Below are 532,940 nucleotides of genomic sequence, written 5' to 3'. Positions count from 1 at the left end.
GTGATGGATCGCCGTCGCCATGGTATCATCCTCCACCTGCATCTCGCAGCACCAACACGACGGCAACACGATGGCAACAACGGGGGCGACGGAGACTTAGCATTTTGATTTAAAGCTTTCGTGACCGCAGGGATTCATATTCTTGGTTCTTGCTGTGGATTTCACACCTTGCAGTCGAAACGTCGTGAGAATTTTTATTTTTTATATTTATATTATTTTATAATTTCCCTTCTACGCGAATTTACCGAAAGAACCAAGAACATAGGAGACTTAGCAACCGGGTGTTATCCGCGTGCGTCGGGCAGCCGTCACCGACAGGCGCGCTCGCACTGCCCCGCGCGGCTGCCAACGCCTTCGCGGCGACGGCGGACTTTCTTGGCCCGCAGCACGGGTGCAGAACCCTTGCTTTGCCGAGGGCCAAAAAGGACTTTCAAATGAAATTGGTGGCCATGCGTTAGTTGACACGCCAGGATTGCATGGGTGGAGCTACAGGACGGGGGGTGGAGCTACAGGACGGGGGGGTGGGGCTACAAACCAGGGGGGTGGGGCTACACGACGGAGGGTGGAGCTACAGGACGGGGGGGTGGGGCTACAAACCAGGGGGGTGGGGCTACATGCCGGGGGGTGGGGCTATACGATAGGGGGTGGGGCTACAAACCAGGGGGGTGGGGCTACACGCCAGGGGGGTGGGGCTACACGCCGGGGGGTGGGGCTACACGATAGGGGGTGGGGCTACAAACCAGGGGGGTGGGGCTACAAACCAGGGGGGTGGGGCTACATGCCAGGGGGGTCGGGCTACAAACCAGGGGGGTGGGGCTACAAACCAGGGGGGTGGGGCTACAAACCAGGGGGGTGGGGCTACACGCCAGGGGGGTGGGGCTACAAACCAGGGGAGTGGGGCTACAAACCAGGGGGATGGGGCTACAAACCAGGGGGGTGGGGCTACAAACCAGGGGGGTGGGGCTACACGCCAGGGGGGTGGGGCTACACGCCAGGGGGGTGGGGCTACACGCCAGGGGGGTGGGGCTACACACCGGGGGGGTGGGGCTACACGCCGGGGGGGTGGGGCTACACACCAGGGGGGTGGGGCTACACGCCAGGGGGGTGGGGCTACACGCCAGGGGGGTGGGGCTACACGCCAGGGGGGTGGGGCTACACGCCAGGGGGGTGGGGCTACACGCCAGGGGGGTGGGGCTACACGCCAGGGGGGTGGGGCTACACGCCGGGGGGGTGGGGCTACACGCCGGGGGGGTGGGGCTACACGCCGGGGGGGTGGGGCTACACGCCGGGGGGGTGGGGCTACACGCCGGGGGGGTGGGGCTACACACCAGGGGGGTGGGGCTACACGCCAGGGGGGTGGGGCTACACGCCAGGGGGGTGGGGCTACACGCCAGGGGGGTGGGGCTACACACCAGGGGGGTGGGGCTACACGCCGGGGGGGTGGGGCTACACGCCGGGGGGGTGGGGCTATACACCAGGGGGTGGGGCTACAAACCAGGGGGGTGGGGCTACACGCCGGGGGGTGGGGCTACAAACCAGGGGGGTGGGGCTACAAACCAGGGGGGTGGGGCTACACGCCGGGGGGGTGGGGCTACACGCCGGGGGGTGGGGCTACAAACCAGGGGGGTGGGGCTACACGCCGGGGGGTGGGGCTACAAACCAGGGGGGTGGGACTACTGCATTTCCTTTTTATTATTGGACCAATGTTTCGAGCTGTTGGTTAAGAAAAGTGTAATGGGGCGGGAGGACACGTCGTCGCCAGAAGAGAAGACGGCCGATGGGGAAAGAGCGCGGCCCCAGAGTACGCCAACCGCAAGGGATCGAGCGAGGCAATCGCTTCACGTGCAGGAGTGAAGTTGAGAGTGGCATCACAGGACCACGTGGGGGCAGATGACGTAGTGAGGAGACACCTTGATCCGGCGCTGGATAGACCACGGATGAGGATGATGATGATGTTGGTGGTGATAACACACAAATATAAATCGATTACATACCCTCATCCAAATCTGTCCTGGTCCCAGATCCGAGGAATTGCCCAAGGTGATGAAGAAGCAGTCATCACTGTGACCGAAGTACTTGATACAAAACAGACTGATGATCACCCTGGCGGCATCTGCAACACACAGCCACACGCCTCGCTGCATTCGACAACTTACTTTGAGATTTATTTACGAGTCACTTGGTTATCTTATTTCTCTATTTTGCACTCCGATCGTGTGTTTGTGTATTGCTTGTTGTTGTAACTTGCTGACCCACCTCAACTGGACATCTGTGGAAAAAAAGCTTCATAGCTTATCGGATTTCCTCCTCAAGTCTAAATGTAGATTCAGATTCATTCACAGATCCATGCTTCGTCTACAGCAGCCAGGGTCACGGTCCGAAGGGCAGTCAGGATTCATGGGTCATCATTTAAGATTTACCTATGTTTTAGGTTTTTTAACTCCATAAAACAAAAAAACTATTTTTATTTTAACAACTAAGGCCCACTGAGCTATGTAGCTCTTTTTCAGAAGCGACCCATCACAATTCATAGCTCAACAAAGTGGTTCATGTGAAAACTTATAGTAGCCAAATATTCCAAAATGAGCTAAATGTGGAGGGGAAAAACCGGAGGACGTGGAGAAAATCCACGTGACCACAGGGAGAGAGAGACACGCAAACTCCAAATATACAGCAGGCGTCAGGGTCGGCACCGAACCCACGACCTCCTCCTGTATACCAGACGAGTTAACATCTGACTATAGTGGATACTACCGACTCCATAGTCGATAATACTGACTATAGTAGGATACTGGCCCTATAGTGTGGAGGGTTGTGTAGGTGTATATCGTCAGTAGATACTGTGGACTCTATTGTATGTAGGGTGAGTAGGTGTATATGACTATAGTAGCTACTGCTGATTATTGTATATAGGCTGTGTAGGTGTATATGCCTACAAAAAAAATATTTTTTGGAGGGGGGGGGGCATCGACAATTGTTGTAAACCTGTACGATCAACTTTTTATCCCCACATCTGGAGGAGGCGGGGGGGGGGTCCACTTTCTATAACTCTTTGACGCATTCCTTCTGAAAGCCTCTGATAATAATTTAGTTGACGGACAAACAACGCCGGCCCGTTAAAATAGATAATTCGCAGTTCACGTTAACAAACATCGCATTACACACTTGTGCCAAGAATGAAATTGGGCAGGGGGGGGGCTTCCTGCCCCCCTCTCCTCCATCTCCTGCCCACGTCTTCGTGGCCTGGACCTCGCCGAGCCCAAGGGCAGTTGCACCGCCTGCGCACCCCGATGGCTTCGCGAACTCGGGCCAACGTGGGTCATGCTGGGTTAGACCATTCGCGTGGATGTGCAAAGACAAAGATCCACAACCCCCCCACACCCTCCCCCCGGTTGTCAGCCTTCACCCATCACTCCATCTCTTCTCGAGCCCGTGTCACTCACCCACCCACTCACCCATCACTCCATCTTCTCTAGCCCGCGTCACTCACCTACCCACTCACCCACCACTCCATCTCTTCTCTAGCCCGTGTCACTCACCCACTCACCCATCACTCAATCTCTTCTCTAGCCTGTGCCTCATCCACCCACTCACCCATCACTCCATCTCTTCTCTAGCCCGTGTCACTCACCCACCCACTCACCCATCACTCAATTTCTCTAGCCCGTGTCACTCACCCACCCACTCACCCATCACTCCATCTCTTCTCTAGCCCGCGTCACTCACCCACCCACTCACCCATCACTTCATCTCTTCTCTAGCCCGTGTCACTCACCCATCACTCCATCTCTTCTCTAGCCCGTGTCACTCACACACCCACTCACCCATCACTCCATCTCTTCTCTAGCCCGTGTCACTCACCCACTCACCCATCACTCCATCTCTTCTCTAACCCTTGTCACTCACCCACTCACTCACCCATCACTCCATCTCTTCTCTAGCCTATGCCTCATCCACCCACTCACCCATCACTCCATCTCTTCTCGAGCCCGTGCCTCGCCCGTTTAGCCCACCTCAATACGGCCGAACAAATACAATGATCCACCGTGTAGCCTTCACAGACTGTTGGGGCAAGTTCTATTAGCAAGTAGCACCTATGAAGGGGGGGGGGGTGGCCAGCACCACGCCCGGCCGCTTTTGTCTCCCCAGTGGCGATGTTTACTACACACAGCACCAGGTTCTCATTTGAGGCCAGGTCCGGTTCAGACCGAATCGTCGCCGGCGTTGGCCGTGAACGTGAACCGAACTCGGGTGGCCCCGGGTTCACAGCGCAGCGGTGTGCTAACCGCAGCACCACCGCTCCCCACACCCCTACCTGTCCGCTGCCCTCTGGCCGGGCTCACGTAGTGCAGGTGCTCCGCGTAGAAGAAGACCCTGCAGGGCCCCGCGGGCAACGTGGCCAACCCCAAATCTTGGGACAGCAATTCGCCCTGCCACGCGTCCAGCAGCAACAGCTGCTGCCGCTGCTGCTGCGACCCGGGGCCGCCGCTGCCTCCTGGCGCGACCGGCAGGGTCCCCCCTCCCCACGGGCCTCCCAGCTTCGTGCCGTCGACGGCCACCAGGGCCCGCAGGGCCGAGAGCCAGGCGCGTTGCTCGGTCTCGTCGGGGGCCCCCAGGGCGAGGTACGCCGAGTCTGTGAGCAGCGCGAGGCCGTGCGGGCAGCGCTCGTCTGACCGCTCGACCACGTGCATGAGTCCGCAGAGGGGCACCACGCGTCGCGGTCGCTGGCGGAGGCCGTGCAGGTGCACGAGGGGCCAGCGAGCGAGACGGGCCAGCGGACCGCGGGCGTCCTTGGCAGGAGGGTCCTTGCCCAGCCAGCTCTCCCGGCTGTCGTGACACTCGAGGCGGGCAGAGTCGTCCGCCCCGCGCAGCACGAAATAGCGGCGGTGACCGCTGCGTCGCTTCGTCAGGTAGCCGCTCTTCTCCACGTCCGAGTAGAGGGCCACGTGCCAGGAGAAGCGAGACGGTGGAGATGTTGTTGTTGTTAGTGGTGGTGATGATGGTGGTGTTGTTGATGGTAACGACATTGTTGAGAGGTACCACGTTGGGTCCCACGAAGAGGTGGGCAATTATTGAGGCTGCCGCCACCCCCCCACGCATACAATTATTGGGGTTGCTGGGAAGGTGGCGAGAAATTTCCTTCCTCGGCTCGGGAAGGCGGACGACTCCCTCGTCTTGCCCTCTCCGTAACGACGGGCAAGAGATCTCTTCCCCCCAGCCTCTCTATATATCCTCTCTCTCTCTCCTCTCTCTCAGGGCACCTGCAGGGCACCACGTGTGTTCAGCTTCGTTTCATATTCCGCCATTTGCCTCCAATGCCCCCCCACGTGGGTTTGCGGGGCAGAGCCCCCACGTGGTCTCGGAAACGGAATATTTATTTATTTAGAATTGCAGGTGGAATCCGATGAACTGGAAAGCTCTTTTCTAATCGTCCAATAGGGGGCACGGGGTATGAACGTCACAACAACAAGCAGGAACAAAAAACACGGAAGTTGTGCGAAGTACAAGAAAGGTAAACATCACCCCAAAAGATAAAACAAATAAAACTAAACCATCCCCATCCTACCAGGCAATGCCCACTGAGGTATAATAAACTTACTTTTCAGAAACGACCTGACCATCACAAATGATAGCTTCAACAAAGTGGCCCAGCATTTGGACATTTATAACAGGCAAAATAATCTAAACAATCTTAATGCATGCGGGCCGGAGGCCTCACTTCCCATCAATGTCGCTTGCGTTTGGGAATCAGTTGTATTGGATGTAAAAAATATACATAAAATAAAAAGTTCACCACATATTTCCGCCCTCCCCCCCCAAAGAAAAATTACAAAAAGTGAAGAAAAAAAATGTGTTTCAAACACTTGTTTGGTCAACTCCTGAGCTGGGATAAAACTAAAACACGCACACACACGATTCAAAACGTTGAATTGCTTTAAAATAAATGTTGTTTTCCAACACAGATTTAGCGTGAACACGGAAAATCGTCATTAGATTATTTCTATTTTCTTAGAATAGTGATCTGTTTATAATCTGTTTACTTGCGCGTGTGCTTGCTGGTCCGCCAGCGATTCACCTGACCCTTGATGAGTGAGGAGGAGAAGGAACGAGCCGCAGGTGATAATTATCTCACGGAGCGTGCGAGAACAAAAACAATGTGAGAATGAGCCATGGCCAATCAGCCCGCGGAATAATCGAGTCGTTACTGCAGTGCCGTATTGCCAAAAAAAGTGATGTAATTTGCAATTAATTAAAACGTTAATAAACTCGCGTACATAATTAGTAATCGGGCTTTTTCTCAATGAATTCGCATGTTTGATATGGGCCCCGGGTGCAAGCAATAAATTGTCGGCCCCTGTACATTTCCACCCTCTTTGCAGCCCGGGGCCCCTTCAGCCATGCTCCCCCCAGAAACATGCTTTTAGATTCTTCAAGATGATTTGTCTGCTATACATCTCCACATGATAAGCCACTTTGTTGAGCTATCGTTTGTGATGGCCAGGTCGCTTCTGAAAAAGAGCTACATAGCTCAGTGGGTCTTGCCTGGCAAAATAAAAATAATTGAGTTTTATTTGTTTATATTGTTTTCGTTATGTATTTACCTTTTCTATACTTTGTACTCCTATCGCGTTTCTGTATTGCTTGCTGTAACGTTCTGACCCTATGCCCCTCCTGGAACATCTGTGAAAAAAGAGCTTTATAGATAATCGGATTCCTTCAATATATATTCATATTCTGGTAGCACCCGCCTGCCCACGCCGCTGCTTCTCAATCGGGAACCAAGCTGTGGTTCAGATAACAGTGATAAGCAGGTTGTCCGAATATGAGTCACTCCGGCGATGGATGAGCCAGTGCCCAGATGTTGGTCGCCCTTGAGTGTGTGTCGAGCGTGAGTTCGCACGTGCACAGACCATCCCGTGTGTCAGTCCATGCGGGTCACGTTGGTTATTTGACCTTTTGTTTCGCCACATCCACCCGCCCTCCCGACTCGCCACACTGCAGGTCACAAACACTTTCCTCTCTGAATCGTCTTTGGAATTCACTCCCAACGTCGCTCTCTCCCAAGCTCCTACAATGGGGTGCCACGGTGGCTAGGAGATGTTAACCACGTCGCCTGGTATTCAGGAGGTCGTGGGTTCGATCCCGATCCCGATCCCGACCCTGGCGCCTGCTGCTGTATATTTGGAGTTTGCGTGCCTCTCTCCCCGTAGTCGCGTGGATTTCCTCCGGGTCCTCCGGTTTTTCCCTCCTCGTTTAGAAACATGCGTTTAGAGTATTTGGATGGCTACACATTTCCACGTGATAAGCCACTTCGTTGAGCTATCATCTGTGGCCCAGGTTGCTTCTGATAAAGAGCTATATCGCTCAGTGGGCCTTACCTGGCAAAATAAAAAATAGTTTAATTTAATAACCTTGCTCATTTCAAGAAACTCGTAGCCTCTTATCTATTACAGCTTTATCACAAAATAATCGTGGCTGTAGATAATATGAGTAACACAATTAATAAGCATATTACGCCTCCTTCACACGTAAACGAATATATTCATATTTTTTTACAAACTCCATCGGCTACGCCACCCTGAGAGTGTGTACATCTCAGCAGCATTCGTTCAACACAGGACAACTCTGGATTGGTTTCGACATTTAATGTCTCATCAGGCTTGCGTTTAAGGCAGAGTCCAAAGAAACGGTACAAATCCGCAATAGAGATTTTCGGGTTAGATCGCGTAAATATAAATGTCGTTGAACCCGCCACGACCCGACATAGCCAATTAGTAAGGTTTGCCACGTAAAAAAACATGCCAATTCATTACTTGTATAAATATATATATATATACAATTATTAACAACATGAAGGAAGTTACTTTACAAAAGTGATGAATGTGAAGATTTGGAGAGGGGGGGAGGGGAGGCACATCCAACCATCTTCTGCAGAGCCAGAGAGCAGCAGGGGGGAGATTGTCCGGCTTCCAGGTGGGAGATTGCGCCTCGCTTAGCAGTGCCATGAAATACAGTCTATCCTCAATCTTGTTTTGGCTTGAGAAATAATAGATTTTACCCATTCTGACAATACAAACAGCAGTTTTGTTATATAGAGGCGTAGATGTGAGGACCACACTGCGCTCTTGTGCAAAGTTGGGGGGGGGGGACGAAACACGAGGACTTCTCCACAAATCTGGCTGTCGCCTGATGAAGCTGGTTGTAATTACTGGCGAAACGTCGTACTCAGATTGTAAATGTTGTGGCTTGGCTCTCCAACACACAACCGGTGTGCTGTACTAGTGACGAATTGGCCACGTTCTGTTTACGTGACAACCCTTACTAGTTGGCTGTGTCGGGTGGTGGCGGGTTTAACGACACATTTATATATTTACGCGATCTCATCCAAAACAAACTATTATTACGGATGATATTGGTCGGGAAAGCCTCCTACTCGGTGTTAAACTTGACCAGGCCGATCGGTGCGGGCTGGCAACGGCGGGGGTGCATCGGCGTGGGGACGTCGTACAGCAAAAACGATGGATTTGGCTGCATTGCGTCAATGTGTAAAGGGTTGAACGGAGCTCCTGTGGGTAGCTTCGATCCCGACTGCGAGCCTGGGGTGAGCATTACGCATTTGCTGGGTCTGCGCCTCCGTTGTGGAATTCCCTGCCGTTGGAAATTCGTTGAACCGACAATTTGGTTACTTTTAAGTCGCGTCTAAAAACGCATTTTTCTCAAGTCCGTTTATTCTATTTAGCTGCTTCTTCTCTCTTGGCCTTTTTCTTAATCTTACAATGCGCCTTGAGACATTATTGGAAGGCGCCTTACAATTACATGTTAATTATTATTACTGTATATATAGCCAAAGAGGTTATGCTCAACACAAACAATGGGTCGCAAAACGGATTGCCAAAGGCTAACAATAAAGTGCGGTCAGAATTTCCGACCACTAAAGCGGCATTGGCAAAGACAACTGCCAACATAGTATACATATTTGTTTCGGAACAAGTTGTATCAGAAACTGTATTTATACTGCAGGAGGAATCCGATGAGCCATAAAGCTCTTTTTTTACAGATGTCCAGTCGGGGCACGGGGTAAGAACGTTACAACAACAGACTGTACAACAACAGGATACGAGTGCAAAGTACAAGAAAGATTTTAAAAATCACCCAAACACAAACAAATACAACACGAAACCATCGCCATCCTACCAGGCAAAGCCCAATGAGGTATCCACCTAATTTGTTCAGAAGCGACCTCTGGCCACAAATGATGGCACAACAAAGTGACCCCATCATTTGGACACATCGATCGGAGATGACTTGAAGGTGGCGAGTGTCGTGAGTGGCTAGCATGACGCACGCCTGCTCTAGAGGCTGCTACGGCTTCGTCTCCACCAAAGCTCGTTCGTTGGGAGATCGCGAAATACTGAAATCGCCACAAGTGTGGCATGATACGTGCATTGCTTTTGTACGATTCGCCTTTTGGCGTTCTCTGGTCTGACACCGGTGAGACTAGGCCATTAATCGAAGGCTGTCTCTGGTGTAGGCCAATCAGTTTCAAAGCTAATGCGTATATTAATTATCAGAGCATGTTTGTATGTTTTGCCACAAGTACGTGTGGTTAATGCAGAAATTGATGTCTTGCAAAAGGTATCTCTTTGGTGTTTGAACCTCGTAAGGCCTGTTTTCATTGACAGAAAGGGTAAACACCTATTCTTATTTTTCATCATGTTGAACTTCTTTCACACCGTACTTAGCCAACCGTGCTAATGGGAGGTGCGAGGGAAGGACAACAATCTAAACACAATAAGCAGTTCTAAAGAAACGAGTTTGTCAATCCAGATGATGATTTTAAATGTGCCATAGCTCCAGTGGCTTTTTTCCTAACATCGGAAGGAAGAGCGCATTCCAGACGGCCGCAGGAGCGCGTCTGAAAGCGCCGCGCGATGCGGTGACCACCACCGTCGTTCGATGGCCGAGCCTGGTGTTGTTGTTGTACGGGACAATCACAGCAAAGTAAACAAAAAACGATACCACGGACGACGTTAGTTTGAGAGTGTAATCACGTGTTTATTTTCACATTCGTGCTTGTAAGCAAGTGACGCTTACACGCAGCAACGCACTGCCCACACAATAGCGGCGATACGTTGAACAAATAGCCCCTCGTGGCAAGTCAACACTGCCGTGGAGAGCCTGGACCCCGCCATAGGAATGTGGAAAGTCCCACCACCGGCTCCGGTCCACGGAGAGATGTTGACGACCACTCCATCGACAACCGCGCTCGTTTGAGCAGGAAGTCATGTCTGACGTTTGTCCCATACTCTGGCAGATGCAATTTTATTTATTTTCTTGTGGTCATGATCGCGCAATGATTCCAGTAAAGTGCAGCTCTGTCGCATATCCGACTCGCAGGCGGGATGTGTAAAAAATCAACAACTATCAGATGCGTGAGCAATCTATAGTAGACGTTCACAGTGTGGAAGAGTAGGCCAAATACTAAAGAACTCCGTCTCTCTCTCTCGAGGGTATTTGGATGGCGTTCTCCCAGAAGCGTCGTTGAGCATCTGGAGGGGCTGCGTATTTGTTTTACCCCCCTGATGTGCAATGAGTGACACCACCACCACCATCGTTGCACATGCTCTGCACTGGATGCGGATGGGTTAGTAATGGGCGAGCGCGCGCGCGTGCGGTGGTCCGATATGCGACGCTGTACGGGGCCTCCTAAATGTCAACGGAGGCGATGGGTGTACCTACCGTCTTGTGCCAGCCACCTCGGTGCGCATCCCATTCCCTGCCGCTGAGCGCGTGGGGGAGCATGGCACCCGGCAACTGCGAACCTGGCCACCCGGGTTCGATCCCCGCTCGCGACCGCACGACACCTGCGGCGATGAATCTGAACCGGTCCCGGGTTCCTCCGCCCCCCTAGGTCGAACTGGTGCAGTGGCGGTATCGTAAACGTGGCCACAAAGGGAGACAAAGGCGGCCCGGCGTGGTGCTGGCCACCCAACCCACCCCCCTCGCTAACAGCACTTGCCCCAACAGTCTGTCAAGGCTATACGGGGGGGGGGTAATCTTTTGTCTTTGTGTGTCCCCCGCGTGTCCTCTCCGGCGTGCAGAGGGGGGGGGCAGGCGGCAGGGGCTTGCGGTCGGTCGCGGCGATCCTCCGGGTTGACGCGAAGCAGTGGGAAGCAGCAAGAGAACCCTTACCATTATTGGTTACAATAATGGTAACGGTTTTATTGCCACTCCCCCAGGGTCGTTCATCTTCTTGAGCTTCTTCCCTCCATTCAAGGGCCCCCCCCTCGCCCTCAGCCCAATACCGTCATGCCATGTTACACGTGTAATGCGTATTATAGGCCGTCGTGGGTTCGCTGTGCTCTGATAGACACATTCACCACTCTTGCAGAGATAACAAAAACCAAAAATCAATTAGAGAGCGATAAACATGCTGGTGGACAGGTGCCATCGAGATTGTGGAGAGTCATCGAGTGTTCGTCTCTGCGTCTCCACTGACACGGTGTTTCCCCACCTGAGTAATGTGCAGAGATATATCAATCAGCGAATATATCAATTACTTTACAGCGAAATCGATTCCAAAAAAAACGAATTACAACATATCCATGTTGGGCAACGGTTAGTTTTTTTTTTAGTTTAAAATATCTTCTACAGAATGAATACGTTTGCTTCTATATACAATTGAGCACACACCATTATTTTTGACAATTCTCTAAAGTGCAATTCTCATTCTCAGTTGTCAATCGACTGCCGGTCATCCTACGTCTAGATTTGGCCCTCAACTCTGGAGAAGACTACGGGAATATCCACGACTGGCTCCGAGTGAACGCCCGCTCATCGGGAGGAAACCCTTTGACTCTTGACTCGGGGAGGCGACGCCGTTCGTGGGCCTCGCCGACGCAGACAAGGACATAGCCCTCCGCAGCACATCATATATACTGTAATGGTTCAGCAGTGATTTACAGTATAGTATGATATCCTGCACAGACGTGCTAGTCGGGAAGTCCCGCTTGTGGCCCATGTCGAGGCCAGCGGCGTGGAGTGTGCCACCCGCCGTGCCACCCGCCGTGCCACCCGCCGTGCCACCCGCCGTGCCACCCTCTGCGCGTTACCTAAACGAGACAAAACGAGACGACGCGGTCTGAACGCGCGAAACATCGAGCCGCGCTGAAGTTTTCGATCGACGGACACTCGGCTGTTCGCCACGTCGAATCCACATGGGACCGCCATAGGGCCTCGTTTCTCACTCGATATATTTTCGTATCCTACCCGGGAACGCTGCTGACTGGCTGGCTTGGGAGTAGCGATTACCGGTGTAAGGCACTACCACTAAGAGCACAAGGTACGCCTATTAACAACAATCCCATATTATTATGGTACACCTCTAATCCTACAAGTAGGTTAAGGGATATATGAGGCAGAAGGGGTGTGGATGGCGCTCCTGACTTAATGAAGCGCTGCTAGGAGGCAAATAATCCCCAACTGGAGTGGCTTGAAAAGGACTGAAAATGAGTGGCGGGAAATTTGAGTTGTCGAGGAAGACGCTGATAATAATCAGTTGCACGGGGGAAGAAATTGGGGGGTGACATGGCGGTTAGAGGGGGGGGCGCAGCAAAAGGAATGTGATGAGCAAGATACGAATGAATGAATGAATGATGCTGTAGCATCCTCTATTTGGTGAGAACGTATCGGCCATTTCCCGCATTACCGGCAGCATGACAAAGAAACCCCAAGACCGTGTTCGCTTAATGCAGCGGCCATGAATCGCGACCAAAAGTTCGGCAAAGTCCAGCCGTAGGCAACAAAAAATTAACCCGTAAAAACAAAGTTTTTCACTCTAAATCCTTTATATGCGTGGTGGCTAGAGTCCTCTCGTCCTCTGGCTTGAGATGGCTGCCACCTATGGGTCAGATGATTGCCTGCCACCATTAAGCAATTGGTAATTAAATATTAAAAAATCCAAAAAAGTGTAACATTTTCACGAAAATAAATTTTCACGCACAACGAGTCTGTGTGCAAAATGTCAGCTCGATTGGATCACGGGAAGTGGGTTAAAAAACGACCGAAAGATTTGCAAGGTCGTAAGCGTGCAAGCAAGCAAGTAAGTGAACTTAATATAAAGGATTTAAAAAATGGGGAAACGCGAGGTTGTGTTGTTTTTTTTTTAAAACCCCGCAGGTACAAAAGGCGCGCGTCGGTTTGACTCGTGATTGGAACGTGTTGTAACTGTCGGGAAGGACACGTTACAAACTTGCGGTCATTTCCCTTCCAAGTCTGATCTTGCATCACGGCATTTAGCCCCTCTCTCTCTCTCCACCGGCATGCTCGTGAAATTAATGTCGCCGGTGTTTTAGACTCACAGGTTTAATTTTTTTTTTAAACCTTAGTAACCCATCTCGAGTTCATTATTGAACTCGGGATGGGTAAAAAAAAACTAATACAATTACACCCCAATCAACATTCGGAAAAGAATCCGTGCTGGAGAATGATGAACCGCACTTTCCAGCACATTCGCCGACTGTGCCTGAGCTTTATTTATTGCTTTATCCATTCAAGCTTGAGGCCACTTGACCGTTTCTCGAAGGCTTTGAACGCCTGAAATTCTCTGCGGATTGTACCCGGCCCTTGCCCGATCGGTGACGTTCGCCTTCTTCACCTGTCAATGGCCGCGCGTTTCTGTGATCCGCGCACGCGTGAGCTGGGGGGGGGGGGGGGTGCGTTTTTGTCAATTGGTCATTCTGCTCCAAAAAGGGGGTCATGGTAAGCCGGGGTCAATTGCCATTCCAAGTTAAGTAATTCTCTCCTGCAGAACATCTGAACGTAGAGTACTTTCCATTCAGGCTGAAGCCACGAGATATATCTACACCGGATGGAATGGCAAAGCGTGATTGTCGTATGTGCCGTCGTAATGATAGTGATGGCCAGCATTTGGCAATCCACTGCTGGATGAAATGCCTCCCCCAACACGCCTTACTGGCCATGGGGGTTGTTGAACATACTTCACCATGCCGGTCAATGTGGGCTGGTGAAGTGGGCCGATCGGGGGGGGGGGGGGGGGGGTCGCGGTTTTGGGTGGGGTGGTAAGGCCCGGGACTAGTTTGAATAACACTCGCCACTGATGTTAGCCCTGGTCAGGAATCAAACGCTGAGATGCCTTAAATTAATTACTTTTGTTCCAAACAAAGTCGGGGGTGGGGGGCATCACTTTCCCATTCCACCCCATCTCTGAGGGTAAAGTTCTCGTAATTACGTGGCATACAAACCGCTATTTAAAAAAAATAATGTGTGAAACCAAATTTACCAGCGATGGGGGATCATTATCGGGCCGCCGGATTCGTAGTACGGTGCGCTAACCACTGCGCCACCACTCCCCACTGTACTATAGAAAAAAATCAAAGATCCCCCATATAGCTTTAACAGACTGTTGGGGCAAGTGCTGTTAGCGAGCACCTATGAAGGGTGATAAGGCGCACTAGAGAGTGGGTGGCCAGCACCACGCTCGGCCACCTTTGTTTCCTCAGTGGCGATGTTTGCACACCACATCGGTTACTCATTTGAGGCCAAGTCGACCTCGGGGAGGCCCAGAACCGGTTCAGATAATCGTCACCGGTGTTTCGAACTCGGGTCGCCGGGTTTGTAGCACGGCGTGCTAACCACTGCGCCACCACGCCCCACTGTACTATTTAGACACACACTATTAAAAGCAAAGTGCGCGGACTGCATCTCGCTTGGTTCGTGCGTTTTGAGGCGCGAAAAGCCACACCAGGAAGAAGGGCGGCTAACCGCTGAAATGTCACTTGTGCAGCCGTAAACACAATTTGATTTTTTAAAACACGTAAAGCGGAGGAATTGCAGGACGGCGATAGTTTTGTGTCCGACGGACGGGAAATGTTTCTGTGAGCCCCGGTGAGAGCCCCGGTGAGAGCCCCGGTGAGAGCCCCGGTGAGAGCCCCGGTGAGAGCCCCGGCGAAACGTGGGCCAAGACCTGGAGCAAGGGCTGCAGGAGAAACACGTGCACACAATCGCAAAGCACGGAAATCCCGAAATAAGGCGTAATATCAGTTTAAGAGAATTTACAGTGGAGCAGTGGCGTGCCGTGGGTTTTTGGGAGCATGCCCCCCCCCCCCCCCCTCGTGGTGGAAGGAATGAAAATTAAATTTGGAACCTGCTGTCCGATTTTCCCCCTCCCTTTCCTCCTTCTTCGTAGCCTGGGCCCCTCCGGCGTGTAGGCCCCACCGGTGCAATTACACCGCCCTCGATAGCTTACGTGCCCCATGCAGTGGAAAGTATCTACACAGATCAGCAAGAAGTTTTTGAAAAATTACAACAAAGATGAAGATTAAGTGAGGTCGAAGGTGGCACGAGAGAGGAAGCCGGTGTGCACGGGGCGAGACACGTGTCTACGCTGGCCCAAGGGTGGCCTCAGGAACCACGCATCCTCATGTGCACATAAGCATGGGACAATGCACGCGGTGGCTGCGTCGTTTAGAGACCATATTTCCATGACAAATCGTCTTTTTTGATACTCGGAGAAAATGTTACTTTCATGGATCTCAGTACATAACGGAAATTTGCCATTTAGTTCCTCAACATATTTGCCATACGCAAGGAATGGAATGAAAGTTGATTACACTTTGTACGACAATATTTTGTTTAAAAAAAAGCAGTGGAATTTAACTATTTTGGTTCCCAAAAGTTTGGGGATTTTTTTTTATGAGCAAGCGGAGTCACTTTCTAGGCATCGAATTCGGTGGAAATATTTTCGTTTGCCATCTGCGTTTACGAGCAAAGTTTTATTTATTTCGCCGTTGTAAATTTTTACAAAAAAATTACGGTCCATTCCCAGCAACGTTCGTCAGAAAATGTTAACTGCCGACTTCTGACGATTTAATTCGAGAATTTGAATGTTTTGTCTGTTCTCACGACCACCGTGACGACGACGATGATTCACGTTGTGAGCGGTGCTCACTCGCCACACCGCGTGGCATCTGGAGCCATTTTTTGTGGCGGCGGTGAACATTTCTAGCACGTGGTGGCTCCAGTGTTTGGTTACAAAAAAATATTTCCACCACATTTTTAACTTAATAAATGTTATAAACGAGAATAAGAGAAATGCGTGTTTATGTTTCACGTCATATGGAGGTCACGGGGTAAAAAAACAACCAACCCAATAATTATTTTTATTTTACATAACAAAAATGTTTTATCAGCTCCACCACATTTCCCCTTTTTCACTGCAGTACGTCCATGCAGACCGTAGCTACCGTGCATAAGTACACTTCAAGGGGTCGGACTACATCGCGTTGTAAAAATGACCGAATAAGACGAAACTCCGACAAGTTCAAAAAGACGATCGTTTACCTGTGTTCGATGAATTCTGGCGACGACCGGCGAGGGGCCTCGACTTGATGTCCCCTTCTCAAAAGTGTGCCCGGTGAGAGACGGCCACAGTGGGCACGTGCTTAAGTAACCAGCGCCGGAGACGGGGACGTCGCTGGTTGGCTGGGTGAGAGGGGCAGGCAGGGCAGGGCAGAGGAGGGGCAGGGGGGGAGGAGGGCAGGGGCGGGTGGAAAGAGGCCCCCCCCCCCCCCCCCCATCTGGGCCTGTGCGTGGAGGGCGTGAGCATGGGCACGAGCTGGGGCCGCCTGCACGACCGCTGATAAGCGCTGTGCTTGCAGTCAGTCTCCCTGACCCCCCCCCACCACCACCCCCCTTTCTCCCCTCCCCCCTGACCCAGCGAGATAACGGATGACCACAATGCTGGAGAAATTCATGCTCCGTTTTTAACTCTTTGACGACCAGTGTTTTTGTGTGTGTTGTGTTGTGTTGCCCACCGGCTTGTTTACTAGACATCTTCCCCGGTTCTGTCATGTCACAGGGATGAAGTTAATCTCTGGTGGTGTGGGCACACGGGTTAACTCCCCATCGGGGGTCAAGAGGTGGGTCATGGTACTATGAAGTTTGTGCAATTAATGAAATATATCTGAGAAAAAAAGTGTCTTGCTGGTCAAGCAAGCAATGGGGCAGCGCTCGTCCCTACAGGTGGCCCTGAGTCGGTGTTGGGAATTCCACATTCCTATGATGAGAGGTGGGGGGGGGGCAGTCTAGATTAAGGAATTTGAATACGTGTGAGATTCATAAATTGGACCCCAATTGAAAGTTATTGGAAAATGATCTAACGTATAAATGGTCAAGATTACATATTTATTCAGTGGCATTTTTATTACGTGGTCACAAAAAAAAATTAACCCGTAAAAACAAAGTTTTTCACTATAAATCCTTTATATGCGTGGCGGCTAGAGTCCTCTCGTCCTCTGGCTTGAGATAGCTGCCACCTATAGGTCAGATGATTGCCTGCCACCATTAAGCAATTGGTAATTAAATATAAAAAAAATCCTAAAAAGTGTAAAGTTATGGAATTTTTTTTCACGAAAATAAATTGTCACGCACAACGAGTCTGTGTGCAAAATGTCAGCTCGATTGGATCACGGGAAGTGGGTTGAAAAACGACGGAAAGATTTGCACAGTCGTAAGCAAGCAAGCAAGTGAACTTAATATAAAGGATTTAAAAACCACACGCACACCACAGTGAAAGCCACACGGCATGAAAATTTCACTTATTTTGTAACTGGGGCTGTGTGTTGTTTTGAGCGGTAAAAGAGAGGAATCAAGGAGGCAAATTACGATTTTTTTTTGTCGACTGCGACGAAAAGAAACGCAGCTACCAAGTTGGGCAATACGACACGGGATTCTTGGAAATTGGCCGGCGTACGTCCGAGCTCCGACACGGTCGGTTATTATTCCGCGTCTCAAAAACCCCTTCGCCACCCTAAACCACTTTAATTGCCAGAGGCCGCAATCCACAACAACACCCACAGCGTTGATAATCTAGGCAAAAAAACATTTCCACGAACGCGTCACTGCCAAAACAAAACCTGTCTTGTTTATAGATTTCATTTGCTTCACTTGGATGTGCGCGGCAATTGCATTTCTCGAAAGTTTTATATATTTACGTGTTTTTTATATTTATATTCGCCAAAGAAACTTTAGCGATGAGCAGTGAGCGTTCTAAAGTGGGGCGGTATCGGCTGGCTCAGGGGGTTCGTCGGGCAGCGATGTGCGTGGCCGTTGGGATGGAAGGGAAGGCCCTGACCAAATATTAATTCTGGCAACCCCCCCCCCCCCCCCAACTTTCAATCTATAAAACCCGAGCGTGATGACATGAAGAGAGATGTAGCAGAAGAGATTGTTGAGAGAAGAGGAATGTCGACACGCCGTAGAGATGGAGTAAAAATGAGAGAATGCTGATTCAGACGAGAGATTAGGGCGATCCGCCGGCTCGGGTCAACGAGCGTGTTGTTGAAACCTCTCCCGAGCCAATCGGAGATGCTTGCTTTTGTTTGTTTGAATTTGGGCTGATAGATTTTACGCAAACCTATTTTTTTTCTCACGAATCCCAACCCCCCCCCTCCCTGCTCCCTTGGGACGCTTGGGTAGGGGACACATCGCTAACGTTTGACGCCGCCACGGGTCGCGAGAAGCGTCCCCTATTAGCCCCCCACCCCCCCGCTCTCAACCAACAACGCCACCGCGAGCGGGCCACTGTGGTCTAACGAACGCCCCCCACTATCGGGCGGCAGCCACACGTGGAGACCGGGGGTGGGGTGAGGGAAGAGCGTTGGCCTCTCCCCCGTGACACCACACCCACCACCGTCCCCATCTGCGCTCTAACCACCACCGCCAGCACCATCACCACCGCCACCACCACCATCACCACCGCCACCACCATCACCACCGCCACCACCAACACCGCCACCACCACCGCCGCTACCATCAACACCGCCGCTACCATCAACACCGCCACCACCACCGCCACCACCACCGCCACCATCACCACCGCCACCACCACCGCCACCACCACCGCCACCACCATCACCACTGCCACCACCACTGCCACCACCACCACTGCCACCACCATCACCACCACCACCACCACTGCCACAACCACCACCGTCACCGCCACCTTCCACACCTAAGTCCGCCAGTAACCAAGGATTTGGGGGTGTGGCGGGGAGGAAAATGTCTCTCAAGAACTTCTGAGAAATGTTCTTTTGTCGTTGGGGCCGTTGCAATTTTGCCGTTCGAATGCTCACATAAAGTCTCGCCCGGCATCCCACCCACCCACCCACTCGCCGCCCCCCTCCACCCCCAAGCCGTACGGACAGAGATGATAGAGCGGCAGGCCATGCTTTCGGCTGCATCATCAACAATATTAGTATTAATATTCACATATTTTATATATCGCCCGCACAACGTGATGTCATGGATCTCTAGCAGCAGTTGTTTTCGTCCAGTGGACCTCCAAATGACAGCAATGAGAGCTGACACCTGCTGATAATTTATGCACTTCAAAATCATCTCCAATGAAAACGCATTTCTGTAGAACTGCTCTTTTGTGTTTGGTGTGTTGCCCTTCCCCGTACCTCTCGATTGGTACGGTTGGCTACGTACGGTGCAAAATAAGTTTCGACGGCCATACATAAATGCACCCAATAAAATGTATACAAATTAAAGATGTTCAGCCTCTAATCAATCCACTGCTGCATGAAGGCTTTTGGCCTCCCACCAGTCCTGGTTTTCTCAGGATCGCCCCCCTGCCTGTTGGGGCAGACATCTATAGGTCTTCCTCCGACCTTAAGGGTCCCGGTTTGTGCCAAGTTGCGTAACAATTCACCACTCGAGGCACAGGCAATGATTCACAGACACACGCACCTCCGATTGGCACGGTTGGCTACGTATGGTGCGAAAGAAGTTGAACGCACGTGCATGTATCCCTTCCTCTGAGTGGAATTTAAGATCATGTTGCTCGCAGTTAAAGCTCCACTCTATATTCAGGAGCGAATTCAATCCTCTAAAAACCTATCTTTAAATTAAAAAAATCCGATTAAAAGTTCATTCCTCTATTTTGCCACGTGGATCATTCTTTTAGTATCGCTCCCTCTTCATTCATTGCGCCTCGATATTTGTTTGGTGTTAAGGCGCTTTATGAGTGTAAATTATTATTATTAATGAATGAATGAGTGTATGTCTCCCCACACCTTTCGGACATGAGGGCTGTTTGGCTGTGTCACCATACTTCTACACACCGGTGGTCAGCGTGGGTTGGCGAGAGGGGTGGCCAGAGATGGTCAAGATATCGCTTTTGCCGCAACATGGTGGCTATGACCGAGACTCAAACTCATGTGATTTTTGGTCCGTAGCGCAGCGCACCAACCCACCGTGCCGTCGCTCCGCCCAGCCGCAGCAAAGAGATGCTGAAAAAAAGAAATCACTCCCAGCTCGGGATAAACATGAAGCAGTCGAGGATCCATGCACCCACACTCGCTGACGAGTCAACATATCACCCAGTCTGGACTGCGGTCGTTCGTCAAAAATCGTCGTCTCGTACAGGACCCGACCGTCAACCTTCCACGCCACCAACGTGTCGACCATCAACCCAATCGGGACGGGGTCACGTGGCCGCAGCGGCCACCAGATGATGCCACAAACGGCGCGTCAAAGATTCGGCGGCCTGCAAGTGGTGCGGCCACGAATCGCAAACCATCGAGCGCATCGCAAACAAGCCGCGCCGCCGCCGCCGCCGCTGCTGCTGTGTTCACTCCCTTCAAGGAGGAACGGCTCGGCTCTCCAACACACCGGCGTAGTGACGAATTGGCCACGTGTTGTTTACGTGACAAACTTTACTAATTGGCTGTGTCGGGTGGTGGCGGGTTGAACGACGAATTTATCTATTTACGCGATCTAACGCAAAAAAAACACCTTTATTATGGATTATATTGTTCGCGTGTTAAACAAATCCACTCTGCTTCTCAAAATACAATTAAGTGAATAGCAACATCTAAAAATTGCATGTTTCATTTTCTGCTATTAATTCGTACGAAAGAAGAGTTTATACTCACAAGCGTCCGTTGTAGAGTGCCATTCATCCAGAATGCGTCGTCGAATGTCATCATGATGAGAGAGAGACGCAAACTCCAAATATACAACAAGCATTGTCAGGCTCGGGATCGAACCCACGACCTCCTGCATACCAGGTGAGGTAGTTAACTTATCACCACCGTGATGACTATGAGAGAGAGAGAGACACACAAACTACAAATATGCAACAGGCATTGTCAGTCTTAATTTTGAAGCTTTCGTGACTGCAGGAATTTATTATTTGGTTCTTTCGGTAAAGTCACGTATAAAGATAAAATAATAAATTAAATAATAGCATACGACGTTTCGATTGCAGCACAAGCAATCATCATCAGGTATAAATGAAATAGCAACAAAAAATCTAACCAGAAAACTATAGACAGACATATAAGCAGACAGATATCACCAAGATACATAGAGAGAGTAACACAGGTACAGAGAGGGGGATCGTCTCTGTGGGGTGGCCTTAAATAGACAGAGGGGGCATTGTCAGGGTCGGGATCGAACTCACGAAGCTCCTGCATACGAAAGACGGAACACGTTCTCACGCTGCTGCTATTCCTCCAAGGTGGAAAGAAAACGACGGCGAGTGAACATTTCTGCTCAAATGCGTCACGTCCAGGAACAGTCTCCCGTCTGGTCGGCGAGGAATATGATTCACCACCACCCCCCTCCTCCTCCTCCTGTCTGACTCATGATTTCGTCGCAATTTTTGGGACTCAAATTGATCCGAATAATCGACTCAAAGAATCGACTCCCCTTTGCCCGCCCCCCCCTTCCACCACGTGTTTGTGGAATTAGATGGCAGGGGCAGCATTTCCCTACGCGGCAATCACATGCAGCGTATGAAAAATAAGAGTAGGGTTTTTTAAACATTTGCTGGCAATAAAATATGCGTTGAAAGTTGTTCCAACACAAAATAGAAATCTTTTGGAAGGAATCAAGTCTGCATTTAACCACGCGTACTTGCGGTGAACATGCAAACACGCGTGCTCTGATGATAATATATGGGCATTTTCTTCGACACTGATTGGCTTACACCAGAGACAGCCTTCGATGAATGGCCTCGTCTCACCGGTGTCAGACCAGAGAACGCCAAAAGGCGAACCGTACAAAGGCAATGCCACACGTATCAACACATTCCTGCGGAGGGAGCTGGTAGGAACGTTGGGTTGCTCGGTCAATGGCCAGGGTCAATGGCGGCGTGGTGTATTCCGCAAATATGGCCGACTGTGAGGGCGGGCACAAGCCGGCGTGAGTAGGTTAAACGTTGAGTTTTATAAGGGCACCACGGGGTGACCAGCCCCTCCCCACCCAGACCCTCCCCACCCTCCCCTCTCCACCCAGCCCCACCCCTCCCATTTTTGGATGCACGACGGACGGACGGACACAATAATCCCCTGTGGGCTGGTGGAACTAGGAGGTTCCTACCAGTATGACACTTGTATCTCAACGTACAAACAATCTCCCCGGCACGTGCATGCGTGTAGAGATTTAAGTCTTTCGCGATCTCACAACGAGCTTTGGTGGAGACGAAGCCGTAGCAGCCTCTAGAGCAGGCGTGCGTCACAGACCTGGTCTTCACCTGAGGACGGCTGCTTGCGCTGTGGCCGAAACGTCGTGAGAATTATTTTATTATGTTTTATTTTTATTCTTTCATTACTTCCATTCTACGTGACTTTACCGAAAGAACCAAGAAGATGAATTCCTGCAGTCACGAAAGCTTTAAATCGAAAAAAAATATTGGGGAAGAGAGTTTAGACATAAAAAACATGATACCAGCATGGTGAACATTTTTATTCACGATTTTTTAACCTAGGTCAAAGGTCACGGGTCATCCATAGCTCATCATTACTACCGCAGAACCCTTGTGTAAGAGATATTGTTCGGTCGACTTAAGAGTGAATTCCTTCTTGATCATGTTCAATAAATGAAATGTCCACCAATACCTATGGGACCTTTTTCCAGTATCAACATGATGGAAAAACAAGGTTAGGATTTACCCCTTTTTGGCAATAAAACAGGAGGTATGAAGATGTTCAAATACCAAATAGATAACTATTGCAAGGCATCAGCTCCGCATTAACCACACATACTTGTGGAAAAACATGCAAAAAAACATACCCTGATAATATATGCATTGTCTTTGAAACTGATGCTGGCAAAAGGTCCCGTAGATTGCCTTTGTTACTGTTCGTCCTTTGTCGCCTAAAAGAGAGAGCGGGTTAACCTTTGACACGCACGGCCGATGCGGCCCACGATGTCACGTGACACGTCCCATAGCCACCACATTGGGCCTAGCACCACATCGAAATATATCATTCGAACCCAAAGTTGTCCGTCACTGAAACCACATTGGTTGTGCTAATCAGGCACCAGAGGGCAATATGTTTGACCCGGCAACAGCGGTGCCTTCATCTCATTGCGTCTTTCTCTCTCCTGCCACTGCTTGGCCCGAAGTGCATCCCCTTGTTCGCGCTTTCTGCGCGCCCAGAGTGAGGCCCAGCTGCCCGAGGTATTTGAGAGTGTTTCGTGCGCGGCCCTCGGCCAGGAAGGCCGTTCCCTCCCACCCCCTCGGCCCGAGACACCGCAAAGCCACATTGATAGTTTTGCGCCGTTGTCTATTATTATTTAGCTCTTCGCCACATCCGCTGAGACGCCAACAGATGTGGGTGCATCCACGTTTAGCTTGGTGTAAAGCAGAAGCCCACAGTTTGCGACGCGTGTTTTAGTTCCCTTTGTTGGGGCGGCTCATGGCAACGTTGGCGATGTCAACAATATTAACGTTTTTAACGCGACCCACATCAGCGTTACAAACGCAGCGTTGCATTTCATGATGATCAAATATTGAATTAAAATTTTCTTTAAAAAAATATAATTTTGATATTGCGATCATGATTTGCTAGCTATATGTTTGATTTCGCTTATCTGTTATTGTTCGTTATTGATTAATTTTACTGTGACTTGTTGCGCATGTCGGAGTAAGCGGTGGTGTTGTTGTTTTTGGTTTATGAAACCCGATTTAAGAGCTTCTTGGCTCACGGGGTAATTCAAAATAAACTGAGCTGAACCACCAGATCTGCCATCTCAGGGTATTTAAGGAGCTCACACTTTTCGCGTACAGGAATTTCCCAAGGCTACGGCGTGCTGAGATGCCGATATGTTAATTTTCCTCTCAGCCGTGGGACGTTTCGACGCTTTCCAACTAATTTTGAAAAGCATTTCTGCATTAGCCCCGTCCGTCCGTGCGTAATGATAAACTGTTAAATAACCAAATTTAAAAAAAAAAACATTTTACCAAGAAGGGCCTTCTGAGCTCGATAGATTTTTTTTTCAGAAGCGACCTGGCCACAAATTATTTCTCAACTAAGTGGCGTATGATGTGGAAATGTATCGCAGCCAAATGGCGTGTAATTGGTTCTCCGCGGGACACGTGACCAATTAGCTGCAGGGTGGCACTCTCCCAAACCCATAAATGTTTAAATCAGGTAAGGCCCACCTGAGCTGTACTCGAAAGCTTTTTTACAGAAGCGACCTGGCCACAGCGAAGTCACGTATCATCATGTGGGAATTCATAGCAGCCAAATAATCTAAACGCATATTTCTAAACGTGGAGGAAAAAACCAGAGGACCCAGAGAAAAAAATATACGTAACCACGGGGAGAGAGACACGCAAACTCCAAATATACAGCAGCAGGCGTCAGGGCCGGGATCGGGATCGAACTCGCGACCTCCTGCACACCAGGCGAGGGAGATAACATCTCCTAGCCCACCGTGGCGCCTATTCAATGGGTAATTGATAACAGTGACGACGTTTCATTGACGAGAAAATGATGGAAAGAACTTGGGCACAGAGGTGATAGGAGGGAATTCCAAAGTCGAACGTTTTCTTATGAGGTGCCGTGTGGTGATTGAATGAGTGGGTGAGTGAGTAGGTGAGTGAGTAGGTGAGTGAGTAGGTGAGTGAGTAGGTGAGTGAGTGGGTGAGTGTGTAGGTGGGTGAGTGTGTAGGCGGGTGAGTAGGTGAGTGAGTAGGTGAGTGAGTAAGTGAGTGAGTAGGTGAGTGAGTAGGTGAGTGTGTTTTTGTGTTGAACGCAGTGCGGATGAGACGAAGCAGTCGGGGTTCCATAACATTTACAATCTGAGTACATCTGATGAATACTCAGATTGTGCATCTGAGTACTCAGATTGTAAATGTTGTGGATTTGCTGTCCAACGTACCGGTGTAGTGCTGTCCTAGAAACGAATTGGCCACGTTCTGTTTACGTGACAAACCTTACCAATTGGCTGTGTCGGGTGGTGGTGGGTTTAACGACGCTTTTATTTCGTCCCGCAAAGCCCTTTGCGTTACATTCCACGCACGCGTTGTGCTATGGAGGGTAAACGACGTTTTGATGAGAGTCCTCTCACCTGAAGACGGTCGCTTGTGTTGCGATCGAAACGTCGTGATCTATTCATTTTCTATCTCATGTGACTTTACCGAAATAACCAAAGAGTATGGGTTGCCCGCAGTCACGAAAGCTTCAAATCAAGATATGGAGGGTAAATATTATTAGGTTTTTTCGGTAAAGTCACGTAGGTAAAAAAATGAAATTAATAAAAGTAAAATAAAAATACATATTTTATTTGTATTTAACTTTTATTAATTTTAATTTTTTACCTACGTGACTTTACCGAAAAAACCTAAAAATATGAATCATTGCAGTCATGAAAGCTTCAAATCTAGAATATGGAGGGTAAAGTTTGATGATTTGGATTTGGACTTTCGCGCCCATCCGCGCAAGCCTCGTGCGCGCTCTCAGAGCCAGCGAGGTCTCTGGGGTCGGCACGTGGCATTCCCACCGCCACCACCACCACCGCCACCACCACCCCCGTGAGGCTGCAGGCGCTATCTGTGCAGGTCGGCGATAGGCGATCGGCGACAAAAAGGTGCGGGGCGCAGATGCAGCGGCGCGAGATCGCGATGTGGCCCGCAGATAAAAGGTGGGGGGAGGGGGGGGGGAGCCGATGGCAGATAAAGACGGGGAGCCATGGTGCGCGCGCGCACACACACGTGGTGTACATACCGTGTACCCATACACACGTGGTGTACACACGGTGGTGTACACCGTGTGTGTGTGTGGTGTACACCGTGCGTGTGTGGTGTACACCACGTGTGTGTGTGTACACCACGTGTGTGTGTGTACACCACGTGTGTGTGTGTACACCACGTGTGTGTGTGTGTACACCACGTGTGTGTGTGGTGTACACCGTGCGTGTGTGGTGTACACCGTGCGTGAGTGTTTGTGTGTGTACACCACGTGTGTGTGTGTGTACACCACGTGTGTGTGTGGTGTGTGCACCACAGCACACCGCGTTGTCCGGGCAGCAGGCTGCTGGGAGAGCGAGCCAGGGCAGTGGTCTCGGTCGACCTTTCGCAGTGACGCCGGCTACCGAAGTCGACCGCTCAAAGTTGCTCCACCTCGTAGGTGCCCCGGTGGCTCAGAGGTCAGAGGTCCCGGAGGTGCGGATGGGGACAACAAACTAAACGAAGAAAATCAGTTCTCAAATAAAGAAGTTTTCAATGTAGAGTTGAAAGTGCCATAGCTCCCAGTAGCTTCCTAATATCGGAAGGAAGAGCGCGTTCCAGACGGCCGCAGAAACGCGGTGGTCACCGCCCTTGTTCGATATCGCTGCTGCTGATGCTGCGATAATGAGTTGAGCGCACTCCCCTATTGTATTCATCAAATGTCAATTGAAGGGATCTCAGAGGTAGCTCTGTTATGTTCACTTCCGTGGGCTGTTGCCTCGCGTGGGAGGGGGTCGCAATGGATCCTTCGTCTCATGGCGCGACACAAAATGCACGATTTTTGATTTTTTTAAGAGCTACAGCAACAGAAGCTTCGAAAAGTTGTTCATGTTTGGTTGAGGTCAAGCCTCAAGCCACTCTCATGTTAACCCACAGGTAGTGGAGGTCGACCCGTCCAACCATCAACAAGAGTGACCAATCCTGGGGAAATCCGATTTCCCCGCCGTGTGAAATGCGTATTTTCTCCCGGTGGCTTCAGACCACCTAATGACACGAGTTGCCACCTCGCTGCTCGGGATGGCCGCAAAATGTTTGTTTTCGTTCTCTGTATTTTCTGGTCAAACTGTAGCAAGGGAGGAGCGACGTTGTTTCTGCTCTTTTGTCGAGATGTCAATCTCGCCATTTCACTCTTGAGACGAGTCGCCACAACCGCCTTCATCCCGAGACGCGAGTCGAGAGCGGATGCATCATGTTCCAAGTCGACAACGACGCACGGACAAATGAGAATCCCAAGCGAACGTCTGAATTTCAATCAATCGTCTGCAGGATTTTATTATTATGATTAGTTTAGAACTGCTGTCGCTGTTATTGTCGTTGTTGTTGTTGTTCGGGTGGCCACGGTATGTGGGTTGAAATCACTGGCCCGATGCGTAATTGGTGGCTCGTGTTTACCCGCTTGGCTTGATTACTGATCACACGTGGGTGTCCGACCACTGGCAACGTTTGTTTCAGGAGTACAATCTCGTAGGGGTATATATATATATATATAATTATATATATATATATATAATTATATAGTTGTAATAAAAAACGACACCTTACATAAATGCTCATTGCAAATGAGTTCACAATTATCACGGCGTAAATAACCCATTTAGCGGATTCTGTTTAATGCGGATAGAAAGGTCGTGGTGGTAGGCGTGGGTGAAGTGGGTGGGTTGGGGTGGGAGGTGGGTGGGGTGGGTGGGTTGGGGTGGGTGGATGGGTTGGTGGATGGGTTGGGGTGGGTGAGTTGTGGTGGGTGGGTGGGAGGGTGGGTGGGTGAGGTAGGTTGCGGTGGGTAGGTGGGTTTGGGGGGTGGGATGCAACAACACGAAAGCCCCCCACGCCCCCTCCTTCCCACCACCTCACCACCGTGTGGTTGGTGGCTTATCTGAGCACATCGTGTTTCCTGGGGGGACCGCTGGGCCACCTGAAGCCAGGATGTGTAACCCACACCCCGGTGCAGGGGGTGGGGGGGGGGTCCTAGCCTCATCCCCTCCGAGGAGCGTTGCCCCCCCCCCCCGTTCTCGCCACAACCCGCCAGGATTTTTCCAAGCGACGGGACAGGGGCCACTTTCCATCCCACACGGGGCCACCGCATTCCTGAAGACACGTGATTCGCGTGTTTGTGTCAATTAAGATGGTTTTTGTTTGCACATATGCCAGGAAAGAAGATGGAATGTAAATAGAAAAAACTTAAACCTTAAAGTGTATTTCATAATCTTGGTTCTTTCGGTAAAGTCACGTAGAAGGGAAATAATAAAATGATAAAAATCAAAGATAATAAAATGCAATTCTCACGACGTTTCGGCCACAACGCAAGCAGCCGTCCTCAGGTGAAGAACAGGTCTGTCGGAAAGACAGCGTCTGAAGAATCAAACTCGGGTGGCCGGGTTCGTAGCGCAGCGTAGCGCTAACAGCTGCACTATTAAAACACAATTTGCGTGCAATGCGTCCTTAATAGATGTCTGCTCATAGCACTCACGCTTTGTCAGACTAAAGGGATCATCTTTGTATCGACTTAAGGCTATTACTAATTGCAGAGAAGATTGATCGTCAAACATTTTCGGCGTTCTACACATCGCAAGAGCCGTACAATTCCGCGCGACGAAAACTACCGCGCAGATGCCCGCGCATTAATCTGCCCTTTCGTGCTTTCGGCCACATTTAATTTCTGTCCCAGCTGCCAACTTTCGGTCGAACATCTGTACGATCACCACGCCAGTGTGTGTGTGTTTTTTTTAAATCCTGGTTACCCACGTGGGCATCTCTGTGTTGCCGCTGGCGAGTCGAACGGTTTCACCAATCGGCTACAACGGGCGCGGTCACGACGCATCCATCCGTCCATTCATCATCAATTGATATCGATTAACCGTGTTCGCGACGCACGACGCATCGAGTGGCGAGTTTTTGGAATTGACGCTTTTTCTTCTTCAACTTCGTGTGTGTTGCACGACGTCTCCAACTTGTGTTTGGACTCTGGTACCACGTGCTCTGATTCTTGTTTCTCGGGGTCATTTCAAAAGCGCGCTGCTCTCCACGCTTTGAGCACTTTTCTGATTATTTTGTTTTGGTCTTGAACGTTCATCGCGGCGAGAATTTAAAACGTCGACCAGAAACCCACGCGGGCCTGGGCAGGACGCGTCACTACAAGGGTTTGATGGCCGGTGGTCGAGGCGAGCGAAGGAGTGGCAGCTCTATACGGACAGCATCACAAACACACAGACACACAGACGAGAGTTCAGTGTGTCGATGTTATTGTTGATGTTCTCAAGCAGTAAGTGTCAATAATGTTAGTATTCATGTGATTCATCATTATTTGTGTCATTAATTGGTAGTATGCAGTTTGCTAGAGCGTTTAAAAAAATGTTACGTCACAGGAATAAAACCGTTGCTCAGATGAAGGGGAGGAAACTCTGCCCGTCCACAGTTTGATAAAAGTGGGAAAACCCCTGGACAAGATGCGATACGGCGTGGACATAATCAAAGAACGAAATTAACAGATAGTTTCTGTTAAACGTTTCATCGATTAATGGACAATTGTGGAATGATACCTCGATCGTCCTCGTCTTCAAAAAGTGTGACGACACTGCCTTGGAAGAATCCCAGGCTAGTTAGCCTCATCGCACGCGCGTAAATCATTTCACACAGAGACCACCGAGGAACACATTCATGGAAAACTTGGATGCCACGTAAACCACATGACCGAGCAGGGTTAGGAAAAGGTTTCTCGAACGTTGACCACATGCACACCAACCATCAGATTCTGGAAAATATGAAAGGATATCCAATATCCGATACCATTTTTGCTACGGGAGTTTAATTAACCATACTTCACCGCGCCGGTCAGCTGCGCGTTTAGTTAATGGAGGAATGGGACCAGTGTTAGCTGGGATAGTAGCACTATTAAAATTGCATTTTAAAGAAAACATCAAAACCTTTTAAACAAAACGTTTGAGATGAAGTTATTCGACCCGAGTGAGACTGAGTGAGATTGAGTGCAAACGGATCAACCGATTGCATGCTCTCTTCGTGAGCGTAAAACAGGGGAACGCATGTTAAACCTCTTTCGCACCGTACGTAACAACCCGTGCTATTCGTAGGTGCTGTATGTATGTTGAACTTCTTTCGTACCGTACGTAACCAACCGCGCCCATGGGAGGTGCGGAATGTGATTGGTGCTAGTTGGGGGGCCTGGATTAAGAGTCACGTAGAGGCGGAAGTGTTAAAAATTGAATAGGGGGGCTAATTGTACAGTCGTACCCCGGTTTTATGTCGCATGCACCGCCTGGACGTGACACGTGACGCATGCACCGCCTGCACGTGACACGTGACGCATGCACTGCCTGCACGTGACACGTGACACACGCACCGCCTGCACGTGACACGTGACGCATGCACCACCTGCATGTGACACGTGACGCATGCACCGCCTGCACGTGACACGTGACGCATGCACCGCCTGCACGTGACACGTGACACACGCACCGCCTGCACGTGACACGTGACGCATGCACCACCTGCACGTGACACGTGACACACGCACCGCCTGCCCGTGACACGTGACGCACGCACCGCCTGCACGTGACACGTGACGCACGCACCGCCTGCACGTGACACGTGACGCACGCACCGCCTGCACGTGACACGTGACGCATGCACCGCCTGCACGTGACACGTGACGCACGCACCACCTGCACGTGACGCATGCACCGCCTGTACGTGACGCGTGACGCATGCACCACCTGCACGTGACGCATGCACCGCCTGTACGTGACGCGTGACGCATGCACCGCCTGCGCGTGACACGTGACGCACGCACCGCCTGCACGTGACGCGTGACGCATGCACCGCCTGCACGTGACACGTGACGCATGCACCAACTGCACGTGGAACATGTAACGAGGCATCTATGGATATTGTTTGTTACAGCTCACTACATACATCAGGTCATACGTGTAAAATTTCGATGTATTTTTTTCAATCTATGCAAAAATAAATGAAAACAAAATTGAGCGAATAAAATAATCGACAAATAAATACAAAGGAGACGGTAAAAACTATACAAAGAAGATGATTTTGATTGTTGAATTGAATTATGACCCAGATTTGTGACGATTCATCGACTCGAGACGATGGTGGCGGTTTTGACGATGAATCATTAATTACGAGCCTGATCGTCGCCTTCTGAAAGTTTGCTGAGCCAGTGGTGGAAAGTCCACATTCCTATGGAAAAGTCGGGTCTATCCATTGGGGACAACCGGCTGTGTAATAATCGGCACTTCTGCGTCAAGGTTGGGTGCGAGATGTTGGTTGATATTTTTTTTGACGGCTTCAATTCCCCAGCGATAAAGACGAGCCCGTTCAGCAAAAAAACTAAACTTTGGAGAAGTGGGATTCGCAGTTTAACCCCCATGGGCGTGGGGGGGGGGGAGATATACACTTTGCAAATGTTGAAAGTCCTCCTGGTCTTCCCTGCCTGTGGTTGCAGACTTTTATATATCAAACTGGCCTGGCTCCCAACCTCAGTTTATTTAAGTTCCTCAATGCCAAAAGTCGAATGGAATGGTTTTTTAGTGTGTGTGTGTGCGCGCCATCAAGCTGGGGAGATCTTTTCGATGCGAAACATCAACACGATCGGTAGAATTAACGCTCAAGCCACGTACTACAGTGTTTATATATACGCACTGCATATAATTTGTCAGACAAAAGCTCATCGGTATAAAGGGGCGGCCCAGAAACAACATCGCCCCTCAGAATAACAGCCCTTTCTGACAGCCCCTTTGTCAATCCACTGCTGGATGAGGGCCTCTTTACGCCATGCGGTGCCTGGGGTCAACGGGGGGAGGGGGGGGGGGTCTACTTACTAATACTTGGTGACGGGGGCTGACCAGGACGAGTTCAGTTCATCTTCTTGGTTCTTTCGGTAAAGTCACGTAGAAGGGAATAATAATAATATTTTATTATTTCCATTCTACGTAATAATATTTTATTATTTCCCTTCTACGTGACTTTACCGAAAGAACCAAGAAGATGAATCCCTGCAGTCACGAAAGCTTTAAATCGAAAGAGTTCAGTTCAACTTCAAGCCAACTCAGCCAATCATCCGAGTCCGGTACAAAACAAAACAAAATTGCGACTTAAAGCTTTCGTGACTGCAGGAATTCATATTCTTGGGTCTTTCGGCAAAGTCACGTAGATGGGTTCAAAGAAAATAACAAAAAATAACAAAAAGCTACGACGTTTCGACTGATAGTGTTGCGATCGAAACGTCGTAGTTTTTTTTTATTTTTTGTTATTTTTTTTGAACCCATCTACGTGATAATCTTGATTTGAAACTTTCGTGACTGCAGGAATCCATACTCTTTGGTTCTTTCGGTAAAGTCACGTAGGTAGAAACAATATTAGATCACGACGTTTCGATCGCAACAACAAGCGACCTGCCTTCAGGTGATCTATTATTTTTCTACCTACGCAACTTTACCGACACAACCAAAGAGTAACCATCTACGTGACTTTACCGAAAGACCCAAGAATAAAAAAAAACATAGCGTGCACGTTCTGGGAAATCATCGGCGTTTTGTGGCGTTCGGACTGAGCAATGCAGGGCACGGGAACGTTGGGCATCGCCGTCGCTGGCTCAGCTGCCGCGCTGGGGAGGTGCAAGCCGCGTGGGGTTCCTTCGGATAGGGAGCGAGGCCACCTGGGGTCTTATGCCACCGTTAGGGCGACGACGAGAGGACGAGGATTTGTCGAAGGCTGAAAAGTGTGCGAGGAAGCAACGGAGAGACGCCTGCACGGAACGACGTTGAAAGCACGGGCAAAAGGGGAACGCGTGGATCGGAGGGCACTCGCAGGTTAATGGCATCGTGGAAAATGTGGAGAGAATGTCGTTGACTTTCACGCCCTACAAGGGACAGTGGCCGACCGGCAAGGATGAGAACGGAGTGGCGGCCAATACATGGAACGCGTCCGAGAGGTCTTCACATCGCGGGGAGATGGAGCGATGAAATCGCTTGATGCGCAGGTGCCCGGTCGGATCGTTACATCGCAGGATCGTGAGATGCGGCGGCGGCCGCGGCGGCTCGGAGATGCCTTCGTTCATCCAGCAGCGGATAGAGCACGATGAATAGGACGGCATTGAGCCCCGCTATGTTTGCCGAGGTCCCGGCGTGCCCGTAAGGGTTGAGATCAGATTGGCGGGGGGCTTGAGCTGATGAGATCGACGTTTTTCCAAGGGATTGTGTAAAACCGAACGTCCCTGGCGCAAGTTGAGGAGGGGGGCGAGTTTGCAAAACGGAGCGGCAGTTGATTTTATTTCTTTATTTGTTCTGCAACAGCTGCTTTTGAAACCTCGTGCCGTGAAATGACAAATAATAAACATTGCTTCGATTGCGAGGTGGTCGCGCTGTACGTATCTGATTCACAGTTCATCGTAGCGAGTGGTGTTGTCAAAGTAGCAAACAAAAAACCAAGCAAAGAAAATAAATCATCAGAGAATGTTTTTTGTTTGCATTCTGACCCAAAGCATTGTGGCTAATGCAGACATGATTCTTTGTAAAAGGTTTCAGTTTGGTGTTTTAACATCTTAGCACCTGTTTTATTGCCAGAAAAATGGGAAAACCTAATATCAAAGCAAATAAAGTTTAACATTTTTAAAGTCATGTTTTTCTCTCTCTGTGTCTCTCCAATGGTCTCAACTTGGTGCTGTTAATTTTCCCTGGTAAAGCTTTCATAGAGGTTGGATTGCCCTGTAACCAGGTTTAAGGAACGATGTCGTCGTCAGCTGGACATTTAAGTCGTTTGCCGATGTCCTTCTTAGACGTAAATCAAACAATTTGAGAACAAAATTTGGAGAGAAAATTAAAATTTGCACTGCAAAGTGCCGAGTATAATTGGAATATGCTCAACTCGTAACGAGTTGTCGTGGTGCCTTGCGGGGAATAACATCATCATAACATCATCATAACATCATCATAACATCATCATACACAGGAGTGGTGGGTTTTTTTTTTACCACGGGAAAATTAAATGAAGGCGTCAAGAGGATGAAGAGGGATGGAGCGGCGATACCGAGTTGTATGTTGAACTTCTTTCGCGCCGTACGTAGCCAACCATGCTCATCGGAAGTGCGGGGGAAGGGCAACAAAAACACAAAAATCTGTTCAAAATAAATGAGTTCTCAATCTAGGTGATTTTAAAGTGCATAGCCTCCAGTAGCTTCTTCCTAACATCGGAAGGAAGAGCGTTCCAGACGGCCGCAGAAGCGCATTTGAAAGCGCCGCGCAATGCGGTGACCACCGCCTTTGTTCGATGGCTGCTGCTACTACTGCTGCTGCTACTGCTGCTGCTACTGCTGCTGCTGCTACTGCTGCTGCTGCTACTGCTGCTGCTGCTACTGCTGCTGCTGCTACTGCTGCTGCTGCTGCTACTGCTGCTGCTGCTGCTGCTGCTGCGAGGATGCATATACAAAGCCGCTCCAGGTGAAAACTAATAGTTGAGATAAATCTCTGCACGCACGGATCTTCTTGTCGCGGTGTTTCGGAGGCACTCATCCCACGCGTTCCTCTTTCCATCCCTCAATGTCATTCCAAGCGTACACCTGCCCCGTGCTTCCTGGCACGCGTTCCCATTGTTTGTCCCACATTATTTGTTAAACCTCCACGCGTGACGCTCCACGTGTCATAAGCAGGCGCCGTTGCCACTAAATCGTCGGCCGTTTCGTCAAGACGCGGCAAATTGTCCCGATGAGTAAAACGATCGTGGCTTTGAAACCAAGACACGAATTTCCATCATTTGTCCATCACTCTTCTTAAACCCAAAAAATTCCCGCCTCCCCCCCCCCCGATACGCACAAAACAATAACTGTGGCAGCCCCAATCTTTTGGCGCCATCTCACAAGCCCCCCCATCCCCCCATCCCCCCAGCCACCACCGCCTCTGGGAACTGGGAATAGGAGGTCGCGAAGGCCCGTTTATCTGATGCACGTTGGGAAACATGGCTTACACCATAAGCAGCGATATCATTCCCGTGATAAACACACTTTGTTGTGCAGTCGTCGCTGGCTGATGGGCCAGCGTTTGGGGGCCTCGAAAACAGACGCGCGCGCGCGAGAGAGAGAACCAGAGAAAGAGTGAGAGATAGAGAGATCGAAAGAGATAACAGGGGAGCGAGAGTGAGAGATCCAGAGTGAGAGAGCGAAAGAGAGAGACACTTGACTTTTGACTTTTAAGCCACGTTTATTGCTGCCAGCAGCAGTAGCTGTGGAGCCGCTCACGACACGGGGTCACCAACATCGAGAAGAGCGACGTCACAATTGCGGCCCGGCGGCACGTGCACCACACCGCCACGTGCAATGCAAGCGCCGCATCGTCACGCGTAAAGTCAACCGGTCAAAACGTTAAAGTCAGTGCACCGTTTGTGTTGGCGCAGAGGGATTGACCGCCCCCCCACCTAAAAATGGAATGTAATACAACAGAGAGTCGGATAACATAACAGTCAACACCCTACCTGGTTGATTACGTTCTTCCTGAGAATGCTAAATATTTAGTATTACATTCCATTTCTAAGTATACTAGATTTGTGTTTCTATTTCATTTATACCTGATGACGATTGCTTGTGTTGCAATCGAAACGTCGTATGCTAGTATTTAATTTATTATTTTATCTTTATACGTGACTTTACCGAAAGAACCAAAGAGTAATTCCTGCAGTCACGAAAGCTCCAAATTAAGATCGGCCCCCCACCGTTCAAGGAATACACACGCGACCCCGGCAGAGAGAGAGAGTGAGAGATCGAGAGAGAGAGAGAGTGAGACTTTTTGGTTTTTAAACAACTTTTATTGCCGCCAGCAGCAAAAGCACTGGAGGCGATTTCGATATGAAATACACAAAGTCACCAGCAATCAAATGAAAATAAACGCTACAAATCCACGCGCTGTGGCGCTAATAGCGCCGCGCACAACACGAAAGAAAAGTAACGTGGTGGTGGTGGTGGTCATGGCGCACGTCACGGTGACGAGCGAGCGCTTCAGAAGGTGAACACGAGGGTGCCGTCCACGCTGGTGCAGAGAGGGGCTTGTCCGGCTCCCCAGCGTTCGAAGAAGACGCGCACATCACCGGCATTTGTGTGGTACACGTGCTCCAGCCGGAGCCGCGTCTTAAGCAGGCCTCTGAACACTGGAAGCACAGAGCAGCCGTCAGTGTCACCCTCCAGCAGAGAGAGAGAGCGAGATAGAGAGATCAAGAGAGACTTTTGACTTTTAAACAACTTTTATTGCCGCCAGCAGCAACAGCACTGGAGGCGATTCCGATATGAAATACACAAAGTCACCAGCAAAACAAATGAAAACAAACGCTACAAATCCACGCGCTGTGGCAAGATCAAGAGAGAGAGAGACCGGGAGAGAGCGAGCGATCACACGCGGAGTCGCTCCCGTGATCGATGTTGGAACGCCGCGCGCTCGCTCGCGACGGTCGGCGATTGGTCGGCGAACGATTTTGGTTTCCCTCGACGTCGTGCGGCCACGCGGCGCGCCGTGAAGCTCCCCGTGCAAGGCGACGATTTTAGACGCGAACGTCGGTTCTTCTTACGCTCACCGACGTGTGCGTGCGTGTCGACCCCATGGCACCTGCTGGGTCTGTCCCCGGCACAGCCAGTGAGGTTTTTTTGTCGGGTGGTGGAGGGCTGTACAACACATTTATGCTGACGCGATCTAACCCAAAAACCTTTACTATGAATAATATTGGTGGCGACAGCCTATACGTGTGAAACTGGGTCTGCCCCGTGACCTCCTGCCAGCGGGCGTTCGACACTTCACGTGGTCTCAAGGTGCACATAGCCTGGCACAAGCGCCGTGGTGAAGTCACCGCCACTTAGTGGCGAATGGCGGTGGTTGTTGTTATGTGTGGTCTCTGTGTGTGCACACAACTCGTGGCGTGCGGCAGTGTCGCGGTTTAGCGCTAAGCTGCGCTACGAACTCGGCGACCCGAGTTCGATTCGCGGGCTCACGGCCACCAACACCACCCAGTGACCTGAACCGGTCCTGGGCCTCCCCTAGGTCGACCCAGCCGTCAACGAGTAACCTGGCGCGGTGTGTAGTAAACATCGCCACTGGGGGAGACAAAGGCGGCCGGGCGTGGTTGCTGGCCACCCACGCCCTCGTGTGCCGTTGGCGGCCTTCATAGGTGCTCGCTAACAGCACCTGCCCCTAACAGGCTGTTAAGGTTACACGGGGGAACTTTGTCTTTGCTGCAAGCGCCTTCGGGCTGGTAAGGAAAACGAATGAGATGGAAGGAACGAATGAGGCCATAACGAATGAGACTGAAGGAACGAGGAGCGACGAAACGAATGAAACGGAAGGAACGAGGTGCGACAGAACGAATGAGACGGAAGGAACGAGGTGTGACGAAACGAATGAAACGGAACGAACGAGGAGCGACAAAACGAATGAGACTGAAGGAACGAGGAGCGACGAAACGAATGAAACAGAAGGAACGAGGTGCGACGAAACGAATGAAACGGAAGGAACGAGGTGCGACGAAACGAATGAGACGGAACGAACGATGTTTACACACCGCACCAGGTACTCATTTGAGGCTGAGTAAACCTAGGGGAGGCCCAGGACCGGCTCACATAATCGTCACCGGTGTTGGCCACTAACGCAAATTTTAACTCTGGTCGCGGGTCCGTAGCGCAGTGGCGCTAACCACTGCCCCACCGCTCCCCACGTGTGCCTCACACCGCACGACACACACGCATATACTCGGACAGTGGTTTACAAACTGTGGTCTGTGGACCTGCAATGGTGCACAAGGCCATGGAAAGTCATCCACGGAACTGTTTCAGATTTAGTTTTTGTTCCCCCAAACCCCCCCCCCCCCCAGATTTTGTTCTCTGGTCAACACACTTTTTCTGGCATAAGGTATTCCAACGGTTTTAAGGTAATTTTGGGGTGCTGATTCCAAATCTGGCATCAGTTTTTGTCTATCACATCAGGTTTTTGAGATATCAAATATTGCATTTTCAATAAAAATTGCAGAAGAAAAATATTAAATAAATGTGGATATCTACATAAAATGATATTATAAACACACTATCCTAAAAAAACAGCACCATATTTTAACACTAAAGTAGTCTTTGACTCGCAACAACTTGCAATCATAAGTGACAGAGTTAATTTCGGGTAAAATCAATTAAAATGGGGTATGCCGATAGCATAAAAATGTGATGTGGTAGAGCAAATCTGAGATCAGATTTGGAATCGGCACCCTGAAATTAGTCTAAAACAGATGCAAAAGTCCAGGCCAGAAAAAAATGTTTTTTTGTTGACCAGTGTTAGCGGAGGCGTCTCTTGCACATTGAGGCCAGATTGCTGTTGAAGTTCCGAGGGGGGTGGGTGGTGGGGGGGGGGTCTCATCCGCTGCTCGCTTGCGGCAGGGCGAGCCGGCTGTCACGGTGCCGTCAGCGGTGGCCGCGGCCCCGCGAGGAATCGAACCCCACAAAGTCGATGGATTCGCACACGGAGCAAGGGGGGGGGGGGGTGGTTTTTAATTCTTGTTCTTCTTCCTCCGCCGATTGACGATCCCGCAGCTGGGCAACGCGTCCGCCAAGGTCTTCCCCTCGGTGAATCCGCGAGCGTGGCGGTGGAACGTTGCGCTCGTGACGAGCGGGGCCAATGCGCAGTCGTCGTAGGAGGGCATGCAAATCCCCCGGCGATGTGTAGATCGCTTCTCAGGGTCATGCGGTGACAGCGAGCTTCGTGTGACCTTAAGAAACACATGTGGGCATTGAAACACGTGGCGGTGGTGATGATGATGATGTCGCTTGGTGCAGTAGCAGCGTCAGAGCGGTGGTTGGCAGGGCCCTGGATTAAGGGATTTGAATGCCCACCCGCCCTGACTGCCCTCCGCACCCTCTCCGTTGCCCCGTGGGGCCTGGTGCAGTTACACCGCCTGCACCACTCCGATGGCTGCGGTGCTGCTGCGATGGAGCTATGGATACATGGGACGGGGGTGGGGTGGGGGGCTGGGTTCTGACGTCAAGCAGTTGAGGGCAGGAGCAAGATGAGAGGGGTTGTTATCCTGCCAGTGTGTGTAGGGGGCACAGGTGGTGCATCGGCCGGTCATCTCAGCCAGTCAACCCATGGCACCACCTGGGTCTCTCCCGAGACCTCCTCCTATCAGCAGCGAGCCTTCGACACTTCACGTGGCCTCAATGTGCACCTGGCCTGGCACAGGCCCCGTGGTGACATCACGGCCGCTTAGTAGCAAATGGCGGTTGTTGTTGTTGTTGTTCCTGGGCGCGGTGTCCGACGTTTCGCTTTGAGCGCTTGGAGCGTCTTTCGAGAGCACATGGGAATGAAACGTCGACAAAGAGCATCAGCACAGAGCCGGAACACACCCTGTGAGAGCTCTTACCCCGATCAAACGGCCTGATGATTAAACGGTCTGATGAGGGTCGTTTAATCACAGGTACATAATCATTGCGCAAGCTACCGGACACGTTTTGTTTTAAGTGTGAGATGGCTTTTGATTCTAGATTTGAAGCTTTCGTGACTGCAAGGATTCATACTCTAAGGTTCGGGTAAAGTCACGTAGGAAAAATAATAATAATAATAAATACATGAATTTTGTTATTTCCATTTATTTTATTTTATTCTTATGTTTTACCTACGTGACTTTATCGAAACAACCTAAGAAGATGGCTTTTGATTTCTCCTCCACCCTTGTGGGAATATCAGCACAAGTTTTAGTTAGTTTTTTTGTTTGAATCGACGGTGAAATCTGTTCTTGCGTACATGCCAAGACGGCATGTCCAGCAGATGAATGCCAATGTCGCCGTCTCCGAGCCTTGAGGAGGGGAGTTGAGTGTCGTTTTGCAAACTCCTCCTGAGACGCGCGAATTTTTGACGTTCGTCGAAGCGGCAAAGGCCGCACGCGGTGGGCCGCGCCTGTGACGCGTTTGCGTGTCGCCTCGAACGCAGCAAAGGCAAAGATCCCCCTGCGTAGCCTGCAACAGACTGTTGGGGCAAGTGCTGTTAGCGAGCACCTATGAAGGCCCGGCAACGGTGGGCACACGAGGGGGTGGGTGGCCAGCAACCACGCCCGACCGCCTTTGTCTCGCCCCCGTGGCGATGTTTACTACACACCGCGCGCCAGGTACTCATTTGAGGCTGAGTCGACCTAGGGGAGGCCCAGGACTTGTTCAGATAGTCGTCACTGGTGTTGCCCGTGAGCGGGAATAGAACTCGGGTGGCCGGGCTCGTAGCACAGCGCGCTAACCGCTACACCACCGCTCCCCACGACACACAGACACAGACACACACCACACACACACGCGCGCGTATGGAAGCGAAATGGCCATGGTTGATTTGAATATCGGTTGAAAAATTGTCGTGCTTTCTTTTCGACAGAGGTTTAATTAAGCCAACCCCCCATTTGAACAGTTTCAGTTCTCTTCGCGGAATAATGTCGAAGTGTCATTTCTCGGCAAAGCAAAGCAGGTGATGAGCACATTTGGGTTGAATAAACGCATCACTTCCCCCTCGGCAACTATGGGGGGTTTTTCTGTCGTGGTTTTTATACGTTTTTTTAATTTTGTTTTAAATGCCCCCAATGCAAATGCAATCACTGACCACATGGGGTTCCATGCCGTCGTGGTGCGATGGATGACGCGCAGGGAATTGCAATGCAGAGTTCGCCGGTTCAATGTATCGGCTCGGCTGTGTCAACAACGGTGCATCATCAGCACACGTGTGCACACAACAACAACAACAAAACACGAAGATCGTTTTTTGTTAACACTGAGTTGAACATTTTTCGATTTAAAGCTTTCGTGACTGCAGGGATTCATCTTCCTGATTCTTTCGGTAAAGTCACGTAGAATTTCTACGTGACTTTACCGAAAGAACCAAGAAGATGAGTTGAACATAGTTTAATTAGTAAGTAGTCTGCTTTGATTAATTGATTGAACAACCTATTTTGTACTCTTTGGTTCTTTCGGTAAAGTCACGTCGGTAGAAATAAAATAAAATAAAACAAATCAGACGTTTCGATCGCAACACAAGCGATCCTCATCAGGTGGGACAACCACAGCAAGAAAATGCTCAAGTCGGCGGGAGAGCTGCCGTGTTTTGTAGAGACGTTGTTGTTGTTGTTGTTGTTTTGCTGTGGTTTTCTTATCAGCCCTCTTGGGTGTCTAACCTCAGCTGCGCGCCTTTTCACCTTGTTTCGTTTCATTCGCACTGGGTTTGTCTCACACGCGTCTCCCTTTTTGGTTCGAATAATACAATCTAAATCGTAAAAAAAAACACAATCTATATAATATATAAGAACGGGAGACAGAGCAGAGCCTCACCATTCTGGCGAATTGCCCGATGATGCTGGATACAATTACCAGCGAAACGCCGTGCTACTCAACAACTTGTAAATGTTGTGGTTTCTCGCTTCAACACACCGGTGGGCTAAAGCAGTGAACTATTTGTCTTTTGTCAACGTGACACTTTTTTACTGATTGGCCGTGTCGGGCTGGTGGAGGGTTACGACACATTTATAAATAACGCGATCTAAACCCATAAACGCTGATTATGAATAATATTGGTCGCGAAAGCCTACGTGTTAAACTGACTCACAATCTGTTTTCGTAAAAAAATGTTTTTATTAAATCGCCCCGACCGCCGTTGCCGACCCCGCGGTTATAAACGGGCCCACGGCCACGGGTTGTGTGCATCGGCAGGCCACGCGCGGCGCAGTGAAGGGGACCGGGGACTTTGAAACTCTTCCGTGACCGTCTGGCTCATTGGTTATTCTCAGCCTTGTTTTGGCTACTGCACCCCCCCCCGCCCCCCCCCCCCCTTGTTGAATTGGGTTTCAACCGAGTACCCTATGATGAGCGTCAATGTTTGAAACAATTGCGTTCATTTGTGTGAAGTATCCTAACTTCGCGAGTAACTGCTGGTTGCTCTCGGAAACCGCATTGTATATTTCTAGATTTGATGAAGGAAGCTTGTGTTGCCTCCGAAACGTCGTGATTTTATTAAGGTTGTTTTAATTAATTTTATTTTATTGATTGTTTTACCTACGTGACTTTACCGAAAAAACAAAGAGTATGCACATTGTTTACGATCGTCGAGTTTAGAAAAAGGCATTTTATATCACGTTCCAGGTTCCCATATGCATTTAAATATTATCGTAGTCATTGCATATCGACAGATTCACGCAACGTGATTGTCCTGCAATGCCTCTCACGTGTGATGATAGAATTCCACGCGTTTGTAAATCTCCTCGAGTAACCACGTGGGGACGTTGCCACGTGGAGACCTCCAGGGGTGCGCGTGCCCCTGGTTGAGAACCACTGGTCTGACCGGTGTGGAAGAGTAGGCCAAATACCCTCGAGAGCTTGTGAAAAAAAATGCTTTAAAGCTCAGTGGATCTTACTTGGCAATTTTTTTTTAAATAGCTTAATATTTTTAGTTTTTTTCGCGCTGCAGTGTGAACCTGGCCAAGGCAAACATCAATAGGTGACATCCGAACCAGTCCTCAGTTTCCTATCAAACCTTCACCAATCCGCCCTGAGCAACCTGGTGAAGTATTATCAACTAACACCGCCCTCGCCATGGGGAGGAGGCCTTGGTCCAGCAGTGGAATGACTAAGAGCTTAAATGTTGTTTTGTGAAATGAATAAATTCGCAGGGGGTTCGTGACGGAATGAGGTGTTGGTATTTCACAATGTTCACTATCGCAAACAGACATTGAGCAAAGCTGCTGCTGCTGCTGTTGATGTTAATCTTAAAGGAATATTCAGTTGCCCGTGATGAGCATTTCATTTGCAGCCGTTCGGATGAAGACCCTTGCCACGCCGTGTCAGCAAGGCAGTCGTGCAGGAGGGGGGCTGTCGTGGGGGGGAGTGTGGGTGAGGGGGGTGGGGGTGTCTGATCCTTTGACCATACTTCACCACACTGATCAGTGGTGTGTGGTTGGGGCAGGGGCGAGCGGGCTCACTCTTGTTACCCACGGGCCCGGAATATAAACTCGGGTGGCCGGGTTCGTAGCGCAAGCGCACGACTCACCACCCCCTGCCTACTCGACTAGCGTCGTTTGTTTTCCTTTAGAAAATATTATTGGGGGCTAAATTTCGATTTAAAGCTTTCGTGACTCATGCAGGGATTCATCTTCTCGGTTCTTTCGGTACAGTCACGTAGAATGGAAATAATAAAATAAAAATAATAAAACATAATAAAACAGTATAATAATATAACTATAAAAAAAAGTATCAATAATAATTTATTTAGTATTTTATTATGCTTTATTTATTTTATTTTATTATTTCCATTCTACGTGACTTTACCGAAAGAACCAAGAAAAAGAAGATTACTGTGGGCCTCACAGTACCTGTATCTCTGGGGCCTACAAAGTCTTAATCCGGCTTTGGTGGGAGGTAGGGGGTTTGGAGGGGATCCCACTGGAGTTGTTGTTGTTGCTGCTGCTGTTGTTGTTGTTCGCTGCCAGTTGAGCAATGGTGAATGGAACGGCTGGCGCGTGTTGCTTGCGCAATGCGCGAGGCGCCTCTCGAGGGCTCTGCGTGCGCAAGACGGTGGAGGCGCTGCTGGAAACGAAGCCAACTCAGCAATTCGCGTAGAGGGGGCCCCGTGTGGTTCTAGGGTTGCCCCAGATTCATACAAAAAACTAATTTTTGTCTATCACATCAGGTTTTTGAGATACCAAATATTGCATTTTCAATTAAAACTGCAGAAGAAAAATATTAAATAAATGCGGATATCTACATAAAATGATATTATAAACACACTATCCTAAAAATACAGCACCATATTTTAACACTAAAGCAGTCACTGACTCGCAACAACTTGCAATCATAAGTGACAGAGTTAATTTCGGGTAAAATCAATGAAAATGGGGTATGCCGATAGCATAAAAATGAGATGTGATAGAGCAAATCTGAGATCAGATTTGGAATCAGCACCCTGAAATTAGTCTAAAACAGCTGCAAAAGTCCAGGCCAGAAAAAAATGTTTTTTTTTTGTTGACCAGTGTTATAAGCTCATCATTGTAACAACATTGTTACCATTGTTTTGATTAATCGATCGCCTTCATTATTTCAAACAAATGTGATGCGAATTAAGATGTATAATTTAGTTGTGGGTCGATCGCGTGAGCACAATGCCAATGTGTGTGTGTCGTACACCCTCCACCACCCCAACACAAGCCAAATAGAATATCGTTGTCACTTGAACTATACTCATAGAGCTATATAGCTCAGTGGGCCTTAGCTGGTAAATTAAAAATAAAGTTAAAATCATGTTTACATTAACCACACTACTTGCAGTCAAATGCAAACAAAAAACAATACTCTGATAATTTATGCATTGCACCATTTGAGACTAGGCTCTAAGAAAAGCTGTCTCTGGTGTGGACCAATCAGTTTCACGGACAATGCATAAATTATCAGAGTATTGTTTTTTGTTTGCATTTGACTGCAAGTATTGTGGTTAATGTAAACATGATTCCTTGCAAAATGTGTCAGTTTTATTGCCAGAAAAAAGGGGGAAAACCATATTAGTCTATATTGGTACTGGCAAAGGAGGCCTCGTGATGAAAATGTACTGATGTTTGTTTTTAAACCTCATTAGAGCCACACACTGACACGTGCAATGCTTACACACAGACACACTACACCGCTCTCAGGAGTACCAGACAGCACGGGCACCATGCAGCAGCAGCATCACTCACTCACAGGGACAGCAGAAACAGCAGCAGTAGCTGTTGCTGCTGTTTTCAAATCCTGCATGTGGCCGTGAACCCGATCTGTCATTGAGGTCCGCACAGATCGGGGGGGTGGCGGGGGGGGTGTCTCGGCACAGCAACGTTGCCTCCTCTTCCTCCGGCAAGCGGAACATCGCACGACTCATCTCAAGTTCAAGTTCATTTATTTGGTGTAGCCCTGTGAGACCTTCGGCTCTTAAATCGGGTGCAACCGCAACAAACAAAAAACAAAAACATGAACAAGAAAACATCTTAAAGTGACTATGTGCAGAAAAATCACCGTACACCAACGCTGTGCAAAAATCCCAGTGGGATGCAAGTCAAACAACAACAACAACCACAAGACAACTTAGATTAAGGCCATCAGTCTAACTCTGTACTACAAGAAACAAACATGGCCAAACCAAAAAACGTTTCGAAAATCACCAAAATAAAGCCATGAAAGCAATGGAACAGTGATCATAGGAACTGTGACCGAATTTTCACAATAAACGACATGAACAACATGTACCACCAAACTCTGCAGCTATAGCTGGCTGCATGAGTCACTCCACAACAGCAGGAGCATCAGTCGGAGTATCAACATTTTTCAATGCACCTTTAAGATCAGCACACTAAATCAAAACACAAATCATACTTTGCAGCGATCATCCGGAGCCAAACATTGTATTTTAGGCCACTGAATTGCAGTGGCAGCTAGGGGTGTACAACTCCCCTCGAGCATCTAAAAGAAGTCAGTAGGTGTCGCTACGATGCTGCTGAGTAGGCCCTCCGAAATCAAAGATGTTCTTAGGTTTTTTTCGGTAAAGTCACGTAGGTAAAAAAATAATAATTCATGAAAGTAAAATAAAAATAAAATAAATTTATTTTATTTTTAAAATAAAATATTTATTTTATTTAAAAATATTTATTTTATTTTTACTTTTATTAATTTAAATGTTTTACCTACGTGACTTTACCGGAAAAAAAACCTAACAATATGAATCCTTGCAGTCACGAAAGCTTCAAATCCAGAGTCAAAGATGTGGCTCGACAAATGTGCGCGCGCAGCATCCCGAATCCCGTAACGGTGATCGGTGATGGCAACTGCCGCGTTGCAAGTGGCGCACACGCACACGTAAGAAACAAACCAACTAATACGACTTCTTGGTTCTTTCGGTAAAGTCACGTAGAAGGGAAGTAATAAAATAATAAAAATAAAACATAATAAAATAATATAATAATATATTATTATGTTTTATTTTGATTATTTTATTACTTCCCTTCTACGTGACTTTACCGAAAGAACCAAGAAGATGAATCCCTGCAGTCACGAAAGCTTTAAATCGAAATTTAAACTAATACAAGTAACAGGTTCCTCCATAACGCTGTTGTTGCCTTAATTGGGATATATATATAATACGCCACGTGTTCAAGCAGTCACCATTCTTCATAGACGCGGGTGGTCCATAAATGACGTCACGCGATTTTGGACGATTTTTGATCCCCCCCCCCCTCCCTCGTCACATGGCGTCACAAAAAGTCAGACCCCCCCCCCCTCAAATATGACGTCACAAAGCTCTGCCCCCCCCCCCAAAACCATATTTCCATTTTGAAAATAAAACGTGCTTCAAATCGCTTTAAACTATTGTCATTGTAGTGCGTATTTAACGTGGCGCTGTAATCTGATGTTGTAGGAGAAAACATTTATTAAAAAGTCTATTTAATTAAGTAGAACGTGTTGTCTATATTTATTTAAAGTTGCGCATTTTGATGTAACGTCACATTTTTCAAACCCCCCCCCCCTCGTCACACATCGTCACAAATGTCTGACCCCCCTCCCCTAGGTGCGTGACGTCATTTATGGACGGCCCCTTAACACCATGGCGCCTGATGAGAATTAAAATTATTCTTTCTTGTTTAACCACCGTTTGGGTCCCAGGGTCCCAGGTTCGATCCTCTAATTGCACGCCTCAAATCACGACACTCGATAAATCACCGATCACTAAACACGGTGAACTGATACCGGATCATTAACGCACCCATCTGGAATCGCCGATACACGTGAATCGTGTCTCCCTCGCCCTCCTCCATCACGCCCCCAGAAAATATTTCTCGCGTGTCGCCTTCATGGGACGCTGCTGCGAGAGAAGATGCGACCGAGAGAGAGACATCCCTCTGCATCTCGCAATAACATCGATTAAAATATCTGCAAAAAAGTGTGCTTTATAGCTGATCGGATTCCTCCAGTATATATTGATATATATAGACATTGGAACCAACTAAATGTCGCCCACACTTCAGGTGGCATCGACTAGTGATGTATCTACATCACGAAGTGAATCGTGAAAAAAATGTTGATCAGGATTTTTTTGTATAATTTAATTCTTATCAGGCCCCATGGGAAATAAAGTGTTGTCTGCGAGACCTATCAACTCGACCACTCTGCCCTGTCTATGTGCTATGAATAAGGGCCCTTACCCGAAACGTCGCCTATTATATATTTGTTTTCTTTTTTAAGGCAGTGTCATTGACGAATATGTTAATTTCAGTGACGTATAAATGTGTCGTTAATCCCAGTACCACCCGACACAGCCAATTAGTAAGGGTTGTCACGTAAACGGAACGTGCCAATTCGAAGGAACGAAACAGGAGGATTTCTCCACAAATCTGGCGGTCGCCTGATGAAGCTGGTTGTAATTACTGGCGAAACGTCGAACTCAGATTGTAAATGTTGTGGCTTGGCTCTCCAACACACCGGTTAGTGCTGTACTAGTGACGAATTGGCCACGTTTTGTTGACGTGACAACCCTTAATAGTTAACTGTGTCGGGTGGTGGCGGGTTTTAACGACACATTTATATATTTACGCGATCTCACCCAAAAAAAAAATCCGTATTATGGGTGATATCGGTCGCGAAAGCCCACTAACGTCTTACACTTAAGTGAAACATCTGACCCGCTCCAGTTGAATACTCCGGCGGGGACACTTTTGCCCTCCTGTGGCCGACACACGCTGCCTCTGCCTTTGCTGAAAAAAAAAAACCTTTTGAGACCAGCCAAGGACCCCCCCCCCTCCCTTCGCTGCGTTCCCATTGCAGGCAGACAGCAGTTTCTTCGCGTTGAATGTATCCGGATAGAACAGCCTACGGCCAAATCACACCCAGAGGCTAGGCAGGTATTGAACCTGGATAGTGCTTAGGGGCCGTCCATAAATGACGTCACGCACCTGGGGGGGGGGGGGGGTCAGACATTTGTGACGATGTGTGACGAGGGGGCGGGGGTTTGAGAAATGTGACGTCACATCAAAATGCGCAACTTTAAATAAATATAGACAACACGTTCTACTTAATTAAATAGACTCTTTAATAAATGTTTTCTCCTACAACATCAGAGTGCAGCGCTACATTAAATACGCACTACAATGACGATAGTTTAAAGCGATAGTTGAAGCATGTTTTATTTTTGGGGGGGGGGAGGGGCAGAGCTTTATGACGTCATATTTGAGGGGGGGGGTCTGACTTTTTGTGACGAGGGGGGGGGGCAAAATTCGTCCAAAATCGCGTGACATCATTTATGGACGGCCCCTTAATGATGAAGCAGGTTGCTTATATCGGCCGACTTACGCCCGTTGTAGGCAGCAGAGGGCAGTCTCGCCAACTCAATTGTAACGCTCTGCAGTGCTGTACTGCACTTCTATGCGCCCGCGTGACATTGTATGTACCGCCACGCATGTATCGACCCGTACTGACGAGGGTTCTTGTAGGCCCTGGGCGCTTGTGTCTCGTTTGGCCTTCAGTGATAAGTCTCTACAGCTGGCACTGCTGCTGCTACTGCTTCCCCGTGTCACTACTATTGCAGCTGTCGCTCCGCTTGTTTCAGGTGTAGGGCAACAAGGCCGGCTTTGTCTTCCCTTGCACTGCTACTCTCTATTGAGAATGAGGTTGGTGCGCGGGGGGGGGGGGGAATACAATTCGAAGATGTTATTTGCTAATTTTGCAATTAAGAAATCTCGAAAAGTTCATCGCCGGTGTTAATTTCTCTCGCTTTGTGAAAAAAAACGACTGACATGACTCTGCCTCTTGGTATATACACTGTGCCTATCCTTGCTGTATACATACATTTATTCAAGAATATATCTTATTTACATTTTTATCATACATACAAACAAACAAAATGTGTTTTCGTAGGCCCTAGGCACAGTGGCTACTGTGGCTTATTGAATAACACGGCCCTGGTGAATGAGTGAGTGGGTGAATGAGTGAGTGGGTGAATGAGTGAGTGGGTGAAGGAGTAAGTGAATGGGTAAAGGAGTGAGTGGGCGAAGGAGTGAGTGAGTGGGCGAAGGAGTGAGTGGGTAGGTGTAGGAGTGAGTGAGTGGGTGATTGAGTGGGTAGGTGAAGGAGTGAGTGAGTGGGTGAATGAGTGAGTGGATAAATAAGTGAGTGGGTGGCTGAGTGAGTGAGTGAGTAGGCCCAGCGCCCACTGTGGCCTATTGAATAACACGGTCCTGGCCAAGGCAGCGTCAAATGTCACCCCCTCGCCTCCCCGATGTCAAGCGCGTCTCAGGCCGGAGCGCAGTGCGCTAACCATCGCACCGCCGCTCCGCGGGCACCAACGCTCATTCAGTCGGACGTTGGTAATTGATTCAACAACAACAACAACGAAACCGGCAAAGAAGTTGGGAGATGGAGATGATTGTCGCGGATGTGCTGGCGATGTCTCTTTGATGATGCAGGCCGCTGCTGCTCTCCACATTCAGGGGGCGGGGCCGTGTATGGCCAGATGGGCTTTGATCGTGTGGCCCTCTTGGCCCCAATGAGCTGACGGGGCAAACGGCACTTCATAGGAACCTCGAGCAGCACCCAGCACCCCCCACACACATCCCCTGCATGTGCCCCCTCCACCACCACCCCTTCCACATGCCACTATCACCACCACTACCACCACTTCCACATGACACTATCACCACCACCACCACTTCCACATGCCACGATCACCACCACCACTACCACCTCCACCACCACCTACAGCCCCATCTCTCTACCACCACCACTTCCACATGCCACGATCACCACCACTACCACCTCCACCACCTCCACCACCACCTACAGTCCCATCTTTCTACCACCACCACCACCACTTCCACATGCCACGATCACCACCACCACCACCTACAGCCCCATCTCTCTACCACCACCACTTCCACATGCCACTATCACCACCACTACCACCACCACCACCTACAGCCCCATCTCTCTCTACCACCACCACTTCCACATGCCACTATCACCACCACTACCACCACCACCACCTACAGCCCCATCTCTCTACCACCACCACTTCCACATGCCACTATCACCACCACTACCACCACCACCACCTACAGCCCCATCTCTCTCTACCACCACCACTTCCACATGCCACTATCACCACCACCACCTACAGCGCCATCTCTCTCTACCACCACCACTACCACTTCCACATGCCACGATCACCACCACTACCCCCATCCACCATCATCGCCCCCCTTCATCACCACAACGCCTTCCACCATCACAAACCACCATCACCGCCACCATCAAAGACAAAGACCCCCCGTATAGCCTTAACAGACTGTTGGGGCAAGTGCTGTTAGTGAGCACCTGCGAGTGACGGAACGGCTAACATCACGCCGGGCCGCCTTTGTCTCCCTAGTGTTTTACACACCGCACCAGGTACTAATTTCAGGCTGAGTCAACCTAGGGGAGATCCAAGACCAATTCAGATAATTGTCACCGGTGTTGGCCGTGAGCGGGATTCGATTTGGAGTCGCCGGGTTCGTAGCGCAGCGCACTAACCGCTGCGCCACCGCTTGCTACCACCACAACTCTCTCCACCATGACCACCACCTTCACTACCACAACCCTCTCCACCACCACTACTACCACCCCGGCCATCACATTCCACCACCATCCCATCCCACTTCCCTCCATCACTACGTCGACCAGCACAATGACACTATCATCATCACCACCACCAACACAATGACACCACCACCATCATCACCAACACAATTCCATCACCACCATCATCACCAACACAAGGCCACCATCACCACCACCATCATCATCATCATCACCCCCACCACCAGCACAGACCACATTTCACCACCACCCCTTTTCACCAGTACCAGCTCTACCACTACCACCTCAACCACAACCACCACGGCGCTTGTGCCATGCTAGGTGCACATTAAGGCCACGTGAAGTGTCGAAGGCCCTCCGGCAGGAGGTCACTGGTCGACTGACTGTGGTGACTGGCAAATGCACCAACTGTGCTGCTAAGGCAAATATCCCCCGTGTAGCCTGAACGGACTGTTGGGGCAAGTGCTGTGAGCGAGCAGCACCTATGAAGGCCGGCACAGTGGAAACACGAGGAGGGGTGGGTGGGGTGGCCAGCACCACGACCTCCACCACCAACCTTCATGACCACCACCCCCTCCGCGTCTGCTCTCTGTGTGTGTGTGTCTCTCTGTCTCTTAGAGGCTGGGCGTGTCACGCCGCTCTTAATGAAAGGGTAGCAGTGGCAGCAGCAGTTGTTAGCGAGTCTCTGTGACTCGCGATGCGCCTGTGATGTTGTCGCTGACTGCACGGGTCATGATGCCGCTGCTGCTGCCGCTGCTGATGATGATGCTGATTACTCGTAGGTGGGCAAATGCTCTCTCTCTCTCTGCCTTTGTAGTGAGGGTAGCAACATGGCAGGGCAGACAGAGACCACGGGGCCCACCCGCTGGCATGGAGCGTGTGCGTTTGCGTTGTTTTGTTTGTTTATATCCGTGTGTGGTGCGTGCGTGTGTCTAGTGGGGAGCGGTGGTGTAGCGGTTAACGCGCTGCCCGTATAAACCCGGCGACCCGAGTTCGATTCCAGCTCACGGCCAACGCCAGTGACGATTATTTGAGTCGGTCCTGCGCCTCCCCTAGGTCGACTCAGCCTCTCAAATGAGTACCTGGTGTGGTGTGCAAACATCGCCGCTGGGGAGACAAAGGCGGCCGGGCGTGGTGCTGCTACTCCTCAAGATGTGGCAATGCCAACACCAGATGCGTTGGCCCGTGCAGAATATTGGGGAAATCATCCTTGTCAAACCCCTTGTTAGTGCCCTGCCTTATTACAAACCAACTCAGACCCCGTGCCACTTATAAATCTCAACGTGCATCCTATACAAAGTGCCATCACAAGGGAGAAACACAAACAAATAGACAAAGAAAATGTTGCCCGTATTGAAACGGCTGTACGCCGTATGGACCTGAAAACTGAATTTCCCCGTACAAGAATACGGAGGAAAGCGTGTGGGTTGACAGGCGTGGAAAAGACTCCGTGTAGAGGTTGGACAGGAGACGCGATACAGAGTACACCACCTTGCTGCTACTACTGCACTAGGGTTGCCACATCTGAGGTTACAAAAAAGAAAACGCGAAACATGTCACGGGAATAATAAGAATAAGACGATCACACGTTAGGGGCCGTCCATAAATGACGTCACGCACCTATGTGTGACGAGTGGGGGGGGGGGGGATTTGAGAAACGTCACGTCACATCGAATTGTTATAACAACACTAATTGTTATAATAACACTCCTACAACATCAGAGTGCAGCGCCACATTAAATACGCACTACAATGACAATAGTTTAAAACGAAAAATATGTTTTATTTTCAAAATGGAAATATGGTTTGGGGGGGGGGGCAGAGATTTGTGACGTCATATTTGAAGGGGAGTCTGACTGTTTGTGACGCCGTGTGACGAGGGGGGGGGGGTCAAAAATCGTCCAAAATCACGTGACGTCATTTATGGACGGCCCCTTAACGGCAAAGGGAGGGAACGACACGAGAGTCCCGTTGTCTTGAGTGGCGTATTTGTGATTATTATTACGCAACTTATTCAACAACGAAAACAACGAAAACTCCGCGATGTTTAATGTCCTAGGGCAGGGCTTGGCAACCGAAGTAACCAAAAAACAACAACCTCAGTGTTTCAAGAGCCGCAGTGCACCGTGCGGTGAGCACGAGACACGCGGGCATTCACAAACGACGCCACGAAGCGGTCCTTGGAGAGCCGCAGGTAGCCGACTCCTCGGCTGGGATAGTGCCCCACGAAGAGGAACACCTGGGATAACCGGAACAGGTGTTTTTGTGTGTGTCTCTCTGTGTGTCTGTGTGTGTCTGTGTGTCTCTGTGTGTCTGTGTGTGTCTGTGTGTCTCTGTGTGTCTGTGTGTGTGTGTCTCTGTGTGTGTCTGTGTGTCTCTGTGTGTGTCTGTGTGTCTCTCTGTGTGTCTGTGTGTGTCTGTGTGTCTCTGTGTGTCTGTGTGTGTCTCTGTGTGTCTGTGTGTGTCTGTGTGTGTCTGTGTGTGTGTCTCTGTGTGTCTGTGTGTGTCTCTGTGTGTCTGTGTGTCTCTCTGTGTGTCTGTGTGTCTCTCTGTGTGTCTGTGTGTGTCTGTGTGTCTCTGTGTGTGTCTGTGTGTCTCTGTGTGTCTGTGTGTCTCTCTGTGTGTCTCTGTGTGTGTCTGTGTGTCTCTGTGTGTGTCTCTGTGTGTCTGTGTGTGTCTGTGTGTGTCTGTGTGTGTCTCTGTGTGTCTGTGTGTGTCTCTGTGTGTCTGTGTGTGTCTCTGTGTGTCTGTGTGTGTCTCTGTGTGTCTGTGTGTGTGTGTGTCTGTGTGTGTCTGTGTGTCTGTGTATGTGTCTGTGTGTCTGTGTGTGTGTGTCTCTGTGTGTCTCTGTGTGTGTCTCTGTGTGGCGGTTACTGCGCTGCACTACGAACCTGGCGACCCGGGTTCGATTCCCGCTCACGGCTAACACCAGTGACGATTATCTGAACCGGTCCTGGGCCTCCCCTAGGTCGACTCAGCCTTAAATGAGTACCTGGTGCGGTGTGTAAACATCGCCACTGGGGAGACAAAGGCGGTCAGGCGTGGTGCTGGCCCACCCACCCCCTCGTTCGTGTACCGTTCCGGCCTTCATAGATTCTCGCTAACAGCACTTGCCCCAATAGTCTGTTACAGGCTATACGGGGGATCTTTGTCTTTGTGGAAACATCCACTGAACAACACAGCGGTTCCGCAAATTAAGACCACTCCTGCCCCCCCCCCCATCACACAACTAAGGCCGCTAAGGCCACGATACAGAGACGTCGCGTGCCCCGCGCCTCTCGTCAACGCGGCGTTCCTAAAGCGTCGCTGCTCCAAGTGCGTCTTGTGTTGTTGCTGGGTCGTTCGCTTCGCTTTGCCCATCGGTGGTGGAGCTTTGTCGCGGCGACGCGGCGCCGACGTTTCGCACTCGCATGCATAGCTTATCCTGCACGGTATCCACGCCGCAGGCTGCGTTCCTCCCTCTGAAACAAACAAACAAAAAATATTTTTGGATATTATATTATATAATTTTATTATATTTTATTATTATATTATAATATTCTTTTATTATGTTCTATTTTTTTATTTTTTATTTCCCTTCTACGTGACTTTACCGAAAGAACCACGAAGAAAAAACACAAATATCCCACCCCCAAAAAGTCGGAGTACTAAAGGAAGCTGGCGCGCCTATGAGCGTGTTTTAATTACCGTGAGCGGCCGGGCGGGCGAGTGGGTTATGAGTGATGTGTGCGGCTGTTGGTCATTAAGTGGCAGCTCGCGCGGAGCAGGAGGAGGAGGAAGTGGCATGGAAGTGGCATGGGGGCTGTAGATCCTGGGAGGCCATAAAGAAGCCGATGTCCTCCCGCTAAAGTCCACTTGGCACCTCGCTAATGCTGGCGTCTGCCGCTGCCCATAGATTTCTGTCACAGGGTCTATAAACATCGCCTCCCCTCCAACATCGTCACCTCCCTGCACTTTCTCTTCATCAACCCCTGCATTAATTGAACCGCCCTGCCTTAGTGTATAGAAATAACCAACACGCGATAAAGAATAACGCGTGAATTACATTGGCCTGCTCTGTGGATTTTAGGCCAAGTCTCCTATTCATATCCGTAGCAGCGACGTCGTTGATTTATCACGGGCGTTATACCTTTAAGAGTCATCTCTGCATTCGGTTATTGCAGCCAACAATCCCTTGATTAAAGTCGTCGCCTCTCCAGCAAAGCGGTACTGAGCCTCAAAACTCGTTTTTGTTGTTGCAAATTCACGTTTGACCAATTCATGTTTCAATATTATTAATGTCATCTACTTTTGCAGGAAAAATGTTCGAAGAGTTTCAAGATGGTGTTTTGTTATCAGGAGTGAGCGGTCATTGAGATGTTTAGCCAGTTTCGTTTAGAAGGAGTGTGGGGGCAGACCAGGAGATAATCAAAGATCCACACAGATGGATTTGCGAACCCACTCTCTGTGCCACCTTTATCACGATCATACTGCCAGCCCAAAAGCTCGAGAATATCGTTGTGATCTCTGCGTAAGCCATCAACTCTGCCACCAACATGCATGCCTGCTTGATCTTTTAAAATGTAATATTCACTTACAAGACCTAAAGAGATTGACAGCTTCATCGGATTACTCCAGTATAAATAAATCTCCTGATTCTGATTCTGCAGCTACCCAGAGCTTCCCAGCAGTAATGCACACTACTTTTAACGTGGACGTCCATGATCATTGCAATGAAATGAAAGGGAATAGATGTCGGCCGATGGGCTTCCCAGAACCGATACTAATCAGCTGCAATCGTTGAACAAAGCAAACTCAGCAGAGTTACAATTGTTAAACTTTACCGCTGGGTTGATGGGCAAATATTATTGGATACGACACTCTACACGACGGGGCCGTGTATCTATTCCAAAAAAGATAAATATCATTAAAACTTAATTACGTTGATTTTCGTCTCTCCACGTGAAAGAAAAAGAAACTTGTCTCTCGGCCCCATGGGGTTTTCAAATCCTTTATATTAAGTTCACTTGCTTGCTTGCTTGCGCGCTTACGACCGTGCAAATCTTTCGGTCGTTTTTTTAACCCACTTACCGTGATCCAATCGAGCTGACATTTTGCACACAGACTCGTTGTGCGTGACAATTTATTTTCGTGAAATTTGTTTTCAAAAATTTTCCACTTTTTAGGAAAAATGTTTTTTCATATTTAATTTAAAATACCAATGTGATAAAAATGAAACTCTTACTCAAGAAAAACAGAAATGAATAATAAAATAAAACCGATGCCACGCATATAAAGGATTTATAGTGAAAAACTTTGTTTTTACGGGTTAATTTTTTTCCGATAAATATTCGATCATTATTTTGCATCCTCTTCCAGGACGGTTCTGTAACGCAAGGTGGGTTCCGAATGGCAGTCTCTTCATCTCGTGACTTGATGCTAACACACAAAAAACACGATTTGAATATAAATAGGAGAATACGACTACATCACAAACGACCGAGAGCAACCTGCCCTTCAACACGTAGCATCTGCAAGCAGAAATCAACAAATAGTCGGTATCCCGTCGACGTCTTTGATTCAACATCGCTCCTCGCCGTTCGCCCCCTTTGCCCTGCCTTTCAGATCCTACAACTGTTGCGCAGCTGACACGCCCAGCTTCAAAGGTCTTGCTTGTCCAGTGTCCCACCATCTGGCTCGAGGCCTCCCCCCCCCTCCTCTTTGACACATCCCTGAAGCCCTCCCGGTGGTACCGCCCGTCCCACCACATGGCTCCAGAACTTGTCCGCTTGGGCACCGCGTTTCCGCCTGCCACACTCTCCAATGACTCTGTCGGACAAATTGGCCCTCCTGCCACTGTCCACCACACGTGTCTCCACTCCCCTCGATGGCATCCGATGTCAGGGATCTATCTGTGCATTATTCCGTCTGGCTCTCACCCCCCCCACACACACACATCGGAGCCTTCAGATGTGCTGACGTTTCTGCCACGGACTGACTGCCAAAGCGCCGTTGTTGGGAAAGCAGGCCAAGTTAAAGGGGAGGCCACGCTGAAGCTGACTCTGCCGCCGTTGTTGTTGCGTTGATTCGGAAGAAACTGGGAGCTATTGCACTGTCACAGAGATGTTGAAAACTCATTTCTTCAGAACTGATTAGCATGGTGTTTGGCTACGTACGGTGCAAAAGAAACCCCCCGTCCACCTCCTACGCATTTCACAAGTGGTACTAATAACATATCTGCATTTCCCATAAATATGCTAAATTATTCTTGATATGCAAATTATTTTGTCAAGGCGCTCTCCCCCCTTCCAACCCAGCTTAAATATACGCCCCAAGCGTGGTGGTGTTTCATTCAGACGCTGTCTCCCCGACAGACCTGGTCTTCACCTGAGGACGGCTGCTTGCGTTGTGGCTGAAACGTCGTGAGAATTTTTTATTTTTTATTATTTTATTGTTTCCCTTCTACGTGACTTTACCGAAAGAACCAAGAAGATGAATCCCTGCAGTCACGAAACCTTTAAATCGAAATTTAAGTTCAACATAGTACACGTATTCGACTCTCTCTTTAACCCCTCTCACGCTTCCCTCCCAGGGGGGTCACCCTTTGAAAAAAAAATCGCTCTCCCGCTCCATTGGTTCCGACACCGGGTGAGCAGACAGACACGAAACTAACACCACGATGCCACGTCCATCTGCAGTGCTCGCTTCCACTTCATCAGCGGTGGTCATCACGCACCTTTGGTTTGCACGGTCGGCTACGTGCGGTGCGAAAGAAGTTCAACACACGCGCACGTGACGGTGCATCAATTGACATCGTTCCTTACGGCTCACGTCATGACATCGAGTCAAAACCCGTGCCGGATTATCCTCGTAGCAAAAATAGCTACATATGTAGCTACTTTTACATATGAAGCTAATACATATGTAGCAAAAGTAGCTACACATGTAGTAGATACGAGCCCCGCACTTTCAAGGGCCCCGGGCTAAACGCTTCCAAGCTATCAATCCCGATTCAGTGGTTCTGCACTTGCTCTATTATCATAGTACTATACCGCCTTCAACTTTTAAGAACGACTGGGTGTTTAAGGTTAGCGATTTGTCGTACTATCTGGCTGTATAGCAAATGAAAAAAATACAATTACTTTACTATGCAAGTAAAACAATTGTGTTTTAATATTTACGTGTTTTTTTAATTTAAGGCCCCTTTGTAACATATGCTACAGGCCCCGCACTATAGCTTCATCCGGCACTGGTCATAACCTGTTTAAAATGTCTCTTCACGTCAGCGTTCGTGCGGCTCTCTGCCCCGTGCAGTAAACACACAAACGCCGCGGGCTCTCAGCCTCCAAGGCCGACGTGGCCGCAAGTTGCCTCCGCCGATCCTGCCTCGACATCTCGAGCGACCGCAATTCACCGACAGTCAAAGGGCCCACGGGTAGACGGGGGGTGTGTGGGGGCCTTCTCTTCTCGCGTTTTTGTTAAGTAACAGCGAGCGTTTCGCGATAAACACCCCAAAAGTGATATCACCCTAGGGTGCGGATGGGGGGGGGGGGGCTTTCGCGTCCTGAAGCAGCAGACATTAAGAGGCGAGAGAGAGAGAGAATTCATTTGCGCGATAATGACCTCACCTCTGCTGACCCTCTGCCCATCTCCCACCGCTCGATTCCCTCCTGCTCCTGCATGCAGCTCTGGGCGGCCCAGACACTTGCTGTGTCCGCTTTATTCACTCATTTGTAACGGGGCAGCTTTACGAGCCCTGCCTCGGTCTGGGAGAGAGTTTAGTGTCTCAAGTGCTCCGGTTAGCCACCGCCAACCCAACCACCCTCTCCATCATCATCTCGCTCACCCCCCCCCCCCCTAAGGACCGGCTTTAAAAAAAAAAGGTCATTTCACGCCACTCACTCTGTACGAGTGGGTGGGAGCGAGAGCAGCAAATTGGTCGCTAATGCGTCCTGGGGACACCTCCAATCCGCCCCCCTTCGTAAGCGTCGCCCTCCCAGCAAGCGAGGTGGTGGCAAACTCCGCGCCTGATGGCTGAGTTATGGAAATGCGCGCGGCTGCATCGTCGTGAAAGCGTCGCAAATCGAAACCTCTCCACACCATCCCCCCCCCCTGGCACGCGCGCACGCAAAACAAAGACAAAGATCCCCCGTATAGTCTGAAGAGACCGTTGGGGCAAGTGCTGTTGGCGAGTAGCACCTATTGAAGGCACGCACGGCACACGAGGGGGTGGCGTGGCCAGCAACCACGCCCGTCCGCCTTTGTCTCCCCTGTGGCGATGTTTACGCAGCGCGTACTCATTTGAGGCTGAGTCGACCTAGGGGAGGCCCAAGACCGGTTCAGATAGCCGTCATCTTGTGTTGGCCGTGAGGGGGAATCGAACTCGGGTCGCCGGATTCGTAGCGCAGCGCGCTAACCGCGACGCCACCACTCCCCACATAACACACACACACACGCACAAACACACACACACGCACAAACACACACACACGCACAAACACACACACACAAACACACGCACACACACACACACACGCACACACAAACACACGCACACACACAAACACACGCACACGCACACACAAACACACGCACACACAAACACACGCACACACACAAACACACGCACACACACACGCACACACAAACACACGCACACACACACGCACACACAAACACACGCACACACACAAACACACGCACACACACACGCACACACAAACACACACACACACGCACACACAAACACACGCACACACACAAACACACGCACACACACACACAACACGCACACACAAACACACGCACACACACACCACACGACAACACACGCACACACACACGCACACACACACGCACACACAAACACACGCACACACACACGCACACACAAACACACGCACACACAAACACACGCACACACAAACACACGCACACACACAAACACACGCACACACACACACGCACACACAAACACACGCACACACACACGCACACACACACGCACACACAAACACACGCACACACAAACACACGCACACACAAACACACGCACACACAAACACACACAAACACACGCACACACACAAACACACGCACACACAAACACACGCACACACACATACACGCACACACAAACACACGCACACACAAACACACACATACACAAACACACGCACACACACATACACGCACACACAAACACACGCACACACAAACACACACATACACAAACACACGCAAACACACACACACGACCACACAACGATCTCAATAACAGCGCGCGAGTGAATCTCTTGCGCGTCGCTGAGACGCAGCAGAGTTGGTGGACTGGAGTCATGACAGGTGGACACGGATTGGTGGGATTATTATGGAAGACTCGGGTAGCTCAGGTTTTCGTGCATTGTTGATGTCATTACCATTATTTTAAAATCGATATCGTCGTTGTGGATGTAATCGCCGTCAGCAAGTGACACGCGCGAGAGTGGCCCGCTAAGGTAGAAAAAATAAAATAAAAAATTAATATTTTCTTGGTTCTTTCGGTAAAGTCACGTAGAAGGAGATAAAATAATAAAAATAAAACATAATAAAATAATACAATTCTCACGACGTTTCGGCCACAACGCAAGCAGCCGTCCTCAGGTGAAGAACAGGTCTGTCGGAAAGACAGCGTCTGAATGAACACCACCAGGCTTGGCAGCGTATATTTTGCGTTGTGGCCGAAACGTCGTGAGAATTGTATTATGTTATTATGTTTTATTTTTATTATTTTATTATTTCCCTTCTACGTGACTTTACCGAAAGAACCAAGAAGATGAATCCCTGCAGTCACGAAAGCTTTAAATCGAAAAAATAATACATCACGACGTTTCGATCGCAACACAAGCGGTCGTCCTCGGGCGGAAAAAAAATAATCGAGCAGTGGAACTGCTGAACCCAATTCATCACGAACAACAATTTGATCCGGGGGGTATCTTCGATGAGTCCCAAGACTCGTCGCAGGAAGGGTCCTGCCGCCTTGAGACGCCCGGCGACTAACATGGGCTCGTGGGTGTTTTGCTTGTGGAGGGTGAACGGGGAGGAAGAACATCGTTTCGTGAGTTTACCGCGCCGTAGGCTTTCGCCAAAAAAATATGATTATCCTTAATAAGAGGTTTTGTTTGGGTTAGATCGCATGAATGTAAATGCGTCGTTAAACCTGCCACCACCCGACACAGCCGATTAGTAAAGGGCTGTCACGCAAATAAATCGTGCCAATTCGTTACTAGTGCAGCAAACAGGTGTGTTTTAAATGTTGTGAGTTTACTCTCCAACGCACCGGTGTGCTGTACTAGCGACGAATTGGCCACGTTCTGTTCACGTTAAAACCCTTACTAATTGGCTGTGTCGGGTGGTGGCGGGTTTAACGGCACATTTACAAGTACGCGATCTCACCCCAAAAAAATAAAACCTCTATTATGGACGATTTCGTGAATCCGTTTCTTGTACTGCCCTGGCCACCTCGCCAACACAGCGAGGCCGGGGGGGAGTCCGACACACACCGTGAGTTCCAGAGTTTAGCAGCGTGGGGTCGGCAACCAAAACATCAAGAAGAGACATTTTAGTAGTAGGGTTTTACCCTTTCAACTGGCACAAAAACTGACATCTTTATACATGGGATCATGTTTGCAATAACCACAACACAAGCAGTTAAAATGCAAACAAAAATAAACAACTCTGATAATGATAATGATATGCACAGAGTTGTTTATTTTTGTTTGCATTTTGACTGCTTGTGTTGTGGTTATTGCAAACATGATCCCTTGTATAAAGGTGTCAGTTTTTGTGCCAGTTGAAAGGGTAAAAACCTATTACTATATTTTGCCACTGGTAAAGGAGATGTCTCATAGTGAGAAGAGACATTTTGTTTTCGAATTGAGTAAGAAACTCAATATTTCAAGGGCCGTAATGCCACGTGGTGAACACGTGACACACGGTGGCCCCTTGATAAATCACGGTGACCAAGCAGCTCCTTAAAGAGCCCCAGGCTAAATGCTTTTAAGCTATCAATTCCGGTTCAGTCGGGTGTTTAAGGTTAAAACAGTCTGCCTCAGCAGCAGACCACGATTTCCCACCTGACGATGGACGCTTGTGTTGCGCCCAAAACGTCGTGATTTATTTTATTTTACACCTACGTGACTTTACCGAAAGAACCAAAGAGGTGGGGCAAAGTTGAGAAGCTTCGAGAAACTACCAAACACGACACGCCAGTCGATGGAATTATGATGGTTATGACGATGGCCATTTGCAATCATTCTTGCTTTGGCGTTTAGAGCAATAGTCGTTTCAATATTTCAAATTAATAACAAACCAAAAAAAAGCCCCGTGAGTCATTTGCAGCAATAGTCGTTTCAATATTTCAAATGAATAAAAAAAAGTAGAATAAAAACCTGTGAGTCACCGAAACAATGCCACGTGTCAGGTTATGGGACAATTTAAGTTTATTTTAAATAAGCGGAAACTTTACACAATATACACCCACACACACACACGTATAACTTACAATCATAATAATAATACTCTCTCGGCAACATGCGCACGCAAGCCAGAAAATTAAATTACAAGTCACACGACGAAATGTACACTTAGACTTCTACGCGAGCGACACTTTCGCAAATGATCGCTTCGCAACATCGGTGCAACACTTAAGAGGACGGCGGCACGATCATCTATCGGATAATGTTTCGTTATCGTACACCTTTTGCTATTGGCGTTACGTCGTCATAGGCAACAGCGTCCGCCCAGTAGCGCTAATCAGCGCGTAGCGTACCACCACTCCCTCCCCGGGTATGCAGGAGGTCGTGGGTTCGATCCCGACCCTGACACCTATATATTTCAAATGTGCGTGTCTCTCTCCCTCTCTCTCTCCCCGTGGTCGTGTGGATTTTTCTCCTTTCACATTGAAAAACATGCCTTTAGAGTTTCGATTTGAAGCTTTCGTGACTGCAGGGATTCATATTCTTGGTTCTTTCGGTAAAGTCACATAAAACATGCCTTTATAGTGTTACTGCTATAAATATCCACGTTGATAAGCCACTTCGTTGGGCTATCATTTCTGAAAAAGAGCTATACAGCTCAGTAGGCCTAACCTGGTAAAATAAAAAAAGTTTATTTTTTATAGGAAATGAACCCCCCCCCCACCCCCGGAAGATTTACATCATCTCAAAAGTGTGACTTTGAGCTGCCCCCCGATTCTGTCTACACGATCCACCGCTGACAACCTCTGCCCAAGTGTGTTCACTGCACTGCATTATTTTCCCACGTGGGAACGGTGAAACAACCCCTCAACCGTTCACTTCGACGGCTACTGTTGTGGTGACATCGTAGGCGACGAGCGGAATGCCCGTTCAACAACGGGCGGCTCAAACCAGGATTCAACCCCGAGAGGTCAGCAGCAATTGAGCAGCTCTGCGCTGTTGACGTGTTCGATACAAACTCATCACCCCCCCCCCCCTAACACCCACCCACCTCCGAAGCCACCCAATCACCGCTGCGTCACTGGGATGATGTTGAGTTATAAATAATCACGAACGCAAAACGATGTCTCGGTCTGAGCTCGGAGTGACTCGTGCCATTTGCGGTTTGGCACCACCTGGAGAGCTAAACTCAGACCGCGGTGGCGATGGGTGAGGCTGTGAGGTCACGTGGCTGACTGCCGGCAATGTCAGCGTTTGGCAGACGGAACTGCGCATTGGCGATGTGCGGTGGCTTCAATGTCACTGTCCATGATGATGATGATAATAATAATAAAAATGTCCTTTATTTATCCAGAAAAAAAAACTCATTCAGGAGGGTTCTTCATTGACCAAGTCCACTCACAATGACCTCTTGACCTCGATCTTCAGGGTGTGCTGGGCACAGATGCTGCTGCTGCTACTGCTTGTCGTGCTGCGAGCTCAGTGGATGAAGGCCGGCCCCGAGCACTGGCTGTACCAGGCAGCACGCGGCAGCTCGCAGCTCGAGTAGGGCATCTGTGCGGCGGCGGCGCTGCTGGCGGCGGCAGCGGCGGGCTGGTACATGCTGTAGAGGTCGTAGAGCGGAGCCGTCCCCGCCCCGTGCGTCGCGAAGCCTCCCAGCAGCAGGCCCTGGCTCACGGAGGACTGCCCGCCCAGCGCCGGCGCCGCTGACACCGCCGCCGCCGCGTTACAGCCCTGCCCGCCGTACGCTTGGTTGGCGCTCGGAAACGCCCGGCCGGCGTAGGCCTGGCTCAGCGGCGGCGCCTGGTAGCCGAACGCTTGGCTCCCGTACGCTTGGCTCCCAAATGACTGGCTGCCGAAACTCTGGCTCCCAAATCCCTGGCTCCCGAAGCTTGGCTCCCAAATCCCTGGCTCCCGAAGCTCTGGCTCCCGAAGCTCTGGCTCGGGAAGTTCTGGCTCGCGAAGTTCTGGCTCGCGAAGGTCTGGCCGAAAGCGGCGGCCGCCGCGGCCGCGGCCGATGCGGCCGCCGCGTTCGCGTTGCTCTGCGTCACCTGGCCGCACGCGAGCGGGGCACCGGGCTGGAACCCCGGGGCTTGGCCGCCAAGGGCTACGGGCGATGTCTGACTCTGGGTGCTCTGGCTGTGCGCGGCGCCGTGGCTGTCGCTGTCGGCGCGACAGCCGCCGTCGCCGGCGGGAGAGACGCTCGTCTGGCTGGAGTACGAGTGGCCGCTGGAGGAGCTGTGGCTGCTGAAGGGATGGATCGTCGGGCGAGCTGCAGGCGTGGCTCGCGGGGCTCGGCCCGTGGTCTCCCGCAAGGCTCTCCATGGTCGCCGCCGCTCCGGCGGCGGGGCACTCGAGCCAAGAGCCACCGGTCACGGCGCCGGCGAAGGCGGTGGACGAGGCAGGGAGGGAAGCCGGGCAGGCGGGCAGCGCGGGAGGGAACGGCAGGCCGGGCAGCGAGGATGGAGAGGTGAAGTCCCCGCCCAGCTGCTCGGGAAACGCGCTGGAGCACGGGGCGACCTGGTCCTCCAGGGGACTCATGTGGTGGGCGCTGCGGAAGCAAAACGAATCGGCGCGTTAACACGGACGCCGCACAGACAGCGGAAGGGGGTCGCTTGCTTCCAGCGTGCGGTGTCTCGCGAGCGGAAACACAGCCGCACAAAATGTGGTTTCTAAAGAGCAGACGGTGCGGTTGTGGCCATAGGATCGGTGTCCCCCCCCACCCCCCCCAATCATGCCTTGCATGTCACGTGACACCACCGTGCTCTGTATGATTTCCAATTGAGTGACCGGGGCGTCATGAAGACAAAATGAACCGTGCACATTGCGTCGCTTTCTGAGATTCCTGACAACTCCTGGGCTAACCAAGCCGGTCGTCGAACCAATCTCTGGCACTGCCTCGCGTCTGTGCCCAAGGCAATGCCCCTTGTCCCATCCTCAACTTGCAGCGGGCCCAACCGCTTCCCATGCACCGCCCCGGTGACGGCTGGAGCGGCTCTCACCTGGACAGCAGCCGGTGGTGCGGCTCGCCGGCCGTGCCGCTGCCGAACCCGTGGATGGGGTTGGTCTGGGAGCCCCCCCGGTACAGCTGCGCCTCCTCGCCGGTGTCGGCGTCACCGCCACCGTAGCCGTCGGAGCGAAGCTGCTTGGCCTCTGAGGGCAGAGAAACGGGGCAAGGGGGGTTAGCGCGCTGCGCTATGAACACCAACCGGTGGTCGCCACCTTGTGCTGGCTTCTTTGAAGTGGCTGTTCGCCCTCTGTGTTTAGCTCGCTGCTGTACAGGGACATGTATAAGTCCCTAGGGGGCGATTTTAAAGGTCCCGGTTTTTTCCACTTGCGTAAAAACGCATCACTCAAGACGACGCATTTCAACGTAGATCTCCACCAGTACTGCTGTGAGTTATTCTTCCCAATGCACCTTAGAGGTGGCAAAAACCGACAGGGGCAACTATCTGGACCCGGTCCCGCGGTGCCCCTCGGTCGACTGGGCGTTAAACAAGAAGAAGAAGAATAAGCGTCACCTATTAAGTAACGCGTCTTATAAGTTGTCTCCGTTAACCGCGCGCGCGCCCCCCACTGCGGGAACGGCGTGGTCACCGCCCGAGCGTGTCGCCCCAACGACAGCGCGGGAGTTCGATGCCTCCAGGGTGTCATCCTACCTGATGCCTCGTCTGTGCCCTCGTCCTTGCCCAGGGGCCGCTTGGTCGCATTTCTTGATCTCAGCTTCCGAATTCTGGCAAAGGGAGAGGGAGAGAGAGAGGGAGATCACGGTCATCGTCTGTACACGGCACCCATGGCGCTGTGGACGCACCGCGTGTATGCCTGGCAACAAGTATTACGGACTGTGGGTTTAACCTCTCATACGTGTCAACTTTTGCACCGTACAGGTGGCGAGTGATATCTCAAACTGGTCCCGCGGTTCCCCACGCATGTAAAATTTGCGTGTATGGCCCCCTTTGTCAATCCGACGGTACAGATGGAGAACGGTTCACATGTTGCCATGCCGACTTCTCCGGAAACGCCCGCTCGGCAGGGTGTTTCACAGCACCCGTGCGATCTGCCAACCCTCGCTGCGCGTGCCCCACGTGTGCCATCACGATCACGACGATGGCAATGACGACGATGTGAACACGGCCGAGCAAGATCTCCGAGCGCGTGATAAAAAAAAAAATGTCTTTGCGTGCAAACTCAAACTCACCTCTCGTGGTTGAGTCCGTCCTCCCTGAAGCCCTTGGCGAAGGGGTTGGTGGCGATTTTTAGCTTCGTGATCTGTCAAGAGAACAACAACACGGCCGTGATTATAGCGCAATGGGGGCATCGCAGCTAGAGCGCTGTGCGTGTACGCGCTGTGCGTGCTTGGAGCGGTGAAGTATTTACAGGCTGCGGGTTCAACGTCGTACTCAGATTGTGAATGTTGTGGCTTGGCTCTCCAACACACCGGTGTGCTGTACTCGTGACGAATTGGCACGTTTTCTTTACGTGACAACCCTTACTAATTGGCTGTGTCGGGTGGTGGCGGGTTTCACGACGCATTTATATCTTGATTTGAAGCTTTCGTGACTGCAGGAATCCATACTCTTTGGTTCTTTTAGTAAAATCACGTAGCGGTGAGCGCTACGCTGCGCTACGGACCCGGCGGCCCGAGGTCGATTCCCGCTCACGGCCAACACCGGTGACGATTATCAGAACCGGTCCTGGGCCTCTCCTAGGTCGACTCAGCCTCAAATTAGTACCCGGTGCGATGCACAAACATCGCCACCGGGGAGACAAAGGCGGCCGGGCGTGGTGTTGGCCACCCACCCCCTCGTGTGCCGTTCAGGCCTTCATAGGTGCTCGCTAAGACAGCACTTGCCCCTACGGTCTGTTACAAACTACACGGGGGGGGGGGGGGGGATCTTTGTCCACGTGTCTGTGCAGCTACATGCGTGCGTACTGGTCCCCACGGTCTGTTAAAGGCCACGCGGGAGGTATGGTGAGTGGGTGGGTGGTGGGGGACCTTTGTGGGGTTTTTATTCTATTTTTCCCCGTAGCCGCGTTCGTCCGAAGGGTGTTAGACTCACCAAGCTGTTCTGGTAGGCGGTGACGGCGATGAACGTGGTGTCGGGGAAGCTGAAGGTGAGCGGGCTGTGCGCCGCCGCCACGCCGCGCCAGTCCGTGTCGCGGACCACGTAGAAGCAGGGCTGGTACTTGTGCATGGAGTGCAGGATCAGCTGTGAGATGGAGTTGGGGGAGGGAGGGGTGGCACGCGTTAATATTGACCAGGGTGCTTTGTGATGGTGACTGCAGCAGCAGCGACGGTGGTGGCGGTGGCGGTGGCACGAAAAATTTAAATTGGTGTATTACCCTTTTATGGAAATAAAACTGGAGGTGTTCAGACGTTCAAACGCCAAGTTGAGAGCTTTTGCAAGGCGTCGAGTACTGGGCTAAGCAGACGCAGTACTTGGCCGTGGTTCTCTGGTCTAACATCCGTTCGCGCGCAGCGTGAGTGAGCGAGTAGTGGGGAGCGGTGGTGCAGCGGTTAGCGCGCTGCGGCAACGAACCCCGGCAACCCCAGTTCCATTCCCGCTCACGGCCCACTAACACCAGTGACGGTCACGGGCCTCCCCTAGGTCGACTCGGCCTCAAATTAATACCTGGTGCTGTGTGTAGTAAACATCGCCACTGGCGGAGACAAAGACGGCCGGGGCGTGGTGCTGGCCCACCCACCCCCTCGTGTGTCACAGTGCCGGCCTTCATACGCGCTGCTCGCTAACAGCACTTGCCCCCACAGTCTGTCGCAAGCTACCCGGGAAGGGAATTCTCCACGTGTGCGCGCGTGTACCTAGCGTGGCACGGCGCCGTGGCGATGTCACTACCACTTCGTTGGGTGTTGTTGTGTGCGCGCGCCGCGTGCGTGTGCGTCATGCTCACGTGTCCGCTCTTGCTGAGCGCGTTGTTGGTGAGCTTCGCCTTGTGGAAGGACACGGGCTGGCGCATCCACTGCGCGCCGCTGCTGGGCGAACTGGGGTGCACGTAGAGGCGGCTGGGCATGCTGAGCTCCGCGGGACCGCTCGCCTCCCAGCGCCCCTCCGCCTCGCGCCACTTGTACTTCACCTCGTCGGCCGGCACGAGCTCCATCAGCATGAAGTAGTTGGCATTGGGGTCCAGGCCGGAGAAACGCAGCTTGCACGGGGGGAACGAGCGCCTGGGTGGTGGTGGTGACGGCAGGGGTGGGGGGGGAGAGATTTGCTTAACAGGGGACCCTCAACATCGCAAAGCTGCCCCTCCCGCTATCACCATTACTATCACCACCCCTTCCGTTGAATCTCAGCTCAATCATTCCGATCCTCTGCCGTCATCGCAATCATTTTAACGCAGCCTCGGAGGCTGATGGTGATATTGGCGGGGGTAGGTGAGCGTTATGGTCGTGGAGATGGTGGTGGTGTTGGCATAGAGATGAATGGCAGGAAGGTGATGATGATGATGGCCATCCCGTTTACTATGGGAGTCCAGTTTACCATGAGAGTCCAGTTTACCATGGGAGTCCCGTTTACCATGGGAGTCCAGTTTACTATGGAAGTCCAGTTAACCATGGGAGTCCAGTTTACCATGGGAGTCCCGTTTATTATGGGAGTCCAGTTTACCATGGGAGTCGAGTTTACCATGGGAGTCTAGTTTACTATGGAAGTCCAGTTTACCATGGGAGTCCAGTTTACCATGGGAGTCGAGTTTACTATGGGAGTCCAGTTTACCATGGGAGTCCAGTTTACCATGGGAGTCCAGTTTACCATGGGAGTCCAGTTTACCATGGGCAGGGCGGCTCATTAAGGACTGCTTCGTGGCCGTTATTTATTAAGGACCACACCGTCTCGTATTCACCACCGCAGTGCATTGTGGCCTCTTAAAAATATTGATTTTTTTTTACCGATTTCTTAAAAACGAATGTCTCTATTTCTTGTTGTTCTTTTGGTTTGCCGACCCCTGGGGCTCAGGGCAATCGCCCACTTGCTGTACTGCCATCACTGCAACGGGCCCACCTCGGGCGTGCGAGGCCGCGCTCCCCGGCCTCACCTGCCGCTCTTGGTGATGATCATCTCGGTGCCGATGGCGTTGAACTTCCTCCACAGCTCCGCGTTGTCGAGCGTGGCGGCCACGCCGCTCTGTGCCGAGCCCGGGAAGGGAGTCGAACCGGCCGTGGCCTGCAGGCAGCTGAGCGGCAGGGAGGGTGGAGCGTGGCGGGGGGCAGCCCAGTCTGGTGGTGGGGGGCCGATGGCAAGGAGGAGGGGGGGGGGGCAGAGAGAGGAGGAGGAGGAGGGGGGGGTGATGGAGAGACAGAGCGAGAGCAACGTGAATAAGCGCAGCTTCCAATTAGCACGGTTGGCTACGTACGGTGCGAAAGAAGTTCAACACACATATATACACACACAAATCGACCCAATGCGATGCACGTAGTAGTTCAATTCCCGCTCACGGCAAAATTTCTAAACCGCCTTTGGGCCTCCCCTAGGTCGGCTCAGCATTGAATGAGTTACGGTACCTGGTGCGGTAAAAAAAATCAATACAGGGGAAACAAAGGCGGTCGGGCGTAGTGCTGGCCACCCCTCCCCACCTCGTGTGCTGTGCCGGCCTTCATAGGCGTTGCTGTTTAGGCTGCAATGCGGGGGGTGGGTGCGACCTCTGTCTTTGCGTATTTGAGTGTGAATGTGGTGGTGGTGGTGGTGGTGGCGGTGGCGGTGTTGGTGCAGGCAGGCAGGTCGGCAGTGTAGGTATTCGCGCCTGGGGGGGGGGTGTCGTTAGTTAGTAGTTGTTGTTGTTGATGGTGGTGGTGGTGTGGTGGTGGGGTGGGTAAGAGAGTCCGCGCCGTGATTCACTCCCCCGCGCGCCTGTGAAGCTCCTTTCGCGTGAGCGTGCGAATGAGTCTACACCCGCCCGCCTGGAGGTTAACAGACAGCAGCGACTGCCCCCTCCCCCCCCCCCCGGGGTAGACTTGGCCTCGCCGCGGGCACGTGGAATGTTCGCCACAACCCAGAAGTTTGTTGGAGCCGGGGGGAGATGTCAACGGGGGCTTTTTTGTTTTGTTTTTGCCAGTCTCAAAGTGTGGAAATTAAGAGTTGGGTTTTAATCCCGTTCGATTCCCGCTCACGGCCAACACCAGTGACGATTACCAGAACCGGGCTTGGGCTTCCCCTAGGTCGACTCAGCCTCAAATGAGTACCTGGTGCGATGTGTGAACATCACCACTGGGGAGACAAAGGCGGCCGGGCATGGTGTTGGCCACCCACCCCCTCGTGTGCCGTGTTGACCTTCATAGGTGCTCGCTAATAGCACTTGCCCCAACAGTCTGTAAAGGCTACACTATGGGATCTTTCAGTGTGCACGTGTGTGTGTGTGTGCGTGGTCTATCATGGAAAATAAAAGTTGCGTAACAGGTAACGCTTCGAGCGATGTTGGGTCTTCACAGCACAAATATAGCGAGGCGAGAGAGAGAACACGTGGCGATCATCCGAGCTGGGGACTCAACTTCACACCATGGATCCTGATGACAATTACATTTTTTTTAATGTTTACGGATGGACAGGTTTTTGTTTGTGTGTGGATGTTTTAAATTGTCATATTAATAGAGTTATCTTAGGTAGTAGCTATTGCCAGATACATGCTTCAATGTTCAAAAGATATATTACGAAATTGACAAATTTGAATATTTTAAAGAAACTCAATAAGTTCGTCGATGACAGTATGCACTATGCGACGTTTCGAGTAATGCCCCTTCGTCACAGCACATAGCCTACGTGCGTGTGAATGGGGGGCCACGTCAGTGCTCTTAACCAACGTGTTGAGTCCTGTTTGGTTTTTAATTTGTCTGTTTAGTTATTTAGCTGTGAGCGTAGCCTCGACGATATTTGTCTCAACATTTCAAATGTCTCGTCCACCGAGAACACGGCCGTGAGTGTGCTCACTGCACCGTCGCTGTCCGTGTTCGCGTGTGTCTGCACGCGTGTGAGTTTACGGGTGTGGGGCGATTCATGTACCGTAGGCCTATGTACGTGCGCACGCTTGTACACATTTAGGCATGGATGTCATCTGGTATACATAGATGCGTTTAGTCCTACACACATGCGGTCCGCGAATGGGGAGATAATCATGAAATAATATCGCGTGGACTGCACGAACGGCAACAGGAGTAATGAATGGCAAGATTCGATACGATCTGGAGACCATACTGAACATGTTAAGAACATGCGTGTTAAGTACAACTGTGTATGCCTGCGAGACTTGGACATTGAAACAGACTGACAGAGGTGAGATATTGGCACTCGAAATGTATTGCCACGGAAGGATACTGCCTCTAAACTGGACCCAAAGAATGACCCAAACATGCTCAAATCATAGACACACGCTCATATCACACACACGCTCATATCACATATATACACGAAGACGGTCGTGACTGAGTGAGTGATGCAAATTCTAACGATGCCCTCTAAGGGATGGACATCTATCTGCAATGTGTCACAAATGTAAAGCTGCGTCTATGCTTACAACCTCGCGAAATCACAAAAACATTTTGGCAGTGTTTTGCCAACCAAACGTTCTGGACAATCGTTTTTTTAAATATTATTTTAGATATGTTCAACCTGGGCTCACGAAAGTTTGAATGTGGAAGCTTGAACATCACTTTTCGGACACTTTTTCAAATGTGTGCGCGCGCGTGTACACACACACACACACGTTTGTGTAAGTGTCTGCATGTGCATGAGCGGGGATAGTCAGTCGCACGTATGCGCTGCTCACCTCTGGAGAAGGCTGCTCCGTCTCCCACGTGCTGATGATGATGATGTTGCTGCTGCGGATGATGCTGCTGCTGATGATGATGATGTTGATGCTGTTGCCTGCACATCCCCGCGCAAGGACCAGTGGTCATTGGCGCCAGGGGCAGCGGCCGGTGGAACGGCATGAGCTCTCCCGTCTCAAACATTGTCTCACGACTCGCTCTTTCTCACGAATCTCTCACGACTACTCTGTCTCACGGCTCTGTCTCACGGCTCCTCTGTCCCAAGACTCTGCCTCTCCAGGGATGCGCGACTGCTCGCTCTGTGCGAGTCTACGAGGCTGACGGCGCAATTTGTAAAAGGTGGAACTCCTTTGATCCTCACTTCAACTCCTCCCACCCAACTTCGCTCCTCCTCTTCATCCACAATCCCAACATCCCCCCACCACGACCGCGCCTTGTGGTCGCTAGATCATAGCGGATCTTCCGATCGTTTCATAGGTCCATCCGCCCTCCATCCACCCACCCCCCCACCCAAAGCTAATGACAACTCTCCCAGCAATAACCGCGCCATGTGGTCTCTTCAATGTCCAGCAGCAATGTGTGGAGGTGTGAAAGGCGGCTGGTGGTGGTGGTGGTTGTGTCCATGGGCCCTGCAAGGCACCGGGCCGCGTTGCGCCTTTGAAGTCGCGTGCGACATCGAGAGACAACAACATCATCATCATCACTGACCGACCGGGCTGCCACCGTCATAGGAATGTGGATTTGTCAACAGCTGATTCAGTACGCGGGTGATAGGGGCTGAGCACCGCTCGCTTGAGCAGAGACACTGAGTTATAGACTTTATTTCAATGTTCTCTCCACCTGGGTCAATTCGCCAGTTAACGCATCTGATTCTTTGTCATCCACTACTCAAACCCAGCGTTTTAATTCCTTAAACAACATCGTGGACTCGTTCTTTACTTATCCAGGAAATTCTCGGCGAATTTTAAGACTCTTTTCAAGAGGGTTACTGCGTTGGGGTATTTTGTCCAATTTATCTTCAAGCGCGTGTGGAGTATATATGTTCTTGTTTAGATATATATTTACACGGCTGATTTAATTTGCTGTTATCCTTAATATAAATTATTCGAAACCTTTTACTAAATCGTAATAATTATAACAATTACGCAACCGTGATTATTCGTTCAAAATTATAAAAACCGTTAACTGGACATGAATTAGTCTGCACGTAATGGAAGTTAGTCTATCCGTACAAAATAATATCTTAATTTGCCTAAACTCTAAATCCAGGTCTATAGAGTAAATTGCATTACACGCAACATGTGCAATACCCCGTGTGGATTCATCTCGCACATGGACTCTTGTTCTTGAGGAGTGGTGGCACAGCGGATCACACGCCGCGCTACAAACCGGATTCCCTGCTCACGGCCAACACCAGTGACGATTATCTGGAACGGTCCTGGGCCTCCCCTAGGTCGACTCAGCCTCGAATGAGTTATTGGTGCGGTGTGTAAACATCGCCATTGGAGAGACAAAGGCTGCCTGGCGTGGTTGCTGGCCACCCACCCCCTCGTGTGCCGTGCCGGCCTTCATAGGTGCTCGCTAACAGCACTTGCCCCCACAGTCTGTTAAGGCTATACTGGGGGGGGGTCTCTCTATCTGTGCATCCTCGCAGCAGCAACAGCAGCTTCTGGTTGTCCATCGAACCAAGACGGTGGTCACCGCATCGAGCGCCGTCACACGCCACTTCTGTGGCCGTCTGGAACGCGCTTTTCCTTCCGATATTAGGACACCGCTGAAGCTATGGCACTTTAGAAATCGTCGAGATTGAAACCCTCATTTCTTTGGGACTGCTTCTTGTGTTTAGTTTGTTGTCCTTCCCCCGCACCTCCCATTTGCACGGTTGGCTACGTGCGGTGCGAAAGAAGTTCAACGTACGTACATATGCAGTATAAATATAAATTAGTATTGTCCTTAAGGAGACAATGCACTTATAAGGAATGTTACGATGCGACTCGTCACCGGACAAATATTGACACGCGCTTTCGTAATTGGTGGATAAATTCAACTATGTATTCACTAAATACTTGCGGGACAGTGATTCATTCATTCGGTTAATAATTATAAAATATAATCTTTGCGTGCGACAAACGGCGAACGAACGCGCACCACTGCTGAGCCGGGTCGCTGCCCCGAAACGTTTGAGACGGGGATGTGAAACTCTGAAATACCCGAAACGTCGCCTATTACATATATATTGTTTTCATTTTAAGGCCACGCAGTGTCGTTATTGACAAATGTGTTGTTAATTGCGTTTGTACACCACTGCCAAAGCAGCAGCAACATCAGCAGCGGCACCATCGCTACCACCAAATAATATGTTCAATATTACGGCGTAGGATGGATGAACACATACACATATATATACAACCCGATAAAAGCGTCGGAGTTGAACAGCGAACTCGCCTCGAGCGTTACTCGCCCCATCGGGCTTTCTTTCGAGTACCCTGCCGCGTGCAACAGCTAATGAACGAGTGATTGCCCGAGCGTGCCAACGCGATGCCCCTGCCGAAAATGTATTCGTGTGTACGTTGAGCTTCTTTAGCGCCGTACGTAGTCAACCCGTGCTGATCGGAGATGCGGGTAAGGACAACAAACTAAAACAGTACACATATATACAGTATACGTACAGTGTATGTACACAGTATACGTGTGTAGTGTTAGATCCTTCCAAACAATTATTCTCTGCACACAAGCGGCATGAAAATGCATATGCGCAGCTTGAGTAATTTTTCTTTGGAATGAACGCAACGCGTGACGCAGGGACACGTGGCATCGTGCGCGGCGCAAGATGCACTGCTCACGTCCCTGGCGAGTGACAATTGTGAACCGCTCCTCATTGGGGGGGGGGGGGGCACTTGGAGGGGGGGGGGCTCCTGGAGGGGGGAGCTGAGTTGACCTAGGGGAGGCCCAGGACCGGTTCCGATAATCGTCACTGGTGTTTGGCCGTAAGCGGGTTCGTAGCGCAGCGCAGCGCTAATCGCTGCACCACCGCTCCCCAATACAATACACAGGCACTTGGAGCTGCGGTAGGTCACCTGTCGATGTCAAAGTTCGTAACTGGCTGAACAAAAACAGCGAAATGCCGCGTGGAGCAACATCGCCGATGACCGCCCAACACAGTACGCGTATCCTGGTGAAACAACCGGAGCCCGACTCAGCTACCAACCTCGTATGCTATCGTGCAATGGCTTTAGAACATTCGCATTCTATTGTAGGCACGCAGAACATGGGTTGGATTCGAGCGGGGCTGCGTGCCGGATGCGGCATGGAGCCGCTCGTGAGAGGCTGGAACAGAAGAGAGAGAGAGAAGGGGGTGGGTGGTGGGGGGGTTGGGTTTGGGGGTGTTGGCCCACGTGGTCCATGCGGGGCTCTGCAGGGAGCCGCGTCGCACGCACGCGGCACACGCAGGCGACAACCGCCGGCTGTACCGGGGCAGCTGGGGTGGTGGGGTGGTAAGGGAGGAGGAACGGGGGGGGGGGGGGTTGCCCTGGAGGTAGCCCCCTTGAAAGCAACTTGAGCCGTGGAATTCTAGATTTGAAGCTTTCGTGACTGCAAGGATTCATACTCTTAGTTCTTTCGGTAAAGTCACGTAGGTAAAAAAAATGATGACGGAGACTTGTGTTGTCTCCGAAACGTCGTGAGTTTATTATTTTATTTTTATTAATTTAAATTTCATTTTTTTTTATACCTACATGACTTTACCGAAAGAACTAAAAGTTTGAGCTGTGGAAGTCCACGAGTGCGATGGGTTGGAAAACCCCGCGGCTCAGGAGGAGGCACATGCCGCTCTTCAAGGATCGTCTCGGGGCCTCCACCGACACTACGGGGTGGACCATGAGTCTGGGATCATAGAGGGGGAAATAACTCATTCATATTGTTGGGATATTTCGGTACAGTCACGTAGATAGGTTGTTATTTTCTTTCAAGCTATCTAAGTGACTTTACCGAAAGACCCCACAAAATATGAATTCCTGCAGTCACGAAAGCTTCAAGTCAAGATTGAACTCGTTCATGTTTTTTTTTTGTTTATGCAAGTTCATGATGTATCTGAGTAAGGAAGAACGAGTCTAGATCGTTCCCCTCGTAGGAAATCGGAGGCAGAGGGAGGTCGCTGTTGAATTGAACAGACTTTGCACCCAGACCGCGAGCCAATGACACAGAGCTGTGTTAGCGAACTTGTTGCAAAGTTCAGGGAAACGGGATCCACACAGGATAAAGCGCGAAGTGAAGCTTGGAGGAGTTGTGTAGCAGGAACAACGGTGGACACACCGAGCACGTTCCGTGAATACAAGCGTTGTCATTGCCTTGTTTGTATTATGTGTCCCATGTTTCCAGACGTATGCGACTCCCTGTATAATTGCAGAGTAAAGCATAAAACGAACCCCCTTCTAATAATTTTCCAACGTCGAAATAAACCGGTGATTTGTAACGCGGCATTATTACAAATCACCGTACGTGTGCTGTTCTTAAACAAACATAAAGTCTCGATTTAAAGCTTTCGTGACTGCAGGGATTCATCTTCTTGGTTCTTTCGGTAAAGTCACGTAAAATGGAAATAATAAAATAATATAAATAAAACATAAAAAAAAATATTTTATTATGTTTTATTATTTGATTATGTTTTATTTTTATTATTTTATTATTTCCATTCTACGTGACTTTACCGAAAGAACCAAGTAGAAAAATATAAAGTCTTCACGACAAAATAAATGGTTCGAAGTTATTCGTAAAAAATAATAAAATAAAACAAATCTAACATAATAAAATATGATTTTATTATGTTTTTATTTTATTATGTTGTATTTTTATTATTTTATTATTTCCATTCTACGTGACTTTACCGAAAGATACAAGTAGAAAAATATAAAGTCTTCACGACAAAATAAATGGTTCGAAGTTATTCGTAAAGTACCCGTCTCGGATTCACGCGCATGGCGATTCTCATGAGTTCTGTGGGTTTTTTTTGCTCCTCTTCTTAATTTGTGTTGCCGATCCCACGCGCTCGGAATGAAGACTCCGTCAAAGAATCGTCGACTCGTGTCAGCGGCTGCCGAAATGATGCACTCCCAGAAGAGCGTCTGGCTGACGTGACATGCATATCAACGTCCCTGTCGATTCAGTGCCCTGCCTTATCACAGACCAATTCAGACGTTATTGGTCACCCCGTGCCCCTTAAAAATCTCAACGTTCATCCTCCAAAGTGCACATCACAAGGGAGAAACGCAAAAAATAGATAAAGAAAATGTTTGCCTCTTGAAACGGCTGTACGCCGTTTGGACCTGAAAACTGAATTTCCCCGTACAAGAATACGGAGTAAAGCGTGTGGGTTGACAAGTATGTGTATACATTTTGATTTACAGCTTTCGTGACGGCAGGGCTTCATATTCTTGGTTCTTGCTGTGGATTTCACACCTGATGGTGATTGATTGTGTTGCAGTCGAAACGTCGTGAGAATTTTATTGCTTTATATATTTTTTTATTTTTTTTACGTGACTTTACCGAAAGAACCAAGAATATAACTACGTGTATATAATATATATATATATGTGTATGTGGAAGGATAGTTACGTGAACGTAAGGCGTACGTCAAGTTTAACACGTAGGCTTTCGCGACCAATATTATACAACGACACATTAATATATTTACGCGATCTAATCTAAAAAAAAAACCTGCGTTATGTAAGGCGTACGGTCTAATTATAATTATTGTGTAACTGACACTTCGGTTGAGGGCGTCACGTCACCACGCACGAACCGGGCTCAACGCTGTGGGATGCGGGTGACGTAATCACGTAGACGTGCGCGGTTACGTCACCACAGCGCACTTGTCCACCCGTGCAGCCAGCCAGCCAGCAAAACTGTTTTTTTCTTTTTAAACGCACAAAACACCGCGTGGTAAAAGGGGTAAAGGTGCAGCCCTGCAATTGCTCGCTCACTCCACTGCTGGCGGAAGGTCCTCCGACTTAGAGAGGGAGCTCTAGAGCTGGCAAATCAAATCTGGAGTGGTAATTGGCCTACTCTTCCACGTTGACCAGACATCTCGGAAAGAGGGTGGGAGTTTCGTTTTAAACCTTTCGTGACTGTAGGGATTCATATTCTTGGTTCTTTCGGTAAAGTCACGTAGGTATAAAATAAAATAGATTAAATCACGACGTTTCGATCGCAACACAAGCAATCATCATCAGGTGGGAAAACCACAGCAAGAAAAATGTATCTCTCCCACTTCAGCAAAACATTTCTTGCTGTCGTTTACCCACCTGATGATGATTGCTTGTGTTGCGATCGAAACGTCGTGATTTAATCTATTTTATTTTTAACCTACGTGACTTTACCGAAAGAACCAAAGAGTAAGAAGAGCCGTTCACCCTTGCTGGCAGTGCAACAGCAAGTGCTAAGATGTTCAAACACCAAATAGATACCGATTCTTAGGTTTTTTTCGGTAAAGTCACGTAGGTGTTGCCTCCGAAACGTCGTAATTTTTATTTTTATTTTATTTTACTTTTATTAATTTTTTTTTTTTTTTACGTGACTTTACCGAAAAAAACCCTAACAATATGAATCCCTACAGTCACGAAAGCTTCAAATCTAAAATAGATACCTGTTTGTTTTCGAGGAATCAAGTAATGGCATTAACCACAAATGGTACTTGTGATGAACACGCATACACAACATGCTCTGACATAAATAATTAAAAACACCAGAGTTGGCAGACCTTCTCTGTGGCTTTGTCTTAGATAACAACGCCACAAGGCGAACGGTACAAAGCCAAAGCACGTATCAGAGCATGAGTAGCTCGGGGTGAGCAGCTGTATCACGGGGTACATTTTGATACTGGCAACAAAAATTCCCATGGCGTTGCGTTGTTGTTGTTGTTAACTGGAATCAAACCAGGCGACCTCTGCAATGCAAACAGATCCAGTGTGAGTTGACCATGAACATCGCCACTGGGGCAGCTTCTTCTGTTCCTTAGCTGATTTAAAAAATATATATTTATTGGTGCAACATTGTGCGGCTAACCGTTTAACGGGTTTTACCGGTTTTAATGCGGTTACTGGTTTTGCAAAACAAAACAGGCCTTCACAACCCTTGTCAATATTGCGGGAGACGGGACTTACCTTTCACCCGCAATGAATTGCAAATCTCTATTGTTTTTAATCCAAGAATACATTTTTATTTTGTGCTATGCTGGCATTAAGTTGAATTAAAAAACATCGTCCATCCTGCCTCGTCTGCACAGTTAACCTCGCGCGGAATAGGTTAGGCACGCGAAATCAAATCGTCGCGTGGAGAGAGATATCATGTGAAAAAAAATTAAAAATCGGTTTTAGTCTTTCTGGCAATACAACAGAACTAGAGTGGTTCGCGCGGCGCTGCAAGATGCACACGGTGACCCGAACTCGATTCCCAAGCAGCTCAGCGCGGGGCCTGTAGCATGTGTTATAAAGAGACCCTAAATTAAAATAAACACGTAAATATAAACACACACATTTTTTACTTGCATAGTAAAGTACTTGTATTTTTTAAATTGCTATACAGCCAGATAATACGACACATCGCTAACCTTAAACGCCCAGTCGTTCGTAAAAGTTTAAGGCGGTATAGTACTATAGTAATAGAGCAAGTGCCGAATCACTGAACCGAAATTGATAGCTTGAAAGCGTTTAGCGCGGGGCCCTTGAAAGTGCGGGGCCCGTAGCATGTGTAGCTACTTGTGCTACTGGGATCGTCCGGCACTGTTCCCAAGCACGGCTCACGTCAGTGGCGAGCGAGATGGGAACCGCTCCTTGAGAGGCCATTCATCCAGCAATGGATTGACCGAGGGCTGTGAACAGGGACGGCGAAACTGTGGGGTGAGCGTGGCAGCGTGGATGCGACGCATAGGGGGTCGAGTCCTTCACGAGGGGGGCCCAGAATCAACAGACAAAAAAGAGTTTTTCAAAAAGAAAACGTTAAGAAAATTAAACTAACAATTTATTGTTTTCAAATGTATCAGCAACCCCGCGGCATCAGCAGCCGCATGCTGATGGGCTCTTTAAGGAACTGCTGCTGCTGCTGCTTCTAGAGACGTTATTTGTTAAGGAACCGCCCACCATCTCGTGTTCACCACTTGCTTTCGAAATGCAGAGTTGTTATGTTTTTACTTAAAGATTTCGTGACTGCAGGAATTCATATTCTTGGGTCTTTCGGTAAAGCCACGTAGATAGCTTCAATTTTCTTTGGTTCAATTTTCTTTGAACCTATCTACGTGACTTTACCGAAAGACCCAAGATTATTGATGTGAAGCTTTCGTGACTAAAGGAATCCATACTCTTTTGTTCTTTCGGTAAAAGTCACGTAGGTAGAAAACATTATAGATCACGACCTTTCGATCGCCACACAAGACGAGTGCTTGTGTGGCGATCGAACCGTAGTGATCTATTATTTTTTCGACCTACGTGCCTTTCACCGAAAGAACCAAAGAGTACCCAAGATTATTGCGATTTTTTTTGCCCGAATTCGAACCCAAAGAGAACAACTGCCTCTTCTCGCGATGTTGCCGACGCAACGCTTTTCTTGTCGCGACGTTGCTAGCTCGACTCCCCGCACCGCCCTGCCTCCTCTGACCGCGATTTGAACTCCGTAACCTTGAGTAGCGGATCCCACGGATTCGGCACCCCCACCCCCTCCCTCCTCCACCTCTTCTCTCCAGGACTTTTGACGACGGCAGATTTCGCGTCGTCTCGAGTGGGCTCTCCCCTGGGCGTCTCGGTCCGCGTTGTCTGCGCCACGCGTGCGCGCCTCTCTAATGGGATTAGCACGAAGTTGTCAACACGAGTACCACCCGCCTGGGAGTTGAACTCGTCACCCTTGCGACTGCGTTGACGCGCGGCACCTCTGATCACTGCGTCTGACCCCCCCCCCCCCCCCCCACGAGATTACAACGCGATTACAACGATTTACAGCCAGGAGCAACGACGACCTATTTTCAACGTTGACTGATGTTTTTTTTCTTGTGTTTAACTCCTCCGTGTTTACAATAATATGCGAGGCTAGAACTCTGAGCATTATTTTAGTTGCACCCGTGCATTGGGTGTTAGGATTCTCTCTGAAAGGGGTGTGGATCGCGCAACTTGATGCTGCTCTAGATTTGAAGCTTTCGTGACTGCAAGGATTCAGATTCTTAGGTTTTTTCGGTAAAGTCACGTAGGTACTTTTATTAATTTAATTTAATATTAATTTAAATTTTTTACCGACGTGACTTTACCGAAAAAAACCTAAGAATTTGATGCTGCTCTGTTGATACGACGATTTCCGGACGCGTTAATCGCTCGGCTCGTTGCACGATAGACCGCGGGTGAATGTTTTTTTAATGAGCACATTTTTTTTGTTGAATAATTTTTCTAAAATCGTTTTACTTGTTTTATCTGTTTCATTCAGGGTCCACTTGTGGTCGCCTGGACCCCGATGCGTCGCATCAGGCTGCCGTGAACCCCCAACCATAATTGCCCCCCCCCCTCCCCTGTTTACAGCCCTCCCCAGGAGAAGTTCCCATTTCACTCGCCACTGATGTTAGCCGTGGCTGGAAATCGAGCTCGGATCACCCACCGTGTCCATCTCGCAGCGCTGCGCCCATCACTGAAGCTCTCTGCACGCGGCTACCTGATATTTAGGAACGAAACGGGAAGATTTCTCCACAAATCTGGCTGTCGCCTGATGATGCTGGTTGTAATTGCAGGCGAAACGTCGTACTCGAATTGTAAATGTTGCGGGTTTACTCTCCAACACACAACCGGTGCGCTGCACTAGTAACGAATTGGTCACGTTCTGTTTACGTGAAAAAACATTACCAATTGGCTGTGTCGGCTGGTGGCGGGTTTAGCGACACGTTTATATTTACGCGATCTGACCCCAAAATAACCGTCTATGATGAACGCAAGTCCTGCATTAAGAGACGAATATTGTGAACTCAACACGTTCCCTGTCAATAACAGTTGCCACCGTAATAGGGGGACGTATAGAAAGCGACGTTTCGGGTAACGACTCTTCTACATAGCACACTGTCTACTATTCAAACTTGATGATGTTGATGCCCCTATAGAGTTGTGTTTCCGTGTGCGTGCGTGTGTGCCTGCGTGGGGAGCGGTGGTGCAGCGGTTAGCGCGCTGCGCTACGAACCCGGCGACCCGAGTTCCATTCCCGATCACGGCCACCACCATCTGAACCGGTCCTGGGCCTCCCCTAGCTTGACTCAGCCTGAAACGAGTCCCTGGTGCGGTGTGTAGAAAAACATCGCCACTCGGGGATACAAAGGCGGCCGGGCGTGGTTCTAGCCACCACTAATAATCTCCAACAGCGCTTCCTCCAACAGTCATTTACAGGCTAACACGATAGGGGGGGGGGAGCTTTTGTTTGTCTTTGGAACCCGGCGTCGAGTTTAATAAACACGCAGCGCTGCATCTGTCGGCTACCGCGTGAACACCGCAGGGGGCGTGGGGAGGGGTGGCAGAGGGAAAGGAGCGGTGGTCGCTCTCCCAGCCGAGCTCCGCACACCCCCCCAGGTCTAGGAGGAGACACTTTTGGCAGCTCCGCGTGTGAAGGCGACACCGCGCAAAGAGCAGAACAACAAACTCGGCCGGTGCGAGGAAGAGCTGCTGAGAGAGAGAGCGAGAAGAGAGGAAGACCACGAGGCGAGCGAGCCAGCAGCTGCTGCTGCTGTGGTTTTGTGGTGGTGGTGGTGGCGGGCAGCCCCGAGACAGAATCTATATTTTTCCTGGAGAAATCCGATGAGCTGTGAAGCTCTTAACGCAACAAGAAAAAACGACTGGAGCGAAACATCACTAAAAATGAATACGTACAATAGATGACATATCTAAGTACAAATTGCAAAAGTATATTCTGAACCGCGGGGTGATCCTCCCCACTGCCGCCTACGTAGCTTGCTTGCAGTGAATTCATGCTGCTGAAATTACGCACTCCCAGAAGGCCGTGCGGCTGATGGGCTGTGTAAAAAAAAAACACTTAGAATTATAATGTCTGCGTGGAGAGACGGATTTGTGAAGAAGACATCCGCCTCCTCCTCCTCTACCGACGGCGTGGGAGGTTTGCCGTCGCTCTCCGGTGTGCTTGCGGCTTGTACCGCGCGTTAGTCAGCACCGTGTCCGACGTTTCGCTCCGTGGTGCTGGGAGCTCCTTCAGGATGCCTATTGTGGAGCAGCTCCATTTCAAATGAATAATAGCGTACAACTGCCGTTCATAGCCCCCCCGCGCGCACATCCAGACGTCGGGATTCCAAGTCTGGCCACACGTAACACGGCCACCGTTTGACTTGCTCCCAAAGAGGTACTGATTTTATCCACTCCCTGGAAGAACGATGGGCTGAGTCAAACCCCAGTCACCGCACAACCAGGAATTGAACTCGCAACCTACCCCGATTGCGAAGACGCTCGCTCTACCTTCTGAAGCAAGCACCTGGCCGGTTCTATCCAAACCCACGGGGCCACACTGGCAACGAAAATGTATGCAAAAGTTGAAAGGTGCACAAAGGGGGCCTGGGGGAGGTGACCTCTTGAAATGTCGCCGAGAGACGGAAAGACGAACCACGTGGACGAGGCAGCGAGCGCCAATGAGAGACATCACCTTGACCGAGTCACGGATGGGTGTTTTTCCATTGGGGGGTGGTTTGATGATCAGGGCTAGAATCTGCGTCGTCAAGACGCAGCTGACTGACGATGTAAATGTATGGACGACGGTGCTTCAGGGCCTTTATGGATACTGTTCTTCCATTTTACCTCCCTCTCTCTCCCTCTCTCCCCCTCTCTCTTTCTCTCTCAAAGTTTCATTGAAACCATCGAGGCAGCTTCGACCCATCACCCATCACCCATCGCCATCCTCCCCATCGTCGTCTAAGATCGCCAGGTACTAACTAATTTAATGTTTTTACCACCGGCCCCTTCCCCCGGTTTTTTCCCAGGATCATCTCTATTCATTTTTTTTATGGGTTAGCTTTCCACGGGAATTTCTGCAAGTCTTCTCGGGACGTTACGAGTCAGTTTTTGTCACTTCTGCGTTACCACGTCACTCAAAGGCAACGCATCCACCACGCGATTCGCCCCCCCCCACGCCCCCCGCCAGCACCGTGAGATATTCTTCCTCCCATGACTCGTCCCGGTGGTTGTTTTTGTTGGTTTGTTTGTCCGTCAGAGGTGGCAACGCCGGCTTGCTGCTCGGTGTAAACCAGGGGTGGGGAACCTTTTTTCTGCCAAGGGCCAATTGGATATGTATAACATCATTCGCGGGCCATACTAAATTATCAACTTAAAAATTAGCCCGTTATATTTGGTCAAACATTTAATTAACTCACCCCTAATGTGATGGCTGGAACTGCTTCTCTTTGGCGAGGCGTGTGATGTTAGCTGGTATTGATGATGTTGCTACTCGCAACTGCTTTTCCAGGTTAGCTCCTTGAGATGTATTGAATTTCGAGTCCCACCTGCGGTTGCCTTGGCAGGGCCACACCAAATGATTTCGCGGGGCCTCATACGGCCCGCGGGCCGGACGTTCCCCATCCCTGGTGAAGACCTGGGAAAGGGAGAAAAAAACTAAATGACCCGCCATCGAACCTGTTTATTTTCTTCCAAGTTCACATGACGTTTGTTTATCGATGTCTCGAGCCAGGCGCGCGGTGAGCATCGGGGGCAGCGGGCGCGTTTGGGGGCGGCGGGAGGGCTGGGAACCCGAGGGTCAGGGAAGACCCCGTCTCCGAAGATGGGACGGTCGCTCCCGTGGCTGGGAGAATCCACGGGCTCGAGGTGTCACCCACGGGCTCGAGGTGTCACCCACGGGCTCGAGGTGTCACCCACGGGCAGATGGGCCCCCCATGTGAGAGCGAGAGAGGGAATGAGCGCCACGGTTGGCGGAGTGTGGGAACGCGAGGCCCTCCTCCTCGCCGTTGTTCGTCAGCCTTCACACCTCCGCAGATTCCACTCGAGGCATAAACCAGCCGCGCAGGTTTTACTTCGAGACCGACTGCGTCCCAGGGTTTTCGCGGTTTCGCGGAGTTCAGCACTCCCGGCGTGGTTTCGTGTCGAGCGAGCGGCACAGCCACGAAACAAGGAGTCTGGAGTCGAAACGGCGAAATCTTCCCCCGCGTTAAACGCCCCTCGGGCTCCCCTCCGAGTAGTAACCTGCCCGAACATGCCAATGCAATGTCCCTGCCGAAAATGTATGTGTACGTACGTTAAACTTCTCGCGTACCGTAAGTAGTCAACCCGTGCTAATCGGGGGTGCGGGGGGGGGCAACAAACTAAACACAAAACGCAGTTGTGAAGAAATGAGTTTTCAATCTGGATTTAAAAGTGCATAGCTCCAGTGGCTTCCTAAGATTGGAAGAGCGCTCCAGACGGCCGCAGATTTAAACTGAACACCGTTCATGAATGCAATTGAGTGCTAGAGAAATCTTATTATTAATCTTCATATCAAGCACGCGTACCTCGCATTTTATTTCTCAGATTTATCCACCTCAGGAATGTAAGGAAGTTAAACCCCTGACATTGAAATGGTGATTGGGCCGAGGAATGTTCTGCCGGGTGCATTGTACCTTGTTCTTACAAGAACAAATCTTCCCGTCATGCAACGTGCCAGCAAAATTTTACGCTACTTTTAACATGCGTTTATTTAGTAGTCGCTCCTTTAATTTTAATTGAGGGGTTGTGCCTGTTACTCGATAGCTATTAATAGCGAACATATTCATGTCAACATGAAACGTAGTCAAAAGAAAGCATTTTTTTATTGTTTTAATTCTCATCAGGCCACAGTGTGTAAACAAGTGCAATCTCCAAACTCGAATAATCCACTCTCTCTCTCAAATAATCCACTCTCTCTCTCAAATAATCCACTCTCTCTCTCAAATTCTGGCCTCTTTATATTTCTGTGCTATGAAGAAGTGTCATTGCCCCCAAAACGTCACCTATTATATTATTTTCATTTTAAGACCGTAGTCTTATTGACAGAATGTGTAGCGTCGAGTTCATCTGCTGAACAGATGCCATTTTTTTATTTAAAGCTTTCGTGGCTGCAGGGATTCATATTCCTGGTTCTTTCGGTAAAGTCACGTAGAAGGGAAGATTTTTTCTTGTATATGTTTATTATTTTATTATTTCCCTTCTACGTGACTTTACCGAAAGAACCAAGAATAAGATGCCATTTTCTTAATTCATGGCTTGACCCCCCCCCCCGATCACCCCGATTGTAAACAAAAAAACACTTTTCAGGAGCCGTCTCACATTGGCACGATGACTAAAAATTCCTCCGTTTTATTTCATTCGTCAAAAAGCTGTGGGGGGGGAGGGGGGTGGCAACCCGAACCGTCTCGGCGACGCTTTTCCTGGATAAACCCGAGTGGCTAATTCATAAACCGAGGAGCGACTATTTCACAGGCCGCCTCCCTCGCCCCCCACCCTCCCCATGTTTCCAGCCACATCCCAGGTGTCGCCGACGCCTCTAGTTTACACCGGGCGAGAACCCCGACTGCTGTAAGAGGGACACGTCATTAGGTGATGACGATGATGATGATGCGGTGGTGCACAGAGCACAAACAAGCTTAACACCATCGTAAATCACACTGCGGCTTAACAACAAAATCACTGGCGACTTAACGCGCAGTAGACTTTCGTGACCATTATCATCCATCCAAATACAGTTTTTTGGGGTTAGATCACGTAAATTTAGATCGAGTAAATTTTAGATCACGTAAATTTACGTGATCTTAAATGAACGCGTAAATTTACTACTAAACGCACTCTTTGACACAAACCTAAACAACCTGTATTATTTATCACTGGCGATGCTTCAGGCAACACGCCTTCTTCACAGTGCACAGAGAGCTCAGAAGGGTAGAGTGGCCTCTCTTTGCGATGTGAAGAAGGGCCAATGCCTGAAACGTCACCTAGAAACCTTCTCTGTCCAAGGCCACAGTGTTATTGAAGAAATGAGTGGAGTTAAATTTTTTCTCTATACAAAATATAAAAGGGAAATGCACTGCGGGGCCTTCCTATCAAAGAGTGCGTTTAGTGTTCCTCGACAAAGGACAATAATTACCAACGGCGGCCTCCTGCCATGGGAATGTGGAGTTGTCAATCACAGGGCTCGGTGGTCAGTGATGGAGAGGACGATTTAACTTTCGCTCGACTCGCCGCGGCCGAAGAGGCAAGCTTCGGTCGCACCTCTGCCCGTCGCGTCTCCCACACCTCTGCCCCTCCGAACTCCCCGTGTGTTTAATGAACTTCCAGCGGGACCGTTAAACACGTGTGTGCAGGGAGCGTGGGAGTTTCCCTCGACGATCTTGCCAACAACGACCGCGGCGAGACCCACTTAATGCGCGTCAACCGAGCGGCGCTCCTGCGCTGCGGCGTTCGCACCTCGGCGCCTGGGCCATCGCGAGACGTGTCGGCCTCCCACCGGGAACCTCTGGTGGAGCTACACGGGAAGGTGGGAGGGTGCGATGGGGGGAGGAGGGGGGGGGGATGGTAGGAGGAGGAGGGGGGGTGGTGGCAGGGGGCTTGGTAAGGGGAGACAGGGGCGCGAGCAACGTTTGACTAAATTTTCTAAAAATGAAGAGTACATTGGCAGCGGTGCACACGTACAAAAAACAAAAGACGTTTCAGACAATGGCCTCTGATCGTGGCTCTTCACTTTGCAATGGAGGAGGGCCCCAGTGCCCAACACGTCACTGATTCTGTGTATTTTTGTACTCTTGAGGTGCAGTGTTATTGACAAATGTGTTGCGTTTTTGTTGTTTTACAGACAAGTCGCGCTCGGATACCAGAGGTCCAATGTGTCTCCCTGGGGAAAGTTAACATGGGGAAACATGTTTTTCTATTGGCATGCTGGTGGTGGAAACTCCACATTCTTACGCAAGAAAGCGATGTCTGCAGGACAACGGTTTCCATCCCACACAGTGGTTCTAGTTTTATAAACCCTGCAGAGTGGATGACGATCATTGACCAAGCCAGACTATGATAGACATTTGAGCTTTCATTTTATTTATTTTTCTATCTACGTGACTTTACCGAAAGAACCAAAGAGTATGGATTCCTGCGGTAACGAAAGCTTCAAATCAAGATTTAGCTTTCAACTTTGCAATTGCGATTTGAGTGCCTGTTTGCCCGTGGCGGTAGCTGCACTTGGGCTGTTTGTGGTTGTTCGGTGACAAAACTGGAAAATGCAGAAAGACTCCCCGAATATGAATCACGACTGCCTGCAAACTTCGTGCACATCGTCCTGGAAAATTCCGGCCGTAACCATTCGGAATGCTCGAAAATGTCTGCTACTGCGCGAAATGAACCTGTCGACATTACATCCTCGTGCACCGTTTGCCCCCAGCTCATCAGCGCCTCGCTGCGCGTTCCCTTAACGTGCTCACACGAGGGCTTTGTGCCGCTGTTTTTTATTTAACATTTTAATTTTGTTGACAGCCTCGACCGAGAAGCGTCGCTGCCGTCGTGCCGGACGATAACCGACCGCGTTCACGCAGCGTTAGCCGCGCGGCACCGAGGTTTAAGGAACTCCCTCCTCCTCCGCGTGCCGCCCGACACCCGGCGGGGAAGCTTCTCACAGCCAGGGCGGTAACATCGCCACGCGCGGTGCGAACGGTGCGACTTTGCGATAAGCACACGCGGCAGCTCGTCATCGCTCGTGGCATGCACGCCCCCTCCACCCCCCCCCGCCCCAACCACGCTCCTCCCCTGGACCCCAACGACAGCCGAGTTGAAGCGGCGGCGAGTGTCACGCTACCGAGCTGACACCTCTCGAGACGCCGGGTCAAAAGTCCCGGTCACGTCCGCCGGCGATCAAACGGGGTGCTCAAGTGCGGTGGAGTTGGCGGCCGGAGCGCGGTCACCGCCCATGACTGTACAAAGAAATCGCATTTAATCCAATTTGGTTTTCCACGTGAGCTGCCTTACTTGCGGGCCATGACAACTCGATAGTGCAATCGCGATGTAGAGAGCAACTGGTAATGACAACCGCATCCTAAGATGCTGCACAAAGCAAGTGAGGGAACAGCGTCACGGGGAAGAATCAACAGCTGCAAATATTCTGGACTCTGTATGGCCAAAGGTAAAGGTGCGGCCCTGCAATTGCTCGCTCACGGCGCCACTGGTAGAGCGGCCTCCACCCAATGGAGATCTCAAGGCTATTGTATATACTGCATTGGAACGCTCTTCCTTCCGATATTAGGAAGCCACTGGAGCTCTGCACTTTTAAATCATCATCGAGATTGAAAACTAATTTCTTTAAAACTGCTTTTTGTGTTTAGTTTGTTGTCCTTCCCACGCACCTCCGATTAGCACTACTCGCGACATACGGTGCAAAAGAAGTTCAACATGCATATATATACCATTGATATGAAGAGGTGTGATTGCCACGTGATGAACGCTGCAGGGCACATACAAGGCGCTGCTCCTTCGCGTTGATAAGAGTCTTTGGTACGGCTTAGGCAGAGCAAGCGTTACACCCACCCAGCGCGCCACCAATCCACGTGAATATTTGGTGTGTGACGATATGTGCCCCGCGGTTCGGAGTTGCTAGCCGCAGTTGCACACCGTCTACTGCAGGGACTTCAGAAGTAGTTCTTCGACGTCACCTTACGGTTGGGGGTGGGGAGGAGAGAGGAGGGGCGATTCTCTGACACGGCCGCTCGCCGCCAAGCTGCGGACGGAGAAATCCTGGTCTCGTGGGCGCGTTGCCGACAGCGCGTTCGGAACGTAGCTTGGTTGGGAATAAACGGAAAACCGGCCGCGGCCCACTACGACGCGGAGGAGCGGGAGAGGAAGGCGAGCAGGCAGCGGCGCATGTCACGCAGCTCCTGCACCGGGGGGTGGTCCTCGCCAAAGTGGAGGCTGAGCAGGGCGGCCGCTCTCTCTTCCACCTCCAACGCCTCCCGCACCTGGCGCCTGGACGACAGCAGCACACGAGCACCGTCGTGGGTGAGGCGGGTAACGAACGGTTCGGAGGGGGGGGGGAGGGGGGGCGCGGGGGGACCCATAACACCTGGGTCTGTCCCGTGACCTCTCGTCAGCGAAACGTCGACACTTCACGTGGCCTCAACATGCACCGTGTCTGGCACAAGCGCCGTGGTGACGTCAGCGCCACTTAGTGGCGAATAGCGGCTGTTGTTGTTTGTGTGCGTGTGTGTACACGTGCGTACACGTTGTGTGCTGCGAGTTACCCGTTGAAGAGGAGCTGCGTGAGCTTGAAGAGCTCGTAAGCCGTCTCGGGGCTGCCGGGCCCAAACCGCGCCTCCACGGACACCAAGCTGCTGCGGAGGTGACGAGCCGCATCCTCCCACCGCCCTGCAGCCACCAGCGCAGACGCGCGCATTAGCACGGGGTAGCCGGCCACATCACGGTGTGGCCGGCTACCCCGTGCGGGCTCGGCGGCATGGAGGTTCCTGGCACACCATGAGTTCGTCACACCGCGGGCTCTATCACAAAACAAGGCCGGCCACACCATGGGTTGACACACCGGCGGACCAGCTGCACCATGGGGTTGGGCCCACTCCATGTGGCCGGCCACAACACGAGGTTTGGACACTCCGTGAGAAACTGGGGGGTATAAGAAACCGGTCACATAAGAAGGTTCGGCCACCTGGCGAGGGTGGGAACACCACGGCGTAGGGCGTGGTGGCAAAGGGGATCCATCGCTTTGGAGGCGAGCGTTGGTGGATCACGTGCAGATTTGCAAACGTGGGCTCCATGGTTGACCAAGAAATGGCGTACAGCAAGTGGGTTGGTGATTGCATTTGTCGTGACCTTTTGAGTCTTGTTCACCTTGCTACGAATATTCAGTTTCCTCTGCGGTCTACAAAGCTCTGCGGTCTAAAAAGCTAAACGCTCATCATTAAAGTGCGATTGGTCAAACATCCCCAAGCAGGGCCCCCATAGCATTGCTGGGTGCTGCTGGTGTCTGATGCCTGGCCAGCCGATGCTGCTTGTTTCCTTCATCTGGGAGGAAAAAGCGGTACCCAGAATTCAACAAAGCGGTACAACCCGCACCTCGGATTAGCCCGGTTGGCTACATAGAGTGAGGAAGAAATTCAACATACTCACGATTTAACTTTTTTTATTTTATCAGGCAAGGCCCACTGAGCTATATAGGTCTTTTTTAGAAGTGGCCTGGCAACAAATTATAACTCAACTAAGTGGCTTATCACGTGGACATTTTATAGACAGCCAAAAACTCTAAACGCACGTTTCTAAATGTGGAGGGGAAAAACCAGAGGATCCGGAGAAAAGTCCACGTCACTACAAATATACGCAGGTGTCAGGGTCAGGATGGAACCCACGACCTCCTGTATACCACGCGAGGTAGTCAACATCTCGCCACCGTGGCGCCCGCACTCATACATCACGGGACGGTGCACGACACCGCCGCACAAACGCACGCGGCGGAGACGCAGCCCGGTTGCTACGGTTACCTTGTGCGGCGAGCACCTGCGCGAGGCAGTCCGAGGCCTCGCCCAGAGTGGCGTGGAGAGGGTTCAGCAGGCCACGGCCGCGGCGCAGACACTCGCCCAGCACCTCGGACGCGACCTCTGACCGCACGGGAGGAAAGGTGCGCACGGTGGTGGGGGGTGGGAGGAGGGCGGCACCGATAACCGAGTCACCTGACCGTCTTCCGCCGCTCCGTAAGCGTCGCCGACGGGAAACGAAGCTACGTCGGCAGCCTCTGGTCTGGGCCGAGTTTGCCGGTGCTATGCGCACCGCTTTTCAGTATCTAATAACAGGTCAGCTCGCACACTGTTGAATTTTTTAACTTCTGGGGTGTGATTTGAACTCCCATCCCCCCATCCCCCCAGTATTTTCAACATTTTTTGGGTCCCCAGAAAACCCATTGTGTGTACAGGTTTGTGTGTGCGTGCAGAGGTGTCTGTGTGTGCTAACAGGTGTGTACAGGTGTGTGTGTGGGCTTACAGTTGTGTACAGGTAAGAATATACGTACAGATGTGCATACAGGTGTGCATGGCATACAGATGTCTACATAGGTGTATCTAAGTGTGTGTGTACAGGTGTGAGTACAGGTGTGTGTATGCTGGTGAGCATGTTTTTACAAGTGTTTGTACTGGTGAGGGTGTTTGTAGAGGTGCGAATGTTTGCACAGGTGTGTAGAGGTGTGAGTATACAGGTGAGCGTGTACACGTGTATGTGTACAGGTATGTGCGTGTACAGGTGAGTGCGTGGGGAGTGGTGGCAAAATGTCTAGGGCACTGCGTTTCAAACCCGGCGACGCGATATTGATTCCCGCTCACAGCTCGCATTTGCGACGAATATTAGAACTGAATCAGAATATTTGTTTATACTGGAGGAATCCGATGAGCTATCAAGCTCTTTTTGCACAGATGTCCAGCAATGTGTTAATAGGCTGTAACTGATCCCGTGACTCCCCTAGGTCGACTCATCCTTAAATTAGTACCCGGAAAGTTACCGGGGAGGTAATGGAGGTCTTTGTCGTGTTGGCCACGCACACCAGATTGTGCCGTGCGCGGACTCTTAATAGGCGTTCCCCAACAGCACTTGCCGCCCGACAGTCTGGCAAGGGCTATCTGGGGGATATTTTCCTTCAGTGCGTTGCACGGTGAGCGCGCGGCGGGGGGGAGGGGGGAGGGGGGGACCTCACCGGGTTTCCCGTGCTCCTCGAACGCGCTCCGAGCGCGAGCGACCAGTGCACGCAGCTCCGCGTGCGACGCCAGGAGTGGCGCGCGCGGGAAGCGAAGCCTGCAGCGCACGGACGAGCACTCCATCTCCTCCACGAGCGTGCTCTCACCCCCGCGCTGTTGGCAGCAGATGTGTGTCATGAGCCGTGTTAGTGAGCTGTGTTAGTGAGATGTGTTGTAAGCTGATCTTGGGCCTCCCCTTGGCCGACTCAGCCTCAAATTAGCACCTGGTGCGGTGTGTAAACATCGCCTACTAGGGAGACAAAGGCGGCCAGGCGTGGTGCTGGCCACCCACCCACTTCGTGTGCCGTGCCGACCTTCATAGTTGCTGCTCGCTAAGAGCACTTGCCCCAACAGTCTATAAAGGCCACACGGGGGCAGCTTTGTCTTTTGTTTGTCTTTGTAACCCGCCATCGAGTTTAATAAACACGCCACGTTGCATCTGTCGGCTGCTGTGCTGCAGACACGGCGGGGGGCGGAGGGAAAGGAGCGATGGCCGCTCTCCCAGTCGAGCACCGCTCACCCCAGAGGCGACACTTTTGACAGCTCCACGTGTGAACGGGCGCGGTGCTGGCCACCCACCCCCCGGCCTTCATCGGGCGCTGCTCGCGAACGGCACTTGCCCCAACAGTCCGTTCAAGCAATACGGGGGTGGGGGGTGGGATCTTTGTCTTTGCGTGCGCGCGCGCGTGTGTACCCTGAGCGCGATATCTGTGAGCCGACCTTCAGGAAGGAGCCGCAGCTCTCGCAGAGGAACGCGTCGTGGGGGGGCGGCCCCCCCCTCTCCTCCTCCTCCGCGCACGCCGCACACGCGCACTCGAAGCGGTACTGCGAGCGCAGCAGCCGCCGCCGCTCCGGCCCCTCCATCCGCTCCGCCTGCGGCCCTGGTACACGAACACGCATACTCCCTTAACCTAAGTTCCTCTTCCCCTACTTTTCCCTTCCCACATGAAAGTACACGCACACACGTCGCGCTCGGTCCCCACTCGGTGGGGCAGTGAGTCCAATCTCCTCCCTCCTCGACGGTATTTAGGTCTCTGGGATTTCTTTACCCCCCCCCTCCCCCGCCCTACGTCGCGGTTCGTGCTCTGTATCGGGTTCCTAATAAAAGAAGAAAAAAAATCGGTTCGGATGGAACGCTTCCTGCTGCTGCGAATGTGCAGCGCCGGGACGGTGATGCTGGCCGCTGATTGTCGCGAGCATGGCTAAATCCCCGACCCGGAATAATCCGCCCCGCAGGCGACAACTCCATAGCTGTCAATCCGTACGGTTCACCCCGTATTCTTGTACAGGGAAATTGAGTTTTCAGGTTCACACAGCGTACAGCCGTTTCAATATGGACAACATTTTTTCAATATTTGTTTGTGTTTCTCCCTTGTGATGCGACTTTGTAGGATGAACGTTGAGATGTATAAGGGGCACGGGATGACCAATAAAGTCTGAATTGGTCGGTAGTAAGGTAGGGCACTGATAAGGAGTTGACAGGTACGCAACTCCCTGGGTCGAGCGTACGAGCACATGGCTCGCGCGACCACCACCGTGCCCACCCCTCGCCCAGCCCGCCCCCCCGCCCGCCCAGCCCGCCCCCGTGTGCGCCCACCATAGCAGTGGAGCAGCTGCTCGCCGACGAGGATCGGCGCGGCGGCCCGCACGGTGAGGACGGCACCACGGAACGCGAGGCTCACGTTGGGGCGGCACGCGTGGTTGAGCAGGCTCGCCACGGGGAACAGCGCCACCGCCACACGCCGATGCTCGCTGCTCTCCACCGCCGCCGCCGCCGAGGGGGAGCGGGGCGCGAGGCAAGCTGCACGGGAAAGGTGGCGCGGGGTGGTTATGTAGCAGTGGCGAGCGCCCAACAGGCATACGCCGCACATCACATACGCTTCACATGCAACACACGAAACACGTATCGGTTTAACGCGTAAGCTTTCGCGACCAATATTATTCATGATCAACGTTTTTGGGTTTAGATCGCGTTATTTACAAATGTGTCGTAACCCTCCATCACCCGACACGTATGTGGAACTTATTTCGCGCCGTACATAGCCAACCGTGCTAATCGCAGGTGCGGAAGATATAATGATACAATGCTCACCGGTCCGAGTCACATCTCACTCCAGTTCAGTATTGGCCAGGAGATTGTGGAGGACGGTGTGGGGGTGATGAGACCACATCGTGAGCCGCGCCCGCGTTTCACTCGCTCTTACATTCATTTCTACTCTCCGCTACGTCACCGTTGTGAAATTTGAACAAATCGGCCCCATGGGCCACGAGGGTGCGTGGCATTCCACTCATCCCGTTCTATCTCCATGCACTGTTAAAGCGCGAATTTTGATTGAAATCAAAGCGTCACGCAAAATTTTTGTTTCTTGTCAGCATGGATACACGTGCAGTGGTCAAACAGCAAAGACGATCAACAGGGACACACAACACGTGTCATTGCGCGGTGACAAGGCGCACGAACGACATCACCTGCGCCGCTGCTCAGCGTGGTCACGGCGTACGCGTTGCACCACAGCTGCAGCAGGTGGCGCAGCAGCAGCGTCCCCACCAGCAGCAGCTCGCCCTGGAGCTCGGCGGGCGCGACCCCGTGACCCCCGGCTCCTGTCGCCCCCTCATCCTCTCGCCCGGCGCCACTCCGCCCCGACTCCGATGATGGTGCCGTACCGCCCGGCGCTCCGCTCAGAAAGGAGAAGCCCAGCTCGTGGAGGTGCCTGCTCACGACGATCGCACGGACTTTAAACCGGAGCGGGAGGAGTGGGCGGGAATTTACAGAGCCGCCCATTCTGGTTGTACGCACTCACCCCTACGTACGTATGTCCGTCACACCACTGTGTGCCGTCGTTCACACTACCACCGCCCCCCCTCCCCTCCAAAGAGGTGGTGGTGTTGCCCCCCTGACCCCCCGCCCCCCACCCCGTACCTGCACACGGCAGCCGCGGCCCAGGCAAGGGGCAGGATGTGCGCGGTGTCGCGCGCATCCGCGTGAGTCACCAGGTGGTAGATGGCTCGGTAGTCGCTGCGATAAACCGCGTCCTCCCCACACCCGGCGATCTTCACCGCGGACGCAGCCGCCGATACCGTCGGAGTTTTATCCACACGCGGTGTTTCGGCGGCAGCCGATCCCGGCGCCGGCGTTCCAGCTGCGTCCGTGGGCAGCGTTACGGGGAGGTCACGGACGGACAAGTAGATTCAAATCCGTATTACATGAGACAATAGCGAGGACAGACAACGGCAAATGAATCTAAAACACGGGATTATGCAAAGTGTGTGCCCATTAGCTCCCCGTTGTGTTTTCGTGTTCGTGCCGCGGGTTGTTCGGTGTCATGTCCAACGTTTTTGCCCCCCGTGCTGGGAGCTTCTTCAGGATTTGAATTCCTACAGCAGCTCCCGGCAGGTGGACCGAAACGTCGGACATTACACCGAACAACACACGGATACCACCCGATAACATGTCAGAGTTACGCGGCACGACAGAGAAAACTGACGCAGTGGTATTTGCAAACGGAGTTGCAGCTGGGCTCATTTGCAGTCGCACCTCTAGAGCATTGTTCTTCACTAATTTTCAGAAGGGGGCCGCACTAAAGGCCACCAGGGCCGTCAGTGGCTCGCGGGGTCTTGCAACGAAGACCGCTGCTCGAGAGGGAGCCGGCTTCCGCACGGTCCGTACCTATCTCCGCTTCACTGCCGGCGCCACTGGGCGCGTCGCGCAGGAAGTCGGCGCACGTCCGCGCGATCTCCTCGTCGCCCCCGCTGGCGTCTCCGCTCACGGCGGCCGCGACGTCACGCGGCCCGGCGATGAGCAGAGTCCTGAGGCTCGCCTGTACGAAGGGGCCCAGGCCCTGCAGGAGGCCACGGCGCGCCAGGGCGCACTCCACGCTGCCGTGATGGCGGCTCCGCACCGCCGCGTCCCGGCACGGCTCCCCGCAGAACCTGAAAGAGACCAAGAGTGGCGCTCAATGGGCATTGAGATTCCAGTGGAGGTCAACAGGTTCTGCTTTAATCATGACGATAATTACTTGAATCGTCATCAGCAGCAGCCACGATCAAACTACTTTGGGACGGAGGCCTCCCCGTGCCTTGGGGGTCATGGGCATTACCTGAATATGCTTCACCACACTGGTCAGCTGGAGTTGGTGGTGGGAAGCAGGCGCTGTGAGCATAGAAGTACACTCCAATATTTTATTTTTCTGCACTGCCTCCTGCTGATAACGTCGCCCTATAACATAGCCTTCATCACGGTCTAAACGAACGCCCGTCTACTCATGCCCAGGTCATTCTCGAGTGGCAGGAACATTGATGATTGGCTGATAGCACCGGTGACACGGACGCCGGTAAGAGTCAGGGGGGTGTTTTTGTATCCGGGCATCATTAAGAGGCGATGGTCTTGGCTCACCGTGCGTAGCTGCAGCGCTGGCACGGCACCGGCAGCACCGGCTCGGCCTCGCGCAGGCAGCGGTGGCAGCAGCGCTCCTCGGGGGGCAGGGCCCCCTCACGCTCCGCGTTGGCGTCGGGGGCGACGGCGCTGGCGAACGCCGGCTCCACGAGGAGCGACTCCCCCGGGTGGAGGTCGCGCGCCGCCACCAAATGCCTCCCCGAGCGCTCGCTCCAACGCAACTGGAAGCAAAGGGCAGCGTCGCGAAAGGTCACAGGTTTCCTTCACAACTCACCCTTCCATTCAATTAATTTCTTAGGCGTCAATGCTATAACGATTTGGTTATGCACCAAATGATTGCTTTTAAACACGGGGAAAACTGCATCATAACTCAGAGAACACGGTAATCACATGGCAATCAAACTGAGCATTTTTAATCTCCGCTCTTGGACACGACGAATTAGACTTCTCCGCGTGTCCCCCCTTGTGTCTCAGCTGCATGCCGCTTTCATCCTCGTACCTCCACAGACACTCGCTCCCCCGCGCCTCCTCCGTTCTCCGCGAGCGTCTCGTCACGCCCGCTACCCCCGGCGCCCGAGACGTCCGGATTGCCCACGGCGGCGGCGGCGGCAGCAGTGGGATTGTCGCCTGGGTTTTGCCGCGCGCGCTCCAGCGCGGCTAGAGCGTCCCCGCGACGAGACAGCAGCTTGTGGGAGAGGCGCGCGGGGTAGCCGTTCGCCAGCGCGCGGCCGATGTCGTCCAGACAGGCCTGGCCATTCCCCCATAACGGGGTGGGAGGAATTTCGTGAGTGAGGCCGCGGCGTGCGACCCACGTTACAACTGCCAAAGTAAAATGTGATACGGTGAAGCCGCCCCAATGCCCCCTTTCTGCGGCGTCCGTAGGGTCTAATGAGGGCGGGTGAGAGTGACGGCCGCCACGGGGGCAGTGGCGTCGGAAGTGAAGAAAATTTCGGGCCACTGGGGCACGATCGTTTCCTTCACCGATATCTCCTGGCAGTGTCTCTCCACTGCCCTCAGCCCGTCGCTGCATACTTCGACTGAGACAGCTTCCATCCTGTCCAATGTCTAATGCATGAAATCAAGCACTAGCCCTGCCTTTACCAAACTATCCAATCAGGCACTATTGCTGCTATAAGGAAACCAGTCAAATCAGACACCACTTTTGCCGGACTCACAAATACACTATCCATACACCTGGCCTTAGACCCATTCGCCTTAATGGCACTGGACCACTACACCTTAGCCCTGCTCCTCTCTACTAAGAGGAGCCAGATGCTCACCAGCATCCATCATCGAGCCCTAACACCCCAGTCCTCAGACCCTTCTACTGGCTCCCAATACAAGCCCGGATCGACTACAAGACCGCATTCACTGTCCTCAAAATCCTCCATTGCCTCGGCCATTTTCATCGTGCTTGACTCCCCTCCACGTGCGCTCCACTCCAGCAACTCGTGCCGCGTGTCAAAAACCTCCGAACCTTTAAACGGGAGGTCACTCTCCTGGGCGTCTCCGCGTGTGTCTGCACTTCTCAAACCCTTCCTCTGTTCAAGTTGGTGCTCGCTGCACCGCTGGGTGAATTGTGCGGTTACGGTGAACTGTGCGGTTATGGTGAACTGTGTGATTATGGTGAACTGTGTGGTTATGGTGAACTGTGTGGTTAATCGTGGGCATGAGTGTGTGAGAGCAGTGCACCTGGTGATGCTGCATGTGAAAGAGGGCGGCCGATCGGTTGGCGAACGCCAGGGCCTGCTCCTCGCTGCCCGGGGTCGCCAGGCAGATGCTCTGCGGTGGCGCAAGATTGGTACGAGGAGGCACGAAACAGAAACGGCGATCAAATCAGAATCAGATTTTATTTATACTGGAGGAATCCGATGAGCTATACAGCTCTTTTTCTCAGATGTCCAGTAGGGGCAGGTCAGAACGTTACAACAACATATAATACAAAAAAAACTCAATAGAAGTGCAAAGTATTGGAAACGTAAGCAAATCACTCAAAGAATATACAAGATTAAACTTATTTTTCAGAAGTGACCTGGCCACAAATGACAGCTCAACGAAGTGGCCCATGATGTGAAAACGCAAAGCATTCACGAGAGGTCCAGCAGCCAAATTCCTGAAAAAGCTTCCAGCACGTGGAGCGAATCGTCGGACATCATGCCAACAAACTATGCGCGGTACAGCCCAGAAAAACATCATAAAGCAATACAGCACAAACCCAAAAACACACGCAGTGGCTTTTAACATTGGTTGGAAATCGTGAATAAACGGCGCAGTCGCCAACGGTCTCTGTGCCCAGAGAGACGTGGAGCATGGGACCCCTCTGGGTGCCCGAGTGGTTACCCTGGAGTAGCAGGCCGCAGCTCGGCCGTTCTGCTCCTGCTGGAAGAAGCGGTTTCCTTCCTGGCGGTGGCGCAGGGCGCCCGCGGGGTCCTTGGCGGCGGCGAGCGGCGCGCACGTGCGACGCAGCAGCGCCTCGTCCTGCTCGCTGTTGGCGTCACGCGGCACGGAGAATGACGGGGGTCACAGCGACGCACGCAACACGCGCAGCACCCGCGCCGTGTCCTGTCTGTACGTGCAGGCAACTCTCGATTGGAGCCTGGACGATTGACTGAAAATGACAATCCATTACTTTTTTCCTGATCAATTACTGGGTGGCCCAGGCAATTTATCAGGAAAAAAGTAATGGAAAACCGTTCATCAATTACTGGGTGGCCCAAGTAATTTATCAACGGTTTTCCTGTTACCTGATTAGTCAAGTAATCAAAATGCTAGTTGGTCGATAATACTCGGTGTTTATTCCCTGGTATGCATGGATATTCTCTGCCTATTCAGGTGTCCTCCCACATGTCAAACTCTCATGAATGGAAATGGCCTAACAACCCTCCTGAAAGTGTTGAGATTCAGTTAATGGACAAATAACATCACTGTTATTTATTGGGAGTGCATTGTTGTTCCACTCTCATTTTAAATGGATTTAATATTTTATTAAAATTTTCATGACTCAAACATGTTTTCCTTGCATTAACCTCGAACGGTAGTTTACGTTCGGTTTTGCACGGGGTATATTTTCCGTTTACGCTTGGCAGCAGCTTAAAGTTTGGGTGCCACGCAAGTCAACCGTTATTGCAAGGGCCTCTCGCACCGACAGAAGTGACGGAGGAGTGTGGCCAGCAAAAGGTATTTGATGGTCCTGTTTGGCCCTCAGTAAGGGCAAAGGTCCCCACCCCTGCGGTACAGGACACGCACTACCCACTTCACGTCGACTGCCACGGCCGGCTACGTACGGTGCGAAAGAAGTCAAACGTACACACAGCACGCGCAACGCCCCTGTCAAGTCACGCACGAGCTTTGCACACTCGGCAAACCTCCAACACACCTACGTACTCATGCACACAGTTGACATCTTCCACACGAGGCGACAGCACACACGTCGTGCCACGCTCCTCCCATCACATCCTCACTTGCACGCTCTGTCTCACATCTTGGAGGTGGCCGGGTGGCTCAAGAGGTCAGAGGGCGCCGAGTCTGGTACCGCTGAGATTCACGGTTCGAATCCAGTTTAATGGCAGCAGGTGAATCCGTGTTTTAAACTGGCTTCCCAAGCGCAGTAAAGTTGATGGTCTCAGCCCGGCTCACCAATGTTTGCACACGATAACAAGTAAACCCGTAAAAACAAAGTTTTTCACTATAAATCCTTTATATGCGTGGCGGATAGAGTCCTCTCGTCCTCTGGCTTGAGATGGCTGCCACCTATGGGTCAGATAATTGCATTGCACCATTAAGCAATTGGTAATTAAATATAATATTCTTGTCCTAAAAAGTGTAAAATTTTGTAAAAAAATGTTCACGAAAATTAATTGTCACGCACAACGAGTCTGTGTGGAAAATGTCAGCTCGATTGGATCACGGGAAGTGGGTTAAAAAACGACCAAAATATTTGCACGGTCGTAAGCGCGCAAGCAAGCACGCAAGCACGCAAGCAAGCAAGCGAACTTAATAAAAAGGATTAAAAAACCCATGACTTAACAGTTGGTTTTACACTTAATTTGGCTAAACCATCCTGTGCATTAGCGAGTTCTGGCAGGGTTGTGAGAAAGGTCACTTAAAAGTAATCTCAGTAGAAGCTCCGTGCCATCAGCTGGGTCGCTAACGAGGCTTGTCACTGCTCCCAGAGGTCTTGTTTGTGCCTCCTGACGTGCAGGCAGCACTTGGAGAAACACGCGCCCCTTCACACGATCACTGGAGTGGAGTGGAGACTCCATGTGATCAGGTGCGAACTGACAGACAGAAAAACCACACCGGGATGAGTCTCATTTGCAAGTGAGCGAGTGACCTGGGCCATTCGTGTGCCGGTAAGGAAGGCGATGATTTTAATGTAGCCCCAAAACTCAGGGACGCTGATGCCAGCTCTGGCCCACTTGAGCTATGTAGCTCTTTTTCAGAAGCGACCTGGCGACAAATGATAGCCCAACGAAGTGGCTTATCGTGTGGAAATGCATAGCAGCCAAATACTTAATAAACGCGTGATGTTTAATTCTAAATGTGGAGGGAAAAGTGGAGAAAACGCCACGCGACCAAGGACACGCAGGCTCCAAATATACAGCGGCAGGCGTCATGGTCGTGGTCGAACCCACACAACCCTCCCGTGTGTGCCAGGCGATGTAGTTAACGTGACACCCGTAAGACTGACGGCGCGGGCTGACAGAGCGACAGCCAGCCACGGCACCGCTTGCCTTCACATCGTACAACTACCGCCATTCGCCACTAGGTGGCGTAGACGTCACCACGACGCTTGTGCCAAGCCATGTGCACCTTGAGTTCCACGTGAAATGTCACATCGTACACACACCCCGACACAATCACTCCAGTGGCGGAAATTCCACATTCTCACGGCGGAATGCGGGCTTGTTGAAAGGGATGAGGAGGGGGGGGGGAGAATCAGACACAAGCAATGGAGAGAATAAAGAGTGACCATTATTTTACAAATACACCACACTGGCCCCCCAGTCGTGGGAATATGGAATTGCCACGAGGGTAGGTGGGGGGGGAGTCACTTGAACAAGGGGTTTCATCATCTCAAAGGGTCCGGGCCCCACCTCCACTGCGACCAGCACCGGCGGACGAGCTTCGAGAGCGACGGATCACCACGCTCCGTCTCATCCCTATCCCGCTCCCCCCTCTCATCCCCTCGGCTCCCACGACCGCCCGGCTCCCTCTCCTCGCGCCCCGCGTCTATCCGCTCCCTGCTCCCCTTCTCGTCAACTCGCTCCGAGCCCCGAGCCTCGAGCGCGGCGCTCAGAGCCCTCGGCAGCAGCGGAGAAGACATGCGGCCGGGGATGGTTGGGGGTACACGCCGTGAACGCACTGTACGTACAATGCGCGCACGTGCTTATAGGGCCCCGCGCGCGCGCGCTAGCCCCGCCCACCCGCTAGCCCCGCCCACCCGCTAGCCCCGCTAGCCCCGCCCACCCGTTAGCCCCGCACACCCGCTAGCCCCACCCACCCTCTAGCCCCGCCCACCCGCTAACCCCGCCCACCCGCTAGCCCCGCACACCCGCTAGCCCCGCCCACCCGCTAGCCCCGCCCACCCGCTAGCCCCGCCCACTCGCTAACCCCGCCCACCCGCTAGCCTCGCCCACCCGCTAGCCCCGCCCACTCGCTAGCCCCGCCCACTCGCTAACCCGCCCACCCGCTAGCCCCGCCCACTCGCTAACCCCGCTCACCCGCTAGCCCCGCCCACCCGCTAGCCCCGCCCGCTTTAAACTATGACGTCACATCAAAATGCGCAACTTTAAATAAATATAGACAACACTTTCTATCTTCTTGGTTCTTTCGGTAAAGTCACGTAGAAGGGAAGTAATAAAATAATAAAAATAAAACATAATAAAATAATTCTCACGACGTTTCGGCCACAACGCAAGCAGCCGTCCTCAGGTGAAAACCAGGTCCGTCGAGGCGACAGAGTCTGAATGAAACAGCACACGAGCTTGGAGCATATATATAAGCTGGGCGCATTGACAAAGGAATTTGCATATCAAGAGGAATTTAGCATATTCATGGAAAATGCAGGAATGTGATTAGTACTGCATATGCATGTGCATTATGCAGGATTAACAGCATCAAAGGGAGCTACAGTTGCTGCTGCTGCTGCAGTTGCTGCTGCTGCTGCAGTTGCTGCTGCTGCTGCACTTGCTGCTGCTGCTGCAGTTGCTGCTGCTGCTGCAGTTGCTACTGCTGCTGCAGTTGCTGCTGCTGCTGCAGTTGCTGCCTTATCCATTTTTTAATATAACACTATGTATTATTCTACCCACCTTAATGTGTATCACACTGCTATATATTTACTATACAATTACGACACCATACATTACTCTGCACACTGCACCATGCCAGTGAGTGGAACGCGGTCTGAAAGTCACCGTAAACGTGAACACAATCAGTTAAGATCCGAAATGGTTTATTACGTCCTTCCAATGATTGCTAAGCCAGAATCCATCTTCTCGGTTAAAATTGTCTCGTTCTACTTAATTGAATAGACTTCTTAATACATGTTTTCTCCTACAACATCAGAGTGCAGCGGCACATTAAATACGCACTACAATGACAATAGTTGAAAGCGATTTGAAGCATGTTTTATTTATTTTGGGGGGGGGGGCAGAGCTTTGTGACGTCATATTTGAGGGGGTCTGACTTTTTGTGACGACGGGGGGGGGGGGGGGGGGGGGCAAAAATCGTCCAAAATCGCGTGACGTCATTTATGGACGCCCCCTTAGGTTTCAGAGGTGTATGTTCGCAAGTCCAAACTTTACTCCTGTCGATTCCAAAACATGTTGTACGGCGTATACACTACACACGAAATGGCTTTAAAAGTTGTATGATCTCCTGTCGATGCCACTGGCTCTTCACGTTCTGCAGATGTAGATGCCACTGGTTCTTCACGTTCTGCAGATGTAGATGCCACTGTGCAGATGTAGATGCCACTGGTTCTTCACGTTCTGCAGATGTAGATGCCACTGGCTCTTCACGTTCTGCAGATGTAGATGCCACTGGTTCTTCACGTTCTGCAGATGTAGATGCCACTGGTTCTTCACGTTCTGCAGATGTAGATGCCACTGGTTCTTCACGTTCTGCAGATGTAGATGCCACTGGCTCTTCACGTTCTGCAGATGTAGATGCCACTGGTTCTTCACGTTCTGCAGATGTAGATGCCACTGGTTCTTCACGTTCTGCAGATGTAGATGCCACTGGTTCTTCACGTTCTGCAGATGTAGATGCCACTGGTTCTTCACGTTCTGCAGATGTAGATGCCACTGGCTCTTCACCTTCTGCAGATGTAGATGCCACTGGTTCTTCACGTTCTGCAGATGTAGATGCCACTGGCTCTTCACGTTCTGCAGATGTAGATGCCACTGGCTCTTCACGTTCTGCAGATGTAGATGCCACTGGTTCTTCACGTTCTGCAGATGTAGATGCCACTGGCTCTTCACGTTCTGCAGATGTAGATGCCACTGGCTGTTCACGTTCTGCAGATGTAGATGCCACTGGTTCTTCACGTTCTGCAGATGTAGATGCCACTGGTTCTTCACGTTCTGCAGATGTAGATGCCACTGGCTCTTCACGTTCTGCAGATGTAGATGCCACTGGTTCTTCACGTTCTGCAGATGTAGATGCTACTGGCTCTTCACGTTCTGCAGATGTAGATGCCACTGGTTCTTCACGTTCTGCAGATGTAGATGCCACTGGCTCTTCACGTTCTGCAGATGTAGATGCCACTGGCTCTTCACGTTCTGCAGATGTAGATGCCACTGGCTCTTCACGTTCTGCAGATGTAGATGCCACTGGTTCTTCACGTTCTGCAGATGTAGATGCTACTGGCTCTTCACGTTCTGCAGATGTAGATGCCACTGGTTCTTCACGTTCTGCAGATGTAGATGCCACTGGCTCTTCACGTTCTGCAGATGTAGATGCCACTGGTTCTTCACGTTCTGCAGATGTAGATGCCACTGGCTCTTCACGTTCTGCAGATGCCACTGGTTCTTCACGTTCTGCAGATGTAGATGCCACTGGTTCTTCATGTTCTGTAGATGCCACTGGTTCTTCACGTTCTGCAGATGTAGATGCCACTGGTTCTTCATGTTCTGCAGATGTAGATGCCACTGGTTCTTCACGTTCTGCAGATGTAGATGCCACTGGTTCTTCACGTTCTGCAGATGCCACTGGTTCTTCATGTTCTGCAGATGTAGATGCCACTGGTTCTTCATGTTCTGTAGATGCCACTGGTTCTTCACGTTCTGCAGATATAGATGCCACTGGTTCTTCACGTTCTGCAGATGCAGATGCCACTGGTTCTTCACGTTCTACAGATGTAGATGCTACCACTGCCATCTATTGCGCGGCGGCTGAACTTACGATTTTCGGTCCGAACAGGCAACTGGACATCCAGACCGGTTTGTTCGTATCTCCAAAAGTTCTCAAGTCGAATGTTTGTAAGCAGAGGAGTCTCTGTAAATCACAAGTATTTATACTGGAGGATTCCTATTAGCTATGAAGCACTTGTTTTCCCACAGATGCCCAGGGAACATATAAGACAGCCATAAATGATGAGGTGAGCTTGGGCAGGTCGTGTTGCTTAGATATGATGGCCGGTGGTCAATACTTAACGTTGGAGTGGCAATGAAAAGAGAGAAAGTGCCATAAAAAGTGTTCCCACTACGGAAATGTGCTCGGTGGGTCGCTACATTGGAGGATTGTGAGATGACAACAGGATTGGGGCGTGGTCCCAATGCAGGAGTGGAACGATCGTGGTTGATGAGGACGATGCTGGTTTTAAGTCCAGGCTGTTGGCAATTTGGACGACTCCAATCGCTTGCAGACATTTGTCGAAAGAATATTATACATCGTACGGACAACAGATTTTTGCAATGTCTTTTATTAAAACCAAATAAAACTCTCACATCCTTACACTCACTTTCATAAATATCAACTTCAAACGTTAAAATTACTGGACGCATTCCGCAGGTCCTTTTGTGCGTGCATTAAGCTTAAGTGCTATGCCACAAATGCCAATTCTGGCATCTCAAACAGCAGTGTATGAAATGGACCAAAACAATACTGTTGCCACACGTTAGTTTAAATGCTCACCTCAACTTGATCTTCATATCCCTGTGTGATGCAGATCTAAACGGTGTCCAACCACCTCTGTATGCAAGAGTGTTTTCTGCAGACGTTACAGACTAGTGCCTTGCACAGTTTGAGGTGCAGTGCTCGCTATCCGCAGCAAATGGGAAAGGTCACATCTGTCTATTGTTGTGCGAGACAGAAGCAAATAAGGTTGATCTGAAACGTGAATAAAAATTTTTGATAAGAGCTTTTAAAATTTAACAATACTTACATGTGATAAGGGGGGGGGGGCGGTGGCCCCCCGGTTAGCACAGTGCGATAAACTCGGCAAACTTAGCTCCATTCCTGGCCACAGCTAAACATCAGGTGGCAAGCGTTTTCTGAAACCGGTCCTGGGCCACCACTCCCTTAATCCATACCGACTTGCATGGTGCAGTATGGTAAAACAATTCGCATGACCAAAACAGCATGAGAAACCTAGCACCAAGCAGTATTTACAATGGGTTGTAGATTATCTATGTCATCATCAAGTGCTTACCTACAAATACTATTCTCAATGAAATCAATTGCGCATCACGAGTTTCCCGCGAGTAGTTCGTGGAGCAAGCGGCATGATCGTCCGCTCAAGAGTACTGCAGCCTCTTCTCCTTCACCTTCTCATCGATGTTGGTGAAGTAATTCATCTTGGTGAGGAGCAAACGCGCCAACGGGAAGTTGCCTGTGCCGACCACACGCAATGGAGGGGACGGATTTAGGATGGAACACACGCGTCAATTGTTCACCATCATCGTAGAATTTTTCTCGACACGCTTTCCACACCAGATCTATAAAACAACCAATCGTTTTGTAATGAAGCTTACTAAATGAAATGCAATGTATCAAAATGAGCGATTGGTGACCATCCGTTTCCTCGTATAAATGTACACGAGTCATTGTTTCAAAGCTAAATGGGAAGAAAAAAATCTAAAGTCTGGAGTGGAATTCATAGAAGCTTGACAATGCAGTACTACTGTAAGTCAGACCCTTCCATAACATCCACGCAATTATAGTACAAGGCACGCTCTGCAGTTATGTTGCGAGGTATCTTTAGAACGGTTGATAAATCTTCTTTCTGTCCTGTTTTTGGTGAAAATATTCCAGTGTCAGACAGATAAAATGTCTATGATCATACATTTTGGACATTTTATCAACGTATTAATCTAGCCCACTGTCTCCATACTTAGGTGGGCATGTAATCGCTCGTTAAATTAGTCTTACATTTACAAAAAAATGCATCAGACTTTTTAAGAATAATTTCAGATGTATTTAGAACTTTTATGCAACTATATTTGTATCACTATTCTACACGCACAAAGGTAAAATATGAATTTGTGAATCGACTCATGACCCCAAATCATGACAATCAAATCGTGCAAGGGGCGATTCATTATTTATTTATATAACCATGTTTCATCATGCTCATATCCATGAGTAGCCATAGACATTCCATTTACTTAATGTGAAGGCAGTTTTTCTAAAGATATCCAATTGTATTTTCCACTTGGCTTTTCTCTCAAATGTTGAAAATGTCAATACAACAAAATATCAAGACAACAGGAGACATTTGTTGTGAATTGTTAGAATACCACTAGTCGCAGCTCTTTGCTGCCAGCTTCACCATGAGCCAATGTTACAGCGCCCTCCAGTGGCCAATCCCCTGCTCTGATCATAGGTTGGCAGAACAAAGTAATTTTAGTGGGAGAATGCGGCCCACCCGAGATGGCTAGGACAAGCGTGGAAATTGGAAAAATGAGAGGTGGGGGCAGGACAAGACGGTCACCAACAGCGGCAGTGAAAGAGTCAAAGAAAGAGACGCAAGACAGACAGAAAATACACAAGGAGACGGAGAGGCACAAAACACAAGAGGGATATAAGCCTTGCCCAAGATTAAGTATTGAGGAATAAAATGGGGCACCCTATACAATTTTCTCCATCTCCGCAACCTGGCACCTGAGCCCCAGTAATTGCACCGCTGGACACTGCCATGGGCCGAACTGGGTGACATAGTAACTGTGACTGCTCCTGATACTCCTGTTGTTAAGGAGTGACTCATGCAGCCAGCTATGGCTGCAAAGTTTGGTCGTACATGTTATGTATATCGTTTATTGTTAAATTTGAATCACAGTTCCATATGATCACTGTTACATTGTTTTTGTAGATTTATTTTGGTGATTTTTAAAACATTTTGGTTTAGCCATGTTTGTTTGTTGTAGTACAGAGTTAGCCTTATAACTTTAATCTACATTGCCTTATGGTTGTTATTGTTTGACTTGCATTCCACTGGGATTTTTGCACACAGCGTTGAAATACGGTGCTTTTTCTGGAAGACTTTGCTGTTTTTTCCAGGATGTTTCTGTTGTGTGTAGTCTTTTTAAGATGTTTCTTGTTCATGTTTTTGTTTTGTTGCGGTTGCACCCGAGTCAAGCGCCGCATGGCTCACAGGGTTATACCTAATAAATGAAACCGAACACTAAAACTGAACTGGGGTGCTGGAGTGGTGCGTGTGTGTGTGCGTGCATGAGTCAGATCAACAGTTCGAAAGATTGTGCACTTTGCTCACCTGCGTCGAATGCCTGCATGACCTCCTGCGTCAGCTCCTGCAGCTTCTCTGTAAAACAACGCAGATCCTGACTGTGACTCACATCGACGTGAATGCAAGGGCACTGCGGTGCCAAACACTTCTGCCATCAAAACAATAATGCAGTCAATCTGTTAGCACTAGCCAGGTCACGATTTACGGTGAAGGTGTGCTCATTAACGCACTTAGAACTATTCACCCCCGGAGCCCAACATCAATTGACCCAGGAATGGCCGTGAGCCCAACTCAACAGGGCATGATTTATAATCTAATATGTTGGTTGGGTGGAGCAATTAAAAGAAGGGAGCAAACATCTCTTTTTCACGGTGGTGTTGTAAAGCATAATTGTTATTTTGCTAAAATGTCATATTGTGATTATCATTGTTATTTTATTAAATTTTTCCTGAAAATATTTCTGAAAAACTCATTAAACTTGAAAATAATTTGCACATTGTCATTAATTTAGTGGTTTCAAAATAGTTGTGCGGAGTAATTAACTGCATGCCGATTACATAACGTAATTTCCATAAAGGACATCGGGGCATCCCTCGTGGCCAGTATAAACGCCGTCTCTGAAACAAAGTCACGTCGCTTCTCGGGGGCGAGCAGACTCACCCAGGTTGCTCCTGGAGAGGTCTTCGATCTCCTGTAAGGAGTCGGCATCCTCAAGGTCCTCGTTGATCTCCATGATCTCCATCAGGAACTCGGGGTCCATGTCCTCCGTTGTGTCCTCCAACGACAGCCCATGCCGCTCCAGCTGAAACCCGCAAATACAAAGGGTCCCTCCCCATTCAGTTACGTGGAATTCAGCAGCAGGTGATGTCAGTAGGCACCTATTTAAGTCAGCGCAGCACATAGGAGAGGGCGCAGTGGCAATAATCACGGCTACATGTTGTGCAGCGCCGATGTTGTCCCACATCACGAGTGCCCCAATGATTAGTGATGTTAGGCTGCGTCAATCAATGTAGAGGAAGCCCAGGCTGGTTTAATTACCACTCACCACGAGTTCAATGAAAAACAAATAAAAGCACTTTGTTGGCAAGAAAAATTACATTCGTTTCTCATTCAAAATACAGCACAAGAGAAGCGCCGTTAGCAACCTAGCTTGGGTCAACCAAGTTAGCAGTCCAACAAGCTAACAAGCCTGCATTTGCCACAGGGATAAAAGAAACGTAAACAGAGGAAACAACGGAGTAGGTTACCCCGGTTGGGCTGATGTTTTCTCCACACGGAGTGGGTAACATCGGACATCATGCAGAATATCACGTGGCACAACCCAACAATGCATTGGACAGCGAATAGAAAGTGATTGTTGTGAATTGGCAATAAGCCACAGATGCACGTGATAACTGGGCTATGCAAACATGCACTGCTGCAGTTCTTGCCGACAGCAAGCAGTGTGTGTGTGTGTCTGTGTTGAGGGGTCGAAGCACCCTCAAATGAGTGCCTGGTGCTATTTGTTTTTGTTGCGGAGTGAATTTAAATCGATTAACTTGCCAAGTAGACACCCCTGGGCAGCGGCTTCAGCAGCGTGTTATAGGCCTTGTTCACAAGCGCAGACTGCTGCTGCGACAGGTCAAGCTCCCTCTGCACACACAGAGGAGACATGGGTAAAATGCCAATTACTTTAATGCAACGCAGATGAACAATTAACCATGCCCTGTATAATACGAATTGCCCATTACTTTAGGTGCGTAATTTAAACACCAATTATAAAATTTACATTTAAATTACATGTCATTCAGATACCGTCCATCTCCAGGTCCATGGTTAGCAATGAGCGCAGTGCATTCACCACTGTGCCAGCACTCTTGGCAAAACATTACCTGCGATTTTTGGCTGAAGTTGTCTGGGTGCAACTGCCTCTGCAGGGCAAGGTAGGCCTGTTGTAGTTTCTGTAGGTTCACCGAAAAGGACTCGTTGCTGAAATGACAAAGGCCGCATGCCGAGTATTAAATAGCACAGAGGGCTTATGTTTAATCTCCGAGTGGCACTGGATAGGTTAACCCAGTTTTTAAGAGCGTTTTAACAAGTTTCACGCGTGGATTTAATGACAATATGTTGAAGTTGTTTGTCATTTAATAAAGCGAGTGCATGTAGGCGTTACAAAAGTTATTTCATTTCAATTAACGTGTCGGTGTTTAATTAAACCCTTGCTGCACATTGACACTTGCTGATCCTGTGCGTCATATTTTGTTTAAATAATCTTTGTGTAGTGGTGTCAGCTTGCTAGAAATTTATATTTGTATGATGGGTTTGGGATTTTCTTCGTGCACGTTTCAGCTTCCATAGAATTTCCTTCATCGGTGTCCACGTTTCTGATCTAAATGTAATAAATTGGCAATACGCACTCACTGGAAACCTTCCTCTGTAGGCACATTGGTATAATGCTTTTCATGATCAAGTTCTGTTTTCCCAAAAGCACTCAAGACTTTTTCGCTTTTCCAATTCCTCTTTCACAATTTGTATCCCGGGCTGCCTTTTCACAGTGTGTGCGATTTGTTTTCTATGCAACGTCGTCTTCTATACAAATTGCATCTCACAATCATTGCGGAACCGCTCACAAAGCATACCAGCTGGTGCCAGCTATTTGCCAAAGCTCTGCGGTCCTATACAGTATATATAACTGTTTTCATTCAATTAATGAGTGTTCACACACTCAATAACTGTCTGAGGTATATACACACTGGCCGATTTCGCAAACGTGTTCACAACTTTTACTCATTTATCTCCACTCTACAGCCTTCTTTTATCAAGTTATTATATATAATTTCCTCACTCCACTTATGATACACATTACTACATTCGTCATGTAACCCCAGCTGAGCCACTCCGTTCTCGTGACGGATATTAACCCCTGCAATTTCAAAACACTCCTGATGATTTTAGAGCCACGGTTTTGTGGGACCTCGAACGAAAAATCAACAACGCTCCCCATAATTCCAGTCGACATTCCTCCCCTCCCACACACACACACACATGTCCGTGCGGTGATTTCATTCTCCACCACCGCCTAGGCTCCCCACCCGACCCCTTCGTCCCTCACCAGCCCAGCAGCTGGAAGAGCGAGGCCCCGGCTCGAGGGGGTTGCACCGAATGGCAGCGGGAGCAGAAGAAGACGGAGTCGGCACCGACATCGCTCCGGCAGCCCCAGCACCGCGGCGATGCCTCCACGCCGGGCTCCCCGACCTGGCTGGCGCCGCACAGACGCCTCACGGGGCTCGGACACGGCCTCGGCCTCGCCGACGAAGAGACGGGGGAGGTGGTGATGGAGGAGGCGAAGACGACGACGGAGGGAGGATGATGAGGAGGAGGACACGCCGCCATCCTCGCACGCAGTGTCCCTCTGGACAACGCCGGCCACAGCCGCGCCACGCAGGGCAGCATTGTTAGTTAGTAAGGGGCAGCCGAGGGCTTGAGCAGGAGATGGTGGAGAGAGATGAGATGGAGGGAGGTGTTATAAGCGACGGTTCTCTTGGGTCTTTAGCTTCTAAAGTGATGTCTCCGCCGACCAGGCCCACCCGTCTCTCCTCGTACGGTAGCGATCTCCTGCGTGCGGCCTAGTCTCTCACGCGGCAAGGGCGCGCCTTTCCCCGGCAGGAATCTAGGCGAGGTCGGTGGTCGTCGAGGAGTCGCGCTGTCGACACTTTTGTTTCCAGTAAGTTGAATGTAAACGAGCCCGTTGTTGTTGTTTGTTGCTTGTGTCGTTGTTGCTTTCTCCTACGGGGTAGATGCGTGGATTCGGCGAGGCTCAGAACGATGGTGGTGATGTTGTTGTTGCCTCCGGCTTGTATCGATTCGTCAATTCAGTTGCGTTGGACTGAACCTCCCTCTTATAGCGCATGAATCGAATCGGACGAGTGTGAGGGGCTTTGGCGATTACGTACAGGCAGTCCCCGTGTTACGGAAGGGTTAGGGTCGCCGAGAACGATCCGTAACCCGAATTTTCCGTATGTCGGGAACTGAACAATTTCCCACCAAAATCAACGATAAAATTCCATGGCCGGTAATAGTTGTTAGGATCGTCGAGAACGATCCGTAACCCGAATTTTCCGTATGTCTGGAACTGAACAATTTCCCACCAAAATCAACGATAAAATTCCATGGCCGGTAATAGTTGTTCGGTTCGTCGAGAACGATCTGTAACCCGAATTTTCCGTATGTCGGGAACTGAACAATTTCCCACCAAAATCAACGATAAAATCCCATGGCGGGTAATAGTTGTGCCTCCCCTATCCGATTGCTGGGTTGGTTTTATCTCAGTGCTGCATCGCACTGCCGTCCGTTTTCTATCGCTGCCCGTATCGTAATCGCAGTACATATGCTCTGCACTTCCTACGATTCTTTCATTTAATTGAATATCTACCCTAACACTACACATAATTAAACTAATGGAACATACACTGTACTGTATCGAATTTGTTTTTGAATACCACGAAGCAGAGAAAACTATTTTTTTTCACGCGATCATTGGATAACACGAAGGAGAGTGTGGTAACGTGTAGGCCTGCCAACGTTCTATTTGGCTCTCGTTACAGAGTGATTGAAGGAGATCGAGACAGGACACACGAGGTTCACAGTGCAGACGAGACAAGACTGAAGACGAGCTGCAGGGTACACTCGAGAACAAGAGAAATACCGAGAGTACAAAAGAACCAGTACAAATGTAAATATACATGAGTCCGAGCAAATTTGAAAGCTCCGAGGCAGACAGAACAATGCAAATATGAGACGTAAAGACTTAAAAGTAGGATTCTGGACAGGTCATACCAGACATGACAAAACAGTACAAATAGTATGGGAGATTTGCGCTGTGCATGCCAAAACCCTCACTTCTGACCATGTGATCTAATATATAAAGGTGGTATGGTCCTCAACATGAGGTTGACTCTACATAGATAAGGCATGGTAATCATAGACGTGGTCATGCCCTCACAATTCTTAATAAGGCCTCATATTTCCAAGTGTTTTTTCTTTTCTGGAAGTGCATGATCCTAGACACAGCCATGCCCTTGCATCTAAGAGGCGTGAAATAAATATATGTATTAAGTGTTGACACTTAAATAAAAACATTATTACTAACTTGGTCACAATAAATCACAAAACCGGCAAAGACACATTTGCTCTCCATAATTTATTCATCAGAATTTAGTAACCATCATACTAAAAACACATGCAGACATCTTTCACAAAAATCAGATTTTCACAGTAAATGGTAATTGCTGGCCAACTTAACATGACCATAATGCATGGTGAGGTCATACAAAAAGCTGTACTCTTAACAATGCAAAATAACGGATTTCATTCTCCACGCAGGTATTACACCTGCCCCGGGCAGTGAGCAAACCCTGCAGACACCGTACTTCACGCGTCACAAAGGGATTCCCGTAACCTTGAAGTTAAACTAAGCGGGGGGCTGGGTGACCTCCGTTGTTGTGAGAGATGTTACGTGAAGGTCACCTTGCAAATGCAAGTTGGTGTTGTTGATGTTGTGTCAAGCACTGTCACGTTCCCACGAGCCACGGGACTTATGGGCTTGCCCTAAAGTCCGTGTGAGAATTTAGTACGAGCGCAAATACACCACCAAATATGGTTGGAAGTGGAAAAGTTTAATTTGCTAATAAACGATTAGTTTTTGTCGAAAATAATCTTGAACTTTTACACATAAGTATTTCTGGGAAACACCTGCCCTACCCACGTGAAAACTCAAGTTATTCTGAAAGTGGAAATTCCAAATTACCACGATGTCTCTGAATGATCACTGTTGACGTCCTCAAAGTGGTACTCCCCTCATTCCTGCTACAGGGATGTTTATGAACAAATAACCCATAATACACCCAATGTCTTAATAACAATTTCATTTTATATACCATCATTAATTTCTATATATGATCTCAGAAGCTAAGCAGGCTTGCACGTGATTATTGCTTGAATTGGCGAGCAGCATACCATGACGAGTGTTGGCAGCGCACAAAATCCAATGCTTCTATATCTTCACTGCCTGCCTTCAACAATCTGCATTTACCAGTATGGTAAAGTATGGTCATATACCCCCATGGCTCGCAAGGCATGGGGAGGCCCTCAACCAGCACTGGATTGGCATAAGGCTGCACACATTCAGATTAGGATGATAGGTTAACGCCCAAGTATGATGTGAACCCACAACCTTCTTATGATCGTGAGTCAAGCACTATCACAGTGCCACGAAGATAACGTGCTCATAGTCAGTGGCGTCCTCCACTGTGCCAAATTCAAACACAGAGGTGGGTATGGTGCAGTTGTTGTTTGCCTCTTGACGGCATCGCGCCAAGACGGAGAGTCACGGCCATCACGTTCCTTCCTGCTCCGTGTGGCCCTCCTGCACCTTCATGATGAGGGACAGAAGCTGCAGCTGCAGCGTGATCTCCTGCCACAGGAAGCACGTGGGGACAGCACGAGTAACGGCACAGGTGAGAGCAAGTACTTAACGAAGAACAATGTCCACATTTACAGCTGGAGCCAAAGTGATGTAAGAATTTCCAAGTTGATTTGTTTTACCCGGTGACTACTGAAGAGGCCAGGATTGTCTCAGTTGCAAGAGGGACCTGGTCATTGGTGATGAAGCAGACCTTTATCCACCACGGCAGTGCATATGACATCGTATAAAAAGTGGTTTACCAACTATAATTAATTCGCCTTTTGTCATAAAATGGATATCATAAGGACAAAAACAGCTGTTATGTGGTCACCCCAGACAAAAAACTGTAGCACGCTACTCAAGGGTGCCTAAACGTCTCTTTAAAATGTTGTTACATGACGAAGTTTAAAAGTCATGCCCGACAGCCTGGAATGCACGACCTTGGTAAACACAGCCGTTATTTTTCTTGTATTGCATCTTCCATTAAGATAAAGCAGCAAGATGCGAATAGTTTAAATATACAAAACACGCAAATCTCACTGCCAAGCTAAGCCAAACATCCAATTAATGTATAGGCATCGCAGGATGAATGAGAAACTAGCATCATTGAATAATTTTACCTTTTATATAAATGACTTTATTTAGTAGTTATACTTTTTCATTTTTGAAGGGCTTGTCTGGTACTCAATAGCTCCTATTAGCTAACTATGTAGAAGCTTATTTAAAAACTGAGCATCAGAAAATATGTTTAAAATGTAATAATTATCAGGCCCCATGGTGTTAATTGCAGTCTCCAACCCTTTACTAATTTTAATTTTCTGGCCTCTCTATTTATGTGAGAATGCCGTATCTTCAAACATAGCCAATGATACATTTTTTATTTTAATGTGTTGTCACTAATGAAAGTATTGAGTTGGGTTTGTTACTTGTGCTTGTGCACCCACTGCCAAAGCATAATCACCAAACAATTTGTTTAAGTTTGTTCAGGTCAGTAACAAAGCACAAGCTCCGAATGCTGCCCTCATTATTGCGCGAGTCTGGAGGGAGTGTATTTCTGGTACTTGTGGATTCTGTGTGACGTAGAACCCAGGGACTCCGGACTTCTCGAGGGTACTCTGCTGATCCTCCACCTTTTGGTCCAGCTCCAACACAACATGCTCGTCCATGCTCTTCTGCTCTGCTTTTATCCTCTTCTCAAGAGCCTGACGTGCGTGCGCACACACACACCGACACACACGTATACACAACATTCACCACTAAGTGGCGGTGACGTCACTACAGCTGTTGTTCCAGGCTACGTGCACTTGGAGGCCACATGAAGTGTCGAAAACTTGCTGGCAGAAAGTCACGGGACAGACCCAGATTCTATGGTTTGACTGAGATGACAGGGAGGTGCACCAATTGTGCTCCCCACTGCGGCACCTATACACACACACATACTGATACATAAACATACATACTTTTGCACCTACACACAGACATACAAAATAAAGATCCCTTAGAGCCTGTCATGGACTATTGCGGCAAGCTGTTAACGAGCACCTATACAGGCTGATATGGCACACATGGGGGTCCTGGCCAGCACCACGCCCTACCACATTTTTCTCCCCAGCACCCATGTCTACACACCATGCTAGGTATGATTCTCTTAGACGTAGTAAACCCGAGAGAAAGTCCAGGACCGGTTTATACATTTGACACTACTACTCACCATAAATATATATACACACACATACCCATATGCACTCACAAAAAACACACATGCATATACACATCATTTTGTAAATGACAGATTGATGTATATATGCAAGTGCATGATCCTAGACACACGAATACAGACGCATTACCTCCATCTCCCGCTGCTGGGCTGACTGCAGCAGAGCCGTGTTGTGAGGCTTGCAGCTCTGCAGCGCATCCTGCTGCCTCCGCAGCAGATCTTGCTTTAAGACTGCACACAGACATCACCGTACAGATTGATCGTGAAGGGAACTAAACCACAAAGCACACAACAACACTTTTATGTAAACATATTGGTAACTGAAAGGCATTATTGTCCCAAATACTCATTTTCCTTTCCACCCTTCACGGAACGCGCAAGTAGGAATAAGCGGTTGTGCGGCAGCCTCAGCGTAGCATCACATAAGGCGGGACGATGCTTATAAATGCGCTGTTTGCCGAGCCGTGCAATAATCAAACCGTGATACGCTTGGCCTCAGCGACATGTATGAAGCCTGACTCGGAGCTAAGCTGGACCAGGGGTGCGGATAACGAAGCGTTCATTGCGTGTGACAGGCGTGCATTGGAAAAACAGCCTGGCGCTTTCTGAGCCGTGCCAAGTGCGACTCGGCACGGCCCCAGCAGCGGCCCAGTTGTACAGTGGGAAACAGGTACAGTCTGTTCTCCTATAAAGCGTTTTTTCATAACGCCGAATTGGATATAACGCGACGAATGTATCAGGGAACACATTTTTTATAACGCGGATGCGAACTGGATAGTAACACGATTAAGTGAACGGCTGCATCACACAAAGCGGAATGCTGCTGGATGCTTCCCACACGCGCCTCAGCTCTTTGTTCAGCCTGCGTACGCATCTCACGTGTTATCGCGGACTGTGCTCTACCACATATTATATATGATTTCTTATAACGCCATTTTTCCATAACGCTGTGTTGTTTAGGAACGCAACTACCGCATTATAGGAAAACACACTATAAATTTCAATTTAAAGCTTTCGTGACTGCAGGGATTCATCTTCTTGGTTCTTTCGGTAAAGTCACATAGAAGATGCTGTCTTTCCGACAGACCTGTTCTTCACCTGAGGACGGCTGCTTGCGCTGTGGCCGAAACGTCGTGAGAATTGTATTTTACGATGTTTTATTTTTATTATTTTATTATTTCCCTTCTACGTGACTTTACCGAAAGAACCAAGCAGAAAAAACAGACTATATTATGTAAACAAAAAAGTGAACTGAACACTCATCAACAGACACGAGGAAGCGCACACTCCCCCTTAACCCAGTACTGGCAGTGGCAGCAGCTACCCCGGTGCTGGTTGTGCAGCTTGAGGCGCTGGCTGTAGAGGTTCTTCTCCGTCAGCTGTTGGATGTCTTTGAGGCCCTGTACGATTTCGTAGACGGTACCGTCAATGAGCGCCAGCGCCAAGTCGCTCAGCATGTCGTACGTCAGCCGCTGCTGGTAGACACTGCGAACGCAGGGACACGCCGGCAGGACTTTCACGAAGGATGCTGCAGCCGAGTTACATTTTGACTAAAAGTTACACAACTCAAGGCAACCCAGAAATAAAAACATTGAGATATAAATACTGGTGAATTATGATGCATTTATAAGATGCATTTTCATACCTGTCAACCCCTTATCAGTGCCTACCTTATTACAGACCAATTGAGACCGTATTGGTTACCCCGTGCCCTTATAAATCTCAACGTGTATCCTACAAAGCCCGTATTGAAACAGCTGTATGCTGTATGGACCTGAAAAAACTCACTTTCCCTGTACAAGAATACGGTTAAACCGTATGAGTTGACAGGCGTGCATTTTGTATATGTTCAGCCCTTTTGTAAATCCACTGATGGATGATCAACACCGCACGCCATTCGCGACGAGGCTATGTGACCACCCTGCTGATCAGTGCGAGTTGGTGAAGGGGACAGCACAGACGCAGGATTGTATAGAGCCCAGAGCAAACCTGGATTTTGCTGTGGCGCCCTCTGCTACATTACTTAGAAAGAATTAGCCAAACACCCCCATTCAGATCTCTCCTGAAAACGTGTCGAGATTTTCGGGGATAAATGCTTTTTAGAACAGACATTTGTTTTTGCAACTCTCGGGGGGGTCTCAATATTATTCCTTCTTGCGAGTGCATTTGGCCAATTTGTTTTATTCCTCAAAGCAACATTTGACAACACTCTAGAAATGGGGTGGCGCTCATCTCCCTTGGGAGACCTGAATCGGTGGTGGACATTCCACATTCCCTTGGCAGGGGTCAGTGGATCCATAGGATGACCACTCTTGACTAAACTTATTTTATTGTACTAGGCAAGGTCCACTAAGCTGTATAGCTCTTTCAGAAGCGACCTGGCCACAGATGATAGCCCGACAAAGTGGCTTATCATGTGGAAATGTATAGCTGTCAAATACTCGAGGTGCATGTTTCTAAATGTTGAGAGGAAAACCCGGAGAACCCGGAGAAAAATCCACGCAACCACGGGGAGAGAGAGACACGCAAACTCCAAATAAACAGCAGCAGGCGTCAAGGTCAGGATCGAACCCACGATCTCCTGTAGACCAGGCGAGAAAGTTGACATCTCCTAGCCACCGTGATGATGATGAGAGAGAGACGCAAACTCCAAATATACAGCAGCAGGCGTCAGGGTCGGGATCCAACCCACGACCTCCTGTACACCAGGCGAGGTAGTTAACATCTCATCAACACGACTCCCCTTATTTTTAAATCCTTTATATTAAGTTCGCTTGCTTGCTTAGGACCGTGCAAATCTTTCGGTCGTTTTTTAACCCACTTCCCGTGATCCAATCGAGCTGACATTTTCCACACAGACTCGTTGTGCGTGACAAAAATATTATATTTAATTACCAATTGCTTAATGGTGCAATGCAATCATCTGACCCATAGGTGGCAGCCATCTCAAGCCAGAGGACGAGAGGACTCTAGCCGCCACGCATATAAAGGATTTATAGTGAAAAACTTTGTTTTTACTGGTTATACTTATTAATCGGCTATGAAGGTGCCAACAACGCTTGCTTCTAGCTGGCGGTACACGGCACCAGCAAAAACCCCGTGAGGGTGTCACACACACATCGTCACTGTTACTAGAGCCATCGTCGACATCCTCTCAACACACTGCTGAGTGAGAAACCCATTAGACGCGAGCATTGAATCGAACTTTGTGGCAAATGTATACGTTTTATGGGTTTTTTTCTTCTCGTATTTCTGTTATTCGCGCCATTCTCGCATTGAAAAATGCTACGGGACTTACGAAAACTATTGCAATTCACGCAAACCCTCCGTGTATGCACCTATTGGATTGACATCGCAAAACAAACGAGACACAAGACTGCGCCACCAGGCCAAGCAAAACACAGAGATAACACTGGTCACACACTTTTTCTGGCATAAGGTATTCCAACGATTTTAAGGTAATTTTGGGGTGCCGATTCCAAATCTGGCATCAGTTTTTGTCTATCACATCAGGTTATTGAGATATCAAATATTGCATTTTCAATAAAAACTGCAGAAGAAAAATATTAAATAAATGTGGATATCTACATAAAATGATATTATAAACACACTATCCTAGAAAAATACAGCACCATATTTTAACACTAAAGCAGTCACTGACTCGCAACAACTTGCAATCATAAGTGACAGAGTTAATTTCGGGTAAAATCAATGAAAATGGGGTATGCCGATAGCATAACATGAGATGTGATAGAGCAAATCTGAGATCAGATTTGGAATCAGCACCCTGAAATTAGTCTAGAACAGCTGCAAAAGTCCAGGCCAGAAAAAAATGATTTTGTTAACCAGTGTTATCGATTCCTGAGGCGATCAAACTATGACAACAACTCGCGAAAATCGAATCGCCTTCCACGCCCGCCACTTGCCCCACAACGTCACCAAGCCCGCCGGCTGCCCTGCTCACCTGGGCAGCTCTCTGAGGCGCAGCTGCAGCTGCCCCAGCAGCTGGTAGTGGCGCGCCTGCTGCTCCTCCGCCTCCATGCCAGACAACTTTCCCGCCTTACACTGTCGCCACTGCCGCAGCCTCACCACATTCCCTAACGCGCATAAGCGCCTTGGTCGCACGCTATTGGCCCGCCGAACGTCAGGGGGGCGGGGGAAGATAGTGGTGGGGGGGCGGTACCTCGCACGCGATTGGCTGAATCTGCCCCCACCGACCAACCCGCCCGCCCCCCGAGCCTCTCGACCAATGGGGAATCGCGGTCCGGGCCCTGCGCCGCCGGTGCGCAGTGGGAATTCGAGTCGCTATGCGCGGGGTCTCCCCCCCGCCACCCCAGCCGCCCCCACCCCTCACCCCCCGACTCAGCGAGCGCGCGCCCGCCTAGAGCCGCCGTCACGTGATCCGGCGCGAGGCCGGCTCGGGCGCCATATTGCGTGAGGAGGAGGTGGTGGTGGTGTGGGGGCTCCCGTTTGATTTGCATTGCGAGAGCTGCTGCGGTGACGTCACCAGAAGGGGAGCGGTGGGACCGCCCCGCCCTCTTACCCCCCCCTCGCCCCGCCACCCCCCCCACTGCCCCTCCCCGTCGCCCAATAAATGAAAGCGGAGACAACACAAGATGGCCGAGGCGCGGCTTCAGCCTGTGACGCGCGCCCCGCGCACGCTGGCGCCGCCTCTCGGCTGCGCCGCGCGCTCGACTGCATCTGTCGCTCCGAGTCCGGGGGGGACGACTGCGAGAGGAGGAGGAGGAGGGGGGGTGGAGTAGTGCTGCTCGGGGCCTCGCGAGGACTTGGCGGCCAAGAGCCACCGACTTGAACCCCCCCAGCCTTCCACGAAGCCTTGGGATTCGAGGCAGCGTCGTCGGACTCACGAACCCCCCCCCCCCCCCATCCGCCAAATCAGCATTGAAACCCCGCAAGCAGTCGGACCCTAAAGGCAGGAAGCGGCTGGGTTTCAGAGCTCTGAGCCACGGGCCTTGAGCCCGGAGCCAGGATATACCCCCCCAGCCAAGTAAAGACCCGCTCTCGGGAAAATATAAGGGGAGAAGGGAGGCAGAGGGGTGGACCGCCGAGGTCGTGATCTCCATGGCGGAGCAGGAACGAGACGAGCTGCCCGGGAAGGAACAGAAGCAGAAGGAGGACGAACAGGAGATGGAGGAGATGGAGGCGGAGAGTGGCTCCGAGGCCGGCTCCGCGGGGCCCGCACCGGGGCCCGGCACCGACTCCGACTCGGAGTCCGAGACGGACGAAAGTGAGAAGGAGGCGGAGGTGCAGCGGCTCGAGGAGCAGGTGGGGACCACGAGGGCCGGGTCGTGGAAGGATGGGGGCGGTGGGGGGGTGATCGAAACCTGGGTCAGGTTGGGTCAACTGTGCCGTGGTTCGGGTCGGTGGTGCTAAGTTCAGATGCGGGGTAACTTGCTGGTGGAGTGGAGGGCGAGGCTTTTGGTCAACTCATGGGGGTTGTGTGTCGTCCCCCCCCCCCAGTCAAGCGATGTGCTGCAAGTCGGGCCACGACCAGGGGTAGTCGAGACCCCGAGTTGTTGCCACTCTGTAGCTCGGGCATAATAAACTGCGTTAGGGTCGCGTTAAGAGTGGCGTCGGGGTCAGGTCGGCTTGATTATACTGTGAATCAGGGTCACCGTAACTGTGCCTTGTATATGTTTGTGTAAACACTTTGTATTGTAACGTACACCCCTTTGTCAAGTCGACTGCGAGGTGAAGGCCGTGGTGGTTGTTTGACCACACCACACTTCACGGGCTGGTCAGTGCGGGTCGGTGAACGGATCGGATGTAACTCGCCACTGATGTTAGCCGTGATCGGGAATGGAACTCGGGTCAACCGGGGTCACAGGGCAATGCCCTAACCCTCGACTGTGCCACCGTTCCCCCAGGGAGATTGTGATTAATGGTGAATTTTTTTTTCTTTATATACTGGTGTGTGCATGGCGATGTTGCAAGTTATCGATGGGTGGTGATGTGTGCTAACCGCTGCACCACCGCTCCCCCCCCTCCGTGGCTTCCTGGGTTTTCGAAATGTTTTGATTGTTCGTCCTGGGACGATGGCTCTTGTCGCATGGGAATGATTGGACGCCTTCCCGCTTAAGTGTACGAATCCCACTTTAGTTTGTCATTCATAGCGGTGCTCAAGTTAAGGGAAGAGAGAGAGAGAGAGTGAAAAAAATCCGCTTAATGTGCTAGAGGGGGGGGCTGAATTGTAGGTGAGAGTGGGGGGGGGGTCGCGACGGACGCGTGGCGGCCCTTGCAGAGCGTCCCTCGCGAGCCCCCCCACCGCTTCTGGGGTACCCCCCGCATTGTCTCGGCCACTGCTTTGTCCGCTCAGCTGCTGCTGCTGCTGCCACCCGCTAATGCTGCACCGTTCCTATTGTGCAGGGCGCACCGGGGCGCCCAGTATTTAGGGGGAGATGGTAAGGGGACAGGGGGGGCGGTGACACTTCATTAAACGGACTCATAACACCCAGCAGCAGCAGCATTCCCATGCAAAATTCCCAAGGGGGAATTCCCATGCATGATTATTACATTCCTATGCACCGGCGGCACCCTGCACCACGATCAGGCTCCAACATCGTTCACCTCTACCGCGCATCAGCTCCATGCAGAATTCCCGTGCATCGGCATCCTTACAGAATTTCCACGCATCAACACCATGCAGAATTTCATTCATTCACACCCTGCATAATTCCCATGAATCAGCACCCTGCAGAATCCGTTCTATCAGCTCCCTGCACAATTGCCATTCATCATTACATTATCATGCATCAGCACACTGCACGTGTGACCGTGATCTGTAGAAATATGTATCGCCATCTTTATACCACCAGCCCACAGGGGATTATTGTGTCCGTCCGTCGTGCATCCAAAAATGTCAGGGGTGGGGCTGGGTGAAGAGGGGAGGGTGGGGAGGGGCTGGTCACCCCGTGGTGCCCTTATAAAACTCAACGTTTAACCTACTCACGCCGGCTTGTGCCCGCACTCACAGTCGGCCATATTTGCGGAATATACACCACACAGCCTTTGACCCTGGCCATTGACCGAGCAACCCAACGTTTCTACCAGCTCCCTCCGCAGGAATGTGTTTGTAACAATGCATTAGCACCCTGCACAATTATCTTGCATCGTTATTTTCTCAGAGGCAGTGAACCTGGTTAACCTAAGTTCGATTCACATGTCAGCACACTTCCACTCCTGTTATCTACCCATGCTTGGGTAAATCATCGACGTTGTTTGGTCATACTTCACCACGCTGGTCAGTGCTGGTTGGTGAAGGCGGGGGAGCATACTACAGAACAACAATTATAGGTTTGCCTCACTGCTCCCACTCTGCTGTCTATCGCACAGTCCCGCAGTTGTATAGTACAGCCTGCCGCGTGCATGGCGGTCACCCATCCAAGCACTATCCAGGCTCAAACGTGCTTAGCTTTCAAGATTTAACGAGATCAAGTGCATTTACAGGTGTTTTTAAATTATAAACTAAATTGTTATTGATAATAGTTGAGTTGAGAAATATCTGTAACGCTGCCGGAGAAAGGTCAAAGCTGGCAGTGGCGTTCCTGTGTGGTCCCCGGTTTCAGATTGGTGACCACAGTCCCGCTGTTGGTTAATCTTCATGGCCCATCAGTGTGGCAGCAGGTAGGGGCACCTGCTCTGTGCTGAGTCGTTCCTACAACTCGTTCAAGTTTCAGTGCAATTAGTAATTCATAATCAACGTTTTTGGGTTTAGATCGCGTTATTTATAAATGTGTCGTAACCCTCCACCACCCGACACGGCCAATCAGTAAAAAAGTATCACGTTGACAAAAGACAAATAGTTCACTGCTTTAGCCTACCGGTGTGTTGTCCGATGATGCTGGATGCAATTACCAACACACCGGTGGGCTAAAGCAGTGAACTATTTGTCTTTTGTCAACGTGACACTTTTTTACTGATTGGCCGTGTCGGGTGGTGGAGGGTTACGACACATTTATAAATAACGCGATCTAAACCCAAAAACGTTGATTATGAATAATATTGGTCGCGAAAGCCTACGTGTTAAGCAATTAGGAATGTTAAACTTTTTAAAAATCGAATAGAAACTGAATACGCTCACATTTAGATTGTCTTAAATCATTACACGTTTCGTACTCCTTTTTTAGATTAAAAGCAAATAGTTATCCATATTTGAGCAGATCAATAACAAACCACGTAAGCAGGCAATGTCTCCTTTAGACGCCCGTCTCTCGGAATGAGGAGAAATTGAAAGTGTTTCTTACACAAACCATCAGTCGGGCGCACTCCGTCTCCGCCGGTTATCACGCGTTCGGAATAAACGCAGGCAAGATGCGCCGCCGTGTCCTCACGTGTAATGGAATTTTCTTTCGTGGGTAGACCGTGAAAAAACAATGGGGAACACATTGAAAATCACGCTGAAGAGAAGCCGGTAGATTGAGCCGCTGGCGTACACCACGAGCTGGATATGGTCTAGATGTTCTTCCTTCGTGGAAATAACGGGGATTTGTCCAGGAAATTATTATTACAATATTTCGCCCGGACGGTGATCCCTTCATTGAGATGGAACGGTTTGCAAGGGTGCGCAAGATGTCACATGACGCGTGCAAAGCAAAGACGTAATGTGCAATGAAATGGCTACTATCAATAAAATTAGTGATTTGTCAAACTTTTTTTTTACCCAGAGTAATCGACGGGTTATGTCGATAATGTGACAACATCAGTTTTTGACAGCATGTGCCGGAAAAAGTGAAGTGTCAGTTTTATTGGATCACACCCTCCTCCCAAATGGTTACCTTGGATGTAAAAGTCACCCGTTGAGAATCTCATTTTCCTCTGTTCATAGTTATTTACATGATGTGCTGGATCCCCACCTCTTCTTCTCTGCATCTATGCCTCTGCCATGCCTCTCGAGTGCATCGACCGTCATGCATATTTCAACTCTTTCGAGCACTGAGTAAACCTTGGACGACCGTGTGTGCTTTTGGTGAACTTCTTTTGCGCCGTACGCAGCCATCCTAAAGTTTAACAGCAAACCAATAAAAACCAGGAAGTGCGGCCTTGCAAACAACAAACATGGATTTTGAGTTGCACCCGATAAGGAATCAGCATTCGTGCTTGATGTACATCAAAGGACAAAAAACAACATGTGAAAATGAGAAAAACACTTCTCTATTTTCGATTTAAAGCTTTCGTGACTGCAGGGATTCATATTCTCGGTTCTTTCGGTAAAGTCACGTAGAAGGGAATAAAATAAAATTCTCAACGTTTCGGGCCACAACACAAGCAGCCGTCGTGAGAATTTTATTTTACTCCCTTCTACGTGACTTTACCGAAAGAACCAAGAATATGAACACTTCTCAAATTAAGAGCAACCGGTGTCACGACAATGGTCAAAGCGTGACATTTTACATCGCACGGTATCCTGCAAAAAATTGTATCGTGGCAAACTTAGTACGGAGCTTCGGTGCTGGTGCTGCTTGCTCTGGCATGGGATGGCATCGCCGTGCTTTTGCCAAGTTAACCACGAGCACGTGCCGTGGCACACCTTGCTTTTTGGCATATTGGATGTTATGCCAGACGACCAATTCGGATTGGGAGACATTTATTTTCATTGTTGAAACGTCGAAGCAGTTTGATGCACCGCGCATCGCAGCCACCAAGTTTGTGGCTCATCGTGACACAGTTTAAATGTCTTAACATTTAGCAACTCTGTATTGGCAGGGAATGGTTTTGATTCGTTAATAGAAAGAGGCGGTAACAAGGGGAAGAGCAAAGCAGCGGAGGCTCTGCTGAGGACGGTGAAAGTCAACTCTCAATTACCCACGTGCGGATTATATCCGAGTGTCAAGATAAAGCTTGCTTGCAAGAAAAATAATTAAAGATCTTTCGGCGAGCACCGGTTTTAATGAATACTTGCTTGTCGGTGGCCAGTTTAATGGCGAGTAAAGCGAGATTAGCCGCCCACACCCAGTGCGCGGTGCCTGTGTGCGGTGCAGCTGTAATTTTTTCTAGATGTTCACGCACGACAGTGTGTTCTTAATCTCGCATACATACATGCATACATTTGCTCCCTTCTCAAGCACAGAAAAGCACGTATGTAACGCAGTTTGTGCTGTATTTATTTTCGTCCAGTAACCTATTTGTGCACACACGGTCGTGCACTTTCTGTCGATGTTCGCACATCCGATGTTGCCGCGTATCCGACCTCTGCCTCCGTGCCCGGCGAGTCTCCTGGCCACCTCGCATCCACAGCGAGTTTCACAAAATCCGCGCACGATCCGCTGACCCTCGCCTCGGAGCGTGTTGGATTGCAGCGGCGCGCCACCGCGCCCAGCTGCAGCAAAGTTGGTCGGCACATCGGCAACGCCGATCCGTGTTCGGCCGTTTTCATCGTCAACCTGTGAAGTCGATCCGGTTACCTCCCAATTCTCGAGAGCGATATTTCGCCTTCTGTTCTCCGTTCCCATGCCAACGCACACGCTGAAGTCAACAACAATAATAATACCATTTATTTTTCGCTTTTCATCAAGGATCTGAAAGCGCTGTATGGGACACAGCAGCAGCAGACAATCGGCATAAAAATATCCATAATAAAGGGTTTTTTTGGGGTTAGGTCGCGTAAATATATTAATGTGTCGTTAAACCCGCCACCACCCGACACAGCCAATTAGTAGGGTTTGTCACGTAGACAGAACGTGGCCAATTCGTTACTAGTACAGCACGGCAGTGTGTTGGAGAGCAAAGCCACAACATTTACAATCTTGAATGGTGGCAGGTTTAACGACACATTTATATATTTACGCGATCTAACCTACAAAAAACCTGTTATGGATGATATTGGTCGCGAAAGCCTACGTGTTAAACTAAGGATACAATATTATAATCCATTTACTAAATGACCAAAAAATGTAATAAGCGTAATAAATAGGTTTTAAGACGCTTTTAAAAAATGTCTATAGACTCGGAGATCACTGATATCTTGTGTGAAGGGCGTTCCGTAGCCTGGGGGCTACACGAGAAACATTTTGGTCACACATGGGCCGAAGAAGTCTCCAGCTGGGAATGCAGAGAAGATCTGCATCCCCAGATCTTAGGGACCTTGAGGGGACACGTGGGTGCAGCATGTCAATGATGTAGGCAGGGGCAAGATGGTTCACCGCTTTGTAAGTGAACACAAATGCATGTGGATGGCCTCAATACGGCAGTGAATTGGATGAAAGGGCTAAACATTATAATTATTATTTCGTACAAACCTCCATGGCCTTTGACCAGATTGCCTGGAATGGGATCGATCTCATTAGAAGCTCAGAAGCTAAGGAGGATTCAGCCTGGGTACGTGATCTTGACGGACGACCGCCACTGCACATACTACGGGTGTCGTACACATAAGCTGTTGTGGGGCCCCGCTGTGTACGGTGCGAAAGAAGTTCAACATACATAGATGCACGCGTGTGTGTAAAACGCTCCGAGGTCTCTGCTTCCCCACCTTTGACCAACCTCCACTGAACCCACCACAGCGGTTCGCGGATTGCGCTATAAACTTGGCGACCCGAGTTCCACTCGAGTGATCGCGGCTAAGACATCAGTGGCGAGTGATGTGCGAACCGGCCCTCAAGCCTCCCAGGCCCAGCGTCGTCAAGTTTATGGTCAATTAATCCCGACGTGGCATATGGAAGAACCCTCATTCAAGGGTTGTGAATTATTGTCATCGTTGTCAATCGTCGGTAGGTGTTTGGTGCGACGCTTGTATCTGTTTATCCCTGTTTCGCCTGGCACCTCCTCCTTGCCGTTTGCAACAGTTGCATCGCCAATGTGCATGAATTGTAGCTGTTGTGGGTTTACTCTCCACACCTGTGGTGCTGTACTAGTAACGAATTGGCACGTTTTGTTTACATGAAATCTTGCTAATTGTCCGTGTCTTGTGGCGGCGGGTTTAACGACAAATTTATATTATTTACGCGATCTAACGCAACAAAAACCTCTTGTGCATGGTGTCGCGCGCGTCCTGGGACGGCCCGCGGTGGCTGTTTGTGAAAGGCCCAAGGCCTTGGCTTCCCGCCCGCGGGTGCGATCTCCTTAAAACGATTAATTCGTCCGCGGCACAGATCATCGCGAGCGTTGATGACACTTGATGGTTTCATTCGGAGCGCCGTACCCCAGAGGCTCGCCCTGAGTAACGGCACCGGCTCGAGCGGAATTGATGGCCCTTTGCCGAGCGGGGGGGTGGGGTGCCCTGTCACACCAGGAATTGCTTTTTCCGTTATCATTGACAAGGTGGTTTGAAACAATGGTGGCAAGTGTCTTAAATCCCCACCCCCCTACCGTCTCTGTCCACCCGGCGCTATAGATGGATTAAGTCCAAGAGGCCGGTCGTGTTTATCCGGGGGGGCGGGCGGGGGGGGGTAAATTGTGAGTGCTCCCATCTATTCCCAGACGTCTGAGCCCCCTCGAGGAAAGGGGGGCTCTCTCGAGCTCTTTCTAGCGGAGGTTCTTCCACCAGCAGTTGTGCAAGCGGCCAGTTGCAGGGCTACCCCAATGCGTTTTATCAATCGCCAGCCAGTTTCTACCGGATATATGTGTGTGTGTGTGTGCGCCTCCGGTAAGGAGCACGGGTTTTCAATCAGAAATGTGCGAGTTCAAAAATTGCGGTCTGCGATGGAATCGGACACTTCAATCTTTCCGGGCATTCGTAAAACACAAGCAAAGCGCCTTTTTTTTGGGTCCTACGGACCAATTCGCCTCCGCCATAGAAATCCGGAATGAACGCCCACGGTGGTTTCTGGGTTATAAAATAGGAAGAGAGATGAGTGCCCCTCGTGCTCTTTTGAGTGGGGGGCGGGGGGAAATGTTTGGACTATTTTTATTTTTTTCAATCCAGAATATAGTCCACAGGACCTGTTGGCCAAATTCTCCCGGACGCTCTGCCGGTTCTAACCGGTTTTTCGCTACGATGGTGCGACCACCATCCATTATAAAGGCCCCGGCGTTCCGTTTGTCCGTCAACTAAATTATCAGAGGCTTTTCAGAAGGCCTGCGTCAAAAAGTTTTAGAAAATGGGACCCCCACCCAAGATGTGGGGGTAAAAAGTTGATCCAACAGGTTTACAACAATTGTCGATCCCCCCCTCCACCCCCCCAAAAAAGTAATTTATTTTGTAGGCATGTACACCTACAGGTGGATTGGGTTCAGTGATGACATCGTCCTGCTGCGCTATTTAAGACCAGAAGCAGGTGGATGGCTTCACTATTCTGGCAAATCGCCTGATGATGCTGGATGTAATTACCAGCAAAACGTCGTCCTCAGATTGTAAATGTTGTGGATTCACTCTTCAACACACCGGTGGGCTGAAGTAGTAACTATTTGGCCTTTTGTTTACGTGACAAATCCATTTATAATTGGCCGTGTCGGGTGGTGGAGGGTTTCGACACATTTATACTTACTATAGAGTCATATACACCGACACACGCTACATACAATAGTAGTATCTACTATAGAATTATTACACCTACACATGCTAAATACGCCTACACACCCTACATACTATAGAGTCGGTAGTATCTACTGTAGAGTCGGTAGTATCTACTATAGAGTCAGTAGTATCTACTATAGAGTCGGTAGTATCTACTATAGAGTCGGTATTATCTACTATAGAGTCAGCAGTATCTACTATAGAGTCAGTGGTATCTACTATAGAGTCAGCAGTATCTACTATAGAGTCAGTAGTATCTACTATAGAGTCAGTAGTATCTACTATAGGGTCAGTAGTATCTACTATAGCGTCAGTAGTAGCTGCTCACATTGGTTGGGGGGGGGGAAGAAGAGGACGTCAGTGGGGGCACCGGGTGAGGTGGTCACAGGAGTTGTCTGCTGCTGCAGGTTTTCACGTTGTCAGTGAGGGATTGCTGCAGAAAAATACAATGTTGTACTGTACTATGCTGCTACTTAGTTGTTCCCCCACCCACCTTCACCAACCTGCCACTGACCAGTGTGGTCAAACAACCCACCCCCCCCATGGTAGGTGCTCATCCAGCAGTGGATTGACAAAAGGGCTGTACGTATACATTCGTAATAAAACAAAAATTGTACAGCGCCTTGAGATGCTGTCGTATTTTACATGCTGTGCGAATCCTCGTTGTTTATTGTTTTTGTTTGCGTTGTTGTTTGTTGTTGTTGTTTGCATTGTGTGGCGCAGCTCTCCATCAACGCCCACGACTACAACTGCCACACGGACCTCATCAAGCTGCTGCAGCAGCTCGGGGAGCTCGAGAGGCTGGCCAAGGCACGGCAGAAGATGAGCGAGCTCTTCCCGCTCACCGAGGGTGAGTGCGCGCTCCCAAGGTCCATTCTTTCGTCCCGTTTAAGCCAGGCGAGGGGTCGAGAGCAATCCCGGGGGGTCACCGAAATGACGGAAAGCAGAACGTGTAAATACACACAAAATAAAGTACGGAGGTGACGGAGATAGAAATCGAAGGAAAGGTAACTGGTGTCGCATGGCCACGTCGGTTTCCGTACGCTCATGTCTATTTCTGTGCATCCTCGTGTGTGTCCTCATGTTCTTGCGTGTTCCTCCTCGTCTCTGTGTCCCCCGTGTGTCTCCTGTGTCCCGCCCTTGTTCCCCGCGTGTTCCCCGCGTGTTCCCCGCATGTCCTCCGCGCCCCCCCCCCCCTCCGCGCGTACCCCCGCGTGGCTGCTCCCGGCAGAGCTGTGGCTGGACTGGCTCAAGGACGAGATCCGCATGGGCACAGACGAGGCGGAGCGAGACCGGGTGTCAAGCCTGTTCGAGAGGGCCGTGAAGGACTACCTGTGTGAGTGTCCCTCCCTCTCCACACTCTCCCCGTGTGAGCAGTGGCTCCGTGCGTTGCCTGCGACCGGGTCGCGCTTTAGGTCAGACGTCCTCCGAGAGGCTGTTGACTCTCTAAACGGTGTTCCTCTTGGCGATGGCCTCGGCACGACAGGTTGTTGGCGAAGCGAGACTCCGTTGACTCGGTTCGAACGCCGGGCCGGGAAAGGGGAGGAGGGGGAGAAGGAATGACCGGGCCAAGATGTCAGGGAGGAGCGGGTGATGATGGGAGTGGAGGGGAGGGAGAAGCGAGAAGGAAAGAGGGGGCAGACGCGAGCTAACAATCGGAGCGGCGTCTTATTTTCACAGGGGGGGCGGCAGGGAGAGGGGAGGGTTTGAGAGTTGGGGGTGGCCACACAGAAGTCAGGTGATTTGCGGGAGGCTTTGGATGATATATAAACACATCCATCCCTATGTATATTACGCTCGTGTGCATGTGGGCGCGTGTGTGTGGCCACGTGGTGCTGGCCACCCACCCCCTCGTGCGCCGTGCCATACGTATGTTGAACTTCTATTGCACAGTACGTAGCCGTCCGTGCTAATTGGATGTGGTGGGGAAGGACAACAAACTCGACGCAAGAAGCAGTTCTAAAGAAATGAGTTTTCAATATCCGTCATTTGAAAGTGCACGGCTCCAGCGGCTTCCTCGTATCGGAAGGGAGAAGCATTCCAGACGTCCGCAGAAAGCGCATCTGCCGTTAAAAGGCTAACTGGCGGGTGGCTCTTCGTCTTCGTGTGGCCGCAGGTCCGGAGATCTGGCTGGAGTACGCGCAGTACTCGATCGGCGGCATGGGCCAGGCGGGCGGGGTGGAGCGAGTGCGCGCCGTGTTCGAGCGAGCACTCACCGCCGTCGGCCTCCACGTCACCAAGGGCAGCGCCGTGTGGGACGCCTACCGCGAGTTCGAGAACGCCGTGCTCGGCATGATGCAGGTGCGCGCTCCGTAGACGCCCGTCCGGTGGTGGGCGGGGGTGGGGTTGTGGGGGGGTGGGGGGGTGGTAGTGGAGGGGGGTTGTGGGGGGGGGTGAGTAATTGGGGGGTGGTAGTGGGGGGGGGTTGTGGGGGTTGGGGGTTGGTGGTGGGTGGGGGGTTGGTGGTGGTGGGTGGGGGTTGGTGGTGGTGGGTGGGGGTTGGTGGTGGTGGGTGGGGGGGGGGGGGTGGGTAGTGGTGGTGGTGGTAGGTGGTGGTGGGGGGTGGTGGGGATGGTGGTGGGCAGGGGGGGTGGTGGGAGGTGGTTGGGGTGGGTGGTGGGGTGGCGCTAGCAGCGGCCACGCACATAAATGACTGCTACTCTATAATAATCAATACCGTACTACTTTTATTACAATGCCGCTAAGGCCAGCGCAGTCCAGTCCAGCGTAGCTGGGAGTAGAAGGAATGGGGTGGATCGAGGGGAGTCTTCCTATGTGTCTCCTCCACCGTTAGCGAGCGTGCCCACCGGCCCAGGGATGGCCCCATTGACCGCCGCTTAGTGGTGAATGGTGGTGGTTGTTATTGTCGCTGTGCATCACCGTTGGTCTGTTGCTGTGTGTCATCTCGTGTGTGTTTGGGTGTCACTGAGTACGTCATGTGCGTCACATTTGGTGTGTCCGCTGTTTCTCAGTGGTTCACGCACTGCGCTACGAACTCGGCAACCCGAGTTCAGGGACGACTATTGGAACTGGTCCTGGGCCTCCTTTAGGTAGACTCAGCCTCAAATGAGCACCTTGTGCGATGTGAAAACCTCGCCACTGGCGAAATAAAGGCAGCCGGGCATGGTGTTGGCCACCCCACCCCCTCGTGTGCGGTGCCGGCATTTCGTAGGTGCTCGCAAACAGCGCACTTGGCAAAACGGTGTGTTACAGGTTATACCGGGGGGGGGGGTATCTTTGTCTTTTGCCTAGGTGTGTCACCGTGTACGTATGTATGTTGAACTTCTTTCGCGTCGATTCTCGCTCACGGCCAACACCAGCGACGACCACCACCGCTCTTGTGTGTGCCTCTGCGCGTCGCTGCCCGTGCCGTCGTGTTGCGCTAGCGCAGCCGGTGCTGGGCGTTGTGCTGAGCGCCGTGCAGCAGGAGCAGCTGAAGGCGCAGACGGAGCGCCTGAACACCCTGTTCCGACGCCAGCTGTCTCTGCCTCTCATGGGTGAGTCCGAGCGGTAACAACGGAGCCCTTGTTCACAACCTCTCCGTCCCACCCGTCTGTCCTCCGCTGTCACCGTCCGTCTCTCTGGTCGAGTGCCTCTTAACTGTGGGTCACAATAACTCCCCCTAAGATGATCTACGTATGCATCGAAAAATAATCATTAATGTTTAAACAAAAAACATTTTCAACCTTAATTGCGTGACCTTAAAGATCACAAGTCACTCTAATTGGCTGGCTATGTGCTGTGAAGAAGGGCCGTTACCCATAACGTCGCCTGTTGTTAACCAATTTTTTTAAAGGTCACGCAGTGCTTATTGACGTATGTGTTGAGTAGCTTCGTTGTTTGTGCTTTTTTGCACTACCACCAACGCAGCGTCAGCAGCAGCATCACCAAGTAACCGTGACCCTGATCCACCGCTGGAGGCTTGCTATGAGTGCGTATTTTGTGAGACGCCGATTCGTGCTGAGTGGGTGTTGTATGGTCGAGAACCATTGGTTCATGCTACTCACTTTCTGTACATGCATCAGACGGTAGATGTATGCTATGAGTGTGTGTATGAGTGTAGTGTAGCGGTTAGCGCGCTGCAGTACAAACCTGGCGACCCGAGTTCGATTCCCGCTCACGGCCAACACCAGTGACGATTATCTGAACCAGTCCCCTAGGTCGACTCAGCCTCAAAGGAGTACTTCTGTCGGGTGTGTAAACATCGCCACTAGGGAGACAAAGGCGGCAGGGCATGGTGCTGGCCACCCACCCCCTCCTGTGCCAGCCTTCATTGGTTCTACTCTCTAAAAGCACTTGCCCCAACAGTCTGTCAAGGCTATACGGGTGAATCTTTGTCTTTGAGTCACAGAGAAGCATGTCGTGCAATACGCGTGTTGTCGTTGTCGTACACGAGTCACGTGAGTTCACACTGCGAGTGGGGGTTGTTTGCACGCGTCTGTCCAGACATGGAGGCGTGCTTCACGGAGTACGAGGAGTGGCTGGAGAGCCCCGTGGAGGCCTCTGTGAGGCAGGCGTATGGCAAGGCACTGAAGCAGCTGGAGAAGTACAAGTCCTTCGAGAACGCCCTGGTAACCGCCCCCCCCCCCCCCCCACCACGTGCCGCCCAAACACGCGCGGCACGACGACTCCAGTAAACGCATTGCTGGTGTGTTTCGTCGCTTCGCCATGGATCTCCAACACCCAGTGACTTTGTTCAAGCGCATTTTAGTGGAAATTCGTTTCGTTGCACGTGCAAACAGTCGGGGTCATCCAAAGTTCGTCGTAGGCCGAGGTCGTTCCTTGGCTTGCCTAGGTCCTTTGCTGGGCTACCTGGGGCCCAGGTCGTGATTGTGTTGGCTCGATAATAAAAGCATGGTTTGATAAACGATGACCGGTAAATCAATTACTGGTTTTCATAATCTATTTACCACTTTGAAAATCGGGAGCAGTGGAATTTTAGTAACGAATGCATCGATTGGCACGCGCCAAAACGTGTAAACCGCACACCGGCAGGCCTAAGTCTCTCCTCTTCCGCACCGAGCGGACGTTGTTGGGAGAGGTGGGCGTACCCACACTTTGTACACGTGCGTCAAAACCGGTAACCGTGCGAAAACAATGATTTTGACAACCCTAGTAATAAGTAAGCGATTTGGTGATGATGCCGCTGCTGCTGCGTTGGCAGTGGTTGCTGAAGGCCGAATAACAAAACAACTCTACACATTCTTCAATAGCACCGTGCGGCCTTAAAAGCCAAAACCCTTCTCCATCGCATTGCAAATGTGCTATGAAGAAGTGTCATTGCCGGGAAACATCGCCTGTTGCATTCCTCTCCTTGTGACAAATGTGTTGAGTCTCTGGTAATAATTTCTGTGGAACTTTTTTTTGTGTTTAATGTGTTCTCCTTACCCCGCGCATCCGCTTGGCACAGTTGGCTTGTACGGTGCAAAATAAGCTCCACATACTTACATATGCAGTATAAATATAAATGAGTTTTCCTTATGGAGACAATACACTTATCAGGAATGTGATGATGCCACTCGCCACTGGACAAATATCGACACGCGCTTAATACAGTACGTACAGTCGGTGACCTCGTTACCAAGCAGAAGCAACCGATCCGCTTGTCTTTGCCTCCCAGCTGGTGGCAGAGCCCCCGAAGATGGCGGAGTACCAGGCCTACATCGAGTGCGAGCTGAAGGAGGGCGACCCGGCGCGCGTGCAGCTCGTGTTTGAGCGAGCGCTCGCCGACAACTGCCTGGTGCCCGACCTCTGGGCGCAGTACACCAAGTACCTCGTGAGTGTGCGCCACAGGAGAAGTCGTGCACCGACGCTTCTCCTGCCGCCCTCCCCTCCCATCTCACATCCGGTGCGGCAACCCGCACCGGATGTGAGATTGCCTAGCGGTGGCGCGAGATCGGGTGGGGACGCGGGGAGAGAAGGGGGGGTTTGGTATCGCTGCTGGCTGCGCGACTCGTCAGTCCACGGTGTCGAGGCGCGCAGCGCAGTTGACATGTTGGGCCGCGTGCGGACGATTCAAGATGTGAAGCCCTCCGAGTAGGCCCAGGGAGTGCGCAGCATGCAGCCGACGGGGCTGTTGAAGTTGCGCAGCCCCGGACTGCAGCCTGGTTGCTGATCATTGGAATATTAGGCTGTGGATAATTGAGGGTTAAATGCCTGATGAGTAGGGTTTGCTCGGTGCTCGAGGCTTATTACCGGGGATCCAAACGATTGTTTCGATTGATTGCCATTTCGATTCTGGCATTGTTATGGCCCAGCTCACCGTGGCTCATGTGACTCACCCTTGGCCTCTTGAAGGCTCACCCGGTTAAACAAAATGAAGCAAGAAACTTGACGCATTCTCTTTTGGGGCCCCATTTGTAAAGCGGCATCTGTTTCAGGGCTCACGGAGTCGAACTAAATGTCTGCGCGATAAGCCACTTCGTTGAGCTATCATTTGTGGCCAGGTCGCTTCTGAAAAAGAGCTACATAGCTCAGTGGGCCTGACCTGGTAAAATAAAAAAATGTTTAATAGTTCTTTACAAAAAAAAACAAATCACAGCATCGTTAATCAAATGAAGAGAGAGAGATCAGAGCACAGCCTGATTGTTGAGGACACAATGGTGGGGGGGGGCCCCCATCCCATCCCCCCCCCCGGTCACCCTCCGTGCGAGCCCGAGCGGTTGCCGTGTGTCACCGGCTGCGTCGCGCGCAGGACATGCAGCTCAAGATGAAGGAGGTGGTGCTGCCTGCTCACCGCCGCGCCACCAGGAACTGCCCCTGGGCCACGAGCCTGTGGAAGTCCTACCTGCTGGCTCTGGAGCGGCATCACGCGGAGCACGACACAGTGCGCGGTCCGTCTCCCCGCGCGACGTCTCCTCCCCTGCCGACATTTCCTCTCCCCTAGTGATGCGGCATCTCTTCCTAGTGGTTTCTCCTCCCCCCTAGCGACGTCTCCTCCCCCCTAGCGACGTCTCCTCCCCTGCCGACATCTCCTCTCCCCTAGTGATGCAGCATCTCCTAGTGGTATCTTTTCTCTCCTAGCGACGTCTCCTCCCCACTAGCGACGTCTCCCTTCAGGACCAGTCCCCAAAATATCCGCATGCTGCATATTTGTCTATCGTAGTGCGGTGTTAGTGACGAATGTTCCTCGCGAGCCTCTGCCCGTGCGGCTCAGTTAACGACGGCTTCTCTTGGCAGAGGTGTTCGACAAGGCGCTCGAGTCGGGCTTCATGCAGGCCACCGACTACACGGAGCTCTGGCAGACCTACATTGACTACCTGCGACGGCGCGTCGACTTCACGCAAGGTGGGGGCGATACGCCTGTAAGGTGGTAGGCCGCTTGTGGCTGTCGGCGTGTACTCCGGGATACGGGTTACAGGCGTTCACCGCCGTGCTGAATGGTTGCAAGTGTCGATTATTTTGACCCGACACGTCAATCGGTTATCACCATCGCTCGCACAGAACCCACAGCCGAGCTGGTTTGTCTGTGCTCGTGGTCGCTGTGTGCAGGTTCGAGCCAGGAGCTGGAGGAGCTGCGGATGACCTTCCATCGCGCAGTGGAGAGCATCCGGCAGGAGGTGGCGCAGCGTGAGTAACCTCTCACCGTTAAAGATCATGATGATGATATTGATTTGCTTACGATAAGGCTTCCTCCTCCTCTACTCCGGCACATCTCAGAGCACGTGACATCGCATCTCAGCACATTTGAAAGGACGCCCCCAGCGGCAGCCGTCCCCCGTGCGCTCAAGGTGACTCGGCGCCGAGCCTGCAAACAGGCGTTCGTCCGGCAGTGGGGAGGCCATGGGAGCTGCTATGTATGTTACCCAATTGAGTACATTTCGCGGGTGATTATTGAATTTGACAAAAGTGCACGGTGACGGCCGGCACACAGTGCTCTACTCTTGAGAGCGACGTCAAGGGGCATGTCTAACGTCGACGACGACGACGACGATGGTTGGTACCGATGGTGTGTGTGTGAGTGGGACGTCGAATCGGTGGCGGCGGTGTTGGGGACACTTTGGCCAACGCGCCCCCCCCCCCCCCCTTGTGCTGCGTGTTCCAGGCTGTGCGGAGGGAGGGGATTCCTCGAGCGCCATCCTGCAGCACTGGGCCAGGATAGAGGTGAGAGTTTGTTTTTGCTCTGCTCGTATAACGCTCCCTCTAACGTGCCGCACGGAGATGTCTTGAATCGAGTGACGGAAGCTGTCGGTGCCAAAATCCGTTTGCATATTCACAACTGTTTGGTTTTGGTTTGTTTGTCTTTCAAGTGTTTGTTTATTGAGTAAACCTCAGATCGATGTGGCCCAATTGCAATTGGGTAGGTAGGAAACCAAGTGGAGTAGACCCCCAGTTGGGTAAATCACCAGTAGAGTACATCCCCAGTAGGGTAGGTCCCCAGTAGGGTAGGTCCCTAGTGGTGTAGGTCCCTAGTACGGTAGGTTCCCAGTTGCGCTACACCACTCGGGACGACGACGATGACACACGTACGCACACACGCACACACGCACACACGCACACACACGCACGCACACACGCACGCACACACGCGCTCACGTGCTCTTCTCCCGCTCTGCCGGCAACGGCCGAGACGTTCAGCCCTCCCCGTGGTGGCGGCGGCGGCGGCGGCGACCCCGGAGGTAAAAGCGCGCGGCGTGGCGGCGCGACGCCGTCTGTGCGTGTCCGCGGCGAGCAGGCGAACCACTGCCACAACGTGCAGAAGGCGCGCGAGCTCTGGGACCAGGTGATGTCGCAGGGGAACGCCAAGTACGGCAACATGTGGCTCGAGTATTACCACCTGGAGAGGTGAGGCCGCCCCACGAGCACCGCACCACGGGTACAGCGCGAGACTTTTTTTTTTGTGTGTGGTGGGGAGCGGTGGTGTAGCGGTTTGCGCGCTGCACTACGAACCAGGTGACCCGGGTTCGATTCCCGCTCACGGCAACCACCAGTGACGATTATCTGAACCGGTCCCGGGCCTCCCCTGGGTCGACTCAGCCTCAAATGAGTACCTGGTGTGGTGTGTAAACATTGCCACAAGGGAGACAAAGGCGGTCGGGCGAGGTGCTGGCCACCCACCCCCTCGTGTACCATTCCGGCCTTCATAGATGCTCGCTAACAGCACTTGCCCCTACAGTCTGTTAAGGCTATACGGGGGATCTTTGTACTTGTGTGTATGCGTGTGTGTGGAGAGCGGTGGTGCGGCGGCTAGCGCACCGCGCTACGAACCCGGAAACCCGAGTTCGATTCCCGCTCATGGCCAACACTGGGCCTCTCCTAGGTTGACTCAGCCTCAAATGAGTACCTGGTGCGGTGTGTAATCATCGCCACTGGGGAGATAAAGGCGGCCGTGTGTGGTGCTTGCCACACCCACCCCCTCGTGTGCCATGTCGGCCTTCATAGGTGCTCGCTTGCAGCACTTGCCCCGACAGTCTGTTCAGGCTATACGGGGGATCTTTGTCTTTTGAACGTCTTTCACACCGTGCATAGCCAACTGTGCTGGTCAGAAGTTGTAAAATAGGAGGCGTAGAGCGCGAGTAGTTTATTTAACGGTATTTTTTTTTGTGCTCGCGACCCCGGGGGCGGCTCTGCGCAGGGCATTTGGCGACGTGCAGCACGCACGCAGGGCGCTGCACCGTGCCGTGCAGTGCACCAGCGACTACCCGGAGCACATCTGTGAGGCGCTGCTCACCTTCGAGAGGGAGGAGGGTGCGTTGCGCTCACTCGCCACACACACACCGCCTGAAAAATTTAAATACCGTAATGTTATCCTCTTAATGATCCCAGGTAAGCCCCCGACTGGGCCACAAGACTCTTTTCCAGGACCACTCCCGCATTCCAATGTTTGGCCTTGTTTGGCACGGCAGTGTGACCCTTCGTGTTGGACAATGGCCCACAAAAGTGGATATCAAAGAACTCCTTCCGAGATCTCTTCTCAAGTGACCTCTGTGACTCTGAACGGGGATCAGCAGCGCCCTGCCGCTGAGAGTAACGTTTTGTTACGTCATCGTTCAATTGATGTGTTAATTCTCAGGAGCTGAAATTAAAAAGTGCAAAACCAAATTTAACGTGATGGCTTTTTCACGTGTGTACATACGTACGTGTGTTGAACTTCTTCTGCACCGTACGTAGCCAACCGTGCCGGTCGGATGTGCGTCTTTGGGTACCTCGATGAGACCATCGGCTCGCTGCATCCCCGAGAGCCCGGTTCTAGTCACAGGCGGCTGGAAGCCAGAATGGAGCCCCCACGATGCCCGGCGGTGCCGTTACGGTCTTGGTAACGCTGCGGTTGCCTTCGTGGCACGCGTCGGCGTGTGCGCAGGCACGCTGGAGGACTGGGACGCCGCCTGCCAGAAGATCGAGACCAAGCTGAAGCGCGTGAGCGAGCAGAGGGCCAAGGTGAGGGCTTTGCGAGATCCGCCCCCAATCCCCGTGGCGCCGCTGTAGATTCTGCATTCGGAGAAAAGCGTCCGGGTCGTACGTCTGCGTGGGTTTTCGCGGTTGTGCTGTGCGCGTTCCCGACGACTTGCCAGTGACTATTGTACGATTCACCCGCCCCGAGATTCTGGAGATGATCACACTCAGAGTCATGGACCTTCAGGAGATGATGGTGTCCGCAGTGTTTGTGTGTGTGCGCCTGTGTATGGTTATGGGGAGTAATAGTGTAGCAGTTTGCATGCTGCGCTATGAACCGGTGACCCGAGTTCGATTCCTGCTCACGGCCAACACCGGTGATGATGATCTGAATCGGTCCTGGGCCTCTCCCCTCGGTCGAGTCAGCCACCCCCTCGTGTGCCGTTCCGGCCTTCACAGGTGCTACTCGCGAACAACACTTGCCCAACCAGTCTGTTACAGCCTATACGGGATGGGGTCTTTGTCTCGTGTACATGTATGCCCGTGTGTGTGTGTGCGCGCACGTGGCTTTACGCGTGGCTGCGTGCGCAGGTGAGTGTTTGACTGTGCATGTTCTCCGCGTAGGGGAGCGGTAGTGTAGCGGTTAGCGCGCTGCGGTATGAACCTGGCGACCCAGGTTCGATTCCCGCTCACGGCCAACACCAGTGACGATTATCTGAACCGGCTTCGAGCCTCCCCTAGATCGACTCAGCCTCAAATGAGTACCTGGTGCGATGTGGAAACATCGTCACTAGGGTGACAAAGGCGGCCGGGCGTGGTGTTGGCCACCCACCCCCTCGTGTGCTGTGCCGGCCTTCATAGGTGCTCGCTAACAGCACTTGCCCCTCCTGTCTGTTAAGGCTAAATGGGGGATTTTTGTCTTTGTTCTCCGCGCAGGCTGCGGAGAAGGAGGCGCAGAGGCAGAGGCAGGAGGAGGAGCGCACGAAAGCCAAGCTGGAGAGCAAGGGAGGCAAGAAGTCCCAGAAGAAGGAGCAGCACGTCTTCTCGGGCAAGCGCAAGGCTGAGCCCGAGTGGGGCCACGAAGCCGGTGAGTGCCTCTTCCTCCTCCTTTTCATCACTCCTCTTTCTCCTCCTCCTCTTCATCACTCCTCCTCTTCATCACTCCTCTTCTTCTTCCTCCTCCTCCTCTTCATCACTCCTCCTCCTCCTCTTCTTCTTCTTCCTCTTCCTCCTCCTCTTCATCACTCCTCTTCCTCCTCTTCCTCTTCTTCTTCTTCCTCCTCTTCCTCGTCTTCTTCCTCCTCAAGTTGATTTTGATTTTAAGCGGCTGAGAACTCAAGGGACCATGGTTAGTCTCATTTGCAATAATGACCTGGGGTTGTACAGTCGAACTCCTCTGAACGACCACCCCTGGTAACGACTAATCGCTTCACGAAGGTCCTCCATAGAGACCAATGTGTACTGTATAGTGGTGTAGTGTGTAGTAGTGTCGTGTTTAGTAGTGTACTGCCTCCAATAGAGCCCAATGTGTTGGTTTACCGACCATTCCCCTGTTGTCGCTACAGTAAATATTAATTAATGCATCGATTAACCATGTCTATTTTAACGTGTTTATAATGTTGGAAGTATCTTTATGCATGAATATCCATATTTTTTATATTAGTACTTTTTTGGGTGATAAAGGGGTGACATTCGATGCTATCGGAACGCATAAAGCACAACGTGCATTTCCTAAACTCGCTTAATGACCAAATCACTTGACGACCGGTTTCGTGGAACCGGTCATCATCGTTAAGAGGGTGGGTGGGGGGGTTACTGTATTCTGCCAGTAGGCGGCGACGATTGCTGTAAAAAAAACTCATCACGTTACATTTGGTTTCGAACGAATTTGGCAAAATTCCAGCTCGTAATCATTTTGCCCGCGACGAACATTGCTCTCCAGTGGCGGAGCGGTTGGGAAAGTTCTTGAAAAGGTCGCTGGAAGGGCATCCTGGCGGGATAACCGCGTCGGCGCTAACGGCTTGCAACGGGGGCCGCTCGCGCGACCTCCGCGGGAGCGCCGAGCGGCCTCTTCGTCCCGCGAGAGGCCCGCCGATCGGCGCCGCAGGCCCCGGATTAAAAACGTGCGCGGGAGGAAGAGGCGACGGACGAGCGTCGACCGAACGGCCGCTTTAATCTCGCCGACTCGCAGCCCAGGCGAGCAAGCGCATCCGCGAGGAGGCGGGCGGCGGCGTCCCGTGGGAGGAGGACGACGACGAGGACGAAGAGTCGAAGGGCCGCGACGCGGGCGCCATGGTGCACGCCAGCCTGGGCCTCTTCGGGTGCGCCCCCCCGTCGGCCGCCGGCAGGGCGTCCGGCCCGGGGTCCTCGGCGAGGCCCGGCCCGTCGCGCGCCGCTCCCGGCTTCCCCAAGGGCAAGGCGGAGAAGAAGGGCAAGGCGGCCGAGCAAGCTCCCACCACCACCAAGTTCACCCCGGGTACGATGGCCTTGCCCCCCCCCCCCCCCCCTCGTTCATTCGTCACGCGTCGTCGGCGACGGGCCCTCACGCCAAAACGTGCGACCCCCTTGCCGCGGCGTTCGCCGTGAGCTGCTCTTGGCCTGCCGTGCACCGGCGTCTCGAGGGATTTGTTTGATCCACGGATCACGGGGGGGGGTGACAACGGTGGGGTGGCGCTCTCACTTGGAACGTCGACAGCCGACTCAAGTGGCCCCTCGCCTCCCTCCTGTTATCTGTGACAGCGGTGGCGGCGTCCGCTTGTGGACAATCGCCCGCTTGGTCGTGAGTGGTCCCTTATAATAATATCTAATCAATCATCTCCGCAGTATTCCTGCACCCATTGCCAGCCCACAGCAGTCCTTCAGCAGGACACGCCGCTTCCCCGCCCGCCATACTAATGTGGAATTTCCCACCGCTGCGCAGGCGCGGAGTCGTGCACGGTGTTCGTGAGCAACATGGCTTACTCCCTGGCGGACCCCAACGCTCGCTTGCGTGAGGCACTGGCGCCGTGCGGAACCATCGCGGAAGTGCGCCCAGTCTACTCGCACTCCCACCACTTCCGCGGCTACTGCTACTGTGCAGTTCGACACTGGAGGAGGGGGCGCGCGGGGCGCTCGCCATGGACCGCACGTCGATCGACGGACGGCCCATGTTCATCAGCCCCTGCGTGGACAAGACCAAGCAGCAGGAGCAGCAGCCCAACAAGGCGAGGGAGTCGAACGCGGTGGTCGATGTTGCGTGTTGCGGCTCGTAAGCGAGCGAGTCGTTGGTCGGAATCGCTACCTTGGTTTGTTTTTTACATGAACATCTTAGCACTTGCAGTTTTATTGCCGGAAAGTTTAAACCCTGTTCTTATATTTCATACTTTGATGCTTCAGTTGCACTTTGCACTCATATTGTTCAGTGTCGTTCTTTAGTCCATCTCATTCTTTGTCTTCCTTCGCTTCTTTGTTCCTCTTGTTGGAGTATTCCATTGCTAAGAAGGTTGTTATGGTGTCTTTCTCGTATTAATTCGCAAAACATGTCTCGATGGATAGCTCTCCAAAGGCGTTTTCGAGTTGTACCGTGTTTTGTACGGCGCGACGTCTTGACGTTTCCCTCCACGTGCCGGGCGCTCCTTCGGAAAAACCGAACTCCCAGGGGGGGGGCACGCCGGGGGGGAGGGTCGGACGTCGTGCCGACCAAAACGCGGCGCGACCCCGAAAACCCTTGGGTAGAGTCACGCGGCCCGACCGCGAAGAAATCACCGGGAGGCGGCGGCCGTACGTCCGTGCCTCGTCAAGGTCCTCACAAAATTATCGCCTGCAGGCGTTCAAGTACAGCACAGACCTGGAGAAGCACAAGCTGTTCGTGTCGGGCCTCCCGTTCTCCTGCACCAAGGGCGAGCTCGAGGAGATGTTCGGGAAGCACGGCAGCATCCGCGAGACGAGGATGGTCACGACGCGCGCCGGGAAGTTCAAGGTGACGCCCGGGGGGTGGCGTTGGTGGCGCGGGTCCCCTCCCCCACTCCTCTTCCTGAGAGAGGCAGCGGTCCGGTTCGATCGCGATTCGAGTGAAGCGGCGTTGGAACCGCTGGGCGCGGGTGCTCGCCCCTTACCGCTTGGTCGGGCACTGCGGTGACCTTAGTGCTCGTGGCAAGATGTTAACGACCTCGCCAGATATGCAGGAGGTCGTGGGTTCGATCCCGACCCTGTGACACCTGTGTTTGGAGTTTGCATGTTCTCTCCGTGGTCGTGTGCATTTATCTCTGGGTCCTCAAGAAACATGCATTTACAGTATTTGGCTGCTGGAGGTTGCCGGGCTTTGCATCGTCCGCGTCCGTTGCGCAGGGCCTGGCGTACATCGAGTACGAGACCGTGAGCCAAGCGGCGCAGGCCGTGCTCAACCTCAACGGCACCACGGTGAGGGACAGCGTCGTCAGCGTGGCCATCAGCAACCCACCGGCGCGGCGCCGCGCCGACCAGCAGCAGCAGCAGCAGCCAGCGATGCCACCGCGCAGCGTGTACGGAGCGTACGTCACCACCCCACCCCACACACCCCACCACTGCCCAATCCCTCCACCCCCCCCGCCCCCCCCGGGCGAATGACCGGCCCGATGATGACTTTAGCCAACGATCGACGCGGCTGAGCGGCGGGGCGCGTTTGCCGCTCTTGCCGCTCGTTGCAGAGGTCGGCGGTTCGAGCCCACTAGCCACCCCGGTTAATCCTGCGGGCGTATATATTAACCACGCGCAGCGAAACTCTCACGAATGGAATTGACCACAAACATGCCCTCACGCACGACCCTCCTGAGAGCAAGCGAGGTTTTCCCTGGGCATTGTTACTCTTCCCGCACATCCACTGGGAGTCTTCCCGGGGAGCACTCCTCACTTTCTTCTTCCCCTGCTCCGGCCCCGAGCCCGCCCGGCCCCCGGCACGGCCGCGCTGCGCGCCGCCCCGAGCTCCCGGGCATCCCCGGCGCTCCGCTAACGAGCGCACGCGTCTCTCTCCCCGCAGGAGGGGCAAGGGCCGCACGCAGCTGGCGCTCGTTCCCCGCGCTCTGCAACGGCGGAACGCGGGCGGCAGCAAGTCCCAGAACGGCACGGCGGCGGCGGGGGCGCCGGCAGCGGGACGCGCTGGACGGGGCCGGCGACGCGGCGGCCGGCGGCGACGCCACGCCCGCCGCCGCCGGGCCCATGATGAGCAACGCCGACTTTGCACGGATGCTGCTGAGGAAGTGAGAGGAGGAGGAGCCACCCCTCGGCGTTTGCCGCCGGCGCTTCCCCCCCCCCCCCCCCCCCCCCACCACCGGCGTGGCAGCCGTTCGCAGATTTTTGTTTCAGTCGCCCTGCCCGATCCAAAAACGGCGAATCCGTTTCGTCGGCGGATAATGTTTATCGTTCAAATCATTCCCTTTCGACCGTCCTCGAGAGTTCGTGTTGCGTGCGTACACACGAGGGGCGGCGGAAGAGTCCACGGCTCGCGTTTACCTGGGAGTTGCCACGCACTCCTCCGTCGCCCCTTGTCACACGGAAGCGATGTGGCAGAAAGGTGGGAGGGATTTCAAGGTGAAGGTGGCGTTAGCGCGGCGTTGGCCCCGGTGACCCGATGACCTATTTGTATTTGCTTATAATCGGGCCAAGTGGTGTTATCGTCAACGTGCCGTTGGCAATACGAGCTGTACTTGCAAGTGGTCGGCCTACGGAACATCTGGCCACCACCATCATGGGGTTGTGAAGTCTCCGCTGGCTCGCCACTGCTGCCAATGGAGAGGAGCCACCCACCCGAGAACACATTTTATTCCAACTCCGAGAATCAACTTATCAGTTGTACTGCCGTGCGATCAACGTTACCATATTCTGAGCGCGTGAGGGTGCTGCTGCCCTCCTCGACTGAGCCGCACCAGAAATCGCTTGGAACAGATCTCAGATCGCGGGAACTCTGCGATATCCCGCTTGCGTGCGCCGTTCTCCAACGCGAAGGGTCACCGACCGCTTTTGCGAAATTAGGAGCGAGCAGATACGTTTTCTCGCGGGTAAGTGCAGTTGAGATTTTATATTCTTGAGAAAAGAAAAAAAAAAATTCTTGGGTGCTTGACAACACTCCCTCACCTTGCAAACTCACCTTCCACCGCCCCACACGCTTACCCCCCCCCCCCCCCCCCCCTCTGCGCGCCATTCGCTTTTCTACAGCAACAGAGACCTCCCCCGCCCCTTTTTGTATGCGTTGTGTGTACCTTGAGCCGGGGTGAATTTTTTGTTCCGTTGTTTCAATTGTGATTCCAACCCCGAGCCGTTGCCGTTGGGAGGTGTTCTTTGTGATGTTCACGTTCATCTTTATTTTTAAGTTTTATCCATTGTGGGGAAGGGGGGGGGGGGGGAAGAGTTTGATTTTTTTTTTCTTTCACACATAGTTTCCTGTGTGGTTTCGCCTTCCGCAAGTTGGGGCGCCCCTTGTAGCACTCGCTGATAGTGCTTCAAACCCCCCCCCCCTACCCAACCACACCCCCATTTCTCATTTGGTTTCTCGAGAAACGGAGAAAACCATAATCGATGTGAATCCTTCGAGACATGTAAGGTTTCTAAATATCTGCGGATGTAATTGTCGAGTCTTCATGTACGAGTCATTTAGTGTTGAGCAATAGTCATTTTGAATACTGGTTTGTGACGTTTTTATTTAATATTTGATATGCCGTTCAATAGCTAGTGTGCCCACAGCCATTGCGTGGGGAGCTTGTGGTTTCTGATGTGGTTTGTTAGGGACATTACGTCTGCATATCCAGGCACGTAACGACGATGCACCTGTTAAATCGATCCTCGCGCTCACGGTACGAGCATCATTTCGCACCTCCGATTAGCACGGGTGGCTACGTGCGGTGCAAAAGAAGTTGCACCTGTATGCATCATTGGGTCGTTTGCATAGCCATCAACTATTTACAATGCATGGAAATTACATGCAGATGATGTTAATTTGAAGAGCTTGCATTTTCGTGAAATACTTCTCTGGGGCTCAGGCTCAGATAGCTCCGGCCGAAATTAAATCCTGCTTTTTTGACCAAGTTTCCAAAACGTGTGCCGACCCAGTCAGAGAGAAGCTAAACAAGGCTTCGAAGCCTCGATACCGCTCAGATGGGAGACCATCACGCACACACGACGGACGCAGTCTGTGTTGTGGTCAGCAGAGAGCAGTGCAGCGAATCCACTATTCTGTACTCGCCACGCAGTGCGTCGTGATGCCCTCGTCCGGCAGTGCATTGTCAAACATGGCATTTATATTACCTCCTCGATAGGTTACCGTTGCATTTCGGCTCCAACTTACAAACGACAGGGGGAAGAAAACAATAACCCACGGTGTACTGTATAAACGATACAGTAAAAATACTAAATTGTTGAAGATAATCGCAGTCTCAAATTGTGGCAAACCCCTGACCTCGTGGTGCGCCAGGTGTGTCCGTTACATGCCTGATATTTACACCTCTCTGTATCCAGTAAAACTCCATAAAACTGGTCTTATATTGAACAAAAAGAGTGAATAAAACGTACCATTTGTATTATGGTTTCATTCACATTTGGAAGGAAAAAAAAGAGGGGCAACGTTCCATCCTGTTGGTTGTAACTCCGTTGCAAACCCTGGCGAGTGGCAAGGGGGGTGGCCCATTTGTAGCCACTAACCTCGTGACGACAGGCAAGCGGTCACGGGTCACGGTCACGGGTCACGGTCACGGGGCAGTCTGTGTTGTCGCTGAACAGTTGCCGTCCCTGCAGCTCTCGTTACCCAGTGTTCTTGAATACAAGTGCATCAACCCAGCGCGCTCTGCCAGTGTCCCTTATTAAACCCACGGGCATCATTGTATTACTTTGCAGGTGGCTGTGCGCGGTCAGCGACTGACTCGCAAGTGAGAGGCAAAGTTCAGTCTCCATGGGGGGGCGCCACCCATTGTCATCGTCATCATCAATTGTCCATCCCATCAAACTAATCTTCGTCATCGTGAGCATCGGTCATCCATGGCTCCGTTCAATTTGCTGATCCCCGAATTCAGGACACCTATTGACCGTTAACTATCGTGCCTGACCCGCTTGGCATGTTGTAGCTTTGAGGGCTTTGCAAATGTGATTTTTTAAAAATGCACACTACAGAACTGCATAACCGTTAGGCTTTTATTATATAATAATCTGTCTGGATGAGAAGTCTCCTCATGACGCACATTTGTTTGTGGGCTTCAGGCCAACTTCTGCACGCGATGAACCCCATCGCTGCACTTGCCATAAAAGCAAGCGGCAATATGGCTTTCTTAACCCGCAACATCAACAATACCACAATTGCACAAAACTACATATATTCCTTCTTTTACAGAAATTGTAATTACAGCATTGGTGCAGTTTTTTTTTCAATTACGTACCTCGAAGATTTGTGGTGAGTGTTTTGCTTTTTGGTGGCAAGTACCACTGCATTAGAAGTTGTTTCATTATTTTGTACGGTATATTTGGTTTGACCTGCCTATGATCAAATCGCCCGGAATACGGCAGATCTCCAAAACTTATCAGGGTTGACCATGGATACGACTGCCAAGTATATGTATAGAAGGTGTTATAGGCGGCAGGACTACATTATGGGCGACAGAGGGAAGTGCAGCAGAACACATTGCTGTACTGTACTTCTATGCTCCCCGTTGGTCTGCTCACCACGATCCCCGTACGACAGGAGGGCCAGAGCCCAGAAGTGGATTTATGAAAGGGATGTAGCTGTACTGTACATGAGATCACGTGACACAATCGGCCTTCTTGCAGCTGTGATGTTTTTCCCCACTGATTCCACTGACGGAGAGGAGTCGAAACTGAGAAATTCTGTTTTTCAGTGATGTCATTTATCGTGCTGCCGGAGCTACGCAGAGAAAGGAGGGGGGGTTTAGGAGCGGGTGGTGAGCGGCGGCGGTTTGAGGAAGACGTTCTCATGTGGTGGCCGATTGTTGCAACTCGGTAGGGGCAGCAGCGTTAAAACCCTGCAGCCGCATGGCTGCGATCGCCGCGGGTGTCACACGAACCCGCGTAACACCAAGACGTCTCGGCATCAACCGCTGGAGACGCGCGAAGACAGAACACAGGGAGGAGGACGGGGGGGTCCCATTTAATTCCTTGCACCAGAGCCCATGCCGACCACTCGTCACCCCAGATTGCACGTGGGTCTCCCCTGTCGCGCTTCTGCTCGGCGTTTGGTGACGGCCCCGAGGAGGGACGGTGCGGAGGCGTGGATCCGCGGCCGTGAGGAGGTAGCGCTACGTTGGCGGCTGTCCGCAAGGTATGGGAAGCGATGTCACCGAGTTGAGCGCCGTCTGCACGGATGTGAGGCAGTAGCCCTCCTCCCCCATCAGGTATCTGTCCAGGGTCACAGCCACGTGCACGCACCGGTCATGCACATACAACAACCGCCATTCGCCTCCTAAGTGGCGGTGGCGTCACCACGCCTAGGTGGACTTTGGAGGCCTTCGCGTGCGGTGTGGTAGGCTCTGCTGGCGGGAGGTCACGGGACAACAGACCCAGATGTTATGGTTTGACCGACCAAGTTGGTTGGCAGATGCCCCACCTGTGCGCCCCACTATGCCAAAAATACAAAGACAAAAATCCTCCGTGTAGCCTGAAAAGACTGTTGGGCCAAGTGCTGTTAGCGAGCACCTATGAAGGCCGGAACAGTACACGAGGGGGTGGGTGGCCAGCACCACGCCCGGCCGTCTTTGTCTCCCCAGTGGCGATGTTTACACAACCGCACCAGGACCGGTTCAGATAATCGTCACCGGTGTCGGCCGTGAGCGGGAATCGAACTGGCCGCCACATTCGTAGCACAGCGCGTTAACCGCTACATATACGTGCACATAAACATGCACAAACCAGGCATGCGCCACACATATTAGAAAGCCTTGTAGTGGCAAGACGTAACTTGATGCACTACAATTGGAAGCAAAGTTTTTTTTTTCCATTTTAAAAATATTCCACAATTGTAGCCGATTAGTGGAGGCGTGATTTCTGCGGTAATAACATATCGTTGGGCGGGCCCGCTTCAAAGTGCCTGGACGGCCTGGTACGTGCACCCGGGCAGTGTGAAATGAAGTCGTGGGACGGTTTCTGGCCTGTGAGCCGCAGTAGGCTCTCCCCGCCCTTGCCGTATCGCAGTGAGACGTTTACCCTTCGTGGATGAACTCTTCGAGAGCGGCGCACTCGGAGATGAGCTGGGGCAGCTGACTCCGCAGCACCACGAACGCGAGGATGGGCAGCAGATCGTCCGCCCCACTACGCGTGCACACACACACACACGCACACACGCACGCACGGGAACACACCACACCAGAGTTGTCCTTCCGCCGCACCTCCAATTATCACGGTTGGCTACGTAGGATGCAAAAGACGCTGTCTTTCCGACAGACCTGTTCTTCACCTGAGGACGGCTGCTTGGGTTGTGGCCGAAACGTCGTGAGAATTGTATTTTATTATGTTTTATTTTATTTTTTCCCTTCTACGTGACTTTACCGAAAGAACCAAGAAGATGCAAAAGAAGTTTAACATCATACATATGTGCCTATAAATGGTAACAATACACATTCTAATGCTCTGGCTTTAAATATAAAATTACCAACAATGTTTATCGTCGTGCGACGGTCTTGAATTTCAAACAAATCATATCACACACGTTGCATATATATATAAAATCACTAAAGAAAAAAAAAAAACCTACCTCCATACTTTACATACACCGCAGTAAATACCAGAGGTGTGGACTCGAGTCATGTGACTTGGACTCGAGTCAGACTCGAGTCATGAATTTGATGACTTCAGACTCGACTTGGACTTGCATAACAATGACTTTGTCCCACCTCTGAGGTGTGGACTCGAGTCATGTGACTTGGACTCGAGTCAGACTCGAGTCATGAATTTGATGACTTCAGACTCGACTTGGACTTGCATAACAATGACTTTGTCCCACCTCTGAGGTGTGGACTCGAGTCATGTGACTTGGACTCGAGTCAGACTCGAGTCATGAATTTGATGACTTCAGACTCGACTTGGACTTGCATAACAATGACTTTGTCCCACCTCTGAGGTGTGGACTCGAGTCATGTGACTTGGACTCGAGTCAGACTCGAGTCATGAATTTGATGACTTCAGACTCGACTTGGACTTGCATAACAATGACTTTGTCCCACCTCTGGTAAATACACACCCACAGGGCGGTACTGGAGATGATAATGGCACCGTGTGTGTGTGGTGGGTGAGCGCTACGCTCCTCTTACATGGCGGGTGGACTCAAGGCAGCTTCTTGGTGCTCGTAGAAGCTCTCCACGCACTCGCACACTTGTCTCGTGGTCCGCACTGCAGCACAACATGCCACAGACACGCCACAAACACGCCACAAACACGCCACAAACACGCATGTGCGTTCAACTTGTTTACCGCCCGTACGTGGCCAGCCGAGCTACTTGGATGTGCGGGGGGGAAGGACAACAAACCAAACACAAAAAGGAGTTTTCAAGAAATGGGTTTTCAATCTAGATTCTAAAGACCGTCCACAAAGATCTCCCAAAAGAGCCTTGATAGGCAGCGGTACTCAGCCCAAGGATTGTGCCCCCACAAAAGCCTTTTGGAGGAGGAAGGGGGGGGGGGGTGCAGGATGCAGCATGCACACTGTGCAGGAGAACATCTGGGGGTACGTTCGTCCCACATCGCGGCGACAAAACACACCGATACACGACACGAAACATGCCGAACTCCATTTAATAGAGACGTGGGCATGCGACCTGCGTACCGTAGTAACCTGGGGGGGGGGGGGGTGGGGGGTACGCAGGCGTTGAGAAGGAGGGTGTGGGGGGCCAAGTAATCTTCATTAGGGGGGCCGCCGCACCAAGCAAGTGTGAAAGCCACTGCTTTGCCAAACACGCGCGCACGCACACGTCTTACCGATGCAGTCGAGTTTGCGCTGCGGGCAGCAGTGCTGGGCGAGGTTCCTCAGCTCCTCCACCGCGGCGCCGTACGGGAAATCAACTCGCCCGTCGCCCTCCGAGGAGGAGACGTCGGCTGCAGCGTCGCCGGGGGGGCCGGCCGGGCGGCTGCAGCCCGGCACGAGCCGCAGCTCGGGGGGCACCCCGAGGTCGCCGGGCGTCGCGAGGGCGTACGCCGCCATCCACGTCGCCAGCGCCCGCTCCTCCGCGCCGTGAACCATCCTGAGCGGAGGGGGGAGAAATGTGGAGGGGGGTCACCCAACCCCGCCAGCGGCTCGTGCTTTTATTTTAGTGCGGCTCGACACGACAAAGCGGCAGTCACGTCTCATCAGTCGGGCTCTAGTCTGGGGTGGGTTACCGTCGTCATCATCAACGTTCCACCATTACTGGTCCACTCGCAGCCCTCATCGACTTAAAATCGTCGCAAATTTCACGACGATAATTGACACTTGCTTGGCGTTTCATTGCCCGCAGCTGCGGGAAGCGTGCACCCCGGGGTAAGGAGAACCACCGGTGTACAGAAACCGTGAGACGATGCCCATCACGCATACGGCTCCACACATTGCTATTCCGGAGGAGCGGCAGGTCAGTCGGTCGTAGCCAGAACAACGCGTTGGGGTCTTGAGCCTGGACTTGGGCAGGAAGCGGACAGAGACCTGAACAGGGCGAGGAGGGGAGGCCACAGGGGCTTGAAGAAGGCCTCCTCCAGACTCGCCAGGCACTGATCTCGCCCCGCAGGAGACTCCAGCTGCTCGAACGCCAGGACGCACAGCTCCAGCAGAGAGTCTGCAGCACACACAGTACACACACAGTACACACACAGCTCCAGCAGAGAGTCTGCAGCACACACAGTACACACACAGTACACACACAGCTCCAGCAGAGAGTCTGCAGCACACACAGTACACACACAGTACACACACAGCTCCAGCAGAGAGTCTGCAGCACACACAGTACACACACAGTACACACACAGCTCCAGCAGAGAGTCTGCAGCACACACAGTACACATACAGTACACACACAGCTCCAGCAGAGAGTCTGCAGCACACACAGTACACACAGCACAGTACACGCAGCGCACAGACAGCTCCAGCAGAGAGTCTGCAGCACACACAGTACACACGCAGCACACACACAGTACACAGCTCCAGCAGAGTCTGCAGCACACAGTACACACAGCACAGTACACACGCAGTACACACACAGTACACACTGCACACACGCAGCACACACACAGCACACACGCAGTACACGCAGTACACACAGTACACACGCAGTACACACACAGAACACAGCTCCAGCAGAGAGTTTGCAGCACACAGTACACACACAGTACACACGCAGTACACGCAGCACACACACAGCTCCAACAGAGAGTCTGCAGTACACACACAGTACACAGCTCCAGCAGAGAGTCTGCAGCACACACAGTACACACGCAGTACACAGCTCCAGCAGAGAGTCTGGAGCACACACAGCGCACAGTGCACGCAGTACACACGCAGTACACACAGTACACAGCTCCAGCAGAGAGTCTGCAGTACACACAGCAGACACAGCACACACAGCACACAGTGCACGCAGTACACACGCAGTACACACAGTACACAGCTCCAGCAGAGAATCTGCAGCACACGCAGCACATAGACAAAAGGCAGTACACAAAGAGCAGACACTCATGCAGGTGCTTAATTACCATCTAGACAAAGGCCCTCTTGCGCGTGTTAGGACGACCATGAATTCTACTCCACGCAGATGTAGATGATTATAACCATTCACCCACGCAGGTGGTACGTGATAAATGATGATGACGATGTTTATGAAGGATTCTCATCCGTGCAGGTGTAAACGATGATTACGAAGGCTATCAAATGCACGCTGAGCTACGTAACGGATGGTGACGATGATGACGCGGGCTATAGTCACCCATGCAGGTGTGCACATCGTTGACGATGATCTTCAGGTGCTCTCGCAGTGCTTGCTCCTCCATGAAGCGCAGGGCGGCATTCCCCCTCCCCTCCTCGTCCTCGTCGTCATCGCTGCCCCGAAGCAGCTCACCCTCACGCCCGGTCAGCTCCACGCCCAGCTCCTCGAAGGAGCCGTCTCTGGGCACTCCTCGGGCGTCTGGCGGCAGACGGGACGCGCCGGCCACTCAATGTACACACCAGCCCTTGAGAGCCTCATCTAAAGCACGTTCCACTGCCCGAGGGGGGGATTTCTAAACGTTAAGAATACAAGTGGACTGGTGGCTGGAAAGACGAGAGAAACACGTTTTTTTGTTTTTACAAAAATACCAAACCACATTTCTAATCACATCGCCCCCACGTCAATCCACTGCCGGATGAAGGCACCCCCCACATCGTGTTTTGCCATACTTCACCAAACTGATCAGTGTGGGTTGGGCGAAAGGGGGTGATGTATCTGACCCTTGTCTATTTCTGCAATCACAGTCGCAAAGAGCCGTAGAAACGTGGAATGTTCAAGCCACGAACGGAAAAGAGGCCGCGCAATGCTAAATTGAGCAGAGAGACTTTGATTGTAAAAGCTGGTGGGGTTCAGCATGGGCACTCTGGGCAGACAACGCCTCTCCTCGCGATTATCCGCTGCGAGCTAGTGACGCGCACGCACATATGCACGTACGTACTCACGCACCCACGCACGTACGTACGCACGCACGCACGTACATACGCACCTTCCACGCGGGTGTCTGGGGACGCTCCCCAGTCTGCCTTGACGCTCGGTCTCTCTTCCCCAGACTCTGGTGCCAACTTCTGCACCACGACGGCCCGCTTGGTTCTCTCCGTTATCCCACAATCCGCGCCGTGCGAAGCCACGTCTGGGCCGAGGGGAGAGCGAACACTGGGCGCAGGTGCTGCTGGTGCTGCTGCTGCTTCTGCTGCTGCTGTTGCTGGTGGTGCTGCTGCTGGTGCTGCTGTTGCTGGTGCTGGTGCTGGCTCCGGGGTGCCGCTGCCACCACTGTCACTGCCACCGTCGCCGTCGTCCCCGAGTTGCCCCTGGGTGGCTTTGCTCACAAGGGGGTGCAGCTTCTTGTAGACTCTCAGCTGCTGCTCCTGCAGCAGCTGAGTCAGGGGGTGCTCCCCGCAGCTGCGGGCGATGAAACGCCAAGCAAGTGTCAATTATCGTCGTGAAATTTGTGACGATTTTAAGTCGATGAGGGCTGCGAGTGGACCGGGTAAAATGGTGGAACGCTGATGATGACGACGGTAACCCACCCCAGACTAGAGCCCGACTGACGAGACGAAATTGACGGGACAAAATGATCGAGTCCGAATGAAGACGCAGACTGCGATAAATTAGTAACGTCGTTAGAGACCGCGAGTGAACTGAGGAAGCCCAAATACGGTAGTGTGCCAAATGTGTTAATGAAAGGATTTACAATAGAACCCCTCTTAATGACCACCGCTGTTAATGACTAATCACTTAACGACGAGCCCAACGTGTTCGCTTACCAACCTTTCCCCCGTTAACGACGGGCTGCTGTCGGAACAGTAAATATTAATGCATCGATTAATCATGTTCCTTTTAAGATTATGCGTTTATAATGTTTGTTTGCATTCTGACCACAAGTATTGTGGTTAATGCAGACATGAATCCTCGTAAATAGGTTTCAGTTTTGTTGCCAGAAAAAAGGGGAAAAATCTATTCTTATATTTTGGTACTGGCAAAGAAGGGCCCATGATGTAGATGCTCACCCCGAGCTCTCATTACTCTGATAGTGGCATTGTCTTTGAGCTGTACGCCTTTTGGCGTCCTCTGGTCTAACACCGTTTGAGACGAGGCTCAAAAGAAAGCTGTCTCTGGTGTGGACCAATCAGTTTCAAGGACAATGGATATATTATCAGTGTTTTTTGTTTGCATTCTGACCACAAATATTGTGGTTAATGCACACATGATTCCTTGTAAAAAGGTTTCAATTTTGTTGCCAGAAAAAAGGGGAAAACCCTATTCTTATGTGTTTATAATGTTATTAGTATTATCATGGGACCTCCTTATTGTTATTTTTACGTAATGTCCATTGTTTATAAATAATGTAAAGTACGTTCTTTGGGTGAAAAGGTAACTTTTGATGAAACGAATTAAGCCAATAACGTGCATCTCCTATACTCACATAACGACAAAATCACTTAACCGGTCTCATGAAATCAATTACCGTCCTTAAGTGGAGGGGGTATACTGTACAGAGTTCACCGATATGCTGAGCTTATGATATGGGAACGGGAGGGGATATCGTGCACCCAAAGTCTACATTGAATCACCAAGAGTGGACACAATGCTTGACTGCTTCAGTCGACCAGACTAAGAGAGTGATGACATGAATTCAACCGATGAGATTTGGGACTGAAATTCCAAATGCACACGCATGAATGCGTGCGCACACACACAGCTCTTAAGACAAGCTCTGCTGTAAAACAAAGAGCCAATAAGTCTAAAAAAGCCCCTTAAGGGTACAAAATTCACTCGTCTCAAAGTCAATAAGAGGGTTTATTGCGGCGCTTTATTTTCAACGCCGTGTATATACTGCGGAGAGACGGTTCAAACGCCGAAATAACGACCCATATCGTCCTCAACAACACGGTCATTATAGCCCAACACTGCCCGCTATTCATCGCCTTCACCACCACCTCAGGGAAACTGCAACATTCCCATCAATTGGCATGGTCTGCCGAGCCCAATATAGGTGCCGGTTAAGAGCTTTGACGATCCGACCACACGGGGGAAAGTTTGTTGGCAACAGGAGCAAGTGTCAGTTCCTCGTCGGCCTTACAGGCAGACTCTACTGGGTGAGTCGCGTCTAATACGTAGCATAGAGACGCAGCTAACACTGCTTTGCACGCCATTTAAGTCTTCATCTTCGAGAGAGGAAACTATATTTTGTATTATATTTAAATTTTAAGGGAATTGTCCTCCCCCTCCCCCCTCCCCGCCCCACCAAAATAAAAAAAACACGGGATGGACGGACTGGCTTTTGCTATCGGAATGTGAAATTTCCAACGCTGACTCTGGGTTGCGAGTGGTGATGAGTGCACTGCCGTCCCCCACTCCCTCGTGCTCGGTTGAGCAGGGGGACGCCGCGAGCCACGTCGCTCTGGAGTTGTAAGAGAGGCACAGCAAGGGGACCGAGCGGCACCTGAGCAGCGTGGAGATGAGAGCCGAGACCAGCGCGGAGTCGTCGGGGCGCTCCCGGAGCCGAGCCTTCCACTGCCTCGGCCACTCCTGGCATCCCGCACGCGCCCACAAAGACACAGACACACGCGCACAAAGAGCATAAACACGGGCACATGCATGCAGACACATACACGCATAAGTACAGAGTATAAGCACACATACAAACACACGTACAGGGCGCAGACACGCGCACACTGAAACACAAAACAACACATACGCGCACACTGAAGTGAGCAACACAGGCATCAACAATATAATACACAAACACAAAACATCATATACGCACACACACTGAAGTAAGCAACACAGGCATCAACAAAATATAATACACAAACACGAGATTACTTGAAAGCAGCGGTACACGCCAACACACACACACGACACCAGAAATCACAGGATGTACAAACGCGTGAACGAAACACGGTTAAGGCCACCAAAACGGTGGCCGGCTCCCCGTGTGAACAACTCCAAGAGCCCTCGTTCACTTTGGCTCCACCAGGAGAGTGGAGGAGCCGTGCGAGCGGTGGAGCGGAGAGAGACTCACGTTGTCCTGCTCGTACTCCAGCACGCGGGCCAACACGCTGCGTCGCTCCGGCTCCGTGGCCGACAGTGCGGCATTCTGGGAGAGGCGCCTGCCACCCACGGGGGAAGGAGACATCAGCGACACGTTTGCTTTGCGCGTTCGTTTGGCGTTTGTGTGAACGTCGCCCGAGAATGTGAAGAGATCGGTGTGGATGTGTGCGTGTGTGTCCACGTTTCAGGACTGTATTGAGGGCGGAGCGGTGGCGCAGTGGTAAGCGCACCGCACTACGAGCTTGGTGACCAGAGTTCAATTCCTGGCCACAGCTAACATCAGCGGTGATGTTGAATCCAGTCCTGGGCCTACTCTAGACAGCCGTGAGCTTCTGCTGGCTGTACTGATGAGTCCTAATAATTACGGAGCCGGGCTACAGTTGCCGCTTTGTCTAACTGCTGCCCGTCGGTTGGTCACATTGTCTCAATTTTCTTGATGCTGACTTCAGACAAGATGACCAAAATGCAGTTCTTCAGGAACTGGTGGCTTTTGCATTATGCACGAGGCTGAGAGCATTTGTGCATACAGTGCACGTTGTAGTGTACTGTCGAAACCGTTTGTTTCCGGGCTTGTGCTAACGCTGATGTGATGAATTTCCTCATCATTTACAGATTTAAACTGCCTTCCGGAAGGTTTTATGGAGATTGTTAAAAGTTTTTTTTGGGGGGGGGCAGACGTTGACAATTTGTTTAGGGGAGCTTTGGGGAGACCCAACAGATTTACCACACAAGGAGGCAGCGAATTCCCAGGGGCCCATTGCCGGTGAGCTCACCTGTCAGCCTCCTCCCTCAGCCTCTGTCTTCGCTCCACCATCTTCCGCTGCAGCTGAGAGATGGTTCTAGTCAAGGCACGACTGTAGGTACCGGCCACAGTGTTTGCGCAGAACAGGAGGGAGGGCAGACAGATTCCATGGAGAAAGGCGACCGAGTTGGGAATCGAACCTCGGACCCTCCTTGCTACGAGACACAAGTGTTAACCACTGCGTTGCCAAACTGCCGCCGCCCAACCCCAACGCCGAGTGGTGTTCGAGAGCAGAGGCGCGACCGTGGGCCACGGAGATTAAGAGCCAGGGGGTCGGATACGGCAGTCTCCTGCGCCTTGGCAATGAGAAGATTCTCCATCATTCGCCGCTCCAAGCTCAGGTTCTGTATGGGTCACACGCAACAACCCTGAGCTCGTACATATTTTCATTCATTTCCCGCCAATTGCATCGCGGGGGCAGTGAGTGCACGGTGGGGAGTAGGTTGAGATGAGATGAGAGAGGTAAGCGGGGGGGGGGGGGGGGGGGTGAGTCGATGGAGAATGCTGAAGATGGTGCGATCTTGAAATTGATTCGGGATTAGATTGGGAACCAGTGGACGGAAATGGTCAGCCATGGGCAGAGGAAGCGAGCCTTGACGAGGCGCGTGTATAACTCACGAGCGCAGTCTTGGCGGACGCGTGCCGTGGGTTGAGTCGAGACATGCGTGCGCGGTATGCCGCCATCAGCTTCATGTTCTGCACACGTGCCTCCTCTACCGGGCCCAACTTCCTGCCACCGCAAACAATTCAACGTTGAGGGTTGAGTCCCTGACAACAGCCATCTTGTCATCACCAAAACAAGCGCAATTATTGCCAGGCAGCTGCATAACAATCGAATAGCGTGGCCCCCGAATCGTGTAACATTTATGCGTACCGCAGGCAAACGTGTAAGATAACCGGAACGAACAGGACAGAAGAAACGGTGACGACAAATACAAGCAAGACGGCACGAACGAGAGAAGTTGCCGCGACACCACTCGCCGTCGGCTCAGGTCACCGATCCATAGCGGAGGTGCAAGAACCACTCTGCCATTGCTCTTCCAAAAAAAATCATTACCCTGCCTAAGTTAAAATAAAGATGAGCTACGACTACGGATACTGTGCTCAACAGCAGTGACAGAAAAAGAAATCACCTCTTGAAGGAGACCGATGCTTCCTGCTGCTGTTTCTGGAAGAGTGTCGGGGAGGGGAAGGCACGGAGGATGTTCGTCCGAGGCTTGGGCAGCGGCCGGTCGCCCTCAACTGTGGACTCCGGGCCTGGCTGTGCCGCCGTCTTCACGCCGGGAGGGCAGCCACCGTCCACGTCTGCGCCGCGTTCTCCTGCACCGCCAGCCACATGCACGTCTCTGCACCCATCTGTCCAGCAGCGCCCGAGGTTACTACCAGGCACCGCCAGCCACGTGCACGTCTCTGCACCCATCTGTCCAGCACCGCCGGAGGTTACTACCAGGCACCGCCAGCCACGTGCACGTCTCTGCACCCATCTGTCCAGCACCACCCGAGGTTACTACCAGGCACCGCCAGCCACCGCCAGCCACGTGCACGTCTCTGCACCCATCTGTCCAGCACCGCCCGAGGTTACTACCAGGCACCGCCGGCGCACGTGCACGCGCGCACACACACACTGCGCGTCATTTGAAGCATTTTAATCGGGGCTTGATTAGGAATGTAATAATGCCATATCATGTCACGTGGTCCGTGAGCAGACGCTAGCGGAACCCTGAAATACGACATATACAATTGAAACTGTTCATTAATATGCACAATTAGGTGCATGTATCGTGTGTGCTAGCAATGTTTTTTTTTTATTTTAATCCATAAATCGTTCGATTATTAGATGCCTAAGTATGATGATAGATTGAGAGTGAGCACAGAGAAGCAGGGACCTCCTGTATTCAATGATGAGTACTCGGTGCTCGCTTACATCTTCCACGGAGGCGAGAGATAACGTGATCGGTTGACGTAATGCACAACGGGAAAATCACCGAATTCCGAATCAAATCACGATCCTTAACCGCGACGAAATGGTCAACCGACTCCGGTTGGGGGAAGCGGGGTGCAGGGGTGTTGCGGTGAACCTTTGCAAGAACCTTCATTACGACCGATGGCAAGTAAAAAAACCCCAACTAAGAATTAATACACATAGATCAATACATGGCCCAAGTAATTTTTGTATGTCTATAGGCAATGTCTACAGTGTATGTCTACAGTGTATGTCTACAGTATATGTCTACAGTATATGTCTACAGTATATGTCTATAGTATATGATGTGGGTAATTGTTGGTCATTGCCGTCCAGTGGATCGCAGGGCCCATTGAGATCCACCAAAAGGTTGCCCGCGGCGCTTGGCGAAGTGTCCACCGCTGCCTTACCGGCACAGTGGTCCCGCTGCGCCGGCAGACTTGTGCCTGTCGCCCGCGCACGCTCCACGCTGTGCTCCACCAGCCTCAGCAGCTTGTCCTCCAGGGCAGAGAGGCCTGTGGGGTAGAGAGAACACCACTCTGCACTCTGCACAGGACACAGCGGTGGCAGCGATACGCCACCCGTCGTCATCGTCATCATCATAATCATCATCCATGATAATTAATCTGCCGGATGAAGGCATCTCCAAGCTGTTAAGTTTATTTTGTTGAACCGGGTGAAAACTCAAGAGACCAGGATAAGTCTCATGTGCGAGTGACTTGGGTCACAAATATTACTCTGCAAAACAAGTCAATAAATCAGCCAATGAAGCAAATAGAATCAGAATAAAAACAACTGTGTCATATCAGAAGTAAAAAAATATTGCTCATATATACCAGTCAAACAATTAATTACTTGTAGCATGAGTAGACTCGGGCAGATTATGTTTATACTGATCATATTAATATCATTAATTAAGTTACAGAAACATTAAATAGAACGTGTGACTATTCTACTAATATGTAAACAAACAAGGATATACGTATGCTGCAAGTCGCATCTCTCATGATCCCGTGATATAACAATCCATAGAGCCACCTGCACACGAGTTGATTGTATTGCTCCATCTCCAAAGTACTCTTGCTGTTCTGACCTAACGAGCCTTGACTCGGTAAACCCAGCTTTGACCTGGTGTGGGGTACTATAGCAAATAATATCCTTACGTAAAATGCCTCTGTGTAAACGAAAACTGCACTATCACTGTGCTATGCAAATTTGTCTCGGTTCCTATGGCAAGGGTCAGTCTTGCCAAAAGACAGGATGATATTGGAGGACCTAGAAAAAAACCCACACATTCGATCAGATATCACTCAAAGGTCTGCACAGAAGCCAACTTGCTATACTGCAATCTCCTGGCCACCGTGCAATGCCATCATTGTGGCTGTATTCGCCCCCACGTCTTACCAGCAGTGGCCCCATTGGCTGCCGGTCTCTCTTGAGCGACGGCGAGCAGCGCCTGGCTAACGTGGGCGATGCTGGAGAGGTAGGCGCGGTACGCGTCCTGCAGACACCCACACGTGCTCGTCAGCTCCGGATACAAACCTTGTGGGGGCTTCAACATCGCCAACTCACACACAACTCGAGACACTTCTAGATTTGAAGCTTTCGTGACTGCAAGAATTCATACTCTTAGGTTTTTTCGGTAAAGTCACGTAGGTCAAAAAAAAATTATAATAAAAGCTTCAAATCTAGAATGAATACCCTCTACGGGGAGGAATTTCACCTATCTGTTAGAGTTTTTAACAATTTTTTTATGTGTTCATAGTGCGGTCTACAAACACCATACAACATGGGGTGGGGAACCTTTTCATTAACGAGGGCCGAACAGGAATTTCAAATAGCGTTAGAAGTCCCACGTTAACTCACACCTCGGCGTCATCCAATAATAACGCAAATTGTACGGGAGCGTCTGCCACCGCATGAGGTCTTTGCAGTGTTGGAATTGACTGAGTGTGCTAAAAACATAAACACGGTGTTGCCAGGTTGAACACATTCCTGCGGAGGGAGCTGGTAGGAACGTTGGGTTGCTCGGTCAATGGTCAGGGTCAACGGCGGCGTGGTGTATTCCGCAAATATGCCCGACTGTGAGGGCGGGCACAAGCCGGCGTGAGTAGGTTAAACGTTGAGTTTTATAAGGGCACCACGGGGGACCAGCCCCTCCCCACCCAGCCCCACCCCTCCCACCCCCCACCCAGCCCCACCCTCCCCACCCAGCCCCTCCCCACCCTCCCCTCCCCAGCCAGCCCCTCCCTCCCCACCCAGCCCCTCCCTGTACGACAGACGGACGGACACAATAATCCCCTGTGGGCTGGTGTAACCAGGAGGTTCCTACCAGTATAAATGATTCCCCTCTAGTACCCAATCAGTGCAGCTGAGATGCAGGCCTCATGTGGCTGGGGGCAGTATGAAATGAGGTTGTGGTCATGGGATCGTGGGTTTCCCAACCCTGCCCTCCAAAACGTAAACACGCATAAGCCTCAAATGCTGGCACAGTGTTCACAGACTGTGACCATCAGCATTCCTTGAATTGTGTCAACAAATACTGTAACAAGCTTGAAAATAGGTTATGTCCCTCTTGGTACAGATCTTTTTGGTGAAATAGTTTAAAGAAGAGTGCAATCCCCATGTATATATGTGCAGAGCTCGCATCTAGACGGACCGCTCGGCAAGCCCACACTCTGAACATAACCTCACGCGACCTTCCACGGCCACCGGCAGATGGGCTCAGCAGAGGTCGCATCTAGACGGACCGCTAGGCAAGCCCACACTCTGAACATAACCTCACTCGACCTTCTACGGCCACCGGCAGATGGGCTCAGCAGAGGTCGCAAACGGGTTTTGATTCCTTACCCGTACCCGGCCTCACCAGGGTCGCAAATGGGTACCCGTTCCCTACCCGTACCCTACCCGAAATGAGTGACAAACGGTTACTCACCAGTGACTCATGGCCTACCCTTACCCGTACCCGGCCGCACCAGGGTCGCAAACGGGTGCCCGTGCCCGTACCCGGCCGGGTACGGGTAGCCGGGTATCGGGTAGGGTACGGGTATCGGGTACCCGGTTGCGACCTCTGGGGCTCAGTGACCCAGGAATGGCCCAGAATTGTCTGATATGTCTCCCAATGTTCCACGAGCTCAGAGGCACTTTGGGGTACCATCTCGCGAACCGAGTTCGCTCACCGCCCAGCGGTCGTGGAAATCCCTTCATCCAAGCACCCCTTCACGTCAACACATTTCGCTTGACATCCATTACAAGCACTACACATGTTTACAATTACAAGCACTACAAATGTTTACAATTACAAGCACTGCACAACTCTGGCTGTCGCCTGATGATGCTGGTTGTTGTAATTACAGGCAAAACGTCACTGTACTCAAATTGTAAACGTTGTTGTGGGTTTACTCTCCAACACACCGGTGTGCTGTACTAGTCATGAATTGGCAAGTTTTGTTTCCGTGACAAACCTTACTAATTGGCTGTGTCGGGTGTTTGCGGGTTTAACGATACATTTATATTCATGCGATCTTACCCAGAAAACCTCTTATGGACTACACACGTCACAACTAATGCACCTACCACAATTAATCTCCATATAATACACAACGGTTGCATGAGGACAAAGATACATCAACTAGCTTTTGGTGAATTATAAGAAGGGTTGAAGGCCTAAGTGTGAATTCTGTACATCAGAGTCAATGGAGTAGTCAAGACAACTCTACAAACCATCCTCCCTCGGATTCTTCTGGGCCCTTACAGAGAAGAGACTACGAAAAATCTGAGCCTCTGGCACTACGAATGCCCCCACAGATTTGTGTTAACTGATAGCCCACATTTTTCGACCACAGGAATTTCTTGAGTGTCAGTTCATGAAATACAGTAGTTAAGGGATGTCATTGAAATCGTTTTTGTGTGTGTAGGGTTAAGGCGTTAGGGTTTAGGGTTACACGTTTTTGCGTGTTGTTTAAAACTTAAGATTTCGAGGTTAATATTGGGAGCTAGAGGTTAGGGTTTCGTTTTGCAGCTTTATGGGTAAGGGGTTAGGGTTGTACTGGTTAGCGTTTTAGAGTTAGGAGTTAGTGGTTAGAGATATGGGGTTGTGGTTTAATGGTAGGGTTTTGGGATAAGGGGTTAGGGTGTTGGATTATAAGTCAGTCTTTAGGGGTTAGGCGTTGGGTTTTGTGGGCTCAGGATCAAGATGTAATTAATAATTAGGAATAGGGGTCAATGGTTAGGGGTCAGGAACAAGATTTTAAGGTTAAGCATAATGATTTCATGTTAGGGGTAGTCCTGTACCTAACGTACATATCTGCCCTCACATCTAAAACATGGGGACAGTAGACTAAGTCTATGCAGAATGACAAATCTGTAATAAATTAGAGAGTTGAATGCACGGTGATTTCCTATACGAGATAAATGCCCAACATAACATTGTACTACACAACGTTGGGTGTGTTTTTATGTTAACATTAGCGCACCTAAAAATATCTGTAATGACAATCGAAAATCGTTAACAAAACAATCGTACAAAATTCGATGATTTTATACTACAGTACTATATGATTACATTTTTGGGTTTTCATATAACGCAGGGTCATGCAGATGTCTTGTGACCCCCCCTCCCCCCCAATTAATTGACCCCTAACAATTTTGTTCCTTTGCATATGCATTCCTGTTTTTAAAAAAAATAAGTTTGATCAAATGAAGTGGGGGTCACAAGACATCTGGACCGCCATGTACAATGCGCACAACGATTGTATACTCTGACACACACCTCTCCATACTGTTGTTCTACGTTTGACACATCAATACCCCAAAGATAAACACCTTTTCCTATATACCCCCCGCACCCCCCATCCCCTACATACACATCATATATATCTCAACATTAGTTGTTTAATACCACACATGACCTACGGTATAATATACGTGGGGAAAATGTATTTCCCTTGCTGGGGATCGAATAGGAAGGAGGACTCTTTAAGATGCATTGGGGGGCTGGCTCCACTCTAACAGCAGGGCGCGGGACATGTCCTGTCACTCACGTGGACAGGGCCGCCCTGTAGTGTCACACAGCGGCTGGGAGCACGAACAATTAATTGATTGAACATACACCCCGGGTTGGCAGGTCCAAAGCGATTCCCCCCTCTAGCAAGACCGGATGAAGGTTCTTTGTAGACCCTGGGCACTTGTGTTTCGTGGGCCTTCAGTGATAAGTCTCTACAGCTGACGCTGCTGCTGCTACCCCGTGTCACTACTACCACCGCTGTCATTTGCTTGACTGTGCGAATTTGAAGGTGTCATTTGCTCATTTTGCAATGGAAAAAAATTCTCGAAAATTTCAACTCCGGTGGTTAATTTCTCTCACCTTATTACAAAAAAAACGACTGACATGACACTGCATCTTTGTATATAAACTGTGCCTATCCTTGCTATGTAAATATATTCATTCAAGAAGATATTTTGGTTACATTATTTATCATACAAACAAAATAACATGGTTACATTTGTTTTTGTAGGCCCTAGGCACACTGACGACTGTGGCCTTTTGGATAATACGGCCCTGTGGGTGAGTGGGTGGTTGGGTGAATGAGTGGGTGGCTGGGTGAGTGGGTGGATGAGTGGGTGAATGGGTGGTTGGGTGAATGAGTGGGTGGCTGGGTGAATGGGTGGTTGGGTGAATGGGTGGTTGGGTGAATGAGTGGGTGGCTGGGTGAATGGGTGGTTGGGTGAATGGGTGGTTGGGTGAATGGGTGGTTGGGTGAATGAGTGAGTGGGTGGCTGGGTGAGTGGGTGAATGAGTGGGTGGGTGGCTGGGTGAGTGGGTGGCTGGGTGAGTAGGTGGTGGGTGAGTGGTGGGAATGGGTGGCTGGGTGAGTGGGTGGCTGGGTGAGTGGGTGAATGAGTGGGTGGGTGAGTGGTGGGGGCTGGGTGAGTAGGTGGCTGGGGGAGTGGGTGAATGGGTGAGTGGGTAGCTGGGTGAGTGGGTGGCTAGGTGAGTGGGTGGCTGGGTGAGTAGGTGGCTGGGTGAGTGGGTGAATGGGTGGCTGGGTGAGTGGGTGGCTAGGTGAGTGGGTGGCTGGGTGAGTGGGTGGCTGGGTGAGTAGGTGGATGAGTGGGTGAATGGGTGGTTGGGTGAATGAGTGGGTGGCTGGGTGAATGGGTGGTTGGGTGAATGGGTGGTTGGGTGAATGAGTGGGTGGCTGGGTGAATGGGTGGTTGGGTGAATGGGTGGTTGGGTGAATGGGTGGTTGGGTGAATGAGTGAGTGGGTGGCTGGGTGAGTGGGTGAATGAGTGGGTGGGTGGCTGGGTGAGTGGGTGGCTGGGTGAGTAGGTGGCTGGGTGAGTGGGTGAATGGGTGGCTGGGTGAGTGGGTGGCTGGGTGAGTGGGTGAATGAGTGGGTGGGTGAGTGGGTGGCTGGGTGAGTAGGTGGCTGGGGGAGTGGGTGAATGGGTGAGTGGGTAGCTGGGTGAGTGGGTGGCTAGGTGAGTGGGTGGCTGGGTGAGTAGGTGGCTGGGTGAGTGGGTGAATGGGTGGCTGGGTGAGTGGGTGGCTAGGTGAGTGGGTGGCTGGGTGAGTGGGTGGCTGGGTGAGTAGGTGGCTGGGTGAGTGGGTGAATGGGTGGCTGGGTGAGTGGGTGGCTAGGTGAGTGGGTGGCTGGGTGAGTAGGTGAGTGAGTAGGCGCTAGGCACACAGTGCCTACTCATCCATCCACATCCAGTACTATACAAGATGGCCCAAAAGTCAGGACACGTAAGGCGATTATATTATTTGAACAAATCACATCGGGGTTATTTCATGCATTATAACAACATGTTCGGACTGAATTCCATTTACATTAACGCATGCTTGAATTATCTTCTGAAATTAATGTAGGAGTTTGTTTTTAAATATCACAGCTTCCTTCTTTGGCAATCATAACCGCGAATTGAATTCGTTCGTCTTTAGTCAAATTGTCTTTCCATTTTTAAATGTCATCTGAAAAGGAAGGCTGAACAATGTTTCGATATGAACAACGATAACAGATTAAACATTAACTTAAAGAATAAACGACGCAATTTAGTTTTAATGCCGGTGTTAAAATAAACCAAGATAACCACGCGTCCCGACTTGTTCCAGCACTCCGTTATCTCCATCCCTTACAATCGGAACATTCTATTTAAGAGTGCAGGAGAAATCCGATGAGCAATAAAGCTCTTTTCCACAGGTGTTTCGTATGGAGCGGGTAGTGATGCTCCCACCATCCCCTTCAAGTTCATGTATTAGGTGTAGCCCTGTGAGCCATTCGGCTCTTGCATCGGGTGCAACCGCAACAAACAAAAAACAAAAACATGAACAAAAAACATCTTAAAGTGAATATGTGACTTAAGTGCAACCAAGAAAATCCAAGAAAAGACAGCAAAATATTGCAGAAAAAAACCGTGTACACCAACGCTGTGTGCAAAAATCCCAGTGGGATGCAAGTCAAACAACAACAACAACATCCACAAGACAACTTAGATTAAAGTCCATCAGTCTAACTCTGTACTACAACAAACAAACATGGCTAAACCAATACACTTTTCGAAATCACCAAAATAAAGCCATGAAAGCAATGAACAAGCAATCATAGGAACTGACGGAATTTTCACAATAAATGGCATAAACACCCCAAGGGTCTTGTCAACCCCCTATCCCACCGTGATCAATACGAATCGACCCCCCCGACCCCCATCCCCTGGAGAGCCCCGTGGCGTCCCCTCTCACCAGGGCCCTCCCCTCTCACCAGGGCCCTCCCCTCGGCGTCGAGCTGCACGGCCGCCTTCACCATCCTCATGGCGCCCTGCAGGGGGCACCCCTCCCGCTCAGACATCGCGGGCAGGGGACCGGCTCACACACTACACACCACACAGACACACACACAGACACACTACTCACACACAGACACACACACACTACACACACACAGACAGACACACACAGACACACACTACACACACACAGACAACACACACACAGACACACACAGACACACACACAGACACACTACTCACACACAGACACACACACACTACACACACACAGACAGACACACAGACACACACTACACACACACAGACACAGACACACACACAGACACACACAGACACACACACAGACACACTACTCACACACAGACACACACACACTACACACACACAGACAGACACACAGACACACACTACACACAGAAACACACAGACACACACACAGACAGACACCACCTACACACAGACACAGACACACCACACACACACACACAGACACACACAACACACTACACAGACACACACAGACACACACAGACACACAGACACCACCTACACACAGACAACACACACACAGACACACACAGACCACACACACTACACAACACACACACAGACACTACACACACACAGACAGAGACACACACACAGACACCACACTACACACACACACTACACACACGCAGACACACACACACCTCCCACACACACACACACAGACACACACCAACACCACCTACACCACAAACACACACAGACCACACACACACACAGACACACACCCTACACAGACACCACCTACACACACACACCACCTACACACACACAGACACTACACACACACCAACACCAGTTACACACTATACACCACACACACTACACACACCACACACCACCCACACACACCACCCCCACACACCACCACACACACACCACCCCACACACACCACCCACACACACACCACCCACACACACCACCCACACACACCCCACACAAACCACCCCCACAAACACCACCCCCACACACTACACACAACACACAGACACACAACACACACAGACCCCCACACACACCACCCACACACACCTCCCACACACACACACACAGACCCCCCCCCCCCACACACACACCACCCACACACACCCCACACACACCACCACACACACACCACCCCCACACACACCTCCCACACACACTACACACAACACACACACACACCACCCACACAGACCCCCACACACACCACCCACACACACACCTCCCACACACACACACACAGACCCCCCCCCCACACACACACCACCCACACACACCCCCACAGACCCCCACACACCACCCACACACACACACCACCCACACACCCACACACACCCCCACAGACCCCCACACACCACCCCAGGCCCCGAGGCCGCTCCGTCCGTCGGGAAGGCGACGGGGCGGACGAGGAGACGGCGTCGAGGTGTGGGGGGTAGTCGGGGTCGGGGTCCTGGGGTAGAGGGGGGCTCGGGGAGAGCCTGGGACCCCGGGGGTGACGAGGGGGAGAGGGGGGAGCCAGGGACCCCGGGGTAGAGAGAGAGAGAGAGGCAGAGACTCCGATGCGAAGCTGCAGCGGTAACGAGGGGGTCGCCCTGGCAGGGGCAGTGGTGAGAAGCAGAGAGACTCCTCCTCCTCTCCCTCCTCCTCTCCATCACTCCTCCTACTCCTGTCCACTCCTCCTCCTACTCTGTCTCCTCCTCTCCCTCCTCCTCTCCATCACTCCTCCTACTCCTGTCCACTCCTACTCTGTCTCCTCCTCTCCCTCCTCCTCTTCATCACTCCTGCTACTATCCACTCTTCTTCCTCTGCCTCCTCCTCACTCCTCCTCCTACTCTGTCTCCACTCCTACTGTCTCCTCCTCCTCTTCATCACTCCTCCTACTCTCTCCACTCCTCATCATCACGTCTCCTCCTGTCCACTCCTCCTCTTCATCACTCCTCTTCCTCCTCTTCATCACGTCTCCTCCTTTTCCTCACTCCTCCTACTCTCTACTCATCATCATGTCTCCTCTCTCCACTCCTCCTCTCCATCACTCCTCCTCCTACTCTCTCCACTCTTCCTCCTCACTCCTCTTCCTCTTCATCACTCCTCCTCCTCTGCCTCCTCCTCTCCATCACTCCTCCTACTACTACTCTGTCTCCTCCTCCTATCCACTCCTCCTCCTACTCTCTCCACTCCTCTTCCTCACGTCTCAACCTCTTTGCTCATCAGACCCCCACCTCTTCACCTTCACCCTCCCACACCCTCCCACACCGGATCTGTGCGCAAGTCGTCTACACGAGCCTCTCTCCCGCTTCACATCCTCTCTTCCTCAAATCGTCTCCTCCTCTTCCTCCTCCTCCTGCTGCTGCTTCTCTTTCATTATCATCACTTCCCCCCGTCGCCTCCTCGTCGCCAATTGAGCAACGTAGCCTCCTACTCCTTCCACGTGCCCAATGATTTTTTGTTTATTGGTGTTTTTATTACTAATATTGTACTTTCGATTTAAAGCTTTCGTGACTGCAGGGATTCATCTTGTTGGTTCTTTCGGTAAAGTCACGTAGAAGGAAAATAATAAATAATAAAAACAAAAATTCTAATATAATTATTTTATTATGTGTTATTTTTAATTTTTTTATTTTCCTTCTACGTGACTTTACCGAAAGAACCAAGAAGATAATATTGTACATCAATATTGGGGGGGACACATCCCCCCCAATATTCAAATATGCTCAAAATGTCCCCCCCAATATATTGCTATAAAATAGATTTCTGTTTATACGATTGTGGTTATGGTTGTACTTTATTAATCCATAATATCTGCCATTACATACAATGAAACAAGAAATGGTAAAAAAAACCGTCAAAAACAGAGCAATGTAATACAATACACTATTAGACATATTGTAAAAAATAAATAAAAAGTCCATCTCATGTGTTAGTGAATTTTTTAATATTTTAGGCAGTAAATTATTTTTAAACTTAGATTTTTTTTCTGGGTTGGCACCCCCAGACACCCTGGAAGATTTCCCCCCCCCCCCCACCCCGATGTTGACTCCATGGCTACGGCCTTGCTGTGCATACTTAGAAGGCGATCCTAATATCTCGGGGGACCTCGCTGAGAGTTCCTGCCTTTCTATTGCGGGGCTGACCCAATGATGACAGCAGCCGCAGAGAAACGGTGCCCTTGGCAAGAGCAGTCTCTTGGTCTGAGGCAGGGCCGGATTCAGAAGGTTTTTGTAGGGCCTTCAGTGATGCCTTCAATGATTTCGCCTTGTCCCTTCTCTTGCGCTATTCTCTAATGAGAATGAGATTGTGCGAAAAACACCATTTGAAGATGTTATTTGAAAATCTTGCAATGAAAAAAATCGAAAAGGTCATCTTCGGTCTTAATTTCTCTCACCTTATGAAAAAAACTGCTTGACATGACTCTGCCTCTTTGTATAAACACAGTGCCAATCCTTGCTATATATATTTATTCCTAAATATATCTTGGTTCCATTTTTCATTATCATACAAAAAACCCCAAAAACATGGTCACATTTTTTTTCCTAGGCCCTTTTAGTTTGCGTAGGCCCTAGACAGCGTCCACTGTGGCCTACTGGCCAACACGGCCCTGGTTTGGGAGATAGCGAGCAGGTTGAGGGATTAGGTCCTTGGGTTTGTTGGAGGCACATGTATTTGAGTAGGACGGGAAGATAATGTGTTAAAGACCATGCATGAGAGAGCACCATGACAAAGGGATGGCAATCTTGAACTTAGTCCGTAGATCGATGATGGGGGGAGGGGGGGGGAGCCAGTGTAAGCATTTGAACGCGGCAGATTGTGATCTTGGTCGATACCCACCGATTTGGGGTTCCAACCGATGGCTCGCACCGACGTATTTGAAAGCACGTTTGCAATCGACTGTTTGAAAATCAAACCATACCTTTATTTTTTTATAACCCACACATAAAACGCCATACCCGACTACAAAAAAGAAATCCCTCAAATAGCACATGTCCGTGATAAAGTACAATACAGTACACTTCATTCGCACTCCAGTTATTTTAAACTAGGACCTGACATGTTTTGGGTGGACTGGCCCTTGTCACATGAACGTGGAATTCCCATCACTGGTTCAGGGTGGCCGATGGAGATGCACGACCCCCTTCATTGGTCATTTGAGCAGGAAGACATTTTCATTTCTGGCGTCAGATGTCATAAGCTAAGCAGAGTTGAGTCTGGTTGCGTTTAAAAACAGGTTTTATAGGTGGCTGGGCTACATTATGGGCAGGGTCAGACAGATAACCCTCACTACCCGCAAGGCATGAGGGTATTCAGTCAGCAGTGCTCAAATGTTATTTGACTTTTCTTCATCAAGCGAGGCCTCATTGAATATCACAATTATTGTTCACGATGGGGCCTGCATTTGGAGTATGTGGCAGAGAAAACCTAGAGTGTACGAGGTGATAACACTCAATGGTGAGCACACAGACTCACAACAACTGCTTCACTGCCTGGCGCCACCTTTCAGCCCAGAGGGTTTGCGTTTCACAAATTTCCATGTAATACACTCACTTTTTCTACCAAAATTATGAATCACAGGTGTAAACACCATGGCCTGGCAATTTGCGATTTAACTTTTTTGTTACTGGATTGTCTTTCCTGCACGAGAATATTAAGAACAAAAAATAACATTTCTGAAATAAGGTTGTACCTTACATTTAATTACCTTCACACGTAACCTTAAATAAATTTGCTCCAAAAACGTGCAACAGTGCTAAAAAAAAACAAAGACAAAACCGTGTAAGGCCTAGAGTGTGTTCAAGTTGCAGTAAAGGCACTCAGTTGACAGTAACTCAGCAGATACAGTGCATAATGAAAGAGGAACTTTCCTTGTTTCACATTCTTAAAGAATGAAACCTGATGCCCAGTGTATTGCTATCCAATTTTGTGCACCATAACAGAAGACCTTTTTTTTTTAAACATTCACAAGACAGCCAAACATTACACCCTCACCCCTCACTACTAATAACGCCAACATCATTATTATTAATATTCACCAACGTAAAGCAGTGATGTGCTAACCAGTAGTTATGCAACGCCGCGTAGAATTACACAGCCGCGAAATTAAAAATAGTAAAAAAAAAACACCCCTAGCACGTGCTAGTTTGTGCCCCAAAATAAACCGCAAGCTACATTTCACCCATCGTTTTGTGAATGAGCAAAACAAAAACAAAAAAGAGTATCGAGAGGGAAAGAAGAAGCAGGGCAAGCAACAATCTTTCACGCTGAACTCTGATAAATCTCATGGGGTTCCTGATTCTAGTCCCTGTGAGCCTCAGGAATTAACATGAACTCGTGATCTTGAAGGAAGGCTTAGCCTGGTCCTGTGAACCTCCGAAATGGGCCTTATTCCTGTTTTATCAGCAGCAGGAATTAGCAATCGACACTTAAAATACAGAGAGCCTTAGTCTGGTTCTGCGAGCCTCCCGAATTCGCTCCGACCCCTGAGAGTCATAAAGCCTTTTAATAAAATATCCTTTTCAATCTTCGTCAGGCGTTTAACAATATAAATGTGCTTCCACAGAACCGTACCCTCATCACCACCAGGATAAAAATGTGAATTATTATCTTTAAAAACTGCACTCTAATGCTTAGCCTATTAATAATAGGAATAAAACACACGTGACATTCCAACCAATTGCAGGCGGCTGTAATCACAAGGCTACTGTGAAAGCAATGCCTAAATGACAGTAGACGATACGAGTAGTGGTTGCTCAGGAAAAACAAGTCTATTTTGTGAAATGAAAATCTACTTAAATCTTATTTTTTAAATATCATATTTGAATAAACAGAGTTCTATTTATCCTACTACTCAATGGGAAAAAAGTGTCAGCCTGGCTCTGTGACCATCCGGAACGAAAACTGAATCCTCAGCGTGTTTTGTAGGCTCCGAAAAAGGGGTTACACATCAATAGCCACAGATCCACAGCCAACTGCCGCGTCGTTCATGAAAAAAATAAACACTGATCAGGAGCATTCACCCAGAAAACAGAAGAGACTGCTTATCAAATATAACAGTTGCAGCTATGCAATGCCCACACAGAACTTGACTTGCATTACTTAACATTTTACCCACGAGGGCTAATCCAAAAGCTCACGAAATAATTTTATCACGATAATAGGGAGTTAAATAAATGGCCCGCGCTTCTTGCTAATATGTAACCTGGATTCATCATCGTTACCACCTCCTGAATTGTGCGAACGCAGTCGTGTGCTTCGGCGGGGCCAATCGCACCGCAGGGCCCGTCAGTCAGTGCGAGTTTGGAACCACGTGAGGGTTATCGCGCGTAGACTGAGCAATGACGTCGACGCAAAATTCCGTGTTCAACTGGGGCAGTCGCTGTGCAGCGAAAGAGACGCCTTTGAAGGGGGGCGTCACACAAATTAGAAACTATTACGGACAAGATAAAAAAACACTGCCTTGTAAGGAAAATATCTACGATAGGTGATGTTACCAGCAATAGCCCTTCTCTTCGCACATTAAGGTCATTACTCAAAACTTCGCCAATTATATATGTTTAATATTAAGCCCACACAGTGTTATTTGACAATTGATTTTGTTTCTCTGTTAACTCTGCTTGTGCACTACGACTGACACAGTAATCACCAAACTAATTTGTGATAAAATCATTTTCACAAGCTTTTTGACCACATCTCATACGTAAAACATCATCCACTTTTTTCCAGCCGCCGCTTTGTAATTGGTAATTTACATTGTAGGGATGATTTCAAAGTAATCAATCTACGATCACCAAGTACTTGAAGAAGTTCAAAAAATTACTATTCAACATATCGTGCATTTATAACCTTTAACGATTTTTTTGACATTCCCACCACACGTTAGCGTCATGACAACGCCACGCATGGGGTTACGTCATGCCGCTGCTAAAAGCCTCAAGTACTCGGCAATCGAAAATTGATTACACGTCCCAAAATCGCCAACTTCAGCCACGATTCACGTGCAGTTTCCTTGGTTGGGCCGCGTGTTGAGGCCCCGAAGACACTCCCCGGCCCACAGATACGTATAATCATCACCCATTATCATCGATTCTATGCTGGTTAAGGCCTCTCCAAAAAGGCCCTTCCGTGGGGCTCAGCCCACGACCTTGCCACGGCAGTCGGCGGAGCAGAAGATCATGGCCTGGTGCGGCAGGAAGCGCAGTCCGACGAGCGGGATGCCGCAGCAGGAGCACAGGAAGCAGGTGGGATCGGCGTGCCAGCTGAACTCCCCCAGCGTCACGCGCTGAGCCTCCGGCTCAATGCTGCCCTGGCAAGACTGGCATGACTGCCAGGGGAGAGAAAGACAGCAAGGATGAGAAATTGACGTTAATGTTGATGCACGAAACTTGCCGGGAAGAGATTCGCACCTTTCCCGAAAACGCACTGCATCGCCTCGCTAATCTGTGCCGTTGTTGGCGATGGGACAGATCAACGCATTTTTGCCAAGAATCTGGAGAAAAGGAACATTGGCCATCAGTGTCGCGTCGTGAGACAAGGTATCCACCAATTGGTCTCCCTTGCAGAGCAGTGCAACCCTTCATGTTCGAGAACAGCCCATGTAAGTGGATATCGAATAACTCAGGCAAGACTTAAATTGTAAGGGCGGGAAAGTGCTGCTCCCTACTCTGTCAGTAGAGGGCAGCCCTTTCCCACACAGCCAAATTGTCCAGAACCGCTTTTTTATGCAGTCATCGGTGACTGAGCCGAGACCAGCAACTAAAAATACTTAAGAATCAGCTTCATTCACAAGCGGCTGCCTGGATATGAACTCAGGCTCTGTGGTGCCAGCCTGGTGATCCGACGTCTGAGCCACCTCTACTCAAGGGACACAATGTCAGGCAAGGAGTACAATCCACTGAGCGAGGTTGTCCCCCCCCCTCAAAGCGGTTTATAATGGCCATGTGAGAGACACTGAAAATCATCAACATTTCATAAACATGCACATCCTATTGTAAACCTATTGACAGATGAAGGCCTTTATCCATTCCACATTGGTCACGGGGGTTGTTTAACCACATTTCACCACACTGGTCAACGGGGGTTGGTGAAAGGATCAGGCTCGGGACCGCTTCAGATAGCGCTCACCACAGCGTGTTAGCCGTGGCCAGGAATCGCACTGAACTAACCACTACATCGAGTGTGCAGGCGGTACAACTGCACCAGGGCGCACGGGCCAGAATGGATCAAGCGCAGGGCCACAAAATGAGGATGAAATGAGACAGGAATGCCCATTTAATTCCTTGCGCCAGGGCGCAATGCATATTCGGTCCACGTCCTAACGGCCAATCACTTGAACCCTCCGATGTGGATTTGTCGAGCTGCACCCGCGTGTTGTTCGGCACGACGTTCCGACGCTTTGCCCCACATGCAAGGGAGCTTTATTCGGCAACTCCGAGCGCACGTGCGGCGAAACGTCGGACATCAAACAACGTGCGGCAAAAAAGGCGCCCCCCACCCCCCCCCCCCACCGGCTGCGGTGGCCGAGCAGCTACGGCGTGTGTGCATGCGTGCGTGCGTGCCGTACCCGTGCGTATTTCTTCATGTAGCAGGGCTTGCACACGGGCTTGTCCTGCTCCATCACGTAGATCTCTCCGGCCAGAACGCAGTCACACTCGAAGCAGCAGAAGTGCTTGAGGTGCCAGTTCTGCTCCTCCGCCTGCGTGTACTCCTTGGAGAATATCAACTGTGTCCACACAAACAACAAAGACAAAGGTCCCCCGTATAGCCTTAAGAGACTGCTGGGGTAAGTGCTATTAGCGAGTAGCACCTATGAAGGCCGGCACGGCAGACAAGGTGGGGTGGGTGGCCAGCACCACGCCCGGCCGCCTTTGTCTCCCTCGTGGCGATGTTTACACTGCACCCCTTAGTACCACGGGATGGGAACTGCTAGGCCACCCCGCGCACGCAGTGGGAACGCGGCCGCAGGGAGGAACCACGGCGCGGCGGAGAGACCTCGTCGCAGCCTCCGCAGCGGGGCCGCTCCGTGTCGCAGTAGTGGCGGCCGCAGTAGAGCTTCCCGCGCTTCCAGAAGTAGACGAGGTCGACGAGGATCTCATCGCACGCCGAGCAGCAGAAGCAGCCGGGGTGCCACAGGTGCTGCGAGCCGGCGCGCTCCGCAAACACCGCGGGGTCGCCCTGCTGCATCGGCTGCTTGCAGCGGTTGCAGCGCTAGGGAATGGCGGTTGGAGGGGAGGGGAGGCAGCAGTGTTCATTTGTCAACACGCACGCAGGGACGACGTCGGGGGAAGTCAAGTCTGTGGATTTTATCGGAGACATTCTCTTCACGCATCTATGAGAGGTGCGACATTCACCACAATGGCAAACGTAATAAAAATAGTTTTTAACTGAATAATGGACCCTGAATCATGAATCACAAGAATGCAAGGATTGTGGATGGGGTGGTTGAATAATTATTAAATGCCTCTCACGGATTATGACATTCGCCAGAGGTGCCACGACTTACATAGTCTCTCTGCGCCTGTGCCGCTCCATCTCCGACTCCTCTTTCGCCGACGGAAGCTTCCCCAGCTGCTTGGGCAAAGGCAGCTGAACCTCCAACCCAACCGGCACCACCGCCGGCACCACCGCCAGCACCACCGCCAGCACCACCGCCACCAGCGGCACCACCACCACCAGCACCACCAGCGGCACCAGCAATACCACCACCAGCGGCACTACCAAAACCACCGCTGGCACCAGCACCGCCAGCACTACCAGCAACACCAGCACCACCAGCACCACCAGCACCACCCCTCTGGCTTGACCCTCCACCTGCTGCTTGGTTCCACGAGCCACTCTTCTGCCCCGCGGCTCCCGACTGGCCAGACAAGCCCTCGTTGTCCGCTTGCGATTGGTCAGCAGCGCCGGCTCCGGGCTTCCTCCCCGCGATGAAGAGAGACGCCGTGACCCTCTTGCGGGACGGGCTGTCGGCCGCTCCTCCGGCGAGCTCGCCACCGACCGGCGGTGCAGAGGGATGACCACCACCGCCGGCGCCACTGCCGTGCGCTGAACTTGCAGAGCCTGTGGCCCCTGGGCCCATCCCATGGGTAAAGCCGCCACCGACACCACCCTGGATGAGCAGCACCTGGTGGGGCAGCATAACATCCCCGACACCCAGCGCCTCCGCCTTGTACTTCTTGACAAAGTCCTCCATCTGCTTCACCTCGGCCGCAGAGAGGTCGTGGCACCTGCACGAGACGCAGTGCGAACCCGACACATTGAAGAGCGGCCGGCCCATGGAGGTGGATACCGGCAGAGTTGCCTGCAATTTCCCTGCAAGTGACCTCTATTTCACACACAATAGGGGGCAGCATTTTCCCATCCGCCCTGCCTCTGAGCGTAACGTCCGTCAGATGACCGATATATTTAATTCTCCCAGACGGGAGTGTAGACAAATTAAGTCCAGACAAAACTTAAGCCTAATGGTTTGTTGCGCTGTCAACTGTGGCCAAGCTGAGACCGGACAGATCTATGAAGGAGATGTGTTGCCTATATTTATTTATTTAGAAACCATCAACTCAATAGACCTGAAAAGCCAGTGTAATCGCAGGAGTTTACCCGGATTCGAATGTGTTTAGCAACATCTGTGGCGGTGATACATCGTCATCGGTAGCGTGATCCTCACCTGCTGGGGTCCTGGTCGTGCTCTGGCAGCTGTCTGGCCAGCTGCCTGCGCCGATACATGGCGCCCTGGCTGCCCTCGATGGGCTGCTTGTCTCTGGGCAGCAGCTCGATGTAGCGCCGTGCCTGCAGGATGGCAGAAGTGGAGAGGGCGTCGGAGATGTCACGGGGCATATTTGTTATTTTATTATTTGCGATGTTCACCCAGGAAAGTCTTACTAAGAATCTCAAGATTATAGGCGCGCCGGTCGCCCATCCAAACACTTTGCGGGCTGAACCCTGCTTTGCCCCTGACGAGGTTGGGCACATTCCGGGTGACTCTCGTGTGTGCTTTAAAGCCTCAGAGTCCAACCTGACATGGCCGTATTTATCTTTCAGATCACTGACTCCGGCCATTCCCTTCAGATGGCTCTTTTGAGTTGGTGGTCTCGACAAGGCTGACGGGGGGGGGGGGGGTTCATGCAATGTGGTGGCCGCATGACAACGTGCATGCAGGGCACACAGAGGGGGAGGTGTGCCCCTCCTTAGCCGGGCGGATGGTGGCACACGCCCGTAATCCAGCACTGCTGAAGCAAGGGTTGGCGGATATCACAAATGTTGCGGAACTTCCTCTCCGTGGGCGTCCTGGCGGAGCCATACCCTGGCTTTCCTGGAGAAGGCGGAGCAGCGGAGTGCAGACGAATGTCGTCTGTCCCTTCGGCATGGGACAGAGGGCTGTCCCTTCGCATGCGTGGGTTTACTTCGGGTGCTCCAGTTTCCTCCCACTCGTTTAAACGCTCGTGTATTGCCTGAAAAGCATTTTAATATACAGGACTGCAGAGTTTGGGCAATTTCTGGTGCCGGCTGCCTTCCAGCTTGTCTGTGGTTCCTCAGCGATTGTAAAAGATTTGCATGAACTACGACGCTGTATATAAAACTGAACATTATTATTATTCTTCCCGCTGGTTGGGAGCAGACACACCCTTAGCGTGTATTTGTTCTCAACCGGCACGTTGCATTCTAGTGTTGTGACGATGGGGGTTTTGTCGTCATTTTCAAAGACGGGTGGACACCACAGGCCAACAATCACTACGATCTCCGTGCTATTGTTGTTGCGAGGTTAACTTACAACGCCTGTACAAGGCCACCCTTAACAAGCGTCAGTGCGACCATAAATACTGCAGGAGAAATCTTCAGCCGTGCAAACATTTTCAACTGCCGTACGTGGCAATTTGCTGGTGGATGAGGGTCTGTTCACAACACTGTGCAGGTCGCGGGGAAGGGGGGGGGATTTATGTGACCATACTTCACCGCGCTGGTCTGTGAACGGTGGGGAGCGGACGTGAGACCTTAGAAGTACAGTAGAATATTGGACGTTGCTGCACCGCCCTCTGCTGCCAACCAAGTAACCCATCCAAGCAACTACTCGTAGCAATCGTCGCCCCCAACTGCAAAAACTTAACAGGAACCTTCTGAAAAAGAGTCATGAGACTCAGGCTATGCTGGGTAAACAAGCGTAGTTGTAAGAATAATATCCACGCTCAGCCACGCTTATCTTCGGAGGTCGTGGGTGATTTGATCAGTTTAAATCCTCTGCTCTCTCTGCTATGAACAAAAGTCGCTGCTCAAAACCTCAGCCGACTCAATCGTAGTTTTCTGTCATAATGGCAGCGGTAATGATTGAGGTTTTGTGTTAATTTAGATCTGTCTCTATGCGTGTCAGTCATCGCAGTCGAGACTGCTTTAATCCACTCACGGTGAGCACGTACGTCCGGAATGCAGCGCCGTTGTAAAACAGTTTATGCCAGGAGGTGAGAAAAACCTTCTCATTACCGTGGCCCAAATAAGGACTTTTAAATAACCTTTGGCAGGCCACACATTAACGCAGGCCTTGACGTTATCCAGTCATAACAAGGAAAACAGCGGGGGGGGGGGGGGGGGGGGGGGGGGGGCTCACCTTCACTTGGTGCACTAAAATCTTACAAACACTGTGTTGCTACGGTGGAAACATTTTCTCCGCAAGTAACCAATTAGTGCGAATACTGCCGTGGTGCTAATGATTCACACAACGGACTTGCAATCCAGAGGTCGCCAGTTCGATTTCCATCTCGTGGCTCAGCGGTTGAAACGGTGGGGCAAGTTGCTCAAAACCTTCCCCCGCACCGCCTCCGTCCACCCAGCAGGGCAAATGGCGACGCCACAGTTAAGTCAATCGGCAGGTCGCGGTGTGGCGGGGATATATGTGGGCACAATACTCCTATTTCAAGATGTCTGATCGGCGTGGAAGAGGAGACCAAATACCCACTCGAGGGGGCTTGAAAGAGACCCTTCTGCCAGCAGTGGCATAAGCAATATATTGCAGGGCTGCGCCTTTGCCATCTTTTACCCAATTTATTCGGCTAAGATGCAGCTTGCAGTGGACGCACACATATCGCTTAAGTGGTATGCCCTCATATGGCCAGCGGGCTATGTGAAATAAGGTCCAGCCCATGGGCCATATGTCCCTCAAATCAACGCCCGGATTACCCGGTGGGCCATCATCACCGCTGGATCCGCGAGGCATCGGCAATGTTCTCCCATTGGGCGTCCCCCCTGCCATCAGCGGGCGGGAATCCGCAGTCGGAAGGTCGCGAGTTAGAATCCCGGTTCAACGGTCAATTCAGAATATCGTGGGGATCACAATTGTGCATTTACAGGGCTGTTAAATACCCCAGGATCTCAAAGCGCCCAACACCACATCTCATCTCAAACATTCCAATTCTCGGCTGCAGTCACAAGGGGAAAACCACAGACGGCAGCCGTCTCTCTGCGGCGCAGAGAAACGGCTGCGCACGCACCAGCCCGGCAAACAGCACCACCATCACCACCATCACCACCATCATCACCATCATCACCACCATCAACCGCCTATGGTCATCGTACGGCTAGACCGACCTCGGCCACGAGAATGTGTAATTTACATCACTGGCTCAAGCCTGCCGACTTAGATGAGCGTCCCGCCCAATCTGCTCTTGCGAACGATGAAATGATTCGATAATGTAAACGATGGCACGCGGGAGCAGCCGGAGCAAAGGTTGGCAGCGCTCGCTTCAGCAGAGGGCGTAGCGTTGCCACAGTGAATCTGCCACCTCCGAGCGGAGGGCACTGTATGTGCAAGGATGAGCTCACGAGACCAGAATCACTCGAGGTCCTTTGTTACAGTTTTGCAGTGGCATGTGCCCATATCCGGTTAAAGCTTGCAGAACAACCGGATTTCGTGTCATTACATTGACGATATATTACCCCCACGCTTCAATACATGAACTGTATAAGCAATGGGACTATCCTTAATAATAATAATGCCAATTATTTAATAAGGAAAGTCTTATCGAATCTCAAGATGATATTTCAAGACCGTTCTTGATCAGTACCATCGATGTGCTTTGAAACAGGGGCGTTGCCTCCTCTTATCTAGTTTTTCTTTTAATGTCGGTGCTCTTGATGAACCTATTGAGTTTCTTGTTGCTATTTGTGCTTGTGCACCACTGCCAATGCAGAATCGCCAAATCATTTAATTAATGAGTGGCTTCATGTGGGTCACACTCCCTGCCATCTCCTGGCCACCTCGTTGTGGATTTAATTTTGAAAAACGAATTAGCGACGGAAAAATATTCACCACAAAGCAATTGTCGTTTTTATCTTCAATCAGACGAAACCGCGACGAAGACTCCACCCGGTTGCCGTCGACTAAAGATTCAAATAAGAATTGCAGACGACACGAGCACCGCCTCCACGATTCTTACCACGGCCCTCTCGAGCCCGGGAGGCGCCCACTCTAGCACCACCGCGGTCCGAACGTCCCCCCCGGCCACCGTGACGCCCGCCGCGCCGGGGACGCGGCTCGGAACACCGCCAGCGGGTGGAGCCGTACTCGACCCAGAAAGTTGCACCGAGCCAGGACCTCCAGGAGAGCCGCCCACACCCACGGAGCCGCCAGTTTTAGAATCCCGGCCCGTCGCGGCCCCCGGTGCGGAACCAGGGGCTCGGGGCAATCCAGGTTCTCCACCGGCAGCAGAACCGGAGACCTTTCCATCTCCGGGACCAGCGCCGGCAGACCTGGGCATTCCGGAGCCGGCGCTTGCGAGCGAAGCGGAGTCGAAGCCAGAGTCGAAATTGGAGGAGGAGCTGGAGGAGGATCCGATGGAGAGGGAGCTGAAGGAGAGCTGGGCGGAGGGAGAGCGGTCGTCCAGGACGATGCGGTGGTTGTGGCCGCCCACTCCCCGCGGCTGCTGCTGTTCGAGCCGCGTCTCCATGTCGGAGCGGATTCTATCGGCCACCCCGGCGTAGCGAGAATCCTCAAACAGCCGCCCCACCTTGCGCTGCGCCTCCTCCTCCATCTGGATGTCATGCTCCTCAAGGCCGCACTTGCAGTTGCGGCAGATCTTCCTGCACGACGAAGGGCACAGGACGCTCGGCGTGAGTGGGAGTAAAACGCGACGATATCAGCGGTGGTGAGGTGTGCGAGCGACGGTTTGGTGGTTTGCTAAGTACTCTCCAGTCCGTGTTTCCAAGTATAAATAAAATCCGCTGGAGTCCAGCCGCCTATTGGCTTTCCAGACCAATGTCATCCAGCAGCCTTTGTTTTGGGCAAACACCTTTAAGTATCGTATCACTTTTTGATTCTCAGCTACTCGACCGGTTAATATTTAACAATCGCTGCTGGCACATGCAACTTTTCAGTTTGTCAAAACTTTAACGCACTGTCTTGACACATTGATAAAATACACCGAGGAGTGTTTGCTTGCTGCGTTTCGACAATTGCTGCAGGACAAACACTGGCGGGCAAAAGGCCGCTGGTCAATAAAATTAAAGGTTTTATTTTGGCGATAATAGGTACGTTAAACTTTGATCATTAGATGTGCTTTACAAACATAAAATATACTTTTCAACTTCACTTAATCGTGGACACCCCATGCTTTCTTTTTGAGAAACTTATCCAAAACCATAACCAACCACACTAATCACGCAGTAGCAGGAAGTTACAGAACGCTGGTTTCCGATTGACAACAAATGTTACAATAGAGTTCAAGCGGACGTGTGTGCGTGTCTGCATGTAATTCCATACAGCCTCAACGCGCACCTAGTCTGGCACGAGCAGTATGGTGACATCACCGCCACTGGCGGTTAAATCAGAGCTGTTGTCGCTCTATGTGCCGAGCGACTTGTACCACAACGCCCGCAGGCTGGAAGGGTCGCAGCGATGCAGGAGTTCCCACACAGCGCGATGAACCCAACGCGACCGGCCTTCGATTCGCATCGCAGCTGACATCAGCGGTGAGCAATATCTAAACCGGTCCTAGGCCTCCCCTAGTCGCACCTCCGATTGGCACGGTTGGCTACGTTCGGTGCGAATGAAGTTCAACGTACACACGCACATACAGTCCAACTCGGCCTCGTGTGAGTACCCGGTGCCGTACGTAAACACGAGCACTGGGTTGGCAAAGGCGGCCAGGCAGGGGGCTGTCCCAAGCCACCTCCCCTCGTGTCATGCAGGCCTTATTTGGCACCGGATAAAGGCACTTACATGTTTTCAAGGTTTAAAGAATAGATATCTTTACAATTATTTACCGCGTTCCAATGTGGGGAAACCACTCGTTGTGTACATAGCTGGGTTGAGTGCTACCCACACCCTGAAGGGGGAGGAGGGAGAGGGGCGGTCGGTGCCGGACCCCGGCGGTGGCGAGCTGAGAGATGGCCTCACAGTTCCGCTCCGCACCAAAGTTACGCGTGTCTGTGTTACGTCTCCGACGCCTGCTGATGGACCGGGCCATATAGGGGTCCACGTCCATTGAGGGGTACTTGTGCATTCAGGACAGAGCTAATTCAGTCAGCATTTAGTTGTTATACGAGTCACAGTCTCGGTCTAGTCAACGGCAACCGGTGGAGTCTTAGGCAAGCCTTATTTCTGTGGATTTCATTGAGTCATTCTCGTAGTCTGGTCGACTAAAGCAGTCACACATGAGTCAAACTCTCTGGGCTATTAAATGTTGATGTGAGGGGCGGGAAACTCCACCCCCCGCCCCTGCCAATTATATTAAATTATTTGGTGATGCCGCTGCTGCGTTGGCAGTGATGCACATAAGAAAAAATAACCTCAAAATATAGACATTCGTCAATAACGCTGCGTGGCCTTAAAAGGTAAGCATTATTATTGGCGTCTCTTTGCTCGATGGCCTCTCTTATTGGTGCTATAAAGAATGGCTTATTGCCTCAAAAGTCGTCTATATCGTTAGGTGAGCCCGTCCGTGAACTCAGTAAATATTTTCAAGAACACACATAGCCAATTCAAATGTTAGGTCATCCTCAGCGCACTGCACTGAAGAAGGCGGCCAAAAGAACAAAGACGGAGGGAGTTCATTGGGGCCCCCGTGACGTTGACGATCGTGTGCGGTGAGCACTGCACCTCCAGAAGTGCAGCTCGAAGCCCTCGCACTTCTCCCGGCACTTGAGGCACGGCGCTCCCGCCCCCAGCTCGTGGGAAATGGTACCCTGGCCAGAGAGACAGCCCGAGGAATCGGGAGGTAAGCGGGGAAAAGAGAGTTCATCGTGAGATGGGGAGACAGGGGAAGTGGGGGACAAGGAGACAGGGTAAATGGTGAGACAGCGAGATAGGGAATGGAGACAAGACAGGGAGATGGGGAGAGAGGAGACAGACAGCACATGGCACCATGAGTCATGGGGCGTGGGCGATTGGATGTGTACCGAATCAGCTCGCACGCCAGGCCAAACTTCACATCCATATACTTGCTGATAAAACAGATGTGCAGGCTACACGGGTAATATTACGCAGCTGCACTAGCTACATCATAGAGATGCACAACATTTCTGTACTCGGCACACCACACCCAATAGTCCACTCGTTATGGCTGTGGCTACTAGTTATGTGCCTACTCTAGTCTGTAAGTAATGTGGAGAATAATCAGTGAGAAATTTATACACGGGCTCCACTACACACCCCCACGTTGAGGCTTCCACAAACAACTGGCAGACCACCCACAACTCACCAGCACTCACCAGCACTCTCTAGCACTCACCACCTCTCACCACCTCTCACCACCACTCACCACCACTCACCACCACTCACCACCACTCACCACCACTCACCACCACTCACCACCACTCACCACCACTCACCACCACTCACCACCACTCACCACCACTCATCACCACTCATCAGCAATCACCAGCAATCACCAGCACTCACCAGCACTCACCAGCACTCATCACCCCAACACTCCAGCAATCACCACTCTCCTGCAATCGCTACTCACCACCGCTCACAAATCGCCACCACTATACTCTGCTCAGAGATAACAGAAGATAAAGTTTAATTGCGCTGCCAGATGGACAAAATATCTCGGTAAAACTGTCAACAGATCTCCGTTTAATCGAGCGATGGACCAGTGCTCATCTCCGTTGGTGGCCTGAAGCCAGTAGTTGAAATTCCCCATTCCCGTGGCCAGGACCAATTATATCTATAGATGGTCACTGATGACTTTATGCAAAATGTGTCCTAATTTAAATGACCCATGGGGAGTTGGAACGGTCAATGTTATTGCATTACGCATGTAAAAATAAGTCAACACGATTGTTAATAACACTGCCTTGAAAGGAAAACATATGATAGGTTAAGTTGCGGGCAAGGCCCTTCTTTACAGCCTGAATTGGAGAATTGCCATTGCCTGAAAAGTTGCCGATCATGTATTTGTCCTTTTAAGGTCACAGTGCTATTGGCAAATGTGTGGAGTTATTTTTTATTTTGTCTTGTGCACCACTGCCAACGCAGACGCATCAACACTAATTTCTGTTAGCGATGAATATTGTTCTGAGTTTACTCAACAGTGATTCCGCCTATCATCACTTCGGGATCGATAAAATTTGGTACCACGTTAGCGAACTCAACTGTGGTCACTCTACTAAGGCATTACATCGCACCCATCACATATCAACATGGTGTTCACCTATCATCACCACACAACCACCATCACAGATCATTCACCACACAACCACCATCACCACACAACAACCACACAACCACCACACATCAACCACCATCACACATCAGCCACCACACAACCACCATCACACATCAGCCACCATCACACATCAGCCACCACACAACCACCATCACACATCAGCCACCACACAACCACCATCACACATCAGCCACCACACAACCACCATCACACATCAACCACCACACAACCACCACCACACAACCACCACCACACAACCACCATCACACATCAACCACCATCACCCATCAACCACCACACAACCACCATCACACATCAACCACCACACAACCACCATCACCACACAACCACCATCACCCATCAACCACCACACAACCACCATCACACATCAACCACCATCACACATCAACCACCATCACACATCAACCACCACACAACCACCATCACCACACAACCACCACACAACAACCATCACCACACAACCACCATCACCACACAACAACCACCATCATACATCAACCACCCCACAACCACCATCACCACACAACAACCACCATCATACATCAACCACCCCACAACCACCATCACCCCACAACCACCATCACCCCACAACCACCATCATACATCAACTATCACACACAACAACCACCACCCCACAATCAAACTTGGACTACACGACGATTTCTCATGTATCAGTGACTTATTATTCATGCACATTTCAGTGAATCTAACAAATGGTACAACTTAGACAAAACATAAAATTGTTTTAAAACTCGATCACTCACCACGTGTCACCATACTACAACGTTTAAAATAATCACAAATCATCTGTTACCATCATCACACAACTTCACGGCACTGACCCACCATCCTTCTCACTCATCACCCACATCATTTTCAAACTCCACAAATGACCATCGCACATCGATCACGACACATCATCACCATCATCACCCCATCTCCATAACCCATCCACATCATCACCTCCGATTAGCACGGTCGGCTACGTACGGTGCGAAAGAAGTTCAACATACATGCAACAACCACATCGCACATCACAACAACCATCATCATCATCACTGCCATGCATCACGACATCACCTTCACGCAAGCCACAAAGACAAAGGACCCCTCCCGGTATAGCCTGCACAGACTGTTGGGACAAGTGCTGTTAAGCGAGCGCCTATGAAGGGTGGACATCACCACGCACGGCCGTCTTTGTCTCCCCGGCGGTGATGTTTGGAGCCTCAATGGAGAAGTGCCATTGTCCCGGGACGGTTAAAAAAGTGCAATTCGGGTGGCACGATTTGTATGGCGGCGCGCTAACCCCTACACTACAGCTCCCCCCACACAACCCACACCACCATCACCACCACCACCACAACACCCATCGCTATCACATCACGCTACACCAGAACACATCGCCACAAGGCAACCATCGCAACGCACCTTCTTTTGCTCTCGCTCCATTGTTGGTCGCTCCGTCCGACTTCTGTGGCACGGGTGGGGCGGGGGCGGGAATATGAGTAACAAGGGGCGGGGCCATAAGTAGTAGGGGCGGGACCATGAGTAGTTAGGGGCGTGGCTATGAGTAACAGGGGGCGGGCCATGAGTTGTAGGGGGCGTGGCCATAAGTAGTTAGGGGCGTGGCCATGAGTTGTAGGGGGCGTGGCTATGAGTAACAGGGGGCGGGCCATAAGTAGTTAGGGGCGTGGCTATGAGTAACAGGGGGCGGGGCCATAAGTAGTTAGGGGCGTGGCTATGAGTTACAGTGGGCGGGGCCATAAGTAGTTGGGGGCGTGGCCATGAGGAACAGGGGCGGGGCATAAATAGTTAGGGGCGTGGCTATGAGTAACAGGGGCGGGGCATAAGTAGTTAGGGGCGTGGTTATGAGTAACAGGGGGCGGGGCATACGTAGTTAGGGGCGTGGTTATGAGTAACAGGGGGCGGGGCATACGTAGTTAGGGGCGTGGTTATGAGTAACAGGGGGCGGGGCATACGTAGTATTTACTTAATACAGCTGTCGGGCTGTGACGGTTCCACCTGAAGACGGAAGCTTGTGTTGCCTCCGAAACGTCGTGATTTTTATTTGATTCAGAGTCTGTCTTTCCGACAGCCCTGTTCTTCACCTGAGGACGGCTGTTTGCGTTGTGGCCGAAACGTCGTGAGAATTGTATTTTATTATGTAATATTTTTATTATTTAATTATTTCCCTTCTACGTGCCTTTACCGAAAGAACCAAGAAGATGAATCCCTGCAGTCACGAAATCTTGAAATCGAAAAATCACCCAAACACAAACAAATAAAACTAAACCATCCCCATCCTACTAGACAATGGCCAACTGAGGTATTAACTTATTTTTAAAAAGCGATCTGCCCACAAATCATAGCTGAACAAAATGGCTTAACATTTGGACATTTATAGCAGAAAAATAATCGAAATACTCTAAACGCGTGATGTCGATTCTAAATGCGGTGGGAAAAACCGAAGGACCCGGAGAAAGAAATCCACGCGACCACGGGGAGAGAAAGACACACAAACTCCAAATATACAGCAGCAGCAGCAGCAAGCGTCAGGGTCGTGATCAAACCCACGACCTCCTGTATACCAGGCGAGGTAATCAACATCTCCTAGCCACCGTGATGATGATGAGAGAGACACGCAAACTCCAAATATACAGCAGCAGGCGTCAGGGTCGGAATAAAACCCACGACCTCCTGTATACCAAGCGAGGTAGTCAACATCTCCTAGCCACCGTGATGATGATGAGAGAGGCATGCAAACTCCAAATACACAGCAGCAGTCAGGGTCGGAATAAAACCCACGACCTCCTGTATACCAGGCGAGGTAGTCAACATCTCATAGCCACCGTGATGATGATGGTGATGAGAGGATTTTCTGTTTGCACTTAGTCACATATTCACTTTAAGATGTTTTTTGTTCATGTTTTTGTTTTTTGTTTGTTGCGGTTGCACCCGATTCAAGAGCTGAATGGCTCACAGGGCTAGACCTAATAAATGAACTTGAACTTGAAGAGAGAGACACGCAAACTCCAAATATACAGCAGCAGGCGTCAGGGTCGGGATCAAACCCGCGACCTCCTGCACACCAGGAGAGGTAGTCAACATCTCCTAGCCACCGTGATGATGATGAGAGAGAGAGACACGCAAACTCCAAATATACAGCAGCAGGCGTCAGGGTTAGGGATCAAACCCACGACCTCCTGCACACCAGGAGAGGTAGTCAACATCTCCTAGCCACCGTGATGATGATGATGAGAGAGACGCAAACTCCAAACAGCAGGCGTCAGGGTCTGGATCAAACCCGCGACCTCCTGCACACCAGGAGAGGTAGTCAACATCTAGCCACCGTGATGATGATGAGAGAAAGAGACACGCAAACTCCAAATATACAGCAGCAGCAGGCGTCAGGGTCTGGATCAAACCCACGACCTCCTGCACACCAGGCGAGGTAGTCAACATCTCCTAGCCACCGTGATGATGATGAGAGAGACACGCAAACTCCAAATATACAGCAGCAGGCGTCAGGGTTAGGGATCAAACCCACGACCTCCTGCACACCAGATGAGGTAGTCAACATCTCCTATCCACCGTGATGATGATGAGAGAGACGCAAACTCCAGACAGCAGGCGTCAGGGTCTGGATTAAACCCACGACCTCCTGCACACCAGGCGAGGTAGTCAACATTTCATAGCCACCGTAATGATGATGATGGTGATGAGAGAGAGACACGCAAACTCCAAATATACAGCAGCAGGCGTCAGGGTTAGGGATCAAACCCACGACCTCCTGCACACCAGGCGAGGTAGTCAACATCTCATAGCCACCGTAATGATGATGATGGTGATGAGAGAGAGACACGCAAACTCCAAATATACAGCAGCAGGCGTCAGGGTCAGGATAAAACCCACGACCTCCTATATACCAGGCGAGGTAGTTAACATCTCACCACCACCACCACCGCCACGGTGCATCAAGCGGTGCACTCGGACGAGGTCACGAGACGGAGCCACCACGCGGGTCGTGGGCGAGGCGCGAGCGGTGGGTGCGGTGCCCCGCCACCAGCCACGTGTCAACGACCGCGGGGCATAATGGGGACAATGGGGGGAGGTAAAAGTGGACCTCGAGGGAAGAAGTTTAAAAAGTCGCCGTTCAAAACTTTCGTGGGTGCGGCGGTTGACATCACTACTGGCGGTGCGCCCAGCCAGAGAGTTTGGCGTTTATTCCACCGTCCGATAGCGACGAAACAAATGGGTATTTGGCGATGCCGGTTGCGTTGGCAGTCGGGCACAAGCACAATTAACACTGCCTTAAAACGCATGGGTGTTGAACTTCTTCCGCGCCGTACGTGCTAATCGGAGGTGCGGAAAAATATAATAGGCAACGTTTTGGGCAATGGCCCTTTTTAATGGGAGACAATTAACACATTCCTGCGGAGGGAGCTGGTAGGAACGTTGGGTTGCTCGGTCAATGGCCAGGGTCAACGGCGGCGTGGTGTATTCCGCAAATATGCCCGACTGTGAGGGCGGGCACAAGCCGACGTGAGTAGGTTAAACGTTGAGTTTTATAAGGGCACCACGGGGTGACCAGCCCCTCCCCACCCAGCCCCACCCTCCCCACCCAGCCCCTCCCTGCACGACGGACACAATAATCCCCTGTGGGCTGGTGTAACCTGGAGGTTCCTACCAGTAATAGGTGAATGTAATTGTGAGCGGTAGCACGGTCACAACTTGTTGCAGAGGTTCGCAGTTTACATCCGGCGGCCGCCCTAATTAATATTGCAGGTGTAATAACCATTATACGAGGTGCTGTTTGCTTCACAGTGGACGTAAACAATAGATCCTCTGGCGTGATTCGCAAGAGTATGCCACGTCTCACGGTCCTGCGATGCAGCAAACCACCTCGCGCCTGCTGCACACGAGCCGATTTCCACTGCTCCATGTCCACAGTGGATATTCTCAGCCACGTTACCTCTTCTGGCTGCCACGTGACTTTATTATTGACCGCCGGCCATCATCCTTTCTAGTGACGTGTCTTGCCCAAGCCTGAGTCATCCTGGTAGGAACCTCCTGGTTACACCAGCCCACAGGAGATTATTGTGTCCGTCCATCGTACATCCAAAAATGGGAGGGGTGGGGCTGGGTGGAGAGGAGAGGGTGGGGAGGGGCTGGGTGGGAAGGGTTGGGCTGGGCTAGTCAACTCGTGGTGCCCTTATAAAAACTCAAAGTTTAACCTACTCACGCCGGCTTGTGCCCGCCCTCAGTCGGGCATATTTGTGGAATACACCACGCCGCCGTTGACCCTGGCCATTGACTGAGCAACCCAACGTTCCTACCAGCTCCCTCCGCAGGAATGTGTTTTAATATGGGCACCACCGGGAGGATTTTTCAAGTTGACCCATGACTACACGTGTGACATAAACGCGAGTCGAATGCTCTATGGTTGACACCCTGTCTGATAGGGCAGAGTTAAAGAATTTGTGGATACAAACAGGCAAATTTCGTCACGAGAAGATTAAGCAGGGCCATGTCGTAGCAACGGGGCAGTGCAATACAAATCGATTGTACTATATATACCACCCCCTATCTTGTGCTCCCTATCTTAGTAAACCCACACTGACCAGTATGATGGAATCATGGAAGTGCATGCCATGGGGGAGGGGTCCTCACCAGCAACTGATTAACAAAAATTTGTGTGCAACATGCGTTTCTCTCTCATCCTGGAGAATTTCACAAAGAAGCGAGCGTTTATGTAGCCAGTACCACGATCCGTATTTGTTTCTTGGGTTAGGCCACGACATTCCAACCAACCAACATTTTACAGGTCAAAACAAAACAGGAAAAAAGCGTAAAGTTGAAATGACACCTTTATTACTTTTTATTAAGGTTTCAATTGCCATCATTACAAACTCTACAAGCTTTGCAATACAAGTCGTAATGCTCTAAACACACCAATGCCAGACCTCTACAACCAGTCTGTAGTCTGGGGCATACCAAGTAATCACATGAGGCCGGTCGCCATGTTTAAGTAATATGCAGCAGCAGCACACGTTGACAAACAAGCATTTGTTAAATTCACTTTCAATTAATTTTTCCATGGAACACAGAGCTGCTGAAGAGTAATTTCATCTGCTTTTTCTTCTTTTTCCCACCTTTTCCTTGCACGGGGCAGTCTGCGAACAAACACAAACGCAGCAAACGGTTGAGTGCAAGCAGGCACACCACGAGGACGCACATGTTCTTTACGATATCAGAAGTTGAGTTGAGCAGCTCAGAAGTTTATTTCCCGAGCAAAGCCCCGCTGATCTACACAAACTCTTATCCAAGGGTCACTGCCAGCAGATAACAATAGGACAACAGTGGTTGCATCTGCTCAACAGTATGCCAACTGGTGTCGTTTGTTCAGGGGTGTAATGAAAGAGTTGCATTTCAAGAAAATGTTAATTTAAATATCTTAAAACTCGCCATCTCCTTGGTGAACAAGTAAAAGTCACACATCAACAAGACTGGTTTATAAATGTCAAAATATAATGTAACAGGTGACACTGATCACTTTCTCCATAGCACATGAAAGGCCCATTGCCTGAAACGTCGCTTTTATGTTTGTTTTATTTTAAAGCAGCGTTATTGACAAATGTTTTCATAGTTTTTTAATCCGTTGTCCCAGATTTTCCAGGGTCAGCGGGGAAGGGATGGGGGAGGTGATGAGTGAGGATGACATCATGTTGCTGGGGTGCAGGAGCTTTCAAAACTTTTGTTTTGGAAGCTCGCTCTGTTTTGGAAATGTCTTGTTTTTAAGGCTCAAAGTGGACAGTTTCCTTTGCTTCTTGAGCCAATACAGTAACCCAATTGTGTCATTCTAACCTGTTGTTTTTCGGATGACAAATGATCTCCCTTCTCTTAAATAACAAAACTGAAAGCAAAGTTAAAACAAACCTCCACTTAACCTACTTCACCGTGTGCTCTTAAACAAGATGTAACGTGTCTGGACTTGCGTATTCAACTGGTAATAAATTAGCAGGCAAGACATCTGTTTCAATGGCTAAAAAAAAATTCATCCTCCTTGGTATAAAGTATGTAACTAATCATTTGCTTCCTCAAAGGCAGACTGTAGCCAAATTAAGCACAACATCAAATTGAACGGGATATCATTTTTTCATTCTGCGAGTTCTCTTGGTGGCCAGGCTGAGACCCATCAACCCCATGCACCTGGGAGCACAGTTTTAATCTGAAATTAAACACAGGATATCTAGCAACAGTGCCCGCGAGTGCTCCGACCTCCGGAGCAAAACCCGGCCAACCTCAGCACGTCATTAAGTTCACGTTGCAAGGCGAGAGGTGCCAGCCTGTACAACACCTGATGATGGCGCTGCCTTGGTTTCATCAGCAGCAGCAGCCTCCAGAGTGAGCAGCGCAGACTCCAGGCTCTGGCTGAACGAGTTCTGAAAGCTGGGCACAGGCATGCCCTCCGAGTCGCTCTCGGCATCGCTATCCACACCGGAACCCACCGCCGCTGCTGCGTGAGCTGGTGCTGAGCAGTGGGGGGAGGGGGGGCGGATACACCTTGAGAATTGCACACCACCTACATCACGTTGTAGTATACCATCCTTCTGGTCAAGTGATTTCGAAAAGTGTATTGGTTTGGCCATGTTTCTTTGTTGTAGTACAGAGTTAGACTGATGGCCTTAATCTAAGTTATCTTGTGGTTGTTGTTGTTGTTTGACTTGCATCCCACTGGGATTTTTGCACACAGCGTTGGTGTACGGTGTTTTTTCTGCAATATTTTTCTGTCTTTAATTAAATTTTCTGTTTGCACTCAGTCACATATTCACTTTAAGACAACTCTGATAATGTGTGCACTGTCCTTGAAATTGATTGGTCCACACCCGAGACAGCTTTTCTTAGAGCCTAGTCTCACATGGTGTTGGACCAGATGACGCCAAAAGGCGCAGTTTTGTTTGCATTCCGACCGCAGGTATTGTGGTCAATGCAAACATGAGTCCTTGTAAAAAAAAGGTGTCCGTTTTGTTGCCAGATAAAAGGGTAAAAAAACAATTATCATATTTTGGTACTGGCAAGGAAAGTTCCAATGGTATAAAGTCAATGGTTGATGGATGAGGGCAAGTCAAGTTAATTTGTTTAACCAGGTCACAGCTCAAGAGGCCAGTGTAGTTTTGTTTGCAAGTGACCCGGGCTCCCCATGCCATGCAGGTAATAGGGTTATTTTTTAAATCACATTCCACCACACCGATTGTTGCACGTTGATGGTGGAGGGCAATGAACTGATTTATTTTTCTGCACCACACTCTGCTGCCCCCACGGCCCTATGACAATCTGTTTTGTGTACGGTGGTCACCCACATCAAGGATCCCCACCCCCCCTGTAGCCTTTACAGACTGTTGAGGCAAGTACTGTTTGCGGGCACCTATGAATGCCAACACGGCACACGAGGGGGTGGGTGGCCAACACTACGCCCGGCCGCCTTTGTCTCCCCAGTGGCGATGTTTAGACACCGCACCAGGTACTCATGAAGCCGAGTCAACCGAGGGGAGGCCCAAGCCCAGTTCAGATAACCGTCACTGGCGGTGACCGCAAGCAGGAATCGAACTCGGGTGATCGGGTTCCTAGCGCACCGCGCTAACCGCTGTGCCGCCACTCTCTCCAAACCGAATGCAAGCATCTCGCTTTGGAAGTAGCTAAAAGGATTAACATTCATCACGTTGCACGTTTCATAGGGACAGGTATATAGTCGGTGTTTCTGAAAGAAAACATGTAACTCGTGTACCTCTCTTGTCCACATTCCTCTGCCAGGCATCCGATTTAGCTTTTCCATCCTTAAGCATCTGCACGTCACGAGAGAGAAGCACATCCAGTATGACAGTTGCCACTGCAACGAATGAGTATGTGGGTGTGCGATTGGATGCGTTTGAAAACGTGTGCGCGTTTGAACGTACGAAAAGGTGAGCGAACGGGTAAGTGTGAACATTGGACGTGCACAAACTCACACGCGTGTGTGTGAACACACGTCTGAATGTGCGTTTTACGAGCAGGTGTGCTTGTGAATTAACGTATTAACTCGTGTGCGTGTCCATGTGTGCAGGAATATGCGTGCTTAAACATGTGTCTATGGAAGGGAATGGGGCTGTTTGAAGGTAGACGAATGGTATCCACTCAATCGAGCAGTATCAATTCGGAGGTGTGGGGAATTAAACAATTTGAGTTGCAATAGCCGAGTGAAGTGAGAGGAAGGCAGGAAGAATTCCGTTGAGTGTAATGCCACGATGCCAATTAGGACAACTGGAATATAAGCACCTCCGATTAGCTGGGTTGGCTACGTATGGTGCGAAAGGAGTTTCAACACACGTACATACATAAGCAGGAAAATTATAAACGTAATTTATTTTTTATCAGGAAGCCACCCTTTGCAACACAAAGCTAAACGATCAAGCACACTAAATTAGAATTCAGAGGCCTTTAAAATTAGCTCTAAATCTCACTCAAAACACATTCAGTATGGAAACACCGATGGAGCTGTCGAGTTAAGTAGTACATGTTGCATACCACCCATAGCCCCTTCCCCTTTGAGCTGTTACCTGTGCAAAGGAAGGTAGGTGAGACTCATCCTCAACAATGCTCTCCACGGCAGATGGACTGCCAGGAACAAAGGCTGGTGCCAACGGGCTCAGGAATGACCCTAGAATTTCACACACAAGTCAGCAAGTCAGTACAAGCTGTAAACACCCAACCCACACCTCCACAAGACACTCCTCTGTTACTTGACAAGAATTTAGGTCTCTTCTTGATTGGTTAAAAAAGCCACCTGTGTAGAATAAAATCACAGGTTTATAAAGCGAGGTTACTGCCAGGACGGTCTACTTCATTGTCGATGACGTTTCCCTCCAAGGTGGACTAAAAATGGGGGCACAACGAATGCGTTGTGGAGCTTGCCGATGTCTACGTACGGCAGATCTCCTCCATAACGAGATGTCTGGTCACAATGAGCTCTTACTCGGTTATACATTTTTATTAGGTGCAACTGTAAACGTAGGCTACTGTTTACAGGGTGAAAAGGACACGTAGAGGTATTTTAGAGAGAGGTCACGTGACCAATCTCATCCGAGACCCAAGTGTTGCGACAGTTCTCAAATACGCGAGTCTGGTACGTAGTAATTTTTTGTCCACGCTGAAAACGCTTCATCAACTCGTTCAATCCTCTGCATTTCCTCTTGGTATCTGCCGTGAGAATGTGAACGTTCAACCGCTGGCTCAAGGCCCCTAAACGGAAATAAACAACCACTCCCATCCACCCCCTCATTGCTCCCTTGAGCAGGGAGACACTTTGTTACTTTTTTAACCGTTTTTATTTCTTCTTTTGGTAAACGATTACAAACATTTGCTTGGCCAGACCTAACGTGACAGGGTATGTTAAGTAAACACCAACTAACCAACTCTGCATGCTACTTAAAGAGTTTAGTCAGAACCAACACAGAGTCGATGTCAATAACTGGACTAGCCTTTTTGTTTTAACATCCTAGGTAATAAACGTCAGGATTCGTGAAACATTGGCTCCCAGTAACCTACAATGAATAACATCCGTTACACAAACATGGAATCTGAACAGCTGCCAATTTGAGAAGAGAAAAAATGCAATACCATTTCCCGTCATGTTTTAATGGAAAAAAAGACGCTTTATACTATTTTAGAAAATGTTTCCTGGCTGGATTCCGTGATGGATTGTCGTCTGCCTGCTTCCCTTGTGGGCAAGTGCCCGTGCACGCGTTGGTGAACATTGCCGCGCACCATCTGCGTGATGACGTCACCTGTAACCCACAAGCATTGAGAGCCAGGTTCGCTTGTCCTGACATCACGCCCCCCCCCTACCCTCCATTCCAGCTGTAGACCCCCAAACGCAAACGTGATAAGAGCAAGGAGACAGAAGAGGATGAGAGAGGGAGACAGAGTAGAGTGATAGCGGTGGGAGGTGAGGGAGACAAGAGGAGGAAGTTGAACAAGGGAGGAGGGAAGATTTGTGACAGATGGAGGGAGGTGAAGGAGGGAGATAGAGGAAGGGGGTGAGGGAGGAAACGTTCCAGGGGAGCCTTAATTTGACTGTGTGAGCCTCAGGAGATTATATATTCAACCATATGAACTGCAAAGGCACCTCTGAATATTACCCATTAATTTAATGTTTTACAAATAATTTTCCAAGCTAAATGACATGTCGGTTGCTACATCACTATTATTTAGTGCATGTGCGTTATAAGCGTCATAGATTGTAAAGTTGCAATAATTAAGAGACTTGTTGCAGGCTTCTGTTAAGTAATCTGCAGTTGAAGAACTTTAAAATAATATTTAACTGTACTGCAAGTGCACAAAAACATAAAACCAATTCATAAAAAACATAATTATGAAATTCTGAAACACTGATATTGCGATTTATTAACATTTTATTTTCTTTCCGCTTATTTTAACCAGGAAAAACTCGCCGAGTCTTAAGACTTATTTCTGGAGGATCCTCCCCAGAATTCGCAGTCGTGGCCCATGCTGCTCTGTTCTAATCCCAACTGAGTAATTTTGCAGTTAGCTTTTCAGCCTTGCAGTTCCAAAGTCTGTGGGTTTTTTTAGCTATGGGAGGAAACCAATGCAGAATAGGGGGTGATTATACAAACTCCCCACAAAAAGGCACCTGAGTCAGGAATCGAACCTGGGCCCTTATTGCTGTAAGCAACGAGTGTAACCACCAAGACATCCAGCCGGGCCAGTAACTTGTTACCATCAGTTCTTGTGTTTATACAATTTTTACTTTTATGGCTACGGTGTTATTGACAAGCGTGTTGAGTTGTTGGTTATTTGCGCTTGCGCACCACTGCCAATCCATCAAGGTCATCATTACACGTGCTGGGCCTAACCAAGGCGGCTCAGCGTATTTTTCAGGACTCACGGCCACGTTTGCCAAGCATCACTCTTAAACAATCGGGGCCGGGGAGGGTCACCTGCTGCGGAACTGTTGCTGCTGCTGTCCTGTGGAGAGTGCAGCACGGCGGATGAGCTCATCTCCATCACCACGGCGTCGTCTGTGGGGCCGCCCGGACCGCACTCGGGACTCGAGCCAAACGATGGAAACTGGCGGAGGTTTTCCAGCGGAACACGCATCCCGGGATCTGCCGCGGGCAAAGCGCGGTGAACGTAAGCGCTCCGTAAGAAAAGCATCATAACAAGGCGGCATTCAAAATAGTGCCTCTGTACGGAGACTGCCGACAGGCCCAAGTGGAAAATAAGGTGTGCAATGGTTCATCAGCTCATCGACTTAACAGCTTCTTACGGTGACAATGCACGAACCAAATCGTGCGTCCAATAATCAATTATTTGTGACGTATGCAAATCTTAAGCACACAATGAATTTAGAATATTCGAGAGAACAACACTGTAACAAGCACAAGAGAATACATGAGAAATAATATAAACAAGATATAACAAATGAGACCACAGAGAATAAACTCTTTAAGTACATTCAAGTGGATCATGACATCCCACACTCTCTGCCGATGAGCAACGTGAACAATAAAGGTGTCCCCCCCCCCCACCCCGATATACATTAATTCGATTAAAGGCGATTCTTCCCCTCATCATACATTAACTCTTAGGTTTACTTTTCAATTTAAAGCTTTCGTGACTGCAGGGATTCATATTCTTGGTTCTTTCGGTAAAGTCACGTAGGTTTACGTCTCGTTTGTTTTTATGTTTTTTTATTATTTCTATTTTTGGTGGAAAATAATCAAAGTGTGTACCAAGAGTAAATGCACGTTATGTTGCATACATTTTTTTTTATACGGTTCCAGGTCGTTTGACTTGTAGTCACGGCGTTTGTTTACAAGCCAAGTTGAATAGTTAAAACTACTGTACCACAAAACCTTGCTGATCTCATCAAGGAGCATAAACGGTCATCATGCGAACTCCTCGCATTAGCGGCTTTTGGCTAGCCATGGAACAAAGACGGTCACCGCATCACGTTTTTTAAAAATCCTTTATATTAAGTTCACTTGCTTGCTTGCTTGCGCACTTACGACCGTGCAAATCTTTTGGTCGTTTTTTAACCCACTTCCTGTGCTCCAATCGAGCTGACATTTTGCACAGACTCGTTGTGCGTGACAATTAATTTCGCGAATTTTTTTTCCAAAATTTTACACTTAAGGAAAAAATTAATTATATTTAATTACCAATTGCTTAATGGTGGCAGGCAATCATCTGACCCATAGGTGGCAGCCATCTCAAGCCAGAGGACGAGAGGACTCTAGCCGCCACGCATATAAAGGATTTATAGTGAAAAACGTTGTTTTTACGGGTTAATTTTTTTTAGATGCGCTTCTGCGGTCGTATAAAACGCTCAATTCTTCCGATATTAGGATGACTGTGGAGCTATGCGCTTTTAAATCAAGATTGAAAACTCGTTTCTTTAGAACTGCTTTGTGTCTGGTTTGTTGTCCTTGCCCCGCACCGCTGATTGGCTACATACTGTGCGAAAGAAGCTCAACCTTACGTAAGTACCATCTACCACGCTTTGGACTGTACTAGCGGTTGATTGCCAAAAATGCCGTAGACGATGTGTACTAACGACGTGAAAGTAATAAAAGGTGGTGTATCACTTACAAATCCCATGTTTCTTGTTCTCTTCCATTTCGATTTTTCTCTCCCTGCGGCGCTCATCACGCGCTTTCTTCTGCCGCAGGACCCTGCGTCTCTCGATGTCCGCTGTTGGCGGGGCGGAGAGAAGCAGCGTCAGGGCAGCGTCAGGCGTCAAAACCCAACGTGGCACACGCGAGTGCCAACACGCCAGACAGAGAGCCAGAGGGTGACGTCAGAAAAAAATTGTGCCAAATCTTAGCTTGGTGTTGTTTTGACGCTGTATTTAAATTCATAGCATCACAGTTATACATTATTTAATTGTATAAGGGAGGTGAACTTTCAAAACCATATGAACACGCGCTTCTGGAGCAACAATGTTGGTTTAATTATCACGAGCAATAGACTTGGAGATAACAATTACACAATACCCAAAGGATCAGACCAAATGCAATGCATCAGTTAAATTATGTTGTAAATAATTTGGTTGTTTAAAGACTATATGCATGTATAATTGTATTATATGGAGCAAAACAATTAGAAACATCGAAGACAATACTCAACCAGTCACATTTAAATGTAGAAAATCAGCGATTGTGAGCAATAAGCCAGATCCCACAATTGTCTATTCTTATAGCTCAAAAGTCTAGAGTTCATCGAATCATCAATAGGTGAATTGTTACACCCACTATACCAAACGTTAGAATAGTGCACACAGCCAGAATTCACAATAATAAAAATAACAATGCTGCCGTTCATTGATCCTCTCAAAATGCTATTTTAAGGTGGCATGCGCAATGGTATGTTTGGCCAATTACAAAATTAGTTTGGACTCGAGGTGACTCCGACACTTATGTTTTTTGTTTAAACGATACACTCATCCAAGCGTTATTAAGACAAACATCACAGCATTCATTCACATCAGTATAAAATAAAATAAAAATGCATCTGAACATCCGCATTAAAAAGCAGCAGGACATTTCAAACCGTAATAAAAAAAATTATGGGAAATTGTGGTCATTCAGCTTAGTGTTTCACATTTCTGAGATGACAGGCCTGATTATCCATAAGAGTTTTTTGTGGGTTAGATCATGTAAATAATGTGTCGTAAAAACCACCACCACCCGACACAGCCAATTAGTAAGGTTTGCCACATAAACAGAATGTGGCCAATTCAGTTACTAGTACAAGCACTACACCGGTGGGTTGGAGAGAATTTCCACAACATTTACAATGTGAGTACAATGTTTCAGCCAGTAATTACAACCAGCACCATCAGGCGGCAGCCATATTTGTGGCTGTGTCGGGTGGTGGCGGGTTTAATAGTTCATATTTACGCCATCTAAACCAAAAAATCCTGAATTATGAATGATATTGGTCGCGAAATGTCTGATAGGTTAACCTTAGGCTGGGCAGAGATATATACCATACCCCTCCCTGCTGTCTAAAGGTTAGAGCCACACTTCACAACTTGGCTTGGGAGGGAAGTGCTCCACTTTTAGGACTTTAAACAGTTCAGGATTATTGCATGAGGCTCACAGAGACGGTTTCTTTAGTGACATAGCAGTCGAAAACCGGCTAGTGTTACGAAAAATACAGGAGGGTACGACTGACAGCAGCAGTCGTCCTGGACGGTGCACAGAGCAGGCTAATCTACCTGTGAAGTATTGGAGAGTGGCTTGGGTGACCAGGGGAGGTTGCAGGGCCACCTCGCAGAAGCTGATCTCACAGGTGAGGGGCAAGTGGTCCAGGTAGTTGTAACGTTTACGGTGATACTGCAAACAGCAAGGGAGAAAAGTTAGAAATTAATTCATTACAGGTGTCATCCTCTATTTCGTTCATTCAAGAATCCAAAGTGCCTCAGCTCAAACAAGCGCGTGGCGGCGCTCATCCCAAAGTCGGTGGTGGAAATGTAATACTCCCGCGGTAGGGGGATGTCAGTCTTCCCCAAAGGTGAAAGCACTTTTGACTTTGCACAAAGCAACGACTCATTTTATGAACCCCAAAGACATGGCTGGCCGAGCCAATATGGACTCTGCACTTAAATTTGGCCGAATTCCAGTTTTGAGAAATATCAGTTTTACTGTCGTCATGCAACAAACATCACTCTCATACACAGAGCGGGTGGGGGCAGTGCCTCCCCAGGCTGCATGGACCATAGGTAACTTGAACGAATCGCCTTAATAGCTCTCCGATATCTGCTTCCGTGGGCCGTTCTCTGCTACGGAGGGTCGCACTGCTCTGCGAGAGATTCAAAATGGATATTTCATCTCATGTCCAGACACCGAAAACCACTGTCAACTCTTACGGTTTACCCTGTATTCTTGTAAAGGGAAATTGAGATTTTAGGTCCATACGGCGTACAGGCGTTTCAATACGGGCAAAACAGACTTTTGTCTATTTGTTTGTGTTTCTCCCTTGTGATGGGACTTGGTAGGATGAAGGTTGAGATTTATAACGGCACGGGGTGACCAATAAAGTCTGCATTGGTCTATAATAAAGTCGGCACTGATTGACAGGTATGGAAAAGGACAAATAAATAAAAACCTGCCAAGCGAGGGACGCGGTGAGATGGAGAGAGTGCGACTCGTGCAGAAGATGCTCACCTCGGTCATGGAGAAGCTCTCGATGTCCATGATGTGAGCCGTGACGCGGTCTGGGCATCCCTCGGGGCCACCGTGCTCCTGCAGGAGGCAGCGGCGGTTCATGGGCAGCATGTACATGTGCTGCCCGTCCTCCGCTGCACAGGGAGCACCAGCACACACACACACAGCGCACACACACAGCACACACACACACACAGCGCACACACACACACAACACACACACAGCACACACAGCACACACACAGCACACACATACAGCGCACACAGCGCGCACACAGACAGCGGACAGGGTGAGTAACTGGGCACATGGAGTATTTGTAGACAACAACAACAACCACCATTCGCCACTAAGTGGCGGTGACGTCACCACGGCGCTTGTGCCAGGCTGTGCACTTTACAAAAAAGACAAAGATCCTCCGTATAGCCTTAACAGACTGTTGGAGCAAGTGCTGTTAAGCGAGCACCTATGAAGGCCGAAATGGCACACGAGGGGGTGGGTGGCCAACACCACGCCCAGCCGCCTTTGTCTCACTCATGGCGATGTTTACACATCGCACCAGGTACTAGTTTGAGGCTGAGTAGACCTAGGGGAGGCCCAGGATCGGTTCAGATAATCGTCACTGGTGTTGACCGTGAGCGGGAATCGAACTCGGGTCGCCAGGTTCATAGCGCAGTGAGCCAACGGCAACACTACCGCTCGCCTCCCTACCATACACACACCCACAGACATACACCCCACTAGCACATTCAACAAATTCCCCCCCGCCTCTTGTACAAGGATAACATTGCAAATGAATGGCAGGAGGAAATCACCTTGGTAGTAGTAGTGGTGTAGGTTGTTCTGGGAGCTGGCCTCCTCTTCCTCTAGCACCTCACACCCGTGCCCCTCTTGCTGTAAGCATTGCTGCTGCTGCTGCTGCTCCTGTTCAGTCGCAGCTAGACCTGCAGCTCCTTCCAGCTGCACCTCCTCCTCTTGTGCGCCGTCTGGCTCGGCGGCTTCTTTGGCGACCTCCTCCTCAAACTCTTCGTCGAACGCCGAAGCGTACCTATGCACAGCCTGTCAATCAAAAAAAAGGTCTCAAAATTGTGCAGAGGTGACTGAAAAAAATATAGAGGGATACACACCAACCACGGCTGGCGATAGCAAACAGGAAAAAAGCTGAAGTGGTTTGGCTGTGTGACTCAAAGCGCCAAGGGGTACTCTCTTTCCAGCCATGTCCTACATGGCCCAGTCAGAGGGAGGATGGGGAGAGGTTGGCCAAAGACCAGATGGATAAAAAAACCCACCATGGTTTGGATGAGGTGGTCAGATGTTGTTCATATAACAAAAGATTATCTGGCACCACCACAACCCCCACGGTTAAGGGATTGATTGTGATTTTGAATTATTATTCACCAACATCCTATATTTTAACCACATCAGTTGCCAGCGAGATTTTCTGTCCTAATAGCAATGGACACTCGAGTACCCATATTTGCATGGAGGTAGTTAAATGATAATGTAACAGACTCGTCAATGTCCACTCTGCAGCAGTCTGGGGGGAGCGAGGGTGTTGTGGTTTGCGCCAGTGGCACAGGAAAGGCCGGCGAGTTCAAACCCCAGATCACGTTTTTGAGTAAATGAGCATCCCCGCTCATACCGGACATCTGTGGGGGATAAAGAGCTTCATAGCTCATCGGATTCCTCCTGCAGTCTACATAAAGAGTCTGAAGTCAACAGTGCTTGTCCTCGAGAAAGAATATGTCCCTGCAGTGGGAATGTACAATTTTCACCATTAGCTTCACGTCTCCAAGAGACACCAGCACCACCCAATGTGCAATTAAAACAGAGAGATATATAAAGACAGACAGGATTGTGTGAGATCATTCAATCGAAAATTATTTAACCTGTTTGTTGCAGTTGGTCAAACTTGTTGGTTCTTTCACTTCGTGAGAATCTGGCTCTGAAGCTTCGGCAAGAGACAGGTTTTGCATCTCCAGAGTAGTACCCACATCTGCACCTGCATCTTCAAAGCACTTCAGCTGGTTCTGCAAACGCGCATACACGCACACAGCCAAAGATACCCCATTTAGCCTCAGAGATGACAGGAGTTCGTACATTCAGCGAGCACACAGTAATTAAGGCTGGTATGACAAAATAAATGGTGCGTGTAGAACTATGGCTGACCACATTGGTTTCCCCAGCGCTGATATTTACACATTGAACCAGGTACTCGTATAAGGCGAGAGACGACCTAGCAGAGGCCCAGGATCAGATCAGATAATCACCACTTGTGCACTAGCGCAGTGTGCTCACCACTATGCTTACCGCTCCATAGAAGTGACAAAGATTGCCCAACTAGCCGTAAAATACTTTGGGAGCAAGTGCTGTTAGTGAGCACCTACGAATGCTGATACACATACGAGTGGGTGTGGGTGGACAGCACCACGCTCGGCCGCCTTACTGCTCCACCCACATCCACACACTGCACAAACCAAGACAGAGCCATGCATAGCTTTACAGACCGTTGGGCCAAGTGTTGCTGTTGAAAAGCACATATGAAGGCTAAATACCGTATTTCTGAGGCACACACAGGAGATGATGTGGCCAGCACTACAACACCCTATACAAGACAAAGACCCCCGTATAGCCTGTAAGACTGTTGGGGCAAGTGATGTTCGCGAGCACCTACACCCTATACACATCCACACACACAAGCAAGCACAGGGTGAATCTTGATTTGAAGCTTACGCGATTGCAGGAATCCATACTCTTTGTTTCTTTCGGTAAAGTCACGTGTGACTTTACCGAAAGAACCAAAGAGTAAGCACAGGGTCACACATTATTACACAAACTCGTGCAGACAGACACAGACACACAGGGCTTGCATCATTTTAGATTTTATGCAACACCAAAGTGCAATGGCGATGCTCGGTCAACCACCACCACCAGGGCCCACCACGACTGTCTGCAAGCAGCAACAAGCGGCGCGCACCTGAAGCTCGCCGAGCGCCGCCTGTATGAAGCAGGCCTCGGCCGTGTCGCTCTCCTCGAGGAGCTGCTGCACAAGCTGCTCCTGCTCGAGGGAGAGGCTCGTCTGCACGTCGGCCCGGCTCGCCAGCAGCAGCTTGCAGTGGTGCGAGTTCTGCGCGTCTGCGACACAACCGGCCGACCCCGCGACCAGAGGCCCGCACGCACGTCACAATGCGCCCCTCCTACTCCTAACCGCGCTCGCGTTTCAAAACTATACATTCGTCGTAGTCGTCAACAGCCACAATCACAACGGGACAAAGGCCTCCCAATGCCATGTATGTATGTTGATCTTCTTCCGTGCCGCACGTAGCGAACCGTGCTAATCGGGAGTGGGGGGGGGGACAACTAAACAAATTAATTATTAAAATGTATAAAGCGCCCTTATAAACAATCGTTCTCCGATTGTATAACTGAAGATGTCAACGATGCAGGACAAGTTGTTGGAACACAATTCGCAGCGCTATTTACCCAAGGAAACGATATTAATAGGGAACAATAATAATGTCACTTGTTTGTCCAGGAAAGACTCTCAGGAGGGTTCTGCATCGCAACAGTTTAGCCTCTTCCATGTTAAAAACTCATATTGTTCACACTAAACTAATACAAATATCAAAAACAGTTGCTGACTAAATGTTTCAACGCTATAAACTACGTCTTTGCGGTGAGTAATAATATGCAACATTTTGAGAGGTATAGTCATAATCTTATTTTACAGAAATGGTAAATAGTTGCACTACATGAGCTTTATTTTCCTTTACATAAAAAGGACTGCTCTTTGGGACTGGCCACAGGAAACCCACACACACGAGGAAATAACTCTACAAAGTCCGTGCAGATGAGATGCGTCGCAACCAATTTTGCTGTGCCAACAATGTATGGGGCACTGTAAGCACACGTGGGTTCACGAGTCGCACGCTTGACGTAACTTTTCTCCATCAACTCACAAAATAAAGAAGCAGGCGACGTCTCCTTCCCATATCAGTCTCTCAACAAAACAAAATAATTATAAAACCCATCAGCCACGCGGCCACCTGGGAGTGCATAATTTCGGCTGCATTGATTCACTACCAAGCAAACCATGGGCCAGTTTCGACATGAAAGGCCTCTCAAAACCAATGCCATCCCCCCTACTTCCACAGGGCTGGATTACAGGCATGCCCCAACACGCCTGTGGAGCTGCCTTGCCGAGCGTTAGGTGGGTTCGTGTTGAGATTGTTTCACGATTGGTTCAGAAAACCTGCCATCTTAAACCATCTGGAACACCCTTTGTGATGCACACACCGAACGCTTATCGAGCCGTACAATTTAATTCACCATGTTAAAAAGCGCTCTCCTCACAGCGTTCAATATCAGCAAACGCCCGCCCAATAGCGCCACGGCACAACACTCTGCCCATTCAATGCACCCCCCTGCATGGGCACAACGCACACACAAAAACTGTCTTAATGACAGTGCGAGACATTCTAGATTAGAAGTTTTCGTGACTGCAGGGATCCATACTCTTTGGTTCTTTCGGTAAAGTCACGTAGATGAAAAATAAAATAAATTAAATTAAATCACAGTGCAAGACAACCGACTTATATCTTCTTGGTTCTTTCGGTAAAGTCACGTAGAAGGGAAATAATAAAATAATTAAAATAAAACATAATAAAATAATTCTCACGACGTTTCGGCCACAACGCAAGCAGCCGTCCTCAGGTGAAGAACAGGTCTGTCGGAAAGACAGCGTCCGAATGTCTTTCCGACAGACCTGTTCTTCACCGGAGGACGGCTGCTTGCGTTGTGGTCGAAGAACAGGTCTGTCGGAAAGACAGACGCTGTCTTTCCGACAGACCTGTTCTTCACCTGAGGACGGCTGCTTGCGTTGTGGCCGAAACGCCGTCATAATTATTTAATAATGTTTTATTTTTATTATTTTATTATTTCCCTTCTACGTGACTTTACCGAAAGAACCAATAAGATGAATCCCTGCAGTCACGAAAGCTTTAAATCGAAATTTAACCGACTTATAGTTAAGAGAGCTCACCGATAACTGACAGAGGCTTGTCCACCTGGAACCACTGGCTACGAGGCAGAGCGATGGCGCTGCCCTTCTCTCTCTTCATCAGCTGCAGGGTGATGGTGTCTCCCACTGCGAACTGGTGGGTCTCTTTCGTAACCACGCTGCACAGAAACACACAGCAACACTTGGGAGTCAGTGCCACCGGGCAAAAAGAAATAGCACGAGCACTACACTCATAGCAAACAAACTGGAATTAACAAAACTTCACATATCATCAGCGTTAATTCTGATGCAGGGCAAGGCATGGCATTAAAGCACTCATGATAAAATCACTAATTTTAAACAAGGGGCGGCATGTTAGTACCAACTTATGGTAAATTTAACTTGGCACTGTTAGACATCAGATGTTTATTTGGTTACAACTCTCCGATTATAGTTTTGGCCGATGTTGTACATTTCAATGTGCCCATCATCAACTTCAAGCCATCACCACGCTACATGGTCCTGTGACGAATGATGATCGCTGCAATCTCGGTCGTGGTCGTCTTAGATCGTTCTAATTTAGCTTGGCTCAGTGGCAGTTCACAATATTACTAATTCCACTCCACCTTGCCATCACTTCCTTCCTTCGACCAGCTCCTGCAGCAGTTGTCCAGTTGACACCAGAACTCCAAAAGTCTGCTCGCAGTGTTCCACTTTTGGTGTTTTTGCTCATTAGGATGCTAATTGCAAGTATTCCTCATTTACCGTGTCCAACAATTGCGACCGGTGACATAGGAGATGGGCACACGTCACCTGACTGCATCGATGCAAGAGATTCCAAGGAACAAATACGCCGCGTGTTTGCGCACGGAGAGGGGGGGGGGACTCAGGCCCGTGGTACCATCTTCACCTGCGCAGGTGCTTCTTGTGCACTGCCTCATAGCAGATGGGGCACTTCCTCCAGGGCTCGTCGCTCAGAGCGAGGTAGTGCAGGATGCAGGGCCAGCAAAAGACATGGCCGCAGCGCGTGATCCTGGCGGCCGTGGGCGGGTACAAGCAGATGGGGCAGGAGAGCACCCCGTGGCTCAGCAGCCGCTGTTCACAAAAGGCAACCGCCACCACAAACGCCAAACAGTGTTACGGGGTTACTTTACCACCACCGCCACCACACACAAACACCAAACAAAGTAAACATCATTCTAGCATATTCTTGGTTCTTTCGGTAAAGTCACGTAGAAGGGAAATAATAAAATAAAATTAATATATTTTATTTTTTATATTATAAAATAATATAAGTATATATTATTGAATCGCTGCAGTCACGAAAGCTTTAAATCAAAAATCATTCTAACATCTTCTGTAAAAAAAAAAGATGAGAAACTCCTCCGCCAGAAACGTGCATGCAGGTGAAGAACAGGTCTGTCGGAAAGACAGCGTCTGAGGACGGTTGCTTGCGTTGTGGCCGAAAGGTCGTGAGAATTGTATTTTATTATGTTCTATTTTTATTACTTTTATTATTTCCCTTCTACGTGACTTTACCGAAAGAACCAAGAAGATGAATCCCTGCAGTCACGAAAGCTTTAAATCGAAATCTACTATAAGTAATTCTACTCTATAATTCTGGTCACTATCCGGGATAGTTGGGAGCATGCTGTTGCTATGTAGAAGTCCGTAACCTGGCTAACAACATCGAGATTCCACACAGCAACTGGCACAACCACGAGGGAGGGGAGAGGGTACAACTCTGTATCAGAGGACGTCCTGCATTGCAAAACTCTTTCCACAATTTTGCAACTACAGAAGGCTGCAATCTTATTCATGTGGATCTTGCAGTTCAGTTCTTGTTGCACAGCAAGACGACTTTGCGATATAAATAGCCAAATAAACTTGAACCAACATTGTTTGCTGTACATAAACGCAACATTGAAATTCTGCTTGTATTTATTGGAAATTGCGATATTTTTTGCAGGAAAAAAACTCTTTACAGCATGGGCATCGCCACAGCATTTACCGCTGCTTTAGCATTAAAACCAAATGGACAACGTTGCCATTTCAAACGACGTGTCCCTTTACTTCTTAACAGCAAAGCAATAATGATTAAATGCTGTCACGTGCTCAAAAGTGGTCAAAACACTTCTTGAGCAGGGATGGATTGATTTTTGTGGGGGGATGGACATGCAGTGCCTCTTCCCTTGTCAACTCATTGCACTGCAAGGCCTTGCGATACACTTATATCGGTGGGGTGATATGAATGTGGGTCGGTAATAATGAACGGCCAGTGGTCTGTGTACCTCGAGCAGCGTGTGCCTCATTTCAGCAAACACTACTTGACGGTAATATGCCTCGATCTGGTAAATATTATAAGAATCAATTTAAAGATTTGTGTTTTTCATTTAAAAGATTGCATTTAGAATGTATCGTGTGTGTACTTATTATTCCTGCTTGTGCACCACTGTCAATGCAGTATCATAAAACAATGTTATGGTACACCCTTGCTAATTCGATACATGGGGCTCTGGCCAAATTATCAACATTTACGAATGATCAAATACCGAAATAATGAGGTTGTACTGTACATGACGTATGATGGAGGGAGTGGCCCTCACTGTAGGAATGTGGATATTTGCACCCACTGCATAAGTCGTAATTGGAGAAAAGCATCACCACCCCGTCACTTGCAAACAGCAGGCAAAACGCTTTGGCTTCTGATACAGCACAAATATACTCACCACTTGCTGCACTAAATCCCAGTCGACCAGTGTGTCGGGGTCCGCCAGATACACGCTATAATCACACTGATCCAGTACCACAAATTGGCAGCTGCAACAAAAACAAAATGTGGCATATTGTTATTCCAAATGCTATGATAAGATTGTTCTTATCATGTTAAAAAGGCAATGGAACTCCACTGGAGCACAAATTCCACTGACTTGTCATACACAATCCCTGTAACTTGGAAGTATGGTATGGTACGTGGCAAGGAAGCAATGAGAGATTTAGCCGAAGGAGTAATGGAATGGTGAGGAGTGGTGGCATCAACGACACCGACAACAATGACGAGGTGTTTAACAAATGTGACGGGAACACATTTTTGTTAAACAGCTCGTATTGTTTCAAGTCAAAAAACACCCACAGCTGGGGTTCTCAACTGGAGGTACATTGACACACTTAACCACGGAAATATCCAAGGGTAATGACCAAATCGCCCTGTCAAATCGTGGAAACTAAGCAGGCTCGAGCATGGGCAGAGCTTGCACGGTTTACCGCCATGCACAACAGGTTGTCATAGGCTTCCAATGCTACGTAGTGGGTAGTAGTAAGAGGGCAGTGCAGCAAAACCCATGGTTGTTCTGCACTTCGATGCATGCTTCCACATCTGTGCTCCCCACGTTCACCAATTTGCACTTATCAGCACGATGAAGTATGAGCAATTAACCTAAAAGACCTGGAAGGCATGGGGTGGCTCCCTTTCAGCAGCGGATGGATAGACAAAAAAGGGGTCTACGTCTATGTGATAATAATAAGTTAAGAAATGGCTATAGCCACAATTTTGACCATGCCAAGAAGTCCATTGCAAACAAATCCAAAGCTATTGTGTATGCATACACACCAAATTGATGGGGGGGCGACTGGGCAAATTTCAGTATTGATAGCTGTACAAAAACAAGAGTGTTAGTTGTTGGGGTGCGTTGACACGGATTGTGAACCCGCTCGTGTCTCTCTGGGATGGTGCGAGGGGTCGTACTTGGCCTGCAGGAACAGCTCCTTGTTGAACGGCTTCTGCTTCTGCCCCCACCAGGAGCCCCCCTTCCGGTTCCACGTGCTGGGATGGTACGGAGAGAATCGCTCGCGCGGCTCCAGCGTGAAGTTGAACAGGTGATTCACGTTCACCTTCTTACGTCCACGTGCCAGGTCGGCTAACTCCGTCTGCTGATCATACATCACCTGAAAAGGCAGACAATATCACAGTAAAATGGGTCACTGCCCCAAACATTCACCGATTATACTCTTCAGTTGTTATAAAAGGCTGCAACAACTACCAGTCATTAAGATATACAAACAGAACTCTGTTCTGTTTCCATATACGACTTACGAACATAATTAGTTCCTGATATACGTTTGTAAGTCGAACGGTTCGTAAGTCAGAACACAATAATGTACTTATTTAAATAACCACCATTCGCCACTTAGTGGCGGTGATGTCACCACGGTGCTTGTGCCAGGCTATGTGCACGTTAAAGCCACGTGAAGTTGGCACAGGTGGTGCATCGGCCAGTCATCTCAGTCAACCTATGGCACTTGGGTCTGTCCCATGACCTCCTGCCAGCGGGCGTTCGACACTTCACATGGCCTTATTTAAATGCCCACATACCCACACTCCCAGCATGAGGCCGACTGGTTACATCTCGGAGGATCGCTCAACTGAAGAAAATAGTTCCGCGGTTCAATTTGCAAGTACGAGTTCGTGTTTTAAGTTCATGTTAAAAAATATATACATTTCATAGAAACTGGTTCGTGAGTGCCTGTAAACATATTTCTTTGGCCTATTGGATTTCCATACCAACACTGTCAAGCAGCATTTATTTCAGAAAACACTGGACAGGTTTCTACCTTCTGATGTCACCAGCAGAGACGGGCTTGGTAAACAAATGTTGCTGGATTACCAGACGTCATTGGCAAGAGCACTCTATATAAACTACGGGACCCCGTTCCGAAGATCGCCGATGTTTTCAACGGAGACATAAAAAGCCTCCCATCAAAAGGAGACTTTGCATCGTTGGGCTTTCGCCTATTTATAAATTAAGGACTACACTGTCTGATAAAAAATTAATGTGTTTTACTTTGAATGGTTGTAATGTAGAGTTCAGATCTTCATCAGGGGTCAATAAATCATCACCACCATTGTGTTGTTATCAAAGAGCATCACTCTGCGTCAAGGCAACAGTGGCCGTGGCATGGAGACAGGTCCCCACTGTAATAATGTGAACTTTCCAGTGATGACCTCAAGTGACCACTAGCAGAGACTAGCACTGGCCAAAACTCGTGTGAGCAGGGATACACTTTGCCAAGTATAAACAGATAACATCAACTGTGGTTATTCTACTGAATGATTGAGTACTTAAGTGTTCAGATTCAAAACAATGCCATAAAAGAACGTTGCAAAGATTTAATTCTGTAACATTTTATGTAACCCCTAGTAGAAACTGTTTAAATACAAATTGGGTATGTGGATATAGAGCATCCTTTTAATAACCTACCAATACTATTCCCCAACATAAACAGGAAATGTTTCTAAATTCACTAGCATTACATGCTCACAACTGGCATACACTGACAAAATCGTCTGGGCAAGTTTGAACGTTCTAAAGTTTTCTTGTAAAATTTTACTTTTGTGTAGGGCTAGAATATCCCGCAAGGTGTCATATTTATCCTACGATTCCTGAATATAAAACCATTCCCACCTGTTTGAGGCTTACAAGTTGCTGATACGGTTAAATCACTGCAGGTTTAATGGACATTGATTAGTTTCAGATTCATGCAAAAGAACGTGAAGGTGACCAAAGTCATCATGGCGCCTCCTGTCACAATAAGGTGCATTAGAACAGCGACAATGTATGTTTGCCGACACTACTGTGCGAGTCAGCATGTCCTCATTCAGCAATAATCATGCTGACTCGGTACCATTGCAATTAAAATTAGATTCCTAGCCTATGCATGTATAATGTCCTGGAAATAATACCAATTCAGGGGCAGGGTGCCCTAGTATATCCATATTCTTCACAAAACCCCATCATTTCCACTTTTGCCTAATCAACTGTTATGTTATTTATATTGTTTTATATTATTCAAATTAAATAACCGTGTAAATAAACGGCACTTCATACCACCAAAAAAACCCCAGCAATTGTGGACCACATAATCTAATGCTAGAGTAGGTACTGTATAGTAAATACTTTAGCATTAGATGATAACTTTGATTTTAAAGGTTCCCCCCCCCCCTCTCCCGTTATATTCAGAACATGTATTATCTACCCACGTTATTTTGAGGACGCAACAATAACAGGTTTGTGTTGTGTTTTTACTGTTAATTACCAGACACGAAAGACCTGTCCCTTGGCAACTTGATGACCAATGCAAACTTTGCAAACCAATGAGTGTACGCAAATCCTCCCATGGGGCATGGCCTCACCTCCTCTCGTCCTCCACCAACAGTAAAAGTGCCAGCGGGTTTCCCAGCGCCGCGAGTCGGGGGTCGCTTATCAAACGTCTTGTTCTTCTGGGGTGCGGCGCGGCGGTTCGCGCCCGCCACCACCTCAGGCTTGGGGAAGGGCTGCGGCACCTCTCGCTTGCGCCCATGCCGGAGCCTCCCTCCACCACCAGCTTTAGCATCTGGTGCAATGCGCACCGTGACACGCACGGGGTCAGGAGAGCAAGCATGTCAATAAGTCAACGTCACAGGCCAGAGTTGTAACAATAAGCACAAAATTTATAAAAATAACACTCAAATAAAAATTCAAGAAATTGGCTTTTTTCCCCTTAATGATTAATCAGGTCCCTTTAAAAATGGTGGACACCACCGCATTCGGTATCACCAAGGCCGGACACCCTCTAGAGCATGATACAAAAAACGATTCTCGTCAACCCGCACCTTCCGATACATCGGGACAAACCCAGCGCCGCCTATTCGCCTAAAACCACGCCACCCCTTTTCTGGATCGCAGCAGCAGCAGTAGCACACTCCACGCCACAAATACAAATGAAGGCGAGACGTGAAAGCAAGTCTGGACTGTGGCCGACGTCAAAAATCAACATCTCGTACAGGACCCTACCGTCGAACCTCCCCGGTTTCAACCTTCCACGCTGCCAATGGTCGACCATCAACCGAATCAAGACCAGCCATGTGGTCCTCGAAAACAGGACTTTGTAAAGTGCGTCCATGGTCTTCATACACAATGGTGACACAAATTAATGCAGTTAAAAGGGCATTCTGCTCTCCAATCAGAGGACAAAGTACAAAGGGCTTTGTCGACGGAGTACATAAGGGGCCAGAATTAAGTCTCTACTTGTCCGAGACACTCCGGACAGGGGAAGACACACAAAGCAACACCATGGCACGCATTGTTTGCCAATAACATTGTGGTATGCAGGGAGGACATGGAGAAAGACCTTAAATGATGCCTGGAAACAACGCATGGTATGAGGATATACATAAAATGTGACAACTAAATTCAGACAGGAGGACAAAGATAGTGTGTGGGGTGTGTAATGGGCACTCAGCTGAAATGCACACCTGTGACGCAGTGCTTTGGAAACCAGGGTTAGTGGACCAGACGGATAAACGTGGCCAAATTATAGTTGTACAGCAATAGGAATTCGTAACCATGAAGCCACTTATGCATATTAAATAGAGAAAACATCTACGCAAAACCCTCTTTCAAGATTGTTTTTTTCTGAATTGAGTATTCAATAATGTTTTTTTCACGTGTATTCTACATTCTTTAAGTTTATCTCGAGACGGGGGGGGGGGGGGGGTCGAAAAAAAAAAGGCTACCCTGTGTTTAAATGTTGACACATAGCGTAATCTTATTTAAGATTTTTTTTGAAGTCCTGGCTTTCAATAAATATGCTGTGTCATGAGGCCTCCTTTGCCAGTAGCAAAATATAATAATAGGGTTTTTACCCTTTTTTCTGGCAACAAAACTGAAACTTTTTTTACAAGGAATCATGTTTGCATTAACCACAATACCTGCAGTCAGAATGCAAAGAAAAAAACACACTGATAATGTATTCATTGTCCTTGAAATTGATTGGTCCACACCTTAGAGCCTAGTCTCACATGGTGTTCGACCAGAAGACGCCAAAAGGCGCACAACTCAAAGACAATGCACCATCAGAGTAATGAGGGCTCGGGGTATGCAATTACATAATGATGCCTCCTTTGCCAGTAGCAAAAGATAATAAGTTTCAGTTTTGTTGCCAGAAAAATGGGTAAAAAAAACTATTATTAAATATGCTGTGGTTGTTAAATACAATAAGTGGACTTGTTACACAATTACTGTACTGCACAGACCAACACAGCACACACCCCAATGGGCACATCGTCCACACACGAGGCCCTCTGCAATACGATACAGCCCAGGCACGCGGTGGGCAATCTGCGGGGTTCGTAGCCGCACGTGGTCGTCTCTTTAAAGACCGACCTGCATTGCGGCTCTAGAAATACCGCATGGGGTTTTTTGTTGTTGTACCAAATTTGAAAGAAAAAAAAAGGTCTCGTTATTTTGGTTGTCGACCCCTGCTTGGTATTGCCGTTTCGCCCAACCAGCCACCCACCACCTCCACCACTACCACTCATGCAGCCACGATTGCTCTTCCCGCACTGCTGCATTCCAGGTACAGTAGTGGACGTGCAGTTTCCACACGGGCTCGGCGTTGAGCTACGCAGCACTTAGCTCTGCCACTAAGCCCACAGCGCGCCCCACCTTTAACTGGGGCACCAATTCTCAAAGCAATTGAATGACTGAATACGTTATAACAAATTTCTAATTTAGAAAGAATTCCATGTGCACTGAGTAAAGGGCCATTGGCCGAAACGTCGCCTGTTTAGTTGTTTTAATGTCAGGCATGGAGTTGGGGGAGGGGGCCACCCCCAAGGGCCCGCGCTGCCCTCAGCCCCCCAACTTGCACCTCCACCCCCAATGCCATCCTGGTCATGCCCCCCCCCCCTCCACGCCATCCGGGTCCTGGCCCCCCACGCCATCCGGGTCATGCACATCCCAACACCATCCGGGTTCTGCCCCCCACTCCCGACACATCCACATCCGGGTACTGCCCCCACGTCATCCGGGTCCTGGCCCCCCACGCCATCCGGGTCCTGGCCCCCCACGCCATCGGGTCCTGCCCCCCCCAACGCCATCCGGGTCCTGCCCCCCCCAACGCCATCCGGGTCATGCCCCCCCCCCAACGCCATCCGGGTTCTGCCCCCCCCCCCAACGCCATCCAGGTTCTACCCCCCCCCCCCAACGCCATCCGGGTTCTGCCCCCCTCCCGACACATCCACATCCGGGTCACGCCCCCCCCCCACCACGCCATCCGGGTCATGCCCCACCCCCCCACCACGCCATCCGGGTCATGCCCCCCCCCCCCCCACCACGCCATCCGGGTCATGCCCCCCCACCCCCCCCAGACATCCTCTCACCGGGCTTCGCATCTCTAATGGCGTCGCGCGACGGCGTGGCCGGAGTCACGTGGCCCGCGCGCGCGCTCGCTCTCCGCTCCATCACGTGACTCCCGTCGGGGCTCTCCGTCATAAGCGGGGCCGCTCCGTCTCCCTGTCTTCTCGATCGCGACCATTATAGCGACCTCGACATGGCGACAACACAAGGAGAAAAAAATTAAAACCTGCGAGTAAACAATTTACAACGGCCAACGGATCCGCTTCGGGTTAAGCCGAACCGACGCAGGAGAATAAGCGGAGAGAAGGGGTCGCGAGACCCCCTGCTCCACTCTGCCTCTATCCCACCGCAGGCCACCGCGCATGCGCGAGACAGAAAGCCCGGATGCGCGCCGACTGCGCACGCGCAGGGCGGGGGTAGTGGCTCGTTTGCCGCGACCCGGATGTTGGGGCGCGTGCGCATGCGTGGGTGGGAGGGGTGTGCAAGTCCAAGCCCCGCCCACACTAAGCCCCGCCCCTCCTCACTTCCCCACACATGCATTGAACTTATTCTTAGGTGTTTTCGGTAAAGTCACGTAGGTAAAACATCTAAATTAATAAAAAAAAAATATCACGACGTTTCGGAGGCAACACATCGTGATCTTTATTTTATTATTTTTATAAATTTTGATGTTTTACCTACGTGACTTTACCGAAAACACCTAAGAATATGATTCCTTGCAGTCACGAAAGCTTCAAGTCTAGAATGCATTGAACTTGGACAGCTGTTGGAAAAAGAGCTTTATAGCTCATCGGATTCAACCAATATATAATAAAGATTATTATTATTTGGTGATGCTGCTTCGTTGGCAGTGGTGCACCAGCACAGTTAACAACAAACACAACTCAAAAGATTAATCAATAACGTGTGTTTGCCCTTCAAATAGAAATGCAACGTTTCGGGATTATGGCCCCTGGCAGCACATAGGAGGCCTTATACCTCTGGTAGTCTCTCGTGGGTTCGATCCCTAACCCTGACGCCTGCTGCTGTATATTTGGAGTCTGCGTGTCTCTCATCATCACGGTGGCTAGGAGATGTTAACTACCTCTCCTGGTATGCAGGAGGTCGTGGGGTGACCCCGAGCCTGGTAATATCTGCATTGTCTTTGCAACTTGATTGGTCTACACCAGAGACAGCTTTCTTTAGGACCGAGCCTCAACTAGTGTTAGACAAGAGAACGCCAAAACGCGAACAGCCAAAAGGCCCTAAAGAAGGCTGCCTCTGGTGTAGACCACCAATCAGTTTCAAAGTCAATGCATTTCAGACAATGCATTAACTAACAGAGCACGTTTTTGTTTTCATGTTCACCATAAATGTGTGGTTAATGCAGGCTTGATTCCTTGCAAAAGGTTTTCTGTTTGGTGTTTTAACATCTTAACACCTGATTTATTCTTAGGTTTTTTCGGTAAAGTCACGTAGGTAAAAAAATTTTTAATAAAAGTACCTACGTGACTTTACCGAAAAAACTTAAGAATATGAATACTTGCAGTCACGAAAGCTTCAAATCTAGAATTAAAACCTCCTGATTTACTCAGAAAGTGTAAACCCTACTCTTATACTTTGATACTGTATTCTTAGGCTTTTTCGGTAAAGTCACGTAGGTAAAACATTAAAATTAATAAAAGTAAAATAAAATAAACTTTGATACTGCCAAGAAAGGTCCCATGTTGTTGTTATTGGGGTGTTTACATTGAGGTCCCCATAGTGTTTACATTGTTGACGTGTGACGTCACACCCAGCCGGGCCCCGCCCCCTCTCGGTGGTCCCGCGCGCTGATTGGCCGCCGACCTTCAAACTGGAGGCGCGTGCCCAACGGTCACCGCGCGCGCGCTCCCCCAACCTCCACTCGCGGCGTGCACCCACTCACGGTCACCTGCACAGTAAATACTAACAACTACCACTAACTACTATCACTACTAATAACTACCACTTACAACTACTACACACACGGTCACCTGCACAGCAACCACTAACAACTACCACTAACAACTACCACTTACAACTACTACACACACGGTCACCTGCACAGTAACCACTAACAACTACCACTAACTACTATCACTAACTACTACCACTATCACTACCAACTACTAACAACTACTACACTCACGGTCACCTTGCACAGTAACCACTAACAACTACCACTAACTACTATTACTAACTACTACCACTAACTACTACCACTAACAACTACTACACACACGGTCACCTGCACAGTAACCACTAACAACTACCAATAGCTACTATTACTAACTACCACTACTAACTACCACGAACAACTACTACACACACGGTCACCTGCACAGTAACCACTAACAACTACCACTAACTACTATCACTACTACTACTAACAACTACACCTACTACACACACGGTCACCTGCACAGTAACCACTAACTACTACTACCACTACTAACTACTAACTACCACTACTACTAACACACGTTTCACCTGCTCCAGTACCTACACACACGTGTACACTGCCGTGTACACAACACACTTCAAGGGAAGCTCACTCACATCGCCATTCTCAGCCTCTCACAACCACGTGGAAGTGAAAGTGGTGAGACAGAGAGAGAACCACCTACAGAGATCATCTACGACTTCTCTACGACTGCTACTACTCATCACAAGGCGCGTATGCAAGTCGTGTACACGCAGAGATGTGTGTGTGCATAGCTAGCAACCCGTAAGGTTTACTCCGTATTCTTGCACAGGGAAATTGACTTTTCAGGTGCAGCCGTTTCAAGAAGGCAAAAAAACAACTTTACTTTGTCTATTTGTGTTTATCCCTTGTGATCAATAAGGTCTGAATTGGTATTGTAATAAGGTAGGGCACTGATAAGGGGTTGGCAGGTGTGTGAGTGAGTGTGTGGCGGTGGAGGTGAAATAAGAGTTGAGCTTTCTTATGTCGATTTCGTCTCAACGCGATTGTTAAGTCGGTGTGATTATTGTTATCGTTGTTGTTATACTGGTAGGAACCACCTGGTTCCAACAGCCCACAGGGGATTATTGTGTCCGTCCGTCCGTCGTGAAGGGAGGGGCTGGGTTGAGAGGGGCTGGGTGGGGAGGGGCTGGGTGTGGGGAGGGGGGTGGGGAGGGGCTGGGTGGGAGGGAGCTGGTAGGAACGTTGGGTTTCTCGGTCAATGACCTGCAGGGTCAACGGCGGCGTGGTGTATTCCGCAAATATGCCCGACTGTGAAGACGGACACAAGCCGGCGTGAGTAGGTTAAACGTTGAGTTTTATAAGGGCACCACGGGGTGACCAGCCCCTCCCCACCCAGCTCCACCCCTCCCACCCCCCACCCAGCCCCTCCCTCCCCACCCAGCCCCTCCCTCCCCACCCAGCCCCTCCCTCCCCACCCAGCCCCTCCCCACCCAGCCTGACCCCTCCCACCCCCCACCCAGCCCCTCCCACCCTACCCACCCAGCCCCTCCTCACCCACTCAGCCCCTCCCCACCCTCCCCTCCCCACCCAGCCCCTCCCCTCCCAGCCCCTCTCCACCCTCCCCACCCAGTCCCGCCCCTCCCCACCCAGCCCCTCCCCACCCAGCCCTCCCTGCACGACGGACACAATAATCCCCTGTGGGCTGGTGTAACCAGGAGGTTCCTACCAGTATCATTTGTGATAGCCAGATCGCATCTGAAAAATAATAAAATCTGTAGCTCAGTGGAGCCTTACCTGGTAAAATATTTTTTTAAAATCTTTTGTGCGATTTGCACTCGCATCGTGTGTCTTGTATTGTTTGTTGGAAGGTTCTGACCCGCACCTATTGGACGTTAGTGAATAAGAGCTTTGCAGCTCATGGGATTCCTCCAGGATGAATAAATATTCCGATTCCAATTATTCTGTCCTAATCAGAGGCGTGTGCGCCGACTCGCTATATCGTCCGAGCGCAACACAAACTCCCGAATAAACAATACACACACATACTCTTACGTCCAGCATTTGACTTTAATTAACCACCCATAACCATATCACCCGCAAATCTACGTGCAATACGTCGTTTTCTTTTTACTTCTTTCGGCACCGTGCGTGCGTAGCCAACCGTGCTAATCACAGGTGCCCGGGGGGGATACAAAAATCAATCAAATAATGTCACCAAATCTGGGAAGCTGAAGGCATCGTTGAGTGTAGATGGCTGCTTGGATCGGCTTCCACCATGCATGCCCGGTTGTCACAGAGCTGCTACGCAGCTGGCTATTTAGGGGCCATCCTTTTAGTACGTACGCACGGAGGGGGGAGAGGGGGTTAACCCAAATGCGCTTGCGTTCAGGTTTCATTTTCATTTATTTGGTGTAGCCCTGTGAGCCATTCGGCTCTTGAATCGGGTGCAACCGCAACAAACAAAAAACATGAACAAGAAAACAACTTAAAGTGACTGTGCAAACAGAAACATCCAGGAAATAACTGCAAAGTGTTCCAGAAAAAAAGCACCGTACACCAACGCTGTGTGCAAAAATCCCAGTGGGATGCAAATCAAACAACAACAACCACAAGACAACTTAGATGAAAGTGTTTGGGGGGGTCTACTGACAATGTACGCATAGGAAATGGGGGGGGGGGGGGTGAAGCCTCGACAAAAATTTGTCTACTTTGGCCTTCAAATGAGTTAGATAGTCTGGCGGTGGACTATCTGTTTGCTTAAACACGTTAATATTATGAATTTCTTGCGTGGATTAAATATCGTCCATTCTATAGGATTCGGGGGGGGGGGGGGTGCGTCAAGCGAACGTACGCAGGTGGTGGTGGGGGGGTAAAAAGTCCGCATGCGTACAGGGAGGGGGGTAGGGGTCAAGTTTTGACAGATTTTTTCGTGCCTACTCAATGGATGGCCCCTTAAGGGGCAGCAGAGAGAGCAGTTGCAGCATTGTACCGGGGCTGCAAGTCGCGTGTGGTGGGGTAAACGGCGGGCGCTCCCACCTCTTGCAAGACATCTGGCCAGCGTGGAAGATTAGACCAAACACCCCCTACAGTGGGGCTGTTCAGAACTCCTCCTAGCGGCAGCCGTACTACCGGCAGTGGCACGAGCAAATTGCAGGACCGCACGTTTACCCTTCCTATAACCCTCTGCTCCGTCCCCACAGCATGGAGTGCATGGATGAGTTTGACCCCGAGGTGCCGCTGCGCGTCACCTACTGCCACACGCTGAGCCAGGAGGAGTTTGAGGAGCAGGCCTCGGCGCACACGAGCGCCGCGCTCGCCGAGCTGAGCCGCACGCTGGCGCAGCAACCGCAGCTGCACGCCCGCACGCTCAGGCGCCGGCGGCAGGAGCAGGCCGAGGAGGCGGGCGTCTTTTCGTTCATCAAGGTGGTGGCACGGCCCGGACGGAGTACATTCACCCGCTCGTGGCGGAGGGTCGAGTACACCGCGGTTCTAATTCCAGCGGACGGCCCTGGTCGTTACTGCGGTAGCGTTAACCATGAAGACGCTGCGCCCCGTCCGCTTTCCTCACAGTGGACGTTAGAGAATCCGTGACGCCATTCGGAAGAGTCGGCCATTGAGTGCCGGCGTCACTGTCCACGTTTGCCAGAGTTGAAAAATGACCCTGCAAATTACAAAATGTGGGATTACGCGTAACAATCATCGCAACATACTGCAAAACCTTGATATTTTAAAGCCACGCAGTGTTCTTTATGAACGTGTTGAGTTTTTATATTATTTGTGCTTTTGCACCACTGCCAATGCAGTATCAACATAACTTGTGTTGGACAAAAATCACTTGAAGAGGGATCGCAGAGTTAGCTCTGTGATCTGTAATATCTACTTCTGTGAGCCACTTTCTAACACGGAGGGCAGCACTGCTCTGAATGGAATCTTTGTTTTCATGATGCGCCATCAACAGCAAAATAATGGGGGAATGTGGTGCAACAACAAAAAAAAACTAATTATTTCATGAATTTAAACACCAGACGAAGGTAATATTTTCTTTATCTTAAATGGTGTGCGGGCAACCCTTTGCAAATTATCGTATCCTTTAACCCCGTGCGACCAAATCATCGGGGATTTAAAAAAATGGGGGAATATGTACAGCGTTAACCTTTGTGCTTGCTTTTTGAATCTTTAAATTCTCAGGCCAAGTTCTACTTGCTGGTTCAAGGGGAGAACAACGAATGCAGTACCGTGGGCGACGAGGAGCTGCAGAGGGAGATTGAGGCCCTTCGCGAGAAGATGAACCGAGCCTTCGAGCACGCGGAAGGTGGGCCCTCGCGCGCAGTGGGCATGTCAGTCCACTGCTGGGGGGTTATTTGACCATACCTCACCACGCTTCGGTTGATGAAGGTGGGCAGAATATGCACTGGAACGTACAAGTGCAGTACAACAATGTTTTCTTGTTGGCTGCTGTACTGTTCACTAAGCAGGCCCAGCAGCAACCTATAACGTAAGTTTCACGCACGGTGGTCGCTCCATCCATGCGCTGTCCAGGTTTATGGCCTGCTTATCTTCTGAGATCGGTCGAGGTCGGGCGCAATCCGGGTAATGTGGTCATAGGCGGGATGGAGACTCTAAGATGCTGATAAATGTGACAAAAGCAGTGGCGAGTACGTAGAGTATGTAGAGTAAGTAAAGTATGCATCGACATTATTGGGCTGCTATGAATTTCCCCACGGTACGCCACTTCATTGAGCTATAAATCGTGGCCAGGTCACTTCTTTACAGCGCAGTGGGCCTTACTTGGTAAAATAAAAAAGTTTAGTCACTGCTGGCCGTGTTTACTGCCAGCATCACAACCTTTGTGGCTATGTGCCTGCGTCAATTGACTTGCAATCAGAAAGTTGCCACTTTACATCCTGGTAGGAGATTGCAAACAGCGGTAGCAGCAGCATCCTTCTGTGTTCGATGAAATACAGTCACTTCTCAAGTATCCAGGGTAATGGGAGGGAGGGAAGTAGTGGGGTCCTGTATGAAACAAATAGAAGGCTGAGGCTATAAAACCGCGTTTCTTGTCTACCTACGTGCAATGGCAGTGAAGACGTAGAATGTGTCTTCTGTCTTCGTTATTTTCTTAAAGTAAAGAGTTCACTTGGCGATGTGTGTGCGGTCACACGAGCGCCGAGCCACTGAACCCCACCGAGTGAGGAGCTACTCGTAGAACTAGTGTGTCCGTGAGAGGTGAGAACGAGCTTGGTTAATCCACAATGTCATTGAACTGCCCAAGACAATCGAGGAGTTATCTGTGAGTAGGAGCAGTGTTTGTGAAACGTGTCTGTCCTTTTAACTAGCATCGAACGTATTTTGCATCAGCTCTGTCTTTCCATCAGGGAGCACGATAACTCGTACGCATGATTAATATGAACCAAAATTGAGTATAACGTATTGCTATGAGGAACTTTCCCGATAGCAACCGACCAAATGCATTAAAGTTTATAATAAAAGGGGACGTTTCGGGCGATGGACATTCTGTGCTGTGAAGGGCCATTGCCTGGAACGTCACCTCTTATATACTTTTTAAGATAAGTGTTACTGACGAACGTGTCCATTTTTGTTCTTGTGCACCACTGCTAGTCCAACAGCATCACCAGGACATTTGTCTAAATATGACCAAAAGGTTTGCCCACTGCCAGCGCCCGACAGCGCATCACATTTGGCATTCCTCTCTCCGTGCCCTTTGGCAGAGGCCAAGGACGGCAGACGAAGATTCTCCAAGCGGCTCGCAGAAAAGAAGCAGACGAACTGCATGCCCCCTCCCCCCACAGCCCTTCCCCCCACAGCCCCTCCCCCCACAGCCCTTCCCCCCACAGCCCTTCCCCCCTTAGCCCCTCCCCCCACAGCCCCTCCCCCACCGCCTCCAGCCCCTCCCCTGCCCAAGGCTCAAGTACCTCTGAGGGAGAGGACCAATCCCATGGCGGTAAGACCACTCAGTCCACTGTGTCCACTGTCTATACACAATAATAATAGATTGCAGTACTTTATCATTTAACTTTTTTGATGGTCTCTCCCACACCGTGTTGATTGTGGGGGCTGGTGACGACTTAACCACAATATTCAATGCGGGTTGGTGAAGCGGCAGCGCTAAAACCAGTTCAAATATCACCCACCGCTGGTGGCCTGAAATCGAACACGGTTTGCCGGTTTCATAGCGGAGTGCGCTAACCACTATGCCACCACTCCACACGCTATCTTTATTAAATGCACACCATTTACCTTAATTTCCAGTAAGACAGCGAGTCTGCCAATTGGTGTCTGGTGAAATCCAAGTACCAGACATGTGTAATAAAGGACTCTTTCTCAGTGTCGATCTCCGTTGTCCTTTATTTGGGTTCGTATAAATCTCGCTCACACGGCGTCCTCGCTCAGGCCCGCGTCTCCTCCGACGATCACTCCACAGCCACCCTGCTGCTCCGTTCTGCAGCCTCACTGCTGCACCGCCCTGCAGCCACACTGCTGCTCCGTTCTGCAGCCACACTGCTGCTCCATTCTGCAGCCTCACTGCTGCTCCGCCCTGCAGCCACACTGCTGCTCCGCTCTGCAGCCACACTGCTGCTCCGCTCTGCAGCCTCACTGCTGCTCCGCGCTGCAGCCACACTGCTGCTCCGCTCTGCAGCCACCTTGCTGCTCTGCTCTGCAGCCACACTGCTGCTCCGCTCTGCAGCTAGCCTTCCACAGCCCGCTAGCCCTCTGCGTCCTGACACCGATGGCCGACGGTGCCGACGTCTCCCAACACGTGGCGATCGCGCCACCCTCCCCGTACTGCCCAGCGTGGCCTCCTCCCGTTTCACTCCGTTTCAACTCCCCGATCCCCTTCCGGTTCTCCCCCTAAATCCTCTCCCCCACGTGACCTTAACTCCTCCCTCTGCTCACGTGACCCAGACTCCGCCCCTCTCAATCCTTGCTCGCATTACACATGTATAAGTAACTTCATGAATCGTCTAAAATATATTCTTGCGCTCGTGATGCGTGCCGTAAAATTGTGTGGGTAAGAAGAAATAATCTAAGAATTTAGAAAAGTATGCGTTGGTTCGCAGGAAATTTGGAAAGTCACAACACAGTAATGCGTTGTGGATGTAATTATGAAGAGGAGGTTGCGATTGGTGGGGCAACCTGTGCAGGGTGGAGGAGGGCAGGTTACTGCCGAGACTGGCAATGGAGTGGCATCCAGAGGCGTTGGGGTGGCAATGAGCAAGGCGAAGACCGGAGCCTGTAAAAGAGTGGTCCTTGTAGGTCAGGTGTTGATTGTGCAAACAGCTGCAAGATCTGGTTGAGGAAGGAAGCTCTGGAGAGATGTTGTGGCATTGGCCGTGATTGTCCTCTTGACCTTGTGAGTCGTGACATTGTGTATTAAATCGTGACATTGGTGTGTGTGCTTTCCTGCCTTTGCAGAATGCAGTTGCTCAGACCCCAGAGCTGCTGAAGAGCTACGGTCTGACGAGCCTCAACAAAAAACGGTAGATGCTTAATTTTAAACGCATTTAAACTAATGTCGAAAGTGATTAATTAAGTCATACTCCGGCGAGTGAGGAGCAGCTAATAGTGCATGATGAAAGATGTTTGATTATTTTTTAAACAAACGCGGTTAATCTGCGACCCGGATAATCAGTCGACGATCAAGCTTTAATGGTATTGCTTTTCCCTCTAGCGGCAGCAGTCGGGATGTTGCCGTGGTGTTATAATTAGCACAATAGGACTTGGAATCCAGAGGTCGCCAGTTCAATTCCATATCCCGACGGAGAGCGTCAGTTGAAACAAGGGTGCAAGTTTGTTAAATCTTCGCCCCGCGCCTCCGTCCGACCAGCAGTAACAATTGGGTATGCCAAAGTAGATTGGCAGGTCACGTGTGGAGAGGTTAAGTGTGGGTACTGACACCTCTGGGCCAGTGCAGAAAAGCAGACCAGAAACCTTCTCTCTGGGCTCTCTCTCGGGCTACCTCGAGGCGGGAGACCCTTCCGCCGGCAGTAGTGCGAGCTAGTAATCGTACGGGGGCCGCACCTTTATCTTTCACTTGTTGTTTTCGGCAGCAGTGTAGGGGACGCAAAGACGTTGTGCAACGCCGGTGAAAGTCTGGCTGTGTGCGCCGCTTCAAACTGGCAAGACGAACTGGTGTCGTCTTTAAAGAGCAAGAGGCTGAAGACAACCGGTGCGGTCAGGTGAGTAATCGTAACAATAATAACAATAATTTACTATTTATCTAGGAAAGTCACACTAGAGCTGGGCTGCAATCAAATTGTTCAAGTAATAGATTACTCTACCCGTTAGCAGTGTTATCGCCCGACTAATAGGACAACACAAGCATTTGGGAAATATAAAAACTGTTGCCTCTGTTCCCACGTGCGCTGCTGGACGAGAGGTGGTGGGCAGAGCGTGGCGAAGTCATCGGCATCATCATCATCAGCCTTGTTGCGTTGGGCTTGGCTTGTTGGGGGTTCCCTGACTTCAGGAGCCAGGATGTGGGAGTTTCCACCATTTTTAAAGGGGCCCAAATAATCCAGCACAAGATATAATTTTGACTTAATAAACTTAACAGGCTAATCGTCCCAGATCTACATGAAACTTAACTTTTTTGCTAAGCGAGTAATATGGGATTCCACTGTTGGCTGAATCCCACCAATGGAGATGAACAGTTCCTAGCACATGTGTGTGCAGGGGCACATGCGCCCATCAACGCTGACTGAAATCCCCCTTTTCTTTGGAATTTTTCCCCCCAGGTCTCCCGGTGGCACCCCGGCGGATGCGGCGGTGAAGGGGAGAGACTCCATTCACAATAATATGTCTCCTGCCTCCACGATGAAGGCTGCGCTGATTACCAAGTTCCAAAACGTGTCGTCTCCTGCCAGCTCTGATCGGTCCTGGTACAGTCTCAACGGCAGCTTCCTGTGAGCCAACACCGCACCGGGCAGCGTCAGGGCTTGGGGCCTCGGGCTGCCGCATATTTTTACGCTGTGATTTGCGTTGAACGGCGTGGATATTGCAAAACTAAAAGAGTGCAGCATCCTCTCGTGTGTTCTATGGGATGTGGCTCCAATCAACTCCGTGTTCTTGATTTTACTGTAATGCTGCGCATATTCTTAAAGATGAATTGAACATCTGGATGTATTTTTTTTATTCTTTATATTTTTTTTGTAACTGTTAAATTCTGCCATTACTCTGTGTGTCTTTGTTACATAAATGTCGTTTATAACCGGGGCAAGAAGCCAAAACAGTTAAGTGAGTGAGGAGAGGTAGCCGGGATAAAATAAAAAAACTGGAGCATGCAAAACGTACGTTAACTTGGCTATAAAGAGGTTTACTTGCCGATTCGTTCGCAGTTACGTGGGCACTGGGTCAATTACCCTCAACAAGTCAGGAGCAGCTAACAATAGAGTCGGTGCATGACAAAGGCGAGGATGAATATGGTTATTGCACAACCCAGATAACCCTCCCATGGATTCTTTTTCTTGGGAGACTTGGGTTTGCAGAGGTAATGGAACCAAAAAAAACATCCGAAATTATCACAGTGCGACCTTCCTAACATATCACACGAAACAATGCAGTCAATGCAAAAACTCTATTTCAAAAGTTACATTTAGAAACCACTAAGTAAATACAAACGCTTATAAATTGTAAGAATACCCAAATTAAATGTATTCAAAGTATATTTGTTTTTTTGTAACACTATGAACTGGGCAACCTGAGATTGATTCCCACTCATGGCCAACACCAGTGGCGAATATCTAAACCGGGTCTAGCCCTCCTCTAGATCGACTCAGCATAAAATGAGTACCTGGTGCTATGTCTAAACATCGCTACTAGGTAGACAAAGGCGTGGTGCTGGTCCACCAACCCCCTCGTATGCCGTGCTAGCCCTCATAGGTTCTGCTACTCGCTAATACCACTTGACCCAACAGTCTGTTAAGGCTATACGGGGTATCTTTGTCTTGCTGTGCTTATGTGTTATTCGAAAGCCTTTTTAGGGGGGGTGCAGGCTGCTGCATGGATCCCGTGCAGGAGTATTTTCTTAATGCCTGCACCACATGGTCACGGCAAATCAAAGACACCAACGTGAAAGAAATGCCTTGCCAACACTCATGTTGATGCGTTGACATGTGGCCCCTCTGTATTGTGACCTTGGAAACTCGGGGGGAAGGAGGGTGGGTGCTGGGTGCTGGGTTCCAGGTGTCGGGACCAATGGTCCTGATTTGAGTGGGCCATCATACCAAAAAGGTTGAGAACCATTGCTTTTTAACATTTGTTTGAAATCACAGTAAAGTCCATAAAGTGTGTCTGGATGCAAGGTTTGGTAGTAAAGTTTTTTTTAATCTTTTTATATTACACTGCTATATATATGTTTAACCGAGTGCTTCAACTGGCCAGATGGCACTGTGTGGTTCGTGTCCGATACACGATGGTGAAGTTGCGAGTTCAGTGTTTCTCTCGGTCCATCATCATCAAAAAACGTATACCATTTTGTAGTTGTCCTTCGGAGGAGAGGCTGGACCCAGCAATAGGAATGTGGAATTTCCACCGCCGGCTGAAGGCTACCAGCAGATGTTATCACTGCCCTGTGCTCAACTTGCACATGGGTACACTATGTATTTTAACACACCCATGTTTACTAACCAGCTTCTGCTTAGTTACATCTCGAATGTGATTTGACATGGCCTCGCATTTTATGCATTGCGAGGGCGTAGTTTCCATATAATTAATTCTTACACTTTAAAATGTGTGTAGGAAATAACGCTGCTTTGTAGCCGTCTAATTATGCACGACGTATTGCAACTAGTGTAGCGTTTAGGCTATCAAACCGCGTGAGACAACGCAGCATTAATTTGTGTAGGAAAAAGTAAAAGCTTTTAGAGTCGAAGTGTGTGCGACTCTACATCGGCGGTTGGTGGTAATGTAAAATACCCTCGTTTCGTAGCTGTGGTTCCGTCACTGCATAACTCGGGGTATCTTCAGGCTCCTACAAATGAAAGCACATCTGTAACTTTAACCAAATGAGCCTGGTATCAGATGCTTTTTGTTTTTTTTGGAAGTTAAATGTGAAATGATCAGCTGGGGGTGGGGAACAAGACTGGATAACCAGACCAAAGTACCTTTTTGTATGAAGCTTGCCTGGGTCACATTCGATTTGTGGTCTTAGAACGGCTCGGTGTAACTGGAATATATAAACCCCGTGTCGCTACGGACACAATCCTGCGAGTGTACCTAGTCTGTCACAGGCTATATATTGCCGTGGCTGTTGGTGTGTATTGTGTGCTCTTTCTGAGAGCCACGTGATTATTTTAGGGTGTACACTCCGGTGGTGACGGTGTCTTCGCGCGTTATATTTTTACATTGTCCATTTTGGCATTTTAAGCAGCAACGAATAACACGTGGAGAGAGTTAAGAGTGTATATTGAACTTCTTTGGCACCGTGCTAATCGGAGGTGCAAGGTGAATTACTTTGTGGACAGATTGTGCTTTCCCACCATAGAAATGTTGAGATTTTCACCACTGCCTCAGGACTATCAATTTACACAAAACACTACCTCTGTACTCCTTTGAACTGGGAGACACTTGAAAATTTTACATTCACAAGGCCAAATGCACAAGGCATGAGTTTGTGAACATTTTTTGCATGTGGCCAGTGTCATTATTTAGACCAGGGAACCCCATGCAGCCAAAGCACGTCGCATTCATCGCCATCACCTTCAACAGACTTAATGCAGTGTTGGCCTCGATGTAACATTAGCGGATATACCGTGTCCTGCATTTAACGGGTTTTTTTTGGGGTACCACCAAAAACAGAAAAAAATTGAAATCTAAAAATCTCACTCCTGAACCTCATCAAATTAACAGAATCCTCCACGCAGCAGTAAATTGGCCAACTTTTGGTCTTCATAGAAATAACGGGATGGCTAAGAAATCAGGATATACCAGATCCACCACGCCCCTGAATTTCCCCGGTATTGAGGACACTTGGTGTGAAGAACACTATCTTCTTCCCACACTAAGGAGACTTCCGTAACACGAGTAGCACACCCACACGCACAAACATTATCTGGAAACTGGATTTAGAAAATGTGTAAAGTGGGTATGTAAAGCTCAACGTACATGCTTCGAATCACGTGTAAAATATAGTATTTCACACACGATTGAACATGCAATTCATTGAAAATTATGTGAATCCATGCATGCCTAGTGTTGATTCAGGTGCATCTTAAAATAATCACATTTACTTAAAAAACTGAAAGTTATGGTGCCCTACATACTATACATTCCATGCATCTGTTGTGTCGAAGTTTTAAAATGTCTGTCACGTGAAATTAAATCTTTAAAGGCTCCTTTCTTCTTGCGCGAGCTTCTTTCACCAAATGTTTAGCGTTTCACAGTGCGGTCCGGTATGATGTACTTTTCTCCCACGAGGGAAAAATAACTCATGTTGGCGTCGGCAAGAAGTGCGTGTGTAAGTCTTCCACGCTGGACAGATGTTGCAGATGTGGGAGCCCGCCCCACACTTTACCCCACCACACGTGACCAGCCAGTTGACTGGTGAACTCAATTATACGAGATTTGAAGTTTTCGTGACTGCAAGGATCCATACTCTTTGATTCTTTCGGTAAAGTCACGTAGGTAAAAAAATAATAAAAGTAAAAATAAATTTTTTTTTAAATTAAATCACGACGTTTCTGGCGCAACACAAGTGCTCCTCATCAGGTGGGACCACCACAGCTAGAAGCAACTGCTGGAATGGGTAAGAGAGCTGCAGTGAAACAAGACGCAGTGAAACAAGACGCTATATATAGCAATTTATACCGCTGGGCGGATATAGAGGGTTAACTGGCGTGAAAGCAGATGGCATCCACCTCTTGGATGCTCACAACCATTAACACTGCAACAGCTCCCTTCGTTTCTCAGCAAAGTAATAAGTGATTTTTATTGCTAGACATTTCTATGTGTGTGTGGCAAACCAGTAACCAGTTGTTTTTTTTACAAGTTAACCAAATGTTTTATTATCGGAGCATGTGTGTTTGCATGTTTTGCAACGAGTACGTGTGGTTAATGCAGATTTGATGCCTTGCAAAAGGTATCTATTTGGTGTTTGAACATCTTAACACCTCCTGTTTTATTGCCAGAAAGGGTAAAGCCTATTTCGATATTTTTCATCATTTTTATAGTGGCAAAAACGTCTCATAGATAACACATTCCTGCGGAGGGAGCTGGTAGGAACGTTGGGTTGCTCGGTCAATGGCCAGGGTCAACGGCGGCGTGGTGTATTCCGCAAATATACCCGACTGAGGGCGGGCACAAGCCGACGTGAGTAGGTTAAACGTTGAGTTTTATAAGGGCACCACGGGGTGACCAGCCCCTCCCCACCCAGCCCCACCCTCCCCACCCAGCCCCTCCCCACCCAGCCCCTCCCTCTCCACCCAGCCCCTCCCTGCACGACGGACGGAAACAATAATCCCCTATGGGCTGGTGTAACCAGGAGGTTCCTACCAGTATAACCAAATGTTTTCTTGATGCTGCTGCTTGAATTTGGCAGTGGTGCACAGGTAACATTCATAATAAACACTGCCTTAAAAGAAATATATACATGTTGTGCTATGAAGAGTAATTACCCGAAATGTCGTCTATTATATATATTTTTTATTTCAAGGTCACACTGCTCTTGACAAATGCATCAAAGTAATGCAAAACACGATCATAACAACCCCGCTCGGTACACACCGTTATAAACCATTCCCCTCATTGCTCGTACCGTCAATACAATTTCACAAGCGTCGCTTTCATTTAACAAAACATGTCTTAATACGACAAAGTGTATTTTCCTGTTTTAAATATAACAATGTTAACATACCCATTAGCGTGTACAGAATATGTGTGTACAGAAGCCCGCCTAAGAAGGCGAAGTACTTATTGAATTCCACACTGCTCCAAACATCAGGACTTGTTTTACCACTATAAAAACACAAGTCATGTGTAGGTATAAAACAAGTTAAAATGTTATTCAAGGCGTTTTAAAAGGTCTGCAGATATCTGCAAATTCACACCTTTTCCTGCAAAAACTCGGCAGAAAACCATTTTCCACCCTGTTTAACACATTGGTTTTCACGACCAGTATTATCCACAATAGAGGTTTTTGGGTTAGATCACCTAAATAAAAAGTGTCGTTAAATCCGCCACCCCCCCCCCCCCCCGACACGGCCAATTAGTAAGGTTTGTCAAGTAAACAGAATGTGCCACTTCGTCGTTGTGTTGAAGAGTAAACCGACAACATTTAAAATTCGAGGACGACGTTTCGCCAGTAATTACAAACAGCATCATCAGGCGGCATACCTTATATGAATCAGGCCGTCTATCTCAGTGATCATATTGTCATCTGGGTAAAAACATATATTAGCAAAACTGTCATACCGTCTCTCCACAGATAAATAAATATAAGTTACAGTCCATTAGTCTATTGGGTTTGCACACCGATATTTTGTAGTGACATTTGTTTTGGCAAGCAATTTCTGGTTTCAACCTTCTGGGTCTCATCGGCAGTCACGCTTATGAAACCAATTTTGGCGGATCACCAGATATTACTTGCAAAAGAACGCCATCGAAACTCAAAAAGCCACACCATACACAAACCATGACGCGTTACCACAATGTGCAAACCGCATACGGCGAACCCTCTCTATATCCGCGAGGGTTTACGTTCTTGAAAAACGCTCGCGAGTGCAGAAAACTTTTTGCTCCAAAAACAGGGTTACATTCCTGGTACGAGTGAACATAGGGGGGATGGTAAATGTTTAATAACAATGACTGCTATAAATAAAGAATAAATTAAGCGTAACTACAAATGTATTACCTCCAAATACACAGGCGCCAGGGTCGGGATCGAACCCACGACCTCCTGCATACCAGGCGAGGGAATTAACATCTCACCACCGCAGCTGCATCAACAACAAGCAGCAAAGTTGACGCTGGGACACCGAACGTGGCTGGGCATGGACTGCGCGCTCGTGCAGGATCTCGCGAGAGAACGCGATGGCGGGGCCGTGGTGACACCAGAATCATTGCCCATGCTGACCTCTTGACCAAATGCCTCTTAAGTTTATACCCGTGTACAGCTCGGCTCCGGCCCAGGTGGCTCAGTGGGAGCCCGGCAGCATGAGCGGCAGGACGTCCCCGCAGCGCGAGCTCACCTTCAGCTGCGCCAGGGCATCGGCGCGCGTCGGCCCAATGTTCAAGATGGCGATGGGAATCTTCTCTTCATAGGCGGCGCGGATGAACCTGTATCCGGAGTAAACCTGCAGCGGTAGCAGCAGCAGCACGGCCACCAGGCACGGGTCAGGGTGGCGATAAGAGCAGCGTGGTACCGGGAAGAGGGACGTCAATTTAAAAGGTAAAGATGTGACCCTGCAAATGCTAAGGCCACTGCTGGCAGAACTGCATCCACCAGGGCCAACTGTGGAGGGTATTTAGTCTCCACTTGTTGACCAGACGTCATGGAACAGGTGGGAGCACCCACACTTAATCCCACCGCACATGACCTGACAATCGATTAACTGTGGTTACCTCTGGGTGGACAGATGTGGGGGTCTTTTTAACTCTTTCCCATTCAGAGACGTCTGCAAGTTGCAGGGTGTGGGTGTCCCGTTCACTGCCGAATCTCGGAATGCGCAAGCGGTTCAGCGTTAATTTTATTTAGAGAAGTATAGCACCGCTGGTTTTTAAAGACATTGTACTCACTGCGGAGAGCTGTAGCAACACGACTGCACTAACTGGTGTCAAACCGTGCCATGCGCCCTCCCGCATTGGCCTTTTGCTTCCCATTTCTTTCCGATGACGTTGCACGTACGTCATCGGAACACGTACATCATCGGAACACGTACGTCATCGGAACACATACGTCATCGGAACATGTACGTCATCGGAATGGGAAAGGGTTAAAAAAAACCTGCCCCATTAATTTCGTCGAACATTACACAGCGGCAGCACGTGGTACGTGGACCGATCGCGAATGAATACGACCCTGCAGGGAGGAGACGAACTGACCTGCAGGGAGGAGCCGGCCACCAGCACGGTGTCCGACTCCCACAGCCTCTGGTAGACGTCGTCCACCGTCCTCCGATCTACGTTGTCCCCGAAGAAGGTGACCTCGGGCTTGAGGGGCCCACCACAGGAGCAGCACGGGGGCACACGGAAACTCTCCACCTGCGGGGCCAGAGCGGTGGCAACGCAGGTGCCAAACCCACGGTCGGTTTACCATCGAGTGGCATGGCCCATATTGCATAACTGGTCACGTGGAGCCCGGAGAGTGAAGAGACTGGAACAGCCATGTCGGGAAGATGCACGCAGTCTTTTCTCAAGGAGGATGGTGAATGCGTCGCACGCTTTCAGATGCGCTCATACGGCCGTCTGGAACGCTCTTCCTTCCGATATTTGGAAGCCACTGAAGCTGTGCGCCTTTAAATCACCTAGATTGACAGACTCATTTACTCAAAACTGCTTTTTGTGTTTAGTTTGTTGTCCTTTGCCCCTGCACCTCCGATTAGCACAGTTGACTACATATGGTGCGAAAGATGTTCAATATATACACACTCAAGGAAGAATCCTTTTGATATTTGTGCCGAAGGACAGGCGTCAGTAGTTTCATTTACTACAGTGCCTATAATTATAAAAGTATTACCGTATAACAAATGGCGGAAATTGGTTTAAAATGATCTTAAAGTGAACACCAGTACAGATAATGTACAGTATTGGTATAGATATGTGCTATATGTTGTATAAACAAACAAAATGTTGACCGGTTTAAAATATTCCACTTATTTGTTCTCATTTTGGGTGAATATCGTGACTGAGAAGGAATTGTCACGTGTTAAGATGTTCAGAAAGTACTTCCCATCAGATATTACATGGATATATCATTGAAGAAACTCATAGACTTAATATCACCGTGAGGGAGAAATATTGGTGGGTGTAATGGGTCACTCGACAAAGGATTTGTTTGTGATGGTGAACTATAATAAGTGACAAAGTGGTGTGCCCATTGTCACAGCCGCGCTACGTGGAGCAGAAGCCAATGAGAGGCTGAAGAGGAGGTGGATAAGGTGGTGACTCTGCCATCGAACCTCCTGATCGTCTTCGGGACGCCCAAAGACGCACGTCCACGCCTGCTAATACGGCTGTCATATCAACTACGTCCCAGTCGCAGAGACAGTGGTCAGAGAATTGAAGCTCCACGGAAGTTGTGTCACTGCTGCCCTTCTGTGCGGACTTCAGAATCAGAATAAATATTTATATACTGCAGGTAAGAACGTTACAACAACAAATACGAAAGCATGATAGGAGTGCAAAGTCCAAGAAAGGTAAACAAATCACCCAAACTCATACTCTTCGGTTCTTTCGGTAAAGTCGGTAAAGTCACGTAGGTAGAAATTAAAAATAAACCAAAGAGTATGGATTCCTGCAGTCACGAAAGCTTCAAATCAAGATTAAATCACCCAAACACATACAAATAAAACTAAAGCATCCCCATCCTAGCAGGTTAAAGCCCACTGAGGTATTAACTTATTTTTCATAAGCGACCTGGCCACAAATGATAGCTCAACAAAGTGGCCCATCATTTGGACATTTATAGCACCAAAATAATACGAATAATCTCAATGCAGCAGGGCAGCCGAGTGTGCCTATCATTGCTGTCGAGCAAAGACAGGCTTCATGTTAAATTGTTGTCTCTTTGGTTTTTTCGGTAAACGCACGTAGGTAAAAAATAAAAATAAATTAAATCACGATATTTCGGGCGTAACACAAGCGTCCTTCTTCAGGTGGGGACAAGTTAGCGAAAGCACAACCGCTTAAGTGTGTCTCAGAGGTGGCTGTGACGAGTCATTATATAGTCGCGGGGGGTGTGCTTTCGCTGAAGAAGGATGCTTGTGTTGTGCCCAAAACGTCGTGATTTATTTAAAAAATTTACCTACCAAAGAGTATGAATCCTTGCAGTCACGAAAACTTCAAATTTTGAATTATTGATGCATATTGTTCACGCTTGCATTCTAAATACGAGGTACAGTAAATGGCTCTCGGTCTTTGCGTCCACCCTCCTCACCCATCAACCCTCGCGCAGTCCGAGACGCAATCAGTTCCACTCCGTAACAAGTGCGCTAAGGAAGTGTGGAGAGATGCAAGCTTGAAATTACGTTGAGAGAAAGATAGAGTAACACATAGATCTGAGAACATATGGAGGTTAATGAAATGTTGAGAAAAGTAAGTGGGTCTTAGGCACGGCACATCGGCAAGAGGGGATGAATGCTGGAGAATGAGCAATAAAATCAGCTCGTGCGCAGGCGGCTAGACAGATTATTACATCACATGACCGCAAGCAGTTTCGACAGCTTGGAAAGGCCTTCAGCCAGCAGTGGATGAAGCATGGCTGATGAGACGAAGTATCGGTACCTGGCTGTCGGACAGCAAGACGTCTCCGTCGGGAGCGATGGCCTGCTCATGCTGCTGCTGCCAGCCCGGGTTCATGTCGACCATCCGATGCTGCAGTTCCATTCGTTGCGTAACCTGGGCGGAAGGGACGCGCCGTTATTCTCGCTCACAATGTGAGCCACCCCCCTTCCGAGGGCCCCCGAGCATTTCATGGTTCGGCACTAAAAGAACGATGGCAGGAGCTTTGGAAAAACAAGCTATCAAAAAATGTCTCATCACTGACCCAACTATTGAACCACCCTGGATTAAAAACACCTCCAAAACAATGATGTAAGCTGAGCTGAATAAACATTTTTGAAACTGAACCAATATCCAGATTTTCCAAAATGCTTCAAGACACCCTTTCTGAAAATTGGGTCTGTCCCAACCAAACCAGGAGATTATCTTGAAATATGTAAACGTGTATCTACACATTAAGTGTGTCTCAATAATTAGTTGCTGGATCAACACAATCAGTATCATCCCATAAGGTAAAAGCCATAACAGAATAAAAATATAACCACTTGAGGAATCTGATTAAGTTCTTTTTCACAGATGTCCAGTTGAGGTGGGTCAGAAAGTTACAACAATAATACAAAAACACTATAGGAGTGCAAAGTATAGTAAACATAAGCAAGTCACTAAAATATCAATGGCCAATCAATGGGAAATTGTAAATCATAATTGGCAAGAACAGCCAGGTGGCTCAGTGGTAGAGATGAGCAGCTCGCGATCGTTTAAATCCTGGTTGGAGTTTGACTCAGCCCATCTTCCCTCCCGGGTCGTTAAAACGGGCACCACTTTGTGGGGAAGTCAACAGTGGTGGACTCGCCCCCGCCATATGAATGTGGAATGTCCGCCACTGCCTAATATTTTGCGCAGGAAATCACTTTCCCTTTTTAATCATAATGTCTCATAGCCCACATGGTCTAAGGAGGACAGATAACCAACCTCCCCCCCCACGGCTTCACCACAGTCCGCACCCAACGCACCTCCTTGCACTCCAAGCAAACCACGCGATGGGAGCACCCGTGGAGCTCCGTGATTCGCCGGCTGCCGGCCTTGGCGTGCAGCGCGTCCACGTTCTGCGTGACGAGCCAGTGCAGCCGGCCCTGCTGCTCCCAGCGACCGAGGGCGAGGTGCGCCGCGTTGGGGCGCCGGCTGCTGAACCGCGGCCAGCCGGTGAAGTTGCGCGCCCAGTAACGGCGGCGGGCGGCGGCGCTGCGCACAAACTCGGCGTGCTGCATGGGTCGACGCGACGTGCGCGCAGTAGAGCCCCACGCCCTCCGAGCGGTAGTCGGGGATGCCCGACTCGGTCGACAGCCCGGCGCCCGCCAGCACGAAAAGGCGCCGGGACTTGGCGAGGAAGTCCTGCAGCTGCCCGCATTGCTGCGTGCCCGCGGGGGCGCACGCCGGCACGAAGGCGAGGTCAGGGGACGCAGCCGGTGAGGAGCACCATCTCGCATGGAGGTCGGGCCGCTTAAGGGCTCGGGCCAGTGACAGCACCAACCACACCATGCCTAATAGAGGTTTTTTTTTGGGTTAGATTGCGTACATATGAATGTGTCGTTAAACCCGCCACCGCCCGACACAGCCCGACACAGCCAATTAGTAAGATTTGTCACGTAAACCGGTGTGTTGGAGAGAAAATTCACAACATTTACAATCCGAGTACAGCGTTTCGCCAGTAATTACAACTAGCATAATCAGGCAGAGAGTCAAATTTATGGCTGTCCGCCTGATGATGCTGGTTGTAATTACTTGCGAAACAAATCTGGCAGGTAATAGAAAATATTGCGCAATTTTAAAAAACTATGTTAAATAATACATTTTCGTTACGTAATGCTGATTTTTTTTGTAGACGGGTCATAGTACAATTACAATCGAGTTACAGAAATATTAATGAGATGTAGATATGTAATAAGTAATATTTTAAAATACTTTTTTTTAAACACGCTTTAATTAAATGTACCCTACTCGTAATGGCAGAACTCCACGACTTGAGGAAGTGGCCCCGAAGCTTGCCATAACGTAAGGGGCCGTGGCCAATTACAGACAATGTCAGTTGAGCGTGGACAATTAGACCAAAGCCAACACATAACATATAAAAATCAATGTTTAAATATACTTTTTTTTATAGAATATAGTATTGTCATCAGTATGACATAAGTATACCAAGTTTGCAGTCGATGCCACATTGGGAAGTGGGTTAAAATTGAGTTACAAGATTTGAGGATACGACAACAACAGACAGAATGAGTTCATAGAAAGCGTGGAAAAAGATCGTTTAAATTTTTTCATTTTTAATGATAGAATATGGTATTGTCATCAGTATGACATAAGTATACCAAGTTTTCAGTCGATACTACATTGGGAAGTGAGTTAAAATTGAGTTACAATATTTGAGGATACCACAACAACAGAGTGAGTTTAATAAAAGCGTGTAATAAAAAAGACAAGGATATGTAGCAAATCGGTGTCTATCGAACCTGTGTTGAGTTGAATCTGAATGTGGTGGTCTTGACGACAGCGCGGATGGGTGAACAAGATCGGAGTTCAGTCAGGAGACCTGCTCACACCGCCAGACGAGAGCACAGAGACAAAACGATCCCCACGTATGGCACTTAACAGGCTTTCGGTAAAGTCACGTAGATAGAAAACATAATACAATACAATAATAAAATAATCACAACACAAGCAATCACACATTCACACGTGCACAGAGTGACAGTGAAACACACAGCAATACCTTGTATAGCGATCATGTTGGAGCAAGGAGTGTGAAACACAGACACACTTTGACACATACCGAGACACAATGAAAGACACTCATCGATACACATTGAAACACTGACAACAACAACCGCCATTCGCCACTAAGTGGTGGTGACGTCACCACGACGCTTGTGCCAGGATAGGTGCACGTTGAGGCCACGTGAAGTGTCGAAAGCCCGCTGGCAGGAGGTCACGGGGCAGACCCAGCAGGTGCCACGGGTCGACTGACTGAGATGACCGAGATGAGTGGCTGGTGCACCACCTGTGCCCCCTACACTGACACACGCTGTGACACACTGCCACACACACACACACTCTGATGCCCTCCGACACACCGTGACACACCGTGACACACGTACCGTGACATCAACAGACGGAGTTTGACGTCTTCCCCCGGAGCTGCTCTGTGAGCGAGCGCCCTCAAAGACGCCGCGCGCGGACGACCAAACACCAACTCACTGTCCACAGCACACGTGACCCCCCCGGCACTGTAAAAGCACGTGACCCCCGCCGCACTGTAAAAGCACGTGACCCCGCGCCGGGCGGCGCCATGTTGGTACTCCCGTTAAAGTGCTGTACTTATTATTGGTTCTTTCGGTAAAGTCACGTGGATAGAAATTTAAAATAATAAATAATACATTATTTTTTTGGAAATTTATTGAAAATAATAAAAGCAAAAAAACCCACGACGTTTCGATAGCAATACAAGCGGTCTTCATCAGGCGGAGAGAAAAGAGGGGGGGGGGGCAAGCCTCCAACTTCGCCCCCCCAGGGACACCCCGCGCCCCCACCGACCCCCCCACCCAACCCCCGCATGCCCCCCCCCCGCATGCCCTCCCCACCCAACCCCCCGTGCCCCCCCACCCAACCCCCGCGTGCCCCCCCCCACCAACCCCCGCGTGCCCCCCCCACCCAACCCCCGCGTGCCCCCCCCACCCAACCCCCGCGTGCCCCCCCCCACCCAACCCCCGCGTGCCCCCCCCCACCCAACCCCCGCGTGCCCCCCCCCACCCAACCCCCGCGTGCCCCCCCCCACCCAACCCCCGCGTGCCCCCCACCCACCCAACCCCCGCGTGCCCCCCCCCACCCAACCCCCGCGTGCCCCCCCCCACCCAACCCCCGCGTGCCCCCCCCCACCCAACCCCCGCGTGCCCCCCCCCCACCCAACCCCCGCGTGCCCCCCCCCACCCAACCCCCGCGTGCCCCCCCCCACCCAACCCCCGCGTGCCCCCCCCCACCCAACCCCCGCGTGCCCCCCCCCCACCCAACCCCCGCGTGCCCCCCCCCCACCCAACCCCCGCGTGCCCCCCCCCACCCAACCCCCGCGTGCCCCCCCCCACCCAACCCCCGCGTGCCCCCCCCCACCCAACCCCCGCGTGCCCCCCCCCACCCAACCCCCGCGTGCCCCCCCCCCACCCAACCCCCGCATTCCCCCCCCCCGCGCCCCGATCCCCCGCCAACCCCCCGCTCGCTACCAATCACAGGCCGCCCTCCTCCCCACGTGTCACGTGCCAAGGTCGCAGCCAATCGGCGTGGCGGGAGTAAGATGGCCGGCGAAAGGCGTCGCGTGCAGGAGTCGATTCCACCGATCCATCCTGGGAATCGATTTCTCAGAATCGGAATATTGATTACTGCAGCAAGGGGAATCTGAAGAGCTATGAAGCGCTTTTTGTCACAGATGTCCTCCAGTAGGGGGCACGTGGTAAGAACGTTCAAAAGTACAAGAAATGTCAACACAATCACCCTAAACACACACCCGCTGCAGATAGAGCCAATTTTAATTCGACGAGAGAAAAATCGATGCATCGTTCATTGCATTACAAGCAGCAACAGCAATAACAACAACCGTCATTCACCACGAAGTGCTCCTGACATCACCACTGTGCTTGCATAACAAGCAAATTAAATAGTCAACAACCACGTGTGTGTTTTTGTGCACTCCTGATGTGTCTTCGTATTCTTGTAACGTTCTGACCCGGCCCTTACTCAACATATGTTTTTTTTTTAAACGCTTCATAGCTCATCGGATTCCTCTCTGCAGCCTAAATAAATAAATAATCTCGTTCTGTTGCGAAATTCAGCACCACATTCACAGCTCCACGTGGAATCGATTATTGAAGGTAATCGTGACGTCGATTCCATTGAGTGTGAATCGAGGAATCGATTCTCCACGTTGTCAAGCAAGAGTGCAGGGCGCTTGGAAGCCGGCGAGAGTTTCCCCGTAATTATAATAATTAAATAATAGTTATATAATTGTTATAATTGTACAATACTTATAATTACATTGTCGCGCAATGAAGCCAACAACCCGCGTTCGATTCCCTGCCGCAGCTAACGTCAGTGGCGAATGTAATCCGAACCGGTTCTGCAACACCGTACTGACCAGCGTGGTGAAGTATGGTCAAACCACGATCACTGCAACCACCACGACCGATGCGACATAGGGGAGGCCTTCACCCGGTAGTGGATTGACAAGGGGCTGCAGTAAGAGTGCCCTTCGTTGTACCCGGGGAAGGCCCCGCCGAATGTCCCAGACTCGTTGCCGAGAGGGCCTTGCCACATTGACTGATTTGTCGCTTATTGAGAGTTTTGACTTTTGGTGGGAGGAAAACAGAGAACCCGGAGAAAATCCACCAAGACACTTAAACATCTTCTTGGTTCTTTCGGTAAAGTCACGTAGAAGGGAAATAATACAAATAAACCAATGAAATAATTCTCACGACGTTTCGGCCACAACGCAAGCAGCCGTCCTCAGGTGAAGACCAGGTCTGTCGGAGAGACAGCGTCTGAATGAAACACCACCACGCTTGGCAGCTTATATTTAAGCTGGGTTGGAAGAGGGGAGAGCGCCTTGACAAAATAATTCGCATATCAAGAGGAATTTAGCATATTTATGGGAAATGCAGATATGTGATTAGTACTACTTGTGAAATGCGTAGGAGGTGGGCGGGGGGTTATTTTATTATGTTTTATTTTTATTATTTTATTATTTCCCTTCTACGTGACTTTACCGAAAGAACCAAGAAGATGAATCCCTGCAGTCACGAAAGCTTTAAATCGGACACTTAAAAATGTCTATTGAGTGTTCACGATCCCACGTGCGGCATGGGATGTCACACCCCATGAAGTGGCCAGGAGATGGCAGAGCAGCATTGGATTCTTGAATCTGTGCGGATAATTGAGCGTTACTCCCCTCTCACGTTAGCAGTGAATTTTATCCGGTCTCCCGCCTCCCACAATCCACTCGATAATAGAAATCGGCCAAACATTTCAATGTATAAGGTCCCTCCCAAAAATAAAGTTTTGAGATGGAAAAAAATTTACGGGATCTTATTAATTTATTATGATTTATTTTATTTCTATTCTATAATTTTTTAGTATTATTTATTTTTAACCTACGTGACTTTACCGAAAAAACCTAAGAGTATGAATCCTTGCAGTCACGAAAGCTTCAAATCTAGAATTCTTCACATTAAATCCAGCTGCTTGGCACGCAGTTAACTTTATAACCACTGTCAATCCACTGCTGGAGCCTTCGGTCAACATCGGTCGTGGGGTGCTGATCGAACTTCTCTACACTGGTCCAGTGCTGGTTTGACAAGGGGAGGACACCAGAGCCGGTTCGGATACTAATCGCTGTTATTAGTCGCCGCTGAGTTCGAACTACAGCGCACGAACCACTGCGGCCACTCTATCCTGGCGCTATAAATAGGAGGGACATTTTACATTGGGATTTTAATAAAAAAAATTCAGGTCAGGTTACAACTCTAGGTCGGGGTAACAATTCCACCCGTCATCATAGGCCCCTCCAGGTTTAGATATTGAACTACTACTTTGTGCCAAGTCAAAAGTGGTGGTTTTATGGGTAAACTAAACCTGCCATACGCATGGAGAACTTCCAACACTGTTTTAGTGTTCACCCATTTTCAGAGGAGGGCCACTTTCGACGATAAGCCATCGTCAGTGTGAGGGCCAATACAGATTTGAAACCATTGGGTTTAATATGATGATGGAGGTGTCTTTACATTCGTGTATTGTCGGGGGCTGCATGTCAGGGGCAGCACTAAAGGCCACCAGGGCCGCCAGTGGCCCGTGGGCGTTGCAATGAAGAACATTGCTGCTTCAGACAGATGACCACCACCCCATTCTTGTTTGAGCGAGGAGACCCTTTGACTTGCCTCGTCTCTTAACGGCATCCCTCGCTTTTTCACAGAGCGCCACGCTGAGCAGTGAGCAGAGTGGATGTCTTGGGTGAATGTCCTCCCCGCGACGAAACATCCCTTCTTCAAGACATCCCTCGGCTTCGCAAGACGTTCATTCAGCAGACGTCTGCAGTGGCCGTCACCGCAACTGAAATATCTACTAACCTCCGCCCACTGGCCCACGCCATCTCCTGGCTCTTCTTTCGCTGGGCGTTGTAGGAGGCTGGTCACTCCCTGTAGCAGTAGCAGCAGCAGCACCAACAGTGTGAGTGCAGCAGGAGAAGTAGGGTTCCCACGATATAATATTTTACGATAATATCTACATCAAGTCGTCGGCCATGGCCATTCCACTGCTTGATGAAGGCCTCCCAAAGCTACCGCCATCGCTAATTATCAGATTTAAAATATATACAAAATTATTTGTAATATTTGTTTCAGAATTTTATCAAAGTGCGATTTTATGACTTTTCCAATTAATCCCAAAAATTGGCCACACGTCCAAATGTTGTGCAATATACTGTAGTCATGTCTTCTTTCCAACGGGACACTGTTGATTGGTGAAGGGTTTTGAAGACCTGAGTAGCTATGCTGGATAGGGACAAAATCTGCTATCTTCACGTTCCTACCGACACTGACTAGCTTGGTGAATTATGGTCAAACCCGACCCCTATAAGCGGCGGAGGAGGCGGAGTGATACAACCAGCACGTGTGCAGGCACTCGGATTATATATCGACGGATCGCGGGGGATGGCAGCGGATTGGGGAGTGGATTGACCGTGGCCTGATAACGATGACGATCATTGTATTGTCACGTTGCCGCATCCCTAGGTGGCAGGGATGGAGCTGCACGAGGTGGTGCGTACGTTGGAAGAGCTGGCACCTACAGCTCTGGCCGAGAGCTGGGATAACGTGGGGCTGCTGGTGGAACCGAGCCCGCCGCACTGCGTCTCGACCCTGCTGCTCACCAACGACCTGACGGAGGAGGTCCTGCAGGAGGCCGTGCGACTGCCCGCCCAGATGGTGCTCTCATACCACCCGCCCGTGTTTGCACCCCTGCGCTCGCTCACCATGCGCTCCTGGAAGGAGAGGCTAGTGGTGACGGCGCTGGAGAACAGGGTGGCTGTCTACTCGCCACACACCTGCTACGACGCCCTGCGCGGAGGAGTCAACGATTGGCTGGCAGAGGGCCTCGGTATGGGATTGCTCAGTGTTGTGTGCTGCGTAGGTTTTCGCAGTTGTGCTGTACAGCCCTCCGATGTTTATGGGTTGTGCCACGTGTTGTTTGGCACAATGGGTCAGCACGTTTCGCCCCGTGTGCTGGGAGCTTCTTCAGGAACTAAGAAGTAAAGATGCTACCATGGTGTAATGGTTATCACACTGGACCTTTTGTAATATTTGGCCACTTCCATTGACGGGCGTTTGGCTTCATGTGGGAGGAAACTGGAGAACTGGGAGAAAGTCCACCACATTATATGAGGGGGTGACACAGGTTTGCCCATATACGTTTACGATCCCCCTTAAAGAGTGAAAGATTTCACATCTGTATGTATACAGACTGCTGCGGTATAATGGTTAGCAGACTGGACTTTAAATCCGGAGATCACCAGCTTCATCTCCCAGTGCAGCAGTGGAAACAATGATGGTTCAAGGTTGTTAAATCAATTCACCTGTCCACCCAGCAGTATAAATAGCAACAACGCTATTGATCATCAGTTCGCATGTGGCGGGGTAAAGTGTGAGTACTCCCAAATCATCCAAGATGTCTGTCCAGCATGTAACCTCGAGAAGGACTCTTTAAAGCTGCCTCTAATGGAGGCTGGACCGTCAAAAGTGGCATGAGCAAGAAATTGTATTGCCGCACTTTTTCCCTTCAGCGAGAATTGGTTTTAAACGGTGATACATTGATGCACGTGTTGCGGCCTCACGATTGTGTCGTGCAGGCAAGGGCTCCGTGACCCCACTAAAGACATCTGAGGCCTTGAAGCATCTGAGCCAGGGGAGCGTGCACGTGACGAGTGCTGCCAAAGCGGCGGACTGGCCCTCGCTGGCCGCCCAGCTGAGGGCCGTGTCTGGGCTCGTACTCCACACCCTGCCCCTGCAGTACGTACGCACACCTTTAAGTTTCAGTTTTCAGTTTAATTTATTTGGTATAGCCCTGTGAGCCATTCGGCTCTTGAATCGTTGTGCAACCGCAACAAACAAAAGACAAAAACATGAACAAGAAAACATCTTAAAGTGACTATGTGCACGCAGAAAATCTAGGGGGAAAAAAACAGCAAAATATTCCAGAAAAAGCACCGTGCACGCACAGCCCCTTTTTGTCGGTCCACTGCTGGATTTAGGGCCCCCTCACAGCGCGCGGGTTATGGGGGTCATTGAGCCATACTTCACCGCGCTCTTCAATGCGAGTCGATGCAGGGAGCATGGACGTTGAAGTGTCGGCGAACAGTAAGCCAATGGATTTTTCCGCACTGCCCTCTGCTTTCCGCCACATAGACCGAGAGCCTTCAACTGCGTGTTATGTATGGTGGTCAACCATCCAAGCACCATCCAGGCTAAACCCTACTTCTGAGTTTGGATGAGATTGGGCACATTCTGGGTGATTTCGTCACAGGCAAACCCATCCAAAGCGATGTTTATATTCTATCTGCCACGCTGGAGGAATGCAAGGCTGATGCGACCCCTGAGTGGGATTTTAACTCACTGCATTCTGCATGCGAGCCTTGCACTGCGCTACTCTGCGCATTGATCGAATTTTGACTTTTTTAGGTTTCTAAATTGGGATGTTCGTTTGGCCAGGTCTGATCATCAGTGTTTTGCATTTGAAAGTAATTCAGAGTACCCAGAGAGAAGCGACCATGCATACAAGTGAATGATAGTCAAAGGCACGCACAGAAGGGTTCACAAAACGTACCTGCTGTACTCTTACCTGTTAGCCACCTCCCAGCCAAGCGAGTTTGGGACAAGTAACTATACGTGATCCACAAACCCTCGCATACAAAATATGAAATCGGAGGTGTACATTTGGAATATGTTTCCAATTTTCATACTTCAAAAAAATATGAAAATGGTACCTAGAGTTTAAATTTTTGATGATCCTAACATGTCTTTGCTTCAGATTAACCTGAAAGCATGACGTTGCAGGAAATTACATTACTTTCATGACATCACTTGCGCACTTTTCCTGCAAAAAGTGGTGTCACCTGTCATGTGAATGATCTGCATATATGAAAAAGAAACTAAACTGTTCTTACCTAAATAAATAAAAATCTAAATGCAGATTATTATTTTTTTTATCCAAAACTCGTTCCCTAGCGTGCGCTACCAATACCACGCCCGTCCTCGTGAGCGTAACGACTCTCGATCGACGTCTGTGTCGTCTGCAGGACTGCGAATGAGGGGGAAGAGTCGACGGTGATGCTCAGCATGAATTGTACAGAGGGAGCCTTGCCCGAGACGCTGGCTTGCCTGTCCAACAACGAGCACGCGCACCGCCACACGGAGATCACTGCCCTGCGCAAGGTCGGTCCAAATGCAGAGGGAGCCCAAGAGCAGGGCCTGGGAACACCTTGGAAATATTCTGAAACGTTCCGGCCAGCCGGGAGGCACACGGTCGCACACATATACATAGACCAACATTGGCACATGTAGATACGGCAGTACACACAAAGACGAATATCTCCCCTGTAGCAGTAACAGACTGTTGTAATAGCTATCATGAGAGACATGGTGTGGCAAAGCCCTCATCCAGAAGTGGATTGACAAAAGGGCTGTACACGTACATGTTACACAGTACCTGCTAAGACGGATGATGGGAATATCTATTAAGAGAAAGGTGGTAGAATTAAGATGTTGAGAGGCTTAGCGGGGGCTACTAATATTCTCAAGAAGGTAAGGGAGGGTGGCCTAAGATGGATTGGATCATTCGTTGAGAAGCGACAAAGAAGGTCCAATTCGATGGGTGATGGAGGTGTCAGGGGTGCTGAACAGAAGGAGCAGAGAGGGGCTGAGGAGGAGATGGGAGGATGTTGTGGAATGAGATATGAGGACAGTGGATATGGCTAGAGATGAGGCGGAGGATAGTACGTGGAGGGAGAAAATCCGAGCCGCTGACCCCACACACACATTTATGGGACTTTTGTATCAGATTAAGAAGATCGACTCCATGATACACGTCACATAAGAGGTGTGGTACGTGAGCAGCGCGTGTTTTCCCTTCTTGTCCCATAGCCACCGTTCCCCGGCACCGGCATGGGCCGACTGTGCACGCTCACTGAGCCGGTATCCACATCCACGCTGGTGTCGCGCATCAAGCAGCACCTCAAGCTGCCCCACGTGAGGCTAGCCCTGGGAGCCGGGAAGTCGCCAGGTAACCATTGCCATGTCAGTCATCATTTGGTCATGTGCAAGAAGAAGTTGTGTTGTGTGCTATAGATTTACAAGTTCTATGTAACAGACACGGCGATGCTATGTGCTGTGTGCTCGAGGCTCAGAAGAAGCCCAGGTCGCCCTTGCCAAAGAGGCAATGTTTCACGTGTCTCAATGATATTCTTGGTTCTTTCGGTAAAGTCACGTAGAAGGGAAATAATAAAATAATATTAATATAAAAAATAAAATATACACATTTTATTTTATTATTTCCCTTCTACGTGACTTTACCGAAAGAACCAAGAATATGAATCCCTGCAGTCACGAAAGCTTTAAATCAAAAGTGCCTCAATGAGTTTCGTTTATCTCCTAGTTAAATAAACGATACGAATATGTGCGATGTGTTATATGCTAACAGTGGCGCTGTGTACTATGTGCCACAGGGCTCCGTGCTGCTGTATTCTACATAGGAGTGATATGTGCTACAACCTCAACGGTGGTGTGTGTGATGTGTTCTACAGACTCGACAGTGCGGACCGTGGCGTTGTGTGCCGGCTCTGGGGGCAGTGTGCTCAAGGGTGTTCAGGCTGACCTCTACCTTACAGGTGCAGCACCACACATCACTCACCTTAATGCTGCCTCGACCTGCAGTTTCAATCCTGTCCCATTAGCACCCCACCTAATAATTATAATCACCACGCCGGGTCGTGCTGTGGCAGAGTGCTCCGCTCCCGGTTGGAAGTTGGTGAATTAGAATCGTGGGTCATGGGTCGATTCAATCCATCATTCCTTCAGGGTCAATAAAATTAGTACTATTTCATGATTGGTGCATTGTGGTGGTCCCTTAACACCGACCCATTTTCTCCACTACTCTCGTCTGTGCTGTGTACGTGGCAGGGGAGCTGTCGCACCACGAGGTGCTGGACGCAGTGTCCCGGGGTGTCAGCGTCATTCTCTGCGAGCACAGCAACACCGAGCGTGGCTTCCTGCCCCGCCTGCGTCTCCTGCTGCTCGACAAGCTACAGCACAAACTCCACATTCACGTGTCTGAGGTCGACCGCGACCCCCTGACCGTCGTCTGAGAACGCCGGAGAGTTCTCTTTGGTTTCCATCAGTTTATTTCAACGAGGGGGTGTTATTATACTATCGTGCAGGTTGTTGCAGTCGTGCTGTACATCTCTGCGATGTACTTGCGGGTTGTACCACGTGCTGTTTGGCATGATGTCAGATGTTTTGCTCCACATGCTGCAACCACTGTGGCCTCCGCAGTGGTAAGTTTTAGCCTCCCCGTGGGCTATATTTGAAGAATTAGAACTGCGCTTAATTTCTGTCATTTTTCATGCTAAAACACATTTTGAAAGCGAGTCATCTTATGCAGGAATGCCTCACTGAGTTGTAAAGACTTCTTTGACAGGAGGATCCCACATTGGAATGTTTGGTTGATTCCTGTGAGTGCAAATTAATATTAAAACTCAACATGCTATAACGTAGATATGTAATAGGCTAATATTTATGCCAACGACCCTTTACAATATTCTATTTAGAGTGTGGCCTTACTCTTAGGAAGGGCTTTTGCATTAAATGTTAGCCTAATGACGTAAAATGTTGTTGTGCTTTTGCACCTTTCCGAAAACTGTCGTTTATTTTTTTTCTGTTACACGAGGCTAGAGTTCCTTAGACAAAATCAACATATGTGATAGGATGTGGGTAAAATCGGTTCATATCGGTCAGTGACCTACTCGGTGTACTGTCTACTGTCAAGCTCGTATTCCTGGTGGTTGAGTCACTCATGCCGCGATGAAACAGTTGAAAATGATTCAGTTTTGAATAAATGTGGTTGAAAATAATGGATTAAAAACAAGTTGTAAACACTCACTGCCCCTTTTCTGATTAACAATCCTCTGACCAGACATGTCCCAATTGTGAATGAAGAAAGTACAAAAAAGGTAGTCAAGGTGACATGCGAAAAAAACTAAGAATATGAATAAAGTGACATGTGTTCGATAAAAGTTATTCACGATGACATTTGAAGATATTTTCTGAAAATTTGGAGAAACAAAAGGCAAAACTAGAAAAAACAATATTAATCATTTCATATTTACTAGTGACCTCGTCATAATGGGAATTAATTGCAGGAAATGTTAAAATAACTTAAAGGCTGTAAAGTTACATCGGGGCCGTCCATAAATGACGTCACACACTGAGGGGGGGGGTTTGAGAAATGTGACGTCACATCAAAATAAATGTAGACAACACTGAGACCACCTTTACCAGTGACAAAATATAGTAATAGGTTTCTACCCTTTCAAATGGTACAAAAACTGACACCTTTATACAATAACCACAACACAAGCAGTCAAAATGCAAAAAATAAGAAACAACTCTGATGATAATGATGTGCACTGTCCTTGAAGTTGATTGGTCCACACCCGAGATAGCTTTCCTTAGAGCCTAGTCTCCATTGGTGTTGGACCAGATGACGCCAAAAGGCGTACAACTCAAAAACAGCGCACTATCAGAGTATTGAGAGCTCGGGGTAAGCATTTACACTATGAGACCTTTACCAATGGCAAAATATAGTAGTAGATTTTTAAATCCTTTATATTAAGTTCGCTTGCTTGCTTGCGTGCTTGCTTGCTTGCGTGCTTGCTTGCTTGCTTAGGACCGTGCAAATCTTTCGCTAGTTTTTTAACCCACTTCCCGTGATCCAATCGAGCTGACATTTTCCACACAGACTCGTTGTGCGTGACAAATAATTTTCGTGAAAAAAAATTCCAAAATTTTACACTGTTTAGGAAAAACAAACTAAATATTTAATTACCAATTGCTTAATACTGGCAGACAATCATCTGACCCATAGGTGGCAGCCATCTCAAGCCAGAGGACGAGAGGACTCTAGCCGCCACGCATATAAAGGATTTAGAGTGAAAAACTTTGTTTTTACGGGTTATACTTGTTACCCTTTCACATTTCTCAAACCCCCCCCTCGTCACGTGTCACAAATGTGTGACCCCCCCCCCCCCCAGGTGCGTGACGTCATCCATGTACGGCCCTAATGTCAAGGGGGCCCGCAACTGAAGGCCACCAGGGGGCGCCGCAGTGGCCCGCGGGACCTTGCGACCGCTCTTCGTGTTGACCCGCGCGTGTCCCGTCCGAGTCCTCTGTCGGGGCCGAGCGGGCGGGTATGGCCGCGTTGCTGGGCCGAGCCCTGGGCGTCCTCACCGCGGGAGGAAGAGGAGGAGGAGGCGGCTGCTTCTGCTCCGCGCTGCGTGCCGCAGGTGACCCGGGCCCAAGGCCCGAGGCTCTCTTTAGGCCTCGCATTGCATCTCCCACTGCTGTTGGGCGACAGCCGGGGATTGGCGGCCGCCGATTGGCCGTCGTCGAGGGCGTGGTTTGGAGAGCTCCGACGTGATTGGCGCGCTTGCTCGAGCGCGATGCGGCGCCGCGCGTTAGTGTTGGGAAATGTGAAGTGGTGGCCGCACGCGCGTTGGGGGTCATTTGAATGGGATCCACCGACCTCTGAAGGCGGACAGGTTGGTGAGTGGGTAGGTGGGTGGGTGAGTAAGTGGGTCGGTGGGTGAGTAAGTGGGTCGGTGGGTGAGTGAGTGGGTCGGTGGGTGAGTGAGTGGGTAGGTGGGTGAGTGGGTGGGTCGGTGGGTGAATGAGTGGGTAGGTGGGTGAGTGGGTGGGTAGGTGGGTGAGTGAGTGAGTGGGTAGGTGGGTGAGTGAGTGAGTGGGTAGGTGAGTGAGTGGGTAGGTGGGTGAGTGGGTAGGTAGGTAGGTGGGTGAGTGGGTAGGTGGATGAGTGAGTGAGTGGGTAGGTGGGTGAGTGGGTGGGTAGGTGGGTGAGTAAGTGGGTAGGTGGGTGAGTGAGCGCGTGGGTGAGTGAGTGGGCGGGTAGGTGGGTGAGTGAGCGGGTAGGTGGGTGAGTGAGTGGGTAGGTGGGTGAGTGAGCAGGTGGGTGGGTAGGTGGGTGAGTGAGTGGGTAGGTGAGTGAGTGGGTAGGTGGGTGAGTGAGTGGGTAGGTGGGTGATTGAGCGGGTAGGTGGGTGAGTGAGTAGGTGGGTGGGTAGGTGGGTGAGTGAGTGGGTAGGTGAGTGAGTGGGTAGGTGGGTGAGTGAGTGGGTAGGTGGGTGAGTGAGTGAGTGGGTAGGTGGGTGAGTGAGTGAGTGGGTAGGTGGGTGAGTGAGTGAGTGGGTAGGTGGGTGAGTGGGTAGGTGGGTGAGTGGGTAGGTGGGTGGGTAGGTGGATGAGTGAGTGAGTGGGTAGGTGGGTGAGTGGGTGGGTAGGTGGGTGAGTGAGTGGGTAGGTGGGTGAGTGAGCGCGTGGGTGAGTGAGTGGGTAAGTGGGTGAGTGAGCAGGTGGGTGGGTAGGTGGGTGAGTGAGTGGGTAGGTGAGTGAGTGGGTAGGTGGGTGAGTGAGTGGATAGGTGGGTGAGTGAGCAGGTGGGTGGGTAGGTGGGTGAGTGAGTGGGTACGTGAGTGAGTGGGTAGGTGGGTGAGTGAGTGGGTAGGTGGATGAGTGGGTGGGTAGGTGGGTGAGTGTGGCGGGTGGGTGAGTGAGCGGGTAGGTGGATGAGTGGTTAGGTGGGTGGGTGATTGGGTGAGCGAGTGGGTGGGCGAGTGGTTGGGTGAGTGGACGGGTGGCGGTGGACATTTCCACATTGTCGTGGTCAGAGCGAATAACATCCAAAGGACGATCACAAACGTGGCACTCGCGCTTTAACAACCTCGTTGGATTGATGGCGATTGCCCGAGTGTGCCTGCCGTCGTGGTGTGCCAATGTGACCAAATTTGGAAAATTATCCGTGAATTGCTCTTTTGCAATATACAGTACATAAAAAAAAATCGCTCCCCCCCCCCATGTACTCCAATCACTTGGCAGCACCCTCTTGTAAAAGAGTCATGGGACTCTCGCTGTCCTGGGTAAAACAAGCATACATTATAACGTGCTTGCCCCGGCATGGTAATGTGGAATTGACCCAGATGGCTCAGCACAGGTCTTCATTACTCGCTGAATATTTTCCGGGTTGCCGGGAGACTGGCGGAGTTGGCACGCAATTAGTAGTTGTAGCGAGAGGTCGTATACTGGATGTGGTGTGCTGGGTGTTAGGAATATTTTTCCGCATCACATACCCTGCTGAAAGTTAAGCCCTGGGTCAACACTGGACCCGTTGACTGCTGCATTAGGCAATCACTTCAGTGATTTGTTAATGAGTTAACACCTTTGTGCTTAACACCACGTTGCTCGTTTTTCCTGCAGGTGTACCCTTCCGCGTGCCTGCGGTGTTCACAGCGGGACTCAGAATCTTCCCGCAACCTGAGAAATTTGATGGTAAAAAAGTGTGTTTTCAGTCACCATTCATATCAACTGATTGTAGGTTATAAGTAGTAGCAAATCTGCAGCAAACACCATCCATTCACGCAGCCTCTTGCACCTCTTTACATGATCAATGGCTTTTAACGAGAATGGCGCCAGAAGGGTTGTGATGTTGCTGGTTTGTAAATATGGGATTACAAAACTCTCTTGGTGTGTTTCCGGGTAGAACCACGTGTTGTTTGGCATGATGGCCATCGTTTTACTCCACATTCCAGAAGGCTCTTTAGAAACTGAACATCATACATCAGAGAGCCTATACAGCACAACCGTTAAATCCGATGCAGTTAGTACACGATTGTAAAGTCTAATTCTTGTTTTCTTTTTCTCTCCCAGATGTGATCATTCCTACGAAAAATAAGCTTAAATTTGTCAGCAAAGTTCCCAACTACAAGAAAGCACGAAAATGGACCAAACAGTTGTCGGATATTCGGGGTCCCGCCAGAGGAAACACCACGTTCACCAACGGCAAATTTGGAATCGTGGTAAGTTTTAGCGTCGGTGGCTTTCACACAACCTCTGGTGCAAGAAATTAAACGGAGGGGAGGCCCCCTGTCCCCAATTATTCCCTTCCCGCTTTGTACCCCGGTGCCTGAGCCACTCCAACCCGTGGGCCCTGGTGCAGTTGCACCGCCTGTACACCGGATAGCTACGCCACTGCCGGGGTGGCGCAAGTGGTTAGTGCAGTGCACTCACGATATTAATACAGGTAGGAACAACAGTTCCACACTGCCCACCAGGGATTATTTGTCTGTCGTGCATAGCCACGCCCTCGATTTGTATTTCATAGAGCGCTTCGGGCGGGCTCAGTACCACGTGACGCGCCGCCCCACGCAGCTTGCGCCGCGTGACACGGATCGCACGAATGCGCTGTCCAACCAAGTTCCTACCTGCCCACTCCGAAGGAATGTGTTGTAGCGACCTGAGTTCAACTCCTGGCCACGAATAACTTCAGTGGTGCTGTGATGTCTGAACCAGTACTAAAGCCATTGACCAACGTGGTGAAGTATTATCAAACAGCCCCTTCTCACTGACAGCATCTAGCAGTGGATTGATGTTTTATAAGGGCACCACGGGGTGACCAGCCCCTCCCCACCCAGCCCCACCCTCCCCACCCAGCCCCACCCTCCCCACCCAGCCCCTCCCCACCCAGCCCCACCCTACCCACCCAGCCCGTCCCCACTAATCTCCTGCTTAAAGCCTCAAGGCTTAAAGCAGGAGATTAGCACCGCTATCAATGCACATTTGAGCAATACATAACTTTTGACTTTTAGCCATTTCTGACATCGTTCTTTTTCTTGCACTTTAAGGCTCTGGGAGGCGGGTACCTCCACTGGGGCCACATGGAAATGATGAGGCTCGCCATCAACCGTAAGATGGACAGCAAGAACATGTTCGCGCGCTGGCGTGTTCGAGCTCCGTACAAGCCGCTCACGCGCAAGGGCCTGGGCCAGCGCATGGGCGGTGGCAAGGGCGCCATCGATCACTACGTTACGCCTGTCAAGTACGGGCAGCTGGTGGTGGAGGTGGGCGGCCGTGCCGAGTTCACGGAGGCAGAGAGCTGGCTCGTCGAGGTGGCCAACAAGCTCCCCTTCCCCGCCAAGGCGGTGAGCAGCGAGCAGCTGGAGGAGATGCAGAAGACGGAGGAGTGGCGCATGGAAAACAACGAGAACCCGTGGACGTTTAAACGCATCGTGGACAACAACATGCTGGGCCTGCGCTTCACGTTGAGCCCCTATGACATTCGCTACTTCGGTAGATTCTGGGGCAAGTTCAAGCTGCCCTCCTGATCACGTGCGATTGCCGCTGTTGCGTTTATAATCGGCGAACGGCATCACATTTGTTTGAGCGCGCACGGTGTACGGTTGCTGAATTAAATCTGGCCTGTGTTCGTTGTCTTAAAAGTGTCGCTGTATTGTAATGCAGTTTTCATGACAAAATGAGCACTCTTCAATAAAAGACGTTATCGCCTTCACCTGGTGGTTCTCAACCTTTTTGGTGTGGTGGCCCCCCTCATAACCCCTATAAACCGTGCTCGCATCAACTCACAAGTTGCAAATGTTCAGTGAGGATTTTAAAGTGTAGCCACATAACACCTGTGATAGATCATGGGACCTCCCTCGCCAGTATCAAAATAAGAATAGGTTTTACCCTTTCGTCCTTGCAAAAACTGGAACCTTTTGCAAGGAGTTATGTCTGCATTATTCCTGGCAAAAAGGTTTAAGTTTGGTTTTTTAACATCTTAACACCTGTTTTATTGCCAGAAATTGTAAAACCTATTCTTATAACTGTGATAGAATTATTGCTATAATAATGGCACATCCTAATTTGGTTTATTTAATCTTAAGTATTGTTCTTCTTGGTTCTTTCGGTAAAGTCACGTAGAAGGGAAATAATAAAAATAAAACAATATATTTTTATAAACAAAATAAAATATTTTCTTTTATTATGTTTTATTTTATTTATTTTATTATTTCCCTTCTACGTGACTTTACCGAAAGAACCAAGAAGATGAATCCCTGCAGTGATGGGACTTTGTAGGATTAACGTTAAGATGTATAAGGGCACGGGGTGACCAATAAGGTCTGAATTGGTTTGTAGTAAGGGGCCGTCCATAAATGACGTCACGCGATTTTGGACGATTTTGACCCCCCCCCCTTCGTCACATGACGTCACAAAAAGTCAGACCCCCCCCTCAAATATGACGTCACAAAGCTCTGCCCCCCCCCCCCCAAATTAAAACATGCATCAAATCGCTTTAAACTATTGTCATTGTAGTGCGTATTTAATGTGGTGCTGCACTCTGATGTTGTAGGAGAAAACATTTATTAAAAAGTCTATTTAATTAAGTAGAACGTGTTGTTTATATTTATTTAAAGTTGCGCATTTTGATGTGACGTCCCCCCCCTCGTCACACATCGTCACAAATGTCTGACCCCCCCCCTCCCCCCAGGTGCGTGACGTCATTTATGGACGGCAGGGCCCTCAATTGTAATCCGCGTTACACGACAGCCGTTGCAGCGCGTTACTCGTCGCGTTACTCGCGGTTACCGTGGTAACGCCCCCCCCCCCACGTGACTTGGCAGGCCCCCACGTGACCGGAAGCACGTGTGAGCACCCGAACTCAGGGTTAGTTCACGGTGACGGGATTGGTGGTGGTGGTGGTTGTGGTGGTGGTTGTGGTGGTGGTTGTGGTGGTGGTTGTGGTGGTGGTTGTGGTGGTGGTTGTGGTGGTGGTTGTGGTGGTGGTTGTGGTGGTGGAGAGGGACAAGGTTGGTGGTGGTGGTTGTGGTTGTGGTGGTGGTGGAGAGGGACGAGGTTGGTGGTGGTGGTTGTGGTGGTGGTTGTGGTGGTGGAGAGGGACGAGGTTGGTGGTGGTGGTTGTGGTGGTGGTGGAGAGGGACAAGGTTGGTGGTGGTGGTTGTGGTGGTGGTGGAGAGGGACGAGGTTGGTGGTGGTGGTTGTGGTGGTGGTTGTGGTGGTGGTTGTGGTGGTGGAGAGGGACAAGGTTGGTGGTGGTGGTTGTGGTGGTGGTTGTGGTGGTGGTGGAGAGGGACGAGGTTGGTGGTGGTGGTTGTGGTGGTGGTTGTGGTGGTGGAGAGGGACAAGGTTGGTGGTGGTGGTTGTGGTGGTGGTGGAGAGGGACGAGGTTGGTGGTGGTGGTTGTGGTGGTGGTTGTGGTGGTGGAGAGGGACAAGGTTGGTGGTGGTGGTTGTGGTGGTGGTTGTGGTGGTGGTGGAGAGGGACGAGGTTGGTGGTGGTGGTTGTGGTGGTGGTGGTTGTGGTGGTGGTTGTGGTGGTTGTGGTGGTGGAGAGGGACAAGGTTGGTGGTGGTGGTTGTGGTGGTGGTTGTGGTTGTGGTGGTGGTGGAGAGGGACGAGGTTGGTGGTGGTGGTTGTGGTGGTGGTTGTGGTGGTTGTGGTGGTGGTGGAGAGGGACAAGGTTGGTGGTGGTGGTTGTGGTGGTGGTTGTGGTGGTTGTGGTGGTGGAGAGGGACAAGGTTGGTGGTGGTGGTTGTGGTGGTGGTGGTTGTGGTGGTGGTTGTGGTGGTCGTGGTGGAGAGGGACGAGGTTGGTGGTGGTGTTTGGAGTGGTGGTTGGGGTGGTGGTGGTGGTTGTGGTGGTGGTGGTCGTGGTGGTGGCGGAGAGGGACAAGGTTGGTGGTGGTGGTTGTGGTGGTCGTGGTCGCGTGGTGGTGGTTGGTGTAGCGGTTAGCACGCTGCGCTACGAACCCGGCCACCCGGGTTCGATTCCCGCCCACGGCGAACACCACTGACGATTATCTCCCCCCCCCCCTCCCACCCCTAGGTCGACTCAGCCTCAATTGAGTACCAGTGCAAAAAAAACCACCGACACTGGGGGAGACAAAGGCGGCCGGGGCGTAGTGTTTGACCACCCGCTGCCCCCCTCGTGTGCCGTGCCACGGCCTTCATAGGTGCTACTCGCAAACAGCATTTGCCCCAACAGTCTATTGAGGCTATAACGTGGGAAATCTTTGGCGGTGATGGTGATGATGATGACGGCGGTGACGACGCCCGCTCTCGCCTCGTACTGGCGGTGGCTGTCGGTGAGGACGGCGAGGGGCTGGAGGAGGAGGCCGAGGGAGTCGGCCACAGCAGAGGCCTCGGACTCACCCCTCGGGAGACCGCAGGACGCGACTCCCCCCGAACAGCTGGGGCCACGTGGAGCCGCACGTGGTCAGGACACGTGGAGGAGGGATGAGCGCGGTGCTGTGCTGAGCGTGGGAGATCTGCGGTTCGAGAGAGCTGGTCCTGACGACAAGAGGCTCAGGTGAGCAATGGGAGGTAGGAGAGAGATTTTCTGGGACAGAGGGTGATGTCCGTAATGGCACTCGTCTCGGGGTCATTGGGGTTATCTGGGGTCAATTACAGCTGTGGCTGCAGGGTTTTTTGGTAGTACATGTTGTTTGTTTGTCGTTTGTTGTGAAAATTCCGTCACAGTTCCTATGATCACTGTTTCATTGCTTTGTTTTGGTGATTTCGAAACGTTTACTGGTTTGGCCATGTTTGTTGTAGTACGGAGTAAGACTGACGGCCTTAATCTAAGTTGTCTTGTGGTTGTTGTTTTACTTGCATCCCACTGGGATTTTTGCACAGCGTTGGTGTGCGGTGTTTTTTATGCAATATTTTGCTGTCTTTTCTTGGATTTTCTGTTTGCACTTAGTCACATAGTCACTTTAAGATGTTTTCTTGTTCATGTTTTATTTGTTGCGGTTGCACCCGATTCAAGAGCCGAATGGCTCACAGGGCTATACCTAATAAATGAACTTGAACTTGAATTACATGGGGCTGGGTCACTCCCAGGTTCATTATGGTCGTGTCCAAGTTACGTATTGAGATGCTGGGTTCAAGATCTGGTGACTGTCTCATGGGTTAATGATGTGCAAATTGTTGTACCCGTAATTAATTTTCACGGTGATTTCCCTAAATGTGTTATGTTTTAAGAGCGCGTGTGTTAAACGTATGCTGTTTGTAAGGTTTTCAAATTCGCATGTGTTTCTCCTGCTTTGAATTGTCACGATTGTCAAAAGCAATCCAAACCTACTCTCTCGTGAGCCACTTAATTGCAGAATCTCATCTTGCCAAACGATGAAAAGTAACAGACCATCGTGATACCAATGCCTTTGAAGAAGAAAGTTTTAAATCGGTGTATACTATCCGAGCGCATATTTGCACGTGCATCTAACTTTTTTTGGCGCTGCTTCCCCTCATTCTATGTGCACAGTATAGTTTTTTTCTATTTTGTGTGCGTTTTATTTACGACCATTTAATACCTCGTTTGTTGTTGTACAATACTCCTAAGGACCCCGCACTCATTCCCCTGCAATGCCCTATGCTCACGCACCACGCATCTCCCTGGTAATAAAATAGCCGGGGAAATTGACAAAACCAGGGCTCATCCCTTCTAACAAATCAACAAAAAACGTGCTCACGACGCACAGCGCAAGAAGGGTGATCCTTTAAGCGACGACGACAAAAAAACAAAAGTGAAAACGGCAAGAAGAAGCCATGGAGAGGAGATGATGCAGCATGCTTGTATAGATTGAAAGATCAACAATGTGTTCCACTTTGTTCACTCATCTGTGTGATTTTCGAGACCGAAGTGGGGGGGTTCAAGAAATGATCTCGATCCTTAAGAAACGGTGCGTGGGCTGAAGCAGCAATCGTTTAACAGTCTTGTTTACATGCTTTTGAAATCAAATTGTTCGTGTATTCATTGAAAATATTGAGAAATCGGAGTAACACAGATTCATCATGAGATTACATTTGAATGCATACGTAAAATAATCTGGAGAAAAGTTATGGAATGCAGAGAAAATAAAGAGTTCCTGACCTAGCCACGAATGCCTCTCACTTATTTCCACAGATCAACAATCGATTGCTGATTTTCTAGTGACAAGTAACACGTGCTGTGAGTCATCGAAGGAGCAAAGCAGAGTACTTATGTTTGGGGATTAAAGTCTCAGGGTCATTGATGGATAAAGGAAAACCATACAGAGAAGTAATACAGTTGTCAGCACACAGACCTTTGATGCTCCTCATGTATACATACAATAACAGCAGTTATAACCCATCATCGCCTCAACTAAACAACCCAGAATGCACCTGAATTTCACAAATCTCGGAAGCTAACCAGGGTAGAGCGTGGACAGTGCTTGGATTGGTGAACTCCGTGCACAAACTAGTCTCCGTGAGGCTGTGGGGCTCTTTTATGGGCAGGAGAGGACAGGGGGAAAAAATCCACAGCTGGAATTCTGCTCTCACGTCCGTGCTCCCCGCCTTCACTAACCCGCACTGACCAGCATGGCGAAGTATGGTCAAATAACCTCCCACGATGTTCACAGTGCCGGGAAGCCCGCATCCAGCGATGGATCAACGAACGTGCCTGTACGTGTGCACGGCCCGTCGGTGCGCCCCCTTTACCATTCAGGACGGTGGTGACAATTGCCAAGTCGCGCCAGTACCGGGAGAAGCATGGCAAGATCTTGCTGGAGGGCACGCGACTCATTCGGGACGCGTTGGAAGCCGGTGCAGTTCTGCAGACGATATTCTTCGACAGCACAACCCAGCTGCAGGAGCTGCCCCTCGAGCTCATCGCCAGAGCTGCCCTCATCCGTGTGCGCATGAGGGACATCAGGCTGTGGTCAGACCTTGTCACCCCGCAGGGCATCCTGGGTAAGTGGAGGAACTCCGGGGGATTGGGAGCTACCCAGTACGGCAAAGTCCTCAACATGAGTGGATTAATCGGTGCGTGAAGTTCAGGGGGACTGTAACCATGGTGGTAGCTATACCAGAGTGATAAGGAGGCTCCTCACCAACGGTGCATCATCAATCAACCTTACTATGTTTAATTATGTAACTTACAACCACTGTTGACTCTCTCACACAGAGTAATATCTATTTTATGCACCTTGGAGGGATGATGGGTTGAGTCAACCCCGAACCGGAAATTTAACTCGCAACCTTCTGATTGCCATCCGCTCACTCTACCGCTGAGCCACCTGGCTGATATAAGTAAAGCTGTCTCTCGTCTGGTTATACGTTAATATTTTGTGTATGTGTGCATGCATCATTACAGCCATCTTTAGAAGACCTGACTATGCATCTGACAAGGAGCTGAGGAGTAGGGCAGAAGGCAGTGAGTGTCTTCCCATCTCGCTCGTGTGTGACAACGTCCGTGACCCTGGAAACATGGGGACCATTATCCGCTCGGCCGCTGCTGTTGGCTGCTCCAAGGTGCTTCTTATCAAGGGTAGGTTATGACCTTGGTGACCTCATACGGGCCAGTGTTCTTCATTGCAAGGCCTGCGGGCCACTGGCGGCCCCTGGTGGCCTTTAGTGTGGTCCCTGACGTGTGGCCCCTGACGCGCAACCCCCAACAATACACAAATGTGACAACATCCGCATTATCACGTTGTCAAACCCCAATGGTTTCAAATGGTGTGGCGGCCCTCGCACTGATGATGTCTTATCGGTGAAAGTGCCCCCCGCCTCCTCTTAAAATTAGTGAAGAACACTGATCTGAGCCATTGCCCGAGACCGCCTGTTGCATATATTTGTGTTGTTGACGAATGTGTTGTGTTCTCTCATAGAATTTTAGATCTCCCTAAAAAGTTTCTAGTTTTTAGTAGACTACCAACTTTTTATTTTACGAGGTAAGGCCCAATGAGCTTTTCTCTCATTTTCAGAAGCGATCTGGCCACAAATAATAGCTCAACGAAATGGCTGATAATGGGCAAATCTATTGCGGCCAAATACTCTAAACCGGAGGATCCCGGAGAAAAATCTACGCGACCACGGGGAGAACATGCAAACTCCAAATATGCAGGGTCGGGTTTGAACCCACGACCTCCTGCACACCAGGCGACGAGCCTTCTCACTCGTGCACCTTCGCTGCGACCCGTCCAGGCTGCGTCGACGTGTGGGAGCCGAAGGTGCTGCGCGCCGGGGCCGGTGCTCACTTCCGCGTGCCGCTGCTGCCCGGCCTGCGCTGGAAGGACGTGCCGGAGATCCTCGGAGTGCACGCCGTGGTGCACGTCGCTGACAACCGGCACACGTTAAGGTGAGCGGGGCTGGTTCCCAGCTAGCAAGGAGCGGATAAGAACCCTCGCCACGTCTTCATTTACACTGCCGCTCCGAACAAAAGACATGTCGAGTAGGCAACAGAAAGGGGTAAATACTGGCCCTGCTGTTAATTTTAACATTTTTAAATGCAATTTGGCCTGAAAGCTGCCCATTGGCTTCCGTGACTAATAAATACAGAATCTGAATTTTTATTTGGACTGCAAGAGGAATTCGATGAGCTATGAAGCTCTTTTTTTCACAGATGTCCAGTATGGTTGGGTCAGCAAAATACTTCTGGAGAAAATTTAATGTTCAAAAGTGTTGCGTAATCCATGCGTACTCGTGATTTTTCTTCCTTGTTTCGTTTACTTTAAATTTTTATTTCAACATGCTTAATATTTGTCATGTTAGCCTTATTACCTACTATAATCAACCAGAAATGTCTGTCCGTCACGCGCGTGACGTCACTCCACATGAGGCTACCCCCCTCATTAATAATCATGAACTGAACAATTTTTCGATTGAATATTTAAGATTTACTGCAATACACACCGGTCCTTGGACAGGCAAGAAAGCTAGTGATTTGTAACAACTTACATTTGTAATGCACCCATGTTTCCCTTGCAATAATAACTTTTCATTTGGTTCTTACTTGCATCTTAATAAAAGTTGTATTATTGAATTTAATTATGTTAACGAAGTCATGTTAATGAAATTGGTAAATTATGCCCAATGGGTTGACCTCACGGTTGTGGCTTTTGCCTCAAGAGATAAAAAGTATGAACCATGGAAATTGGTACCATCTGGAGATCTTACAAAAAAATGGCTATAAATTCACTTGGAAGCAATTTAATTCGAGTCATATTTGCCGTTATTTAACAGGCTATAAAAGCACTATTTGTAGCGGTAGTTGCTTTCATTGAGAGAGCTTCACTTAGCTTCACCACCATAATTTAGACCGTCTTCTTCTAACAGTAAGAAGTGGGCTTTATCGGTTTAACAGGTCATCTAGCTGACGAATCGTGGCCACATTTAGGTTCAACGATATAATCGATGCCGTTTAACGTTGGGGTGAGCATAGCGGCCTCTCATGGCTCATGGGACGATGTGAACCAATTTGCACACAATTCCAACTGAAGCACGTCTGTTCTCGCATGCACAATTCGAGGCGTGCATCTTACGTTTTTAAGATTCGATATTGATGAGTCTGCATAACTACACGTCCAATTGCTTGGCACTTCTGATAATGCTTTGTGCCGAAGAATACCCGTTAATTGGTTGCCCTCTCTTCTGCTGCCCGATGCGTAGTGCACTCGACGACGACGACGTACACGACATGTCTGGCGATGAAGGTTACGAAGACGACGAAGACGACGAAGACGACGAGAGAGAAAAAGAAATGTTGTTGCGCAAACTATCGTCCATGCCAGCCCACGCCTACACGCTTCCGTGGGCCGGCTCCGGCCCCGGCGGTGAAGACGGTGCATGCGAGACGGCGCTGGTCGTGAGTGGAGAAGCGCAGGGGCTGGGCTTCGAGGCCCTGCGCCTGGCCGAGGGCACGGGCGGCCGCCGCCTGCACGTGGGGATGGCCGCCGGCGTGGAGAGCCTCAATGTGGCCGTGGCGGCCAGCGTGCTGCTATTCGAGGCGCGGCGGCAGCTGACGATGCGGCGCCGCGAAACCGCGGCTCAGGGCGGCGCGGGGTCGCAAGCGAGGAGGACGCGCCGCTGACGCGCCGCCGACGCCGACGATTGCAGTCACGGCAACACGGTGCCCTTAGATGTCAACGGCTTAGATAGGCCTTTAGTCAGCAGTGGATAAAATGGCTTGAGGTGACATGGCCTTGCGCACAGGTCGGCAACCATTTTTTTATCGAAAAAGATGTCTCTTCTTGCATGTGGTGAATACGAGACCGTGGCCCTCAATAAAGAACGTCACGAAGCAGCTCCTTAAAGAGCCGTGTGCTGCTCTGGAGCCGCAGGTCGGCGACCCCTGGCCTAGCGGTAGCGCGTTCTCCGCTTGTTGCAGAGATTCGCCGTTCTAATGCAGTGGCTGCCGTGGTCGATGCCGTGGGTGTATATTAACCGTTAAACGCGCACCGTCTTCTTCACGGCGGACGATCGCGATCGCGGAACGTCGTTTTTCAAAGAGTAGACCGTTCAAGTTCTGTTCTCCAGCAGAAAATTGGCTACGTGCGATTTGAATTCACTAGTACGCGACCCCGACGTCAAACGACATTGTGTGCGTGTACCATGTGTACGTGTATGTCCCGTGTGTGTGTGTGAACTGTGTGCGTGTACCGCGCGTGTACCGCGCGTGTACCGTGTGCGTGTACCGTGTGTGTACCGTGTGCGTGAATCGTGTGCGCTACTCTGCAGGCGGCCGTCTCCCCCGTGCGCTTTCGCTTTTTTGCGCCCTTTTCTTGGAATGCATTGACTGCGGCCGCGTAAGAGCGAGGGAAACCTGTACACTGTTTGAGATTGATGACCACAGTTGCATTGGTGGATATTTTTAATTCTCCATTCGTGAGGAGATGGGCGCATCTGAAGTGCGGTTTGTCACGTGGTTCAAAACAGATTTTTATTTGCAGGGTTGCCGGGATGTTTTTTCTGATGAAGTTCTCTTTCGGGGACCTTGGAACGCGTTTGCACTGTGTGGGTTACCAACGGGAATATCATTGGTTCTGCTGGATGCATATATATACCACATTGCAGTATATAGAAATACAAAGTTTTCATATTCACTGCTTATATAACATGTTTGTGCCTTGTATTTTACGCAGAGAAATGCCAGTTACCAGAACACACTTGTCAGCATAGAGATGAATAAAAATACCTTTCAGTTACCTCCGTATCGAAAATATTGCTCTCGAATATATTGCCCAGTTATGATGTTTGATTCATTTCATACGTATGTTTTTACGACCGATATTATTGGTTTCCCTTTGACCGTGCAGGTACAATAATGCCAACTAAGAGCTGTGACCCCTCCACCACACCCGACAAAGAGAAACAAATGAAGTTGCCACGTGGGCAAATTTCCCAAGCGATTCTGTTATTCGGCAAACTGGAATGTTGGGAGAATACACCCAGCATCATCACGTGACCTCCGATCTCGAGTTGAATGCACGGACCGGTCTGGATCTTCAAGTCGATGCCAACACAATGTACCTGAATACAGTATAATGAAGAATATTCTGTTTTCTCTTTCCGTCGCTTGACGATACAGGGTGTAGCACCTTCACCCGTATGAAAACTTGGTTTATTTGGCTGTCGGGTGGTGCAAGGTGTATGGTGCATGTTGAATCGTGATTTTTGTTTTGGTTATTGAAGTAAGACGGGTGGAGTGGTGGTGCTCTGGCTTGTGCACTAAATAACGAACCCGAGTTTAACTGAACAACAGCCTGCACTGACCAGCATGATGGTGACTGGTGAGATATTCAAATGATACTTCGTTTGATGGCACGAGGCCAATTAGAAAGAGCAGGATAAACATTTTGAAATAAATTATTTTAAGGAGGGCACGTGACAGTGATCCTACTTTAAATTGTCAAATCAGTTTACCTGGGGACTCTTTTCCGATGTTGATCAAATACAATGTCCAAACACGGTTAGGTTTGTGAATAGTTTTATTAGTTGTTTTTGCAGAATACAAGATTGCCCACAGCTTGCATACAATAGGTGGCTGTTCAAGCTATATGCACACACGCACACACACACAATTCCACACGTTCACGCCAGCAATAAGCGACTTCATGACAACATAAGCAATATAATAAAGGAATAAAATCTTATCACCTGCTCAACGATCAGGTGTAGTCTGGAATAAGCCACATCAAGCGTGTACAATAATACATCAAAATGACCTGTAATCGGTAACACTATAAAGGTGGGGGCGAATTGGCTGTCTAATCGCAGTCGTTTCATTGCTACCAGGGGGGGGGGGGTCCATCGTGTTGGGGTGTCACGATGCTCGCACGATGCTATGGTGGGCCCGGGACCTGCAGACTGGATGCAGTTGCTTCTGAGTTTGTTTTTTGTTATTGTTGTTGCTGTAAGTAGAAAGAAAAAAACCAACTTCACGTCCACGCGCGTCACAGACTTTTCAAAGTGACAGCCGCACGCATGGGACGTGGGGAGTGATGATCACGGCTTGCGCTCTTGGTTTCGCACGCGTGTGAAATCGGTACCTTTTCATCCCGCGAATTACGGCTGAGATGTATTTTAGTCGGTAAAGTCACGGTGTTCGAAATAAAATAAAACGGGCGTGACTTTACCGAAATAATCAAAGAGTGTGGATTCCTGCAGTCACGAAAGCTTCAAATCAATACTTTTTGGTTATTTCGGTAAAGTCACGTAGGTATAAAACGAAATTTAAAAAAATCAAGATTATCTATTTAGCCGTTGGAAAAGTTACGATCGACAATTTTTTTTGCGTCCGAAAATATACTCCGCACCTCTTTCAAAATTGCAGGCCCCCAGCACGACGAGGTCAATGACGAGGTCCCATTTAGCCTGAGGTCCATGGCCCTCCGTCCAGCGGGAACGGAACCGGATTCCTTTCTTTCGCGAACTATGTTCGCTGTGTCCAATTCGTCGAGCAATGGAACTGATTTATCGGCGGTAGTCATCGATCGCACAGCCCAGCTCCACTGTTGACCATAGCTGTACCTACCAAAGCGATACCTACCCATCCTCCAACCTACCATACTGATACCCATCCATCTTCCTACCTCCCAAAGCGATATCTACCCATTCTCCAACCTACCACACTGATACCCACCCATCCTCCAACCTACCATAGCGATACCTACCATAGTGATAGCCATCTCACAACCTACCACACTGATACCCATCCATCCTCCAAGCCACTGTCCGCCGCCTGCTTGAGTGGTCTCGGCCGACGGCGTAACAGTAGAAAAAATTTGTCACAAACTTAAACGGGTCTGTCCTTCATGAAAGGACAGACCCAGCGTTTATATTGTCCACAGCACAGCTGTTCCACGCGTGCTATTCTTTCTGGTTGGTGACAGTACTCGCCATTTTTTGTTTACATACATTTCAAGTGTTATCATAACAGCGTTTTTCTTATTTCTTATATATTCGTGGTCATGGTCACGGCCATGAAAGGGCCTTTCCGCCAGCCATGATGTTAAGCCCATTCACTACCAGTCTTCTCAATTGTAGATTACAATTAGGTATCACAAAATGTTAAATTGTATCGACACATTTTGCCAAAGTACCAAAAGGAAAACATAATTGGGTAGACTGAAAACCACTACGTGCTATAAACTACTGGTACAGCATTTGAGTTGAGCCAATTCACGAAGCGTATCAGGCAAGCTGCCATCCTTCAGCATTCGACCTCTCTGGGACCAGACGAAGAGATTCTACCGCGTATATACACGAGCGAATCTTAGCGAGATCAATGATCACAGGGAGGAGCCGTGTGGAGACATTCGACACTTGTTGAATACGACCACTTGGCACACTTTCCAAAAGCCACTCCACGAACACAGAAAGGCAAAGAGCCTGATTGGGTTTCGCTCTGTTTTACACACAGAGCCGGTGGCTTTCACGACCAATATTATCCAAGGTAGAGGTTTTCTGGGTTAGATAGGGTAGATATAAATGTGTCGTTAAACCCCGCCACCACATGACACGCGTGAATTTACTCTCCAACACACCGGTGTGCTGAACTAGTAACGAATTGGCACGTTTTGTTTACGTGACGAACCTTAACAAATTGGCTGTGTCGGGTGGTGGAGGGTTTAACGACACATTTATATTTACGCGATCTAACCCCCCCAAAAAAACGTCTTATGGGTTTTCTCTGTCCATAGACGTGGCTTGTGCCATGGTATCGTGGATACCCTTGGCAAATTATCCTCACCCCCGCCACGAACGCGATGTTGGTCGGTGTTGGTGGAGTGGATTTGTACTCCGCCTATTTCACAGAGCACACTGGCTTCCGAAAATAGTTTTCCGTTGACAGACTTTTCTCCACAACCGGAATCCGTTATGGTTATGAATCAGCCCGCAAAATGTTTGAAGAAAAACAATCAACTCTTTTATCAACCTGGCAATGCGACTGGCAGCATAAAATGAATGTAGACACATTCTACGATCATGCACTGGTTGGGATTTAAAATGACTATCAGCCATAACAAAATAACAAAAGTTTAAACGAAACAAAATGCACTTGCCTCTCCTCTTAATTCTGTACATATTCATGTTTTGGACATGACCATCGAATTAGACCAATGTAAAATATTAAGGTAAGAAAATATTCCTTTTCCTTCCCTCATTCGTCAAAAAAATAACCTTTCACTGCCCCGGTATTTAAGCATTGTTGAATAGTTGCATATGAACTTCCAAGGTATTTGTTTTCATTAAAAATGGAATGCTTTACCGGTGAGACGGACAGTAATTTGAAGGGCTTATAATGTGAGCATTCATTGCTAAATATTGCCATTGTTTGGGGGTATCTTTCATGCATGTTGAAGCATGTTGGATATCACTTAAATGACCGAATGTGCCTTTTATTGCTTTCCATAATGTGACATCAAGTAGGGCGTGTGAGGCGCTTGGAATTAGCAGTGCCGATCCATATTCAAGTAGCCTTCGTTACTCAGTCCATTATTTAATGGACAGAAGCATCGGCGCATCACTGTTTTGGGATCCGCGAAAACAATTTTTCACTGTTGAGTATATTTAAATAATTGTGTGTACGTGCCCTATTATCGCGTAGAAATAAATTGCTTACGACAATCATTGGGAACAAATTGGTGACCGATGTTTGAGGCCAGTTCAGTACAGATGGCTCTACCATCAACTATTTATACATACACACAGTAAAACATTTTTAAGTTTGGACTTGGTGAAGCCAGATTTGCGGTCGTGCCAAGAAAGCATCCCAAAAAAAATTAACCCGTAAAAACAAAGTTTTTCACTATAAATCCTTTATATGCGTGGCATCGGGGCGGCTAGAGTCCTCTCGTCCTCTGGCTTGAGATGGCTGCCACCTATGGGTCAGATGATTGTGTACCAGCATTAACCAATTGGTAAAGAAATATTTTTTTTTCCCTAAACAGTGTAAAATTTTGGAACAAAAAATTTCCACGAAAATTCATTGTCACGCACAACGAGTCTGTGTGCAAAATGTCAGCTCGATTGGATCACGGGAAGTGGGTTAAAAAACGACCGGAAGATTTGCACGGTCCTAAGCACGCAAGCAAGCAAACTTAATATAAAGGATTTAATAAACACTGCTCACATGCTCATCAAGCTGTGCCTGAAAGGATTCGGGGATCCGTGATCATCCCACGTGACGTCAAATGGCACGGGTTCACTGAATCTATCAGTCTACCACATCGCCTGGACATGAACTTTGTTAGTGAAGAAAAAATATATATTGTATGCACTGTTAAATATATTTCACTTATTATCAAAACGCATTTATTTCAGTATTTTTGGTGATTAAATGGACTCTGTGGGGATGAGTGACATGTTATTAATTAGTAAATATTTTGTTAACAGGTATTAAGTGTTAACAACATTAAACTATTAGGTGGCAATTACATGCACATTTGGTTATATACTTAAAATTTTGTGGACCGAAAAACTCCCAATTCACCAAATAAAGGCTTTCCCTTCAGCTGCCAAATGTGTCACTGCAATATCGAACGGTTTATGGAAAAGAACCAACTCATTAAATACCATGATGCGTAACTTTTGTTGAATATGAAGAGACACTTGACTGTGGAAATTGATGCAGTAATCTAAACCATTACAACATGTACTGATTGAAGTATGTAAACATACATTAAGGTGCGTAAAACAAACAGCAAGTACAAAAAGCCGAGAACAAATAGTGAACATAATTTTTGTTTGTTCCATTAACACCGAATATTGAAGATATTCTAATTTAAAATATTCGTTCTGTTCGTGGAACAAAACCTTTAAAATATATCCCATAGAACAATCATTGAAGGTGCACGGGGGATCAAACAGAGGCGAACGAGAATGGGAAAATTTAATGAGAGAATGAGAATGAATGAGAGAACGAGAGGAAAACGTGAATGGGTTGGCGCACTTTGTTGGAGAGCTAAACTTGAACGAAAAGCTACCGTACCAATGCGGCGAAACGTACAACACCGCGCGCGGATCGATGCAGATCGACGCATCGTCACTCCGCTATTGAATTTGAGCACTACCCAGTCGGGAGATTTTTTGGGGGTTTTTTTTTCTTCCTACACGATGACACGGGCTCGCCGTTCCATGCGACGAGTCAAAGACCGAGCGTCGGTTGCGTTTAAAACACTCTCTTGACGATCCCAGCATTTGTCTTGGCGATATTTTAGTGTTAATATATCCCACGTGAATTGTATATGCCCCGTTCGAAAACGTTCAAATCAAATGAACTGTCAAGATACATTCAATACTGTACAAATGTCACGAAAACGATCGGCTTGTACTATTCAAGTTTGTAAGTCAACAGCAGAGTACTCTAAAACGGATTTTTTATTTCACTATCTCACGCGGAGGAAGCCTCCCTAAGCACTACACACGCGCACGCACACACGATAACCCGCATTTCTATTTCTCTACGAGCCAAAACGTGGAGGCGCTTGGACTGTTGATGGAAGTTGTCTTGGCAGCTACGGTCACACCATCGTTTACAATAGTAGAGCAAACGAACAAAAAAAAGGTCGACGTTACAGGCACTGCAAGATCCACTTGGGAATACGTAACTGTTGACTGGCTTAAGAGTTCTATTACAAAAACCAGGAAGGGTAAATTACACTGTACAGTCAACTGCAGCTTAGGTAGTATGTTAGACTCAAAATACAGGACCATCTCCACGTGCCAAAAGAAATACCTAACCTTAAAACAAATCTAAGAATTGTTTTCTCATTTTCCAAGAACGGCAGGGGGAAAAAAACATTGGATTGCACACACAGAACCTATATCTATACTAGTTATGTGGGTGCGTGTGTGATTTATCTCTCGGAATGAAACAGAGAATCTATTCTGTGCTGTTACCCACATTGATGTGGCATGTATACTCCCATTTTCCACTGGCGCAACTGAGCCGGGTCAGCGTGGAGGTAGGTTTGTGTTCCAATTGTTGTTCATGGTGCCGAGTCAGATCCAAACTGTTGTTGGCTGGTCCAACAAGACATCCGAATCGTGAGTCTGGGCCAAGCGGGGCCAGATCAATAATTTTCTTCGCACGTTGCATCAGTCCGTACACTGGAACGTGTGATATCAGCAGCAGTCGTAATAGTTTTTTGTTTTGTTTGGGTTAGATCATGTAAATATAAATGTGTCATTAAACCCTCCACCACCCGACACAGCCAATTAGTAAGGTTTGTCACGTTTGCAAAACGTGCCAATTCGTTACTGGTTTAGCACACCGGTGTGTTGGAGAGGAAAGAATTGTAAATGTGTTGGGTTTACTCTCCAACACACCGGTGTGCTGAACCAGTAACGAATTGGTACGCTTTGCAAACGTGACAAACCTTACTAATTGGCTGTGTCGGGTGGTGGCAGGATTAACGACACATTTTTACTTACTCATGCCCACACCAGACTGGCTTGGCACGAACGTTGTGCAGATCGGTTGTGAAGTGGAAACAAAGTATAGGAGTGCTACAGGTTTGCGCCTCGGTGGTTCTAAAGTTATCCCCACTCAACCAACACGAAAGATGACATTTACCTGATATCCACTGCACGGATTTCATCACAAACCCACGTAAATAGATGCCAGCATGTGACCTTTTGTCCCGCACACGATCAGTGTGTGCAACCACAGACAAGCATGCAAAATTGGTCTCCTCTACGCCACACATTGAACAATTAGTGCAGATAATCAACGTCAAACCACACCGGTCACAATCAAGGTCATTTACCCTTAGTCGACAAACATACTTAACAGGCCACAGCCATGAACGTGCTCTGGTCGCCTGTCCTATCTCCAGCGCCGCGTCTGCGGCAGAGCTGCAGGGACTCCTTCACAGGCATCGGTCTTCCCCACGATTGCGTGGCGTCTCCTTCGCGAGACGGAGGGTGCGTTGCAGGACCAGCTGAGCGTAGGTCGCCTCCGCCGCCATTCTCGAAACGAAAGTCCTCTGACATGGAGCTGTCCCAACCGCGTGCTTTCACTTTGGCTTTGGCCCCGGCTGGTTTGTACGGCGCTAGCACGTCGCCGCCGTTACCCGCGCGACTGCATTTGTGTCGAGTCGTCGTTGTCGTATCGGGCAGGCTGCGCCCTTTTTCTTCACAGTTCATATCCGTGCTGCTTCCGCCAGTGTCACGGTTGTCAACTTCAGCTTGCCCGGGAGCTGCCTGGACTTGATAAAGGCCGCCACGATCTGCTGCTGCATTATGAGCCTGCGTGGCACTGGGCGCGACGAGGCTACAGCTGAGCGGCTTCGGCTCATCTCTCTCATCCGCCGACATAGATGCCTCGGTGTCTCCAACCGGATCAGCCAGGGACCAGTTTGAACAGCCGACCGCAATGCCCGATTCGTCAGCTGTGACCGTATTGCTGCTTGCGATTGCACCGCCAGGACTTGCGTACATATCGTTCTGGCCATTGGTACCGATCTCGGGTTTAATTTCACCGCTCATCTCACCGTCGGAATCGACGACACGAGCACTGCACAAAAAGCGGTCGGAAACACCTGCGATGCAGGGACGATGACCCTCTGCTCCGTCGCCGGCATTGTTCCAGCCGGCCACTCCGGTCGCACGCGCACGGGGGCGGACGTCGCGACCCGAGGCACCTGCGCCGTTGGCATCATCGCCGATCCTCGCGGGGAACTCCATCCCTCGCTGCGGCTCGCCGACCCACAACGGAGAGCGCAGCGCCAGACACGTGCGCTCCGTCAAGGAGTCCTCGCGGTTCTCCGGCCCAAACTCCGAGCCGTTACCCTGACGCGCTTCCCCGCCTCCTCCTCCGCCGCCGCCGTCGCACGGATCCCTGGCGCAGTCCCCTTCGCCGTTGCGGCCGTCCGAGTCCCCGTGCGTCCCTCCGCCGGCCCCGCCGCCCGCTCCGCCGTTGCCGTCGTTGCTGCCCCCACCGCCGCTGTCCCCTCCACCTCCTCCTCCACCTCCTCCACCTCCTCCTCCTCCTCCTCCCTCCCCGCCGCCTTGGCCATTACCACCATCGTCTTCACTGCCACCGCCGCCAGGTGGGACGGCCCGGTCTCTCTCTCCGTCGGCTCCCCCCGTGTCCTCCTGCGGGTTGGAGCAGCAGCGCAGAGTTCAATAGTACAATAGTAATCACATTCGTGTTCATCTGAGAAAGCCTTGATGCCCGGAGAAAAGCCACTAAACATACTGTCCCAGTGGTCGGCAACCCAAACTAACAAGAGACAATGATTTCGAATTCGGTAGAAAAAACAACAACTCAATATTGCAAGAGCCACAATGCAAGTGGTGAATACGAGACGGTGGTCCTTAATAAATAACATCACGAAGCAGTTCTTGAAGAGCCGCATGTGGCCCTGGAGCTGTAGGTCACCGGCCCCTGGTCTGGGAGATGACGGAGGGTTTAGAGGGATCGATTCACAACCACGAATGTGAGTCGTGGATGAAATGCGCCTTGCAAATGTGAATTTTTATTATATTACATGGTGATACTATGATGTATTGTACATTTATACGGTCTATGATCGCACGCTGTTCCATTTCTGAGCTTCAAGAGATAAAAAATAAATTTCACAGAGGTACTATCCTGTACCAAAAAACACTTTTATAGATGTGATTAAGTACATATATGCATGCATTTTATGCTCGGGGCACTGTATATTGAAACAATGGTGCAAGTATCTTAAATCTCTCCCCACCCCGCCGCCCGCCTCTGTCATATCAACCGAATTAAATGGGTTCACCACAGTCGATCGGCAGGTCGTGTCTGGTGGGGTAAAGTGTGAACACTCTCTTCTAGTGGAGGCCCTTCCATGAGCAGTGGCGCATGAGCAAGTAACCGCAGGGTGGCACCTTTACCGTTAGCTTTCACGAGTTCCAATATAACTGTATCATTTTAGTAAATAAAAATACAGTTAAGTCACGATCATCAATGCAAATTTTTTACTAATTTCGAGGATCAATTTGTCAATTTGACAAAAAAATAATTTGAGGGTTAGCGCACTGCGTTATAGACCTGGCGCACGGCTAACATCAGTGGCGAGCGATATGTGAACCGCTCCTGAGCACCTCCATCCTGACACTGGTTTGATGAAGGGCTCTCGATTTAGAACGAACATTGTAATTATTTTTTTGCCATTTGGTGAATCAGAAAACCGTAATTTTCGCCTTTACAAATGCATTATTCACAATACAGGACAAACGAGGATAATGTTGTTTTGTTATTTTTTTTTGTGCACGACTGCCAACTTAGCATTCATAAGTCATCTTAGTCTGGCTCTTTTATTGTACTAACTTGCATGTGTGTGTGGACATATATTGTGGGGGTTGGAATTGTAATGGTTCGCGTGCTGCGCTACGAACCGTCAACCCGAGGTTGATTCCTGGTCACGGCTAACACGAGTGATGATTATCTGCACTGGACATGGGCCTCCCCCAGGTTGACTCAGCCTCAAATGAATACTTGGTGTGGTGTATAATTGACTAGATGCTTGCTAAGAGCACTTGCCCCAAAAGTCTGTTATGGCTTTCATAATAATGCTATACTGGGAGATCTTTGCCTTGTACGTTTGCCGATTGCTAATGTTGGCATACACATATGAGAAATCTAAACAAAATTACATTATTTTTCAACCCTTTGTCAATCCACTGCTGGAAGAGCAGCCCCTCCCTATGCCGTTGTCATCAATTCGTCTTCACTTTGTTTTGTAAATCCACCACCGTCCCTCCTGTGAAGTTTTCCTGACTTGGTTGGGAAGTTGGGACCTGGGTCTGGGATGTGACCTAACAGACTCATTTCTCTGTTGTTCTTAACTTAATTTGTTTTTTGTTCTTTTTGTTTTGGTGTCATTACTTAATTTGTCTACTAATTTTTTTTATTTTGCTTGGGTAGTAGGATTTTCATTTGCTTTGGCAGTGGCTGTATATGCGATTTGATCCCTCTCCATAATGAATGTACAGCGTTATGTGATGCTATTATCACGAATGACGCTGTTTAAAATTAAAGTATCATTATAAGATATATTTATTCTCCCATTCCCGCCCCCGAATCTTCATCCCTGTATGACAATACGATCCGGGGAAAACGATCGGACGGCAATGCAGATGGCGCAGCCCGTTGGTGTCGCGTGTGCCGTGTCCCTTGTCACACGCAGTGGTGTAGCTAGGATATTTTGCGCCTGGGGACGAACTATAAAATTGGTGCCCCCCCCCCCCCCGTTTAATCACATACCAAAATGTAATTACATGGCATGTAGGCTGTGTGTGGCAGGATAAATAAACTTTTAGGTTGAAGTGTAGATTTGTGCAGTAGTTTCAGGCTGCCGCACCCGCCACAATAAGTTATAATGTAACATAAGCCTAATTTTGGCGCCCCTTTACCTTGGCGCCCGGGGACATATGTATCCCCCTGCCCCCCCCTAGCTACGCCTCTGGTTACACGTCCCGTGTCACGTCCCCCGTGTGCCATGGCACATGTCCCGCGTCATGTGTCCCGTGTGCCGCCGCCACCGCCACCTGCATGACGTCGCGCGCGTCTCTCAGGAAGACGACGAGAACCGTGATGTTGTCGCTGGAGCCGGCGTCGCGCGCCGAAGCCACCAGCCGGTGCGCCAGCATGGCGGGGTCCCCGTCGTTCTCGCGCAGGTGCTCGCCCACGATGCGCGCCGCCTCGTCGGGCTGCACCGTGTCGTAGAAGCCGTCGCACGCCAGCAGCAGGTAGTCCTCGCTGCCGTCCAGCGGGAACGTGGCGCAGTCGGCGTCGCACGACACGTACGGCTTGTGCTCCATGTCGCCTGCGGCGGTGCCGGGGACGCGGGTGGAGACACGAGGCGTATGGGTGGGTGGCTTGCGCCATGTGCTGTGCGACGCCAGGCCAGGTGAACAACACGTGTGCGCGTGTGTGTGTGTGCGTGTGAATTGAATGTGCGGGGAGCGGTAGTGCAGCAGTTAGCGCGCTACTCTACGGACCCATGAACGCGAGTTCGATTCCCGGTCACGGCCAACACCAGTGATGATTATCTGAATCGGTCCTGGGCCTCCAACTAGGTCGACTCAGCCTCAAATGAGTGGCTGGTGCAGTGTGTAGTAAACATCGCCACTGGGGAGATAAAGGTGGCCGGGCATGGTGCTGGCCACCCACCCTCTCGCGTGCCGTGCCGGCCTTCAAAAGTCTTCGCTAACAGCGCTTGTTCTAACAGTCTATCAAGTCGATACGGGGGATCTTTGTGTTGATTTTTTTTATTGAATGTGTTATATTTTTTTGATTAGTTTCGTTTCCCCAACCTTTAACCCCAATGGGGTCAGGTTATCAGACCAAGAATCCACTTGGAACTTTCGCCTGGTAGTGTAACCCTTTTTGTCAGAGAATGGTCCACATGGAAACGGATATTTGAAATCCCTTCAAGTGACGACCTTTCCAACAAGTCCTGACGCTGACAGTAATGCTCGTCTCTTGGACAAAATCAACAGATCCACAATCAATCAGACTCTGTCTTTCCGACAGACCTGTTCTTCACCTGAGGACGGCTGCTTGCGTTGTGGCCGAAACGTCGTGAGAATTGTATTTTATAATGTTTTATTTTTATTATTTTATTATTTCCCTTCTACGTGACTTTACCGAAAGAACCAAGAAGAAAAATCAACAGATTTTTTATGTATTTCTCAGAGCTGGAATTTAGCTAAATAAAGCATAATGTGCCGTTAGTTTTGTGTGCAGACATTGGTGACTGGACTGAGACAAATCAAGTCCCTAACCTTGGTTACCTGAATTCAAATCAAGGATGTCGGCGGTGCCTGCTCAGCGCTCCAACATTTGAGCCACCCGCGACCACCTCAAACAATCGATATGCTGAACTAGGTGACCACGTGACCCACCGATTGCCCTCGACACGGACAGCGTCCCGTTCACCCTCCAGGCTCCAAACCAAATGACGCAGCCTCCCAGAGCCTCTATCCTCTTCTTCTCATCCTGCAGCATTCGGGCACACACGCACACACGCACGCACCACCACCACCACGTCAAAACATCATGTTTCACCACAAAGTCACACCGCCACATCATCGTACTGCGAGCACTCCACCAGGGTTCTCGTTCAGGCTGTACACCACCCTTCATAGCACAAAAACTAGAACACCTACATTTTCATACCCGTATTGTTGTACAGTGAAATTTCTTTTCAGGTCCATACAGCGTACAGCCGTTTCAATACGGGCAAAAAAAGGTCTGTTTGTTTGTGTTTCTCAATTGTGATGGGACATTGTGGAATGAACTTTGAGATTTATAAAGGCACGGGGTGACCGATACGGTCTGAATTGGTCTGTAATGAGGTTGGCACTGATAAGGGGTCGATAGCTATGCGTTTTGAATTTGGATTTCTCAAAAAAATTACAACCCAGAGGTTGCTTAGATTCGCTCAAAGAGTTGAGTCAAATATTCATAGCTGAGTCTCATGTTAAAACACAATCTTCATCATTCGTGAACCGTGTATACTTTAACTCCTGTGGGTGTGACACTGAAGCCGATGCTAAGCCAGAAACGCTCTTTCCCGTTACCACCAGTGTATACAACAGAAGACAAAAATTTCGATTTAAAGCTTTCGTGACTGCAGGGATTCATCTTCTTGGTTCTTTCGGTAAAGTCACGTAGAAGGGAAGTAACAAAATAACAAAAACAAAACATAATAAAATAAAATAATTCTCAAGACGTTTCGGCTACAACGCAAGCAGCCGTCTTCACCTGAAGACGGCTGCTTGCGTTGTAGCCGAAACGTCGTGAGAATTATTTTATTTTAAGAAGACAACAAGTGAGTGAGGTCACCTCGCGGTCGGGCTTGTGCGGAGACATGAGCTCCACGGGGCTGCCCTTCCTCACGAGGATCACCTGCGAGTCTCCGAGCCACGCCACGTGCAGTTCGTTGCCCCGGATCAGGGTCACCACGCCCGTAGAGCCGCAGCGCCAGTTCTGACGGGAGCGCCGCAAGCCAGGATGTTTCGTGACACTTTTTTACCGATTGGCCGTGTCGGGTGGTGGAGGGCTACGACACATTTATAAATAACGCGATCTAAACCCAAAAACGTTGATTATGAATAATATTGGTCGCGAAAGCCTGCCACGTGTTAAACAGGATGTTTCTGTTTGCGCGTCGTCGCTTTAAGAAGTTCTCTGTTCATATTTTGCTTGTTGCGGTTGTTACCCGACTCAAGAGCCGCATGGCTCACAGGGCTATGCCTGATAAATGAAACTTTGAGGGCACGGGGCGCGTGCCGAGTGTCACAACGACTCACGAGCGGAAATCGGGCACGCAACTCGAGGGTGGTGGGGGGGTCTGCAGGGCACAATTTGCGCGCGCGAGCTAAAAAATAAGTGGTCCCGCGACCATCAAAAATTTTTGGCTAAAAAATTGGTCGCGTTTCCAGAGCTGACGAAAAGGCTTTTGTTTAAAGCCCCAGATTATCCCCCCTTCCATCTCAGGCCCCCTCGGCCTCTTCAGAGGGTTCCTGTCATGCCCCCCCCCCCTCTGACTTTCCACAAATTAAACCAATCATCATCCACCAGAGATGGATGAAGATGGGTTTAGTCAACCTCTGAATTGATTATTCCTGGTCTATTAACGTGATGCCTTGTTCACGGAAACCCTGCAGCCACTATAGACTCTGCACGACCTGAGATGGTGAGAAAAATCAGATTCTGACTGACCATAACCACATTTCAAGACCATTCACTGAACCGTGGAAGGGGGTGAATAGCTGACCAGTTGATTCAGCATGTTACATCTGATGAATGTCAATTACACTCCAATAATCCTAGTCGTCATCATACTTTATAGTTATCTCAATTCTAGCTTTTACTACTGTGTGTAATTTCTGTTTGCTTTCACAAAAAAAATTCGTAGATTTTAATGTAAAATACAATCCCGTTACATTACTGTCCTGTACATTACGGATTGCAAAATATTGGTGGAGTTGTAGCGCATTGGTTTGTGTACTGCACTATGACATCGTGGACCCGAGTTCGATTCCCGGCCACGGTGCCGAGTGAAATCTGAATTGACTCTGCGCCCCAAACCCACGCTGACCTGAAGAAAGGTCAAATGACTCCAATTACTGACACGACATGGAAAGGCGTTTTTGTTGCCAAAGGGCTGTAAATAACGGGATGTTCTTAGATAAATAATTCCATTGTCTTTTTTGTTTTTAAATGTAGTTTTAGCCGTGCGGTTGAAACGTTGGCAACATATTCCTCGATGAGCAATCGTCAACAGCAGGTGACAGAATCACTCTGAACAATCACGGCCGAGATGTTGGGAACAACACTTGGGACACTCAAGTAGCGACGCGACGTGGCTTGCCAACGCCGCAGCGAACAGGTGGAGGGATTATTTTAATCAAACAATTCACAGCCCTATGCCCATCTACTGCTGGATGAAGGCCACGTCAGTCACGGTGGTTGTTTGACCATACTTCACCACGCTGCTCAGTGCGGGTTTAGTGAAGTGGGACCAAGGAATAGTTTCTGATGTCACTGGACACTGACGCTGGGCCGTGGCCAGAAATGTGACTCAGGCCACTGGATTCACAGCAAAGTGCGCCAAGCATTGCGCCGCCGCTGGTGGTTTAGACACCATCAAAATCAGAGGTGGGGAACATTTACCGACGACCGATTATGACGTTCCAATGCTTGGTGTGCCACATGTTAACACACCTCAATGCAAACGCCTCTCGCACAGACGAATGATATAAACCCAGTGTTGTCAGGATGAAAATACCCACTTCTAGTATCAGATTAGTGCGGCTAAGATGGAGTGTGGGTCATTTAAAAATTACAAGGCCTCGTATGGCTAAAAATTGCCACCTCTGAGGTACAAAAATCCAGGCAATATAGCATGGAAAGAAGGCTGCCTCACAATACCAGCAGAGGGCAGAGCTACCCATAAATGTATTGTCTTGAGTGGCGTATGATCCTGCAACTGACAAAAATCAGGGCTTTTAATGTCCTGTGAAGGCTTGAGAATTTTTCAGGACAGCTATGTGAACAAAAAATTGGCAACTAAAATTGTGAACAATACTCACCACTGAAAAACCACACTGGCTATTGTGAACCACCTTAGTAAATTGCGAGCCACATTGACCAATTTCAAACCACACTGGCCCTTGTGAACCACACTGGCCAAATACGAACCACCACTGGCCATCGTGAAGCACAATGGCCAATTTCAACCCATACTGGCCATTGTGAACCACAATGGTCAATTTCGAATCACAGTAGCCATTTGCGAATCATACCGGCGATTGCAAACTACACTGGCCATTGTGGACCACACTGGCGATTGCGAACTACACTGGCCAATTCTGAATTCTGAACCACATTGGCCATTGTGAACCACCACTGTTCTCTTGTGAACAACACCAGGAAGAGGTGGTCACTCCATTGTGACCCCAGAGCCGCATAAAACGAAGCCACGGCCCAGCCGTGTATGTCCCCCACGTGCTGCTCGACCGCGTCTTGCATCTCCAGATGCCGCAGCGGCGTCCCGCTCCTCCAACTGCACACACCTCCTGGCGAGCCTTGAGCACGAAGCGCTGGTCCGTCTGGCAGAACGCCCGGCGCAGTGCCTCCAGGGGGTCGCGGCGGAATGAGCCCTCGCGTGCCAGGCTCACGTGCAGGTGCGTTGCCGCATAGATGGCGGCGTCGACGCCTCCGTGGCCGTCGAATATCGCAAAGTACGCCTGGTCGTCCTCCTCCTCCTGCAACATACGGCCCGGTGCGTGGCGCGGGTGAGCGGGCGGACGCCTTCGCGTGAGGAAGCGGAGTGCGTGAAGGCCAACCAAATCAATGTCCGGGAGGCTCTCAACATGGGACACGTGGTGAGCTGATGGCGCCTTCCCGCTGCCATTCCACTTTAAAGAGCAACATGCACTCAATCAGTAGCCCGTCCCACACATAGAGAAGCAGGCCTCCTCCATTCTCTCTGATGTTCGCCCTGCCTACTCATCATCCAATCCCGGCCCATTACCAATAACAATCCCCGCCATTTGCTACTAAGTGACAGTGACCTTACCACGGTCCTGTGTCAGGCCAGGTGCACTTTAAGGCCATGTGAAGTGTCAAAGGCTCGCTGACAGGAGGTCAAGGGACAGACCCAGGTGCCATGGGTTGACTGACTGGACTGTGACAACTTGCTGCGTTTTAGCCGCCCGGCGCTCAGCTCGTTGTTGTGAGCGTCACTCCACTGCCCTCCGTTTTTGCTGGAGGGTGACTGCCTCCAACTGCCCAGTAGCGTCCTTCACGAGCCTCCTTCATAGAGACTGATCTTGACACCCCTGGTACAAGTCCACTCAGCTCCACATCCTTCCGTACCGCATGAGTCCATCTCTTCTCCAGCCCGTGTCGTACACGTTAAGTTAAGCCCCCTCTATGCGGCCAAACAGAAGCTGCTTGAGCATGTGGTGGCTGGGCATGTGGGCTACATGACCCTGCCCACTACTCAGGTAGCCCCAGCCATTGCCCATGTCGAGTGAGGCCAGAAAAAAATGAAATGCCTCAATATTTGTGCTTTTAAAATACTTTAAGACACATGAATATTGGTGGTCATAAAGGGCCTTGTGAACAGTCCACATTTACATGACAGGGGTCATAGTCTCTACAGGGGTGGCCACTGCCTTCGGACCTGTACTCAGCAATTGTTTGTTAAAAAAAAGTATCAAAAGCCACGACCAAGTAAAACCCCCTGACTGCACCTCGCTGGTGAAGAGGGCGTTGAGGTCCTGGAAGATGACATGGCGGTCCTCCATCTTGCGCCGCGTGTTCTTGATGGCGTGCAGCGAGATCTGGAAGCTGCGGCGCTGGCGAGACAGCGCGGGCGGCTCCTTCTGCCACGCCACGCACACCTCGCGCAGCTTGGCGAACACCAGGCGCGCCAGCTTCACCGAGTCGTACACTGAGGGGGTGTTCGGAAAGAGAGGGGGGGTGGGAAACCTTACAGCGGACCGAATAGGAACTTCCAATACCTTTGGCGGTAAACCACACAGTAGTCGACACGAAACTTTAATCACCATGTGTTCAACTACTTGACAGACAACAGGTGACCGAATGCAGTGGTGTGGCCAGGTCCAAAATACTCCCCTCTAGCAATCGATTAGTGCAGCTAACGTGAATTAATGGATTAACAAAAAATAAAAAACGTAAGTGTGCCAGCTATTATGAAGTGGAGCTAAATCTTGTAACAGTTCTATAGTCTTGCCCGCACGTCAACCACCCCTCCACGCCCGCTTTCTAAAGTTAGATGATTTTTTTCTTGAAAGTTATACATTAATTAATTAGAGTTCTTAAAATTCAAGGACAGTACCATTTTCTGACTGCTCCCAGTGATTTGGCGAGGCAATGTTTAACTATTTTTGTACATCAATGCTGTCCATGACCCTTATAATATCTGGCACATATAAAATAAGTCTCTAAGTTCAACATTAACACTACCTTACAAGATAAAATCAATAAATATGGCATTGTGAGGTGACTCGGTCGCCTCCATTATGAGGGCACAAACTGCTGACAACATTCAATGGCGATCAAAACAGGTCGCAAGTGTTTCAAACGCAACATTGATCCGTCTGGAGGAAGCTGCCGTGGCGTAATGGTTATGAACGTGGACTCGCAATTTAGAGGTCACTGGTTTGACCGTGCAGCAGAGTAGCTGCAACATTGGGTAAGGCTGCTTCAATCCCACCCGTTTCTCACCAGCCAGCACGTTACCCGACCACAGTTTGCATGCTGTGGGGTAAAGTGTGGGTAATCCCACCGCTTCCAAAAGGTGCAGGTCTGCGTGGAAGAGTAGGCCAAAATTATCATAAAATTAGGCCCTTTTCTGCCAGCAATGGGGGTAAAGGTGTAGGGTTGCACCTTTACACTTTTCATTGATCTGCAATTGCGCGTCGGTGGTGGGTGGATCAAGTGCTGTTTTATATAAACGATGAAAGAGATGCCTTACCTTTTTCCATTTTTTTCCATTACCCACAGTGTGCTGAGACAGCGCATAAATAATTTGGGCATCTTTGCTGATGCGTGTAGACAAGGTCACATGAACAGCGCTTCTGGCAAATGGAATGGCTCCATTATTCAAATAGCCATGAAATTGAGTCAAATGCAGAACGTGACATTGTAAACATAATTTAGAATCTTCTCTCTCTGGTTTTGGAATGGAATGTTCATTAAATGTTAAGTATGAGATAAGAATGGTTTGATGTTACAAATTCAAGCAATGTCCCAGTTTATTAATACGTTCCTGTATGACAGAAGCATGCTTGAAATGACGCCTGAGACTAAAAGAGGAAACATGTGGATGGGAAAATAAATGCTCATAAAGGCGTCACATTAACTGTTAAGAAAAATAAGCAGGCTTGGGGGGAGGACACGTCACTAGGAGGGACAATCGGCGGTGTTTTATAATAATTAGAATCAGAATATTGATTTATACTGGAGGAATCCGATGAGTTATAAAGCTTTTTTTTCCACAGATTTACAAATCGGGAAAGCGGCAGCCAAGGGAGAGACGGCGCCCAGGAGGACATCTGCCGCAGAAACTGAGCGACACATTTGCTCACGTGCAGTGCTTCGTGGATTGTTACGCTGCAGGACCGATACCAACCCTGACGCCTGTTGTATATTTTGGGGTTTGTGTGTTCTCCCCGTAGTTGTGTGGATTTTTTAAATCCGAGTCCTTCGGTTTTCTCCTCCACATTTAGAAACGTGCGTTTAGATTATCCGGCTGCTGTAAATTTCCACATGATACGGCAGTTCATTGAGCTGTCATTTGTGGCCAGGTCGCTACTGAAAAATAAGTAATAGCTCAGCGGTCCTTACCTGGTCAAATAAATGTAAATATATTTTAGCGATGTGTTTACCTTTCCTATACTTTGCACCCCTATCGTGTTTTGTACTGTTTGTTGTTGTAACTTTCTGACCCACCCTTACTGGACATCTGTGAAAAATAGCTTTATAACTCATCGGATTCCTTCAGTATGAATGAAGATTCAAATTTTGAGACGACAATGGCTTGGCGAAGATATCATCCAGCAGTTTAAACATGGCATGTAGAACCTGGCAATACAAAACTTGAGATAAGAAGTGCAATCTACGATTTTGTGAAACTCCCGTATCAGACCGGTTTGTGAGGTAGCCAGGAGATGGCAGTACTGCACGTGTGTTTGTGAACCCATCCGTGTGCCGATACATTATCCTCTCGTACTGCGGTCAACACCCTGCGGCTCTGTAAGGAGCTGCTTCGTGACCGTTATTTATTAAGGAGCCGACCGTCTCGTATTCACCGCAGTGCATTGCGTCTCTTGAAAAATATTTTTTTGACCGAATTCGAAAAAAAATGTCTCTTCTTGTTATTTGGGTTGCCGACCCCTGGGATAGTATTTTCTGGAAATCAAGGCTTTCTTTGATTACTATTGTACCAAGTGGCGGTGCTGGGCATAATCAAACGAAACAAAAGCTGAGGCCTCTAAGCAGCTCAGCAGCCCTGATTCATGAAAAATATATGGGTGTCTTAAATATCAGCTCAAATTCAAATCCTCATAAACACAGCATGCCAACTTACATATGAAATTAATGTCGCTCTTCTCTCGTATGCGCATCTCTTTGATCGTCTCACGGAAACTGCATTTGTCGACATTCCATTTATCTCCCTAAGTATTTATCTCTTGTCTGTATCTCCTCCGTTATCTCATGAATATCTGACTCATTGAAAGGGGGAGTGGGGGGATGGGTCGGGCACCCAAAATATCTTATGCTTTGCCCTCCCCCAATTGTGCCCAGTAAACATCTTAACGGCTCAGTCAGGAGTTGCTGGATAAATAGATCACATCATTGATATGGTTATGGAAATGATAGCGATGTAAATTAACATGCGAGGCCAAGAGGCAGACCTCGATGCAGGCAGGTAGAGAGATTCCATTGGCCTGATAATACACCGTACACAATCAATACACTGTACATAATCAGAACATGCAGCAAGGACACGCAGGGAATGCAGAGGGTTTTTGATCAAGAGAAAACCCTCTGTAGCTGACAGCAACATCTAGCATGGTGAAGCGGAGGAGGATGTATTGAGTGCACACTTACACAGTGGTTCCTCAGTGCCCTCCTTGATTTGTGCGGGGCAGAGACACGAGGACAGGTCAGAGGCCAGCACCTCGGCGGCCGTGGAGCGAGCCAAGGATGCAGCCAGGAGATACGGGGCATTGCTGTGGATTCAGGACAGGTAACAAACCAGCAGCATAATTACCAACAACAACCATAGTAAGGGAATTTCATCATCATCATCATCATTCGCCATCGTCTATTGGCTGCCTGGTGAAGACATGTCCATGCCGTGGCCATTGCTCACAATGCTGTGATGCCACAATGTCACACTCCTGCACGTGGAATTATCTTTCGTCGCTCCATCTCCACGCAGGCGGTGTTTTCTTGGTCACATTCTGTCTCTCAGGCATCTGTAAAGTTATCTATCCAAAAAAATAAAATCATCGCAGTCTCCAGGAATTTGTACTTATGGGAAGGTTTTTAAAAAATAAAAACAATACGTTGAATATGGGGAGGGGGACCAGAGTATATGGAGAAATTCCCATGCATATGAGGCGATAACAGTGAAAGCTCTTTACAGATGAAGGTAGATTCAAGTATCCTTTTCTGTACCACCACATCTGGCCCAAAACTCCTAACATCACATCCTGACTCGACGACTGAAACTGTCTCCTCTGTGGCCCACCCTCAAATTCCTCATCGCCAAACTGAAGATAATCTAAAATTACGCTGCCGGGCATCACGTCCACGCTTGTAAATGTGATCACGTCATCGCAATTGCAGATCTCTCCACTGGCTGCTAACCTGGATCGATTACAAGATCGCAATCCCCATCTTGAAGGTCCTCTATGAACGTACCTACATCTCTCATCTCTCTCAACTCCTCCAACACGTTGTCCCCTACCTCTCTCTCAACTCCCATCTCACTCTACTCTCCTCCAGGCACTCCTGTGCTCCAGCAACCAAGGCTTTCTCTTGGGGTCCCTCGGTAACATTCGCAAAGTAGGGAGTCGCTCATTCTCCTCTGCTGCCCCCATTGCCTGGAACTCTTGCTCCCCTCGCCATCCGTGATATCCACTCCCTTTGGGCTATTTCGAGTCTGGGCATCAGGTCCCGCATTGTTTCATCTACCTATGACTCTTCCGCATTAAAATTAATATGCCCCGTGTTCTGCACAGCGTCTTGATGTGGTTGCATTTAGAAGCCGCAACACGAATCCAAATTGCATTGTAGAACCCTGCAATTAGCAGCAAATATGAAAAAAATTCAATGGAAGGGAGCGTAGGCGGAGAAATCAGCGCCTCGCAGGATGGGCCTAGCGACCCGAGTGATTCCCGTGATGGCTAATGCCACCGGCGAGATATAAGACTCCCTCTTTACTAATTCACGTTGACCAGCTTGGTGAAGTATGGCCAAACAACTCCCATAATCGACATGGCGTGTGGGGTGGCCTTCATCGAAATATAGCTTTTTAAAATTGAATGTAGAAGCATGAAAGTCATAATAACTGTGCGTCTAGCACAGGTATGGGTACATCCGCCGCTGGATGAGGGCATCTTCATGCTCTGTGAATTGTGACCATACCTTTGTATTTGTTTATTATAACCTCAACACGCTGGTCAGTGTTGGATTTCAAAGCAGTGCAGGTGCCGGTTGTGAAGCAGTGTACATATGAAAGTCTGTAACAATTCACTTGCTCCGCTTGCGATTGCATGAACCATGGAGACTCGGGGTATTGGTTTCATTTGAGAATTAGTCATTTTTCATCTCTTTTGTCCAGTTTTGTTTGTACTGTCGGTCTTGCCCCTGCCTCGCTCATCCGATTGGCCTCGAGGTGACGCTTGCATATAATTGTAGTGACACCCAACACGGTTATCTTCATTAATGGCAGTCTTTATTTCTTCCAGCACGAGACACAGCCTTCAAAGATTCACTTCAAGTGTCTCGAGCTTATCGCGTTTCCCCCCTCCTTGTATATCCCTCAAGCCCCTTTCTCGAAGGTTCCTTGACCCACTTCCCCTCCAGCCAATCACCTTCCCACTTTCTCTAACGGATCCCAACCGACCTCCCTGTCAATCATCCTCCGTTTCCCACCCTTTTCATTTTGAATTTCTCCTCCAATCCCCTTCATCCATTTCCCGGCCTCTAACCAATCCCCTTTCAGGCCCGTTAAGTACCAGTCAGAGGGCTTTATTTATTTTATTTTCTACCTACGTGACTTTACCGAAAGAACCAAAGAGTATGGATCCCTGCAGTCACGAAAACTTCAAATCTAGATTTTAGAGGGCTTTGTTTTTACTTCCTGAGGTGGGCATCGTTGGAAAGTAATACCGAATCAGAATCTGTATTCATACCGGAGGAATCCGATAAGCTATAAAGCTCTTTTTCACAGATGTCCAGCAGGGGCGAGTAAGAACGTTACAAGAACAAACAGTACAAAAACACGATACAATCTCTACGTCATGTACAGACACCGTAAACGATGCATTCCCATGCTCACAATCGCAAACGTCGACGTGTTCCATAACATTTGCGAAACAGAAGATTCTACATTTGAAGCTTTCGTGACTGCAATGATTCATATTCTTAGGTTTTTTCGGTAAAGTCACGTAGGTACCACCTGAAGACGGAAGCTTGTGTTGCCTCCGAAACGTCGTGATTTTTATTTTATTTTACTTTTTTATTTTACTTTTTAATGTTTTTACCTACGTGACTTTACCGGAAAAAACCTAAGAATATGAAACAGAAGATTTTACTTCAATTCGTGACCCGAGCAAAACATCATTTTTCTCGTTCACCATGGTGGTGGCCACGTGTTTTAGCAACCACGTCGAGCACGCCCACGCTGCCCAAGCCAATGTTTGCTCGGAAGATGACGAAATGTGACCAATATAACGAGTAAAAATGTGTGTAACACGTTGTTCTGGAGGGTGTTCCTTGCCTATGATGCGCGGGGCAAGCCGGTGACATTTGCTGAAGGGGTCGTGGCACTCGAGGGCGGCCCTAGACGAGCTGCTGCCAGCAACTGGTGCCCTCGGGTCTAAGCGAACAAAGGCAATCGGCACCCCAAAACCCCAAGGGCAGATCTAGGCTGAGGTTTTTGGTAAACTGGGAAATATCGTGCCCCTAGTTTCAATTTAATGTCTTTGTAAGCGTTTTTTTTTAACGGAGGCATAATCATTCGGTTTGTCCGTCCGTCTGTCTGTCCAACCAATACATTCTCATAAATGTTGAGAAATTAATTATTCATATTTCCTCTGTACACGCACGGGAATTGATTGTATTTTTTTAATTTGTATTTCCCCACCACCCCCCCTCGAATTTGGTGCCCCACTTAATTTGACGCCCAAGGCGACTGCCGAGTTGGCCTAAATGGACGGGCCGCCCTTGACCACAATCTGCTAATGAGACAAAAAAAAAGACATGCAAGCAGTCTCGAGGTTATCCCGCTCAACATCAAAGGGACCCTTCAAATGTTCTTTGTGTCTTTCGGTAAAGTCACGTGGATTTTGTTTGAACCTATCTCCGTGACTTTACCGAAAGACCCAAAGAATATGAATTCCTGCAGTCACGAAAGCTTTAAATCAAGGCCCTTGAAATGTTAATCGAACTTGACGTATCGTCGTGAACATCACAGCGGTCTACCACAGTGGACACGACGCATGAGAAGGTTAATCAAGCGCTGCCGAGGAACACTGCACCACAAGTAGCACAGGCTGATATAGACTTATGCACTAGTAACTTAATTTTCGATTTAAAGCTTTCGTGACTGCAGGGTTTCATCTTCTTGGTTCTTTCGGTAAAGGTCTCCCCGACAGACCTGGTCTTCACCTGAGGACGGCTGCTTGCGTTGTGGCCGAAACGTCGTGAGAATTATTTTATTATGTTTTATTTGTATTATTTTATTACTTCCCTTCTACGTGACTTTACCGAAAGAACCAAGAAGATACTAACTTAATGATTTTGCTAGATGAAGGCCTCCCTAACCACCTTGTTGGTCATGGGGGGGGGGGGGGTTGAAAGGGTTCAGGGATGCCCAACAACCAGCCAGTCTCATATCACTCTCCACTCCTGTTAGCCGTGGCCTGGAATCGAACTCAGGTCATCGAGTCTTGATAGTGCAATGTGTCAAACAAGTCACCGCTCCACCCCAATCAGTTTATTTATGAAGTACGCAAAAAACATATAACTGTCGTACACATTTACAATTAGTTGCCATTGTTTTAGTTTAATTATCAAGCGAATTATAACGAACGATATGCAGACACATTGACCCCCTCACACCCCTCTGACCTTCGCATCTGATTGACTCACACAAGTGACGACATCACATCTACCCCCTCCATTTAAGACCGAAACAGGAGGAGGATTTAATTTTTCGATTTAAAGCTTTCGTGACTGCAGGGATTCATCTTCTTGGTTCTTTCGGTAAAGTCACGTAGAATGGAAATAATAAAATAATAAAAATTTAAATTATAAAAATAATACTGACTGTTTTTTATATGCATTCATTAATTCCCCCCCCCCCACTTCTTGCAAGAATTGCTCACAAGTGATGTCATCACATCTACCCTCCATTTAAGACCGAAACAGGAGGAGGATTTCTCCACAACTCTGGCCGTCCGCCTGATGAGGCTGGTTGTAATTACCGGCGAAACGTCGTACTCGGAATTGTAAACGTCGTGGGTTTACTCTCCAAAAACACCGGCGTGCGACATCTATATTTACGCGATCTAACCCAAAAATATATATTATGGATATAACGAAGGATTTAATGTTCGTGCGCGGACAATCCAGAATGTTCCACGAGCCACCAGCTGATGTGCGACGAGTCGCCCCTTTCATTACAGAAAGAATGAACGCCCCACAACCCCCTAATTAATTTGCCACGTCCATGGAAACTGCCCCCGATGTTTCATTCAACGCCTGGGCCTGGTGGGGTTTATTTTAATTATTCCCCTCACATTTCGGTTACCATGGAAGGTGCCGCCCTGAGTAGAGGAGGATGCGTTTGAACAGCCGTCTGTGAATAATCACACACCCCCCCCTCCTCAAAACCCCTTATCATTAACGGATTTTCTGCTCGTACAAGCAGTGCCTCCGCAATGCATTCTAAAGAGAGCCCTGCTGCTTTTAATTACAATTTTTTATGTTGTTGTTGTTGTAGAGGCAGTGCTGGAAAGTGAGTCGGAAGAGAGAACTGGTTGATGCGATCAAAGGAATACAGCAAGGCAGCATAAAAACATAATAATTTATTTCGAATTAAAGCTTTCGTGACTGCAGGGATTCATCTTCTTGGTTCTTTCGGTAAAGTCACGTAGAAGGGAAATAATAAAATAATACAAATAAAACAATAAAATAATTCTCACGACGTTTCGGCCACAACGCAAGCAGCCGCCCTCAGGTGAAGAATAGGTCTGTCGACAGAAACGTCGTGAGAATTATTTTATTATGTTTTATTTTTATTATTTTATTATTTCCATTCTACGTGACTTTACCGAAAGAACCAAGAAGATAATAATTTATTTTTCACAATGTACGTAGCTGTTGAACTCATCCCGAGTGACTGTCTTTGGCCATTTCATCATTACATCGTTACGGGTTCGGATGGCGTAAAAAAAACGCAGCGATTTTTGCGCCCAGGGAAGAAACAACAAGCATAACCCGTAAAAACAAAGTTTTTCACTATAAATCCTTCATATGCGTGGCGGCTAGAGTCCTCTCGTCCTCTGGCTTGAGATGGCTGCCACCTATGGGTCAGATGATTGCATGGCAGCATTAAGCAATTGATAATTAAATATAATATTTTTGTCCTAAAAAGTGTAAAATTTTGGAAAAACATTTTCACGAACATTAATTGTCACGCACAACGAGTCTGTGTGGAAAATGTCAGCTCGATTGGATCACGGGAAGTGGGTAAAAAAACGACCGAAAGATTTGCACGGTCCTAAGCAAGCAAGTGAACTTAATATAAAAGATTTAAAACTACAGGTAGTCCTCTACTTACGATGGAGATGCGTTACGACGACCCCATCGTAAGTCGAAAATATCGTAAGTCGAAGATGGCCTCGCCTACCCAGGAGTCTTAAAGAATGGTGATAAATTAGCCAAACAGAGCAATTTACAGTACCGTACTGTATAAACTATATACTGTATGTATTTATTAATTACAATACTGTATTGCACAGTAAGATGTAAAGTAAAAGAAAACAAGGTAAATTCTTAGCCTACTTATGTGAACTGCAATTTAATAGAAAGTTTTTTCAGGAAACAATCCCATTTGCTATAAAAAACAAAACAACTTTTAACATGTATTGAACGTATCGTATTGTGGTAACCTTAAAATGAAATCGCTACAGCTACGTATCATACATGCATTGAACGTATCGTAACGTATCATATTGTACTGTACTCACCAAGATTATGTCTGTCGTCTGCATACTTGAACGATTTTAGGTTGCTGATGGCAATTTTGTCGTATCGCTATCGCCATCGTAAGATCGAAATATCGTAAGTCGGATCATCGTAACTCGGGGACTACCTGTACTCCCAATAACAGCTGTAAACAGTAAGTCATCATGATCTTCGTAATTGTCATACTTTTGCATGCTGTACGTGTGTCACGAGAATGCAGTCAGGTGCTTCCGCAGTCAGAATCAGAATGAGAATATTTATATTCGAGGAATCTGATGAGCTATGAAGTTATTTTTCACAGATGTCCAGTCGTCACTTCAGACCTGCCTCAAATCTGACATCCACAAATCAATTCCGCTCAAACAACGGTCACAGTGTTTGCGTATGACGAATTCATTTCGCAGAGAATCCATTTCTGTATTCCACACGGAGAAATGTATTTGTATCTGAAAGAATTTTGTAAAATGCACACCTTGGAAAGGCAAACCGTTTTCCTTGTTCGTTTTACTCTGTAACACTAATTATAGTCATTTTAATAAAAAAAAGAATACAACACGATTGCGTTAACATTCTACCATCACGAACCATTGTCAATCCACTGCTGGATGAAAGCCTCCTCAAGCTGCCATCTGCCGCGATCCAGCAATGAAAATCATCCACCCAGCGCCTTGGATTGTTTGATAGTCTGTCATTCCAGAATTAAAATAATGGCAAGAAAAAATATAGAAAATTCGGCCATTTTAAATAATACAAAAAAGCAATTACAATAGCGAAACCTTAATTATCATATTCTGCAGAAAAGACCCCCCCAACGCTGCGTCGATGGTGCTGCATTTCTTATTTTAGACCAAAGCTCTATTCTGTCTCGGCGCAACAATGACTCACCGCTGTTCGGGCTCATCTTTGCACAAACACCTTCGCTTTTTTGGCTCTATTTTTTTCTGCTGATGGAGCAATAACTGCTCCCTTATTGGCTTAATAAACTGGCCCCATTATTTCGATTGCCGCGCCAGGAGATTGGACCAGAGACCTCTAGATTGGAAGTCCAATTTGCTCAGCATTACTCCACGGAGGCATGCCCAGTACGCTTCACCAACTCAATGTCTCCTGTCCCCAAAATCTAAACCCTAAGCTCATTAATGCACTAAAATGTAAGTGTCAAAAAAACAACTATGGTGGTGGTAGTGAGGGGTTGGATTGAAAGCACCCGCTGCTTAAAGAACTAACAAAAAACAAAGGTCGGACCTGCCTCAATTACCCAAATTCTTTTTACTGCCGGACGGACGGAAGAAATTGGGAGGATTAAGCGAAACTTGGCACCGTTAATTTGCAAATGCCATGCCACTAGATCGAATAGAATCGTTGACGACCGGATTCCAAGTCCACCGCGCTCGCAAAACTATTTATAGGGATGGCCGTGTCACAACCGTGGGGGGAGATGGCAGTGGTGTGGCAGGGGAGGGGGAGGTATCCATCCAAGGTGACACACATCCCCACCGTAAATATTTTATGGGGCTATTCAGTGAGAACAGTTGCCCTTTTTGTAGCAGCTCACTTGGAGGAGAGGAGGGGGGGGGGCAGCAATTATAGAGGTGCGCTCATGTAGGCCGTTGCCAGATCAGTGTCGGACAAGGCCAGTGTGCGCACGCAACTGGCGGTATGTGCCACGGCCCTGCAGGTGCGTGCCACGGCCCTGCAGGTACGTGCCACGGCCCTGCAGGCTTTTTGCTTATCCACCGCTGGATGAGGGCCCTCCCCATGCCGTGCAGGTTTAGGGATTATTATCATTATTATTTATATCATGGTTGCTGAGCACAAGGCCCAAAGGGCAAAAATGCCAAGCTGTTGGTGACAAACAGCGGCAGCGGAGGTGCAATCAGATGTGAGTGGCAATAACACGTTTCGGGAATTGATCACGGTTGTATGAACTTGGGAATAAAGATACGATGGGAGGGGATTACGAAGTCGAGCAGTGGCGGAGAAGAAGCAGAATTTCAATTGCAGCCAGTGCAGTGCGGAGCACAGATGCGGGAGCGTGCAAGTACAAGATGGCAATGGATGTATCCGTACTGTCATCCACCGCATCGCTCCCGCAAGCTCAGTGACGACCTGCTCGTGCAAGGTGGGCTTGTCCCCCCGAGCGACATCCAGTTCTTCAGATGTGTTTTCAGTAAAGTCACGTTGTGGCCGAAACGTCGTGAGAATTATTTTATTACGTTTTATTTTTATTATTTTATTACTTCCCTTCTACGTGACTTTACCGAAAGAACCAAGAAGATGAATCCCTGCAGTCACGAAATCTTTAAATCGAAATGTGTTTTCAGGTTGCACCGCGCGCCGTTCGGCACGGTTGCCCGACGTTTCTGCTCCACGTGCCGCGCGAACTTCTTCCAGAGCCGAGGTCAATCGAGCGGGGCACCGTTGGCCGTACAAGGTGAACTGGTAGTCCTCCATCTCCTCGCACGCCGTCGACAAAGCGTCGCGCAGCGAGCGACACTTTTTTGACGCGCGCTGCATTGCCGAGCGGCCTCGCGCTCGTTACTCGAGGGACCCATTCAGCTGGGGCTTGAAAGCCATTCAAGCGGCGAGCCCGTCAACAGGGCGCGTCGGGGATGACGAGTTCAACAAACTGCCCATTGTGACGTAATCAGTCGCTTTCCATTGAAGCCGCGGTTGTTTTTTTCGTCAAGCAGCAATGCCAAGCGGAGATGCCGTGACGTGAATGCTGAAGAGACAGGCTGCTGCCCCCCTCCCCACCCCCCCGCTGCTGGAGGATTGTGCGGTTTCTACCGCCGCTGACTGGGCGGAGATCTGCACTTTTCAATGCTCGTTTCAGCAAAAGGAGAAAATGTAAAATATCTCTATATAATTCTTACTTCTCAAAAATGTGGTCTCTTCTTCTTGGTTCTTTCGGTAAAGTCACGTAGAAGGGAAATAATAAAATAATAAAAATAAAACATAATAAAATAATTCTCACGACGTTTCGGCCACAACGCAAGCAGCCGTCCTCAGGTGAAGACCGAAAAAACCAAGAAGATGAATCCCTGCAGTCACGAAAGCTTTAAATCGAAATTTAATGTGGTCTCTGTTCGAATAAAAAGTAACAAAACTCGAGTGTTGTGAGCTCACGGGGTCTCACAACTGCAGTAAAAAAGAGCATCATGTTTAATTTGATTCTGCACATAGTTTGGCGAAATCCTCGCTCTGAGAATGTTAATGTGTGCTTGACTTGTCACGCGGTGAAGATTACTTTGTGTATGCAGAGCAGATAGATAACTGCTGTCCTCTCTCTTCTGTGTGGCTCAAAGGTCACTCGAAGGTCACCTTTAGAAGCGGCTCTGTGATGTCCGCTTCTGTAGGCCGTTGTCTGACATGAAGAAGGATTTGCACTGCTCTGATGGTTACGATCGGGATCAAACTGGGGACAGATTTAGTAGATATTTGTATGCGTATATATATATATAAAAATGGATGTATCAAACAATGCGGCTGGTGAAGGCTTGGCTACCATTGTCTCTTTTATTCTGCCAGCTCTTCCAGTCGTCCGTTGCGAGAGAATTATGTAAGGACGCATTTTCAGCATTGAAGATAAACTAGTGTAAGTCCCAAAGCTTAAGAAATTACTATGCCATGTGTGTGTGCCTGTCTGTCAGACCTCGTGTATAATCCTTCATTAGCCAATCCGTCATTGTGCATATTTTTGGATTAAGAGGTTATATAAAACAAAAAATAAGCAACTCAAATCAATTCCACCGATTCTCGATCTACCAATGAATGAAGGTCTTCCCACGTCACGGGGGATTTTTTTGTTACCATACTTCACCAAGCTGATCAGTGCAGGTTGGTCGGGGGGGGTGGCGATTGGTTCTGATATCACTCGCCACTAATGCTAGCCAAGATCAGGAATTTAATTTCGGCTACCGGATTTTAGGATGCGGTCCACCAATCACCGGTCCACCGCTTCATCTCGAAGAAGCAATATGAGAATAACAAGCCAGAGTATATTTAAAATCATTATCTCCACGAGTCACTTATTTTCTTCCTGTGACTGACAGTCTCACTCCCAATAAAGGGTCTTCATTTGCACTGAGTACATCATAACGTCGCCTCTACTCCCTCTCGATCATAATGAATGTAATCTTTAAAAAGCCAGTGCTTCTTGAAATTATACATTTGTTGCAGCGTCTTGATACGCGATCGAATTTAGGCACTTTATATCATCCACACTTTCGTGACTGCAGGAATCCATACTCTTTGGTTCTTTCGGTAAAGTCACGTAGGTAGAAAAAATAACAGATCACGACGTTTCGATCGCCACACAAGCAATCACCTGAGGACGATTGCTTGTGTGGCGATCGAAACGTCGTGATCGATTATCTTTTCTACCCACGTGACTTTACCGAAAGAACCAAAGAGTATCGACACTTTAGTTTGTACAAAACACAACTTTTGTCGCTCATGATTATGTTGGGTGCATGCGAGCATGGGTGGGTAAATGGGTAAATGCGTGGGTTTGTGTGTGGGTGGGCGCGTGAAGCAGGTGGGTGGCTGTGTGCGTGGATGTGTGGGTGCGTGGGTGAGTGTGTGGGTGCATGGGTAGGTTTACGGTTAGGTCTGTGGGTGTGTAAGTTCGTGGGTGTGTGCATGGGTCGGGGTGTAGGTTCATGTGTGAGTGGGTGGGTGGATGAGTGAGTGGGTGGATGAGTGAGTGTGTGACTGGGTGGATCACGGGTGTGTGGGTGCGTGGGTAGGTCCGTGGGTGGGTGGGTGAGTTTGAGCACCTGAACCACACAGGTAGAGAGAGTATTACCGTTTTCATAAATAGACAACTGCTGTATGTACCTTTGTTTGCATGTTCACCAAACGTACGTGTGTTTAATGCAGACTTGATTCCTTGCAAAAGGTTTCTATTTGGTGATTGAACATCTTAACACCTAAATTTAGATTTAAAGCTTTCGTGACTGCAGGGATTCATATTCTTGGTTCTTTCGGTAAAGTCACGTAGAAGGGAAATAATAAAATAATAAACATATTAAACTATAAAAATTCTCACGACGTTTCGACTGCAACACAAGCACAAACACACCTGATGATGATTGCTTGTGTTGCAGTCGAAACGTCGTGAGAATTGTTATTGCTTTATATTTCTATTATTTTATTATTTCCCTTCTACGTGAATTTACCGAAAGAACCAGGAATATCTTAACACCTGTTTTATTGCCAAAAACGGTCAAATCTATTCTTATTTTTCATACTTTGATGCTTGCAAAAAAGGTCCCGTTCTCTACGTATCTCATTCGATCGCTCACAACAAATTCCACACCGTGCAAAAGTTGATCACCCAGGAATTGAGTGACCCAATTTCCTTCACCATTGTGAGTCGATGTAAAGAAAATTAAATGTCGAATCAATTTCAAAGCGTAATTTAGGCCAAGGCCCTCGAAAATTTACGATTTGACAGCGTGCGAGGTTTTATGTGTGTGTTTATTTCCTCATTTAATTTAATAGGATACTTAAAATGTTTCATCGCAGGCAATTGAGTTGTTTTAATTAATCAAATTTAATTATGGGGGTGGGGTTACATTTTTTTTCGACACCTGTGCATGGTGTTTGTAATATGTAGGCCAGGGGGTTTATATTCTGATGATGAGCCCCTGTTGGTGCAGTGTAAACAGCCAATAAAGCCGCTGTAAGAGTAAAATCTCTCCGTTAAGCCTCTCTCGCATTCGCAGCCTCGGCAGTCATTTCCTTTTTCGTTCGTAATTAGCGCACAATCCTCACTCACTCACTACCCCACCCCCCCCCCCCCCCTTTAGACGGAATCCCTCAGTGGAGGTGACGGGAGAAACATCCCTTGACGAATATCAAAAAACATAAAATTAAAAATAACCTGTGCAGCAACGGCGCTTTCTCCGCAGAGAGACGCGTCACGTGGTGCGGGGACGACGCTTGCGACTTTAATTTTAAACTAAAAAAATATATGTTGTTTATTTCACCAGGTAAGACCCCACTTGAGCTGTGTAGGTTTTTGTTTCACAAGCGACCTGGCCACAAATGATAGGTCGACGAAGTGGCTTAACATCGTGTGGAAATTTATAGCAGACAAATATTCTAACCGCGTGGTGTTGATTCTAAATGTCGAAGGAAAAACCGGAGGAGGACCCGGAGACAAATCCACGCGACCACGGGGAGAGAGACACCGCAAAATCTAAATATACAGCAGCAGGCGGCAGGGTCTGGATCGAACCCACGACCTCCTGTGTACCAGGTGAGGTAGTTAACATTTTCTAGCCACCGTGATGATGATGTTGAGAGAGAGAGATACGCAAACTCCAAATCTACAGCAAGCGTCAGGGTCGGGATCGAACCTACGACCTCCTGTATACCAGGCGAGGTAGTTAACATCTCACCACGGGGGGCAGAGGAGGAATACGGGAACCCAAAACGCGCAAGACGCACCGAGATGTTAAACGGTGGAAGCGTTTGACATCTTGGGTATCATTGTCACGAAGCTTGAGGTGGAGCAGTTGGAGTGAAACCCGTAAGCAAGATGAGGGAAGGCAAGGTTGTCCAGACAAAGATTTGTATGGCACCGAAAGCCTGACACTTGGCGACGATGATGATGACAAGGGGACACTCAAAGCCATATGGTTGTGGGTGTAACAGCAGCCCTTGAAGGATGCGTTAATCGGGTAACAGGGGGAGACCTTGAAGGTCAGATGTTAACTTTCAAGCAACGACGGGATATGGCAGGTTAGGGATGAAAGTGATGTTTTATTTACACACTTAATATTTATTTTCATGTTTATTCGATGTTTCATCACATTAGTTTTTTTTCCATAAAGGATATTCTTGCACCCCCCCCCCTTCCCTCCTCCAATGGATGGCCCTGCCTATGAACGGTGGTCATCCCCATCCAAGGCCTATCCAGGCTCAAGCACTACTTAGCTTCCGAGATCTGATGAGAAATGTGGGGCGTTCCGAGTATGCAGATCACAATTCTGTGATCTGGTGACAGTCTTGACGTTTCTTTCATTTGGATAAATAAAAGACTATTAATGTTATTGTAGGCACTGACACGGATTTTGAATCCAGATCACAATTCTGCTCTTTCCCATATTTTCCAAGGAATGGACTGTGAGAGTCTTGATGTTTCTTTTATTTGGATAAATAACAGAGTATCAATATTATTATAGGCACTGACACGGATTTTTAATATAGTTGGTTTGAACATATAAAATAAAATTATTGAAATTCACATCACAGCTTTTGACAGAAGACCTGGCGTTTTTTGTCCTGTCACCAGATATATTCATGCAGTGCCTTTCCAAAACAGCCTCCAAGCATACATTTCAAGTACAGCAGTGCCAAGATATGATCACTTGGAGGCTTTTAAAAAAAATCCCAAATGCAATAGGGTTATTTAAATCAAATGTGATTCACAAGCTTACATTTCAAGGAGCGCAGGACCAAGATATGATCACTTAGAGGTGGGGTTTTTTTCCGTCTCAAAAATCCCAATTGCAATAGGCGGGTTACTTAAATCAAACGCGATCCACAATGTGTCTTTCATCCAGACTTTGGTGCTATCCGGCATGGCTGGTAGGGGGTTTTCTCGCCTTTGGCAGGTAGGAAGTGAGGGCGGCTGTCATTTCTAAAGGGGCCCAAGAAGTCCACGTTTTGATGTGTCGAATGTGAACAGCACGTGGGGTATGGCGGTGCACGTCTTTTGGATCCAAGGGTTGGCGGATGTTTGTATGTGCGTATGTTGAACTTCTTTCGCGCCGTACGTAGCCAAGCGTGCTAATCGGAGGTGCGGGCAACACCATTAGGCATCATCACCATCACCATCACAACACCCATCACTATCACACAACACCATTACATCACCACCATCACAACACCCATCACCATCACACAACACCATTAGGCATCACCACCATCACACAACACCCATCACTATCACACAACACTCATCACATCACCACCATCACACATCACCATTACATCACACAACATCATTCCACATCACCACCACCTTCACACGACACAATACACCCATTACACCGTGACCATGTAAAGATTTGCAAAACTTCCAAACCTGCGGGGCTGCGAGGTCACCGAAAGATGGCAGTACAGTGAGCGGGTTCATGAACCCATCTGTGCAAGTCCTTCGAGTGCTCTGCCCTCATTTGTTCCCGGAGCACTTTCGATTTTGCTCACACACCTAAAACACTTTTGAAACAATGAATTGGCCACAAGTCCTAATGCTTACACTCTCCTTTAAAACAAGAGTATTGAGACTCAGTGAAGCTTTCCAGTTAAGTTGTCGCATATCCTCGCGTATACGCCTTGCCCTCGCCGATGAATTGATAAGTTTGACTTGTGAGGCAACACACGTCGTAGGCTCGCTCTCCAAGACAGAGGAACGACTCGAAGGGCACGAGGAGGAACCACAGGCGTGCGGGAAGGCAGCCACGCGATGAGCCGGTGCCAACAATTCCCCAAGCTTTGCCGTCCTCGATATAGCAAGATGCTATTGGCCAATTCACGAGTGCTTGATGTGGGAGGAAACCGGAGCACCTAAAAGATGAACTGCCCATACTGAGTGCAGTGTTTGGATTTAACTAATTTTCTATTGATGCTCAAATTTACGGTTATTTCACATATTCGCAGATACCTCAGTCGCCAGCGAGTGAGATATACGACGTCTTGTCTAAACATGTTCTAAAGCCTCAGCCCACGAACTGGGCCTGCCGATTAGGCCTGTTTCTGTGTGTTCCTACCCCTGGCTGCGTGGGGAATAACCCATGGGCGACCCTCAGTGGAATAGCCCACAAATCCGTATTAGAAAACAAATTAAAGAGGTTATTGACTGGCTCAGTGGGAGAATAATCTTCTTATGCAAGGAACTGCACCAACACGCATGTATGTGTGTGTGTGTTGACCTCGTCTTAGCTGTTTCTGAGTTCGACACTGAGCGACCAAGCACAACATTCCTTTGGTTAAACCACGCAAAAAAAAACCTCCACGAAGACAGACCGACGGTGCAAAGTAAGTTAGTCAGGCATTCATACCTCGCACATTAACGTACGTGGGCAAGACAAATTCTAGATTGTACCACGGCTACATTTTTTGTCTGTTCGTAAAGGTGGTGAAAGGTGGCGCCGTGAAATTACTTTTCATTTCCACGGCTGGTGGAAGGGCCTCCTCACTAGGTGGTATGTTGGCCTGCTCTTCGATGCTGGACTTCTCTTCTTGGAAGAGCTGGGATTACCCACAATTTACCCCCACCGCACGCAACGACTAACTATGGCGCACCCATTTATACTTCTCGGTGGACAAGAATCCCGTAACCATTGTTTCAACTGCAACCATGGCTTCAACTTCGACCATTCTTTCAACTGCAGCCATTGTTTCATCTGCAGCCATTGTTTCAACTGCATCCATTGGTTTAACTGCATCCATTGTTTCAACTGCAACCATTGTTTTTCAACTGCAACCATTGTTTCAACTGCATACATTGCTTTAACTGCAAACATTGTTTCGATTGCATCCATTGTTTTTCAACTGCACCCATTGTTTCAACTGCAAACATTGTTGTAACTGCAATCATTGTTTCAACTGCATCCATTGTTTTTCAACTGCATCAACTTTTTCAACTGCACCCATTGTTTTAACTGCAATCATTGTTTCAACTGCATACATTGTTTCAACTGCATCCATTGTTTCAACTGCAACCATTGTTTTTCAACTGCCGTTGTTGGAGAGATCTCTAACTGAACTGGCGAATTTTTAATTTCAAGTACAGTGGCTCAACCATTTCACAACGGCAACAAACAGATTCTTTGGTAAATATAAGGCTGTGGGTTACAAAAAACTACTGCACTGTACGTAATGATCTCAAGAACATTATTTATTTATGGAAATTAGGCACAACGATAATAAAAGTTGGTGTTTATCAACGACAGCTTCAAGTGCGTGTCAAGACTCCTTTCCAGAAGGGTCTCCCGCATTGGAGTGTTTGGCCAATTTCAGTGTTTGGTCTGTGGGAGGAGAACTGGGGTACCTGGAGAGAATCCACCGAATCTGAGAAGGGATAACACTCCAAAGCCTCTGCAAAGGAAGCTCAGGAAAAGCTTCTGCGTGGGGTTTTTTCCGCGGTGGCGCTGTGTGTAGCTCACCGCGTACAAAAAAGGATCCAGTTCACTGGATTATTTTGATTTGAAAAAAAAAAGTTATTCACGTGTAAGTTTATCACATATATCGCTGCACTGGAGGAGGGGTTTTCTGCTGTTAAATATAGTACCCATATTATTCTGCAATCCTTACCCATAGGAAGTGCAAACAAAGGAAGATATTGAAAATATATATTTATCACTTGACTCTCTGTCATTCACAGCGATAGAATCGCATCAGAGAGACCTCCGACATGCTGATTGTACCCTCATGCGACGCGTGAGCAACAGCGGAGGTGCGCATCTCCAATATCGCGCAGTGCGCAGCATTAAAGCAATGCATTGTGCCGTCTCAAAGCCCAAACTCAACAACGCTCGCCCTGCCACGTATCACTGGGAGCTAAAAATACGCAACGTGAAGAAGGCCCCTTGCAAACAATCTGTCACACACATGCGCCCATCATTTTCGGCTGGGGAATTTCCCCTTGCGCAGCGGTTAAGTGCAAGGCGACCTGAGCCGGAGGTGAGCGACATCAAAAGGAACACTTCCCCTGGAAGCAAAGTCGGCAGTGCTTTTATCCGGAGCAGTGTGCTTGTATCAGAAGGTTGCCCTGAGCCTTCTCCCACCAGTGGAGTGTAAGCATGTGTTACTCATATCAGAACTTTGATTCATCGCACATAAATGTTCCTTTATTTCTGTGCTACGAAGGGCCATTGCCAAAAAACATCCCCCAATGTAAAAATTTCCTTTAAAGGCCACAATTTTGTTGACCTATTGAGTTTAAATTTCGATTTAAAGCTTTCGTGACTGCAGGGATTCATCTTCTTGGTTCTTTCGGTAAAGTCACGTAGAATGGAAATAATAAAATAATAAAAATAAAAACCATAATAAAATACAATTCTCACGACGTTTCGGCCACAACGCAAGCAGCCGTCCTCAGGTGAAGAACAGGTCTGTCGAGAAGACAGTGTCTGAATTAATTCAGACTCTGTCTTCTCGACACGACGTTTCGGCGTTGTGGCCGAAACGTCGTGAGAATTATTTTATTATGTTTTATTTTTATTATTTTATTATTTCCATTCTATTGAGTTTACGTATTTAAATGATCATTATCTATGCTTGTGCACCCAATGCCAATGCATTTTGGCCAAGGGGGTTATTTTGACCATACCTCACCACACTGGTTGCCAAGTGCCTGGCGGATGTGGGTGCCCTTATTGAGTATGGCTCCTCGGGTCACTCAACGAACCTCAGGCGTGGCAGCTATTGATGAAGTGCAACACCCATACAGAAGTTTTTCATTCAGGTCGTTGAGCCACATCATTTGCGTCGGGAATAGCAGAGCGGTGCGTCACTGTCACGATGATGATGATGCCCCCCCCCCCACTCTTCGTATTTGTGAACTGGACCACTGAGTTCGTGAGATATTTCGCGGTTCTGTTCTGGGTGACCATGGTCGCGCACTGCAGAGAGGGGTTTTAAACTCGACATTTTTTGCATTTGCTGGTTTTTGTGGCCCATAAACTTACGTGGATGATCGACGGCTGTCGTAGGTGTACGTATTGTGCTGTATTTCCAATTGGGCCCACCCCACCCCAGAACTGAACTGTTTATACGTGACCCTTGCTTGCTCTTATTTATCATGAGTCTGAACATTTCAGCCGTATTTAGTCTATGCTTCTAACTCTTTCCTGCAAGTTTATTGCCATTGGACTGTGTAATGACGATGCTGACAGCACATCTAAGTTGGATGTTTTCTCCGTGGAACTGTGTGCCTCTTTTCTCTGATCCACGTCTTGCAAAATATCGTTTGATGTTGTGAATAAGTTTGGCAAAAATGTACCGGACTGTCTGACTCCCCAATGAACATGTACGTTGACATTTTCTTCGTGTACTCTTCGTGCAGCTGTTCCATGTTGGCAAATGTTTTGTTTTACTTAACAAAACAATACATTTATGCCTTTCCTCGTGACAGCTTGGATGACTGCATTAATTTCTCCTGAGCCAAATGCCTTTGTCAAAGCCTACAATGGTCAGGCGCCATGGTGAATGAAATTCAATGGGGTTTTTTTTTCCAGAACCTGATTAATAGTTTTGTCTGTAATCGATGGAAGACAAACTTTTGCTAAACACTGCTTGCTCACATGGTTGGTTGGCCTCTAAATTTTCCTTAATGTTAGTAAACAATTTGTATGTGTGTTGAACTTCTTTCGCACCGTACATAGCGAACCGTGCTCATTGGAGGTGTGGGAAATGTGTGATAATGGGCTAGAAGATATGTAGGACTTTCACAAGTTTGATCTGAGTTTGAAAATAGAACAGTGATTTAGGCATCATTCCAAGATCAGTCTGTCAATTCTATCTAAGTATTTGTTGAACAAGTCTGCTGATACTGGTAGGAACCACCTGGTTCCACAAGCCCACAGGGGATTATTGTGTCCGTCCGTCCGTCGTGCAGAGAGGGGCTGGGTGGGGAGGGAGGGGATGGATGGGGAGGGGAGGGTGGGGAGAGGCTGGGTGGGGAGGGTGGGGAGGGGCTGGGTGGGGAGGATGGGGCTGGGTGGGGGGTGGGAGGGGTGGGGCTGGGTGGGGAGGGGCTGGTCACCCCGTGGTGCCCTTATAAAACTCAACGTTTCACCTACTCACGCCGGCTTGTGCCCGCCCTCACAGTCGGCCATATTTGCGGAATACACCACGCCGCCGTTGACCCTGGCCATTGACCGAGCAACCCAACGTTCCTACCAGCTCCCTCCGCAGGAATGCGTTATTGTTTTTACAATCAGTCCCACTTTTTTCACACCGGACGTAGCCAACCGTGATAATCAGAGGTTCTTTATTGAAGTGCGAAGTGCAGAGTTGACTTCTTCCTGTGTGGCATCTGGAACATTTTCCTCTTCATCTGAAAGATGATCTGATGTATAGGCTATGTCATTTCATTTGCTATTGGAAATCTGCTTAAAATTCCTCCATTGATTTTACAATGGAGGGATTTTTACGGTTCTATCCTTCTCCATAAGGGCTACCACATGTAAATGTTTTTAAATGCAAATCATCAACATCCTTATTGCTGCTTTAATGCTCCCACACCTTGCTATGATGTCTTCAATCATGGTTGTCTTTGTGTTCATTGATTCTTTTTCTCATTATTTTCCTAATCGTTCTGTGTATTCAATCTTCAGTTTCGCATCTCTGCCTAGTTTTATATTTATCCTCTTCCTCAGCAACGACTCGTTTTGTGGTTTCAGACAATCGTCTTAGTGTGTTCTGCTTTCTTATCTATCACCCAACTTTCAATGCACTATTCCATTTCTATGTTGGTTAGACCACTATAAAAAGCGGTAACATCTGTCTCATCGATTTGATGGAGAAGGTTGCCACTCTTCTTCAGAAGCACGGAGTTCTTCGCTGCTTTCCTTTACACCTCACCAACAATATCCCACGTTTGGGAGGAGCAAGGTATCAACAAAAAAGTGATCAAATATTGTTATTTTCAATTAAAAAATTAGATTTTTTTTTTCTCCCGGGGATAGAACTTCATTGTCATAGGAGATTCTCAAACCCCAGTTCTCTGGCACCACTGCTGCAGAGTTCAGTGTTTACCGTTCTGCAGACGCATGCAACGTTACCTCGTTTGTTAAAGGAGAGGATTTGGTAACCGTGGGTTTGGTAACCGTTGGGTAACTTGCACCACGATGGGGCATGAGGACTGGAGTTTGAGAGACCGTTATCCAGGAAAATTGCAGCGGTTTTAATGTTTTAGAAATGCAAACGGTAGGCAGGTCAAGATTCATCGTTTCAAAACAAAATCTCATGCTCATGGTACATGCATCAAACACGCAACGCGGGGGATCACTATTCACGATCCATACAAATTACATGCAGCAAAATATCGTACGATGCTCGCGTTACATTTAGGCAACACAATTTTTTAAAATCACGGTTTTTGCCGATCACAGGCTCAAAGGCCCAAAACACATGCCAAGCAGCCAGCGAACACACAGCAAACCGTCAACGTGGCAATTGACAAAGCGTGAATACGTCGATTGAATTTAGCAACAGCGAGAGCGACAGAGAAGCTCAATTAAACTTGGGGAAAGAAAACTACGGCGGAGGAAATTCCAAAGAATGCGCGGAGCGGTGCAGCAAAGGGCAAGACGCGGTAAAGAGAAGTGCTTTTGACCTGCATTGTGTTGGTTGAACACAGTATGGATGAGCTGAAACAGTCAGTCTGGCAGGTCGATTCCTCGAAATGGGTAGAGGAACGAAACTGTGCAAACGAGCCAAAAGAAAAAACATGAGAAACCATACAAAGGAGATGGTAAAAATGAGACCAGAAAATAAGCTGCTCCTTCAATCATAATCGCGACCCCACGAATCGTGACAATTCATCATACCACTTGGATGGGGTCGGAGGGAGGGAGGGGGTGGTGGTAAGCATTGCCGTCCCCACGTGGAGGGGACACCGCACTTATTTTGTCGCCGTTCTTTGCTGTTTTACATTTACACATAATGCACCCAGCCCACCGCTAGAAGGCACGCGTTGGTCATACGCGCGAAGTGGCATTCACGCCACGCGTCAATCAATGCAATGCTTCACAACACCGCGTTTACGTTGGGTACGTTGGGTTTTGCGGTGACGACGGGTGATGGTGAAGGGGGGGGGTGGCTTGAGATGGAGCGATTGTGAGGGTGCAGTGGCTGTGGGCTTCGTGGCGTTTGGGCTGAGAGAGGCTGAGATCGGGGGCTTGATATCTTGTCGAGGAGGTTAGAGGTGTTTGTGTCGAATGGGGGGATGAGATGGTGATGCGCGTGGCGTGTCGCCTCCCGCTTTGAACGTAAAAAAAATGCCTCCTCGCGCTGATTAGCCTCGAATGTAATTGCCGAAGCTGTGTGAGAGGCCACGCGTAAATGGGACTTACAAACCGTAGATCCGTATTCACTGCCCCCAAGACGGTGACACAAGACGTCTTAATTCATAATGGGAGAGAGAGCCCCGCGAGATGCACACATCTACATGCCGGAGGTGTTCTGGCCTTGGGGAGGGTTATTATCGTGAACTAAGAGGCTCACTAGAGAAGCCAGCAAACAGGTCGGAGGGGTGGAAATTTGTATTACGGGGCCATTCATTGCCTGGAAACAAGATAACCGCGTACACATTCCTTGTTTATTATATGGCGTTACATTTATGAGAAAAAAAATGTACATCAATAATCTTCATGGTTCTTTCGGTAAAGTCACGTAGAAGGGAAATAATAAAATAAAAAAATAAAACATTATAAAATACAATTCTCACGACGTTTCTGCTTGCGTTGTGGCCGAAACGTCGTGAGAATTGTATTTTATTATGTTGAATTTTTTATTATTTTATTACTTCCCTTCTACGTGACTTTACCGAAAGAACTAAGAAGATGAATCCCTGCAGTCACGAAAGCTTTAAATCGAAATACATCAATAATGTTCTTTGGGTCTTTCGATAAAGCCATAGCGAGGCAAATCTCTCGCTATATTTTTTCACCTGATGACGATTTCTTGTGTTGCGATCGAAACGTCGTGATAATTATTTTTCTATCTACGTGGCTTTACCGAACGACCCAAATAATATGAATTCCTGCAGTCACGAAAGCTTCAAGTCAAGATTTTGCATCAATAATGGTTTGTCCCAATTTGAAATTCATGGAAAATCTCGAGACAACGGTCTATGATCTTAATTTTGGAGCTTTCGTGACTGCAGGAATTATTCTTTGGTTCTGCCCCCTCCCTCTTTCCGCCCCCGCCCCCTCTCTATATTTAAGGCCCCGTCACAGAGGCGATCTCTCTTTGTGCCGATACGTGTTCTCTCTCTGTGTGTATCTTTATGATGTCTGTCTGCTTATATGTCTGTCTATAGTTTTCTGGTTAGATTTTGTTGCTATTTCTTTTATACCTGATGATGATTGCTTGTGTTGCAATCGAAACGTCGTAGTATGCTATTATTTAATTTATTATTTTATCTTTATACGTGACTTTACCGAAAGAACCAAAGAATAACGGTCTATGACTTACAGTCCCCGAGGTGGTATGGGGTGGGAAGAACTGCTATTGTAGCCCCCCCCATCCCTCATCACCATATGTGCACCTCCGCTACAGATTTTACCAAGTCTCAATAATACGAGATGAGATGGAGCGACGAAACCAGCCCATGTGCTGATGCTTGGGCCCATCACTACAGAATCGCGAGAGAAGGGGGAGCCACTTGGCAAGGCCTTCATCTAGCAGTGGATCGAACACGCCTGACGACGATGACGATGCGTAGCCGCTTCATTATTAGACATTAAAGACATCGCGGTCGATTCTCGACACGCGGACACATTACCGTGGTCTCACAGCGCAATAAATGCGCGATGTCGATGGCTCGTCACTCGATTCATCGTGGGGCGGTGTGCATCCACAGACCCATTCCCATCCCCCGCAATGCCATGCCCCCCCCCCCCTCAACACCCCCCCCTCCCACGCTCTCCCCTTGCCCCTGTCTGACCCCCAACTGAGCTTCCTCCACTCCATGTCCCCAACTCCCTCCCTCCCTCCCAGACTCGACGCGCACATTCCCCCCCCTCCCGTTGTCTTCTGCACGTGACCCCCCCCCCCCCCCGCTGCTTCCCCCGGCAGCCTCCGATAGGCCCTCTCGTCTGCATCCATTTGTCAAATCTGGTTTCGTACAATAATAATAATTGTGGTGATTGATTCATCGTAGCGAGTGACCCTCGCGCGCTCCACGTTCAGCGCCAGTGGCTTTGGCAACGGGGGCAGGTGTTGGATTTGCCTGCGCTCGTTGATGCTCTGTCGGGAGGGCCTCCGATGGAATTATTGGTGCCGAATTAGTGCCAATTACTCTTCAAACATCGACGAGGCGTCTTGGATAAGGTGGGTGGGGGGTGGGGGGGTTACCCACACTTCACCCCACCACACTCGACGCGTGTGTGGTGGGGTGAAGTGTATGCTGTATGTTGAAACTTCTTTCGCACCGTACGTAGCCCAACCGTGCTAATCCGAGGTGCGGGGGAAGGGCAACAACGCTAGACATTAAATTCTGTTCGAAAGAAAATGAGTTTTCAATCTGGATTATTTAAAAATGCACAGCTCCAGACGCACGTTTTCTAGACACTGCTGGCTGGATAAAGCCGGCGGCGGCGGTGGTGGTGGTGGTGGTGCTTGGATTAAAAAAAACCCGCCCCCGCTGGTTCAGCTGCCACGCCGGGTGGTCGAATGGAAGCGGTGACCTCCGTCTGGGTTGCGAGCCCAGCGTGGCGCGTAGCGCGTACCGCACCGCCCCGGCAACAGCGTCCCGTGAGCCGCGGTGAATTGATCGAGATGCGGAGGTCGCTTGCTGTCCGTGCTGTTGATGGCAGCCGCATCTCTGCTATCGCTGCGAGCAGATCCCGCAAGGTGTTGGCTCAGCTCACGCCCACATCCGACCTCTAAAGTTCCGCTCTTATACAGAGCCCATCCCGCAGCCATCTGGCTTCAGGGTTTTTTCCCCTTTTGATAGATAACTGTTGGCCAGAAATAAGGGGGGGGGGGAGCGACGGGGGGGGCTAAGTCACTGCCCCCCCCCCGCCCGCCGCCAAAAAGCACTTTTGGGTTGTGTCCGGTTTGTTTTTCCACCGGCGAAGTCAGACGACAATGACCGATGCCAGCTATTGTCGTCTGCATCGAAGCCGAACACGAAACGCGGGCAGCTGCGTTTGCTTGGGGCACGCAAAGCGACATTTCACTTTGGGCTCGGTGAACCCACGGGGAAACCCTCACGCAGCATGCATGGCTCAGTGACATGATGACCGAAAGGTTCACAACTGCTTGTTATTACAATTTAACGCCCCCCCCCCCCCACCTCTCTCTCTCCCTCGAACGATTCCGATGAATTGCCTCAATTTAAGATCATGATTCCATTCGAGAATGGAATTATTTTGTTGTTCTTCTTGGTTCTTTCGGTAAAATCACGTAGAAGGGAAATAATAAAATAATAAAAATAGAACATAATAAAATAATTCTCACGATGTTTCGACCACAACGCAAGCAGCCGTCCTCAGGTGAAGACCAGGTCTGTCAGACGCTGTCTCCCCGACAGACCTGGTCTTCACCTGAGGACGGGCTGCTTGCGTTGTGGTCGAAACGTCGTGAGAATTATTTTATTATGTTTTATTTTTATTATTGTATTATTTCCCTTCTACGTGACTTTACCGAAAGAACCAAGAAGATGAATCCCTGCAGTCATGAAAGCTTTAAATCGAAATTTATTTTGTTGTTCTTCTTTTCCGGTGTGTCTTGGGACAGTGCGGTTGTTGCCGTTGGGCGCAGCGATGCCCGACGTTTCGCTCCGTTTGCTGCGACCTCCGCAAAAAACGCGCAGCAACTGAAATTTCGCCTTCGTCGGAAAGGAAGGTGGGGGGGGGGTGAATTTCGGTTCCTCGAGAAGAAGCTACCAGCACGTGGAGCAGAACATCGGACACCACGCTGGACAAGTGCAGCGGTACAAACTCGGAAACGCGTCGGAGAGCTGTACAGCGCAACCGCAAAAAAAAACTTACGAATTCGCTGTGTCTTGGTGGTGGCGGGTTTAACGACGCACTTAAATCTTCTTGGTTCTTTCGGTAAAGTCACGTAGAAGGGAAATAATAAAATAATTACAATAAAACATAATAAAAAAATTCTCACAACGTTTCGGCCACAACGCAAGCAGCCGTCCTCAGGTGAGATGCTGTCTCCCCGACAGACCTGGTTTTGCGTTGTGGCCGAAACGTCGTGAGAATTATTTTATTATGTTTTATTTTTATTATTTCCCTTCTAGGTGACTTTACCGAAAGAACCAAGAAGATGAATCCCTGCAGTCACGAAAGCTTTAAATCGAGACGCACTTACATTTACGCAATCTTACCCAACAAAAAATATTTGTGGATACTGGTCGCAAAAGCCTAACGCGTTGAAACATCTCTGCTCTGTATTGTACGGTGTCTCATTTTGTTTTCTGTCCCGTTTTTGCATTTCTGTCCACTCCAATCACCGAAATGTCACGGCGGACCGCATCATTCACAGTCACGATGCAACGCACGTATCTCGAGCGCGGGAGTCGAGGGTGCTCTGATGGATCGATGCATTGTTACACCTCCCTTTGAAAACCTCTGCGCTGAGTGACTTGAAGATGGGCGCATATTAAGCTTCATTCATCAATTATTGATTTAATTAGACATCTCCGGCTGCATCTGATACAGATCAATCGCCGTGTCCACTGGCGTATTGTTTAAGCCTTCGTGTTGCTAAATCCCCGCTTGGTGTTGCCGGGAGGCGAAGGTCATATGCGGTGAGCACTCCCCGCATCGGAGAGGGCATTTCCGCGACGCCACCTCCAAATGGCAGGGTCTTGGCGCTCCGCTGTTCATTAATGATGCCTCTGGTGGAGGCGGTGATTACAATCGAATGGGTTTTGCCTCACCTACATTCCATTCCAGTTGCTGGTCAACTCACTGTTAAGTGGCATTCTAAGATTGAGCCGGTTGTAATAGCGCTTTGGGGTTACCAATCTAAATTGTATTGAATAATTTACCTGCGATTTTGTGAGTAAGCTTCCCATACTGGCCAGAATTAAATAATTGCGAATATAGCCATGCCTTTAATTGTCGGTATTTCGTCGTCGTCTTAAGTCGTCGTCTGTCCACTGCTGGACAAGCCCCCCGCCCCCCCCCCCCCCGATGTCGTCGCCACATCTCGTGTTTCTGCGATGCCACAATCTGTGCCATTTGCACGTGAACTGATGTCATCGCTGCGTCTCAGTGGTGGCGGTGCTCTTGGGGTGCATTCTGTCCCCTCGGTTGAGTACCAAGACCTTTGTCAGGGCCGGTCAATTCCATTAAAGGGCGTTTTGGTATGGGGGAGGTAAGCTGGAGTACTTAGAGGATATCCACGAATACCATTTTCTGTGTATAGATTATTTCGAACCGTGAATTTAGCGAGCACGAGATTGTCTACATTCGAGAAGATACGCAGGTGAATGACGCAATGCTACCTGTGAAGTAAAGTCGGCTTGGGCAGGGCAGAATCAGAACGTGTATTTATTCTGGAGGAGGAATCTGATGCTCTACAAAGCTCTTTTTCACAGATCTCCAGTAGGGGCACTGGGTACGAATGTTACAACAATAAATACAAAAACACGATAGAAAAGTACAAGAAAGGTAAACAAATTACCCAAACGTATAAATGAAAATAAACCATCTCCATCCTACCAGACAAACCCCACTGGGGTATTCACTTATTTTTCAAAAGCGACCTGCCCACAAATGATAGTCCAACAAAGTGGCCGATCATTTGGACATTTATAGCAGGCTAAATAATTTAATGGTCGTTTCCAATAATCGTGACAGAGTGGCCCACCGGGGAGATGGAGCGCTGAAATCAGCTCGTGAAACAGAGATTGCTTGAGGAGGGCATTATTGTGCAGTTGACAGATCTTGCTGGCGGTGGTGGTGATGATGAATAGTGAAAGAGATGCACCTCTCCAGAGAAACTCTGAGCAATAAACACGTGCGTCTGCAGGATTGTCCGATGCCAGGATCGTGATTGGTGGTTGGCGGCTTAGGGGGTGGGGGGGGGGGGGAAGACCTTCATCCAGCAGTGGATTGATCATGGAAAACGTTGACGATGTGGATTTACAACACATCTAATGAAACCAACAGTACCCTTAGAACTGAGGCATTCGTGTGCGCCGAACTCCAATGTGCCCACAGCAGCTACGCAGATAAGGGGAGCGAGTGGGACACATTGGGATTGACTCTTCGTGGGGAAGGACTGAGGTGGCGAGATTTTTTGTTTTGCTCGCCTGTCTCCAGGCGGCGAGTGAGCGGTGCGGGGGAATTCGCCGAAGGAAACGGAACAATGCTCACGACCGAGATCACTCGGACTGCGCCCGAACAATTCGGTTCTCAGAAGCTCAGCAGGGCAAAAAAAATGTTGAGGCTGGTTAGTGTGCGGTCAGGATAGAGATGGCTGAACGCCCCGGACAAACGTGTTATCATGAGATATCCACATTTGTTTAATATTTTTCTTCTGCAGTTTTTATTGAAAATGCAATATTTGAGATCTCAAAAACCTGATGTGATAGACAAAAACTGATGCCAAATTTGGAATCAGCACCCCAAAATTACCTTAAAACTGTTGGAATACCTTATGCCAGAAAAAGTGTGTTGACCAGTGTAATTTATGGACTAAGTAACACGCTCCTTATGCAGACAATCTAAGGTATTTCACAGTACAGTACACGGTTGAACAATTTCTATTTCCTTTACAAAACAGAGATGCGTTTTGTAATCCTGCTGCAAGATCGGTTTAACCCACATGAAGGTCACGTGACACGTGTCGACACGGGCCGAGCTGCCATTGAATTCCATAACAATGGATCGTGAACGTCACACTGAGAATCGGATGGCGGTGGGTTAATGATGCCAGTTGTTTGTTCCATGTCTTTAATATAAATTACTGGAATTATCTCGATTATTGCTTCTGAAAAAAAAATCTATGTTTTACTCTTTAGAGCCGTTCGAAAAATAAAATCGAAAATAATTAAATTTATTCCATTTTCATTCCGGCAACGGATGAAGGCCTCCTCACGTTACGCCAGTTGTGGTGCTTTTGTTTGACCATACTTCACCACGCTGGTCATTCTGAGTTTCATACCTATGATTATAAATGTCATCTTTGGGGTGCGTTTTTGAGTGTACGGTTGGCACGACAATTGTTGAATCAACAAGCGGACACATTACGCCTCCTTCACCATATTTTTCTGTCCACATGAAACATTCCGAACACGGCACGGAATTTTGGGAGCGTATTCTTACAGCAGAATTTATTCAACTCAAGGGGCAAACTCCGGGCCGGTTTCCACATTCAATGTCTCCATCAGCAGCGTCAGGCTTGCTGAAAGCAATGCTGCTGAATTTGCCCCCATATCTATGAGGCCAAGGACTGTTAACCGTTACAAATGGCCCCCAGTTGATAATTGTTTTTTTACTCTTTTATCTGGCCACAAAACTGACACTTTTTTTTACAAGGAGTCATGTTTGCATTGACCACAATACCAACGGTCAGAATGCAAACAAAAAACACAACTCTGATAATGTATGCACTGTCCTTAAAATTGATTGGTCCACACCCGAGACAGCTTTTCTTAGAGCCTCGTCTCACATGGTGTTGGGTTTGTTGCCAGATAAAAGGGTAATTAGCATATTTTGCTACTGGCAAAGGAGGTTCCAATGGTGGTCCCCAGTTATTATTATTGTTAAGACGCACAACTTTAAAACACACGGCACACACACACACACTAAAAACACAATCAGCGTATTCGACAACGTCTCGGAGCCTTACGCGAATATTTGTACTGGCGATAAATACGCAATTTGCTTTCGGGCTTCTGATTTGAGTGAGCCTGATCGAGTCTTAACATCGCCGAGGCCACAATATTCTGCATGAGCTCCAAGTTGTTGCTGCTGCTGCCGCTGCTGCCGCTGCTACTGATCCTCACCGAGCCTGCATATTCGCACAGCACTATCGCTCGCACTGCCGGCTAAAAATAGACATCTGCAGTGGGATGCAAAATGTCACCACCCCCCCCCCCCTTGCATTGCGGTGCTACCCCCCCCCCACATCCACCCCACCCCCCTTGCCAACAGTGACGCACAGAAAGCGCGGTGCCAGGGGAAATATGCGCCCCACGGCAGTCTGACAAGCACCACCCACACACACACACGCGCGTGCACACACACACACACGTGCACCCACACACACACGCGCGCGTGCACCCACACACACACACGCGCGTACACACAGACACGCCCCCACACACACACGCGCGTGCACCCACACACACGCGTGCGTGCACACACACACGCGCGCGTGCACACACAGACACGCCCCCACACACACACACGCGCGTGCACCCACACACGCGCGTGCACCCACACACACACGCACCCACACACAGACACGCACCCACACACACACGCGCGTGCACACACACACACGCGCGCGTGCACCCACACACACACGTGCACCCACACACACACGCGCGCGTGCACCCACACACACACGTGCACCCACACACACACGCGCGCGTGCACCCACACACACACGTGCACCCACACACACACGCGCGCGTGCACACACACACGCGCGCGTGCACACACACACACCACACGCGCCTGCACCCACACACACGCCTGCACCTACACACACACGCGCGCGCGTGCACACCACACTCACACACACACGCGGGTACACGAAGACACACGGGCACCCACACATACATACAGACGTGCATGACATTGCGCGTGCATCTGCGTGGACACACGTAGACATACGCGCGCGCACACACACACACACACGGAAATATATTCCTTATATCATACACACACGTAGAACTACATACGTACGTACATGCGCGCACACGTACAAAGAACACGGCATGCGCATGAGACAGGTCCACATCCTGTGCTGATGTTTTACCGCACCAGGCACTCCTCATTTGAGGCTTAGTCGACCTAGGGGAGGCCCAGGACCGGTTCACATAATCGTCACCGGTGTTTGGCCGTGAGCAGGGAATCGAACTCGGGTGGCCGGGTTCAAACCACAGTGGACTAACCGCTGCACCACCGCTCCCCACTCAGACACAAAAAGACAACGATCCCCCGTATAGCCTTAACAGACTGTTGGGGCAAGTGCTGTTAGCGAGTGACACCTATGAAGGCCGGCACGGCACACGAGGGGGTGGGTGGCCAACACCACGCACTGCCGCCTTTGTCTCCCCGGTAGCGATATTTTTTTTACAAAATCGCCACCGGTGTTAGAATCAAACTCGGGTATCCCGGGTTCAAGGCACAGTGGGCTGGATAACCCCTGCACCACCAGTACCAACACCCAGCCATTGGCCACCAAGTGACGGCGACGTCACCACGGCGTCTGTGCCAGGCCAGGTGCACTTTGAGGCCACGTGAAGTGTCGAAGGCTCGCTGACATGAGGAGGTCTCGGGACAGACCCAGGTGGTGCCATGGGTTGGCTGACTGAGATGACCGGTAGATGGACCAGCTGTACCCCCTACTGTGCCAGGCTAGGTGCAGAAGGTATCGGGACAGACCCAGGTGGTGCCATGGGTTGGCTGACTGAGATGACCGGTAGATGGACCAGCTGTACCCCCTACTGTGCCAAGCTAGGTGCAGGAGGTCTCGGGACAAACTCAACAGGTGCCATGGTTTGACTGACCGAGATGACCACAGATGCATCACCAGCTGTATCCACAACTCTGCCCACTCGCTGCATTTTTAATCCGCCCGGCGCTCCGCTCGTTGTTGTGAGCGTCGCTCCTCTAAACCTCCGTTGTTGTTGTTGTTGCTGGAGGGCGAATGCCTCCAACGGCCCTGCAGCAGCAGTAGCAGCAGCGTCCTTCACGAGCCTCCTCCCCCCACTCAAGGCAGACGCGCACACAGACGACTTCGCTAATCCCCTACACAGCACAGTGCACGCGCAATTTCGCACACGAGCGCACAGAACGCCCGCTCCGCACGCACCCCTCCTCCTCCTCCACCGACACAGAAGCCATCGCATTATCGCCGTGCCTAATGTGCACCACTGCCTTGCACGAGAATTGCTATTGGCATTGGGGGGGTCGGGGTGGTTTGGGAGTGGACGGGGTGAGATAGATGGGCCTTCATCCAGCAGTGGATTGACCATGGCGGGAGTACGATTTGCCTTGCTATTGTTTACGAGGCAAATCACAGAAGCCCCGATCGGCCCACACGCGCGCACACGGGGGGCCTTTAATTCGAGCCGGAGCGCTCCAGGGCTGAGCTCCGGAAAATGTCTCCGCCTCTGCCCGCCCACCAGCAGCAGCAGCAGCAGCAGAGGGGAGGCGGTGTGGGATTACACTGTACAGTCGCTGGGAGGGAGGGGAGAGCAAATTTCCGTGAGAAGTTAAACCCCTGACGGACAAAATCGTGTGCGTGGGAGCTTAAGAGGCACACACACACACACACAGCGGCTGCCGCTTCAGCTGTATGGGCCCTTCAATATATTTGCATCGTTACCTACCTCCCTACCCCTGGATACACGCAACTTGGGCCACATGTATCTCATAATTACAACAAAAAAACCTTTTTTTTTTTTATTTTACCAGGTGAGGCCCCACCACTGAGCCATGCAGATCTTTTTCAAACGCGACCTGGGAATCGCAAATGATAGCTCAACAAATTGGCTTATTATTACGTGCAGATTTATAGCAGCCAAATAACGCGTGGTGTTGATTCTCAATGTGGAGGGGAAAATCGGAGGACCCGGAGAAAAATCCACGCGACTACGGGGAGAGACACATGCAAACTCCAAATATACAGCAGCAGGCATCAAGGTCGGGTACGAACCCACGACCTCCTGCACACCAGGAGAGGGAGTTAACATCTCCTAGCCAACGTGATGATGATGATGAGAGAGAGACACGCAGACTCCAAATATACAGCAGCAGGCGTCATGGTCGGGATCGAACCCACGACCTCCTGCACACCAGGAGAGGTAGTTAACATCTCCTAGCCGCCGTGATGATGATGAGAGAGAGACATGCCAACACCAAATATACAGCAGCAGGCGTCAGGGTCGGGATAAAACCCATGACATCCTGCACACCGGGAGAGGGAGTCAACATCTCCTAGCCACCGTGATGATGATGAGAGAGAGAAAGAGACACACAAACTCCAAACACACAACAGCAGGCGTCAGGGTCGGGATCCAACCCACCATTTCCTGTGTACCAGACGAGGTAGTTAACATCTCCTAGCCACGGCGGCATCCTTGAAGGTTGTTCCCGGATGCTACCGTGGTGATCCATGTTTCGCGCGCTGGTTTGATTTGACCAACCGCGCGTGGCAGGTGAAACGAATGGGTCCCAGGTTCTAAAATCATCACCCCCAACTCTTGTGCCACCCAGGGGTAAAAACGGCGTTCGGCCACAGTCGATCCTTACGTCGTTTGCGGTGAGGCAAAGTGTGGGTAACTCTCGATTTAAAGCTTTCGTGACTGCAGGGATTCATCTTCTTGATTTTTTCGGTAAAGTCACGTAGAAGGGAAATAATAAAATAATAAAAATAAAACATAATAAAATAATTCTCACGACGTTTCGGCCACAACGCAAGCAGCCGTCCTCAGGTGAAGAACAGGTCTGTCGGGAAGACAGCGTCTGAATGACGCTGTCTGAGAATTATTTTATTATGTTTTATTTTTATTATTTTATTATTTCCCTTCTACGTGACTTTACCGAAAGAACCAAGAAAATGTGGGTAACTCCTTAAATTTTTTTCCCCAAGTATATTTATTTATTTAAAATGCCTCATATTGGGTTTCACTCGAGCTCCCTCAACCGAAGGCGCGTCCTCCAGCGCTGACGTCACAAAGCTCTGCCCCCCCCCCCAAATAAAACATGCCGTCCATGAATGACGTCACGCGATTTTTGACGATTTTTGACTATCCCCCCCATTCGTCACACGGCGTCACAAAAAGTCAGACCACCCCCTCAAATATGACGTCACAAAGCACTGCCCCCCCCCCCCCCTCCAAAAAAAGAAAACATGCTTCAAATCGCTTTCAACTATTGTCATTGTAATGCGTATTTAATGTGTCGCTGCACTCTGATGTTGTAGGAGAACACATTTATTAAAAAGTCTATTTAATTAAGTAGAACGTGTTGTCTATATTTATTTAAAGTTGCGCATTTTGATGTGACGTCACATTTCTCAAACCGCCCCCCCCTCGTCACACATCGTCACAAATGTCTGACCCCCCCCCCCCCCTAGGTGCGTGACGTCATTTATGGACGGCCCCACAGTACTGTAGCTCTTTAAATGCAATCTCCACCACCATCTCAGTTGAGTACTCTACTGGATTAACTTAGATATATTAAAACTTGTTACATACTTTATTTTCGGGTATCTCTCGTTATCTTTTTGGTACTTATTTTTTAAAATTAAAAAATAAATTACTTTTACCACCAAAAAATCACCATCCGCAGGAACGCATCCTAATGATATGTAATGAAGTCAATGGTAACAAAAAAGGTTTTCTATTTACGTTGTTTCGACTGACGTCGCGTGATCCAGGGTCGCATACCCAGCGTAGATAAACGACTTCTCGTATGCCACAGTTAATGTCAGCGGCGAGTGATAAACGTTAATATGTTGCAACGTTTTGAACTGGACCCCGGGGTCCCGAATAAACGGAGGTCAAAATCGTAATGAATGAATGTATTTCTGGCGACTCCGTCCCACCGCGCACACAAACGCCACGACCCGCCTGGCGCGGATCATTCTGTTGTCGTGTCCAAGCGCAGCGGCGAGGACGAATGCGCAGAAGAAACAAAACTTTGAAACTTTGATGAGCTCATCGTGTAGAGCTCGTCGAGAGGAATAGATTTCCGTGTCGTTCGCCTTCGACAGACGTAAAATGACGTCGCAACGCAGTTTTTGCGAGAGCCGTGGGCTTACGAGACCCCGGTTTCCCGCCATGAGGTTCATTTGTAAATGATTTTCCAACACTTCATTTTATGTTCACAATTTAATTATTTTTTAAAAATGAAATCTGACTCACCGCTCACTACCAACGTTATCTTCTACGTCACCCCCCCCCCCCCCTACTGCGCATCATCACCCAGCACCAGATTCTGTGCCTTCTTTTATAAGCTAGCACCCCTTCCGCTGTGTGCTCCGCTTGCGACGCATTAGTATGCATTAGTATGCGCTGCACTCGGGATGCGTGTCCCAAACGTCGGGGTGGGTGGGTGGGGGAAGACAAAAATAAAACACTCCAACACGGTAATCTGAAAACCGACCGACCACCCTCTGAAATGAAAACCTCATCCGAGAACGTGGAGGGAACTTCTTCCGTTTGTATCCCGATGAATCCCTGCAGTCACGAAAGCTTTAAATCGAAATTCACGTAGATAGGAATAAATAAATAAATTGCGACGACGTTTCGATCGCAACGCAAGCGATGACGGTCGCTTGTGTGGCGATCGAAACGGCGTAATTTTTAAAAAATATTTTTTTAACCTTTCTACGTGACTTTACCGAAAGACCCAAAGAATATGAATTCCTGCAGTCACGAAAGCTTTAAGTCGAGATTTATTCTGTTGTCTTTTCCCACCTAAAAGTGACGTCACTCAAAGGGTGGACAAATTACCCCCTCCGAATTTGAGACCCCAAAAATTGGTATTTTACCAATAGGGCCCTCTTTAAAAAGCTTCACATTTTTGGTCCGCCCGTTCAGAACGAAGACAATCAAATTCGTTCCACGGTGTAAATGATGCTACAGCCTGAAAGAAAGAAAGAAAGAAAAAAACCCCATCAAAATTGTCCTTAAAAATCTGACATGTGATTTTTTTTTATTTAATCTGAAACTCATCGCCTAATGCACACTGACACGCGTTTCACACGGCGCTTGACACGCTCACACACGAGGGCGCACCTCATGCAAATCACAAATCGCACTCACACTTCACGCGTGTAGCCAAGGTCATGCAAATCCACTAACGGACGAGAAGATACCGTGTGTAAATTAAAAATAGGGGTACACTGTTTGTAAATTAGCATCGTGCAAAAAATAGAACTGGATGGAGGCGGTGGCACAGATGCTCACCCACGATGCTGTGAACATGGTGAGCCAAGTTCGATTCCCGGCCAAGTTGAAGGAAGGTGGTAATCTTATCTGAACTGGTTCTTCACCAACTGTACTAACCATGACAAATACTACGTGGATTGAAAAAAGGTTGTAGTTATTACATTTTTTTGGTTTAAAAAACACATTCCTGCGGAGGGAGCTGGTAGGAACGTTGGGTTGCTCGGTCAATGGCGGTGTGGTGTATTCCACAAATATAGCCGACTGTGAGGAGGGGCACAAGCCGGCGTGAGTAGGTTAAACGTTGAGTTTTATAAGGGCACCACGGGGTGACCAGCCCCTCCCCACCCAACCCCACCCTTCCCACCTCCCACCCAGCACCACCTTCCCCACCCAGCCCCTCCCCACCCTCCCCTCCGCACCCAGCCCCTCCCCACCCTCACCACCCAGCCCCTCCCCACCCAGCCCCTCCCCACCCTCCCCTCTCCACCCAGCCCCACCCCTCCCATTTTGGGATGCACGACGAAAGGGCGGACACAATAATCCCCTGTGGGCTGGTGGAACCAGGTGGTTCCTACCAGTAAAATATACAAATAGGCAGGCTCTTGACAGGAGTATGGAATTTTCATCACTCGTGCACCACTCCATGTCCGTTTGAGAAAGTAGCCCCTTAGACATGTCATACATTATGGTAATGCTACATGGAGTTCATACACAGGCTTTCACGGCCAATATTCACATTCACAGTTGGTTTCTTTTGGGTTAGATCATTGAGCAACATTTTACGCTTAGGATTTTTCAGGACTGCTTAAAATACCACTTGCCAATTAAGCCCTTAATTGTCTGAGTAATCCAGGTCACTGGGTTCAATCTGCAGTCCACGGCCCACGGTGTACCACCGTTCCACACACATATAAGACACAAAGACAAAGATGCCCCGTATAGCCTTAACATACTTTCCGGACAAGTGCTGTTAGCGAGCACATACGAAGACTGAAACGGCACACAAAGGGGGTGGGTGGCCAGCAACACCCCCGACCCCCTTTGTCTCCTCAATGGCGATGTTTACACACTGCACCAGGTACTCATTTGAGGCTTAGTCGACCTAGGGGAGGCCCAGGACCGGTTCCGAGAATCATCGCTGGTGTTGGCCGTGAGCGGCAAACGAACTCTGGTCGCGCGCGCACACAAAATGATGATGGCGTGGCCATTTCAGCAGAGGAGATGCGAAGCGCTTCAGGGTGACCTGAAGCACATCGCTCACTTTAAAAAAAAATGTTTGTTTCAAAATAAATCATTCATAACAAAAAGCCTCTTCCCAAATCTATGCCAGGCTAAACGTAACGTCACCGCGGCGGTGGCGGTTGCGCAACAGTCACCGCTCCACCACCGCCACGAGCATCTGGGACCTCACCACCAACCTCGCTGCTGATGCTGCTGCTGATCCTGCTGCTGATGCTGCTGATGCTGCTGCTGCTGATGCTGCTGCTGATGATGCTGCTGCTGCTGCTGATGATGCTGCTGCTGATGCTGCTGATGCTGCTGCTGATGATGCTGCTGCTGCTGATGCTGCTGCTGATGCTGCTGCTGCTGCTGATGCTGCTGATGCTGATGCTGCTGCTGCTGATGCTGCTGCTGATGCTGCTGCTGCTGATGCTGATGCTGCTGCTGATGCTGCTGATGGTGCTGCTGCTGCTGATGCTGCTGCTGCTGATGCTGCTGATGCTGCTGCTGCTGCTGATGCTGCTGCTGATGCTGCTGATGCTGCTGCTCTCACCCACCCCATCTACTTGACCAAGCTGGCGCCCGGCAAAAAACCGGGCATCGTCGACTCACTTCACGGCGACGTTTGACAGCCAAATTAGCGCCGCCCGAAAATAAAATGCGCGATGGAAATACCTTTAAAATAAAGTGGTGTTAATAAATCAATTTATTGTGCTCCGAGAAAGATTTTTTTTTTGGATGACTAAAGCTTCCATTTTGGGAAATGACAAATTTCTGGTGAGTGAGATATTCTTTTGTGTTAAGGTGGGCAGCGAGGGTGCTACCCAACGGCTTGAAAACAAAAAGATAATGCAGAAGGGTGGGGATGGGTCAGGTGATTACCCGGTGTAGCCTCTTCTCAAACGTTGCCGCACCGTACCGGAGCCTGCGATGAAACGGCGTTTGTGAGAGGGACGTCAGCCCAGCAGTGTGCGTTGTGCGCCACCACAGAGCGAGCGGAAGGTCTTCTTGGTTCTTTCGGTAAAGTCACGTCGAAGGGAAGTAATAAAATAATAATAACAAAAATAATAAAATAATATGATAAAATAAAATAATATTTAAAAAAATATATTATTCTTTTATTTTTATTATTTTATTACTTCCCTTCTACGTGACTTTACCGAAAGAACCAAGAAGATGAATCCCTGCAGTCACGAAAGCTTTAAATCGAAATTCGAGCGGGAGGTGTTTTGGTGTCGCCGGCCTGAGGCATTTTTACTGATTCGATTCTGTTGCGTAAGGCAGCAGCGGCAGAAAACGTGTTTTCAGGAGAAAATCTGTGCCGTGTTTGCTATTCCTCTGTTTAAGGAGTACAGACAACTCTAGCGCACAGGGGTTTACTGATATGCTCCGCAGTTTTGGGTCGCATGGCCACAATTACACTGCGGCTGTGTCTTCAATAGTTTATTTACTTGATGAGTAATTGCCACGGATGTTTATTGCAAGCCATATATTTTTTGCTGCAGAACAAGATCTCGGAGAGTCGTGGGTTTTTTGGCGCAATGACCCCCTGTGGAATATTGCGGTTGACCCTAAATACAGGGAGCTGCAAAAACATGTTAACACTTATATGTGACTATCGTTTAATATGGAAAAAGAACGGATAATACGCTGTAACATGGTTAAAATGTATGTTAATAGCTTCAAAAACTTAAAGAGTATCCACTTGTTGGCCATCATTGTCAACGCGTGCCTGGAATCTTCTCCAGGTGGTCTTCAGAGCCCGGTGGGGCAGCACATTTCTTGTGGTATCGTTACAAATTGTCAGAAGTGTTCACATTTTTGTTGAAGCAGCCTGTATATCCCCTCATTGTTGGCACGGTGCCTATAGTGCCCAGACTCGGGCAAAGCCTCATGCAAGGTCGACCCAGCTTATCGACACCCTGGATATCTTCTTCATCGACATTGGCCATGGTCGAGAGCCTCTCCAAGCCGCCCACCATCTCTCACGATCCTGAGATGTCATCAATCGACCGCCCCTATAGCACCTTCGCTTGTGAGCGCACACCGCTTCCTCTGAAAATGTATTGCGATTGAAGAGGTAAAAAATCCAACTCATTCAAACCTTGCGCAAAAATGTCATTTATCTTAAATCACACAAAGACATCAATGTGCACGAGTTTTCCGATGCGTTCGTTTGTTATGCACCTGCAGCGTGTACAATGTTATTGGGGAGTCTGGGATTTTGTTGTTGTTGTTGTTATTTGTTGTTGTGATTCTAAGTTTGCGCGCGCTGCTCCCTGTGTACGGCGCGCTGGTCACTGGTGCCCCTTCATTTCGCTTCGGGACTCACACGCTTACACTCGCATGAGGCGTGACATGAAGTAACAAATCAAGATGACGACGACGATGCGACGAGTAACAATTTGCGGGAAGTCAACGTCGCTCATGCCACGGTGGAACTGGCCCTTGCCATGGGCGTGTGGAATTTCCAACCTACTGGCTGCACGGCCACTAAATGGGGGAATGCGCATCTTGACATTTTCACGTTCGAGTAGGGAGGAGATGCTTTCGTCCTGGATATATGTCAGGCCGTGTTTGTTCGCCACTCAGCCCCCCCCCCCCCGCTCTCCTAAACACCGCGGCGATCCCAACGTGGCCAAGTAAATATTACAGCGAGAGAGTGCGGTTAAGATGTTGACCTTCGAATTGGATGCGCTGGGGCGGGAGTCACTGGAGGACTTCAGCAGTAATGATGGGGAACACCGCACCGCAGTGTATTGCATTGACGCCCATGTCACTGTGTGTTCCAATACACGGCGTGCTCAAAGGCACTTGGAATGAGGCTGTGCATGCGTGTGTGCACTTGTTAATACAGGTTAAAGCAAGAAAACATATATAGGTGGTGGGAAGAGAGAGCCTTTCAACAATAATACACGCTGTGGACCGCCAGCTGACTAGTTAATGTTTTTCTGTGGTACAGTTCAATGGTAGATTGTGTACCTTGGACAGCTGAAATATATCAAGGAATGTTCACCCAATCCAAGGTTTTTGAAATATCTCTTTAAATTCACCTGGAAGGAATTCTGTGCTGCGTGAAAGCCTAAATAAAGAAATAAAAGCGACAGCAGAGAGAGGTTTTATCCACTCCCTTCAATAGAACACCCCACTCCACACAAGCCTCGTTTGGCCCTAGGCCCATTCGGAGAAACCGACAGAGAGGTCGCCTGCTACGAGGAGAGGGCCGCCTGGGAAAGCTGCCGCTATTTATGTCGTGCGTGGGAAACGTTTCGGCGGCACGACATGGCAACAAGCCCTGCAACCACTCACTCACTTTAACACCACGCAGGCTTTCGCGATCAATATCATTCATGATTGTTGGGTTAGATCGCGTAAATATATAAATGTGTCGTTAAATCCACCACCACCCGAAACAGCCAACTAGTAAGGTTTGTCACGGAAACAGAACGTGGCCGATTCGTTGCTAGTACAGCACACCGGTGTGTTGGAGAGCAAATCCACAACATTCACAATCTGAGCACGACGTTTCGCCAATAATTACAAATAGCATCACCACCTATATTGTTTAACGAGCCGTTACAGCCCACTGGACATGGCACCCAACTGAATGTTGTTTTTTTAGTCTCTTAAATTGTCCCTCTGTGACTTCAACACCTGCATTCTAATGATTTAAACCGCAACTTGGTTTTTTTTTTTAACCAAGGGCAAGACGGAATTATGCTCGAGACGGAGAGTAATTGGTGCGTGGACGCGCCTGCGGTGTGCAGCGCTGTATCTGTCGCGGTCCCTGAGGACCTGTGGCTCCCAATTAGGCTGTGGCTTGCCCCTGGTTCGTATGTCCCCAGAACGCGGCCAAATAGAACACCAAGTGTCTCCCCCCCCCCCTCCAGACTGTGTTGCTGCTCTCTGAAACAAGGCGCGTTCATTCCTGTAGAGCCACCATTGTGTTTTTGTTGGGTTGTGTGGAGTCTGATCAAAATCAAGATCACACGGTCATCATGGTCAATGCCATTTAAAGCCACCATATTTATGAGCGTTCTAACCAGGACACGTGGTGGTGGTGGTAACCCGGCACTCAGGTAGCCCCCGGCATTTACCATGAGTTCAGTGTGAGGCCAACACATTTTTTGCATCGGGACAAAATGCCAGGTTTCCACAAATGATTCAGGACACGGGAACAAACTCTCTACAACCGAGAATGTCCCAGCCGTACCGGGACGAATGATAGCTCAAATGAAAACTGATTCGACCGCGCAATGTCATCACTTCCTCCTGCCATACCCCGCAACCGATGCACGGGGGATACCTGATCCTGACAGGTGTGCTCTCCTTACATTTCTCCGTCATCTGCTTTGGGGAGTCATTTCCCATTGGTCGCCAACCTCGGGGTGAAACCAAAGCCATCTCGATTCGCGACGACGCCTCCCCATCACCGTCCCTGCCGCCCGAACTCGACGCGCGATGACACGGGGCCTTCCACACGTGCGTAAAACAACACCGCGGCGAAGTTCTACTGCATTGCCGAGTACGACAAAACAAAAACCCCCACGGTGAGCGATAGAGCCCTCGTGACGACGTCGAATTATCAGCGTGCAGCCCCATTTGCCACTCCCAAAATTGCAGATGAGGCCCTTACCCGATCCCCACGCCTGTGATGGGCAGTTCGTTATGAGCGTGGAGCTCCCCATTTGGGGGCTTCTTTGACGAAGGTGGGAACCGTACGTGGACGCCTAGAAGTACAGTGCAACAATTGATGTGTGCTGTACTGCTCTCTTCTGCCCACGGCGTAGCCCCCCCACAACAGCCCTTTGGCAACCTCTTGTGCACGGTGGTCGCCGATCCGAGCACCATCCAGACTCAACCCTGCGTAGCTCCCGAGATCTGTTGAGATCGGGGACGTTGCAGGTGATTTGTTCACAGGCCAATGATAACTGCCATTAATAATTATCCAGGCGGGCGGCGCGGTTGTCAAGAGCGTGTGGTTCTCATTCTGAAAGTTGCGAGTTCAAATCCCAGCCTCCGGGGGTGGGGGGGGGGTCAGTTCAACCCAGAGGTCGCAACCGGGTACCCGATACCCATACCCTACCCGATACCCGGCTACCCGTACCCGGCCAGGTACGGGTACCCGTTTGCGACCCTGGTACGGCCGGGTACAGGTACGGGTAGGCCGTGAGTCACTGGTGAGTAACCGTCTGTCATTCATTTCCCAACGTCTTGTCTCTTCTCACAATTCAAGTTCTTAGAATCAACACACCCGCGCCTGCAACATGGCTTCATCCCAGAGGTCGCAATCGGGTACCCGTACCCTACTCGATACCCGGCCGGGTACGGGTAGCCGGGTATCGGGTAGGGTACGGGTACCCGTTTGCGACCCTGGTGCGGCCGGGTACGGGTACGGGTAAGGAATCAAAAACCGTTTGCGACCTCTGGTTCAACCCAACTTTCTGTCCAGTGTGAATAAAATGAGTTTCGTTATGTTGAAGGTCAACAGTTGTCGTCCGATGATTAACCGCGGGTCCCCCGCCATGGGCACGTGGAACGTTCAACCGTTAAGTCAGGGCCGTCAATGGGAGGCGAGATACCGCTCCGAACTTGCGTTAGTGGGAAAACTACCCTTAGCTTCTCCTGTGTATGAACTTCATTAATAATTGTCCGGCCCTTTCCATTGCGGTGCCACGTGACCTGGGTGCGATATGATCTGGGGACACCGTGGCTCGTCGGCAGCTCGCATAAAAACAGCTGAAGCGTTTGTCGCGCCCTTATCTTAGAAACGCTTGAAATGACCTGTGGAAAATTCCACTGCTGGTGTATTGCGGAATTGGTCCCCAGGACTTGATTCGTGTTGCTTCTCACGTGGATGGGGTTTGCAGAAATGACGTCAAGACGCCAATCTGCCCTTGTCTCTTGATTGGTTTGCTGCCGAAAGAAATAAATTCCACTCACAATGACGCATGGATTGGATTTGCATGGTGGAACAAAAATCCAATGTAAAGCGTTTAAAAACAAATGTTTACTCTTTAAGTTTACAGTATCACAATCGCGCTATCGACATCGCATCACGAGAGAAAGTGTCGATTCGGAACTCTGACGGTAAGCGGTGGATTGGCCCGTGTTCGAGAATGGCCCACAAAAGCAACTATGACAGAACCACTTCTGAGATCCCTCCAAGTAGACCTCTTGTATGTACAATACTAGGGAGGCACCCTATCACTTGCCCCGCTACAAATAAATGTCAGTCGCATAACAAACTGATATTTTTTGTTATTCTTAGAGCGGCCGTTTAGCCAAATTGAGTGAACAAAAAGAGACGATATGTAAAAGCGCACTGGGAAGAGATCGCAAAGAGTGGAAGGCGTTTGGGAGGATGGCTGAGAAAGAAATATGTAAAAAAAAGTTTGAATGTGATTGTTATAATCGTGTAGTCATTAGTGACAGGTCCAAGACCGTCCACTGACTCCACTTGAACACTTTTTTTTTAAATCATGGGCTTGCTGCCCAGAGTGAAAAGCCACGATCTTTAGCAATGCCGGCAGATTGTTACTGGCCCCCCCCGAATCTCTTACGAAGTCACCTCCAGTGTGGAAGGAGGGTGCTTGCGTGCGTGAGAGAGCCCGGGACAGATTATTTTGCTCGTCAGTCCCATCCTGTGGTGATACAATTTAAGTAGTGGCAGATGTCTTTATACGACCAGTAACGGTAAATGGTGGTGGTTTTTGTTTTGTTTAAACGAGTTGGAACGATGAAATATTGCACTTTCATCGGGCCAAGGAGGACATTTGTGGCACTAAAGTTGTTCAACCTGAGGCGGTGCTTACTTCGAGAAGACCGTCAGGATAGTTGCCAATGCAACGTTTTAGCAGCCAAAGCACAACGTGGGTTATAAACGCAAGCCGGAGTCTCGCTCACGTCTGCACGTGGAGGAAGACTATCTGGTGGTACAGGTCCACGGGGGGTCCTAGGCAGAGATTACATTTGCCCGAACCCCCACTTTCAATTCATAAACTCCCGAGTGAGATGATAAAATAGATAAGAGAAGAGAGAATGTAGTGAGAAGAAAAAATGTAGTGAGATGAGGGAGATGAGCGCGGAGATAGACATGAAACAGAGATGTAGTGAAACGAGAGATGTAGATGAGAGAGAAAATATGCATTTAGACACAACAGGGATACATATATTGAATACGCTTTTTGTCATTTTAATTAACTTTTGTATGCTTATTATGATTTGAAGTCGAGCTGACATTTTGCTTCACCAATATTTCTTTCACGATTCAGGCCCTCCCCCCCCCCCCCCCCATGGGATTACTTGGGATCCTACGCTTTTGCTTATTTGCCACCAATACGATATAAGCTTGTCCACTGCCTATCTTAATGCGGCTTTAGAAGACCCCTTCTCAGGGGCACATGGCCCAGCGCCCTTTGACTCGAGTGCTCATAAAAGTCCGCAGTTCAGCGATGAAGCCATCGGGACAGGGAGATGGCAACTTCGCATGTTGTGGCTTTGCTCTCCAACACACCGGTGGTGCTGTACTAGTAACGAATTGCCGTGGTCTGGTTACGTGACGAACCTTACTAATTGGCTGTGTCGGGTGGTGGCGGGTTTAACGACACTTTTATATATTTACGCGATCTAACCCCCAAATAAGTATAACCCGTTTTTCACTATAAATCCTTTATATGCGTGGCGGCTAGAGTCTTCTCGTCCTCTGGCTTGAGATGGCTGCCACCTATGGGTCAGATGATTGTCTGCCAGTATTAAGCAATTGGTAATTAAATATTGAATTTGTTTTCCCTAAACAGTGTACAATTTTGGAAAAAAATTTTCACGAACATTAATTGTCTCGCACAACGAGTCTGTGTGCAAAATGTCAGCTCGATTGGATCACGGGAAGTGGGTTAAAAAACGACCGAAAGATTTGCACGGTCGTAAGCAAGCAAGCACGCAAGCAAGCAAGCAAGCGAACTTAATATAAAGGATTTTTAAAAACCTGTATTATGAACAGGGCCGGATTAAGACACGGGGGGCTTGAGGGGTTTGCAGCCCATGGGCCTCTGCCAGCCAGAGGGCATCCAGAGATGAAGTGGAAAGTTATTTCATTTTTTGAATGCTGAATTTTATTTGTTGTTAGCCTTGTAAAAATATGTTTTTATTGAACTTTGTTTTCCTTTTGAAAATATTACTGGGCGCATCACAGTACCTGTAGCCCACAACATCTTAATCGGGCCTTAATAATGAACACAAACAACCTTGTTGTGCCTCTTGTTTAGACAAGTGGGTTTGGTAGCAGGGTTAGTGGTTGTTGTTGGTGGTGATGGGAGTCGTGGTGGGGGGCTAACCCACAACAAACTAAACTAAATGATGTGTTTATTCAGATGTGGCCCATTATTTTTGGTGTATGCCACATGCATACTTTATAATATCGTGGGTAGATTGAAAAAAAAATGTTTAAAAAATCCGCGACATTAATCACCACTCGCTCTTGCCAAACACGAGATGTTTGGCTGGGGACTACGTTAATTACATGTATTTACAGTCGCCTTACCATCAACATATAGTCATGATGTCTTCATCAATACGGGGTGTATGGATATCACCCATCGACGGTGTTGATGGTAACAATGATAATCGATTAGGCGGCCTTGCCCTGCACACACACACACGGGCTAATCGTTATAAGCCTGTGTGCGTCACCATGTACTTTAGCGTATAAATACCGCACTGTTGGATAAAAGACGGTTACAATTATGATGATAATTATATAGAGATCTCCAGGCACAAGAAGCTATCGATATGGGAAAGCTTTAAGTTGGATCGATCACCAAATGTTTCTAGCGGCATCACGTCAAACGTGAGGCAAAAGTAAAAATGCAGTGCATTTGTTTAACACTTAGTAAGCTCTCGCGATCAATATTATCCAGGATAGAGTTTTTTTTTGGGGTTAGATCGCGTAAATATATAAATGTGTCGTAAAACCCGCCACCACCCGACACAACCAATTAGTAAGGTTTGTCACGTAAACAGAACGTGGCCAATTCGTAGCTTCGTCGTCTGCCTGGAAACCGCAAGGCACCTTTCCATCATCCTCGTTGAATTGATCGATTGATTCATTCGTCGAATAAATTGATTAAAATAAACGCGAACGTTTATGGTGCGTGTATGAGGGACGCCGCGAAGTTGAACCATTATTATAATCAAATAACTCGCTCGATTCTCATTGGCCAGGAGCTGTCACGGGGGGGAGGAGCCAACGCAGGGCGCGCGATCTGATTGGAAGACGTGAGAATCGTTCAAGTCTGATTGGTCGTCAGGGTAATTTGAAAAAAGCGCGGGAAAAAAGCGATTTAATAATTAAATATTTTCCCACCCATCGGGTCTAACGGCTCGCGAGTTCAAATAACGCGCTCGATTCTCATTGGCCAGGAGCGTGTGATGGGGGGGAGGAGTCGACGTAAGGCGCGCGATCTGATTGGAAGATGTGAGAATCGTTCAAGTCTGATTGGTCGTCAGGGTAATTTGAAAAAAAGCCCGGGAAAAATATGCAAATGAGGTGTCGGTTGGGAGACGGTGAGGAGAATTGAAGGGGGATTGGTGGAGAGTCGGGGAAAGTTCCAGACAGGATGGGGAAGAGGAACAAAGGAGTGGAGATAAAGAGTTCGGGACTGCACCTAAACGGAGTAATTGCCTGATGTGTTAGTGCTGTGCTGCAGACAGAATACATCTGTGAAAAAAAGCTTCATAGCTCATCGGATTCCTCCAGCCTAAATAAAGATTTTGAATAAAGTCCAAGACTTAGTCGGGATGGAACTCCTTTCTCACACTGGCATCAAATTAGAGCAGTGCCGACTGATTAAGTTGCTTTTCAACTAAAAGTTGCAAATGGTCTACTTTTTGTGATTGATTAAAGTACTGGGGTGCCCTCCCCCCCTCCCTAACAAAGTGAAGGCTGGAAACCCCTTCACCAAGCCACGCCCCACACACACGACGAGTCTGATTATGCAAATTATGTCACCGAGCCCCGCCCATCACCTCCCATCCAGCGGCACAGCGTGGGAGCAGAGGCGAGAATGTATCCCCCCTCCAACTATTGTTTTAGAAATAGAATGGATAATTGGTAGAGTAATCGATTATTTAAATAATCAGCCCAGCTCCACGTCAAATCATGTTTAACTTCCTGTATATTTAGTGCACCACTTTGGATGTCACACGCACCAACAATGGGACAAGTTTGTTTCGATTACTGGTATCAACTCGTTACCCAGAATCATGACGATTCATTAAATCACCGAGGTGGAGGAATGTTTATTTATCGACAGCACAATACAATTCCCAGCACTCTGGATCGTAACGAGGATTTCCATGACGTCGTTGATCCATTCACCAAGCACTGTAATGCATTGATCATCACCATTTTTCATATATTTTTTATGGACTTTACATGTCATTAAATATCAAACCGCGTGCTAAATGGTTTAACCTGCAAACCAAATGCCCACAGATCTATAAACACAGCTAATAAAGCAACCATTTGCCGTTCTCAGAAACACGCAAATAAGCACTATGCCACAAAATAAACATTTAGCATCCATTTGTTTCCTTGTGCAATGCACGCAAGTCATTGTTCACGCATAATTTGACAACAAAAAGTCTAAAATCTGCTCGTCTATGTGGTGATATTGGCCAGGCAACCCGTTACATGACGCCACCATAACAGCAAAGACACACTTCACAGGTCTGATGTTTGGCACCTGCACCAATATGGGGACTAACATTGCGACTGATATCGTCTGTCCCATCTGTATGGAATCGAGTGTTGCTCCCTCGCACGCGTCGGGTTTCTCTGGTGGGTGCTTGGCTTTTCCTCCCACGTGTAAACACTCGTCATTAACTGACCGAGAACATCTTCATATATAGAGGACCGCAGAGCTTGTGGGGGGGGGGGGATATGGCGCTAGCTGCTTTCCCGTCGTTCCCTCTCTCTCTAACAAGTGAACACCTCAGTGGGCTTTGTCTGGTAGGATGGGGATGGTTTAGTTCCATTTGTTTGTGTGCTGGGTGATTTTTTTCCTATCTTGTACTTTGCGCTCCAGCCGTGTTGTTGTACTGTCTGTTGTGACATCTGTGTGAAAAGAGCCTTATCGCTCATCGGATTCCTCCGGTATAAAGACATATCCCGATTCTATTTTCGAGAGTGAGCAACTACTGCGCAGTGACGTGTTACCAGTTAAAAAATAATACTGGTAGGAACCACCTGGTTCCACCAGCCCACAGGGGATTATTGTGTCCGTCCGTCCGTCGTGCATCCAAAAATGGGAGGGGTGGGGCCGGGTAGAGAGGGGAGGGTGGGGAGGGGCTGGGTGGGGAGGGTGGGGAGGGGCTGGGTGGGGAGGGTGGGGCTGGGTGGGGGGTGGGAGGGGTGGGGCTGGGTGGGGAGGGGCTGGTCACCCCGTGGTGCCCTTATAAAACTCAACGTTTAACCAACTCACGCCGGCTTGTGCCCGCCCTCACAGTCGGCCATATTTTCGGAATACACCACGCTGCCGTTGACCCTGCAGGCCATTGACCGAGCAACCCAACGTTCCTACCAGCTCCCTCCGCAGGAGGAATGTGTTTATTATAATTACCCGAAGAACTTTCTTTATTGATCATCATTGGCCATGATCAATCTACTGATGCATTATCACTTGAATGTGATAACTCCTACTTCACATTCACGATGGCACACACCACGTTTTGACCATACTTCGCCATCCTAGTGAGCGCGCCACTGACGTTCAGCCAGTGTGATCGTCTGTGGTGCGGTGTGATAATCCACGACGCTGCCACCCCACCGCTAAGGGGCCGTCCATAAATGACATCACGCGATTTTGGACGATTTTTGACTCTCCCCCCTCCCCCCCTTCGTCACACGGCGTCACAAAAAGTCAGACCCCCCCCCCCCTCAAATATGACGTCACAAAGCTCTGCCCTCCCCCCCCCAAAATAAAACATGCTTCAAATCGCTTTAAACTATTGTCATTGTAGTGCGTATTTAATGTGGCGCTGCACTCTGATGTTGTAGGAGAAAACATTTATTAAAAAGTCAATTTAATTAAGTAGAACGTGTTGTCTATATTTATTTAAAGTTGCGCATTTTGATGCGACGTCACGTCTCAACCCCCCCCCCGTCACACATCGTCACAAATTTCTGACCCCCCCCCCCTAGGTGCGTGACGTCATTTATGGACGGCCCCTAAAGCAACTGCCTTGAGCGCATAGCCTGTGATTCACCTGAAGTTTTCCATAACCAGAGCAGCCACACAACACATCAGCGTAGGCAGCGTGAATCATCCTCCATACCCAGTCGAGCAGAGAACGTTGAGCCAATATTTTGGGCCAACAATGTCAAACAACTTCTTGGTTCTTTCGGTAAAGTCACGTAGAAGGGAAGTAATACAATAATTAATCAGATGAGGACGTCTGCTTGCGTTGTGGCCGAAACGTCGTGAGAATGATTTCATTATGTTTTATTTTTAATATTTTATTACCTCCCTTCTACGTGACTTTACCGAAAGAAACAAGAAGATGAATCCCTGCAGTCACGAAAGCTTTAAATCGAAGTGTCAACCAACATTGCATGTTTTCTGGGTTAGCTGCATTCAAAGGTAGTGATCTGGGCACAATGCAACCAGCTGTGCTACCATGTGGTTGTTTAAATGTTTATTTAAAATACGAGCAAAGAAAACATAAATACTCGTTGTAAATGTGACCTAAAAGATGCTACGCAAATGTTCTCAGCGTTTTTGACGAAGCGAGAAAAGAGACTGACTGACATGCCCTCCGATAGCCCGTTCACACTCACTTGACGCTCCACGAGGAAAAATGCAGAACCACAAGACAGGAATCCCGCTGCATAGCCCGTAACAGACTTTTGGGGCAATATTCAAATATGCTGTAAATGTCCCCCTCAATATATTGCTATAAAAATATAAAAAGGTAATCATAATTCCTATGCTATGTAAATAAAAACAACAATTTGCTAAACCTTGGCCACAATATCTGGACTTGTCTTCATATAAATCAATGCATAGATTTCTGTTTATATGATTGTGGTTATGGTTGTAATTTATTAATCCATAATCTCAAACATTACATACAATGAAACAAGAAATGGTAAAAAATAAAAAAACAGAGCAATGTAATATTATTATTGTAAAAAAAAAATTCCATCCCAAGTGTTAGTGAATTTTTTAATATTTTAGGCAGGAAATGGTCCCCCCCAATGTTGACTCCATAGCTACGTCCTTGGAGTAGCACCAATGAAGGTCGGCACGGCACACGAGGGGGTGGGTGGCAAGCGCCACGCCTGACCGCCTTTGTCTCCCCCAATGGCGATGTTTTTTTTTACACACCGCACCAGGTACTCATTTGAGGCTGAGCCGACCTGGGGGAGGAGGCCCAGAACCGGTTCAGAAAATCGTCACTGGTGTTTGGCCGTGAGTCGAACTCGGGTCGCCGTGTTTGTCGCGCAGCGTAGCGCGAACCACTGCACCACCGCTCCCCATAACGAGAACCACAACACCCACGCACTGCGGGCTCCTCTCTCGTCCCAGCGAACAGCAGGAGGCGAGACCGTCAACTAAGATGGATCGAGCCACCCCGCTTGTAGAAATAACACAGACCGTGCCTTCAAGTGGTACGATGGCACCTGACAATTCAGCTTTGCCTCCCTCCCACGCTCTCTCTCTCTCTCAGTGTGTCCACATGAAATGATTTATCTTTCCAGTGCACATGCCGCTGTCTCAATAATGACGTTTTGGGCACTTTCAAGCTTACTGTACTAGAAAATTGCATTGATTTGCATAGGTTCCTACTTTTAAACCCAAAAAGAAAATTATCCGTGCAATCTAAACGATGGGGTGGGAAAGTAGGATGTTGGAGCAGATGCATCTGTGTCTCTAGATGGTAACGAATACAAATTTTACCCAATTATTTTTGGGGACATTTTCATAACAGAGCGGTTTGGGTATTATTTTCCTTTCTTTATCGAGATAATCCATGCAAGAAAAACATCCTCACGCTAGCGAGTAGACACGCAATCATCAGGGGTGGAGGTGATGCTTTTGATTCGTGCTTTGCTCTGGATTTTTAAGCTCAACAAAAACATTATACATTTCGAATCTTGAATAAAACCGTGATCCTCACTCGTGACAATCCATTGACTTGCTGTGCAAGTAGATTAAATGACGATTGGAACGTAACGGTAACGTGTAGTGGTGGTGATGATGATGATTGATGATGATTATTATGCATCAGTGCTGGGCTCCTACCACACGATTTGCGTGAGCTGCATGCGGCCATCTGCTGGAGAAAGGACTAATGGTGAAACCACTGGCAGTAGCTTCTCGTTTCTCAGTGGGTATCTACGTAGGCATTTGGGTCTGTATGTGAAACTATGGTTCAGTGTGTGGGTATGTGGGTGAATGTATGGGTCTATATGCGAGATAATGGGTCTCTATGTGAGTCTGGGTCTACGGGTGTCTGTGGGTCCCCATGTAAGTCTATGGGTGTCTGTGCGAGTCTGCCGGTCTCTATGGAAGTCTACTGCTCTCGATGTGAGTTTACGCATCTCTCTGTGGGTTGTTGGCTCTACGAGAAAGCACTGATGGCAAAGCCACTGCCATCGGCTATCCACTTACTCGGTTAATCCACTAACGCATCTGGAACGATATCCCTCTGCACATTCGCAGCATCACCTCAATCGCCTCCTTCAAGAGACACTTAAAAACTCACCTCTACAATCATGCTTTTGAGCGACTCTGAGCTTGGCTCCGCGCCTCTGAGTTGCGGCCACTACGTCTGCAAATTTGCCCGCGTTACAAATTGTACTATTATTATTATAATCCAGTGAGATTGGAAGCCCCAACGTGGAGTGTGGAGCCTCCTCAACCTGGAGCGAGCCACGCATTGCATCGCCAGGGCGTGATGCATTTTCAAGCCTCAGTGAACTGCACCGAGGGATCGACTCAGCTACGTAATTTCTAAAGCATAGAGACGAGAGGGCACGGTTAAGACATGTTTGCCAATTTACGCGCCAGTGTCCTCGGCTTAACTGCTTAGGAGTTATCGAAATGTCCGGCGATGAAAACACTAAACTAAACTAGAAACTATTTTGAAACAATATTTTTGGTTCTTTCGGTAAAGTCACGTAGAAGAGAAATAATAAAAATAAAACTATTTATTATTTCCCTTTTACCTGACTTTACTGAAAGAACCAAGAATATGAATCCCTGCAGTCACGAAAGCTTTAAATCGAAATTTATTTTTTAACAATGAACTATTTTTTTTATTTTACCATGTAAGGCCCACTCTGAGCTATTTTGCTCTTTTTCAGAAACGACCTGGTCACAGATGATAGCTCAACGAAGTGGCTTATCACGTGGACATTTGTAGCAGCCAAATACTCTAAACGCATGACGTTTATTCTAAATGTGGAGGGAAACACCGGAGTTTGGAGAGGCATCATCGCAGCGAGATATATTTTCTTACCCATAATTGTTGGGATATTCAGAGGGCAACGATGTGAGCCAGATAGAGTCCTGTAGATGTGAAACTTTGCAAGCAATAGACCGGGCGTTTCCCAGTATATGCCGATTGCACAGCACACGACATTGAGTTTAGCTCACGGCTCTGCAACCCGATAAATTGCACGTTTAAAGTTTAAACACATGCACACTCAGCATACCCACATGTTTTAACAACAGCGTGTGACTGTACTCAGTTCGCACATGCATGCATGCAAGTATACACGCTCAATCCACCTGCACATTTTATAACGACCGGTGTCACATTAATATTTGTATTTCCGTATGCATGAGGATGAATGGAGAACGGTGCGAGTTTCCACCAAGGTACGGAACGCGATCAAAGAGCACGTGCACCGTGGAGATGGAGCGTTAACAGCTTCGGGAGGAATTCATTCAACAGTGGATTGATCTTGGCTCACGATGATTATTCTGTTCGTGGTACTTGTTTGCGCTCTTGTGATATACGTATAATTAATCAGTCGTCTAACCTACTCCATAATCTTACACTTGTCACAGATGAAAGACGTCATCCTCGACAAAGTCTGAATGACGTCATTGTTTTTCTTTTGGGGCTAGATTGCGTAATAGTTTTCAAATGCTCGAATGTAGGATTTTCTTTCTTCATCCTCACTGCCTGTGATCTACTCGCAACTGGATTAAAGTCTCCCCCACAGCTCCTGTCACCTCTCACGGTCTCGTGATGCGACAACGCGCATGGCACCCGCATGCAAGATGACTGTATCGCTCCATCTCCACGGTAGATGTCCTCTCGGGCATATTCCCTCCATTGGCTACTACTCCCATCATCGCTGGTCCCGCCATAGTCCAGGGGGTCGGCAAATCTGCTTCGTCAGGTTGTTTACCGAGGACCCATCGTCTCATATTCACCCAATTCGAGAAAAAAATGTCTCTTCTTGTTATTTTTGGTTGCTTATCCCTGGGGTGTAGAGTACCCCCTACCGAGCCCACTTACTTTAATTCATATGCTGTCTCTAACTTGTGTGTGTCTAACTTGTGTGTGTCCTCCAATCCATGTGTTCGTCTTTCTGTCCCTCAATTTTAATTCCAATCGTGCATCTCCCCCACGCCTCGTTATGCCCTTCTCAGCCTTGTGTTGCCTTCTCTTTGTCAATGTTTACGCTTTTTATCATCACACGAGACATTGACTCCAGAAGAAGAACAATATCCGTGTTTCCCAGCTCACATGGACTCGGGCAGTTGTGCTGATATTCCTGGGCCACCTCTACAGATGACACGCGGACATGGCGAGGACTTAGGGTGGAATGGTGGCGCAGTGGTTAGCGCACTATAAACATGGCCAGTTTGATTCCTGGCCCAGAGCTGACGTTAGTGGCGAGTGATGTCTAATGCATAGTGACCGCCTGCAAGGGGTGGTGCTGGAAGGGAACACTGGAAGATGCGAAGGGGAAGAAGACTCCTCGATCTGAATGGACGCGAGGCATCAGACATAGGACGGGGAATGGCAGTTGTCTCAGTTGAGAGATGCAACAACGCACATATATTATAATTGGGGTTTTACCCTTCTATCTGGCAACAAAACTGACACCTTTTTACAAGGAGTCATGTTTGCATAGACCGCAATACCTGCAGTCATAATACAAACAAAAGAACATAATTCTGATAATGTGCACTGTCCTTGAAGTTGATTGGTCCACACCCGAAACAGCTTTCCTTAGAGCCTAGTCTCACATGGGTTGGACCAGATGACGCCAAAAGGCGCACAACTCAAAGACAATGCACCATCAGAGTATGATAGCGCATACATTGCAAGGAGATATTGGTGAAGGAAACGGTCATGACCAAAATATTTGAAAAAGGATATGAAGTATTTGAACCAGGAAAAGCCAGAGTCCGTCACCAGGGAAAGGGAGGTCTGGACCGCCCTACACAACACACTGCTGCCACGACCCTCACCAAGACAAGCCGACTGAGAAACGAAGTGTTTGGAGCAGTCCTGGGTTTCGCCTTCACAAATCCGTAATGGTCAATGTGGTAAAGCGATGGTCAAACAACTTCCAGAGCTAACACAGTCGACTGACAATCAGCTGAATATGTAGATATTGTGCGGACCAGTCTCTCTCTCTCAGACAATCACTGTTCACTTCACACCTCTGCAAACAATGGTTGAAAAATAACATGGCAAGAGCCCTCTTTTTTTGTATCAACAAGGTGAATAGGATAAATGAGAGGGTGCAATCAAGGCACGGGTAATGCGGCCTACTCAGTGTATCCATTATGAAAGACTTTGACGATCAGACAATCCAAGCAGAGTCTCCACAAGCTGACAAGCTATTCCAAACCGATGTTTAACACGGGCTTCTAACCAGCAGAGGAATTGTGTGAATACCAAAAAAATATGTTTATCTTTCTCATTCACTGCATCCTTAAATGAATTTACTCGATTTGAAAATACATTTGGGGTTGTGTAAATACTGTATCCCACTGGGTTTCCAAATTCGCCTCTTTGATGGAATAATTACTGGCGAGGGGGGGGGGAGCTTTTTCTTGTACTTAAAAAGGGTTGGAAAAATCGATAGGTTTTTATAAAAATAACAGTAAATGCATCGTCCAAATAAAGAATCCAACGTACGGCCAGAAACACATTTACACAGCACTCTTCTTTTGTTCATCAAGCGTACGTTTAAGATGCAGTGAATCATCACGATATCTTATTTTATTCACGCGAATGGATTTCTTTTCCACTCATGCCAAACCCAATTGTCTGTATGTCTTCGTTGTGTGCGGGATGGTTTTAAAAGGGTGCGTATATATATTTTTATCCATACTATCGATTCGATGTTGCCAAGGCCCTTGTCAAATAAACAGCACTTATTCGTGCAAATTGGCAACACAGTGCACGCTCATGAAGGTGCAATGATGCAATTGTGTGGCAGGGGGGGGGGGGGGGTTGGGCTTGAGGGGGTGCAATTACGTCATCGGACTCAAATCCGTCAGGAATGTCACCACCGCAATGACGTCACTGAGTCATCGCCCCCCTCCCCCAGCCCCCGCCGTGGATTCCTATCGAGCGGTTTGCGTTGGCGAACGCTCGGAAGGTGATTTTCCTCATTGTCAACAAAATTGACAATGCGGGTTCTTAGTTACAGACTTACGGTGGGGAGGGGGAGCGGGGCATCATTTATTTATTGTCATCTTTCAAAACGCTGCGAGAACGTAGAGCTCGCGTTAATAAATAATGCAGCCGCATTTTCTATTGTAAAAGTCGGGGGTTACTTAATACAAAATATATATATATACAATAGGCCACATTGTGCTTGTGTTTGCTTCGACCTCAATGACCTTGATGTTCTCATAAAGATGCAGCGTATATCCGCTGTATGCCCAAACACAACATTCGAGGGCTATGGTCACGCGAGTTGGAGTAGCGGTGATAGACGTAAAGGTCTCCCGGTATTAAACATTAATTTGTCTCGGTGATGGTAGAAGCCATCTGTTTTGTTGTAGCGCAAAGCCACCATGGTGTGCGAGGCTGCAAATAACAAATCGTAATGATGATGGCCTTTACCCAGGAAAGCCTCTGTAAAGCTCAGCAATGTTTTTTTTCCAGTAGAGTCTTGGATTGGGACGCTTGGCCGATTCCACCAATTAGTGTGGCATTTGGGAAACCCCACGTAAGTGAGAGGATAACACACAAAGCTCTGCACATGGATTTAAGAATCCATTGATTTTATGTTACTTCTATTCCCGAAACCTGCACTACCCTGGAATTGTCAATCTCCTGCATTCAATTCCTTGCTTCTGAGATGAGCAGTCAGGGTGATTTGATCGTAGTTTTCATTGGTGCAAGACAGCTGATTTAACAAGAAAAATGGAAATAGTTTGCGTTTGGGCATCACCAGCCCTGAATGGTATTATTAGCATTTTCCCCCATGAATAAACGATAAGTTGTGCAGATCTGCAAAGCATTTGTTTATCCCGTGTGTTGAAATAATTATAGAACGTGGCCACATTCTGTCTGCTCACAATATCAGCTCAGAAATTAATCAATGGTGCCATTAGTGTGCATTTATTTTTTTGCTCAAGGTCAAGAGGACATTGCTGCGAATGCCACCACGCCTCACCACCGCTCCCTTCCACCAGATACCGAAAACCGTAGTGGAGGCAACACCTGACAACGTCTCAGGACCACACTGCTCAGTGAGTCTCGAGGCCTTATCGTCAGGAGGTTTCCAAACTGGTATGTTCCAGCGCAATTGCTTCAGGCAAGATGCACCCAAGAACGAACAGCTCCCAACCTCTGCAGAGCCGCACCGACGCCACGTATTCCCCGGGTGCCCGAAGCTACGCTAATGAGAAACAAAATACTCTAAAGTTGCGGGTCACAAGCACGCCTTCGTGGCACTGCAGTGGCGTCAATGCGACATCGCTGCAATACCTCTCCTTGACATTGCGACGGCATACCGAGGTGGCGATTGCCGTGCGCGTGGCCGCAACTCTGAAGGTGTCTTCTTGGTTCTTTCGGTAAAGTCACGTAGAAGGGAAGTAATAAAATAATAAAAATAAAACAAAAATAATTCTCACGACGTTTCGGCCACAACGCAAGCAGCTGTGGCCAAAACGTCGTGAGAATTATTTTATTTTTATTATTTTATTACTTCCCTTCTACGTGACTTTACCGAAAGAAGCAAGAAGATGAATCCCTGCAGTCACGAAAGCTTTAAATCGAAAAATCTGAAGATGTCGTTTTCTCATCGGCGCGCAACGGAGGCGTCGGCCTGCAGAATGGGTGCTGAAATGGACAGCGCTCCGTGGTGCAGCAATGCATTGTAGGTAAGGGGTTCACTTTTTGGCGTTCGACTCTGGTCCTGATGCTGGTTGAGACTAGGCCCTCAAGAAGGCTGTTTCTGGTGTCGCCCAATCCGTTTCAAAGACAATGCAAATACTACCAGAGCGTGCTGGTGTTTGCATGCTCACCACAAATACTCTGTGTATGTTAATGCAGACTTGATTCCTCGAAAAAGGTTTCTATTTGGTGTTTGAACATCTTAACGCCATCGTGTTTTATTGCCAGAAACGGTAAAAACTTGTTCTTATTTTTTCACAGATAGGGCTTGTGTAACGTCGCCCTCCTCGTTCAACGATTCGTAGCGAGATTCGGCGTCGCGATTCCATTGAATCACCTCTCACGTTTAACATTGCGTCGAATGTAGCGGCCTCCAGTGGCTTGAAAGTTCACGTGAACTCATTACATGCATGTTAAGCAAATTCGTAAAGGAAGAAAACCACTTTGCCAGTGTGCCCTTAGGCGATTCCATGCACGTGGTGTCTCGAGCTTAACAATTCATATGAATCGAAGATGAATCGATTATTACTCTCGGTCATCGTGACGCATCGATTGTTATTATTGACTGCATGCGAACACCACATGCCACGTTGAGCATACAGCAACAAGTGCACACTTTAGAATATACCACGTGGCCATTTAATCGGAATTTTTAAATAAATGATGGGGGGTGAGGGGGGGGAGTGGGGGAACACGTCCCATACGAACTCACAGACAAAGACAAAGATCCCCGTGTAGCCTACACAGGCTGTCGGGGCAGGCATTGTTAGCGGGCGCCTATTAAGGGGGTTGTGTTGCCAGAATGACGCCCGGCCGCTTTTGAACTAATTTAAGGTTGAGTCGACCTAAGGGGAGGCCCAGAACCGGTCCAGATAATCACCACTACACCACATGGAAATCGAAGCCGGGCCGCAGGAATTCGCAGCGCCGTGCGCGAACCACCACGCTACCGCTTCCCACAAAAAAAGACCAAGATCCCTGTATAGCTTTAACAGACTGTTGGGGCAAGTGCTGTTAGCGAGCACCTATAAAGGCCGGCACGGCCCACGAGGGGATGGGTGACCAGAGCCTTTTGTTACCCCAGTAGCGATGTTTACACACCGCACCGGGCACTCATTTGAGGCTGAGTCGACCTAGGCGAGGCCCACTACCGGTTCAGATAATCGTCACCGGTGTTTGGCAGTGAGCGGGAATCGAACTCGAGTCGCCGGGTTCGTAGCGCAGCGTGCTAATCGCCACGCGACCGCTTCACACAAAAAAGAAAAGATACACGCGCGCACGTACACACGCGCGCACGTACACACACACACGTGTCTGCGCGCGGTGAACGCGTACAGAACGGTCTGGTTCCCCTGCACACGTGGGTGACCTTGAACACAGACACGGTCTGTTTCAAGTTCATAAGTGCCGTGTGTGTGTGTGGCATCAAGCTCCACGACCCGAGTTCCATTCGTGCTCAGGCCCAACATCGGTAACGATTATATTATTTGAACCGGCCCTAGGGCCTGCCCTAGGTCGACTCAGCCTAAAATGAGTACCTGTTGCGGTGTATAAACATCGCCATAAGGGAGACACTAACGGCCGGGTGTGGTTGCTGGTCACCTACTTTCTGGTGTGCCGTTCCGGCCTGATTCATAGGTGCTCGCTAATAGCACTCGCCCGATCAGTATGTTACAGGCTGAATAATGCGATTGTGTTTTTCGTATTTAATTCGCCATTTCATTCTCAAGGAAGGCGTTCATTTCTGGATGCTATTTTAACAAAACCATAACACGCCGAGGTCTCCGTTGGCGGCGGTTTTGCGCCATCAGGAATGAACAGATGCATTTAAAAACGGGAAATCCCATCAAGAGGGAACTTTGATCCGAAACGTCAAACAACTTGACATAAATGTTGCGTTTTAAGGAAGTGTTCGCAACGAGTGTGGTGAAAATGCAAGAATATAATGGGCTGCGGTGACATTGCTAGAACATTTTTTTAAATATATATAATACCACCCGTATCACAAACACCACTTTTATGTTGATTTAGAAAAAAAAAGAAATGCGTGCCTGTAATCGGATACCATTTCAGGGACGATGGCTCACTTTCAAAGTGTCGTATCTGCGTTTGCCTTTTGTCAAACGACACAATGGTCGAGTGGGGACTGACTGGGTTTAGGTTACGGAGGTAGATTGGTGACCCGTGTAAGCGGGGGGCGGGCGAGGGTGGCGGTGGTGGTGGCGGAGGATGGGGGGGGGCGAGCGATCCAATGAGTCGCTCCCCATCATCAAGCGGCAGCGAGACGACAGCGCGAGACGCGGCGTGGACGCACGTGCGGCAGGGGGTTGCGCGCGCGCGCGAGAGGGGTTCGTGACTCAGCGCGCACGGGGGCGGAGATGACGAAGCGTGCGGGTGATGAGGCGTACGCGTGGGTGGATGTGCGTGTGTCTGTGCGTGTGTGTTTGTGTCTGTGTGGGTCTGTGTGTGTGTGGGTCTGTGTGTGTGTCTGTGGGTCTATATGTGTGTCTGTGTGTCTGCGCGTGTGTCTGTGCGTGTGTTTGTGTGTGTGTTTGTGTGTGTGTGTCTGTGTGTGGGTCTGTGTGTCTGTGGGTCTGTGTGTGTGTCTGTGTGTGTGTCTGTGTGTGTCTGTGTGTGTGTCTGTGGGTCTATATGTGTGTCTGTGTGTCTGTGCGTGTGTCTGTGCGTGTGTTTGTGTGTGTGTTTGTGTGTGTGTGTCTGTGTGTGGGTCTGTGTGTCTGTGGGTCTGTGTGTGTGTCTGTGTGTAGGTCTGTGTGTGGGTCTGTGTGTATGGGTCTGTGTGTGTGGGTCTGTGTGTGTGGGTCTGTGTGTGTGGGTCTGTGTGTGTGGGTCTGTGTGTGTGAGTCTGTGTGTGTCTGTGTGTGTGGGTCTGTGTGTGTGGGTCTGTGTGTGGGTATGTGTGTGGGTCTGTGTGTGTGGGGGTCTTTGTGTGTCTGTGTGTGTGGGGGTCTTTGTGTGTGTCTGTGTGTGTGGGGGTGTTTGTGTGTGTCTGTGTGTGTGTGGGTCTGTGTGTGTGTGGGTCTGTGTGTGTGTGTGGGTCTGTGTGTGGGTCTGTGTGTGTGGGGGTCTTTGTGTGTCTGTGTGTGTGGGGGTCTTTGTGTGTGTCTGTGTGTGTGTGGGTCTGTGTGTGTGTGGGTCTGTGTGTGTGTGTGGGTCTGTGTGTGGGTCTGTGTGTGTGGGGGTCTTTGTGTGTCTGTGTGTGTGTGGGTCTTTGTGTGTGTCTGTGTGTGTGGGGGTCTTTGTGTGTGTCTGTGTGTGTGTGGGTCTGTGTGTGTGTGGGGAGCGATAGCGCGTTGCGCTAAGAACCCGGCGACACGGGTTCGATTCCCGCTCACGGCCAACACCAGTGACTATTATCTGAACTAGTCCTGGGCATCCCCTAGGTTGACTCAGCCTTAAATGATTCGATGTGTAAACATCGCCACTAGGGATACAAAGGCGGCCGGGCATGGTGCTGGCCACCCACCCCCTCGTGTGCCGTGTTGGCCTTCAATAGGTGCTCGCTAACAGCACTTAACCATCTATTAAGGCTATGGGGGGGGGGGTCTTTGTCTTTGTAGGTGTGCCTACTTGACATGTGTTTGTCAGGCGACACATTGTGTGGGTGATTGGCTGTGTGCGTGTCTCCGTGTAGGGTGTGCTAATGACTAGCTGTGTTGGTACTTGTGTGTGCGTGTGAGATTGTGTAAAATTGATGAGTTTAACACGTAGGCTTTCGTGACCAATATTATCCATAATACAGGTTTTTTTTGGGGTGGTTAGAACGCGATCTAACCCCAGCAACAACAAAACCCTGTATTATGGATAATATTGATCAGTTGTGTGTACATGTGACTAAGTGTGTCGGCTGGCTTGCGATGGTGCTGCTCGCTAACAGCACTTGCCCCAACAGTCTGTTAAGGCTACACGGGGGGGGGGGGGGGTCTTTGTCTGCGCGTGTGTAGGCGCGTGCGTGTGTGTGTGTAGGCGCGTTTCCGTGTAGGTGGGCGTGTAGGTACGTGGGTAGGTGTGTATGTATGATTGATCTGTGAGTGTGATTAGGTGTAAATGTATGATTGATCGTGTGTGATGAGGTGCACGTGGGTGTGCGTGTGCACGTGTAAGTGTGTGCCAATTACTTGGTGAGAGTAGATGTGTGTGTGTGTGTGTAGGATACGCGTGTGTGTAGAATTGTGGTTGTGTCTGTAGGTGGCAATGTGTGCGTAGACGCCCGCTCACGGACAACACCAGTGGCGATCATCTGAACCGGTTCTGGGCCTCCCCTAGGTCGACTCAGCCTCAAATGAGTACCTGGTGCGGTGTATAAAAACATCGCCACGGGGGAGACAAAGGCGGACTGGCGTGGTGCTGGCCACTCACCCCCTCGTGCACCGTAACGGCCTTCATAGGTGCTTGCTAACAGCACTTGCCCCTACAGACTGGTAGCAGGCTACAGAGGGGGATATGGGGAATCATTGTCATTGGGGGCGTGGGTGTCAGCGTGTAGGCGTGTCGATGAATAGGTGTGTCCCGCTGTCTATACAGGTGTCTATAGGTGTAGGTGTGTGTGTAGGTGTCTGTGTAGGTGTGGGTTTAGGTGTTCGTAGGTGTGTGTAGGTGTCTGTAGGTGTGTGTATATGTTCGTATGTGTTCGTAGGCGTGTAGGTGTGTGTAGGGGTGTGTGTGTGTATGTGTAGGTGTCTATAGGTGTGTATGTAGGTGTGTGTAGATGTGTGTGTAGATGTGTGTGTGTAGGTGTGTGTGTGTAGGTGTCTGTAGGTCTGTGTAGGTGTGTGTGTCTGTAGGTGTGTGTAGGTGTGTGTGTCTGTAGTGGTGTATGTGTAGGTGTGTGTGTAGGTGTGTGTGTAGGTGTCTGTAGGTGTGTGTAGTAGTGTGTGTAGGTGTCTGTAGGTGTGTGTAGGTGTGTGTAGGTGTATGTAGGTGTGTGTGTAGGTGTGTGTGTAGGTGTCTGTAGGTGTGTGTGTAGGTGTGTGTGTAGGTGTCTGTAGGTGTGTGTGTAGGTGTGTGTATAGGTGTCTGTAGGTGTGTGTAGGTGTCTGTAGGTGTGGGGAACGGTAGCGTAGCGGTAACCGTGCTTCGATTCCCTCTCACGGCCAACACCAGCGACGATCGTCTGCACCGTTCCTGGTCCTCTCCCCTAGGTCGACTCCGCCTACAATGAGTACTTGATGCGGTGTTTAAACATCGCCACTGGGGAGACAAAGGCGGTCGGGCGTGCGCCCTTTCCAGACCTTCATAGGTGCTCGCTAACAGCACTTTAAGGCTACAACAGTGAGAGGTTGGTTCATTGTTATTGTTGTTATTGTGTTATTGTTGTGTGTGTGTGTTATTGTTATTCCTATGTTTTTTCTGTAAAGTCACGTAGGTAAAAAAATTAAATTGAAATGAATAAAAGTAAAATAAAATAAAAATCACGACGTTCTGGAGGCAACACAAGCTTCCGTTTTCCGCTGCTGTGTTATTGTTGTTGTGTGTTATTGTTGTTGTTGTGTGTTATTGTTGTTGTGTGTGTTATTGTGTTGTTGTGTGTGTGTGTTATTGTTCTTGTGTGTGTGTTATTGTTGTGTGTGTGTTATTGTTGTGTGTGTTATTGTTGTTGTGTATGTGTGTTATTGTTGTTGTGTGTGTTATTGTTGTTGTGTGTGTTATTGTGTGTGTGTTATTGTTGTGTGTTATTGTGTGTGTGTTATTGTTGTTGTGTGTGTTATTGTTGTGTGTGTGTTATTATTGTTGTGTGTGTGTTATTGTTGTTATTGTGTTATTGTTATTGTGTGTGTTACTATTATTGTTGTGTGTGTTATTGTTGTGTGTGTTATTGCTGTGTGTTATTATTATTATTGTTGTGTGTGTGTTATTGTTGTTGTTGTGTGTTATTGTTGGTGTATGTGTTATTGTTATTGTGTGTGTTATTGTTATTGTGTGTGTGTTGTGTGTGTGTTATTGTTGTGTGTGTTATTGTTGTATGTCTTATTGTTATTGTTGTGTGTTATGGTGTGTGTGTTGTGTGTGTTATTGTTGTGTCTGTGTTATTATTGCTGTGTGTTATTATTGTTGTGTGTGTGTGTTATTATTGTTGTGTGTGTTGTGTGTGTTGTGTGTGTGTTATTATTGTTGTGTGTGCGCGCACTCACTAGCGGCTGAAGAACTGCAGGCAGAGCTCCAGTGTCTCCCCCTCCACCTCCGACTGGACGAGGCTGGACGAGGGCGGACGCAGCGGAGGAGGCGCCGCGTCTTCGCCGGCCGACTCGGGGGCGACGCGCAGCTCGGCCAGCATGGCCGAGAGCAGCTTCCTCGTGCCCTGCTCGTCCGCCATGGTTTAGCGCACGAGCCAGTGACAAAACACCCCCCCCAAAAAAAACAACAACAACAACCGATGAGGATGATGCACCCCCCGACCGCACGGGCACGCGCACTGCAGCCGCCCGCCTCTAACTTAGAGCGCGCGTGGTGTGTGGTCTGGGGGGGTGGTGGTGACGGTGGTGACGGTGGTGTCTCGGTTGTGGTGCTGCTGCTGCTGCTGGTGGTGGTGGTGGCGTTGGTGTTGGGTCCGCCGACTGCCGTCGCTGAGCTCCGCTCCGGCTATTTAAAGCTTTGCCTCCTCCGCAAGTTTCACCCACAAAGCAGCAGCGGCGGCGTCTGTTGTCGGCAGCAGCAGCAGCATCATCATCAGCAGCGGCAGCAGCAGCAGCAGCGCAACCCACTCGCTCATCATCCCGGGTGCGCGGCGCGCTCGACATGCGTCGTCGTCGTAGCGGCGGTGGCGGTGGATGAAGGCGGCGCTCTCGCTGAGCCGACGCTGTCAGTCGACAGCGATGTGCGCTGCGCACGTTGAGGCTTTGCCATTGTGCGCCGTCTCACGCCTGCCCCTCTGTGTGTGTGTCTGTCTCTGTGTGTCTGTGTGTGTGTCGTCTGTGTGTCTCTGTGTCTGTGTGTGTCTTTGTGTCTGTCTCTGTGTCTGTGTCTCTCTGTGTGTCTATTTCTGTGTGTGTCTGTGTCGTCTGTCTCTGTGTGTCTCTCTGTGTTTGTCTTTGTGTGTGTCTGTGTCTGTCTGGGTGTGTCTGTCTCTATGTGTGTCTCTGTGTGTGTGTCTGTGTCTCTGTCTGTCTCTGTGTGCGTCTGTCTCTGTATCTGTGTGGAGACAAGCGGACAAGGGAGCGGTGGTGCAGCGGTTAGCGCGACGCTGCGCTCCGAACCTGCTGTCCCGAGTTCGATTGCCACTCACGGCCAACACCCAGTGACGATTATCTAAACCCGGTCTGGGCCTCCCCTAGGTCGATTCGGCCTCAAATGAGCAGCTTGTGCGGTGTGAAAAAAAAAACATTGCCATTGGAGGGACAAAGGCGGTCAGGCGTGGTGCTGGTCATCCGTCCCCTCGTGCGCTGTGCCGGCCTTCATAGGTGCTCGCTAACAGCACTTGCCCCAACAGTCTGTGCAGGCTATACGTGGGGTCTTTGTCTTTGGAGACAGGCGGACAAGGGAGGCAGCCCCTCCCGGCTAATGCGAGTCAATATCATCAGCGGTCACCTGTTGTGCGCGCGCGCGCGCACACAATGCGGGGAGCGGTGGCTCAGTGGTTAGCGGCACTGCCCTACGAACCTGGTGAACCCGAGTTCGATTTCCCGCTCACGTCCAAATACCAGTGGCGCTTTAAATGAGTGCCTGTTGTGTAAACATCGGCGTTGGGGAGACAAAGGCGTTCGGGCGTTGTTCTGACCACACCACTCCCGCGTTTGCCGTGCCCGGCCTTTATAAGTGCTCATTCAGAGCACTTGACCCAAATGCATTTTGAAGGTTATACGGGTGGTTGGGGGGGGGGAAGGGGTGGTTATCTTTGTGCATACTTACTGCAACTGATGCGTTCGTATCCTGGCTGAGTGACCCGGGGGCTGTCAGCCACCCCTCTCCTCTCTCTCTCACTGCCCGCATGATTTACCCAGGAGTCGGCCACCCTCTCGTTTGGCTATCGGAGGGCACGTAGATTTGCTCCAATGCGAATTTAATATTGTATGTATTTAAAAATATATATGTATACACACGTGTAGATGGGGAAATCGGTGTTGCAGAGGTTGTGAGAGCCGAACGTAATTTAAAAAGATTTTTTTTGTTCACTCAATTGCATCGAAAAAAATTCATCCTTTGTTAGTCTACTTCAGCAAAGGGCATGAATACACCCACGTCGCGCCGGTAATTAGGTGATTGGTTGACCATACTTCCCCACTCTGGTCCGTACGGATGATGCCGCTGCTAGATGATAGCCGTGACCAAAAATAAAACTCGGCTGGCCAGGAGCGGCGTGCATGTGCGATGCCGTTAACCGCTGCGCCACCATTCGTTGTAAAATGGTGAGTGCGGGACGGATGCATCTTTAAGGGGGTGGGTGGGTTGGTGACGAGCTTCTTTAATAATCATAGGGGGGTGACCACATAATGAGTGTGCCCGGGGGATGTGGTGGTGTTTCACTCCTCGGGCGATTTCCCACCCCCCGCCCCGCTCATCCTCCTCCTGTCCTGTTGGGCGAGCCAGAGGAAAATTCCACTTCAAGTGTTTTTATGCAACCGGTCACAGATTCTGACTGGGTTCCACTGAGATTAAAGAGAGAGAGAGAGCACTTTACATTCAGTGGGGCAGTGACCTCCACCAACACCACCACTGCCAGCAGCAACACAAAGTGATTAAACACACATGTATCGCTCTCTCACTCACACTCACCACGGGACAACGAAATAAAAGTAAACAACATTTTAGTTCCATCAGACGCCGACGCCGTAAATGGATATCGCCCTGGACAAAGCAATAATCCAGAGGTCGTCAGGGTCGATCGTCAACATCGGTTTAAGTTTCTGAAATCCACCCTCCCGTCAACACCTCCACCGCTCCCTTACGAGACTCGCCCGATCCAGCAGAACAAACGGAAACACCGCGCTCGATCGGCACATCTCGTGGAATGGAGTAAAGTGTGGGCACCTCCATGGCATCTCTAATCGTGGGGGACCCCGTTTGTCAGCAGCGGCGTGAGCAAGCGATTAACTTCGTGAACTTTGAGTCCATCACACCATAGAGCCTTTGCAGCGGCTCCAATATTTTGCGTTTATTCCGCAGCGCGTTGGGGCTTGAACGAACGCCGGCTACCGGGCTTGCCCCGATGCTCGACACGCACGCCACGTGGGCCCCTCAACGCGTCCAAGGGCCCATTGAGCGCAGTCGATCAACATTGTGCAACATACATCGTCGTGGAACAATAACATCCGTCACTTCATACCGACCAGTCACTTCAAAGTACCCCCCCCCCCCCCCGCCGCTCCATGCTCTAGGAAATGTTCAGCGACCGAGGCAGTGGTGGAAATTCCACGATCCAATGGCAGGGGGCGGTCTCAATACGCAGTCCCCGGTGGAAGACGTCCCACGTCCATCCGTGAAGCGTCGTCTCCACCGCGCAGCGAGCAACCCTCTGAACCACGGCGCTACGCAGCGTTCACGGCGTGCTCACGGCAGCGAAGGGCAACCCGTGACGGCTGCGCTTTTGACGGCGAGAGAAGAAGGATGAGACGCCCCAATGTATAACGCCCCGGCGAACCTCGAGCAATATAAAGAAATGTACAACAACAAAAACACACGATCGTAGGTCGCGGTCGATGCTCGTAAATAAATGAAACGCATTGAAAGGCAAACACGTGGAGTCAGGACCTCCGCGGCAGACGGCGGTAATGGGAAGGAGCCGGCAGCATTGTTACAAGCAGGGACGAGGAGGATGACGACTTCTGCCGGTGCCGAGGGCACGGGGCCCAAATGTGCCTCTCCCCTGCAGGTTGGAGGACTTCTGCCTTCAATGTCCAAGCAAGACGTCGCGACTTTGCCCACGGTGGCCTTCATCATTCTCGATTTGAAAACAGTCTGCATCAGCAGCAGGCCATGCTTTCCCACCTGATGACGGACGCTTGTGTTGCGCCCGAAACGTTGTGATTTAATTTAGTTGTTTTCATTTATTAAATTTGTTATCTACGTGACTTCACCGAAAAAACCAGAGTATGAGGCCTTATTCATGTTACGTTTACGACCCTTTTCCCCCAAAACCGCTGCTGGATGGGGTGGGGGGGGGGTGCGGATTATTTTGACTCGGCTGGTCAGTGCCGATTGGTGAAATTCGTGGGCATAGACGTGGGAGCGTAGAAGTATCGTACAAGTGGATATCGATGCCCTCTGCTGCTCGCCACGTGGGTAACGCGAGCCCTGTGAAACCGTGTTGGGTGCAGGGTGGTTCGTCCACATCCACGCGCGATTATCCAAGGCACCCGAAATCCTGCCGAGCTTCAGATCTATCGAGTTCAGGCCGAATTGGTCTATCGCCGGTCTGATATTACGACCACTAAAATCACCACCATCACTGTAGACTTTCTACAAGACCCAGAGCCCCATCAGGCGTGGAGCGTGCAACATGGTGGGGGAAGAGTTGTGTGGTGCAGCTTTAAAGGCCCCATTCCAATCGAAGGAGCAGCACACTCCAGACGGCGGTGGAGGAAAGGGCGAGACACAAGAGACGAAGCAGTGGCGTCCTTTTCGAGTGTGCAGGCGGTGCAACTGCCCCCAGGCCCACGGGCCGGATGGGCCTTGACGTTGGGATAAAGAAAGATAACGGGGGGAGGGTAGGAAATTGGACAGGGGGGGGGGGGGGGGATTTAATTACTTGAAAGCCAGGGCCCATGACAGCCACGCACGCTACGCCAGTGGAAGCAAGTGTGTTGGGTCTGTGTAACCCTCTCTTTGGATCAGTGGTCGGGAACCTATGGCTCGCGAGCCATATATGGCTCTTTCCGTGACGGCATATGGCTTCCCAGACAATTGAGTTGAAAAAAATAAAATAAAAATATCAGTTTGGAACTGATTTTAAAATACTTGTGATATTGCTTAATAATACTGTGTCATTTTAAAGTAAACAGAAATTAGTTTTGAAGATAAATTTCACGGGTCACGGGGCCTCAACGCCTGCATGAAGCTCAACCTCACCACGTACGAACCAGACTACAAGGCCATCAGCAATACCATGCAGCACCAGAAGTCGCATTAAAAGACATTTAATTTATTATACGTTAAAAATACTATATGGCTCTCAATGCAATATATTTAGAAATATTCGGCTTTTATGGCTCTCCCAGTCAAAAAGGTTCCCGACCGCTGCTTTGGATGATAGAAATGTCAGGCTGACGACGACTTATACGATCTCCTTGCTGCAGATGAAACGCGTCTTTTTTAAATAAAATGCTGTGCCACAACTTGTGATCACGAAGTGTTCAGATTCCCGGACAAGAAATGTTTGTTTGTGTTTTTGATCGATGGAGTTGACGGCTCAAAGTGACCAACATTTCGTTGTGTGTGACATTTAGAAGACGTATCGTGTAGCAACGTGGCTGGTTGGTTAATGCATCGGTGTGTAGCGATAACGCGTGGGTTTTCGACACGGCTGGCAGGTGACAAAGGTTGATTGTTGGACTCATGGCGAGGACTGCCTAACACGTAACCCTCCCCCCCTTCCATCCGCCCCCCGTGGCCACACGCGTAAACAGCCCAAATCAGTAACCAGGAGTGGGCGAACAGCAATTTGGTCCCGGAGAATGAGACACGCCACCCCTGTCGGAACATGAGAAAAAAAAGCTCATCGGATTCCTCGCGTGTAAGTAAATATTCCGATCCTGTGTTTGTTTACGCAGCGACATCAATATACATAGCCCTCTGGATAGATTGATGGTCATGAGAGAACGTGGCAAGAACTACGAATGTCGATCATGAAGCAGTGGTGGTGATGAATTGGGGCACGTGTGAAGGATGAAGATGGGGGGGGGGGGGGGGCAACAGAGACAGATATTGGAGTGGCACCCAGAGGTCTCTGACCATTGGGAAGGACATAAAGCCAGATGTTTGAGATACTTTAGGAGGCCTAAGAGAGGGTGCGTATTGACTGAACAGCTGCAGGGTCTGGCAGATGAAGCGCAGGGCCGGATGAAGGTTCTTGTAGGCCCTGGGCACTTGTTTCGTGGGCCTTCAGTGACAACTCTCTACAGGTGGTACTACTGCTGCTGCTGCTGCCCCGTGTAACTACGACCGCCGCCGTCACTCGCTCGATTGTGCGAAAAACAACACCATTTGCTAATCTTGCAATGAAAAAATCTAGAAAAGTGAATATCTGGTGGTTTTCTCTCACCTTGTGAAAAAACGTTGACATTGACACGAATCTTTGTATCTTACACTGTGCCTAACCTTTGCTATATAAATGCAATTATTCAAGATATCTTGGTTACATTTTGTATCTCATACAAACAAAAAGACATGGTACATTATTTTTCTTGTCGGCCCTTTAGTTTCCGTAGGCCCTAGGCAGTGCCTACAGTGGCCGATTGTATAATAGGGCCCTAAGCGTGATGGTGGTGCGGGTGACGGCAAAACAAAATCGGCCCACGTTGACTTCTTGACATCTCCGAACCTCGTGACTACCCACAGTGGAAAAACCTGCATCCTTAAAAACCTCGCAGCAGGATTTTCCATCGTTCATTGTCGACACGTGGTTTCCACCGTTTTACTGCACGCTACTGGAAACATCCAGTGAACTTCTTTGTGGAAAGTTTATAATGCAGATGTTTTATTCCTCCACCAACCCCCAACCTTTAAAATGGGCCTAGTGTGTGCGGTTCTTGAGCACAGATCGTTTTATATCCACTCAGCGTGTTCTTTTCTCAGTTGCAATTGAAAATTAGAAGAGATTTGCATAGCAATTACATTGCCGATTCTGTATATCCCAGCAAAAACGTTCGGTGTATGTTTCTGTTTGACTTCGGTGGTATAATTGTTTACTTAGCAGTGTGGCATTGCCACAGTGGCGATGTTAACTCTCTCGCCTGCTATGCAGGAGGTCATAGGTTCGATCCCAACCCGGACACCTGTATACATTTGGAGTTTGCATGTTCTCCCCGTGGTCGTGTGAAATTTTCTCCGTTTTAGAAACATGCGTTTAAAGTATTTGGCTGCTATACATTTCCACATGATAAGCCACTTCGTTGAGCCATCATTTGTAGCCAGGTCGCTTCTGATAAAGGGGCTTTATAAAGCTGGTGCAATTAAAAAAAGTTTAGTTTTTAGTTTATTGCTATTCACATTTGCTCCCGTTTTTTCACCTCCCAGCCATATCACATGGAATGCACCAAATCTTGTCAGATCTCAGAATGCAGTTGAACCCGAACAGAGATGGCTGAACCTGAACCAGTCGCAACATGGCACGCGTATAAACAGGCATTTTGCGGGAAGCCACCAACCCCCGACTTGGCCAGCGTGCGGTCAAGTGTCGTCAAAATATCCCTCGCGGCCTGCGAGGCGTGGTAGAGTAGTCCCCTCGTGCAGTGATGGATTGACAAACACGGGCTGTACACGTGTGCATATGCCGCCGCGTTTGCACTTGGCGTTGAGTCAGGTCTCCCCTCTGCAAGGGACTCCGAACGAGAAAAAAAAGTTAAACATGCGTCCAAGTTTCATGCGCGTTTGCATTCTCGCACGTGTTCACGTTGCGGTGACATGGGCAGCTGTTATAAACACTTTATTTGCCATATATATAAATCAAATAAAAATAGAAAAAAACTAACATTACAAAGACAATGAAATGCAACGATATGCAGGAAATCTTACGTCACAGGGAAGTTTTCGGCAAGGCCTGCGTTTTAACAAAAAAAAAATGGCCACACAAAAAAATAACGTATAAACTATGTGCAGCACTTGCATCCTCAGAAGTGGAATTCAGGTGCTCGTTGTTCTGAAGACTAAACTTGTGCTGCAATTCCGTGTAATGACATAACACTATGCTCGGTAGTGCAAGGCACGCATCACGCAGATGCGTTAAAATGCACAGCATTAACAACGGTGGCTTTTATATTACTTTGCTCTGACCGCCGTGACGCACCAAGGCAGCCTCTGCAGTTACCTGCAAGGCACAACACAAAGTGATTTCAGAAAAACTTTAATGAATTTAACGTGTATTTTTTTTTTTTTACACTTTGCAACACTTAAGAGGTATCCAAAATTATTTGGTGCCATGGAACATCCGTGTAAACGAATCAAAAAGTCGATGTGCACTCGAGACGGGGAGCATGGGATACGAGCGTGAGAATCACACAAAACGTGCAAGCACAAATGTCCACACAAATGCATGCACTTTGACAAATTCACGTGGTGACCTGCCACAGAGATGTGTATTTTTTTGCATCCGTAATAATGTTAATATCTAGCCAGGCTACGCTGCAGTTAGAAGTATTTGTAATCGAAAAATTGCAAAGTTAAAATTTCAAAGGTCAACTCTACCCATTATAATCATCATCGTCCCACTGCGGTCGAAAGATGCAAACCTTTTGCACCAAAGTCAACAGTGGGTTGTTACACACAGAGACCGGGTACTCGCATGGAGAATGTGGAATTTCTCCCATTGGCTCAGGACTGTAAATCCATGACAAGTGCTACCCTATTTGCTCCTTATAGCAGCATAAACTTTGACTTTTGTACCCATTCCGTAAACATGCTAATTTGCTATATATATAAAAAACAAAATGTAATCACCAGGCAGCATCGTCAATCATTTGGTATCCAAATCGGCCACAAAACTGTCCTCCGAAGCATCTTCTGAAATTGATCCTGGGAAAAAAAGCATAGACACAAAGGGCGCTATAGTTACATTGCAAACATAATGCGAATTATATGCAACTATCACATTCATAATAAGAACAATAATCCAGACACATTTTGCTCATTGCAACCACGCTAACAGCACCATGGGAGACGAGATGTCATGAAACCTCAGGCCCTAAAGGGAGTGCGAGACCCCATCTCACCTCGATACCAGCGAGGCATGAGATGAGATATGCACGTATTATTAATGATAACAATTAGTATGCAATGCTTTTTTTTTAATCCGACCAAAAACTGGAGCTGCGGTGAGATTACTCGACTTGCAATTGTTAGATCACCCGAGTAAAAATAAATCCTGGCTAAATGTGGAAAACTCGGCCAACATCACCCCCCTCCTTGGTCCATTAAAAATGAGTACCACTTTGTGGAAAGTCATGCTACGTAGAGAATGGCCCTCACGATAGAAAAAAAAAAGTGGAATTCTATCACTCGCACGGTAATCGGCACAGATGAGCGATGCCCTCCAGCTCGACAGAGTGCACACGTTGACGTTTTAATTACGAGTAATTAGTAACGACGTTCGTTTACATTTGCGCCACCCCCCACGTCACAGAGGTATGAACTACGGCTTCTGCGATCGGTGGATAATTTTAGACGACCCAAGGGAACCTCTCGTTATTGGTGCAACCACTTATCCCCACAATCGCATCCCACCTGCTCCAGTCGGTGGATCCATTTAGATTTTACTGCGCACTCAATTTTCACGACACAGTAACATGAATAAAAAGTGGATGTGGTCCTTTTTTGTTGTTGCAATCTTGCACAAAAGCTTGGATATTATGGCAATTAAATCAATTTTGCAGAGTACACTTCGATGCACAGTCGACGGAACAGTTAAAGAAAAAAATATGCATGCGAGTGGATTCAGTAACACTGGCCTGCACATCTCCCGCGTTTTGAGAAACCCCCTTCGATCAATTTGGCCAGGGAAAGTCCCTGAATGGCAACACAACATTATTCTAAGGTTTCATTTATAATGGATCATCTTTTAAGAGTTATAGTGCCACCCCTAGTGACAGACCGACGGGCAGATGGGCGGACGGAGCTCACGCACAAACACTTTCAACCTTCAGTTGGAATGCATTAAAAATTAACAGCGGGTTTAAATGTTTGCGCTCACAGCAGGGCGCCACGGTGGCGAGATGTTACCTACCCCGCCTAGTATACAGGAGGTTGTGGGTTTGATCCCAACCCCAACGCCTGTATATTTGGAGTTTGCGTGTTCTCCCTGTGGTCGCGTGGATTTTTTTTCTCCGGGTTCTCCGGTTTTTCCCTCCACATTTAGAATCAACATCAAGTGTTTAAAGTATTTGGCTGCTATAAATGTGCACGTAATAAGCCACTTCGTTGAGCTATCACTTGTGGCCAGGTCGCTTCTGAAAAAGAGCTACGTAGCGCGGTGGGTCGTACCTGGTAAAATAGAAAATAGTTTGTAGTGGTCAAATATATATATTTGTTATATATATATATATAGAGTAGTCACGGCACGAGCAGTCCTGTTACCTTCCTCCCGTAGCTCAGCTGCTGCCTCCCTTTCCTCGGGCTCCAGGGAGCTGTCCATGTCAGACCCCGCTAAACCTGAGCCCCCCAGGTCCGGTGAGACCCCACGCTCCGGTGCGGACAGACACTGGGGTTGGCCAAGCTCCAGCAGCCCCCCACACAAGCCGGACGTCGGCACCATAACTGGAATAGACAACAACAAAACAACATCCACAATGCGCCTTTCATTGAAAATAAATCATTTCAAAGTTAGCTTACACAGCAGTGGATGGTATGGCACCCTCCCCCTCTCCCCAGTCCACAGGCCTCCATGCCCAACCCTCCCCAGGTTACGAAGGCCACGATACACAGACCACATCCTGGCTATGGTGGTCTACGGCGGTGTTAGCAAGACCCAAGAGACATTCGTTTCATGTTGTGCATTGGTGCAGCCAACGTGGCACTGGCATTTCCCATGTACATTACGGATACCACAGAGCTACCTTTGAGATCCCCTCCCCCCCTTCTGCAAGCGCGCTCTGGTCCACACAAAGCGGCCACAGCAGGAGCAGAGATCACAAAGCTGCCTCGAAGATCACTTTGTCTGGGCCGCCACGGTGGCGAGATGTTAACTACCTCGCCGAGTATACACGATGTTGAAGGGTTTGATCCTGACCACCGATGCCTGTACATTTGGAGTTTGCATGTTCTCCACATGTTGAGTTTGTTGTAACCTTTCCCCGCAACTCCCAACAGCACGGTTGGCTATGTACGCGGTGAAAAAGAAGTTTACCATATTTTTCGATTTAAAGCTTTCGTGACTGCAGGGATTCATCTTCTTGGTTGTTTCGGTAAAGTCACGTAGAAGGGAAATAATAAAATAATAAAAATAAAACATAATAAAATAATTCTCACGACGTTTCGGCCACAACGCAAGCAGCCGTCCTCAGGTGAAGAACAGGTCTGTCAGAAAGACAGAGTCTGAATGCGTCTTTCCGACAGACCTGTTCTTCACCTGAGGACGGCTGCTTGCGTTGTGGCCGAAACGTTGTGAGAATTATTTTATTATTTTAATTTTTATTATTTTATTATTTCCCTTCTACGTGACTTTACCGAAAGAACCAAGAAGAAGTTTACCATACATTACAAACGTCTTCACGCAGGGCATCCATGCCGCAGCCTGCATTCCCACCCAGAGAACACATGCTCACTTACATAACAACACTGCGGCCCAACTGTCATGTAAATTCATTCGGGTGCTGTAATTCAAACACCGACCACACGATCTATCCTCATAAACGACGGCTCAAATTGGACACTTATTGTTGAAAATGCAATGTTCTGCATTCCGACTCGAGAGGGGGCAGAGGTGCAACGGTGACGCTCGCTCTCCGGCAACGGGAAAAATCCCCCCAATGCAGTTACATGCAGAGGTGAAGAAAATAATGAACACACGCAGTGTATACCGTTGTCAACGTCTGTTTTTTTTTTTAAATAGAAATACTGGATTGTTGAACTGCATGCAACATAATGTATGCTACCTGCTTGTGCATCGAATTAAAATAAAATCAATGGACAAATCAAATCCTTGGGCAGCCCCTCCTCTCAGCTGGTGTCCCCTGATACAGCCGTGATGTGATCTTCCTTGCCTGGTATGCAGGAGGTCGGGGTTCGATCCCGACCCTTACGCCTGCCGTATATTTGGAGTTTGCATGTTCTTCCTGTGGTCGCGTGGATTATTTTTTTTTTTCTTCGGGTCCTCCGGTTTTTCCCTCCACATTTAGAAACATGCATTGAGATTATTGGTGCTATAAATGTCCAAACGATGGGCCGCTTTGTTGAGCTATCATCTGTGGCCAGGTCTCTTCTGAAAATTAAGGTTAATACCTGAGTGGGCTTTGCCTGGTAGGATGGGGATGGTTTAGCTGTATTTGTTTGTGTTTGGGTAATTTATTTACCTTTCTTGTACTTTTTTTTGTAATGTTTGTTGTTGTAACGTTCTTACCCCCGTGCCCCTACTGGACATCGGATTCCTCCAGTATGAATAAATATTCTGATTCCATATCCCAATGGCATGGGCCAGAATCCTCAAAGGACAACGGCTTACGAGTGGTGCAATTCATTGTGGGGGGGGGGAGGGCCGGATTAATGTTCGTGTAGGCTCCTCTGGCACTTCTGTTTCGTAGATCTTCAGTGATAACTTTTCAACAGTTGGTACTGCTGCCGCCCATCTGACTACTGCCGCCACTGTCACTCGCTTGTTTCTTGCGCGTACTTCGTCCAGCCGCCGGACAGACGTCGTTACTGCCGATACGTTCACGATTTAGCCCGTGCCCTGATTCGATGGGCGCGCGCTGCGTGCCGCAGATAAGCAGATTTAATTTGCAATTCTATGGGAACCTCCTTTGCCAGTAAAAATATGATAATTGGTTTTTTAACCTTCTATCTGGCAACAAAACTGACACCTTTAGTGCGCCTTTTGGCGTCATCTGGTCCAACCCATGTGAGACTAGGCTCTAAGGAAAGCTGTCTCGGGTGTGGACCAATCAACTTCAAGGACAGTGCACATTATCAGAGTTATGCCTTTTGTTTGTATTATGACTGCAGGTATTGCGGTCTATGCAAACATGACTCCTTGTAAAAAGGTGTCAGTTTTGTTGCCAGATAGAAGGGTAAAAAACCAATTATCATAATTTGCAATTATTGAAAAAAAACAAGGTACGCCTAAAAATATTACAAGATATCTTTCTTACTTTTTTTTATCATACAAACAAAAAAGACATGGCAAAAAAAATCCCCGTAGGCCCTTCAGTTTTCATAGGCCCTAGACACAATGCTTACTGTGCCAATTTGATAATACAGCACTGTTTGGAGGGGTACGGAAAGGGTTGCGGTGTCTGTGATGTTAGCTTACCGTATGCTTCAGTCGCGAGGCAATGTTAATGAGAATGGTGGTGGTGGTGGTGGTTGTGAAGTATTTTTAGCCGTTGTTTCTACACAGTGCCGCTGCCACGGGTCCTTGAAAATTTCAATGATGAATCGTTGGAAACGTGAGCGGGGAAATTGCAGGGAAGAAGGAACGTGGCCCTGTTGTCTTTAATCGCCAAAAAATTCTGAGCGCTCCCCAGAACCAACCGTTAAAAATAATCCAGCACTTGCATGGGGGTTGACAGCATGTGCAGCCAACTGCAACACGGTTAATTGAGTCCACCGTAATTGGTTTATTAACTTTGAAATCAAAAGCAATTAAGTGGTCACACCTCCCAGGTGAGCCTTATGAAGAACACCGACAAGTACTTTGTCCCTAATAACACGGAGCACGGGCGATGCATCACAAAACCCCTCTTAGTGAAATGAAATCGTTGGGGTAATAAACGTGATGGGCCACATACGGTAGAAACAAGAATAAAGCTGCCCTGCTGTCACCGGCTCCTTGTTTATTTTAATAATATTAAGGGTGCGCACGCCAAAATGACAGTTATTCTGACCAAACGCTGAATACCAAAATAAAATTGAATCAACCGAGTGGACTAAACGCATGTCCAGCCTCATCTTGCCAATGACCTGCTTCTTTACAGTCACCTTCTCCCTTCTATCGATGTACTAACTTCTTAGGAAGACGCAACGCAAAAAAAAACAGAAAACTGGTTATTATCTTGTAGCTACGCAACGAGAGGCTACATCTTATCTCAAGCCCAAATAAATCATCTAAAAACAGTTGTACATTGTTATTCTTGTAAATGATTATTACAAGTCATGTGCTTAAACTGAACAAATATGTTAGCTCCAGTTAATCCTAAATCCACGTGATCGCCCCTACAGTACAGTAGTTGCATATCTTTACAACAGTGGGCGGAGTTGGATTGATGTTGATTGGCGTGGCTCTGCTGTCATCCACTTAGTGGGCAGCGTCTTTTGCGCAGGAGCACAAGACGCTTACCCCACTGAGCAAGCGCATCGATCGGGCGATCGAAAGAGTAACAATCAAAATCATCAGTTGTGCTTAATTTTGAGCGATTTATCTGATCATTTATTGAGCGAATTTCTAATTGATAGTGTTTTTTGGCATAGAGATCTGCGAAAATTTATATTTTTGGACTATCCGCGATTTTTAATTATCCGCGACCGTCCTCTTCATTGGATAATCAAGAGTCTACTGTACTACCCACAAGCTAAGGTTTGTAAATGAGAAAAAATAATTTAAAGTCACAACTACGTGACTTTGAGACATTGCCAATAGTGGCCTCTGGTACAATCGTAGCCATGGTAGAGTCGGCTCGCCTACGCTAACGAGACAAGCCCCGTGACCCCAACTACATCACGATCCACAAACCGTTTCAGGAGTCTCGCCGTATCTATATACACGTGTGGGAGACGCGGAAGTGAATTCTGCTCAGATATACGTTTCTGCCACAACAGTCGATGGAGCGTGGTGCGAGGATGGAAGCATTTGGAATCTGTAATGACAGCACACCTATCGCCTCGATCGAATCACCGTCAGCAAAGCTGATCACAAGAGTCGTAGGCGGTTGACATTAGAATTTAAAACAAAACCTGTAAACTGTAATCAGGCAGAAAGACAGAGGTGAGTAACGAGTTTCCAGAGTTTTGCGGCGACGGGGTGTGTAAAGGATGAGCTGCAGCAGCAGTGTGCAAGGCGGGTCGATAAGGAAACATAATTCGCGTGGCAAGATTAAGAGAGGCGAGCGCGACGAGTGGGCCGACGGGTGAAACAAAGTGTGGGGCCCTTTCGGAAGGGCGCCGATTACAGGCGTGCCGGTGGAAGCGACAAAGGCGAGAAACAGAGCGACGGTAAGATAGAGAGACAAGGGAGAGGTGGACAGGGCAGCAGCATCATCAATAATGCAGGCAGCTGTTGGTTGGATTCGATTAGGATTTACTGTTGCAGGCAGCAGGCAGCTGGGCTCTTGTGGTTGAATCATGAGTATATTTCCAGGAGGACATTTCGACTGCCGTTGTTACCATGTATTGATGTCTTTTAAATCTTCATTATCATCGGCCATGATCAATCCACTGCTGGATGAAGGCCTCCCCAAGTCATCAATAACAATACCACCTGGCAGCTGCACACGAGCTGATTTAATTTCTCCTCCTCCTCCTTGGTCGACATACTTTCACATGCATTCCATTTCTTGACTGCCACTCCTTTAACTGTTATAATCGACCATCATCAAAAGCAGGCCCGTTCCTGCTGGTGTCATGGTCCACACATTTGCCACGTTTGAAAATTTACCTGCAAATTACTTAATTGGAATAAACGTAGCAATCATCGCCTCCACCTGTAAAGGGCTTGGGGGGCAGTCACGAGACTCAGTGAAGCTTTCAATAGGTAAACAAAAGCTTAAGAACAACAACAACAATGAACCATCATCTCTTTTCGTGACATATCCTGCCCAAGTCCACCTATTTTAATTTTTTTCAAGGGACTCACATTTATTCCTAACACTGCCTTAAAACAATTTGCATTAATAAATAATCGGTGAAGTTTTGAGCATTGGCCCTTCTTCAAAGCACAAACAGTAAAAAAAAAATTAGGGTTGGTGACTTTACTTAACGTCTATGCGACCCTCGTGAAAATTACAAGAATTTTTTTTTCTTCTGATGACCAGTTTATAAATACGGATATGAATAGTTAATTACCTAAGAGTAACTACTGAGTACCAGATAAGCCGGAAAAAAACAACAAAAATATCACTTACTTTATTAATAACCTCTGAGTTTATTTCGTTCTACTTTTTGGATTATTGATGGGTTTATCTAGTACTGTGTAGGTAGACCTTCTTTCGCACAGTACGTAGCCAACCGTGCTAACAGGAGGTACTAAATAGTTTCTAAGAGGTAACAATTATTTTTCCAAATTATGTAACTGGTCAATGGGATTTTATTTTAGGATGTTTTCAACCAATTTCTGACATGTGGGAGGGAAAGCAGAGCACCTGGAGTATACCCACTGATGCAAGGGTGGGGGGCAACACAATCCCCGTACAGATGGAAAAAGATGATGATTAGTCCAATTGCTTTCCTGCCTTCTCCTGGTTCGTGAGAGTATGGCACCGCAACACCCACGCAGGAAGGAAGTTTCACAACATGATGGAGAATTTTAAAAAATCAATTTGTGAATCAGGTATCCTAATTTGCCACGGTTTGTGCAGTGGATGCGATTTAGGGTGGACTGAGCTTAAACATAATGCAATAAAGCAGTAGCAGCAACCACAGGACGTTCGGGTTTGGGTTTTGAGGTCAAGAAAAGGGGGTTTAGAGAGGTACTTTGCAAGCCCACTGGCTATCAGCAAAGATTCGTTCATGAAGCCATCCATATATACAGACACAATTTCAACCGAGAGGATGGGTACAAACTCAGCAATCATTGGAAAGATGTCATCAACCACTTTGGGTCATGACTTGATTTGTGTTTTTCTTGTTAAGGGAGCACAGGTAAAGTCGAGACTTGATTTGTGTTTTCTTGTTACCTTACCCCAGGGCACATATGCCCCGCCCACTTTGTTCTGACACCAGGACGTTTTGTGGCCCTGCATGTTCCCATACCGCCGCCTGAGCGCTTGTGCCACGCCGACTTTCCTCCTGAAGACGATCGCTCGTGTTGTGATCGAAACATCGTGGTTTTAGATTGTTATTTCATTTATTATTTTTAAAAATATTCTATCTACGTGACATTACCGAAAAAACCAAAGAGTATGCGTTTAGAGAGAGTAGTCCGCGTCTCACCGTGCTCCCCACGGTCGCCTGCCCCCTCGCCGGTCGACACGACGGTGCTCGTGTCCGACTCTGCCCTGCGGTTCTCCGAGTGGCGGACGCGCTGCCCCGGCCTGCCAAAGTGGGATCAGCGGAGGGGAGAAACATTCACGACGCGTTTAGAAAGCTGCACCGTCGAGAGTGACGACGTTCGCATCGCTCTCCGATGGTATTTTTAAGGTTCTAGATTTGAAGCTTTCGTGACTGCAAGGATTCATACTCTTAGTTTTTTTAATAAAAATAAAATAATAATAAATCACGACGTTTCGGAGGCAACACAAGTCTCTGTCATCAGGTGGGACCGTCACAGCCAGATTTGCTGTATCAAGTGAATACAGCAAATCTGGCTGTGACGAAACGTCGTGATTTTTTTTATTTGATTATTTTTTGTATTAATTTAAATTTCATTTTTTACCTACGTGACTTTACCGAAAAAACTAGGAGTATGTTTTTAAGGTTGTACCGCGCGCGTTGCTGTTCGACGCAAATTCATCGGGACAGCTGCAGCCGCGACCGGGAAAACCTACGAAGCAGAGGACACTCACATTCTCTCTCCTTCGTGCTCGCTGTTTGAATCACATTGCGTCATGCTGAATAGCTATTTCATGTTTTAGATATACGGATCTGTCCGACTGTAGCATCATTAACACAATCCCTATCTGGCTGCAACACTTGTCACAGTTTGAAAAAAAAAATTCAAATACATTTTTCAGCATTGGGACGTTTGGCTCATACTAGTTGCAATGTATGTTTAAAAAAAATATATATATATGGAAGGAAACCGGAGAACCCTGAGGAAACCCATGCAGAAAAAGGGGAGATCATACAAACGCAACACAGAAAGGCGCTAGAGCAGTCGGGTATCGAACCCCGAGGCCTTCCTGCTGTTTGTGTTACTGCTGCCTGAGCGTTGCTAAAATTGTTACCATGCGTCACCCTGCCTCCAACCACCCCCATACTAATTTGCATAACAATGGAATGGAAAGGACATGGCAACCTATCCGAAACAAAGTACCCGCCACGCATCATTCGCTCGCTGCCATAGTGATACTCAAGAAAATGGGAAGTCACTGACTTGTTGTAACATACACATGGACCTCGCTGCACTGCCAAAAGGAGCGCGAGAATAGAAATTGCTGTATCGAGCCAACGCCGGTGAATCATTGCATTTTTAGTCTGGGAACTAAACGCAGCCACACAACTTGTTCCAAGAAGTGATGGCAGACATGGGCGACTGTAGCAAGCACCTCATGAAATGTGTGATATGCACATGGAGAATTTCAAGTGTAAAATAATATGCCGAAGTGCGCAGTATCAAAACAAAACGCATTTCTCGGTGTACACAACTTGCTGAACCTGCCATACTTGTCACCTGTAAGTATGAAATAACAGTTCTCAGATTCAAAGCAGTATTTGCATCTTAGTTGATAACGTTGAACGTAATTTTCTTAAAGCTTCTATGATTAAGGACTCGTCAATCATGTGGATTGCGCAAAAGAGATATTTTTTTAACAATTTCTCACGATTCGACATTTCATTGCAACAATTTTAGTTAATGGAATTGATTTACAGATTTAATTATTATTATTATTGTGAATGAATGTAAAAAAAAAAGTAACAGTCATGCAACAGAAAATGATGGTCACGAAACTCCTGTCGCAGACAACGCTCCGGGGGCTCCGGCGCGTTTTGCTGCCGCTCCCCGACACGTTTAACTTCATTTGTCGTATGTCCTCCTATTAGCGTCGCCACACTTCCTGAGGAATCAATCTGGGCAAAGGGAGCCGCTGGCCGTTCGATTGGCCTGAACTCTCAAACACAGTGCGCAGTGGAGCCCAAAACTCAAATCTCCAACGGGCGTTACCCAACAAATGTCGTAGCCTGGGCCCTGCCGGCGATAAATACGGAGCACATAATAAATTAATAAGTCTATCATCTTTCTGTCTCTCACTCCTTCCGTGTGTCTCTCGGTCTCTCCCCTCCATCCGATGATGCCCTTGTTTTATACTGCGTCTGTCTCTGTGTTCGGCTCAATCTGTTAAGTGTGCGTCTCTCCGTGTCCGTCTCTTTCAATGTCCGTCTGCCTCTCTCCGCTTTTTCAGATATATCTGTGGCAGACCTTCCCCTCTCTCTGTGAGGGCCCAATCCTCTCATTGCCCTTCCTCCTCTCTTCCTACATCACGTTTCACCTGCCGTGACCCAACGCCCACCTGCCCACCAAAAACACTAAATATGTTTGATCCGTGATCACTGCTTCGAAACCTTCAATAACAAATACGTTTCGCTCAGCTTGCCATTTCTCCTCAACGATTTAAGGGAACCGCTGAAAGTTGTATACTTTGAGTGTACACTTACCCAACCGAAAGCACCTTGCGTACCATCTCCAGGGACGGGACGCTGCTGAGGGCCTTCGCGAGGTCATAGCCCCCCACGGGCACCGGTGCCGGGCACGCCGACTCCTCCTGCAGCTCTTGCCCCGGGGTCGTGCCGTGCCCCGACCCTGCGTCTTGGTCGCAGGGCAGTGGAGGCGAAGAGGACTTGGGGGAAACCCGGCGTCTGCCGCACGCAGCTATGCCTGTACCGGTACACGCACGCGCAATTCATTGAGGCGGAATCGTAAGCACGTACATGTACATACCGCGTGTCAATACACTGCTGGATGAGGGCCATTCCACACCGTGAGACGTGGGGTTATCCGACTAAACCAAATTGGTCAGTGTGGGCTGGTGAAGGTCGGAAGCAGAGATTTGGAAGCAGAGAAGTATAGTACAACAGTAATGGGTATATGTTGCATTGCTCTCTGCTGCCCACCACGTAGTCACACAGCAGCCTATGAAAACGGTGCATGGTGGTCACCCGTCAAAAAACTATCCAGTGCAACGATGCTTAGCTCCGGAAATCTGATGAGATCAGCTGTTGCAGTCGTCACCCTGATCTTCAAAGTTTCGCTCTTACAGTATCCCACTCTCCGATTCTAGGTCTTCCCCCTCGGTCACAGACCTCTGGGTGGAAACTCCAATAACGCTCGCCTCGGTAACCCGACTTCCTCTATCCTGCAAACGTCCCCTACCCCATAATAAAGCATGTAATCTATACACCACTTGGTAACTGGAGAGAAAACACAACTGCCTGGATAGATTAATTTTTTTATGAGTACTGGACACAAAGTCATAAAAAAAATCCTGTGTTTACATGTGGCCAAAGAATTGAGTTCTACTAATACAGTATTTGCTTTTACCGGTACTGTAACAGTTGAGGCGAAGCAGCATTGGGCACCATTTGCAAGAGAGTACAAGGTTAACACTGTATATCATTCCGGACATGGTCATTTTCAGTCTGTGTAATGTTACTGTACATTAAACCGCATTGTATTCATCTGTATAAATGGGGGGATTTCTGTTCTCAAAATAACCCAAATGTTAGGGGAATACATCAACGTGCAGCTCACGAATAACAAAGAACCCAATGGCGAGGCCTGGTTGCTTCGACGGCACCGGCCGCGATGACCTCTTGACCTTGCCCTCATTATGCGGAAGCCCCTGCCGGTGCAACATGGCACGCGTTACCAGGGGCCTCACGGTGCGAGCTCGGAACATCGTGCGGCCTGACTGATGAGGCCCCGTGACTCTGCTGACCTTCGCTGTGGGGCTGCGCGGTGTGCCTCTCCGCCTGCATGGAGCGGCTGTCACTCTCCCTGCTGTCAAGCGCTCGCTGCAGCGACAGGGGTCTCCTGGCGCTCACCGTCGTCGCGCGGCCCCGAGTCCGTGATGCAGGCAGCTTGCCTGCAAGGCGCGACAGCAGTGCGCAGTAAACACACTCGCGGTTACCACAACGCTGGCATGCGACGCTTTTCTTCAGGAGTACACAGGCGGAGTCTGTCTCCGCGCTGTCACGAGCGGACCAAGTGCTCATTGCATCTGGCAGGTTTTTGAGCCAGTGGCGAAAATTCCACATTCCTGTGGAAGGGGCTGTCTCTTGAAGGAAAGCCACCGTGGGCGTATTTACATTTACAGCCTTTTTTCAATGCGCCGCCGTGTAGCTTCGGGTTATTTTGGCCATACTTTACCATGCTGGGCAGTACGGGTTGGTAAAGGGGGGGTGGTACACAGAATTGGTCAGGTAGAATTACAATACAGCAATGGAGTTTACTGCACTACCCTCTGCTGCTCACACAGCTTGTTTATATTTAATTGTTTCTAACTGCTGTATACACATCATTTAATCAATTTAACCGTTGTATTCACAAGCTGTGAAACATGCTTAACTGCATAACATAACATTATTTTAAATTATCAATACGTTCATAAATGTGTGTAGATAAGAAGCCGACTGAAAATGTAATATTTCATTTGGTCGAAGTTGACTCAAAATGTATTCATACTTTCCATAATCAATCTACTGCTGGATGAAAACCTCTCCACGCCCAAGTAATCACCATCTTTTACGGTCCCTGCGATGTAACAATCTATCAAGCACCAAAGTATGACGCCTGCTGTATATTTGGAGCTTGCATGTCTCTCCCCGTGGTGGCGTGTATTTTTCACCGGGTCCTCTGGTTTTCCCCCCCACATTTACAATCAACGTGCGTTTAAAGAATTTCTACATGACGATAAGCCACTTCATTGAGCTATCATTTGTGGCCAGGTCACTTCTTAAAAATAAATATATAGCTGAGTGGGCCTTACCTGGTACAATAAAAAAAATGTCTAGTAACGTGTACTACAAAGCACTCGTGTGTATATCATCACTGCGCATCTCCTATCCAGCTGCGCTATCGTCGCTGTAAAGTCCTCACCTTTGCCCTCCGCCACCTGCGCTTGCAGGCGTTTGAAAACGTCAGCAGAGTTCCGTAGCAGCGACTGCTGCCTCCGCTGCTGATCGCGATCCTTCCTCTGGTGTCCTGCCACCAGCGAGACGTCTCGACCACGTTAATCGCACGGCCCACCTCCGTTTGTTAATCAAAATTTTAAATATATATATTTTTCTAAGAATACAACAAGAATTCAAACCGTGCAGATTTTCGCAGATTGTACTGTAGCAGCTACCCTACGTGTTTCCCGGGATACGCCAGAGGTCGCAAACGGGTTTTGATTCCTTACCCGTACCCGGCCGTACCCGTACACTACCCGTACCCAGCCGGGTACGGGTAGGGTACGGGTATCGGGTACCTGATTGCGACCTCTGGGATGAAGCCATGTTGCAGGCGCGGGTGAGTTGATTCTAGGAACTTGAATTGTGAGAAGAGACAAGACGTTGGGAAATGAGCGACAAACAGTTACTTACAAGTGACTCACGGCCTACCCGTACCCGTACCCGGCCGCACCAGGGTCGCAAACGGGTACCCGTACCCGGCTGGGTACGGGTTTGCCGGGTATCGGGTAGGGTATGGGTATCGGGTACCCGGTTGCGACCTCTGGGATACGCCGCGTGTTGTTCGGCACACGATGGCCGACATTTCGCTCCACGTGCCGGTTAGCTTTTGTAGTGCGTGAAGAAACGTCGGACAACGATGCCAAACAACAACAGAAAAAAAATACAGGGAGCTGCAACTTAAAAATATATCCCCCCACTCGCACAGACGTGGGGTAAGCGTGCATCGCCACTTAAAGCCCTGAGCTTGTGGTGGAAAGCCTTTCATGGGAAGGGCCAATCACCTCAAGCTAAGCAGCTCTGAGTTTGAATAGCCCACGAGTGTGTGACCACAATACGTATAACAGGTATTATAGGTTGCTGCGGGGCTACGTTGTCATCAGAGGATATCATTGTAGTCTCCTATGTACCCACACGACTATGCTCTCCACCGTCATCAACCCGCACTGACCCGCATGGTTAAATAACCCCCATGAACGACACGGCACAAGGGAGGCCCTCATCTAGCAGTGGAATGACATTATGGCTGTAATTGTACACTTGCAACACAATCAATTCTCACTCGTTCTCTATTTGATGCACGCATTGTGATCCTAAGAATGGACTAAGTGATCAATCGACGATGCGTCACGTGCCTAACAGCACGCGATCGATCAGGCTCAACAAAACGCGCAGCGAGCGTGGCTTACGTGATGACGAGTGCAGCTCCGGTGGGTGTGGTGGGAAGTCCCACAGGGTCTCCGATTCGCCCAGGTCCAGCAGCTGCAGCAGCAGGCTGGGCTCCAGCTCCAGGAGGCTCCCGGCGGCGCCCGCCAGGCCCACCGCGACGCGAGCGCGGCCCCCCCGCGCTCCCTCCGCCAAGCACGTGCCGCCTGCTGCAACGTGCACAAAGACAAAGATCCCACCCCCGCACCGTATAGCCTCAACAGACTGTTTGGGCGAGTACTGTTGGCGAGCACCTATGAAGGCCAGCACGGCATACGAGGGGGTGGGTGGCCAAGAACACGCCCGGCCGCCTTTGTCTCCCCCATAATGGCGATGTTTGCACACCGCCCCAGCTACTCATTTGACGCCAAGTCGACCTAGGGGGGGCAGGACCAGTTCAGAAAATCGTCGCTGGTGTTGGCCGTGAGTGGGAATCCAACCCGGGTGATCTGGTTAGAGGCGTCTCTGTAAAACCACACTTAGTCAAATCGGAGCCTTTCAGTCGATGCGAGCATATGTTACTTAATGAAATTAAATAAAGCGGATGCATGAAGTAGTGTATAGATGTTGTCTTTGGGTATCACTGGCATTTCATTTCATTGAGAATATATCAGTTGACTTTGAGTGTCACAAATGCAATGTTGTATATATTTTTTTACGAATAATTGTTATGCCCTTTGTAGGCGTGGGTTGTTTTTTTTTCTTCCAAGCACTCCCATTTCCCTCCACGTGAAAAATCCAATGAGGAATTGAGGACGCAGGTCAACGTGACAAGTCCATTGGTAATCATGAGCAAATTGTGGAAATTACACATTCCCATGGCAACACCAGTCACTCCATAGATCGACAATAGATCGGAACACTCCTGAAAATTAGCGTGGAGACTCTGAGGCTCGGCCTGAATGAATGCAGTGCTATTGTTCTCATGAGCGTATTTAGGAGATTATGAGACACTCCGGAAAGAACCATGCACCTGAAACCCGAACTCGTGCCGCATGTCAATAAAGTTACACATCTGATCATAAGCAGCACAAATCTACCGGATTAGGAGACGCACCCCGCTCCCACAACTTTCTTTGAAATACATAGGGAAAATTGTGTGTTATATAATCCTAGAGAATACGGTAAACGTCCCTCATGATAAATGATGAATCAGTACATCGTGACGTGCCTGCTAATGACAGCATACGGAGTAAGACTCGACATGTCCTCAAAGGCGAGCGCATCGGGTGAACTTGCACGCGGCTTGACACAACCCAACCGGACAGCTGATCTAGCATAAGAGGCAAGAGGTTACACGGCTGTTGTCACTGCTTTCGGTGCCGATGCTGCTGCTGCTGCCTGGAGTTGTGCTACAAATGCAGCTGACTTTGGCTACAGCAGTGACAGGCGCTGTGCATCCCGCCGTAATTAATGCTCACCGACAAGACCCGCGGGGCCCCCACATTCCTCTCGCTCGATCGGCCCGAATCGGTGGTTTCCAGGTCTCAAGTCACCCCCTTTACCCCCGTCTCATGGCCAAAATAACCCTCCAGCATTAACCGCACCGCCATAAATATCACCGCGTCGAGACCATAGCCCATTGCCCTATACCCCCCCCCCCACCCCCCGTGCGTGTAAATAAATTGATGTCTTAATTATCCCTCTGTTTACTCGGTGGCAATTTTTGTATTTAATGTCTCCAAAAATATGCACAGGCAGATCGCTCTGCCTTTGCCCATGAAGGATTAATAAAGAGGTCAGTGATTTTCTGATCAAACAAGTACTGAGGCAGTGCTCATCACCCGTTTACAGCTCTAGGCCAGCGATATAAATTCCACATTCTTATAGCGGAGGCGAGGCTCTCCATGGGACAACTGCTGTTAACTTCCTCACAAAGTGGTACTCATTTGATCGATCGCTGAGAGATGATTTGCCGAGTCAACCCCCAATCGGCGTTTGAACTCGTAACCTTCTGATGTTCCAAGCGGCCCACCCTACCCACTAGGCTGTCTGGCCGGTTAAAATCATGACGAGCCATAAGAGCTGCGAGCCGAGGAGGCGGTGGCGAGACAAAGGTGGTTGCGTGACACTGACCGGCCGCCCCCAGGGCCTCATCCAGCAGCTCTCCCTCTTCCAGGTCCATGGCTCCACCGTACTCGACGTCATTCTCACCAGACCTGCCTCGGCGTGACACACGGGGGAGACGCGTGAATGCACGCACACAAAGACAAAGATTTCCCCCCCGTCGTATAGCCTTAACAGACCGTTGGGGCAAGCGCTGTTAGTGAGCGCCTATGGCGGGCACGGCACAGCATGCGGCGGGGTGGGTGGCCATCACCATGCCCGGCCGCCTTTGCGCACACACAAAAACCTCCACTCGCACTCTATACACCCCCCTAGTAACCGGCATATGAGTGGCAGGGAAATTTGGTTTCTTCATAACTTGTGTCTCCATAATCTGTGATGCGAGGGTAAAAGTATAATGTACAGCCTCGTGTCAATACACTGCTGGATAAAGGTTTTCCCCATGCAATGTCAGCCACGGGGGTTGCTTGTCCAAACTTCATCGCGCTGGTCAGTGTAGGAAAGTAAAGAAGGGGTGGTGGTGGTCACAGAACCGGTTCGGCCATCAGTCGCCAACGATGCGAGCCGTGGCCAAGAATCAAAAACTCAGGACCCTGGCTTCACCGCGCTAATGAACGCACCACACGGCTCCCGCAATCTGTTACCGAGCTATAAATTGGTGCTCTAAATAGCGTTGACATATAGTAAGGCCAGAGGTATGTGATAATTACGAGTGAGCCAGCCACCAGTACATCCTATTGATGGGGTGATTTTTTTTTGTCCACTGCAAACATTAATAAAACCACGTGGCACGGGTGACCTTACGAGGGTTGTGACCGGGCGGTGGAGGACTTCGTATTAGCTGAAATTTTGCCCACGAGGCAGCGCATCACTCATTGCTATTAGCACGGTGAAAAATGTTCATTCGTGGCTTTTCACCTAAGGTCAAAGGTCGTACATATCTCATCATCAACACAGTAAATGGGCCCCGGCTCTCTCCATGCAAAATAACCCTTAATCGGCTTTGCACAATGAAAATGCTCAAGTGCTAATGACTGAATGACACACAAATGAATAAATATATGTATGTACATGAGGATTATTGTACCTGTATTATATAAATAGATTATACCATTTCATACCCATAAAATTACTCGCTATACATAATTTAGTCTGCATTATCCAAGCTTTGCAAGATATCAATCATTTGTACAGCAAAGTATGTACAATACAATTTCATAAAATGTAATACCTAAGGCAGTGGCGTGGCTACAGAGTGTGGCGGCAGCTCAACTCCAATGAGGCACACGGACCACAGGGGCTGAGGGCACCAGGCTATGAACAGTGGGGGGATAAAAACTGTACAAGGGACCACCACCCCTCAACCAGGGCCCACACCAACCGCACTGCAACACTGGCCTAACATGAGCGCGCTGTACAATATGGCGCCATGCTAACAACAGTGCCAGTCGTGCTGGGGAGTCATGAACCCGGAGGTGGGCGACCGGGCCGTGGCGAGGCGCGCACATGGTCTCCGTGTCGATGTCGTTCTCCTCCGTGCTGCTGCTGCCGGCCGTGCTGGCCGAGCTGCTGCTGCCCTCGCCCAGCAAGTTGTTCTCCTCCTCGCCGGTGAGACACTCTCCATCCAGGTCCCCGTCAGAAATCTCCTGCTGTGCACATACGCACGCACGAGACGCGGGGCTGCCATGCACGTACGAGACGCGGGGCTGCCATGCACGTACGAGACGCGGGGCTGCCATGCACGGACGAGACGCAGCACCACTATACACACACACGCGTATCTGAGAAGCAGGGTCGCTGTACGTACGAGACACGGTGCTGTCATACGGACAAACACACGAGACGCGTGACGGCTGTAGATATGAGACACGGTGCAAGCCCTGGTCCCCTCCACAATGTGCTGCGCCCCAGTGTGGAGTTGCCAGCTCTTAAACAAACCCTGGCGATAGCGAAATGAACATCGCACTTCGTATTATCAGCTGAACTATAAAGTGCACTCCACTCCCGTGGCTTCCTTGTGCTGGCAAGTGTCGTCGCAGCCAGCCAACGTCGGACGCGATGCCGCGCCAACCCGTGGAGGCATCACGATATTACGGATAACATCGCTCTGCCCGTCCCGAGAACGCCTGACAAGAACCCCCACGCAAATTGGCTGAAATCCAGGAAACCTTTCTAGATGCGCGCTTCTGCTCCAACAGCCAAAAATAAAATATAATCCAGCACTTGCTGGACAGGGATCGTGGGCGGCTACGGAAGTGGCAAACAAACACCGCACGGAGGACCCGACTGTGGGTGCACCGGGCTCTCCTCTCTTGCACGACGATCGTGGACCTCGCTCTAGCGCGCTCGAACGCAACGTGGGAGGTGCGCGTCCACCTTCCACAAATGGAACAAAGAATCACCGGGCCCGCCACTGTCGTGAAGTCCAAACAACAAAAAACATTTCACGCTAACGAATTCGCCATCCACGTAACATCCAGTCTCTGCGATATTGCAGCGGCGACTGCCTCCTTTGGGTCAGTTGAAAAAACGTAGCGTTCAACTATACACAACGCACCACATACTCATTGAAGGCTAGGCTGACCTAGGGTAAAATAAAATAAATCACGTTTCTTTATTTTACTACCTACGTGACTTAACGAAAGCTTCAAATCAAGATTGACCTAGGGTAGGCCCAGGAATGGTTAATTTATTCACCACTGCTGTTAGCCGGCATCACATCTGGCCGCCTTTGTCTCTCCAGCGACAATATTTCCACACCGCTCGCTCCAGGTACTCCTTTGAGGCCAAGCCGACCTAAGGGAGACCCAGGACCAGTTCAAATAATCGACACTGGTGCCGACCGTGACCAGGAATCGAACTCACGTCGCCGGATTCATAGCGAGGCACGCGAACCCCGCTGCACCAACCACCCACACAAAACGCACGCGTACGGCAACACACACCCGAGCATAATCTTTCAAACCGCAGCAGTGAGAGACCAGGATGCGGCGCTCACGTTGGAATCGTCATGCTGCGTCTTATCGTCGTCCTCTTCCTCGACAGGCAGCGCGCCGCCGCCTCCGCCGCCGTCCCGGGGCAGGGTGCTGTCCCTGGAGCAGCTGCCGTCACGCGGCGAGCGGATTCCGACCGCCGCGACCGACGCCAGCGCGCCGGCCGCCTCGGCGCACGAGTGCGAGCTCTGCCGGCCGGGACGTGGCTGCTTTGTCCGAGACGGGCCCCCGCGTGGACTCGTGTGGCTGCTGGGCAGAGTGGCGGCGCGGCCCGACTGGGAGCGCGACAGCTCGATGGTGAGCCTCTGTAATGGGATCAAATGAAATCTCATCGGTCTCGCAGGTGGTGGGCGGTGGGGACGACACTGCTTTGTGGCTTCAACCGAGTTGGAAATTTGCGAGGACAGTATTCCCTTGTTATTCACGAGCTTGCCGTTCGCGATTTTGGCTATCCGCGAATCGCATCTAGAACTCTACACGACTGCATCGAGAGAGAGGAAAAAGGTGAGGATAGAGACAAGTGATGAGATAAGGTGATGATGATGCTACTGTGCAGCATCATAATTTTATGAAAGTTTATTTTGAAACTATTATTTAGTACTTTATGTTTATTAGAACCATTTTTTTGTGTTGTCATTCTGAGGTTTTTTAATAGATTATTTATGTAAGGTCATTCATTATCTGCGAAATGTGCTATTCATGAGCATCTCCAAAATGCATCCCTCGCGAATAACGAAGGAATGCTGTACACTCAAACTTCGCCCATCGCAGGTTTTCTCATCGCGGATTTGACCATTCGCGCCAAATTCATCGAGGTATATAGCTCACTGATCACGCCCCTGCGGTTCGACCATTCACGGTTGACAGCAAGATTCCTGAACGCATTGTAAACTAGTACTGCAACCTAAATGCACTGCTCGCGATCATACTACTGCGGGAGAATGTACGTATGTTGAACTTCTTTTTCGCCGTATGTAGCCAATCGTGCTTATCGGAGGCAAGGGACAAACGAAAACACAAAAAAGCAGTTCTAAATAAATTAGTTCTCAATCTTGCTGATTTAAAAGTGCACAGCTCCAGCGACTTCCTAATATCGGAAGGAAGAGCATTCCAGACGGCCGCAGAAGCACACCAGAAAGCGCGCGATGTGGTCACCGTCTTGTTCGATGTTTCGCGAGAATGGCGGATGGACAAAGGCCTCAGTCGCAGCTACGGCGAAGACATGGTGGATGTGGGAGCTGGAGGTAAAGGGTCCTGCGACCGATCCACGACGACACCGCGTCGAGGCGGGACGAGAGAGCGGACAGTGGGAATGGGACGCGGCTAACGTAACCATACCAAGTGAGATATATTCAATACATCACCGAGGGTGCAAGCTGATAGGCACGTATTGATTTACCCCCCCCCCCTCACAATTCAATTGTGGTTGCAACTTAATTAAAAAACAAACATATTTTCAAACTGCACGGTTTGACGCATGTAACGTGAGCATTAGAATACATTTTTTTAAACGAATGTAAGCATCGTTACATGTCTATAACCTCTCAAATTTCGAGTCGATGTGAATTACTATCAACCATATATAAATATATATCCACCAAGGTCGCACAATAGTATAATAAAATGGCACAAAACAACATCGACAAACGACTCTACATGATCGCTCAATCAGGATGTGTGCTATTAACCCTTTCCCGTTCCGAGACATCTGCAAGTTGCAGGGTGGGTGTCCCGTTCACCGCTGAATCCCGGAACGCGCAAACGGCTCAACATTAATTTTATTTAGAAAAGATTACTAGCGACGTTGTTTTTAAAGACATTGTACTCACCGCAGAGAACCGTAGCGACGCAACCACCGCAACTCTACGATAGCTGGCGCCAAACTGTGCCACACTCCGTCCCACATGGCCTTGTGGGAGCCTCGGTACCGATAAAGTTACAGTAAAACATTGGATTGCGAGTAACTTTGGTCTGCGAGTGTTTTGCAAGACGAGCAAATTTTTTTAAAAATATATCAATTTGATAAACGAGCGAGGTCTTGCAATACGAGTAGTACGTGTACACGCTTTGTCTGCCGAGCGTCACGTGATCACAACTGGTATACCAGTGCTTTGATATACGATTGCTTTGATATACGAGTGCTTTGATATACGAGTGCTTTGGATTACAAACACGTTTCTGGAACGAATTATGCTCGCAATCGAAGGTTTTACTGTATTTTATTTTTTATTCCAGTTTCCGTTCCGATGAGGTATGTGTACATCATCGGAATGGGAAAGGGTTAAAAAGTAGGTCAATGGGGGCTGTTTGAGCATATGTCACCATGCTGATTAGTGAGGGTTAGTGAAGCAGTGGGGGGCAGGGTTGGAGAAAGTTGGAGGGGGGGGGAAGCAAGACCGGTTTCAATACCCCTTGCCACTGATGTTAGCCGTGGCCAAGAATCGAACTCAGGTCACCAAGTTCACAGCACAGCACATGAACCACTGTGCCACTACTCCACCCCATGGGCTCTTACGTGATTATAAACGATTATTTATTAAAGCTTACATTCGTAAGACTCAAAGGAAATATACCTGTGCTGTGGCCAAATAAAACTAAAATATATTGGTGCACAGATTAGCCTTATAAACAACACTTCCCAAGCACTTATTAACGGTGGCAAGAGACAGGATAGGGTAGTGTGGCAAGCCCCACCGACTATCTTCATTTCCCCAGTATTAATTTTCACAGTGCACCAGATACTCAGTTAAGGCCGAGTTGATCTAGGGAAGGTCGAGTACAGGTAAGTTTATTGAATTTGCACGTCTGGGTTTGTAATGCAGCAGTGTGATAACGACCACACCGTCAGTCTCCACATCTCCAAAATGAACACGTGCGCAAATATTCACAAGTACACAGACAGCGGACAGCAATGGGGGACAGACCTCTTTAAGGTCATTGGTCTGCTGGATGTAGGCTGCCTGTGCCGTCTCCAGCTGGCTGATGTACCACTGCTGGTCGCGACACTTCTGGTGAAACGTGGGCGGGCGTAGCTGAAACCTGCCGGAAGGCACGCATCCGATACAAGCACAGGCAAAACGGAGGCCCAACACCAGCTCACGTCAATGTTCAAGAGGTTAGCATGAATAATACCATTGAAGATTTTTTTTTTATCTACAGACCCGGATATATCGGTGGTTTGTGTTTGACCATACTTCACCATGCTGCTTTGTGAGGGTTTCTGGAAGGGGGTGCCAGGGATTGGTTAACATAACTATCATTGTTGATGTTAACCGTGGCCAGGAATCTAAGTCAGCTTGCTGGGTGCATCGCGCAGTCGGCAAACCACACTGTGCACCTGCGACACCCCATTCCAGTATTGCTTTGGTTACCGTTATTTTATCAATATCTGGTGAGGTGATACTGTGGCAGAATTTAACTCGCAATCAAAAAGTTGCAAGCTACATTCCAAGTTGGGGATCAACTGATCCCATGAACATCATCCTTTTGCGGTAAATAAAACACGTGCCACCACTTTGCGGGAAATCAACGGTTGCTGTCAAATGTATCGGCTGATCGCTGCCATTGAAAGGCAGAATTCAGGGGGCCACGAAACAGAAATGAATGCCAGCCCACGCTCGATAAAATGGAGATACAATTCCACACGACACATATGAAAGGCGAGTGAACGAAATGGCAGAACCACGTGGTGCTTACCTGAGCACCACGGAGTCGTTGTGAGTGTTGAGGTAGCCCTCGCTGGCCAGGAGGTCGAGGCGGAAGAAGCGGTTGTATCCCCAACACTCTCCCACCTCAAAGTCGGACGCAAACTCGCGGATGATGTTCTTGCTGGGGTCGCTGGACGCCTGGTGCACCATCTCCACCCGGTACTCGTACCTGCGAGACACCGCCGCAGCAAGTTCGAGCCCCGATGATATAGATGGGCCCAACCTGTAGTCGTGCGGTAGGAGTCTTCTTCAATCAAGACCGCTCAAGTTCGCCGTTTGTGTAATAACGTGGCGTTTCAGTTAACGTTATTAGACGCTCGTCCCCATTTAACTCTGAGCCCGTGCTGCACCTGAAATCAAAGTGTCTCCCTGATCAGATGAACAATGAGGAGGGGGCTAATTTCTGCCGGAGGTCTTTAAACCAGCGGCGTGAATTCAACATTCCTATCACGCAGGGTCGGTCTATCCACAGGATGACCACTGTGGACTTCTCACAAAGTGGTACTCATTTTAAGGACCATAGAGGGATGATAGACCAAGTCAAGCTCATAGCGGGTCTTGAACTTTCTATTGCGAGTCACGCACTTTTATGACAGTGCTACAACTAACATCTGTAGATATACAACATTGTTACTGCACTGCTGGATGAAGGCCTCACCACACTGGACGGGTTTATGAGAGTTTATTTGACCATAATTTGCCACACTGAAGAGTGTGGGTTGTCAAGGCTGGGAGCATAGATGTACCGAGCGTAGTTCAGTACTAAATTGGACTTGCCATCTGCTGAGAATGTAACACCCAATGACGATGTGATTGAAACCATGCAGAAAGAAAATATCAAATAATGTAGCGTGCAATCTTACATGTTTCATATTTACTTTAAAAATGTTTGCTTTTATTAAAGTAAAATGTGCATAAACTTATTTATCTTAAGCATATTTACATTAAACATACCTTGTGCAGTGGGCAAACTGACCCCATGTTGTAGTCTGTTAAACCGTTCCCTTCATTTGCAATCACCACCGTGCAATTCATAGAAGAGTAATGTTAACCACTCACTTGGATGTCTCTGGCAAGCCCGCAGAGAGCTCTAAGAACACGGAGAGGTAATTCCCTCGTACCACGCCATTTCCATCCTACAAGGACAGAGGGTGTAATCATTGCCATACAACAATCTACCATTACCACCATGATCCCTGCAGCAAGAACAATGTAAGCACGGGACAAGCTTGTAAGCCAGTCCATTAAGTGATACACCACTTCGTGGTTTAATGCTATGTCATTTGAGTCTAAAGTGTTGGGGTACGGTGTTTGATGGACAAGTGAATTTGCAATGCCAGGCAAATCCTCATGTATTCACGACTGAGCTCGAAACCTCGTGCGTGAATGGTCCGGAAATGTTTTCTTTTTGTTAACAATCGAAAGTCTAGTTTATTAGCACTGATAAATGTATGTGTATGCGTGCAGACACATGACCACATCAGAGTGGTCTGTAACTAATACATGAAATGTGTGTTGAACTTCTTCGGCACCGTACGTAGCCAACCGTGCTAATTGGAGGCGCAGTACTAACGTGGGCGTCGTGTTCGTTTTTATCAACCAAATATAACATTACACAATTTTCACGCGAGATTAGACACACACACGTTGCTGGGTTGTTGTACGTTACGTTTGATTTTTTCATATTTTCTATCTAAACGATAGAACGACATTCAATGGAGCTCAAGGTCAGCCATTATGCACGATTAGGGGGGCTTCACGAGCCTCCTCCATTCTATAAAGATCCCCCGTATAGCCTGTAGGAGACTGCCGAAGCAAGTGCCGTTAGCGTGCAACTAACTACGAAGGCCGGCACGGCACACGAGGTGGTGGGTGGCCAGCATCACGCCCGGCCGCCTTTGTCTCCCCAGTGGTGATGTTTACCAGACCAGGTACTCATTTGAGCTTGAGTCGACATAGGGGAGGCCCAGTACCGGTTCAAGTAATCGTCAGTGGTGTTGGCCGTGAGCGGGAATCGAACTCTGGTGGCTGGATTCGTAGTGCAACGCGCACACACTCACCGGGTACACTTTGAGCCTCCAGCATAGGCCGGACACCTGCAGCGGAGGGCTGTACACTGGATCGGCTCTCTGCCTCAAGATGCTGCGTGGCAAGTGGGGGACAGATGGCACCACCGCTCACCATTAAACCCACCAAAAGCAGGCACAACGATCATCAACGCGTATCCGTTTGGACAGTCGCCATCATTTTACACTGCCTAATTTAATGCCGTAGATGTTGGCTAATAATACAGTGGGGCAGATGTGCAAAGTAGCATGAAGCAAATAATGCACGTTGTGATAATAGCACAAGATGTGGCAGGATGCTACGTGAATCCCTATGGCCAGATCACCCATAATGCACCTGGTCTAGTCAGATCTCAGGATTGAGCCTGGAGAGTTCTTGAATGGGTGAAAGCCAAGCATAACAGGTTTTGTAGGTAGCGTATGCACAGCTACGTGGGGGGAACAGCAGAGAGCAATGCGGCAATTTTTTTAAATGTTAGTACACCTCTATGTTACCAAACCTTCCATAACCTACACTGACAAGCATGGTGAAGTATGGTCAAACACCCGCCATAGCCGACATGGTGTGGGGGAAGGCCATTATCTTGCACAGGATTGACAGGTTACACTACACTATACTCTTTGGTTTTTCGGTAAAGTCACAATGGGTGGGGGGGCTGGGTGGGGAGGGGTGGGGCTGGGTGGGGAGGGTGGGAGGGTTGGGGCTGGGTGGGGAGGTGCTGGTCAACCCGTGGTGCCCTTATAAAACTCAACGTTTAACCTACTCACGCCGGCTTGTGCCCGCCCTCACAGTCGGGCATATTTGCGGAATCCACCACGCCGCCGTTGACCCTGGCCATTGACCGAGAAACCCAACGTTCCTACCAGCTCCCTCCGCAGGAGGAATGTGTTAATTTCATTTGTTCACTGCCCATTGTGTAATGTCAATCTCCCAAAGTGTTTTTTTTTTGTTCACCTCGACAATTAATTGTTGACGAATTGTTGTTGTTAAAACCACCAAATGAATCGTCGATTCTCAAGTGCGTACCAATCACGGACACCCACCTGAAGTTTGAGAGCACAAACGTGCTGGAGTCATAGGCAGGCACCAACTCACTGTGAAATTGAAAAACAGAGAAGCGTACGTATAACCGCCATTAAAGTGCACATCACGTTATATAAATCTTAAATGCATTGCAGTGAACAGAACCATACATCAATGTTATTGTCAGAGATGTAAGCACAAGGCTTGCTTGAGATGGAGATTATCAGCACAAGGCACTACCCACTCAAGTACAATGTATGCCTATGCATAATTTTCCTATATTATTTTACCTTATCTGATAATCCTGTGAAGATAGTTATACATGTAAAAAAAAGGTGAGATGGATATGGCATGCAAAAATAATTCCCTAAAGCAGTTTTTTGGACTGTTCTGGTTGAAATTAATCACCGGAATGAGTATTGAGTGAATATATACAAGGTTGAAATGTTGATATAATGTGAAGCCAACATTAATTTTATACATGTGGAAAGTTACACAATTTTGGGTTAAACAAATGTTTTCCGGAGGAATCTAGAGCTCTAAACGTTAGTGTTGTTGTGACAAAACAACGTAATATATCAACACACTGTTCATGGAAATGTACTCAAAATATTAATTAAAAATGCGAGGCTCAAGATTAGGAGCGGTGATTGACAAGTTTTAGCTCGACAGAGCAAATGGCAAGTAACTGATTAAAATGTTATTTTACAACACGATCCTCTTCAAATGTGATGCACTTCGTGCCGATTGGCGCTCCAGGGCTTTAAGCCCTGTCTGGAAGAAGTCTTTGCTTTAATCCTGACATCTTTTGGACACATCCCTCCATCCCTCCCGTCTGTCCCGTATGAAACCCCCTACTTGTCACGAGAGGCGTTCTTTCATTGCGAGTATTTCTTAGAATGTGCAGCAATTTAATGGAAGCCAGGTCCACCCCTATGATTGTTTTCCCAGGTTTAAGCATTTTTTTTTAACTAGGCCTGTGCATATTCTTGGTTCTTTCGGTAAAGTCACGTAAGGAAAAAAACGCCACTTTTTAAAAAAAATTCTTGCTGTAGATTTCACACCTGATGATGATTGCTTGTGTTGCAGTCGAAACGTCGTGAGAATTGTATTGTTTAATATTTTTATTATTTTATTATTTCCATTCTACGCGACTCTACCGAAAGAACTAAGAATATGAATCCCTGCAGTCACGAAAGCTTTAAATCAAAATTTAGGCCTGTGCATATTCACCTTGCTCCTGCCTCCTGAGTGAATTTAAAAATTCACGGTTGTGATTCGATTAACAATATAGCGCAGCTGTGTAGCACCTCTAGCGGCTCCACGGATTAAGTGAACCAATGCATTGTACGTGAATAACACAACTGATTGACACGCAGGACTTGACGCACGTATCCTGCGGCATAACAATACATTTACATCACGAATTGATGCATCTATACACCCATAGTTTTGATCCGTTCTTCTTTCAATGTCTCTAATCTTTTCAGATTTTTTTATTCTTTATGTCACTAAGAAAAACCCCCATTCCAATTGTCTGTAAAAAAAAACAAGGTTAATCTTTTACCATGACATTTGATAATCCTAAATAATGTAACACTCTGGCACCACGGTGTAGCACCGCTTCTCCTACGTCAAGTCACATGCAGATGTTTTGACCCTCCCTCGCCCCACGCCACCTCATGAGAGTATTTTGGTTCGTGTCTCTCCCACCTCGTGAAGTCAGGGGGCACCGGCGCAGTGACGAAGGAGGCCATGGGTCGGCGATGGACCTGCTGAAACATCTGCAAGATCTCCGCACTCTTCATGATTAGTTCACTCTTGCTGCATGAGCGTACCTGCAGGGAAGGGCGGCATATCAGACGTGAACAACAATTATACAACTTTATGCAAAATAACGTGACACTCATTGAACAGAAAAATGCATGCAAGCAGGAAACTGACATTAGCCTCAAGGTTATTCTCTTACAGGATCAATGAATTAAATGAACAGAGAACATTATGTAAGCAAATGTTGCTTTGGACTACATTTTTTGGCAAAATCGTGACCAATTGTCAAAATGATGCATTGCAGCCATTTCATACTGGTAGGAACCTCCTGGTTACACCAGCCCACAGGGGATTATTGTGTCCGTCCGTCGTGCAGGGAGGCGCTGGGTGGGGAGGGAGGGGCTGGGTGGAGAGGGGAGGGTGGGGAGGGGCTGGGTGGGGAGGGTGGGGAGGGGCTGGGTGGGGAGGGTGGGGCTGGGTAAGGAGGGGCTGGTCACCCCGTGTTGCCCTTATAAAACTCAACATTTAACCTACTCACGCCGGCTTGTGTCCACCCTCACAGTTGGGCATATTTGCGGAATACTCCACGCCGCCGTTGACCCTGGCCATTGACCGAGCAACCCAACGTTCCTACCAGCTCCCTCCGCAGGAATGTGTTTAAGATGCGAATCTGTCCCTATACCCAACTCATTGGCAATGTGGTCACAGCACCTGACTCACAATTGCAATGTCGTGACTTAAAATATTGGTTTAGGAATCATCTCAATTTTTCAATGCTCCAGAACAGAACAACGGTGGCTCTTAACAATGACTCTCCAAAGGAAAAACTGGCTACCCACCATGAGAATGTGGAATTTCTGCCACCAGCTCATGGTTATTAACAGCAATGATTGTTGAATCAGAAAGACGCTACACCAAAGGGAACATTACCCGTTTAATGAGCGACACACATACATCTGTCACTTGTAACAATTACATCGGCTGAGCACTCGCCAAATCTGCATAATGATCATACGAGAATGTAGAGCTGCTCGGTTTTTAAGGCACAGTATGATAAAGGAATTAATGATAATGTTGATAATTGCATCCCTTACATTTGCAGGCAGTTGTGATTTTAGTTACACATGAATGGACAAACCCCGACTTTGTGTTTGAGCCAGTGGTAGTGCACTCACGACAGATTAAATGTTGCACTACCTGGTGTTCCACCTCCTGCAGCAGACTCTCCAAAAGCTCCGTCTCTTTCGTCAACGAGTTCTTTTGGCCTAGCCGAACAAATCGACACATTGGCAATCAACAGCACACGGGGAGAGAAAGAGATGCCAAGCCCGGAAACAAGAGGCATACGCATCGGCCGCATTCACAGTGACGCCACTAAGATACGTCAGAGATGGGAAGTTTCATAAAGACAGGGAGCACATTGCATCGGGCGTCTACGGCGCTCACCCATGAGAGTCAGCAGCTTGCTCTTGAGCTGCGTGTCCAGTCGGGCGATCATCATCTCCACGGCGTTGCGGATTTCCCGCACTCGGTCGTCCTTTGCGCCCCTGACGGACTCGACGTTTTTTTCCTGCACACCCGAGTCACGTTTGGATGATCATTTGTCATGCGCTAGAACCCTCCAATCATGCTGCCGTGGTGCAACGGTTAGCAAACGGAGCTTGCATTTCGGTCGACTGTTTGATCTCCCAGTGTGGGCAGTTAAAGCCAAGCGCTACGAGTACACACCGCAGCAAGTTGCTCATCAGGTCACACATGGTGGGGTAAAGTGTGGGTAATCTCATCTCTTCCGAGATGTCTGACCAGCATGGAAGAGTAGGCCAAATATCCTCTAGAGGGGCTCTCTAAAAGCCCTTCTGTGGTGGAGGTCCCTCTGCCAGCAGTGGTGTGAACGAGCAATTGTAGGGCTGCACCTTTACCATTACACTCCAATGTAGCTGGCTGACACACCGCCCACACAGTTGGCTTGCCTGTGATATCGTACGAATCGATATGATGTTATTGTTGCGAGTATATACAGAAATGTCACCGCCTAAGGAATGTGGAATGTCGAATAATATCCAAGGATCACCAACGGCACCCAGTGCTCATTTGCGTAATGTGTCATTAGCAGGCCGAGTAAAAAAAAAAATCAACAAATACGAATTACTCGTTGTGCTCACAAATACGCAAACATATGAGGTGACCTTGTTGAAGGGACACCCTTTGAGCCCGCACATACACAGCGGAATACAACACGAGAGCAATCGGCCAAGACACCGCTGCAGTGCCGGTCTTCAGGCAGCCCAATGCAGTAATTGTTGTTATTCCCTTTGTAATGCAACATTAACATTCCATAAGCATACAAGGAGAAGGCCTTGGTACATTGCAGTCAAACGCAAACCGAGGGTCAATACGTGCCCAAATTAAATTAAACCCACCATATTTTACCCACGTTCAAGCTTGCACATGGGGAATCGTATAACAACAAAAACAATATTGATTCGCCAACCTCAAACCACTGCCCGGTCAAATGCAGTGCCTTTGACACATGGTGCTGTTTGTCATCTTCTATCTAATTTTGTTAGCCCCTTGACATGCCTGAATTGTAACACAAAGTGGTGGCCTCGTTAATAAGTGCTTAAGGAGGGTCACGTAACAGCCACAATACTAGAGACCAAAACTTTTCTACGACTGCCACATTCAAGAACTCTTGAGAAATGTTCCACCCTGGGCTCTATTTTTTTGTATCTGCTCATTATTCTTCGTATGTATGTGTGCGGTTGACTAAGTACGGTGCGAAGAGAACTTCGACATACATACATGTTGAACTTCTTTCGCACCGTACGTAGCCAACCGTGCTCATCGTAGGCGGCGTGGATGCGGCCGCCACTCACCACTTCCTGCACCAGGCTGATGAGCTCCATCAGTCGCCGCCGCAGCTTCCCCACCTCCTCGTTGACCTGTGACACGTGTTGCTCGTAGATCTCCGACAGCGGCTTAAACATGTGGCCACCATGCTGTACAGCGCACGAGATAGATGTGCGCGCGCACACACACACACAAGTTTGCACGCACAACCACTGTTAGCCACTAAGTGTCGGTGACGGCTTGTGCCAAACTCGGTGCACTCGGAGGTCACGTTAAGTGTTGAAGGCTTGCCGACAGGTCACACAGGACAGACCCAGGTGCTGTAGCTTGAGTGAATGGGAAGACTGGCAGATGCACCACCTGTGCTCCCCAACATGCTAAATCGCTGCGTTTTAGCCGCCCGGCGTTCCGATCGTTTTTGTGAGTGTCTATCCTCTACCCTTTGCTGTTGTTGGAGGGCTGGTGCCTCCAACTACCCAGCAGCATTCTTCACGAGCCTCCTGCAGAGAGGCTTGAGCTTGACACCGCTAGTAACAGTAATCTGCAAGTTCAATCAACTCCAGATCTTTCTGTACCACATTAGTCCATCTCTTCTCGAGCCTGTGCCACGCCCCCCCGTTTCGCTCCCTCAATAAAATGGAGCCATACCTTGACTGCACCTGGGCATCGATCAGCTACGTATTGCATCTGTACTAGATACACCAACACAGCCACCAGTCGCCATTAAATTGGCGGTAACATCGCCACAGCGCTTGTGCCAGGCTAGGTGCATTTTGAGGCCACGTGAAGTTACAAAGCCCTTTGGACACATATGCACACATAGAAAGGCACACAGACGCAAATAGAGAGCCAGAACATTCAGGAAAATGCCAACCCGTAATAGTAAACACCTAATAAGGTCGGCATAGGACACGAGGCGGGTGTGGTATAGTCAGCAGGACACCTGGGCACCATTATCTCCCCAGTGCTCAATTAAGGCTAGCACCGATTTAAGACCGAGTTGATCTGGCAGAGGCTTAGAGAACAAGTTCAATCACCAGGTGGCCACATGTGTGCGTGGCTGGGAGTTGAACCCAGTTCACGAGGAAAACAGCTCAGGATGCAAACCACACACAGCTATAATGGTATTGGCTAGTATCGAATTAAAATCAGCAACAACGGTGGTGTCATTAATTCTGGTGATTGGGTTATCAGCAGATCACATCATTAAGGTGTATGGGCCCAATAGATCCATTCATTATGTTTCACAAGTGAATAATGGCATCCCTTGTCAAGAGGTGAAATATCTACCCATTTGCTCATGAAACTAAGATCCTCTCTCTGGTCAATGAGCATTCTCATCAACACAGAAAAAAATAATGCCAATTACAAAAACATCAAATAACACAGGCTAATCTGTCATACTATTGCAGAACATCGCAGAGGACGCAATGAAAACCTGACAAGGCACGTGTATATCTGTGCGGCATTTTCAAATTCCAAGGCAGCTAATCGACACGACAACCTCGCGTTTTATTGAAGCATTTCCGACCGAGGTTGCAAGGGTTTACCGCCTTGGCTCGATCCGTCCACTTCTGGTGGGAGGGCACTATAATCCAATATGAACGAACCTGTAGTACCAAGTTGTGTTGCTATTCGGAAGCCACCTTTGAAAAAACCAAAGTTATTATTTTTTATATGCTCCGAAGAAAGGCCATTGCACAAAAAATTGCCTATTATAAATGTTTCATTTTAAGGCCACAGTGGTATTGACGTATGTATTTGCGTTTTTCGCAAATTGATCATCGGGTTTCTCAAACCATGGAGACACAAACCAGAGAAAAAAAAATGACTTTTTAAATATGCAAAGGTGTTTTGATAGCTACCCGTCATCTTTCATACCACTAACGTTCTTGCATGGACGTTTACCAATCTTTTAATCATCGGTGCCTTGTCACATGCTTTGCGTGCCAACTTCACTCACGCCGAAGTTGCCGGTCAATGCGAGTACAATCCCCGGTGGCTCTTCACATGCAGGGAAGTGAAGCGCCGCCTAAGCCCCCACCTCACTTTCCATTGGTTACCCCCCCCCTCGCTAGCCACACGCATCCTGCGGCAACGTAAAAAACTAAAATGACATTGACACAACACCCAGACGACACAGTCGCCCCGGAGGAGGTTGTTAGGACTGGAACATTTCGGGTCAACACACGTTCATAAGGCTGCCATGGCTACATAGCCGAGAGCGGGCCCAAGTCTCGCATACACAGCTTTAACCCACACATAGTGCGTTCCAGTCTAAATTGATCTGTTACCGTTTTTAATTTACACATCAGTCTATAGTGACCTATGTATACTGTAAATAGCTTTGCAATGTATACAATTAATAAAACAAATACAACTGTATAGTATATACACTCCATGCGTGGTAGAAACACTGTGCATGCAGTATGTATTTCATGCACAGTGTTTTTCAATTAACTGTATATCGCCAGCCACAATTTTCCTCCGCAAGATAGACATTTCTCATTGCATTGAAATGCAACGATCCGCATGGCAATTGTCTCAGCATGTCAATGTCAGCATAAAACCAGCACGTGGGAAAAGGCCCACTGCAATGCAACTTAACTTGAGATAAAGAGATGACGAATGGAAACACGTGCAATATCGTTCCCTGTAACTGTTAGATTTCATGTAGTGTCAAACAGCTGTAAATGTCACGTTTTTGCAATTCACACTGACCTTCCGCTGGCCCATAACACAATACAGTATATAAAAAAATACAACTGTGATGGCACCGATTTATACAGGAAGGCCTCGCCGAGTCCCGAAGTTTGTTTCGTTGATTTCAGGAGGAAAAAAAACACGCATATACGATTGTGGAATAACACTCATACAGTCTGCACAGATGGGTTGACCAACACATTTGGTGCACTGCCATCTCCAGGCCACCTCAGAGGCCCAGCGGATACAACATTTTCATAAACCTACGTGGGGGATCTCGCCACCCCGAGCACAGCTTTGCCTAGCTCACAAAACAAACAACTACAAAAACATGAACGTCACGTGGAGACATGCCATGGATCCACGTCAGGGAGACGGCAAGCACCGCCTCGGGTTCTGGTAACTTGCAGGTGACGTGAGCATGCCCTATTAATTCACGAGAGCACAACAGGAAAGCGGAAACTACATTCGTCGTTCCACTCGTGGCTGCTGCTGGGCTGCCACAAGACCTGTTCTCTTGGGAGGGTGAACAGACAACTTGGCTAGAAGACCTCAAATGGATACTCTTAGGTTTTTTTTCTTCGGTAAAGTCACGTAGGTAAAAATAATAAAAATAATGGAAATAATAATAGAAATAAAATAATAAATGACGACGTTTCGGAGGCAACACAAGTCTCCGTCATCAGGTGAAACCGTCACAGCTAAATTTGCTGTATCAAGTGAAGCAAAATTCCAAGAGACAAGCTCTTAAATACAAGTTAAGGGGGAGGGGGGGGGCTTGTCGCTTGGAATATTGCCTTACTTGATACATTAAATTTAACTGTGACGGTCCCACCTGATTACGGAGACTTGTGTTGCCTTCGAAACGTCGTGATTTTTTATTTTATTTCTATTAGTATTTCTATTATTTTTATTATTTATTTTTACCTACGTGACTTTACCGGAAAAAAAACCTAAGAGTATGAATCCTTGCAATCACGAAAGCTTCAAATCTAACCTCAAATGGAACCTACTTCCCACCTGACCTGGAGCCATGAGCACACATCTCACATGAAGGTGTTATGTCGAGTGAGACGGCGGATATTTTACTCACCATGCCGCCCCAGAGAGCGCACTGGTGACAGATGCACTTTTTACAGGTCCAGCAGAAAACGCTCAGCTTCTCTCTGTGCAGTTCACACCTGTTATTAAAGGCACCCATAACCAAAATGACCACACAAGTATTACAATCGTAAAAAAAATTGTGAACATTTACTGGTGCTCCCAATATAATTGCATTCCAAATGTCTTCCTGCTCCATGGAATGATTGGAAAGGACTCATCTTGGTTTGTGCCTCTCAGCCGACAGTGACCATTCCATATCCACGTGGCAGGAGAGGCTGGTCTCTTAACAGGACGAGACCACTTCTGACTTTTCACAAATCTGCCCTTGCACGACTGATCCTACAGGGGTGATTGGTCGAGTTGACCCAAGGCTGGCAGTTGAACTCCTAACCCTGCAAAACTGAGTCACATGGCTGCAGCCATAATACAGCCCGGGGCCAAATGTGCGTTAGCTATAATATTCACAGCCCCTTGTCAATCCACTGCTGGATGAAGGGCTCCCCACGCCATATTGGTATCGGGAATTGTATGACCACACTTCACCATGCTGTTTCATTATGAATTTGTGAAAGTGGAGGGCCACAAGACTAGTCGAGATAACACTCGTCACTGATGTCAGCCACGGCCGGGAATTTAACACGGGCTGCCGGGATCATAGCACAGTGCGAAAACCACTGCGCCACCCCTCCACCACTGGCTATACAATAGGAAACATTTGTATCATCCCTCAGTCATCTCACGTGGCTGAGCTGTCAAAAGTGCCATTTAAAAACACCGACTTTTAACACGGCCATTTGGTGCCTGCGCTGGAACTCGACGGTCAAACGACTCAAGGACGTACTTGTCCTTGTCGCCATCCTCCTGCTTGCTAAGCCCACACATGTGCAGTGTGTCCAGCTGCTGTGTGACCTCCTCCGCCCAGCGGCAGTTCACCAGCTCGTGCAGCTGTAAGGGTGCCCTGTGATGACAAAGACAAGAATCACCCATTTAGCCGTAACAGACTGTTGGGGAAAGTGTTGTTAGCGAGCACCTATGAAGGCCGGTACGGTACACTAAGGGGGTGGGTGGCCAGCACCACGCCTGGCCACCTTTGTATCCTGAGTGGCGATGTTTACACACCGAATTAGGTACTCATTTGAGGTCGAGTCGACCTAGGAGAGGCCCAGGTCCAGTTCAGATAATCTTCACTGGTGTTGGACGTGAGCGGGGATCGAACTCGGGTCGTCAGCTCATAGCGCAGTGACGGCACGCACACTTACATTATTTCCCTTTCATACCAACAGTAGCATTCCGTGTCAACAAAGACATACCGACTTGATAATTGATTACCACAGTTTTGCCAAGTTTTCTTTTTCTCTCTGTACGATGTTCTAAAATATCAACGGTTATGCATTTAAAATTGCAATTATTGGTTGCTGTGCATTTTCTAAAAGAGTAATTTTTTAAAAGCCTGTCATGGACAGCGATGTACAAATTTTTGTTCGTTCGTTTCACAATCCGCTTTTCCTGGGGAGGGTCGCGGCGACAGCATGTTGATTAGGATGTACAAATGTTTGAATATTCCACTAGTGCTTTTGAAACCATGCCATGAGGGGAGATTTTAATTTAAATATTAAAAAAACAATCATCATGAAAAATGGCCTCTGAAAGATGACATCAGAACTACCTGTGAAGTCCATTCAATTGGCGGTTATCCACACTGAGGTAGTGCCCCTCACACGATTTGCTATAGAGTGGCCATTACATAGCGCTGGAATGTGCCAAATATGTTAAGTCGTGAAACTGGACGATGCTAAATTCAGTCCATAGTAGTTATTGGTGGCAAAGTTGAATGACAACATTTCTAACATTTCTGCCTTCCATGTTACTAACTACAAACTATGGTTTAGGCCAGCGGTTCTCAACCCATGGGTCAGGCCCCGTGAAAGCCTTTTGGAGGTGGCAGGTGGGTGCAGACTGCCATACGAATACTTAACTTGACTAGAGGCTGGGACTTATACATTTTCTTTGCAAGTATAATTTTACAACTATGAATGTTCAAGTAAAATGTATCCTTTTTGCATACATTTTTACTATCGCTGTTATGTTTCCGTCATTAATAGTCGTTTATTTTGTTTATGTACGATCGCTTAATTTGGCTACCTACATAACTTTCTCTGTCATTTTCCACCATTGGCGACCAGCTTGGGCCGGATGCCTTTGAAAAAGTTAATTTCAGCTCATCGGGTTCTTGCGGCTTAAATAATGCCTGCATGTCTGTCTGTAGAACCGTGGACGTGCGATCTCTCCATTGTGACCTTAGTGACCTGGGGGTGGGCGCAGGGGCACCAGTGGTCTTGATTGGGCCCGCCGTACCAAAAATGTTGAGAACCACCGGCACAAGGCGCTGGTAATAATAGCAACTCAAACACTGTGCTGCAATGTGCTTCTGGATTTCATGTCCTGTTAATAAGAGCTACACGCAGGTGCAAGCTTGATACGATAGCTGTATTGAAATTATTATTTTTTTACACTCAACTATTGTGTAATATTTAATTATTTCAGGTTTTTTTTAAAAATCGTAGCAACGTTTTCAAGAGACCCTTGGTCTCTTAATAGACTACCTAGAAAATAAGGGGTCATTTATATATCTATCTGCCCACGACATGATATAACAATACAAGTTGCTTGTTCAAATTCAGTTATAGCCTCAAACCTGACCCTCTCAGTGAATAGCTGAGACTTAAGTTAAAGTAACAAAAACACCTTTCATACCTGCAGTGTGGACATTGAGCTCTCTGTTCTGTGAGCCACCGCTAGAAAAACAAAGCGAGCAGTGAAGCTTCATTCACAAATAACCACACCATAAAATGTTATCAACACAGCATTGCCCACTGTAACACGTTAACGGTTTAAGTAAATCATGTGCGTAGTGTCGATCTAGTTTTACATTTTAAAGGCAATTCGACGATGTTCACTTTGAGAAAAGAAAACATGATGTGCAATTGTTTGAAGGTGTAGTTTGAAGGTATTGCTTGCATCAATTAAAACTCGTAAAAATTACGCTAAAACTGCATCATAATTTCAACGGAGTGCTCTTTCCAATAAGATCTGGCATTTTCTTAACAAGCTGGATTATACTGGAGAGACCGATCCAGTTTGCATGATTAACAAATGCTTCTTGATAATATGGTCCGGAAAGCCAATATGCTAAATGAACCAAAAATATTTGTATTTTTATGTCTGGAGACAGAACCAAGTTCTGCTAATATTTGCTCTTATCCACAGCAAAGCATGGGTCTGCACAATGTTAATTAGTTGTCTTGCACAATTTGGCATATACAACGCAACACTTGATGACGTCACTGTACCCATATTCTTGGTTCTTTCGGTAAAGTCACGTAGAAGGGAAATAATACAATAATAAAAATATAAAACATGATTTTTTTTATTTCCCTTCTACGTGACTTTACCGAAAGAACCAACAATATGAATCCCTGCAGTCACGAAAGCTTTCATTTCACTGTACCCGTATGCAGCTGAAGCAGCAAAGCTTGGAGCAGTGGGGACAGAGGCGAGCGTCCCGCAGCTTTTCCATGCAAATGAAGCATCGGAACACCTCCGCGATGCTCTACAAAACCACAGACCGATTCCTCTCAGTTGCCTGTACACGTTAGGGAGCTTTTTAAAATCTTCTGCGGAATAATGGCCCTCTCCACACCGTGCCGTTTGTAGTGGGCATTGTTTAACCATATTTCACCACGCTGTGCTAGTTTGTGAACGTGGACAGCAAACACATGGGTGGATAGAAGTACAGTATAACAATGGATTTTGCTGCACTGCCAGCATGTAGCAGCGCTGGCATTCAGTATTAACCCGTTGAAACAATACAAGGCTCAAACCCTGCTTTTAGCTTTCAAGATCTGATGAGAATGGGCACATTCCAGGCGACTTGGTGACAAGTCTGCAATGATTTAAGAGAATAACTATGCAGTTATGCATTTGAATTAAGACATTAAATATCGAGATTACCAATTACTTGGTTAATACAAAGAGGATCCCACATGAACACTGTAAATTCATTATGTAAAAAAAAAACTGCATGCATCGACTAAATCATAAGATCACCGTAATTCATCGAGTCACCAAAAGCTAACAGAAAGTTTCATTATTTTCATTGTTCATTTTCACGTGCCTCAGAAAATAGGCACCGTGCGTGGCAATTAACAAACATCGCAGTGGACGAGGTTAGTCTATGCAATTATTGAAGCAAATCATCAGCAGCACATTCAGTGTATTTCGTTATATCCAATCGATGGCGAGATAATTACGTGCCAAAAGAAATAGACTGACAATGGAGTTCCTGGTAGGGGCACATGAATGCAAAACGAACTCTGCCGCCCTGTCTTAAAACTGGTACATTAATGCAATTAGTACATTGGCAAAAAAAAATGGCTAGCACATACAGTCCTATAGAGGCAAAGGGTTTGTAGAGCATGTAGATTTTTTTAAAACCCCAGGAGGTTATTAGAAGATGACTAGAATAAGCTTACATGTCTGTGCACACCTTTGAGTGTTCATATGCATGGGGGGGGGGGAGTTCACTAGCTGTTCTGGTTTCTTCACACACAGAAAATACTCCTAAAAATCCATTACTCAAATATCCCAATGCGAGACCCTTCCTGAAAATTTGTATTGCAACCATCCAAGGTGTTCCTGGATAAATATTACGATTATGTTGTGTTATTTCAAAAGGTATGTCTAAAATAGAGATAAATAAGCGGAGCCATGTGTAGCAGGCAGAGTCAGATCTGGCTGAAGAGGAAAGTATAAGACAGCAATAAGGCGAGTATTAACAGATAAGAATGGCAAGCATAAAATGAGAATTACGAGTTTGATATCTGGGACCACAAGAACTGATGAGACATCTATAAAACAAGGAGAAGAGAAAGGCAAGGGTGGTGCTGTCTATCTCACACACGCTGAGAGAAAGTAAACACAGATGGTTTAGGGCAGGTCTTGGAAGCAATAGGGTAGTAGAGACTGAGAGAGGCAGGCACGGGAAGAGGGTGGTTCAAAGTGGTGAACCAGGCGTATTAACGTGGAGATGGACCCAAGCAGGAATGAGTGAATGCAGACCCCAAAATTTGGAAAATGCCAGGGAGGTTAGAATTGATTACCCAAAAATTTGCCGACTATAACAACAAGCAGGCAACGTTGTCGTATTATCTCACCTCGACACTATTTTCATCCATGGTGCTTTGGTTAGTGGTACGGCAGTGTCAAGGAGCAGAGCGAGAAGTAGCCAAACGTTCCAAGCGAGGGAAGCAGGGAGGCAGGTCAGCGCACTTTCACCAGCAGTGGAGCAGCACTACTGGACGACTGGCTTATTTAAAGACACTCAACTTTCACACCATGCCTACAGTTCAGAGCTGCACAGAAACAAACACATACAACCCCAGTGTAAATATATTACAGGTAAATGGCTACTGCGTTTTACACATGGCGGGGCACTTGATTTACAATTGGAAGACTGCCAGTTAAAATAATCAGTTAGGGGTCAAATCCCTCATGGGTTGATAAATAGGAGCCACTCTTATGGAGGACAAAGTTGTTGTCTTCATGAGAAATGGTTTAATGCCACAATGTGCAATTTCCTCCAGTGGCTGAAGCCCTTCAAGAGATCAACGTTGTATCAGAAATGGGATTAATTCATTGAATGTAATTGGTCACTCGTGGAATTGACCAAACGTGTGAAGGCAAGACCCTCCTAAAAAAGGTTTTCGAGATTCATTAAAGCTTTCCTTATTCAGAGGTCAACTTTGAATTTGATCAACAAACGTGTGTTGGATCCTTAACTTCTGCAAGTCAACATACGTTTTTCCTTATCTCTAAAACCACAATAAACCTTCAATTGTTGATAAACAAGCTGCAGGCCATCATAATTTGTCATCCCACGGAGGACTGGCCCCTGCCATGAGGCATGGAACTTATACCACTGATGCAGATGACCACATATTCCTGCTGGTTTGGGCAAGCATGTTGTTAGTTTGATTCAACAAAAATTATGTTCCTTACCTACACTAAACAAAAAGCAATGCATCACACAAGCTGTATTGGTCATGGTTTAAGCACATGCACATTCCAGATGATTTCAATGCAACGCGGTTGTCAACAGTATTTGACATTAAGTTATTGCATGTGCTCAAGGTTGCCATGGGAGATGCGAAAGGCCCCCCACTTATCTCTTTCTCAAGAAGACAGTTTGACTTTAGTTTTAACTTTCAAACACTTGCAGTTTTTGTACCAGGCAGGGCAACTCTGTTGTCAAACATTCTCGATCATGAGTTTAGAATTCAATCCCTTCCTGGAAACGACTAAGCTAAACATCGCCCTCTGAGCCCGTTGTCATTAGATCCACTTTGTGAAAAGTCTCCTGAGAAAATTGATTTTACCATGGAAATACAGATATTCCACCACCGGATTCAAGGTCGCCAACGGAGATGAACATCGTCCCATAGCTCATTCGAACGGGGATACATTTTGGCTTTGACTTTATTCATTATACCATAGCCATTGGGGCCTGTACCCCAATCTGTGTTAACATTGATTGGGATACCATCGTGGTAGCATTTAAGACTCTTAAATATCAACCCGGCGACTTAAGTTCACTTGTCGGCAGAGGCGAACATCTGAACCGGCCCATGCCCACCTTCGCCAACCCGCACTGACCAGCGTGGTGAAGTATGTTCAAACAACTCCCTATGACCGACACAGCAGAGAGGGAGGCCTTCATCCAGCAGTGGAGCTGACGAAGCAATAACTACATTGGGTGGCAGCAGCCTTCGCTGCGGCCACTGCAGTCATAGACATACAAGTGTCCGCTCTAACGAGACGCACTGATCTTGACCGCCTACCGGTGGAAATTCAACCACGACAGGCAGAGAATGCCTGTCATAATCATCAGCCACTGGTTAATCCACTGCTGGATGAAAGCCTCAAAGGCCGCCCCAAGCCGTTACCAACTCCCAAGGCCCTGCGATGTAAGAATCCACCCAGCAGCACCTGCGCGCAAGCTCATCATTGCTCCATCTCCACGGTGTACGTCCTCTGTGGGAAGCAGAGAGTTTCTCAATTGGCTGGGAGTTGCTGTTACGGCCCTTAGCCAATGGTGGAAATTCCACAATCTCAGGATGGTGGATTTTGGAATAAAATAGGCAACGCTTATATCCAAAATTGCCGCAAATAAATAAGCAGATAATACGCACGCCTCCTTCACATGGAATGTCCTTCCACCCTCAGACATTACAGTACTTTTTTTCTTTACACATTTCATCAGCCACACGGCCTTCTGGAAAACGCATCATTTCAATAGCATTGGTTGAACGCCAGCAAACAATGCCTCAACTAGCAGAAGTCCGGATTGCTTGACCGGTCCATAGTTAACTCGCGTTGAGCGAATACCGCTGAAATTATGAAACTTCCCTGGGCTACAGGTACTGGTGAGGCCCCCAGTAATATTTTCAAAAGGAAAACAAAGTTAAAGAAACACAAAATTGATTTTTACATGGCTAACCACAAATAAAATTCAGCATTCACAAATGAATTAACATTTCACTTGGAGGCCCTCTAGCTGGCAGAGGACCCTGGGCTTGCAGCCCTTAATCTGGCCCTAACCATAATACAGGGTTTTTTTATGGGGTTAGATCACGTAAATATATAAATGTGTCGCCACCACCCGACACAGCCAATTAGTAAGGTTTGTCACGTAAACAGAACATGCTGGTTCATGACTAGTACAGTACTAACCGGGGTGTTGGAGAGCAAAGCCACAACATTTACAATCTGAGTAACGACGTTTCGCCAGTAATTGCAACCAGCTTCATCAGGCGACAGCCAGATTTGTGGAGAAATCCTCCTGTTTCGTTCCTTAGAGGGCTAGATGTGCTGGCACATTCATCAATTTACGCGTTCTAACCCCCACAAAACCCTGTATTATGGATATTTGATCGCGAAAACATTCTCATTACGTGTTAAACTGACAATTGTGATACCCGAGGCACTGTACGGCAATACCGAATTATTCCGTTCACATTCGCTAGGGCGATGGAACGCGTCCGGGAGGACATCCACGGGAGGAGACGGAACGATGTCACCATCTGGGGTGCAAGTGGTGGATCCTAAATCGATGTCTGCATCGGAGGATTGCGAGGGATGACGGCGGCTTGGGGAGGGGGTGACTCTTCATCCAGCAGTGGATTGGTCTCGGCTATTGCTCCTGCTGATGGTGGTGATGGTGACAACCGGGCCCCTAATCTATGCTCACAGCGATCGGGATTGGCGGTGCTTCTACTCCTGTCCTCCCCCCCCCCTTCCGTTTAACGACCTCGAACAGATACGGCCACTCCACATTGCCGCGGCGGGGGCCGGTGCGGCAAGAGACGCGCGCCGAGCGATGTTGTAATCGCTGCAGCCATGGTAACAGCGGCAGCGGCGGCGGGGGGGGGAAAGAAGAACACAGCAGCAGCAGAAGCAGCAGCAAGCTCGGCAAAGAATTTAAAAGAACCAACCAAGTACACGAACGGCCGCCGCGTTCGCACGAGGAGTTACGCACAAGCGAATTAAAAAGAAAGCCACAAGATAAGACGAGAGAGAAAAAGAGAGAGAGAGCGAGAAAGAGAATGTTAGCGACGGTTTAAATGTGTTTAAAAAATAATAAAAAATAAACAATCCCGGAGGGTGAACGCGCAGCGGTCGTCTCACGTACGTTCACCGACTTCATCGCTAGACCGCACTAACGCGTCGCGCGCCTCGACTCGTCGCTATTTATAGTGCGCAGCAAATCCCCCCCCACCCCCCACTACCCCCTTTCCACGCCTCTCATTGGCTCAAACGACAAAGCAAGCGCGCCGCTGATTTGTTAATACAGGGGGGCCCCGTCTCGGCGCTCGGCCAATCAGAGAGGGCGCACGCGACGGTCTGTGCTACGAGGCTCTTTGCGGCGACGCGGAGCTTTGCGTGATGACGTCGTACGGGGCTCGCGTGACGTCATGACGTGAGAGCACGCTCGTTGTTGCGGGGGCTCACAAGACGTCACAACACACGATGGTAACGTGAAGACATCGTGCGGGGCTCGCATGACGTCATCACGTGAGGTTACGCTCGTGCGGGGCTTGCATAACGTCCACTACGCGATGACGTAGTAGCAGGCGAACGTCATCACGTAAGATCACGTGATGACGTTCCTCGAGCTGCTGCTACGTCATCACGTGAGATCTCGCTCGGCCAATAAAAAGCGCGCGCGCGGCCTTTCTCCACGACGCCGCTTTGCGACGCGAATCTTGCGTGATGACGTCGTGCGGGGCTCACGTAGACGTCATCACGTGAGTTCACGCTCGTGCGGGGCTTGAATTACGTCATCACGTAATTTTACGTGATGACGTTGTAGCCTCGAACACGCCGAGCGGTCCACGTGACGGGGGCGGGGCGAGCCGCGTATCGATTCCATTCAAACACATTTCGATTCGATTCGCGATTCCACTACTGTACCGCACTGTATATCAATTGTAATATCGATAATTTTTGGTACAGTCGCCGCTAACGATGCTCTGCTGCTGCTATAAAGTTTTAGTTTAGTTGAGAGATAATCAAATGTGTTTCCTTGAGGCTATTTGTCCGAATAAACGAGATTATTAACGCAATAAATAGTTTACGTTGCATGTACACTGCATACAAGACAACGCGATACAAACGGCGCGGTAGAAATCGAACCGCTATAAAGTCACGCGTTAGGGGCCGCCATAAATGACGTCACGCACCTGGGGGGGGGGTCAGACATTTGTGACGAGTGGGGGGGAGGGTGAGAAATGTGACGTCACATCAAAATGCGCAACTTTAAATAAATATGAAATTAAAATAAACATAAAAAATAAGAAATAAAAAATATATAGAATTGTTATAACAACACAATAAATACGCACTACAATGACAATAGTTTAAAGCGATTTGAAGCATGTTTTATTTTCAAAATAAAAATATGGTTTTGGGGGGGGGGGCATAGCTTTGTGACGTCATAGTTAAGAGGGGGGGGGTCTGACTTTTTGTGACGCCACGTGACTAAGGGCGGGGGGGAGTCAAAAATCGTCCAAAATCGCGTGACGTCATTTATGGACGATCCCCTTAATCGTTTGCCGCGATTGCAAACTCGTAGACGATCGATTCCGACGCTTTAAAAAAAAACAAATCAACGTACAACGGCCTCTAGCGGCTGCGGCTTGCGTCCAATCGGCACGAGGTTGGTGGGGACCGAGAGAGACGGGAGGGGAAGACGATGGCAGTCCGCCGTGCTCTGCACTTCGTGTTCAAAGTGGGAGACCGAGGAGCGAGCCTCTCCTTTTACCGCCACGTGCTGGGCATGCAGGCAGGTAGCCGGGGGTGGTGGTGGTGGGGGGGGTGGGGGTGATGATGGTGGTGTGGTGGTGTGGTGGTGGTGGGGGTGGTGGGGGTGATGATGGTGGTGTGGTGGTGTGGTGGTGGTGGGGGTGGTGGGGGTGATGATGGTGGTGGTGGTGGTGGGGGTGGTAGGGTGGTGGTGGTGGGGGTGGTGGGGTGGTGGTGGTGGGGGTGGTGGGGTGGTGGGGGTGGTGGTGGTGGGGGTGGTGGGGTGGTGGGGGTGGTGGTGGTGGGGGTGGTGGGGTGGTGGTGGTGGGGGGGGTGGTGGTGGTGGTGGGGGTGGTGGGGGTGGTGGGGGTGGGGGTGGTGGTGGGGGGGGTGGTGGGGGTGGTGGTGGGGGGGTGGTGGGGTGGTGGTGGGGGGGGGTGGTGGGGGTGGTGGTGGTGGGGGTGGTGGTGGTGGGGGTGGTGGGGGTGGTGGGGGTGATGATGGTGGTGGTGGTGGGGGTGGTGGGGTGGTGGTGGTGGGGGGGGTGGTGGTGGTGGGGGGGGGGTGGTGGTGGTGGGGGTGGTGGGGGGGGTGGTGGTGGGGGTGGTGGTGGTGGGGGTGGTGGGGGTGATGATGGTGGTGGTGGTGGGGGTGGTGGGGTGGTGGTGGTGGGGGGGGTGGTGGTGGTGGGGGTGGTGGGGGTGGTGGGGGTGGTGGTGGTGGGGGTGGTGGGGGTGGTGGGGTGGTGGTGGTGGGGGTGGTGGGGTGGTGGTGGTGGGGGTGGTGGGGGTGGTGGGGTGGTGGTGGTGGGGGGGTGGTGGTGGTGGTGGTGGTGGCGGTGGTGGGGGGGTGGTGGGGGGGGTGGTGGTGGGGGTGGTGGGGGGGGGTGGTGGGGGGGGGTGGTGGGGGGGGGGTGGTGGGGGGGGTGGTGGGGGGGGGTGGTGGTGGGGGTGGTGGGGGGGGTGGTGGGGGGGGTGGTGGGGGGGGTGGTGGGGGGGGTGGTGGGGGGGGGTGGTGGGGGGGGGTGGTGGTGGGGGTGGTGGGGGGGGTGGTGGTGGGGTGGTGGGGGGGTGGTGGGGGGGTGGTGGGGGGGGTGGTGGGGGGGTGGTGGGGGGGGTGGTGGTGGGGGTGGTGGGGGGGGTGGTGGGGGGGGTGGTGGGGGGGGTGGTGGGGGGGGTGGTGGTGGGGGTGGTGGTGGGGGTGGTGGTGGGGGTGGTGGGGGGGGTGGTGGTGGGGGTGGTGGTGGGGGTGGTGGTGGGGGTGGTGGTGGGGGTGGTGGTGGGGGTGGTGGTGGGGGTGGTGGTGGGGGTGGTGGTGGGGGTGGTGGTGGGGGTGGTGGTGGGGGTGGTGGTGGGGGTGGTGGTGGGGGTGGTGGTGGTGGGGGTGGTGGGGGTGGTGGTGGTGGTGGGGGTGGTGGGGGTGGTGGTGGTGGGGGGGTGGGGGTGGTGGGAGGGGTGGGGGTGGTGGTGGTGGTGGGGGTGTGGGGGTGGTGGTGGTGGGGGTGGTGGGGTGGTGGTGGTGGTGGGGGTGGTGGGGGTGGTGGTGGTGGGAACGTCATACTCTTAGTTCTTTCGGTAAAGTCACGTAGGTAAAAAATTAAATTAAAATTAATAAAAATAAAGCAATGAAAATCACGACGTTTCGGAGGCAACACAAGTCTCCGTCATCAGGTGGGACCGTCACAGCCAGATTTTGATGCAGCAAAATCGTGCTGTGACGGTTCCACCTGAAGACGGAAGCTTGTGCTGCCTCCGAAACGTCGTGATTTTTATTTCATTTAACTTTTATTAATTTTAATTTTTTACCTACGTGACTTTACCGAAAAAAACTAAGAATATAAATCCTTGCAGTCACGAAAGCTTCAAATCTAGAATTGAACGTCACGATGTTTGTCGTTTATAGTGAAAATTCCGTCTATGATCACTGTTTCGTGGCTTTATTTTGGTGATTTCGAAAAGTTTTTTGGTTTGGCCATGTGTGTTTGTTGTAGTACGGAGTAAGACTGATGGCCTTAATCTAAGTTGTCTTGTGGTTGTTGTTGTTGTTTGACTTGCATCCCACTGGGGTGTTTGCACACAGCGTTGGTGTACGGTGATTTTTCTGCAATATTTTGTTGTCTTTACTTGGATTTTCTGTTTGCACTTAGTCACATAGTCACTTTAAGATGTTTTCTTGTTTATGTTTTTGTTTGTTGCGGTTGCACCCGATTCAAGAGCCGAATGGCTCACACACGGCTATACCTAATCAATGAACTTGAACGTCCACGGCTGCGTTCGATAGATGTTTGGTGGTCGATTGGGACGACTCATCTCTAGTCACTGGAGTTGTTCGGTGGTGGCAACAACAACAAATAGTTAAAGCACTTTGCGAGGAAGTGCACAGTAAATTATCCGTGGGGATGGATTGGATTCCCGGCATAGGCATGTGGAATTTTCACAATCGTATGTTTGCCTTGACACGCCAGACAGACGTGATCGATGGGTGTCTGTCTCTGTGTTGCGGCTTTAGCTGAGGTCGCGATTTGATTAAGAACGGAGACTGTTGTGGGCATTGTAGCGCCTCTGGTGGCTGTAAGATTCTTACACATTACATAAACATTACTCAATAATATCCATTATAGAGGTTTTTTATGGGTTAATTCGCGTAAATATATAAATGTGTCGTTAAAGCCGCCACCACCCGACACAGCCAACTAGTTAGGGTTGTCACGTAAACAACACGTGGACAATTCGTCACTAGTACAGTGTAGTGTAGTATATAGTGTAGTGTATAGTGTAGTGTATAGTAGTGTGTAGTGTAGTATATAGTGTAGTGTGTAGTGTAGTGTATAGTAGTGCAGGTGGAGAAATGGGGAAAAAAACAATCAAATCGATAAACGCTCCCCTGAAGCCCCTCCCGTCGTTGCTCGCAGATCTCAACGCGGGGGATTGGGGCCGTCCATAAATGACGTCACGCGATTTTGGATGATTTTTTACTGACGGACTAATGCCCACTGGCTTACAGGTCGGTGCACTGCCTTCACCTCGTGCCGTACAGGGACAGCCACCTGCCGCAGGGCGCGCCGAGAGACGTACCGCACGGCAGGCGCGCTGTGAATATTCAGCGATGATGTAAATGACTGTACTTTGAGCATTTTTAGATGAGGCACAACGGCTGTTGGTTTTTTTTCTGCTGAGATTTCCCCAACGTGAGCTTTATTCACGCCGCGTGCTGTCACTTTGCAGGTTTTGAGACACGAGGAGTTTAAGGAAGGATGCAAGGCCACATGCAATGGGTATGTTCAGCACACGGGTGGACGGTTACATTCGCAAACACTCATTTGGTTCTGCAGCTTTCTTAATTTAAACACGTAGCCGGAGGCTTTCGCGACCAATTTTATCCAATAAAAGAGGTTTTTGGGTAAGATTGCATAAATATAAATGTGTCGTTAAACCCGCCACCAACCCGACACAGCCAATTAGTAAGGTTTGTCACGTAAACTAGAGGCCGACCGAAATTCGGTTTCGGTTTTGGCGCCGAAAGTTGACGAATGGCCTCTTTCGGCATAGTTTCTGTTTCGGCCGAAGCCAAAAAGTTAACTTTCGGTTTCGGCCGAAACTGATATTGACTTTCGGTCGTCATTTGTTAACCGAAGATCTATTTTTAGAATATAACGCTAGTGCTACGTCTATCATTCTGCCTATCGGCCAGTCAGTCGGCGCTAGGCAATCCTATGCGATAGGCTGCAAACACACGTCAGCAGCAGCAGCAGCTTGGGAGCGAGGTTACAGCCGCAACCACGGTCTGCTAATTTATATTAGAGGCCGACCGAAATTCGGTTTCGGTTTCGGCGCCGAAAGTTGGCGAATGGCCTCTTTCGGCAAAGTTTCGGTTTCGGCCGAAGCCAAAAAGTTAACTTTCGGTTTACTTTTGGTTTCGGCCGAAAGTAAATTTTTAACTTTCGGTCTGGTTTCGTTTTCGGCCAAAACCAGAAATTCAGTTTCGGTCGGTCTCCAACGTAAACAAAATGTGCCAATTCGTTACTGGTTCAGTTCAATACACCGGTGTGTTGGACTCTGGTAAGTGTGGGTTGGTGAAGGAGGTAAACCTCGAGTACAAGCTCACACATCACTGTTTGCCACAATCCAAAACTCAGCTCATTGTGTTTGTAGCGCGTTGCTTTAAACCACTGCATCACCATTCCACACCATCGCCATATGACCCTGTAAGTTAGCTGGTAATGTTCCACTTGACCGTGTTGGGCGTTGTGACAGGCCCTATGATGGCACGTGGAGCAAGACCATGATCGGCTACGGGCCCGAGGACGATCACTTTGTTGTGGAGCTCACCTACAACTATGGGATTGGCACGTACCAGCTCGGCAACGACTTCTTGGTAAGGCCGCCTCTACTGCCAGAGGCGAAACCTGGGAAGGCCGAGGTTTGCATCCCTCTGTGTGAATCTTCTAACCACCTGGAACGCGTCCTGTCCCAGTCTGATCTCCGAAGCTGTGCAGAGTTTAGCCTGTTTAACACGAAGGCTTTCGCGACCAATGTCCATAATACAGGTTTTTTTTGGGCTAAATCGCATGAATATATAAATGTGTCGTTAAACCCGCCACCACCCGACAGCCAGTTAGTTAAGTTTGTCACGTAAACAGAACGTGCCAATTCGTCACTAGTACAGCACACTGGTGTGTTGGAGAGCCAAGCCACAACATTTACATTCTGAGTACGACGTTTCGCCAGTAATTACAACGAGCTTCATCAGGCGACAGCCAGATTTGTGGAGAAATCCTCCTGTTTCGCTCCTTAAATAGAGGGGTAGATGTGATGGCATCACTTGTGAGCAATTCTTGCACGAAGTGGTGGGGGGGGGTTAATGAATGCATATAAATGACAGTCGGTATCCATTGGCGGTTGGGTTATTAATATGGTAATCAACGCACATTATGCATGCACGTTATGCAAGCACATTGTACTTGTACATCTTGTCGATTGTGTGTACTAATGGAGTTTAGCCAGCCTAGTGTTCAGATGCACAGCCACTTTGGTTGCCCGGTTGTCACCGAAGGCTGCAGAGTGGTGCTACGTAGCAGTTAGCATTCAACAGAAGTGTGGCAAAAAGCAGTGTTGTGCTGGATTTCCACGTCACCATATCTAGGTTTCTGCCTTCAAATGTAAATGTCCAGTGTGGTGAAGTATTGATAAAACATATATGGATAAATAATAATGTAGGTTTTTCAAGTGCCCTTGAACAATGGATATCAGAGTGTCATACATATGAATGAGGAAATAAGCGATGAGTAACCCAGGGAGAGAAAGACTAAGGAGACAACAGCACCGTTGGCTACATACGGTGTGAAAGAAGTTCAACATACAACTCGAGGGAGAAAGACATTTTGAATAGGTGGCGTCTTCAGCCGGGCTCTAACAGTTTCCATGGACTCCGAGTTCCTTGACCTCCAAGGGCAGGGAATCCCAGAGCCTGGGCACTGTGCAAACAAACGCTTCGTCATTGGTACCTCATTTGCCAGTACAAATTATGATAATAGTTTTTTTACTCTTTTATCTGGCAACAAAACTGACACCTTTTTTATGAGGAGTCATGTTTGCATAGAACACAATACCTGCGCCTTTTGGCGTCATCTGGTCCAACACCATGTGAGACTAGGCTCTAAGGAAAGCTGTCTCGGGTGTGGACCAATCAACTTCAAGGACAGTGCACATTATCAGAGTTATGTTTTTTGTTTGCATTATGACTGCAGGTATTATGGTCTATGCAAACATGACTCCTCGTAAAAAAGGTGTCAGTTTTGTTGCCAGATAAAAGGGTAAAAAAACAATTATCAAAAGCTTCGTCGTCACCCCAGGTTCGAAGCCTGGAGCATGCATGGTACACTAAGTAGGGCACGATCGGCAGATATCAAGAGATTTCAACGAAATGTATGGCCGAATCAACCCCTAATTTCTTTAGAACTGCTGTTTGTGTTTAGTTTGTTGTCCTTCCCCTGCACCTCCGATTAGCGCAGCTGGCTCCGTACGGTGCGGAAGAAGTCGTACGTACATATGTACAATCTCAACATGGTGATCTTGAGGACTAATTAAACTGTGCTATTAACTTAACTCATAATGCTGCCAAGCTACCAAACTACTGTCGTAAAATTATCTGGCCGGCTGGTGCTGTGGTTCGAGTAATTGAATCACGATCGGGAGGTCTTGAGTTAAAAACGTCATCCCTGTATTGTCAATAGAATGAATACCGCTTTGTGGTATTTCGTTGGTTGCCTATGGATAGACCATGGAAGTGTTGGAGTTGCCACCACTAGCTATTGACTGTTGATGGATATGACCACCACCCAACACAATTTTGAGCATGGAAGCAATATTTAATTGACAAAACAAACAGGTTACATGTATGCATGTGTATGCATGTTGAACTTTTTTCGCACCGTACGTAGCCAACCATGCGAGTCGGAGGTGCGGAAACTCGCATCTCCTGACCCGCAAGGACATTTAATAATCAACATGCAACCCATAGCCACATTTCTTTTCCGTACCCACTGAGGAAGTTCCCGAGATTGTTAATGCTTTTTGTTGTTGTTGTTGTATCTTCGTGTTTTAAGGGAATGACCATCCAGTCCAGCAAGGCGGTGAAGAATGCAAGGCAGCTTGGCTGGCCGATGAAGGAGTGCGACGATGGCACGTTCGAGATGGAGGCTCCGGGAGGATACAAGTTCTTCTTGATTGACAAGGATGAGCCCAAAACTGGTAAAGACTGCATAATATGACTTTGAGACCCCCCACCATCTACGCATTACACAAGTAGTGACTAATCCCATATCTGCATTTTCCATAAATATGCTAAATTCCTCTGTTGATATGCAAATTCCTTTGTCAAGGCGCCCTTCCTCCTCTAACCAAGCTTAAATATACGCTGCCAAGCTTGGTGGTGTTCATTCAGACGCTGTCTTTCCGACAGACCTGTTCTTCACCTGAGGACGGCTGCTTGCGTTGTGGCCGAAACGTCGTGAGAATTGTATTTTATTATGTTTTATTTTTATTATTTTATTATTTCCCTTCTACGTGACTTTACCGAAAGAACCAAGAAGATGGTAAAGACTGGTTGCAAGTAGATAACAAACTCGATGGATACGAGTTCACATGGCCTGGCAGGACACACAGTCGCCACCGACAGATGTAATATCCAGTTGATAACCATGCCATGTGGAGAGTGTGAGAGAGGCTTATGTGGAAGGCTGCCACACCACCACTTGTGCCTGTAGGAGAGGGCATGGCTCCACCTTCCCCTCTCTTTATTAACGACCCAGGGAGCAGGCCCCGGGATTTTGGCGGTATCTTGGTCGATGCAGCAATGGTGTCCAGGGTCTTTGCCCCGGCAATTAATGACGGTGAAACGTACTTCAATGCCTTCGTTGGTGATCGGACAAAGTCAGAGCTGAAGGGAAGCGAGTGGGTGATCGGTGGTAATCCAGTTCCTTTGTTTTTCTTTCACTCGCGCAGATCCTGTTCAGAAAGTGTCTTTGGGTGTCTCGGATTTACAAAGATCTCTTCACTATTGGGAGGCGTTGTGTGGCATGAAATTGTACAAAAAAGATGAGGGCAAAGCTTTGTTGGGTTTTGCCGACTCCCAGGTAAGCATTTACCCACCGCCCACACTGTTGATTTTCTACTCAAAGGATTATACACCTACACATCCTGACCACTGTCAGAACTTTTATATGAACGGTGATCGTTCTTCATTGTGAAACCGTTGAAAATATCGTCATCCCACATGTGTAAGCCTCATTTTATTCTATGCTTTATTAAGCTGTTGTCTGGCTGGGTGTGTCACTGCGGCACGCATTCCTAATTGGGCGTAAAACTTGTGGCGTCGATGAAATTAGTGCGACTTTGTGACGCGTCGGCACGAATGCTACGCAATAACTCGCTACCACCAAAAGAATGTGGAATTTCAATGACTGACGCGGCAGATGAGTGCTGACCCATGTGCTTTTTGAGCGGCGAACCACTTTATCCTTTCCGACTGGATCTTTCTGTGGTGAGAGCGTTATTTTAAGTCGGCGGTCAACTCGGTCCATCACAATCCGTTGAGGATCCAGTGAAAGAGTATCGCTTTATGGGAAGTCTGTCCCTTTCATGCCATAGAGAGAGACTGGCCTCTGCAATGGCAATGTGGAATATACATCGCTAGCTGAGTGCCATCAGTTGAGATGATTGCCACTGCATTATTTGAGCAGGGAATCTATCTGATTGCGATGAACACAAATTCAACCCATTCGTCAATGAGACTGCCCCTTAAGATGAAAATGTATAAAAATTGGTGACATTTTAGACGGTGCAGAGGGATATTCATGAAGAAGGGCCATGGCCAGAAATGTGTCATCTGGTATCTGTCTTTTTCTCTTCGTGAATGTGTTGAGGTTTTTTTTTCGTCATTCGTGCTTTGTGCACCGCTGCCAAAAAACTGCATCGGACTGTTTTAGTTTGGCTTCGATCGAGCTGTGTTTGTAGGATCACTCGGTCGCGTCCTGTTGTGTGTCTTGCCAGTGTAAGGTGGAGCTGCAGGCCATTGGCGGCCCAGTGGACCACGCTACCGCATTTGGGAGGGTCGCCTTCTCGTGCCCCAGAGAGCAGGTGCTACACCAGCTAGTGGTCATGGGAGCCAGGGACACACTTGACTTGTTTGTAAAACTTGACCCTCGAATGTTTTGAAAGGTGCCGCGTCCATTTATGAAATCACAGCCGATCATCGAACACGTTCCTTCGGAGTGGGCAGGTAGGAACTTGGTTGGACAGCGCATTCGTGCGATCCGTGTCACGCGGCGCAAGCGGCGTGAGGCGGCGCGTCACGTGGTGCTGAGCCCGCCCGAAGCGCTCTATGAAATACAAATCGAGGGCGTGGCTATGCACGACAGACAGACAAATAATCCCTGGTGGGCAGTGTGGAACTATTGTTCCTACCTGGATTATCCGGATGCTTACAACATGATCCGGCGACAACCGCTCCAATTGCTGCTACCAGTTCGGCGATCGGCGCCATGTGCGTGACAAAAAAAATATACATTATACACGACATACAACTTAAACGATGAAAATACCGCACTATATACATCACCCCATGTGCAGAGTCTTCGAGATTGGAGTGGTAAGTACGGTACAGTAAATACAGTAACTTTTTACAGAAGGATATTTATTTTTGTCTATTCGTATGTTTCTACCAATTTCATATAGTAAACAAATTTAAAACACAAAAAAAACCTATAACAACACCGAAAAACAAAATGCCCTACAAAAATGTGCAAAAGTAAGCTATTTTAATACATGATGATGAAGTTATTATCTGGCGTTTTTGAAAATGTATTGAAGTGTGACTCTAATTAGCAGAAATATCCCATAACCAACAGCCGTGGTCAATCCCACTGCTGGATGAAGGGCTTCCCAATCTGTTACCGCCTAGAATCATTCAGAATCAACATTTATAATCAACGTCACGCGTTTAGAGTATTTGGCTGCTATAAATTTCCACGTGGTGATAAGTCACTTCGTTGAGCTATCATTTGTGGCCACTTCTGAAATAAGTAATATTTAAAAATACTTTTTTTTTTAAACACGCTTTAATGAAATGTACCGTACGAGTAATGGCAGAACTCCACGACTCCAGGAATTGGCCCCGAGGCTTGCCATAACCATGGTGATTTACAGCCAACGTCAGTTGAGTGTGGAGCCAAGCCGAAACATAACATATAAAAAAGAATGTTTTAAAATATGTTATTTATTTTTTATGATAGATTATAGTGTTGTCATAAGTATGACATAAGTATACCAAGATTGCAGTCGATACCATATTGGGAAGTGGGTTAAAATTGAGTTACAAGATTTGAGGATACGACAACAACAACAACAGACAGAGTGAGTTAAATAAAAGCGTGTAATTATAAAAAAGCTACACAGCTCAGGGGGGCCTTACGTGGTAAAATAAAAAATAGTTTCTTTTTATCTCCCACAATCCTGCAGCGTAACAATCCACCTGGCACCTGCACACTCTCATCCTCTCAGCGCTCGCACTCCCAGATGCGTTCCCTTCCTTGGCTGCAACTCATGCAACTATTCTTGAGCATCAAGCCATCAATTCCTAGTCCTGCTCAATACAACTTTTATTAACAGTTTAAATGTTTTGAATAATGAGCAATTTTTAATTGTTACATCTTTAAATTGTATATGTATTCGAATACATTGCATTTCATATGTACATGATAATTAATATTATTGAAGATGTTTTATTTGCCTTATTGGGTCCAGTAATATAACATGGCAAAGAAGTGGTGGACACGCTGCTGTGAGCGTTATTCATCGGCTTGGTTTTGGTGGTGTTTTTTTCTGCCATCTGCCAGCTGCCGGACATTCAGAGCCGAATGCAGGGGGAGCATCAGAAGGTGATCACGCCACTCGTGAGCCTAGACACGCCGGGCAAGGCCACAGTGGAGGTGGTCATCGTTGCCGATCCGGTAAGCGCACACATACACACACACGTTTGTACGTATGTTGAACTTATTTCACACTGTACGTAGCCAACCGTGCTAATCGGAGGTGCAGAGGGAAGGACAACAAACTAAACACAAAGCAGTTCTAAAGAAATTAATTTTCAATCTAGATAATTTGAAATTTCATAGCTCCAGTGGTTTCCTAACATCGGAAGGAAGAGCGTTCCAGACGGCCGAAAGTGCATACCAGGTGAAGGAGATAACATCTTGCCACCGTGGCACCCCTAAGTATGGTCAAACAACCCACATGACCACCACAGCGTAGGGAGGCCGTCATGCAGCAGTGGACTGAAAGATGGGCTGTATGTAGACATCAAAGGGCCAAGTTGGACTCCCGTATCACTACTTGAAGTAGTAATCTCTAACATTCTCAATCGGCACAAATCATGGTCAAATAATCGCCGAGTGGTCCTCGCTGCCATTGATAGTTGCGAGTACCTAAGGAATAGTGGACTGAGTTGACTCAGTGCGAGTGAATCGTGGAGACGCTTTGGCTTTTTGCGCTGTTTTGCTTATTGCTGGTTTTCATATGGTGCCAACTTAGTAAATGTGTAACGATTTGTCGACTTTGCATTTTCCGAGGATGACCATGAGATCTGCTTTGTGGGAGATGAAGCTTTCCGTGAGCTCTCCAAGCCAGACCCCGGCGGAGATTCACTCCTCAACCAGGTCAGCTGACGGCAACAACATGCAGTCACGTCTTATAACACTTCACAAATATGAAAGAAAAGGAGAGAGGGGGAGGTCAGAACAGGGGACACATGGCAGAGAAGGGAGAGGGCAAAAACCACGGCACAGCCTGGGACAAAGCATCTGGAGCCCCCAGGAAGAGCCGGGCATCCTGGGCGTCACCAATCAGTTCCAGGAAGGACTCACCACCTGCACATTTATGCACTTACCTGCTTGTGCCACCAGTGGTTTAGATAACAGGGCTTAGGCCCAGTTCACAAGGCCATGTATCTATTTTCCTGCCACTAATTCCTTTTCAAAGAGGCTTCAGCGTATGTCATTCCAGAAAAAAAAACTCATCACGTTTGACATTAAAGCTGCCTAATTAATGTATATATAACTGGGCGATTTTTTTTGCGAAGTACAGAGCAAAAGGCAAACTTAATGCGATGGTTCGTTCCGTAGCCATTTGTGTGAACTAGGCTGAAATCATCAACTCGCTACATTGGAGAATCGGCTTCAACCGTGAGCAGCTGCCTGGTATTTGAAACCCAGTATCTCAGCGGTGCCGGCTCGGCGCTCCAACTCATCTAAGCATCCCAACCACCTCGAACTAACGTGTTTGTGCGTGTGTCTCTACGCCGTTTCTTTCCCAGGCCATTGCGGAAGACAAGAGCGGTGAGTGGTACGCCAAGCACAAAAGGCAGAAGCCCACAGCGTGAAGCTAATTACGTGCTTTCCAAAACAACCTTGAGCCGATGGCTAAAATAAATGCTGTCATTGTGCATGCTGCTTGCAATTATAACCGCCCAGAGCAATATGGCATTTGGAGCTATGGCAATTGTAATAAAACGCAGCAGGGACCATTACGTCGTTCGTACACTTACATTTTTTTTACCTTTTTGGTATCGTTCGTTTATTTCACCACCCAGTATTTAATTGTGGTACTGCTTTTGATGGCATAGCAGCGTGCTTTAAATCATAATTTGGCTCAATAGTGCAGTGAGGTGTGGTGGCTTTGGGGTTACTGGGAGGGTGTCCTTGTTCTGTTACTTGCGCTTACAAATGGGCTTTCTCCAGACATCTTCACTTAATATTACCTAAATAAGTATGGTGAAAAGAGGGTTGAAATCCTGCACAGTACAACACCCCAATCGTGATCAACACAAAGGGCCGAACGAGCACGCCGAGCTTGCTGTGACACGAAGAGCGTGGGAAACCTGTGGTGTGTGAAAAGCGTTCTGCGCAACCCAACTTGGAGCAGCGTGAAACGTTCACGAGGACAAACGAACAGACTGTGCATTGTTAAGCAAAACATTCCCCAATTGTTTTTAAAATAGACATTCAAAATTCTATCAATGCGAATATAATTACTTATATCGAATTTGTTCTGTAATTGATAAGTTACGTTTTTGGGAAATTACATATTTTGAGTTGCCGTTTAACGATGGATAGCTGTATAGTCATTATATATTACTGCCCCTACAGATTCAAATATTGTGTTGCTGGGCACTCACTCGGGTTCAGCTAAAACTAATTATGCAGGAATATGCCGCGAGAAAATCGCGTACCGCGTGTTCCACGAACGGCCAATGCGAGTCAACTTGAGCACTATAGTTGGTCTGACTTGGTGTTTGGTCTTCTTGGTTCTTTCGGTAAAGTCACGTAGAATGGAAATAATAAAAATAAAACATAATCAAATAATTCTCACGACGTTTCGGCCACAATGCAAGCAGCCGTCCTCAGGTGGAGAACAGGTCGAGAAGACAGACCTGTTTTCCACCTGAGGACGGCTGCTTGCGTTGTTGTCTTCTCAACAGACCTGTTCTCCACCTGAGGACGGCTGCTTGCGTTGTGGCCGAAACGTCGTGAGAATTATTAAATGTTTTATTTTTATTATTTTATTATTTCCATTCTACGTAACTTTACCGAAAGAACCAAGAAGGTGAATCCCTACAGTCACGAAAGCTTTAAATCGAAATTTGGTGTTTGGTGTACTGCATTTGTCATGGCGAGTTGATGGATAACTCAAGTTGGTGATTAAAAAAAAGTGGCATTTCCATGTTGTTGTTGTCGCGTGAGTTGGACAAGTGTTCCGCACAAATACCTCCCCAGCTTGTGCTTAACACGGACGCACAAGCTAAAGGTCAAGACTACATTTCTGGAAAAATGAAACGTGCTTTTGATTGACATGCATGGGGCGATGTACTAACGTTTGGCCTGGTTTTGTGACGTAGAGAATTCAGGTCGGGTCACAAGGTGACTTTGTTGAATGCAAACATGGGAATCGTGGTTTTGCTGCTCGCGTTCGTACCCGAGTCGTGTGGCTTGTGGTAAATGGGGTAATCCTGAACAAACGGGATGTCTTTGCCGTGGTCCGTTGATTTAAATTCACTGTCTCCAGAACCTATTATGGCATTGATATGAAATGATTTTGCTGTGGTTTGAAACTGACAGCATAGTAAAAATTAACCCGTAAAAACAAAGTTTTTCACTATAAATCCTTTATATGCGTGGCATCGGTTTTATTTTATTATTCATTTCTGTTTTTCTTGAGTAAGAGTTTCATTTTTATCACATTGGTATTTTAAATGAAATCTGAAAAAAAAAATTCCTAAAAAGTGGAAAATTTTGGATTTTTTTTTCCTCGAAAATAAATTGTCACGCACAAAATGCCAGCTCGATTGGATCACGGGAAGTGGGTTAAAAAACGACCGAAAGATTTGCACGGTCGTAAGCGCGCAAGCAAGCAAGCAAGTGAACTTAATATAAAGGATTTAAAAACATACATTTGAACCTCGTGGCGGGACCCCGGGTCCCGAATAAACGGAGGTCAAAATCGTAATGAATGAATGTATTTCTGGCGACTCCGACCCACCGCGGACATAAATGCCGCGACCCGCCTGGCGCGGATCATTCTGTTATCGTGTCCAAGTGCAGCGGCGAGGACGAATGCGCAGAAGAAACAAAACTTTGAAACTTTGATGAGCGCATCGTGTAGAGCTCGTCGGGAGGAATAGATTGCCGTGTCGTTCGCCTTCGACAGACGTTTACACTGGTCAACACACTTTTTTCTGGCATAAGGTATTCCAACGGTTTAAAGGTAATTTTGGGGTGCTGATTCCAAATCTGGCATCAGTTTTGGCATCAGTTTTTGTCTATCACATCAGGTTTCTGAGATATCAAATATTGCATTTTCAATCAAAACTGCAGAAGAAAAATATTAAATAAATGTGGATATCCACATACAATGATATTATAAACAGACTATCCTAAAAATACAGCACCATATTTTAACACTAAAGCAGTCACTGACTCGCAACAACTTGCAATCATAAGTGACAGAGTTAATTTCGGGTAAAATCAATGAAAATGGGGTATGCCGATAGCATAAAAATGAGATGTGACAGAGCAAATCTGAGATCAGATTTGGAATCAGCACCCTGAAATTAGTCTAGAACAGCTGCAAAAGTCCAGGCCAGAAAAACATGATTTTTTGTTGTTGACCAGTGTTATGAATCGATTGTTTGTTCTTGTCTCCTTCGTCTGGTTCCGCCTATACGAGACGAGATTAAACGTGAGCGCGAAGTTGCACATTTGAATAATCAACACCGGCGTGATAATTAGTGGCAGTCGATGCACTTTGGTACAAAATGATGCGGAAATGCATCGCGAGCGGACGCATCGATGATAATTATCGATAATCGCTACGCTTCAAGTACTCTCTACGCTAATTATGCAACGCGTCGATATAATTTATCGATCATTAGCCACGCTCTATCCCCTGCTGGACGAAGTCGCGGGGCCTACACAACGAGACGGGATATAAAAACGAAGAAGATTTAATCCACGGCATTTTAATCGATTCGTAACCGACCGTGCTCGAGCACTGCCAAATAAGTAAAAAATCGATTTGTGAAGCAAATGTTTTTTTAATATTGGTTCCAATTTTTTAAATTTTTATTTGTGTCTTTTTAAAAGTGATTTATTAACATTTCCTATACTTCGTTTGTTGTTGCATTTTATGTTTAAACGTTCTGACACGCCCGTGCCCTGACTGGAACATCAGTTGGGAAACAGAGATTTCCATTCATACATGATTTTTGGGGGGGGGGTGTTTAGATCGCGTAAATATGTGTCGTCAAACCCCTCCACCACTCCACACAGCCAATTAGTAACAGGTTTGTCACGTAAACAGAACGTGCCAACATCGTTACTAGCACAGCACCAGAGCTGTGTCGGAGAGCAAATCCACTACAACATTTACAATCTGGGTACGACGTTTCGCCAGTAATTACAAGCGGCATAATCAGGCGACCGCCAGAGATGTTTACTCTCAAACACACAGCTCTGGTGCTGTATTAGTAGCGAATTGGCACGTTTTGTCTACGTGACAAGCCTTACCAATTGGCTGTGTACTGAAATGTACTCAGATTGTAGATGTGGTGCATTTACTAAATGTGCGCTGTACTAGTAACGAATTTGCACGTTTTGTTTACGTGACAAACCTTACCAATTGGCTGTGTCGGGTGGTGCCGGGTTTGACGACACATTTACGTGATCTAACAAAAACAATCCCCTGTATTATTGATTATATTGGTCGCGAAAGAGCTATGTGGTATTCACAAGAGCTTCACAGCTCATCCGATTTATTTATTGTTTTTTTTATTGTTTTACATTCATATTATTTTATTATTTCCCTTCTACGTGACTTTACCAAAAAGAACCAAGAATACATATACATCGTCTGCTTCTCATCACAAACTGGATCGATTCCTCCAGGAATCGATGTAGTGCGACGATCGCAAGAATCGATTCGACCGCTCGCTGATGACGTCAGCGCGGCTTCCGCCACGTGCTCCTCCGCAGCGGTGGCTCGGAGCTTGTACAGTAACGTGGACAGTACAAGACGCGTGGTCGGTGTAACTCTGTAGGGTGATCTCAGTCCTTCCTATCTTCACTTCTAAGCTCCTCTGTGCGCCTTGCCTCGAGACCCGCGTGTCCTCTACGGCCGGTGAGTGTCCCGCCACGATGCACGCACGCTGGCAGCAGCCTCCAACCCACACAGCTCGCTGGCGGGGGTTGTTGAGAGGGGTTTGGGAAGCGCTTGGGGGACTCGTTTGGTTAACATCGGTAGTCGCGTCGTCGTAGAGGTTGCTCACGGACAATGTTGATGCTGCCACCATCACCACGCCACCAACACACCACCGCCACCAACACCATCAGGCCAACACCACCACCACACCAACACCACCACGCCACCACCACCAACACGCCACCACCACATCATCACCAGGCCACCACCGCCGCCGTCACACGACCACCAGGCCACCACCGCCACACCAACACCGCTGCTACCACCACCACCCCGCCACCAACACCACCGCACCACCACCACCGCACCACCACCAGGCCACCACCACCACACCAACACCACCACTACACCACCACCAGGCCACCACTGCAACACCACCGCCGCCACCACCACCACCACGCCGCCAACACCACCAGGCCACCACCACCACTATAACCACCACCACACCAACACCACCACACCATCACCACCACTACACCACCACGCCACCACCACACATCGTCATCGCGTCCCATCGTCTGTCGGGTTCCATCGCGCCTTCCACAGAGGTTCGTGGTTTTGAATTCAGAGGCCGTCCCGGCTATTCGCACGTGTCAATGATAAGAGGTGGGCGGGGGTCTTGTGACGTAATTCGCAAGAGGTTAGACCTTTGCTGGCTTCGTGGTCCAAATTTAGCAAATTTCAAAATATTTCACAGAGCTACTGCATAAGGCGGGGAGTCCTCGCCCTCGGATTCCAACTTTTGTCAGGAGCCTCCTGACTTCGTGAGGCTTTCCTGAGCAAAGAATATTCAGAGCCTCCCCATCGGTGTGCCGAGACAAGCTTCGTCACCACCTCTTCCTTGAGACGTTTTACTTACACAGTCGATGTGGTCGTTCTACAAGGACCCCACTTATCATCACCACGAGCTGGGTGCTTGCACTTCCAATGCCTTGGACTCGCATGAGTGTCATCACTTATCAACAACTTGTTCTGCACCACGTCTTCAACACATCACTGTTGCATAAAATTCACAACTCCTCGATGTGACTTCATCATGGCATGAGATTCGTACACCATCTCATGGCATGAGATTCGTAGCACACAACGCATACACTTGGGTTAAAAGGCCAGACGCTCCTCTTCTACTCGTTCCTTGATTAAATTCCAATTATATTCTTGGTTCTTTCGGTAAACTAGGGAAACAACAACAAAAAAACAAGAATATGAATCCCTGCAGTCACGAAAGCTTTAAATCAAAATTTAAATTCCAATTGTCTAGCGAAATACATTACTGGTGCTTCATTCAGTCTCAACCAAAGTTGACCTTAAGTAACATCCCTCGTGGGTTAAAACCTTACACGTGTGGCTAACTTTATTTAGTGACATCCGCGTGATTTGTAATTTAAACCACTGGTTCTTTCGGTAAAGTCACGTAGAAGGGAAATAATAAAAATAAAACAATAAAATACAATTCTCACGACGTTTCGGCTACAACGCAAGCAGCCGTCCTCAGGTGAAGAACAGGTCTGTTGGGAAGACAGCGTCTGAATGAGACGCTGTCTTTCCGCCATTTAGATGCTGTCTTCCCGACAGACCTGTTCTTCACCCGAGGACGGCTGCTTGCGTTGTGGCCGAAACGTTGTGATAATTTCATTTTATTATGCTTTATTTGTATTATTTTATTATTTCCCTTCTACGTCACTTTATCGAAAGAACCAAGAAGATGAATCCCTGCAGTCACGAAAGAAGCTTTAAATCGAAATTTAAACCACTGGCTCTGAGATGCTGACAGCGGTGAACAAATGTCCCTCCCACCGTGGGCCACAGTCCGGCACAATTCGCTCAAAACTGGGTCAGAGTACACCCAGTGAACACGCGTGGAGTTCGAAGCCATGCTCATTTGGGCAGGAAGACAATGACCTGCCTCGAAACCTGCAGCAGCAATTGAGTGTTGCGAGCTCGCCTTAGCCGTGGCCTTTAACCGCGTGTCACCGTGATATTGCTTCATCCAGACCGCGGGGAGGAGCCGGAACCCAGGAGGAGGTGAAGATGGACATCGGTGCCCCCGTCAGAGGAAGGACAAAGCTGGAGGAGATCCTTGCAGGTAACGTTACCCGCTGCTCGGTGCCAGCGCCTCGTAACCATGGCGCTCGTTTTGTTAACCCCCCCCCCCCCTTTGTCAATTCGCTGCTGGATGGAGGGCCCCCCATGGCATGTCAGTCATGGGGTTTGTTCGAAACGCTTCGCCGCGCTGGGCGGCGCGAGTTGGCGAAGGGGAGAGGCGTTCAGTAGCCGTGTCGATATCGCTCCCCCACTGATGTTAGCCTTGGGCAGGAATCGAACTTCAGGAAGCCGTGCTGTTTGCGCCGGTCCGCTAAGTGCCGCGTCACCACTCTATAAGAGTAAACACGGGCACACGCTCCTAATTTACCCGAGCGGGACTCGCCGAGTCTGGCATACCTCGCCACACCGAGTCTCAAGACTCAGTCCTGTATTGGGATGTTTGGACAATTTCATAAATTCGTGTTCGGCTTGCGTGAAGAAGCTGGAGTGCCTGGAGGAAATCCATCCCATGGATGGGGGTGCAGTAATAAGGCTTTACACATTATTAAGAATCCATTGCTATTACTGCATTTGTTGGCCACCTCACAGCCAAAGCATAAAATATCTGGTAATCAATCTTGATTTGAAGCTTTCGTGACTGCAGGAATCCAGGTAATCCTTGGTAGTAGTCTCCCATCCAATTAGTAAACATTCTCACACCTGATTATTTGGTTCTTTCGGTTAAGTCACGTCTAAAGATAAAATAATAAATTAAATTAAATAATAGCATACGACGTTTCGATTGCAACACAAGCAATCATCATCAGGTATAATGAAATAGCGACATAAAATCTAACCAGAAAACTATGGACAGACATATTAGCAGACAGATATCACCAAGATACATAGAGGGAGCAACACAGGAACCAGAGAGGGGTGATCATCTCTGTGGGGTGGCCTTAAATAGACACGAAAGTTCTAAATTAAAATTAAGATTCTCACACCTCTTTTTGGTTCTTTCGGTAAAGTCACGTAGAAGGGAAATAATAAAAGAAAAAAAAGAAAACATGTTTTATTTTTCACGTAGAAGGGAAATAATAAAATAACAAAAGATGTTTTATGTGTATTATTTTATTATTTCCCTTCTACGTGACTTTACCAAAAGAACCAAGAAGATGAATCCCTGCAGTCACGAAAGCTTTAAATCGAAATTCTCACACCTGATTCGCTTCCAAGGGCTGATGAGATTGGGGGCATTCAGGCCGATTTGTTCATTTACAGCCTTCTTGCCAATCCACTGCTGGCTGAGTGTGTCCATTGGCTGTGTAGGTGACGGGTGTTATACTGCACGACACTGCTCAGGACACGTCCGGGTTATTTGGTCGTAGCATTTTCATTTCAGCACTTACCAATGTGGATTATTGGCACACTACAATATACAACCTTTCAGAAGTGGAAAATAACGTTGATGTAAAATATTGCCAAATCGTCAGTGGCACAGGGTCACTTGTGTACCAATGTATCAGTGTTATCGGGTTCTGAAGTTGCAGTTTATTGTTTTTCTGTTATGCTATGCTTCCCAGCAGGTCCCCTGGTGTTCTGCAGTAAAGTGGCCATACTGCAGGGCGGGCTGCTGCTGGCCGAGAGGCAGCTGAGGCCAAAGCGTCTTGAAGAGATGGACAAGGCCGACTGGAGCACCATCCGCGACGCCATGCAGGGCATCGCCAATGAAGTCTGCTCCTCTCCGGAGCACTCCGACATCAAGAAGATCCATTGGAAGAAAAAGATCTTGGCTCTGCTGTGGATGAAGATGCTCCGGATGTCCTCGCACTGCAAAACACACAATGACGGTCTCCAACTCGATGACGATGACGATGATTCTGAGAGCGATCTGTTTTTCCCCATAAATCACATGATGCCCTTGATAAATCGGACGTTTCTGTTTGAGCTGGTGAAAGACCTTCAGGCTGCAGCTGAATTCGCCCAGCTTATGAATCTCCTGCCGGCTGACGTGTGCGCTCACGAGACGAAGCATTTTGTAGCCCATGTTCTCAAGGACGCAGCGGAGGCAGACGTCGCATTGCTGCTTGATGTGTGGAGAGGCATTCTTCTGCACGCGGGTTGCAAGAAGCCCGAGGGGGAGCTGGAGAAAGCATTTCAAGACAACCTGAAACCAGCGAGCCCTGAATCGGTAGACATCTGTCCAGCTGCCAAACGGCCTAAAAAGGACAATGATTGTGGTGTAGTGTTGGAGAAAGATGTAGGAGCGTCTTCTGTTGCATTAGTGTCAAAACCCATCGCTTCTAACTCTAATGATATTCCAGCATATTTTATAGAAAGCCTCTTTAAAATTGCAGGGAAGATCATCGCACCGGTCCACAGATACGAGGCTCTCGCAAATTTCGCCGATACATTATTTAAGTCTGCCTTGCACCAAAAGGGTCTTGACCTGTGTGGTTTGCCGGTCGAAGAGTACGTGGACAAAGTCGGCGTGCTGCTGCATCTCAGAGGTTTCAAAATGAGCAGAGACCATAACAGCACGGTGGAACAGGTCCGGGAAGTCGAGAATGAGGTCTATAACAACCATTCTGGTGGGGTGCTGAGACTGGATGTGTGCCAGCTTGACCGTTACTTTAAGTCTTTTTGCGAACTTCTGGAGGCCTGGAAGGAGGGACTCTGTGCAATACAAGAGGACCAGCCTGTAGCCAGTCGGGCAGCTGTTGAGTCATACCGTATGGTGGACAGTTTGAGGCGCCTGTGTTCAGTCATGTCGCTAAACGAGAGTGTTTCTGAAGATCCGGTGACCACAAGTGACGTGATCTCTTTCGAGACATTGCCTCTGAGCGGCATTCTTGCTCGGCTTGAGCCCACGCATACGTGGCAAGTCCCCGACAACGTGCAGCTGCTTGTCGCCACGTGCATGGTCGACAGGAAGATGCGCAGGCACCAGGACGTCTGCGAGTTGATGATCGCTCGCGTCGACTGGGCAATCAAAGAAGAACGGTGGATGCAGTGCTTGAAAAAAAACATTTCACGACTGAACACGCCACAACTCGTCTTGGCTTTGGCGAAAACCTTCGCCAAAGTCATTGCGCAGCTCAAGGGAGGGCTCGCGAGCGAGAGCTTGCTGCTGCTGAAAGCAAAGAGGCTGAAGGAGTTGCTCCTGAGTACTTTTTCCGCACTGGCCCCAGCGGGACGTAACGAAGTCCTGCGCACGGTGGTGGAGGAGACGGGCGGTGACGGTTTGGGAGTTGAGCGGTTGGACGCTTTGGCAGAGGACTTTGCCATGGACATGAACCTGGTGTTCAACTGCATCACGGACACGAGCTCTGGAGACGGACTTTCACGAGCCATTTGCACCGTGGGTACGGCCGCCCTCCTGGCTCCACGTGCCACCGTCAATGAGATTTGTCGTCAGGCCGTAACGAATGTCGGAGCACCCTCGATTATGGCGCAAGTTCTGCTGGGACTTCCTGCTTTGGCTGTGCCTGTTAAAAACTCCAGAGGGGACAGTCTCAGCATGCTTTTGGACTGTCTCTCGACTCGAACGTTAGGGCAGCTCTCGACTGAAAAGGAAGAGCGACAGTTTGTGGAGTTTTTGCGCGCCCTCACGCTTTCACCACAACAGTCCAGTGATCCACTGATTTCTCCAGCTGAAATTCTCAATACCTTTGTCCTCCCGTATTTGCAGGAGCAGGGCAGCATTTTGGAATTCGCTCTTAATATCTTTAGCCAAATTTTGAATATTGAAGGGGTCACTAAAAGTGACCAGAAAATTGAGCCATTGGCTCTTGGTGGTGGTGGTCGTGATGATACCGAAACGATTACCAATGTCCAGCAAACTGTAATTCCCTCTAGTGTTGTATCAAGCAGTCAGTTTTCTGAGTTACCTGTCAATGCTGCCCACCCGCAGACAAAATCCTGTGTCCAGCACTGGCTGATGGACTGCTCGCCATTCCCAATCATTACGTGTCTCAGCCAGCAGCTGGAACGCCGCAAGGTTTGCCGTTGCCCCGATGGCTTGCAGACGGGCGAAGGTGAGCATGCGGCGATGGAGATAAAAAGCCAGCTCATGGAGGTGCTGGCTCAGGTTTGTGCGATCGTGCAGAATGCCATGAGTGTGGAGACCACGGACTGGGTGCGCTCTGTGGACTGGCTGGAACACAGCGTTGCTTCGATGGATTGGTCCGTTCGCTTGCACCTGCTGCCCATCCTGTCCCCGCAGCGCAAGGCGTGCGCTCCAGAAGTCCTATTCGGCGTGTGCAAGCTTCCCGATGGTCAGTGGGAGCGATGCCGCAGCGAAGACTCATCGGCGTACGGCCCGGGAACGGGCCTGCTGGCCTGGATCGAGTGCTGCCGTGTAAGCGACGGGCTCGCCGAACAGATGATCAAATGCCTGCACGTCGACCAGACGCAGCCTGAGGATGTGAACCTGTTCAGCAAGGGCTTTCTGCTGGTCGTGACGCAGATCCTGCCCGAGTGCACGCTCACCGAGTGGCGGCGCGTGGTGAGGGTGATGTGCCGCCTGCTCGAAGCCAGGGTCCTCCACGTCCCCGTCACGCTGGAGTACGTGCAGTTCCTGCCGCTGACCGACCTGCGACCCTTCTCGGTGGCGCTGCGGGTCTCTCAGCTCCTGCTGCGTGTCTTCCAGCTGCTGTGCGGCTCGAGCTGCGCCGGGTGGCTCTCCCACGCCGGCTGGGCACACGCTGTGAGCCTGGCTGCCAGCACCTTCGTGGACATGATGCGAGAGTTTGGAACACGGAGGAGTAACGCCGCCCCGAGAGGCAAAGCGAAGCACGCCGAACGCGCAGCGGCAAACGACCTATCCATGGCAGTGCCTGCCGAACAGAAGATTGGGCAGAAGAAAGCCAAAGGGAAAGTGAAAGTTGAAGTCGACGCGAAAAGTAAAGACGGTAAAGCACAAGGCAGAGTCTCTGTGGAAACAGAAACCTGTGAAGGTGTTGCTGGAGTGTCCGCACCGGAGGGAATCGGCTTCGCTGCCTGTCAGCTCTTCTGCCATGCGCTGCACATCATGGCCATGGTGAAGATTGACCACTGCGAGTCGCTGTTCTTAGCCGCCCTGGAGATTTTGTCCACAGTCGCGGGGGCACGCGGGGCAGCCGATAGCTCGTGCAGTATCCTGGAGCAAGCCAACCAGAAGCAATTCCTGGAAGCCATCGCAGAGAACGCAGCTGTCCCAGAGCACCGTGCCACCCTGCTGCAGAAGATCTCCCAGCTTTGAGTTACCAAGTTCCGCACTTGCAGCGTTTGTTGCAACAACAAAAAAACACTTCCCTTCGTTAGTCCTCTGCCCAAGGACAGGTCTTGAGCTTGTGTCATTTCTTCCTTCAAGTTGCCAAGCAGGATTCCTTTTCTGCCTCGTGGTTTCTTTCCCAACATTGTTGCTTCGGGAAGATTCCTTCATTGAGCTTCACCACTAAGAATGTGCCCATCTCTTGCATTTCCTGAATGGTTGTAATTCTCAACCGCCTGCTCTAGATTAACCTAATTTACTATTTCTTCTTGCTGGAACCCTAAACAGAAATGTAAACATTGATACGTATTGTATAAAAGCAGTAAGTTTTGTATATTGTACTTTGATTTGTTATTGTGCAAAGAGGTTTGTGTTTGTACATTTTTAAACCGCAGTTCCTGAAGTGAAGTATCTGTTTAAAGGTTTTTTTTTCAAACGTGGATTACAAATCTGTTTTAATTTGCCTTATTTTCTCTACACACCATGTTTTGCAGTTGTACATTTTGTAGTTAACAAAAAATAAACGCCTCACCTGCCTGTTGCACTCGTGCAAGTATTTTGAGCTTGCGGCACTTGGAGGCGTCACCTCCAATCGTAACGTAGCACCAAGGAATCTGCGCGGCACGGCTTGGGATGTTTTTGCCGCTACTCTTAGGGTATTCGATTCGTTCATTTGGTTCGCCCGTTGAAGCCTTTGCCACGTTACACTGCATCTTAGGAATCCTAAGCATGGTCTGGTTTGACTTGGGCAGATTTCAGTGGAGCGACCAGTGCTTGAATACACTGAAATTGTTTTCTTAAGCCATTATCAGGAGTCGTATTATTAACACGTTCCTGCCTTAGCACTTGCATCGGGGCTGGCTTTCTGCTGGACGCATGTCGTGCTAAACGCCTCCCGAACACGGCAAGGGACGGACGCCGTGTTTCATCCCCAATATGTAACGGGAAACTTCTCCTCCCTGTTTCCTACAGCCAAACCTTTTTTGTAATCGCTATTTCAAAACTTTTTTTTTAGTCGCTATTTCATTTTGTTTGCACTTGTGCTTGCAAATACAGCTTTTGCGTGTCTCAGTTCATGTAGACGTGAAGAGCTTCCCTTTGATATAAACATTATACTTTGTATATCCTGTGCAGATGAAGAAGAGGTGCAGCATTCATGTGACAGCTGGCAGGTTGTTCTTAGGACAATCGCTGTTTAATTAAATAGTGCTTACCTATGCCCGTGTTGGCAGCCAGCCTTCGTGTCTAAAGGCCAAACGAGGTGAAAGCCAAAACATTAGAAGTGGATGTTGTGCCGTGACTGCCACGCTGCACGGGACCAAAGGGCAATGCGATGTGGAATGTGGAAATGCTGCTGCCAGATCTAGGGGGGGATTTAAGCCTCTAGATCAATGGTTCTTAACCTATACCGCAGCCTTTCACCCCTTTGTTTCTCAATCGTAAACAAAATGTATGTTAATAAATACATAGGTTCGATTAAACACAGAAGGTGTACTTACGTAACCGTGCATAAGTTGTGTTTTCGATTATTTACCTTCTAAAAAAAGCTGGCCACGTCTCATTACCCCCATAAAGGGCATCTCGCACCTCCAGGGAATGTATGATGCACCTCAGGTTAGGGTTAGCCTGGTTATGGTTAACCTGGTTAAGGTTAACCCGGGGTTCAGAACCTAGAGCAGCAGCAGTCAGGGCCGGATTGAGGTTCTTGTAGGGCCTTGGCATTTCTGTTCATCACTGGAGGCCAACTACTCCCGCTGGCACTCGGTTGTTTCACGCGTACTTCGCCGCTGGACAGATGTCTCCGGTCAACCAAATGACAACGCTTTTGTCTTCCCATGCACTGCTCTCTGTTGAGAATGAGATCGTGCGAAAAACACCATTTGAAGATGTTATTTGCTAATTTTTCAATCACAAAAATCTTGAAAAAGTTAATCTCCAGTGGTTAATTTATCTCACCTTATGAAAGAAAAAATATAATTGACTTTACTCTGCCTCTTTGTATATACATTGTGGCAATCCTTGCTATGTATACGTATATTTAGTCAAGAAGAAGATATCTTGGTAAAAAAAAAATTCATCCCAACCAAAATAAACATGGTCAAAATTAGTTTTCGTAGGACCTAGGCACTGGCCACTGTGGTCTATTGGATAATACGGCCCTGGCGAGTGAATAGGTGGGTGGCTGGGTGAGTGGATGGCTGAATGGGTGAGTGGATGGATGGGTGAGTGGATGGCTGGCTGGCTGGATGGCTGGGTGGATGGATGGCTGGGTGAGTGGGTGGGTGGCTGGGTGAGTGGGTGGCTGGGTGGGTGGATAGCTGGGTGGGTGGATGGCTGAATGGGTGAGTGGGTGAGTGGATGGATGGTGAGTGGATGGCTGGGTGGGTGGATGGCTGGGTGAGTGGATGGCTGGGTGGGTGGATGGATGGATGGATGGCTGGGTGGGTGGATGGATGGCTGGGTGAGTGGGTGGCTGGGTGAGTGGGTGGCTGCGTGAGTGGGTGGCTGGGTGAGTGGGTGAGTGGATGGGTGGGTGAGTGGGTGGCTGGGTGAGTGGATGGATGGCTGGGTGAGTGGGTGGCTGGGTGAGTGGGTGGCTGGGTGAGTGGGTGGCTGCGTGAGTGGGTGAGTGGATGGATGGCTGGGTGAGTGGGTGGCTGGTTGAGTGGGTGAGTGGGTGGTTGGGCGAGTGGGTGGCTGGGTGAGTGGGTGGCTGGGTGAGTGGGTGGTTGGGCGAGTGGGTGAGTGAGTAGGCGCTAGGCACAGTGCCTACTGTGGCCTATTGGGTAATACGAGCCCTGATGAAGCGGTCCCAGAGCCGTTGTCCGCATACCAGGCGAGGTAGTTAACATCCTTGGCACCGCGGCGCATTGCTACTGCGATAAAGCACTGAGGTTCTCACGTTAACAAAGAATAATCCGGCCAACTGGCTCAACGGTTAACACCGTTTTGTAACAAATACAACAAAATAAACTTGTAATTGTGTTTAATGCAAACTCATTATAATACGTGTGCTGCTGTTATGTAAATTACCGTAGTAATGTTTGTGTTTATATTGCATAAACTGTATGTGAAGGGTTGTGGTGAGACAGTTTAAACGATAAACTAAGGCAAAAGTCAACCTGTCAACCCCTTATCAGTGCCTAGCTTACTACAGACCAACCCAGACCTTATCGGTCATCCCGTGCCCCTTATGAATCGCAAAGTTCATCCTACAAAGTCCCATCACAAGGGAGAAACCCAAACAAATAGACAAAACACTTGTCTTAGTGAAACGGCTGTACGCCGTATGGACCTGAAAACTCAAATTTCCCTGATATGAGAATAGGTTTTTCATTGTTTTCTGGCAACAAAACGTGTGTTAATATGTTAAAACACCAAACTGAAACCTTTTACAAGAAATCATGTCTGCACTAACCACAATGCTTCAGTCAGAATGCAAAAAAAACTGATAATATTTGCATTGTTCTTGAAACTGATTGGTCCACACCAGAGACCGCTTTCTTTTGAGCCTCGTCTCAATTGGTGCTAGACCAGAGGACGCCAAAAAGCGTTCAACAGCCCAAAACACGTTCCTTCGGAGTGGGCAGGTAGGAACATGGTTGGACAGCGCATTCGTGCACGACAGCCAGACAACTCATACCTGGTGGGCAGTGTGGAAGCTGTTACTACCTGTATAAGTGTAGTGTATCGTGTCGTGCAGTGGCGGCTCCTGCAAAATCTCTCAGGGGGGGCAAATGTCTGGATGATTGATAAGGATAAGGTCCACCCATGCAATGAATAAATTAACAGCTTAAGCATGTAGAGGCAACTTCACTTCTTTAATATTAATGAAAAATAAAGTGACTCTTACAATACATCTTGTTTGTTTATATACTCACTATTATAACAAACCACTCAAGTTTATTTTATTAAAGATTCCACTAGGTGGCGATAAATTATATTGTTGGATGAAACGTGCTTACGTATGATGACGTTAGCACGTATGATGACGTAAGCACGTTAGTGCATGCCCTCCCGGAAGCCATAGAGAATGCATTGGAGCGCCCGCCGTTCGAAAAAAACATCTTTGAATGTAAGTCTATGGGGCCACTCGGGGCGATTCTCAGCCGGAGTGAAATCGCCCAAAAAGAGGCGGTACTCCACAGAACGTGACATGGCGCTGATTGGACTATATCCAGAGGCTGACAGTGATGGCTAGCGTGACTCTGTGGTTGAATGACATTGGTGGTGCGTCGCCCAATCGCCCGAATGAAGAAACCGCCCCTGGTGTCGTGTATAGTGTAGTGTGTAGGTTAAACGTTGAGTTTTATAAGGGCACCACGGGGTGACCCACCCAGCCCCCTCCCCTTGCTTAGGCCCCTCCCATTACCCCCCTCCCTTAGGCCCCTCCCCTGACCAACCCCCCATATCCTTAGGCCCCTCCTCTGAACCCCCCCCACCCCTCAGGCCCCTTTCATGACTCCCCCATTCCTTAGGCCCCTCTCCTGACCCTCCTCCCTTAGGCACCTCCCCTCTCCGTACCCGGCAGTAGGTCTCCACCAATCAAAAAGCTGTTTGTAAGGTCTCCACCAATCAAAGAGCTGTGTGTATTATATATTTATTTATGCACGACAGACAGACAGTCAGACAGACAGACAATTAATCCCTGGTGGGCAGTGTGGAACATTGTTCCTACCTGTATAAAATGCCACCATCAGAGTAATGAGAGCTCGGGGTGAGCAGCTACATCATGGGACCTCCTTGAGGTCTCAAAGGAGGTCTCCTTAGCAGCAGTGGCATTCGGAGACTTCCCCTCCACCTCGTTTCTCTCCGCCTGATGAAGGCCGCTTGTGTTGCTATGGAAAAATACTCTTAGGTTTTTTTCGGTAAAGTCACGTTGGTAAAAAATAAAAATTATAGAAATAATATTACAAATAAAAAAATAATAGAAATAATAATAGAAATAAAATTATTTTATTTATATTATTATTTCTATTATTTTATTTCTATTACTAAAATAATTATTTTATTTCTATTCTGATTTCTATTATTTAATTTCTATTAAAATTTTTATTTTATTTTTTACCCACGTGACTTTACCGAAAAAACCTAAGAGTATGAATCCTTGCAGTCACGAAAGCTTCAAATATAAAATTGCTATGGAAACGTCGTGGATTTTTTGCTTTTATTTTTAATAAAAAAATGTTTTTATTTTTTATTTTCAACCTACGTGACTTTACCGAAAGAACCAAGAATCAGTACTAAAATGTTATCTGTAAGCAGTTTACAATAATAATACAAAATTAACCGGAGGTAGAAACCTCGACACTGGCACCACAAGTGGCGGGTGGGCGTGGTCCTTGCGCAAGCCTCACGTGACCAGGGATGCGCGGTGCATCACGGGAAACGGCCATCTGAGTTTGAAGCCAGAGAAGCGAGAGAAGAGGTGAGACGAGGCGAGGTGAGGGGAGAGGAGAGACGAGGTGAGGGTAGCGGTGAGGGTAGAGGCAAGGGGAGAGGGGAGGGGAGAGACGAGGTGAGGGTAGAGGCGAGGTGAGGGGAGATGAGAGGTGAGGGTAGCGGTGAGGGTAGCGGTGAGGGTAGAGGCAAGGGGAGAGGGGAGGGGAGAGACGAGGTGAGGGTAGAGGCGAGGTGAGGGGAGATGAGAGGTGAGGGTAGCGGTGAGGGTAGCGGTGAGGGTAGCGGTGAGGGTAGCGGTGAGGGTAGAGGCAAGGGGAGAGGGGAGGGGAGAGACGAGGTGAGGGTAGAGGCGAGGTGAGGGGAGATGTGAGGGGAGAGGAGAGGTGAGGGTAGCGGTGAGGAGAGGAAAGAGGTGAGGGGAGACGAGGTGAGGGTAGAGGCGAGGTGAGGAGAGGGGAACGGCGAGCAGAGAGGCGAGGTGAGGGTAGCGATGAGGGGAGGTGAGAGGCGAGGCGAGGTGAGACGTGGGTAGAGGTGAGGAGAGAGATGAGGGTAGAGGTGAGGGGAGAGGAGAGAGGCGAGGAGAGAGGTGAGCGGAGAGGTGGGATAGCGGTGAGGGTAGAGGCAAGGGGAGAGGTGAGGAGAGGTGAGAGGAGGGGAGAGGGGAGGTGAGGAGAGGGGAGAGCCGAGGGGAGAGTTGAGGAGAGAGGTGAGGTGAGGGGAGGAGAGGTGAGGTGAGACGTGGGGAGAGGTGAGGAGAGAGGTGAGGGTCGAGGCGAGGTGAAGAGAGACGAAAGTGTCGATGAAGAAGTAGGAAAAAGCAGACTGAGAAATGGAGCGGGTAACGAGGTGAGTCGAGTTTAAGATACGAGACGGCGGAGTGAAGAGGAGGAGGAGACTTTTACAAGTTCAGGAGGATGAGGAGGTGGGGGACGCCAGAGATGCGTTGAAACGAGACGGCACCGACACGCGGCAGTGATCGAGTGAACACAGAGATTACACAAAGATGAGACGAGGTGAAGAGTGAAGAGGTGGTGTAGGTGGTGGTGGTGTAGGAGGTGATGATGATGGTGGTGGTGTTGTAGGTGGTGGTGTTGTAGGTGGTGGAGGAGGTGATGATGATGGTGGTGGAGGTGTAGGTGGTGGTGATGGTGTAGGTGGTGGAGGAGGTGATGATGATGGTGGTGGTGGTGGTGATGATGGTGGTGGTGGTGTAGGTGGTGGTGTAGGAGGTGGTGTAGGAGTTGGTGATGGTGGTGGTGGTGTAGGAGGTGGTGGTGTAGGAGGTGGTGATGATGGTGTAGGTGGTGGTGGTGGTGTAGGTGGTGGTGATGATGATGGCGCTGCTGCTGGAGGCGCTGCTGTCCACAGGGGCGCTGTTTCTCCGCGTGTACGAGGCCGCGTGCTTCGTGCTCGAGCTGCACTTCGCCCTCGTCTCGGCGCTGCTGCAGACGCTGCGCCTGCTGCTCGGCCTCCCCGGGGCCGCCCTCGGCCTCGTCTCCTCCGGGGCCGCGGGCCTCCTCACGGCCTCCTGCCGCGCCGCGTGCGGAGGCCTCGCGCTGCTGCGCGGCCTCGGCCTCGACTGCCTCGGCGCTTTGATGGCCTTGCCCGGGGCGACGGCGGAGGCCGCACTCGCCGCGGGCCGCCTGCCGGCCTCGGCCGCCCTCGGGCTCGCCGGGGGGTTCCGCGCGGCCGTCGAGGCCCTCGGCAACGCGGGAGCGGCGTTCGTGGCCGCCGTGGGGTCCACGGGGTCCGCGGTGGGGGGCGCCGTGGTGGCCACGGGGTCCGTCGTGACAAACGCGGTGGAGGCCACGGCGAGCGGGGCCATCGCGTCGGCGATGAGCGCCGTGGGTGCCGTCACGGACACGCTGAGCGGGGCCGTCGCCGCCACTGGGGGTGCATTCGCGACCCTGCTGAACGCGGCAGGGTCGGTCATCGGGTGGTCGGTGGAGGTCGCCGCGGGCTCCGTCGCGTACACGCTGGGCCTCGCCACAGGTGCCCTGGGAGCCACTTCAGCTGTCGCGACGGCCTCCCTCTCAGCCGCCGTGGACTTTTGGCTCTTCGCGCTGCGGTTGCCGCTCCGTCTGCTGACGATTTCGTTCGGCGCCGTGGCGACGGCCGTCACGCTGCAGGGGCTCTTCGTGAGCGTGGCGCTGATCGGCCTCAGCGTCTGGTACCTGAGCCCGCAGCCGCGGAGGCGGGCGGCGGTCTACGCACGCGTGCCACGGCCACGGCTCCGGCTATCCGCGGCGTTGCGCGTTGCCTTTGCGAACCTGACGGGGCTGATCCGCACGGCGCTGCGGCGGACAGCCCAGGGCAGACACCGCCAGCGGCTCGATGTCTACCCGGCCCCGGTGCCGGCACGGATCGACGCTCTGCGCCCGGAGCCACTCCCGGAGCCACTCCCGACGGAGCCGGTGCCGGACGAGCAGCACGAGGCGGAGGAGGCGGCGGCGGCCGTCGCGGCTCACGAGCGGCTGCGAGGTGAAGCCGCGCGGAATGGCAGCGGCGAGGCCGCGGTCGTGAGGCAGCAGCCGTGGGAGCAGCAGGAGTTTCCACGGCAGGAGGAGGACGAGGAGGATGATAATCACAAGAGCTGCGTAATTTGCCAGGACCAGCCCAAGGGAACGGTGCTGCTGCCTTGTCGTCACCTGTGCCTGTGCAGCGCGTGCGCGCGTACCATCATGCGTGGACCATTCAACCAGCAGAAGTGCCCTCTGTGCCGGAAAATGATCGTCCACACCATGGATGTGTTTATGTAGCAGATCTGGGGTCAGTTCTAATGACAATTACGCAATGGAGTTTAACAATTGCTTTTGTGGGTGGCAATTCGTTTTTGAATTGCACGATAACAGTTGTAATTGACCCCGAGGTCGCTCCCTCTCTCTCACCCACCGTCTTACCAGAGCAATGTGAAGTCACGCCTGGCTTGGGGTCGTCACTGGAGAGGGCACCTCGACCGATCTTTGCCGAGCATTCCAAACTGAGCATCCGCTAATGTGAAAAGGTGTCCACGTCGTGAAAGATGGACTATGAACTCCGAGGTCTTTGGGACCACTTTTGGTGGGCACGCGTGGGGTTTTGTTAAATCTTACAGCCAGCGACTGATGGCACACCGCCGGTGAGGCAAAAGAGACCCCGAGGGTAGCAGCTCCTGCAGCTAGTTGCCCCCCTCAAGGAATTTTCTCCAATTAATAGATCACATTTTTGTCCAAACAGTGCTTCCCTTGGGTTTCATTTGCTGACATTAAGGGATTGCGCACTTTTTTTCGTTTAGCGTTAGGGGGTTTGGATTATAGGTTAGATTCTTGGGGTTTTGAGTTTTGGGTTATGTTTATTAGCCACTAAAACTGCATTTTTTTGCCACAAATTTGTAGGGACATAATTTCAAAAGACTGATTTTTTTGCCATGCATGATATCTTGGCCAGTTTTAAAATGAGCAGTTTTCTTTTTTAAAGTGTCGTTGAACGTGTGCGCCGGACTGCGTTTTTGCACGCGCGTCTTTTATCACTGGATCGTTGATGTGTGAAATGCTACTGTGCCCGGTGCGGTGCACTAATGTGCTGTCGAACAGCAGTGCACGATTTGCTTAATTGCGGACAACTGGAGTTTTTTTGTTGTTGTTGTAGCCCGTGTTGCCCATGGGAAATCGGCTCGATGCAAGCTTGCTGCATGCACATGGGCTGCATATTTGTTGGAGCCAAATTAAACTTAACTGAAGTAAAAATATAAATGTTAATTGAAACAAATTCTCAAGAAAACAATTGGCTAAATCTTGATTTGAAGCTTTCGTGACTGCAGGAATCCATACTCGTTGATTCTTTCGGTAAAGTCACGTAGGTAATAAAATAAAACAAAAAATTATACATCACGACGTTTCGATCGCAACACAAGCGGTCGTCCTCGCTGGTTCTACTGCTGGATTATTTTTTTTTCCTCCTGAGGACGACCGCTTGTGTTGCGATCGAAACGTCGTTATATTTATTTTCTACCTACGTGACTTTACCAAAAGAACCAAAGAGTATGGCTAAATCTTGCGTGAGCGTTCTTATTTTTTTGATATTACCTTTTGACTTCTACAACAAAAAGTTGCTTAGGGTCTGCAAAGGATTGTTGTATTCCATAGGCAGTCACGTAAAGCAACAACATAAGCGGGGGCAGTACAAGGTTGATGGTTTTTGTGCTGGGTTCTAGACCATATTCAGTATTCTCACAGGGGACAGCTGTGGAGGGCACCACGTGGCGAGTTGTTAGCGATTTCGCCTGGTACACAGGAGGTTGTGGGTTCCATCCCGACCATGACGCCTGCTGTATATTTGGAGTTTGCATGTTTCTCTCTCCATGGTCGTGTGGATTTTTCTCCGGGTCCTCTGGTTTTCCCTCCACATTTTGAAACGTGCGTTTAGGGGATTTGGCTGCTATAAATATCCACGTGGTGACGAGCCGCTTCGTTGTGCTATCATTTGTGGCCAGGTCGCTTATGAAAAATACCTATATGGCCTTACCTGGAAAAATAAAACAAAGTTTAGTTAAGTGTATGGGATTCTCCCTTGTTATGAATTCTCGGCACAGCAGGGTATGCATTTGTCTTCCTGCTCCACATTCACCTCTTCATCCTAGCCAGCCCATCCTCCACCGACTCTTTAGGCCCTGTTAGGGGGATGCCCAATGAGTAGCAAACACAGCCCCAAGGTTCTAGATTTGAAGCTTTCGTGACTGCAAGGATTCATACTCTTAGGTTTTTTTGGTAAAGTCACGTAGGTAAAAAATAATAATAAAATAAAATAATAATTAATCACGACGTTTCGGAGGCAACTCCATCTTCAGGTGGGACCGTCACAGCTAAATTTACTGTATCAAGTGATACACATCAAGTGATACACTTGATACAGTAAATTTAGCTGTGACTGGTCCCACCTGAAGACGGAGACTTGTGTTGCCTCCGAAACGTCGTGATTTATTATAATTTTATTTTATTATTATTTTTCCCCTACGTGACTTTACCGAAAAAGCCTAAGAGTACAGCCCAAAGGCTTTTATAACGATAGCGGCAGTTTTTTGCCCAATGCTTGCAAAATATGTGGAAGCAGGCAATGCACAGATGCGCCTGTAATTAGCTCTGCAATGTTTTGTCTGACTTAAGCTCCTCACACGATTAGTGGTACAGTCGAAGCTGGATATAAACACACGCGACCTTGGAGCAAGGCCCCACATGTCTTTATGCTTATATCAGAAGCGGCAATTCACCCCCCCCCCTGCCACCACCAGTGTTATCCAAGCATGTGTTGCTTATATCAGAATTGTGCTTATATAAGGTGTCAATCTTGATTTGAAGCTTTCGTGACTGCAGGAATCCATACTCTTTGGTTCTTTCGGTAAAGTCACGTAGGTAGAAAATAAAATAAATCACGACGTTTTGGGCGCAACACAAGCGTCCGTCATCAGATTGTGTTGTGCCCGAAACGTCGTAATTTATTTAATTTTATACCAACGTGACTTAACCGAAAGAACCAAAGAGTATATAAGGTGTGTTTATATCCAATTTTTTTATGCATTGTGTGACAGTCCAAGTGGACTTAACAGCAATTGTTCCGTTAAATTGTTTTGGTGTATGCCACGTGTGAACAGAATGTGCCGTTGTAAGGAACTGCGTCCGGTCACGTTGTGAAATGGATGTTCTTTTTAGGTCTGTCGAACAATTTGGCCTTGTTGGGACGGTCGTCCGCACTGAAGTACAACATTGCGTACCCACCTCGCTACCGAAATGTGTCGGCGGAAACGTTTAACAACGTTGGATATGTGTGAATATCGATAGAAAACGATAGTTGCGCTAAACACAATTTTCATTGTTGGACAAAATATGAATCGCGTTCTGCTTCGAACTTGGAAACATCCTCTGATGTGCTTTAGAAGTAAGCAAATGTACACGAGATTAAGACGTCTGTGAGAGTATAGCAAAATTAACTGTCACGCCTTGCACAAATACTGCCCTATGTGTGGTGTGGTGGTTGATTGGGTTATAGTTGGAAATGCAACGTACTATACCGTATGTTCATTTTCCCAAGTTTATAATAGCTAAACATAATAGGGTACAATATTTTGCGCATGGCAATCGTTTCGATCACCATTATTGACACTTTACCATTTAAAATCGAAATTGTGAATGCCACGTCACATTACACATTTACGTTCGATCCCCACTGCATACAGTATTGGGGTTCTATAAAGCTGCCTATGACCATATGTATGTATGTTGAACTTTATCACCTGGAATACGCCGAATCTCGACAGATTGAGCCCTGGGTCCGTGCTACGCCTGGATGGACGACCACCATGCTCGACACAGGCGTTGCAGCCTCCTTGTAAGGCAACGTTTTCAGCAGAGGGCAGTGCAGCCAATTGTTGTATTGTAATATGCACCCAATATCTGAGCAGCTCACCTTCAATCCACACTGACTCGCGCAGTGAAGTATGGGCGATTAATCTTCCACAATGGTGTTGGTGAGGCCCTCGTCCAGCAGTGGACTGACGAAGGGGCTGTACATGTGCAGGCCGACCATGTTCTCCAGATTAACAGGCGCACCAGGGGGCCACACATTGAGTACGTACGCATGGAGGGGGAGGGGGGGTTAACACAAATGTGTACGCTTGTGTTTGGGGAGGTCTACTGACAATGTACGCATAGGAAACGGGGTGGGGGGGGGGTGAAGCCTCGATAATAATTTGTCTACATTGGCCTTCAAATGAGCCACAGTTCAGTGTCTCCAGCTGTCAGACAACAAGTCCTGCCGGGAGAAGTGGGACTGTGGGAGAGGTGTCACTCGTGTGCCACCGTGGCCCTGACTGCAGCTATCACGCAGCTCAGCAAACAAGTGGCCCAGGTACGCGACTTAATTATTTAATGCAGCTGGCGGTGGACTGTCTGTTTGCTTAAACACGTTAATAATATTAATCCTTTGTCGTTTCTGCGTGGATTAAATATCGGCTGTTCTACAGGATTGGGGGGGGGGGGTGCGTCAAGCTTACGTACGCACGCATGTGGGGGGGGGGGGGTCAAGTTTTGACATTGCCAACCTACTAATTGAATGGCCCCCAGAAAGTAAGAGACGACCCCAAATTTTGGGTCATGGTTCCAAAAAACCATATGAGTAAATACGGTGTGCAGTTAAATGTGAAGTGACATTGCATATAGATTTTGAGAATCGCGGTTTGCTATGTGTGAAAGTAGCGTAAAGTGCAGATGTTGCATTGCTTTATAAATGTGCGAGGCAATGCCGGTCAAATCGAATACTGTACAAGCAGAATTCTGTGCTGTGTCCACATGTAAATAAGAATAAAGAGTCGTATTTTTATACAGAGTTTGTGAACATTCAGTAGCAGTGAAACATTTTCTCTCCAGTCACTTGCAAAGATCCATTCATCGGACTTGTCACGTCACATGTCAGAATCTGAATATTTATTTTGATTGCCAGAGGAATCTGATGAGCTATGAAGCTCTTTCACAGATGTCCCGTGAGGCCGAGTGGGACATGGACTGAGCAACGTGTGGCTGAATGGCACGTGGAGTGTGGCGTAGAGGCAGTGTAACATTGAGTGGTTATGTCGACATGAGTTGGCGTATGGACGTCGTGGATGGTGGTTCGTGTCGAGGCTCTGGCTGTGTGAGTGGAGGCTGTTAGTTTGTGTTGAAGCCGTGGGTGAGTTAGTGACCAGTCTGGGTTCGTCTTCAGACCGCCTTATCTTATTGTTAGCAACTCGACAGTTCTCTAATGTGTTTTCGGGTTGTTGCCCATGTATGTTGAACTTCTTTCGCACCGTACATAGCTAGCCGTGTTATATATTTATGTATTACATATGTTTTTTAAAAATGTTACCAGGTAAGGTCCACTGAGCTTTTTATATCTTGTTCAGAAACGACGTGGCCACAAATTATAGATGAAATGGCTCATCATCACGTGGAAATGTATTGCAGCCAAATACTCGTGATGTTGATTCTAACTGTGGAGGAAAAAAACCGGAGGGCCCGGAGAAAAATCCACGCGAACATGGGGATCGACACGTAAACTCCAAATATACAGCAGCAGCAGGCGTCAGGGGGTCGGGATCGAACCCACGTCCTCCTGTATACCAGGAGAGGTAGTTAACATCTCTTAGCCACCATGACAATGATGAGAGAGACACACAAACTCCAAATGTACAGCAGGCTTCAGGGTCGGGATCGAACCCACGACCTGTATATCAGGCGAGGGAGTTAACATCTCCTAGCCACCGTGACGATGATGAGAGAGACATGCAAACTCCAAATATACAGCAGGCTTCAGGGTCAGGATCGAACCCACGACCTCCTGTACACCAGGCGAGGAAGTTAACATCTCGCCACCGTGATGAGAGACACGCAAACTCCAAAAATACAACAGGCGTCAGGGTCGGGATCGAACCCACGACCTCCTGTATATCAGGCGAGGTAGTCAACATCTATCCACCGTGATGATGATGATGATGAGAGAGACATGCAAACTCAAAATATACAGCAGGCTTCAGGGTCAGGATCGAACCCACGACCTCCTGTATACCAGGCGAGGTAGTTAACATCTCCTAGCCACCACGGGGGACAATCGGAGGTGCCAGGGGGTTGTGCCGCGTTGTCCCCCCCCGATGTCTTTTCTCGGCGTGCCGAAGAAGATGCTCCTCGTCAGCACAGCGAGGTACGAAATGTCAAGACGACATCGCGCGGCGTTCAGGCAAAGCACATCCTTGTACTCATCATCCTCGCGCAGAGGTGTTGTGAAATAGCACTTGACAATTGGAAAACGAGTAATCGTTTCCACGTTTTATTTCGCCTACATCATAGCAAAGCCGATTTATACACAACTGTTAAAGGGGCCTCATTTGCACGAAGCCAACACGCATCCGAAAAAAGAATTTTTTAAAGAAAAATCCCCGCGTCTTACCAAATATTTTGTGATGAAAGTGCAGTGTTATGCATCTGCAACGCATAATCTATCAAACACGTACTTAAGTTTCCCACCAAAAGCATGAATACAAATGAATGTCTTAACAAGGACAATAAAACATTGCATAGCATTTGTATAAATTGTCAACTTTTAAATTAAAAACACTTAACGGCATTTCCACTAAACGGTTTTACATTTGATCCTTATGGCGGTACCCCGGGGCGCCAAATAATACAAATTGGCCGAGGCAATTCAATATTTTATTTCTGGGACACTATTTTTCTCCAGGGGTGTGCTTCACTCCGCGACAGGGGCACCAATCAATCCGAAATCAGGTGCCACTCCGCGATGTCGAAACGCCAAACATCAGCATAAAAAAATCCGTTATCGAGAAATTAAACTTTGAATAGTGCATCGTGTACAGCTCGTCGAGATGAGTCGATTGCCACATCGCTGACCATCAGACTAAAGATGACTGCATCACAGACATTATGCGAGAGCCAGGGTACTGCCATAAGGTTCAATTCATCTGTTGAATATCCAACGTTTAGTCACAGCTGATTGATGTCAATTGGCACAATCAGAATGTAAAAAAAATATTGAAACGGTTTGTTAGAATGCAAAATTATCACTCGCGAGATTTACCCTGTGACAACACGTGCAGCGTTTTCATGAAATGAAGGAAGCACTTTGAAAAACGATTGTGAACAAAATTCTGTAATTCGCGATTGACAGCATATTTACACCGAGTTAAGATGCTCAACAATTTTCTCATGCGGATGGAGCTCAATGTATGGATAAACTTTTTTAAAAATCCAGCAAATTCATAGTTATTATATAGTCTGAAGGCCTTACACATCTAACGCACACTGCCCAATGTGACCAACGTGAAGAGGACCGATCGGGTGAATGAACAGCAACCATTTGCCACGTTGATAATGATAGCAATCAATCTCCAAGTTTCACAAGAGAGGAGACCCGCAAGGATGACATTTTTTGCACCCCCCCCCCCCATCCGAGCCCTATAAGCACAGATAATAGCACCTCCAGCAATATTAAACGATTCAAATAAATCTTTCACCAATGCCAGCCGGGTCGAATCACTTATGCAAGAATCAGTTTGCGATTAAACTCATTGCAATGTTCACGGCGAAAAATCTATAGCGACTTCAGATTTCAAATGTATGACGCCAATTCTATGCTGTAGCAGCTGTAGATTGCAAATACACAATGGGGAAAAAGTGAATTTTGACCAAATAATCAACTCATTGAACTGCAAAAGGAAACAGTTACTCCCATCTCAGCAATGCACAGGCCGATGTTAATCCTCGTCTCAATGATCCAATAGATATGTCAAAGGGCACGGTGATTAAACTGGCGATATTTGTCCCACGCAGTCTCTGATGGGGCAAGTGACGAGTCTGTGGGTCTAAGCTGGTTGGTATTGCCACTGCAGGTAGACGTTGACCTCCCTGGGACCGTGTGGAGGCTGTGGGTCTAAGTTGGTTGGTATTGCCACTGCAGGTAGACGTTGAACCTACCTGGGACCGTGTGGAGGCTGTGGGTCTAAGTTGGTTGGTATTGTCACTGCAGGTAGACGTTGAACCTACCTGGGACCGTGTGGAGGCTGTGGGTCTAAGTTGGTTGGTATTGTCACTGCAGGTAGACGTTGAACCTACCTGGGACCGTGTGGAGGCTGTGGGTCTAAGTTGGTTGGTATTGCCACTGCAGGTAGACGTTGACCTCCCTGGGACCGTGGAGGCTGTGGGTCTAAGTTGGTTGGTATTGCCACTGCAGGTAGACGTTGAACCTACCTGGGACCGTGTGGAGGCTGTGGGTCTAAGTTGGTTGGCATTGTCACTGCAGGTAGACGTTGAACCTACCTGGGACCGTGTGGAGGCTGTGGGTTGACGTTGACTCTGGGGTTGTGCTCGAGGTCGTGGGGTCAGTGTTGCGTGTTAGCAGCGCATAATTAACATGGCTCGCAAAAAAACGAATCGGTAAAAGTTCGGCAGTTACATGCACAGACCGTATGACGTTCCGACACCACGTGACATCATCCAGATGTTAGGTGGCTAGCCGGCACACGCCACTGTTAGTATACAGCCTGCCTGTAAACAGATAATTCTACCATGCCAGGCATGCGGCTGCCACCAGGACGACTACCTGGTTGCAGCTTGGAGCGTTACAGACATGTTAAGCAACATGCAGCAAGCACCATGTTGGGGAGGGATTATATGAAACAGGTTTTGGATCCTAGGAACCATTTTCCCTGCATGAACGATCAACAGCACCCCTCTTGCCCACTGACAACACGTGAACGGTGCAGCATGCCGCCCTCAACATCGTACAACGCCACTGCCCTTGTTACTACTCATCATCCACGTGCTCATGTAGGTCCGGCCTAGCCTGTCACTCAGCTCGCTTCCCTCCACCACCCACCCACCCTTCCCAAATTCATCAGCAGCATGAAATCAAAACACGTTTGCCTGGCCCGACTGCCTTACAATAAATCAGCCGTGATTGTCCACCAAAGCATTGTACGATTTTGTTTTATTTCATCGAGCTGGGCAATCAGATGCCCAGTTATTTTCGGCTCTGCCAGTGTGCGTCAGCCTTCCAAAGACTTACATTCACTCCTTCTCAGCAGAGTACATTTGATGACAATTGTAATAAAATGTGCAGGTTGTGGTTATATAGTATGTTGGAATATCTTAACATAAACGCATTTTTACACATGGGGACACATCAGTGTTGACAAAAAAAAGAACCGAATGTTAATACATGCGCCGTGTCAAATATACCATTGTCCTGCACTTTCCAATTTACGTTTTACACCAATGCTTGCACCCCGGTATATTTCCGTGCAAATATCAATGTTCATAATTCTAAAACAAAGCTCCAACCCAGCCTGCCGAAAATGTGTTCGTTGTAAAAGTTGGAATATTACGTAACTTGCAAAACACTATAAACCCAATAAAACTCAAAAAAAGGCAGAAACACATGTTTAATTTTTTTAAACAAGCAAACATGATATTTAACTTTAAAAAAGTCCTTATTTCACTACCAACATGAAAAATAAATCTCTATGCCCACCCCCGTTTGACAATAGCCACAGACACGGGATGCAAAAGCATTTTCACAGAGTGCAAACATGAAAAAATCCAGTGCGCTCCCCCAGACCACCGAAGAACTTGCGAGGGATGTTACGTTCGAATGAGTGGTGGTGGTGGTGGGGGTTGGCACCAGTGGTAAATTCACCATCGCTGGACAACTGGGAAATGTGCGGTGCAGTGCCTTGCCTCAACCTCCTAACAAAACGCGTGGAGGAACTCCCTCTGCCCTTTTGGGCAAATACGGACACGGGCGGCCACCGTTTGAGCCACACCGCCACGTTGCTTTTGGAGCCGGCTACCAGTTGTAGCCCTGAGGCGTCGGCTTGTCGTCCTTGCTGCTCTCCAGTGAGAAGGGGGGGATTCGGGTGTCAAACTGCGAGCTGTCCGGCTTTTCGAAGCGGAAGGTGCCCCTGGAGGACGAGGTGATTGCAGGAGAGTGAGGGGGGGGGGGGGCAGCTCTTGCCTCTCAAGAAGGCCAAGACATAAAACCACATCTCTGTTAACACTCGGACACACACACACCTGTATACACGACAAACAGCCACCGAAACAAACTTTCACAATGTGCGCCTCAACACATACGAAATGTTAAAATTTATTTAGGTCACACCGTTACACATGCTGCAGTTCCCAGCCAGAATCATGATGAGCAGACTTATACGGCATCGATAATACTTTCAATCGCTGTGGGAATTTACATGCGTGTACCTGTAGGCTGTGAATCTTGAAAAAATCTCCTCCCGACATAGGAAAGAGGCAAGTAATTCGGTGCAAGTGTCATAAAACTATAATGCCAGATGTTAAATATATATTTAAGTGGCTCACCAAACTTTGATGACCACGTTTAGGCATATTGTTACGTAGAAAGATAAATATCCAAGTCACTATTATTTAAATACATGAAATACACATCACACTATTCATGCCTTTGCCTCTATGGGCTGACAGGCTAAGGTCGAGGAGGCCAGGCGACCTTGCATCCAGTTTCCAAGACCCTTGGAAATGAAATTCACTTTGGGTCCATCACGGTTTCAATGCTTTGTCTGGCGGGTTTTGCTCCCCAAAATGATCATTCGGACTTGATGGTGACGTGTAATTTCACCGCCACTCTAAGACCTTTCCTGGGAGCAAGGTTTGGCAAGTTTGGGGTGTCTCCCGATTTTTCACATTTTCTCCATTTTTCAAAGCTTATTTCTACACAAAGAACCACCACACACATCCATGTCCTTATACTAATTAGAGGATCTTTACAAAATTAAATTACTCACAAATGCGAATACTACGAAGCAGTTCTATACGGCACATGGCCCATACATTCACGAGTGGCGATTTGCCATTTAAAGTTTTATTTCAGGCACGATACTACTCCGCATGATCAGTGCAAAAAAGGCATATAATATAATTACTTTACATAAATACAACTTCAAACAATGGATGATTAAAATGGAATTGGCGATGAGAGACAATGGACACAGTACTATACATATCAACCAACGAAATTAGTAAAAGTACAGCAAGCATTAGTACATATTTTAACGAACTCAGCGGTCACAAAAGACGTTGTACAACATACACAATGAGTGCCTGTTATTTCAACGTCAACTTGGAACAAGAGATGTCGTTTTGAAGGAGGCAAATGTCATGGTATGTGCCAATGTGCGCACACAAGACAAACAATCCCAAAAACCATGACGGTGGCAGCACCTTGTGTTACATGCGATCGGCTAGCCAGGGGAACCGAGCCTGCAAGCATGAATACATGCAAAGAGGATTACAATAAACAGTTGGACTTTATGAAGAACAGAAACTAAAATTATACATTTTATTCCAGTTACTAGTCAAGTTCCAGTGTCTACCCTATTTATACCAGCAACACTCATCTCCATTGGTGGACATTCCACATTCCCATGGCAGCAGCCGATTTCTCCACAAGACTTCCCGACAAAACACACTTCCTTTTCATCGACTCAGAGGAGCAGAGGCTCACGGGATGGAGTTCACCTGTGACTTGGATTTGAACTGTCAAAACATCTGACCAATGAGTCAAGCAATCTAAGATCACATGAGACACCCAAACCAGTTGAAGTAATAAAACAACGTTTATGTTTTATTTAATACAACCTGAAATTGCTGTGTAGCACTCTACTCTGACCACAAGGGGCGGTGGGGGTTGCCTGGGTGGATACTAAAATGTATGTATGGGATATGTGCGCCAGTGGTGAGATGTTATCTCCCTCGCATAATGTGCAGGAGGTCGTGGGTTCGATCCCGACCCTGCTGGCTGTATATTTGGGAGTTTCCATGTCCTCCACGGGGTCGCGTTGATTTTTCTTGGGGTTCTCCGGTTTTTCCCCGTCCACATTTAGAAACGTGCGTTTACAGTATTTGCCTGCGATACATTCCCACGTGATAAGCCACTTCGTCGGGTGATCATTTGTGACCAGGGTCGCTTCTGGAAAAGAGCTACATAGCTCAGTGGGCCTTACCTGGTAAAAATAAAGTGTTGGAGTGCCGTGTGGATCTGCAGTGCGGGTTGCATGTCACGTGTTCCTCCCTTCAAACCAGGTTCGCGAAAGGGCCGGAGTATGCATCCGTTTGACTGTCCAGGTCAAAATTTGGGATCTGTCCTTCAAAGGAACTCCCGTTGTCTCGCTCAAACCGAAACGATCCCCTGAGAAAATCGAATACATATGTTGTATCGTAGACGGAGGTACTCGGAGACGGAGGTTGAGTTAGGGGCTTCCGCCAGGGTTTATTAACACTTATCACTATCCCTGGTTCCCTCTTTACCCCTTCCACTATCCCCGTTCCTCCAGTGACCCCGCTTACGTTACGGGGTCTCCCTTATATACCCTCGGAGGGGTGATGTCGCGTGCACTGCCCAGCGCGTGCGACCCCACGTCCCGTGAGGTCACCGCACCTGACAGCGCACACGACGCCACCACTCTCCACTACTCCTCTACATCACCCCCCCCCGTAAAAAAAAACAGCCGACCCGGCTGCAATCAACCTTAGGGCAGCACGGCCCTTCAAGCAGAACAGTAACAACAAAAAACAAAACAAATAGAGCCCGAAGGCCTCATCCGCCGGATAGCGCCGAACGGGCGCCAGGGGCTAGGCCCGCTGAACGGCCATCAGGGCCGTCACCGGAGCCGCACCCCCCTCGAGCGGGTATGCGCTGCTGGCCCGCTCCCTCGTGCGGTGTCCGCCACCCGTGCAGGTGGGCCGTCAGCGGGCAACAGGCCCACCGCCGTGGCCTCCGGTGCCTGGGGGGTCTCTGTCGGCCTCACTCGGGAGGGGCCTGGGGGCACACACACAGGTCGGACGTCACCTCCGTCAACGAGACCCGGCCGGTCAGGCACGCCGGATACATCATCAGCCGGCCGCTCCGGAATTGGGGGTGGATCCCCCAGGGTAGATGGAACATAACGTTTGAGCCGGGACGGGTGCACTATCCACTGCCTGCGACCGAATCGAATCCGGACGCATTGCGGCCGGCGGACCTCCACAACCTCCACGGGTCCCTGCCAAGGGCGATGCAATTTGGCCGATGTGCCAACGGGGACCTGGGGACAATGCAGCCACGCTTTTTGACCCGCTACCCACGGGAGGCCAGCTGCCTGGTGTTTTGGCAGCCGCTCATTAGCCGCCTGCCGGCTTGCGGAATTCTCGGCAGCGGCCTGTCGCGCCTCGCGCAGCCGGTCAAGTGCGACCTTCAAAGGGGTCGGCACCGACGACCCCTTCTTGGAGGAGCCAACGTCCATCTGGACGTGCACCGGGGGCTCCGGTTCCCTACCGTACATTAAATAAAAAGGCGAAAATCCCGTGGAGGCATGAGGGGCCAACCGATACGCCGCCAAGACCCCCGGGACGAACAGGTCCCAGTCTGACTGGGACGTGTTCACCTGGTGGCACAGCATGGACGTAAGGGTGCGGTTCAAGCGCTCTACCATCCCATCTGACTGGGGGTGGTAGGGCGAGGTGCGGATTTTCTTGGTGCCAAGGAGGTCACACACCTCCTTGAGCAACCTAGACGAGAAATTCCGCCCCTGGTCAGTCAACAATTGTTCCGGCGCGCCCTTGTCAAACACGTATCCCTGGACGAAGGCCTCGGTGATAGAAGAGGCCAACTGATCGACCAAAGGCCATGCCATGGGCCAACGTGTGAGGTACTCAACGCCCACCAAGAGGTATTTGTGGCCCCGTTGGGATGCAGGGAATGGCCCCAAAATGTCGAGCGCCACGAGCTCATTAACGCGAGAAACCCGGATGGACTGCAGCGGGGCCCGGTCCTGGACAACTGGGGCCTTCCTCCGCGCGCAGTCGTGGCAACCCTTCAAAATCAGTGCTACGTCACCCTCAACACCCGGCCAGTAATAGTCCCGCTTAAGGGTCAATAAGGTCTTGTGGTAGCCAAGGTGCATAAGCTTCTCGTGAATGGCTCGGGTTAATTTACCACGCAGGCTAGTGGGCACAACCACACAATAGCGTTCCAATTGGGCATCCCAACGCATGAGTAGTCCGTCATGCACGGCGATCGCCGGGGCAGCCGACGAAGCTAAGCTCCGGGCGTTATGTCCGACACGGCGCCGTAGCTTCAGCAGAGAGGAATCCTCCATCTGCAAGCCGGACCATACCTCCCGGGGAAGTCCAAGGCCGAAATCTGCGGTCGACGCCGCACCTGGAGGGGTGTCCGCCTCGGCCGACGCGACCAACTGGGCCGCGGCGTCCCCTGGGGCCTTGCAACGGCTAGAGCCCAGGGCGCAAGCACACCCGCCGCCTGCCGGCAATCGGGATAAACCGTCCGCATTTCCATGCTGTGTCCCCTTCCTATGGATTACATCAAAAGGGTAATCCTGGAGCACTTCGAGCCAGCGAGACAGCTGACCCGAGGGCTGACTAATCTTCAGCGAATATTGCAGGGCCGCGTGGTCGGTTCGGACCGTAAACAGCCTACCGTACAAATATGGTCTATACAACTGAACAAAATAAACTATGGCCAAAAGCTCCCTCCGGGTCACACAATATCGCTGTTCCGTCGAGGACAGAACGCGACTGCCATAGGCTACCACCCTCTCAACCCCGTCGACCACCTGGGCCAGGACAGCCCCAATTCCCGTGTCGCTGGCATCGGTATCGAGCAGGAAGGGTTTCGTAAAATCCGGGTACCCCAAGGGCGGCGCATCCGCCAAGGCCGTGCGAAGCGCCGCAAAAGCCGCCTCCTCCTCCGCGCCCCAGTGAAACCTTTGTCCTTTGGCGGAAAGGGCGTGCAGTGGCTTCGCAATTGTCGCAAAATCGCGGACAAACCGGCGATAGTACGATGCGAATCCAACGAAGCTACGCACCTCCGCGACAGATGTGGGAGTCGGCCACGTCCGGACACAAGCCGTTTTATCCGGGTCCGTGGCGACACCTGACGTGCTAACAATGTGTCCCAAATACCTCACCGATGGTTGTAGCAAGTGGCATTTCTGGGGTTTGAATTTCAAGCCAGCAGCACGCACTTTGACGAACACCGCCTCAAGGCGTTGCAAGTGCTCGCCAAACGTATGGCCAAAAACAATAACGTCATCCAAGTAGATTAGACAAGACTCCCACTGCAGCCCCGCCAAGACCATCTCCATGAGACGCTGGAAGGTGGCCGGGGCCGAATGGAGACCCATAGGAAGCCGATTGAACTCGAACAACCCCTGGGGCGTGCGGAACGCTGTTTTGGGTCTAGAGGCCTCATCCAGTGGCAATTGCCAGAAGCCGGAGAGCAAATCTAAAGTCGAAAAGAACCGCGCGCCCGAGAGGGCGTCCAAGGAATCATCCATGCGAGGCAATGGATATGCATCAGCCACCGAGATCTTGTTCAATCTACGAAAATCGACGCAGAACCGGAGACTCCCGTCCCGTTTCTTGACTAGCACAATGGGGGCACCCCAAGGGCTAGTAGATGGGGAGATGATGTCCGCCGCCAACATTTCCTCGACAGCCGAGCGGACATGATCTTTTTCCGCTGGGCTAAAGCGGTGGGAATTAAGTCGAATGGGGGCCGCGTCGCCCGTGTCTATGTGGTGGTCCAAAAGAGTAGTGCGACCCAGATCAAACTTACTTTGGCTGAACACATCGGTGAACCGTTCGATGAGGTCGCGGAGTTGCCGACGTTCCCCGAAGGACAACGAGGCATTCTCGTCGCACAACGTGGCGATCCATGATGCGTCGGGGTCCCCCGTGCGCATCACGCCCGCCACGACCCCTCCATCCGGGGCAGCGCTCTCGGGTGGAGGAGCCGGGGTTGCGTGTGCCAGGACGGCGCCGGCCGGGACTATGACCGGCAAGGGTCCCGAATTGAGGACCTGCAAAAAAAAGTCCTGGCCCCCCGACACGGCTGTCAAGGCGCCCACCAACCCCTTCGTCCTTGAAAAGTAGCTTGACGGGGACAGGAGGATACCCGTCTCCGTGGAGCCCATTTCGAGCGGTTTGCGCAACCTAAGGGGTATCAGGATTTGTGACGCCGGTGGTACGGTCACCGGCACTTTATTCAAGGCCCGTACACCGGCGACCAAGGGAGACAGGACGGTAGGTGATTGTAGGAATTGCAGCCGCCTCCCTGACGGCATTTCCACACAGCCCTGGTCAACGAGAATTCGGATGGGCATCCTAGACAAAAAGTCGGTCCCCAAGAGGCATGGCACTGCCAAGGTCCTGGAGACCAAAATCGGCCCGGCCAACTCAATCTCGTCAACCCGAACCGACGCTACAACGTGGCCCAGGATGCCCAAACTGCCGCCGTTCGCGGCGACACAAGCCCCGCGAACCGGCCTTAATGGACCCACGCTGCGGGGTAGCAGCCCAAAAATGGCCTCAGAAATAATGGTGGCCGACGCCCCCGTATCCACCAGGAGGCGAACGTGCACCCCTTGCACATATCCTGCCACCGCTGAGGAGCCGGCAGCTGCCGCCACCATCCTATGCGCAAGCGCATCCCAGTGGCGGGTCTGTCTGGGCCATTGAGGGGGTGATGACGATGGTGCACCCGACCCTTCGAGGACAACCCCATGACGATGGGCCCTAGCCCCGCTAGATGCATGAGGTGAAGGGAGCGGCCGCGCAGATGATGCGTCGCGACTCGCCTGGGGCCCCGAACCCGATGCCAAGGAGGGTCTGGGAGAAGGTGGAGTCCCTTTTCCAAAGGCCCCCGGGGCATTCCGGCAGCCCCGCTCAATGTGGCCCCGCTGACCACAGCGGAAGCAGGCCACCGTGTCCGCCTCCTGTGGACGGGAAGGTCCCGGCCGCCCCCGCTGCTCCGGACGGCGACCACCCGTCCCCCTTCCTCGACGATCGGGCATCGCCAGGGCCGCGAGGGTGTCCCCCCCGTCCGGCGCCAGGATCCCCGCACACGCCGCCATCTGAGGCCGTTGGCGGAGGGAGAGGTGCGCCTGAATGTTTTCTGCGACCGCCAAGGATGTGATCTGCCGATCATTGTTGATCGACAGAGCAATTCCTAGCTCCCTTGCCAGGTCAAGCAGCTTCCCCAAGGCCATAGAATCAAGTGCCCTGCCGTACAGGTCAGGGTATGCAGCCTGCGCCAGGGCCAGGAGCGAGCAGCGGAAGGCCAGCGGCAGTTCCCCCTCCTCCCGCCGCCGCAATGAAAACTTTAGCTGCGCGGTGGACGGCGGCTCAAAAACGTTGGCCATTTGGATATAGGCCGCCGGGAGTGTAGCCCGATTGGCCGGATGGATGGACTTGAAGGCCTGCAGAGCCCTTTCGTCCAAGCAGGTCGGAAGCGCCGGCAAGGCCTCCTCCATGGACCAGCCGACCGACATGTATGCCGCGTCGAACCGGTCCTGGAAGGCCGACCAGTCGCCCCCTTGCGCGACAAACGGCGCAACGTCGGGTAACCTGCGCTGCCATTGGCCGCGCGGCGCCGCGAGGTGTGGAAGCCAAGCGGCACCTGCGGGCCACCCAGCGGACGCGACGTGTTGCGGCGGTGGCAGCATTGCGGCTCCCGCGGGCCACGCCGAAGACGCGGAAAGGTGCGGTGGTGCTGCGGCCCCCATGGGCCACGCCGTAGGCGCAGCGAATTGTGGCTGAGTTGCGGCCCCCATGGGCCACGCCGTAGGCGCAGCGAATTGTGGCTGAGTTGCGGCCCCCATGGGCCACGCCGTAGGCGCAGCGAATTGTGGCTGAGTTGCGGCCCCCATGGGCCACTCCGTAGGCGCAGCGAATTGTGGCTGAGTTGCGGCCCCCTTGGGCCACGCCGTAGGCGCAGCGAATTGTGGCTGAGTTGCGGCCCCCATGGGCCACGCCGTAGACGCAGCAAAGTGTGAAGGCGCCTGCGCTTTCGCGACCCACCGGTCAGCGGCGGCGTACGAAGCCACGGCGTCGTCCCGCGACGCGGCGAGGGACCACGGCGTTGCAGCCTCAACGGGCCACGCCGAAGACGCGGCGGTGTAATTCGGGCCTGCAGCGGCCCCCGCGGCCCACCCCGCCGGCGCAGCGAGGTGCGGGACAGCGGCCGCAGCCGCGGCAACCTCTCGCGATGCGGCGAGGCACCACGGCGTTGCGGCCTCCCCGGGCCACGCCGTAGACGCGGCGGTAAAACACGGAGCCGCGGTGGCCCCCGCGGCCCTCCCCGCCGGCGCAGCGAGGTGCGGGACAGCGGCCGCAGCCGCGGCAACCTCTCGCGACGCGGCGAGGCGCCACGGCGTTGCAGCCTCCATGGGCCACGCCGAAGACGCGGCAGAATAACACGCAGCTGCGGCGTCATCCATGAGAAGGGACGCAGGCACGGCGAGGTGCAGAGCCGCGGCATCGCCGGTGTCCGGCCCCGTGAGCGCAGCGACAGGTTGAGCCGCGGCAGCACCCGCGGCCCATTCCGGCGGCACAGCGATGTACGGGGCAGCAGCAGCCGCCGCTGCCCACCCCGGCGGCCCGGCGAGGACGGCACGCGCGTACTTACCCTGGGCCCCCCCGGCGGGCGCCGCTTGATGTAGAGCCGCGTCGTCGCCGGCGGCTGGTCTCGCAGGAGCGGCGTGCCGAGAAATCCCGGCCGCGTCGGTGGAGAGACGCGGCGTCGCGGTCGCCATGGCAGCCGTAGCAGCGGCCGCATATGGCTCCCGAGCCAACATGGCCGCCGCGGATTGAGTCGCAGCCAACATGGCGGCCATTTCCGGTGGAGCGGTCGCTGGGAAAACTGCGGCGCTTTCAACGTTGGCAGTTGACAGTTGCTCCCGTCCCGCGTGCGGGGCGGTTGGCTGCGTCCGCGCCTCCACCTTGGCCAACCTGGCTGTCAGCTGCCCCACCGCCTGCAGGAGCTGCTGCAGCAGAGCTGCGGGGACGCTCTCCGTCTCTGGCGGCGGCGGTGAGCTGGCACTCCCCGCAGCCGACTCCTCCCGCTCCGGCCCGCTCGTCTCCACGGGAACCGTCACCGGGGTCCCGGGCTCCGGGGTCACTGCTGGAGCCTCCTCTCCGCCTTCGGCGCCCTCCAAGTCATGTGCCGGTGGGTTCCTACGCCGTGCGCCCGCTTTATACATGTTGGCGACGGTGTAAACTTCTGACACCAGTTGTTGTATCGTAGACGGAGGTACTCGGAGACGGAGGTTGAGTTAGGGGCTTCCGCCAGGGTTTATTAACACTTATCACTATCCCTGGTTCCCTCTTTACCCCTTCCACTATCCCCGTTCCTCCAGTGACCCCGCTTACGTTACGGGGTCTCCCTTATATACCCTCGGAGGGGTGATGTCGCGTGCACTGCCCAGCGCGTGCGACCCCACGTCCCGTGAGGTCACCGCACCTGACAGCGCACACGACGCCACCACTCTCCACTACTCCTCTACACATACAAGGGGGTTTTTACAGTCAAACCTTGCGAAAATTAAAATGTAGGTCAACAGTGGTGATTATTCAATAACGGATAGGAACACAGACAATTTCGCAGACTCAAACCCTTCCCCTTCTTCCATCAAATTACCAACTCACAAGTTCCCACAAATCGAAAAAAAAATTACTTTGCAGCCTCATTTCATGACCCTTTAATAAACCAAACTTCAGTGTCTACCAACACCCAAAACGAGGCTAAGCGATTACTCGTGACAATCAGTAGCCCGAAGCCACGGGTGGAAAATAGCCATTACTTTGGCAGGAACCAGTTTATCAACATATCCACGGTTTACACAGACTGCAGCACGGCCACCTGCTGTTGTGACTTTCACCAAACTGGGTGTTGCTTTTATAAATCCCAGAGTACCAATGGGCTGCGTTGACCCCGACTTGAATTTTGAACAGACCATGGGCTTCCCAACAGCATTTGCAGCCGCTACTGCAGTGAAACAAGGGCAAACGCCGAGTATTTTATTTACAACTGAATGCGGTGAAGTTAGTCAAGACCTCAAGTCTACTGCACCCCTACATACACCAGCTTTGCCCTTACAATCAGTTGGCTGTCGGGATGCCTTTCTCCACAGACCTCAAGCTCTCAATTTCCCATACAAACACTTACATGCAACCTTGATCAGGAATTGTAAATAATTGAAATGGTCAACACATGAATAGAATGCATTTATTATGTATGAATTGGATAAAACCTGTCCTAAGGGAGTTACCCAATGTGGATAATACCAAAGGCATGATATCAGAGCACTGAAATAGAACAGTCAAGGCTAACAGGAAGAGTCAAATCGTAACTTTAAATATTCCATTATTGAAAAAAAATTTGCGTGGAGTTAACAAACCTAACAAAGGAAACTTGGAGGAAGACGCATGCAAGGTTTTAAACCGAAAGAGGATAATGAAAATTCAACTGCAAGGTGTTTGCAACACAACCATTCGCCGTATACCTAACAGCGAGACAGTTTATTTAACACAAAGCTGTAACCCTTAGATGCTACAGCCATGGCACCTCTGCCAGGCTTCCCAACTGTTTACATCTCGTTACCGATTAGCCTCAAATCACCTGCCGTGGGCCTGCATGAATAGATAAGATAATGCGACGGTAAAACAGCCTTGACCGTTTCAGCCTCAAGGAGAAGCAAAGAAAATGTGTCAAACACCACGATTGTTGATGACAATCCTCTTGCTGCCAACTCCCATCCGAGGCAACGATGTTTGCTGCGTCTCGATGCAAAGCAACTCCGGAACGGCGGTGGTGACGTCATAATAAAACACTACAAATAGGACGTGAAAACGTCTGAATGTTAACCTGCAAGGGAGCTGCTGTAAATAGCCATCTCTCATGGAGGCAAATTCCATCATCGGCCACGATTAAATCACTGATTTAAAGCTTTCGTAACTGCAGGGATTCATATTCTTGGTTCTTTCGGTAAAGTCACGTAGAAGGGAAACAATAAAATAATAAAAAATATAAAACAATTAAATTATCACGACGTTTCGATTGCAACACAAGCAATCATCATCAGGTGTGAAAACCACTTTATTCAAATTTTCTTGCTGTGGTTTTCAAACCTGATGATGATTGCTTGTGTTGCAATCGAAACGTCGTGAGAATTTTTTTGTTTTATATTTTTTATTATTTTATTGCTTCCCCTTCTACGTGACTTTACCGAAAGAACCAAGAATATAAACCACTGCTGGCAAAACTGACAAACGGGCCTATACTCGTACGGCATGTCTGCAAGATCACCGCTTTACAAAACAGCTACCACCCAATAGCATCGGATTAGAAAACGAAAAATGTACACAAAACCAGCAACTGCAGCTCTATGCCAATACAGAAAGCCGGAAATGGTGCCAAGAAAACAGGGAGTAGGCGTACAGTCGGTCACATAACAGTCCAGAGGTGGGACAAAGTCATTGTTATGCAAGTCCAAGTCGAGTCTCAAGTCATCAAATTCATGACTCGAGTCTGACTCGAGTCCAAGTCACATGACTCGAGTCCACACCTCAGAGGTGGGACAAAGTCATTGTTATGCAAGTCCAAGTCGAGTCTCAAGTCATCAAATTCATGACTCGAGTCCAAGTCACATGACTCGAGTCCACACCTCTGCATAACACCACACGCCAAGCCACAAACTACCTCTCCTCCGAGAGCTGCCAGTTTCGTAAGGATTCCAGCTAGGGGCAGCTGTAAAGAATTGCTATCTTGTGAACATTCGTTTAAGCGAATGCTTCAGGAAGATGGAGAATTATGCACGGGGAATATTTTCACAGCATCACACCGATGCGGGACGCGCATAAACTCAACAGAAATGAAAGGACAGAAAAAAACACCTGCACCCAATACAAAGATGTAATAGGGGGATTAGTTTGATTTCAAAATTTAGGATCAGATCTTTAGGAAAATTCACCATCTTTTAGATTTCCTGAAGATTTTGATTGTGTAGTAATTTAACGTGCCTACTAACAAAAGTAATGTCATCCGATGCCACTTTTGGCATAAAAATCATGTGACATTGAAGCGACGTAAACGTCTTGTGACGTTATTTTTGGATAAATCCGCAAACTATATCGGATATCCGAAACTTAGTATTTTAAGCACAATTTTCGGAATTATCTGAAAATAGGTCACTTTTACCAAGTGTAAGTCAGCCTGTGCTTCAGGATCACGGATCTCGTGCCGAAAAACTAAAACACTTCCACCCTCCTAACAACTCCTACCTAAAGAGCACACAATTTGATGGACATTATAGCATGGAGAAGGAAGCATCATTGGCATCGGCCACGGTGATCTTATTAAAGTGCGAGATGTGTGGGGGGGGGGGGGGGGTTAATATCTACACAAGTGCTTTGGCACAAGCATGACTATTCTAAAAGAGCATGGTTTCAACCAAATCGTTCCCAAGAAAGATTGGACCTGGTTTTACAAAGGGTGTAAGAGAAACTCGTGTATTTTAATGGGTCGTGATTTTTAAAAATTCATTATAATCCATGTTCAATCCATTGCTGGATAAAAGTCTCAAAGCCATTCACCACCAACATCACAACCCTGCAAATGCAGCAAAAACCCACAAGGCAAATGAACAGATTTCGTCTCTCCACCTCTCCGCTAGTTTTCTTCAGCCGCGTTGCATTCCGCGTTATTATTTTCCTCATCATTCTCGACCATCGGCCCTCATTCCCCTCTAAAGACTTGTCTGTCCAAGCAGTTACTTCTTTCTGCAGTCCGAATTCTGTCATTAACCTAACGTTCTCAAATCCACGCGTTTATCATATCTTTGCCTCTCAACGTAATTCCAAGCGTGCGTCTTCTAACCTTTCAGTTTTGTTCCATATTTTTCATTCATGAGCATTTTTAGACCCATAAATCATAGCAGGGCTGATAAGAGACCCTTTTTTGCCCTCCCCCCCTTTGATACAATAACAAACACGTGACAAACACTGGAAGCCTCACACACAACAAGAAAGCCGTAGGCAGAGCCAAGTAAAAAGAAGAGAAGCGTCTCACCACATGTGGCCGCTAGATGCCTGCAGCGAGACGTGGCTGCTGTACTGGAAGGCCGGCTGCTCTTTGGACAGGATGGGCTCCTGCAAATTAGAGTCACACGCACATATCCATTAGCCTCAAGGTCGAAGCAGTCTCCCCGCTCGTATAAACGGGGAGCTCATTCGCCACTATGAGACCTCCTTTACCAGTGGCAAAATATAGTAGTAGGTTTTTACCCTTGAAACTGGTACAAAACTGACACCTTTATACAAAGCATCATGTTTGCAATAACCGCAACACAAGCAGTCAAAATGCAAACAAAAAGAAACAACTCTGATAATGGTAATGATATGCACCGTCCTTGAAGTTGATTCGCCACTGGCAAACCCGAGCAATCGTCAGCAACGATCAATCTACCGCGGGATAAAAACCCTCCAAGTTGTCGCCAACACCTCAATCCGGCAGCTGCGCGGGAGCCGAGTTAAATCGCTCCCCCTCTTGACGGCGGATGCAGCCTCGCGAGTGCATCCCCCCCCTCCCTCGACTGCCACTGTCGTTATTCTTGGACATTTCACCGAGCACCAGCGCAGACTTCACCGTTTCATCTCTCCGGCGGACATCGCTCTGGGGTGCGTTTCGCCCCCTTTGACTGCCACTCCATCTTCATTCTCGACCATGAGCCGTCATCTTTTCAAGTGACGGGTTCTGCCCAACCAAATACTTTTCTTAACAGTCAAAATGACGTCTTTTGCTGTATATTCTCGAAGCCATGTGTTTCTTTTTCCTGCATCTTAAATGGTATTCTAATAATGCCTCTCTCCCCATGCTTCTTTGCGGACACTTTTGACCTTTTGTTCCATTCTTCATCAGTGGCCATGTGTCAGTTCCATGTGATAACAATACTCAAATATAAAACCGATATTGATAGGCAAAATTGGACGTTGCTTTTCATTTCAAAGTTCAACTTTCCTACCTCTCTCCAACCCACTTTCAACCACCTCTATTTCACATTTTTGATGTCGGCCTGCTTTTAATAAGGGACTTAATAAAGGTATATGTATTGTTGTCTTTTCCAGTTTATATTGAGTCCAACTCTGCAAACTTCTTCGAACATTTATTTTAGTTCATGCCCTTAGCTTTGTTAAAACTACAAAATGACAAAATAATCTGATATGTATGCTTGGTTCTTTCGGTAAAGTCAAGTAGAAGGGAAATAATAAAAATAAAACATAATAAAATAATACAATTCTCACGACGTTTCGACCACAACGCAAGCAGCCATCCTCAGGTGGAGAGAACAGGTCTGTCCGAAAGACGGCTGCTTGTGTTGTGGTCGAAACGTCGTGAGAATTTTATTGTTTGATTTTTATTATTTCCCTTCTACGTGACTTAGGAGGTCCACGGGACAGGCCCAGGGTGCCATGGGTTGCCCGATGGAGATGACTGACAGATGCACCAAAGACAATGCATGTATAGTCAAGAGCACGTTTTGTTTGCATGTCTTTCCCCAAGTACGTGTGGCTAATGCAGACTTGATGCCTTGCAATAAGTAACCATTTGGCGTTTGAATCATCTTTAACACCTCCCGTTTGATTGCCAAAAAGGATAAAAAGCCTATACCTTTTTGTCCATAATTTGTGATTAAATTACACGACCGCAATATGTTATCCCTCGTATCTTCCTCGCTCACCCGGCCGACAACGCCACGGCCGCGCACAGTCTCCAGCGTTCCCGAGAGGCTGAAGATCCTCCAGTGGCGCTCTCTCAGCTGCACCGTCTGCTCTCCAAGGTTCTCCAAGCGGATGCAGTACCTCCACTGCACGCGCCACCGCAGACCCGCGCAAAAGAGGCGGAGGGGGGGGAACACACCACATCCTTACGGCAATGGTGATGGAAATGTTCCCTTGACGTTTCCCTTGCTCAAACAAGTACGGGGAGGCGGGGGAGGGGGTACAATTTCTCTCCAGGCAGTCTGAAGCCAGTGGTTGAAAATGTTATGTTACACAATGTGGTGGGTCAGGTTCCTTAGACTGTGTACGCAAAATTATTCAATTTGTGTTGCAAATCAACATCTATTTACGGATTACAAAAAGGTGACCTGCAAAATGTATCACTCCATAAAAAACTATATTTCTCGGTCCACCAGCCTATGGGCATTCCAGACCATTATCATCCAGGAGCATTTTCTTACACAAAGAAAACTCTGAAGTGGTTTCAACAATTTGGGTCAACATAGTGTGATGAGGTTAATGATGATTAGAATTGTGTTCGAACAGAGAGGAATCGTTGTTTTATGTTGGAAAAGCTTCCGCAAATTAAAACGGGAAGGATTGTATAGAGACACATTCTAAGGGGGCAATGCCCATCTGAGAATATTTTTGTCTCATCCTCTGTAGCGTTTCAAGGTTAATTATTAACGTGTTCAAAAGTGGCAGCCAGCTGCCAGAGCTGTTGCAGAAATAGGACTTACCCAATAAACTAGGGCATTCTGCGTTTCCTGCAAAATATAAAGAAAACCCGTACACGTTAACAAACCAACGATTTTAATCACACAACACGACAACTTGCAACTTCCTAGAGCATTTGTTCGAGATCTTCCAGTGGCCTGAACGGTGTCGGTGATGTAAATCCCACAGGCTCATTTGCAGGGGTCAATTCCTCCAGCAACACATCTGTTGACATACAATCTGCATACACCATGACCATTTAATTCTTACACGCACGATTCGATGGATAATTTGTGAAGTGCATGAAACTGCTTGAAATTATGAACGTATGTATCGCTACAGGTCTAGTTTTCACACAATACACCACAAAACATGTTTTTTGTCTGGTTGAAATTTAGATTCAAACGCTATTCCAAACCGACTCTCAATCGCAACACATTTCACATGGCTCAACGGCAACATGCCCTGCTGTTACAATATTCGCTATATAGACCTCACATGTACCACTCTCAAGGCAATGACAGTTCACTATACGCTACTCTAGAGCACAGATGCTAGATAGCTCAACACCATTTCTCATCTGGCTATTTCGTAACGATGAACGCCACATCAAGTGCTCCGGCTGACGAATGGTCGTCACAAAAATGCAGGTACCCACTTTCGCTTGTTTACCGCAAAATGTACCACTCGAGCCTTTCTGTGTTTTTCCATGTTGAGTTTATGCAATGGAATTGGCCGGTTTGCTTTCATTACTCCTATAATAAGCCAAGAATGTGTGTGTCCCGCACGTGACGTCACTCCACGAGGCCCACCCCCCCCCGCGTGACGTCACTCCACATGAGGGCCACCCCCCCTCATTAATATTCATGAGCGGGTGGATATTTACACGAAGGCAGAGGAAGGTCGAGCTGAATTAAATAATTTATTGCGCAGTCGCTTCAAATATGACGTTTCTTTACAGAAAGTGACGGTAAAAAATAAATCTACGCAGCACAGTGCTACATCCGTGCGTGACGTCACTGCAAAAGAGGCCCCCCCCCCCTTCATGAATATTCATGAACGCGTGGAAACTTACACTACCGCACAAGGTCACGCACTCCACATGCCGCACCCCCCCCCCCCATTAATAATCATGAGCTGAACAATTGTTCTATTGAATATTTCACATTTACTGCAATATACACCCATCCTTGGACAGGCAAAAAAGCTCGGCAGGCACGGCACATAGCCACCAGGATGTTTACACACAATTCCAGGTACTCGCTGACACAGCCAGGTCGACCTAAAAATTGGCCCAGGACTAGTTAAAATATTTATCACGGATATTGGCCTTGAGTGGGAACAAAACTCAGGTCACCGGCTTTGCAATCAGGTTGCACGAGGGTTTGTAGCACGGTGCGCTAACCGCTGCCCCATCACTCGTGAACACACACACGTACACAAAAAGATGAAGACAAAGATCCCCATATAGCCTAAACAGACTGTTGGGGCAAGTGCTGTTAGAGAGCACCTACGATGGCCGGCACGGCACACGAGGGGGTGGGTGGTGGCCAACACCACACCCGGCTGCCTTTTTGTCTTCCCAGCGGTGATGTTTACACGCCACACCGGGTACTCATTTGAGGTCGAGCCGACCTAGGGGAGGGCACCAAGGCCGGTTCAGATAATCATCACCGGTGCTGGCCGTGAGCGGGAATCGAATTTGGGTCACCGGGTTTGTAGTGCAGTCTGCTAACCGCTGCACCGCCACTTGTGAACGCACATGGGCATACACACACACCGTACCCGGGCACCCATGTAGAACGGTGTGACGGTGACACGAATGCCCTCCGTGGTTTCTCGGTGCACGTCCGAGAGCTCCAACCAAGGATGGTTCTTCTGCTGCCAGGCGTGCAGTGTCTCGCGTGCAGAAAACACGGGTACTGGGGAATAAGTGGAAAGGGGCAAAGATAACTACCCAGTTGTATTACAAATCGGCCACTTTTTTTTTTAAGACAGCATCTCCCCCCTCCTCTTCAAAAGAGCAATGGGTGATGCTCACCTCTGCTAGCGAGCCCAAAGTCGGTTGTGGAAATGCCATATTCTCATGGAGAGGGCCAGTCCATTAACACAAACCACTCCATTTCCATCACAGCGGTGGTCACCAACGGCTCGGAATAGTTAACGTAGAGAAGGGCTGGCACATTACTCGCTTGAGCGTGGACACGCTTACCTTTGAGCAAAGGTAAAGGAGCAGCCCCTGCAATTGCTTGCTCGCAATTGCAAGCGGAAGGGCTTTCATTAAGGGAGGGATCTCTCAAATCCGTCGAGGGGTATATCTTTGCATTCTCTTCCACGCTGGGCCAGACGTCTGGAAAGAGGTGGTGGTGGTAGCCAAAATTTACTCCGCCACGCACAACCAGTCGATCGAATGTGACGGACCAATTTACACAGCTGGGTGGAGAGAGGTGGGATTTAATAACTTGCCCATTGCTTCAAGTGCCATGCCAGGAGCTTGAACTGGCAACCTCTGCATGTAGACCTTCTTTCATGCCAGTACGTAGCCAACCGTGCTAATCTGCGGTGCAAGTCTAGTGTGCTAACCATCACAACACCATTGAACAAAGGATGTAGTGAATACTGCAAGGATGCTCATGTTACCAAAGTCTTTGCCTACCCTTGGTAGCGTCGTAGTTGAGGAATCTGTCAAACAGTTCATGCTGGATGGGATTTTTGTCCATGGAGTTGTACGGCAGAACGTCCTCATGGCTTACATAGTCCAGACCTGCAGGCAACAACAACCCAACGTTACACATTTGTGTTGGGGAGAAATCTAAACACATTCCTGCGGAGGGAGATGGAAGGAACGTTGGGTTGCTCGGTCAATGGCCAGTCAACGGCGGCGTGGTGTATTCCGCAAATATGGCCGACTGAGGGCGGGCACAAGCCGGTGTGAGTAGGTTAAACGTTGAGTTTTATAAGGGCACCACGGGGTGACCAGCCCCTCCCCACCCAGCCCCACCCCTCCCACCCCCCCCACCCAGCCCCACCCCCCCCACCCAGCCCCACCCCCCCCACCCAGCCCCACCCCCCCCACCCAGCCCCACCCCCCCACCCAGCCCCACCCCCCCCACCCAGCCCCACCCCTCCCACCCTCCCCACCCAGCCCCACCCTCCCCACCCAGCCCCTCCCTCCCCACCCAGCCCCTCCCTCCCCACCCAGCCCCTCCCCACCCAGCCCCTCCCATTTTTGTATGCACGACAGACGGACACAATAATCCCGTGGGCTGGTGTAACCAGGAGGTTCCTACCAGTATTATTGGCCATTTGCACTTTGTGAACGTGCACTGACCGTTGTTGATATTGGGATCGTTTCTAGGGGCTGCACGACCTCTTGGATTTTGGCCCATGGTGTGGTTGGTGGGGGTAGATGCGACTGGAGGGGTTTGAAGGGTTGGTGCAGTTGATGTGGTTGGGCGGATTGTTTTGCGAATGAGACTCCCTTATTGGCAACAAGTTTCAGCGGCTGTTGAACCAACCCTATGTATGCAAACTCATCATTTTCTTATCGCATGTCATCCCAACTTCTTTTGCCCTATTTTCTGCCCCAGTCGCTTTGTATTATGTGGATTGTGTTGCAAGGCGTTCTGAGATGACAGGATTTTAGGTGTTAGATAACGGAAAATCCGTATCAAGATCGACGCACCTGGGATGGCATAGAGGGCTCGGCTGTCTTCGTGATTCGCCAAGAATGTCACTCCTTCCGTCTGTGCACTCTGCGGCGACGATGATGATGAACACATCAGCCACACGTTCAGCCAAATGAAATACCTGCCCAAATAAGGTCTTACTTATACGGCGATAAAATATTTAAAACCTGCAAAATATTAGCCAAAACTATGATGGGGTTTTAACGATTTAACTCGAGCATTTCGAGGTATCCACACGTTGTCAATGTACACAGATGTGAATTTTAGTTTTTACACAAGACCTTTATTAACTCGGGTGAAAGTCTCGCCTTCCCCAACAATGGTTTCAGCAATGAAGCAGAAATAATCTTAATGGGCAGGAAAAAAAAATCGTCCAGCAAAGCACAGTATTGCACATCAAAAGTTTTCCCAACCCATAATAATAGTAAACAAATCATTTACCGATACCGTACTGGCAGTGGTGTACAAGAACAATTAACATACAAAATCACATTCGTTAATGACACCGCCTTACAATGTATATATTTATTACATAGGTGATTTTTCGGCTAAAGACCCTTCTTCATAGCACAGACCGGCCAAAGATATACAACTAATAAGGGCTAGAGACATTGCAATTAACACCATCACCAGTTTTTGAATAGGCATACGAATAGTTACTGAATAGTAACCGTCGAACAACAGACTTTGTACTTGATGGCCAGCAATCATCGCTTCATAGAGACGTGTCCTGCATGAGGTCACCGTGCTTTACGAGGATGCAGGGCTGATGTGAAAATAGAACAAGTAGACTCTTCTACTTACAAACGAGTTAGGTTCCAGGTCTGTTCCCAAGTCCAAATTTACCCATGTCGATTCCAAACATGTTGTACGGCGTATAAACTAAACACGGGAAATGGCTTTAAAAGTTGTACAATCTCCTGCAGATTCAGATGCCACTGGTTCTTCATGTCCTGCAGATGTAGATGCCACCGCCGCCACCTATTGTGGGGCAGTTGAACTTACGACTATCGGTTCCCGAACAGGTAACTGGACAGACGGGATCAGGTTTTTTTCGTATCTCCGAAAGCTTGCAAGTAGAATGATTGTAAATAGAGAGAGTCACAGAACTTCAAAAGTAACAGGTAATCAAACACAAGCCCATTGGTACGTACAATGTGAGGGCAATCGCGGGCATCGATGAGGACCTGGTAGTACGTGTGGGTCTTCCCCTTCATCTCCTTTCCCGTTTGTTGACCCACCGGAGGCTCCGATTTGCTACTGAAGGTCAAGACGGGTATTACGCAGAAAATATATACAGTTAAAAGTATAAAATGCGAATTAATTGTACGCGGCTATTGAATCAAATGGCTATAAAACAGTACCCGACGTTAATCTAACGTTACCAAAATCTCACAATTTTGCTGGAATTGCATAACCATGCTTATTTAAATATACATTCGATAATTTTCATCATTTGACATGTTGTAATGGAGTATTTTATGTATCATTGCCAATGTCCTTATATAGATAGATTGATACAGTAAAACCAGTTGTACAATAGTTGTTATTTTTCCACCCCAGCCAAGTAACCCGACTAGCTGATTCACAATGCACTTCTGAGAGCACCTTCCATAATCACTCTTTGGTTCTTTCGGTAAAATCACGTAGGTAGAAATAAAACAAAATAAATCACGACGTTTCGAAAGATATCGCGATTTTCACCTGAAGACGGGCACTTGTGCTGCGTTTGAAACGTCATGATTTATTTCGTTTTATTTCTACATACGTGACTTTACCGAAAGAACCAAAGAGTATGGATTCCTGCAGTCACAAAAGCTTCAAATCAAGATTCACCTTCCATAAATGGACACGCATCGAATCGTGTAAATGCACACAAACTTCACCAATCGCAGGTTTCCCCCATTGCGGATTTGATCATTCGCGCCAAGTTTACGGGAGGATATAGTTTGGCGATCGTGCCCATGTTGACCGTGAGATTCCTGTATTTATCGCAAATACCGTTCCTTCAATGCACTGCTCACGATTATGCTTCTACCGAAGAATACACACGTTGTTGTTGTACCGTTATTATTTCTTTGTAAAGCCCTTGGTTAAGGAGCTACATATTTTCTTGCATCGAACAAAAATCTCCAGGAGAAGATGGCTATAAAACAGTTGCGTGTGGCACCACAGATCGAAATCCGCCGGTTGCTCTAGCACTGAACGCAAACAAAGGATGGGTGGACACACGCACACCACATGTGCCTTTCTTCGTCATTTCCTGCAGCATCTCGGTCGTAGAGCCTCGCTTGCCACGGGAAGAGCACAACGCCACGGTATCCGAAAACTCTGTGCAGGAACAACTGCAACGGCAATTCGAACATCGGTACACTTTAAATACACGAGGCTTCCGATTTATTACGAGTGAAAGATTGCGCAAAGTATTTTTAGACTGCGTGCTTTGCATGTTGCGAAATAAAACTCTGGATTCCGAAATGCCATTTACAATTGCAGTGTTGTTCTAGATCAAGCTACCAGCGTGAAATGCATTCCATATTTGGCCTCTCGTAAACTCCCAGGACAAGAGATCAATAACCAAAAGGCACTTCAGGAATGAAACTGCATATATTCACAAATTGGTCGCGTGATTTTCTAAACAATAGTTCTAAATAGATGGTTAAAAATGGGATAAAATATTGGCCTATTTTCTGTGTTTGTAGATGTGTAGGAAGTAATCCTTTTCAGAATTTGTTTTACATTACCCGGAATCATACGACTATTCAAAATAATCTATGCCTCAAGTTTCCTGGATGGGCTCCCTCCCACGTGCCACCAACTCTCTCATTACTGGAATTGGCCAAACATTCCAATGCAGTGTATCCTAAAAATGTTCCTTGGTGTGGAGGCTTTTCCTGGATATAATGGCCTCTACGCAGAACACAACGTTAAATCTGGAAAGCAAAGGCAGCATTAATGAATGCAGTGCTCGTATGGGCCAGCGGAAATGTCACCAACCTGTCCAGTGTCATATTTTCCCTGTCTTGGCGCTTCCAGAATGCCGACAGTCTCCAGCACCTTGCCTTCAGCTCTGTTCCTATTTCAATCAAGAACGAGAGTAAAGAAAGCAACAAAAACAACGTTGTTCAATCACGTGCATGCATGCACAGATACATGCACGAATAAACGGACATTTGAAACAATCAAACATTTCCCATTTCAAATGATGAGCAAAGGGCAGTGTGCGGCACACATCCTTAAAGTCGACCCTGAACCGATGTCAGAAATTCCACATTCCTATGGACACGGGCACTCTCCATAAACACACAACACACCTTCCCATCGGAGTGGGTACTCATGTTACCAGCCAATGAGAGATGGGTTGGTTGGAATCAACCCTCGACCAGAATTAACTCTCAAAAGTTTCCAATTGATAGAAGAGACCACAATGGGCCATCAAGTCAGATGACAGATATGCAACTTTGTCTTACTCAGAAAGTGGTGGAAAACGACAACGCGGTATAACGGGTTCTATCGTCACAAATAACATAATTCAAAGAAGTTCAACGTAAATACATAATGGCAAAGGCAGTAATGGTATCATGGTCAGTCGACACGTTCTGGCAGGAGAGCAAATTTCAAACTGGGTGCAAAGCCAGATGTGTAAAAGCAAGCGGCTTGTGCAATGTGTTTATTATAAAAGTATGGTTTCACATGCCATGTGAATTGAGGACAAAAACGTGATGCATTGAATATCGCGTGGCAACTCATCCTAGCGATGGAGGGCAGCAGGGCAAGTGTCACGATTTCGTATATTCCCCCATCTCTCCCGACTACTTTGTTATTCTGATATGCCCATCCCTGTATTTCACTTTAGATTGAGAAACGTAATATTACACTGAAAATTACACGTGTGACAACACCATATTTTCTGGATCACAAGATACATCAGAAATTAAGACACGCGATTAAAGTTAAACAAATCTGGTTACACATACATACACCGACCAGATTATAACCTACACCTATAATTTTTGCTTTAAAACACAGGGATGGGGGGGGGGAGAGCGAGTCATATAATCCAGACAACACCGACATAAAACATTTTAAGGGTGGCCGTTACATTTTTGTACGTGAGCAATGTACGCCAAGGGTTAGAAGCATTGCTTAAAATAACACTCCATACTAGGATGAAACAAGCCAGCAGTCCCAATTTAGAAAAGCAAGGAATTCCAGTTTACGAACATGCAGTATTTGTTCATGATGAAAATATTCCTTGCACGCAAAAAGGCACTCAGAAATTTGGTCTGGATAGTAATCAAACCATTTATAAATCGCGCATTCACAATAATAGCAATCCCAATTTCTAACTAGGCAGTTCACGAATTGGATGCAGTGTTTCGATTGAGGACTCTTAGGATGGAGGCACGGTGCTCTGAAGCCCCTCGCATGCCAGCCTGAACTGGAGAGCCTTGAAGCTGCCCACTGGAAGGTAGATTGGTGTTCGATTGCTACAAGTATGTGCTGCGGGAGAGCAGTCCAGACGGCTGGTGCAACTACGGCAGAAGCGCGGCTCAGCCAGGGAAGTCCTGGTTCTGGGTGTGACGAGCAAATCATTAGACGCGCAATGTAAGACGCGAAAGTTTGCCGTGGATCAGTGGTGTGAAAATGGCGGGGAGGTATATAGCAAGAGGTTAAAGAGAGGTCGGTGGTGGCACAGGATAGCAATTTTGTAACATAACCTGGAGTTAACTGGGAAGCCAGTGCAGAGTTTAGCGAAAACATTTGGCCATGCCCAATTCCCAGAACTAGCACGTGACGTATTGTTTGGGTCTTTCGGTAAAGTCACGTAGATCGGTTCAAAGAAAATAACAAAAAAACTAAGTTTTTTTATTTGAACCTATCTACGTGACCTTACCAGAAGACCCAAATAATATGAATTCCTGCAGTCACGAAAGCTTTAAGTCAAGCACATGACATGTTGTTTTTTGGAGCCAATGTAGCTTGTTGGAGGTGTTTTAGCCGATGTCCGAGTAAGGATGAATGCTGAAAACGCTACAAGCCTGAGTGGTTTCTGGGGCTGTCGTCAACGACGGGCAGGTGTGCCCATGAGGCCCTGAAATATAGACTGCGTGTGTTCATGCCTGGGATGCCCAGAGTAACCGGGATTAAGTGTGCACTATAAACATACATTTGACTTGACGAGATTAGTAAAATGCAGGTGGTTGTTTATTTAATGTAGATTGTGCATTCTAACTCAGCCAAAGTGCGGTTGAACTAGCAAGCGACACAACATTTGAGTCGATTGTCTTCATGGAAATTGACGACTATCAGTAATAAATTCCACAAAATCCAGCTAAAGGTACTCCAGCACACCTTTAGTGCAGTGAGTGGTCATGCAGGCTTATTTTACAGACGTACCACACAATACGTTGTTTATACCATGTACTATTAATGTTGAATAATAACGATGCGATTCATTTATAAATATTCCACAATTTATGATAACCCTATTAACTTTCTATTCAAAACAATTGTGGGGAAAAAATGGCTCCATATCTTAAGAGGAACAAAGGTGGTGGTGGTATAGCATTGTATCAGGAGGGAGTTCAACGTTAACCGAGATTAGTGGGAGACATGTGAAGGTATTAAAATGACAATATCCAAAAAATTGAGCAGATAACTATTTTATTTCAGTGGTATTTCTAAGGATCACCCCCATACACAATACAAGAGTACATTCAGTGAGAAAACAATTACGGATCTCAGTGAACTGGGTGTAAAATTACTCCGACAGTCATGGGGGGGTTTTTCACCAAAAATAACAATTTAAATCCATCACCCAAAGGGCATTCTGGACCAATGCTGCCATCAGAATGTGTTTGCCGGCAAACCAGTGTCGATTTGGCAAGTATTCTCAGCAAGGTTTGTGGTATGTTATACCACTATGCTCATTGAAACAATTAGACATTTTTCATTAACAGGCAAATAAGAAATCACCTATATTTGGTCTAATAGATCAGGTCTAAAGATCTGGCGATTATGTAGATATGTTATGTTGGGCATATGATTTGAGATAATGAGTGGTGCAATGGAAGACATGAGATAATTATCATAACCAGGCATGGCAAAGCCACTCTCGCAGCCTGCTGACACGCATGAGCAGCTTACGCCACAGGCCCACAACTGGCACACTTGCAAATACCATTTCACTGAACGTGCCTGCATCGCACTACTGCATGCAAAGCGAGCTTGTTGGCTTAATTCAAAAGCGATGCATTTCTCTTTTTTTAATAAATCACGTTTAACCGACCCGCTAAACTGTCTCTTGTAGCCACAGAAGTGGATCCTTATTCCTATTAAAAAATATATATTTTCTGAAAAAGTATTTCTCTGTTGCTGCTTCACGTTTGTGAAACACTCCTCCTTGCTGCTCATCTCTAGCTTTGGTTCCCTCCTCCACCTCCCTCTATATTCCTAGAAAGGCAAAATAGAGATTACTTTCACGTACACCAAACCCCCCTCTTGTTCCCACATGTCTGCGGTCTCTATCCAATTCGCGTGTTTTTACACCACAAAACGTAAAGCTTACTCTCGTACTTTCATCGAACTTTCCCTGCCACCTCTTGCGCATATATTATACTAGTTCTTAAAGGCCCGTCTTCGCAGGGCAAACGTTTTCCATTAATATAATAATTAACCTGATTTTTTTTTTGAGTTTGTACCTACCATCAGACACTTTACTCCAAAAAAAAAATCCGCAAAAAAATACGAATTATTTACTTGATTCAACTTCTTATAAAGACGTACCCATCAGAAACCGCTCTATTTAAAGATTCCGTTCCTTTTTTATTACAAGGAAATAAAATAAAATTAACTTAATACTCTGAAGGGAAGATCCTATCTTTGACCGTTTTCGAATTATTCAGATTTGATCATCATAAAATGCATATTTTAATCCCAAACCGCTTGAATCTGCAATATCAGAAAAACAAATAAATATATATAACAATGGTTCTCGCTTTAATTTCACTTGTCGTTTAGCGCTCTATCAAATAAAAAAAACCCCGCAATATTAAATTTTGAACGGTTTCCAAATGAAAAAAGGCAGACATGTTTATGGGGCACTTAAAATAAAAAATCTAGAATTTTCAGATGTTCCCCATTATGTCCTAAAATCTTCCTGTGTAGCTCCTTCCAGCTTTCTACCTTGTTGAAAAGCACCCTAGAAGTTTTAAAGACAGATTAAGGTCTTCATTTAGATCGACAGATTTCCACTGTTTTTTTTATTCGTGTGCGTTTCGTTTGTGACCATTCGACAACGTGTTTTTTTTAGTTGTGAAATACTCCATAAGGGCATTGCTGTTCTCATTCTCTGCAATATCGCCGATGTTTGTTGTTGTTGTGCTCAAGCACCACGGGATCACCCATTGTGAAATAGCCAGGAAACTGGCTAAACGGGACCATCCATGTAACAAATAAATATCTACCAACTGAAATAAGTAAAACAAATCTTGGTGGGGATTGTCATTATTATAATTCGTGACAAGCATGTTTTTTTGCCCGCTAAAAAAAGCAGAAAGTAGATTTAACAAGTGGAAGAGGGATAGCACACATGGAACGATGCAGATCATCAAGTGTGGCGAGAAAGCGAGAGATGGGGAGGGCCAATGTTGATGTACAAACCGTACTGCAAGCAGTACTTTTGTGTTTGTGTCAAGGGTTTCACAATAGTTTGCTGTGTCATGGTTTCAAAATAGCCACTGGTGGTCAATGGAATTGGAATGACAGCATGCGCGCCCGTGTGTTATGTCCACCCGTTGAGAAAGTAGCCCCCCCTACATTACTGTACTTGGATTAGTTTCAATTGAATTAAAATCATTTTTAAAACTCAACCGTGGTAATCGTAAAAGTTTACACCATTTGAACTCGAGTTCCATTCTCTGCAACTGCCTATGGTAAATGTACATACAATACTGTAGCAGCTTTACTGTTGCAACATTTTATTTTTACAATCAAGCCATGTGCAAGGTTTTTCAGTGCCAAAATATTACAAATTCTGTTTAATTTGCCACTTGCTCATCTATTTTCGACTTACATGCTGGTGGCATTTCGTAGTTACTGTGAACTTGACCTATCAAGGTCTACCAAACAATATCCATCTCATACCACACCTCGATCAACCACGAACACTGCAGGTCAGAGCAGCTCCATTCCCTCCCATCGACTTTTTATTTCCCCTCAAGCTCCAATGACCTTGCTCAAATCAAGACACTTGCCACAAACTCACCCATTACAACTTTGTGACACTTTCATTCGGCCTTTGGGGCCTATGCTCATCAACTGCGTAAAACAAATTACCTTTTGCTTAGAACAGAGGTTCCAAAACTCTCATTTCCCTGCTGACCAGCAATTAAGGCCTTAATGATGTCCTCAGCTAATGGGCAAAGTGACCAGAACCACCGTCACCGTCCTTCACCCGTGATCCATCCTAACCCTATACTTTAAAACTCACAAGCGGTGTCCCTTGGTATTTAATGAACCGATAGCTAAACAAATTCGAGGTAAAGAGTCACTTGTCTTTAAAATGTCAACATGCCACTCATTAACAATCGAATCGGCCCAACAATCCAAAGGAGGATCTTCCTGAAAGACAGCCCTAAGGACCGGCTTAAGAGAGATAACTAATTATTATTACATAAAATAAACACGCGTCCCGACATGGTTAAAGAATTAGACTCAACAATGGAAAGGGGTTAAAAGTCCAAACCCCAAGTAGCTCAAAACTTTCCACATCATCCCTGGTCAAGGTCTAAACATTAATCAGAATATTTATTTAGACTGCAGGAATCCGATGAGCTATAAAGATATATTTTTCACAGATTTCCAGTAGGGGCGGGTACGTGTTTTTGTACTGTCTGTTGTAATAACAGACAGTACAAAAACACAATGCACACAGATCACCCAAACACACAAATTACACAAAACCATCCCTCATCCTCCCAGCCAAAGCCCAATGAGACATTAACTTATCTTTCAGAATCGAGCTGGCCACAAATGACAGCTCAACAAAAGGTGGCCCATCATTTGGACATTAAAAATCAGGCAAAATAATCGAAACAATCTCAAAGCTTGTTTCTAAATGCGCTGTAATGAATGGCAATGACCCTCCCCTCCTTGAGTTACTAAGCATCGTCACACGACCCTCTGACCCACACTGCGCAGTCAAGAGAGAGAGGCCTTCTTCATACAGCAGGATGGGTTCTTAGTTCACCTAGAAATTGGCCACCCAGTGTTGCAATTGCTTTTTTAAAGTACCAACACACTTATTCTTAGGTTTTTTCGGTAAAGTCACGTAGGTAAAAAATTAATAAAAGTAAAATTAAATAAAAATCACGTTTCGGAGGCAACACAAGCTTAATTTTTTACCTACGTGGCTTTACCGAAAAAACCTAAGAATAGGAATCCTTGCAGTCACGAAAGCTTCAAATCTAGAATTAATACCACCACACTCACCCTTGCTGCGGTCAAATGTGGAATTTCCACAATTGTCGATATAAACATGGAGAGGATGGGGGGGGGGATCAATGCTTTCATCAACAGCGCAACACGCGCGGCAATGATCGTTAATAAAGAACCAATGTGCTCGCACGTAGTCGATCGATCGATCGATCACCCCCCAACAACAACAACGAGCTCACGCCAACAACAACAACAAGCGCCCCACCTGGACGAATAGTACCGCCGGGCCTGCAGCAACAGGGCGCAGCCAGAGCAGGCCCGTGCCTCCTCGTGGTCTTGCGGCGGCGGCGGCGGCCGCGAGCCCTGCCAGGGCATGAGGGGTCCTGGCCCACCGCCCGCCACGAGGGAGGCGAGGAGGCCGCGACCGGGTTGACGACGGAGGTACGTGAAGGTGCGCAGCGCCATGAGCGCGAAAATCCACGGAAGATTCGAATGACGGCGGAGTTTGTGGAGTGGTGGTCGTGCGCGTGGTGCGTTCCTTTTATAGCCGCGCAAACTCCTCCCCCCCCTCCCTCCCCCCTAGCGTCGCGCCGTCTGATTGGTCGAAGCGGGAGCGCGCGCGCGCGTGCAGTCGCCGCGTAGGCCAATCATGAGGCGGGGTGATGACCCCATTCTAATTGAGACTGTTGGGTTGACATGCCAGGCTAGAGGTTTTTTGTTATGGGGGGGGGGGGGGGGCTATAGGAGTTGGTGGCGTTGGTTGACAATGGATTTAATGTTGTTGTCCCTTTTTTTTTACGGGTGAATTTTTTTAAACATATAAGGGGCCGTCCATAAATGACGTCATGCGATTTTTGACGCTTTTTGACCCCCCCCCATTGTCACACGGCATCACAAAAAGTCAGACCCCCCCCCTCAACTATGCCGTCACAAAGCTCTGCCCCCCCCCCCAAAACCATATTTCCATTTTGAAAATAAAACATGCTTTAAATCGCTTTAATGTGCCGCTGCACTCTGATGTTGTAGATAAATGTATTAAAAAGTTTATTCAATTAAGTAGAAGTAGAATGTCTATATTTATTTAAAGTTTCGCGTTTTGATGTGACGTCACAATTCTCACCCCCCCCCCCCCTCGTCACACATCGTCAATGTCTGACCCCCCCACCCCAAGTGCTTGACGTCATTTATGGACGGCCCCTAAATCAAAAGATATGTATTTTTTCAATATTTTAGTTTTGGTGGCGTATAAACTCGTCTGAAAATAACGTGGCGCGATATTTGCTCGAGACGTCACCCGATTCGCACGTGATGTAGTTGTTTTGCTTCGTTATCAAACTTGAAACGCTGCCACGCGATTCAAAACAACAACAATAAAAACAACGCCGATTTCGGGCATCACGTTCATTTGGCGAGCGTCAAAGTGGATGGATGAGTGACTTTGAAATTCTTGGACACAACTCGTGGCGACCCCCACAACCATCACCCCCACTACCCCCCCACCACCACCCCCCCCCCTACACCACCCCCCCCCACCACCATCCCCAACTCCCCCCTACCCCCCCCTACCACCATCTCCAACCCCCCCCAACAACCACCCCCTCCTACCACCACTCCCCCCCCTATCACCATCCCCAACCCCCCCCCCATCACCCCCAACCCCCCCTACAACCCCCCCAACACCACCCCCAACCGACCCCCTACCCCCCCCCCCTACCACCATCTCCACCCCCCCCCCAACAACCACCCCCCCCATCACCATCCCCCCCCTACCCCCCCAACCCCCCCTACCACCACCCCCAACCCCCACCCCAACCACCACCCTCAAACCCCCCCCCACCCCAACCCCCCCCCCTGCCACCACTGCCACCAACCCCCCCTACCACCCCCACCCCTCCCAACCCCCCCTACCCCCCTACCACCCTCAACCACCCCGCCCCCCCTCCCCCTTCTCTGTGTTGTTGTTGTTGTTCCTCCCCCCCCTCCCCCCACCCCGGAGGTGATGGAAGCGAGCAGCAGGAAATCGTCAACGCCGCCCGCCAGTCGCGGCGTCGCACATCGATGACAACATCCACGTCGCGCTTTAAACACGCACATTTAAAATACTAATACAGTACTACTACCACAGCCATCATAATAATCACCAGCATCTTAAGTCGTCGATCGTCGTAAACCTTTACGCCATCTCATTATTGCCGGTGGTGGTGGAGGTGGTTGACGGTGGTGGTGGAGGTGGTGGAGGTGAATCTGTGGGGGCGACGAGGCGCAGGAGGCCCGTGACCTTTGCGTGACGCTGGGTGAGAGGCGACATCTGCGGGCTGCCCCCCCCCCCCTTGCTGCTGCCCCCCCCCCCCCGCTGCTGCCCCCCCTCTCTCTGCCCCCCCCGCTGCTGCTCCCCCCCCCCGCTGCTTCTCCCCCCCCCGCTGCTGCCCCCCCCCCCCGCTGCTGCCCCCCCCGCTGCTGCCCCCCCCGCTGCTGCCCCCCCCGCTGCTGCCCCCCCCCGCTCTCTGCCCCCCCTGCTGCCCCCCCCCGCTGCTGCCCCCACTGCTGCCCCCCCCCACTCTCTGCCCCCCCTGCTGCCCCCCCCGCTGCTGCTGCCCCCCCCGCTGCTGCCCCCCCCCGCTCTCTGCCCCCCCTGCTGCCCCCCCCTGCTGCCCCCCCCCCACTCTCTGCCCCCCCCACTCTCTGCCCCCCTGCTGCCCCCCCCCGCTACTGCCCCCCCCCCCGCTGCTGCCCCCCCCTGCTGCTGCCCCCCCCCCGCCACTCGGCACGCCGCTCCGCGTTCGTTCCTCTTCCCTACGAGACAGACACAAGAGAGAGAGAGGAGACCACCGTGAGTGGATCCGCGGGGAGATGACAACAAAAACGACAACAACAACAACGATTATTATTCGTGCGTGTTGTTGTTGTTGTAATAGTGGCAGCGCAATGGTCGATGTAGAAGCTCGTTCGTGTCGTACGATCGGCGTGGGTCAGGGTGCTGGTGGTGGTGGTGAACGCGCTGGCGCAGAGAGGCACAGAGCTGCGGGTCGGAGTCACTTGGAACTTGGGGGGGCCTCGGTCCAGATGTTTCATTTCGCCGAGACCTCGACACCGACCGATAGAAACGTCGCGTTCTGATCGACCTCTTCGTACGGCGCGGACCCGGAGATTATATCCAGTATACACACACACAAAAACACGTGCGCATTGCATTCTGTTGTATATTCGGGAACATGAGTGATAATTATTCTGCTTGAGCGATAGATTTAAGAGTCACGTTCTCTTTAACCTTGCAGACAGGGAGAAGCAGTCCTGTTCTGGGACCTACAGACGAGAAAAGTGCCCAGCTCCCGTGCGGGAGGCCTGAGATCGCTTGGGGGCCAGAGAAGGCCTCACTGCGCGCCTGCCTTGCCTAGCAACCCCGCCGCCTCCATCGACTCCTCCGCCCGCCTCCTCCCATCGCCACCCCCCCCCCCCGGGGGTCAGGATGGCCACTGCTGTGAGGATGACCGCGCGCGTTCGCGAGGCGTTCTCGTCGGCCCTGAGGGACGAGTCCCTGGCGGGGGAGCTGAGAGCGGAGCTGGAGGCTGCGCTGCGGGAGCCGGACGGAGCTGTTCCCTTCTCCACGTTGCGCCACCTCCACGGGGCTTCACGGAGCCAACGTAGGCACCTGCTCGTCGCGTTGCTAAATTCGTTTATAAAATGTGTGGTGCTGGTTGGATATTTTTCAGGTTCATTTATTTTGTATAGTCCTGTGTGAGCCATTCGGCTCTTGAATCGGGTGCAACCGCAACAAACAAAAAACAAAAACATGAACAAGAAAACATCTTAAAGTGACTATGTGACTAAGTGCAAACAGAAAATACAAGAAAAGACAGTAAAATATTGCAGAAAAAACACCGTACACCAACGCTGTGTGCAAAAATCCCAGTGGGATGCAAATATTGTTGGGTCCACGCGCAAGTGGGTTTTCCTATTTTTTACACCCAACAATAAATACTTCGTGTGAATGTATCTGCCGTGGTGTTAATGGCCTTCATAGGTGCTCGCTAATAGCACGTTGTCCCGACAGTCTGTTCAGGCTATAATAGTGTAGTGATTAGCACACTGCACCTGCAATCCAGAGGTGACCTGTTCGATCCCCGGTTGAAAACAATGGGCAATTTTTCTTAAACCATTTGTCCACCCAACAGCATAATTGGGTTATTTCCACAGTCGAGTAGTAATATTGCGTGTGGTGGGGTAAAGTGTGGGTATGCCCACCTCTTCCAAAACGTTTGGCCAGCATGGAAGAGGAGGTCAAGTCGGTCTGGTCTTTTGACCAGGACATGTTTACATATTCATAACCTTTTTGAAATGTCTGCATATTTAAGATGCAGTGAATGAGAAACTAAGGGTAAGAGTGGAATAATTCGCACTTTAAATGGAGAAACCAAGTTATGGTGAATGACAATATTGGAAAAATGTAGTTAAATGGGGGAAAAACGCCCAAGTGTTACCTAGAGGTGACTGTGGTGGTAATGCAGGCTTGGGTCTTGCACAACTAATACGTTGCTGTAAACCAGTGTGCTGTGTTGATGTCCAACATTGAGCCAACAATATTTTAATCTATGTATGTTGCACTTCTTACACACCGTACACAGCCAACCATGCCAATCGGAGGTACGGGGGCAGGACAACAACCTAAACACAAAGCAGTTCTAACTAAATTTTCAATATAGATTTTTAAGTGCATAGGCAATACGTGGTTGGTAACTGGTGTGATTTGATCTTTCGTGGTCATACAGGCTACAATAGATTTGTCGTCATTTTGCCGTACTGTCCACCACCAAGGTAATGTCGATTTTTTTTTATCACTGGCTCAGGGCCCCTAACAGAGATGAACACCACCCCAATGCTCATTTTAACAGGGTGACTCTTTAGCCCGATTTAACCCTTGTTTGAAAAATATCAGAATACGTTTTTGATAAATGTTGATTTGTCATTTACAGAGGAGCCGCTCTATCTGCATGAACTCCTGGAAGGAAGTGAGCTTTATTTTCCTGAACCTGAGAAACCTGCCAGGGTAAGTAAGGTGAACTGATTGTCATGGGCATTAATTAAGGAAATAATATAAGGTACATATAAGGTTCCATTTACATGGCATCCGAATATAACATTGCAGAAAGGCAATGTTGTTCGGCAGTGGCCCTTTATCGGACATCAGAAGGGACACTACTCAAAACGTCGCCTATTATATTCTTCCTTTTAAGGCATCGTTATCTACAAATGTGTTGCGTTTTAGGTATTGCACCACTGCCAACGCAGTATCACTAAATAATTAGGTATAATTATAGGTGGCTGAAATCCCAATTTAGAACACAGAGCCTCATAGGTGCTGGACCAGTTTCTGAAGTGGTACTAGCCCCCCTGAGTTGCCAAGCTATCTTTGTTGACTTTTTTCTTCTTGACTGCGTGCGGTACCGTGTAGAATCCAGAGCTGGTGGCACGGCTGGAGAAGCTAAAAGCTCAACAGGACAATGCGGAATACAGACGCATGGTCCGGAACGTGGACTGCAAGGTTCGTGTACTGTGCGCGCGTTTGTGTACAACGCCATTGTGGGTGCAAGGGCTTCCACGAGAGGCAGCGATAGGTTATTTTGATATTCTTATCGCGTTGTACCGAGCTTTGCGTGCTTACCACAATAAAAACATTGAACAAAAATGTTTTTATTGAACATACAACACAAGCACAACCGATGTTATACAAATTGGCGTGCGGAAAATATGTGGGCGGAAGCCGTGCCGTCTTGGCGATTCTCCCCGTAGCGCGGGCCGGTTAGAGTTTCCTACAGCGGTAGGGGCTAATGATTGGGAGCGGGAGATTAAACGAAGGGAGGTTAGGGGAGAACGACGGGGGGGGGGGGGGGGTGAAAATATAGTTCAATATTATTTATGTTATTTGTACATTTAGATTTAAAGCTTTCGTGACTGCAGGGATTCATCTTCTTGGTTCTTTCGGTAAAGTCACGTAGAAGGAAAATAATAAAATAATAAAAATATAATAATTCTCACGACGTTTCGGCCACAACGCAAGCAGCCGTCTTCAGGTGGAGAACAGGTCTGTCGAGAAGGCAGAGTCTGCCTTTTCGACAGACCTGTTCTCCACCTGAAGACGGCCTTCTCGACAGACCTGTTCTCCAACTGAAGACGGCTGCTTGCGTTGTGGCCGAAACGTCATGAGAATTGTTTTTTTGTACATGTTTAAATAAATATTTGTCATGTTTAAGCTGTAATTAAATATATTTTAAGGATTTTTGTCAACATTTAAAAAATAGTAAATGCAAGTAACAAACAGGAAGGTGCAGAAGAACATGATAAGAGCCAACATATCTGATTGGCATGTCATCATTATAAGCAATCCACTGCGCAATTTCCGCCTTCGAAAATGTTTGTATTTGTAATTGGCAAACAGTGACTTCTTGAAAGCTGAATTAATGCAATCGATTATCTTGATTTTACTTTGCAGAGGCTGAATCAGTACGGCTCCATCGAAGACATTGGAAAGGAAAGTAAGATTTCTCTTCACAGTCTGTGTTTTGCGAGCGAAATTCCAAGTCGGTTGGATTAATGAGATCACCAAACCGAAACTCTTTCCGAAAACGATCAATAATTAAAATATTAAAATATAGTATTTATACTGACGCGATGTCACGATGTAAAAATCTAATTTTCTGACTTAAACCAGGGGTGAAGATTCTCTTCTTTAGGCCCATCCCTTTATTATTTATTCTTGCAGCCCTTTATCAATCCACTGCAGAATGAAGACCTCCCCATGCCGTGCCAGTCATGTCGTTAGACCATACTTCACCACGCCAGTCGGTGTGTGTGTTGGGGGGGTAGTTAACATGAGTGCCATTGTGCGGGAAGTCAACAGTACTGTAGTTGTCTTCTGGAGAAACCGATCTCCGCGATGAGCAGGTTACATCTCTACTCTTTGGTTCTTTCGGTAAAGTCACGTAGATGAAAAAAAATTGAAAATAACTAAATTAAACACAAGCTTCCATCATCAGGTATTTGTGACAAGCGATTATACAGGGTAAGAGGGGGGAGGAGCCAGGGAGGAGGGATGCAAATAGCTCTCTCTACTCACTACAGTAATTTTGCTGTGGCTGTTCCACCTGATGACGGAAGCTTGTGTTGCCTCCGAAACATCGTGATTTCATTTAGTTATTTTCATTTTATTATTTTTATTATTATTTTTCATCTACGTGACTTTACCGAAAGAACCAAAGAGTATGGATCCTTGCAGTCACGAAAACTTCAAATCTAGGTTAAATCTCCACTGATGCCTTAGGGCTGCCAAAGTAGATGAGCAATGCTTGTTCGAGCAGGGAGACAAGTTTTATGTACGTGAGCAGAAGGCACTTTTGTTTTTAAAGTTATTTTCGCTGCCACATCCGGTGTAATGAGCCATATGAAGTTAATGCTTGTTTTGTTATCCACAGTGAAGTCCGTGAAGGCGATGGTCGTGACCATGTTCAATTTCCTGATTACGGTGGTGGCAGCGTACGTGTGCGTCTACCTGGCCAGTCAGTACGTGCTTCCCAACACCACCTCTGTAAGTGCAGGGATAGGGTGGGATGATGAAATACACATTACATGACATTATGTACCACACAACAGTACAGTAAAACCTTGGATTGCGAGCATAATTCGTTCTGGAAACGTGTTTGTAATCCAAAGCACTCGTATATCAAAGCACTCGTATATCAGTTGTGATCACGTGACGCTCGGCAGACAAAGCGTATACGTACGACTCGTATTGCAAGACCTCGCTCGTTTATCAAATTAATATTTATTTAAAATTTTTGCTCGTCTTGCAAAACACTCGCAGACCAAGTTACTCGCAATCCGAGATTTTACTGTATTCCAGTGTATTTGAAATGTGTATTACACAGTGCTCACCTCACCGATATCCTGACATTTTGTGCCTTAATTGGCGTGAAGTGCTGCCGCTTGGTGCTCAGTCGGGCTACGTGTGACCCACGCCACTGGCAAATCATGCGCAGACTCGGTTACCTGTTTAGCTGACCATAACTCGGATTTGGCAAATACAAAAAAATTTGTTGAAACCGAATTGAATCTCTATCTGCATTCAAATCTATCACATTCCTGATAATTACACACACATACACATGTTGAACACATTTCTTAAAAGATAAATTGGCCAAATCTCTCAAAGCAGAGCTCTCCTGAAAAGAATCTTGAGGTTCAGGGAGGCTTTCTTGGATAAACAAATTACATTATTGTTTATTTCTGGTATGTGATGAATTAATACAATATATTTTATGCTCATGATACATGCATATATTTGTGCCATTGAGAATAATTTATAATTATTAAATGGTGTCTTAAGGTGGCACAGTGGCTAACGCACAATGCTGCAAACCCAGTGACTTTATTTGAATTCCCGACCGCCGCTAACATCAGTGGTGAGTGATGTCCACACTGACCAGCATGATGAAGAACGGTAACACACACAACCGGACAAGCCTCAACCAGCAGTGAAATGACAAAAGGGCTTTTAGATGATATGATATATGTAAGTTACAGTTAATTTGCTGTGCCCTTTTTTGCACCTGATGAAGGAAGCTTGTGTTGCCTCCGAAACGTCGTGATTTAATTGATTTATTTTCATTTATTATTATTTTTTACTTACGTGACTTTACCGAAAAAACTTAAGAGTATGAATCCTTGCAGTCACGAAAGCTTCAAATCTAGAATTGGAAAGACTGTACATTTGCCATTACTTTCATATGCATACATTACTTTTACACGGGTATCATGAGTGCTATGAGGAGGGTTGAAGTGTGATGCAATGGTTAGCAAATTGCACTCTGAACCCTGCGGCCTGAGTTCGATTCCCGACCATGACTACTAACTGGTCATGAGCCCCTTCCACGTGACAAATCGGCAATGATCAGAGCAGTCAAATTTGGTTAAACTACCGCCAAGACCGAGACGGCATGGAAGAGGCATTGGTTGATAAAAGCATGGACAATTATTTTGTGTCATTGTCAGGAGTGTTGGAAGTGATCTTAATTTATTTAACGCGATATCACAAATACTTATCAATGGTTGTTGGTAGTGCGTGTGAACACTAAATCTCTTAATGGATGGTTTCCATTGTGTAAAATACCCTGTAAATTACTCGGCTTATCTCTTTTAACGAGGCGTTTATTTACAAACAGCACGTCCTGTCGGTACAACCTGTTTATACCGAATGAAACCACTGTGCAGTGTTTTGCCGTGCTCACAATACAAGCACAAATTGTTTTGTGATGGTGAACATAACGTCGTGTGATATCTTAGTTCGATGTATATGGCGCCTTAGTCCAAGGCGGTTTCGTGACACAGGAAACCCCCTCTATGTTCCCGAGGATCTACATTCTTGAAAAAACACTCGCAGATGCATAATTCTCGAATGCAGAAACCTTGTTCCAGCGGGGGAAAAATGGGGTTACGTTCCTGGTACGAGTGAACATTGGGGGGAGACAGTAAATGTTTAACAACAATGGCTAAAATAATTAAGTTATAGAGAACAATATTTTTTGTTGATTACCTTTGATGGTGATTTTACGATGACTGAGGTGGTGGTGATGGTGAGGAATTCAGGAGGATGACTCCTCTGGAGAGGCAGCTGTTTGATAACAACGTCGCACAGTTGTTATCATTTTAGCACTCTGGGGGAGCGTGAGCCGCAAAACTTTCCCCGATTGCATTCGCGTTCTTTTTAACGAACCGCGCAGTCGGCAAGTTTATACCAACATGTATAAACGAGTCGACTGCAAGTCCGTATAAAGTAAAAATAATGGCGAGTTCAAAGCGGAATTACTGCGAGACTGAGGACAACGCGGGCATACGAAGGGGCGTGCCTAACCTTCGCACACCGTTTCAAATGTCACAACATTCTGCACGCACCTCCCCCGGTGTCGGAAGTGTGGCACCACGTACACTCGCCAATACCGGAGCCAGGCGGGTCGCGAATCGGGGCTTGCTATACATTTAGTCACCCGCGAATCCAGAACTCGCGCGTAGCGAGGGTTTACTGTACACTATTTTGCAATGTGTTACGTATACAGTATTTTTATAAACGCACTATGTGTGACAGTCATTTATTTTAATATAAAGTGTGCCCGAGAGTGAGAGATACGGCGAGAGAAAAAATAAGGGGACGAGATGACGCGACGCACACAAAGATGCTCGAGGTAGAGGAAGGCACGCCGTGTATCACAGCGCGCTCATCAGTACTACAGTTCCAGCTCCCAGCACCGCCGAACGACGCTGCCAACACTCGTGCTGCTCAGAAAAGTAGTCCGTCACACGCTAGACTCGCGTTATAGCGGAAAACGGCGTTAAAGAAAAAATGCGCAGTGTGTGAACACCCGTTACATTTCACATTTCTTGGTTGTAGTGATGGAAACTTGATTGTCGTGATGAATACTTGAAAGAGGCTGGAATTGCGTGCAAAATATGACCACCACAGAAGGAGTGATCATGTGTCTCCATGTGCATGACTGTCAGCATGGGGACGCTTCATCCAGCAGTGGATAGATGATGGCTAATAATGATCTGTCATTGCGGTGCAGATTCACTGTGCGTCGATTTTACCATACTCGGCACAAAGAAAACCACGCCGCTCTGCGCATTCACTCTTGTTGGATGATGTTCGCAGTGCTGTGTGGAGGTGCCTTGCGAGAGATAGCAGTGACAAAGACACGTGCACACACCGCCCCCTGCTGAACTTAGCGGCGTCAACTCAGCACTCTGTAACTCCCTCTGAGCCACGCGAATATTTCTGTGTTGTTCCTGACATGTTTTTTTGTAAATGTGCCTCTCCCACGGTCCCTCTGAAATGCGCGTAACTCTCGGCCTGTGTTTGCTTCCGGCAGCGTGTGCTCGCAGGAGTGATCGCCGCCTCCGTTGTGGGACTGGCAGAGCTCTACGCGCTCGTGAAGACTGTGGAGGGGGAGATGGGAAACCTGTAGCCCCGCACACAACGGCCACACACGCTCCACTGGGCCGCGTAATGATTCAACAACCAATTACCACACCACCCCTGTGCAGAAGTCGCAACCGGGTACCCGATACCCGTACCCTACCCGATACCCGGCTACCTGTACCCGGCCGGGTACGGGTACGGGTAGCCATTTGCGACCCTGGTGCGGCCGGGTACAGGTACGGGTAAGGAATCAAAACCCGTTGGCGACCTCTGCCCCTGTGGTACCATCGGGCGGGGGGTGGGGGGGGAATCGCTGCAGGGAACTGAGCACCCCGCCGCCACCCCCCTGATTCTCTCCCCACTGCATGCTCAGCTCCATTTCCAAATTATAAATTTGTATTTATTCCGTCAGTATAAGTCCTGCACAGCAGTGGTTAACTCCTGTCTATCCCTGGGGGGCGGGGCGGGTGATACCTCAAACGCCCATCCCCTCCCCCCAACCTCCCCATTTCCAAATTCTTGTAATCAAGTCAAAACATTTAACAGTGGGAGGGGAGCGGTACAAAATGCTAAAATTGACACAATTAAGCGATGGGTGTGCTCAGCCTTTCCCCAATACACCCGAGGAGGTGAGAGCGAGACCAGAATGTGTGATAGGCAACAGCAGGTCGTATCGTTATGCATTCTGATCATCGTTGAACATTTTAGCATTTGTTTTTTCAAGTGGACTATGTTGTGTATGCTTCCCGTTTAAAGAACATCACACTACTGGGCTGCCCAACCCTGTCACGATTTGTTGATTTGGGTTCATGGTTTCAAGAATCAATCACATTGTTTTTCATTGTTTTATTTGTCCATGTCTTTCATACTATTGGCAAAAAACGTAATTTTTTAAAATAGATTTTCCATAACCATAATCATTTTCGTACTCGTGCAATGTATGTATTGTGAGCATAAGAATCAATTTTAAATCGATTACCCATTGCATGCCTAAGAGTGATCATGCAATTGCAGCCGTGCAATGATAACGTTGTCTTAAGCAAACCGCAGCTGTACATTTTTTGCTGAATAGTTTTGCACACGAAATGTTAAGTGCGAGCTTGTCCACTCATGAGACCTGGGTTGGCCGGTCGGTGTGTCCAAGTTTGGAGAATTGTGTAGAATAAGTATTTAATTGTTCCCTTCATGAATGTTGAGCAGGACAAAATACGTATGTGATGAGCTGGATAAAGGACACCTTACCCTGATTTACGTATGTCTGTATGTTGAACTTCTTTCACACCGTACGTCGTCAACCGATGCTGCAGGCCAGCATCTAGGCTGACCATTGTAGTCTGCTGTCCACCTGGACATGCTCACTATCAGTGGTTAGACAGGCCATCCACATCACTGGAGTGGATTACATCATTATATTTGATTATCACTGCAGATGGTAAATGCTGTACTTTTCTTTTGTCCAGACATCGATTAAGGCCTGCAGTAGCCCGGACTGCCAAACCATGCTGCAGTTAAATGAATCCCGCACAAGCTCCAGCAACCGCGACCATCAACAGTAGCTACGACCACAAAATTCAGCCGAGTTCTCCGCAGTCTGCTTCTACACGATCACAAAAACCACACGTTCAGCCTGCCTTGGTCGTAGTGACGTCGAACAGTTGGTTAGAGACCCACAAAATCGTATAGACATCGTAAGGCTTGTAGATTGAAAATAGAGATGCATATACGCCATAAGAGATGCAGACTCAAAACGGAGAAACACAATCAGATGCCCGCGCACAGAGACCTATATAGATTGATACGGATCAGCGGTGGCCAAGCGGCATCTCCGTAGCCGCACGCGGCTCTTTAATCCACCACACACGGCTCTATTGAAGGGTCAACGGAGAACATACTATCACAGTAGCAAAGAATAATCAATTAAAGTTGTATGATATATACACATTTGCTTCTTGGCAGAACTCATGGGTACCTTTTGTCTCTTGGTCTGTTGTTACAGGCTGGCCACCCCTACCGTAGAGATTCGGACTCAAATCTGGAAACAATGAGATGGTCTCACATCGAGACTTGTCGATTGATATAGATGCTGTGGGGTCTGTTAGGACTGAGAAGCCAGTGTTGGCATGCCTCCCTGGTAGCCTCTGTGACACTTTCACGTGTGAAAGGGCTGTGTAAAACGAGTCCCCCATATGCCAACATGTATTATTCATCTGTTTAACGAGTGCATGCAAGATATGTGCGTGTTGGTGAAGTAACACATAAAGCATCAGCTTGTGCATCCAGTGATTGTTTTCTGTTAACAAATTCAGCAGTTGACATGATTTCATTTCAAACGTTTAAAAATCGCTGTAAAAGTCTCGTAATTATTAAGCATTGCGTACTTCTTTATGATTCATTGCTTGCACTTACAGTTACACGAAAGGCAATACAATTACTGCTACGATTCTGCATGTCTGTGACTGATGTCCTTAAATACTGACCCCAAACACGTTCCTGCGGAGGGAGCTGGTAGGAACGTTGGGTTGCTCGGTCAGTGGCCAGGGTCAACGGCGGCGTGGTGTATTCCGCAAATATGCCCGACTGTGAGGGCGGGCACAAGCCGGCGTGAGTAGGTTAAACGTTGAGTTTTATAAGGGCACCACGGGGTGACCAGCCCCTCCCCACCCAGCCTCACCCCTCCCACCTCCCACCCAGCCCCTCCCCACCCAGCCCCACCCTCCCCACCCAGCCCCTCCCCACCCTCCTCTCCCCACTCAGCCCCTCCCTCCCCACCCAGCCCCTTCCTGCACGACGGACGGACACAATAATCCCCTGCGGGCTGGTGGAACCAGTGGGTTCCTACCAGTATGCTCTTTATCCAGGCTCATTGAGCGTCATGTGGTCTTGATGGAGTTTGTTGTAATGAATGTGTTTAACGATTTTATTTGTTGGTAATCTCATCATCGTGGGATTTGGGCTGTGATGCAGGCAATGGCTTATGCGTGTGAATAGCGACGCTACTGGGTGTTAAACCTCCAATAGGAAGGAGACTTCACATGTGGGAAATTTCACACTAACGGGAATTGAATAGAGGGAATTGTTAGTCCATTCCATAGTAATGTGGAATATCCACCAATGGCTCAGAGCTGTCAACAGGAGATGGGCACGAGTCCATAATTTTTGACCAGCAAGCCATGTAGATTTTTGTCGGATTGACTCTACCCTACACAGGTCACAGAAGTGTGGTTTGTTTCGTTGGTAAAAATGGTCTTGGTATTTTTTAAATTTATTCAATTGTGTTTCCGTTAAAACTTTGTATCTACAACCTGCACGCAATAAAATGCAATTGCTGTGCATTTTGCGTCACGTGTTTTACATGCTACAGGTATTTACATGGTGGATTAGTGGCGCAGTGGTTAGCGCACTGCTACAAACCTGGCAATCTTGAGTTTGATTAATAGCCATGGCTAACAAATAGTGGCAAATGATATCAGAACTGGTTCTGGATCTTCCCCCTACTTCACTTCATCCAATTTTGACCAGCGTAGTGAAGTATGGTCAAACAAACCCCCATGCTCCATACGATTGGGGGGGGGCTTCACCCAGCGGTAGCTTCACAAAAGACGGAGCTAATATTATTACTGGGAATTCCAAAGCTACACGTATAAATGAGGACAATATTAATACATTGCACAGTGTGACATTGCATGCATTTCAAAAAAACGTCATGTTTAATGCCACGGTGCAATGCAATCTAAAAATATTACAATCTTATAAGTTCTGCTTTTTAAAATAGTCTGTTGTTGCGCCATGGTGCAATGGTTCTTACATCGATTCGATCTCCCGCGCGGTAGTTGATGACAATAGGCATGGGAAAGTGTCTTAAATATCTCCCTGCCCACTGTCCACCCAGCGGAATAGGAGGACTTTATCTGGCGGGGTAAAGCGTGAGCACTTCCCACCGCTTTCAAAACGTATGGCTAACATGGAAGAGTAGGCCAAGTCATCTCTAGAGGGGCTCTCTAGAGCTCCCTCTAGTGGAGGTTATTCTGTCAGCGGTGGTAAGAGCAGGTAATTTGCAGGGCTGCACCCTTATCATCTCATTATTTCGTCACCTCTGCGTACGCACGCCCTCCCTGTCTGTCACTGCCCTTCATGGCTCTAACAATTCAGGTTCTGCAAGTCTTGTTGAACGTTGAACGTGAGATGTGGATTCTCACTCAGCATGACTAGCAGGGCACGTGCGCGCCCTTTCAGTTCAGGTCACGTTGTCCGTCCCCCAGGGAGAGAGTGTAATCGCATTGCTCAACGATTTAACCAGGGGGGTGAATGAATTACAAAATGATGTTGATGGCGCGAATAAAGTTTCGCTTGAACGTGTTGTGGGTGGTGGTGGTGGCGGAACGGGGTCGGGGCCTGGGCTGGTGTGGATGGGTGGGCACTCCAACAGGGCAAGTCCGCAGCCATGGAGTCAACATTGGGGGGGGCAAATCTTCCAGGGGGTCTGGGGGTCCCAACCCAGAAAAATATCTACATTTGAAAACTAATTTCCTGCCTAAAATATTTTCTAATTCACTAACACATGGGATGGACTTTTCATTTATTTTTTACAATTATGTCTAATAGTGTATTGTATTTACATTGCTCTGTTTGAACTTTTTTTACCATTTCTTGTTTCATTGTATTTAATGGCAGAGATTAGGGATTAATAAAGGACAACCATAACCACAATCATGTAAACATAAATCTATGCGTTGATTTATATGAAGACAAGTCCAGATATTGTGGCCAAGGTTTAGCAAATTGTTCTTTTTATTTGCATAGCATAGCAATTATAATATATATTGGGGGGGGATGTGTCCCCCCAAATATATATTATAATTACGGTCTTGGTGTGAGGCGTGCCTTGCCCCGTGTGAACTCCACTGCTGGATAATAACCTCCCACAATGCCGTGTCAGTTATACGGTTTGGTTTTTTTGGACCAGACTTCACCGTGCTAGTCAGCGTGGCTTCGTGAGCATAATCGCAGGGAGCATAGATAGTACCCTACAATGGATTGTGCTGCACTGCCCTCTGCTGCCCACTTGTAATATATACACGATGTTTTTCCGTTTATTTAAAAGGGGTGGCGCGAAGTGGATGGGTGGTTAGGGTGGCGGGGTGGTACCCGTCACCACGTGGGTGGATGTGTGGTTGGAGTGAGGGGCGGGTCACCCGTCACCACGTGGGTGGATGTGTGGTTGGAGTGAGGGGCGGGTCACCACGTGGGTGGATGTGTGGTTGGAGTGAGGGGCGGGTCACCACGTGGGTGGATGTGTGGTTGGAGTGGGGGGGGGTCACCACGTGGGTGGATGTGTGGTTGGAGTGAGGGGCGGGTCACCTGTCACCACGTGGGTGGATGTGTGGTTGGAGTGGGGGGGGGTCACCACGTGGGTGGATGTGTGGTTGGAGTGGGGGGGGTCACCTGTCACCACGTGGGTGGATGTGTGGTTGGAGTGAGGGGCGGGTCACCACGTGGGTGGATGTGTGGTTGGAGTGGGGGGGGTCACCACGTGGGTGGATGTGTGGTTGGAGTGGGGGGGGGGACCACGTGGGTGGATGTGTGGTTGGAGTGGGGGGGGTCACCACGTGGGGGGAGGTGTGGTTGGAGTGGGGGGGGTCACCACGTGGGTGGATGTGTGGTTGGATTGGGGGGGGGTGCCACCACGTGGTTAGATGTGTGGTTGGAGTGGGGGGGGGGGGGTCACCACGTGGGGGGATGTGGGGTTGGAGTGGGGGGGGGTCACCACGTGGGTGGATGTGTGGTTGGAGTGGGGGGGGTCACCTGTCATCACGTGGGTGGATGTGTGGTTGGAGTGAGGGGCGGGTCACCACGTGGGTGGATGTGTGGTTGGAGTGGGGGGGGGTCACCACGTGGGTGGATGTGTGGTTGGAGTGGGGGGGGTCACCTGTCATCACGTGGGTGGATGTGTGGTTGGAGTGGGGGGGGTCACCACGTGGGTGGATGTGTGGTTGGAGTGGGGGGGGTCACCTGTCATCACGTGGGTGGATGTGTGGTTGGAGTGGGGGGGGTCACCTGTCATCACGTGGGTGGATGTGTGGTTGGAGTGGGGGGGGTCACCACGTGGGTGGATGTGTGGTTGGAGTGGGGGGGGTCACCTGTCATCACGGGCGTGGATGTGTGGTTGCAGTGGGGGGGGTCACCACGTGGGTGGATGTGTGGTTGGAGTGGGGGGGGGTCACCTGTCATCACGTGGGTGGATGTGTGGTTGGAGTGAGGGGCGGGTCACCACGTGGGTGAATGTGTGGTTGGAGTGGGGGGGGGGGGTCACCACGTGGGTGGATGTGTGGTTGGAGTGGGGGGCGGGTCACCTGTCACAACGTGGGTGGATGTGTGGTTGGAGTGGGGGGGGTCACCACGTGGGTGGATGTGTGGTTGGAGTGGGGGGGGTCACCTGTCATCACGTGGGTGGATGTGTGGTTGGAATGGGGGGCGGGTCACCTGTCACCACGTGGGTGGATGTGTGGTTGGAGTGGGGGGGGGTCACCTGTAACCACGTGGGTGGATGTGTGGTTGGAGTGGGGGGGGGTGCCTGTGACCACGTGGGTGGGTGTGTGGTTGGAGTGGGGGGGGGCTCACCTGTCATCACGTGGGTGGGTGTGTGGTTGGAGTGGGGGGGGTCACTTCTAACCACGTGATGAGGTTCGTGTGGAGGGGGGGGGTGGATGAGTTATGGAGAAGGAGAGGCAATGAAGTGGGGGTGAGGATAGCTCCGACCACGTGTGCCGAGGGGCGGGGTGTGTGGGTGGAAGGGGAGGGGTAGGGGGGTGTGTGGGTGGAAGGGGAGGGGAGTTGGGGGGGGGAGCCTCGTGCCCGTATTTGGCTACAAATCCGCGGGGCTTGCTGGCCACGCGCATGCGCACTCCGCTCCCGCCGGGCCCACACGCAACCACGTGGGGAGCAGCGGCAGCAGGAGACGAAGAGAATCAGAATCAGCAGCAGCAGCGAGGAGGAGGAGGGGAACACAACCACAACGAGGTGGAGGAGGAGGGCTCTAGCTTCAGGTTCACCTCCTCGCAGCGCGACCTCCACCAACAGTCGGCGCCACGGAAGAGGTGGGATGGTTGATGCCTGCGCTGCTGTTGTTGATACTCAAAGTCAAAGTGTCAAAGTGCGCGCACCTCGTGTGCAGCAATGTCCGCGAGCGCCTTGCTGGGTGCGGGGTTGACGAGGGATTATTTGGGGTGGCTTCGGGGTGGTTGGGGGGTTGGTTGGGAAGTTCCACATTGCTGTGGACGGGGCCCCGGTGTGGTTTGTCCTCATGTGTTTGGAAGAGCGGTGCAGCAAGCAGCAGCAGCTGGAGTGGACTTGCAAAAGTGCTTCGTGATTCCGTGATTGGTGGCGTAGCTGGGATGGCGTGAGTTTTACAATTGAGATGAGAGCGACGAGGTGAAGGAAGAGTGTGATTACACAGACGAGGTGAAGAGGGATGATGATGATGGTAAGAATAAGTAAGAGTAAATAAGAATAAGTCAACAAGGGGGTTTAGGTAGCTGGTGCAGCGACCACGGTGAGTGAGGTTGTCAAAGTAAAACACGTGGTGACGAGGTGACGGGCTCTGTCATAGTGTGAGGGTAAAGACGTTACTGACGAGGGGCCGAAGGCGATGTGGCTGACGAGGTTGGTGGTGGTGGCATGGGTGATGAGGTTGGTGGTGGTGGTGGTGGCAAGGGTGACGAGGTTGGTGGTGGTGGCAAGGGTGATGAGGTTGGTGGTGGTGGTGGTGGCAAGGGTGACGAGGTTGGTGGTGGTGGTGGCAAGGGTGACGAGGTTGGTGGTGGTGGTGGCAAGGGTGATGAGGTTGGTGGTGGTGGTGGTGGCAAGGGTGATGAGGTTGGTGGTGGTGGTGGTGGCAAGGGTGACGAGGTTGGTGGTGGTGGCAAGGGTGATGAGGTTGGTGGTGGTGGTGGTGGCAAGGGTGACGAGGTTGGTGGTGGTGGCAAGGGTGATGAGGTTGGTGGTGGTGGTGGTGGCAAGGGTGATGAGGTTGGTGGTGGTGGTGGTGGCAAGGGTGACGAGGTTGGTGGTGGTGGCAAGGGTGATGAGGTTGGTGGTGGTGGTGGTGGCAAGGGTGACGAGGTTGGTGGTGGTGGCAAGGGTGATGAGGTTGGTGGTGGTGGTGGTGGCAAGGGTGATGAGGTTGGTGGTGGTGGTGGTGGCAAGGGTGACGAGGTTGGTGGTGGTGGCAAGGGTGATGAGGTTGGTGGTGGTGGTGGTGGCAAGGGTGACGAGGTTGGTGGTGGTGGCAAGGGTGATGAGGTTGGTGGTGGTGGTGGTGGCAAGGGTGATGAGGTTGGTGGTGGTGGTGGTGGCAAGGGTGACGAGGTTGGTGGTGGTGGCAAGGGTGATGAGGTTGGTGGTGGTGGTGGTGGCAAGGGTGACGAGGTTGGTGGTGGTGGCAAGGGTGACGAGGTTGGTGGTGGTGGCAAGGGTGATGAGGTTGGTGGTGGTGGTGGTGGCAAGGGTGATGAGGTTGGTGGTGGTGGTGGTGGCAAGGGTGACGAGGTTGGTGGTGGTGGCAAGGGTGATGAGGTTGGTGGTGGTGGTGGTGGCAAGGGTGACGAGGTTGGTGGTGGTGGCAAGGGTGATGAGGTTGGTGGTGGTGGTGGTGGCAAGGGTGACGAGGTTGGTGGTGGTGGTGGCAAGGGTGATGAGGTTGGTGGTGGTGGTGGCAAGGGTGATGAGGTTGGTGGTGGTGGTGGTGGCAAGGGTGACGAGGTTGGTGGTGGTGGTGGTGGTGGCAAGGGTGACGAGGTTGGTGGTGGTGGCAAGGGTGATGAGGTTGGTGGTGGTGGTGGTGGCAAGGGTGACGAGGTTGGTGGTGGTGGTGGTGGTGGCAAGGGTGACGAGGTTGGTGGTGGTGGTGGTGGTGGCAAGGGTGATGAGGTTGGTGGTGGTGGTGGCAAGGGTGATGAGGTTGGTGGTGGTGGTGGTGGTGGCAAGGGTGACGAGGTTGGGTGGTGGTGGTGGCAAGGGTGATGAGGTTGGTGGTGGTGGTGGCAAGGGTGATGAGGTTGGTGGTGGTGGTGGTGGCAAGGGTGATGAGGTTGGTGGTGGTGGTGGTGGCAAGGGTGATGAGGTTGGTGGTGGTGGTGATGGCAAGGAGGTGTGGTGGGGGGGGGGGTGAGGAGGTGTGGGGGGGGGTGAGGTGTTGGGGGGGGGGATGAGGTGTTGGGGGGGGGGTGAGGTGTTGGGGGGGTGAGGTGTTGGGGGGGTGAGGAGGTGTTGGGGGGGTGAGGTGTTGGGGGGGTGAGGAGGTGTTGGGGGGGTGAGGAGGTGTTGGGGGGGTGAGGAGGTGTTGGGGGGGTGAGGAGGTGTTGGGGGGGGTGAGGAGGTGTGGGGGGGTGAGGAGGTGTGGGGGGGTGAGGAGGTGTGGGGGGGTGAGGAGGTGTTGGTGGGGGGGGGGTGTTGGTGGGGGGGGTGTTGGTGGGGGGGGGGTGTTGGTGGGGGGGGGGGTGTTGGTGGGGGGGGGGTGTTGGTGGGGGGGGGGTGTTGGTGGGGGGGGGTGTTGGTGGGGGGGGGTGTTGGTGGGGGGGGGGTGTGGTGGGGGGGGGGGGTGTTGGTGGGGGTGAGGAGGTGTTGGTGGGGGGGTGAGGGGGGGGGGTGAGGTGTTGGTGGGGAGTGAGGTGTTGGGGGGGGTGAGGAGGTGTTGGTGGGGGGGTGAGGTGTTGGGGGGGGGGGGGTTAGGTGTTGGGGGGGGTGAGGAGGTGTTGGGGGGGGTGAGGAGGTGTTGGGGGGGGTGAGGAGGTGTTGGGGGGGGGTGAGGAGGTGTTGGTGGGGAGGAGGTGTGGTGGGGGTGAGGTGTTGGTGGGGGGGTGAGGTGTTGGGGGGGGGGGGTTAGGTGTTGGTGGGGGGGGTGCGGTGTTGGGGGGGGGGGTTAGGTGTTGGGGAGGGGGTGAGGAGGTGTTGGGGGGGGGGGGTGAGGTGTTGGTGGGGGGGTGAGGTGTTGGGGGGGGGGTTAGGTGTTGGTGGGGGGGTGAGGTGTTGGTGGGGGGGTGAGGTGTTGGGGGGGGGGTGAGGTGTTGGGGGGGGGGTTAGGTGTTGGGAGGGGGTGAGGAGGTGTTGGGGGGGGGGTGAGGTGTTGGGGGGGTGAGGTGTTGGGGGGGTTAGGTGTTGGGGGGGGTGAGGAGGTGTGGGGGGGGGGTGTGAGGAGGTGTTGGGGGGGGGGGGTGTTTGATGCCCTGCCCGCTGCTGCCGGCCGTGACCTCGGCGTGGCCGCGGCCCCCCCCCCCCGGCGAAGCCATTGGGGGGGGCCTCATTCAGCCGCAGCTGCCGTCTCTGTTGCAGCGGTAGCAGCAGAAGTAGAAACAGTCGCTGTGTAAGAAAGTTATAATATCTTCTTGGTTCTTTCGGTAAAGTCACGTAGAATGGAAATAATAAAATAATAAAAATAAAACATAATATGTATTTTTATTATTGTTGTTGTTGCTAATCCTGCTTCTCTTATACAACTATAATAACTTTCGATTTAAAGCTTTCGTGACTGCAGGGATTCATCTTCTTGGTTCTTTCGGTAAAGTCCGAAAGAACCAAGAAGATGAATCCCTGCAGTCACGAAAGCTTTAAATCGAAAGTTATTATAGTTGTATAAGAGAAGCAGGATTAGCAACAACAGCAGCAGAAGAAGAAGCAGCAGCAGCGTGGAGAGAAACCACGTGGGCGGAGCGCGGTGACATTGCGTGCGCGCACTGTACTCCGCACTGTACGCGGCGTGGGTGACACATGGCCCGCGAGATGCTCTCTCAGTGGCTCCACGATGAGGCTCACGGTGGCTCCACGGGGAGGCCTCGCGCTGGATCCACTAGGAGGCTCGGTGGCTCCACTAGGAGGCTCAGTGGCTCCACGATGAGGCTCAGCGGCTCCACTAGGAGGCTCAGTGGCTCCACTAGGAGGCTCAGTGGCTCCACGATGAGGCTCGGTGGCTCCACTAGGAGGCTCAGTGGCTCCACGATGAGGCTCAGCGGCTCCACTAGGAGGCTCAGTGGCTCCACGATGAGGCTCGGTGGCTCCACTAGGAGGCTCAGTGGCTCCACGATGAGGCTCGGTGGCTCCACGATGAGGCTCAGTGGCTCCACTAGGAGGCTCAGTGGCTCCACGATGAGGCTCGGTGGCTCCACTAGGAGGCTCAGTGGCTCCACTAGGAGGCTCAGTGGCTCCACGATGAGGCTCAGCGGCTCCACTAGGAGGCTCAGTGGCTCCACGATGAGGCTCAGTGGCTCCACTAGGAGGCTCAGTGGCTCCACGATGAGGCTCAGTGGCTCCACTAGGAGGCTCAGTGGCTCCACGATGAGGCTCGGTGGCTCCACTAGGAGGCTCAGTGGCTCCACGATGAGGCTCAGCGGCTCCACTAGGAGGCTCAGTGGCTCCACTAGGAGGCTCAGTGGCTCCACGATGAGGCTCTGGCTCCATGGTGAGGCTCACATTGGCTCCACGGTGAGGCTCACAGTGGCTCCACGATGAGGCTCAGTGGCTCCACGGTGAGGCTCAGTGGCTCCACGATGAGGCTCCGTGGCTCCACATTGAGGCTCAGTGGCTCCACTAGGAGGCTCAGTGGCTCCACGTTGAGGCTCACAGTGGCTCCACGATGAGGCTCAATGGCTCCACGGGGAGGCCTCGCGCTGGCTCCACTAGGAGGCTCACAGTGGCTCCACGATGAGGCTCAGTGGCTCCACGAGCCTTGCGGTGGCTCCACGATGAGGCTGTCTTACATCTCTCAGAATGCCTCCATGTGTATGCGACACCGATGTCTGCGTTTTCAGTTTCATTTATTTGGTGTAGCCCTGTGAGCCATTCGGCTCTTGAATCTGGTGCAACCGCAACAAACAAAAACATAAACAAGAAAACATCTTAAAGTGACTACGCGCGAACAGAAAAATTCAGGAAAAAACTTCAAAGTCTTCCAGAAAAAAAGCACCGTACACCAACGCTGTGTGCAAAAATCCCAGTGGGATGCAAGTCAAACAACAACAACAACAACCACGAGACAACTTAGATTAAGGCCATCACTCTTACTCCGTACTACAACAAACAAACATGGCCAAACCAAAAAACTTTTCGAAATCACCAAAATAAAACCGTAAGCAATGTAACAGTGATCATAGGAACTGACCGAGATTTCACAATAAACGACATGGCTTTCATATTTACCTTAGGATGGCTGGCTCCATGCGTCCCTGAAGCCGGCTCCATGTTGCCTTTAGGGTGGCTGGATGCTTCTGTGACTGTGGCTCCACGTTTCCCTGAGGGTGGGTTCCATGTACCGAAATTAGCACCGTATGTTTCTCGACTCGACTCCATTTCTTCTCATGAGCGTCAACTCCATGTCGGTCCTGAACTGGTTGTCCCAGAACCAGCACCATGCCTGTTCCAAGCAGGATCCAGGTGTCGCAAACCGGCTCCCATCTCTCTCCCAATCCCGATCCACCCCCATCTGCTCCCTTCGCCGGTTGGGATCGATCGGATCGCTAAAATACAGGCCAAACATTTTTTGTAATTATTTTGTGTTTCTCCTTAACATTCCTGCCTCTCCATTGATAAATCGTTGTTTACACACGCAGCTGCGTATTGACGCAGACTGCGGTAAATACAAGAAAACTGCCATTCCATCCTGCTGAACTTCCTAAACTAAATACAGTGCAGTATAAGGGAACACACCCAACATGTAGAAAAAGTTAACCGATGTTTTGGTAAAATTGCCCTTGGGGGATGAATGTAATGGTGCCCTGTATTCACCATGATGATTGTGTTTTGAAAGTTGGACCTTCGTAGTTACGTGTTTTTTACAGAAATATTAAGCTCGTTCCTATTTCTTCAGATTCCTATCACCCTGAATGCATCCGATTGATCGTTCGATCTTCGTTACTGTGCCCATTTATAACCCGTGCACCCATGTTGGCTAAATTGTTCCAGCGGTCCGGTGGCTCCGTCTCGTCAATGACGTCTCTCAATCACCGCACGGTGGGTCACGACACTTCTCTTGCCGCTTCTCTTTGCCCCTCGCCACTCGACTTGGAGAATTCCCTCGTCGTCGTTTCGCTTCTCCCCAAGTTATTGTAACTTTAATTCTATATTTGAAACTTTCGTGACTACAAGGATTCATATTCTTAGGTTTTTTCCGGTAAAGTCACGTAGGTAAAACATTAAAATTAATAAAAGTAAAATAAAATAAAAATCACAAGCTTCCGTCTTCAGGTGGAACCGTCACAGCCACGACAGCTGTATCAAGTAAATGAGAGATTGCAGGAGCTACCACTCCGTATATATAATGGTTGGAGAGGGGGGAAGGGCCAAGTACAGCACACTTTTGATTTATTGTAACTTTTTATTTTTACTTATTGTAACTTTGCTCGGTGTCGAGAAACGCGTTCTCTTCTAACCAATTTTGATCGGCGCGTTTTCTCTCTCGGCTGCTTTGGTGTTGTATTGGGCCTTTGTGCTCTCCCACTTTGCAAAATCAGCTTCGCTATTGAGTTCTACGTTGATGTCACCCAGCTCTATAAGCCACGACTTGAACTGTAAACTTTTTTTTATTTTATCAGGCAAGGCCCACTGAACTAGTGGCTTATCGCGGGAAAATGTATAGCGGCCAAGTACCCTCAGCGCATGTTTATTAATTTGGAGGGGAAAAACCGGAGGACCCGGAGAAAAATCCACGCAACCACAGGGAGAACACGCAAACTCCAAATATACAGCAAGCATCAGGGTCGGGTTCAAACCCACGACCTCCTGTACACCAGACGAGGTAGTTAACATCTCGCCATCATGGGCCCCCTTTAACATTTCCATTGCCTCCACAACCCTAACCTCACTGCCCAGTCACATGCTGCCCTGACACAAGTCTCATTTTATAATGGTTCTAACTTTTTGCAACTTAACGTTGCCCAAACTGAAGTCCTTGTTTTCTAAAAAAAAAACCACCCTTGGTCAAGATTGAACTTAATAATAAAGTGCAGCATACCAATATGCCAAACAAGACTTTTAATTATTCTACATTACCTTCTGTGACACATTGATCAGAAGCATAAACATTGATGACGGAAACGAAAACAAAAGCTAAAAAGTTTGCAGAGACGCGTGGAGAGCTACCTGCTCATAATTTCACTTGGAGACAGAATAAGACTTGGATCAGTGAGCATATGTAAATCAAGTGACATTGTTATACACTTTCGAGGAGTAAGTGGGCTTCAAGGGATGATGGCCAGTGGTCTGCAGAGTGGCAGCCAAAGGAGGCAGCATTTCTCCCTCTCCTTTGGCTGCCTGTCCTGTCCACTGCTGAGATGCAGCAATGATATCGGGGTCACGTGCGTGAGCTGGATTGGATCGTTGCATTGGGAGACCGTGAGAGGTGGTGCGACGACTTGAAGGAGGAGGCCTTCCTCCGTGATTGGATTGGCCATGGCTGATGATGAGCAAATATTTGTGCTTCTTAAACTCTGACATTTTACTCTGCAGGAACCTCATAGCTTCAACGTCCATCCCTGTCTCCCAGCTGCTGCCGATACCCTCACACACACCTGCTTGTTCCGCATGTTGAAGACTTCCCACTATTTTCCTGCACTGTGTAAATGTGTATTGTAACGGTTCGGAAGTACAGCGGCTTCCTTGAACGCGGCAGATGCGTTCCTGAAAAGTGCTCTGTGAAGCGAAAACAATTTCGCCGTGACATAAATAATGGCGCCGATAACATCGTGATAAAGTTTGGCAAGGTGCGACGTACGTGCACTCGGTAAGATGGCGGCGGGACAAATAACTGAGACTATGGTACGCCGCCGCGTACTGTATCATTCCGCGCGTATACCCAGAATTCCCATGCAGCTCAAGAGAGTAGTAGTAGTTCGTCGTCGGCCGCTCAGAAACCGCTTGATAACTGCTCGCGTTCCGGGTTGTGGGAAACGAGTTCCCGAACAGGAGAACCGCTTTATAGCGAAACCGCGTTTGTGCGAGCACGCGTTAAGCGAGGACTTGCCGTAGTGCGATTTTGTGGAAGATTTGTAAAATTTCCACCCATCCTAGCCTCTTGTGCGAATGGAAGACTGCAACACTGGTTTCTGGCTTCGTGAATCTCTCCGTACACATCTGTGAGTTTTACCCTCGTGTGTGTGTGGGTTTTATCTGGGTCCTCTCCTATCACATGCAAAACACTCCTTTTTATTTCTAAGAAGGCATTTGGCCAAGAACCACCGCCGTTGAAAAATGTTTTCCTGAAACTCGCGGAGGCTTTCTAGGATAAATGCATGACATAATTTCCACAAGGTCACCGACATGTGCGCAGGGTGAGTGTCAGTGTGCGAGTGTAAAAGTGTGTGTGTGTGTGCGCGCACGGTGGGCTATGCCTGTTTGTGGTTTTAATGGCTAATGCTCACCTGTGCAGGCCCGGTGCTTTGGCGTCAGGCTCCGAAGTGATTTTTTGCCACGCGAATTGTGCAGTCTATTTTAATGGCGTACAAATTGCACGAGCAGTTGGGTTATGCGCAAGCTTTTTTCTTTCTTCCAAGTAATTTATTCATACTCTGTAATTTGCCAAGTTGAACAACATTGCCGTTTTAGTAAACGTGAAACTGAACCAGTCGTTCGTTGCTGCTTGCTCCTCTTCAACTCGCAATAGACGGCGTGCTAAAGTATGGTCAAACCTCTGCCCCCATAAAAAATTGTTTAGAGCAACAAGCTGCTTGAAGATGGCACTCCTCTGCTTGTCTCATGGGGGTTGTCTGCGGCGAACCATGGGAGCGCACAATGCGGTGGTAAAACTTTATTGTTCTCTAAACTTCTTCAAAGAGTCTAACAATTTTGTCGCGCAATTATAAACTGAAAAAGCTTGGACACCTCGGCCAATCACAGTTGCACGCTGCGCCAGAATGAAATCACAGCTCTCTGGTTGTGATTGCGGGTTGTCTCCTGTGTTGTTTGGGCATTAAGTGGTGAGATGTTAACTGCCTCGCCTGGTATTCATGAGGTCGTGGGTTCGATCCCCCGACCCTGACGATGCGTCCTGTATATTTGGAGTTTGCGTGTCTCTCTCTCTCTACCTCTCATCATCATCACCATGGTGGCTAGGAGATGTTGGCTACCTTGCCTGGTGTACAGGAGGTCGTGGGTTCGATCCCGACCTTGACACCTGCTGCATGTCTCTCTCTCTCTCCCCGTGGTCACGTGGATTTTTCTTCGAGTCCGGTTTTTTCCCCTCCGCCTTTAGAATAAACGTGCATTTCTAGTATTTGACAGCTATAAATGTCCACGTAATAACCCACTAAACTGCGCTATCATTTGCGGCCAGGTCGTTTCTGAGAAAGAGAGCTATGTAGCTCGGTAGGCAATATCTGGTAACATTTCACTCCAAGTGCTGAAACCTTCCACGGGAACCAAATTGTCTTTAAAAAAATACTTCAACGTTCTAGTCGATCACACCGTGTCAGTGATGGGCTGTTTTTAACCATATTTCACCGCACCGATTAGTGCGGGTTTGTGTAGCTGGGGCACTCTGCACCGGTTCAGATATCGCGTGCTGCCTGATTGATGTGAGCTCAAGGCCAGGAATCGAGCTCAATGGTGTGTGGCAGCTTTCACAGCACAGTGTGCCAACCGCCACGTATATGCATGTTGAATTTCTTTTGCCGTACATAGCCAACCGTGTGAATCCGAAGGTGCGGGGCAAGGACAACAAACTGAACAGAGCCTACGCCAACACCACCACTCCCCCTGGGCACCGGCGCACGTGTGGGACGCCAACATCGGCACAAAACTGGAGCGGGTGCGGCTGGGGGTGGACTCAAGGGCACCCACCCAGCCACCCCACGCCACTGCCCTAACGAGGCTTGCTTGGTCGTCCTGCTCATTTTCCAGAGGGGCAAGGATTATCCCAAGCTGTGTGGTTTTTTTTTCCTAAATGGGGGTACCCCTTTACGTATGTACTGTATGTATGTAGAACTTCGTTTGCACCGTACGTAACCAGCATGGAGGTGGGGGGGGGATAAAACCTATACTCTTTTTGGTTCTTTTGGTAAAGTAACGTAGTTTCCATCATCAGGCGGCCACTTCACACAGTCCGTGCCTACTATAACGCCTGGCAAGGCTTGGCGATTACTCATCCAAGCGTTCACCAGGCTTCTAACCCTGCTGATGCTCCGAGATGCGACCGAAGTCTGTCCGTTCCCGGTGATTTTTCGAAGCGGCCGAACCTGCAGGGATAGTTGGCTTGTTTACTCCGTTCTATTTCGGTCACATTCCCTGCATATAACGACCGTGCGTTCTGTGTTTTGTTGTATAAATACAGAATATATATATTTCAACAAAGCAAGTTACAACCCTTCTGAAGGAGATGAACTAAAAAATTTTACATTTTGGGTCAAAGTATTTGCACGAACTAAAACTAGTGGTCTCTTGGCTCCACGTTTAAAATTTGTTGCGCCATCTGTTGGGAGGAAGCCGTCGCTCCCAAAAAACGACGTTCTTATTTATTGTGGCTTCCCCAATGACCGAATCGCCCTGAATCCACCCGATCTCTTGATCAAGCGGGGCTTGAGCCTGGGTAGCGCTTGAGTGGACCACCACCATGCACGTGAGAGTTTGTCGAAGGATGTGGTGGACAGCGGAGGGCAGTGAAACAATATCCAATGTATTGCGCGTTTATGCGCCCAACCTTCATGAGCCAGAATCGGACTATTTGTTTATACTGGAGGAGGAATCCGATGAGCCGTGAAGCTCTTTACTCACTGATGTCCAGTAGCGGCACGGGGGTCGGAACGTTGCAACTTAAAACAATACGAAAACACGATGGGAGTGCAGAGTATAGCAAAGGTAAACAAATCGGTAAAATCTATTTTACCAGGTAAAGCCCACCGAGCTACGAGCTTTTTCAGAAGCGACCTTGCCACAAATGATAGCGCAACGAAAGTGGCTTATCGCGTGGACATTTATCGCAGCAGTGGTGAAGCACAACGGACCCCCACAAGTCTCGCGGCGTGGGGAGGCCCTCGTCCAGCAGTGAATTGCGGGCCTGCACCTTCGATGCTCGTCCCAGAAAAGTCCGACCCACAAGTTGGAAGCGATACTCTAGCGGAGAAACGATCGTTGAAGCGCGCGATGTCATCACATTGTGGCGCTCTGGTCACGTGATAGCAGCGTGCTGCAGGACTTTTTAATAGCGTCACTGCAGTGATGTTACGAGCGAACGTACTCTTTAAAGTGTTTATATTCGGGACCTTTTTTTTGCCAGTATCAAAGTATGAAAAAATAAGAATAGGTTTTACCCTTTCTGGCAATAAAACGGGTGTTAAAATGTTCAAACGCCAAATAGATACCTTTTTTGCAAGGAATCAAGTTCGCATTAACCACACGTACTTGTGATGAATATGCAAACAAACATGCTCTGATAATGTGGGCATTCATCTTCTTGGTTCTTTCGGTAAAGTCACGTAGAAGGGAAATAATAAAATAATAAAAATAAAACATAATAAAATAAAAAAGTGTTTCATTTTATTATTTCCCTTCTACGTGACTTTACCGAAAGAACCAAGAAGATGAATCCCTGCAGTCACGAAAGCTTTAAATCGAAATGTGGGCATTGTCTTTGAAACTGATTGGCCTACACCAGAGAACGCCGAAAGGCGAACAGTTGAAAAAGGTTTCTGTTTGGTGTTTGAACATCTTGACGCCTGTTTTAATGTCAGAAAGGGTAAAGCCTATTCTTATTTCTCTCATACCCTGTTTTTATTGACTCTTTAAACGGTAGCTTGGCATGTATCTGACAGGCCCGCACACGCAGCCCAGATGGGCATCTCGTAGATAAGAGGCGTTTATTTGTTTCGGTTTCCGTTGTACAGGGACTCCTCGACTTACAAACTTTCGGAGATACGAACAAACCTGGTCCGTATGTCCATTTGCCTGTTCGAACCGAGAGTCGTAAGTTGAACCGCCGTGCAATAGATGGTGGCGGTGGCATCTGCAGAACATGAAGAACCAGTGGTATTTGCATGTACAGGAGATTATACAACTTTTAAAGCCATTCCCCGTGTTTAGTGTACTTGCCGTAGAACACGTTTAGAATCGACAGGAGTAAAGTTGGCACTTGGGAACAAATCGACTTGCAAACAGACCTGCAACCTAACTCGTTCGTAAGTAGAGGACTTCCCTGTATTATGTAAAATCCATCACAGCGGAAAAGTTGTTGGTTACCTGAAGGAGGCTTACTCAACAGAAACACGATCTTCCCCTTCCTTCCTCGGTGACCGCTAAACATCTCCTGTGAATGCAATATTGAAATTGACACTTTTGTGTGTAAAAAAAAAACAATCGGTTGCATTGAAATTCTAAGTTAGAGACTTGGGAACTAGTGTAGTAATGTGGTGTTTCGGAGTCTCCCACAATAAATTAATACGGAGCAGTTGGAACAGTCGTTAGTGCGCTGCGCTACCAATCTGGTCACCCGAGTTTGCTTCCCGGCTATGCATAAACTAAAAGTCTTTATTTTAGCAGGTACGGCCCACTGAGCTACGTAACTATTTTTCAGAAGAGACCTGCCTATCACAAATGATAGCTCAACAAAGTGGCTTATCACGTGGAACGTTTGTAGCAGCCAAATACCCTAAAATGCACGTCGATTAAAAATGTGGAGGGGAAAAAATGGAAAATTTGGTAAAAAAAATTCACATGACCACGGGGAGAGAGAGACGTGTAAACTCCAAATATACAGGTGCCAGGGTCGGGATCGAACCTATGACCTCCTGCGTACCAGGCGAGGTAGTTGGCATCTCGCCCCTGCGGCTCTCCTCGGTGATATCCGAACCGGATCTGTGCCTCGGCTCGATTCGTCTCTTTTCCATTGACCAGCATGGTGAGGCGTGGTTACACAAACCCATAACCGATACACCGCCTTGACAAAATCGTCTGCGAGTTAAAACCAAGATTGGCACACGTTTCGATTTAAAGCTTTCGTGACTGCAGGGATTCATCTTCTTGGTTCTTTCGGTAAAGTCACGTGACTTTACCGAAAGAACCAAGAAGATTGGCACACGTCTTCTTACATATGGATTAATAGCAGCAGATTAAAGATGTAATTTTAGATGTTGCATACCTATCAAACCCATTATCAGTGCCAATTCAGACCTTATTGGTCCCCCCTTGCCCTTTATAGATCTCAACGTTCATCCTACAAATTCCCATCACAAGGGAGAAACACGAAAAATGTAACTTTAAAAAAAATTCAATTTCCCTGTACAAGAATACGGTGTGATGTTGTTATCCGCTCAATTATCTGTTGAGAAGCGGCGTGGATCTCGTCCGTTCCTCCTTTTTAAATCCTTTATATTAAGTTCGCGTGCTTGCTTGCTTGCTTAGGACTGTGCAAATCTTTCGGATCGTTTTTTAACCCACTTCCCATGATCCAATCGAGCTGACATTTTCCACACAGACTCGTTGTGCCAGACAATTATTGTTCGAAAGAAAATTCCCAAAATTTTACACTTTTTAGGCAAAAAAAAATTATTTTACATATATTCAAATAGAACGCATTCATGGCTTTGGCTGAACGTCAGAGTGTAAGAGCCCACAGCGTAACCCCTCCACAGGCCGTGGTGGAGTAGCGCAGTTGGTAGCGCCCTCGCTTCCCATGCCAAAGGTCGCGGGATCGATCCCCGCGTCCTCCACAGGCGAATATATTTTTTAAATCCTTTATATTAAGTTCGCTGCCACGCATATAAAGGATTTATAGTGAAAAACTTTGTTTTTACGGGTTATACTTATTAAATCCTTTATATTAAGTTCACTTGCTTGCTTGCTTACGACCGTGCAAATCTTTAGGTCGTTTTTTAACCCACTTCCCGTGATCCAATCGAGCTGACATTTTCCACACAGACTCGTTGTGCGTGACAATTAATTTTCGTGAAAAAAAATTCCAAAATTTTACACTGTTTAGGGAATTTTTTAAAAATATTTAATTACCAATTGCTTAATGCTGGCAGACAATCATCTGACCCATAGGTGGCAGCCATCTCAAGCCAGAGGACGAGAGGACTCTAGCCGCCACGCATATAAAGGATTTATAGTGAAAAACTTTGTTTTTACGGGTTAATTTTTAAAGGCGTGAAGACTGCAGTAGCGGTGGAGCGTTTGCGATGCGGTCCATGATTTGGGATTCGTGGCCACACTTTAGTCGCAGACCACCGAATCTTCGACGCGCCATTTGTGGCATCGGGGTGGCCGCATCAGCCACGTGGCCCGGTTCCGATTCGGTCGATGTTTCGACCATTGGCGGCGTGGAAGGTTAAAACCGGGAGGTTCGATGGTAGGTTCCTGTACGAGATGTTTATTTAATATTATTGGCTCACTGAAGTAATGGGGAGCACTTTGACCTCTGACATGACGCTGCTGCAACGGTTGCTCTTTGACCCCCCCCCCCCCCTCCCCGTGTTAGTGCGTTGACACACACACACACACGTCTGAAATGAGTGTTGTGGCTTTTTTTGTGTCTGTCTCTGCGTTCAGATTATTTTGCTGGAACAAAGCGGCGGCCATGTTGTGGAGGGCGCTGCACAGGTATTACCCGTACGCCCTGCCGGGGGTGGCGGCAGTGGCGGCGTGGGCCTGGTACTCCTGGAGGAGGAAGGCGGCGTGCAAGGCCACGAGCACGGGAAACTCCACCAAGAGGACTCGGCTCGTGTGACGGCGTCGCGGCCAACGCGGATTCCTCCCGTGCGTGCGCAAACCCCGACGACGAGCTCAACGTCTGCGCCGCACCGGACTGTCGACCCGCTCGAGCCTCGTGAATATCCTGACACGTGCCCTCCCGGATCGGCCGGCTGCCCGTCGGCCGAGGCGTGCGTCGGCCCGTCCGTTGGCGACGCGGATGGAGTCTTGTCGGACGCTACATTCGGCGCCGCCGTTTTTCCGGACAAACGCGACGGGCTCGCGTGTGGAGCGCGAGAAGCGACGGCGTCTCCCGGTGAAACGGCGGAGGTCCCGGTCGCGGCACGTGCGGCTCCCGAATTGTCGGCGTGTGCACGCGAGAGTCTCCCTGAACGTGAAACGCTCGTCGAACGTCCCGAAGATAATTTGTGCGATGCGCGGCCTTCGAGCGATGCGCACGACACGCCGAGTTTGCTCGCCGCGTCGTCGAACGGAAACCTCTTGGCCGAGCCACTTGCAGCCCCGCATTCGACGAGCGAGCACGAGACCTTCGCCACGGCAGACACGTCGGACGTTTCATCCGCTGCCGACTCCATCAGCCCCCTGTCGGCCGGTGCGTCCGCGGACAGGTCCAAAATGGACATCGGCGATGCCCCTGGTCGAGTCAACAATTTGGGTGCGTTGTTAACCAACGAGCGTAAGGATTTGTCGAGTTCCGATTTAAGCAATGGTCCGGATGCAATTGAAAGTGTTCCTAAAGCAGCGGCCGTCAACAACCAATCGCCTGGAGATGCAGGAGATGCGTCGACGTCGACAAATGCGAGCGGTGCCAAACGCGACGTAATCGCAGACGCACCAAGAACCTCGGAGCCTGCGCGGACGCACGGTTCACCGCGAGTCGGCGCCGCGGACGGCACCGTCGCCGCCAATGCTGGCAGACCCAGCGCTGTGGCGACCATCTGCAGTCCTGATGTCCCGTCGTCAATTGTTAAAGCGCCTCGCACCACGTTGGTCAGCCGCGACGTGGGCGAATCGGCACGAACGCTCGAACGGTCGGAGTTGCGTTGCCAGAACGGCGAGGAGTGTGAAGCGAAGGGCGCCGCTACGGAGGGCGCGGCATCCACCAACGGGTCGAAGACGTCCGCCGGAAAAATGTTGCGCGAGCGTAATGTTTCTGACGGCGTGCTCTCAGACGAAGGGGTTGGCGGTGGGGCAGCGTTGGGCAAAGCGGGCCGCGTGGCGACGGGCGGCTGCGACGATGGAAAGGCGCCCAAGGGCGAGGCTCTGGAGCGCGTCGGAAGTTGCGAAGTCGGCGACGAGGGACGGGCCAACGATTGCGGCGAGCGCTACGATCCCGAAGGCAGCGACAAAGTGGACCCCTTGTGTCTGAAGATGGAAATGGGAGGGAAAATCTCGAGAGAGAATTACCTCGGTGGATCTGGAAAGGATGGTAAAAATGACGAGCGTTTTATTCAGGAAGCTGAGCCTCTTGATTTGAAGGATACGAAAGCGGTCCGCTGTTCTCCTCCGCTTGAAACGGCGAGTCGCTCGAATGATTCGCAGCCGACTCCAGGGACGAATTCGGTGGCGGTGGCTGGAGGCGTCAAATGTGATTTGGAAATCTCCGGCAGCGTCGAGAGGAAGGCGAAGGTTCCAGTCTCGTGCCACGAAGAAGCGGAGAGTTCGCCTCCGGACAAAGCCACCCGCGCCGAGGAGGTGCGGCACAACGGCGGCGACGCCGCGGACTGCAAGGCGCTCGAGGAGCGGTTCGCTTCGGGTTTTGTGGAAAAACTCATTCGGGATGTGAGGGTGTCTTTCGCGAACGTGCGCTTGGAAGGGGACGACGAGTCGGAGAATCGGCCGGTCCTGAGCAGCAGGTTATCGGCGGAGGCGGCCCCCTTCACGCCCACGTCGGCGGAAGCCACGACAAACGAAGATGCGCTCCGCGGAGAGGTAGAGTCTCCCCCGGTCCACACCGCAAACGAGGGGCGGCGTGCTCGTGACCGCGAGCCGGCCACCGGCGCTTCGCCGAGCGACGCGAAGGGGAGCGACGACGAGAAGGCGGCGGAGTCGCCGTCGCTTGTGAAGAGCAATCTTTCGGCGGAAGCCGCCCCGTTCACGCCAACCCTGGTGGAGAATCTCCCTGCGGATAAACGTCCTGTTGGAGAGGAATCATCGGAGGGAGAGGCGACGTCCAAGAATGCCTGGTCCGTCGACGACTTGTGGAAAGGTCTTAATTTTGGGGTGAATATGAAGGAACTAGAACACTCGCCGAACAAAGGAAAGTCGGGTTCAAAGTTTTTCCCGTTGTCTTGTCCCGAAGGCAAGTGGCTCATGAAGGACAGAACCGCCGAGAAGTCTCCGAAAAGGAAAGCGGCGAAGGTAGCGGTGGAATTTCTCGATAAAAACCCCACCGGCGGTGGTCACGCGCCGCCAGCTTTACCGGTGGACGTCTGTACGAGGGGTGACCCTAAAGAAACCGCGGTCGACGCAGAGGAGAACATGACCAATGGATTGAGCACGAGTTCGGAGAACAGCGAGTCAACATTGACGCTCGATGGTGACTCTTCACTCGGTGAGAAGTCAATTTTTTTTTAGCTCTTTGTGATGGTTGATGTTCACTCGCCTGGTTGAATGCACGATCGTTGTGAATAATGAACCGCGGGTTCTGTACCGTTTAGACGGCCCGCGGACGTCGGCTAACGACGGCAAAATTTCTCTGCACACTTTTTCGTTTGTTATTGATGAATTCTCAGCAAGGAAAATGTAATGAACATGGGAATGTTGATGCAGTGCTGTTTTTAAGAACGGCCGTTAATCTTAACGCTTAATCATCGTCGGCACCCATGATGCTAGATGGACGAACTTCCTGAAGCTACCGCAGCCTCGCAACGTTTCCTATCATTGGAGTTGGTAGTTGGCAATTCGCTTTTTCTCTTTTCATTGACGACCCTGAGGCTGTGGAGGAAATTCCGCATTTCTCTGGTAGGGCTGGGGGCCCAATCTCTCTCCGTACGAGTAGCACTTTTATCAACCTCACTTGGGATCGATATAAATCAAAGGCAGCCGTCCTCCCGACGTGCAGTTTGTTCCCTCTATAACGCCGCGTGTTGTCTTCATGACGCGAATTGAATTTGACGCGATGAATGTTTTGGGGAACACTTTTTATAAAGCGGATGCGAATTGGATACGACGCGGTCGAGTGAACGGGACTAACGTCGCGCCAGTCGGATTAAGCGGTCGCACGGCGGCCTCGGCATAGCATCGCACGAGGCGGGATGCTGTTGGATGCTTCTAGATGCCACCCACGCGTGCCTCAGCCTCTGTTCAGCCCGCGTACGCATCCAGCGCGTTATCGCGGATTGCGCTTTACCCTACGTGATATATGATTTATTATAACGCGATTTTGCCATAACACAACTATTGCGTTTTATAGGAGAACGCGACTGTACGTTCGACACGTGATCATGTCCCTTTTTGTCTTCCACGTTGCACCTCTTCCCGTGCGACATGCAGATTTTTACGGAGAAGCTGTGAGCGATGGCAGCTGCCCGTGTGCCACTGGTTCCGGTGACGACAGTGAAATGGTGATCTGGGAGTTCCACGTGTCAAAGGTGAGCGGGCACCTTTGAAGGCTCGCGCGAGGGTGTTGTGGGCCAGGACCACGCCCGGTCGCCTTTGTCTCCCCAGTGCTTGTCGTCATCAATTAAGCTTATTTGTGATGACAGTATTGTTGAATGCAACTTAATTTTGTAGTCGTGTTATCCTTCCGGGGAAGTGTGGATGGCGTGTTGTACTGCTTTCTGAACCCCCGCCCGCTCCCGGAGTTCGATTCCAGGCCACGGCGAACGTCGTCGGCGAGTGACGTCTTAACCCTCTCCCGTTCCGTGATGTCTTAACCGTTGCCCTGTTCTGAGACGTCTGCAAGTCCCGGGGGTGGTGGGGGTCGGTGTCCCATTTTCGCCGCCGAATTTCGGAACGTGTGGGTGGCTCGCCTCGCCGTTTATTATTATTTTTAGGCGGGCCCAGTAGCGCCACGCTGTTTTTTTAAAAACATTGAACTCGCTGCTGACAACCGAAGCGACACGCATGACGCACTCTACGATAGCTGGCGTCAGACTGCCGCACGCACTCGCGAGCACAGCCTTTCACTCCCGATTCCCCTTTTTAACAAATCTGCACTCGCCAAGTCGGATGAAGTTGTGCGCCAACAGCCCTCGTGACCGACGCGGTGACGGTGGGGGGGGGGGGATGAGACACGTTCACTCGGATAGGCGGAGTCCCAACTACAGCAGCCCCAAGTCTCCCGCGCATCTCCCAGGCAATTCCCCCCCTTCCCGTACTTTCTCGCTGGCTCTAGACGCTCGCTCCACCGGCAGACTCCACTGGCGGACTCCACCGTCTTCTTCCGTCATCTGGCCCCACGCTCCTGTTCTCGATCATTCCCGTCGCCACCAGTCCCTTCGTACTGCAAGCTGGGCACCCCTTTCATTACCTCCCGTGGCCACTAGCCCATTCGCACTGTAGGCTGACTCCCCTGTCACTACAGTAAAACCTTTGATTGCGAGCATAATTCGTTGTGGAAACGTGTTTGTAATCCAAAGCACTCGTATATCAGTTGTGATCACGTCACTGCTCGGCAGACAAAGCGTATACACGTACTACTCGTATTGCAAGACCTCGCTCGTTTATCAAATTATATTTATTTAAAAATTTTGCTCGTCTTGCAAAACACTCGCAGACCAAGTTACTCGCAATCCAAGGTTGTACTGTACATATATATGCTTGCTCCTAAATGATTTTAGCAGAGCTTTCCGTGGATTCACTCTGCACATGGGCCGGTCGGAAATTGTACAGAGGAGACGTTGGCACGTGTTGCTTGCGTTGTACCATTCCTTACCGGCGTGTGATGATTTATGTTTGCGTGCTCAAAGTGGAATTTGGTGCTTTGACGGTGTTAAGCTTTCCAGCTTGAGCCATGTGGTTTTTTTATTCTGTGGGTGACAACTTCCTTTGTGTGCCTCGTTGTGCTGCCCTAAACCCAATCGAGAACCAAAGTTAATGCGATAGATTTTGTTGTGTGCGGTCATTGGTAACAGGCTGAGTGAGCGAGCAACACATTTAACTTGACAATTGAGAACCGAGTTTTTTTTACTTTAATGAAAGTAAATGAGTTTAGGTTAGAGCCCTTCTTGTTGATCCACGCTGTGTCGGTCACGGGGGGGTTGTTTGACCGTACTTCACCACGCTGGTCAGCGTGAGTTCTACTGAAATCTGTGCCAGGACCGATATATATTTTTTTGGTTGCCACTTCTCCACTGCTATTGGCAGTTACCGGGAATCGAACTCGTGTTCCCAGGTTCCGTAGTGCAGCGTGCTAACCACTGTTGCCCCATGTTCTAGTCGAGGTCCCTCTCTACGAGCCGTGTGGCATGAGCTAGTAATTGCGGGGCTGCCCCTTCACTCACAACTCCTGCGTTGCCTCCTTGCAGATTTTGGTTGGCCGCCTCATCGGCAAGCAGGGAAAGTTCATCAACTATCTGAAGGAGGGCTCCGGAGCGAAGATCTACATCATACAACTGTCCTTCACGGCTGATTTTCAGGTCGTCCATATAGAAGGTAGGTGTCGATTGTTCTGTCCGTCTGGACGCGCTGAATTGTTGGGACTTCCATGGTACACGGTAACGGAACGGACTGGATCTGATTTTTTTTTTATCGGATCCTATTTCCACCCGGTCGCAGCCATCTATCCCTTTTTTTTTAAGGGAGATGCAATCCACAATACAAATGTCCCTTGTGTTGTAGATCTGTACGTACACAGGCTGTGTGTCCTGGCTGTTCTGATACAAGTTTGAAGCTTTACTCTGATTTTTTTTTTTAATCATCGGAAGTGTCGCTGCAATGAACTTGTAATGGTGCTCGTACCATGAAGATGCAATTATAACCTACTCATGCCTTCCAACTAAGGTAAAGCATGAACTATAATAGTACCTTCTCTGGCAATAAAACAGGTGTTAAGATGTTCAAACGCCAGAGACAAAGGCTGACTCTGGTGTAGGCCAATCCGTTTCAAAGACAATGCCCATCTATTATCAGAGCATGATTTGTTTGCAAGTTCACCACAAGTACGTGCGGTTGATGCAGACTTGATTCCTTGCAAGAGGTTTCTATTTGGTGCTTGAATGGCACACGCGTGGGTATAAAGGGGGATGTGTGGCAAGCACCATGTCAGGCCGCCACCATTCGCAAGTAATTTGGCAAAAACATTTTGGCCCCGGTACACAACACGGTCTTACACTTCTTTTGGATACTACCCTGGGGCATCTTAATGTCCACTGAGCATCCGACGGTGCGCATATTTTTACGGTTGATGCACCCCGCGGTGTTCATTAACCAGGCCGGCCACGGGGATTGAACGGCAGAAGCCTCTGCAACGAGCAGCTCGCGCGCTCACCTCCTCGGCCTCGTCACCTCCCCCGCAAGTAACTTAGAAAGTCACCTTGAGCATGGCCCCTCCGTTAGCCACACTCGGGGGGCGCGAGTTCTGTTCGCTTTGCAGATGGTGTTCGTTGCACGCCAGACGAAGATTGGTCGCCGCATCGCGCGCGCTTTCACCGCGAGCTACTCCGGCCGTCTGGAACGCTCTTCCTTCCGATATATTAGGAAGCCACTGAAGCCGTGCACTTTAAAAAATCATCGTCTAGATTGAACACTGCGGTGGCCGCTTGTTTTGTGTTTTAGTTTGTTGTTCTTCCGCCACACTTGCCGATTTAGGACTGTTGGCTAACGCACAGCACACAATAATTTCGGCGTACATGCGATCAAATGACAATTTTTCCTTCACACAGTTGGAATGAAGCGTAATGATGCGACAAAACGAAACTGAATCGTGATGGGTCTTGTACGTGTCGTCTTTGGGGTGACTGTGCCGGGACGACTGGCTCGCACACTCGAAAAACCCGAATTAATAACGGGTAGTGGCCCTGATTTGAGCCCAGGATTTGACCGGTGTTTGAGCGACGTGACACCGCATTAGGACCCTGAGCCACTTGGCCACCTAGCGCAACTTTGATTTTATTAATAGGTTTGGGATGGCCCGAGTAGCCGCGGGGTGTATCTCCATCTCGGCCTGCCCAATCATATGTTGATCAGTTGGCAGCCAGTATGGCATTCCGCTACAGTAGTCGGATGGATAAATAAGCACCTGTGAGCTGTCGTGTACGTACACGTTTGTTACAGGCCTGTAATGCAGAGTCTCGATACAGGAATGTATGTTTTACATTGTTGTACATTTCCCTGCTTGTTATAGTGGCTGCGGGGATCACTTGAACGTAATTATGTACAACGTGTAAGAGTTTAAAAGTAATCGATTCTCGCGCACGAATCGAATTTGCGAGTCGACGCATCGTTTACTCCGCCGATGGTTTGCGTTTTGCACTTCATAAGAATCGTGATTTTGTTCGTGAAAGGTCACCATTGTTGTACGGGCAGGGCATCGCAGAGCGCTTTGCACGTGATAAGAACCTCGCGTCAAACTCCCCTCTCAAACACTTTAAAGTCCCCCCCCCCCGGCTGTTTTCCTGTGGGCGCCATGTGACCCAGCACCGGTTCGTGTCTACGACGTTGCTGCGTGTAATCCCGACAGAGTAAGTTGCGGATCCGTCTTTTTATCGAAATTTCCCAAATTTGGACCACGACTCTGGCGCACAATGGCCTGCCCATTTCGCGTGACGTCCCTGTGATTGTTGATGTCCGCTGCGAAGCGGACCGGCGGGCGTATATGTTATGGTTCATCGGGGCAGCCAGTTGCTTGCGTGTACCTCCCGTTGAAACTGGTTTCGCGCTGTACATAGCCAACCGTGCTCAACGGTTGGCTACCCACGGACGTTCGTGTGGCCGTCCTGCAACGAGGGGCGAACGTGCCGCTGCTGGGCCGTGTCAGACGTTGCAAACCCCCCCACTTTCGTTTGGCAGGGACGGACAAGCAAGTGGACGCCGCGCTGAAGCTCATCCGCAAGAAGTTTAAGAACTTGAACATGAAAAACATCGCGGCCCCCGTGCTGCCGCCGATCGGCCATGTTGTCGTGCCCGTGGCACCGGTAAAGATGCCCCACACACCACGGCCTCCGTACTGACTCAGACACTCCGCTGCACTTTCATTCGGTTGCAGTGAAACTCCCTCTTTGTCCGCCTTCGCGGTGGAGAGACGTTAACTACCTCGCCTGGTATACAGGAGGTCATGGGGTTCGATCCCGACCCTGACGGCTGCTGTAATATGTGGAGTTTGCGAGTACGCATTCAGAAACATGCGTTTCCACTATTTTGGCTGCTATAAATTTCCACTTCATAAGCCACTTGGTTGAGCTTTCATTTGTGGCCAGGTATCGTCTGCAAAAGAACTACGTAGCTCAGTGGGCCTTACCTGGTATTAAAAAAATATTTATATTAGTTAATACCCACTTTGTCTATTATCCTCCCAAAAAAAACAACGCTCACAGCGGAGAGGGAGATGGAATGACACGAGGCCCCCTTTCTCTCTCGCGTGCCCTTTTTTCCATCCTCCCCAGGTGCCCATCCCTCAGGGCATTTCGGTGGACGTGACGGTGCCGTGGTTCGACGCGTACGGGAACCTGTTCCTGCAGCAGTACACGCACCCCACGTTCCACGCGCTCGACTCGCTGGACCAGGCCCTCAACGCCTGCTACTCGCAGCCCAACCTGCTGACGCTGCCTCCTCTCACCGGTGCGTGCTCTTTGCTTTCATTAGGAACACGCGGCTGCTTGAGTTGGGACCACCCAAGAGTTGACGATTTGCCTGCTGTGTAAAAAAAAACACGGGAACTTTATGCCAGTGTGTAGTGCGTTTTATGGAAGTCGGAGACGGACCTTGGAGGCGACACTTTATTCAATACACATACTTGGCAGTACAGCCATGACTCACTCAGGGCAACGGCCATTATAACCACTGCCTGGGGAGGTACTGGCTCCGGGCTAACGTGCTCTAACACGGGACTACGGCTCTGGGTCCTCCGGCTACGGGTGCCTCGGGGAGGCGACTCTAACCCTACCTAGCCAGGGTGCGGGTTCCGACCACTGGCCCACTCGGACCCGGCCCTCACAAGGACGTCGGGCCCGGGGGTTCCCAGGGTCTCATCACTGAGCCACGCAAAGTCCCGGCCCTTACAAGGGCAGCATGGCTAGGGGTCCCAGGGTACTGGCTAGCCGGTCTTCTGGCTTCTCTCTTGGACTGGCCCCGGACCCTTCACGGGGTCCGGCTTTTATAGCCAGCACCGGTGCGTCAGCCCTGGCTCCGCCCACTTTCTAGAGAGTTCTAGAGGGGGCTCCGGGGGATCCCAGGATACCCTGTAGCCTCCTGATTCTGGGCTAGGGGTATATAACAACTGCCCCTGCTGGACCCTGACTGCCCCTGCAGGTAAGTGTACACAGCCCATCGACATCGCTCCACCAGTATCAAAGCATGACAAAATAAGACGAGGTTTTAACCTTTCTGGCAGTAAGACAAACAGATGTTTGAACATCTTAACACCATATTCTTGGTTCTTTCGGTAAAGTCACGTAGAAGGGAAATAATAAAATAATACAAATATAACGTCGTGAGAATTTTAATTGTTTTATATGTGTATTATTTGATTATTTCCCTTCTACGTGACTTTACCAAAATAACCAAGAATATGAATCCCTGCAGTCATGAAAGCTTTAAATCAAAATCTTAACACCAGTTTTATTGCCAGAACAGGGTAAAACCTATCATTTTTTTCATGCTTGCTGTGGTTTTTTAGCGTTAATTTATGTTAAGGTGGTGTCTACGAAGGTTTGTGCGTCGTTACGTTTTTGTTTTTTTGTAGCCTCAAAAGATTTTTCTCATTGGCTCTTTTTTTGCGCAGGCGCATTCGTAAATTGCTTGCGTTGAGCCATGGATTAACTTAAATTAATGCGTGCCCCCCCCCCCCGCACCTTGATAGTCTACGTTTTCTGTGCTTTTGCGACGTCTGTTCCGCACTTTGTTATTTGGGATATAAAATCGTGTCGCTCCCCTGCTGGGAGCTTCTGCGACAAAAAAAAATTCCAAACATCGTGCGCTTACATCCACAAAAACCCCAAGCGCACAGCACGAAGAACCTATGTGGTAATTCAGTACTTAAAAAAAATAAAGTTTTTTGTCATTATATATGATATTATGAGCACGCCGAAATGAAAGCGCTAATCAAGCGTCACTTGTAACAAGGGTTAGTGGCTGGAATGAATGAAAAAAATGTGGGGGAGAATATCTACAGAAATGGTTACTTGCTTGCTGTAAACACTAAAATATAGTTTCAAAAAGAGTGCTGTCCAGTGAGTTTAATGCGTCTGCGAGAATCTGCCTTGATCATACGCCGAGTACTTTTAACAGTTTAAGTTGCGTAAATCGTCAGTAAAACGTGCTTTTTGGAATGAAGCTTTGGTTATTAATTACTGAACAGTTGTAGCTGGATATAAACCCGTCTAGTTTAAGCACAGTTCTGATATAAGCAACGCATGCTTGCAATTATATACTGGTGGTGGTGGGGGGAGTGGGAGGGAAAGGTAAACTTCAAATTCAAGGCCACTACTTTAGATGTCAGCACAGCTGGCCCTGCTGCCAGGGACTGCTTCTTCTACCTGGCTTCCCGCCTCTTTGAGTCGCATGCACTTGGAGCCGAATGAGTTGGCATATTCAGAATCAGAATATTTATTTATCTGGAGGAATCCGATGAGCTATGAAGCTCTTTTTTTACACAGATGTCCATTAGGGGCAACGGGGTAATAACGTTACAACAACAAACGGTACAAATACACGGTAGCAGCGCAAAGTAACAGAAAGGTAAACAATTCGCCCAAACGCATACAAATACAGCTAAACCATCCCCGTCCCACCAGACAGAGTCCACCGAGGGGGCGACGTTAATCCGACTGTTGACGAATCGATGAGCCGAAGTCGCGTTGGGCCCTCGTTTTTGTGACGAGCCGTTACTCCCATTCCTCAACGCAACGTTGGGTTCTGCCACCGCCGGCGTGTGCGGCGTCGGGATGAACACGGCCCCCCCCCCCCCCCTCCCCGTCTGAGCCGCCACGGCTAAGCGTGTCCCTGTGCTCGGCAGTGCAGGGGCACTTCCCGTGAGCGGAAGCGAACCCTAGCGCGACTCTTGCCAGTACTCCGTGCTAGCTCCGTCCCCTGTTCGCTGACAACATCGGGGGGGGGGGGGGGGGGGGGGGTAGAACTCGTTGCCTCCACTTGTACCAACACTCGGAGCTTGAATGTTAATATCCAGAATGTAGTGAGTTCGGTAATGTGCCAATGTTCCATTAGTATTGGCTGCTCATTTGCGGAGTTAAATAATGTTTGGAAATTAATGTGTTCATCCGGGGTTATTGCCACCCCATCTAAGTTGTGTTCTTGTGAGCCCTGCCCGTGCGATTTTGTGTTTGTGTGTGTGAATTTGTACACTAAGTGGTTGTGTAGCGTGCTTCACATTTGAAACTGAGAAAAGGATGAAATAAAAAAAATGTGCATTTGTAGAAACTGTGCGACGGTTTATTTTGTGTGAGGAACGAAGCCAATTTAGAGGAGTTCACCCGCTCTCTGTGCATCACACAGAGGTCACTTGCCGCGTCCTCCTTCCACAGTGGTGAAGAATCGGAAATGAAAGGAGTTGCTGAACTCAAACGAATAAAAGCCTTTTTTTTATCGCAAAAGCGTGCCAGCGATATCACCGTGACGTTGCTCGTGGACGATGTCATTTCGGTGACGTCGTTAGGAGCACTCTGTGGGCTTTAAAGTCTTGTTTTTATTTTCATGGCTGGATCCCAAAAGCTCGTGCGAGACAGCCATGGGAACGCAGTCAAGGAGAGGGGGGGGGGTGCAGCTAGGGGCCGGTTTGCATGCTTTTAAGTTGAAATATTCTTTTACATCCTTTGGAGAAAAATAAAATAAAATCACGACTCTCTTTCTCTTACTCTTTGGTTCTTTCGGTAAAGTCACATATAAAGAGAAAATAATCAATTAAATACTAGCATACGACGTTTCGATTGCAACACAAGCAATCATCATCAGGTATAAATGAAATAGAAACACAAATCTAGTATACTTATAAATGTAATGTAATACAACAGAGTGTCTGATAACACACCCTAAGTCAACACCCTACCTGGTTGATTACGTTCTTCCTGAGAATGCTAATTTGAGAGAGAGATAAAACACAGAACCAGACGCATATAGACAGACATATAAGCAGACAGATATCACAGAGATACATAGAGAGAGACAAACATAGGCACACAGAGAAACCACGCCTCTGTGTCGAGGCCTTAAATAGAGAGAGGGGGCGGGGGCGGAGAGAGAGGGAGGAGTTAGAGAAATTAGCATGTCAATGAGTGGCACGGTGAGTGGCACGGTGCAAAAGCTTGAGGAAATTAGGAGACAGGGAGAGAGACACATTGAATTAAATAACCTAGCAAAAAAAATTAAGTTTGCTTTCTCTTTTGGTTAAGATCGAGCGTAGAATCTGTCCTTATCAGTGTAATGTCTTGATGCATACCACGTCGTTGGTATCTTGTATGACATAGATTTTTTTGGTGACGGGGGAAATGGAATGGTGTTGGTGGTGGGGGGGGGGAGAGCTAAGCGCCGTCCACTCTGTACATCAACTCCGGTATTGTCGCTGTACCTCCAGGAGTGGTGCGTGCCCCCCCCCCCCTTGAGGATGGCGCGTCACCAGTGGACGCCCTCGCGCGGATAAATATAACATGATAAATATAACGTAATTATTTTTATACTGAGTGTCTGCTGCTGCTGCTGTGTCCTGTACAGCACTTTGAGATCCATGCTGAAAAGCGCTATGTATATGGGATTATTATTATAACTAGTAAACAGAGCCAGCAAGCAAGTCGATTGAAGGGAAAAGCCCCCCAATTGCTTTTTGGTATTTTCTACAAAGAAATGCGCGATGTGAACGGATGGCACTACTTGACTGAGGGTGATATATGGCGCCTAAATATCAAAGATTTATTTTTTTAAAAGTTTATCAAGCTAGAAGTACGGTAGCGCCGTCGACATTTGCAATAGTGAAAACAATAATTGTGAATCTTCTTGGTTCTTTCGGTAAAGTCACGTAGAATGGAAATAATAAAATAATAAAAATAAAACATAATTAAATAATTCTCACGACGTTTCGGCCACAACGCAAGCAGCCGTCCTCAGGTGAAGAACAGGTCTGTCGAGGAGACTCTGTCTATTATTTCCCTTCTACGTGACTTTCCTGAAAGAACCAAGAAGATGAATCCCTGCAGTCACGAAAGCTTTAAATCGAAATAATTGTGAATTTACAGTAATGTGACCTTAAATATGTCAACGGTGCGCATACCTGTCAAGCCATACGGTGTACCTGTATTCTAGTACAGGGAAATTTAGTAAAACAATATTTTTTGTCTTTGTGTTTCTCCCTTGTGATGGGACTTTGTAGGACGAACGTTGAGATGTATAAGGGGTGACCAATAAGGTCTGAATCGGTCTGTAATAAGATCGAAGCTGATAAGGGGTTGACCGCTATGATTGCTTTCGCAACCAGTGCCGTTCACTGTTTGGGTTATAGTGGTGGCGTCATCTTGCTCTATTTAAGGCTGGAAGTAGGTGGATCTTTACACAATTCTGGCAAATCGCCGATGATGCTGGATGTAATTACCAGCGAAACGTCATGGAACTCAAATTGTAAACGATGAGGATTTACTCTCCAACACACCGGTGGGCTGAAGGAGTAACTAATTGGCGCGGTTTTTTTACGCGACAAACCTTACCGGTTGGCTGTGGCGGGTTACGACGCATTTATACTTTTGGGATATAATTTTAAAACCTTTATTGTTGGTGGGACGGTTGTACTTGTTATTTATTTGAATGTTCATTATTAGAAAGTAAACTGACATCTTTTGCGTGCTTTAACAGAATCCATAAATTGTTTAATTATTCTCAAAATCCCAATTCGCAGTTTGTATTCACCGAGCAAAGATATAGTCTTGCGCGTTATTTAATATTTGATAATGCACACAAAAATAAACTGCAACGCGTTTGACGGTGACTCAAATTAAATCAATAAAATTAAATCCCAAAGAGTTTTTACCCTTCTGCGTCTTTTCTTTTTGTTCACAAACGAGCCATATCTGTAGTTGTCTTGTAAACTCATTGTCTTTTGCATTTAATACACTCCGGGTGTTGGCCCATTCATGCCAATTCTATTTAATGTTAAGTTCTCCGAGACCATCTTTTATTCATGTCAAGTGTGCTTTAATACGTAACTTAAGATTGATAGATTGGACTATAGCACACCCACTGGCATAATTGACACATTGGTTACTGCCACCTTTCCTTGAGTTATGTTAACATGCACCATGGCATTGTAAATTGCAAATAGTAAAAACCAGTTCAAGACGGCAGAGGGGTGCGAGAAATTTATCGAGGCATTTGGCGATTAATAGATTCAAAATAAATACATATACCCACCGTTTCACCAGTCTGATAATGCGTGTGTTAGTTGGTTATTTTCGATTTGTGTATATTTTCTTAACTTTGTTGGTTCTATAAAGCTCTCAAGATATGTGGCCAAACTCCCCCCGACTTGCCACAAAACAACATGTGGTATGATCCAAAAATGCACATCGCAGATCGGATACGAATTTTCCCAGAACGATATTGGTCGTAGCAAACGAGACTGGACAAATGATAAATGTTGTTGTAAACCCTCGATCTGACATGGCCAGTAAGGATTGTCACGTAAAAAACGCGCCAATTTAGTTAGTCTCCGACCGGTGTGATGGAGAGTAAAAATCCACAAGATTTACAATAAAATTTACAATAAATGTTGTGGACTGAAGTTCAGTAAAACCTTGGATTGCGAGCATAATTCGTTCCGGAAACGTGTTTGTAATCCAAAGCACTCGTACATCAGTTGTGATCACGTGACACTCGGCAGACAAAGCGTATACACGTACTACTCGTATTGCAAGACCTCGCTCGTTGATCAAATTAATATTTATTTAACATTTTTGCTCGTCTTGCAAAACACTCGCAGACCAAGTTACTCGCAATCCAAGGTTTTATTGGAGTAGTAACCCAATTGGCGCGTTGTTCACGTGACAAACCTTACTGGCTGTGTCCGGTGGTGGAGGGTTACGACACATTCATACTTACGCGATCTAACCCAAAAAAACCTCTATTATGAAATTGTGGCCAGTTAATCTTTAAACGTCGACTAATATTGTCGACCTTGGTTCGAAGACGGATGGCCGTTCATGATTACACTGGGTTAGAGCAATTTGGTGTTTGTGTTGCCCCGCTCACCCACCACAACCTAGACAACAAAACACTATTGATTTTTAAATGTGAATTTGGTCATTTACTTTTCATTTTCCCGGCTCTGCTGTGATGAATCGCATAAACGATCACAGCTGTCGGCAGTGGCAGAACACGCGTGCCAACAAGGACACTCAATTGATTTTGATGCTGTTGAGGTTCTGTGCAAAACTAGCTACTACTGGCCAAGACTAATTAGAGAATCTAGCGAAATTGAGAGAAAATAATTTTAATTGTTTGGATAGCTACAACCGGCAATGGATACCATTGTCATTTATATGCCTTCATTAATCCCCAACCCCCCCACACTTCGCAAGAAGGGCTCACAAGTGATGCCATCACATCAACCCCTCTATCTAAGGAACGAAACAGGAGGATTTCTCCACAAATCTGGCTGCCGCCTGATGAAGCTAGTTGTAATTACTGGCGAAACGTCGTACTCGGATTGTAAATGTTGTGGCGTTGCTCTCCAACACACCGATGTGCTGTACTCGTAACGAATTGGCACATTCTGTTTACGTGACAAACCTTACTAGTTGGCTGTGTCGAGTGGTGGTGGGTTTAACGACACATATTTACGCGATTTCACCCAAAAAAACCTGTATTATGGATGAGATTTTGCGAAAGCCTGTGTTAAACTAACGATCACATGATTGACTATTTTCTTTTTACAAAAATAAGATTTCAGTTTTAAGTGACGACGCTTATCTTATCTGTAGTGTTCTCTCCGTGTGTGCGTGTCTATGTCTGTCTGCTGTGTGTCTATATGTCTGTCTGACCTTCAAAGGTGCTCGCTAACAGCACGTGCCAACAGTCTTATAGGCTATACAGGGTCTCTTTGTCTTTGCTTTGTTTGCTGACCTGTAGTGCAGCGGTTAGCACGTTGCACGACGAACCTGGCGACCCGGGGTCGATTCCTGCTCACAGCCAACACCAATGATGGTTATCTGAACCGGTCCTGGGCCTTCCCTGGGTCAACTCGGCCTCAAATGAGTAGCTGGTGCTGTGTGTAAACATCGCTACTGGGGTAGACAAAGGCAGCCGGGCGTGGCCACCCCCCCTCCTCGTGTGCCGTGCCAGCCTTCATAGGTGCTCGCTAACAGCACTTGCCCAAACAGTCTGCTACACGGGGGATCTTTCTGTCTGCTGCTTGGCTATATACAGGAGATCTGTGTGTGTGCGAGAGCAGTCGATATCGTCACTCATTATTAACAGCACCTTCCCCAAGAGCCTGCACGGCTATAGGAAGTTCATTGTCTCTGCTTGACCCACGTTTCCGCTGGAGAATCGCACTCCGAGAGAGGCGTGAGCTCATTGCTTTCACTGGTGACGGGGATTGTTTTTTTTAAGTTATTTAAGAAGTTAATGCTGAAGATCTCTGGTTTTCAGCCTTTTCCTGGTCGTACGAGGACTTGACTACACGCGTCCCAAATTTCAGCTTTCTAGCCCTTCCAGAACATTGGTCGAATTTACGTCATTTGCTGCTCGTTCACCATCGCCGATATTGCCGTTTCTCAACTCCGGTCCTCAACACCCACCGCCCCCCCCCCCACCACTGTCCGCCTTGTGACTTCTACTCACGTGTGAATTCAGGCACTTCACACTGCACGCACATGATAGCTGGTACTCTCCGAAAACCGCAACGGGTGGGGGGGTGTGGGGGGGGGTTCACAAGGACTGGATTCGAAGAAGCTGTCCGCGTGTATATTTTAGAGCTCGCCAAAAAGGCCCCGCCTTGATTATTAATTCGTCGGCCGTTTACACGCGGCGCCGGTCCTCACGGGTCCGCGCTGGGTCCGCGCTGTGTCGTTCGAATTTGGCGAGATTCGTCGTCATTCGCCGACTGTCGGCAGGGCGGCCCTGACGAGCCGGTGCTAGGGTCACGCTCTCGCGCAACATTGGTGGACCGATTTTGGCAGTTCGTCCTGATTGGCTGAGGAATTTGATGGGTGAAACCCTCCCCCACCCCACCCTCGGGGGCAATTTGAAAGTGAATTGGAGGGAATTTTTGAAGGCCCTTTGAAAAACTTCGTAACCTTTACTGCAGCCTTGCACCCCTTTGGTTCCCCGAAAGGGCATCTCGCACCCCCAGGGGGTGCGTGCGGCCCAGGTTAAGGACCGCTGGCATAAGGGATTGATTACGAGTTAAGGGGGTATTTGTGGGAATCTTCTGAATGGGATGAGAATTTATATATAAAGGGGGTGGGGGGAGGGGGTGCGATGAGAGATGAGTTGGTGTTACGACCAGAATAAAAGTAACCCACCTGCTTGGGGCTGGAAGACTCCCTTTGGTTAGATCAATTAACCACGTGTACGTCCTGTCATTCCTGCGAGTTGTCTTGACCGTGCTGCCGTGCGTCGTCTTCATTGTCGTTCCACAGCCAACACTGTGTGCGCGGCGCTCTTGGAGAACCACTGGTATCGAGCACAGATCGTGGAGTACGACCCGGGGAGCAACGAGGTGGAGGTGAGGTGCCTCGACTACGGAGGGTACTACAAGATACTCGCCTCCGACCTGCGGCAGCTCAGGTGACCCATGCTCGTGGAAGGGTGGGGTGGGGGAGGGGGTGGGGGAGGGGGGCGGCCGTGGAGCGGGTCGCGCGCTTCGCTCCTCCGGAGCATGGCGTGGACGAGCGGTGGCAGCGCGCTCGCTGCCTGTCCGCGGGGCTTACACGGTTTGGGCCGAACGGCTGCCCCCGGTTTACACCACGGGAGATCCTTCGACGATAAGTGCGGGGGGGGGGGGGGGGGGGGCAGGCGCGCTCTAAAGTTTGGTAAATTCGCCGCCGAAAACCGCCACGATAACGACGCGGGAGCGTGCCCACAGCGCTTGAGAACGAAAAAGTAAAAATGTACTAAACTTTTTATTTCGCCAGGTCAGGCTCTCTAAGCTGTACAGCTGTTGTTCAGAAGCGATACCTGGCCACAAACGAAGTGGCTCATCTAATGGAAATTTAACGCGGACAAATACTCTCAACGCACATCGATTCTGAACGTGGAGGGAAATAAACCCGGAGGGCCCGGAGAAAAATCCACGCGACAACGGGGAGAACTTGCAAACTCAAAATATATAGGTGTCGGGGTTGGGATTGAACCCACACACTCCTGTATACCAGGCAAGGTAGTTAACGTCTCTCCACCGTGGCACCCTTTAGAAGAGGCTCAAAGGGACACTGTGTGTGTGTGTTCTTATCTTTACAGGACTGATTTTCTGACGTTGCCTTTTCAAGCATCACTTGTGTTTTTTGCGAATATCGCTCCTCCGGCTGGTAAGTTGTCTGCTGCCAGCAGTTTTTCACATCACGGGTATTGAAGTTCACCACTTGTAGACTTAACACTGGTAACCATGTTCAATTGCCTCCTGAAATGCAGGAAAATTATATATATGTTTTTAATCCGTTGACAACCATAACTAATCGGTGTCTCAAACGTTTGATAATTTCCGTCTATGCGTGTAACGTCTTGTGACATGATTCAAAATGCCTAGACAATGCACGTCCTGATTTGGCCTGTTACCACGTGTCAAAGCATTATACTCGTAACAGAGAGAATTGCCAAAAAACATCTCGATGTAGGATGCTTCCTGTAAAAAAAAAAACACCATCTGATTGGGATAAATTACCTGCATCATTATTAGTCACCTTTCAATTTTAAGCGGGTTGCAGATTAACTTTGCTTGTGGAAAAAAAAATCGATTTTACGGGCAGCACTGGCTGCGTTTCGACTATTTAGATTATTTAGCTGCTATGAATGTCGAAATGATAAGGCCACTTTGAGCTATCATTTGTGGCCGGGTCGCATTAAAAAAAAATACCTGGTAGAATGAGGCTGGTTTATTATTATATTTGCGTGTGTTGGGGTGATTTGTTTACCTTTCTTGTACTTTGCTTCCGATCGTGTTTTTGTACTGTCTGTTGTTGTAACGTTCTTACCCCGTGCCCCGACTGGACATCTGTGAAAAAGAGCTTCATAGCTCATCGGATTCCTCCAGTATAAATACACATTCTGATTCTGATTATTGTCTGATCCTCACTGGTTGAGGTGTCAGTGACTCATTGCGCACGTAGTCCGCAAAGGCAAGCGAAGCGGTTGACTTTGAGACGTTCTTCATCCACTTGGTACATGGGTTAACAATCATTACGGGTTCTCCGCTCACTTTTGTTGTTGTTGTTGTTTTATCCGGGCCATTCCCTGCTTCCTCCCAGCCCCTCCCCTCCACCATAACCTCAGACAATCGAGGGATGACTGTAAGAAATGACTGTGCGAGTTTCCTCGAGAGCAGGCTGTGACACGCAAGCTCTGCACTGTGTTTCCCACGGCTGCAGATCACACGTGCTACTCAGAGGAGGCGCTGTTGGCTGTGAACAAGCTGACGCTGGGCGCTCACCTCATCGCGGAGGTGGGGGCGGGGGGGGTCGCTGGTCTGTGTGGCGCGAGAGGGCACGCGGGCGGACGATCGTCTCGTGCCAAAACGATTGTCAAGGGGTCACATACACAAAGGGTCACGTGTACACAAAGGGTCACATAGGCTGCACGACGCCACCGGTGTGTCAACGCGATCGGCATGTTTTATTTTGAGTCTAATCGATGAGCACCTGTTGGATTTTAGTCGAGTCACAGTCCATGGATTCTATTTGGTAATTCTTTCTCTAGGCTAGTGGACTGGAGCAGTCAAACACTTTGTCCACTCGGTTCTTAAGCGATGGCGTGCATGGTGCACAATTTCCCCTCTCGATGTGATCAGGTCAGCCAATCGGTGACCTCGGTTAAATCTCTTGCTATCCGTATCACGCGAGGTGACCAACGTGGTGTGGTCTACCTCGGTTAATTTCTGTCTCTAATAACATCACTTAATGATTGTCGTCTGCGTCTTCATTCGGAACTGCTAATGTTGTCTCGGTCACGCTTTGGTCGCTGGCGGGCAGTAGTTACGGTTAAATTATTTTCCTGCACTCGTGGTCATCAGTGACGAAAATAAAAATTAAAACCCCGCTTAACCAACATTTGATCGCAAATTTCGTTAACAAAATTTAACAGTGGGGGGGCGGTCGGGGCAGGCGGGGCAGTCACCTTGGGAGATTTTGTCTCCTTACTCGTGAAGGAGATGGCATCGGCACATGTTTCGCGAAAGCTTGGATGGATGAAAACGAACTCTCACCGGACGTGTTTTTAACGGGCGACCCAAAATTGTCCCCCGCCGCCGCCTCCGTGTTCAAACGGCAGCGCTCCTACCCGAACTCGTCGGTGCCCCCCCCAATCCAGTGGTGTCAATTTCACATTACTCTGTGGTGGAATCCAGTCCTTTTTAATTTCATCACATGTATTAACGGCAAATTGTTAAAATGTCACCCTACCCCAAATAAGCATTTGGGCGGCAGTCGTTTCCATTCGTGGTCCGATGCCAGTCGACATTCCTTTTTGGAAGTCAACTTTCCGTGTTCACACAATACATCTAGAAATCTCCTCTCAAGCAAGAGGCGTGCGCAGTATACGCGCGGTACGGTGATGTCGCGTGACACGCAGCGCATGACGGGGGGGGGGGGGGGGGGGGGGGACCGATGCGCCGTATTGTTATTATGATTACGAGACTCTTTCGTGTCTCGGCTGCGCAACACACTTCTCCGTCTCGAGCTCCTCAACCATTTTCAAGATAATCGTCGGCGCGTTGGCTTGGCTTTCCAAGTTGCCAGGACCGTGATGACTTTGCTATGGTTTCTCAGCAATTGGCAGCTGCGTCTTGATGAACCCATTTGCTGCGTAGGCTGTCAAAGACCCCATGTTGTAATGGCGGCGGTGGTGGAGGCGGTAGGCGTTGTTTAAAACCATGGGGGACCTCCTTTGCCAGTATGAAAATATAAGAATAGGTTTTATCCTTTCTGGCAATAAAACAAACAGGTGTTTGAACATTTAAACACCTGTTTTCTTGCCAGAAAGGGTAAAACCTATTCTTATTTTTTTTCATGCTTGCAGTGTTTTTTTTGTGTTATGTTAAGGTGGCGTCGATGAAGGTTTGTGCACGTTATTTTATTTGTTACCTCGAAAGATTTTTCTCATTGGCTTTTTTTAGCGCATTCGTAAATTGATTGCGCTGAGCCATGGATTAACTGATTTCAAAATGCCAAACTGAACCTTTTACAAGCAATCATGTCCGACAATGCAGTATCATTGTCTCTGTGCTGTCCGCTTTTTGGCGTCCTCTAGTCTAACACTGTTTGAGACGAGGCTCTAAAGAAAGTGGTATGGACCAACCAGTTTCAAAGACAATGCATATACTACCAGAGCATGTTTTTTTGTTTGCATGTTCACCACAAGTTTGTGTGGTTAATGCAGTGACATGATTCCTTGAAAACTGTTCAGTTTGGTGTTTTAAAATCTTAACACAACTTGTATTTTTTTATTTTGATTTATAGCTTTCGTGACTGCAGGGATTCATATTCAACTTGTATTGCCAGAAAGGGTAAAACCTCTTCTTAAACTGTGAAAAAGTTTGATCGCTCATCGTATTTTTCCGGTGTAAATAAATATTTCGATTCTGCTGTGCCGACCGCTCGCGCGTTGCCGCAGGTGACGCAGTTCGACACGGTGTCACAGATGCCCTTCGTCAACCTGTGGCTGATCAAGGATGGACGGGTGAGTGTCGCGGAGGATTTTTGTTTCGTTTCGCCAAATATTTCGCCTGGAGGGGAAAAAAATTCCCACCCCCCGAGATGGATGGAGAACGTCTCGTTCCATTTCCAGGGTTGCTGATCGCTAGGCAGCCCCCCCCCTCCCCCCCCCGCAAAGGTAGTTTTGAATACAAACTTCCCCGCAGCGAATACATAATGATTCGCTTTCAAGAATCTGTGTTAATCAAATTTTACAAATTGATTTTGTTTAGGACACGAAAAACAATCTGGTTTTTTTTGTACATTACCAAATTTGTATAAATCGCAGATAATCTATTTCCTTCCACGCTTCGATGCAGGTGGTGTGGGCATCAGAATTGACTTCAACTGAATAATGGATGCGTTATTATGTGCCTACTTTGCAATTGCATTTGTAGATTACATAGTATAAGAAACCTCATGTGAACCTAATTTACAAATAATGCAGTAATTTGTCTCGGGTTAAGCAAATTTTGGCTGTAGACCTAACGTGTATAGAATTTACCGTAGGAGGGGGGGGGTGCTCTTTGTCACCTACATCTGGGGGTGCCACGGTGGCTCGGAGATGTGAACTACCTTGCCTGGTATACAGGAGAATGGTGGGTTCGATCCCGAACCTGATGCCTGTATATTTGGAGTTTGGATGTCTCTCCCCGTGGTCGCGTGGCTTTTTCTCTGGGTCCTCCAGTTTTTCCCTCCACATTTTAGAATCGAGGTGCCTTTCGAGGATTTGGCTGCGATACATTTCCACGTGATAAGCCATTTTGTGGCCAAGTCGGCTACGTAGCTCAGTCGGCCTTACCGGGTAAAATAAAAATAAAAAATTGTGGTCATCGGGCAGCATTTGTTTTAGTCTGCAAATGAGACCCAGAAGATCAAAAGCAATCCAGAGTTTGCTGAAGTTAACAAATGCTTCCGAATAATATTGGTCTGAAAAGCCGATAGGCTGATGGGACTTAAAATAGTTTTTGCTTTCAACGTGGAGAGACATGGACCGGACATCTGCTTCCAATTTCCTGTCACCAAACAAAGCTCCGTGGCAACGCGTAATGGGGTCGTGTACGGTAACGTGTCCACGGTCGGCTGGAATCTTGATCTCATCTTGACGAGCGGCCGTCATTTACCTACGTTACCTTTTTCACGTTTTCTCTTCCGCCTCCCAGTCTCAGATGATCAACAAGATTCTGGTGGATGCCGGCCACGCGCGGTGGCTGTCGTAACGCCGTCGCCACGTTCACAACCTCCTCTTGGTGGTGGGTACCACGAAGAGAGGATGCAGTTGAAACCCCTCTTAACGACGGTGATGGGTTCCACGAAACCGGTAGTGAAGTGATTTGTGTCGTTAAGCGAGTATAGGAAATACACGCCCAAAGGCTTAATTCGTTCCGATAGCATTGAAAGGTACCATGTTTCACCCAATAAACGTACTTTATAATAATATAATTAAACAATGGATATTAATACAGAAAGATACTAACAACATTATGAAAATGTTCTTGGTTCTTTCGGTAAAGTCACGTAGAAGGGAAATAACAAAATAATATAAATATCAAACAATAAAAATTTTCACGACTTTTCGACTGCAACACAAGGAATCATCATCGGGTGTGAAATCCACAGCAAGAAATTACATCGAAACATTATGAACATGTAATATCAAAAGAAACATTGTTAATCGATGGGGGGGGGGGGGGTGGTCGTTAAGAGGGGTTCTACTGTATGTCCTTGGGGCACTTTTCCTCGCTTACTTGATTGCTGTACTTTTATATTTGTAAATAATTTAGAAGTGTCGCCACGATTCAACTCGTGCCGGGGTGTGAATGGTGCGCGCGCGCTAATGACCGGCGATGATTTTGATCCGTATTTCACTTTTTGTTTTCACTTATTCTCTTTCACAAATATAAAACTACTATTGGTTTTGGTCACCGTAACTTCTGTGGTGAGCGTTGGAAATTAACTTACTTCAAAACACTAGAAAATGCCCTATGATTGCAGATGTCAAACTGGAAAAAATATTTGTACATTAATTGTGTTCATTGTTGATGGCTCCTATTCTCTAAATTTAATCGTCGAGCCACTTGACGATAACGTTAACCTAACATGCCATTACAATGTACAAGTTGCACTTGACCTCGAGATTCCTGATCCTGTCCGACCGTGTGTAAATGCGCTCTCCATTGGACAGAGGTTAACTCGTACAGAAATTCGCAAAACACCTTGTTGTGAAAGGCCCAGCGCAGATGATCCCCTGGGTTTGATCTTCCACGAAGCTGCTAGTGTTCCACTCTAAACCGTATCCACTGCACAAGTCATGGCACATGCGGATACCCGATGCACAAACAGAAAATAAAAAAAACTCTCCAGTCGGTGTGCGACTGTGGGTCATCTAGAACAAAGACCGTACAACTTATATCGACGCCGTGTCCCGGTCCACACATACGATGGAGACATCATCGCGTCGATACACTACCCCGCTGCTCCTGATGCGGTCTTTGTCTGGCCTTGACCACCTGAATGCGAAATTGTCGTCGTTTGCTCTGCGTCTACATCAGCAGCCGCACGGAAGAAGAAGTCGTACAACTGCAGCGGTTTTTTCGCAGTCAGTATGTACGGCTGTGTTTTCAGGCTGGTACCGCGCGCTGTTCCGCACGTTGTTTCGAAATCATTCCGAAACAACGTGCGGCACAAAATTACTAAAACACATCGGAATATTACGGAGCTTAACGTAGGCACGCGCACCACGTGGAATGTAAGCAAATGTGTCCACTCCCATACCTCAGCAAAGTTTTGTTGTTCTGGCTTGGGGAAAGAATACTGGGTGCAGTTTATTCTGTCGACTACGTTCCCAATGCGATACGAATTGATAACTTTGGTAAGTGAGGAATTTTTTTATTAAATCTAAAGAACAAAATTGTGCTTTGTAAAACGATTGTTACCAAATACTGTGTGTGCAAAACAGGCCGTCGATTTTATTGTGATTTTGAGATCGCAGCAAAATTATTTTTTTTCTAATTTATTTGTAGCTTGTTAACTGTTAAACATGCTCCACTGTTGAAATGTTATGGCTACAAATAAACGAGTTGTTGTGCATTGGCAATACCAAAGGCATGGGGCCTAGCCGTGTCTGGATTGTTATTTAGTTTTCTAATTCGCAGCTCGATTGAGATGCTTCCACCGCGTGGCCTCTCATGGGCAGGTATCCCTCGATTTCGTGAATGGGAATGCGTTCTTAAAAATATGTGTTAAGTCGAAATCTCCTAATTACACTGGTCAACACACTTTTTCTGGCATAAGGTATTCCAACGGTTATAAGGTAATTTTGGGGTGCTCATTCCAAATCTGGCATCAGTTTTTGTCTATCACATCAGGTTTTTGAGAACAAATATTGCATTTTCAATAAAAACTGCAGAGGAAAAATATTAAATAAATTTGGATATCTACATAAAATGATATTATAAACACACTATCCTAAAAATACAGTACCATATTTTAACACTAAAGCAGTCACTGACTCGCAACAACTTGCAATCATAAGTGACAGTTAATTTCGGGTAAAATCAATGAAAATGGGGTATGCCGATAGCATAAAAATGAGATGTGATAGAGCAAATCTGAGATCAGATTTGGAATCGGCACCCTGAAATTAGTCTTAAACAGCTGCAAAAGTCCAGGCCAGAAAAAAAGGTTTTTTTTTTGTTGACCAGTGTAATTGACCTTTTCGGCGAACTCGCCAAAAGATCCTGCCGCGTGTTGGGATGGCTGGCAAGGTGGCGGCGGCGGCGTTCTGGGGGCATCACCGTTGCCACTGCAAGTGACACCGTGACGATGTCAGCCTCCCGGCTGTGGCTTCTCACTTGACGATGTCACTGCGCGGACTTGACGTATTGACATTTCATTTAACCCGGAGATTCGATTCAAAATTCATCGAAATCGTGTCCGTGATTCGTTCAAGTTATACATTAACGCGACATTTCGTAAAAAAAACCCCAGCGTTTCGTAAATCGAGGGATACCCCGTGTGCAGTGTTTCTCCTCCTGTACGTTCAGGAGAGTTGTTGCAGCAATGCCACGGGCACCTCCTCTTGAGCAACAATGTAACTTTGTTTTGGTTCGACGTCTACTGATTTTGTCGTCGTCCGGTTCAGATTCACGCCCTCGCAAAATGGCATCAAAACTTCGATTGCCTTTTGTAACGTCACACCTCGTTCGTGGAACCATTGGTAACCATTCTTGCGAATGTTGGATGAAAGTTACGGTTCACCAACGTGCAACTCGCCACCGATTTCCCTTCATGGTGTAAGGGTTTGCGTAATGTAACGGGGCGCTTGCTCGAAAGCCTTGTCCAACTTCCAAAGCGCGCCTCGCATCATCACGCATCATCTCCACCGGTTCCAATGCCCTGCTATGGTCTAGCCAAGTGGCAACCAAGTGGCTCCCCAGTGGCAGCTGTCACCTCCACTGCACAGTGTGCTCTGCACAGCAGTCAAATCGGCATTAGTCTTGCAATGTTGCTGTTTTTGTCCCCCCCCACCCCCCAATTTCATAATTTGCAAGCAATTTTTCAAATTTGGACTGTGATGCTTCGCGCAGACGATGGCCGCAAGTCACGCGCTGCCCAGCGGTGCTTTTCATCCGATTAAATATTTTGTGACAAATGCGCAGAATGTTTCCATCGCCAGCAAAGAGGGCAGCATCGCAGCAGCGACCCATCCGTTTCGGTCATTC

At 49.1% G+C, this 532,940-nt stretch overlaps 21 protein-coding genes, 1 long non-coding RNA gene and 1 pseudogene across 46 annotated transcripts; 10 read left to right on the top strand and 13 right to left on the bottom strand.

Moving 5' to 3' along the window:
• Positions 1 to 10,035: 10,035 nt before the first annotated feature.
• On the bottom strand, positions 10,036 to 16,429 carry LOC133348989 (uncharacterized). The gene is made up of 2 exons (XR_009755859.1): positions 16,363 to 16,429; positions 10,036 to 12,113 (listed from the first exon to the last, which is right to left on the bottom strand). It is a non-coding gene; the product is annotated as an uncharacterized LOC133348989 (long non-coding RNA).
• A 47,178-nt stretch (positions 16,430 to 63,607) lies between these two features.
• On the bottom strand, positions 63,608 to 72,083 carry LOC133348956 (T-box transcription factor TBX5-like; annotated as a pseudogene).
• A 13,605-nt stretch (positions 72,084 to 85,688) lies between these two features.
• Positions 85,689 to 102,367, bottom strand: SMYD4 (SET and MYND domain containing 4). The gene is made up of 14 exons (XM_061562108.1): positions 102,124 to 102,367; positions 99,368 to 99,512; positions 98,720 to 98,809; positions 97,527 to 97,775; positions 97,028 to 97,248; positions 96,302 to 96,564; positions 95,555 to 95,774; positions 95,104 to 95,345; positions 94,232 to 94,435; positions 93,355 to 93,515; positions 92,595 to 92,748; positions 91,396 to 91,512; positions 90,148 to 90,271; positions 85,689 to 89,872 (listed from the first exon to the last, which is right to left on the bottom strand). Exons 1-14 carry the CDS (start codon positions 102,351 to 102,353, stop codon positions 89,725 to 89,727), a joined length of 2,568 nt encoding a protein of 855 aa, XP_061418092.1. The 5' UTR covers positions 102,354 to 102,367; the 3' UTR covers positions 85,689 to 89,724.
• Positions 102,368 to 105,943: 3,576 nt separating this feature from the next.
• HSCB (HscB mitochondrial iron-sulfur cluster cochaperone) lies at positions 105,944 to 112,983 on the bottom strand. The gene is made up of 6 exons (XM_061562163.1): positions 111,808 to 112,983; positions 110,588 to 110,684; positions 110,259 to 110,348; positions 109,377 to 109,518; positions 108,744 to 108,791; positions 105,944 to 106,862 (listed from the first exon to the last, which is right to left on the bottom strand). Exons 1-6 carry the CDS (start codon positions 112,146 to 112,148, stop codon positions 106,768 to 106,770), a joined length of 813 nt encoding a protein of 270 aa, XP_061418147.1. The 5' UTR covers positions 112,149 to 112,983; the 3' UTR covers positions 105,944 to 106,767.
• An 893-nt stretch (positions 112,984 to 113,876) lies between these two features.
• Positions 113,877 to 120,990, bottom strand: LOC133348984 (protein DGCR6-like). Its single transcript, XM_061562169.1, has 5 exons — positions 120,840 to 120,990; positions 118,200 to 118,360; positions 117,006 to 117,106; positions 116,220 to 116,360; positions 113,877 to 115,167 (listed from the first exon to the last, which is right to left on the bottom strand). Exons 1-5 carry the CDS (start codon positions 120,914 to 120,916, stop codon positions 115,090 to 115,092), a joined length of 558 nt encoding a protein of 185 aa, XP_061418153.1. The 5' UTR covers positions 120,917 to 120,990; the 3' UTR covers positions 113,877 to 115,089.
• A 585-nt stretch (positions 120,991 to 121,575) lies between these two features.
• SART3 (spliceosome associated factor 3, U4/U6 recycling protein) lies at positions 121,576 to 148,204 on the top strand. The gene is given in 21 exon segments (XM_061562095.1): positions 121,576 to 122,161; positions 131,070 to 131,196; positions 131,578 to 131,682; positions 132,463 to 132,647; positions 133,738 to 133,843; positions 134,793 to 134,917; positions 135,967 to 136,122; positions 137,041 to 137,179; positions 137,526 to 137,633; positions 137,838 to 137,915; positions 138,391 to 138,449; positions 139,021 to 139,130; positions 139,921 to 140,033; positions 140,647 to 140,723; positions 141,615 to 141,765; positions 142,870 to 143,154; positions 143,599 to 143,765; positions 143,768 to 143,881; positions 144,484 to 144,636; positions 145,005 to 145,186; positions 145,672 to 148,204. Coding segments are annotated over 21 exon segments (3,339 nt in total). The 5' UTR covers positions 121,576 to 121,957; the 3' UTR covers positions 146,267 to 148,204.
• Positions 148,205 to 148,797: 593 nt separating this feature from the next.
• Positions 148,798 to 170,661, bottom strand: VPS9D1 (VPS9 domain containing 1). 2 transcript variants are annotated; one of them, XM_061562112.1, is made up of 17 exons: positions 170,345 to 170,661; positions 168,931 to 169,042; positions 162,571 to 162,667; positions 161,577 to 161,681; positions 160,337 to 160,559; positions 159,822 to 159,933; positions 159,485 to 159,547; positions 159,175 to 159,227; positions 158,373 to 158,460; positions 157,791 to 157,876; positions 155,334 to 155,746; positions 154,568 to 154,765; positions 153,295 to 153,424; positions 152,598 to 152,860; positions 151,934 to 152,012; positions 150,831 to 150,935; positions 148,798 to 150,026 (listed from the first exon to the last, which is right to left on the bottom strand). In XM_061562112.1, exons 2-17 carry the CDS (start codon positions 169,015 to 169,017, stop codon positions 149,927 to 149,929), a joined length of 2,202 nt encoding a protein of 733 aa, XP_061418096.1. In that variant the 5' UTR covers positions 169,018 to 169,042; positions 170,345 to 170,661; the 3' UTR covers positions 148,798 to 149,926. The 2 variants fall into 2 exon arrangements, with proteins under 2 accessions (XP_061418096.1, XP_061418097.1); XM_061562113.1 differs by lacking the exon at positions 170,345 to 170,661 and having other exon boundaries at positions 160,337 to 160,523; positions 168,931 to 169,885.
• Positions 170,662 to 172,877: 2,216 nt separating this feature from the next.
• Positions 172,878 to 189,132, bottom strand: LOC133348955 (testin-like). The gene is made up of 8 exons (XM_061562114.1): positions 189,080 to 189,132; positions 186,058 to 186,143; positions 183,398 to 184,040; positions 179,641 to 179,762; positions 178,480 to 179,203; positions 177,969 to 178,184; positions 177,541 to 177,699; positions 172,878 to 176,301 (listed from the first exon to the last, which is right to left on the bottom strand). Exons 1-8 carry the CDS (start codon positions 189,098 to 189,100, stop codon positions 176,110 to 176,112), a joined length of 2,163 nt encoding a protein of 720 aa, XP_061418098.1. The 5' UTR covers positions 189,101 to 189,132; the 3' UTR covers positions 172,878 to 176,109.
• Positions 189,133 to 193,500: 4,368 nt separating this feature from the next.
• Positions 193,501 to 218,441, bottom strand: RNF10 (ring finger protein 10). 2 transcript variants are annotated; one of them, XM_061562111.1, is made up of 17 exons: positions 218,074 to 218,441; positions 215,065 to 215,255; positions 212,620 to 212,819; positions 211,604 to 211,694; positions 209,785 to 209,969; positions 208,917 to 209,053; positions 206,853 to 207,010; positions 205,765 to 205,905; positions 204,691 to 204,934; positions 203,878 to 204,011; positions 202,929 to 203,046; positions 201,299 to 201,400; positions 199,645 to 199,812; positions 197,245 to 197,345; positions 196,437 to 196,494; positions 195,009 to 195,182; positions 193,501 to 193,824 (listed from the first exon to the last, which is right to left on the bottom strand). In XM_061562111.1, the coding sequence occupies exons 1-17, from the start codon at positions 218,183 to 218,185 to the stop codon at positions 193,733 to 193,735; spliced, it is 2,406 nt and encodes an 801-aa protein (XP_061418095.1). In that variant the 5' UTR covers positions 218,186 to 218,441; the 3' UTR covers positions 193,501 to 193,732. The 2 variants fall into 2 exon arrangements, with proteins under 2 accessions (XP_061418095.1, XP_061418094.1); XM_061562110.1 differs by having other exon boundaries at positions 215,065 to 215,264; positions 218,074 to 218,439.
• A 1,457-nt stretch (positions 218,442 to 219,898) lies between these two features.
• Positions 219,899 to 232,329, top strand: LOC133348977 (arp2/3 complex-activating protein rickA-like). 2 transcript variants are annotated; one of them, XM_061562157.1, is made up of 7 exons: positions 219,899 to 220,723; positions 223,178 to 223,400; positions 224,166 to 224,289; positions 225,707 to 225,939; positions 227,412 to 227,476; positions 228,050 to 228,175; positions 228,734 to 232,329. In XM_061562157.1, exons 2-7 carry the CDS (start codon positions 223,179 to 223,181, stop codon positions 228,903 to 228,905), a joined length of 942 nt encoding a protein of 313 aa, XP_061418141.1. In that variant the 5' UTR covers positions 219,899 to 220,723; position 223,178; the 3' UTR covers positions 228,906 to 232,329. The 2 variants fall into 2 exon arrangements, with proteins under 2 accessions (XP_061418141.1, XP_061418140.1); XM_061562156.1 differs by having other exon boundaries at positions 219,900 to 220,723; positions 228,047 to 228,175.
• A 1,297-nt stretch (positions 232,330 to 233,626) lies between these two features.
• SIRT4 (sirtuin 4) lies at positions 233,627 to 242,720 on the bottom strand. The gene is given in 8 exon segments (XM_061562155.1): positions 233,627 to 235,285; positions 236,034 to 236,192; positions 238,434 to 238,547; positions 239,444 to 239,719; positions 239,721 to 239,971; positions 240,941 to 241,020; positions 241,586 to 241,684; positions 242,702 to 242,720. Coding segments are annotated over 5 exon segments (957 nt in total). The 5' UTR covers positions 239,970 to 239,971; positions 240,941 to 241,020; positions 241,586 to 241,684; positions 242,702 to 242,720; the 3' UTR covers positions 233,627 to 235,126.
• Positions 242,721 to 243,382: 662 nt separating this feature from the next.
• Positions 243,383 to 251,668, top strand: NIF3L1 (NGG1 interacting factor 3 like 1). Of its 2 annotated transcripts, XM_061562132.1 has the most exons (8): positions 243,383 to 243,447; positions 245,440 to 245,693; positions 246,257 to 246,620; positions 247,369 to 247,528; positions 248,815 to 248,950; positions 249,659 to 249,797; positions 250,318 to 250,401; positions 250,694 to 251,668. In XM_061562132.1, the coding sequence occupies exons 2-8, from the start codon at positions 245,469 to 245,471 to the stop codon at positions 250,876 to 250,878; spliced, it is 1,293 nt and encodes a 430-aa protein (XP_061418116.1). In that variant the 5' UTR covers positions 243,383 to 243,447; positions 245,440 to 245,468; the 3' UTR covers positions 250,879 to 251,668. The 2 variants fall into 2 exon arrangements, with proteins under 2 accessions (XP_061418116.1, XP_061418117.1); XM_061562133.1 differs by lacking the exon at positions 245,440 to 245,693 and having other exon boundaries at positions 243,389 to 243,447.
• Positions 251,669 to 252,853: 1,185 nt separating this feature from the next.
• MRPL16 (mitochondrial ribosomal protein L16) lies at positions 252,854 to 257,147 on the top strand. 2 transcript variants are annotated; one of them, XM_061562164.1, is made up of 4 exons: positions 252,854 to 253,074; positions 255,056 to 255,130; positions 255,509 to 255,657; positions 256,483 to 257,147. In XM_061562164.1, exons 1-4 carry the CDS (start codon positions 252,981 to 252,983, stop codon positions 256,960 to 256,962), a joined length of 798 nt encoding a protein of 265 aa, XP_061418148.1. In that variant the 5' UTR covers positions 252,854 to 252,980; the 3' UTR covers positions 256,963 to 257,147. The 2 variants fall into 2 exon arrangements, with proteins under 2 accessions (XP_061418148.1, XP_061418149.1); XM_061562165.1 differs by having other exon boundaries at positions 252,856 to 253,074; positions 255,059 to 255,130.
• A 1,113-nt stretch (positions 257,148 to 258,260) lies between these two features.
• MRM3 (mitochondrial rRNA methyltransferase 3) lies at positions 258,261 to 266,599 on the top strand. Of its 6 annotated transcripts, none has more exons than XM_061562134.1 (6): positions 258,261 to 258,301; positions 259,480 to 259,962; positions 262,123 to 262,367; positions 262,771 to 262,944; positions 263,601 to 263,754; positions 265,065 to 266,599. In XM_061562134.1, exons 2-6 carry the CDS (start codon positions 259,676 to 259,678, stop codon positions 265,483 to 265,485), a joined length of 1,281 nt encoding a protein of 426 aa, XP_061418118.1. In that variant the 5' UTR covers positions 258,261 to 258,301; positions 259,480 to 259,675; the 3' UTR covers positions 265,486 to 266,599. The 6 variants fall into 6 exon arrangements, with proteins under 6 accessions (XP_061418118.1, XP_061418120.1, XP_061418124.1 ...); XM_061562136.1 differs by lacking the exon at positions 258,261 to 258,301 and adding an exon at positions 258,529 to 258,579; XM_061562140.1 differs by lacking the exon at positions 258,261 to 258,301 and adding an exon at positions 259,095 to 259,114.
• A 7,087-nt stretch (positions 266,600 to 273,686) lies between these two features.
• Positions 273,687 to 351,432, bottom strand: LOC133348727 (protein phosphatase 1E-like). The gene is made up of 9 exons (XM_061561663.1): positions 350,017 to 351,432; positions 287,032 to 287,153; positions 283,647 to 283,846; positions 282,462 to 282,653; positions 279,727 to 279,870; positions 278,784 to 278,877; positions 277,425 to 277,702; positions 274,909 to 274,997; positions 273,687 to 274,830 (listed from the first exon to the last, which is right to left on the bottom strand). The coding sequence occupies exons 1-9, from the start codon at positions 350,196 to 350,198 to the stop codon at positions 273,687 to 273,689; spliced, it is 2,445 nt and encodes an 814-aa protein (XP_061417647.1). The 5' UTR covers positions 350,199 to 351,432.
• Positions 351,433 to 357,445: 6,013 nt separating this feature from the next.
• TRIM37 (tripartite motif containing 37) lies at positions 357,446 to 402,013 on the bottom strand. Of its 6 annotated transcripts, XM_061562103.1 has the most exons (26): positions 401,959 to 402,007; positions 398,426 to 398,623; positions 396,721 to 396,822; positions 395,967 to 396,007; positions 394,054 to 394,170; positions 393,202 to 393,289; positions 389,432 to 389,554; positions 388,002 to 388,125; positions 387,753 to 387,820; positions 386,499 to 386,623; positions 384,806 to 384,856; positions 383,756 to 383,837; positions 382,755 to 382,831; positions 381,685 to 381,864; positions 380,913 to 381,027; positions 377,994 to 378,293; positions 376,502 to 376,644; positions 375,005 to 375,087; positions 372,913 to 373,098; positions 371,649 to 371,753; positions 370,489 to 370,635; positions 369,209 to 369,428; positions 366,827 to 366,927; positions 360,104 to 360,283; positions 358,472 to 358,546; positions 357,446 to 357,842 (listed from the first exon to the last, which is right to left on the bottom strand). In XM_061562103.1, the coding sequence occupies exons 2-25, from the start codon at positions 398,444 to 398,446 to the stop codon at positions 358,488 to 358,490; spliced, it is 2,838 nt and encodes a 945-aa protein (XP_061418087.1). In that variant the 5' UTR covers positions 398,447 to 398,623; positions 401,959 to 402,007; the 3' UTR covers positions 357,446 to 357,842; positions 358,472 to 358,487. The 6 variants fall into 6 exon arrangements, with proteins under 6 accessions (XP_061418087.1, XP_061418090.1, XP_061418091.1 ...); XM_061562106.1 differs by lacking the exon at positions 398,426 to 398,623 and having other exon boundaries at positions 401,959 to 402,013; XM_061562107.1 differs by lacking the exons at positions 398,426 to 398,623; positions 401,959 to 402,007 and adding an exon at positions 400,257 to 400,279.
• Positions 402,014 to 403,358: 1,345 nt separating this feature from the next.
• On the top strand, positions 403,359 to 416,462 carry GLOD4 (glyoxalase domain containing 4). 3 transcript variants are annotated; one of them, XM_061562158.1, is made up of 9 exons: positions 403,359 to 403,611; positions 406,796 to 406,845; positions 407,825 to 407,945; positions 410,176 to 410,320; positions 411,074 to 411,204; positions 412,121 to 412,207; positions 413,965 to 414,078; positions 414,697 to 414,783; positions 415,440 to 416,462. In XM_061562158.1, the coding sequence occupies exons 1-9, from the start codon at positions 403,522 to 403,524 to the stop codon at positions 415,503 to 415,505; spliced, it is 891 nt and encodes a 296-aa protein (XP_061418142.1). In that variant the 5' UTR covers positions 403,359 to 403,521; the 3' UTR covers positions 415,506 to 416,462. The 3 variants fall into 3 exon arrangements, with proteins under 3 accessions (XP_061418142.1, XP_061418143.1, XP_061418144.1); XM_061562159.1 differs by having other exon boundaries at positions 403,390 to 403,485; XM_061562160.1 differs by having other exon boundaries at positions 403,446 to 403,615.
• A 2,994-nt stretch (positions 416,463 to 419,456) lies between these two features.
• On the top strand, positions 419,457 to 428,497 carry GEMIN4 (gem nuclear organelle associated protein 4). 2 transcript variants are annotated; one of them, XM_061562094.1, is made up of 3 exons: positions 419,457 to 419,797; positions 421,873 to 421,964; positions 423,490 to 428,497. In XM_061562094.1, the coding sequence occupies exons 2-3, from the start codon at positions 421,910 to 421,912 to the stop codon at positions 427,143 to 427,145; spliced, it is 3,711 nt and encodes a 1,236-aa protein (XP_061418078.1). In that variant the 5' UTR covers positions 419,457 to 419,797; positions 421,873 to 421,909; the 3' UTR covers positions 427,146 to 428,497. The 2 variants fall into 2 exon arrangements, with proteins under 2 accessions (XP_061418078.1, XP_061418077.1); XM_061562093.1 differs by having other exon boundaries at positions 423,487 to 428,497.
• A 4,066-nt stretch (positions 428,498 to 432,563) lies between these two features.
• Positions 432,564 to 436,466, top strand: RNF26 (ring finger protein 26). Of its 3 annotated transcripts, none has more exons than XM_061562124.1 (2): positions 432,564 to 432,585; positions 433,865 to 436,466. In XM_061562124.1, exon 2 carries the CDS (start codon positions 433,892 to 433,894, stop codon positions 435,320 to 435,322), a length of 1,431 nt encoding a protein of 476 aa, XP_061418108.1. In that variant the 5' UTR covers positions 432,564 to 432,585; positions 433,865 to 433,891; the 3' UTR covers positions 435,323 to 436,466. The 3 variants fall into 3 exon arrangements, with proteins under 3 accessions (XP_061418108.1, XP_061418109.1, XP_061418107.1); XM_061562125.1 differs by having other exon boundaries at positions 432,571 to 432,585; positions 433,883 to 436,466; XM_061562123.1 differs by lacking the exon at positions 432,564 to 432,585 and adding an exon at positions 433,038 to 433,060 and having other exon boundaries at positions 433,310 to 436,466.
• Positions 436,467 to 444,049: 7,583 nt separating this feature from the next.
• On the bottom strand, positions 444,050 to 474,078 carry POLDIP2 (DNA polymerase delta interacting protein 2). 3 transcript variants are annotated; one of them, XM_061562143.1, is made up of 11 exons: positions 473,840 to 474,078; positions 467,131 to 467,209; positions 466,375 to 466,478; positions 465,288 to 465,393; positions 464,130 to 464,199; positions 463,101 to 463,208; positions 462,230 to 462,366; positions 460,468 to 460,494; positions 459,688 to 459,813; positions 458,019 to 458,098; positions 444,050 to 445,041 (listed from the first exon to the last, which is right to left on the bottom strand). In XM_061562143.1, the coding sequence occupies exons 1-11, from the start codon at positions 474,037 to 474,039 to the stop codon at positions 444,927 to 444,929; spliced, it is 1,152 nt and encodes a 383-aa protein (XP_061418127.1). In that variant the 5' UTR covers positions 474,040 to 474,078; the 3' UTR covers positions 444,050 to 444,926. The 3 variants fall into 3 exon arrangements, with proteins under 3 accessions (XP_061418127.1, XP_061418129.1, XP_061418128.1); XM_061562145.1 differs by having other exon boundaries at positions 466,381 to 466,478; XM_061562144.1 differs by lacking the exon at positions 444,050 to 445,041 and adding an exon at positions 445,050 to 447,302.
• On the bottom strand, positions 447,359 to 455,911 carry LOC133348975 (transcriptional regulatory protein AlgP-like). 2 transcript variants are annotated; one of them, XM_061562154.1, is made up of 2 exons: positions 453,579 to 455,911; positions 447,359 to 447,932 (listed from the first exon to the last, which is right to left on the bottom strand). In XM_061562154.1, exons 1-2 carry the CDS (start codon positions 454,150 to 454,152, stop codon positions 447,775 to 447,777), a joined length of 732 nt encoding a protein of 243 aa, XP_061418138.1. In that variant the 5' UTR covers positions 454,153 to 455,911; the 3' UTR covers positions 447,359 to 447,774. The 2 variants fall into 2 exon arrangements, with proteins under 2 accessions (XP_061418138.1, XP_061418137.1); XM_061562153.1 differs by lacking the exon at positions 453,579 to 455,911 and adding an exon at positions 451,750 to 452,739.
• Positions 474,079 to 475,599: 1,521 nt separating the features above from the next.
• On the top strand, positions 475,600 to 485,784 carry TMEM199 (transmembrane protein 199). Of its 2 annotated transcripts, none has more exons than XM_061562167.1 (7): positions 475,600 to 475,868; positions 476,850 to 477,215; positions 478,545 to 478,618; positions 479,024 to 479,113; positions 480,062 to 480,104; positions 481,041 to 481,153; positions 484,488 to 485,784. In XM_061562167.1, exons 2-7 carry the CDS (start codon positions 477,041 to 477,043, stop codon positions 484,581 to 484,583), a joined length of 591 nt encoding a protein of 196 aa, XP_061418151.1. In that variant the 5' UTR covers positions 475,600 to 475,868; positions 476,850 to 477,040; the 3' UTR covers positions 484,584 to 485,784. The 2 variants fall into 2 exon arrangements, with proteins under 2 accessions (XP_061418151.1, XP_061418152.1); XM_061562168.1 differs by lacking the exon at positions 475,600 to 475,868 and adding an exon at positions 476,328 to 476,404.
• A 5,676-nt stretch (positions 485,785 to 491,460) lies between these two features.
• AKAP1 (A-kinase anchoring protein 1) lies at positions 491,461 to 531,452 on the top strand. The gene is made up of 11 exons (XM_061562101.1): positions 491,461 to 491,631; positions 506,054 to 508,769; positions 509,711 to 509,808; positions 511,687 to 511,813; positions 514,169 to 514,293; positions 514,762 to 514,936; positions 523,954 to 524,101; positions 524,774 to 524,841; positions 525,898 to 525,971; positions 528,137 to 528,202; positions 529,380 to 531,452. Exons 2-11 carry the CDS (start codon positions 506,831 to 506,833, stop codon positions 529,434 to 529,436), a joined length of 2,877 nt encoding a protein of 958 aa, XP_061418085.1. The 5' UTR covers positions 491,461 to 491,631; positions 506,054 to 506,830; the 3' UTR covers positions 529,437 to 531,452.
• Positions 531,453 to 532,940: the final 1,488 nt, after the last annotated feature.

This window comes from Lethenteron reissneri, chromosome 28 (assembly GCF_015708825.2).
Source record: "Lethenteron reissneri isolate LAM-NWPU_2019-01 chromosome 28, ASM1570882v1, whole genome shotgun sequence".
Lineage (NCBI taxonomy): Eukaryota > Metazoa > Chordata > Hyperoartia > Petromyzontiformes > Petromyzontidae > Lethenteron > Lethenteron reissneri.
Note: the sequence above shows the minus strand (reverse complement) of the source record. Positions and strands in the feature narration are given on the sequence as shown.

Coding starts and splice junctions, on each gene's coding strand:
- SMYD4 (XM_061562108.1), bottom strand. CDS start 102,353: ATGTCTTCTCCGCTGCTGCCGAGGGCTCTGAGCGCCGCGCTCGAGGCT. Junction 99,513..102,123: donor CGGTGCTGGTCGCAGTGGAG/GTGGGGCCCGGA, acceptor TGACGCCAACAG/CGAGCAGGACGAGGCGCTGC. Junction 90,272..91,395: donor GCAGGTGCTCGCCGCACAAG/GTAACCGTAGCA, acceptor TGGTGGCTGCAG/GGCGGTGGGAGGATGCGGCT.
- HSCB (XM_061562163.1), bottom strand. CDS start 112,148: ATGCTGCCCTGCGTGGCGCGGCTGTGGCCGGCGTTGTCCAGAGGGACA. Junction 110,685..111,807: donor CTCTTCCAGCTGCTGGGCTG/GTGAGGGACGAA, acceptor TTGTCATTTCAG/CAACGAGTCCTTTTCGGTGA. Junction 109,519..110,258: donor TGCCCAGGGGTGTCTACTTG/GCAAGTTAATCG, acceptor TGCGGGTTTCAG/CTGGAGCGGCATGGGCTGTC.
- LOC133348984 (XM_061562169.1), bottom strand. CDS start 120,916: ATGGAGGCGGAGGAGCAGCAGGCGCGCCACTACCAGCTGCTGGGGCAG. Junction 118,361..120,839: donor CGCCTCAGAGAGCTGCCCAG/GTGAGCAGGGCA, acceptor CTGCGTTCGCAG/TGTCTACCAGCAGCGGCTGA. Junction 117,107..118,199: donor GCTGCACAACCAGCACCGGG/GTAGCTGCTGCC, acceptor GTCTGTGTGCAG/TCTTAAAGCAAGATCTGCTG.
- VPS9D1 (XM_061562112.1), bottom strand. CDS start 169,017: ATGTCTGAGCGGGAGGGGTGCCCCCTGCAGGGCGCCATGAGGATGGTG. Junction 161,682..162,570: donor AGCCAATGGGGCCACTGCTG/GTAAGACGTGGG, acceptor TCTACCCCACAG/GCCTCTCTGCCCTGGAGGAC. Junction 152,861..153,294: donor CCCCTCCTCGCCCTGTTCAG/GTCTCTGTCCGC, acceptor CCCTCCGCTCAG/GATGGTTCACGGCGCGGAGG.
- LOC133348955 (XM_061562114.1), bottom strand. CDS start 189,100: ATGGAGCGAGAGCAAAAGAAG. Junction 186,144..189,079: donor TGGAGCGAGAGCAAAAGAAG/GTGCGTTGCGAT, acceptor CTCTCTGGCCAG/GGTACCATTTCCCACGAGCT. Junction 179,204..179,640: donor CACGACCAGGACCCCAGCAG/GTGAGGATCACG, acceptor CGTCTCGTGCAG/GTGCCACGACCTCTCTGCGG.
- RNF10 (XM_061562110.1), bottom strand. CDS start 218,185: ATGACGGAGAGCCCCGACGGGAGTCACGTGATGGAGCGGAGAGCGAGC. Junction 212,820..215,064: donor TTGGTGGAGGACGAGAGGAG/GTGAGGCCATGC, acceptor CTGCCTTTTCAG/GTGATGTATGATCAGCAGAC. Junction 197,346..199,644: donor CAGCAACAGTTCCGCAGCAG/GTGACCCTCCCC, acceptor GTGAAATTCTAG/GGTCATTCCTGAGCCCGTTG.
- LOC133348977 (XM_061562156.1), top strand. CDS start 223,179: ATGGAGTGCATGGATGAGTTTGACCCCGAGGTGCCGCTGCGCGTCACC. Junction 227,477..228,046: donor ACGAGCCTCAACAAAAAACG/GTAGATGCTTAA, acceptor TGTTTTCGGCAG/CAGTGTAGGGGACGCAAAGA. Junction 228,176..228,733: donor AAGACAACCGGTGCGGTCAG/GTGAGTAATCGT, acceptor TTTTCCCCCCAG/GTCTCCCGGTGGCACCCCGG.
- NIF3L1 (XM_061562132.1), top strand. CDS start 245,469: ATGTCTTGGGTGAATGTCCTCCCCGCGACGAAACATCCCTTCTTCAAG. Junction 245,694..246,256: donor GCAGCAGCAGCACCAACAGT/GTGAGTGCAGCA, acceptor CCGCATCCCTAG/GTGGCAGGGATGGAGCTGCA. Junction 250,402..250,693: donor GGCTGACCTCTACCTTACAG/GTGCAGCACCAC, acceptor TGTACGTGGCAG/GGGAGCTGTCGCACCACGAG.
- MRPL16 (XM_061562164.1), top strand. CDS start 252,981: ATGGCCGCGTTGCTGGGCCGAGCCCTGGGCGTCCTCACCGCGGGAGGA. Junction 253,075..255,055: donor CTCCGCGCTGCGTGCCGCAG/GTGACCCGGGCC, acceptor TCGTTTTTCCTG/CAGGTGTACCCTTCCGCGTG. Junction 255,658..256,482: donor ACGGCAAATTTGGAATCGTG/GTAAGTTTTAGC, acceptor TTGCACTTTAAG/GCTCTGGGAGGCGGGTACCT.
- MRM3 (XM_061562134.1), top strand. CDS start 259,676: ATGGTGATGATGATGACGGCGGTGACGACGCCCGCTCTCGCCTCGTAC. Junction 262,368..262,770: donor CACCCCGCAGGGCATCCTGG/GTAAGTGGAGGA, acceptor GCATCATTACAG/CCATCTTTAGAAGACCTGAC. Junction 263,755..265,064: donor GACAACCGGCACACGTTAAG/GTGAGCGGGGCT, acceptor CCCGATGCGTAG/TGCACTCGACGACGACGACG.
- LOC133348727 (XM_061561663.1), bottom strand. CDS start 350,198: ATGGCGGACGAGCAGGGCACGAGGAAGCTGCTCTCGGCCATGCTGGCC. Junction 287,154..350,016: donor CTGCAGTTCTTCAGCCGCTA/GTGAGTGCGCGC, acceptor CTGAATCCACAG/CAATGCCCCGTATCTCCTGG. Junction 277,703..278,783: donor GTCCGTGTCGAGGGCAATCG/GTGGGTCACGTG, acceptor GCACCGCCGCAG/GCGACATGGAGCACAAGCCG.
- TRIM37 (XM_061562103.1), bottom strand. CDS start 398,446: ATGGATGAAAATAGTGTCGAG. Junction 396,008..396,720: donor GCTGCTTCAGCTGCATACGG/GTACAGTGAAAT, acceptor TTGTTTTTCTAG/CGGTGGCTCACAGAACAGAG. Junction 369,429..370,488: donor CGCGCAGCCCCACAGCGAAG/GTCAGCAGAGTC, acceptor GTACCGGTACAG/GCATAGCTGCGTGCGGCAGA.
- GLOD4 (XM_061562158.1), top strand. CDS start 403,522: ATGGCAGTCCGCCGTGCTCTGCACTTCGTGTTCAAAGTGGGAGACCGA. Junction 406,846..407,824: donor TGCAAGGCCACATGCAATGG/GTATGTTCAGCA, acceptor GCGTTGTGACAG/GCCCTATGATGGCACGTGGA. Junction 414,079..414,696: donor TGGTCATCGTTGCCGATCCG/GTAAGCGCACAC, acceptor GCATTTTCCGAG/GATGACCATGAGATCTGCTT.
- GEMIN4 (XM_061562093.1), top strand. CDS start 421,910: ATGGACATCGGTGCCCCCGTCAGAGGAAGGACAAAGCTGGAGGAGATC. Junction 421,965..423,486: donor GCTGGAGGAGATCCTTGCAG/GTAACGTTACCC, acceptor TATGCTTCCCAG/CAGGTCCCCTGGTGTTCTGC.
- RNF26 (XM_061562124.1), top strand. CDS start 433,892: ATGATGATGGCGCTGCTGCTGGAGGCGCTGCTGTCCACAGGGGCGCTG.
- LOC133348975 (XM_061562153.1), bottom strand. CDS start 452,724: ATGGGGGCCGCAACTCAGCCACAATTCGCTGCGCCTACGGCGTGGCCC.
- POLDIP2 (XM_061562143.1), bottom strand. CDS start 474,039: ATGGCGCTGCGCACCTTCACGTACCTCCGTCGTCAACCCGGTCGCGGC. Junction 459,814..460,467: donor AGAATGCCCTAGTTTATTGG/GTAAGTCCTATT, acceptor TGGCGCGTGCAG/TGGAGGTACTGCATCCGCTT. Junction 445,042..458,018: donor GCATCTAGCGGCCACATGTG/GTGAGACGCTTC, acceptor CTCGTCCTCCAG/GGGCACCTTCCGCTTCGAAA.
- TMEM199 (XM_061562167.1), top strand. CDS start 477,041: ATGGCCACTGCTGTGAGGATGACCGCGCGCGTTCGCGAGGCGTTCTCG. Junction 478,619..479,023: donor AACCTGAGAAACCTGCCAGG/GTAAGTAAGGTG, acceptor GGTACCGTGTAG/AATCCAGAGCTGGTGGCACG. Junction 481,154..484,487: donor TGCTTCCCAACACCACCTCT/GTAAGTGCAGGG, acceptor TGCTTCCGGCAG/CGTGTGCTCGCAGGAGTGAT.
- AKAP1 (XM_061562101.1), top strand. CDS start 506,831: ATGGACATCGGCGATGCCCCTGGTCGAGTCAACAATTTGGGTGCGTTG. Junction 524,842..525,897: donor GAATATCGCTCCTCCGGCTG/GTAAGTTGTCTG, acceptor CCACGGCTGCAG/ATCACACGTGCTACTCAGAG. Junction 525,972..528,136: donor GCGCTCACCTCATCGCGGAG/GTGGGGGCGGGG, acceptor GCGTTGCCGCAG/GTGACGCAGTTCGACACGGT.